At 37.0% G+C, this 576,716-nt stretch overlaps 2 protein-coding genes, 1 long non-coding RNA gene and 1 pseudogene across 15 annotated transcripts; 3 read left to right on the top strand and 1 right to left on the bottom strand.

The window, feature by feature from the left end:
• Nucleotides 1-21,114: 21,114 nt before the first annotated feature.
• Nucleotides 21,115-31,574, bottom strand: LOC118711126. Its single transcript, XR_004985655.2, has 3 exons — nucleotides 31,564-31,574; nucleotides 22,669-22,672; nucleotides 21,115-21,322 (listed from the first exon to the last, which is right to left on the bottom strand). It is a non-coding gene; the product is annotated as an uncharacterized LOC118711126 (long non-coding RNA).
• Nucleotides 31,575-181,465: 149,891 nt separating this feature from the next.
• Nucleotides 181,466-194,123, top strand: CCDC196 (coiled-coil domain containing 196). Its single transcript, XM_036421293.2, is given in 11 exon segments — nucleotides 181,466-181,515; nucleotides 181,619-181,771; nucleotides 182,989-183,085; nucleotides 183,792-183,842; nucleotides 185,768-185,845; nucleotides 186,031-186,114; nucleotides 186,648-186,707; nucleotides 187,109-187,231; nucleotides 187,234-187,255; nucleotides 193,533-193,585; nucleotides 193,774-194,123. Coding segments are annotated over 11 exon segments (1,056 nt in total). The 3' UTR covers nucleotides 194,059-194,123.
• Nucleotides 194,124-203,643: 9,520 nt separating this feature from the next.
• On the top strand, nucleotides 203,644-559,055 carry GPHN (gephyrin). 13 transcript variants are annotated; one of them, XM_036433971.2, is made up of 25 exons: nucleotides 203,644-203,771; nucleotides 252,730-252,808; nucleotides 304,944-305,001; nucleotides 324,869-324,961; nucleotides 341,892-341,930; nucleotides 366,119-366,213; nucleotides 387,004-387,070; nucleotides 393,065-393,337; nucleotides 404,422-404,556; nucleotides 417,248-417,304; nucleotides 452,466-452,528; nucleotides 454,274-454,316; nucleotides 474,244-474,381; nucleotides 487,494-487,586; nucleotides 497,775-497,830; nucleotides 501,721-501,840; nucleotides 503,428-503,486; nucleotides 504,335-504,488; nucleotides 517,150-517,271; nucleotides 538,819-538,906; nucleotides 546,560-546,633; nucleotides 551,057-551,121; nucleotides 554,686-554,789; nucleotides 556,399-556,495; nucleotides 558,062-559,055. In XM_036433971.2, exons 1-25 carry the CDS (start codon nucleotides 203,708-203,710, stop codon nucleotides 558,193-558,195), a joined length of 2,370 nt encoding a protein of 789 aa, XP_036289864.1. In that variant the 5' UTR covers nucleotides 203,644-203,707; the 3' UTR covers nucleotides 558,196-559,055. The 13 variants fall into 13 exon arrangements, with proteins under 13 accessions (XP_036289864.1, XP_045435586.1, XP_036289848.1 ...); XM_045579630.1 differs by lacking the exons at nucleotides 417,248-417,304; nucleotides 452,466-452,528 and adding exons at nucleotides 394,589-394,696; nucleotides 426,654-426,695; XM_036433955.2 differs by lacking the exon at nucleotides 452,466-452,528 and adding an exon at nucleotides 394,589-394,696.
• On the top strand, nucleotides 373,128-374,863 carry LOC118716579 (annotated as a pseudogene).
• Nucleotides 559,056-576,716: the final 17,661 nt, after the last annotated feature.

Below are 576,716 nucleotides of genomic sequence, written 5' to 3'. Positions count from 1 at the left end.
GACAGCACATAAATGAGCATTTCTGTGTTCCCTAACCAAATGTCCTCGTAATCCTATCACAACCTTCCCCCAATGTGTCATTTCTAACAATGCTGCCCTGTTATTCTTTTATTTTATTTTTTTATTGTTTAAAGTATTACAAATAGTGGTACATATGTCTTCTTTTCCCCCAATTGACCTTCCCCCCGCCTCTCCTACCCCTCAGTACATGCCCTCACCCACCTCCCAGTGTTTGTATCCCTTGGTTATGTTTATATGTATGCATACAAGTTCTTCATTTGATCTCTTACCACTCCCGCTCCCCAACCCTCCCCACGGTGGTTTGGCATAGAGCACATAGCAAGAAACAAACATTTATTGAGTAGATGGGAAGAGAAGCAAATAGAGAGAGAAAGGGAGTGGGCAAAGAAGGGAGGAAGTGCTCCTGGGATTAAGGATAGATGGAACAAAAGCATCGAAATGGAAGAAGCTGAACAAAGGTGCAGTTTGGGGTCAAGTTTGTAGAGTGGCTTCAGCCTGATCTTGCAGGTGGACGGGAATATGAATTACCCTGCATCAAAGGAATGGGCTTTCATGTTCCTGAGTCCATCGGTCATTGACTAAGGCTGCCTTGAGGAATGAAAATGCCTAAGCACTTCTGTGTGGCCAGGCAGGCCCTAGTGTCCCAAGCAGAGTAGCTTGAGGGCAATCTCCTGTAGCTGTTGGTAGTGTTAGGACCCCAAAGCCTTATTTGCTGCACTTACTCTTCCCCAACACACACACACACACACACACACACACACACACACTATCATTAGAGTTATTCAAAGTGATCTGGGTGGAGCACCAACATTGTTCAAGTCACAGAATGACTCAAAAATGCTAGTTCTCATGAGGGTGTACCTTACAATGAGCTACCTCTGCTCCCCATGAGGAGTCAAACTGAATGAATTAGGAGGCATTCTCCATGAGAAGATTTACACCAGTAAGACAGGGAGTAGTAAATAAAAGCAACAGATTAGTGCACTATTACTAAATCCCATCATTTAGGTCCCTGCCTGACAGATTTAATAAATGAGATCTATCTCCGTGGATGCACAAGCATAAGTACCACCTAAATCAAGTCTGCAGAGAATAAACTGACCTGATGGATAGCTATCCTCTAGCTCAGTATCAGCAGTGCATGGAGGATTTGGAGGGATTTGTGCCAGGAATTAGAGAATGTAATGTTTGTCTTGAATTAACTAATTTTTATAATCAATGTACTGTGAGTGATATGCTCCCGCCAAGGTAGATTTGTGACCTGCCTGAAGTACCAATTATGTTCCAATTTATACAGTAAAATCTATTCGGTAATATGAGGTGTTGCAGCAATTTTAACACATCAGTAAAGATGGAAATCAATTTATTTTCCTTAGTAGTTGGCAACAAACTTTGTAAATAAAAAAGTAAGTGTGGGGTTTCTGGAGCAAGGCAAGTCTTTTGCTTTAACCTTTTGTATTTCTTGGCTACTGGCTGCAGGCAAGGTTTGACCCTCTGGGGTTCCACTCTGATATAAGACCAAGCTAGTGCTCCTGGGCCACTAACTTCTCAAATTATTGGGAAGAGTGGAACCCCTTCTTCAGGACAGAACTGGTGCTGGTTGGATGGGCTAACACTGAGCTTTAAAAGTGTGTCAGATGCCGCCACACATTGTTTTACCTGGCAAAGGAAGTTGGAAAGACATCAGCATTCCTACATTACATATAAGGAAGCCAAGACTCAAATATGATCAGGGATTTGCCAAGGATAAGGGTGGGACTCAATTTCTAGGTCTTCTGGCAATAAATCCTGATTTTTGCCTATGAAAGCAGTTCAATGGTTTAATCACTGCGTAAGCCTGCCCTTGTCTTCTGAGGAGAACATGAGGGCACTAAGATAAGTAGAAGGTTGCCAGGTAGAGGAAAGGGGATGGGAACTGCAGGCAGAATGAGCATGCACAAGAGCAGGGAGGCTTAGAAGTATGGTGAGATTTCCACTTGAGCTAGAGAACTCTGGAAAGAGTCTCACTCTACACTTAAAAAACAGCACATCACAATTTTTTTTGAAACCATCAGAGTTCAAGTGATAGGATAACCAACTAACCCAAAACCTAAGGAAAGACAGGTGCTTGCAAGGAGAAATTATGAGTCCCAAACTCTTGCTTACCTGGGAAAGATACTATTGGACATTTAAGAATTCAGCTAAACCTTAATGAATTGGAAAAGACTGAGTAGGAGCTAGTGAGAGTATTTAGAATCCCTGTGAAGGGAATGGATATACAAAAAATCTGCACCTATCGCAGTTTCTTCTTTATGGACCTCACTGGGCACTCACAGAAAAGTCTGGCAAGAGTCCTAAGGATCTATCCCGAGGTAACGTTGTAGGATGGAAATAGCAGCTGTTGCAGGAAACCCAAGAAACCTAACCCAAATCCTACTGCTCTATCTCCCCAACAGAACAAAAGCTTTAAAATATTGAGGGGAGAGCAACACACACTGTCACACTCAGAGCATGGGAAAAGAAACAAAAACTACTGCAGTTGAGGAAAGAATATAGAAAAGAAGAACCCTCTACTCCTGTGGGTAGGCAGGAGTACCTTCAGAGACGGAACTACCTCTGGGAGGGGGCAGAAGCACTGAGAGCAGCTCAGCCTGCTCTGAGGATGTCTAAATAGAATGACAGAGAGCACCACTCCACTCCCCACCACTTCCCAGAAGTAACAAATAATCAAACAGTGCTGAGAGACTTACCAGAGTGTGGAGAGACTTTCTTGGAGGCACAACTCAAAGAGATTATTGAAAGCTGAGAATAGAGAAGACATTAAGAAAACCTTCTAACAAACTAGTCCCACTATAAACACAAGGCAATGCCAGAGAAATTTTAAGCCTGCCATGCATTGAGTCTAACCATGCCAACAACAAACTCCAAGCCCAGGTCACTAAAAGCCTCACAGAAGAAAAGATGTGCTCATTTCAGGCACAAAAAACTACTTTCAGTCTCTATTATGCTATTCAAAATGTCCATTAAAAAATTACAAGGCATATAAAAAAGAAATAAAAAACAATATTATCAATATACAAATCCCCCCAAAAATGAGGTATATCATATTAAAACTGCTGAAAACAAAACAATTTTAGGACTCTTTAAGAGAGCCATACCCAGTTTGGGTCAGTGGATAGAGAGTCAGCCACGTGGACTGAAGGGTCATGGGTTTGATTCCAGTCAAGGATACAGTGCAGGATCCATCCTCAACCCCTGGTGTATGCAGGAGGCAACCAATCAATGTATCTCTCTCACAGTGTTTCTCTCTGTGTGTCTCTCCCCCTCCCTTCCACTATCTCTAAAAATCAATGGGCAAAAATATCCTTAGGTGATTATTTAAAAAAAAGTGATGATTTAAAGAGAGAGAGAGAGAGAGAGAGAGAGAGAGAGAGAGAGAGAGAGAGAGAGAGAGAGAGAGAGAGAGAGAGAGAGAGACTCAGGGGGAAAAGATACATACAAGGGAACAAAGATAAGAATTACAGGAGACTTCTTGTCAGAAACCAAGCAAGCTAGAAGACAAAGGAATGACATATTTAAAGTGCTAAAAGGAAAAAAGAAAAACCTACTAACCCGAATTTTTTAGGCAGTAAAAATGTCTTTCAAAAATGAAATAGAAATACATTCTCAAACAAACAAAAACTGAGAGAATTCACTGCCAGTAGACTTGCAATATAATAATTGCTCAGGCAAAAGCAGTACATTACCAACAGAAACTTAGATCCACACAAAAATATAAATAAATAAAAAGCACTGAAATGGAATAAATGAAGGTAAAAATATTTTTTTCTTATTTTAATGACTCTAAAAATAGTTAACTATTTAAAGTAAAAATAGTAGCAATGTATTGTGCATTTATATCATATGTACATTAAAATATTAAAGTAGTACATGCCAAAACCGGTTTAGCTCAGTGGATAGAGCATTGGCCTGTGGACTGAAAGGTCCCAGGTTCGATTCTGGTCAAGGGCATGTACCTTGGTTGCGGGCACATCCCCAGTAGGGGGTGTGCAAGAGGCAGCTGATCGATGTTTCTCTCTCATTGATGTTTCTAACTCTCAATCCCTCTCTCTTCCTCTCTGTAAAAAATAAAAAAATATTAAAGTAGTACAAAAGATGAAAGGGAAGAATTGAGACTATACTTTTATAAGGTCCTGACATTATACATAAAGAGGTATAATATTATTGGAAGATGTACTCTGATTAATTACAGATGTACAAACCTATACATTGTAAACTTATTGTCAATCACTAAACCATTACAAAAAAGCATAAATAATAAGCCAGTGGTGTTGTTAAAATGAAATCAAACAATTCTTGGTTAATCTAACAAGGTACAAAGTAGAAAAAACTTTTAAGACTAATGGAAAAACTAGAAAACTACTATCTAAATGGTAGACCACCATTTGCAAAACAAACCTTAGCAAATTTAAAGGAATAGAAATCATATAAAGTATGACATCTAAGCCCAGCAGAATTGGAACTAAATGTGAAAGAGGGATCCCAGACAAAGTCTAACTAGAAACCTGAGGGCACCAGGTTGGGAAAGCTCAGTTGGCTTCTAGGACTATGCTGTTTTCAAGGTGTATGTTGACATGCTTATCAAGACAAGCAAAAGCTTTACAATTCTTTCCAAAGCCAACACATGGTAGGAAAAATATTTGGAGTTGTCACATTCTTTCCCATCCATCAGGAAATACCAATGCTTTGCTTTGACTTGTGATGCACATACATTGAAAGGCTGTGAAATATAGACTGATGGCTGAGAGTCCAAATCCAAGGTCTCCTGCTGATCATGCATGTCCTATTTCTTCCTCCTCTATCAGATCATACAGCTCAAACAATACAGAGTAATGATTCAGCCGTGGGGCCTTCCAGACCTAGAGAGATAGGCCCAATCTTCCTTTCACCATTGACAAGCTATGTGGTTATGGATACATTGCTTAACCTCTCTAAACTTCATTTGCTCATCTGTCAAGTGGAGATAACAATTGGTTTTGTGAAAATTAAATGAATACAATGTATGAAAGTACTTAGTACAGGGTGTACAGACCACAGTCAGTACTCAATAGAAAGGGTTATCACCATTATCATCCATTATTATTTTTCTTAGAAAGAAATTCTCTGGGGAAGTTTCTCATGAGACTAAAATACATGTGCTGTTTAGAGACCATTTATTTAAATTTACAACCTGGCTAGAGACATAAAATCTATAGGTTGGAAGAAATTAAATCTTCTCTAGTTTTCTGTCTCCTCTCTGGGAAGATTGGGGGTGGGGGGTGGGGAATGGAGCCAAATATAGGGCTGCCTTATATAGGCTCTCACAGGAAGAGCCTGTCCCAAGTTGTTTTCTCTACCTGAGTATTGGTGCTTGGAATGTCCTTAACCAGAAACAATGTCATTCCACAACAGAAATGTGACTTAAAATATATGTAGTGCTGGGATAGGTGATATAGAGTATTACAATTCTATTAAAATAAAAAAAGTGGGGCCAAAACCGGTTTGGCTCAGTGGATAGAGCATCATTGGCCTGTGGACTGAGGGGTCCCAGGTTCGATGATTCCGATCAAGGGCATGTACGTACCTTGGCTGTGGGCACATCCCCAGTAGGGGGTGTGCAGAAGGCAGCTGATTGATGTTTCTCTCTCATCAATGTTTCTAACTTTCTATCCCTTTCCCTTCCTCTCTGTAAAAAATCAATAAAATATATTTTTTAAAAATTAAAAAATAAAAATCAAATTAAATTAAAAAGTGGGTTTTAACAGACTGTCAAACCTCAGAGGGAAGGCAGGGGAAGGTTGGGGGGGGGGGTGTAGTAAGAGATCAACCAAAGAACTTCTATTCATGCATATAATAAGCATAACCAATGGACACAGACTCTAGTCTAGGGGGTGAGGGCATGTGCTGGGAATTGGGAATGGCCAGGAAAAGGTCAATGAGGGGAAAATGAGACACATTTAATACTTTAATTAATAAAGAATAAAAAATAAGTGGGTTTTACTTAGGGGGAAAAGCCTTTTATACATGAAGAATGCAGAATTAGGAGATTCTCAGTGAAAGAGGAGGCAGTGCATCCTGAAGACCTCCCTGGACCCCGAGAAAAAAGGCAAATGAATAAAACTGGAAGGATCCTGGAAGGCACACAGACCAGATATCTATAGACACCAGGCATCAGGCCAGTTTTCTAGAATCACCTAAACTTTGTTAGACGTACTGACGCCTAGGCTCCATGCTAGACCTACTGAATCTGACCGAGGTGAGGAGGAATGATAGGATTTTAACAAGCGGGAGGAGCCACAGGTGGGAATCCCATCAATCACACAACTTTTCACTTTACAGAGGACAAAACTGAGCCCAATGAAGTAACTTTGTCTGGGGTCACTTCACAGCTGTTTTCAACAAACTTGGCTCCGCTGTAATTGCGGGAGAGAAAGCAGTGTGAGTGGGCAACTCTACTCACTATCCCACCTGCCCCTAATGGTCCACCGAGCATTTTACACATGGTAAACAATGTCATCTTCCTATGATTCCTTCTCTCTGTTATCCACAGTGACACCTCTCTTTGGATGGCTAAGTCCAAACTCCTCTATAAACTAAGCTTCTTGATTGTATCCTTAACTTTTCTCCAAACAAGAAAACTACCAAAGGTGCAAATGTCACATTTGGTCCACAGCTGGCAGTCATGATTAGAATACACGCTAACAAGAGGAAGTAGCAAGAGGCCAAAAACGAATCTGAAGGGAATAAAGTGACCTCTAGCCACCAACAAAACACAGGCCAATAAGCTGAGAAAATCAATGAAGTGAAAATGGTCTGCTCAGGAAAATCAATAGAGTGCAAGTCAGCTGCATTCAGGCCCGTGGCCTAGCGCACAGCTCTGACCCCAAAGCTGAATTGCATTTTTCCTGCTTCCCAAAGACAGCTCCTTATTTCCACCTCAAACTTCTCACCTCACTGTCTGCCTATTTACCCAAATGTATGTTTCTCCCTGAAATGCCGTAAGTGTTGTCACCACATGAAAATGTCCTCTGTCCAGCCTCCCATGGCCACCACAATTGCCCAGCATCTCATTGTTTTACATCAATATTATTTTCAGAACCAGCTCTCTCTGTCTCCATCTTGTTTCTGGTACCCCTGGTGCAGAAAATCCTATGACCCCTTCATCATACACACACACACACACACACACACACACACACACACACACACTTATAAGACTTTTCTTCCAACCAGGCAGCTCTCCTCTTTATCCCTGCCTGAAACTCACAGCTTTCCTTCAGCCTGGTCCTTAGAATACCTGTTCCCTTCTCTCCCTGAATATTCAAATCTTCCACCGGCTTTGGGTTGTGCCCTCTTCTCCATCAGGTCTTTCTGGGATACCTGCAGCCCCCAAAGCTCTCCCCTCTCTCAGCATCAATGGAATATTTCATCTGCACCCCTTACTTCTATATTAAGCAATACCCACCTTCACTATTACAATGCTGGGAGATGGAGGCAAGGGGTGGTATTGCTACAATATTCTCAACTCTTGGAGGGAGGCAGTATAGGGTGGAAAGCACACTGGGATGAGACTTATAAGTTGTTGGTTCTGACCAGCCCTTGCCTAAATTTACTGTGGGTCCCAAGGCAAACATGTCAGGGCTACTTTTATTATTATTATTAACAAAACTAGTGGCCTGGTGCATGAAATTCATGCATGGGGGGACCCTCAGCCCAGCCTGCACCCTTTCCTATTGGGGACCCCTTGGGGAATGTCTGACTGCCAACAGACAGACATCCCTCTCGCAATCTTGGACCGCTGGCTCCTAACCACTCACCTTCCTGCCTGTCTGGCCACCTCTAACTGCCCTTCCCTGCTGACTTGCTTGCCCCCAACTTCCCTCCCCTGCTGGCCTGATCTCACCCCCAACAGCCCTCCCCTGATAACCTGATCTCATCCCCAACTACCCTCCCTTGCCCACCTGGTTGCCCCCAACTTCCCTCTCCTGCCAGCCTGATATCATCACCAATGGACCTCCCCTGCTGACCTGCTCTCACCCTCAACTGCCCTTTTCTGCCAGCCTAATCACCCCTAACTGCCTTTGCCTGCCTGATCACCCCTTAACTTCCCTCCCCTGCAGGCTTGATCTTGCCCCCCAAGTGTCCTCCTCTGCTGGCCAATTTGGTTCTGATTGATTGGTTTCTATGCCAGTCAGCGTCAAAAGCTCCACCTCATAGGCAACCATTGGCTCCTCACAGTTGACCCAGATTTGGTTCTGATTGATCAGTTTCTATGCCAGTCAGCATTAAAAGCTCCACCTCCTAGGCAGCCATTAGCTCTTCACAGTTCACCCAGATTTGGTTCTTATTGGTCAGTTTCTATGCTAGTTAGTGTCTCTGGGCCTATCAATTGGGCCTGATCAGAAAGGCAGGGATGATCAGCAACCCCGGTGGAGACCTGGAGAGAAATGGAGGTACAGCTACTGGCTTGACTGGATAGAAAGAAAGAGGCAAGTGCTGATCAACAGCTACCACACAGGCTACAGATCAGACCCTGCTTCTCTCTTCAGGTCTCTCTCTGGGCCTAATTCGCAGTCCCCTCAGCAGTTAGTGCTGGGTTGCCATGGCTGCAGAACTGATTTCTGGTTGGTCAAGACTCCGGTCCTGATGGACCCAGGGTTTTTATATATTAAGATAAAATGATTGTATGAGAGACCTCTAAAGTTCCTTCTCATTTAAACATTTTGGATTTCTAAAGCAAGAATTATGTCTTTTAATATCTCCCATAACATTTATTAACTTTTTGCCCTTAATCTTCCTTAACCTCTTTCCTAATTTATTAATGAGATTGATAATAATACCTTCTTCATAGAATTTTTGAGAGACTCATATATAAGATACTGCTTGTAAGATATACAGCCTAGACCTGGCACAAAGCAAATGCTTTATGAATTTTTGTTATTAAAAATAAAGAAGCATATTTGAGTATCTAAATGAATAAATAAAAATAACTTTTAAAACATAACTATTGTTTGAGGCAAAAAAACATCAAGAACACTTCATTGTTATTCAAACAATAAAGCATGTTACCTTTCTGTTTAAAACAGAAAGTATTTTCTTTCCCTGAGCTAGGAATCTCATTTATAACAGCCCTTTTGCATCCACATGGAAAACAGAAACTCAAAGTGATTTCTGCAGCCCACTGTGCTGGACAGTGGCTCCCAGGGAGGCAATGGAAAGACAGCCTTGCCGACCTTAGATGGCACTCCTAAGAGTCAAGGTTGCTGCCCCTCCTGATAGGAAGATCAAACATCCCCTTTAGAGAATCGATGGTTGCTTTAACCTAAGACCCAGAGATGGAGATCCTTCAGAATACAATGAGGAGAAGTCTATAGTTCAGCAGCTGACAAGTTATTAAAACATCAGTGAGCTCATTGAGTGAATCCTTTTCCTTCTGAAAGCAAATCCACTTGATGCTTCTCTCAGAGTCAGAAGATAGAGAAATCTCACCCCCTGGTGACCATTTACAAAGCCAGACAAGTGCAAAGCAGAGGAATCATGTACTAAGACAGCCCCAGGGATCAGATCACACTCTGAGCTAAGCCAATGGGAGAAAGAGTCCCCACTCACCCAATAGGAGAGTTTCAGGGGAAACCATGACAAGGCCACTGCCCCAGTGACTATAAGTAAGACAGTCCTGCCATAAAATAGTGGTCAAAGAAATGGAATTAGACTGCCTAAGCAGATTAGGAAGCCAGAACATATGGCACTCCAGAATTGGAATAACCCAGTCTAGATTTAGAGAGAGTGACAATGTTCTCCTTGGAAATATAACATCTTATTAAATTCATAGAAGGAAGAGCTTCATATAATAAAAACATTTTACTACTGCTTCTGACTGCAAACATGTAAAGTATTGCTTCAAGTGCCACCAAAATTAATTCTTTAAAAAATCCAACATGCTTCCTCTCCTTTGATAGAATTCTACTGGGGCTGGGAGGCAGTTATAAGTGAAAGATGTAAAGGGTGATTAAAAGAGAAGTCAACAAGTTTGAAAAATGCATTACTCAGTAACCAGACTATAGATGAACAAGTAGTCAAAACCAATTTTTAAAGGAACTGTCACAGCATTTCTATAATCTTGCACATGCTCAGTATACACCCTTCATTTTATAGGACACACATCAATCCTGATGTGTCAATCCATTCCAGACCCTTTATAGCAGTGGTTCTCAACCTTTCTAATGCCGTGACCTTTTAATACAGTTCTTCATGTTGTGGTGACCCCCAACCATAAAATTATTTTTGCTGCTACTTCATAACTATAATTTTGCTACTATTATGAACCATAATGTAAATATCTGTGTTTTCTGATGGTTTTAGGCAACCCACAGGTTGAGAACCGCTGCTGTAAAGCCTAAGACCATCGGAAAGCACAGATATTTACATTACGATTCAGTAGCAAAATTACAGTTATGAAGTAGCAGCAAAAATAATTTTATGGTTGGGGTCACTACAACATGAGAAACTGTATTAAAGGGTGGCAGCATTAGAAGGTTGAGAACCACTCCTTTATAGGTTGATGGTTAGAATGGCAGCCACAATGCCTTCTTTCATTTACTGAGAGTCACAGGGAAGGTGGAATAAGCACAAGCTTTTTGAATTCTCTCTTGCAAGAAGTCAAATGGTGTGATATCTGAGGATAAGTTCAACCACTGTTCAATTGTTTTTAATCACCTTTGTTTTTATAGGGTATGTGTGATATCAGCACATATAAAAATTTGGTCAAAATTATTTGGTGACAAGGAAGGGCTCAGTGGTTGGAGTGTCAGTCCTCACATCTAAGGGTCAAAGGTTCAATCTCTGGTCAAAAGCATGAACCTGGGTTGCAGGTTCGACCAAGGCCCCTGTTGGGTTGCATATACCAGGAGGCAACCAATCAATGTGTCTCTGTCACATTGATGTTTCTCCCTCTCCCCCTTCCACCATCCCATCCACTCTCTCTTTTAAAAAATCAGTGGAAAAATATCCTCAGGTGAGGAATAACAAAAAAAAGGAAGAAAGAAAGAAAGAAAAATGAGGAATGCTGAAAGTGCATACAGTTTACCACGGTGAACTCTAAGGGTAACAAATGGGAAAGAAAAGAAAATGCTTTCAAGGAAGTTACAGAGCAGAAAATATTACATTTAGAGCCAAAGGAATTGACACATGTCACTTCTGTGCCTCTTACCGATTGCAAAATCTTGTATAAGTCCTTCTATTCACTAGGTCTCAGGTTCATCATGTATAAAATTGAGAAAACAGTAACTGCCCCTTGTAAAATCAAAATATTGTGTGTGTTTTTCATGTAGGATCTCAGGAAACAAAATATAAAGATGAATCAGTGATAGACCCAGATCTTGATATTTAACAAGTTTCTGAATCTACTTCAAAGATCTATTTTTTATGTTAGTATTTCCTAGTTTCAGGGTGACCTGCATGATCCTGGGCATGAAATAAAGAGTCATCCTCTGAATCCCCGAGTCCTTGAGCCCGGAATATCATGCAATGCAGTGAGAATTCAACACAGAGCTTCTGCCATGGAAGCTGAGACTGAACACAGGGCACTCATGTCTTTTCACCTGTTCCAGTAAATAAGGGACAAGGGCCAAAATTCATTTTTTATTTTCTTTCCTATAGAAAGTCTCATGGCATGGTCTCCTGGATACTTTTCATATCTCAAAGGGGGAAAGATTATTTAAGTCTTGCTTCTATAACAGACACTTCAACTTTGTACTATATCACGTTTTTTCACTTGCTGAATGTACACATATGAGCCTGTGTGTGTGTGTGTGTGTGTGTGTGTGTGTGTGTGTGTGTGTGCGCGCGCGCGCGCACACACGCAGGTCAACTACAATAGAAGGACCCTGGATCTAGAGAGCCACTGATTGAGGAGAGAAAGCCAAAGTGACAAGCTCAATCCTAGTGCCTATGGGAATTGCATTCCTGACCCACAGTGATGGTCTCTGAGTCTACTTCAAAAGTAGTTTCAGCAAGTCTGGAATCCCTGCCCTCCCCTCAGTGTCCAGTTCCTCTGTGGTGCCAAGGCTGCCAGCCAAGGGACCAATTAGTGTCAACTGTGATGTCAACACTTGCCTGGTGAGTCTCGCATCCAGCCACATTTTCCTAATGAAGCTCTGAACTATTTAATTAGGAGCTGCTCCGACAATTCTGTCCTTGTCACACCAGCAATAGATTGGAACACAAGGGAGAAAATTTCCATTGAATCCATGCCACAGCATTTGCTCTGTAAATTGAGATGAGTGGGATGCATTCACCTTGCTAATGCACAGAAATAAGAGGTAATGCAGTCTCTCACCACATCAAATGGAAAGGTACAAAGACACAGTCCTGCATAAAACAAAGGACATTTGTTTCTCTCCCCAACCAAGCATTTGTTTGCTCACCATTTCTTCTTTTTGAGACATACATGTGCTTTATTTGAGGATATTACCTTTAGAGTTAGAGACATATAAGTTTGAATTCTGTTCTAGCCTTTATTAACTGCCTGACTTTGCGCTAAATTCTTAACTTCTTCTGAGCCTCAGTTTTCCCACCTGTTAAATGGAGATGATTATAACTACCTCTGAAATTGTTACAATGATTAAAACAAATAAGCAAATATATATATATATATATATATATATATATATATATATATATATATATATATATATATAGCACTAAGTATAAGTATTGAATGTCCAATAAAGGATTTTTCTAATTACTGTCATATCTCAATATGTCCTGTGTTCAAAATGAAAAGATGAATTCCAGACCTGACCAGGTGGCTCAATTGGTTGGAGCATTGTTCTGTACACCAAAAAGATTGTGGGTTTGATTCCCAGTCAGGGCAGGTTCAATTCCCAATCGAGGTGTATATGGGAATCAACTGATCAATGCTTCTCTCTCACATCAATGTTTCTCTCTCTCTCTCTCTCTCTCTCTCTCTCTCTCTCTCTCTCTCTCTCTCTCTCTCTCTCTCTCTTTCTCTTTGTCCTCATTCCTGTCTCTAAAATCAATGGAAGCATATCCCTAGGTGAGGATTGTTTTTAAAAGATGAATCACTATGATAAGTATAGCATTGTCTTTTATTGGCCTCTCTCACTCCAGACATTTGTCTTTTCCAACCCAGTTATTTCTTGAGTCCTTATATAACACTAGAGGTCATGCACTGGAGGGGGGGTCCCTCAGCCCAGCCTGCCCCTTCTCAGTCCGGGAGCCCTCAGGGGCAGGAGGCGACCTGGCAATCTGGTAAAGGTGATGACCCATCACACATCTGTTGCTGCCACTGCTGGCAAGCCTCGATCAGCCCTGGTTACCTGAGCCTCAGACAGCCCTGGGCAGCTGGGCAACCACCAACCAAGGCTTGCCTGTGCCTCAGGCTGGCCCTGGGTTGCTGGGCAGCTGACATCTGAGGCTTGCCTGAGGGGGGGAGGGAGTTGGGGGGGACCAGGCCTGTAGAGGACAATTTGGGGAAACCCAGACCTGCAGGAGGGCAGTTAGGGGAGACCAGGCCAGCAGGGTAGGGCAGTTGGGGGAGACCAGACAATTAGTATATTCCCTCCTTATTGACTGTGGCTGTCACCATCTTTGCAATGGTGTGAGGGTCAATTAGCATATTCCCTCTTTATTAGATAGGATTTCAGCCACCTCACAATCCCAGTTGTTCTCTTCTATTAATTCCAGTTTGTAAGTAATTTTCAAACACTGTGGTTCCCAAGTCTAAATTGTAACTTGCTATCACAAAGTACAATGAGACTTTTATTTCTGTTGAACTGGTCAACTTGCTCACTAATTCATTCTTGGATCTTATTAACTTTTCAGCAGCCATTCCACATGGGGATAGTAAAAGGTCCTTCTAGCCCAAGGGCCAAAAAAAGGTAATTTATTTTTTTGAGTGGGGGGGACACCTAACTCCACCCATTTAAGTTTTTATTAAATGGAGAGGAAATGAGATCTTGAGTTATATAATTCATTTGTGATTATTACATTCTTTGAAAAGGTTAAGGTGCTTACCACAAGCATAAAACAGTAATCTGCATCTTTACTGGTGAAATTTCAGGAAGGAGAGGGGAAATTTGGAAGGCAACCATTCCTCTACAAACAGAGTATTAGGATGAAGTCTGACAATCAAGGGAAATGAAGATAAAGAGTAAAATTGATAAAGAGCAAAATTTCACTGGTTCTTTCCTTTTTGTTCAAAAGAAAACAAAAGAAAATGTAGGTCTTTTCAAAAGCTAAAATTGCTTTAAAAAAAAGTATGATGGATTTCTTTCTTTTTGTAAGAATAATCTTTTTAAGCACAGCCCTTTTACCCTTAAAACTACCGCTCCTCCTCCCTGAAGATGCCTAACTAGGGCACTTTGCCCCTGAGCAGAGAAAAGATGTTCCAGCAAAGAGACCTGCAATTACCATGTGATCAGAGCACAAGAGAAGATTAACTGGGAGCAAGATCCACTTAGAGCTTTTTATTCCTCATTCAATTTATACCCAAGTCAATAATAATTTTTTTTAAAAAAAATTCATTGGGGTGACATTTATAATAACATTATACCCATTTCAGGTGTTCAATTCTATAACATCTCATCTATATATTATATATTTGTGTTCACCACCCCAAGTCAAGTCTCCTTCCATCACCATTTACGTCCCCCTTTACCCTCTTCTCTCTACCCCCATTCCCCTTTCCCTCTGGTAATCACCATACTATTGTCGGTGTCTATGAGTTTTTGTGTATGATTTTTCTTAATCCCTTCACCTTTTTCACTCAGCCCCACAACCTCCCTCCCCTCTAACAGCTGTCAGTCTATTCTCTATCTATGAGTCTGTTTCTATTGTGTTTATTAGTTTATTTTGTTTATTAAATTCCACATATAAGTGAAATCATATGGTACTTCTCTTTCTCTGACTGGCTTATTTCACTTTGCATAATACTCTGCAGGTCTATCCATGCTATTGCAAAGGGTAAGATTTCCTTTGTTTTTACAGCTGTATAGTGCACCACAGCTTTTTTTATCCACTCATCTACTATGGATTCTTGGGCTGCTGCCAACTTTTGGCTATTATAAATAATGCTGCAATGAACATTGGATACATATATTCCTTCAAATCAGTTTAATAATATGTATTTTTGAAATGTCAGGGATTTCCATGTTCCATGCCATCCCAATGCAGCTGGAACAGCTGCTAAGCCCTCAGGTCCCTACAGAGCCAGGCAGAGAAAAAAAGGAAAAATGATATCACTGGGCTGAGTTTTGTGAGAGCATGAGCAACCTGGGGCAAAAACAGAAGATAACAATGACAAGGATGGGGAGTCAAAACTCTTGCATACCAACAAAGGAACATTTTCACTGACAACTGAGAGGTACGAATTCCTTAACTCTCCCATCAAAAGCTGAACCAAGAGAGAATGTAAAATCATTTATCCCCTCAAGCTGAACATGGAACCAGAAATACAGAGGCCCAACTGCTGTAAACCAGGGACTCTCTTTACGAGATGTAACAGACAGGGAAGGAATGACACAGAGAGACAGAGAGCCTGAGAGGGCCCAGAGAGAGAGAGAGATGAGACAGAGAAGTTATGATCCAAGGAAGGTGAAGGAGAGAAAGAGGTGGGGAGACAGAGCTGCAAGAGGTCCAGAGTGAAGGAAAAAGAAAAGTCATGAAAGGAAATCAAAGGCAGAATGATAGTTAGAGAAAAGGCATTTGATGGGCAGTCCAAGGGAAACCTAAAGGAAAGGAAAAATAATGGGAATCAAAGTGAATAGGGAAAGTGGAATGGATGAATGATTGAAGGGCTGCAGAGACACTGAGAGCCTGATGAGTTACGAGGCCAAGCCCTTCATGCATTTCTTCAGGGGACCTGACAATTGCAAACCACAGTCTAAAGCTATTAATGTTTGCTTTCCAAGAGCATGGACTTTGAGGTCAGGCAGATCCTTAGCAGATATTGGCAATGTGAAAAGTTTAGTTTGCACATCTGCTAAATGAGAGTGATAACCTGCTTCACTGGATTGTTATGAAGATTAAATATAATAAAGTATATAAAATGCCATCATAATATCTGACACATAATTAATGCATAATGAGGGTGAGTCTCCCTTCTTTTCCCCATACCAAGCATTCCATGTTGGACTTTTTAATCATTAATAATTCTCTGTACTGTCTCCCCACCCCACTGCAAAGCCTGGCTTTTGATTGTAACTTCTTTAAGGGCAGAATCTTTGTCTGGGTTATAAGGAAATCCTAGGAGCCTTGCATAATGTTAGGCATATGGCCAATACTCAACAGCTGAATGGACAAATATTTATTGACAGAATAAAAAAACAAATGAGTTAATAAACAAGTCTTCCTTGGGAGAAGTTTCATTACTATACATCAGGGTTAGGTGCAGAAAACAGAAACTACTCAAGATAATCCCAGCAGAGAGATTAATATTGGCTATTGGGGGGCTTACAAAGACATTGGCAGGACTGAAGAAACATCAGTCAGAGAGCTGCCACTTAGCTATAGATTTCAAGGTCACTCCATGGTGACAAGCCACAGGTCAGGAAACTGATACTTTGGCCATGGCCACAACCATCCTTCAAACTAACAAATCTGGTGACTAGACAATGATTCTGGTTCCCTCACTCCAACTCTTCAAATCTTACATGTAATGGCCCAGTCTGCCAGAAACAACAGTTGTATTGGAATGGCATCTGCCTCCTTTCTTCCAAATCTCAGCCCCAGCTCACCAAATTAAAAAAAAAAAATTCAGCCTCAAGTCTGGAGTATGCAGCTTTATTTATTTTTTTTTTTTTTGCTTTTTTTTTTTTTAATATATATATATTTTACAGAGAGGAAGAGAGAGAGATAGAGAGCTAGAAACATCAACCTACCGGGGATGTGCCTGCAACCAACGCACATGCCCTTGACCGGAATCGAACCCGAGACCTTTCAGTCCGCAGACTGACGCTCCACCACTGAGCCAAACCGGTTTCGGCTGGAGTATGCAGCTTTTATAGCTTTCTAACAATCCATCTAGAAAGAGGGCGGAGTGAAGAATGAAAGAGCCAGTCCATGTCAAATAGTTCTTTAAATCTAATGAGAGAATAGGTTTCAGTCATGACAAAGCCAGAGAAGAAGCAGGAAAGGCTAAGAGAAAAGCATACCCACTCTTTGGTTTTCTAATATTGCTCCTTTTCAAAGATGTGGGTTCATTATCATACCTCATATGCCTTTTTGGGTTTGTAAAATTGCTCACATCAGATGCATAAGAACAAAATTCACCCATTCCCCAAATACCATTCCTTCTATGACTCCATCCACATAGACAACAGCCAGCATTCTGGAAATCACAGTCATTTGAGATGAGGATCTGTTCTACCAAATGTTTTCTCAGAATCTTGAAAACATTCCCATCTGTTGCAGAGAGGAAGCATGTTTTCCAAACCAGCTTCTCCATAAATCGCAAACTGTGCAGCCATGAAAATGGGTTTCAGTCTTCCACCTGCTGGGAATGTGACTGACCAACAACCTCAAGCTGCTGCTGGCTCTGACACCCATCAAAATTCATCACTGCTCTGGCGCCAAGGCTGCCCTTCTCACAAGCTGCTCCCAGGCAATGACTAAGCTCAGCAAAAAAAGGCTCTTTCCTGGAAGATATGGACTTACTGAATGGGTGACTTTGGCTCAAGGACTTCCTCAGAGCCTTGCCAGACTTTCCTTAGAATTTTCCTTAGCCTGCTCAGCTTTCCTTCAAACTTTCTTTCCTCTGCCCTTCACTCAAAGTCAGACTTGCATTCTACTTCACAGGCTCTCTCAGACTCTCTTAGCTTCCTTCCATTTCTTCTGACATTTTTCTTCATAAAACCCTGCCTTGACATCTGCTTTCTGCTGGACCTGGACTATCACATGAGGCATGCCTTATGGCTGATCTTTAATGTCCTAGTCCCAACCATGTCACTGGGATGGGGAGGGAAATGCTAAGGAGGTGGGGATAAGAGGATTATTATGAGACCATCCAGAGTAAGCCTCTTATATAGGCAATGGAACCATGTTTTGCACATCTAACAAGAGAACAGATATGAGAGAGGAGGAAGTCAGAGAACAACCAGAGGGCTAAGAAATAAACATGACTACTTTATGACCTTGATACAGATTCAGACGGACAAAATCTACCTCATTCCCTAAATATCATGTATACATATATGCATGTGTATGTGTGTGTGTGAGAGATTAAGGATGGCATTTTGTATTATTAATCCCATCAGGAAAAATAATCTCCATTCATAGATAAATAAAATATGTTTTAAAGCTTTCTTCTCCTGCCTGTATTCAGGCAAGAATTTTCTCTCCTATTTATTTATTTATTTACTTACTTACTTACTTACTTACTTACTTGTATTGATTTCAGAGGAAGGGAGAGGGAGAGAGAGTTAGAAACATCAATGATGAGAGAGAATCATTGATCAGCTGTCTTTTGCATGCCCCCTACTGGGATTGAGCCTGCAACCCAGACATGTGCCCTTGACCAGAATCAAACCCGGGACCCTTCAGTCCACAAGCTGATGCTCTATCCACTGAGTTTTTATTGTTAAGAGTTTAGTACTTTTGTTTAAACTTTAATTTAATCAGAGCTTGCCTTGTTTATTTTATTTCTGAGTATTCTCCTTGATAGACCAGATACATGAAACAGATCCTCTCCCAGCCGACTTCCTCTCCATGAAAACACCAGGGCTCCCATCCTGGACTAGCTTGCAACACACTATTAGGAAGCCCTTGCCACTTCCTGCTATCAGCTCTGCCTCCTTGGGCCTGCTGTTTTTTGGGTTTTTTTGTGTTTTTTTGTTTTTTCAGTGTGACGTATCTTGCTAATCTTTTCTTCCTCTTAGTTCAATTTATTCTCAGATCCTTCCTTTGTTGTATGAATGCCTGGCTATAACCTACTGGGTAATCCTTTCTAAGTATACTAGACATTAAAAGGGAAAGCAATATCCCTATGCTTTAACCCACAAACAAGGAAGTGTCGAGGAAAATTATCTCTCATGGAGGGAGATGTCTGTGGGCACTGCATTCCTGGTGTTCCCTACACCTGCCACGTGAGCATTTCCTCCCAGCTCTTCTTGTCTAGCCCCTAGTGAAATATATGAAAGAAGGTCATTCACAACTGATTATCCATAAGCCAGTGGTTCTCAAACAGCAGTCATACAGCCCCGCAGGAGATTTATGGAAAAGTTGATTGTCGTGCTACTGAGTTGATGCTACTGGTAGCTAGTAAGTAGAAGCTAGGAAAGCTGCTAATATCTTAAACATCCTACAATATGCAGGTTGGCCCTCACAACAGAGAATTATCTGGCCCATTATGTTAATGCTGCTAAGATTTAAAAATCCTTCAATAAACCCTTCCAGCTTTGACATGACAGTTCAAGGTCTACACCCCTCATCCCTGATTAATACCACCAATTTATCATAATTTATAATCATTTGGTGGATAATGCCTCAATGCACTCACATAATTACTGCCTTGTGTTTGTATATATTTTTGTTGATTACAGTTGCATCCTTGTTGGCTCTCCAACTTAGATATTTAAGGTCTTCAAGAAGCTGATGCTTCATGTACACTTAATAATCCAATACGACCTTACTGAGCAGTTGGAGAGTCTGACTCTGTGCTGGAGAGACAATTATAATAGATTGTTGAGATGTATTAGGGTCTCCCTTTGCACATTCTTTTTCTATGGAGGATGGGACTGCTCTAACGGACACCAGGGCTCTCCCTGTCAGGGGAGATAAAGTTTTTAACAGTCAAGATAAAATTGAACATGCTTTTGTGACAATATCCTCAAAATCTCAGTCACTATGAGATGACAGATTTTAATGCTCACTCTCACTACACATCAACTACCGGCCAGCTGGGTTCTGCTCCTCCTAGGTGGGTAGGGTCCCAGGCTGATGCACACTCTGACACTTCTAGGTGGGCCTTGAAGGCTTTCCTCAGGAGGAGAAGAGATGCTAGAGAATCATCTATATCACCTGTACACAGCCCAGAATGTGTACAGGTCATTTCTACTCATGGCTCTTAGGCAGGAAATAGATAGTTATATATTCCTATATAAGCAATAGCAAAAAGTTTAGAAAATATAGGGGGCAAATAAAATATTAGCTGAGCTTGTGTTCCAACTTCACCACTTACAACCTGGGATGAATTGTTTAACTTTCCGAAGCCTTGGTTTCTTTTCTGTGTAGATGTTACTTCATAGAGCGGTTGTGAGGATAAAATAATATGTTTTTTCTTCAACTATGAGATAATAGAAAAATATATTTTGGTCTCTGTCCCCGGTTCCTGGCACAGAGCTCCTGAAACTTTGTAAATTCCTCGGTGATGAGAGAACTAGGCACATGTTTTGTTCTAATGAGGCAACTCTGGCTGGGCTCCTAGGTGGCTCAGGAAAGACCAACTCATAATTAGAAGCAGACTTTCAGCCCTGCTCCCGGCTTCTCTCGAAATGAAGAGGGGCTGGAAATGGAGTAATTGGTCATGCCTAGTGAGAAAGCCTTTATGAAATCCCAATAGCACAAGTGTAGGTGAACTGACAGGTGGGTGAACACATCTGTATACCGGAAGGGTGACATACCTCAACTCCATAGGGCTAGAAGCTCAGGACTCACCCAGACCCTGTGTATTTCTCCCTGTGCATATCTTCATCCGCCTGTTCATCTGTATCATTTCAGATCCTTTAATGAACTGGTTAATGTAAGTAAATGTTTCCCTGGGTTCTGTGAGCCACTCTAACAAATCAATCAAACCAAAGCAGGGTAGGGGTGTGGAGGGAGGGGAAATTGCAAACTCTGATTTACAGCCAAATTGGACAGAATCCTTGCCTTCCTAAAAGTAGGATTTATTACAGCCCCCTCTTATCCTCTATTTTCCTTTCTGCATTTTCAGTTACCTGGGGTCAGCTGTGGTTAGAAAATATTAAATAAGAAAATTTTAGAAATAAGCAATTTGTAAGTTTTAAATTACAAATCATTCTGAGTGGTGCTATGAACCCTCACTCCATCCTGCTTTGCCCCACCCAGGATGTGAACTATTCCTTTGTCCAGTGTATTCACACTGCATACACTACTCATCACCGCTAGGCACTTAGTGGCCATTTCAGTTGTCACATCTACTGCTGCAGTATCATTGTGCTTATGCTCAAGTAATCCTTATTTTACTTAATAATGGCCCCAAAGCACAAGAGTAGTGATTCTGGCAATTTGGGTATGCCAAAGAAAGCTGTAAGAATATGTACGTATAGGAAAAACACAGTACATATAGAGTTTGATAAAAAAAAAAAAAAAAAAAAAAAAAAAAAAAAAAAAAAAAAAAAAAAAAAAAAAAAAACAGAATGCCATTAATACTGAGGCACAGACATTTATGGGCTACGATGCAAGGTCTGATGGAATATCAGTTAGACTTCTAGGAAAACCTATTAAAATAATCATCATTCAGTCTATGCTCCAACTGCAAAGGCTAAAGAAATGAAATTGAAAGCTTTTATACAAATATCCCTGGAGAAATTAATCAAACACCAAAACAAGACATGGTGATAATTACAGTGACTGAAAAAAAGAAGCAGGAAATAAAGCAGAATCAAGTGACATCGGAAAATTTGAACTAGAAGTCAGAAACAAAGCAGGTGATCAGTTCATGGATTTCTGTGATGCCAACAATTTGTTCACCACCAATACATGCTTCAAACAACCAAACAGATGACCATATTCATGGACATCACCACATGGCCAATATAGGCATCAAATAAACTATGTAATTAGAAGCAGAAGATGGAGAAACTGTATTCTCTCTGGCAAAACAAGACCAGGAGCAAACTGTGGTGCTGATCACTAACTGCTTATATCAAACAATAGAGTAAAGCTGAAGAACTCTAAAAGGATCATAGTGTCAACTTATAGTGTAAATAATATTCCTGATGGATTTAAAGTTCACATAAAAATATTTGCAACATTAAACTTAATTGACTGAGTCCACAACTGTGGGATAAAAGTAGAAATACCATTAGGAAAAAGTGCAAAAAGACAATGTCAGAAGTTAAAATGAGAGAAAAATTGAGTGGATGACTAGAGAAACATTTAAAGTTGTTAAAGACAAATGAGAGGCAAAAGTAGAAGGTAACAAAAGCAGGGTTAGAAAGACTAACTAAGAGAACTATTACAATAGTCAATTGAAGGAGATGAAAGAAAAAAAAGGAACAACAAGAAATCTTTACCAAGAGGTTCAAGAAATTTAAAACTAGAATAAGAATGCTGAACAACCAACAAGGAAGCCAATTAACTAATCAGGAGAAAATAAAGGGGAGGTGGAAACAGTATATTGAAAATCTATACAGAAGAGACAAAAGCATGACAGATACCTTTGAAGAAGATCCCTAGAAATCCTGTAATTCTAGAAAGTGAAGCAAAAGCTGCCCTGAAAGTACTGGGAAGAAATAAATCATCAGAGGTAGATGGGATACCAATATGATTAGTTCAAGCCATGGAGACAGAATCTGTCATAATCATAACAAGAATATGTCAACAAATATGAAAAACAAAACAATGTTCTATAGACTGGAAACATAAAACCCATCTTAATCTTCAAGAAAGGAGATACCACCAAAACCAGTTTGGCTCAGTGGTAGAGCGTTGGTCTGTGGACTGAAAGGTCCCAGGTTCAATTCCGGTCAAGGGCATGCACATTGGTTGCGGGCACATCCTTGATAGGGGGTGTGCAAGAGGCAGCTGGTCGATGTTTCTCTTTCATCGACATTTCTAGCTCTCTATCTCTCTCCTTTCCTGTCTGTAAAAAGTCAATAAAATATATTTTAAAAAAAGAAAGAAAGGAGATACCAAGGAGTGCAGGAACTATAGAACCACTGCACTAATTTCCCACACAAGTAAAACAACACTCAAGGTGATGCAGCTAAAGCTTCTACCTTATATGGAGAAAGAAATGACAGATGTTCCAACTGAATTCAGAAAAGGAAGAGGCACTCGAGATCTAATGTGAGCATTTGCTGGATAATGAAGCTCCAAAGAATTTCAAAAAGGTCAGTCTGTGTTTTATAAACTATATGAAAGCCTTCTACTCTGTTGATCATAAAAGCTAGGGCTTGCTCTGAGAGAAATGGGAGTACTGAGCCCTTGAATGTTCTAATGCAAAAACTGTACTGTGGACAGGAATCCTCTGCCAGGACAGAATATGGATTGACAGAATGATTTCTTATAGGCAAAGGTGCCAGACAAGGGTGCATTTTATCTCCATATTTGTTTAATCCGAACACAGACATACTATACAAAAAACTGGGCTAGACTCAGAGGAAGGAGAGAAAATTGGTGGGAAAAATATCAATAACGTCAGGTATTCGGATGACACCATCTTATTGGCAGAAAGTACCAATGATTTGAAATAACTTCTAATGAAAATGAAAAATTAAAAGGCCAAAGCAGGACTGCATTTGAATAGCAAGAAGACAAAAATCATTACTACAGGAGTAACACGCAATTTTAACAAAAATAATGCAGACACTAAAATCACTAAAGATTTTGCTTATCCTGGTTCTGTCATCAAGTCAAATGAAGACTACAGCCAAAAAATCAAGAGAAGGCTGAGACATGGAAGGGCAGCAATGGAAGAATTAGAAAAAATCATCAAGAGCAAATTTGTGTCATTAGAGACTAAGGCTAAGCTCAGCCGTACTCTTGTGGTCCCAAATACTATGTAAAGATGCAAAAGTTGGACAGTGAAAAAGGTTTATAGAAAAATATAGGTTCATTTAAAATATGTTGTTAGAGAAGAGCTCAATGGGTACCATCAGACAGATGCACAAGGGGGTCCTAGAGCAAAGTAAGTCTGAAACATTGCTAAAGGCAGAGTTGACAAAACCAAAGCAGTCCTACTTAGGGCACATCTGGAGAAGGCAGGGTTCTTTGGGGAAAAAAAGAAAAACGGGGGGAAATAGAAAGCAGCAGGAAAAGAGGAAGACCAAATGCAAGATGGATTGACTTCATAAGAGATGCCATAAACATGAGTCTACAGGAACAGAGCAGGGCTGCTGAGAACAGCATACTGCAGACACCCATTATTCATGGTGTCCCAGGTATCAGTGCTGACCCAATGGCATGTAACAAACACATATTGTTAGCTACTATATTTGCGATTTCAGGCATTCACTGAGGGGTATCCCCCACAGAGAAGGGGGACTACCATTCTTGCAATTGGTATCTGAAGTACAATAAGGCTGTTTTTGTGGGACTGAGCTCTTAACCTGTGCTATCCAATGCTATCTCCATGCATATAGTGTCAGAATTGAGTTGAATTGAAGGAGACCCTGCTGGTATTGAAGAATTTTTGGTGTTGTGGAACACACACACACACACACACACACACACAGAAATTGGGCTCAGAACACTTTAATAGTTCATGGCATACTTTATGCAAATAGTACTGGCTAAATGAATAAAAAGTAATATTGTTATAACAATGGTGAAAATAATGATAATGTTATTCTTGGTCTTCGGGGCACCAGCATGAGTAGGTCCAATAAATCATAATGTAAAGTGGATCCCAAAAGAGGCTACTGCCAGACCATGGTATCAGGGTGATTTGTCAAATTTTCTTTTGTATCCCTGATAATAAAGGATTTTACTGTTTGTTTATTTATCCAAAATAATTTTTGAATACCTACTATCACTCAAGTATCACTCAAATGCTGAAAATAGAAAAATAAATAAGACCTCAGACCTGTCTTTCAAGAATTCAGTCTGGAGAAGGGGACAGTTTAGGTCTATGGAAGCTCTGGAACAGCATCCTGCAGACTAGGAAGGCAAGGATCAGGTCACAAAAGGCAAACAGAAATTATGAGGGAAGGGGATAGTCTGGACAAGGAAGAACAACACAGCCAAGGAAAGAACATTTGCAAAGATACAGAGGGGGCTTGGTACATCCTATCATTTAGCAAAGCCAGTATACTGAGAGAGAGGTAGGGTCAAATGTAGAGGGAACAGCTACATAAAAAAGTTTAAGAAGGACAGTGATGTGATCAAATTTATTTTTGAAAAATTCCATCCAAGGGAGTATAGTAGTCTGTGAAGGCGGCCATAACAAAGTACCAGAGATAGGATAACTTAAAAGAACTTATTTTCTCACAGTTCTGGTGGTTGAAAGTCCAAAATCAAGGTGGCTGCAGGTCTGCTTTCTACTGAGGACCTCTCTCCTTGGCTTGCAGATGACCACCTTCTTGCTGTGTCCTCACTTGATGTTTTCTCTGCACTGTGTAATCTCTACTCTCTCCATCTTCTTAAGAAGACATGTTATATTAGATTGTCACCCACCCTTACAACCTCATTGGACCTTAGATACTTCTATGAGAGATTAAAAAAAAAGAAAGAAAGAAAGGAGATACCAAGGAGTGCAGGAACTATAGAATCACTGCACTAATTTCCCACACAAGTTCTATCTCTAAAACAGTCACATCAGAAGGTAGGGCTTCAACATATGTATTGGATACAATTAAGTCCTTAACAGTGGGCAACTTTGGTGACAGAAAGGTAAAAGTTACAGCAGCAAAAAATTACAATGCCTGTGCTGAGTTAGTGGAAGTAGGGACAAAGAAAAGGGGAATAATCTGAAAAATAAAATGTTGGTAGGATTGATGAGACATGGTAGCTGCTTAATTGTGGTATGACTTAGGCAACTGAGTAGAGAATTATCATACCATGCACTGAGGTGGAGGAAAAGTAGTATGTAGACAAAAGGTGAAAAGTTCACTTTTTCATTGGTTTTCAGTTCCTGGGGTGCATATCAATGAATAAATAAAACAGGTAATAGGTATGTGGTCTGACTCAAGCAAGACATCTAGGCTGGAAATATAGATTTGTGAATTGTCAGCATGGACAGGGACTGGCTAAGGACATGAGAGTAATGAAATCACCCAAGGACAGTAAATAGAGGGAAAAGAAGAGGTGGCCAAAATCCAAACCTCAGAGGAAAAACACAAAAACAACACATTTAAAGAGTGAGTGGAATAAGAATTGCTTGTGAGGATGCCTTGAGAAAAAGAACCAGGAAGGTTATTGAGAAATCAAGAGCATTTGAGGCCACAAAATCCAGGAAGCAGAGGGTTTCAGGAAAAGCCTGGTCAGGAGGGTAAAATGCCACCAAAACATTATCAACATGCATTGCCAAATAGATTAAATATGCATGTATCACGGCCATTGGGACAGTTCTAGCTCAGTACGAGAGGCAGGAGCCACTCTGGGGTGGGTATATCTGACAAAGGGACACAAGAAAAGGGTCAATAAATTAACTCTTTCAAAAATCTGTTTGTATGAAGGAAATAACAAGAAAAGATTAGAAACTAAAGGGGGATTTAAAATTCAGTAAGGCCTTGGTTTTGCTCAGAAAAAAATACTTATAACACATTTATATGCTGAAGAGATATGCCAGTAAATGGTAGATTGAAAATACTACCAACTGTAGAAAACTGATGGCATAAGGCTTTCGAGGAAACAGAGGAATACAGCCCAGGGTCCAAGGGGAAGGAATGACATAGGATCTGTTACTACAGATTAGGTTCCTGAAGTCAAAAAAGGAAGTCAGCATGCTGGGCTCTTCACTCCCCACCCTGGCTTCCTGTCACCACGCTGCTCCACTGGAGGCCTCTGCCTGCTCAGACAGCTCCCTCTTTTTCAGGATAAACACATTTCTTCGGGTTGGGCTGTCATTAACTAGACATCTGGAACTTAGCACAGTTCCAACTGCCTTGTAGGTTCAATAAGGACTTGCTGAATAAATAAATCTGAGGGTGAGGCTTTAGCCTATTCAGTGCAGACATTGTACCTTCCCATGGTCACTGAAGAATGGTAAAAAGAAAAGGCAGATACTCTTGCAGGGAAGATCTCTGGGTCAGATTCATTATTCATTCAACGAACATTTACTGAGTGCATGGTGCTGCCTTCAGCCATAGAACTGATTGCTCAAGGCAACTAATTCACAAGGACTCCTTCAAACTGGAGGATTCCCTGCTCCCTGCAAATGACAAATCAGTGGCTTCTACATGCATCCATCTGCCGTGATCTGGAGCTCAAATATTCTTTCCGAATCCCCAGCATCGGGAAGTGGATCACAACCAATTTTTCTTTCTGTCAACAGGAGCTAAGGAATAATTATGCCTGGTTGACATAAGCAGCTCCAATTGCCTTCAGAATTTGGCCTGAAGCCCAATTATATTTCTCTAGCTCGTGCCACAGCACATGAACAGTACAATTTGTCTCATTTCTTCCTCTTGCTTTTTAGAATATTCAAAAAATCTGGCTCAGTGAAACCAACCAAGCATGTTCTTTAAGAATAAATCTTAGCACAATCCATAAGCCAAGTTAATATGATGTATAGTCTGAGAGAAATTCAGTTGAAAGCACCTAGATATATTATTTTTAAATTATATGCACATGAGTAAAGTATATTGCACACAAATAATTTTAAAATGTTATTGCTAAGTTTACTATAAATCAAGATTGTAAATTTGTATATGCACACACACACATACCCAATTCCAAATTCACCCATGAGCTGTTTTTTAAAAACAATTATTTTCCTAAGCTGTTTGAAATTTAGAATGTGTTTTCAGAAACAATGGCATGAATGGTGGGGAGCTTCCCAGAGTCATCTCCAAACACCAACTTGACCTCTAATTCAAATGAACTAAGTAGAATGGTCTGGTTCCTCAGGAGAATGGGGAAGAAAACGAGAATGGGGGTGCATAGGATAGGAGAAAAAGACAACTCCAGCTAAAAACTGTTAGTGGCTGGTGGTCTGTGCATCCTCCCCTTTTTAAGACCCTCACGCTGCACTAAGTCTCATGTTCTCCGGAATCCTTTCCCCAAGTTCAGGTCTCCATTTGATACCAACAGCTCTATAGACCAACTGTGCTCACTCCTACCCACGACCAAAATTCACATTCTCTCAGAATCATAAATCTTACCCCATGAATAGGCCAGTGCTGCCTGTAGGCTTATCCTCAGGACAGATCCTACTCTGGAACCCACCATGAGCCTAGACCAGTGGTCCACAAACTCATTAATCAACAGAGCCAAATATCAACAGTACAGCGATTGAAATTTCTTTTGAGAGCCAAATTTTTTAAACTTAAACTTCTTCTAAAGCCACTTCTTCAAAATAGCCTCACCTAGGCTGTGGTATTTTGTGGAAGAGCCACACTCAAGGGACTGAAGAACCGCATGTGGCTCGCGAGCCTCAGTTTGCTGACCACAGCCCTAGACCAAAGGAGGGTTTGCTTGGCTCAGTGAATGCTCGCTCAGTCTTGTGTTCTTTTCTTCCTAACTGTATTACATGTTCAAAAGTCAGGAGAAGAAAGTAGATATTACTAGCACGCACCAATATCCGCTTATCCTCTTCTGGGTCATACTCCCAGCCCCTGAGTAGCCAGGGGGACACACAACTGCTTCTGGTCAACAGACTGCTCGCAGAAATGACATGTGTCTTTGAGGACGAGGCAGGGAAAAGCTCCCATGTGTGTTTTCTAACCTTTCTGTTTCTCAGTGTATTATGTTCCTAGGGCTGCTATAAAAAAAGTACCACAAACTGAATGACTTAAACAGCCGAAATTATTGTCTCACAGATCTGTGGGCCGGAAGCTGGTTAAGGTGTTGACAAGGCCATGCTCCCTCTGAAGGAGCGAGGGAAGGACTTGCTCCAGGCCTCTTCCTCACTTCTAGTAGTGCCTTGCCTGGTGGCAGCATCATTCTTCACGTGGCATTCTCCCCATGTGTGTGTCTTTCCTGTGTCTAGGACTTTCCCTTTTTAGAAGGACACCTGTCATATTGGATTAGGCCCACCTGATGACCTCATTTTCATTTGATGATTTCTTATATACCCTATCTCTTAAATAAGGTCACATTCTCAGGCACTGGGGGATAAACCACCAACATATCTTTTTTGGGGAATACAATTCAACCCATAACACTTGGCCTCTGGGAACATGGAAGCCTGGTGTTGAGATGGAGGAGCCTAGGTTTCTGGGTTGATGCCTGGAGGAAAGCTTCCTTGGAGACTCTCAGAGGACTTCACAAGAGAGAGAAATAAACTATTGCTAAGACATGGGCTTTCAGGGCTATCTGTTAGCACAGCATAGGCTAGCCTAACTACCTATCGATACAAGAGTATTTCATGTAAAAATCCAGATTTCTTCCTTGGAAGATCTAGTCTGCTGGGCTTATAGCTAATGGCAACCACCAGCAACAGGCAACTGAAGAGCAGGGGTTTCTTTTAGGCTGAACTACATACTGCTCCCCAGACCCCATTCAGTACAATCCACACAACTCCCTGTCTTTGCCATTTTCCATTCCATGCCTGTTGCTGTTTTTCTTACTCTTACCCTGTTTTATTTGTATATATTACTACCTGTACTCTAAGCTTGTGAATCTTCCAACTCTTCTGTAAACTGGTCTTATTATTCATTCATCCCTTTCTGAACATTTAAATTATAATTCGTGTGTGTATTCTCAATAGCTCTCTAGGTAGCTGCAGGTTAGAATAAAGTCAGTTCCTTCTACCTCAGAGTTCATAATTACCTGTTTTTCCTGTTTACTTTTAATGTAGAGGCATAAACACATTTCAGGAGCAATTTTAGATATATGTTGAAAAGTCATCATAATATTATAAATAGAACTTTATACCTACTTTATGGCATTTTTATATTCATAACAATTCTGACAAGGTAGAGGCAGAAATATTATTTTTATGTTTATAAATGAAGAAACTAAAGAGCAACGACATTTGCCACCACAGTAACAGAAGCAATCATCGGTGAAGATTGCAGGAAGTGGGTAGCTGTTAGATTCAAAAGTGTTCTTTTCAATTGCTGGGTTTCTGTTTCCACAGAGAAAAATGAAGCTATTTGGTAATAAGTGGGAGTTTCCAAACTTACATTCAGCTATGTAAGTTTTACTCTAGCCAAAGCTCCCACAGAACAGCCAAAAGGAAATAAGAGGCTCTAGCTGACATAGGCATGAGCTCCAGAATCAGCTCAGTGACATTTTCATACCAGCAGATGTTTTGACCAAGGAACATTTTGACTCAGGAGAAAATGCAATAAATTAAACTTTCAATTTTTAAAAATTACCAATGTTCCTCTTTATTTATTTATTTCACTTAAATTTCCCTTTTTAAATTACCAAATGTAGTGGGGTTGAATAGATGCTTCAAAATGGTATATCTACATCCTAATCCCCAGAACTTGTGAATATGGCAAAAGATTGAAATGTTTTCTTATTTGGAAAAAAAGGGGGGTGTCTTTTCAGATATAATTAAGGACTTTGAGATAAAGAGATAATCTTATCCTCTTCTGGGTCATTCTTCCCATTCCCTTTGTATATCCTCCCCTTTTGAAGGCCCTAAATTCCATGACAAGTATCCTTATAGGAAGAGAAGACACTGGCACAGAGCGAAAGACCATATTAAAAAAGAGGCCAAGATTAGAGTTCTGCAACCACACGCCAAAGAAATACTGGGTCCATCAGAATCTGGAAGAGACAAGGAAAGATTCTTCCCTAGAGATTTCAGAAGAAGCACAGCCAGCCCTTGATTTATGGCCATCAAACCCGTGAAAGAATAATTTTCTGCTGTTTTAAGCTGCCAAGTATGTGATAATTTGTTAAAGCAGCCACATGAAGCTAATAGCAAATAATTTGAAAACCCAATAAGCCCACATTATGTCTTCCCCATACTGGCAATGTCATTTCAGAGTAGAGAAAAGGGGTGAGGTCACGTTGAAGGGTATGGTGAGGGTACATGAGGTTCAGAGACTCAGGAATTCCCTAAGAATTTACTTAACGCTTGGCTGGTCCAGGTCTCAAATTCTCTCATTCAGTCATCAGACTTAAAGACACTTTGTATAAAAGATATTCAACCCTATACTCTCAGCTCCAGACTGCACAGAAAATTGCCAATTACATTGCTAACCGTTCTCTCAGAACTTTTGGTAATATACATTTTCATTTCATAATATTCCTATGTAATGCTGGTTTGGGGAGATAAGCTTGATGCTCCTAAGAACCTATCCTAGTTTAATAAGACTTCTAAAAAAATGTCTTTAATATTTTTTCCTGAGTAAAAGTAATAAATGTGCATAAAATTCAAACAATAGATAAGTGAATAAAATAGAAAATGAAAATCACCATAGCAGGAGGGGTTGGGGTAGAATAAGAATCAAGGACAGTTACTGTATACGTGATTGGTTATTAGAAACAGTGGTTTCATGATTTTACAGGATCATTTTGTGCAGCCAAGCCATGACACAATACCTGCACCCAAATGATTGTGTCAAGATGACTCTTGTATCAAGATAGCCATGTCAAAAGCCCTTCTTTGCCCATAGAATTGTGCATACACTGTCCCTGAGCTTACAACACCCAGAAAGTCCCTTAAGAGATTTCCAGGAGCCCCTAAGAGATATTTGAGACACAGTTTTTAAAACATTAAATGAGTGGTTTGCTCTTAAAGTGCCTTTCAGCTATAACCTAGCGCTGTGTTTAATAGAGTGCCATAAAATAACACAATACAACAGAAAGCTACTGGAATGGGTACCCATAAACCAGTTAATGCCTGTTAGCAATCAGAAAACCAGTTGCCTCTATTGCTTTTTGTGATTGCAACATAACAATGTTTTTACTTAACTGATGGCAGCTCTTTCAATAGAAGCTATTAGCACATTAGGTCTTTATTAAGACTGGCAAAGTAATAAATAATGTTTGTGACTTCTCTTTTATTCACAAAGTTAATTACTGTTTAATAGTATTATTGTGATGTGTTAAGAGCTCCTGAGGAATTATATGTGCAAACCATTAGACTAAAATCTCAAAAATCTACTAATTTATAACTTGTTGATAGGCCTAAGACATACCTGGTGGTAAAGTGCTGGGTACTGTGATGATTACCCAGGATTTTGCATTCATTCAGATATTTTCATTTAAGCTGTTGTTGGGAGATACTTATTTAGCAATATACAGAGCTAGAAACTCTGGGAGGTGAAAAGATATAGAAGACACCACCAATGTTCTTGAGAAATGTTCAGTGTTATTGAAGAGGAAACTATGTTAAGTAGATCATTGAATGAGCTGCATTCAGAGGATACAAATAGAAAACTGCTCCAGCTTGGTTGTAATACGTAATCATTTTTACACATTGCTGGATTTGGCTTGCTAAAATGTGTCTAGAACTCTTTCAAATCAATGTCATTTGTTTAAGCACTGTCAATTGGTTAATTTGCAACTTGCTGCCAAATATACCCTAACTTACCTAGGTGTAGTTCTTTAGACATTGCTCCCCTTGGAGTGGGACAGGACCTAAGAGATCATTAATTTCTATCTCTCTATCCTACCAAAGAGGACGGTGGAGGCCAGAGAAATGAAGGGATTTGCCCAAATTACATCACAGCAGCAAAGCCAATTATGCTCAAGTCACATAATCTCTTGTTTCCTTGAGGCCTTGGGAGACAGTTTTAGTTGTGCTAATCCTGCCCATTATAGTTTGCCCAATTTGAACACAATGGCTCAAATCCCAATAACACACAAATTAGACACATAGGCAGAAAGGGGAGGGGAATGATGATGATGAGGAGGAGGAGAATAAGAAGAAGAAAACATTCTATTTAATGATAGTGTACGATGAACCAGATGCTTTTCAAACACATCCTATATAATAAAATGCTAATATGCAAATTGTCCCCAAGGGTAGGAATTTGATGGACTGGGAGTTAGACATGCACTGAACACCAGAGGATGGGAGTCTGTGATGCGGTGCTGGCATCAGGTGGCAATAGAAGCACTGCCAGTTCCAATGGGCCCCAATGAGAGCTGGACTATGGTGGAATGGTGGAGCAGGTGAGCAGGCAGTGCCAGGCCAAGGCAGGTGCGAGTGGAGGCCCCAATCACCCTGTCAGTTACCCCACAGATTGTCCCTGACAGCCAGCCAGGCCTAGGGACCCTATCCATGCTCGAATTTCATGCACCAGGCTTCTAGTCTGTCATAATTTTACAACATCTCTCTTGGATGGGTAATAAAACTATTTTAACTTTATTAGATAAGGAAACGGTGACATTAAACACTTGAGGTCACACAGTAAGTGGCTGCTAGTAAATGTGAAATCTCAGACTGGTCTGACTTCAGAGTCTGAATTCTAAACCACCACACATAACACAATGGACTATACAACCTCTGGGAAATCCTGTGCCCCCTCCAAGTCTAAAGAACTAGTCAGGGACACAGACAGTCCTCACTGATGTGGGCTGAGGAAGCCCGGAGACAGGCTCAGATTGCTATAGGAGCCCCAAATGACATTTTTTATGTTCTTGCTCACTGTGGTGCATTCAGTTACCAAGACAATCATCTCAAATAGGAATTCCAATGAAGCTCAAAGCAAATTAATTAGCCGTGCAGCAGACACATTAAAACTCTGGGAGCAGTCACCATAGTAGGTAACCTTGCATGTTTTACAAAGTATGGCGTTTTCATTTCAGTTCACGTTTAATAATTTTCCATGCCCCCTGCTAAACAGTGACTGATGAGAAGCCCTTCGAAAATTCAGTGATGTTGAATTAATCTGATGGTGGAATATCCACATTTTTTCCTAGTCTGCCATCCCTTTATTCTAGGTCTCTGTCCCTTTTCATCTCTCCATCCCCCACAAATTCTACTTCATGCCTGCAAAGGAAATGGCCCCCCATTCCTGGCTACAGAGGCAGCATTTGCTGGCCATGCCCAGCTGAGGGCAGGAGCCTGTGGGAATGGGCATGGGAGAGTGTCGGAAGCCACTGGCATCCCAGGCAACCCAGATGCAGTGCTTCTGCGAGCAGCCTCAGTGCCCACCCAGAACCCACCTTGCCTGAGGCATCACACAGCATTGCCTCCTGGAAAGACAGTTCCAACACCTTCTGTTGCTCTCCTGCCCTGCCTTGCTTTATTGGTCTTTAGTAAAGTTGTATATTCATTTGCTTTCCATTTTATTTCCCTCCACTAAATGTAACTACCATGACAGTATGGACTTTGTTTTATTCACTGCTGTCCTGAGGTGACAACACCTAAGAACAGTGCCTCACACATGGATGAAATGCAATATTATTTGCTGAATGTGTGAATGAATGCCATAGGCATTTGCCAGCAATGCCATTTTGCTGAGGTTTTCCTGGCAAGGTGGAGGAGAAAATGAAATCACATCCCATGAAGCAAGACTTTACCCAGTCCCTCACTAGACATCTGTTCTCTGATATAATGCCTTTCCTTTCCCACCCAGTCTCCATAAATGCCCCTCAATTGGCCCAACAGCCCAGGAGGTACCTACCATCCAAACAAAACCCAAAGTCACAGCAAACACTCCCGCCTCAACCTTAGAAATTACTTCAGCCAAAGACAAAGCAACCCAAACATCAATAGAGAAATGACTAAATAAATTATGGTAGATTTGGAAGAAAAAATATTATGCAGCCATTAAAAATAATTTGGCTGGAGAGAGAGAGAGAGAGAGAGAGAGAGAGAGAGAGAGAGAGAGAGAGAGAGAATAATTATCAAGACATATTGTTTAATGAGAAATCAGGTATAGTACCACATATATAGTATGATTATATATGTGGAAGAGAGAGAGAAATACACATATATAAATATTTACTTATTGATCTTTGGGAAGACGCATAAGAAACTGCTAAGTGGCTGCCTTTAGGAAACTGTACAAGGTGAAAGGGGATGACTTTTTGGGGTTTTTGGTACTCTTTTAAGTTTTAGTTTGGGGTTGTTTTATGTTTTATTTTGGGCGTGTTTGAATTTTTTATGTGCATCAAATAAACATAATTATATAATAAACTAAAGGAAATAAAGAGTGTGGGTGGGCAGGCAGTCAAAGCCATCAATCAGAATTCACCCAGCCAAATAGGACTATGGTGCCTTGGGGTGTCTGCTGAGAACATAGTCTGGAATCTGCACCCTTCATTTTCTGAGAGTGAAGTCTCAAAGCACATAATGCTCGCCCCTCCTCTCACAACCCAAGGCCAAAGAAACTCAGTGAGCCGGCAATTAACTTAAGAAGGCATTTGCTACGGAAAAACTATTTAATTGTAACTATTTAAATGTTTCCCCAGAACTTTCAGTTCTCCCAGCCATTCTTTTCATGGAAAATAATCAGGATAAAGTGCCTTCTGTGATAACAATATAATGTAATGAGTGTTTGGAAACATGTTATATTTATCAAAGAACTCTCCAGTCACAATCAACTCAGTTTTCTGGAATGTATTTCTCTCTGAATTATTTATCTGCTGGATCTGTGGCCTGTATTCACCACTTGTTAATATGTCCTATAAAAGTGTTTGGTCAATCGTAGGGAGTACGAGAGAAAGAGCAAGAATTTTGTTTGTGTGTTAATCTCTGGGAAGAATCCAGTCTATTCCTCTTGAAGGGCATTGTAAACTATCCTAGGGGTGAGAGTATTGGCTCTCTGCCAGGCATACCCCCATGGCAGCTGACACCTACTGGCAGTGACTGACCAAGCCTTGTTCCAGAGTCACTGAGGGACAGCAGGGAGGTAAGTCTGGATCCAAGAAACATTCAGTCTAGGCCATCCTCACTCCCCACAGACCTTCCAAGGCCCTTCATCCCAAAACTACACATACCACTACACCTATAACTACACTTACAACTCTACCTATACCTACACCTAAACCTATAACTATACCTACACCTATGTATATTTCTACATCTACACCTATGCATATACCTAATCAATACCAAGCTATCTATAGCTTTTCTCTTGGACTGAATTGGACAAAAGATTGAAGTGGGTTGAACACAGGTGAGGAAAAGGGAAGGCTGGTGAATTTCATGCTTGAAAGAAGTAGGGGAAGCCTTTCTCTTAAAGTGGTTTTGCATTATTTGGCACCATCAAGGAAGCCATGGTGGAAAGAGCAGTTCCTTTCTGATTGCCAAGGAACAAACAGCACTGAATGTTACACTTCCAAAACAGCTAAAGAGAGGGGGCTGTGGAAAGAACTGAGAGAAAGTCTTGTGCTGCCAATCTCTGATAAGTCAGAAAGGACCTCAGCACAAATGTGGATGAGTTAAGCCTGGCATACAAGTTTAGGTTCATATTAGGTCTAGTAATAATTAATGTCGTTTTCTAAAACTTTTTAAAATCGAATTTGTTTAAACAATACAACAAAATTTAATCAACAATATAGTTGCCGTTGTTTTCTACTACTTGTGCCCAATGCTCAGGAAGCATTTTAATCCCTCTGTTGTAAAATTCTTGTGATTTTGATGCAAAAAATTCGGTCAATGCATTTTTGAGGCATTCTTCATTATTAAATTTTTTTCCAAGAAGAAAGTTTTGCAAAGAATGAAACAAATGGTAATCAGACGGGGCAATATCAGGAGAATATGCAGGTTGAGGGAGAACTTCCCATTCCAACTGGCGCAGTTTTTCAGCAGTGATTCTTGCAGTATGTGGTCGTGCGTTATCGTGGTGAAGAATTACGCCCTTCCGATTAATCAGCGCGGGGTTTTTTTCTCTTAAAGGACCTAAAGCTTGGGCTAACCTTTCCAACTGGGCACTATACACTGCACTTGTAATGGTTTGGTTAGATGGTAAAAGTTCATAATGAAGAATTCCTTTAAAATTCCACCAAACACACAACATCACTTTTTTCTCATGCAAGTCAGGTTTTGGCGTGGGCTGCGGAGCCTCATTTTTGTCCAACCATTGAGGCCGCCTTTTCAAATTAAGATACAGCACCCATTGTTCATCTCCGGTAACAATTTGCTCTAAAAACCGCAAACGGTTTTGACGAGAGAGGAGCGAACTGCAAATTGTGACTCTTTGATTACAGTTGTTGTCGGTCAACTCATGAGGAACCCATTTTCCAAACTTTTGGACTTTGCCAAGTGCACGCAATTGATTGGAAATTGTTTTTTGTGAACAATTTAAAGTTGTCGCAAGCTCTTGTTGGGTAATTTGAGGATTTTGCACCAAAAGAGCTTGAAGAGCTTCTTGATCAAAATTGGACACACGGCCTCGACCACTCTTGTCATCTAAAGAAAAATTTCCCTCGCGAAATTTCTCAAACCAACGCTGGCATTTTCTGGCGCTAACTGCATCTTGACCAAGAGCACTACAGATGTTTTTTGCAGCCTCACTTGCTTTTCTTCCTAATTGGAACTCGTAAAGCATGCAGTGCCGAATATGCTCTTCATCTGCCATCTTCTTAGCCCTAGTTTTGCAACAAAAACCAAACCAAACACAAACTTTTTCAAGCAAAACTTGTTAATTGCACTTCACACGTTCTGTAGATACCACGTGTTTGAAGGTTATGTCAATACAAGTCAACGCCAAGCAAGATTTTAAATGAATGTTTAAAAACGACATTAATTATTACTAGACCCGATACCTTCATAACTGCTTTTGCATCTTCCTAGAATTAAAGAAAAATTGCTAACATAACCAGCAAATTCCTAGATCACTGACAGTTGTTGAGGATAAATGAGCATGAATGCATCTTAATTTAATTTAAGGGCCGATTAGGTAATAAAAGAGGTGCCATTTAGAACCGGATGTCCCCATATTTCTAGCCTTAAGTGCCACAGACCTTTAATTTAAGGCCATTACAGTCACTTTCAAATTGTTCAGGACAGAATCTACTGTACACCCTTATTAGTCACACATACCTAAGTGTTAATTAAAATGACTTAGACCTTCTTTTAAGATTAGTATTTAGCCTGGCTGGTGTTGTTCAGTGGTTAAGCATCAACCCATGAACCAGGAGGTTACAGATTAATTCCCAGTAGGGCATATGCCCAGATTGCGGGCTCAATCCCAAGGCAAAAGTCACTAACTTTTCTTGAGGGGTTGGACTCTCGGGCAGCAGAGAGCTTTGCCCACTTCACATGCCACTGTCATAGAACATGTGGTTTTCTGGCATCTCCTATTCATATTTTTATCTTTAAAATCTTTATATGGAGAGTAGCCTTGTCCTGCTTAAGCTGTGGTTGTTCTTGATCCATTTCTCTAACTAGCAGTAGAATAGCATAACCTCATTCTGAGATTTCACAGAAGTCACTAAAAAATATCAACTTCACTTAGCCACTTCTCCCTCTTAACCACTGTACCATATGCCTTGAAAATCCTCATTATATAATAAACAGAATTCATAGCTATTTATGAACTCATCTGGTCTATTATTTTCAATTCCTTGAATAATCAACCGTAATGTTAAATATGATTTCATTAAGAAAGCTGTTAATCTAAATTCAAGCTGATTCCCTCAGCCAGAGACCTGACACTTAGGGAAAACTCACCATTATGGGTTAAATTGTGTCCCCCAAATTTATCTGTTGAAGTCCTAACTTCTAGAACTTCAGAATGTGACTGTGTTTTTAAATAGAGTCTTAGCACATGATCAAGTTAAAATGAAGTCATTAGGGTGGTCCCTAATTCAGTATAACCGTGTCCTTATAAAAAGGGAAATTTGGATTTAGAGAGAGACACTTACACACAGGAAGAATGCCACTTGAACATAAAGGCAGAGATTGGGGTGATGTGTCCACAAGCTGAGAAACAACAAAAATTGATAGCAAACTACCAAAAGCTAAGACAAGAGGCATGAAACAGAATATTTCTCATAGCCATCAGAAGAAACCAACCTTACTAATATTAATCTCAGATTTAATCGCTAACTTCCAGAACTGTGAGACAATAAATTTCTGTGTTTAAGTCACCCCGTCCATGGTACTTTGCTATTTTTCAATTTCTTGAATAATCAACCCTAGCAAATCAATAAACGAACCTTCAAAACTTTAGCTCAAGATCTATTGATGTAAGCCCCAATATCTTAAAATGTTTCTTTCTCTACTTTGCTCAACCATTTTAGGAATCAACCAATCTTCAATCAAATGGCTCCAAACTGAGTCCTAGCTGGTTTGGCTCAATGGATAGAGCATCAGCCTGCAAACTGAAGGTTCTCGGGTTCGATTGCAGTCAGGGGCACATGCCTGAGCTGCGGGCTCGATTCTCAGTGGGGGGCGTGCAAGAGGCAGCCAATCGATGATTCTCTCTCATCATTGATGTTTCTATCTCTCTCTCCCTCTCCCCTCCTCTCTAAAATCAATAAAAATATATTTTAAAAAATAGCTCCGATCTGAGATGGGTTTTGAGTTTCAATTAGAGAAATAAAAACTTATATTTTAGTCCTGGTTGACTATTTATGTGAACTTGAGTGAGTTATTTCATATCCTTATACCACAGTTTCTTGGTTGTCATATGAAGAGATTAAACAAAATTCTGGTTAGCAAATAGATTTTATCTCTTGTGACTATTCTGATTTGTGGCAGTAACCTAGAGCACAGTCTTGACCATTCTCTGTGAACCAGGTTCCCACATCTCTGAGCCTGACCACTGGCTCTGCTCGTCTAATCAGGTAAGAATTAGATAATTTAATGATTTATATCCATCTCTTTCCACACTGTTCCAACGAGCTCTAAGTGAGACTTTACATTCCCACAGAGCAAGTTATTCAGCTTTAGGATCATTCTGCCCTGCCCCTGAGATGCCTTGACTGGGTAAAAAGAGTGCAACAATAGATCAGCAACGTCTACTGTGGATGCAAGATGGGAGATTTGCCCCACATGACCTGTGGATTTGCCATCCAGGGACTGAATGATCTCTGAGCCCTTCCAAATCTAAAAACTTCATACTTTCTTTCTTCACTGATTCAGGGCTTCTTATTACTGCCCTCCTTATCATTTTTAATCACTGCTGCCGCTGTATGCTATTTTCTTCCAAACCATCTGCTCCTTATTTTTCTGTCTCCCCCCATATCACTTCTCCAACTGTGATGGTTAATTTTATGTGACAACTTGACTGGGCTAAGGGATGCCCAGATAACTGGTAAAACATCATTTCTGGGTGTGCTTGTGAAGAGTGTTTCCAAAAGATAGTAGCATTTGAATAGGTAGACTAAGTAAAGTGGATTGCACTCAACAATGTAGGTAGGCCTTATCCAATCTACTGAAGACCTGAATAGAACAAAAGAACAGAGGAATAGGACAGAGGAATAGAACAATAGGACAGAGGAAGGGTAAATTTGCTCTCTGGTTAAGCTGAAACATCCATCTTCTCCTGCCCTTGGACATTGGTGCTCCTGGTTCTTGGGCTTTTGGACTCTAACCAGGACTTACACCATTGGGTCCTTCCATTCTCAGGCCTTTGGACTCAGACTGAAGTCCACTATCAGCTTTCCTGATTCTCCAGCTTGCATATGGTAGATCATAGGGACCTCTTCGTTTCCATAATCATGTAAGCTAATCTCTATAATAAATAAATAAATATATCTATATATGGATCCAAATATATGTATATGTGGATATATGATATATCCTGTTGGTTTTCTTTAAAGAACCCTAATACACCAGCCTTTTCCTGATCTCTGTCCCCTAGGTTTCATGGCTTTGGTGCTGGCAGAGTTATCTATTATTACCCATCACCAGCCAACTAAAATGTACTTTTTCTTCTGGGCTGATAAAATAATCAATCACAGTACATTATCTATGACCTTTTCAGCATAGGTCCTTGGCCATTTTCCTCAGTGATTATACTTGCCTTTTTTAAAGTCTCCTAATGTTTTGTGGTAGTGCTGGGCAGCTATGAATGCTGGGCACTGATCAGCTGGGGCAGTGTTGTGATACCACAAAGAGCCTTCCCAACACTCAGTGATTGACAGGAGGTGAAACCAGTCATGATTTCTGAAAAGGAGGTGATTACATTGCAGCAAACAAAGTCCTATTTTTATCTACAGCTTCCCATACATTATCCTATTTGATCTTCACAACCTTGTGATGTAGGCAGGACAAGTACTCTGCTAATCCCATGTTACACTTAGGAATCAAAATCAGAAAAACTAAGTGACTCAATTATACAGAATTAAAACATTTCAGGTTGTGCTATTTCACCAATCACTGGGCAAATTAATTTATCTCACTCATAGAGATAATATCACATATGAGTAGATCCTTTTCCTTAACCATCAAGGTCTGCCAAATGAGTAGAGTTAGACAGTTTGGCTAGTATTGTATTGATTAAAGGCTACATTTAATGGAGCCTTAAACTGTGTGCAAACAGCTTTTTCCCAAAGCAGTTTTTTTCTCTCTGAAGCACTCTCTCTTTGAGACTCACAAGCTCTGCTTGCCTCATCAGGTGTGAGTCAGATAAAGTAAAGAAATAGCTAAATTCATTTTGCACATGATTCCAAGTCAATAGGCCTCGAGTAAGGGCCTATATGTTACCTCACAAGGGTAATGCACTGAGGGGTTTTCCTTGCTACACAAATGCCCTTTTCACTATGGTCTAGGTACCATTAGTGTGTCTTGTGGCCAAACTCACCATAAGTATACAAACACATTGCCAAGTGCTTTCCACAGAGAGCAACTCATCTTTAATGTTAATAGGAAAATAAGGAGACCATAATGAGGTTTACACGGTGTATAGCTGCCACTATTTTCAATTTCTACCAACAGACTTTTCTGAAATATTAGCAAATAGAAATAATAACAGGTTTTCCTTTAGTCTAAATTTTCCTCTGGACCAAACGCTAAAGAAAGCTACATTGAGAGCTCAAGTAGAAAAGGCTTACTGTGCCAAAGCATCCATCTCTGGGATGAGAGATCAGGATTTCCTCTGCCTCCTGGTCCTGGGGAGACATGCAGCTTTAGAGGGAGTTGTGTTGTGGTGAGCGATGAAAGCTCACCTCAGGAGGGGCAGCTGTGTCCAGGTTTATGACAAAACTACAGGTTTGCTCCCTGAAGATCTGCAAAGTATTAGGCAGAAGTAGGAACACCGTCATCCTTCTTTGCTCTTGACAGGTATTACCCAAGTTATTTGCCAAAAGGACAGAGCACAGGTTTCCAATCAGTCTTTCATGTTGAGATAGCAGAGAGCTCATTATCAGATTAGAGATTGAAAGCTACCAGGTGACTGCTGCTGGGCAGGCCTCCCACAGGCCTGAATCACTCTCCTGGAGACTGTCCACCCATATGACTTCACAGGCACGGTCATCTATCAAGTGTCTCTGGTAAATGTAAGGCTCAAGTTCTCAGATACTTTTTAAGCCTTATTTTGTCAGACTTTTCATCAGATCAATCATATTTGATCCTTCTCTGCTTTGTTAAATCCTCTTATTTTTTTTTTTTTTCTTGTTTCTATGGCACTATGCTCTCACGGGTTTTCTCTTACCCCTCTGACAACCTCTTCCCTGTATTTCACTTGAACCTTCTCCTCAAGCTAACTTCTGAATGCTGGAGTTCCTAAAAGTGCATTCCTACTTCCTGTTCTTCTTTTTCTCGTCTCCCTCCTTGGTGATTGCATTCTATATTTGCTTATCCAATAGCTTTTGTATTATCTTACCCTGGATATCGCAAATGTGGATATCCTCACATTTAACAAAATAAAATCTGTAGTCTTGATCCAAAAGAGGCCTGAGACTTCTTGCATAGCTTTTAATCAAGAATGATAGACAGTGACCTATTCAGAGGGAGTCACTTCTGGTGATGGTGAACTAGATAAATCAGACCAATTTTCACTTGGAGAACAACTAAGAGAGCTGGGGAAACAGTTCTAAATCTGAGGGCATCAGAGAAGTAACATGGCCAGAAATAATCATAAGGCCAAGACTCAGAAAGAGAGGAGATATAGGGAGATGAGTCTAGCTTTGGGAACCACTTTTTCCCTAGAGAAATATTCCACTTCATGTAGAGATGCCCTGGAGGCAGAGAAACTTAGCAGAGATTTTAACAAACACATAGGGAAGGGGACATAAATGAGATTTTAGGGCCTGCCAAGGAAAGGAACCTTCATTAACTCCACAGGCTTTGGTTTGGATATATATAAACAGACATCATAGAGGGATCATTAAAGAAAACAGGTTTGTTGAAAAGACTATAATAGTGATAAACTTCTTCAAAAAAAGGCATAAATAATGTCAGGAATGAAAAAGGCAATAATGTCACCATACATCCTACAAACATTGAAATAAAAAACATTGTTTTAAAAATCTACATGCAATATATTTGAAATTTTAGATGAATTAAATATATTCCATAAAACACACACACACATAACCTAGCAAAACTAAAATACCTTTATACTAAAGCTGGACAAGGACATTAAAAGAAACCCTGGAAGCCACCTTGCTTATGACATTAATTTTTTTTTTAATTCTAAACAAATTCTAACCAAACCAACCAGCAATGTATTCAAAAGATCATACATCATAGCCAAGGGGGTGGGGGGGAAGCCAATTTGGTTTATCATTCAAAAATCATTCAATGCAGTCTGCTTCATTAACAAAATTAAGGAGATGAACCTTATGATCATCTCAGTAGATGCAGAAAAAGCAGTTCATAAATTCATCATACAAGAGTTTCAAAAAAGATAGCAATTTGGAAATAGAAAGTAACACCCTTCATCTGATAGAATTTCTACAATAAACCCAAAATAAAACTGAAGTTCTTCATTATTTGCTTGATTCACTCTTTTACCAGTCTTTCCCCATCTCAGTAAAATAACATCTCTATCCATCAAAAATCGATAAAGCTGAATACGTGAAAATTATTATTTGTAGTTCATTCTCTCTATCTCCAATCCATTGCCAATGGATTGATTCTACTTCCAAATGTTTCCAGAGTTCACCTGCTGTTTCTATTGTGTTCATTACCACTCTGGCCTACTGCCAGTCTCACCTGGATTACTACCATAGACTTGCAACTGATCTCTCTGTTTCTATTCTTGATCCTCAAACTATTATTCAAATCCACTTAGCAGACAGAGTGATTTTCTTCAAATGTAAATCAGATTATATCAGTGCCTGTTTAACAACTTCCCAATGTGCTTGGGGGGAAAATCTAAAATTCTTACTAGTGTCTACAAGATCCCATGCCTCATTCAAAAATCATTTTCCATCCCCAACCCACTGTATCATATTGACTTCTTTCAGTGCTTTGCATTTGCAGTGCTAGCCCCCTTTTTAGCACTGCTCCCTCTGCTTTCAATGTTCTACCACTTCTCATTGGCTATGTCATAGTCAACCTACAGGAAGTCTTAAATGATACTTCTGCACAGTATCATTTAAGCCTTCCTGGTCACCCTATGACTCCCTTTCTCAGAATTCTATACTTTTACTTAAAAACCCTTATTATAATTTACTAGAGGCCCGGTGCATAAAATTTGTGCACAGGATAGGGGGGGGGGGGGGGCAGAGAGGAAGTGTCCCTCAGCCCAGCCTGTACCCTCTGCAACCTGGGACCCTTCAAGGGATGTCCAGGTAGAATCGGGCCTAAACAGGCAGTTTGACATCTCTCTCACAATCCAGGTCTGCTGGCTCCCATCTGCTCTCCTGCCTGCCTTCCTGATCGCCCCTAACTCCTTCTTCCTGCCCACCTGATCGCCACCTAACCACACCCCTGCCAGCCTGATTGATGCCTAACTACTCCCCTGCCAGCCTGTTTGCCCCTAACTGCCCACCCTGCAGGCTTGGTCACCCCTAACTGCCCTCCCCTGCTGGCCTAATCATCCACAACTGCCCTCCCTTGAAGACCTGGTCCCTCCCAAATGTCTTCCCTGCTGACCATCTTGTGGTAACCATCTTGTGTCCACATTTGGGGAGCCATCTTTGACCACATGGAGGCAGCCATCTTGTGTGTTGGAGTGACAGTCAATTTGCTTATTAGTATTTTATTAGATAGGATTAGAATAGAGGCCTGGTGCACTGGTGGGGGCTGGCTCATTTTCCCTGAAGGGTGTCCTGGATCAGGGTGGGGATTCCCTTGGGGCAAGGAGTAGCCTGGGCAAGGGGCCTGAGGTGGTTTTCAGGTTGGTCACGCCCCCAGGTGACCCAAGCAAAGGACCTAGTATCTGGGATTGTTTTATCTTCTATAATTGAAACTTTGTAGCCTTAAGGGAGGCCAAGGAAGGCCAAGGCAGGTGGAATGCTTGGCTTCCTCCATCGCTGGGTGCAACTCAAGCCTCCTGATCTCTCCAAGGCCACAGCCATCTTGGTTGGGTTAATTTGCATATTCGCTCCTGATTGGTTGGTGGGCATGGCTTGTGAGTATAATGGATATATGGTCAATTTGCATATTGCTTTTTTATTAAATAGGATAATTCAATATTATTTTGTAATTTTACTTTTTGGTGTGTTTTTGTTGTTGTTGTTGTTGTTGTTGTTGTTAATCCTCACCCAAGGATATTTTTTCATTGATTTTTAGAGAGAGTGGAAAGGAGGTAAGGAAGGAAGGAGGGAGGGGGGCAGGGAGAGAGAGAAGGAGGAAAAGTAAGGGGAGTAAGGGAGGGGAGAGAGAGATAGAGAGAAAGGAAAAGAGAGAGGAACATAGATGTGTCACATCCACTAATCGCCTTCTGCGCACATCCTGACCAGGACAGGAAATTGAACCTGCAATTCAGGTTCATGCCCTTCACCAGAAATCAAACCCAAGACCATTCGGTGTGTGGGCCAGGGCTAATTTTACTTTATAATCTGTCTTTCACTGCACTGTAAGCTCCATAAAGGCAAAAATCATGACTGTTTTGTTCTCTTCTGTGTCATCTCTATCTATCCTAGTGTTATCTCTATCTATCCTAGTACCTAGTACATAATAAACATTCAATGAATTATTGTTGAAATTATGAATAAATGAATACTTTATATATTTCAAGTACACTGAAAGTGTGTGCAGCTTTTTGAGTAGATTTCTTCCAGCATGCACATTTTGAGTCATAATTATTAGTCATTGTGACTATGAGCAGTTTCAGGCATATAACCTTGAGCTTCCAGACAAACCTTGAAGCAAATGAGCATTGTGTCTCATTTAGACCCCTGCAGTTAATTCTAACTCCAAAATAAAACAAAAACAAAAAAAACCCTTATCTACTAGATATTACAGGAAGTTATTGCAAACTGGAATAAAAGCAACTAAAACAACATATTAAGAGTTAAAAGCTTTTATTCTGCTACAAATCCAGTTTTATACTGAGTAGACTTCAAAGTCAAGTTAGATACCTTTATTTTGTCTTAAGCCAATAATGTTCCTTTAAAAAAAAATGTGCAGCCAGTGACATTTATTTATAAAAACCTATGACCACCTTCTAAGAAATGTTAAATGATGGTAAAACTTAAAAGGCATCAACACAACTAATATAAACTTTTTGTTACAAATAGCATCTTTAGATGATAATCCCAGAAAAGCAATCTTTATCAGACTTGCAACTAATCTCTAACTGCAGAGAGATGCAAAATTAATTTGGTTATGCCTTTGGACCTCTTTTTTTTCCTACCTGCAAAAGGTGACTGCTTATCTTATGTGAAAATGGAATCTACAGAAACCCATGTTCCTAGTATACTTTTATAATGGGGTCAACTCCCTCATTATCCTAGAAAGAGAGGAAATCCTTTTTATTTTCTTTATAGGTTGAAAGATGTGGCCAGCCTTTGTGCCATAACTGGAATCAGCTCAAAGCTATGGTTATTTGTAGGTTAAACAAAACCAAAATTGCCCAGCTGACAATAGATACAAAAAGGTAGTAAACTCAGTCTCATAGACAGTGGAAAAGGAGAAGCACCAGATTTCTATATCTTTATTTGAAGTAAACAAGAAGAATTCAAATAAATATCAAGCTATGGAACCAAGGATACTTGAAGAGGAAGGTTCTAAAAGCAGTAGGAACAGGTAAGGGCAACAAGAGATTTTTTTTTTTAATACATTTTATTGATTTTTTACAGAGAGAAAGGGAGAGGGATAGAGTTAGAAACATAGATGAGAGAGAAACATCAATCAGCTGCCTCCTGCACACCCCCTACTGGGGATGTGCCCGCAACCAAGGTACATGCCCTTGACCAGAATCGAACCTGGGACCCTTCAGTCTGAAGGCTAATGCTCTATCCACTGAGCCAAATAGTTAGGGCAGCAACAAGAGCTAAACTCTCAAGATTGTGAGTTCAAATTCCAGGTCTTTCATATAGAAGTCCTGTGACCTTAGGTAAGTTTCCAAACCTCATTCAGCTGCAATTCCTTCATCTACAGAAAGAGGATAAGAACACTGCCTCAAAAGTTTCCTGTGAGAAGTTGGAGATTATCTACAGAAAGTACCTGGCACATAGTGGGAATTCAACAGATGGTAGTTATTCAGTGGAATAGATCTTGGCTTTTCTTGATAAAAAAATAAATTAAGAAAGGAAACTGGCACTAGTAAAAGGTTCTAACATTCCTTCTGGGGTTTAATACCACCAGGAAGCCTAAACCCATCAAGAAAGGAATGTGAGCCAGATAGAACGTGACTGGTAACCAGGACTCCGTTATCTCACATTCTCAAATTACCATTTCCTAACAAACCAAGTGACATCAAATCTGGACTAAATTGAGACAGGGCCAGAGAGGGTTGAACCTGCTTTACCACCATTTGTCCACTATCCAGAACTGAAATATCATTACTGACATATACACATAAGGAACTGTTTGACATTGAAATTGGGTCTCAAAAGAACTGTTGGCCCAGAAAGAAACTCACTACAGACTGATTCATTTGCCTTTCAGCATAGCCATTATTGCATGTCCCACTTTCAGTTCTTATAAGTCCCATTTTCAGTAGGACATGATCTCACTCAACTAGGAGAAATGGTGAACAAGATAGACTGATGAACAAGAACAGACCCAGAGACAAGGAGCCATGGGTCAGACTGTTGGACCTCAAAGGGAGGGTGGGGATAAAAGGGAGAGATCAACCAAAGGACCTGTGTGCATACATATGAGTCTAACCAGTGGTCAAGGACAATGGGGAGGGGGGAGCATGAGTAGCGAGGGGTGGGGGATTGGAATGGGGGATGAGGATAAATAAATTTTAAAAAAATTAAATAAAGAAATTTTATAAATAAATAAATAAATTGAGAATAGTCAGAACCCTATGGATAAGAGATAGAAAGGAAGGGAGACAGAGGAGCAAATGACAGATTTGATCGTAGATTTTGCCTTCCTGCTATATTTCCTATGAAGCAAAGACCATAACTGCTTTGTTCACTTCCATATGTCCAGCGACTAGCACAGTGGCTGGAATGGCACAGCCATTTAATAAATAACTGTGGACTGTGCAAACAAATTAAGGAATGACTGCTGCCTATGTCTCTGGAGTCATAGATATTCGCCCTACAATCAAGAATTTGAAAACCCAGAGGACTGATTTTATGCATTCACTCTAGGTAGTTGGAACTAGAATTCTAGTATAACTGTCCCCAGGTTTGCTTCAAGTGGCTGTCACTTAGTCATCTTTCTGGCCCTGAAAAATTGCCTTTTCAAATAAAGATTTGAGGATCCTGGAGGGTGGCCTCAATTTCATCTCTCACACTACCAGTATTCTCAGTTGCCTTATAATATAGTTTCTGGTGTTAGATATTAAAATGCAGACAGAACTGTTTAGAGAGACTCCGAGTTATATTTTGAAAAACCAAGATAAAGCTGAGCTGTTAAAAACCAGTCAATATAGTGTCTGCTCTCATTATTGAGAGATGCTTAATCTTGTTATTCAGTTTCAGGAGAGAACAGGAGGCATGCCGTGAAATTCAATAGAGACAAATATATAGCTTCAAATTAGCAGCAGATAGGGTAATGTTGCAATTACTAACTTCAATATAAGTTTACCTGTCAATAATTATAACTAGTTAATCAAAACATGGTTAAGAAAATTTTGGTACATTGCATATTAACATTTTTTAATCTATTCAAAACAGGTCAATGTCTCATTTACATTTATGCTTTGGGACTTTTTCTAGAACAATTCCAACACTGCTACCAACACACAGAGCTGTGAGGATTAAATTTAATGGTGTACATAAAAGTGCTTTGCAAACACTGGATGACATTGTTTCTTTCTCAGCCAGGAATATGTAATGACATCACCTTCCTTCCTTACCTGCCTTTCCATTAGAGGTAAGATTTTTCTTCTTTCCTTCTTACTCTAAGGGGATTGTTAAAAGCAATCTCATCCAATCAGAAGCTACTATATTTCAGAAACAAAGAGATTTATGGGTGGTAATTACATTACAAAAAGTTTATACATCGTTTGGGCTCAATCTGGGGAAATGGGATAGTATGTTACTGCTGTTATTAAACCCCAGAGACTCATTGATCAAGAACATAAAGATCAACCACTTGTTTTGTTAAGTAATTAACTTAACTCTTCCCCATAGCTTCCACTCAGCTTTAGAATAATCCTGTTTCTCATCAGCAGTGAGAGTCCCCAGCAATGTACTGAAAAGGGCTACTGAAAGGTAATGCCAATTAATTGCCAAAAGGAATTGCCATTTTTGGAATTACATTATTGTCTAATTTGCTGCCACTAGATCATTAAAGTGCCAATTACGCATCTCTGCCCTAATGTATTAATAAAAAAAAAAAGCAATCATGCATTTATTGCCTTTATAATTCCTGAGATAATTACCCAACAGGCTGAAGGTATATTTCTTCTGTGGTGCAGCAAATTTAGCAGCCACATTAGAGGCTCTAGTGGCTAGGAAATTAACATACCAGAACTGACTATTAGAGCTAACACCCAATATTCTCAATTGCTTTGTTTGAAGTGTCCTAGGGCCATTGCATAGAATGAAGTTGTGAGAAAGTAAGAGCTTACCTCCCCAAGATAACCTATTTCCTCCATTCTTTCCAAGTAGGAGTGAAATGGAAAGAAATCCTTGTCCTGGAGCAAGAAGCAGATTTCCAGGTTGGTTTATAGGCTGTGTGTTCATGCGGTTCAGGAGAGATTGAATTTCTAGGCTACCAATGAGCCACTTACATCTTCAGGAAGCTCCCTGCCTGCCTTGGGAAAGGTTGAAGCATCACTACAGCAGGGACAAGGAAGCTGGGGGCTGAAGTTGCAGGCTAGAGGTGGTGTTTTCAACATTTGGTTTTATTATTGTGCTTGAAATTCTGTGAATTTCCAGATTGTATATCTCCTTTTTTAAAACATAGATATAAAAATCCATTCTGAAGATAAATAGAAATGATTTAAGGAGACTTTCTTTTGGGTTATCTATCCTCTCTACTTTTAATATAAATGAGTTTCAACTCGCTAGAAGTATCCTTTCTTATCCCAAAAGTTATGGCATTGCATATTTCTTGTTCACTCTTCCCCGTACTGGTCATGTTAAAATTGAAGTAGTTGGTTCCATAAATATAACCTTTTTTTCCAAAATAATTTATTTTTAAATGAGGTGGAAAGAGTATATGTAATATAATACCTTTGTGAGAAAAATAAAAACATTTTTCTTATTTATAAAAACACAGGAAAGATAAACTAGAGGCTAATGACAACAGTTGCCTTTAGGAAATGGGTAAGTTTGGAATGGATGGGATATACATGGAAACAAGATTTCCCCATCTATAGTTTTGATTTTTGATTTTCGAAACACATAACTGTTTTATATATCTAATAATAAACAAACCAAAAAGAATGAAATCATTGAATACAAACAAACAAATGATTCCAAAGGTGTCCTTGCTAGATTTCTTTACGCTATATTCTGAAGTAACAAAAAAATCCAGAATGCAGGGTAGCCTGCAGGACACCTTACCTGTTTAAAAGGATTTAAAGTCAAGAGGAACAGTGACCTGGCAGGGGGGAAGAGATAAGCTGTTCTAAGTGAGACTGAAGAGATAAGAATCAATTACAATGTGTGAACCCTGACAAGATCCTTAGTAAAAGTGAGGAAATCAACTATATGAAACATTTTGGAGAGATTTAGTATTTAGTGTGGACAGCATATTGTATGATGTTTAGTAAGTAATGGTTATATTTGTGGGTGTGATGATGGTATTGTCTTTATCAGAGGATGTCCCAGTTCTTGGCAGATGCATGTTGAAGTGGTTAGGGATGAAGAATAATGACGGTAGAAAACCTGTCTATTTATAGGAATAGAACAGATGTTAGCAGTTGGTGTGTGAGACACTGGTATTCATTGTATTGTTCTTTTAACTTTTCTCTAGGTTTGTAATTTTTCAAATAAAAATTAGATTTCAAAAATTAAATAAATAAAAAAAAGACTGAAGTAGTTGTACTGAGTGCTCCCTGGAGCTACACATGTGGGCAGAACTCCCCAGGCTATTGAGGTAGCCATTACTCACCTCATAAAGGATTCTGTACAAATTGCTTCTCCATCTGTCACAGTCCACTGATGAACTTTTATTCATTCCTGAGATCATTTAAGTGAAGAGGTCAACAAACTAGAGCCAGCAAGCAAATCCAGCCCACCTCCTCCTGTCCATAAAGTTTTATTGGAATACAGCCATGTCCATTTGTTTACATATTGTAGCTGTCTCTGTCTTTCCATAGGAGCTGAGTTGAATAGGTGCAAAGTTACCCACAAAGCCTAGGATATCTTCTACCTGGTCCTTTACAGAAAAGTTTGCCAATCCATGTTCTAGTGGTATTTTTTTCTGCTATTACAGAATCTCCTTCCCCAGACTTATTCTTACATTGCTTGTTTTAGTTTTCTTCTCTCTGAACCACTCTTCCTAAATTACAGCACCTTCTTTAACTTCAGAAATTTAACTCTAACATTTTATCCACACACTCCCTAGTGACTTTGAGAACAGTTCCCCAAGGATGCTCACAAAGGCACTGACTTGACAACATCTCCTTTTGATCAGCAGCTTGATAAGAAATCACCCACTGAGTAGATCAAAACAGTTTATGCATCCTTTCAAGTAACAGACATTTGATAAAGGTCTTTACTATGTGCCAGTACTGGTGCTGAGATGCAAAAATTCATAAATAAGACATGGTCCCTCCCTACTCAGTCAGGCAGGGAAGACCTCCAAAAATTCAGGGTATTGTTGTCGTTGTTTAACACTTTCATAGTTACACAGGCTAAAAACTATTATGAGCTTTACATATATTAACCCGTTTAATTCTCATAATAATCCTATGAGGAAAACATCCTTATTTTACAGATTAAAAACAACAACAACGTAAGTATGCATAAGAGAATAGAAATTTAAAGTAGGATGATACAAAGATTTGGTAATTTGGCCAAGGTCAAGCATCTATTAAGTAGCAGAGCTGGAATTTGAACCCAAGCAGTCTGGCTCCAGAGCCCAAACTCTAACTACTCAGCCAAAAGTAGCTTTTTTTTTTTTTCTGCCCATGACCTGAGAGAGGACTTTGCTCCCACGTGGAACACCCTGAAGTCCCCATCATAGAACAGCAGACAATCTGAATTAGGTTGTGCCAACTCACACACTTCGCACCATCAGCCTGATCTGCTTTGCGGGAAGATGGGTGGGTGCTGGCACCTTCAGGCTCCCAAGTTATTTGGGAATATTCTGATTTTCTAGTTAATGATTCTCTTATCAGACCAGAGCCTCTCAAAAAATAAAAAGGTGGTTCTCACTCTCCTGTAGTGGGAGGTGAGAACTATCATCTATTTTAGCCAATTTGTTGGCAACTACTTCTGACTTCAAAAGGTGAGGCAAAATTCCTCTCTGAGGAAGGCAGTTCTTCAGTTTAGGAAAATACTTTATTGCATATCAATGGTGATTTTTTAATTTGGACTTTATTTTGGTTTATTTTATTTTATTTTATTTTTCTGTTATAGGGAAAAGCCACTGAGCATAAATGGATAGGAGTGTTTGAGACCATGATGGATGATCTGCTCTGCATAATAAAGTAAAGGAAAACTTGAGGGCATCCCAAAGAGAGAAGATAAGGGGCTTGAGATGATTGATAATGGAAAAGGTATGAAGGCAACCTAAGGGGGAAGAAGGTCCAAGAAGGTTTTTAAGCATTGAGGCCATAAGAAGAGAAAATTGGCCAGGGAGAAATCCCCTAAGTGGGGATGGTCAATGGCCTTTAGAACTGTGATGCCTGATACTGGGCTGTGTGATCCTAGGAAAGGGCAGTAGCTCCAGAGGAGACAGGAACATTGTGGGAGCAAGATTGGTTTTAAAAACAGCCTCCTAATTGAAGTTAGAAAAAGAAGAAGTAGCCGAAACCAGTTTGGTTCAATGGATAGAGCTTCAGCCTGTGGACTGAAAGGTCCGGGGTTCAATTCTGGTCAAGGGTATGTGGTTGTATGCCATCTCCAGTAGTGGGTGTGCAAGAGGCAGCTGATCGATGATTCTCTCCCATCGATGTTTCTAACTATCTATCCCTCTCTCTTCCTCTCTGTAAAAAATCAATAAAATATATTTTTTTAAAAGAAAAAGAAGTAAATCTATCTCTATTCATAGATGACATGGTTTTATACATAGAAAATCCTAAGGCATCCACAATAAACTATCAGAACTAATAAAGAAATTTCTATAAGGTTGTAAAATATAAGATCAATATATGAAAATCAATTGTATTTCTGTACATTAGCAATGAATAATTCAAAATTAAGGAAAAATTCCATTTATGATAATATCAAAACAAAATACTTAGGAATAAGTATAACAAAAAAGTACAAAATCTACATACTAAAAACAACATATTACCATTAGAAAAAAATTAAAGAAGACTTAAATGGAAAAATGTTCTATGGGCTAGCCTTGAGTGTCAACCTATGAACCGGGAGATCACAGTTCAATTCCTAGTCAGGGCATATGCCCAGGTTGCAGGCTCAATCCTAAGTGTGAGGTATGCGGGAGGCAGCCAATCAGTGATCCTCTCTCACCATTGATGTTTCTATCTCTCTCTTGCTCTCTGAGATCAATAAAAATATATATATTTAAAAAGTAGGGGTACTTTTTAAAAAAATGTTCTATGTGCATTGATTGGAAGATAATATTTTTTGTGATTTTTTTCTTTTGTTAATCCTCACCTGAGGATATTTTTTCCATTGATTTTTAGAGAGTGGGGAGAGAGGGAGGGAAGAAAGAGGGAGATAGAGAAAGAAAGAGAGAGAGAGAGAAGAGACACACTTGGATCGGTTATAAAGGCAGTGTTTGTACTTCATGTTTGGGTTTTCAAACTTCCAATAACATTCTAGGATGAATTTCCTTTGCTAAAAGATTGGTCTGGCTGAAAAGAAAGAAACATCAACTGTTAAAGTATATATACATGTTTCTGGGACACCCTGTATATTCAAAAGAAGTGAAAAACATACGTCCACACAAAAACCTGTACATATATGCTCAGAGAAGCATAATTAATTTTAGCCAAAAAGTAGAAACAACTCAAAGTTGCCCACCAGCTAGTGTATGAGTGGGTTAACAAAATGTGGTATATCCAAGCAATGGAATATTATTCATCAAGGAGAAGGAATGAAGTACTGCTAAGTGCTGCACTATGGATAAGTCTTGAAAACACTATGCTGAGTTAAAGAAGTCAGACACAAAAGGCCTCATAGAAACCTACAGAAACAGAAAGTAGAATGATAGTTGCCAGGAGATGAGGAGAGGGGATAATGAAGAGTGACAGCTAATGGGTTTAAAGTTTCTTTTTGGAATGATGAAAGTATTCTGAAATTAGATTGTAGTAATGATTATACAGCTTTCTGAATATGCTAAAAACAACAACACTGAATTGTACAATATTAAAAGCATGAATTATGTGATAGATGAATCATATCTCAATTTAATGGTACTTTTTAAAGCCTCCTTTTCACCAAAAAACAAAAGAAGGTGACCCTAAAAAGGGAGGGAAATAGTTGGCAGGGGAGAAAATCACCTCATTCCTAGAGAAATATCCTTTAAAAAGTGTTTCTTTTTAATTCAAGAGAATTAAAGGCAGTTTTAAAGTACTACACCAAATAGTAGTTTCATCTAAGCTATAAAGTGGTTTCAGACAGTTCTGATTCAGAAGGAAAGGGAAAAGACCCTCCCAAAACATGTTGTGGATATATTTTTATTTTCTTCTCAGAGTGATGGTTCAAAGGAAGTGTGGGTAGGATTCTCTGGTTGCAGAAAAACCTTCCACCTCTTAAGACTAGGAATGTTCTCAGAAAGAGCAGGCTGAGACTGTATTAGGTGCCTGAGACCAGTCCTAGCTAGGAGTCATCCCAGCAAGGTGGATGGGGGCACAGGCCTGGGCAGGCTATGAGGTCTCAGGAGAGGAACTACCTGGGCAAGACTGCCCCTGCACAACCCCTTTGCACCCCCCACCAGACACCTGTGCTAGCACTTGTGGCAGGTTCAAGAATGCTGCAGACTGCACAGGTACCTTGTGGCTGTGGCAAAGACCATTTTTGTGATGTGTATAGTAACTATAACAAACTTGGGAAGATAACCCAATTCTAGCCCTCAATCCCCCAAGTTTTCAATTCTCTTTTTATTGGAAGTTATGTTAAGAATGTTTACAGTCCCTATTAAAATACCAATGACATATCTCACAGATCTAGAACAAATATTCCAAAACTTTATATGGAACCAAAAAGACCCTGAATAGTGACAGCAATCATGAGAAAGAAGAACAAACTTGGGAGGATCACAATACCAGGTAACAAGTTATACTACAAAGCCACTGTACTCAAAACAGGCTCATACTGATACAAGAACAGGCATACAAATCAATGGAACAAAACAGAGACCCCAGAAATCAACCCAAGCCATTATGCTCAGTTAATATTTTGCAAAGGAGGCAAGAACATACAATGGAGTCAAGACAGTCTCTTCAATGGTGCTGAAAAAATTGTAGCAAGACATGCATAAAAATGAAACTAGACACAAGAATAAACTCAAAATGGAGAAGACTTAAATGGAAGTCATGAAATCATAAAAATCATAGAAGAAACCATAGCCAGCAAAATATCAGACGACTCTTGTAGCAATATGTTTACGGACACATCTCATAGGATAAGGGAAACTAGGAAGAAAATAAACAAATGGGACTACATCAAAATAAAGAGCTTCTGCACAACAAGAGAGACCATCAACAAAATGAAAAGGGAGCCCACTATATGGGAGAACATAATTGCCAATGATACATCTGATAAAGAGTTAATATCCAAAATATATAAGGAACTAACACAACTTAACAAAAGAAAGACAAACAATCCAGTTAAAAAATGGGCAACTGACCTACTAATAAATAGACCCTTCTCCAAAATAGACGTAGAGAGGACCAAGAGACATGTGAAAAAATGCTCCAAGTCACTAATCATCAGAGAGATGCAAATGAAAATGACAATGAGGTATCACCTCACACCTGTCAAAATTGCTACCATCAACAAATCAGCAAATGACAAGTGCTGGCGAGGATGTGGAGAAAAGGGAACACATGTACACTGCTATTGAGAATGCAGACTGGCTAAGCCAGTATGGAAAACAGAATGGAATTCCTCACAAAATTAAAAATGGAACTCCCATTTGACCCAGTGATCCCACTTCTAGAAATATATCCCAAGAACCTCAAAACACCAATCAGAAATAATGGATGCACCCCTATGTTCATAGCAGTACAATTTACAATAGCTAATATCCAGAAACAGCCCAAGTGTCCATCAGTAGATGAGTGGATAAAAAACTGTGATACATCTATACCATGGAATACTATGCAGCAGTGAAAAAGAAGGATCTCTTACCCTTTGAGACAGCATGGATAGACCTGGAGTGTATTATGCTAAGTGAAAAAAGCCAGTCAGAGAAAAACAAGTATCACATTACCTCACTCATTGTGGAATCTAACGAGCAAAATAAACTGATGAACAAAATAAAGCCAGAGACATAGAAGCATGGAGCAGACTGTTGAATCTCAGAGGGAAGCCAGGGTTGGGTAGGAAGAAATCAACCAAAGAACTTATATGCATGTACTAGTAATAACTCGTGGACACAGGCAATAGTGTGGTGAAGGCCTGGGGGTGGGGAGTGGGGCTAGAAGAGGTCAATGGGGAGAGGAGGGGGACATATGTAATACTTTCAACAATGAAAATTTTTTTAAATATATTTTATTGATTTTTTACAGAGAGGAAGGGAGAGAGAAAGAGAGCTAGAAACGTCGATGAGAGAGAAACATCGACCAGCTGCCTCTTGCACACCCCCTACCAGGGATGTGCCCGCAACCAACGTACATGCCCTTGACCAGAATCGAACCTGGGACCCTTCAGTCCCCAGACTGACACTCTACCGCTGAGCCAAACCAGTCTCAGCAACAATGAAGATTTCTTAAAAGACTATTTAGAAGCTAGGAAATGCCAGTTTAGCAAAATATATTTTCCCTTGTCAACATGAAGGCCAAGCAACCTGACCTTCCTCCACAACGAAGTAAATAAATCCCCTACTGAGATGGGCTTTGCCAACACAGGGATTACATAACTCATGGCTCCTGGCAGAGAAAAGAATGAAGAACCAAGCAAGTGGTTAGATTTTGCTAAAAACAGGGCTCTCCCTGCTTAAGTCATAGATCAAAATTTGCTGCTAACTATGTGAGACAAGTCATGTCCTGATGGGCCTGAGACTTCATTCTTCCTAAACACTGGAGAATGGAGTTGTGAGCCAGAAAGAACTCAGAAACCCAGGTCAGTAGGGCAGAGGTGGAAGATGCAAAACACCCTCAGAAAACCTAGAAACATCTCCTGGGGGAAAAAACCAATACCACCCACCCCAACTGCCTCCTCGACTCTACTTCTACCCACAACCCAGGCTGGAGGGAAAAAGTCAGAGGTAGTTAGATCAAGGCACAGCACCAAAAGCCCCCAATCTCTGAAACCCCAGCCGTTGAAAGGGGGAATCACTACTCCTACATCATCGATGGAGCAGCAACACTCACCATGGACAGCCAGCAGCATGGCCCTTCCCTGTAACTCAGCCAGAGAAACAGTGAGGTGCATGTCTCCAGCCTCTTCTTCCCTAGGAAGACTCTTTTCCCTTATGACAGAATGACAGGGAGTCTACCACATAGGTTTAGCTGCCTAAGTTTGTGTACTTCCAAAACCACCTCCTATTAATACTGCAGGCTTTTAGCCCCATTTCGGAATTCAGAGAGTCCCAAGTTCAAATCTCAGCTCTTCTAACACGCTAAGTGACCTTGGGCACATTATCTTCTCAAAATCCTTTAAGAGGAGTTGTCATGTTTGAAGCTGGGAGAACGAGACCAAAGACATAAACCTGAAAATCAGATGTAATATGGCTTAGATAAAATTGCTCAGAGAAAGCATAGAATGGTTAGAGAGCTGAGGACTGACAGGGATTTATTAAAACCTTGGAAATAGGCAATGAAAACTACTGAGCTCTGGGCATCGTTCAGTGGATTTTCATGCCTTACTGGTTTCTTCATTAATTAATGAGCTACATAAAATCTTTCATGTGCTCCTTTTACATTTGTCTGAGAGTCTTAATTTTACCTTTTTTAAAATGGTACGTCAGCAGAACCAAGCCCTTGAGGAAGGCCAACAGATAGAGGAGCTGATTTTGCAAAGGAAGGAATGCAAAAGCAACCAGTGAAGCAGGGAAAGAAGCAGACATATCAGGGCTCAGAGGTCAAGGTAAGACAAGTGTTCTGAAAACAGGGAGTGAGCAATTAAATTAAAGGGCATTTAATTAATTTTCATCTTATTTATTTGATCACACTACGGCATTCAACACTTAGCCCTCCCCACAGCTGCTGTGTACCACCAATTCCTCCCACGAGATATGAGGCAACTTTTTCTAACCCACTCAAAGCACAGGATGTCCTGTTATTCCCTTTTCCTGAGGCCAAAGGTGGCTAGTCTGACATCTACATAACCAAGGGAGCCTACACAAGTGCTCTTTGTGAAACAAGGAACATTTACTTCAAGGTAATTTTCTATTCCCAACTCAAATGAATCAGATGTCAGTGAAGAAAGAGAGAGAAAGAGCAAGCAAAAAACATTTCAATGTAGTCTACTCATACACTTCTTTAAATAGAGTCTATACGCCTGCTACAATAATATCCTTAGTGGTTGTTCCACAACACTGACATCCTTGGAAGGAAATCAGCTGGCATTCCAACGCCTTCATTTCCAACTCGCAGATAGGAAAACAAAAAAGAATTATGCAGTTGTGTCTAAACATGTGTAAGTTAGCCCTCTTGGCCTTGCTTTTACCTCTCAGGTGACCTTGGGATCTAGATAAGCCCAATTTCCTTCTTTTCCCCATGCTCTGACCTCCAGACAGATTGCATTTACCACAGCAATAATCTTCCCCTGTCATTTTCCAATTCCTACAACCTGCAGAAAGAAGAGCAAAATGCTGAAAAATTACTGAAATCCAACCAATCGTCTTTAAAAAGCAGAGCCCTCCAGATGTTCTCTAGTCTAAAAAAAAAAAAAAAAAAAAAAAAAAAAAACAAGCCACAGGGCACAGCTTAAAGATGCTCTCATTTTTCCCTCATCTCCATTTGCCCAGGTTGAAGGAAAATCCCTCGACTGCCAGCAGCAGGCATCATTACTTTTCATTTGTTGAACACCCAATGGATGGATCGGCCTCTTGAATAGGGTGCTCCACTGCACCACCTGCTATCATCTTTCCAGGTGCACTCGCACATGACACTTTAGCTAACAAGCCTGAAATTTTTCTGTTCATCAGAAGGGTACTTAAAGAAATTACCCATTTGTCTAGGACTGTAGGCGGCTGCAGTCACTGGCATCCCAGATGGTCCCACCTTTCAGCATTACAGATTCTGGAGGGAGAACCTGACAAGGTAGAGCTCCCCCTCCAATATTCACCTTCTCACTTGCTTCCTAAAGGTAAGATATCAACGATGCCCTAGTGGCCGTTTTCAAACTGCAGAGTCCCATGACAAAACAACCACAGCCCAAATTCAGGGGGCACTTGTGAGTGTGTGCCAATAAACAGCTCTGATAAATGCCAACGGTTGCCCTTCTTCAACTTTACAAAATATTGGATAATTCTTCTGAGTAGCCACGAGATGGCAGGCTTGAACCTCCCTATAGGATTTCCAGCACTTCTGGTCTGCTGCTTGGACAAGCTGTGGATAGAGGTGTCTCTTCTGTTTATTAACATTCCTAGGCACCGCTTGAGATGCTCTTGCCTCACTTTATGGAACTGATTTGTTTGGGCATTCATTTGGTTTAAGAAGAGTAATTCCCTAATCATTTGCCAGGTGACTTGCATTTACATTTTAGCTCCTGCCTTTATAGAAGAAAGTGTCTACCTTCAAAGGATTCACAAGGGGATGTGTATATGTGCAGAATATTCACCTGCGTGTTAACAGAGAAACCTCACTTTCCAGGGGTTCCAGGGAATAAGGATTTTACCAACTGATGAAATAAATGAAGGTATATAGTACTAGAATACACAAATCGGGGAAAAAATCATATTTAACAATAGCTTGCAAATATTATTTCCAGTTCCAACCATAATTATAATGTTCTCCATCAATGCTGTGTGTTCTTTTTGGCTTCTAATGACTCACCTACTCTAAGATGAGAAAATAAAGGTACAAGAGCCTGCATTTTAAGGTGTCAGTCACATCTTTGAAAAGTAAAGCACAGAAAATCTGTCCCAACTTGTTCAAAAAGAGAGAATTAAACCCTTGTACCAACAGGGTATCTACCAGCTGGGAAGGGGACTGAGGAGGAGGGAAGGCAGGGGAAAATGAGGCCAGGGATCACATTGGGGACAGTGGTTACACAAACAGAAATAATCTAGGTCCTCTTGGCCAAAATGAGAAGGTAATTTAGTTGCAGCTGGATCAAGAGGATTTCAGAGCAATAAGAATCAAGTAAGGGCATCAGAGAGAGTTAATAGGGGACATTTTGGACTCACAATAAAGATAATTTCCTTTGGGCCTTCATATTAGCAATAGCTTCCAGAAGATAGTTAACACGAAGACTTGAGATTACTTCAGCTCATCGTGTTCATAAAGATACACACATGGGTCCACCCACAAGAGCCAGTCATTAGACTCCACCACTCCCCGTCCCAAGCAGCCTTACACAGTGGCCATTAACCCTCCGCTCCAGAGGGAGAAGTGATCTGAGAATGCTGTGTGCACAGGCCAGGGCTCATAATGACAGCAGCAATTACCCTCCCTCCGTGTGTGTGTCTGCCTCCGGTGGGGGGGCAGCGCACTCTGCACATTAAAGAGCATTTATAAACAGTAGGCTAGAAGCGCTCAGGGGAAGAAGAACCATGTAATGAGTGATGGTTATTAATGACCATTATTATCTTTGTCCTGACCTAAGCACTCTTCCTCTAAGAATGTTTACTTAGCATGCCGGGCTGGAGCTGAGTCAAACATGAGGGGCTCTGAAGCTCTGTTATTAATCCACCAGTTTTATAGAGAGAGGAAACAGCTTCATGAAGTTCTCTTCTTCAACATTAATATATATAAATGAAAATTTTAGAGCTCCCAAGTTCCACCAGAAGAGAAACAGATCAATTCTCTGTGTGGTGAGTCACATAATGGAGGGCATTAGGCCAGGTTTAACATGAATAAGATATCGATTTCTCCTTGTTACTTGATTCAACTTTATTCCTTTTGGATTGCGAAGGCCTCTGTGACAACATAGGCTGTGGTCTGGAGGGCAATTGGGAGCTGTATTTTCTGGTCCTTTATTTATCATTAAAGTTTTGCGCTAACAATATCTGAGGGAAAGTGGGGATTCAGTAAAGGGTAACCAGTATGCCTGAGCCTTTTTGGACTTAATAAAGAGAGTGGGCAGGTTACTTGGGAGGCACTGAGAAAGGGGATAGGCAGGCCATGCCTGGTATAACTCAAACTATTGTGGAGTAGGGGGGACTTGGTTTATTTTTTCTTGTAAAAATTTCATAATTTAAAAATACAGTTCTGTTATTTGATATTATGCAAAAATATTTTGAGAAAAAAGCAAACATCCTATTTCCCATACCTGGCCCCTCTCCCAACCTGTATGTTTCCTGTTGGTAACCCTGCTAACATTTGGACATGAGTCCATCAGGATTTCCTATGCATTTGCATCCACATACAGTACACACATATAGTTTTGTTTTTACAAAAAGCAAATGATATCATATGAATTACTAGAGTGTAAAATGTTCTGGAGATCTTCTCATGCCAGATCATCCATCATACTTTCTAACAGCTGCATAGTATTCCATAATATGGATATACCTTTACTGACTTAATCTATTCTCCCACTGATAAATTTTCAGAATGTTTTTGGTTTCCAGTTGCCATAGAGCTCACAAACCTTGGCCATGGGCAGCCAGTCAAGAGGCATAGTGGTGATAGGCCTGGATGGCAGAGCTATGTCCTGGGACCACCACCTCTATTCCCTCAGAGACAGGCTCCAGACAACATCTGAAAGGGTCCCCTTGCTCGACCTCACCCTGCACCCACAGGACTCAAGATGGGTGTAGACAGGGCTGTGAATGAACTGGCAGACCTGGCTAAGCCTCACAGTTAATGTGAGGGTGTTGAAGCCAAGTAAACTGGTTGGATCCAGTGACCTGACACCAAGAATAGTGTGGGAGTAGACACTTCAGCAATAAACACAGAGCATTTAAGCCCAAAAAAACAAAGAGAAACAGAGACATATCAGCAGAATCCAGAAAACAGAGACCTGTGCAGAGGGCACAGTCTGGAGAGAAGGGCAAGAGGGCAGAGGAAAAGCTGAAGAGCCTGAGTATTTCCTCCAGAGTGCTGGAGGCTAAGACCAACAAGTAGTTAACATATAAATATAAGAAGTCCTTAGAAGGCTAATGGACTTTGATATTCAGCCAGGGCTGAAAATCAGCATTGTATTACCCTGCTGCTGGCTGAATGGCTGAAGGCAATCCCCTAACCTGATAATCCTTTATTGTTTACCAAACCTTTCATTGATAAGTCTGACTGCTTTGCTAAAGGGCAGATCCCTATTCTAGTAAATAAAAAGCTATGGGTCCAGACATTCCTGGAACCTCTCCACAAGAGAGTAAGGTCTCCGCCTGGCTCCCTCCATGCTTTCTAAATTTATATTTCTTGTCTAGTATATACATTTGTGTGCAGCCCCTTTTCCAGACCTTGAACCCTAGCTGCAAATGGATGCAGCATTCACACAGAAACTGAGTTCAACTGCAAAATCCCAAAGTTGCTTTGAATTGGCAAGATCAAGTTTATTTCCCTCACTGAGAGATTTGAATGTTATATTAGTTTGCTGTAACAAAACACCTCAAACTGGGTGACTTAAATAGAAATTTAATCTCACAATTCTCCCCCCCCCCCCTCTCTCTCTCTCTCTCTGAGAATTCCTTCTGATAATCAAGACAGAAACTGTTCCCTGCCTACCCACCAGCTTCTGGTGTGTTGCCAGCAGTCTTTGGTGTTCTTGGATTGTAGAAGCATCATCCAATCTCTGTCTTTATCTTCACATGGTGTTCTCCTGTGTGTGTGTCTGTCTACATTTCCCCTTGTAAGGATTCCAGTCATATTTAATGAGGGCCCACTCTAATGAACTCATTTTAACTTGATTACTTCTATAAAGGCTCTATCTCCAATTAAGGTTATATTCTAAGGTACTGGGAGTTGGAACTCCAACATAACTTTTTTTGAGGGACACAATTCAACCCATAACAAGTTTTAAGTTTAGTTAAGGAGAAATAAAATTCTACTTTTGCACACCTAAATTAGGTAGACTGAAACTTGAACTCCCAAAATTATTTCATTTGCATCAAGAAATAGGAAATCTAATGGAGAAGTCTGTCCTTGAAGATGCATGTAACATTGAAAATGTTTTTACATAAGGTTGTCTCTTAGCTGAATTTGCAAATAATTCCCTGAAAATCCATTGCCTCACCTCTGCAGAAGCAAAACTCTCGAGGCTCCAGGGAAGACCAAATCTAGGAGGCAGCAGGGTAAGTTACCATGTGGTAGGTCCTGTACTGCACAGGTTGCAGGGGAGAAACCTAACACCAGCCTAGGGGCTTTCAGGGTGTTGGGCAGAGTGAAAAGGACTAAGAGCTGGGAGCAGTACAGCAGCCAGGAAACTCAGGTGATGAGTCCATTTGACATGCAGCCTTCCTAGGATCCTTCTTATGATTCACTTTCCCGTTCATCCCAGAAAGAACCAGAGAGTGGCCTTAGGAGGGTCAGCTACCAGCCCCAAATGCTCTTGCCAGCATTTTTAATGGCCAAACCATCTCAAACTCAGAGAGGGAGAAACTTGTCAGAAGCCGATTTTCGCTCAACGAGTCAATATCTGAAATGAGGTCAGCAACTCTGCAGTAGCATGTATTTTCTGGAGCTTCCGTAGGAATGTAGTACCTGCCATCCTCTTGACAATTTCTGTGAGACCTCATCCAGTTAGGGAGTTGGTTATGGAGTTTTGTTCAAGGCTGTTTTCTTGTATGTGTCAGAGGTTGATGGTTGCTTGGAGGGGGTGGGGTTGTCAGCACAGTGGTTGAACTGTTGAGACTGCGGCAGTGCATTCTGTCTGAGAGGGGAGCTTAGAAAAATGCTTGTGTCAAAAGCAACAAACCACACTGAGACAAACCACAGCGAGCTGGTAAATGGCTCACGCCTGACCGCCAAATTGGGTTTACCCAAAAAGCACATGGTGCACATCACGTGCATCACAGGCTGGAAGTGCTGGAACAGCAGCCACACACAAGGACTGATGGGATGTGGTCAGTAAGCACCTGGCTCCCTCACTTGGACTGATTGAATTCTAGGCATCTTTTGTACACTGGCTGTAGAGTTCCCCAGGGGCATAAACTCCAGTGGCCCAAGTGGTGTTTGATAACACCCCTTTACTGACCACCTCCCTTCCTGGTTTCTCTGCCCCTTCCTCTACTGGTTTTCGGTCATTACTTCCCAAATAAACTCATGGCACCCAAATCCTTGTCTCGGGGAAGACCCCACCTACAACAACCACTTGTTGAAATGAGTTGTCCCTATTTCACTGAGATGTAAACCAAGATCCAAGCATGGGTTTGCTGAGAATCCTACTCTGTTAAGCACTGTGTGGGCTGGCACACAACCTCTGGGATGGCACCAAGTAGGAACTGTGTTTGAAGGTGTGGAAAGAAGTAGGTTTCACTGAGAATGAGAAGATGGGTATAGAGGAGCTACTTCTATTCCTGCATTAGATCTTAAAATCAGAACTTGTGCTTGGTCCCCCATTTTCTATATTCCCTTCATGTCCCATCCACTAATACAGGGAAGTATCCTGAGCACTTGACTAGCTATCCTTGGCTCTCTTTTGGATCCAGTCTTCCCACAGGCCTCTGGAGTCTCCACTCCAGACTTTTTCATGCCTTAAAAGTGGAATCTAACTGCCTGGCTGTCATGGGATCGTAAGTTCAATTCAGACAGGGAAGATTATGAAGTCCATTCTCCCTGGCATCATCAGAATTCATATGAGAGTGATGACTCATAGAGTTTAGTTTGACTCCCCCTCTATTTTATATGTTAGTTAAAATTTTAATCATTTGGAAACTTTGGCATATTACTAGCAATAGTAAATTATTTTGCAGTTGATTGACAGGAAAGTCTAACATGTCAACTCAATTGGACCTACTGATATTTGTTAACTAACCCTAAATGGGGTTTGGAAAAGGGCAGTGTGAGGAGAAATGAGTTGATGTAAATCTGTGTACCTGGGAGCATGATTTATAATTAAGAGAAATGGGAAATGCAGCAAGAGTAGGGTTTTGTAATGAAGGCCGAGAACAGCCATAATCAGCAATATGCCTTATACTATATTTAGGAATCCAGACTCTGAAATGCTCACTGGATATGAAGTGGTATCTCATGTGGTTTTGCTTTTCATTTCCTTATTACTAATGATGCTGGGTTTTTCATATGCTATTGCCTATTTGTATATCTTCTTTGAAGAAATGTCTATTCTAGCCATGTCCCCCTGGAATTGGAGGAAGGCAGGTGCAGCTGAGTCCTTTTGGATTCCTATGACTAGTTCTCACCTAGTTCAGGATCCAGAGGGCAAATGACATGAATAATTGGAACTTTCAAACACCAAAGTCATGAGATATGTTACTTTCATGATAAAACAGTGGGAGGAGGACACATTCTCTAAACGTTGGTGGCAGAAGGAGTGTTTCACTGCTTCATTTTGTGTATAAAAGGTTAGAGGTTCAATCCAAGAACACACTGGCAGCAGCGGCGGGTAGCAGGAGTCACACAGCCTAACCCCAGCTGCAAACATCTGGCTTCTCTCTGTCTCATTCAATGAAAATTAGTTCTCCTTGCTTCCTCAAACCAGCTGCTTTGGAAGGCAGAGCTGCCTTATTTGTGGCACAGGAAAGACAACTACCCACGTGTCCTTAGCCAAGTCACTTCACCTCTCAGGGCCTCACAGAACCCCACACCCCTCACTCACACACACACACCTTTCTCCTGCCTTCTTCCCCAGTTCTACATTGCTTGATCTCCATCAACAAACATGTTTACCTGTGCCAATTCTTTGCCTCTCCATGGATCCAATGCTGCAGCCAGACCCCAATGTGGCCCACACCCAAACTCATCTCCATTGATTAGATCATTCTAACACCCTTTCAGCTTTCAGGTGTGCCTCCTTAATTTTGTGTGTCAGATTTCCCCCATACACAAAACTTAACACTTCAATTCCCCCAACCTGGGAGTCACTGACCCACCCTACGCCAGAGTTGTGTAATTAAATGTAACTAATTCTCAGAAAATCCATTGTAGAGGTAAGACCATCAAGACTCCAGGGAAGACCCTACTGGCCACCAAGGAGGCAGCAGGGTAAGTTACCACATGTTGCATCCTGCACTGCAGGGGACTGAGCAGCAAGCACTGACTCTAGGTATAGGACAGAGAGGCAGAAGTCTTTGCTTTACTCCCGGGTGTAGGTAGGGGTAAGGTGACCAGATGTCCCGCTTTTGGCGGGACAGTCCCGATTTTTAACAATTTGTCCCACGTCCTGCTGTGTTTTAAAAAAGTCCTGATTTTTGGAAAGATTCTTTTAAATCTTTTGGACTTTTTTAAAATGCCGAGGGACGTGGGGCAGAATGTTAAAAATTGGGAATGTCCTGCCAAAAGCAGGATGTCTGGTCACCTTAGTGTAAGGAGAGGCTATAGGATTAAGCCTCAGACTGACCTGTTGCAAAGCCACAAACAAGTCCCAGCTTAGAGGGCACAGCCCTCTTAGCATAATTAAGCTTGACCTTAGAGTCTCCCTAGATCCTATCTAGGTAGGTAATGGGCTTTGGAAGGTCAGGAAGTGCTGCCAAACCAAGTGAAACTCACAAGCACATTGTAACTATGGCAACCACTACCTTGTTTACCTCTGGCTATAAAATAAAGGCTCAGCTTGCTATCTGAATCTTTCTCGGTGGCCTTAGCCAGGCATAAGAGATCCACCTAGACCCAGTTTATTCTCTTTGTCTTTTCGTCAATACTTTACTGCCTCTCCTCAGGCTCACTGAACCCTTGGCTGTTCTGGCACAGCACACCTGGGCTTATCATTAACTCATTTCTATTAGAAAGATGGGGGTAGGGAGAATGCTCCATCATGTAAAACAACTATTTCAAAGCCCCAGGCACTGGCATCATAGCTCATATGGGATTGATTTGTGTTAATAACCAGGGATTTTAGACAGTCGTGGAGACTTCACAGTAATTGGATTTGACCTGAAAGATTTGACCTGCCAGGAACCCTTATTCTCAGTAACCTGACATCCGGGGAAGTTTCCACTGGGCCAACCTTGAGGGAGGGCCTCAATCAACCAGAACAAAAAGTTCAGAATAACTGGAGCAATTCTGAGTTAGGACAAGATAATCAACCAATTGTCCCTTCTCTGTAAAATAGCACAACTCAAATTCAACACAACGGAAGCGTTACCTCCAAGGTAAGCATCTGAAGTGTCGTTTATGCGCTCCAGCCCAAATGCCCTTAGACAGTGTGGGCAAAAGGTTATGTTCCACTTTTGACTGCTTCTGCCACCCTTTCCAACAAGTGGGATCTTTGACTTCTTCTATCACCCTTTCCATCATGTTGGACATTGAGGCCTGGGTCTATGCTTAGAATACCGTTCTTAGGTGTAGCTATTTATACTTTTATCTCATCTCTGGTTGAGGACCCTGGGCTAAGAGTCAGGAACTGTGGGTTTGGCCTTGGTTCATCACTGAAAAGCTAGAGATCAAGGGGGAATCCTTTACCTGTTCTAAATCCCATTTCCCTGCTTCAGAAAAAGATGAACAAAGCAGGAAATCTCTGAGGTTCCTTCTGTTTTCTAAAATATCACTACCGTTATTCAATTTAAATACATACAACAGTTAAATTGCTTGCATAGACCATATTCAGGAACAAGGGTGAGAGAGGCAGATGATTGAGAATAACTCCTTTTTGAGACACCATTTAAAAGTGATTTATATTCTAAGACTCTCATTCTGTCTTCTTGGAAAGCATGAAAGAAATTCTTCCTTTTATCTAGTTGTCAGTCAACCTTTTTATTGAGGCTTTCATTTTCTTTTTAAAAGAGAAATATAAATCTGGCTTTAGATACCTGGTTAGGAGTGAAAGCTGACCTCGGGTGTCCCTTAGCATGAATGTGAATTATGGCTGTCTCTCAGTAGTTTGACTGAAATTGCAAGAATTTAAGAAGAATGCTTTAAGGCAGCTGATGAAACTACAAAATGGATAGTAGATACTGGAGGCGAGAAAAGGCTATAGAAAGATTGGTAATTAAATGGTGCATTGTATTTAGTGATTCTCTAAAGAATCCTGCCAAAATAGTATTTTATCATCATATTAGCATTTTGAATAAGAAGACCAGATAATCCCTATTCAACTGATGAGCAAATTACATCCAAAATGATAAATGACTTGCCTTAATTTTCATGCAGGCCCAGGCCCAGGCCTCTCCAGCTTGGTGCTTCTCTTCTGGGCGAGCATCTACAGAAGACAAAGAAAGGTTATTTCCATCACTCAGCTTCCCTCATATCAGCAGCCTCACAAGGGCCAGGGCAGAGAAAGATGAGCAGGCACACACAGGCAGATCAGCACCATAGCTCTAGGCTGGGAAATTCAGGGTTAATTTTGTAGGGACAAGAAGAACCACATCCCTAGTCTCAAGTTCCTGCCAAACCCATGGGAGAACATTCTTTCCTGGGCAATCAGGGCACCTTCACTTGTTAGGACTTGGCACAATATTTTAGGACAGAAACAGAAAGAAGCATTTGACTTGAGACCCTAAAATTAAGGTGCAGCCAAATTCAGCAGAGCGAATTGCTTTACTTCAGGTCCCTGGCACCCCCTGCCAGTCTGCAGACCACTTGTCACATTGCAATTTATTTGGTTACATATCTGTCTTCCTATTAAACCGTAAATCCATTGAGGCAATGACTGATGAAGCATGCTGTTTAAATTAGCAGGGAGAAACCATATCCACTTAATCTGTAAGGCTACATGCCAGATTTATTTGGTCAATGATGCCGGTAGCACCAGGGCAGCCACCCAGACCAGAAGCAGGGGAAGCCATTCTTAGCAGTCTCCTTTGGTGCCTAAAGCACCTGAGGGACTTGGTGTCATGATGCTTCCTAAGCTTGATCCTTTCCTACATGAGACTTGCATCACTATTCAAGGATGTATGTAAATAATTCATGCCTTTGATGCGAAATATTTCTGGATGCCCAGCATCCTTTTGGTTCTTGAGTCAAACCCAGCACCAGCAAGTCCACATTCAGAGGCAGGAGTGGGGTGAAATGGGAGAGAAGTAAGTAAGGGCAAGTAGAGCAGGTCCTCCTCAAATAACAGCCTTTCATTCAACATCACTTTGTTTTTTTTTGTTTTTTTTTTTGTTTTTTTTGTTTTTTTTTAAAATATATTTTATTGATTTTGTACAGAGAGGAAGGGAGAGAGATAGAGAGTTAGAAACATCGATGAGAGAGAGTCATCGATCAGCTGCCTCTTGCACACCCCCTACTGGGGATATGCCCGCAACCAAGGTACATGCCCTTGACTGGAATCGAACCTGGGACCTTTCAGTCCCCAAGCCGACGCTCTATCCATTGAGCCAAACCAGTCCCGGCTCATTCAACATCACTTTGTAACATTGATAAGATGCTACAGGGACTTTACTCTTGATTACTAGTATATCTATTAGCCTATGGCAAAATTGGTGTTGTTATATAGCTTCCCAGTGATGTTAAGTGAGGAGTCACTATAGCCAGTTCTTCCTGAACACTTGCCTCCAGGTGCCAAGAGGGTGGGAGGTCCATTTCCTTGCCACTTCTTATTCCTCTTGTTTCCAGTGTCTATGTAATAGCTGGTCCATGGTTTGCACTTCACAAGCATTTTCAAATTAACTATCATTGCTCTCTCTTAGCTGAGTTTCCAACTAAACACCTTGTTTGTTCCCATCCTAACTATACAAACACAATATGAGCTTTGGAGATATTCAGTGATTTAAATGTTGACCCAGATAGTAGCATATCACAGATCTACAAGCATTTAATCTCATCTTCTCCCCCCTATTATCTCACACTATTCCTCCTCTTCTAAAAACTTATAGCAGTTCCCTTAGCACACCAGATTTAGATGTTTCTGCTCAGTTTTCTCACCCAAATGCTTCGTATCTCTCCATCTTTTTTCCACATTAACAAGACTCTCTTTGTAATCAAGCATACCTGCTATTTATCTCTTTTTTGCCTTCTTTCAAGCCCATTGCCAGCATTAAAGTTCACATCCCTTTTCCCTCTGGAAATCTGTATCAGAACTCACCTCTTCCAGGAAGCCCATGCAAAGTAGTATCACTTCACTCTGTTCCACTCTGACAACTCCCCCCTCAGCATTTCAGCAGTCCTTATATTCTCTTCATGCTGTACTTACTGACACATAGTGAGCACTGAGTAAAAATTTATTGAGGGAATGAATAGATTCTACGGATTTAATCTCTGAGCCATATCTCAAATGTGCTCTTTTATTCCCTTTCCCACTCCCCCAGCTCCAGATAAGGCTCTCATCATTGTCCCCATGGACCATCAAAACAGTTGAAGAGCTTCCTCTTCCCTCCATTCTCCCTCTGTTAGGACTCCATAGTGCCACTTGAGTGATCGTCAATGGTTCTTAGCATGACTTTTAAGGCTCTTCACAATCAAATCTCAAACAGTTCCTCCTGTCTCTATTACTTTTCACTATTGATATATCCATGTTTGAAGTTAACCTTTTGAGCACAGGGTATATGCCTTATTAATATTTCTACTTCTTTTACCAGAGGTATCCTCCCCTCTTCTCTACCTGATAAATTTTTGCTTAAGTTTTGGGAACTATCAAATCTATCACCACCAACCCCAGGGGTAGCTCTGCCCTCCTCTGGGCCCCCACGGATTTAGTCTTGAGTGTGGAGTGAAGGTGCCACACTGACCACACTGCCTTGTAATTGCTTGTTGGTCAGTCTTTCCTCTGGCTTTGTGCGCCTCTTGGAAGCAGGACCAAATACTTGTGTCTTTTACATCCACAGCCCCATTAGAACACTTAGCTTCTAGGATGGTCTCAGTGTTGCTGAATAAATGAACAAAGCATTTTGCACTCAAACATCACACATTTAGAGCTGAAAGGGATATTAGAAAATATCTTTCCTACTTCTCAATTTTCACATGAAGAAACTTCAGCCAAAACTGGTTTGGCTCAGTGGATAGAGCATCGGCCTGCAGACTGAAAGGTCCCAGGTTCAATTCCAGTCAAGGGCATGTACCTTGGTTGCAGGCACATCCTTAGTAGGGGGTGTGCAGGAGGCAGCTGGTTGATGTTTCTCTCTCATAGATATTTCTAGCTCTCTATCCCTCTCCCTTCCTCTCTGTAAAAAATAAAAAATAAAAAAATAATAATAATAAATAAATAAATAAATAAAATATATTAAAAAAAAAAAAAAAAAAGGAAACTTCAGCAACCTATAAGGATTTAAGGGATTTGCCAAGATCATAAGGACATAGATTTAGTCACCTGATCCATACCATCTTCTGCTGTATTGTACATATAAAGTCATGATGCCAAAAGACAGAGCAAGCACAGCAGTAGCAAAGAAGAAGAAGAAGAAGAAGAAGAAGAAGAAGAAGAAGAAGAAGAAGAAGAAGAAGAAGAACAAGAACAAGAACAAGAAGAACAAGAAGAACAAGAAGAACAAGAACAAGAAGAACAAGAACAAGAAGAACAAGAACAAGAAGAACAAGAACAAGAAGAACAAGAACAAGAAGAAGAAAGAAAGAAAAAAAAGAGTATTTTCTTTCTCTTCCATTTTTCTAGTTGGGGGACTATCTGTCCTCATTTGAGTTCAACAGATGTGACTGTCTTAATGACATTTACTGAGTTGTGTCTCTGCTTTGCAGTTGGGCGGCTGTCCCTCGATATCATTTTGAAGTATATTATAGTAAGTCAATTCAATTGTCTTGAAATTTTAAAAGTTCTTCAGACTTATTGAAATTATTCAAAAGTCCCCTTAGGATTATGCATATTAAAAGATTTAAATTAAATAATTATGGACATTGACTTTTTCTGATACTTAAGGCAAGTTACAAAGTTCCCAATTTATGCAATTAATCTAAACAAACACCAATGTCTGGCTCTTGCATTCAGACTTTTGTCTCACAATATGATGCTGAGGATCATTTCTCAGATGGGACAAGTCAAAGAAAGATGATAATAGCAATAATCATAGTAATAACAGACACGTGGAAAAGCAAAGGAGCTAACATTGTTAGTGGGGAAAAGGGCACTCTTATGCTTCTATTTTTTTCATCTTCTACAACACTGATAACACAAACAGAATCTTTTTCTGGAAAATAATATTAGATAAATATATATGTAACTCTTTTGAACTGTGCAAGGCAATGCGCCCTCTGAATTCATCACTATGTCCTATCTGTTGACACTATCAGTCATGAGTTTGCATTCTTCTAACTACAGGGAACATGTGTCTTAAAAGGTTCTAAGAATTTCATTGAAGTAAATACACAAGAAAGAATTTTCAATCATTTGCCATAGAAAGGGGAATGGCACTTTAGAGAGATTTAGTAGCTTTAATAGTACATCCTGCACTAATGTATGCGCACTCTATAAGGGAGGAGGTTATCTTTATGCTCCTGCTAATACACTCCATTTCCACTTCTTTGTCCCGCATATAGTTAAAACAGGCTTCAGTAATCACATTACTGTCATTTTGTGCTATCTCAAAGTTAAATCATAATGAGCTTTGAGATTGTTAGTTGTTTCTCTCTCTTTTCTTTTTTTCTGCAGAAATGCAGGCTCCTTTTTCATTTTGGAGGATCTAAGTCTCCAGGTTTCTATGATTGCCTCTCACGCCTTCTCTCTTCTTTTATTCTTTTCTATTCTTTGGCTCCAAAAGCAAACTCATTACCAAAGCAAATATATGAGCCTCCCACACAAAATCTGAAGGAAAAAGACATCTCATTTAATTCAGAGGAGCCATTTCAGAGGCCAGCCGCAGTCCACAATTTCACTGGCCTATAGGGCATACCAAGGGTAAACTAACTAAATTCAGGACTATCTCTTCTGCTCTGTGGTCTGAGCAAAGTCATTGACATGGAAAAGCAGCTACTTCTCCCAGTCACAAACAGCTTATAATTTAAAAATTAAAATGATTATAATAACAACAACAATAACAAACACTTACACAAGCATTAATATGTGCCAGGCACTCATCAAAGCACTTTGCATGCATTATCTCATTTAGTCTTCAAAACAACCTTGTAAGGTAGGTATTCTCATTATATTTATTTTACAGGTAAGTAAAGTGAGGCTCAGAAAGGTTAGCAACTTGCCCAAGATCACACAGCAAGCATCAGATATAGATTAAACTTCATATGCTCATGTTCTTGGCCACTACCCTATACTGCCTGAAATTAAAGGACAAATATATTATAGAATTGTACACCTGACATTTATATAATGTTATAAACCAATGTTACACTAATAAACTTAATTTTAAATAAATAGCAAATGTATCTTTTAATGGTATTCTTCTCACTAAGAGTATCATAGAATCAATTTTGAAACTCTATAATAGTATAATAATAATAAAAATAATAAGAATAAAAATAGCCCTAGCTGGATAGAGCATCGGCCTATGGCTTGAGGAGTCCCCAGTTCAACTCTGGTCAAGGGCACATGCCAGGATTTTGGGCTCGATCCCTAGTAGGGGACTTGCAGGAGGCAGCCAATCAATGATTCTCTCTTATCATTGATGTTTCTATCCCTCTCCCTCTCCCTTCATCTCTGAAATCAATAAAAATAAAAAAAGAATAAAAATAACTTATTGAGGGTCTATGTGCCAGATGCATGAGTTATAAAACAACAACTTTATAGGTTTTAGTATTACTCCTCATTTTCCAAATGAGAAAACTTAGGTTAAGTAATCTGCCCCAAATCACACTGTTAGTAAGTAACACAGTCAGGAATTGAACTCATGCACCCTGACTGCTAAATCATTTTGGCATACCTTCTCCCTCTTACTTCCATAAATATGAGGACAATGAGGCACAGAGGGGTGTAGTACGTTATGTAACACAACAGCATGATCTCATTTTTTTTTTTAGGGAAAGTTTTTTTGAAAGCTCAGACCAAACTCCAGGTCTTCTGAGTCTCAGTCTTGTGCTTTTACTCCTCCTATCTGGAATGGTAGCTGCCCCTCCTATCTAGGTACCTTATCAGAGAATGCTGCCCCACCCCATCCAATCACCCAGGAGTCAATGGTAGACACCTGAAATCATTCCTAGTTCCTCTATCATGCTCACCACTCTATAGCTAATTTGTCCTTATGATCCACTGAGTCTACCACCAACCATTTCTTGAGTCTTTACCTTTTGCCTATAGGATAAACTATAAATTCCTTAATATAGCCACTCAAGCCTTTCATATCTTATCTCAATCTTCTTTGCAGTATTTTATCACCACAGCTGAACCCAACACACACACACACACACACACACACACACACACACACACACACACTCACACAGTGGATTGCACTGAAGTTGCACTTGAGCTGCATGAAAGCTATGTTTTATAATACCCATAGTTTTGCAAACTTCTTTTTACAGGCAATACTTTTCCCCAAACTCTCCATTTTTAACTCCTTTATAATTCTTAAAGCCTTACTTTGCTTATCCAGGCAGTTAGCTACTGCTTCTTTAGTACTCCATGCCACTTGTATAGTATGTATCATACTGTTTTGTTATTTCTAATCAGGCTATAAATTATGAAAGGGCAATAATTTTGTGTAAATTTCTTTAAATCTAGATAGTCTCCTAACATCATGATCACCTAACATCATGCCTGCTTCATAACTAAATATTCCATAACTGAAAATTGAATTAAATTGAATTCTCACACAGCAGTTGGCCCAATTGGTCTAGTTCCCTGTTACTCAAAGTGGGATCCAATACCAAGGCTCTAGTAACTAGCATTTGAATCTCCCTTTAGCAATAATTTCAATAATCTGTAATATATTTTTCTTTCTTGCATAACCAATATAACTAACATGAATTCTACCAGTCTTATAAAATTTGTGGGAGTTCACAGATATGCAAAATTTTGCAATCAGGTATTATTTCTTTAGACTTGTTCAACATGGAGATATTATAGTAAGATAACTTCCCCTTCCCTCCCCCTTCTCCCCAACCTCCCCTTCCCTCCCACTCTTGTTTTAAAACAAAAAATTCAGGAAAAATCAGAGTTATACTGAAGAGGATAAAGAAAAAAAAAATCAACACTTCTTTTTTAACAATTATAATAGAAATACTCCAAGTTGAAAGTTTTAAATGGCATTGGAATTTCAATTAAATCAATACATACATTAAATACATACAGAGTATATTTTCTTATCAGTTTTCAGACACCGCAGATGAATGGCAGAAGGAGTTGAAGTATTTCACATTTAGAGCTGTTAAGGAGCTATGATGTTGTTAATTAGTTTTTATTCCCAATTCTGGGTGGTAAGACCATATGACTACTTGTTCATTTTAAAGATTAAAAAAAAAGATTTTTAAAAAAGATGGTGGCTTAGATAAACACCTGAACTTGCTGCCTCGCACAACCGCTTCAAAGCTACAGTACAACTAAAAGACAAAACAGGTATCATCCAGAACCATGAGAAGGCTAGCTGAGTGGAAATTATACAACTAGAAAGAAAAGAGAAAAGCACACTAAGACTTGGAGGAGGTGTGGAGGTGTGGAAGTGAAGTGCAGAGGTATGGAGGCATGGGCAGAAAAGGTTGGCAACTGAGTACACTGCTGTCTTTTTCAATTGGAAGGGAGATACAAGCTCCCGACTGTTCTGAACTCCAGGTCCGGGCAAGACTATGGGGACCCAGACTCATATAGGGAGAAACTGGACTGTCTGGCATCGGTGGATCTCAAGGGTGGTTTTCTCTCAGATGTGCTTGCAGTGATCATTGTTCCTGCATGGTGCTGTGGGACACAGAGACACAGGACCTCTTTCAGACAGGGCTGACAGCGATTGCTGTTTGCTCCACCCTAGTGATTCCCAGAGACCCCACCCAATTTACAACCCACCCAAGCTGCACACAGAAGTTTTGCATATGAATGACTTGGACATTTGCAATCTGAAACTTAAGGTACTGCAGCTGGATCAAAGATCCCCAGAGCCTCCAAAAGAAAGGCCAAGGCTTGACAGCAGCTTGCATTGCTTCACAGCAGGCCCTCATCTGAGCACCTCCAAACCACAAACAAAGAGAAGGAATCTGTAGATCTCTCTGTAGCTCCTGCTGTGTGGCCTCTCTCCTTGGAGATACAAGAGCCAGTGTACCCAGTGGTCAGAGAGAGACTATTCAGACTATAACTCTTCAGATCCATAAGAGACACACTCAGGGGGCAGACTCAGTGAGCCCCAAAGCCCCACTGAAGCAAGTCTTGACCCATAAGGGTATCTGTAGCACAGAGTTCCCCCATCATAAACACAACTGATCCAATTGGCCTGAAGGTCAATTCCTCCCAGTTATACCAACAACAATCAAGGTTTAACTACAACAATACTGTGCACACAGCCCACAAAGAGGTGCACCAAGAGTGTCCACCTCGGGTAATTAGGGAGGCTGATCCACTTGGGTCTATAGAACACCTAGCACACAAAGCCATGTTATCAACACAGGGAAGCAGCCACTATGCAGAGACAAAGAAACGGGTCACAAATGAAAGAAATAGAAGAAAGCAAACTACTGGATATAGAGTTCAAACCATGGTTATAAGGTTACTCAAGAATCTTCTCAAAACCACTGATAAATTTAGTGATATCCTCAAAGATATGAAAAAGGATCAACTAGAAATTAAGCATACACTGACTGAAATAAAGAATAATATATAGAGATCCAACAGCAAACCAGAGGATTGCAAGAATCAAGTAAAAGATTTGAAATACGAAGAAGCAAAAAACACCCAACCAGAAAAGAAAAAAGAAAAAAAAATTAAAAATATGAAGATAATGTAAGGAGCCTCTGGGACAACTTCAAGCATAACAACATCCAAATTATGGAGGTGCCAGAAGAAGAGAGAGAGCAAGATACTGAAAACCTATTTGAAGAAATAATGACAGAAAACTTCCTCCACCTGGTGAAAGAAATAGACTTACAAGTCCAGGAAGCACAGAGAACCCCAAATAAAAGGAATCCAAAGAGGATCACACCAAGACACATCATAATTAAAATACCAAGGGCAAATGACAAAGAGAGAATATTAAAAGCAGCAAGAGAAAAACAGTTAGTTACCTACAAGGGAGTACCCATAGGACTATCAGCTGATTTCTCAACATAAACTATGCAGACCAGACAGGAGTGGCAAGAAATATTCAAAGTGATAAATAGCAAGAACCTACAACAAAGATTACTCTACCCAGCAAAACTATCATTCAGAATTGAAGATCAGATAAAGAGCTTCACAGACAAGAAAAAGCTAAAGGAGTTCATCACTGCCAAACCAGTATTATATGAAATGCTGAAGGATAGTCTTTAAGAAGAGGAAGAAGAAAAAGGTAAAGATAAAAATTATGAACAAAAAAATGACAAGTACATATCTATCAACAAGTGAATCTAAAAATCAAGTGAATAAAAAGTCTGATGAACAGAATAAACTGGTGAATATAATAGAATCAGGGGCATAGAAAGGGAGTGAACTGACAATTCTCAGGGGGAAGGGGGTTTGGGGGATATGGGAAGAGACTGGAAAAAAAATCGCATACCTATGGATGAGGACAGTGGTGGGGAGGAGTAAGGGCATAGGCTGGGGTGGGAACCGGTGGAGGGGAGCTATGGGGAGAAAAAATAGGAACAACTGTAACAATCTGAACAATAAAGATTTATTGATTTTAAAAAAAAGATGGAAAAAAATAAAGCATGAGGATTAAGTGACTTATTGAAATTATCCAAGCTACCACCTCTGGTTGTAAAATAGTAGTAAAAATTTATTGGGGCTTACTGTGTGACAGACAAGATGCTAAGTATTATATGAATTATCTCAGTCCTCACATCAGTACCATGAAGTATGTGCTATTCTATTTCCTCAACTATATGATTTTTTTACTTTCACTTTTTATTGACTTCAGAGAGAGGAATGGAGAGGGGTGTATAGATAAAACATCAGTGATGAGAGAGATTCATTGATCAGTTGCTTCCTTAATGCACTACACTGGGAATCAATTCTGCAACCCAGGCATGTGCCCTAACCAGGAATCAAACTGTGACCTCCTGGTTCATGCCATCAGTTGATGCTCAATCAGTGAGCCATGCCAGCTTGGCTCAACTGTAATGGTTTTGACAATCAATGTGTTGTTATTTGATTGGCAGCAATTTTTCTTTGTTAGTTTACTGAAAGAAATGGTGGCATTTTAGCTCTAAGGGAATACAGTGTTCATCCCATTTTTGTAGGTGACAAAACTTAAGCGTAGTGAAATGAAGTGGTTTGTTCACAGCCAAAGAGCTAGTGAGTTGCAGAGCCAGAATTTGAACCCAGACAGTGTGCCTCTAAGCCAGTGGTTCTCAACTTGCTAATGCTGCGACCCTTTAATACAGTTCCTCATGTTGTAGTGACCCCTAATCATAAATTTATTATTGTTGCTACTTCATAACTGTAATTTTGCCACTATTATGAATCATAATGTAAATATCTGTGTTTTCCGATGGTAAATATCTGTGTTTTCCTATAGGTGACCCACAGGTTGAGAATTGCAAGCAGGGTCACCTAAGACCAGACTCACAGGTTGAGAACTGCTGCTATAGGGTCTCCTAAGAACCACAGCTGGCTAAGCCCACACACTGAGCTATCTATGGTAACCCCCCACTAATAGGTATTTTGTATTCATAGCATCTGAGATGCCAGTATATTAGGTCTAGTAATAAGTAATGTCGTTTTCTAAAACTTTTTTTAAATCGAATTTATTTAAACAATACAACAAAATTTAATCAACAATATAGTTGCCATTGTTTTCTACTACTTGTGCCCAACGCTCAGGAAGCATTTTAATCCCTCTGTTGTAAAATTCTTGTGATTTTGATGCAAAAAATTCGGTCAATGCATTTTTGAGGCATTCTTCATTATTAAATTTTTTTCCAAGAAGAAAGTTTTGCAAAGAACGAAACAAATGGTAATCGGAAGGGGCAATATCAGGAGAATATGCAGGTTGAGGGAGAACTTCCCATTCCAACTGGCGCAGTTTTTCAGCAGTGATTCTTGCAGTATGCGGTCATGCGTTATCGTGGTGAAGAATTACGCCCTTCCGATTAATCAGCGCGGGTTCTTTTTCTCTTAAAGCTTGGGCTAACCTTTCCAATTGGGCACTATACACTGCACTTGTAATGGTTTGGTTAGATGGTAAAAGTTCATAATGAAGAATTCCTTTAAAATTCCACCAAACACACAACATCACTTTTTTCGCATGCTAGTCAGGTTTTGGTGTGGGCTGCGGAGCCTCATTTTTGTCCAACCATTGAGGCCGCCTTTTCAAATTAACATACAGCACCCATTCTTTATCTCCGGTAACAATTTGCTCTAAAAATGGCAAACGGTTTTGACGAGAGAGGAGCGAACTGCAAATTGTGACTCTTTGATTACAGTTGTTGTCGGTCAACTCATGAGGAACCCATTTTCCAAACTTTTAGACTTTGCCAAGTGCACGCAATTGATTGGAAATTGTTTTTTGTGAACAATTTAAAGTTGTCGCAAGCTCTTGTTGGGTAATTTGAGGATTTTGCACCAAAAGAGCTTGAAGAGCTTCTTGATCAAAATTGGACACACGGCCTCGACCACTCTTGTCATCTAACGAAAAATTTCCCTCGCGAAATTTCTCAAACCAACGCTGGCATTTTCTGGCACTAACTGCATCTTGACCAAGAGCACTACAGATGTTTTTTGCAGCCTCACTTGCTTTTCTTCCTAATTGGAACTCGTAAAGCATGTAGTGCCGAATATGCTCTTCATCCGCCATCTTCTTAGCCCTAGTTTTGCAACAAAAACCAAACCAAACACAAACTTTTCAAGCAAAACTTGTTAATTGCACTTCACAGGTTCTGTAGATACCACGTGTTTGGAGGTTATGTCAATACAAGTCAACGCCAAGCAAGATTTTAAATGAATGTTTAAAAACGACATTAATTATTACTAGACCCTAGACCCGATAGTAATGAATGCTCTACATTGGCCTAAGAAGACAGCAGTCTCTTTGGCTGCCAGAATTACTGGGAAGAATGATGAATGATAAAGGAATGAAAAATTAACTTTTCCTTTTCAGATGGCCTTTGACTTCTTTGGGACTCCTTCAGTGAAACCAAGCATCTCTAAGTAGGAAAGATCTGTGGGAAGTGCTCATTCTCCCCAAAAATTAGAGTTGGGTTAGTTTGCAATATCTTCCTGGGGAAACCATTGTGTCACTTTAACTACCAGTTCTGTGTATCCCTCTTGCAAATGTAGCCAAGTGAGAACCCATCTCTGATTCGATTACACTCTGTTTCCTAACATAAAGCCTGACTTTTCTCTAAACTGTGAAAACCCTTCTAAGGCCATAGTCAAATTTCCATGATTAGTTGGGTTTTAGAAAACAAACTTGGCAAGTCTTAAACTTGGCAATAACAAAATAGATATGTATTTTTCATTAATGGGAGTTGGAGAGTGGTTGTATGTCGGAATTGGAATGTGTCAGCTGCAGAGAGAGAGAGAGAAGTGGTTGATTTGGGCAGCAGTGTAACTAATTAGGTTTTCTTTTATAAAGGAATTGGTTTGTATTGATTTATTTATGTCTGATAGAACTCAGCAGTCCTTCCCTGCCCAGGGAAGCCTGCCTGGACTGGTATGTGATAAGAGGCAGGAAGAGCAGCTCGATTGGATGCATTATTTCTCTGCTGAATCAGGTGTTCAGGGCCAGCATGACCAGATCACCCTTGCAGGTGTCCGTCCCCTGCTTGTCACAGGCCAAGCCTGTGATCTATCCTTGCTGGCGGGGCACAGAAGCCAGAAGACCAGGGTTGCCCTGGAAAATTTCTAGAGAGAATTCTGAGCTTCAGAGAGCTTGAGCTTTACTGATTGAATAATCTAAACCAGACAGGGACCCACCCTATTTTGTTTGCTGGGAAAAGCTCACGTTCCCTCTGAATACAGGCCTTTCCTATCATTCCCTTTATGGGTGGAAGAATCTTTCCAGGAACAGAACTCAGCACTAGAGTTAAGGTATCAAAAAACATGCAAATAAGGCATCCAAGGCAATGTTCAGCATGAAACGTGTTTTTCAAAGAGAATTAGGAGGGCTGGATTTCAGATAGAATTTTGTGTCTAATTAGCTGTATGTCCTTTCTGGGCCTGTGTTTCCTTGTTTTGTGACATTTTATACACCTAGAAAGATGACAGCAGTAAATTTATCATCTCTAGAGCCCATGCAGTCATTTTTCACAGATGGTTTTGCACCAAGTTATCCACACTCTTTTGCCCAGAAACCCATGTCTCAATGCACACCAATTCCAAATACAGATAGCAGGCTGAAGTTCTACAGACATACATAGCATTTATTTCTGTAAAAACAGGCTTTGAGAGGTTAAGTGAAGTCACTCATAAGTAGTGGGAGTGAGATGTTAACCCAGATCTGTCTGAATCCCAGACCCACCCCTTTACCACTTTATTGCCTAAGGACTGGGAACCTGGGAAGGAGTTCTTAAGACAGTGAATTCCCCAAGAGAAAATAATGGACACCCTGCTTGGGCATGCCTCCGAATTTATAGAGAAACTAGGAGACTTTTAGAGTAACTATCAAAGACAGAAAGCATAAAAATATTAGTGCCAAAGCAGGAGGTAGAACAGGGGCAGCTTAAGGAAGCTATCCTTGAAATAGAATGTCCAAAGAAGGCCAAGCCTAACGTAACCAGAATGGCAGAGCACAGAGGAGAGGCTGCTGGTCCATGCTAAAGTGAGCAGAGAGAAAAGAATTTCAGCCCAGCACTCAGTGAGCATGCTAGGACCCAAACAGACAGAGGTGTTACCTCACTATCTCTCTGCTCCTGGCAGTTTTTATTTCAAATAAATAAGGGTTATTTGATTGCAAATAACCAAAACTGACTCTAGTTAATTTGAACAAAAATAAAAAGTTTTGGAAAGGGCATGGGTAAGGTCACAGTTTGTTTTTTTTTCTTGAAAAGTTGAACCTTAGGCCATAGAGAAGTCAGAAAGAAGGAAAGCGTGGGTAATCTCAGTAGCAGGACTTTTGGACAGTCACTTCAGGACACTCCTCCAACCACTTTTCATCCTTGACCCAAGCTGTTTAAAGTTTAAATACCTGAACAGAATACCTGATTGGCCTGGCTTTACATGGCGTGCACGTGTGTGTGTGTGTGTGTGTGTGTGTGTGTGTGTGTGTGTGTTTTAGGCCTTAAAAGATTTACTGTAATCACATATTAAAAATAATTCATCTGTTTCTAAGTTAGGTCAGCAATTTTTATGCAAACATTCACTAGGGTATTTTTCCCATTGCTCCCAAGATATTGTCTCTTTCAGCTGCTGTAAGCATATATGGCTTCCCTCCCTTCTGTATTTCAAAGGCCATAATAGAATTTCAGAATTCTGGGAGTTTTTGTATTTCCAGAAGTAAATGGAACCTTTTCCTGTTATGGTTATTTTCATCCATATATCTAGTGGAAGGATGGGATTTTGACAAGCATGCATGCACATGCTAGGAGGGGACACACCTCAGTTGGAAGTCTCACCAAGAATTGCTTGCAGTGTAGTTGTCACCAGTAGGAGGGAAATGATCAGGTCAGGAAAAATCAGTAGACATCCACTCCAGGGTCCCAGACCAGCCATTCTACAATAAGACTAAGAGGGCAGATCTTGTGCCTTCCAAGAGTTATACCTGGGAAGTTTCAAGGAGCTAGAAGCTATGCAGAGCTGAAAGAATATCCATACAAGAGAGTAAGTGTTCAGGCATGGGAGGGACTTTAAGAATCAGATACTGTTTTCAGAGGAGAACTAGTAGACATCAGGCCTGGATAGTGTGACAAAATTTTACCTCAGTCAAAAGTGTCTACAAGATTTCTTGCTACAGAACCTGGTTAGCCAGCTTTGTGCTTCCAGAGACGGAGAAAGTAAGATGTGCACTGTTTAGAAGTTGGCTAATGGTAGCTCTTGCCAATGACAATATAGAGAAAGCTGAAACAATTAGTTCTGCCCACAGGAGTAGGTAGGCCAGAGCCAAACAGGGCAGGAAGTATCTCTGGGCCCTCCTAGTTGTGCCCCACTGCGCACGAGCACACACACACGCACACACACACACACACACACACACACACACAAACACACCACCTTTGGGATAAAATCAGGAAAATAGATGATATTGCTTCATGGACTTAATTTAGTGTTCTTGGCTTTCAAATTCTCTTCCCTCATGCTTCCTTTATACAACAGCAAATTCGTTCACAGTGTGTTATGCTTATGCATTTTAAACATTTTATTCCAATTGTGGAATAGAATGTTTTATTGCTAATATGTAATAAAAAGAGCATTTCATTTGGTGTCAGAGACCATATGTCGATGAATCTAGGCTGGTCTTCTTTTCAGGCTCCATTACTGTAGGGTGATGCTCAACGTGAGGAACGGTGTCCATTCATCTTTCCCTCTCCTGCCCACTCCCCTCCTCCAGGTCCAGTGCTCCCTCCACACTGCTCTACCTTATAACTAAATTGCATCCATCTTTCAGGTCCAGCCCAAATGAAGGCAGTGTGGCATAGAGCAAAGTATATAATTGCATCAATTTAAAGCCCAGCTCTACCACTAATGAGCTGCAAAGCCTTACTTTACCTCTCTGATGCCTGTTTCATGATCTGTAAAATGGAGATAATTGTACCTCTCTTTCAAAAAGTCCATGAAATCATTTATGTAGAAAGAAATACCCACAGTAGACACCAGATGGCTATCATTACCTCTTCCACAAAGCCTTCTCTGCCCAACCCTTCCCAGTGATCTCTCCTAGTGCTCTGGGCTACTAAGATGTCACCTTTAGTTTAACACCTATATCAAAAAATTCCCCCCAAAGTACTGTTTAAAAAGCTCATTTGACAATGTTCAATCCTTTTCCAGGAAATATCCTGCTAACTAAACTCTCACATCACCATTAAATCCTATGACTTAGCTGCATGAGTAAGATGTTCAGAAAGACCATTCTGAATAAGAAGTTTATAACATCATATTAAAATACCCAAATCTTTGCTCTTTTCCTTTTCAATTTAATCCCAAAATATTCTTCATGCAGATATGCTCTAAGTTTCTGAAACTTGGAACAGCACATATTTTCTTACTACCCAAAGTTAGTCAATTTTCTTTTTCTGCTATTAGTCCTGTCTGCACCATCCACAGCCTAGCAGTCTCACCCTCCATGTTTCAGTTGTGCTCAGCCTTGGGATTCCTTAACCTAGGGAAAATGCAGAAGTAGGTGGAAATAAGAGGCAGGCTTTATTAGAAACACTTCCCACTCCTCCCTTTCACACCTCCCCAGGCACCACAGTCTCTAAGGAGTTACTGAAGTTGAGTCTCATTTCATCCAATTTCATCAAAAGTCCAGTAACAGATGCTTCATTCCAGTAAAAATGCAAAGAATGAGGAAGTTTAGAGCCCTAATAACAATTCAGCAAGCACATATCAGACACAATCTGGCTTCAGTGGAAGAGATGAAAGGGCATGGTTGATGGCTTCCCTGGGTGAGAGGGAAATGAAGTCTGAAGGCTGTTTCTGCTGAGTGTGCTTATTATCAGATGTCTGGAAACAGATGCCTAAAATTGAGCAAGATCAAAGACTCAATAAGAATCATTCATCAAAGTTGGAACTCCATGCAGTCTATATTAGAAACTATGTCCCCTATCCATACCTAGGAAAATCTGCACAAGTAGAGACAGTCTTTGTTCCTGCTAATTGGTGTAAATAAAATAATAACCAAAATGAGGAGAAGAGAAAAATAAGAATGCCAGGAAAATCAGGGTCTCTGAGAGCTCTATGGCCTTTTGAGACTCGTAAGAAAATCTCTACCTCCTTCTTCCATCTTTCCCTAGTAAGGCTCTGGCTCCCACCAAAAATTGGTGTATAGTTCTTAGTATTCATAAAAGGATAACACACTCAATGCCAGCCATGATTTCATACAATGTGCAATTATATCCAATCTCTGATCTTAGGATCACATTCAGAAGAGATAAACCACTGAGGTATAAATGAGAGACTAGACATGAAGGTTCTCAAGAGAGGTAGGTGCATATGTATTTACATATGTTTTCTCAATTTCTCCACCAAACTGCAGGACAGCAGTGGACTCTGCTCCCAAGAGAATGTCCTGCCTGTGTTAGGTACTCCAAGAATTGGAAGAAAAGAGATTTCAACTTGTTTTAGTTACTTTTGAATACTAAATGAAAACTAAGGGAGTTTTCCCTAGTCACAGATGAGAGACAGGCAGAAAAAAAATGCCAGAAGCTATCTCGATCCATGATGAAGGACAAAACCATGACTGGCAGACAAACTTCCCATTGCATTTTCTTGGGAAGCAGAATGCATGCTATGAAGAATGAGGTTGGATACAGATTTCATAATGCAATTAAGGTTCATGACTTTCTCCACATAGTTTCTCAGGCCAAGTTCCAAGTGGAAAGGAACAATGGATGAAATGTTTCTTCCTAAAAGATCTCAGTGAAACATTAGATGATGATTTTAGATATTCAAGGTTATGATCCCAGATGTACTTTCCAATAAGCACAGAAAAATAGCAGTCATTTTGAACACTGTCAAACACTGTGATAGCCAGACAAATCTTGTCTTAATCACATTTAAGAAAAGAGATGCTTCTTTACAGTATGGCTTCCCAATATTTTTCGTAGAACAAAACCAAAAGTTGCAGAATTTGAAAGAACCAAAAACCAGACAGTCTAATTAAATTTTCAAGTGAGAACTGAATTCTCTCAAATGAGGTCTTTTCATCAGGAAACTGAATTATTTCCTACTATATTTGGGGCTTGGCTACAATTAGACTGGCTCTTCCTTATGGTTTTTGACCCTCTTTAGGGAAGTAACAGATGAATGCAAAATTAGGATGCGATCTTACTGAGATGGCAGTCACACTAGGAAGACTGTCCCAGGGAGATAAACCCTGTGGGAAAGAAATCCACACACTTTGGTGACAACAGTGGGAAATGTTCTCAACAGACTTGCTACATGGCCACCACTGGGAGTGTGGTGGAGGATGTCACTGCCTGTCAGACACACAGCTTTTTCTTTGGTTTCTTAGGAAAATAGTACATGCCCTTTCTGCTTCCCACTGAGAGTGAATTACTCTTGCCTGCGCTCAAGCAGAGAGAGAGGCTGACTGGGCTGGGAGCACTCAGCTACAGCCTATTAAACTGAAGTTGCCTTTAAAGTTGGTTAATGACAAGAAAACTCTGTGTTTCCATCTATCCATATATCCAAGTTCAGATACAAGAGGAAAAAGTTTGTGCAGAAAAATGCCCTCATTTTACAAATCTGAATATGTTACTGACTTGACATCTAAAAACTTTTATTGAAGACATTCAGATAAAAATAAAAATATAACTTGAAACTTATTAAATCTTATTCTATTATAATTCAAATGCATACACACTTGTTCATCCACAAATAAGATGACTTTCCTGGAGGTCAAACTGTATACAGCTCAGGTAGACAAAAAAGGCAGTCTGTATTCCCTCCTATTCTATGTCATTATCATTGGGGTCTAGCATTTACACAGCACTGCATTGTGGCTGTTCTTTATAAACATTTCTATCACCTGGTCCTCAGCAGTAACCTTCTTTTAGAGGTCAAATCAGGGAATGGCAGTTTGTAAATGAGATACATAGAAGCCAAGTATTTGCCCAGCATCTCAAATCAAGAAATACCATATGAGTACATGTCTTTTAAGCAAGAATTGAAAATAAGGTATATAGCCTCATATTAATCATTTAGGTCATTTCCACTAGAACAACTTTCAGGCCAAACTTGTAGCAATTTTATTACTCATTTCCTAGTATTTTTCTCTTTATTCACTATTGCAATTCAGTAGGTGCTTCTAAGATGAATTTCCTCATGAAATATCATTAATATAAAAAAGACTACATCAGTCTTACAAGGTCTGGTTTTGTTCTTTATGTGTTTTAATATTCAAAGGCTATATCTATTTCTTAATTGTCCAAGTCAATTGGCCTACTTATTGCTATCATAATTTTAGCCATTGTGTAATTATTTTAGATAAATAAGAGTTGGTAATTGTATATGTTCCTCTCATAGATTTAAAAGATAAAGGAACAATTTTAACTTTCAATAACTTAATATTAGCCTTTAATGGAAAGTAGTAACTGTAACGAAAACTCAACATCATGTGCCATGATTTATCAACTGTAGAGCACCATTCGACTGTTTGTCAGTGTTGATGATGAAGAATATGAGGAGGAGGAGGAGCAGGAAGAGGAAGAAACAGCTCTCATTTCCACAGAGAAGGACTAAGCTTCACTTCTGTTCTTAATTCCAATCATATAGATCAGTGTTTACCAAACTTTTGACATATGTGTACCCCTTCTATAATTTTTATAATGCTGAGTACCCCTCGTCAAAAAAAAAAAAAAAAAAAAAAAAAAAAAAAAAAAAAAAAAAAAAAGGATGTATTAGGTGCAGCTAAGCACAGTGCAGTGCATACCCCCACCAAACTCTTCTCGTACCCCTGTGGGTACGCGAACCACACTTTGGGAAACACTGATATAGATGATACCAAACTGGTTTTGAAAATGTTAGAGATAGAGCATGGCTAAGGGTCTGGTCTGAAAGTCTATGCTTCTGAATAGAGATAAACTGACCATATAAGATATAGACTTTGGTTGAATGACAGGATTCGGTCATTTATACAGTATTTGATCTTGGAACTTATCAAATGGCAGAAACTCAAAATGTCATAAAATCTAATGGTAAATAACCTGGGACTAACTTGTTCTTTTCTCAAGCAAAAGACACAGAACATCTGGTTCCTTTTCAGAATAAGAACATCCAATGACCTGCAGTGATCTTAGCCAGGCACAAAATGTGAACATTTTGAACTCAGATTGTAAACCATTAAAGATTTTCTATCTGAAATTCTGCAGCAACCATGAAAATAAGCAATAATTCATGTGCTTCTGGCCTAAAGAAACCCAGACAATAAGCTACAAATAAATAGCTCTACTTTCTTTCTTTGTGCTATTCTCATGAGTATCTGTACAGATAGATAGCCCATAAGTGTCATGCAAAAAGCACCTTCACTCCATTCAGATGTCCTTCTTTCTGGGGCAACATCCATATGACCATTACCTACAAGCATTTATTTCCTTAAATCATGCTGCTGCCTCTCTTCTACACACCCTTGCCCCACTCCAATTTTTTTAATCTAGCTCATATCAGTGACTCTGAATAACTGTTAACTGGTTAACCAGCCACTGCTGATGCATGGTAGTAAGGCTGTGTAGTGTGGTGGAATTCATACAGGAGATAGACAAGAGGCTTGCTTTAGTCCTCTTACTAATTTAGCAATCTCATTTCTTCATTGCCCAAGGAAATTTCACTCAAATCTCTATCAATTCCAAGGACACATGTGAGCAGTGGTGACCAGAGGAATTAAGAGCCATAGATCCCAGTCAGACTTCTTGGGTTCAAATCTCAACTTTGCCAGTTTCTAGCTACTTGACCTTGGGCAGTGACTGAAATTCTCTTTATCTCAACTTCCTCCTGTGTAAAATTGCCTGCCCACAAGCTGTCATAAGGAGTGAATATATATAAAGTATGTAGAGTAGCACCTAACATACAGTAAGCATTACACAGGTCTATGATGTTGTTTATTATTAAGGACAAATGTTGAACAACTTCACTGATGTCCTATTTCTGAAAAATACTCTGCTGCCTTTCTCTCTGGATAAGTAGGCAGCTCTCTGGACACCCTGTGCCCCTGACAATTCTCTGACCCTACTTGTACACAACAGATAGGACCACAGCCACCAAGCTAGTGTGAGCACTCTCTGGACTCCATTCATCTAGCGGCATTTCTACATCTCTTAATTCCTCTGGTCACCACTGCTCACATGTGTCCTTGGAATTGATAGAGATTTGAGTGAAATTTCCTTGGGCAATGAAGAAACGAGATTGCTAAATTAGTAAGAGGACTAAAGCAAGCTTCTTGTCTATCTCCTGTCTGAATACTCCAGAATGTAAACACCCTAGAACTCCAACAGATCTCTGTCCAGGAGTACTTTTCCTCTAGTATCACCCATTCCACAAGTCTGCGTAGACATTCTGCCCCTCTCCTCCTCAGCAGAAATGTCTATTCAATTCTCTAGCCAGACCCTGCTGCTTATTCAGAGGATGGATCTCAACTATTCCCATTAAGGCTTCTTCCCTCTTTGAAAGCCCTAAAAAGGCCTACTTCTCCCCAACACTTCCTGCAGGTAAAATTTTAAAGCCACGTAGGAGGGGCGAGGAAATAGAGACCAGAGGAGACACTATGTTACGCGAGCAGAATTCCCATTTCACCTTATATTTCTGACCAGCTTATTTCTGAGGACACTCACATCACATTTGCTGCTTGTGCTCTTTCCTTAAAAGGAGCCAGAAGAAAGATAGAGGCTAGGAATGGTAAACATGGCAGGTCAGATCTGAAACTGATTTTGGATAACAATTTCTTAAAGCAAAGTTTGGAGAGCAGATACCAACCAACATGCAAAGTGTTAGCCATTTTACACTTATGGAAAATTGAATAACAGTCTATAGAACTTGTTAATAATCAGCTAAATCCTATATAATAAAGAACTAATATGCTAATTAGACCAAACAGCCAAACAACCTTCCGGACGTCCTTCCAGACAACCTTCTGAATGAAGCCAGGGCTGCCAGGGCCAGTGGACACTATGAGGGCCAGTGAGGGCCAGCCATGGCAGTTGGGGCTGTGAGGGCCAGCTGGGACTGCCAGGGCCAAGCCCCTAGCACGAATTAAATGCATCAGGCTTCTAGGATCCTATATATAGGATATATTATGTACTACCATGAGGAGGAAGTAGCAAATAAGTGATTTTTAAAATAAGATCTTGGGACCCTCCAGGATCTACAAAGTACCTCATTATATATATATATATAAAATTTTGTGACTTTATGGTAGCTACATCTTAAAAAAAAATAATGTAAGCATTTCTACAGGCTTAATACCTGTCTCTCCAAAATTCATATGTTGAAAACTAATTCCTAATGTGATGATGCTTGAAGGTGGGATCTTTAGGATGTGATTAAGTCATGAAGGTGGAGACCTCATAAATGGGATTAGTGCCTTTTATAAAAGAGGTCTCTGAGAACTCCCTTGCCCCTTCTGCCATGTGAGGACACACCAAGAATACAGCCCTTACCAGACATTATTAAATCTACCAATGCCTTGATCTTGGATTTCTCAAACTCCAGAACTGTGAGAAATAAATGTTTGTTGTTTATAAGCCACTTAATTTGTGGTGTTTTGTTATAGAGCCTAACTGGACTAAGATAAGCATAAGCTGCTGAAGTCTCAAAAATCCATGAAGGATTGAGGAATCCATAAAAACAATTCACTCTTGAACAAAATATGGCAAAATGTATAAATAAATTCAAGGCCAACAGATACAGGGAAGCCAAATGGAAGCCAAAATAAAAGTACCTTTGAATTTGGTTCTCTTCATTTTTCCACAAAAATTCTCAATTATACTTTTTAAAGTATTACTTCCCCAAGCCCTATTTATAATTTTTATGGGAAAGGCATTTTTCAAGACTCATGGTCAACTTACTAGGTGATTCCAATAAGAACAGTTTCCACAGCCCTGAATCATTATCCCATTGGGCTGAAGAGAGGATGTTAACACAGGCTCTGATATTAGTTCCACCTCTAAATTATGTTGCGATCTCTCCAAAATTCAGTTTTCCACTTGTTAAATAGAGATGATAAGTCTAAATAAAATAAAGGTGATGATTCTAAATAAAGACTCTTTGTAAACTTAGAATATCTTAACATATTCTAAGATAATGAGTGTATAGTTCAAAGTGGCACATACACTAGTCAAAAAGCTACAAGGGCAACTTTTTGTACTTAATTTTGGTTTGAGGTTTCGCAGTTCTTGATTCTATAAATTATGTTAGTGAAAGATACATTCCTCCCTTCTTTTTGAACCCTTATAAATAATGGGAGATTTTTACTGATTTGTCAGGGGAGAAGAGCATCTATTTCCACACAAACATTTTGTAAAACTGAAGTTAGGCCAATACAAAGAGAGATATCTAGGTTATAAACTGAATTAAGATATAGAACAAAAGGAAAGATAATTTCTTTCATCACAACCTCCATAATAAACCTCTTCTGTTCCATTTGTTAATTGGCTCAGCCATTTGTTCAATAAATATTGATGGCAATTATAATCAGGGGCACTATTTTTGACCCCAGATGCCCAGCAGTGACAAACCCAGGCCCTACTCTCATTGAGGTCACATTCTAGCTGTGGGAGGGGCTATAAATGAACCATAAATAAACATGCCAAGTGGTAAACAGAAAAATGAAGCAGGGCTTAGGGGGCAGAGCATGGTGGAGGGAGGGGGTATTAGGGTGGTTACTATGCCTTTCCCATTAAGTGGCATTGCTGCTGAGACTTAAACAGAGCAAGGTAGCAAGTCATTCAGATATAAGAAGGCAGCGTATCCCAAACAGAGGGGACAGTAATGAAATTCTGGAAGCCAGAGGGTAGTTGGCATGTTCTAGGAAGAGCCAACAGGTCAGTGGTCTGAAGCAGTGGGAGCAAGAGGAACAGTCATGGCCCATAAGGTCAGGGAGGTGACAGGGGACAGATGGTGTGGAGTCTCGCAGGCCATCGTAAGGACTCTGCATTCTACTCACAGTGAGAAAAGAAGACATAAGTCTTAGTGTGAAGGAGTGACATGATCTAATTTATATTTTTAAAAGATTCCTCTGTGGAATATACACTGGGGCAGAGGAGCAAGGGTAAAAACAGGGAGAACAATTAGGAGGCTGTTGCAACTGCCCAGATGAGATGGTGATGGCTAGCATTAGTGTGGGAGCAGTGGAAGGGGGAGAAGTGAGAACTCTGATTATGTTGTAAAGACACTGTCTCTGGGAGTTGCTAATGGACTGGCTGTGCAGCCAGTGAGATAGAGGGTCAAAGACAACTACATCCCCTGGGAGAATGGCGATGCCATTGTCAGAGCAGAGGGAGCCTACGAGAGGAATACATTTTATAAGAGGAAAGAGAGTCAAGATTTGTTTTGGACATGGTAAGTCTGAGCTGCCTGTTAGAAATTTAAGTGGAGATGTTAAGGCTATGAAATATGTAAGATTTAGTTTTCCCTTCTGTAAAATGCTTAGGAGAAGGATTTTGGCTGAAAATAGAAATGTAGGAGTCATTAGGGGAAAGACTGGATGGGTAAGGTTGCCAGACTTAGAAAATAAAATTATAGGACTGAAAAATTATTGGTTGTCTATCTGAAATTCACATTTAACTGGAAATCTTGTATTTTACCTGTCAGCTCTGTGGATGAGGCTTCCGGGATCACATAGGAAGTAAGATAGAGGGAACAGGAGAGGGAGAAGAGACCCCTGTAGAAGACTGAGTCCTGGGGCAGTGCAATGTTGAGAGGGCAGAAAAGAGGAGTAGGAGTTAGCAGAGGAGCTAGAAGAAAATCCAAGAAGCACAGTGTTTTAAAAACCAAGAGAAGAAAGTGCTATAAGAAGGAAGGGGTGATCGACTGTGTCAGCTGCTAAATTTGACATCAAATGCAGGTGGCATGGGGGGAGGAAAGTGTGATTGGTGTGGGTTCAAGAAAAAAAAATAGAAGAGAAACTAGAGAGAACAAGAACATAGGCAATTTTTTTTTAGTTTTATTGTAATAGGGAGTATATAAGTAGCTAGAGGGTAATTTTGGGTCAAAGGATATGTTGATTTTTAAAAAATGAAATAGTGGTCAGTAGGTGGGGCGGGTGATAGAACTGGCATCCTTTCCCCATACACTTGACACTGAGAAGCAGGCATCCTCCTGGTATGCAAACATGGAGCTGTGGCAGCCAGGTTAGTCTGGGAGAACCACAGTGTGTCCTCGACGAGGAGTGGCCAGGATGTACACAGTGTGACACCAAGTTTGACTTAATTCCCAGGAAGCACCACTGTCTCCAGGGTGGAGAGCCCTGCTACATATAAATCCCTTGCCCTGGGGTTCTTGGGTGGATCTGGGTAGACCAAGGTTACTACTACTTGTGACTTCTGAAAAATTAGACCTGAAACTAGGATTTGTTGTCTTCTTAGCAATCAGAGATCTTGTTTCTGGATAGGCACAGATTTTATGGAACTAAGATTGTACATATTTCTACTGCTCAGATGCTTCTGGCTACAAAGAGGTAACTCAAGATCCCAGACATGTCCTCACAGTATTCAGTGGCAGAGGCAGAGGATGTGACCCGATGAAGGGAAGCAGCGGAGGGAGAACTGGAGCCCAACAGGGACAGTCAGCTGCCATTTACAGGGCAGCCAAGTGCCTCTGTGAATCATGTGACCAGAAACTCCAGCAGTGTGAGTCTACTGACCTGGACTGACAGAGCCAGTCTGGCACAAACACATGCCCCTCTATCCTCACAGGTGATGAATCCTATTATTGTGAGAAATACGATTTAAGAATTTGGAGAAGCAGAGGTATTCATATTCCTTAGGCAATATGTGCACAGTTTGTTAATGCTCTAAATAGTTTCCCATTTAAGAACTTATATATTATCTTTCTGGTATTTCCTTGGGATTGGGAGAGTAAGCTATCCCACTTTAAACTAATTTTAATATTATCTATATCAAAGAAGTTTGATAACTTCAACACTCATTTTATTAATTCTTCCATGAAACCTGGTAATAGTTTCTGGTTCTGTGGTTTGTTTGTGTGTTTTGTTTTGTTTTTTTTTGTTTTGTTTTTTGTGGTTTTTTTTGTGTGTGTGCGCGTGTGTTTGTTTGTTTTATGGGTTTTTTTTGGGAGGAGGGGGTTATTTAATTTTAAATATAGTAGCATTAGAATATTTTACAGAATGTCTACTTACTATATCACTAATTTGAGGCTTTGAAAAAATGTTTTACGCTTTATTGAGAGAAAGGAGCCAGCTTCATGTTTGTACCTTTTAACAATGTTCCCTTAGTAAAATGACTGTATATCAATTTGTTTATATAGTTTATTATTAGCAACTATATTGAAAAAATGTAAAAGATGTACTAGTATGTTCACCATAAGAATCAAGCAAGGAAGCAGAAACCAATCATACAGGAGACAGAATGTAAAGTTGAAGCTGGGCCCTGGCTCAGTTGGTTGGAATGTCTTCCTGTAAACCTAAAGGTGATAGGTTCGATTCCCACTAAGGGCACATGCCTAGGTTGTGGTTTGATCCCTGTCATGGTGCCTACCAGAGGCAACCAGTTGATGTTTCTCTCCCACATTGATGTTTCTCTCTCTCTCTCTCTTTTCTCCTCCCTTCCTCCTTTCCTCCCTCTCTCCCTCCCCCTCTCTCAAATAATTTTTTTTTTAATTGCAGCAGTGCTGGCTTTGAGTAATCGAGGTTGGGGATGTGCAGAGTTGAGCTCACAGAGGAATGAGGTGCAGGGGTTGTTCATCTCCTGTATCAATAGCAAGAGCTGCTTTGTGGGGACAGGTGCAGCTGGGTTCTGTGTTTGGTGATGAGAGCATGTGGAATTTCTCCTCTGATTGCTTATGTCCTCTCAGTGAGATAAGAAGTTAGGTTATGAGCTGAGGGTAAAGAGTAGGGAGGGGTGTTGGAGGTTGAAAGGGAGAGGAGAAGGTATGAAATGATGATCTGGGGTGGGGGGAACAGGTTGACTAGGGAAATCCTATAAGACTGGCTGACCACACAGTGCATTAAAGGTTTGTGGTAACTAATTCAAAGTAGGGTGATAGAGAAATAAAGGGGCAAGGAACCAACAGTGTATGCAAGGGAGTTAAGGAGAGAGCATAAGGGGAGATAATGATCAGTGCAAAGCTGATAGGGTCAAAGGATAGGAGGTGAGGTACAAGAGCTATTGGAGCACACGTCTAGAAGGAATAAGCTGGAAAAATAGGAATGGTGGTGGGCTATCAGAATGCTTGAGGTTGAGAGTTTTTTAAATATATTTTTTATGAATTTCAGAGAGGAAGGGAGAGAGAGAGAGAGAGAGAGAGGGGAAAGAGAGAGAGAGAGAGAGAGAGAGAGAGAGAGAGAGAGAGAGAGAGAGAAAGAGAGAGAGAGAGACAAGCATCAACGATGAGAAAGAATTATGGATTGGCTGCCTCCTGCACAACCCCCACTGGGGATCAAGCCCAAAACCCAGGTATATGCCCTAAACCATAACTGAACTCACACTTCAGTCTGCAGGCCAATGCTCTATCCACTAAGCCAAGCTAGCTAGGGGTTGAGGTTGAGATTTTTAAAAAATATATGTGGTTTTTTTTTTAATTGATTTCAGAGAGGAAGGGAGCATGGAAGAGAGAGTTAGAAACATCAGTGATGAGAGAGAATCATTGATTGGCTTCCTCCTACACACCATACACTGGGGATCAAGCCTGCAACATGGGCATGTGCCCTAATCAAGAATCAAACCATAACTTCCTGATTCATAGGTCAATGCTCAACCATTGAGCCAAGCCAGCTTGGCTTGAAGCTGAGATTTTTAAGGGGATATATTTCCATAAACATTCTCATTGTCTGACATTGCTTTGAAGGTTCAATAAAAGTCAGTTTGATATTGCCTAAGAATATATATATGCGTGCGTGCGTGCGTGTGTGTGTGTGTGTGTGTGTGTGTGTGTGTGTGTAGCTAATATGCAAAGTGTCCCCTCAGGAGTTTGACCAGGAGACCGGGAGTTTGATCATTTACTATGACATGCACTAACCACCAGGGGTTCAGCATGGAATGAAGGAAGGCCCCAGCAGCTGGGAAAGGAAAGCTCTGGCCAGCAGCTGGAAGGCCCTGATGGGCCCTGATCACCGACCAGGCGTAGGGACTCTACCCATGCACGTATTTCGTGCACTGGGCCTCTAGTATTACATAAATGTCAATGAATATGATTCAGAAAGTCTCACTTCCCTCCCTCCCTCCATTCTCCCTCTCTCATAATTCTGAAATGGAATATTATTGCTGAATTTTTAATTTAACCGAAACAAGCTAAGAGCAATGCCCAATGAAAGAGCATCTTTCCATCACACAGAAAATACAGAGAAAATGCAAAAAGAGCATGTTTCTGGGAGAAGCTGAGAGGAAGAACACAAGAAATAGTTCTCTGACATTTAAGCAAGCCTGGTGCTTGTGTTTTTAGATCTACATGACTGATAAATAATGGAAAATTCCTTGTAGAGGACTAATCCAAGTGAAAAATAACCAAATGAAAAGAGAGGTTTGTGTTAGTGACTGCAACAAAAAAGAAAAGGCTGAGCTATTTTGAAATCAAAGATAATGAATGATGATTTTTCATTCATAATATTGCACCCTTCCCAAATAAGTTATTTTCAACTGTGCTCTCTTCTTACGGATTTATGTCTCTGTGTCTTTGTCCAGGTAAACTGGGAAAAGTTAGAAAAGTTCAAGTCATTTTTTAAAAAAATCCTCACACAAGGATATTTTTCTATTGATTTTTAGAGAGGCTGAAAGGGAGGGGGGAGAGAGAGAAACTTCGATGTGAGAGGGAGAGACACATCGATTGGTTGCCTCCTGCACATGCCTGACTAGGGCTGGGGATTAAGCCTGCAACTGAGCACAAGCCCTTAATCAGAATGGAACCCAGGATCCTTCACTCTGCAGGCCAACACTCTATCTACTTGAGCCCAAACTAGCTAGGGCTCAAGTCATTTTTTATAATAGTAGGGTTAATCCTGAAATGTTCTTTTATTTAGAAAATTATTTGTTTATTTTTCAAAACCTTTTTGTTTTTTTTCTTACTCAAACATTTCAGCAAAATTCTTCTCCTCTACATGTGGCATTTATAAGTAGTATTTCTTGGAGAAGGGGGTGGGGCAGAGATTACTGTGCTTTCCTCTGTGATTTGGTTTAAAAAGTGGGAAAAAAGCCCTAGCCAGTTTGGCTCAATGGATAGAGCGTCGGCCTGCAGACTGAGGGTCCTGGGTTTGATTCCAGTCAAGGGCACATGCCCTGGGTTGTGGGCTCGATCCCCAGTGTGGGGTGTGCAAGAGGCAGCCAATCCCTGATTCTCTCTCATCATTGATGTTTCTGTCTCTCTCTCTCCTTCTCCATTCCTCTCTAAAATCAATATTAAAAAAATTTTTTTTAAGTAGAAAAAAACATTTTTTACATTAAAAATTAAACATTTTGACATTAATATTTAGCAGGAAAAAAAGCAAATGGTTAATAATAAATGTATAAAAGATGTTCAATATCACTTGAATGGATTTATTTAACTCATAGAGTGCTTATTATGATTCAGACACTGCTCTAAGCACCAGCTACCATTCTAAATCTTTATAAATATTAACACAATTAAATTCAACCATAATCTTATTTGGCAGGTACTAATATTTCCCCCCATTTTTCAATGGGAAGCTGAGTCACAGAGAAGTTAAGTAACTTCCGAAGGTGACACAGCTAGGAAGCAGCAGAGCCAGGCAGCTGGGCTCCAGGCCATGCTTTTGGACACAGTGCCATGAAGTTTTGCCAGAGAAATGCAAATTCCAACAAGATACTATTTTCTACACAACAGATTGGCAAGACAATTTTAAATCCTAGTAAGGATACAGGCAAATGAACACTTAAATATTGTTACACCCTTTTTACAAGGCAATCTGGCAGTATACACTAAAATTTGAAGAACACAAAACCATCTACATAATATTCTACTTTGAGGACTCTGGCCTACGAAAATAAAAGCATCAGTGTATAAGGATATATTATACAGGAAATTGCAGCATTGTTTAGGGTGATATCAGAACTAGAAACAGCACAAAGATCCAACACAGGAGCTATGGCTGAGTAAATTATGTTACATCCATACTATAGAATATTATGCAGCCATTATATAAGATAAATCTAAATCTATTAATCCAGAGAAAAGTTGCAATAATGTGTGCAGTATGATCCCATTTTTTTAAATATATTTTTATTGATTGCAGAGAGGAAGGGCAAAGGAGAGAGAGAGGCGGGGGTGGAGGGGGGGGGGATATCAATGATGGCCTGGCTGGCATGGCTCAGTGGTTGAGCATTGTCTTATGAACCAGGAGGTCACAGGTTCGATTCCCAGTCAGGGTACATGCACAGGTTGCAGGCTTGATCACCAGTGGGGGCTATGCAGGAGGCAGCGATCAATAAGTCTCATCATTGATGTTTTTATTTCTCTTTTCCTCTTACTTCTTCTCTAAAATCAATAAAATATATATATACATATACATATATATATATATATATTTTTTTTTTTTTAATCAATGATGAGAGAGTTATTGATTAGCTGCCTCCTGCACGCACCACTGGTGATTGAACCAGCAACCCAGGCATGTGCACTGACTGGGAGTGAAACTGTGATCCTCTGGTTCATAGGTTGATGCTCAACCACTGAGCAACACTGGCAAGGTGATCCCAATTTTTTTGGCAAATATTTTTATGAGCATATTTAACAGTTACCTCAGAAACTAGGATAGGTCAGAGGAAATTATTAACTTTTTTCATATGCACTTTTGAATTGTTTCACTTTTAATACAAGCTTATATTGCCTCTGCAATTTAAAACTCTAAGTTTAAAATCATTATCAATGTAGTTGTAATAATCAGCCTAGAAAATATGTTTTAGACCTTCAGCTCCATATAGAAAATTATATGTAGCTTTCAAATCAGATATGGAAGACTCAGGTTTGAATGCCTTGTATGTACAGGCATTGTAATTTATAGTTCTCAGCAATTACAGAATAAACATTCATTTTTGTTCACGGGCATTTCTGGCAACAGAAAGCAGAGGAAATCATTTCTTATTCCTTGTCTAATACTATAACTGGGCAGCAAATAGTAATATCATTTTTTAAAGTCTGTATAAGATCTATAATTTGTTACTATTCCTTCAGTTTCATACTCAAATGGAGAGAGAATCCACATTCAGGAGGGGAATGGAGGGGCTTGTAGTGTTGAAAGGTTTAAAAACGCCTTTCTTTTCCGATAAAGAGGATGAGCTTGACGCTTGACGTCTTCTCCCTATGCTCTACCCTGTGCCAGGCTCAGGGAGGTGAAGCTGAAATCTGAAACAGTGGCTGGAAATGTTGCTGGGGGCCTGGAGTCAATAATAGGAGCCTGCAGCGTCATAGCGTCGTCTGATTTCTGATTTTGTTAACCATAGGGCCTTCCTGGTGAAACTTAAAGTGCTGCTGCCATCTTCAGGAGTTCCTCATTGTCATCTGTGCGTACAGTTACAGGTAAGTGGGATACAGCCGCAAAACCCTCTCCAGGGGTTCTGAATCACAGCTAGGAAACAGGCATCCCAGGTGACTGCTAAAATGAAAGCAGTTTCTCAAAAAAGGTTAAGATGATTACTTAGTAAGTCGGCTTTTTTTTTTTTTTTTTTTTTTCTCATCCTCACCTGAGGATTTGTTTCCATTCCTTTTTTAAGAGAGAGTGGGGAAGGAAGTGAGAGAAACCTGCAACCTAGACATGTGCCCCCACCGGGGATCAAACCTGCAAACTTTTTGGTGCAACTGAGCCACCTTCCGGGGCTAATAAACCAGCTGTTAGTGTGTATGTTATGAAATGGTACGTTCCTGCAGTATGAACTGAGTTCAGGTATAGGGTCCAAAAAAAAAGTCCGACTGAGAAGCTAAGACTTTCTCAAATGGGGTTGGGGCGTGGGGTAGGTTATAGCGGTTATGGATGCACTGAGTGGCTCTGAAGCCCTTTGGGTCAGTTTTCCGCGGGACCATATGCTCAATCAAACGCCAACATTAAGTTTAGAGAACACTTGGTGACAAGTAACCTGTGGGCTTCCATTTTTACCTGACTTACTGAGTAATTTGTTCATTAATTCTGAGCCCTCTCTTCTCTGGCTGCTTGAATTATGAACATTTGATAGGAAAGGCCAAATGGTCTAACAGACTTCTTAGCACAAAACTCCACTCTTCTTCCAGAAATAATTCTACTTCATTATGTTGTGGAGAAAATTAGGTAAGCCCTGAAAATGAAAACAAGTCCATTATACTACCTTTCTCCATCGCTGTTGGAGGTGTCTGTCCATGGTCTGGGAAGTCCATGAGAACAGGAGTTTCCTGGTGGCTCTCAGGGAATCAGCGGTCCAATCTTCAAGCCATGAAACCACAGAGTTGTCTGCAAATGCTCCTTTGAGACACTAAAGTTTCCCTATAGCTCCTTTCACACTGCTCCTTTGTTTTATTCATCATTTAAAGCAATCTGACGTTTTCACAGCCAGTTAGAATGCACCTTGTAGAGTCCATTTTTGTTACTGGTTTGCCTTATTAAAAGCAAAGAGTAAATCCCTTTCAATTCACCTTTATAAAAATTCACATCATTTTAGAAGATATCCAATTTCCCTTCCACTGCAAAACTAGCAATTAAAAACGTACGTTAAAAGAAAGGATTATAATACATAGCTAGGGCCATAATGGATTTCAAGTCATCAGCATGGCACTTCAGAAACTTCACTGTATTTGGAAGACTGTCCACGTCTTCTGAAATTTTGCCTTTGATTTATTCACTTCTTTGGCAAATACTTTCTAAGGGCCTATTAATATGCTATGTTCTGTGGTAGGCATGTTTTATATGTTATCTCTCTGTTCTTCACAATGATTCTGTGAAAATAATATACTTCCATTTAGCAGATGAGGAAACTGAGTTACAGATAGTTTAAGTAACTTGCCTATGGAAACAGGAGTAGAAGCCAAGTTTGCCTTACTCTGATGCCTACACTGTTTGCAAAATGGCATCACCAAAGCCAGAAACATCTGAGCACCTTCCTGCTTACTACATATATGAAACAGTCATTCAATGAACATTTGACTCTTTGCTACAATCAAGGCATTGTGAATTTTATTAATAGAGCAGTAAGAGATGAAAAATAAGTCAGGCCTAAAATTAGACTATAAAACAAGTAAGTTATAAAAAATGGAAAGTCTGACTCAAAGCATATAGAGCTATTTGTGCTCATTGCCACTGGGGGCATTGCTGACTTACAAATGGAGAACAGGTGGGCAGATTATACATCATAACCTTAAAATAATCTTGAGCCTATCCACAATGCCACATAGAAAAAAAATGGTTAAAAATCTAAAACATACCAAAATACATCTAACCACAATTTGACAGCTGGACCAAACTATAGATTACAATTTTCACTTCTACTTTACTTCTTATTTCTATTACATCTGACCAGTCAAGCCTTGAAATAGAAAAATGAATGATTCCTTGCAAAATTTACCAGATCTTGTTTTATGTGTAATGTTCTTACTATTTCTGGATCTCAGAGCCTGTAGATTTAATTCAATATTAGGGCAAACCTGGCCTTGTTCAACTTCACTGCACTCACTTCTGTGTCAGTTCTTCTTCTGGAGATCTAAATGGGCCCAGATTCTGAACTTGAAAAGTGATGCCGCCATCTCAGCCCAGGCCCTCAGAAGGCTCTGATACCACAACACAGCTGCTTATAGCTTAATGAACCACTGTTTAGTGTGCTGCTAAATGAGGTTGCAAAGAGAGAATCATCTCTGAGTGCACCAGCCTTTCACTCAAAGAAAGGAGTTCTTCTCATCACTTATCCGTCTTCACCTGGAGGATAAAAATATGCCCCCTCCTCCCGTCCCAGATCTTCACATTTGGGTCAACTGTGAACTCTTGAAGGAGCAGATCTGACTCTGCTTGCTGACCCAGTTTTTTACTCTAGCAGTCATCATTAATATATTAATGCTAGCTTGGAAGGTGAATCATTGGGGTCCTCAGGCAGAAAGTCAGCCCAAAAGGTGGAATGTGAATTAGCAAGGGTGGGTGGGTCAGCCTTAATGCCAATAATGATGAAAACTTTGCATTGCTCAAGTGCTCTTAGAGGAGTTCAGACAAATGTTACCCAGATCCACCCTAAAAGTAGTGAAATCAATAGACATTATATGTACTAAAATTAAAAATATAAGAAAATCATTTTGACTTCTATCTTGGGATGTACACCATACTCAAGGAGACCCTATACATTTGTCTGAGCCTCTTAATGGAACTACCCCAAATATTATGAACGTTCAGATTTTCCTATCACTTCAACCTCAAAATGTCTATAATATTATCTATGGCATCCCCCGCTTCCTCCTAAGAATATTTGATACTTCAACTATCCCAGTGTCCCCGCCTTCAAACAGTAGGGTCTTGCCCACCCCTCCTTTGGCCCCTACACTCTATGTCATCAGGTCTTCCTTAGTGAAGTTCATTTCAGAGTCCCTCAATCTGCCTTTCCCCTTGTCTAGATTCTCACTGTTGCACTTCCTGTCTCACACTAACTTGACCTTGAAGGATAACAGAATATGCCAACCCAAAATATGTCACTTTGGTATATTGATCATTTTGAACTAAAGAAACTTGAAAAACAGCAAATTTAGGGTGATGTTTTCTCTGAGTTACCCTTATCTATCAAAACTAAGATCCTCCAAAACTCCCTTGTCATAAATCCCCTCCCCAAGAATTTCATCAACCAGGGGAAATTGATTCATCATCAGAGGGAGACTAGAAAACAACACTATATCCAGACATCTTGTCACAAAATTATCCCATTTATTCTTCTCAGGGACTATTCATCTTTCTTAAAAAGCATTCACTGCCCCCTAAAATGCCTACCTATTCCTCCTTTTTCCCTATTAAGATGGTATTTAATAGGTAAGCTTGAATTCTAAGCCACCTCAGGAGTTACTCATTTTTCCCTGGGTATCTTTCATGTATACATGAGGTATACATACTAATAAACACCTGGTTTTTTTTTTTCTCTTGTTAATTTGTCGTTTATTACAAAAATCTTAGCTAAGAACTGATAAGGGAGAAGTAAAATTATTTTACTCTCTTACAACCACTAACCAACCTCCTGGCCTTGTAGTTTCCTTCATCCTTTCAGCTCAGATTAAATTTTCTAATATATCACATTCCCTCATTTAAACACATCTATAGCTCCCAAGTCTTCAGAGTAAAGTTCTGACTCAGCCTGGCATTCAAGAATATCCACAGTCACCACATGTAGGGCTTCCACTACTTACCCTCTGTGCTCACATTGCTCCAGTCAAAGCAGTCTCTCTCTCTCTCTCTCTCTCTCTCTCTCTCTCTCTCTCTCTCTCTCTATATATATATATATATATATATATATATATATATATATATATATATAATCCCTTTAATAGGACATATGTATTTCTGTCTCTGAACTGTTATTCAGGCCATTCTGCCTGCCTCTTCTTTCATATAAATCCTACTTATTTTCAAAGACTCAGCTTATATGAACAACTACCACCCTCCAAGAAAGCTTTCCCAGTTCATCCTTCTGTGTTCTTTTCATCTCAACACTATTTCTTTATATCACTACTTCCCAAAAGGATTTACAGGCCAATCCTGCAGATTGCTGATATCCTCTTATTTACCACTTTCCATAATAACAGTAGCTACCACATATAGTGCTTACCAATGCCAGGCTCTATCCACTGCTTTACATATATTAACCGACATATTTGAAACTCACAATGACCCTATCAGACAGGTGATATTACTAGCCCATTACAGATCAGACACTGTACAACGTGTTCAAAGTTACCCAAGTAGACAACCGCAGAGCCAGTATTTTGACCCAGGCAGCTAACTCCAGAGACTATGCTTTTTACTACAGTCCAATAGATACTGTTTTATTATTCTTTAACTTTTTACACCTACTGCTATCTTGCTAGATTCTTTAAGGGTAGCAACTATGTCTCATGCCTTATTTCATCCCTTTCAGTAACTAGTATAGAGTTTTACATATATAGTTCTTTACTGTACAGTTTGCTGATCTTATCTGCCTTAATGTAGTCTCTTTTTTTATTATTATTGTCTAAAGTTTTACATATGTCTCCTTTTTCCCCCACTTGACAATCCACCCCCCCAGCCATTCCCACCCTAGATAAGCCCCCACCACCCCAGTGTCTGTGTCCATTGGTTATGCTAATATGCATGCATATAAGTCCTTTGGTTGCCCTCTACCACCCTCTCCCCTGCCATTTGTCTCTGGATCTATTCTTGTTCCTACTTATGAGTGAGATCATGTGATATTTATCTTTCTCTGACTGGCTTATTTCATTTAGCATAATGCTCTCCGGTTCCATCCATGCTGTTGCAAATGGTAAAAGTTCCTTCATTTTTATAGTGGCATAGTATTCCATTGTGTAGATATACCACAGTTTTCTAATCCATTCATCTGCTGATGGGCACTTAAATTGTTTCCAGATTTTAGCTATTGTTGATTGTGCTTCTATGAACATAGGGGTGCATATATCCTTTCTGATTGGTGTTTCTGGTTTCTTGGGATATAGATTAGAAGTGGGATTACTGGATCAAATGGGAGTTCCATTTTTAACTTTTTGAGGAAACTCCATACTGTCTTCCATAGTGGCTGTACCAGTCTGCATTCCCACCAGCAGTGCATGAGGGTTCCTTTTTCTCCACATCCAGCACTTGTCATTTGTTGATTATTTGATGATAGCCATTCTGACAGGTGTGAGATGGTAACTCATTGTTGTTTTGATTTGCATCTCTCAGATGATTAGTAACTTTGAGCATGTTTTCTATGTCTCTTGGCCATCAAAAAACTACTAGACTTAATAAATGAATTTGGCAATGTAGCAGGATACAAAATTAACACCCAGAAATCTATGGCCTTTTGATATACCAATAATAAACTCAAAGAAAGAGAAACAAACAAACAATCCCATTTACCATTGCAACAAAAAATTATAATACCTAGCAATAAACTTAATTAAGGAGGTAAAAGACCTGCACTTAGAAAATTACAGGACATTGAAAAAAGAGATAGAGGAAGACATAAACAAATGGAAGAACATACCATGCTCATGGATTGGTAGAATTAAGATCACTAAAATGTTCTTACTACCCCCAAAAAAATCTATAGATTAAATGCAATCCCCATTAAAATACCAATGACATACATCAAAGATCAAGAACAAACTCTCCAAAGTTATCTTGAATAAAAAAAGACCCCAAATAGCCACAGCAATCCTGAGAAAAAAGAACAAAGTTGGAGGGATCACAATACCAGATATCAAGCTATATTACCAAGCCATGGTTCTCAAAACCACCTGGTACTGGCACAAAAACCAATATGTAGACCAATGGAACAGAACAGAGAATCCAAAAATTGACCCAAGCCATTATGCTCAATTAATATTTGACAAAGGAGGCAAGAACATACAATGGAGTCCAGACAGTCTCTTCAGTAAATGGTGTTGGAAAATTTAGTCAGATACATACAAAAAAATGAAACTAGATCACCGACTCATACACAAAAATAAACTCAAAATGGTCAAAGGACTTCAATGCAATATGGGAAACCATAAAAATCTTATAAAACTCTATAGGCAGCAAATTAGCAGACATATGTCGTAGCAATATCTTTACCAACACAGCTCCTAGGGCAATGGAGACTAAGGAGAAAGTAAAAAAATGGGACTACATCAAAGTAAAAAGCTTCTGCACAGCAAAAGAAACCATCAACAAAACAATAAGGAAGCCCATTGCATGGGAGAACATATTTGCCAATGATATTTCAGATAAGGGTTTAATCTTCAAAATTTACAGAGAACTCGTACAACTTAACAACATGGAGGTAAATGATCCAATCAAAAAATGGGCTAAAAAACTAAATAGGCACTTTTCAAAGTAGTCATACAGTCTTTTTGGGTGGAAAAAGTGGGATATAAACAAATAAGCAATTAAATCTTTATATACAACAGTCCTGAAAAATCTATGATCAGATTTACAAAGATTTTGTTCATCTTTGAATCAGGTAAGAGAATCATACAGTCTGGAAATCTGACTTTACATAGTATATGAATTCTAACGAGAGCTGTAAGTAAAACTATGCTCCACCTCTTGGTGTACACACCAGTTTCTAATATGAATATTTAAAAGTGTTTTCATAGGAAAACAATTCCTAAGAAACCAGTTCTTAAATACATTAAATACAAAATTTGTATTGAAGAAGGTTTGGGGAGAGTAGTGAGATTCTTGATATGCTGGTTGCATTGTTATCCTAAAACAAATTTTTGCAGCATTTAGATCTTTAGAATTTGTTGTTCTAAATGTATAATAACCTGTGAGGTCAGGAACCCTGTCTGATAACACATGCATATTGTCCAAGCATCTAGTATAGTGGTAGACACATAGTAGGTCTTTACAAATTCTCTGGATTGATTCTCCAATATCTCCCAAGCCTATGGATTTCCTTCTCTCACCCTTCCAGCTTCTGTAGCTTTGTTCTCTTTGTTCATCTTTTACTGGGCCATTACATTGTCTACTAGAATTAGCCTGTAATATCATAGTTGCCAGCAGGTGCTGCCATTTGCCACAGGATTTGCTAATTTTCAAAATTCCCTAGTTCTCAGACTCCAGATTGTGCAGAACAGTACAGGCCTAATTTATCAACTTGGCAGGTTCGAAATGCTATCAAATCAGTTATTTGAAATGAGTGAGACTTGTAATGTGCTGCACAGTTTTAATGAGCAGAGCTCTGCTGCTCCATTAAGACAACAGGAGACCACACTGGGGAAAACAAACAGCAGGAATATGAGGCTAAGAGAATAGCAGGGAAACCTGTGTCTTGCCACAAAATCCCAATGGGAACAATATGTTCAACCAAAAAAAATTTGGCTTTCTCATTGGCAAGTAAAAAGAACTCATCTTAGTGTCTTTCATATTTGTCCTTCCTCTCCACTTCTATAAAAATTACTCCTGTAGCCTTATGTATTTTCTTCTTTTATTATCTCCTATAAATTAACCCCATAGCCTATGTATTTTCTCCTTGCCCAAGGCTCTTTCCACTCCAAACCATCCTGCACATTCTGGAATAGTCTCCCTAAAATGACACTTGCTTAAGAAGCTTCAGCCCAGCTGGTATGGCTCAGTGGTTGAGTGTTGACTTATAAACCAGGAAGCCATGGTTCAATTCCCAGTCAGGGCACATGCCCGGGTTGCGGACTGGATTGCCAGTGTGGGTTGTGCAAGAGGCAATCAATAAATGATTCTCTTTCTCCCTCTCCATTCCTCTCTGAAATCAATAAAAATAATTTTTTAAAAAGGAACGTTCAGTCATGCCCACAATCAAGGCAGCCCTCTTCAGTGTGATACATCAGCTCCAATAATCCAGTCTCAGCTTACCTTCCCAACCTTACTTCCTATTATCCCCGGATTCTCCACTTTGACAAAGCAGGGGTTGTCTTTTTCCCCACCGATTAAGTCATTCCCATTTTAGTAACTTTGCACCTGCTAATCCACATCCCTAAAATGCCTTCCTTCTTCTCTAACACCTTAGTCAATGCTATTGCTATATTTAATTTCCCAGGAGTAATTAAATGCATGGAATGTTGCTGGTTAACATAATTCCTTCTCCCGACATCCCTGGGAACATCTGAAATATAGGACAAACACTTTATGACAGAGCAATATTAATGAAATACAATACCTTGTGACACTTATATAAAGCATTAAGTCAGCAGACAACATAGAGATAATTCTTGGGGGAACCTCGGTCAGCACAAGCCCTTAGACTTGTTCACGGTCATTTTTGCATTCCCAGTGATTTTGAAGGAGCTTCCTCACCTTCTCAGGACTTGTCTTGGCTGCATGAGTGAAATCTCAGAGGTAACTGGGAGAAAGCTCTGCCCCATTTCAAGTACCATCTCTCCTCTCTGCCAGCCCAACACACATTTTCCTGTGACTTCCTGAATGTCACAGACCACACTATGTTGTTATTTGCCCTGCTACTCTGGACCTAAGGCACACAAATCATGATCTCCACTAATATCATTAGAAGGAAGGCCAGCAAAATAATGTTCCACTTTTCAATTTTTCCATATTCTGGCCATAGTCACTTCCCAACTCCAGTTAGTCCAAGGGCCTCTCTGTCCACAAAACTGGCCAATCTCTTGTCTGTTCCATGACACATCTCTGCTTTACTATTTTTGGATGAAATATACAATATTTGGCAACAGAAATCAAATGGTTTAGATTCAAGTCCTAGCTCTGCCACCATCCAGTTGATGTATTTGAACCTTTGTTTCCTCAGAGGCAAAATGAAAATGATAATTTCCATAAATTCAAGATGTAAGCTCAAGGGGGATAATGTATATGAAGCACATTGACAACTATAAAGCACTGTGCACAAGCAAAATGTCATGCATTTTATAAGTACAACCAATGGACACAAAACTCTGGGGAGGGAGGGCATGTATGCAAGGGGGGGGGGCAATGGTATATGTACACAGATAATAATTTAATAAAAAAATTTTTAAAAGTCATGCATTTATTTTTATATTCACTCCTTAGCTGTCACAAACACATAGTTCACCTCAAGAGGAAGAAACAACACGAACAAAACTAAAATGCTGGCAGGAAGGAGGAACTCTCCAGTTCATTTTTTCCTTAGCATCTTTAAGAATTTGTCCATAAGCGAGCGAGCTCTGAATGCCATCTAGTGAACTCGGAGTTCTTGTGAGAACAGAAGTTCTGCAAATACAAGTGAGGGTTCCTAAGGCATGAACCTCTGTCAGCTCTATCAACACATAAGTTAAATCCTAGCCTTAGCAAGAGACAAATTAGTGTCCATCTGTGAGGTACAATATAAAGAATTCTGGGTAGTCCTGGTTCTTAATGATTCTACCCCTATTTCCAACACCCCCACAATTTTATCAGTAGAGCTGCATTTTTTTCAAGTATTGGAGGATTTTTAGTCTTCAAACATCTTTTATTAGTGAGCAAATAACCCCTTAAACCTCTTTCATCTCACATCTTAGCAGAATTTAGCTGAAGGTGGAAGAGCAAGGTCATACAGAAATAGAAATCAAGAGGGACAGGGAAGAGTGAGGGGCTTTGGAGAGGCATGAGAGGGTCAAAGAGGAGACCAGGAAGACCAAAGGCAAACTCTATACTCACTCCAGTTTTGCTTGAGCCAGGTCTTGTTAATATATGTTGTTTGCCTGACCTTCATTCTTTTTACATCTTATAGCTTACAATTAGCTTTAGTGGCTGAAAAAGCCCATATTCAAGCAAAAGTGGGAAGAATGTGTACTTTTTAAGCTTTTAGCTATATCTCTGAAGCCATCTTGGCACTCCCAGAGGCCTGTGGGGGTGGGGTGGAAAGAGGGGGACCTGCTTTGTGGTTTGAATCCAAAGCCCATGGGGATTCCCACCAGCAGCCTTAGCTTGGCAGCATGGTGCTGGAGGCAGGCCTCTTTGGAAGCGTATCAGAGCCCTGCTTAGCTGTGTCTACTCCTCCTTAGCGTGCTTCCTTTTTTATCTACAGTATTTGAAAAGATGAGAGACAACGCTGCGAAGAACACAAAGGCTTTTTTGCAAACCATCTCTGGCTTCCTTATCAAAGCTGTCGCTATCAGGGTTGGATTTAGTAACTTGGCATTCACTTGTTAGGGCCACCCCTGTTCGCAGCCATCTGGAGTCTTTTGGAGAAATTTTAAAGAGGCACTGCTCAGAGAGCATTTTGTAATGGAGACAGCACCGATGTTCAATTCAGGAAGCCTGGATTTGAGCCCAGCACCAGTGACCCCTTGCACTTCCTTGAACCTTTTTCTTCATCAGTTAAGTGACTAATCAATTCTTTGCAAGACTTAATGGTCTAAGGCAGAGGTTCCCAAAGCATGGTTCCTGGACTATCAGTGTCACCTAGGAACTTATCAAAAATGTATATTCTCGGTCCCCACTTAGGCCTCTGGAATCAGATAATCTAGTATTAGGGCCCAGCAATCTTTGTTTAAAAAACCTTCCAGGTAATTCTGACACAGTCAAAATTGAGAACCACTGCTGTAGGGTTCTATTACTGCTGCTTCCACTCGAGCTGTGCCTGGGTAACACTGATTTGCACCTGGTCAAGGGTGTGCTGGGGGCCAAGGGAGGCACCCATTTTCAAATGCTGGCTGACCAGGCAACTGGAGAGGAATCAAGTGTAAACAGGAATCCTGAGGGACAGCCCTGCATTGCTTCCCTAGACCCTCCTATGGCTGACGTTCCAGAAAAAATGTGAGGCTGTCTACAGAAAAGACATCTTTTTGGACATGTTCTCAAAGCACTTTTTTTTTTTTTACAACATCAAAAGCAAGAGCAAAAGTGGTTTTTGTTAATGATGCCAACCTCTTTTTTGAGTATTTTTATCTCTAATCCCTATAGATACATGTCATTTAGTGTTGGGCAAGGAAAATTACTTTCTTTATTTTAGCTTTTTGTTTTTCCCTCTACTTTTTTTGACAGCTCGTCGTTTCCTCTAAGTTATCAGGGACAACCTGCAAGTGTTGTTCTGGGTTCCACAAGGGAATGTGGTTTCCTAGCAACAGCCAGAGCCTGCTAGGCCATTCTCTGAGTCACCAGCTCCAGGCAGCTCCTGATAAGCAGTGCTGTTTGCAGAGGAACCCTCTGTGGACCCGACTCGGGAGCCTGCCTGCACTCACCTCCTTCACGGGGCACAGGATCTATGGAGAATAAAGCACTGGTGGGACTTAAAGAATGGCATAAGTAGGGCTCCCTTTACTCTAAGCTAAATGGATCATCTTGATTTTTCTATGAGGTATCTGAAGAAGAAAAGGAATGAGCAGAGGGAGAAAGAAAGGAAGGGAGGAAAGAAAAGAAAAATGGCAACAATCATTCCCTGAGCATCTGCAGGTATGCTTTAGCTGCATACTAGAGATGAGAAACCAAATAAGATGTAGTCCTTACCCTCAGAAAGCTTATAGCCCAAGAGGAGAGACAGCTCAGCAAATCCAATTTGCATCCCATCTTGAGAGATGTCATCATGCAGGAAAACACTGGTCCCATGACAGAGTAGAGCTGCAGGGCCACGTGAGCCATACCAAGGCCTCTTTCAATTTTGCAATTTTTAAATTTCTTTATAAAATCACCTTATTGTTGAGTTTTTCAAATGTATTAGGATTCAGTCATATATAATATGGATCTACAATGTGTTTAACCTCTATATCTGTGTTGTGCTAGATATCATAGTTTAAGACTGTGTATTTCAGTCTTTTCTCACTTTTCTGTGATAAGGTTTTTTCAAGAGTCTGTCTTGTTTATTGATCTTTTTGAAATAGGCTCTTGGTCAATTAATAAATTCCACTTTTCTTTAACTGTATTGATTTCTGTTTGTGTTTTTTATTGATTCCTTTCTCCTGCTTTCCTAAAGTCATGTTTGTTTGTTTTTATGTCTTCTTGAGTTGAAGCCATAATTGAATCCATTTCTCTTCATTTTTGTGTATATTAATAAAAGCACTTAAAGCTGTGAAATATGCCGGGACTGGTTTGGCTCAGTGGATAGAGCGTCGGCCTGAGGACTGGAAGGTCCCGGGTTCGATTCTGGTCAAGGGCATGTACCTTGGTTGCGGGCGCATCCCCAGTAGGAGGTGTGCAAGAGGCAGCTGATCACTGATTCTCTCTCATGGATGTTTCTAACTCTCTATCCCTCTCTCTTCCTCTCTGTGAAAAATCAATAAAATATATTTTAAAAAAAAAAGCTGTGAATATCTCTGATTTCAGGTTTGGTTGCTGCCATATGTCAATATGAAAACTCTTATTGAATGTCTTTATTTACTTTTGTCTGCTTGATCTATCATAGGTATTAAAGTCTCTTCTATGGTTACAGTTCCTATAGATTTCTTCTTATATTTCTAATATATATATAATTCTAATATATGCCATGCTATCTATATGTTTTATGCCATGCTATTTAGCACAATTTCTCCACCTTCATTATAGATTGCACCTGTTAGCAATAAGAAAAAAATTCTTATTTATCTCATTTAGTGGTCTGCCTTGAATTCTACATCATCTGATATAAATTTTAAAATATAAAATTTTCACCCCTGATTTACTTTTATTGTCCATACCTTCCTTTACGGTTTGGTCCTAGACATGTTTCCCCTCTGATTTATTCCTTGTCATTCAGTGCTGCATCACAGTGGTACTCCTACAGCCAGTCAGCTGGCTTCCTGCTGGGTCTGGCCAGTTGAAGGGGATAAGCAGGTCATTCCATTCTCCAGTCCTCTCTTGTGTTTTCTGAATAGCTGTCTCTCCCCTCTGGCCCCAGCTCCTGGTTCTAGCATCTGCCAAGTGACCCCAGTAATTCTGTCCTCTCCGTCTAACATTGAGTGGACAGTGGCTTCCTGAGGTTGCTAATCTCTGCTCTGCCTCACTGTCCCCTGCTTAGCTTCTCTATTCTTCTTTCTCCTGTGTAACCAATTTCCTGCATTAAATTTCTTCTGTTGTAAATATTTAAAGTAGTTTCTTTATTGAAATAGTAAAAGGAAATAGTGATTCACTTAAATCTTTTCCCCTTGTGATTTCTTGAGTGAAAGTTGCTATATCCACTCTTTTTATTTCATATGAAAATTTAACCTATTCACCTTTCTAGCAAATACTGTGGGTTGACTTACTTAACACCCATTCTAAACCCCCTTTCCTTGCCATCCACTAGTATAAAGGCTGCAAAGCCAAAAAACTAAACTCTCTTGCAGCAAGCAAGGTCATGTAGTGCAATGAGATGTAAATAGAAGTCTCCTGAGGATTTCTGAAAAAAATTTGCTTTCCAAATATAGGCATTGCCCTTTCCTTCTCCAGCCCTTCTTTTTCTTGTCTGGGCTCTGGGTTTGATAGCTAGAGCTCCTGCAGCCTCTATGGGCTATGAGGAAAAGACAATTAAAAACACAGTGAACTGATCCCTAATGCCCTTGAGCCTCGGAAGCTATAACACAACCTCCAGGTTTCCTGTTACATAAGGAAATGAAAACTATTTTGCTCTTAAACTATTAGTAGTAGGATTTTTCTGTTATCCTTAGCAGAATACAATTCCTAATTCAATATTTTCCAAATGAATGTAACTGGCATTCGGGGCTGGCCAATTATTTCTGTGCAGGGGTAGATGTGCAAATTGAGGCATATTTAGTTAGCATCCCTGGCCTCAGGTGCTAAATGCCAGTAGCACCACTCAAGTATTGTGCTTATCTAAATCTCCCCCAAACGCTTTTGTAAAGGATAGAGTTATTCCTTCTTAAAAAATAATAATGCACATGCACAGCACACACATGAAGTTTTGTATTTTAAATACAATTTCAGAAGTTACACAAATCTGTGTCTTCCCCCTAGAAACTCATCATTTTTTTAATGGAATCTTTGTTGTAAGGACATAGGTTAGATATTTATAACACTTTTGGAGGAGTGTGAAAGGTTTTAAAAATAAGACAAGAACAAGAATAATATAGCAAACACCCATGTACCCACAATTTAGAATTCACAAATGTTAACATTCTGTTGCTTTGCTTCAAATTTTTTTGATTAAAAAAAGTGAAACATTATAAAATTGAAGTTCTTTGTTCCAGTTCACAATCTCAAAACTTTCCTTCCCTCCTCCCAAGAGGTGATCACTATCATGAATGTGGCATGTTTCCATTTAGTTCTTGTTTCTTACTATTATTTGTTATGTGGACAGACATAATTTGTAGTAACATATGTGTGGCTCTTAGTGTTTGTTAAATGTACATGAAGATTAGTATACTATACATACTGGGATTTGTTCTTCTGTGTTCTTTATATTTACTTAAAACACAAATGTAGTTCATTAATTTCAACTAATGTATATTATTCAGTTATATGAATTAGTCACAGTTCATTAATCCTCCTTTTGATGGACAGTTGGGTTGTCTGAAATTTTTTATTATTCAAAAAACCTAATGACCATCCTTGGAGTAGATCATAGGGGGCAAATTTGCAAAAGTTTCTTTAGGGCATGCATCTAGAAATAGAATTGCTGAATCATAGGGTATGCACATCTGCAACTTTGCTTTTTATTTCCAAATTCTCCAAAGTATTAGTACTAATTTAAAGTCCCACCAACAGATTAAGAGAGTTCCCTCCCCACATAGTCACCAATACTTCATATTGTCAGACACACTAATTTTCGGCAGTCGGAAATTTGTATTTGTCTGATTACTAAGTAGATTAAGCATCTTTTCTTTCCTTTTTGGCCATTTGGTTTTTATTTTCTTCAAATTGCCTAAAAATTGTTTTTGTTACATCTTTTTATCAGGTCTTCTTATTATTGGGAATTTTAAATTCTAATTGATCGTAGAGATTTAGCAGATTTTTCAATCATTCATTAAGCACTTACTTTGTAACAGGCACTATTCTAAGCCTGGGGACAAAAGAGTAAACAAATCAGACAAAATCCATATCCTTATAGAGCTCCTATTTATTTTCTTCTGCATCCTCCATAATCACAAGTTTAGATCTGAATAAGCTATCATTTTATGTCCAGATTATTATCATGTTTAACATTTCTGCTAAATTTGATACTGATAAAATTCATAACAGCAATTATTTACACAGATACTCAATTTTACTGGTTTCACTTCTTTCGAAAAGTTCTGTAATGCCTTGACTTTCTCCAGTTTGAATTATTTACTTTGACTTTTTTCTTGAATTGCTATAGGACTTCTTCAAGAAATTTTTCTCAGAAAGAGAAACACCTTATGTGTTTTTGACCAGCTGAGAAGAGATTTTTCTATTGCCCTCACACATAAATTGAATAAGAAATTATTGGGTAACAATTTTTTCCCTCAAAATTCTGTTATTCCTATCTTTCAGCAGTTAGTATGGTAGAATAGTGGTATGCTGATGCTCTTATTTTTCCCTTTGTTTGTTGTTTTTTGTGTGTTTTTTTTTTGCCTGAGTGCAGGAAGGAACCTGCATTAGGTTCTATCTCAGTGCAGGAGTCTGTACATGTATTTTACCTGATTGCTAGTACCGTGTTTCCCTGAAAATAAAACATCCTTCGAAAATAAGACCTAGCGCATGGAAAGATAAGACATCACCTGAAAATAAGACCTAGCGCAACTTTGGGAGAAAAAATTAATATAAGACACTGTCTTATTTTCGGGGAAACAGGGTAGATACTTTCAGTCTGAAGACTCGGATGTTTAAATTTAGGATATTTTTTTCTATTATTCCTTTATTGTTACTATTTCTTTAGCTGCAGTGTCCTTTTGATAGTTTTATTACACCTATATAAAATCTGTTGGATTTTTTTTTTTGGCCCCATACATCTTTCCTTTTCATGAATATGGTTAAGCTTATGTACTTTCCTCTGCATTCTACTCCTAGAATTTTTCAACTTCCTTCAACTAATTCACCAATTCAATTTACTTCAGGATACAATTTTCTCTATCCTGTCTAAATTTTAATTTAAGAATAATATTTCTGATATTATGGCAATATTTTCTAGTCCTAGAGTGTTTTGTTTTCATAAATACAGTGTCTTCTTTAATCTTTTATTGAAATAGTAAAAGGAAATGGTGATTCAAGAAACGGTAAGTCTTTTCTTCTGATTTCTTGGAATATATGCATTTCAAGAGGGGCCATTTCCTTTGATTGCTCTGATTGGCCTCCCTTGTTTAAATAATTTGAATAATAATTGAATAATTTCTCAGGCCCAGTTATGGTTTCCTATTTTCCCATTCCTACAGCTCTTTGATTGTCCTGTGTCCTCTTTTATCTCGCCTTTAGGTCTTTGCATATGATGTAAAACTCCAAATGAAACTGTCATCCTAACATCATGGGTGTCATATAGTAAGTGCTCAACAAAAATTTGAATTTAATGAGTGAATGACTACATTTTTTACTATTTGAATATTTGAATTATCAGAATCTTGGATCTCTTATCAGAAACTACTTAGTTTCAGACAGAAAAAAAAGGGAAATTTTTATGTTTGTAGCTTTACTTTTAGAAAATTGATAGTTTAGTTTATACATAGAAGTTAGGAAAGAGCATATACAAGAAAAGTTATTTGCTTAGCCTATTGTGCTTAGTGGATGCTTTTCTGTATTTATTGCCATTCCCCAAGCCAGCCTCTCTCTAATGGTACAAAGCTGTTGCAAAGATGCCTCCATTTTACTTGGCATGGCAGTCAAGGCAATGGTGGAGTCTGAAGCCAACTCCCCAAGGTCATTTACTTAGGGCCCTATTGGTCTGAGCTTAGAGGTTATGTGGGAGTCTGCTGAGGCCATCTATCTACCCCCTTATTTCCCAGGTGAGTCTTTCCTTCACATTTGTTGAATTGCATTTGGGTCAGCACTTTCCCAAATTCACCTTTTAAGGTTTTCATTCATGCTTGTATTAGTTTCCTATGGCTGTCATAACCAATTGCCACAAACAGAGTGACTTAAAACAATATAAATTTACTTTTTCACAGTTCTAAATGCTGAAAGTCCAAAATTAAGGCCACGCTCCCTCTGCAAGCTTTAGGAAAGAATCCTTCCTGGCCTCTCTCTAACTTCTGGTGGTGACTAGCAATCCTTGATGTCCTTGGCTTTCAGCTACACCACTCCAATCTCTCCCTCTATTGTTACATGCTCTTCTATGGTGTACATGTGTCCAAATATCTCTCTCTCTTAAAGGCACGAAGAATTGGATTAGGGTCCCCTAATCGGTGCTGGCAGTTGGGGACTTGAACTTACCATATGGGGGGCTACAACTCAAACCATTAACAAAGATTTTTAATAAAAAATTCATAAAATAAGATTGCCTCATGACTATATAGTTAAGACCCTAAATCTGGTTTTATATATACCATATCTTATAGAAATGTCTTAAAGTTTCTGGCCTGATGATGGCATCATCTTCTGTTTTCTAGTTCTGCTATAGATGTTATCTGATATTTCTTTGGCTGTTCCAAATGGAATTTGGGTGAAAAGAAGGGGAGTAAAATATGTGGATACAAATCACCATCTTAAAGTGAAATAATGTGATTCACAGATTTTACCAACATTCACTTATTGGTAAATATTAAATGGGATTAATCATGAGCACTAGGAGAGAATATCAGTTATTCTCTCCTATTAAGAAAATACACATAATATGACCATTGACCTCTGCCCTGAGGCACTCTCCTTCCCTCGACTGCAGAGTACTTTTCCCCCAGAGAACTTGTGTAGGTGCTTAGCTCAGAAGATATCTAAGAGTGTTTTTCAAAATCTTTCTAATGTCAGTAAAAATAGAAAGATAATGTGCAGTGACATTTTCTCATTCTTCTACCTGAAGAGAGATGGGACGCCTGAGGCACATGTCAGCTTCAGGAGCACAGTAGAGTGGACCACGTGCGTGAGGCTGATGACCAGAGGTGGGAGAGGTGAGGCACCTTCTCTGTACCCACACCTGAGCAGGCACTCTTCACAGATTAATGCATTTAACCCTCACACAAGCCTACAAAGTGAGTGATAGTAATCCTGCTTTTGCAGATGAGCAACCAGACTCGACGGGATTCATTTGCCTGCAGTCATATCACAGTTAAGAAACAGTAGCAAGGGAGCAAGGGTGGGCTGGTAATGGAGAGAGAGGGACGTGCTGGGCTGAGCAATGAGCTAGGGGTGACATACGTTAGAGAGCTTTGAAATCACACTTATTCCAGTCTTGCCTCTGTCGAGTACTAACCAACTGAGCAACTTTGAGCAGGTTACTTATCTTCTCTGAGCCTCAATCAACTCATCTAAAAATTGGTGTTCAATGTAACAAAATATATAATACCTGTTTCAGAAGAATATTATTTCCCAACCTAGAAGGAGAACTGCCCTCAAGGGAATTCTGACCTCTCTAACTTTGCTGTATTAATCCTTTTTTTTTTTATTGTCACATGCTTTATCCTAGTCAAAATTGGTTGGGAGAGTCTAACACCCACCTCACTGCTCTGGCAGATGAAGAAAGGGCCTTAGAAGCACTAAGCAATCTTCCCAAGGTCACAGAGTTCCAGCTGGAACTGGGCTTCCGATCACCTGATTTCTGGTTACAGCTACACCTAATGGAGCAGTCCTGCAGCACCGCATTTGCTGAATTACTAAGCACTGTAGCTGTACATCAAAGCCAAATGCTAGAACAAGCTGCTGTGACAGCAATTTCAGGTTGAGTCTATTGACCTGTTAGCTGTCCGCCCTGACGGAGGCATCAACTACCTCACCCATTCTGTGTACAACGTGGAGCTTCAATAAAGGGCCAGGTGGGGACCATCCATCAGTGTCACCACTGTGACTAGAAGCCCTCGTGGAGACAGGAGTCGGGAAGAAACAACACTGCCCACAATGCGTGAGGTGGGAAACAGGTTCACATAACATTTGATTTGCTACTCTACTGCTCAGATAGAGCCTTATCTGGGAAACAGAAATGAAGAACCCTGTCTGTCTCTTTGACCCCACAAATGAAATTTTAAAAAATTGTAAATGTGGAGAGTCAGTGAAAATTATCTATAAGGCTTTCAATCATTATTTGCCTCCCACCTTCAGATTTCTACATCTACTAATTAATAACTGTCTCTTTATGCCACACATACACACACGCAGAATCTAATTCAGATTCAGGTTGCTGGTATACATTTATCTTGACTTTCACAGCAAACAAGGCAAATGTTAAATCCTTCTCCCCATTTGGATCCAAATCAATAATTTTTTAGTCTGAATGGTAGGAGACAAGCTCCAGAGTAATGCTCAGTTAAAATGCTGCACAGCCAGCCTCATTTCCATTGCAATATCTTAATCTCCTGAATGTTAAACCTTCTGTGGTGGGAATCCCTCGCTTACTATTCCCCTCATGTGCAGTCTACACGATTAGCAGCTCAAAAGCGAGCCATGCTTTATGCCAAGGTGATCTCAGGCTCTTGCACACATTATGCAGACTTTGCATACAGGGGGGAATAAATCTCAATGACCCTAAAGTCTTTCTCTCATAATCAGTTTTCCTTTCTATAACTGCATCTCTCTGAGGACTGTCTGGGGCTTTACTGCAAAAAATAAGTTAATGTAGAAAAGAAAACAGATGGGCTTGACTGCATTCTGGGATTTTATAAAGGAACTTATTTTGGAAACTGTAAGTGAGGTTTTGTCTACAAATTTCCTAAAGGCGTGAATAAAGAATGGGAATTTAGTTCCCAAAATAACAAGGAAGGGCAATAATTACAGTTCTAACCCACAAGTGGCCTGAGAATTCAGTCAGTAGCACTGAGGTTCCAAATGCTGATTTGAGGATGGTCACTTTATGATTTGCACATGGCGATTAACAGCTCCACATTAGGCTGGAGTTTCCATTTGCCTCACAGGTTTCATATAAGAAATACCTATTCAAAGTGAGCATGTTCCTTTTTACTAGGTACTAGAGAGTTTTGTGCCTCATCTTAAAAAAAGAAAGTTCAGATCTTAGAAGATGGTGGCATAGTGGTAGTGTATGTGTGGCATAAAGAGACTTCTCACAACCACATCAAATTTCAACTAAAATACAGAACAACCATCATCCAAAAATGCCAGAAAGCTGGCTGAATGGAAGTCCTACAACTAGAGAAGTAAAGAAGACAGCACAGTGAGTCTGGTAGGCGGTGAAGAGGCACAGAAGGGCCTAGGCTGGCACCCACATGAACCGTTTTTTTAATTAGGAGGGAGATCAGCTCTGCCGAGGCCACCCAGAGGAGCAAGGGGTCCCAGCCCCACACCAGACCTCCATCCTAGGGCCCCAGAGCTGGGAAAAGAAGTTCCTAAAGGGCAGTAAGAACTACAGGCTGTAAAAACCAGCGCAGTTGGGGCTCCATGACACAGAGGTTGCTGGAGATCTAGCTATTTCTCTTAAAAAGCAGCACACAAAATGAACTTACAAGATCCTGCTTGCTTTGAGCTCCAGTGCCAGGGCAAGGTTGTGGGGAACACAAACAAATACTATGAGGAACTAGATTGTCTGACATCGAGGTAGGAACTCAGGGGCAGCTTTCTTCCAAATCGAGGTGCTTGGGGGGGAGGGGTACTCACAGAGCTATTGTTCCTATCCTGGGACCTCTCTGGTCTCAGGTTTCACTGGCAGCATTTCTGTTTGCTCTGCTCTGGTGATCCCATAAGACCCTGCCTCATCCAATTTACAATCCCACCCAGGCTATGTGCAGCAGCTTTTTCAAATGAATCTCCTGTGCTTGCTCAGGGTATAACCTCTCAAACAAATTGCAGCTGGGTCAAGGGAGTCCCTTATCAATAAAAGGCCCAAGGCCCAGTCCTTCTTGCTTCAAAGCTAGGCCTCTTTTGGGCACTTCCAAACCCAATACAAAGAGCAGGAATCTGCAGATCTCTATGTAGCTCCTGCTGGGTGGACCCAGGCAGTGGCTGACTTTGCACCGCCCTGGAGACCCAAGTGCCAGTGTACCCAATGGTCAGTGTCAGATCATACCAAATTACAACTCTACATATTCATAAGCAACACACTCAAGGGGCAGACTCAGTGAGCACCAAAGCCCCACTGAAGCAAGTCCAGCTCCACAGGGGTGTCTCCTGCATAGCTCTTCTCCCACTGTAGTTGCAGCTGGTCATCACAGCCAATTGTCCTGGAGGCAATATCTCCCAGTGAGACCAACAGCAATCAAATCTCAACTACAACAAGACTGTGATCATAGCCTACAAATGGGTGCACCTAGAACTCCCAGCTCAGGTGACTGAGGAGGCTGAGCCACTGGGTCCCATAGAACACCTACTACACAAGACCACTCTACCAACTCAAGGAGACAAAGCATCTCTACCAAATACATAGAAACAAACACAGGAAATCAGCCCAAATGCAGAAACAGGGAGGCATGTCACAAATGAAAAAAAAAATGGAAGCAAGCACACTACTGGATATAGAGTTCAAAACCAAGATTATACAGTTATTCAATCTTCTAAAAACCTCCAAAAAAATGAAAAAAGACCAGTCAGAAATTAAGCATACACTGACTTCAATTATGAGGGAGCAAAAAACACCCAACCAGAAATGCAAAAAGAAAAATTAATTTAAAAATGTGATGATGGTGTAAGGAGCCTCTGGGACAACTTCAAGCATAACAACATTCACATCATAAGGGTTCACGGGGGAGACAGAGCAAGATATTGAGGACCTATTTGAAAAAATGATTAAAAAAAAAAAAACTTCCCCTACCTGGTGAAAGAAATAAACTTACAAGTCCAGGAAGCTCAGAAAGTCCCAAACAAGAGGAACCCAAAGAGGACCACTCCAAGACACATCATAATTAAAATGCTAAGAGCAAAAGATTCTGCTATCAACAATAGAATCTGAAAATCAAAATACATAAATAAGAAATCTAATGAACAGAATAAACTTGTGAATGAAATAGAATCAGAGGCATGGATATGAAACAGACTGATGATTTCCAGATGGAAGGAGGAGGGGGTGGGAAGAGATTAAACAAAGATCTTCTATGCATATATATATTACCTATGGACACAGACAATAGGGTGGAAAAGTCCTGGGGTAGAGCAGGAACTGGGTGGAAGGGGGCAATGATGGGGGAAAAGATAATTGGGGCTAGTTTCTAATAGGTACAGAGTTTCTTTTGAGTTGATAGAAGTGTTTTACAATTAGGTAGTGGTAGTGGTTGACATGATGATTATATTAAAAACCACTGAAGTGTACACCATAAAATTGTCAATCTTACACTATGTGACATATATCTCAATTTGAAAAATACTATAGGGTGGGGCAAAAGTAAGTTTATATTTGTTCATATGGAAAATAATATGATAATTAATAACTAATCATACAAAAACAAACTGTGTTTCATGTACTCACAACTGTAAACCTACTTTTGCCCCACCCTGTATATTAAAAAAAAAAAAAAAAAAAAAAGTGGGATTAAGTATGGGCTAAGCCTAGCATGGATCCTGTGAGACCCAGCCAACTACCCTACCTTAGTAATTATTGCTGTTCCTACTTAATTGCTTAAGCCTGTTTGAGAGAATTTCTGGAACTAGACAACCCCTGTCTAAGACCAACACCAAGGCAATGGCAATACAGTCAAAGCACCTGTTCCCCTCTTTGCCCCACCAAATTAAGAGCCTTTTCCATGTCTCTAAGGACATGCACATGAAAATGAAAATATCCTCAGGTACCAAATACCTGGTTCTACTGAAGTAAAGGAAAGCTCACTTTTACTTGGTCTGCACAATTTCAATTGAAAAGCCATGAATTCCACTTGAGGCCTGAGCACAGCAGGAGCTTAGAGTAACATGTGTCTAACCTGAGGGAAAGGGGACATGGAGGGCACAGCAAAGGCTGGTCTCACTTGACTCTCAATCAGTGCTTAAGGAAGCCCCTCCTTTTGAAGCAGCTGCCAACTGCCCAGATAGCTCCTCTCAAGCTTCTTTCCTCCTGTCTACCCTGAGGTGCCCTGATTTCCCACTTAAGGCTAAAAGGTAAATGTTGGGGAGGACACTCGGTCAAATAGCATCTAGAGAGGGTTGGAGCATTCCAAAGTCCTTTTTTTTAAATCATCCTCATAAGATCTAAGTTTTTCTCCCAAAGTAGAAAGCAATATGATATATGGTAGCAGAAAAGCTTAGTGAACACCCTTCCTAATAGCTTCCATGAAAATTAACTTTCATTGATTTGCTATTAAAATTCTACATCCATAACTACTTTGTATAATGATTTACTGGGTAAGGCTGATTTGAGTCATGAGCTGGCAGGTGCATAGGTACATTTATAGCAGAGAAGAAATCCTTTTAGGGATGCTAGGAGATGCCTAAACTCAGCATCACTCTTCTCTCCAAGGCTCCCAAAGATTGGAATATCTACATCATCCAAAGACTCAGTTTTCAGAAACTAGTGCTTGCAAAATCAGAACGTTTATCTGTGAGGTCATTGGACCTTGGTCTAACTCTAATTTGAATAATTACATTTCATTCCACCCTGAGTCAGTAGAGGCCCCTGATTAATAATCAGCATTTGCTACATGCCAGTGAAGTGTTTGCTGCTATAAATAGAGAGAGTTAACAATCTAATTAACTATAGGAACTGGCAAGATGAACACTCCATTCAGGGGAAAAGATAGATGGCAATATTCTTAAGGTTTGTGGGCAATGAGCCGTCCCTGACCCTAATCCATTAGCAGTTATTGTCAAAGGTCACTCGGTTAACCCTCGTTTTTAAACACCCCTTCCAAAAGATGTCACCTTTTCTTCCTGGGGGCAGACATTCCAGCAATAAATATTCTATAATGATATGATAGAACCTTGAGGTACCTACATATATGCATGAGTGGAGAAGCATATATCACTGTCATCCTAACACTTCTACCCACTCTTTGCTCACAGCCCTCGGACCTGCTGTCCTTAGTAACCAAGTCCCTACCTCTGGTAGCCAGGCTGGTACAATTCTGCAATTAACTTTTTTATATCACAGTTTGCCTCTCGTGGAATTTCTCTAACACTTTCTTTTATCAGATTACAATGAAATTAAATCCAGCATAGGACAAACCTCCTAGGAAAAGAGTGTGTTCTATTAAGTGATTTATAATCTGAAGTTTACATCCTTAGTTTCATCGGGGAGTATCTGAATCTAGTCCATTAAACTAAAATAAACTTTTTGCCAGTAGTAGGATTTCCCTTTTTCTCTCATATTTGACTTGTGATAATATGTCTCCTTCTCTTGTCTTGATTCCCAACAAAGGATGCTTGAGCCTTAGAGTACCAGCCTAGCCAAGCTGTGACCTTACCAGTGAGCCAATCTCTGGCATCAACAGAAGGCCTTAACAACAGGATCTTTGTTGTTCATACATTATCTAAGTACCCATAGTATCTTGTGGCTGTGAGTCCAGGGCCTGGAGTGCACGGTTAGTACAGATCTCTTGAGTTAGGCCTCTGTCTTAACTGCTATGTCAGATGCCACCAATGGTGACCCAATGACAAAATTTCATTCCCATAGATTTATTGAATTATCTGCCATCACTCAGTTCCTTTTAGATTCCATCTTTACATTCTAATTCTTTCTTCCCTTGGTTCAACTAACATTCTTTTGGTTTCCTTTAACCTTGCTGATAAGGTTGCTAGATTTATCAAATAAAACTATGGGATACAGTTAATTTTTATTCCAGATAAATATGCATGGGACATATTTATACTAAAATGGTATTTGTTGTTTATCAGAAATTCAAAATTAAGTGGGCTTCCTATATTTTATCTGGCACCTTGACTTGGTGATGGTATTCTTCTGCCACTTTCCATCCAGGCTCTAGTCTTTGTTCCCATTATTTCCTTTATCTTCACTTGCCCCTCTCTTAATTTACCTATTCTACTAGGCTCAACCATCATATTCCTTCTAAATCACCTTTCCCCTTCCCTGAACTCCTTAAACCTATTCAGCAATTTAATATGCCTCCCTGTCACATAAGTCTCTTCTATTCTCTTAAATTATTATTTGAATCATTCGTGTGTGTATTATTTATCTCTTACCCTTGATTTTAAGTTCCTGGAGGTAAGAATTCTTTGTACCCCTTGGCCTACAACAGGGCTTCCATGTTTGGGCTGTCCTAGCCTTTGGTTTCTACTCTTCAAATCCCTTCCATAGCTGCCTGGAAATCCTACCACTATATGTCCTTAGTACATTCACTCTCCAACTCTCCTAGATATTACACCTTGTCCACTTCTTCCTCCTACCCTCCTCACTGTTAGCTGATGGCCTCACTTCCTACACTACTGGGGGTAAAAAAGAGAAGCATCCAGAGAAAACTTCCACACATTCTCACTTGTGTAAATAACAACCTACTGATGTCTGTACCACCTATTCCACCTACCCCCAAAGACAATGAATCCACTTTTTCCTAAGGTAACCTCTCCCTAGCTCAGCAGACCTCATCTTCCCCACTGATTCAGGACAGCACCTCAGCAATTCTCCTTTCTCTCCTCTACATAATGTTCTCCCTTTTCAGGGAACATTACCATTAACATGTGCTAATATTTCCCTTTTTAATAAGTAAACAAACAAACCTCCCTCTTCCTTGATATCAAATTACTCTCCAGCTACCACACTATTTTTGGCCCTCTTTACAGCAAAAGTCTTCCAAAAGCTCTTGTATTTTCTGTCTCCACTTCCTCTTCTACCATAGTCTCCTGAATTCACTGAAATCAGGATTTGGTCCCAACTATACCTAAATTGGCTTTTGTCAAGGTTGCCTATTCATTATTTCCAAATTGTCATATTAAATGGAAACAATTTGGATTCATTTACTCAACCAGTCAGCAGTGTGTGAACTGAGTTTATTATTTTAACAATTGTCCTTCTCTCTCCTGTATAATAAGTTTTGAAACATTCTTGGAACCACATCTTCCCTCAGCTTCAATATCACCACTCCCATTTGGTTTATTCCTCCTCCCTCACTGGCTGTTCCTTCTTAATCTACTACTTCTCATGTTCCTGATCCCTAAAAGGAAGAATACCCAAGGGCTCAAACTCTGAACCTCTGTACCCACTCCCAAAGTGATCTCATCCAGTCTCATAGATTTAAATACTTTCTATATGCTAATAATTTCCAAAACTTTTGTCTCAGGAACTTTTCCCTAAACTCCAGACTTGTATGTCCATTTGCATATACAACATCTCTACTTGGGAGTCTACAATGAAGGCCTGGTGCACAAAATTCATGCAAGGGTGTGGGGGAGGTTTCCCTTCAGCCCAGCCTGCACCCTCTCCAATCTGGGACTGATCAGGCCTAAACTGACAGTCAGACATTCCTCTCACAATCTGGGACTGCTGGCTCCTAACTGCTCACCTTCCTGTCAGCCTGATTGCCCTAACTGCTCCCCATGCTGGCCTGATACCCCCTAATTGCCCCCCCTGGTGGTCTGATTGTCCCCAACTACCCCTCCCCCTGCCGGCCTGATCACTCCTAACTGTCCCCCCCCCCCTTGCTGGCCTGATTGTCCCCAACTGCCCCCACCCCTGCTGGCCTGGTAGCCCCACACAGCCTGCTGTTCTGTCATCAGTCTGGTTGTTTCGGTCATGATAGCACCTAGCTTTTTATATATTAGGATGTCTAAAACTAAACTGGTTTCCTCAAACCTGCTTCTACCACAGAATTCAACATATTTATAACTCTAACGTCAGTTCTTCCAGTTGTTCATATTAGAAACCTTGAAGTCACCCTTGACACATCATTTTCCCCCACACTGCACATGCAATCAGTCATAAAATCCTGTTATTTCTATCCACAAAATATATTCAGCTTCTGACTTTTCTCACTAGCTCCACCTCTTGCCTGCATTATTAAAACAACCTTGGTTACGTACTTCCAGTGTTGCTCTCTAACCACCTAGTCTCCATGCAGCAACCATAACGATTCTTTTAAAACATTATTTTTAAACTTAGCTACATGAGGCTTTGTACAAAAGGATAATTATATCCTCTTGTAACACCCTTCAATGGCTGCCTATCTCAGAGTAAAAGCCAAAAATGCACATTAGAGGTCTATAAGGCCACGTGATGAGGCTTCCCTTAACTTTCTACCTCTAAACCACTCCCCCCATCACACCCCCCCCACACACACACTGGCTTCCTTGCTGTTTTTTTGAGATCCCAAGCAAGCTACTTGGAATTGCTTTTTATTTGCTATTTCCTTGACCTGAAATAATCATTCCCTGGCTACCCATTATTTCCTTCACAGCTCAGCTCAAAGGTCATCTTATCAGACAGGCCTTTCATGATGACTTTATATAAAATAGCAGCCTTCCTCTTCTCTCTCCCACCTTGTAATCCCTATTCATACCATCCTGATTAATTTTCTCCAAAGCAATTTCATGTCGGGATAGAAGTTTGTTTCTTTACCACTTCCCCCACTAGAATGTAAGCTTTACCTGAACGAAACTTGGTCCGTTTTGTCACTGCTGTATGTCTACACCTAGACCCATGCTCAAAATATGGCAAACATCCAACAAAAGTTCATTCATTCCTTTATTCATTCAACAAATGCATATTGACCATTTACTATGAACTATATAGTAGAACATATAGCCTGAGAACAAAAAAGTCCTGTCACCAGTATTTATCTCCTATGTTAACTTTGGCAAGTAAAAACAGCTTCCCTAATTCTGCACATTAGATCAAGAGAGCAATCCACCTTGTAGTGTGATTGGAAAGAACAAATAAGATTTTTTTTTATTGTGGTCTGTAAACATTCCAGTGCTATGTAAATAGAAATCTTTATTGATATAATAGTCTCATTTTTTAATTAAAAAGATAATAAAGGTTAAGTTATTTGCCCCCTAATCAGAGATACTAGCAGAACTAGAGATGCATCTCAGGTCCTTAAACCTGTGTTCTAGTTCTATTTTCATGGTACTCTTCATTCCAGATAGTTCAATACAGGTTGTATGGGTTAATGTAATTATGTTTATGAAGGCTGTCAAATGTCTTTGACAAAAAGATATAGAGAAGGGGCTATATTAGTTTCCTAGAGCTGTCATAACTATTACTAACTTGGTGGCTTAACACAACAGAAATGCATTCTCTCACAGTTTGGGAGGATATAAGCCTTAAATCAAGATGTCAGCAGGGCCATGTTCTCTTTGAAGGCTATAGGGGAGAATCTTTCCTTGCATCTTGCTGGGTTCTGCAACCCTTGCTTTCCTTGGATAGTAGATGCCTCACTCCAATCCCTTCTTTCATTGTCACATGGCTTTCTTTCTATGTGTATGTGTGTTTGTATCCAAATTCCCTCTTCCTATAAGGATACCACTCACTGGATTAGGGCCCATCTGAATCCAGTATGACCTCATCATAACTTGATTACATCTGAAAAGACCCTTTTTCTAAATAAGGCTACTGACACAGGTACTAGGAGGAAAAGGTTTGAACATCTTTTTTGGGTGGGTGGGGGGGAGGGGGAAAGGTGAGGACACAGTTCAACCCACAACAGTATTTAAAGAGCTTAAAACAATTTTTTTAAAAATATATTTTTATTGATTTTACACAGAGAGGAACTGAGAGGGATAGAGAGTTAGAAATGTCGATGAGAGAGAAGCATGGACCAGCTGCCTCTTGCACACCCCATACTGGGGATGTGCCCACAACCAAGGTACATGGCCTTGACCGGAATCGAACCTGGGACCTTTCAGTCCGCAGGCCGATGCTCTATCCATTGAGCCAAACTGGTTTCTGCTTAAAACCATTTTTCAAAGAGCATGCCAGGGAAGAAGTTTAATGTTGTGGGAAGGCATGCATACCCAACGACAGTCCAGCTGTGCGTGAACTGGACACAGACCAGAGTTTCCCTTGCAAATGACAAAACAAAAGCAAGGAAAATCAACGTAAAGGCATGAAATTGTCATCCTTGTGGCAAAGGGTTTGGCAAAGTCCCCCTGTTTCTCTGAGAGGCAGATTGATTCATAAAGTAATCTACCTTAATCAGCATTATATAATCCCGCAGAAGCACGTGAAATGGAAGCAATGATGCAAGCAGGGCAGAGCTCAGGGAGAAATCTTGCCCTACATTGTTACGCAGCCCTATTGCGCAGCTGGCACACCTTTCAGCTTGCTCTGCCTCTAGCATCTCACCCGGCAACTAACCCAATTTAGTCAGACCTTCCGATGTGAAGGGAGATTCTATATTTAGACAATAGTTCCTGCCTGAGGATGACCTTTCCTGGCTGCAGTGTCACACCTGAACACGGCTCTATGCCTGCCCTTTGTTTTTTGTTGGGAGAGCCAGCAGCTTTCTCTGACATATGAACTTAAGGTATTTTTAGAGATATAGAGACCCTCAACTCATCTAATTCAACTCTTTCTTTTCACAGCATTCAAGTGGAGACTTTGGAGCCACTGCCTGGGTTGAATGAGAGTCCCAATAATTCCTAGCTGCGCGCCTTTGGGACAGTTCCTCTTTGTGCCCATTTTTCTGATCTGTGAAAAGCAGACAATACATAGCAGTATTTGCCTAAAGGGGTTATTGGAAGAAGGAGGTCCATGTAAGTACTTAGAGCAGTATCTGGCACATGGTAAATACAAAAGGAAATTTAACCATTACAATTTCCATTGTTTCAGATGAGCACACTAAGGCTCAGAGAGACACGATGTGAGCTGCCCAGGTTAAGCAGCAATCTGGTACAATGAGACCTGGAATCGGTCTATTGGGGGAATACCTCTTATTTGGTCCACAGTTAGCAAACTTGAAGTAGCTCCTCTGAGATCAATAAAGAAGGAAAGAGCCACACCTCACCAGCTCTAGCTTTCATTTGTTTCCCAGATCACCTGATTGTCACTGGGAAAGTCAGACCTGAGGGGATGAGATAATAACAGTAACAGCGAGTTAGATTGAAGGGATGCCTGATTCAAGACAAGAAAGTCACTTGGTGGCAATTACAATTGTCTAGGTAGTAAGTAATTAGATGAGAAGGGAATAAAAAATAGGGAAATTATGTATATTCTTAAAAACAAAAAACAAAAACCATAATAGGGGTTTAAAGATGGCAGCATAAGTAAATGCCTCTACTCGCAGCCTCCCGCAACCATACCAAAATTTCAACTAACATACACTGGAAAGCTGGCTGAATGGAAGTCCTGTTAGATAAGAAAGCACACTGATACTGGTAGGAAGGGGAGAGGCCCAAAACAGCTGGTCCTGCACCCACAAGGGCTGCTTTTTCAATTGGGAGGGAGATCGTCTCTGCAGAGGCCACCCAGAGGAGCAAGGAGTCCCAGCCCCACACCAGACCCCAGCCCAGGGCCCCAGAGCTGGGAAAAGAAGTCTCTAAGGGTAGTCAGAACTATGGGCTGTAAAAACCAGTGCAGACAGGGGCACAGTGACACAGAGGCTGCTGGAGACCCAGCTCTTCCTCTTCAAAGGTTGGAAACACAAACTGAACTTACAAGGTCTTGCTTCCTCTGAGATCCAGCACCAGGGTGAGGCGTTGGGGGACACAAACACATATGAGGAGGTACTGGATTGTCTGGCACTAGGGCAGGAACTTGGGGATGGCTTTATCCCAGACTGAGATGCTCACAGGGATCATTGTTCCTATGCTGGGACCTTCCAGGTTTCACTGGCAGCCGTTTATGTTTGCTTCACCCTGGTGATTCCCTAAGAACCCACCTCATCCAATTTACAACCCCACCCAAGCTGCCTGCATCAGCTTTTGCATTTGAATGGTGTTTCCTTGCTCAAGGTAAAACCTCTCAAATAAGCTGCAGCTGGGACAGGAAGCCCCAAACCTATCAATAAAAGGCCCCAGACCCAGCACAAGCACCAGCCTGCCTTGCTTCAGAGCTGGGCCTCTTCTGAGCACTTCCAAACCCAATACAAAGAGCAGGAATCTGCAGATCCCTCTGTAGCTCCTCTTGGATGGTCCCAGGCAATGGCTGACTTTGCATCTCCCTGGAGACCCAAGTGCCAGACTGGTAGTAGGTTGGATTTAGATATCAAAAACCCACTTCCCACACCATGGGTACAAGACAACTCAAACAAGTCTTGTTGCAGTGAGAAGGCAGCTGCTGTCGGTCAAGTCTCTGTCTGTTACCTGGGTCCCAATCTGAGCTGGGCATGGGAAGCAAAGCAGCCATGTGGGCAGGAGACCTCCCTCAGAAGGGATGAATGTTCAGGCCCTTGAAAAGTTGGGGGAGGGGGAGGTCTGTGCCCCACCTCTGTTAAAGCTATCAAGATTACATTATAAAATTTCCAAAATTTTATAATATTTAATTTTAAAAGGAGGGATAGTAGAAGAATATCATGTAAGGAAAAATATCCTGTAAGTAGATTACATCTAGAAAATTTTTACTTTGAAAATTAACTTTCATTTGTAATGCTAACAACAAGATACCCATGAAGAACACATATGATGTCAAAACAAGCCAAAGGAAAATCATTTGGGTAAAAAATGAAAAAGGATCATAAGTTAAATTTATAGAAAATATCCCTTTATTAACCTTTGGTCAAGAATATGTTTGTATATTTTCAGAAAACAACTCCAAGACCATGTGGATTCCTGCAACAGAGAGTGTTCAGATTTGGGTCATAACCCAGAAAGGAATTGACAGGACTACTCTAGCCATGAAGACAGAAAAGAAACAGTCCAGAGATGAAAGATGCTGATGACACCTTGCCATACTAGCAGTCAGCAGCTGTGTGTCGCTGCAGGTTGCCCAGGACCAATCCAGAGAGGGTCAGACCTGCATTACCACCATTTGTCCACCATCCAGAACTGAAACATCATTGCTGACATGTACACATAAGGAACTGTTTGACATTGAAATTGGAACTCAAAAGAACTGTTGGCCCAGAAAGAAACTCACCACAGACTGATTCATTTGCCTCTCAGCATAACCATTATTGTTTTTCTCATGTTTGATTCTTATAAGTATATTTCTTGTATCACATGATCTCACTCGTCTAGGGGAAATAATTAACAATATAAAATGATGAATAGGGGTAGACCCAGAGACAAGGAAGCATTGATCAGACTGTCAAACCTCAGAAGGAAGGTAGGGGAGAGTGGAGGGAAGAGGAAGAGATCAACCAAAGGATTTGTATGCATGCATATAAGCCTAACCAGTGGCAATGAACAACTGGGGGGTGGAGGCATGTATGGGAAGGGGTTTGGGATGGGAATGGGGGGGGGAGGGGGTGTGAGGTCAAATATGTGATACCTTAATCAATAAAGAAATTTTTAAAAAGAAGTATTTACAGGGAAACAGCTGACACTTTTTTGTTCTCCATGCTTAGTACTGGGTCTCTTATTTCTTATCACACATCTAATCACACCATCCTCATTGAACTGAACATAGCATCTTTTTGAGTTGGGTCCACAAAAGAAAAGCAATTGATCAACCACTGTCTGGTGTTCACCTCATGACAATAGGCACATGGCTTCTGAGTCTGCCCCAGGCATCCTTTCCAGGATGTCTGGCAAGCAGGACATTTTTATAGGGCAGCCTGACCAACTATACTCAAGCCAACTAGGATTTCCTTGACTATGCTTGCCATATTCAGAAGCATAACTCAAGTGTTAACACTATATAGTATATAATAAAGCTTAGTCATTCATGAATGGAGTTATGTTGTGATAGAATTGTATTAATTACCTGCTAGACCAGTATCTTTAAAACACACACACACACACACACACACACACACACAAAAAAAAAAAAATTTATTACAGAGAGGAAGAGAGAAATAGAGATGGGAATGGGGGGAACGAGGACAAATATGTGACACTTAAATAAATAAAGAATTAAAAAAAACTATAACAAAATGATAAGAGAGAATCATTGATCGGCTGCCTCCTGCATGGCCCCTACTGGAATCAAGCCCACAACCCAGGCATGTGTTCTGATGGGGAATCAAATCCTGACAGCATGGTTAGGCGTTGACCTGGTTCATAGGTCAACGTTCAACCACTGAGCCATGCTGGCCAGGCTAGACCAGCATCTTTTAAAAAATTGTTTTAACTTCAACCTATAGTAAAACATACATCACGACCCAGTAAAGTGTGTAATGGGAACAAACCATGACAAAACAGCATTTATTATTATTAAACACTAGAGGCCCATTGCACGAAGAGATTCCTGCAATAGGTCTTCCTTCCTTTAGCTTCCAGCACCAGTTTTCCTATGGCACCCGGGTCCCAGGCCTTTGCTCCAGCTGGAGTCTGCCATCTTCATCTTCGCTGCAGACTCCAGAGTCTGCAGTCTTGTCTTCACTGTGGCACTCTGCTGCTGTAGATTCCTTCGCCACCCCCACCTCCCACCCTCACCCTCCCTCTCATAGCAGGAGTCCTGGACTGCCTGGTCACTCCACCTGGAGGGGCTGGGCAGCTGCCATCTTTGGCCTTCTAATTTGCATACTCACTCTGATTGGCTGTGGTCGTAGGAGGAGGTATGGTCAATTTACGTGTTTATCTATTATTAGATAAGATAGTACACTCTGAATAGTTCCTGTCCTGTTTCTACCACTACCCTTTGTTTCAGATTCTGATCATAACCAACTAAGTTGATTTCATGACCTCTCAGTGGGTCCTGACTCACAGTTTCAGAAGCTATGTTGTAGGGCCACAACAGATTGTTTTATACCAAGTTTCCTTACTCTAGACTCACCCTGTGTGGTTTGTTATGATTTGCATGCCTTTGAACTCTACATCTGTAAAAGGCAGTCATTGCTTGTTATTTTTCAAAGGGCACTTTTAACTCAAGTGTTAGCCCATCTGTTAAGACCCACTTATTGCTTTTTAAAAGAAAAATAATTAAAAGCAAATTAGGAATTCCAGGTTTACACTAACCAAAATCCCAACCTCCCACCCCCTCTTTTGTAAAAATCTTCCATCTGTCTGCCCTCCTTTGGACATAACTCAAATAGGAGCATGCATCTCATCAAATCAAATGTGGGAAGTGTCAAAAAGCTGCCAAAACATCACGCCAGTTGCTTTATCTTTTAAGGAGATTTAAAATTAGATTTAACAGAATGAGTTGTTTGTTTTGTTGCTTTTTCTTCCATTATAGAAACATGGCCCTCAATTTATGGCCTATAAGTTTATGCAGTAGCCTTCCAGGGACAGTCCTAAGGTACACTACAATAAATCTGGAAGACACACATCTTCTAGGGCAGAGATTAGTGATGGAAGAACAAACCGCTAGGGGAGTTGCAGTAGACCCAGAGCTCTAGCTCTGAACCCCATTAGATCAGAAGCCTAGAATGGGGGTCATTATCCCACAAGACTTAGTTTCCTCTCCCCCACAGAGCCTAGCAGAGAAGAGCTCAATACCCTTCAATCCCAGTCCCCAAGCAAGTTAATCTTTGACAAATTCTCTCTCTTGATCTACCTTTCAGATTTAAAATAATGGCTGTCTAGCTACTTCTCCAAAGATTTGCTAAGAATAATCAGGAATTACATGACCTCACTCATTTATGGATAATAAAAAACATTATAAACTGATGAACCAAAAGATAGATATAAAGACAGTAAAGCAACAAGCAGACTGTCAAATTACAGCGGGGAGGGTAGGGAGATCTGGGGGAGATAAGAGATCAACCAAAGGATTTGTATACATGCATATAAGTACAACCAATGGACACAAAACTCTGGGGAGGGAGGGTATGAATGGGAGGGGGGAAGCAATGTTAAAATATGTACACAGATAATAATTTAATTTTAAAAATTACAAAAAAAAAAAGAATAATCAGGAATTAAAGAGCCATATGTAAGTAGATAGAGGGACCGACTAGTTATTGCCCAGTCATCAGATGACAGAGCCCTCCCTTGAAGATTCCTTTCTCCACAGGATGGGTGGTCTTAGAACTGTAGCCTCGGGACTACAACCCTACCACCACCAAGGAAGCCACATGCAGAGAGGAAGTGGTGCTATGCAAGGTTAAGAGCAAAGACTCTGAAGTCAAGCAAACGCTTATGTTCAAGTTCTGGCTCTAAATCACCTAATATCTCTAAACCTCAGTTTTCTCCTTATTGGGAGACTAACTGGAAGTAAATTATATTGAGCACATGACATGCAATAGCAAAAAAGCACACAAATGGCAGGTGCTACTCTTATTGTCTTTGTTATTATGAAAGAAAGAAATTTTACTCAAGTATCTTGTAGGTATAGACAGAACAGTCAAAATGTAGAGAAATCTGTAAAAAAAAAAAAGAAGAAAGAAAAGAAAGAAACAAAAGGACACGTGTAAGATTAATATGGTGATAAAAGCAAATACTTACATTTGAAAACCAATGACACAAAGCAAAATAAGAGATGTATGAAGTGAAGAATTAGAGCCGGAAAATTATTTTAAGTGGAGTATTTAGGAAGAAGTGCTTTCCTGAGTCAGTTTAATGTCTCAGTGGTAGGTCCTTCCTTAATCATGCACATATCCTTATTTAATCTTACCTAATCATAGAAGCAGAAACTCATTTTTCAATTTCCCTTCGCATCATTTTCATCCCTTCTTGTCATTTCTTCATTCTAAAGAATCTTCTTCCACAAAAAAACTAATTTTTGTTTACTCAAAATATGCTTGTTATGGACTCTATTATATCGTCTCCACTAATACTTTATTGTTTTGTGATGTAAGTCACCCTTTGTGTTTCTTTGATCAATCTATCTTTTAAGTAGTACTTGGTTATTCCATGCATAATATCTGAAATAAAGTTAATTAAAAGGGGGAAGGGGACCTTCAAGTTTGAAAACCGAAATAGTGAAAAAATTACTATGATAATAGTTTTTGAGTGGGTATTAGCATAAATTCATAAATAAGAATCTTGTCTCCAGTGTTCAGTTTCATTTAGTGACTCTTGAAATGATCTTTCAGGGGTTTAAATGCAATATGTCTAAAATATGTTTTCTATCAACCTAGGCAAGAATACCTTCCTAATCTAAGTCGGTGCAGTTCTAGGATACAAGCATTTATGGAAAATAAAATATATTTAGCTGCATTTTCCCATGGTTTATTTTATTCTTTATCCTCATTTCTGGTTGTTCAGCATTTGACAGTGGTTCCCCCAGCCTCTCTACCAAGTAAATAATGATCAATAAATAATATGTACCAAGGAAATTGTAACTTAAAGAAATGCTGCTATTTAAGAAAATTTATTTGTAAAGTATTACTTACAACATAAATAAGTTTCTAACTTATTTAGGTTTATATTTAGATTTTTATAGAGCACTTTTCTTAAAGTGAAACCTCAAGGCTGCATCATAAAGGATAAATATGCTCATATTAAATTTTTAGTGATTTCTCTTCTATGCAGTCTGGGCAGTATATTTAGCTTATCAGAATCTCAGTTTCCTCATCTGTTAATGGAAGTGATAATATCCACCTTGGGTGTTGTAAAGATTAAAAGTGATAATGTTCTCGGCACTTAATAGCAGGCACTTAAAAAAGGCTAGCTATTTTTACAAACAGAGTTGCTAATCTATATAATAAAAGTCTGAGTGACAGTTACAGCAGAACGACCAGAACGACCAGTCGCTATGATGCGCACTGACCACCGGGGGCAGATGCTCAACATAGGAGCTGCTTCCTGGTGGTCAGTGCACCCCCACAGCGGGAGTGCCAGTCAGCTGACAGATGGGTGCCAGACACCAGGCTGACAGCTGGTAAGCACAGCTGCAGCAGCACAAGCCTCTCCCACAGATATTTCCCCTGAGTGTCCCCAGGGTAGCAGCTGGTGCAGTAGGGCCAACATGAGTGGAAGCAGTGGCACCAGGCTCCTCCCCAGCTGCCTGCCTGCAGCTTCATGCACCACTTGGTGCTATGCGGGATCGATGTGGACAGCAGGCTGGAGCCTGACAAGCTGGCAGGTAAGGCCAGACTGTGGCAGCGCCAAGGTCCACTGATTCCTGCAGGCCAGGCCAAGGGACTCCGGTGGTGCACGAATCCATGCACCAGGCCTCTAGTAGAATATAAGAAATTGATGAAGCTGAAGAATAAGTCCGGCTGGAAAATAGTTTTAAGGGGAGTACTCAGAAAGAACTGCTTTTGTGAATCGATCTGATCTCTGTGCTGCTAAATTAGTCAGACTAAGCAGCCAACCATTGTCTACCCACTGGTGTGGCTCTTTAGGGAAACCCTGGAAGTTTAGACTCTGTCTCACTGGAGAACTTGCCACCAAGTTGACTTCCTGCTGCCATTTACTAACCAACCTTATTTGATTTATCCAAGAATTATCTGGACATGGTCCTCTCTTGGGAGATTAGTACTGATGTTTGTTAATGTGATAGTCAAGCAGGGTTAAATCAGATAGTGCAGGCTGTCATCATAAGTGCCCATTTAATATTGTTATTTCCTAGCTGATAAAAATGATTAGAGAAGATGACCTCTGAATTCTATTCTATTTTTTAATATTTCATGATTTAAATCCAAAAGTTACTAACTAGCATGATTTATTGAAAACTATGCAAAGTCTTTAATTTACAATCATAAAACATGAAGTGCTCCTAAAACTGAGTGTTTTGGTGGAGTGGGTTTTTTTTTGTTTGTTTTTTTTAATTCATTTGTCCAAAAACCTGACCTGAATGGCTGAGCACCTATTTATAGTCCTTACGTACTTCACTGCAGAAATATTCATGCATATGATTACAGGGTACCTGCTACAGACCCTGCTGGCTGTTATATAATATACACGTATTGTGTAATTCCCCTATAGTAGATACTATAATCCAGGGTCATTTCTGGAAATCCTGAGAGTCACTGTCACCAGCTCTTTTCCTACAGAAAGGTTGGCACTCTATCTTGCCTTAGGCAATTTCCTCATTGAACTGATTAGATTCTGGGAAGTATGTTCTTGTCCTGCAATTCTTCCTGCAACCCAGGAAGACTTGACAAAGGCAAATAAAGGAAACAAAATTATATCAGTAAATTTGCCTTAATTATCAGCTGTTTGGAAAAAATTTGATGAACAAAAAGTATTGCTGTTATTGGTTTTTAAATATATATATGTATATATATCCCTGAAAGATTTCCAGGCGTCTTCAAACTACGGCCTGCGGGCCACATGCGGCCCGCAGAGGAGTCTGATCCGGCCCGCCAGGTTTTTTGGGCAGTGAGCGCAGCCGAGGTGTTACAGTAGGAATTAGTAGTTCATATAGTCCGGCCCTCCAGCTCTCTGAGGGACCGTGATCTGGCCCCCACTTTAAAAAGTTTGAGGACCCCTGATAGGCAATATGTGGAAATTTCACACACACACCCTTGTAAAGAACTTCCCCATATTACTGTCCCCAAAGAATCTATGTAGTATTTGTAGAATATATTTTATCAGTTTTTTATAAATGAGAAAACTAACACCCAGCATAGTTGTCTAATTACAATGGGCAACATCAATAACAACAACAAAATTGTCCTTGTTTAAAAGAGTACAGTAGTTCTCCCCCTCTTCCCCCACCCCCCACTTATCCACGAGGATACATTACAAAGCCCCCAGGGAATGCCTGAAACTGCAGATCCTATTAAACCCTATATATGATGTTTCCCTTATACATACATACATATCCATGAAAAAGTTTAATTTGTAAATTAGGCACAATAAAAACTAACAATAACTAATAATGAACAATTATAATAACATAATGAAAGTTATGTGAATGTGGTCTCTCTCTCAAAATATCTTAATGAATTGTACTCACATTTTCACTTAAAGGAAACATCTTACGGCTTCTCTTGGGCTTGTCTGAATTGCCAGCATTTACTACTGTATTTTGCAGCCATTATTAAACACAAGCACCAGGAAAACTCAACAGTTGATCTATTAACTCAGGAGGCTACTAAAATAATGGGCAGAGAGCGTAAAGAGCTGGAGCATCAAAGATTAAACATTTTCAAAATATAGTGAGAGAGCTTTCCTATATTCTCTATTAAAATAAATTTCTCACACATGTGTAGATGAGATTGTTTAAATACCAGAGAAGAGGGAGCTTTTCAACTCAAACTGATGAGTAACATACTATGTACTTAAGAACACCAATTTTTAGAAATGTAAGTCATTCCCAGAACTTATGGTAACAAAAACACATCTCAGAGGGAAAATGTACCAGGAATAGGCCTCTTCCAGGCATTATCCAGTAAGACTCCAAAAACACACTGATTCTTGTTTCCAATCACTCTTTTCATACAGTGACTCTCTTCTAAATCACAATTGAAGGATTCTTTTTATATATAGATATTCAATTGTCCCAGAAAATTTGTTATAAAGATAATGTTTTCTAGAGCTGGATAAAAAAGGTGAAGGGATTAAGAAGTACAAACTGGAAATCACAAAACAATCATGGGGATGTGAAGTACAGCATAGGGAATATAGTCAATAATATTGAAATAACTATGTATAGAGGGTACTAGATTTATCAGGGGATCACTTTGTAAATTATAAAATATATAACCACTATACTGTACATCTGAAACTAATATAATATTGAATGGCAACTGTAATTGAAAAAAAAAGTTGAATGGAGAAAAACTAGGGAAAAACAACAAAATAAAATTAACATTTAAAAAATATTGTATTTCCTAATTGTTGCCTTGACATTATTGTCAAGAATCAATTGATCACATATATTAGGATATATTTTTAGACCTTCTATTCTGTGGATCAATTTTTTTAATCTTCATGCCAAAATCACATTATATTGATCATTTTAGCTTTATAGGAGGTCTTGAAATCAGATATTGTAAGCCCTCTAACTTTGTTCTATATTTACAAAGTTGACTTGTCTATTCTAGGTCTTTTGTGTTTATATATTAATTTTAGGATCAGCTTGCCAATTTCTACCAAAAAAAGCTGATGAGGATTTTGCCATCTTAACAATATTGAGTTATTCAATTCATGAACATGGTATAGCTTTCCATGTATTTAACTCTTTAATTTCTCATAATTAAATAACATGTAAGTTTTTAGTGTAAAGGCCTCAAATTTAAAATATAAATCTGTAACTTATTGTCTTTCAAATAATATTATACTACATAAGGTATAAAACCCTTACCACAGTATATTTCCATTTCTCCCCTTTCATCCATTGTTCTATTGTGATCCCATATTTTATTTCTGCATATATTATGTATTTATTTTGGTTGTGTAGTAGATTTTGTTTGAAAAGATATTTTAGGTTCACAGAAACACTGAATGAAAAGTTCAGAGTTCCCATATAAAACCTTTCACTACACATGCACATCTTTGACTATCAACATTCCCCATCAAAGTGGTACATTTTTTGTAACAGCTAAACATACATTCACATGCCAATATCAAAGAAAATCCATAGTCTACATTAGGGTTCACTCTTTTTTGTTGTTGTCGTTTTTATTGTATTATTAATCCTTATGGGAGATATTTTTCCCATTGGTTTTTGGAGAGAGTGGAAGGAAGGGGGAGAGAGAGGGAGAGAGAGAGAGAGAGAGAGAGAGAGAGAGAGAGAGAGAGAGAGAGAGAGAGAGAGAGAGAGATTGATTGCTTGCCTCCAGCACACACCCAACCAGGACCAGGGATCAAGTCAACAACCAAGAAATATGCCCTTCATCGGAATCAAACCTGCCACCCTTCATTCTGAAAGCTGATGCTCTAATCACTGAGAAAAAGTGGCTAGGGCTAGGCTTCACATTTGATGTTGTACATTCTATGGATAATGACAAATATGCACATCAAAGTTTCATACAGAATAGTTTCATTGCCCTGCCAACCATGGATTTTTCACTGTCTTCAGACTTTTTACCTTTTTCAGGATGTTATGATACAGTATGAGGTCTTTTTCAGGTTGGCATCTTTCAGTTAGTATTACTCATGTATTTTCACAGCTCAATAGCTGATTTCTTTTCAGCACTGAATAATATTTCTTTGTCTGGATGAACCACAGTTTACTTATCCATTCACCTACTGAAGATCAGTTTGATTGTTTCCAAGTTTTGACAGGTATAAATAAAGCTTCTATAAATAAGCATGTGCAATTATTTTTTCTGTGAAAGCATAAGTTTTCAAGTTCTTTGGGTTAAATCTTGGAACACAATTACTGGGTTATATGGTAAAAGTATATTTAGTTTTAAAAGAAACTTCCCAAGTGTCTTCCAAAGTGGCTCTACCATTTCGCATTCTCATCAATAATAAATGAGAGTTTCTGTTGCTCCTCATTCTTGCCAGCTATTGGAGTTCTCAGTATTTTGAATTTTGGCCATCCTAATAGGTGTGTAGGGATATCTTATTGTTATTTTTATTTTAATTCTCTGATGACTAATGATATATGACATTTAAATATGTATCTTTATATCTTCTTTGGCAAGGTATCTATCTGTTCAGATCTTATGCCCATTTTTAATTGTTGTTTTGTTTATTTTATCCAAGTTTTCATATATTTACTCTTGAGTTTTAAGAGGACTTTTTATAGCTTTGAATAACAATTTTTTTTATCAGACATGTCTTGTTTTTTCCTTTTTTGCAAATAAAATTTATTGGAGTAATATTAATTAATAAAATTATTTAGGTTTCAGGTGTACAATTCTATAATTCATCATCTGTATATTATATTGTGTGTTCACCATCCCAAGTCAAATCTCCTTCCATCACCATTTATTCCCCTCTTTCCCTCTGGTAATCACCATACTGTTGTATATGTCTATAATTTTTTGTTTGTTTGTTTAATCCCTTCACCTTTTTCACCCAGCCCTCAAACACTCTTCCCCTCTGATGACTGTCAGTCTGTTCTCTGTACTTATGAATCTGTTTTTAGTACTTCTTTAGATGTTTAGCAATTTTTGTTGAATTTAGGCTCTTTGTATTATGAAGACTTACCACTCTGGCTAGTGAGAACACCAACTATTTCTAACCCTATGAAATCTGCCATGCCTTTCCATGATTATTTCCATGACTTTAAATAACTTTCTCACACACATGAGCAGATAATCACTCAGCCAAAACTTAAAAAAAAATAAGAGTTAAGAATTCCTTCTACAGATTTACAAAGATCTCTTTTTGTGAAGTTCTTACCTTCCCATATTTTCCCTTGAAAACTCTAACTACTTGGTCTGCCTAAATTTTAAACTCTTCAACTTGCAGTATTGCTAGTCTCTCTTTGGGTTCCCCTTCTCTGTGCTGCAATCTCAAAATTCTCTCCAGGAAAATAGCTTTTGTAATTGCAGGAGTCACCTCATGTGTTTACCTGGTCTCAGGGATCACTATCCTGTGCTTCCTGTTGTCCAGTGTCTGAAACCCACTGATTCATCTATTTTGTCCAGATTTATGGTTGTTTAGAGAAGGTGGGTAAATATGGTCCTTAGTACTCCATCATGGCCAGAAGTTCCCTGGTGGGTTCTTTTTATGCTAGACTTTTTAGAGATAAATGGAAGGAATTAATTAAAAATATTTGGACTGCTTTTTAACATGCGTGCTTTGTTTTCTTGGTTAATAAACAATTAAGTAAGACATAAGTTAATGTTTGATCTTGCATAGCAGTTAGGTGCATAGCCTTTAGAATCAGGTTACCTCAGTCTGGGTGCTGCCATTTACAAGCTGTAGGAGATTGATCCATGGTCTCATTTTCTTTTTGACTTTGCTTCCCCATCTGTAAAATGGACATGATAAAACTATTTTATGGGTTTTTATAAACATTAAGTGAGCCATATGTGCAAGGGTACTATATACACTATTGCTGCATTACAAGCATGACTAACAAAATACTCTAAAAATTTGTGTCTTAAAACAAGAACCACTTATTTCGCTCCGTTTGGTAGGTCACAATTTTGACTGAGCTTCTCTGAGCAGTCCTGTTGTTCTCTGTGTAATTTACTCATGCATCTTCAGTCAGTTGCCAATCAGTTAGTTGACCCTACTTCTGGGGTTCAGTTCCTTCCTCACCCTGATGATGGGGGTCAATGAATCACATGTCCTTCATCCTCCCAAATGGTAGCTTGGTCTTGTTCACATCACTGTGCAGGGTTCTAAGAGCAGCAACAGTGCAAGCTCCATGGTTCAAGTGCTTCTCAAGTCTCCGTCTCAATCACATTTTCTATCATCTCATTTACCAACACAAGCCATATGGGATAGCCCAGACAATGAAAGAGGGCACCATCAAAGATATGGATATAGAGAAGGGGCAAATTTGTGATAGATTGACATTTCTACAGTCTATCACAGATACTTAGCAAAATTATAACTTTACTATGTTAGCAATGTTCTTATTTTATGATAGTACAAGTATGTTGTCGTTACTATTTAAAAGTAATAGACAATAAGAAGAACCAAAATAGCTAAGGTATTAACTCTACTGCATCAGTATATTGTTATACCTAAAGTAAATATGTTTGTCTTGGCTCACCTTATCTTTCCACTCTGCTTCTGTGCAGTCATTACAACTTCAGGGGACATCTCTTGCCTCCGGTTCTGTAGTCACGTTCTGCTGCAAATTTCTTCTCTCTGCACTCTTCAGTGGGAACAGTTGTATAAATCACCCAGAATGTTGGCAAGAGCAGCTTCTGGGCTGAGTGCTTTTTGAAAGGGGGAAAAAAAAATCTTCCTTGCTACCCAGAAGTCATTTACATAGGTTAATTCCTGTGGGTTAAAATTTACAGCACCCCTTTTGCTATAGCAACTGTGGGAGAAACTCTCTTTGCAGCATCACAGAGGAGTTATGGTTTAAGCATTTTATGCACACATATGTGGGCACCCCCACAACAAAATACTATTTAGGTCTGAATAGCTCTCCCTTTCTGGATATGTTACTCTCCTGACACCAAATGTTATAATTATTTTCCCGGTGAAGTATTGCCTGAATTTTCCTGGGGTAAGCACTCAACTGCAAATCATTGCTCAATCATTCTCTGGTCCTACATTCCTAAAATTGATTTAATCATAGATAGTGTGTGCATATCCCACAAGTCTTCACTGAACCTCAGTAACCTACAAGTCACCTACTTCTCTGTGGTGGGATGATTCATTGAGACATTAATTTTACTTTGTTCTTGCTGCAGTAGAATACAAAGAATGAAAGGAAATTTTTTCTCATCTACCTCCCTTCCAAGAATAATTATGCCACTGTGATCAGCCTCCCTTGCTTTATAGGAGTTATTTTAGTAGCTTCTTTGTGTTTCAGAAGAGACCCTAAAAGCAACACCTCTCCCACCCTACTCCAACCTCACTCCCAGCTCTTTGTTTGGGAAGAAGCTGGTGCTTGGAAAACAGGGATTATGGTCTGAACTCTGAAGAAAGGGAAGGATTCCTATAAAGTGGGCCAAGTTTGGATGGGAAGAAAGATATTGTGTGTTTCGAGAATACACAGATTTGTACTTCACTCTCTTGCTGTGGCCCAGGAGTGGTCAGACCTCTGATATGGCAACAGGTGCCATGACCTCTGGAACTATAACCATGCTTGGTGTAAGGGAGGGTTCATATTCAATTGGACCAGATGGGCTTGGGCTATGACTATCTTAGCAGCAACTATGATAGAATAAAGGCAGAGGCCCTTTCTCCAAGTTTTCTACATCCCAGTTTGGGGGACAGCACTGCTCCCTTCTCCTTGACCCAGGTGCCTTCAATTAGATTTCCTGCTAACCCTGGCCAGGAAGGAAAGTTTGTATTACCTTTCTCACATCCTAGTCAGAGTGCAAAATTATACTGATGCACTCGTAAAAATAAATTCTTCATCAACAAGTTCCTGGGAGCTGGCCTTCTAAACCATTTTTCCATCCTTGCATATTTTTTTGTTTGTTTGTTTGTTTCAGGCTAGTCACCAGAAATCCTAAGAATAACATCATCTAAGAGTCAGGGGGAGTCTAATATGTCAGTGCTAAAATGTGCTCTGGATCTGGTATGCAACATCTAGCTGACTGGCACCAGTAGGCCTGTTAGCAGGTGTGAGGTAAAGAGGATTCAAATCCTACCATGGCTCAAAAAGCAATTATACAGAAGTGTTGCTGCAGGACTTAACATTTAAAGCTCTCCATCAGTTCTAGTTGGCTCTATCCACTGGTCCAAAGGCAATTTCCTTTCAAACTTTTAGCATTATAGATTTCCTCTTTCCCTTGAACCTGAAAATCCAGCTGTGATCCCTCGCCTCTGACATCAGCATCACTGGCTTTGATACAGCCAACCATCTGGTTGATGAGGCATGAGACAGAATGGAATCCAGCTCACTGGTCCCTGCTGTTTCCACATGAAACTACAACTCACTGATGTCACCATGGATGGTGAACTGTGACTCAAGACTCACAAGGGATTAACATATGAAATGACCCTGGACCATCATTTCTGATGGTCATCACTGACATTTTCAGGTTGAGAATGAGGTGGTTCTTCTTGTGATATCATGGAACTTGGGGAGGGGGGGGCGCGGGACACTTTTAGTCAGGTAGTCTCCCCGACTTCACCAGATAATGTGAATTCCTCAGTACATGGGATAGCAGAGAGATGTAGAATATTGAGAAAAGGAGTTAACGTATTTAGCTATTTCATTTTTCAAGTATGAAATGTATTTTCTCAACTATGAGTTCAGACTTCTAAAGCTGCTCTTTATGTTTTCCTACTCATTTTCATCACCTTGTCTGTAAGTAGAAAACTTTTACCCATCAGCATTAACCATTTTCTTCATCTTCCACCTGCCATACTTCACTCCTCCAGCTTTTCTGTCATTTCTTACTTGGGAAAATTAAAAAGGGGAAAGAGAGAAAAGAACAACCACAAAAAAGAAGGAATGAGAGTAAGAAGTGACACCATGATGGTGGAAACGGGTTTTTGTTGTGTGTGTGTTTTTAATATATTTTATTGATTTTCTACAGAGAGGAAGAGAGAGGGATACAGAGCTAGAAACATTGACCAGCTGCCTCCTGCACACCCCCTACTGGCGATGTGCCTGCAATCAATATACATGCTCTTGATTGGAATCAAACCTGGGACCTTTTAGTTCGCAGACCAACATCTATCCACTGAGGCAAACTGGTTTCAGCTGAAGACAGGTTTTGTAATCAGGGGACCTGGGTTTAGTCTTCACTCTGCTACTTACTAAATGATTGATCTATATGTAACATCGTTCCAACTCTCTGCATCTCAGATTCCTAATCTGTAAATGAGGTAAGATGTGATCTGTGTAAACTAAGGAGTCCTTATAAATATTATTTATTAAAGAAAAATTGAGAAAAGGATTTTGAACTTCACATTAGACTCAAAGTAGAGGCAATAAAATGAAAGTTGCTAAAGAACTCTAGTTTCTCCTTCTCATTTCCCCCATGAGCACTGAAGTAGGGACTGTATTTGTTTGGTTTAGTGCTTTCATTATGGAAATGAATTCTCTGAATAGATTTTCCCTGGCAGGATGAGAATTTCTCTCTCTTTCTTTCTCTGCAGGGAATAGAAATTTAGGATGTAGGAAGCAACATCAGGCTCTCTGCCCATTTATCTGCCTGTGTCCATGGACTGTCCAGTCACCTTTTCCCAGCTCTCAAAGGAAACTAAAATATAAAAAGAAAAGGGCCATCCACAGCCTTGCTCAATGTGACTGTGCAAACCTGTTTTATTCTTACTTTGTATTCAAGACACATGCGCTCCTCCTCCTGTAGTATTTGCTGATATACTTTTGCACTCCAGCTGCTGCAATATTTAAATCAGTGATTCAGTACACAAACCACACGATGTGCCACTACACTCCAACAAGTAAGGTCTGTCTCTCCGTGGGGACAGAGGATCTAAGCATCTGTCATTCTCCTCCCTTCACTTATAATTAACCACACACCCCTTTACACACATAAATATTTATATGCAAAAATGAAACTCCCTGATGCTTTAAGCCAATCTCTCTTCTCCTCAGTGAGCTTTGAAAGTTGCCAAAATAAATGTTTTACTTAATTCAAGACTCTATAAGAAACTCTTTGGTGTAAAGAACTTATATAATTATATCCCCAGAAAATAATTATAAAACCTTGGAGTCAGAAGTAGGATACATGCAAACTTCTAGAATGTAAGCTTCATAAGGGAACAATCCTTGTCTATTTCATTGATATCCCAAGTGTTTAGAACAGTCCCTGATATACAGTGTAAAGTCAATTAATATTTTTGAATGTTCAATGAATAAATGCACAGGAACCCCCAACAACAGGACATGATTTTGCTGTTTAGGATGAGGAATTTAAGACTAAGACTTCTAGGCAAACACTGTGAAATCTGAAAATACTTTGATATTATGTGAGGATAAGCCAGAGTGAGAAATAATCACTCACCTATTCATTTATTCACTCGACAAATCATTATAAACTATTGTCAACCATCATCACATTCAGTCTTGATGCATTTACAAAAAATGATTTTTACTCTCAATGAACACCTGGCTTGTGTGTGATTCTCAAAGAATGGACCATGGCTTTTCCATCAGTATTTGTTAAAAGTGCAGATTCCCAGGCCCCACCCCAAACTTTTCTGAATCAGAATCTCTGAGGATGATCTGGAGAATCCATATTTTAATTTGCATTCTATTGTTTAAAGTATTACACATAGTAGTATATATATCCTCCCCCCCATTGACCTTCCCCCTGCTTCCCCTACCCCCCTGTTGCATGCCCTTATCTCCCTTCCCACCCCCTGCCCAGTGTCTTGCGTCCATTGGTTGTGCTTATATGGGGAATCCATATTTTTAACTTGCTAGGCACGATCGCTGTTTGAAAAGTTGGTCTAGTGAAACTCATGTTATTTGACTGTTTCTCAGCAACTCTGTGTTCCCTGATACCATTCAGGTAAAATTTACATTGTCACAGACAAACATCCTTTAGTGAACTGATAGAATTTTATAATATTAAAATAACATGACTATTTTAGATTAGTTATTTGGTATCCTATAGTTAACTAATTCTTACTAGGACTGGTGAATTGAGATTAACTAAAGACAAACATTTAGCAGATGCAGACTTTAAGAAACAGATCTAACTTGAATTTCTTGCATGTTTACTAAGTTCCTAAACTTCTGCTAATAGTGTGTGAAACTTGCTTTAGGCCTCATCAATTTCAAATATTCCAGTGTTTCTATTAACATGTCCTGCCCAGCACTAACTCCAGAATTGACTTACACCTTCTTGAGAAGACTAATTAGGTGCTCAGTGCCCAAGGTGTAGTCAGAATCAACCACCATCTGGCTCAGAATGGTGAAGCCTTAACATTCTGAATGTTTAGCTTTAATTATGTGTTTCTGTAATTTAATGCAACTTTCTATTGACTAACAAATCACATCTTTGAGCAATGTTGCTAATCCTCCATGCATTGTAAGATCCATTTCCCAGTTGTTCTTCTCCTTTAAATAGCTCCTTAAACCTAGCTCCAGCAGGAAGAGCCTTTCACACATATAATTTTTAATGTCTTATTCTCTTCTACTCTTTCATATCTCCACATTGTTCAACGCTGCAATTTCTACTGGCTCATGAATCATGTCCTGTATGGATCCTGACACCTTTAATAACCAATCTCTTCATTTTAGCATTCCTGCCAACCCTTCACCAATTCTTTTTGAAATGATTTGTAAATGTTTAATATTTCATTATTTTTCTTCTTCAATGCCTTGGAGCTGTGTCGTTTGCCATTTCACTAAGGATAGAGTTAGTACAAATTGAGAGTTTGATCACATACAAGTGTGGTTATTATTTATATATAGTATTATACTCTGATTCTCTGTGGAAAAGATATAGTCAATTCAATGCCAGCTGGAAAAAATGAAAATGATTTGGGAATTGAAAACATTGGTCACTGAACTAGATATAAATACCTCCTTAACATTTTGAGAAAAAATACAGATTACTAATGATTAGAGGTAACATCCTTTAATGTCTTAATGTTAAACTGTGCATATTTGCTATTAATTAAAACAAATTTTTTCAACTCAAAGTGATGGTACTTAATGTTCTGATAATTATGCAAGGAGCTAGTGAAGTTTTCCTTAAAAGATGTTCAACTGATTAAGAGAAGCTAATCATCAACTATGAAATCTATACAGCTCAGATCAGTCAGGGTTCAAATACTTTTTGCTTACTTGGGGCCAATCATTCTGTCTCTTTAAATTATCTCCTATTTCAGTTGTAAGAAGTTATTTTTTTCCTTAAGTATATAGGTGTTATACCTTATTTATGGATTGGAAATTAAATTTGGTTTTCAAATCAAATCAAGAACAATGGTATAATAGAATGGTATAATAGACTCAACTTATTAAGTAATCCCTAAGGGGCAATAATTAGGCAAAGGAATCATATTTTGACATTAAGGATATATTGTAATGAATGAAATAAGACTACTTACAAGTTTAATTCCCCTCAATGCTGTAAAGAGAATCTAGGCATGTTAATTGTTCAGTACTCTAAAAAGATCATTTTTAAATAATAATCATCTATTCAACGAATATTTATTAGGTGTCAGGTGCTAGACACAAAAACTGTAAGTAAGGGTAGGTAAATCACAGTTCCTGGCCTTAAAAGGCCAACCAAAAGACACAAAGTAACCATAATAGTTTTCATCACAAGAAAAAAAATTTTCTGTAACTCTGTGTGGTGATGGACATTAAATAGACTTACTGTGGTGATCATTTCACAATATATACAAATATTGAATCATTATGTTGTACATCTGAAACTAATGTAATGTTGTTACATGTCAATTACAGCTCAATTTAAAAAATGTTAAAACACTCAACATGATAAATAATTATACACATTTTTACTTGTGAGTCATTTAAAAATAAACAAAGAAAAAAAAAGCAGATTTATTCAGCAACATGGTATAGCTTATACATCAGAAATTAACAGGTGGACAAAAGTTGCCCATGTCAGAGGAAAAAGGACAATCCAATGATTCCTAATTTAATGAACTGGCAGTCAGAATGCCTACCCAGCCTTTACTTCTAGCTGGTAGCTATTCCTAATGCCCTTGGGGAATATTTAAATTCTCTCTACATTTCAGCTTTCTCCTCTGTAAAAAAATCAGTGAATTTTCACCACGTGGTAGGGGTCAATTTCAGATCATTTGGAGGAAAACCAGAACATTCTCAAGGGCTTCTGTACTAGGAATCCAAAGTGCATTAGCCAATCAATCATTCAGTCAGTAAGTATCTATTGATTATCTACAGAGTGCTCTCCATGGTGCCAGGCCCTGTGGGGAACACATAGAAGAAGAAATAAAATGACCACTTTCTTCATTAGCTGCCCGTTTTTTGGAGAGAAGACAATTAATATGCAGCAATAACAAAGAAGAAAATTAATAAGTGATATGCCAAGTACTGTTATGCTTTTTAGACTGTAAGGCTCTTTCATATGTTATATTATTTAAGAGTAAGCAAATGTAGCCCAGCCAGTGTGGCTCAGTGGTTGAGCATCGACCTGTGAACCAGGAAGTCACAGTTCAAGATTCCCAGTCAGGGCACATGCTTGGGTTGCAGACTCAATCCCTAGTAAAGAGGGAGCGATCAGTGACTCTCTCTCATCCTTAACGTTTCTATCTTTCCCTTCCCCTTCCTCTTGGAAATCAATAAAAATGTAGTTTAAAAGAATAATAAAAAAAAAAACTAAGCAAGGGTATATAATAGAAAGGTAGACTGTGTAATCTGTTGAGATATATAAAAGGTTGTAGGAGAGAGATTTCAGTTAGGCTGCTTTGAAATTAGAGGATTTAAAATGAGCCAAGATGTTGAACTGTTCAGCAGCAGGTGAAGTTGAATAGACAGCATCACATTCCAGAGGAAAAGGACCAAACACAAAAGAGGCAAGGAACTGAACGTGCTAATCATGGTGTGCTTCATGGACATATGCTTTTACTGAAACAGAGGTCTTATAGACAGGTGATGGTGGTCTTGGAAGGCCTAATTTAAAATTGGCAGGAATGTCAATTTGGAAGAAAGTGGAAAGCAGATAAAATTTCTAGATTAGGAAACACATGTGATAAAAGAGATTTAAGGGACATCGATCTGGCAGTTACATGGTGATTAGATTTTAGAATGTAGCAACTAGACCATCAGAAGATTGTCTTTTTCTGAACCTAAATTTCCAATTTCTGCAACACCTAAATCACAGATTTTGCTCTGATCATTTGCAGGATAATATATCACTTAGAGATTTTAGATCTGTTAGTGACAGATGGCTTCTGCAATATAAAGCACTAATCCTACTTGTTCCAATTTGAAATTTGTCATGTAAAGATTTCCTCAAAATGAGAACAGTTGTTTATTTGCCCAACTTTTATTTCTTCACTGTCTTCCTATCTACCTTTTGGTTCACTGTTGAGTTAAAACAAGATCAGCCCTAGCCCAGTGTTTTGGTGGTTGGAGCATTGTCTTATACACCAAAAAGTTTCAAGTTCTATCCCCAGTCAGGATTCATACCTAGGTTGTGGTTCAATTCCCAGTCAGGGAACATATGGAAGGCAACCAATCGCCGTTTCTCTCTCACATCAGTGTTTCTCTCTCCCTCTCCCTCTCCCACTCCCTCTCCTTCTCCTTTCCCTCTCCCTCTCCCTCTTCCTCTCCCTCTCCTTTTCCCTCTTACATTCTTTTCAGAAAGAAGAAAAACAGAGGAACAGTTAATAGGAAGAACCAAGTTGAGGTAAAGCTGCAATTGCCTGGAGCATCTAAGGAAACTCCTGGACAGCAACCCTCACAGAAACATTCGCCTTCTGCCCCTCCTCCACTGGTTCTCCCCTCTCTCTCTAGCTCCATCCTACAATACTTCCTCCTCTTCCAAAAACCAGTCTTTTTTCTTTTCCCTTTTCTTTTTCCCCCCTTTTTTAAATGAAGATCCACTTCAACTGTTCAAAGAAGAAAGAAGAGGAGTTCTTTTGGTTGCACACAGATTGGGGTGACATTTGATTTTTATAGTGAGTACATTTTTCTTATAGGTTTTTAATTTTTATTTATTTTTATTTATTATTGCTTTCAGGGAGGAAAGGAGAAGGACAGAGAGATAGAAACATCAATGATAAGAGAGAATTATTGATTGGCTGCCTCCTGCTGCCCCCTACTAGGTATCAAACCCCCAACCCAGGCATGTGCCCTTGACTGGAATCAAACCCTGCACCCTTCAGTCTGCAGGCTGACGCTCTATTTACTCAGCCAAACAGCTAGGGCTTAGTGAGTACATTTTTATAAGTTATACTTTGTGCCTGGATATCTAACTCATCTATGTATATATTATCCAGCTACCCTTGTATACGCAGAGCCTCGAGGGATCTTGATTTCAAGGGGTATCTGGAATCCTCACAAAAGTTCCTGACTATCATATTTTGTCCCTTTCTTCTTTTCCCCTTCCCTTCTCCCCCCCACTCTGCTCTCCTCGCTGACTTTTCCTCTTCTCCCATTCATGGCAGAAAACCATGAAAAGCAAGACAAAATATGGAGACTTTCTGAAAAAAAATACTGATTCTGATAGAAGAGACACGCTTTCTGAGAAAGGTGGACTGTGTGTGGGAACCTCCACATAGTATACTCTTGTTTCTTTGACATTTTTTTTTTTGGGGGGGGGGGCACGTGACCAAAGGATTTCCCTCTTCCCTACATTGGTGGTTCTGAAATTGTTTCACTTTTCACTTTAACCAAGGCACTACTCACCAAGGTTCTAAGAATCATGCTCCCTTCTTGCCTCTCACCAGAATCCCAGCCGGGATGAGCTAACCTCCTCACCAAAACCTTTATCACTCAGGCACAGGCTTCTGGCCACTGAACACAACATAGAAACGCTGAGATGACACTCCGTGTTGGAGAGTTAGAGAAGAGTTTGGATGGAACTTTGTGAACCTTTTTAAGATTCTGTTTTCTTTATTTTTAAAATCAGACATACTCCCATCATTTCTAATTTTTTGTTCTCCTCCCTCCCTCTCCCTACTCTCTCTCTCTCTCTCTCTCTCTCTCTCTCTCTCTCTCTCTCTCTCTCTCTCTCTCTCTCTCTCTCTCTCTCTCTCTCTCTCTCTCTCTCTCTCTCTCTCTCTCTCTCTTATACACACACACACACACACACACACACACACACAACAACACACACTCTGATTTATTTATTTATTTATTTATTTATTTATTTTTACAACAAAGAAGTTCTATCTAGTTCCCTGTGTTTTCTTTCATTTCAATTGCATGTAAAAGCCATAAAGCTTATGGTTTGGAAACACGATAGTCTAATTAGGTGATAGTATGTGGAACATCTGCACACTGTTTAGACCAAGTTATGATTACTACATTTCCACAACTCCCTAATCCCACTCTGTGGTCCATTTTGTAACAGGAGATGAGTAAATTTAATAAGTATTACTCAAGTTCACCCACTCTGAACTAGTCATCAGTTTACTTGTCAGTCCCTCACTTTTCAATCACAGGTACTTCTAAAGTAATAATTCTTCATTGTCAATCAATGAGCTTCCTTATAAGAACTTTAACATACACCTAAGTATTAAATTAGAGGAATAGGATTCAGTATAGAAACCACCATTTATTTTTTATATGATAGGAATAGTATCAGACATTCACAAGTTTTATTCTTAATCTTATTGTGATGATTTAGAAACAGAATAGGAGACTGATAACCAAAGTTTAATGTTTTAAAACATACTGGCTCTATTTGTCCTATAAGCCTGGCAAATATTTAGTTTCATGATTTTTCTTCTAATGAAGTAATATAATATCTACTGTAATATTAAATAACCTCATTCATTCCATTTTAGCCTATTTAGAATTAATGTTTAAAATTAAAATACTTTTTGACTCTTCTTGTTTCGGAATGTTTCACACACATGCTGCTACATCAGACACATTTCACACCCACATTAATCAAAGCACAGAGGAATCATTACTAAAGACATGAGATTGATAGCACTGTCTTTTCAGACAGCTAAAGCAAATACTATACTGCACAGAAGATAATATTCCGCCCACACTCCCATCTGCCCTTCTTCTACTTCTCAAGGACCCTTAACTGAATTTTTTTTTTATAAGCAAAGAAACCACTTCTCAAGATGAGAGAAATTTTTGAAATCTTCTTTACAACCAGATCTATTTTTGAGTGTTCATTGAGGAAACAAACAAAACAAACAAACAAAAAGAATAATCAATGGCAGATGTGGTTACAGAAACTCTGCCCAGGTAAAAAGGCAAGGAGAACAGAAGTCATCTTTCCCTGAAAGCCATATCGCTTTCCATTAGCAGTAATGCTGCCATTTGTTTTTACAAAGCTCATTCACATCAAGGCTCAGCAATGTTTTTTCCTGAAAGTGCATTCATTCTTCATTCAAAAAATATTTCTTTGGCATCTGTGATGGCCCACACAAATTCGAAGTACTGGGAATACAAGATTCTTCTTTTCCTGGAATAGCTTTGTATAATAGAACTTTCTGCAATGATGGAAATGTTCCACAGCTATGCTGTCCAATATGGCAGCCACTAGCTCTGTGTGGCTATTGAGACTTGAAATGTAGTTAACACTGTTTTGAAACTATATTTATAATCTTAACTTTAATTTGCTTACATTTATATTTAAATAGCATCATGTGACTATTAAATTGGACAGTAGTGCACGCTCTGGTGAATGTATGAATGTGGTGTGTGTGTATTGAGGGGAATTGTGACAGACTTAATCATACATAAATAAGTAAGAAATGTCAAGCTGTATTAAATGCAAAGCAGACAATTAAAACTGGGTAATGTGATAACGCATGATAGGAGGCTGCATTAGAATGAGAGGTCATGGAAGGAATCTGACAGAGTAATATTTAAGCTGAGACTGAAATAATAAGAAGGATCCATGTAAAGATCAGGGGATGAACATCCCAAGTAGAGGGAACAGAAAGTGAAAATCTTGGGGGAGGAATTAGTAAGGTGTTCTAACATCAAGGATAGAGGGAAAACAGTGTGGATGGAGGGTAGAGAGCAAGGGGAGGGCAACAGAATTGAGGTTGGAAAGTTTAAGTGCACCCGTATTCATTTACTAGGGCTGCCATAACAAAAATACCACAAACCTGATGGCTTGAAATAACATAAATCATATTTTCTCATGGTTCTGGAGGCTAGAAGTATGAAATCAGGTGCCATCAAGTCCTACTTCCTTCAGGGGTTTTAAGAGAGTTTTCCCCTCGCCTCTTCCCAGCTTCTGTTTTTCTCAGCTATGACTGGTATTCCTTGCTTTGTAGCCCCATCACTCCAATCCCTGCCTTTGTCTTCATATGGCCTCCTTCTTTGTTTGGTAGGATCTCATTTTAATTATATCTGCAAAACCCTATTTCCAAATAAGGTCTCTAAATTGGGAAGAAGGCACTATTTATGACCCCCTGCAGCACTGATTTTATAAGACTTTGAAAGCCAGATTAAGGAATTTGGCTTTTACTGTAAATGGGATGAGAAGCCATTGGGGAATTTGGAGACAGGGAGTGACTAATATGATTTATGCTTCTAAAAATTCATTCTGGCTACAGGGAGATTGGATTTTAGAGAAGCGTAGAAGAATGGAGACCAGTAAAGAAACCACTGTTCGATTCCCAAACAAGAGATGACAGGGGCTTGGATAAGACAGTGCTGGTGGAAATAGAGTAAGAGAACAAATTTGAGATATGTTTTGGAGGTATGGGAATGAGGGTAAAAGAAGAATCAAGGAAAATTCCTAGATTTGGGTGTGACTAAAAAGTGGGTTGCCATTGATATGCCAGGGCAGAATGGGAATGAGGCAGGTTCTGTTTGGTGATGTTAAGATTGAGATGCTTTCAGGCAGTCGAGTTGAGATACCGGCTAGACAATTGTACATACAAATCTACGGTTCTGAGGAGTAATCAATGGAGGTTTGGATATTCAAATGAAGAAACTAAGGCACAGAAAAGCAAAGGAACTTTCCTTGGGTTACACAGCTAGTAAGTGGCAGAGCTGTGATTGAATTTGAGTAGTCTGGCTTCAAAATCCATGCATTTAATCACTCTGCTATTCATTAACTACTCATTAACACTTGAAAGGAACTCAGGATTTTGAAACAGAGAAAGCAGCAATTGGGGCAAGGAAAACATCTGTAGCAGTTGATCATTGTACCTGAATAGGAACATAATCCTCATTTATTTACTTAAGTGTGCTTTAAGCTACACTTCAACATCCATGTGTCCATATCTTCAGCCATGTTAAAGGAGGAGACAACGTTATGGGAGTCAGGTTTTGGTAAAATATGTTGATTTGTACACTGTCAGGTATTTATTTAGAATAAAAATGTTTATGAACTTTGTGAGAATCAAAACCTGTGTAGCTTTATTTCCTGGCAAGGGGAGTTACTACAATCTTTCCTATTGTGTCTGTATATCCCTGGTTGACTTTCCAGCTAATTAGAATAATAAAAAAAAATACCCAGTGAGAATTCATCAACATCTTGAACCAGTACAATTATACAAAAATAATTACTTATTTATATCAACTATCAGAATTTAGCAATTAAACTGAGCAACAGTTGATGCAGTACCTTATTATTAACATAGATCAATTTTTAAAATATCTTTATTGATTTCAGAGAGGAAGGGAGAGGGAGAGAGAAGTAGAAACATCAGGGATGAGAGGGAATCATTGATCAGCTGCCTCCTACACACCCCCAACCCCTTCCACTGGGAATTGAGCCTGCAACTCAGACATGTGCCCTGGTTCATAGGTCATGCTCAACCACTGATCCACTCTAGCCAGGTAATATAGATCAAATTTTTAAAATGACATCCACAATTAGTGACAAATAGTAAAATACTTAAGGTCACTATTGATGTATTTACTAGGACTACCGAGAGAGAATGTTGCATTGGTAGAAAAATTCAAACTTCTGAGAAGAGAGAAGTAGGAGATATAGTACACTGTATGCACTGTAGACCTTTTTATTTGAGGGCTTTCCTAGCTTGTCAGTTTAAGTAGCCTGGTGTGTTGGACAGAAAGCCACAATGCACAGTTCCTGGCACAGATGATGCTGTGCTCTGCCATGTACTAGATGTAAGATCCTAAGAAAGTTATTTAACTTCTCTTGCCTCCATTCCTTATCTACCTCTAAGAGTTATGGTAGGAATAAAGTGAGATAATACACAGAAAATGCTTAGAGTACTGCCTGGCACACAATAAACTCTCAAAAAATATTAACCATTTTCAGACTTCCTCAACCTGCCTGTGGTTCTGGCCTTAGTGTGAAATAATTGTCTAAGCATGAGGTGGCAAATATATGTTCCATATTTCTAGACTAGATTCTCTTCAGAAGCTCCCCAGTAGGAAAGGATCCACCCTACCCCTTCTTATCCCTTCCTTATCCCTGTCTTGGGAGTTAAATGTTTTCTCCAGGAAATCATTCAAAATCCCCATTGTCAACCAGAAAATTCCACTTCTAAAATTTACTTAATTTATTCTTAATAAGAATTAAGAATCTAAGCTCAGCCCTGGCCAGTGAGTGTCATGCTGTACACCAAAGGGTGGCAGGTTCCATTCAGGGTCAGGGCACATACCTGGGTTGTAGGTTTGATCCCTCACCAAGCAAGGTGCATACAGGAGGCAACCTATTATGTTTCTCTCTCACCTCTCTCCCTTCTTCTCTCTCTAAAAATTAATAATATATATATATATATATATATATATATATATATATATATATATATATATCCTCAGGTGAGGATTAAAAAAAAAGAATTTATGCTCCTATTTATCTATGATCTTATTAATAACAGTGAGGAAATAAATTCAGAAAAACTTAGTGAACAACAATAGAGGATTGGTTGGGTAAATTGTGGAGTACTGCACACACACACAAAAAAGGAATTTTAAAGCAACTCTAATAAGAATGTTATATAAAAATAATGAATGACAGAAAACAAAAGTTCAAATATATTTTTTTTAATTTTTAAAAAAGCAAGCTACAGTGTAGCATGTGCTACATGTTTCTATTTTTTCAAATGTAAATATAAGCATAGAAACCATCTGGAGGATTTTAGTCACCAAATTAGTGTATTACCCACTTACTCCTCCCATTAACATCGGAATGGCTACTGGTCTACTAGCAAGTCCAGATAACTGACCATTCCAGTATAGCCTCAGCCTGGCCTTTCTCTTGCTAAGCTAGTACTGGGAAGAGAAAGGGGACACACTGGTTACAACTAGAAGGAAGGGTAACGGTTTGCACCTTTTTAATTGTCCCCCTTATACCTTTCAATTTTTATGTTTTTTTTCCTCCCTTCCCCTGGGGCTTCTCCTGTGACAGTGTCGACATGTAGCTAAAGGACTCATGGATGACACAGAAGCAAAGAGTTGTTTTTCCTGTGTTGGACTTTGCCCATGGTCACTGTCATGGCTCCAGGACCGTTGTCCTAGCTCTGACCTAGACTGTTCGAATTTAGGGATTTAAAATTGTTCTAATAGTGAATGATCAAACTTATTTTTCCTTATTTTATCATTATTGGGAGTATTTTTAAAAAACAAATTATAGACCCACTTTATTATTTTATTCTTAATTATACATGTCTTTTTCCACCCTTATTAACTGTAATAATCCAGATGGCTTGTTTTAACTTCTGAAATGGAAAAGATTACTATGTGTTAAGGTAATCAATATGTAAGATCACTAAATCTTTCTACAATACATTCAGATGGTCACGCCACAGTTTCAAGTAGAAGATTTGTGATTAACCATAAAAGTTAGTAGTAAAAGTGTCAGCTTCACATATTTTAATGAAGGTGCTGGGATATTGTTCTGATTTTTTAGGTCACTTTTCAGTCCCTGGCATTTGGGGCGGGGGGAGAGCCCTTTTAATGAACATTAAATTATATTTTTTTCAAGTTTCAATTTTTCCATCACTTGAAACTGTTTGCATAAACCAACTAGTAATGAATAAACTATAATCAAACCACATTAATTGGTCAATATTTAATCAACAAAAATTGGTAATGTCTTATGATATATCCTAATCCTATACAATAAAAGGCTAATTTGCAAATAGACGGAATAGCAGAACAACTGAACAACTGAACTGGTCACTATGACTTGTGCAGACCACCAGGGGGCATATGCAGAACATGGTGGGCACTGGCCCCAATGGGATAGCGGAGCAGGTGAGAGGGGGCACCAGACCAAGGCGGGGCACTGGTCGCTGTCATTGGTGCGAACCTCTGCTGGTTACTGAAAATTCTTTGCTCCCAGGAGCCACTGTCCCACCCAGTGCTTGCACCTGCTGCCCGCCCCAGCCCTGCTTGCATCCACAGCTGGCACTGGAGCCACCGCTCACACCTGATGCTAATGCCTGGTGCTGGTTCCAATCACTGAGTGCCATCAGTGGGTGCAAGTGGCAGCTGCCAGCCCTGATCACCCCAGAGGGCTTCTCCACCTCCCCCTACTCCTGAAGGGCAATCATGGGCAGCAGCCACAGTTCGCACCTGCTGACAGTGCTGACCCGAATTGCTCCACACCGTCAGCAGATACAAGTGGGGCCGGCACCATCAGTGCGTGGGAGCGGCAGCAGCGGGAGCAGGGCTGCTGGCAGACGGAGGACTGGGGGCCTTGGTGAGAGGGGCTGGGTTGGGGCGTGGAGGAGAGGCCGAGATCCGGCCCTGTGACTACCGCAGCCTTGCAGCCCACAGTTACTTTCAAAATGCATAAATTTGTGCACTGGGCCCCTAGTACTATAGTAAAGGTATATACATGTTTTAAAATAAAATATATTTTAAACTTATTTTACCCAGATATATTTGTTACATAAAACAGGTTTTATTTCTGTTAGCTTATTTTTTAAACTGAAGTTTACTGATGATGTTGTAATCACACTGGTTCAGGCTTGCTATGTTCTAAGGGAACCAGGGACGTGGAAGCATTAGTAAAAGTTATGTAACTTGCTCTGGGAAGTAAACAGGTTAAATGGGCAACTAAGGAAAGAGCCCCAGAGCTGAAATAATCGTGTTACCCATCCAATAAATATTAGCTGAACACATACTATATACCAGGAATTATGTGAAGTGCTGAGAACACACCAATGAGCAATTTCTCCTTGTGATCCAACTTTTTACTTAATTCTGCATAAATTCTCATGAGTATATTTCCTTTATTTTTTTCAGGAGTATATTTCTTGTTTAAATTCTAGAAGACATTTAGCTCCAGTGTATGTTTTCTCTTACACTAATTAAATGTAACTTCAGTATTTATTATTTTATGTATGATTGTAACACAAAAATATTATTTTTTGCAATGGGTAAGTTTATATTTTTACTTATTAACTATTGCACCCCTGTTGCATTTTTTTACAATTGTGGTAAAATGCATATAACATAAAATTTACTGTTTTAACCATTCTGGTTATATGCTTTTATCACTAAGTATATAAGGAAAGTGTTAAGTCTATGTACATTTAAATGGGCTATTAAGTAGAAAGCTAAGATACCAATTAATTAATTAAGGGGTTTCTTCTTTAGACTGTAAACTTGAAAATAAAGAGAGAATTTGTTCCTTGTTTGTATTCCTAAAGCACCTAGCATAGTATTTTACACTTAGCAGACATTTAGTAACTATCTGTGGAAAAGGGATAATGTGGCCTAGTAGGACACCCCTGCATTCAAATCTAACTCTAAATCTTACAGCTGAACAGCCATGGGCAAGTTTGTTAATGTCGTCTTTTGTTAATCCTGTATTATATGATAGTGATAATGTGTTCTACAATTGCTATGAAAATTAAATGAGATAATAAATATAATGTGTCCAGTACAAAGTATAGGCACATAACAGAGATCCAATGACTGTTAGGTCTCTTCTGTTGTTTTATATATTCCTCATATCAGAGTTAATTCTAGGGAAAAGTATAAAGTGAGGCCCCATTCCACTTTCCATAGTTCTCAAAGACATTTCCACTTGTGGTGGGTTACTTTAGGCTAAGGTACAATTCCCTCAGGTTTGAGTTCCCTCTTTTGTCATTAAAAATACTTACTGAAAAAGTTGGTGACCTTTGAAGGTTTCTTCATCTCAGGAATTCTTTTAGCTCATCATTCCCCTCCTCTCCTCCCTACCAAATTTCAACTTAACCTGATAAACTAGGCTTTAGGGAAAACCTACTGCATATTGCCCAAGGCTTCCAAAGGCAATATTCTGGGCATTGCAATTAGCTGCCCTAGGCAAAAATGCACAGTAGGCAAAGCTTTCCTCCTTTCTCGCCTGCAGTACCCACCCCCATGCCTGCAGGGTTCCTCAATTGTCTTCAGCCTGCCAGAGCTCTCACACCCACCTATGATTTTGTCTTCAACTCAAGCCGCAAATTCTAAACTTTCCCCTTGTTTCCCCCTACATAATGTTTTATTCTCTCTTTGAGGTTAATCTCAGTTAGGGTATACAAGGTAAGCTGACTTAAAATTTTCTGATTGACACCTACATTTTAAAAAACAGTGTGTAAGCATAAATAGTATAACGTTTATTGGAAACTGGAGGCCCAATGCATGAAGATTCGTGCAAGCATGGGCCTTCCTTCCCCTGACTGACAGCACAGCCTTTACTCTGGCCAGAGCCTCCTTTCACCTCTCACCTTGGCATATCAATTTGCATATCCCCCCCTTATTGGCTGTGGATGGCGCCATCTTTGTTGCAGAGTTATGGTCAATTTGCATATTCCATCTTTATTAGATAGAATACTTTCAAACCTTTTAAGATGAACCCCATAAGATTCCCTTTTCTCACTCTAGGCTACCAGATCATGTGATATGTTTTATTTCTTCAAAAGGATAGAGATCAAAAGAAGGAACTTTTACTGTTCTCAACAGCATTGATGAACCTGAGAGTATTATGCTAAGCGAAATAAGCCAGTAAGAGAAAGACAAGTATCACATGATCTCACTCAAATGTGGAATCTAATGAACAAAATAAACTGAGAAAAAAAATAGATCAAGCCGGGACCGGTTTGGCTCAATGGATAGAGCGTCGGCTTGGGGACTGAAGGGTCCCGGGTTCGATTCCGGTCAAGGGCATGTACCTTGGTTGCGGGCATATCCCCAGTGGGGGGTGTGCAAGAGGCAGCTGATCGATGACTCTCTCTCATCGATGTTTCTAACTCTCTATCTCTCTCCCTTCCTCTCTGTACAAAATCAATAAAATATATTTAAAAAAAAAAAAAAAAAATAGATCAAGAGACATAGAAGCATGAAATAGACTGATGAATTTCTGAGGGGGTGGGAGAGTGTAGAGAAATTAACTGATTAAACGGACATTGACAATAGTGTGGTAAAGGCCTGGAAGGGGCAGGGGTGGGATGGTGAGGGTCAATGCTAAAACAAAGGGAAAATCTCTAATACTTTCAACAATAAAGATAAATTTTTAAAAAGGAATAGAGATAATTTCTTATGCCATTGCTTCTAAAATATTGCCAATCCCTGTGGTAAATTAGTCAATGCCAGTAGAGTTCTCAGATAACATGCAAATTTTGGTGATTTTTTTTTCCATATTATTCCTTCAATCTTTCTCACTGTCCTTCATCTATACAAAACTGGTGGCCTAGAATATCTACAGGGCCCTGGCTATGTTTTGTTTTCCCATTTCACTGGATCTGTAATACATAATGAAGCACATATTATTTTTACCCAGCAACACAAGCAGCTTAGTACCCACTGTTATATCCATCTTCTTCACATATTTAAGTTAATTGTACGAGACACATGAGTGTGTAAAACACTATTCATCTTCAAGAGCTTCCCCTCATCCAAAAGTCATCTTTTTTTTTTTAATGAAGATTTGAATACTCAATCCTTTGCAGGCTTACAGCAGGTTAGTTGCTAGATTAGCAACTAACAGAAGCACCTAGTCCTTACATAGGGGTTCCAAATAGAATAGTTCATTGCAAATGCAACCCAGTAGACAAGATCGTATGGTGATTTCAGACTGTGGCATCCAGGAAGTAGGTATTTTGAAGCTGACTGGGCTTTTCTGTGCTCTTAAATGGCCCAATACAGGATGCTAACTCCTTTATGTCTACAACTGTCTAGCACAACCTTGTACCTTATAGTGGCTCTGGAGATAGTACATACCCTTATATCCTATATACACAGTGTCAGTATATAGTAGGCATTTATTATAGATGGATATGAGCAGAGCAAGGACAATGTGCCAGGTACAAGTCACCAGGGTGGAAAGCCTCACATGCATAGCAATGAAAAATTGTAGGGTGAAACTTTATTCCCAGGGTGGCCTTTCCTTCCTAGCATATATTAGGGTCATGCCTGACCTTTTCTTCCTAAAGATAACATCTGGGCCACAGTTGTATTTCAGATCCAGGTCCAGAAAAGCAGCAAAACCAGACAAGCGATGTCATGGCTGACCTCACAACTACTGCACTGGACAATGGCCCCCTGCCCTGGCACCCACCAATCAATCGGTGGAGACCTAAGCCCTGAAAGGACACATCTGTAAAGCTGAATATTCTATTGAGATCCTCTCCTGGGACCTCCCCTAAGATTTCCACCCTAAAAACTCTGAGGAGGAGGGCCCCTGTGCACTGTGCACTCTCCCATCCCTGAATACCAAAGCCTAACCCCTCTGTTTCTCCCTCTGCCAGACTCTTCTCTGTGACGTTCCTCACTTCTAAGCTCCAAGGGCCCTTCCTTTGACTATAACTTGTTTCCTAAGCCCATTTCTTCTACAAAATACTTCTGTGACTTTCTAAATAAATGTTCTCCTATAGTTTGATTCTTGGTTCTGAATTCTTTCCCAGCTAGAACTCAAATACCAAGGTTGGTAAAGCCAGGTTAGGTCTCACCCTACCAGTCTAACACCTGGTGCCATTCTTACCCCTGCCAATAAATATTTACAAAATTTCATTTGCATTAGGCAACATCATGTAAACTGAGACTATTTGGATCATTTGGACTAAAGCCAGGACCCACTCCTTTGTTGCCTTTTCTCTCATCTGAGCAAAATAAACAAAAGCACATCCTGCCTTCAATTCCCTCCACTGCCACAACTCTCCCAAGAGGGTGAACATAATAATAACAGTAATCACTGTTTTAAGAAAAGGCATAAATTTAGTGTCCTGGAGGTTTGCTATGGGCCTACCATATAAGAACCATCTTCCTGGTATTTTGGTAACTGAACCTCCTTGGATTGTAGGTCGAAAGGAGATAATATTATTCTAAATCTTATTCCTTTGCAAACAGAATAATGGCAAAATTCCAGCATAACAATACTGACATTTACATAATGCTCTTTTTCACCGGCATTCATAGTGCTTTGCAAAATTTCTTATGCATTTTCTCAATATTAGATAAGAAGAGGGGGGAGGTGATTGATTCTAGATGGCAAAAGAGGGATAGGCAGAGCTTGAATCAAAAAGAAAAAGGGAAAGAAAAATAAGTGAAGAGTGAAACAGAAAGCTTGACAGTGAATTCCTAATTCCGAACCTACTGTTTTCTACATGATCCTTCTGATAGCAAACGGTTTTTTCTTCTCTTGAGTCTGCTATTCAGTAACACCAAGTGAACACTGAAATGAAAAAGAACATTAAAATGGCCCTTAGAATTGGACACAGATGAGAGAAAGGTTTAGAAGGCAGAGTTTATTAAAAATGGGTTCCAAATAAGCCTGATTTAAAATTAAGAACCAATAGCAAGTCAACATTAGGGGAAATATTAAATACCCACAAAATGAGCTGCATCTTTGTGTTCCCTAATGATAGATGATACAGGCAATTATTAGCTAGCAAAAGAGCAGACTATCCTTAAATAACCTGAGGTAAGCAGAATAAATTATAATTCATCTGATAAATTTCTCAAAAAAATATATATATATGCAGCTTGGGCTCACTAGGGATTTTTCAGGGTACTAGATTTAGAAGAGGGAAAAAAAAGTTCTTGAAATAGAAAAGGAGGTGGGGGAGTAATATAAAGAGTGATTTTAAATTCTGAGTCTGATTTTTTTTAAAGCTGTAAAAAAAAAAAAACACACACTAGTGATGTAATAATAACCCCAGGGATTTAAAAATAATTCCCTCAAATATATCCAGGGGATAAAAAACACTGGAAAGAAATTAGGTCCATTAATAAATGACAAATGAGATGAAATGAGATTTTGAAATAGTTGGGCTACTGAACTGCTTTTTGTTGTTGTTGTTCAAATAGATATTTTAACAAGAAAAACAAAAAAGGGTCTAAGAATAGAGAACAAACAAGATTGGTCAGCAGAATGCTGATAAATAGCAAGCAAGGGAATTCAATTCTTAGGGGGGAAAAAAGAAAAGAAAAAAAAGGATTTTCCAAATCAGCAAACTTGGTTGATATGCCTTCTACTGGGGATAAAAAGGAACTGAGTAATTTATGTTCTGAACCACATTTTCTCTTGTACCTTCATCCAGCCAGAATGATCAAACCATATTTCAAACCATATTATGAACTCTAGGAGCTACTTTGACTTCATGCAAGTCACTTGCATTGCATTCTCATTCTTAAAATCCTCAGATAATCTCACATGCTTTTTTAAATATATTTTTATTGACTTCAAAGAGGAAGTGAGATGGAGGGAGACAGAAACATCAGTTATGAGAGGGAATCATTAACTGGCTGCCTTCTGCATGCCCCACACTGGGGACCAAGCTCACAATCTGGGCATGTGCCTTGACCAGGAATTGAACCGTGACTTTCTGGTTCATAGGTCAATGCTCAACCATTGAGCCATGCCAGCTGGGCTCACATGCTTTTAACAAACATTAATTACCCACTATGCTAGGTACTGTGAATTCAAAGACTGAGTTACTAACAGCTTTCCTAAGTCATACAAGTTACAGGTTACCTTAGGCCACTCAGTTTTGGTTCAGAACCCCACCTGCCTTTCAACATATACACATAGGTACACAGGCACACATACATATACAGGCAGACACACACAAAGAATATTTACCTATAAGTACACAAGTATTTTTCCCCTTTTTATGACATTTTTGTCTATATATAATTATTTCTAAATTGAGGATCTAGAAACTAAATTCCTATGACATTGAACAAGCCAATCATATTTCTGCAGTTCCCAGAGAAGTCAATCAATATTATCCTAAAAAAATTAAGTTTTAACTGAAAACGTAATTGATGTATAAGGTTAACATTTCTTATTTTCTGAAGAATGAATACACCATTAAAAGTAAGTATTCCTCTGCCGAAACCAGTTTGGCTCAGTGAATAAAACGTCAACCTGGGGACTGGAAGGTCCCAGGTTTGATTCCTGTCAAGGGCATGTACCTTGGTTTCAGGCACATCCCCAGTAGAGGGTGTGCAAGAGGCAGTTGATTGATGATTCTCTCTTATTGATGTTTCTAACTCTCTATCCCTCTCTCTTCCTCTCTGTAAAAAATCAATAAAATGGATTTTTTTTTTAAAGTAAGTATTCCTCTATCCTAAATCATCAGTCCCCTTCCCCAGAAGTGATCACTATTGATTTACATAATCTTTCATATACTTTTACTATATAAACATAGGTGCATGAATAGCTTTTTGTTTTTTTAATAAAAAAGAACTGATTTTAAAACTGTTCTGTATTTTGCCTTTTTTTTTTTTTAAGTTAATGCTATTATCTTGGGCAGCTTTCCATATCAGCGCATGGAGATCTTTATAATAGCTGCATAAAAATAGCTACATAATGTAGTATTTTATTGAACAAATTACTATAATTTTCTTAGCAAATCTCCTATATTGCACAAATGTATTGCTTCCTCTCTTATATTATTACAACACACTATGTCATTTATGCATCTATAAAAAGGAAGTAATAATACACTTTTATGCAGAGTTAATGCAAAAACTGAGACAATCTACGTGACAATATTTAAAAAGCCTAGCACATGTTAGGTATTTTTAGTACGTGTTAACTAAATGAATGAATTGAATGAGTGAGCAAAGGAACCAACAGCCTTCCTGATTTTCTTTCCTGTCCAATGTCAGTCTTCATCCAGAATAGGAGCCTCATGAAATTAGGGATCAATCTTATCTGTCTTCTTTCACAGCTGATTCCCTAGAGCCTAGAATAAACAGTACCTGCTTATAATAAATGTTTAAATAAATAATTGGTTAATAAATTAACAAATATCATTAATCATCAGTCTTACTTTTCTCTGACCAGCAGTTTCAATTTCAAGATAAAAGGGCCTTTTTAAGATGAAAGACTGCACAACTTTCTTTCAAGTGAGATTATCTGATTCTGAGAAAAGTTAAAAAGCAAGACCACTCCCAGGTGAATGTTGGACCCTGGCAACTCAACCTGTCCTGCCTGCCCCAAATATTCTCTCTTGAAAGGAGGCTGCACCATCAGCAACTTTCAAAGCCTCTTAGGATCACATTATAGGCAGGCTTTTTTTTTTTTTTACGTGATCTTAATTACATTCAGAAAAGAAGAATAAGGTGCAAAGCCTAAATGACCTTGCCTCCAAGTACGAGGCCCTGTGCCCTGTGTGGCTACCCTAGTTGCCTACCTAAGTGATGAGCCTGTTAAAAACAGCCAAAGTTTATGAATTAATCACTATTTTCAAATATAGGTCCAAGTGTTATAGGCACCTCTCACCGACACTAGAGAGGTATTACCAGGCAGAACAGGCCAGAGTCAGCGGGAGAAGACTGTCCCCAACCTGGATCCTTGTCTTCTCATATAAATGAATTTATATAAGAGAACTTAACTGTGTTGTGAAAAGCCGAGTTATTAAAGCAATCAAAGCATGCACCTTTATTGAAAAGGCAAAGCAAGCAAACCTATACATCTGGCTTATGAAACGCAGATGTTCTCTCAGCTAATCTGAAGAGCAAGGTGGATGGGGATCTGAGGTGTTATATACTCTCCTGTCTATAGGCTTCAAAATTCCTCCGCTGACTATTTTGTTGCAAATTAATTCTCAAGGTCCCTTTTTTACTTTGTTGTGGCTTTTCCAGAATTCATGAAAAGCACCTGGCAACTTTATCTTGCCAAACCTTGAAACTGCTGAATTCTCTATTTATGGAGTAAAACGACCCTCTTTTCCTTTCTCTTTCTCCCTCCCTTTCTGTATTCTCGCCTTAAGGAGGTGTTTTTTGTTTTGTTTTGTTTTGTTTTTGTTTTTGCTTTTGTTTGCTTTTTACCGTTTGTTTTGTTTCCTTAACTGGGGAAGATAATGGTTATTAGTTACAAGTTGGCTGCAAATTGCCCGCACTATTTGGCTTTGTTTTTTAATTTTCCTGTCTCAGTTTCCATATTCTTCCTGCCCTGGAATCTTATAATATTTTGCACCTGCAAGATAAACATCATTGTGTTTGGAGCTCAGCCCTGCTCAGCCCTGCAGTTATGTCTGTACTTTCTTCTTCTCCCAACCCTTACCCTGTCTGCCTAACCCTGTTTCTAACTTCTCTCAATAGTACAGTTAAGGATTTCTTTATAATTACATTACACTCGCTAGCATTACTTTTTTTTTTTTTTAATTTGGAAAGAATTGGAATTAGAGGAATGTCTCTTAACCCTGGGTACACATGGGAATGTATTCCATATGGAAATGTCATTTATCTGTGTGTAACCAAAGAAAAATAGTTGACAACCACTGAGCCACATTAGGATTTTTCAGGTTACACAAGAAAGTTGGTCAGATTTCTAGAGCATGTAACTGCATGTCTGTGACAGCCAAGTTTGGGGATGATGACATAGCTTAAATTGACTGTGTTGGGCATCACTTGCCTTACTCTCAATTTGTTCTCATACTCAAAGACACACAGTTGGAAAGTCATAAACTAATCTACATTAATAAAAGAGAAACATGCAAATTAACCATCACTCCACTACATCCACATGCCATGCCCATCAGCCAATCTGGATCAAGTATGCAAATTAACTCAACCAAGATGGTGCCCTGCCATAGAGCTGGAGCATAGGGTTGTCCCAGCAATGGAGGAAGCCAAGCTTCCCGCCTGCCCTGGCTGGTCCTAGGCTCCACTCAAGGCTACAAAGTTTCAATTATAGAAGATAAATAAATACCAACAAAAATGGCGGAGGCCACAGAGCTGGAGCTGAGCAGAAGGCTTGGGTTGCCTGCAGCGATGGAGGAAGCCAAGCTTCCCACCTTGGCAGACCCTGGCCTCTACTCAAGGCTACAAAGTTTCAATTATAGAAGATAATTAAATCATAGATACTTGCTTCCAGCTGGCCCTGGCCTCCACTCAAGAACTAAAAAGAAAAAGAAAAAGAAAAAAAAGAAGGAGCTTGGACCTTGGGTTGCTGGGGGGTGATCAGGTCAGGATGGGATGGCAGAGGCCATTGGGAGTAAGCAGACCAGCAGGGGGGCCAGTTGAGGGTGAGCAGGCCGTCAGTGGGGGTCAGTTTGAGGTGATCAGGATGGGGCGGCAGTTTGGAGTGAGCAGGCCAGCAGGGGGCAGTTGGGGGTGATCTGGCTGGCAGGGGGGCATTTAGGGGCAAGCAGACCAGCGGTGAGGGGTGAGGGGGGTAGTTAGGGGCAAGCAGATTGGCAGGTAGAGTGGTTAGGGGCAATCAGGCAGGCAGGCAGGCAGGTGAATGGCTGGAGCCTGCAGTCTGGGATTGTAAGAGGGATGTCTGACTTCTGGTTTAGTCCCTATCCCTGTAAACCAGTAGTAGGACATCCTTCAAGGGGTCCTAGATTGGAGAGAGTGCAGGCCGGCTGAGGAACACCCCCCCCCCCAACACCCTGTGCATGAATTTCATGCACTGGGCCACTATTAATTAGTATAATACTCTCCTTACTCTGTATTCCTTGAGTGGAGAAATATGCATTTCAAAGGGGAGAGTGCATTCTGAATGCAGAACAAGATCTTTTAAGTCCCCTTCTGACTGTTGGGCCTTGCAGTAGCCTCACACAGATGGCAGCTGTTCCCCAAAACATTTACTCTCAACTTTCAACCTCTCCCAAACTCTACCCAACACCCAGGCAATGGGTCTATCTCTCTCCTTCCCCAGATCCTGAAGGCATTATCACTCAGCTGCTTGTCCCTTACTCAGTGGGTGAATGCTTTGGGGGCATTGCTTTCTTGTCTAGACTTCACTGCTGATTGAGACAGATAATCTTTATAGTCAGAACTACCCAAGTAACTTGAAGGAATTTTATTTGTTCTGTTTTTAATGTTATATTATTTTTTTCTAAATATAGATGTTTTAATATTTTTGTTCTTTTCCTCTGTACTGTCTAGTTTTTAAATAAGCATTTGTTGATTTTATAAGAAAAAAGTTTTGAATTTTTTCTATATGCTTATTATAGAAGTTTTGAAGAGAGGAAAAATAAAATTTACTAAAAATAATTTACTTTCAGTTCATTTTCTAAATACACACACACACACACACACACACACACACACACACACACACACACACAGAGGTTATACTGTTCTGTATTCTTTTTTATCTGATACTAGAGGCCTGATGTAAGAAACTTGTTCATGGGTAGGGTCCCTAGGCCTGGCCAGCAATCAGGGCCAATCAGACTTTCTGGCTGCAGGCCTGGGCCTTCCTTCATTCCGCACTGCCCCCTGGTGGTCAACACGTGTCATAGCAAGCAATCAAACACCCTGTCTCCAGCTCAAACTCCCCAGGGGACACTTTTCATATTAGTCTTTTATATATATAGATTGTATTTTGAGAATTTTCTCTTTGTATTAAATAACTTTAAAAATATTATTTTAATGGCTCCACTGCATTCCATTGAATGGATATATCATAATTTATTTATATATTTCCTAGTTGTTAGAAATTTAGATTGTTTCCATAATGAATGTTCATTAGTTTTAGTGTTCATATTTCCTTAGAAAATGGACCATTAAAAATAGAATTCCTGAGCCAAATACTATAAACATTTCTTGAAATTTTATGAAAAATGTCAACTGTACCCAAATAAGAGAAAGCAGAATAATGAACTCCCTCATGAATATCACCTATAGTCAACATTTATCAAAAATTTTCAACATTTTTATTTTTAAAGTCATTGATACAGAATATATCATCTAATTGCTTCCCAGAAATGTACCAATTTTCACTTTCACCAGCACTTTGAAGCTGTTTCAAACCTATTGCGTTGTCCCATGAGGCCAGTCCAGATCCTTTGAGATTTTATTTTCATCCTACAATCCAGTGTCTACTTTCCAAGATTATCTACCTATCTTTAATTAAGCAGAGATCAGACTTTAAGTGACAGTCCTCAGCCTCAGAAGGATGATGTGGGCAGCAGCTCCCTCTCTATGAAAGTGTCCTTGATGTACCCAAGCCCAACTGATCATCCCATTACTCATCTCAACTTACTGTGAATAATGATGACTGAAGATTGTTGGCAGCTTTTAATCTCATGCTAAGAGTTTCCATATGTCATTCTTCTTCAAGTTCTGCATCAAGTTTTGCTGAATAGACTGAATTTATAATATGTAATTAAATATGGCTTATTATCTGCATGATCAAAACTAGGTTGGTCTTTTTATAGAGAAATTGAATAACCCACTGGCTTAATATTTTTATTTCAGGCTAGATGTTCACAAGCAAATAATTATTATTGTTGTTGTATAATGCTATAATGGCTCTGTGGTGTATTGGAAATATCAATAAGATAAGAATAAAGAGCCAAAGTATAGACTTGACTCTGCTATTAACCAGTTATGTAATGCTAGGGTAGTTTTAAAATCATTCTGGATTTTATTTTGTTCTTCTTATATTTACTAAAATCCCTTTAGTGCTAAAATTCCACATCTTAAAAATGTCTGGATATACTTTATTATCCATTTTCTATTATAAATACACTTTAAAAAGATGATAGATAGAAGAGTGATTGTTATTACAGTACCTGTAGGAGAAAAGTAAGTCACCCAGTTGTGTGCTGGTGATAAATGGTTAACAACCAGCTCACTGGGGAAAGAGCCATGATCTGTATTATTGCCCTAGTTGATAGTGTAAATACACCCACCATAGGTGATCTAAAGCTACCATCTTGAAGTCACTGAAAGCAGAATTGAGAAAAGAGAGGCACAGTCCTCCCACGGCCAGTGTCAGCTGGCTCTGGCACACCATTGGCATGGTGTTACAGGTCAAATGTGTTAAGCTGCAAGTAATAGAAAACCCTGCTTGGTGGCTTAAACAATAAAGGCATTTATTTTTTTCAGGTTATCCAAAAGTCTGGAGGCAAGTGGTTCAAAGGTTGTTTCAGCAGATCCACCACATTAGAGTGCTGGGTTAGTTTCTTTATCATAATCTTGATCACTCACCTCATGGTTGCAAAATGGCTACAGTAAATACCTCCAGCCTTTCTATTCTTTTAGGAGAATATGCAAAGTAGAAAATAAAAGGTAGAGGGTAAATAGACTTTTTCCTTGTATTTTTTCTTTCTTTCTTTCTTTTGTTAGAGAGAAAAAACTTTGCCCAGAAATCTCAATAGTCTTCCCTTTAGGTTTCAAAAGTCAGAACTGAATCACATGTCCATGCTTAGACCTATCACTGGAAAAGAGGATCTGAATTGTCACAATTGGTTGACCAATTGTGATTCCAACCCTGGAACTGTACACAAGAAAGAAAGAGGAAGGAGCATTGATACAGGCAAATGATCTGCTACACCAAAAAAGGTTTCATGCTGAAAAATGCTGATGCTTTCAATTATTAATTTCAGATCAGTTTATTAATGATTGAATCTGTTCAATAGGCAGGACAAAATAATTTATCTATTTATCTTTCATCATGATTACATACCCAAGTGTGGCTTTATAAAGCATTTCTCAGAACAGCTATTAAAACACTTAACCTTTTAAAATTTTTTATGTTCTTGAGGAAGTATTATTTTTAAATGTCAATCCATATTATAACATAACTTCCAAAGAAATTTTACTTAATTAATGTAAATCAAGCTTCGTGACCAATTCGTCCTTAGCGAATTAAAAAAAAATTTTAGTCACAGCCTAATTCAGGACGTTTATTGTTATGATAAGTTGCTATTAATATGCTTCATTTTGTTTATTAGTACATGCTGCTTGGTTTATAGATTAGTTTATAATACATGTACCCAAATAATAACACTTCATCTATTTAAAATGATTCTGTAGTTCAGAAATAATGTTTTACTTGATGCCTCATTTTATAACATTCAGAAATGCACCACAGTGCACCCAAACCAAAATTGGAAAGGGAATTTGATTTGGTATATTAAGCAAGTCTATGAATAAAAATTTTTTGTGCATGGAAAAGAGCAGCTTATAAAGCCAGAAGATTCTCAACTTCATCACCCAGAACTACACAGCCTTTAAGAATACAATCCCTGCTCAGGCTTTGCTTCTTTATATTTTCTTAATTATCATTTATACTCCTTTAATTATTTGCAAATGCAAATGCAAAAAATTCTGCTGTGCAGAAGAAAGGCTTAGTAATATAACAAGTGTCATCTTTTATTTTTAGTATTTTATCATTGAAGCCCTATAGGTGACAAGGGTAGATAATTTGGCAATTATTTTTATTTTAGAGTGCCTAAGATTATACATTGTTATTATTAAATACTAGAAGCCTGTTGTATGATATTAGTGCAAGAATAGGCTTTCCTTCCCCTGGCTTCACTCCCAGCTGCCCGGGAGCCTGCACATCCCCAATCCGGGCCCACCCAGGAGCCAGCAAATCCTTGCTTCTGTCTGAAGCACCACTCCAGTAGCTCCCTCCACTGTCCCTCTTACCCTCATAGCAGCCTTCATGCTTGCTCTGCACCTATGTATGCAAATTAACCTCCATCTTTGTTGGGTTAATTTGCATACTCACTCTGATTGGCTGTGGGCATAGCGGAGTGATGGTTAATTTGCATGTTCTCTCTCTCTCTCTCTCTCTCTCTCTCTTTCTAAAATATATTTTATTGATTTTGTACAGAGAGAAAGGGAGAGAGATAGAGAGTTAGAAACATCAACGAGAGAGTCATTGATCAGCTGCCTCTTGCACACCCCCTACCGCGGACATGCCTGCAACCAAGGTACATGCTCTTGACCGGAATCGAACCCGGGACCCTTCAGTCCCCAAGCCGACGCTCTATCCATTGAGCCAAACCGGTTTCGGCTATGTTTCTCTTTTATTAGGTAAGATAAAAAAATTACAGTAGAGGAATGTTTTAGGTTGTCTCATTTTTTTCAATTGAGTTGGCATATGAGCCTATATGAACAGCTAAACCAGAATTTGAGAATTCTCCACTCAGTTTAGACTACTTCTGATCCTGGCTATGCAATATGACCAGATTGTCTAATTTAAGATGCATTATATATCCCCTAACTCTTTATAAATTTTATATTTTTGTATGTAATATTTTTATGTCCCATAATGGTTAAGAATAGATGTCAAAAATATCTTTTGTTTGGGGATTTTGGTTTTCATTTTATTTTGAAAAGTGTTACCATTGACATCAATTTTTTTACATACTGGATCTAAATCCATCATTTTAGGAAATGAGATGAAATTGACATATTATATAATTTTAGTAAAACACTGCTTGAATTACATAGATTTAAATGTCTTCTTTAAAAATAATTATTCAATACAAGAAAGAAGAAAAACTTAGCACAGAAAGAACAAAAAGAGTTGATGTATGGTTCCAAAATGTCAGTCTGCAGGCCAAATAAAACCCACAGATATGTTTTTGGGTCCATGCAGCATTTAAAGTCAAGAGTTTGACCGTGAAGGGTGGCTCAGTGGTTGAGCAATAACCTATGAACCAGGAGGTCATAGTTCGATTCCTGTTCAGGGCATATGCCTCAATTGCTGACTTGATTCCCAGTGTGAGGCATACAGGAGGCAGCCAATCAATAATTCTCTCTCATCATTGATGTTTCTATCTTTCCCTCTCCCTTCCTCTCTGAAATCAATTAATATATATATATATATATATATATATATATATATATATATATATATATATATATGTGTGTGTGTGTATGTGTGTGTGTGTGTGTGTGTGTGTGTGTGTGTTTTCCAAGTGTTTGGCCCAGTTGGTGTTCCTCAGTGATTGAATGCCAACCCATGCACCAAGAGGCTACTGTTTTGATTCCTGGTCAGGGCATATGCCTGGTTTGCAGATTTGATACCCAGTTGGTGGTGGACAGGAGGAGCTTGATGTTTTTATATCTTTCTCCATCTCCCTCTCTCTCCAAAAGTCAATAAAAACATATTTAAAAAATAAAAGTCAAGAGTTTGGACAATATCGCCAATGCAGCCACTATCATGAGAAGCAGCTTCCCAGTCAGGTACTATCTCGAGAGGCAGCTTTTATCATTATGAGGAGCCATCCAGCCAGGCACTAATATGAGAGGCAGACAATATTGAGACAGACAGACACTATCCAGGGAGCCTTACACTTCTCTGAAAAGGATGAGTTGATTTATTCAAATAATAAAAAAGAAAAAAATATTTTAAAAACCAGGACGAAGAAAAATATTCACCATGTTAAGAAGGTCATAAGCAGGAGTTAAAACCCAAATATCTAAAGTCACAAAACTGCCTCTCAGGTCCTAGTAAACCAGAAGAAAAGAAAAACAAAACTAGTTTACTGATTTAGTCCTTTAAAAAATGCCAGTATTTCTCCAGAGAAGCAACATTTTCTTTAATACCAAATTCTAAAAGAAAAATATGATGCACGGTCATCTGTGAGCAACAGTGGCAGCGGGGAGAGCTCGTGACAGAATGATGTCTTGGATAATTTTCTTTACAAATGCAGGAAGCTTTCACAAATTTTTTCAGGGCATCCCAAGAGAAAGGTAAAGGTGTGACACAAAATATGACTCAGAGGAAGCAGTTCCACAGATGGCCCAGAAAAAAACAATTCAAGTAAGTAGCTTTTTGCTGATGCATTGTGATCTGAGAAGAAAACTTGAAGTGGTATTTCTCAAAGGCCAGTTCAGATCACACATCAAAATAACCAGGGAGCGCTCGTTAAAACTGCACATTCTCCAGATGTACAGAGTAAGGCTCTCTAGGGGATGAGCCTGGAAATCTGTAGCTTTTACAAGTTTCCCAAAGGGATTCTTAAATACACCAGAGTGAGAACCACTGCCCCAGAGCAATGGCCCTTAGACTTTTTCTTTTTGCTTGTATGTTTCTAAAAGAATTTTGAAAAACTAGGTGTCATTTCACATGGTTTTAGGTTGACATCTAACATTTCTTATTGTAAGTGTAAGTAGTTACAAAACAACAATTTCTGGTTTATTGTAATACTTATGTTTTAAAATAAGTCTTTTATATCACTTTAAAATGTATACAATGAATTTGAAAAACCCATATTCAATAAATCTAACTACATGAGCATTCAAATTTTTTACATTTTCTCTTTTTTTCCTTGAATTGGTGTTTCCATCCCACTTCCTCCACAGAATTTTATTTAAATGCAATGTATGTATACTTGGAAGACATTTTTTAAAATCAATTTAACATTCTTCTCTACAAAATGTGTATGAAGACTAAAATTTTTTTCTAAGTGTTAAAATTTCTTCAGAATTGCATTTGCATAATTATTAGCAGTACACAACTGACAAAACACATATTTTCATAAATAATTTTTATGTATAACTAATTATTTTGGAAATGCTTCTATTAATTTTATGGGTAGACTCTCCCCCCCAACCCCCATTTATTGTAGTTTATGTACTCATAGATGAATACTGAATACTACTTATCTCTAGAATAAGACAGGTTTCAGCATTTAGTTTCATTCATCATTTTTGCTTTACATATAATACTCAATGAAAACTTTTGACACAAACCCTATATAATAAAGAGGTGATATGCAAATTGACCTTCACACCCCCACAAAATGGCTGCCTATGACCAGGCCAGTAGGGGGTGGGCAGTTGGGGGAGATCAGGTTGGCAGAGGGGAACAGTTGGGGGTGATCAGGCCAGCAGTGGGGGGCAGTAAGGGGTTACTAGGCTGGCAGGGAGAGGGCAGTTGGGGGCAACCTGGCCAGCAGCAAGGGACAGTTAGGGATGACCAGGCCATCAGGGGGGTTAATTAGGGGCAATCAGCTGGGCACACAGAGGCAGTGAAAGGCAATCAAGCCAGCAGGGGGGAAGGTAGGAGAGGGGCCAGAGGGGGAGCAGTTAGGGGCAACCAAGCAGGCAGGCAGTTGAACGATTAGGAGTCAATGATCCAGGATTGTGAGAGGGATGTCCGACTGCCAGTTTAGGCCCAATCCCCAGGATCAGGTCTATCCCAGCAGTCAGACATCCTCCAAGGGATCCAGGATTGTAGAGGGTGCAGGCTGGGCTGAGGGGATCCCTTCCCCCAATCCCTGTTCATGAATTTCAAGCATCGGGCCTCTAGTAAGTAAATAGAAATGGAAAGTGTTTTGTTATAGCAGTGTCACTCAAATATTTTAATTCCTTCTGAATTATAAGCCAAAACACAAATAGAAGTTATCATCAAAATTTATTTTTAATAAATTTAAGCTGACTATGATTAGGTCATCTTTCAATTTTGTTGAAAGCAAAGAATTGGAAACTGCCTAACCTGCAAAAGGATTTGTAGTCTAGTCATTAGCAATCATTCTGTTTAACACCAACACAGTGAACTGCAGTTAGTTTAATGCCCTGGGTTTTTATATACCACCAAAGCAAATTACTGAAGTAAGATAAATAAAATACTGAAGTAGAATTTCAGATGGTTGAAAGCTATTGCATTTTAATAAGTGGGGAAAGAGTGACTAGGAAAGGGGAGACAGGAAAAGAGGCCAAAGGGCATTTTTTTCAGGCAGACCCATTTTAAAGAAAAGTACTTGGGGAAATTGAGTATCGTGCAAAAGATTCCCTGAAAACTACTCTCGTTTCCATATTTCTTGAAAACTCTTTGTAAAAGATCACATACCTAAGTTTGAAACCATTTTACCAAGTATCTGGACACATTGAAAGAATGCGTTACTTTCGAAAAGACCTCAACAATAACAAAGAATTAAAGAGTACCAAAATATATATCAGTCTTCTTAACTACCTGGATTCACTCCACATGCACGCTGGCTTGGGACAGCTACAGCAAGGGTTAAGATGAAACAGATGACAAAATGGTCATAATAAACAGCAGAGGGAAATGTGGGTGATCTTTAAGAGCCTACAAGTTTTGCTATTATGATTTTGCCAGCACCTCTCACCTTATTTTACTTAATGGAATTCTTATAATCTCCTCAAGGTTTGAACTGACTCTGGGTCACAAAGACCAGAAGGTCTTCATTCTGTAAATTTGTTGCCACAACAAAAGCTGGGGGAGGTGAAGACAGAGAAGCCTCTCCTCACCACCCTCTCCCTTTAATATGAAAATAATTGCTTCTACGCTGGGAGACCTGGCTTAATTAGACTAATCTGATTTTCTGGTGGTAAAGCTAGCATTAAAATGCTATTGCTCTGAGATCTCTAATTATAGAGCAATCATGCTTTTTCTTAACGGATACTAAATTCAAATGCTATAATGTTGGATGAGGTCATTGTGAATAGGTCTATTTTGAGGTACCACATGAATTTTAGTTTATGCAGTGACAAAAAGTTTACTTCAGTGGAAAAAAAAAAAGAATTGTTACTACAACTAATCTAAACACATAAGATTCCACAAGTTACTTGTATTTCCTATTATGATCCATGACCATTCTTCCATCCCAGACTCTTCAAACTCAACCCCTTTCTGCCTTCTCCTCTTAGCTACCCCCTTCTTCATTTTCTTTCCTGCGTCGTCTGAATGTGATGTTCAACCTTTTAGTGGACACTCTGATCAAAACTCTCAGCCCTCTTACTCTCTTAAACTTCTGCCTATCCATTCTGCCAAGATGCAGCTCAGAGTCAGACAACCATCTGTTCTCTCTACTACTGCTTCTATTGAATAGTTTGCCAAGCACTGCTGGAGAAATTGTATAACTGCTGATTCATGCCATGACAAATCTGCAGTTCCCAAACTCACCTTGACCTTTAACACTACTTGGCAATCCTTTTGTTCTTGTTTGGTTGGCGTCCTTTGTCACCAATAGCTCAGGTGCTATTCCAAACCTCAGGTATTTCAAAGTTTCTTACTATGCTTTTGTAATTATTAGATGACCTGCCACTTTCCTTCAGGAAAAACTGGTGTTCAACTTCACTTCTTTCTACTTGTAATGGACAACTATAGCTTCACCCTCCCTACCTGTAGTGTATCAGAATAATGTAGTGTATCAATGATCCCCTTTTAATAATTTTTTAAAATATCTTAAAGTCTGTATATATTATCAAAAGTCACTCTTTTTGTAAGTCACATTCTAGGTTGAAGAAGTGGCCATCAGAATGTTAGAAAATAAAAGGAGCTGATTGGCTACAGCACAGAGCACATCAGAATAGCAAGTGTTCTTTCTTCCACTTTCAATCATTCATAAGCAAGGACAGAAAGGAAGGTGAGTTGGTATGCTGCCTGCCTATTAAATGTTTTAAAATTCTAGCATATTTCTGCCAACCAAATGTCACAGCATGAAATTTAAAGAGGTCACACTTTAGTGATCAATGTCATCTTTTGTCCTCTACTGTTTGCTACCACGCCACATCTACAGTCTATAAAGCTAATAATAATAATAATTAGTCCACTTAGTTCCTTCTTTTACTGTATGGAATTGGCTTACCCTCATTTGATCCAAACTTTTCATAGGAACTCCTAGGGTAACCAAGTGAATTATATTATGCTTTACCTGTTTTGGCTGTTCTAATTTAATGTCATTTTACTCTAGCTATCATACAAAACTTACAAGTGACATATATATGCTTTAGAAAAAGTATTTATAGAGATTGCCTAATGAGAAGTGTTGGTGTAAAAGATACTTAGGAGAGATATATGTATCACATATAACCAGGAGCAGATCCAGGTTTTGTGTGACCCTGAAGTGTATAAAATTTGGAGAGTTTTCTCTTTCCAAAAAAGAACACAAAATTATGAATTCAAAATGAGATAAAGAACCTTTGGTAGAGGTCTATTAAAATGAAGGGCTCTAAAGCTTAAGCTTTGTTAGTTTCATATAAATCAGTTTTTTTTGTATTTAACCCAAATAAACTCAAAATGCACTAAAATATAAACATCTAACATGAACCAGAAACTTAACATAATACTACATTTTATTCTCATAATAAACATTTTTATTTACCATCCTTTTTCATTGAAGTGGTAACTGAGATTCAGAGAGGTTAGTAACTTACAGTTCAGGGCTCAGCGTGAAATGAGATTCAAACCAAGACCTGGCAAACTAAAACTTGTGATATTTTAAATAAATAATTATATATGTTTTTATTGACTTCAGATAGAGGAAGGAAGAGGGAAAGAGGGATAGAAATATCCATGATAATTGATCAGTTGCCTTCTGCACACCCCCTTCTGAGGATAGAGCCCAAAACCTGGGCTTGTGCCCTGAGCGGGAATCAAATGGTAACCTCCTGGCTCATGGATCCAATCTTGTGTTATTTTACTGCAATACTCTGCTTCTAATGTTTCTCGAAAGACAAAGGGTTTAAGTGAATTTGAAGACTGCCCCTAGAAAATGCTTGGAAATGTTCAGTTAATATTGGAAAATGGCATAACCTAATTCACATTTGAAAACATCACTAAAATTACTGTCCTAAAACTGTGTTTAAAGGGCATAAAGAAACAAATATATAACTTTTTTGGTTATCCTCTGCCCATTAAGTGACATAAATGAAGACAGAAAATCTTAGGGTCTATGAGAAATGTGCTTCTGATAAGGAGAGGAAAATGGGGGCAGAATCAGAATATAGAGGTAAGTCTAGAATTACAGCCTCTCAGGAAAAAGCCTAGCTAAGTAAGGACATACTGACAGTATGGATTTTTCACAAATTTTATCTTCTTGTTACGTGTCCAATATTAATCCACCTTCCCATTGAGATATTTCAAATTTTAAAAATAGGAAAATCGTTATATTTGCCAAATGTATAATACTACTCAATATTATATCTGTACCTTATATTGCCAGTTTGGCCTCTATTTTTAGAAAATGTCTCTTAGAGGTAGCCTCTCTTTCTCCTAGGACCACCTAGAAGGTAGATAGATGCTATGTCTTTATCTTTTCTTCACCCACAGAATCCAGGACCATTCCCTACAGATAGCAGGGATTCCATGGAGGTTAATTGCCATAGAAGATGGTGTTGATGAGTTATTTTTGATAGGCTGCCATTTCCTACCACATTAGGAATTCCATAATATAGATGCTTTATGACTCTATATGATTTAATCAAAGACTTCAGAATAAAACTTTTGGCATTAGCTAAAGCTAAGGCAAGAACTTATTAGATGTAGTTAATAGTATTTTTAGTCAATAAACTGCCATTGATGTTGGAGTTACTTAAAAGACCTGTTGATTCTGTGGTCTTGGGACCATTGTGACCTCAAGCTGCAGCTAAAATCAGTCCAATGCAACAGGAGTTTCAAGAACAGCAGCACAAAAATGATGACAACTGAATGGAACAGGAAGGCACATATTTTCAAGAAGACCTCTTTATTCTTAAAGTAGAAGTTTCCTTTCAAGATGACAAGTAGTTCAGACTCTCCAGGTTCTCACTTGCCCCCCAAAACAAGGTGAGTCTTTGACAGAAGATGCTAAGTGATAATTATTTAGGAGGGAAAAGAGAGTATTACTAACACAGACTAAAGGCAGATACTATGGTGTCTCTTCCCACAGAAGTTCTAACATAGATTGCAACTTCTTGAAGGAATTGAATGAGGACTTAAAACTAAGAAAACTGGAACTTCTAGAGCTGCTAACACCTCTTGAAGATAACAACAACCCCTTAATCCAAAAGTTAATGTCTAACTTGGAGGAAAAACAAAGAAGGTAATGGCTCCCTACTCAGGATTTCCGAAAGGTATTGTAGAAAGCCTGGCTAAGGTTAATCCATAAGATTAGCAATGATTACTTACATGTTAAAAAAAAGGTTGACATTCAGCTAAAGTAGGTAAAGAATTTGTAACCACAAAATCAGAATGGCAAGGAATCCTTTTTCTCTTTTAGTAAAATTAAATATGACTCAGCCCTCATCTCATGGAGTTACAGTTATTACTATTTTCCCTAGTGAATCTACCCAAGAAAAGATAGGGCCTTTAATATCTTCAGTTTATTATGGTCATACTAATAGCTCCTTATTCGTGTTTGTGGAATCACTTTAGGATAGATGACTCTGCTCTTCCCATGCCAAGCAGTGGAATAGCAATCTTTTTAAACATACTAGGCAGTTGAAGTCTTAATGATTCACCAACATAACTCACTGTTCTTGGGATCCACCAACTCTCTATTTTCTGTCTAGTCTTGGACAATATCACCTTAATGGATTTACCTTCATTCTTGGGAGCTTGGAATTTTGGAGAATAAATGCCAGGCAGAAAGTTATGGTAAAGCAAACCCAGGAACTCAGGTTTCTCTTGGGGAAAGAAAAAACAAAGTCTTTATTCTCTGCTTATAATTAGAGAGGAAAAAGTACAACAATATAAACATTATTAATGTCATTAAAGGATACCTACTCTCACAAAGACTTGCTATTGACTCAGATTTTATTGGAAACTTCTTCATGGCTTGATTCTCTGGGGACTACCATAAGTATATAAGTGGTTTCCCCAACTAACTCAAATGTCTTCATATAAAGAAACAAGGTAGAGGAGGGACAGAGACAGGGTAGGGAATAATTCTTGGATTTATCCTGAAGACAACAGGTTCTTTGACTTCCTTTCCGGGAGCAAAAGTTCCCCTTCTCCTCCAAAGGTCATATATCAGACATTCTTCTGATATAGTGGAGAAGAGCCTCATTGGCTGTTGAAGACCTACGTTTTGAACATTATAGAGCACATAATTTATTACAGAGCACACAGCAAAGGCAAATGTCAACTAGGAATGGAGTCATCCTACTAAGACCTGCTATATCCAGAAGGACTTTTATAGCTCCCATGATTTCAGCCCCCATCTCATTCCCATGGTAGAGTACTTTCTGACTGGTTGCAAAATATTAATATTACTTGTTAGGAAGTATTATGTTTATGATGTCTCTCTCCTCCTTCTAGTCTGCAGATTATGAGACAGATCATGGCAGGGAAGGGGAGTGAAGAATCCTCATCCCTGGAGATCATTCAGGAAGCAGAGGACATGAAGCAGAATCTAGTAAGAGGTTGATGGGCACTCCAGGGAATGGCCTCCTGACCAGAGATCGATTCCATTGCTGTGGAAGGAAAGACAGAGGGTTCATCTCTAGTATCTGATGCTCTAACATTTATACATCCTTGATCTAGAAAGTCCAGGATGATCCAAAGGAAGTCAAATAAAATGTTGGTGAAAACAAGGACTAATAGCTAGCAAATATTCTATTACTTTAACTTTCTAAAAACTTTTATCTAGTAATCAATAAATACAAACATATTAACCCTTCAGTTTCAGAAAAGATAGAAAATTCCTACCAAAATAAAATAAAATAGTTTGTTCTGAAAGTTTTGTAAGATTTTTTTAAATCAACAATGTAAAGAATCTTAAAAATTAGAAATTAGTGTGTTAAGCCCCAAAGAAATTTCCATATGATCATATGTCTTAAGTATTATCAGTGTGAGGAACCCATTTCTATTAATATCATACCACAATAATCATAATTAAAGTTATTCAAAATTTTTATTATTTTTTATCATAATAATTATCAAAGTCATCTCTCATGTTCCTGGATTTGGGGCTAGGCTCATTTGTTGTTTTCCTCATTTGTGGTTGACTATGTCCTTGCACTCCTTTCCCCTTATTAATAATTTCTTTGAATTTCACTTTAATGATGGAACAGACACATGTTTCTGTTTGTTTGGTTTCCCCTCTCCTTCCCCCAAAACAGGAAAGGAAAAACAAGATGCTTTGGAAAGAAATGGAGATGCTATGGAACAAGGTGTGCCTCTAAGTATCTCTTGAAAGTATTATCATACAGACCATAATGCAAATACACTTCCCTTCCTCTGGTCCATATCCTTATTTTTTTCACTGTCCCTGCTTCTACTCATGCCTCATCCTAATTCATTCTTTGCATAGCAGCCAAAGTGATGTTTTTAAAACAGTCAAATCATATCACTCTTCTTATGAAAACCCTTCACAGATAACTCTTATTGTGGTTATCTGGCTCTGGTCTGCCTCTCTAGTCTCCTCTCACAGAAGTCCTTCCCTCCCTCATGTGGTTTCTCAAACATGCTAAGACTTTTCCTATCTCAAGGCTTTTGTTCTTGTTTTAGCCTTGGTTGGTAATGGTATTTCCTTATGGTTGGATCATTCTCATCCTTCAGGTCTCTGTTTAAATGTCACCTCCTCAGAGAGGCCCTCCTTGTTTACTCTATCTAAAATATGGCAATCTATTGTGCAATCCTGTTCATGTCTTTCATAACACTTTTTATGACATAAGCTTATAATTATTACTATTTTATTATTATCATTATTTTACTTGTTTCTTGTCTCTTTGCTCCTGGAATAAGAAGAGCTCCTCCAGTCATCTCTGAATGCCCAACACATATCTCAATGCTTGGAACAATAGATAATCAATAAATTTAAATGGATTAAATGAATGAATACCTAATTCTAATTCCCTATAATTTTGCAACAATCATTGCATTGTTTAAGATAACAATATGAAGGCCTTTTGCTGAGAAACCAGATGGGGTAGAAATTCTTTTATGGACTAAGTCCTTGCTATCTGAGTGCTTTTCCACAGGCTATGTGACTAGATAGTGTCTTGTGATAAAAACAGGTTTGTCATGTGATTTCTGATTGCTTTTTTTGTTTCTTTATTTTTTGTTAATCCTCACCTGAGGATATTTTCCCATTGCTTTGTAGAGAGATTGGAAGGGATGGGGAGAAACAGAGAGAAAGAAACATTAATGTGATAGAGACAAACTGATTGGTTGCTTCCCACATCCAAACAGGGCCAGGGATCAAGCCTGCAACCAATGTATGTGCCCTTGACCAGAAGTGAACCCAGGACCCTTTAGTTTAAGGGCTGACACTCTGTCTACTGAGCCAAATCAACTAGGACTCTGACTGATTTTTTAATCTCACCTTTCCACAAATAATGAGGATACCATGAAGCCTTGCACCTTATACTGAGATCTCCTACTTCTCAGTGGCATCTACAAATCAGTTCTATGAATTGTGAGAGGTTTTAGTTCCTGAGTTCTTGAGTCTTTGTGACAGGAAATATCCTCTATCCAAATCCAGGTTCTCCAGAGTTCCAATGAGACATTTTTAAAGGATGCCCAAATGACTTAGATTGTGATTGACTTTCCTTACCCATACCTGTAGACAGTGAAAATGGAGAGAGAAGAGCAGCCTGCCTAGTGGTTAAGAACCCAGGCTTCAGAATCTGATAAATCTGGTTCAGATTCCAGCTCTGTACTTTCCTAGCTCTGTAATACCAAAAATAAATAAATTAATTAATTAAATTTAATTTAAAAAAATAAAATAACTTCTCCAAGTCTCAGTTTTTTCATCTGTAAAATGAAAATAAAAATAGTCCTGTAAGGATTGAATAAGAATGTTTTTAATGTCATAGAGTAGTGTACGTAAGTAAATAAGTAGCTTATAACTAGTGATTAGTATATAATAAAGTTCAATTAATAGTTACTATCATTATTATATTATTATAATATACACTCAAGGGACGAAATGAAAGGGCTTGTTCCATTCTGAACCCCCTTTGGTTGTTCACTTTTCATTTGAGGCCTGAGAGATTGCTGACTGGCAGGAACCAAAAGCCTTAACCCTTGTTGGATTTCCACTTCCCTTACTCATTCCTGCTAATTAAAGTTTTTCCAATATATCTCTCTGCAGGCATTCAACACAGAAGAATTCAGTGACCAACAGAAAGCATCACAGATAAAAAACAAAGCAAACCTGCAGGATGGAAAGGCAAGTAGACTTCTTGGTATATTTTATATCACACAACTGGAAACAGCAGTTGACAATCGGGATTATTTTGGGTAGGCAGATATGTAAGATTTGGGCCTTTAGGATATATTGGACTCATTGTCTGCTAAGACATTGTACTTCTTTTCTGGGCCCTCCTATTTTTTTAGCTCTCGTTTTCCACCCAGGCTCCTGAAACCCCCTCATCACCTAAGAAGATCAAGAATGAACTGGAGATAACATATGCAGAGAAAGTGAAGGAGATAAGGAAGGTAGTACACATTTTCTGAATGGCACTGGCTTTTAGAGCTGACAGAGTAGATATCATTAATGTAGCAGTAATATGCCTAAACTATAAAGTGCTCCTGAATTGATGCAAAAATTTATAGGAGATCTGATTCCCTTTTGACGTTATATTTGAGTCAGAGTGACACTGCAAGTTTCTGGGAAATCATGTTAGTGAGAGCAAAGTGGGAGAAGCTGTGCCAACAATGACAGTTTCACAATAGCTATGTGACATCAAAACACCTGTTAATTTGTTTTTGAACATTTATTTTGTATTATGCTGGTATCTAATCTTCTCTCAGCCAACTCATTCATAGAAACATAGCCTGTTCACTTAGATTTTTAATTTTTGGAGAGTGAATTGTACAGTGAGACCAATTGAAAGGACTGTGCAGTTGAAGCCAATGTATTAGTGAATCTATGACACCATAATTTTACTCTAAAGTCTTTGTGGCATATTGAGAAAACTGATTTCTGATCTCAATTTACTTTGTCACCCAGAGGCTCTTTCTTCCACCAGGAAAAGCAACAGAGGAAAATAGAATGGGTGAGGTACCAGGAACAAGCCAACAACCTTCAGGTATTAATTACTTCCAAGACTAGACTCTGGGAACAATTTCATTCATACAATAAATATAAAGGCTTTTTGCTTCATAATGTTAAGCCTGATCCCTTTATCTCAATTACCAATTGTCCTGCTAAAAGAAATGAATGTTTCATGGGGAGACCTCTGGAGAGAACTGTCTCCAGCTTCACCTTCAGTAAGCTGGGGATAAATACTGTAGTATTTTTTCCTATGGTCTTGATTTTGTTCTATTTGAAACAGAAAAAAAAAAATCACAAATACTTTCTTCCCAACTTTAAAAAAAACTAAGCATGATTGGATCATTTTTAAACTTCTGAGTAAAAAAGATTTAGGTAATAGTGGTTTTAGAGAAGCCAGTACTATAGGAATAGTTTTGAAAAATGTTCTCTTTGTAGAATGACTTTAATGGAAAAGTGATTGAGCTCAGAATTAAAGCCTTGAAGAACTACCAGAAGGCCAATGATCTGAAATTATCACTATACTTACAGCAGAATTTTGAGCCAAAGCAAGCATTTTTATAAATCTTCCTGGGCCCCAAGAAGGTAGGCAAACTTTCATTTATACACAGTTTGAGGTTTTGTTTTGTTTTACATTAGAGATCCCATTACTTGTAGAGTGATCAACATAATGTCTGGCACATAGTTAAATATTAATAATGTTATAATATATTTTTATCACTATCATCATCATCATCATTATTTATTATTATTCAGAAGCTCTCATGCCAAGGTAAGGATTTCTCTGGAGGAAGTGAAATTTTCTTTTGTAAGAACTAATATACGTAGCATATGTATTTAATACATAGTTGGCATTTGATGAACTAGCCATTTCCTCCCCATCCCCCACCCGGCTCCTAGAAATTAAAGTAGCTTTATCTCATGAACCTAGTTGGAATAGACTCTGCTACTTCAAAACAGAAGGCCAAGAAGATAGACATCTGACAATGGCTGTGAGTTTCACCAATTCAGATATTCCTCTGGGAGTTTCAGTATCCCTCCACCTCCCAAAGAATTTATGGCATCATTAGAGCAAATCATACCAAAAGAAAGAGAATAAAGGAATGTTTTCAGAGGGGCAGGAGAAAAGAGTTCTTAAATTTTCAGGGATCTGAGAATCTGAACTCTGTATTTTAAAAGACACATAGAATGAGAAATCATAGCTAAGGGATAATGTTTTATCAGTATCAGTAACATGTATCTCTAATTTCTTTTCAATCATAGTCTATAAAGGGCTCAAACAGTTTACAATATCACACACAGGACTTAGAATGAAATAAATATATAGGACAAAATGACTAGTAAATCAACACAAAGGGAAAATAATTCGAAACCAGGTGAATACATGAAAATGCATAACGGAAGTACTACCCATGTTTCCCTGAAAATAAGACATCCTCCGAAAATAAGACCTAGCGCATGGAAAGATAAGACATCCCCTGAAAATAAGACCTAGCACAACTTTGGGAGAAAAAATTAATATAAGCACTGTCTTATTTTCGGGGAAACAGGGTATATAGTAGGTAGAGGCAGGCTTCAAATATGATTCTGAATTTTTCAGAAAAAGAAACATGGATTTATGGTGTCCACAAAATAAGAAATCACCAATTGATCAGAACTATAGCTTTTATTGGTACTGAGAACAGGAGAAATTTCTTTCCAAGTCCTTATCATGGGTACAGGATACTATGTGTATTATAGTAGCCAGTGTTCTCAATAATTACTCTACAATGAATTCACAATCTAAATTTCCTAGACTATTTCTTACCTGTTCCTTGGGACACTCTGATAAGAAATTATTAATTTGAAGTTAAAAAAATGATGAATCAGCTCAAGATGCTTAGTCTGACTTGATCCTTACACAAAGTTTAGAAAATCTAGAAGACTGGATATCCTTCAGCCAGTGTTCCATTCATATTTGTCTTTTAACTGTTGATTTTTATAAGAATTGGATACTGAAAGCTTGAGGCTTTCTTTTCCAATAAGAACCTGGAATATGACCAAAACTAGTATAAAGTCATTAAGATACTAATGAAAATGATAGAAAAAAAAATAGGGTTCTGAAGAGAACAGATCCTTCTTTTACTTAATTTAAAATTATCTGAAGGTCATCTTGAGGGGTCCATGGAGTAAGGGGTCAAAATTCTTTTAGTTCTAGATTCAAATCAAGTCAAAATTAGTAATAAGTGAAAGAGTCCATTCAACTTCATCACCTCAAACTCTTGAGTCTTTGTCTAGCTGTGAACTAGACAACCCTCAGATCAACATCCTTTTAGTCATCTCTTCTCCTATGCTTCTGGAGAATTAAGTGACAGGACACCAAACTGTTTTGTTATAGCAAATGACTGTAGCCACAGGCATGAGTGACCCATTGCTACTGTGTATATTGATTATGCATTCATTGAGCATGGATTATAGGCCAATTTAATTTTCTCATACACATATATGGGTCTGAAATCTAAGTCTTAGAGTTTGGTTATGTTGACCTATGTATAACCTTGTGTTTGATTTTTGCAAAGTAAACCAAAGAAACATTAGTTTCCTTTATAGAGGAATTCTTAAAGTAATTATCTTAATATTATTACCTTCAGTAATATAATAGGGAAGTGGTTTGGTGGTGCTCAGTGTTTCCCAACTTCTATGTCCCTAGGACTATTGTTAATTCAATATTTTCTACTTAGATTGAGTTTAGTTTCTTAAACACATTACTTGAAAATAAAATTTATATTACTATTTTAAATGAAATCCAGTGTAGTTTTTCATAATAGAATGTAAATATAATAGTAAGTATACAGAAATCAAAATTTTAATATTCTAACAAGATGTTGAAGGCTGAGGCATGTTTTATTTTTATTAAGAAATGAAATTAGCAAGATGTAAAGAGTTTTATTTTTTAAAACATGTTTTTATTTAAAGAGGAAGGGAGAGGAAGAGATAGAAACATCAATGATGAGAATTACTTATGGGCTGCCTCTTGCACGCCCCCTTAATGGGGATCAAGCCCGGGACCCTGTAATGTGCCATGACCAGGAATCGAACCGTGACCTCCTGGTTCATAGGTCAACACTCATGCACTGAGCCACACTGGCCAAGCAAGATATAGAGAGTTTCTTTAAACAAAAAAAAAACCAAAAAACAAAAAAAAACCCAGCAACAAATAGAAACTTTCTCCTTGATGCCATCAAAGTTGAGAGAATTAAAAAAGTAAAGTTTTCCCACTGTAACTAATATAATTAGTACCTCCTAGATTTATTTCAGTTGTTACCTAAAATCATCTCATTGTCAAATTTTAGAAAATAGTAATTTAGTGTAAAAAGCACTATGTTTAGAATCATGTATAAATTGAAGGCCTTACTCTGAGGCTAATCAGTTACATAACTTGGACAGATCACTTAGTTTCAGTTTTTTCTTTATCTAAAATAACCATAAAATATTATAGAGCATGTTGAAATCTTATGGTGGGGTGTGTTTTTTTTTAATCCTCACTCAAGGATATGTTTATCGATTTTAGAGAGAGAGGGAGAAAGAAGGAGAGAGAGAGAGAGAGAGAGAGAGAGAGAGAGAGAGAGAGAGAGAGAGAGAGAGAGAGAGAGAGAAACATTAATTGGTTGCCTCCTATGTGTGTCTTGACCAGGAATCAAGCCTGCAACCTAGGTATGTGCCCTGATCAAGAATCTAACTCAAGACCTTTTGGTGTACGGGACTATGTTCCAACCAACTGAGCCACCAGGGTGAAAATATGGTTTTGTAAAACCCTCACAGTGACTCTAGGGTAGTGATTATAGAACAAGAACCTAGTTCAAAGAAGTCAGTTTTCTGACTCCATATCCAAAGTTCATCTCCTAGAAAATGCTATACAAAGGAAGTATTAAAGCATGTGATTTCTATGACTCTTCCATTTCTACATTCTATGACTAGAATTCAAACTATTTATTGATTTATAGTATAATCTTCTGAATAAGGAATCATACTTCCTAAGATTAATTTGTTCAGTTAAACAGGTTGACAGATTTGTAATTCTGAAGTTAGCCCAGTAGGTGGCACCCATCACATCCAGGCTTCTTGTCCACAAGTCATGGTAATTTAGGAAATGCTGTGGGAGTGACTGGCCTTCTATTACCCTTGAGAAAACGTATCAAATGAAACACACACACACACACACACACACACACACACACACACACACGCACACACACACACCATAATGATGTTTTCTGTCATGCTCGGTGGTACTGAGGTGTATTACTGGCTGCCTTGATTAGACTATATTAAACTTGGAATTCTGCTTTACAATTCTTCTCTACTATTATTTTTCTACTCCCTGCATTCCAAAAATAGTCACTGCCCACTTCCTCCACAATCCCTATCTATCACTGTTTCTTTTTACCATTGATAAATCAGGCAATTGGGGCACTGACTTAAAAATCAATTAGGCAATTGCACAAGGTGTGGTGATTTTTTGAAGGTTAAGGACTTAATAGTGTTCCTGAATCATTTTTCTTTTCCTCTAGATTCAAAATAATTGAATTTCACAAATCTTTCTTAAGGAAGGGGTGGAATGTAATTTTGGACCCACCACCCTGTAAATCAAGGTACAGGATTTGTTCAAGGCATTTCCAACTAGAGAGAGGGCTTCTCTCCCTGTTCTTGCCAAGAATCCCTCAACTGTCCTGTGTTCTGGTTGGCTGAGTTCCAGTGATATGACCTATTTGGTTGGCAAACTTTAATCCTATATTAATATTACTGACTTGGTTACACTTCAAGCAATCACTACTTTCAAATTCCCTTGAGGCCCAGGTTGCATTAATCTTGACAGTCTTATCTGTTTAGCATACTGCATAACCTAGTCTTATAGAAGAGAAACACATTTAATACTTAGGTAACATCTTTCCTTTTAGTCTTTCCAGAGATGGAGCACATTTGGAGGAATTTGCTTTCCCACCAGAGTGAAATTACAATTTGACCCAGAGTATATAGCAGCCTTTCCTTGCCTTCATTAGAGTTGAGAGAGCAGTTCTTGGCCTTTGTCACCTATCTTAAGAGAACACAGGCATGAAGCAATCTGTAAATTCAGCTGAATTTCCCATTATGACTGCTATTGTTTAAGGAAGAAGTTTATCTTTAGTAATAATAGAAGTGGTGATAAGACATTTGATTCTGACAGCCTTGGTTTTCTCTCCTCCGCCCTTCTCCTCCCCAAACTCTAAGCATTTTCTTGAACTCTTGAGTAGCTGAAGGTTAGATGGGAATATTTTGCTACATTTATAAATTCAGAGGAAAGTACAGTGAGGTGGGAAATGAATACTCTTGAGACCTTATTTATTCTATAACTCCCTCTGTTCTAAAAGAAAGCAAGTCATTCTTCTCAGCTTTAACCTTTACTTCACTTTAGTATTACTCTTCCTGATGGCTGAAATACACTCCAGCAGGTGCTGCTGAAAGGAAAATAAGCTAAAATGCTGAAAGGCAGGATGGAAACCCACAGCTAACTTAATATGGGTCCTTGATGAATAGTATTGCTCTCAACACAGGCCTTTCTAAGCTTTGAGGCAACTCGATGTCAGAGCTAGGTTTATGGTATTAGTAGGTTATGAAGTTAATTTCTAAACTAGATCATTTTTTCACTTCATAGAAAACCCCACAGAATTTCTGGGGGAAAATAAGATTCCACCCCCCTCCCCAAAATATACATTTTAAAGGTTTAAATAAAGTAAATGGCACTTTTGTTAATATTATGATTATTTCAATGAATGACAATAGATTCCAAACTTTTTTGCACTACACAGAAGAACAGCAGGATGGCTAGAATAGGGTTGCCATATTTAGCAAATAGAAAGAGGATGCCCAGTTAAAACTGAATTATAGATATATAATACTTTTTTAATATAAATGTCCCAAATATTGCATGGATACACTTATAATAAAAATTATGTGGTGTTTATTGAAATCCATATTCAACTGAATGTCCTATATTTTAATCTAGCAACACTAACCTAGGATAGATTCACTACAGAGTCTATTTAGCACCCTACAATTCTCCGTCTCCCCTTTCTTCCCTTTTTATTGCCTCTCTTCTCCCACTCTATCTCAGACTGTGCCTCTTCTTTCTCCTCCTTACCCCCACCTTAATCTTTGATTTGTTCTTATTATCCACAGTTGGCCATTTTTGTGGGTTATCTGAGGGTATGAATATATGTATACGAATTACCATCACATTTCTTCATTTAAAAGTTGCATTAGAAGTACGTTTTGTAGCCTCTCAAATAAAATCACTTATTTGCATGTAAGATTCAATGATTTTTTTTTCCCCCTGTGGGACATGAGCTTTCAATAAAAAACAAAATAAAAGATTTGTCACTCTAACATTAAAAATACTGCTTGAAAAAGTTGTTTTCTTTTTAATTGTTTTAAATCCTCTCTATGAATATGTTTTTATTGATTTTCAGAAAGAGAGGAAGGGAGGAAGAAGAGAGAGAGAGAAACATCGATGTGAGAAACATTGATTAATTGCCTCCCTTAGGCACCCTGCCCCAGGATCAAACTGAAATTTAAGTATGTGCCCTAACCTTAGTCGAACCCACAACCTTTTGCTGTATGGGATGATGCTCCAGTCAACTTAGTCACTCGGCCAGGGCAATAAAGCTATTTTCTAAAACAACAATTAGAAAATCTACATTAATGCTAATACCAAGAATCAATCTTATAATCATACAATGCTATAATACTGTGATGAATGTCATTAATAGCCTTGCAACACAAACTAAAACTAGTTTTTTTCCTCAAAGAAAGCTCTCGTTATCCTAATGTTTCCCTTCAAGTATAGTGGGCACTACAACTATGGGCAGAGCAACTAAGGGCAAAAACGAATCTAATGTGGTGAGAACTACTTTCATTTTCAAAATCACTTTAAAGTCTAGAAAAGTTGTAGAATTTTGGAATGCATTTGTTAATGTACATTCTAGTTTAATATTTTTAAGGGATTTGCAAAGCGAGTACCAGGATATTTGATGTTTTAGCTCTGTGTGCCTGTGTGTATGTGTGTGTTTTCCTCCTTCCTCTTTCAGAGAGTCCTGGGATCTAAGACCTACACAGAACAAGGAACTAAAGGAAGTCAGTTTGATGATGAAGGAGGGAGGCTCTTTTTTCTGAGGTCACTGACAGATGAATCTCTGAAGATTTCGAAGGCTTCCACTCCATTTGCTTGGACAGATTTAAAGACCAAGCGTAGACATTTGTGTCCATTAAAAATCTCTCAAACTTTTGCTTTAGTGCTGTTCACATCTCATTGCCCACCAAACTGGGTGGAAATGCTAGTTAGATGCTTGGCCTTAAGCATGTTAGGAATGTAGTCAATTGTAAACAACCTTTTTTGATAGCTTTTGATTTTGAAATGACTAGACTCAAACCACATTGTTAAGTCCACAAAAAGCTGCTCCTCTCAACCTCTGATATGTTTAATTTTGGCAAATGAATAAAAGTAGGTACAAAATAAAAAAAATTATACCCCACATACTCCTTTTACTCTCTCACCAACCACCCCCATCTGCCCAGGTCATCATAATCTATTCCTTGAATACCTTCTACCTTCCTCGTACTACCTTTTTAGTTCAGCTTTTCTTTACTGCCTGGGTTACAACCACTTGTTTCCCTGCTTCCAGTATCTCTAATGATTGGCACCACTGAAACTACCTTTCCTAAGAAAGAAAGGAGGTCATGTCACTTCCCTATGGGTTTCCCATTGACTTTAGTGTAAAGCCCACTCTCAGTCACAGACCATATGATAATGATCTGCCTCCTGCCTACATCTCCAGATTCATCCCCTTCCCTCATATATCCTACATTGAGCTCTGCAGAACGATTTGCAGTTCCCCTGATGCACCCTGAGTACTATTATCTCCATGCCTTTAAACAAAACTGTTTCTCTGCCTAAAAAATTCTTTCCTTGTCTGCTTGACCATTGCCTATTTGTCCTAAGGGCTGAGTTTAGTGCCCATCTTTTATCCCAATAATTCTCAACCCAACTTGTGTATTAGAATCTCCTCAAGAGCTTTAAAAAAAAAATACCAATTCATTGGGGCCCTTTCCAGATAACTTAAGTCATGATCTCTGAGAGATAGGACAAGAGCATCTATTTTTTAAAAGCTCCTTGGGAATTCTTAAGTTCAAACCTTAAGCCAGGTTTGAGCATTACTGTTCTAGGCTCTCTGACTTCTCTCATAGCACTTAATGAACTATATTGCAATTATTTGTTTACCCAGTTAACTCCCTCATCAAATGGTAAGCCCTTTGAAGCCCAGGACCATGTCTTATTCATCTTTTCATGCTGAATACCTAACACAGTGCCTGAGATTTGATAGAGGCTCCGATACTGCCGAAGGCCATAGAAAGTTAATTGCAAAGTCCTAGGTTTGTTCATACCCTGTCTTGTGCCAATATGATACTACTGGGTCATAATGAAGTATGAAAGATCTTCATATCTTTATTTTGCTTAGGTGTCATTAAATTCCTATAATATTAATATGGGGGAGTTGACTTGTTATAAAAAACACTACATAACCTGTAAGAATCCCTTTTAAATTCTAGTAATGAGCAAAGTAAGCCAACCAATTAAAAATCTTATTTCTCCCAAAATTAATTTAAATTTTTATAAAGGTGTATTTTTTAATGCACTTTGGAACTAGAAAAACTTTACACAAAATCACAGAATTTGGACTTTACAAGGGACTGTAGTAAGCATAAAGTTTCTTCACAGAGAGGAAACTGGAGTTTAGACTTGTTGAAAGGGTATCCAATGTTCCACAGATAATTGGGGCTGTTAACAATTAAGCTGAACACCAATGCCTAGGTATTATTACTACCAGTTAACATTCCAATTTAACTCGTATTGCCTTTCTTTACCACAAAAATAACAGGCTCTGCAGCCCTGAGACTATTGGTTTCATATTCTACCTACTGAGTTAGTTGAGTGTGTGATTCACATTCTGTTTTAAGAAAGTCAGCAGTCCTGAGAGATATTCCAAATCAATTGGATTGAACAGAGCAATGAGAACAAAAATCAGGAATATAAAACTTGACTGTACTACTGACTACCTTGAACATAATAGCATTTATTCTCAGGCCCTGAGATTCTCAATTTAAAAATAGGATTAAAAGAGCACCATTTGAATGTTTTAAAATCATGTATTGTTATTGTTTTACCCCTTCAATGTGTTTAGATAACTGAGCATTTTCCTTATTTTTGAACTATATTATAATTATGTGTTATTAACTATTCATTAACTAAGGCATGAAATAAGCTAGTTTGCTAGCTAACAAAGACAACTTTGTGAAAAATGAATCATTTACCATCTCCAAAGTACTGAATTGTATGTTCATCATCAGCCTGGCTTATCACCTTTCTTTAAGTGCTCTGACTCTTTCAATTTCTTCAAAACACAAAACTGAAATAGTGTAGCTTTTAATTCTACTTTGTTTTAAAGAATTTACTTTGGACTCTGACTTTCACTCATAAGACAGTGCAAAGTTATCAATTAGGTAGGCTGCCTATGCACAGGTCTCACATTTGTGTGTACCAATTTGCTTGGTTTTTCCTTACCCAACAAATCAGAGACTCATTCAAGCTACTCAAACTCCCAAGAGAGTCATTGACAAATCAAATATTAACTTAAACTACAGAGACAACTATGTGATTACAATATGTCTATGTTTAGGGCATCCCCATCTCCAAATCAAATTATTAGGGAAACTGAATTAGTGGTCCAAAAGTATTGGTTGAATTGAAACATCATTATTACAGTTTTTAGATTCATAATATTTTTTTCTAAGAATAAAACTCCCGATACCCATGACTTTCCTTGGGGAGATACTTTTCAATTTTAAGTTCAACTGAGGAAAACTGTCCCATCAGCAATCCATTTACAAACCACAATGTTGGGTAGTTTTATTTTTGAGGCTTATCTCACTTATTTTACCTTGACTTTGAATCTACAAAATATTTGTCATATTTCACCACCCAAAGTTACCTTTTTGCAGTGACCTCAAAGTGATTAGTAATGCTTGTCACACTTCTTTCCTAAATGAAATAAGGCCAACAATAGCCCGATGCTTTTTAGTCTAGAATTGCAGGCATCAAAGAGGACAAGTGACAGTATGCAGTATTATGCCTTACATGTTTAGATCAAGGCAGAAAATCTAGCTTTAATATTGTTTGAGTGAACTATGGCAATCGTAGACTGAGGCTTCTGCAATCTATTGTATTACATGCTAAGGCAAGTTTCTAGCAGCCCCTCGGGCACCTTGGGAGGAACCTGTTCTGCTAGCAAGTCAAAGTCCCCATTGCTTCATATGTCCTGTATTTAGTCATCAAATATTAGGAAAAGGGAAGAGAACAAGGTTCTATATTTGAAAGGGATACTCACACTGCAACAAATCAACCCCACAGGAGATACACAAGCAGACAAATATGAAACGTAACTATTACATGATAAAATGAGATTTTTCAGGACAACTGCTTCCTTCATAAATTAATTTATGCTTCCTAACATTTAAGACTTTTACTAAAGGTTCATTTTTAAGCTAAAACACTGCACATACATTCCTATAAACTGTATTTCCTCCAATTATAAATCAACTTGACAGGAAATATTATTTAGGTTAAAATAATTTTCTTTTTATATATTGCTTTTATAGAGACAAAAATATTTTTTTCTAGGGTAGATGGGCTCTAAGCTAAGTCTGATGACCTGGAAACCAATAATTAATAATAATTTAAGAAACACATGATACTTTTGATTTTTAAAAATTCACTTAACTTTAACCCATGTCAGTTGCTAAACTGGAGCTACCTTTTCTTGACTTGTGTATACTGAACACTAAGACTAGAAGGTCGTGTAAACAGAGCCCTTTTAAGAAATCAAATAGTTTCTGGGCACTTAATGTTACCTTTCCATTTAACAAATCTCATCCTCCTTTCCCTTATCTCATAATCATTTCCTCTTCTAGCAAGTTCTGTCCTCCTTCCTTATAGTTACCCTTTCTTTTTGTTTTGATTTTTAAAAAATATATTTTATTGATTTTTCTTACAAAGAGGAAGGGAGAAAGATAGAGAGCTAGAAACGTTGATGAGAGAGAAACATTGACCAGCTGCTTCTTACACCGGGGATGTGCCCGCAACCAAGGTACATGCCCTTGACCGGAATCGAACCTGGGACCTTTCAGTCCACAGACCAACGCCCTACTGCTGAGCCAAACCGGTTTTGGCAAGTTACCCTTTCTTTGAATTAAGGGAGGAGAAATACCATGGTTTTTTTGGAAATCACTTTTTTTGTTTTGTTTCTGATTTTCTTCTTTTACCAGGTAAGTGCCCATATAAATAAGTGGGGGCCTTGTGTATTTGTAAATTGTCAGGATACATATGGAAGAGTTTCTCCATCTTGTGAATATCAACATGAGATGATGCAGGCAGTATTAACGGTATACATTACAGCTCTCAGAAAAGAATAAAATCTTTAGTAATGGTGGGGAGAGGTAAGACTCTGTAAAAAGAGTTGGACTAATTGCTAACATATCAAGACACTAGCTTTACATATGGTACCCAGATCTATCCTTCCTTGACCCATTTGGTAGAGACAGCTGATCTCCATCCTTTGGGTGAGTACCTGATCAAGGACAAACCAATCAGAAAATGCCACTCCCCTTGCCCTAGTAAGTGCTTTGGAGATGGAAATAGGACCTTAATCTATGACTCTCAAGACTTTGTCTCAGGACCCCTTACACTTAAAAATTATTGAGGGCTCCAAAGAGCTTTTGTTTATGTAGTTTTCATCTATTGATATTTATATATTAAAAAATTAAACATACACATTCAATTAATTATCAGAGTGATATTTATATATTAAAAAATATACAAACACATTCCATTCATTATCAGAGTGATGATATTACACATCACACAGCTTCTGGAAAATTGCACAGTTACCTAATGAAAATATGAGAGTGGAAAGACAAATAACACCTTAGTATTAGTATAAAAGTAGTTTTGACCTTGCAGACCCTCTGAAAGGATCTTGAGAGGTCTCCAGGTATCCCAGACAGACTCAAAACTTACTGATCTAAATTATAGCCTAAAGAAGCCAATACCATCCAAGTTTTCCACATGTACAAAGAGCTGATGTGACAATTAAGTCAACAAAGGACAAAGCATAGCTGAAAGTTGACTTCTTGATGACATGGTTTCAGAAACTGAAGGTAGCCAACCCTGAAGTTACACACATGTCTGGACTTCCTAGCTGCATGAGCTACTGAATTCCTTTTGGTTTAACCTAGGATGAGTTACTTGCAACCAAAAACATCCTTATATATCTGGGTTTCCAGATGGGGACCTCAGAGGAAGAGAGTATGGGTGAAAAAAATACAAAGGACCAAAATAGTTATTTTAAGCAGCAATCTGCACAGAACAAATAGAATATCAAAAGCACAAGGGAAAGTTCAAAATTATTTTAAACTTGGGAAGATATGGGAAACATTTCCTAGTTGTTCCCAAATCAGCGCCATCAAACTCCATGGGCAATTGAGGTAGCTCAGCCTCACTTCACTAGAAGATAATGAGGGCATAAAACTGAAAGCAAAATGTCAATTTCTTTAGCAGGAATAAATAAATTTACCTCACCAGACTTTGTGGAAAATTCTACTTTAGAAAACTTTGTTGAGGGGCAAAATATTAGGCTACTTATGTCAAATGTTAAAAATTTATCCAGTATTCTGGACTATAAAGCTGTATTTTTTTTTTCTAAAAGTGTATCCAGTTTCTAAATCCCACCTTTTGAAGAAACCTTTGAACCTTCATTTCTGATAGTTGAATTTCTAATTTATGTTTTTATGCCTGTACACAGTAATCCATCACTGCCTACACTGGGCTGAAGAGAGTCCCTCAAAATTTCATACCTACCCAGAACCTCTTGAATGAGATCTACTTGGAAATAGGGTCTTTACAGATAGAGTTAAATGAGGTCATACTAGGTTATAGTGGCTCCTAAATCCAATGATTGGTATCCTTAAAGAAGGGTAAATACACACAAAGAAGGTCATGTGAATGAATATGGAAGCAAAGATTGGATTGATGCAGCTACAAGCCAAGAAATGCTGAGGATTGCTGAAAACCACCTGAAGCTGGACAAGATGAGGAAGAATTCTTCCCTAGATCTTTCAGAGGGACCATAGCTTTAGATACCTGGATTTTAAGCTTCTGGCCCCTGGAATCATGAGAGAATAAATTTGTTGTTTGTACGTCACCCAGTTTGTGGTACTTAGCAGCTCTAGGAACTAACATTCTGTCTAATTCAGCTAGTTTAAAATTCATCTTGACTACACCCAAGCCACTTTTTGGGGAAATAATAGGTTAAAATCAATCAGAGCTTCACCTGGTATTCATGGCGCTAAATACACATAACAAGATTTACCATTTAAAGATATACAATTCAGTGGCATTAAGTATTACATTCAAAATGTTGCTTGCACCCATTTTTAATCCAAGTTTTAGTTGTGCCCATAAACTAAACAGGAAAGAGATAGAGTGAAATGAGCCTTAGAGAAAGAATAATTCATTACAAAATTCGTTCTTGCTCATATCCAGTGTTAATGAGGAGAGTCTGACCACAGAAATCAAGTAAGCTGTTGCCTTATTTATATAGAAATTGTGATTAACCACAGAAAACTAAAGTACCAGAAAGCTAAGTGTAAATGTACCATTACTGGGAAAAACTCAAACTTCAATAATTAATTCCTAAAGTTTCATTTTCATACTGAAATCATTATGAAAGCCAGATACTTATCTTTTATGTTGACTCTCAGTTAATGCAAACTCCTATATTTTTCTTTATTAAAACCTTAAGAACTGAGAGGATAAATTCCTGGGTGCTTCCAATGTTTTATATATAAACTCTAACTCTTTTACTCTGGTTCTCCATTCCACGATGTCCCTGAGATATTTGTATTTAGAAATGCTACTCTCTTCCTACATTCCAGAAATTTTTCCTTGTTATAAAACCTGATTCAGGATGGATTTTGAAGAAATATCGCATTGTAATAGGAGTAAAAAAGCATAAGCATACTGCCATGTTCATTCAATAACCAGCAAGGAAAAAAAATGTGATCGAAGGTCACTGGGTTTTTCCTGTGTAAATTTTGTAACAGTTTTTAAACTCAGCAGAGATAAATACACTTGAGGAAAATTGTTGGGAGACAAGCATCTATTATAATTGCCCATTTTAGTTCTAGTATCATTTTTCCAGCAATTTTAGTAGTTTTAGCAAACAATCCTCCATATACTTTATAAGGCCGAGTTCATATTCAACCTTTCCAATGAAATCTTAATGAAGTTTGCCATTAACTACTTTTATACAGATAGTCCCTTTTTTTCTGTTATTTGTTAAACAAGTCTCAGTTTTTTCCACAAATAATTACTGTATTTTTCGGACCATAAGACGCACTTTTTTCCCCCCAGAAGTGGGGGGAAAAAGTCCCTGCGTCTTATGGTCCAAATATAGCCTACACATATACTTTAAAAAAAAAGTTTTTTTACTTGCCCGGCTCTGTGTGGTCTCTGTGTGCTTGCTCGTCTCTAAAATGGTTCTAAGTGCTGCTGTTTACTTTACAGGGTTGATTACATGTGCTTATGACTGTGATGTTGGGTTTTAATGCACATAAAATATTTTAGGACACTATTTGTTTCAGAATCTTTTTTTCTTCATTTCCCTTCTCTAAAAACTGGTGCGTCTTATGGTCCGGTGCGTCTTATGGTCCGAAAAATACGGTATAACATTTCTAAGTTGAAAGGGTGCTTTAGTCTATCACTTTACTTAAAGGGTGCTTATTTAGTCTACCACCTTATTTAAAAGATGAAGAAAAAGGTCCAAACTTGTTTAACATTACAGAACCTATTAGTGACCAGGTTTAGAATTTATCTAAAAAATCAAGACATTTAATCATTTCAAACTTGAGAAAACTAGAGAATAAAGGTAGGTTGGGGAGGTAACAATGTAAACAATTGGTCTTCATCTTTAGAGATAAAGAAACTTCTCTTGGACATATTTTCCCATAAAGTTATATATATTTCATTTGAAACTACTTAATCGGTTGGCCACCAGGATCTACTGTGATAATTATAGGAAACTAGAGGCCTGATGCATGAAATTTGTGCAAGAGTAGGCTTTGCTTCCCCAGGATGCGAGGCACTGGCTTCCCTCTGTCATCTGGGACCCTCCCCGGCTTCATCAATAAGGTTGTCCAGAAGGACATCCGGCCTAATTAGCATATTATGATTTTATTATAGATGGGTACACTTTCTGGAACCTACTGTCAAAAATACTAGCAATACACACAATCAAAAGAAATTTTACTAATTTATTTTATTCCACCTCAATTCCATCCATCATCTCCTTAGTACTCCCATTATTTAAAGTGAGATACATAACAATGTGAATCAATTAGAGGATAAGTCCATGTTCCAATTGGAACAATAAACTCAGAGCCATCAAACTGACTGAGGTTTTAATTGCGTACAAACGTTGATTATACATTTTGGACACTTTGCTTTTTCATTTCTAAGCTTTTCAGGTTTTATCATGGCTGAAAACAAATGAAAAATATATACATGTGTGTAAGTAACTTTTTAAATTCAGCAGTTGAAAGGGTTAAAAGGATAATAAGAACTGATATGGAATAAACGCAGTTGATTAAAACCACACTTTATGAAGAAACACCTGGGGGGAAAAGTAAAAGCTCTTTTCATGGTCATACATATCCCAGATACCAAAATGAAACTCAGTTGCCATGGCCTGGGTTCTATTTCCACTTTTCTGACAGGGTTCGGGTGGGAGGAACAGCTTCGACCAAAGATTGGTGCTTTTCATCTGAAAGCGAAGCAGCCACAGAACCCAGGGATGGCAGCAGGAGGAAGAGCAGCCAGGTGTCTACACTCGTGTGGCTCCGCTGCAGATTCCTGAGTTCAGGAAGGTCGCTCAGTAGGCACAGGCTTGGAGTTGGGATCTCGGAGCACAGGAGAAGCGGGAGGAAGCCAGGGGGAAGGCCAGGCAGGACAGGAGACCTCCTCCTCCAAGGAACACAGCACTTTCTCCGTCCCAGGGGCCGCCGTTCTGCCACCCACACAGCTTTCTAAGCTACCACCAGGTTCCCTGGCGCCTTCACGGGGTCGGTCCGCAGCTTCTGGGGGTTTCGAGAGTGCTATCCCCCCGCCCCCCCGCCCCCCCTCCAGTGCTAACTCCTTCCCAAACCCGCGCCGGAGAGCGCTCCGCAGCCCAGCCGAGGCGGCCAGAGGCCCCGCCAGCCCCGCGTCGCGCGGCTCGGCAGGGGATTGCTTCTGCCTGGCGCTCGCGGAGGCGGCGTTCGGGTCTCGCGCGCCCCGCGCCGCGTCCTCCCGGCCAATCCGGCGCTACTCGCGCGTCCCCAGCGTCCCCCGTCCGCCTCGGGCTGGGCCGGCCCGACCCGCTCCCGGCGTTCGGCGACCGGCTCCCCCATCCTCCCCTCACTCTCCACGAGTTCCACGCCTCGCGGTGTAGCTCCGCCCCGGCCCCGAGTCCGCCCCCGCCACCTCCCGAGCGTGTGCTCCCCTTTCCCTTCAGTCTCTCGCCGTCTGGCCGCCTGGGCTCTCGCGCTCGGCACAGTGGCCGCGGACTTGCCGCCCGGACGGACTCTTCCGCGCGTTCCCCTCCGGCAGCCACAGCGTGTGCTACCCGACCTACCCCCCACGGCCGCCTCGCACCGGCCTCGGGGTCGCGCGCCCGGCGGACTCCGCCCCGTCCCGCGGCCTCGCGCGCTCCCGCCGCGGCCCGCGGCCGCCTCCCCCTTCCTCCCTCCCTTCCTCCCTCCCGCTCACCTCGCGCTCGCGCTCTCGCGCGGTCCCAGGCGGGCGCGCTCCCGGCCGCGCGCTCCGAGCTCCCGCTTCTCCCGGCTCCTGTCAGTGCGGTGACTGCGCTGGGAAACATGGCGACCGAGGGGATGATCCTCACGAACCACGACCATCAAATCCGCGTCGGAGTCCTCACAGGTAAGCCGGGAGGCGGGGAAGACAGGGCCGCCGCCGCCGGCCCCGACGTGCCTCAGGCTTCTGGCCGTTGGTGACCCTGCTCTGCGGCCTCGGGAGGAGGGAAGGCTGAGGAAGGGGGGGACAGCAAAAGGGGGACGTTTTACAACCAACGGAGCTGCTGGAGGTTGGGGTGTTCCCGTGCCCCCCACAACCTCCCGGGGGCAGGTGCCGGTCCCGTGGGATGTCAGGCTCCCCCCCCAGGCACCTTCGCAGCCCAAGTCGCCGGCCCTCAGGGACCGAGGGGCCGGTGCGGCGGGCGCTGCGGGGCTCCCGGCGGCCGGTGCGGGCGCGGGATCCCGGCTCCGCAGTCCGGGGCACGCCGCGCTCCCTGCCCGCGCACTTCCTCCGCTCCGCGCCGGCCCGGGCGAGGGGAATCCCGCACCCACCCCCTCGCCGCCCCCTCCCCCACTCGCGTGGCCCCGAGCCTCCTGCCGTGCTCGCCGAAGGCACTGGCCGGACACGACTTGGCTGCCCAAGAGGCGGAACTCTGCACCCCCTGAGAGCAGGGCATCCCCACGGCCACCGTGGGACACCTCTAGTCTCCCCGGAGAGGTGGGGGATCGGCTTTTGCCCCCCCGGACCTGGGAAAGTGTCAGCATTCCGCCTTCCTGAGCCAAGGGCCCTTGGTTTCCTTCGAGTAAGGTTTAGTGGGACCGGCTGAGCCTGCAGCCGGGGATCCAGCCCCTTCCACTCGAGAGAGGATGGATGCCTCCTACACTTGGGCTCCTCGGTCCTCCTCCCTCCTGGGACATCCTCCCCTCCGTCCTCCCCCACCTCCAGCCCCTCATGGTCCCGAAGCTGGTGAGGAGCACACTTTTCCCGGGTCGCCTCTCCCTCCCTCGCGGCCGCCTTGTAAGCCCCGCACGTCTGGGTCCGTGGCGTTGTGTTTGGGTGATGTCCCTCCGTTGCTGCAGGGCATGACTTCCGAGATGAATAGCCAGCCAGTCTGGAGGGGTTTCTGCTGTGCTTCTGTAGTCGGCGAGGCTTATGTGTAATTGAGTGGCAAGGCGGGGGTTAACGAGCTATATTTAGAATCCGAGGGCTTAGTTGGGAGTGAAGGAAATCCAAGATTTACTGTTGTGATTTCGGAAAACGGAGTGATGTAGACAGGAATCCTCGTGTGTGTCTCTCCCCCATTCCCTTCTCCAATTCTTTTTTAATTTTTTTTCCCCTTGTCAAAATTTGACATGTTGAGACGGTGCTCGAGGAGGGACTAAATTGAATGAGACTTGCTTTTATTATTAGGTAAAAAAAAAATAAAAATGAAATGATCGGTAGATACTGAGTGCAAAGCTTAATTGAACTACTCAGTTTTATGAAAAGGAGATATCCATGACACCCTCTTTTACGCAAACGGGTTGCCTTTTCCTGGTTTTCTTTCTAGATGTTAGTGGTGATTTATTGGATTTTCCTAATAGCCTCTCTGGTGGAGAAACCTATTGCTTGGAAGGGAATCCCCCCAAATCAGAAGATGAGCTGTCCTCCTTTTTTGGTGCTGAAACCGTTGCCATAGGAGAAGATACAGTTATGTCTCAGAATGGTTAAGAGTTCACATTGCTGATTTTCAAAGAATCTAATCGCGGTTGTATACTCTATATCAATCCTCAACTTGCACTTTAAATTCTAGCCATGTTTTGAAAATCAGTAGAGTAGTAAGAGTGAAGCTTAATAAAATCCAAAGTATGTCAACTGACCATGGAAATGAAAGGTCATAGATGTTTTAAAGTTAAATCATAGAGATTTTTAAAAAAATGTTTATTTAAGCGTTTCCTGATAGTTTTATTTATCAAATCATCTTATTTGGGTCAAATGGCATAGTTGTATAGAATGCTTTGAAAGATTTGGCCCTTATCCATATCCCTACAGTACAATAGGGATAAAATTGATACTCAAACCACTAACAATGTATGGAATTATTTTGCTAAAATTATCTAAATAAATTACTTGTGCATTTGAAGGCTAAATGTAAAAGGAATCCCATATTCAGATGGATTAGGGGGCAAATCTGATTACCTGTAGGCAGAATTTAGTCAATTTACCAGAGGTTAAGTAGAAATTGATATTTTTAAGGGTAGTTGAAATTCAGTGGCAACCTTGAGTTGATAAAAATGTTGCCCTGACCAGGATCTCAGTTGGTTAGAGCATGGTCCCCATATGCCAAGGTTGAGGATTTGATCTCCCATCAGGGCACAAGCAGGACTCAACCAATGAATGCATAAATAAGTGGAACAACAAATCTCTCCCCCCCCCCCCCCCCCTTCTTCCTCTTTCTCTCTACCATAAATAAGAAAATGTTGGTTGGTGAGGATGAGGCTCTTGAGCAGAATATGAGAAGCCTAGGTGGAATAGGTATGGGGCATAGGCAGAATGTCAGGGAGAGAAGAGAACTTTGCAGTGGATTAAAGAGAATCTGGAGATGCCTTTTCATGAGAATGAGGTCCAGTAGTTTAGGGGAAAAGTCTAGGGTCAGGAATAAGGATGTAGCTGAAGGAAAGAAGTAGAAATTACAGATTTGGGACAAGTGGTAACAGAGGGTAATAATGGGTATTTGAAGTCAGAAATAACGCTGAGGTTTTTACTTGAAAAGTTATTAATATGAATATTGTCTACTGTGATGGAGCCTGGAAACATGGAGAAGAATCAGATGAAAGGGCACCAGCCTTCAGTCTGCAAGTAGTAGGTTTTCTTACAAATAGCTTAATATTTATGTTCTTGATATTCCATGTTAAATTGTGCAAAAAAAACCCTATAATAATAAAGCTATGTTGTGCAATTTTTGTGTCCTATAGAACTTCAAATGTTGCAGTTTTACTATGTGAAATTATTCCTTACTGAACTTAAGCACTATGATTTTATACTTAAGAACACTGAGTTAAGTTATCACACTTAAAACTGATTTTATGAATTTTAATTTGCAGCTCTCTTTAAAGGTGAAGGACTTATTTATAAAATATCCTCTGCATGCTTCATAATAGGGATTTTATGTATTCTTAATGGCAACCTTATAAATGAAAATGTTGCCTTGGTCGGGTAGTTCAGTAGAACATGGTCCTCATGGCCCCCATCGTCTAAATCTGTTTTACAGAGGTAGTAGGAAGTATTGTCTACCCAAGCACACCTGTGGTAGTATTTTTGGTGAAACTGTATTGTAATTTCTAATTTTTTTTTTGGTTACACTTTAAAATTTCTATTGCAAGATAATATTTATACCATGAAACTTTTCATCTTCTAGATATTTTTATACTCTTCAACTTAGCTATGAATTTGGCAACTGTAGTATACAGTCTATTAAAATGTCTCATCAAATGAATTAACTATTAGAATTTTAAAAATACAGTGGTGGGAAGGAAAATGTTTAATAAAGGCATTTCTTTTTTGCTTGATATCTTGAATTATTTAGGGCTTGGAAATCAGATTATAATAATATAAATGGATATTTTAGCTATATTAATTAATTTTATCATAAAAATTGGGAACATTTCTGTATATAAAATAGGTTATCATGGGAACATCTTATGTTGAGCATTATTGTCCATCTCCAGGAACAATATCATTTTCAATAACTATCTTATGATGATTTGCTATAAATGAAGTGTTATAGGTCTTTGGTGACATAGACCTAGTTTTCATATACTATCTATTTCTAATGTTCTCTATTTCTATTATTGTTTATAACTGATAAAAGGTTATATGATGGATGAATAGCATGAGGCAAAAAACAAGTATCTGCTTTCTTGAAACTGAACGAAGATGTGGGACAGATGTAGGATTTTTTTTTATAGCTGTAGTAGTATTTATACTTACAGTGAGTCTTAATAATTACATATAAGAGTAACTATATTTTAAATGTGTCATTTTTCACTTATCTTTTCTATTTTTAATGAAGCTATTTATCAAGGGAGCATATAAAAGTTTCTCATATTCAATATCAGAAAAATAATGAATATAGAGTGAGACAGATTATCTTCCATTGAGTATTTAATATCGCATTCACTAGCCAATGTTAATGTTTGCTACCAAATCACTTAGCTAAAGAGATAATTCATTACTTGAATTTTCACTAATAGTGGCATGGATGAGAAGTGATGCAAATATTTAGTGAAGGGCATTTTAAAAACTAGTACTTTTTTTCTAGTAACACACATTTTTATTGGGCTAAGATGTAGATTTATAATCAGTAAGAGTTATTAGAACAAGACATGACTAGATAATAGAGATAAAAAGGTTAATTGTAAACTAGAACACCTAAAATATTAGTTACATGTAGGGTGTATTACAGCTATTCAGAATATTAAAAAAAAACAAATTCTAAGCCAAAGATATGATAATCATGTAACTCTGGAATTGTTCAAACTTAGTTTACTGTATTCCTTAAGCTTATACCTGTGCATTTTAACTATCTATATTGTATTCTGAAAAGCCCATTTATTGATGAGGATATCTAAATATATCTTTGTTTTTAAGTAACCAAATTACTATTGCAAAGAAGATCTAAATCCTACCAAATGGAATTGGGTATTCTGGCAGACATATCAACATTGATTTATATGACTTTTGTTAAAAGGAAGTCTATTTCTTAAACTAGTTCTTTCATGAATTTTGGATTGGAAGCAATATATTAGAGAATTAAAATTTTAGTGAAAGTAGAAAACCATTAAATCAGCACTATCATCTCTAGCCAAAGACTTAAAACTATGGGTACATAGATTGTTACACATTAAGAGTTTTAATTATATTAAAAATATATTTGATTTTCACTTTAAGTGAGATATATGGTAGAGAATCAACAATATGTTATTGAGGAGGAAAAGATGGATGAGTCCATTTTTACTCTTATAGATGATAAATTGATAAATTGAATTGGATGCTTTTTTTGAAACTGGGTAAAACAGGTAAGATCTATGCTTTGCTCCTGGAAATACATAGCATATTTGGGATTTGAGGTGTTAAACAATGCTAAAAAGAAAGAAATGAAACCACAAGGATTTCTTTCTTCACATCTGGGAAGAGAAGATAAATTAGGACGGAGAAAGATTATTTAAACTGCTTAAAAGTAACTGAGACTGTAGTTAATATAAATAGCATGCAATTATTACTTAATTTTTGAGTGACCTCCCAAAAAGCAAATATCTATGTATTGTCACATAGAAGTTCTGTTCAGGTTGTTTAGTGAGTTCAAAGTGAATTTGTATTTAATTAATTTTAACTAAGTAGGACTTCTTGAAACTTTTGTTAATTAAATGAACAGTCCCAATAATTTTTACAGTTGTTTTGCCAGTAACTATACATTTTGAAAGAATGAAATTTACTGTGCTTTAAAAATTTACTAATTTGAAAAATAAAGTAGCAAGAAAATGAGATCCAGTGAAAGGAGCATTACACAATCTGTTTCCTGCTTCTCAAATTGAGGTACATTTCACTGTGTTAAAGGATACTACTCTAAGGATTTTTTCTAATCCTTAGACTCTAAACTGTGGGAACAAACATAATAATTCTTTTCAAATGTTATTTTTAATTTTTTGAAAATGAAACGTATTATGGTGACACTGATTAATAAAACCAAACATAATTCTTGAAGTATATTTTACTTGAGACTGTAATTTAAAACACTTTTAGATAAGCATGAGTAAATTAGGTACTGAGTGTAGCATTTGCATGAGCTTTTAAGATAAAATCTAGAACTTTAAAGAAAGTTCAAGTGAGCCCATTATATAACTCCAGATTTCATCATTCTTTTGTTTTTGATACTTTGGCGCGAGTGTGTGTGCACGCACGCGCACACACACACACACACACACACACACACACACGGAACACTGGGTTACACAACACTAGAAGACTCATGCTAATGATAATCTGGCCAGTAAACTTTGTAACCTTGAACAATATTGCTTAACTTTTCTAACCATTTAACATGAAGGAATCATTCTCTGAGATCACTTTATTCTCTGGCACAATATATGTTTCTAACCTTTAGCACCAGCTAGAAGAAGATACATAGAATATCATGCTTAGTTAAATGTTTTTTGTTTTTACAATGGAAATTGTTATGGGAAGAGGTAAATTATACATAAAGATGCAAGAAAATAAGAAATGGAAGAAAAGATAAATGTTTCAGAGATCAGGTGCTGTCAGTATAAACTAAGGAAAAATATTTAGTTTTTTTTTCAATTTAGAAATTTTTGTATTAACCCTTTTTCTGTTACCAGTAGTTTCAGTCTTACACTTTATTTCAAATTCAGTTCAGACCTCACTTCCTCAACAAAATCTTTTTTCTACAATGATGTCTTTCTTTATTTTCTTTCTTTGTGTTTATAAATTGTTGTCTGTACCCTGCAATCATGTGGGAGGCTGCAAGATGCAGTTTTTTTTTTTCTCGAAAAAAGGACTTTGGAGTCAAACAGACTTGGATTTCAGACTCCGGTTTGCCCTTGATAGTAGTGGGAAGTCATTTAACTTCTCTGAATTCCAGTTTCTTTCTCCAAAATGACGCTGGCAATACTTACTTCACAGAGTTTTAAGAAGTAACTGAGATAATGTATGTGAAAATGCCTAACATGTATGTCTAAGTTTGAGTATATATTCAGTAATCTTCCTTTCCTTTTTGTATGTTCCTTTGGAGCAATTTGCTAACAGCTTCATGTACAAACATCTTGTTTAAAATAGGTTTTAAAGTTCTTCAAATAGGTGATCTGTTTTTTACTTCTTTTGTACCCTTTCACCGTTGCCCCTATCAATAAAGTAGTTGCATAGAAGATGTTTAATATAACTGGTAACAGGGTGATTAATAATGTGTATTTGAGGCATTTTATACTATCAGATCTAATATAGTATTTCTTAATTGATGGTCATAGTCTGTATGAGGATTATTTTAGGGTAATATTTATTTACTTATTTATCTATGTGTTTTATCATTTTTTAAAAATTTTAAATTTATTGTTAAAAGTATTAGATGTCCCCTTTTTCTTCATTGACCCCTACTAGCCTCTCCCCCCCAAAATGTTATCTTAAAAAATGAAAAACTTAAATTATAGGTAAAAGAAATTCTAAAAATGCTGTTATTTATTTGGAAGGTTAACTGTGATGCTCAAAATAGCAGAACACCATAAAATAGAAGAGACAAAATTTATACCTATTCTATCACTTTAAAGACACTTAATTACAGTTTACCTATTTATCCTTAGCTTTGAATGGGGGAATTGTGCTTACCTTATATGGTTATTGAGAGGAAGGAAGCACTTTATTTAATATTCAGCACCTACTATGTGCCAGGTTCTGTGCTTAAATGAGGGATACAATCCTATATAATAAAAGGCTAATATGCAAATCAACCAAAAGGCAGGACGACTGGTTGCTATGACATGCACTGACCACCAGGGATCAGATGTTTAATGCAGGAACTGCCCCCTGGTGGTCAGTGCACTCCCACAGGGAGAGTGCTGCTCAGCTAGAAGCCAGGCTCATGGCTGACAAGCACAGTGGTGGTGGCGAGAGCATCTCTTGCCTCTGAGCCAGCGCTAAGGATGTCCTAAGCTATCAGTCGGACATCCTCTGAGGGCTCCTGGACTGTGAGAGGGCACAGGTTGGGCTGAGGGACGCCCCCCCTCCAGTGCATGATTGTTGTGCACTGGACCTCTAGTAGTGAATAAGAGACACAAGACCTTATGTTCATGGAGCTATCAGGAACACAGTGTTTAATTAAGTTGGATATTGACAAATACATGCTTAATTTATGTTGCATTTCAAGGAATAAAATGCTTCTTTTATTATTTTTATTTTTAAAAAATATATTTGTATTGATTTCAGAGAGGGAGGGAGGGAGAAACATCAATGATGAGAGCATTGATTGGCTGCCTCCTGGGGATTGAGCCCACAACCCAGACATATGCTCTGACTGGGAATCGACCCGTAACCTCCTGGTTCTTAGGTCAATGTTCAACCACTGAGCCACACTGGGCCAGGCTCTTATTTTTTTTGTAGATAAGTATAAGCACCAAAGTAGTTTTTAAGCCACTTTTGACAACAAAAATTTTTAAATCATTACACATTTCCTGTTTTCTAAGATAGAAAATATTTAATGAACATAATATAGTTATTTCTGTTCAATCAAGTATAACTAATTGTAAGTAACATGTATTAGGCCCATATATATGGTATAAATATATTCTATTTTTCCTCATCACTTATTATATATTATTCAATCCTTTCTCTTACACTGCCTGAGAAGTGCAGAAGCTAAGTAACTTGTTCAAGTTTATACCAGTGGCAGTGCCAGAATTCAAGCACAGGTCTGATTGTACTCTCAGTAATTATATTTCTATATTTTATTTTGAATATCTCTTATTATGAAGTTGGATAGTATGGTTCTGTACTGTATTTGTCAGTTGTGACTTTATATACTTGTTCTTCCCCTTCTAGTTTATAATCTGCAATAGCCATGGGAGGAAGCACATAAACTACCTTGCTAAGAATTATATATGATAGATATCACTTTCAGTTAGACTTGAAGTGAGGTCTAAGGAATAAGTATTTTCACTTTTGGGTTGGGGGCATCAGAGGATAAATGGGTTATTATTTATTAATTTAATTGTATTTTTTGTACTTTGAGATTTCAGGATCAGAGTTAATTGGATCTTCCTGATGCTGAAAATATTAATAAAAGTGCAGAAACTTTTAAAAAGTAAGAGAGCAAGTACAGTATGAGTGCCAAGTATAAATGGAATGTTTCCTTTAATTCTCTAAGTACTGATAAATTCTTGTTTTAAAATAACATTAAGAAAATAGTATACTTGTCCTAGTTGGTTTGGCTCAGTGGATAATGTTGGCCTGCAGACTAAAGTCCTGGGTTCAATTCCAGTCAAGGACTTATGCCTGGGTTGTGGATTCGATCCCCAGTGTGGGATATTCAGGAGGCAGCCAATAAATGATTCTCTCTCATCATTGATGTTTCTCTCTCTCTTTCCCTCTCTCTTCCTCTCTGAAATCAATAAAAAAAGAAAAAGAAAAAAATATACTTGAAGAAATTAATCTTTAAAGTCTAATTTAGATTAAGAATTTTTGGATATCATGGAAACAAGGAATTGAATAAATGTTTTCAGACATAAAAATAGATGCATCATATAAGTGATTACCTTTACTCTTCAATATTAAACATTTTGATTCTAATGGAAATTTAAAAAATTATGCTTTGATAAAATTGATATCCATACAGTAGGAGTTACTTTTAATTCAGTTGCAAGTGGAAAAACTCCTGAATTGTTGTCATATTTTTAAAGACTTACTAGAGTGTATTTGTGCATTGTAAAAAATGTAACTCTACAGAAAGATAAAGTGTGAAATTAATCCCTACCACCTTACTTCCCCAGTCTCTCTAGTGTTAACCACTTTTAAGATTTTTGTTTTTGTTTATTCTTCTATATATAAGTATATATTTAAATATGCACATATGCAATTAGACATTATGTCTTCCTTTCCTCCCCCTCAAATCAATCAATAAAAATTTTTTTTTTCCTAATCACTCACCATCTGTTATTTTTTTCTTTGTTTTTTACCCCCCCAACTCAATTCATTGACTCTCTCTACCCACACCTGCTCCTCCTAAACCTTCACGACACTATTGTCTATGTTCATGGACTATGCATATATACATAAAAGTTCCATGGTTAATTTCTCATTCCCACCCAAGCCCACCCTGACTTCTCTCTTTTTCTTTTTTATATTAAAATATTGGCTATTATCATACTCAGAAAATATATTATAGCAAAGACTAGGAAGACCAATCTTGATTCTGTTACTACTATTATGGGGAAAGAACACTAGATCAATTTCTATTTTGGATTTTTCCAGTGGGAGTTTGATATCATTATCTGTAAAAAGTAAAGTACTATAGATGCTCTCTAAAATCTCATTCAGCTCTCAAATTTTATTACACCCAGTCTCAGGAACATACCTTATGTTTACCATTCTCTTATTGCTTATATTCATGTTATCTACAGTCTATTAATGACAGCAAAATTATTGATCTGAAATGCTTTTCTTCAAATAGGAAAAATTGCTAGAAAAAGACAGATATTTATGCCAAGTATAAATGGAATAAATAGCTATTACTTCCACTGCATAATATGTGCAATTTTATTTCATTCAATATCACATGCTACAGAGAGTTCAAATTGCAAAATGCTTAAGATTTAGATTAAAAATTACATGCACGTAAAGGTAATAACTGATTCATACAATCAAGCTTGTAAGACTAGTAGTGATTTAGAGGTATTTGTGGTATTGCCTTTTAAAATTTTAATTATGGTACTATTCCAGAAATCTGGAAATCAAAGTTATTATTCCTTCCAAAAAAAGTTATGATTATTTTGCTATTACATGTTTAAAATAAAACTATTGCAAAAATAAGACATATATGTTCATGAACAATATTATGTTTTAGGTTCACACAGATACAGCAGGTCCTCCAATAACATCATTTTGTTTAACATTGTTTTATTATAACGTTGATGATAAAAAATAAAATCAGTTCTGGGCTAGGGCCACTATGTGTGAGTTTATAGATCTCCCCATGTCCATGTGGGTTTCTCTGGATACTCCAGTTTCCTCCCACAGCGTTAAGATGTGCACATTAGGTGGGTTGGTGTGTCTAAACAGTCCAGGGTTTGATCCCTTCTTGCATCCTGAGTTCCTGGGACAGGTTTTGGCCACCTGAGATTCTGAAATGGAAAAAGCAGGTTGGGAAATAATTATCTACTTGTTTTTATTAATCTTTCTTAAATGTATGTATGTATAACACATTTGTTTCATTGTTTAACATTTGAAGAGTTTTAGTCTTTATTTAGAAGTTTGATGATGTTTTTATTACCAGAAATATGCTGTAGGAACTTAATTTTTGTTTATATCAATTAACCTATGGTAAAATTGGTTTTGTTATATGTCATTTCATTAAAATCATAGTTTCCAAGAACCTACCCATGATGTTAAGTGGGGACTTACTTTACTCAGACTAGATTAGACTACCTGAGTTTATTAGACTACCTAAGTGAAGTTTTTAAGAGTTACTTAATTTCTCTAAGCTTTAGTTTTTCTATCCATGAAATGGGGAATACCAATGCCTACCTTAGATAATTTTTGGCAGGAAAGCTTAAGAATCATTGACTTAAGTTAATCCTGGACTTGAATTTTCCAATTTTCTTCTACAGATGGATCTGTGAAATATTAATTTTTAAAATTTTCAATTATATATCATAATGAAACACTTCCTTTCTGATTCTTAATGCAATTCAGAAGTGATTCTTATCAATATGTGAGAAATTTGAAATTGAAGTACCCCTACCCCTATAGTAGGAATTTTTAAGTAACTAAATAGTTATGGATCTGTTTTTAATATTCGGTTGTTTTCCTATCAGTGATTAATAATATATCAGTCTGACCACAGCCTGACTTGTTGACAAACAGTATAGCCCAGTTTAATATTTACTTAGTCCATTTGGGTTGTTATTACAAAGTGCTTACTGGGTAGCTAATAAAAATAAAAATTTATTTTTCACAGTGTTGGAGGTTAGGAAGTTCAGGGTCAAGGTACCAGCAGATTCATTGTCCATTGAGTGCCACTTCCTGTATAAGCCATCTTTCCTCTGTCTCCTCAGGTGGTGGAAGAGGGGAGGGAATTCTGTGGGGCTTTGCTCTGATGACTATCACCTCTCAAAGCCCCAACTTCCAAACACCATGACATTCGGAAAACCGGTTTCAACATAGGAATTTTGGAGAGGGGTGTACAAACATCCAGTCTATTACAAGTATGTTCCATTAGACGTGCTTTGCATTATGTTGGGCTACAGCTATGATGGGCAAATCTTGGAGATATTGCAGGTTTGGTTCCAGATCACTGCAGTAAAGTGAGCCACATGAATTTTTTGGTTCCTCAGTGCATATAAAAGTTATGTGTACACTATATTTTAGTTTATTAAGTGTACACTAGCTTTACATATATTGGGGGGAAAACAAAGTGCATACCTTAATTTAAATAAATACCTATTGCTAAAAAATGTTAACCATCATTTGAATTGTAATCTTTTTTTCTGGTGCAGTCTTACCTTCAATTTTAAAAATACCTCACAATATCTGGAAGCACAATAAGGCAAAGTGCAATAAAATGAGATATGCCTGTAAATATTTATAGAGTTGACCGTTAAGTGTGAAGAATTGGCTGTAAAAATAGGTTTGTATGTTAAGACATTTATATATTAAAAACACTTGCCAAGTACTGTACGATGGGGTTTACCAAACTATTTCTATAAAGAGTCAGATAGTAAATAAATATTTTAGGCTTTTGGGTAATATAATTTCTGTCACAGGTACTCAGCTCTGTCCTTGTAGCATGGAAGCAGTCAGAGACAACATGTAAATGAAATGTGTCCCAATAAAATTTTATTTGCAAAAACAGATGGTTGGCCAAATTTATCTAATCTGTGCTCCAGATCACAGTCGTATGTTAGGAAAGTATAATCCCAAGATACCTGCATACGAATTGAACTTTTATGTCAGTTAAAATTCACATTATAAACCACCACAAAATTTAGTGGCTTAAAACTACAACTTAATCTTTTTTCACACATCTGCGAATTAACTCAGTGCTATTGCTCTAGGTGGCATTGTTTGGGGTTCTAGGATAGCTGCAGTCACATGGAGTTTTGATTAGAACTATTATCCAGGGCCTTGGTCCTCCTATATGTGGGTTTCTCCATGTGGCTGATTCATTAGCATCAGAGTATGATGGCAGGGTTCCAAGAAGTATTCCAAGAGCAAGCATTGTGATAGTGAGGAAGCAGAAGCTGCCAGGTCAATTAAGATTTAGACCTGAAATTGGCACAACTTCACTTCTGCCATTATTCTTTTGGTCAAAATAGTTACAGGGTCAGCCCAGAAATATTGTGGAAGAGACTAAGAATACTAGGATGCATGGTTGATTGGGGATCATCAAAGTAACAGTTTATCACAGGATTGTTTTCATTGTGACAGTTCAAATTGAATTAGCTTTAGTAAAGGAGAAATTTATTAAAAGAGTAAAGGTATATCTACCTCACAAAACCTAAATATGGGGTTAGGCTCTATGAATATTGGACTTAAGGTTTGAAGATCTTCTAAATTTTCTTACATTTGCTTCACTCTGTAAGCCTCATTTTCTCATACCATAGATCTGCCTTTCCAAAATGGAAAAAACAGCCATGACAGCTCCTACATTGTTTTTATCTTCCCATTTCAGCCATTCAGAGAAGGATTGACTATATTTTTGCAATTGTGTTTCTAAAATTTTTTGAGGAAGAACTGTGTGCTGAATCAATCACTTGTGATCAGAGTATAAAGATATGTTGTACAAAACCTGTAGGTGCAGGTCAATGAACAGAAAAGTGTTGCTGAATATATAACCCCCAAGTTGCTTCCTCCTTAGACATCTATATATGAACGTAAAATAATGTGTTTCCCCATTGTAAACCTAATTTCTTTCTTTCTTCAGCTATCTGCCTTTGGCTGTTTCATTGTTCGGCTGGAGAGTAGACTAAAAAGTAAGGGTTGGGATTAGTTTAGTATCTTGAATATTTATTGTAAACTTTTCTTGATTTGAGTTGAGGTCAGCAGCATTTAGTGTCTACTATTTCACTTTGCCACCATTAACAGAATCAGATATGAAGGTGATCTTACTCTGTAGTTACTGATTTTTGAGTTCATTTGATTGACCTGGCTGGCTTAGTGGGTATATCCTTCCTTTGGAAAAAGCCTACTTGTATACAGGAAAGCAACTATAATACAGAATGAAATAAGAGCTATAAAGGAAGTACAGGCAGCATACTGTGGGTGTACAGAGAAAGGAACAATTAATTTTGACTGAATGGCTGTAGGAGGAATGGTATTTTAAATAAGATAGTGTTTGAGCAGGGCCTAGAAGAATGAATAACCCATCCTTAGAAATACAAGGAAAGGTAATCTGGATGTCAGATTTCTTGGCTGCTGAAGGGGTGGCACCAGAATGTCTAGCCTAAAGTAGATGAGCTTAAATATAGATATTGGGAATTCAGGATAAATAGCAGCATGCACTTATCTGACTTTAACTTTTTTTTCCATTAGAATTAGAAGGTCTAACTTTGTTTTGCCACATTCAGGCATTAGAAATCCTTATGGTAGTTTGAAATTTTAGAATTTGATTTTTTAATGAAACAGTTTAGCTTAAAGACTCAGTTATTTGGATGTAGAAAGAACTTTAAAGATTATCTATACTAACCTTTTCTAGTAGCTAAAGTGGTTAGTACAGATAACCCAGCTAAGTGATTTATTTAAGGTTATACATCTAAATGCTAGACTTAGGTCTAACATCTGGGCCGCCTTATTCCTAGTCTTTGGATATTTAAAAAAAAATTTACAGTGTATCCTACAGTAAGAATATTTATTAAAATTTACATCCATTTGAATTACATGCTGTACAATTTTTAAAATTTGAGATATAACATGCATGCAGTAAAGTGCAGAGATGTTAATTATACAACATGGTGACCTTTTCATATGTATAGTACCACCCAGATCAAGGTGCAGAATATTTCCAGCACTCTGGAATCTTCATACATACCATGTACTAGTCAGTATGGACTTTCTCTGCCATCTCCAAGTAATCACTGTTATGCTTTTATCATCAATGGTTAAGTTAATGTGTTCTTGAACTTTATATAAATAGAATGACTTTGGTCATTCATCATTATGTATATGACATTATCCATGTTGTGTATAGCAGTTATTCATTCTCTCTATTACTGTGTGGCATTTCATTGACTGAGTGGATCATTATTTATTCTTTTGTTAATGCTTCTAGTTTTTTTAATTATTTTTTTGTTATTGTGAATATTCCCATGTATTTTTTTAATGAATGTATTGTCTTGTTTCTAAATAGGTGTAGAATTGCCAGGTTGTTGCTTCGCCCAAATGTTATACTTCTATCCCCACCAGCAGTAGAGGAGAATTTCATTTGTTTTACATTCTTGTCAAAATTTGGTATTGTCAGTCTTTTTTTTTTTTTTTCTTAATGTATTTTTATTGATTTCAGAGAGGAAGGGAGAGGGAGAGAGAGAATCATTGATCAGCTGCCTCCTGCATGCCCCACACTGGGAATCGAGCCCACAACCCAGGCATGTACCCTACCAGGAATTGAACTGTGATTTCCTGGTTCTTAAGTTGATGCTCAACCACCAAGCCAGGTGTTATTGTCAGTTTTTTTAAATTTTAATCAGCCATGCTGGCCGGGTGTTATTGTCAGTCTTTTAAATATTAACCATTCTGGTACATGTGTAGTGGTTTCTAATTTACATTCTCCAGATGGGTAGTGATATTGAGTACCTTTTAATATTTTAATTTTTAAATATGCTATCTTTGGAATTTGTAGGACTTTTTTATAATTCTGAATAGGAGAACCATAGATAGATAGATAGATAGATAGATAGATAGATAGATAGATAGCAAATATCCCTCAGTTTGTGGCTGGTCTTTTCACTCTCTTAATGGTATCTTAATAAAAATTCTTAATATTCTCAATTTCTTAAATTTTATTTTTATATTTAGTATTTTTATGTGTGTCTTATTTAAGAAACCTTTGCCTACTGCAGAATCATGAAACTATTCTTCAAAAATCTCTTCTACAAGCTTTATTGCTTCCCTTTTTTCTTGCAGTTCTAGGGTGCATTTCAAATTAATTTCTATGAATAATGTAAGATAGAGAGAGATTAAGAATTATTTTTCAAACATATGATATCCAGTTGATCCAGCACCCTTTTTTGAGAAAACTATCCTTTTCCTTTTGGATTTTAGGATACCTAAATCAGATGGATTTGTTTCTAGAGTGTATATTCTGTACAGTGGTATGTTTTTCTAGCCTTGTACTATTTGGTTCTTTATGATTTCCATTTAGTTAAATTTTCAATTAATCTATATTATTTGTTTTTTAATATGAATATTTCCTTAGCTTTTTTATTTTCCTTTTGTTTAAATTTTTCAAAAAGCCCTATTATTTAATTTGATCTTGATTATGAAGGTGCTAGATATAACTCAGTACAAGTTAAAAATATTTGACAATCTAAAAGCTTGCTTTTTAGAATAATTTATTTTCCTGAACTTTCTGGATTTTTAATGTTTGAAAATCATATGGAATTATAATTTATACTAGGATAGTGTGTAATCCAGGAAAGATGGGTACAGAAATAAAATTAAAGTTAAGTTCTATAGACTGGCTAGTACAACAAGTGGGGCCATGACTTTAATGATGTCTTAAATTAGGTACAGGCAGGCCCCAATAGATTATTGGATTTTACCTGTGTTTTGTTCTTATACTGTCAATTATGTAGTTAGGAAATCGTAGACTTTCAATGCCTGAACAGACTTTAGAAATGATCCTAATAATCTCACTTCATTCTGTTAAAATGGATATTCATGGATTTATTCACACTGAGTTGAACAGATAAGTCATAGATACTTCCAATGCAAAATGTTATGCAAGAATACAAAGTACAATATATACATGGTATATTATAAAGGTTTCAATAGTTCTTAGCCAATATGTGGTAGATAATATTAATATAGATTTAAAATATTGGAATAAAAACAGATTCAGAAATTGAAGGATAAATAAGTCACTAGTTTAAAGACAAAACAAAAAACAAAATAAGGTCATGATAGCATAAGCACTTAATGTTCCTTCCTTTCTTCCTCCCTTCCCTTCCCTTCCCTTCCCTTCCCTTCCCTTCCCTTCCCTTCCCTTCCCTTCCCTTCCCTTCCCTTCCCTTCCCTTCCCTTCCCTTCCTTCTTCCTCCCTTCCCTTCCTCCCCTTCCTCCCCTCCTTTCCCCTCCCCTTTCTTTTCTTTTCTTTTCTCCTCTCCCTCTCCCTCTCCCTCTCCCTCTCCCCCTCCCCCTCCCCCTCCCCCTCCCCCTCCCTCTCCCTCTCTTTTTTCTTGGCAAGGAAAATTTACTCCTACACAAAGTGCACATGCCAGTTGGAAACCATGGGCAAAGCACACAGAACAGGAAGTCCCTTGGGGTTTTATTTTCTGATGTGGGGGTCTTCCCTTCCCCTCACTATGTACTCTGACTTGATTGGTCAAGGCTCAGAGCTCAGGTTCCCATTATTGCACAGTTAGCTAATTCAGCGATAGGGCAGGTGTAAGAAGGAGCCTAAGATAGCAGTCCCCTGAGAGTCTGAAGGTCATATAAAAAATGGTGGAACCTAAGATGGCAGCAAGCTCCTTTCTTTTACAGAAAAGATCACTGATTCACTCTCATAATTCCTCCTTTTTTTTCATTTGATTCTTTTCAAATTCAGCTAGCAGTTTTTGAATTTCATTTTCTGTGGTATCTAGGAAAAGGAGATTATTCTGCTGGTATGTTCCTGGGTTTGTTTGGTTAATGCAGTCTCAATTAACCTTTGGGTAATGCCTCTCATATATGGAATAATGCACTGTCCTATTACTGTCATAATATCTAACACAATTATTAAGCATACTATCTAATAAAAGAGTAATAAGCAAATTGACAGTATCTCTGCTACACCCACGCCCACAAGCCAATCAGGAGTGAGTATGCAAATTAACTCAACCAAGATGGCTGCTGCCAGGGAGAGAACCGGAGGCTTGGATTTCCCTGGCAATAGAGGAAGCCAAGCTTTCCACCTGCCCTGGCCTACCTTGGCCTCTGCTTAAGGCCACAAAGTTTCAATTATAGAAGATAAATAAATCCCAACAAAAATGGTGGCAGCCACGGAGCTGGAGAGAGCAGGAGGCTTGAGTTGCCCTCGGTGATGGAGGAAGCCAAGTTTCCACAGCCCTGGCCTGCCTTGGCCTCCTCTTAAACCCCCACCCTGATCTGGGATATCCTTAAGGACAAATCAGCTAGCCCCCACCCATGCACCAGGTCTCTATCCTAATCCTCCTATCTAGTAAAAGAATAATATGCAAATTGACTGTCACTCCAACACACAGGATGGCTGCCCCCATGTGGACACAAGATGGCCACCACAAGATGGCCAGCAGGGGAGGGCAGCTGGGAGGGACTGGGCCTACAAAGGAGGGCAGTTGGGGGTGATCAAGTCTGCAGGGGAGGGCAGTTAGGGATGACCAGGCCAGCAGAGGAGGGAAGTTGGGGGCAACGGGACCTGCAGGGGAGGGCAGTTGCCAGGGGACCCAGGCCTGCAGGGGAGGGCAGTTGCCAGGGGACCAGGCCTGCAGGGGAGGGCAGTTAGGGGAAAACAGGCTGTCAGGGGAGCAGTTAGGCATCAATCAGGCTGTCAGGGGAGTGGTTAGGGGGTGATCAGGTTGGCAGGCAGAAGCGGTTAGGAGTAATCATGAAGGCAGGCAGGTGAGCAGTTAGGAGCCAGCAATCCTGGATTATGAGAGGAATGTTTCAGATTGGAGAGGGTGCAGGCTGGGCTGAAGGACACACACCCCCATGCATGAATTTCAGGCATCTGGCCTCTAGTGTGAATATAGATGTCATCATTCCCTTCTACTTCCCGAACCTTTGTTCTAGTAGATCAGAGAAAGGATCCTCAATTCCAGAATTCCCAGCTAACTCATTCTCCAAAGTTGTTAATCCTTGTAAAGCCTTAGTGATGGTCCCATTGGAGCTGTGATGTTAGGGATAAATATAGCATTGGCTTCCTCCTATCATTATACATACCCCACCTTTTTTCTGCTAGAACCATATCTAAAGCTAGCTGGTTCTTCCAGGTCAGGAAGTGTTTCCCAGGCAGATTCCTCCTTATATAAGGCAAGCACACATCCCATCCCATTATTGTCTAAGGTCTATCTGAATGGAAATGGGATCACTTGGGCCTCTAGCCTTCCTGCCTTGCAAGTATAACAGTCACCTTTATTTTGGGCTCATACAGAATAGTTAATCCATTCCACCCAGGCATTCACTCCCTCATTCACTCCCTTCTATTTGCATGTGGTGGCAGTGGCCTAGAGGATCTTTTCCTCTGACCTCTATTCCTAAATCTAGTCCTAGCCAATTTTTTGGCCTAAAGGCTGCAATATCCAAGTCATTCAAGTTATCTATAACCAATAACTTAACTGGGTAAGCATGATCTGAATTGTATAATACATCTTTCCCCAGCCCAGATTGTAAGTCCTTGTAATTTTCCAGATCCCTAAAGCAAATAGAAACCAGTACACGATTGTTATTAAGACAGCTCCCAGTTTTTAGTGTTAATTTCAAGGGGATATGTCCTGGTATAGCTGTCCAAGTTGAGGCCCGTCCACCCTTAACCCATATGGGCTGGGTCCAACCTCGCTCTGCAGTCTGAACAGCAGTCTCTGGGTATGCAAGGCAAGGTATGATCTTTCCCAAGAGGGTTCCAACTTGTTACCCTTCCAAGTCTTGATTAGAATGAATGTAGTTTCCTGATAGATGGTGATGAACCAGAAACTCAAGAGGAGGGTTTTGAGCCAGGAGGTATTCTAACCTTGGTTGCAGGCTCCTTCCCTACTCAGGCTCCTTCACTACAGGTCAGGGCACATGTAGGAGGCAAACAATTGATGTGTTTTTCACACATCCAGTATTTCTGTCTTTTCCTCTTTCTAAATATCAATGGAAAAATATCCTCAGGTGAGGATTAAAAAAAAGAAAAAGAAAAAAGAAATTGGTCCCTAGTCTCAATTGTAAGAAGGTCTTGAGGCATTCCAGGGCCTATTCCACTTAATGTTTCTTTATTGTCACAAATAAAAATCTCTATAGCAGATCCTGAACATATGGTTGATTACCTAGAATAATATAGTACACATATGATATTATTTCAAATATAAATATATATATATATATATATACACATTTATTTATATGTATACATTTGTCCAAATTATATTGAGTTCTGTAATATTACCAAGTAATAGTTTTTATCTTCTTTCCTATAATTGATATAGGACTCATAAATGTTTATCAGCAGGGGAATGGAGTGACTATTTTGTAGATGTATATATTGTTTTTCACTCTACCTCCCTAGCGTCTATAACAGTACAAATGCTTAATAAATATTTATTGAATTAGTAAATGAATATATCCTATTTTTAGAATTAACTATTCTTTTTTTAAGACTGTACAGAGATAAGGATTTTATTTTTATACTGTATTAACAAATACATTATCATTATATAATTTAGGGATAAACGCACACAAAATCCTCTGAAATAGAGCTTTTATCTTCAAAATTTGGGGTTTATCTTAGTATTGGGGATTTCTTCTGAGTCTCTTTCAATAAACATTACCTTTTCTGTTAATGAACAGATAAGTAATAACTAAAGCATTTTTATGTGATGAGTGTCTAAAATTACTGAGACCCTTTTTAAATTCCCACTTTCAGTATTTTCTGTTCATTTTGGTATTTAATCACCTTCTACTTTATATTATTTTTTCATGTATATAAATATTATTATACATTTAAGTATGAGGATGCCTTTTTATATAATTATTTGCCATATAGCTTAATATTATTCACATAGTTGGTAGTCAGTACATATTAAATGATTTAAAGGAGGTTGCGGAGCACAGGTATTATTATGTTTGTGACTCTGTTGACCATTAAGCCTAGACTTTAAAGAGACATTGTTAGTTACCTTTCCACCCACTATCTTTCCCAGGGAAACAGCTTCTGTATTATTGGCCCCTGTAGAAAAGATATGCCCAGACAGGTGTGTATTTTGTATCTCTATATCATTCTTTCCAACTACTGCCATTTTAGGAGGGAACACCTGATTTAAGAGGAGCCCAATACATAGACTGGTCTGCATTCTATTTATCTTCTTGTGTATAAAAATGATTTTATTTAATCTGATTGGAGCTGGGAAAATGAATGATTTAGCATTATAGCTGAACTAATGAGATTTCATGAGGTTGAGTTAGGTTATGTTAAGATGCATTTTTTAAAAATATATATTTTATTGATTTTTTACAGAGAGGACAGGATAGAGATAGAGAGCTAGAAATGTCGATGAGAGAGAAACATCGACCAGCTGCCTCTTGCACACCCCCTACCAGGGATGTGCCCGCAACCAATGTACATGCCTTTGACCAGAATCGAACCCGAGACATTTCAGTCCGCAGACCGACACTCTACCACTGAGCCAAACTGGCTTTGGCTTAAGTTAAATCTTAATACCAACTGAAGTCAGAGGGAACAGGAAAGAGAAAGAATAGAAAGTGAAGTAGCTTTATAGTAGAAATCACAGAAAGAGCTTAATGAATAGTTAGGTACATTGAGACATAAACCGGCTTTTCCTGAAACAGCTACGGTATTTTAAATATACAATAGGAATATAAGTATTTGACGTTTTATAATCAAGAAAACAGGAATGATATTTTGATGTCAAATATTTAAATGCCTGTTTTGTGAGTCATCTTGTGTCATCTTGTGGAGGATTAGTTCTAGGTTTTGCTAGGGCTGATCAGTTTCACTTTTGTTCTTATTCCAAGGCTAACCTATATTCCTAAATCCAGTCCATTCTGAAGTCTCAACATAAAGCCCAGGGTACCTTGACAGACTTTAAATTGTAATCTTCCCAACACTGGCTACTGAAATCTCTTCTCAGATCTTTAGCTTCCCAATTGCCATCTTCTGGCATTCTTGAATTTTTGCCATGTGCAGTTGAGGAGTAAGTCAGAACTGGAGGGATTTTTTCCCCCCTGGTTTTTGGGCTTGTTCTCTGCAGTTCCTTTAAATCTTTAATCCTAGTAGTCATTTGAAAATAGTTTTATTTTTCGCCTTCAGCATTCTTTCCAGAGGCTGGCTGTATTGTGATAGTATGATAGTGGTTTGAGGTGTAAATTCAAACACTGAGTCTAGCTATGGTCTTTCCTAATACCCTACAGAAACTGACTATCTGCTACTGCTTTCTTTTGTATAAAAGATATCAATAGGTATATAGCTTTAGCTCTGATCAACACTTTACATTTTAATTTTATTTCTGAACTATAGGTTAGTAATACATATGTATTTATAAATTAGAGGCCCAGTGCATGAATTTGTGCACTAGTGGAGTCCTCAGCCTAACCCATGGTTGACAAATTGCAGCTCCCGAGCCACATATGGCTCTTTGGCCCCTTGAGTGTGGTTCTTCCACAAAATACCATGGCCTCGTTGAGACTATTTTGAAGAAGTGGTGTTAGAAGAAGTTTAAGTTTAAAAAATGTGGCTCTCAAAAGAAATTTCAATCATTGTACTATTGATATTTGGCTCTGTTGACTAATGAGTTTGCTGACCAATGGCGTAGCCTGTGGGATTTGGCTGAAACTGGCTCTCCAACATCCCCCTAAGGGTCCCGGATTGTGAGGGGGCTCAGGCCAGGCTGAGAGATCCCAACTGGGGCCAGGGAAGGGACACGTGAGGTTGGCCAGCCTGGGAGCGAGCATGGGAGAGCTCCATGGCTGGATCCCAGCAGCAAGTTAACTTTCCAGTTGGAGCGTCTGCTGCCTGGAGGTCAGTGCACATCATAGCAACTGGTCTACAAGTTGACTGTCTGCCCCCTGGTGGTCAGTGTATGTCATAGCAAGTGGTTGAGCAACTTTAGCATATTATTAGCATATTACACTTTGATTGGTTGAACAACCGGACACTTAGCATATTATGCTTTTATTATATAGGATTATGTAGGATATGAATATGTATGTGTGTATATTTTCATTTTATTTTTTAAATTACTGTTAAAAATAAATTAATGTTGAGTAAAATTGATTTTTTTCAAGAACAGTTCTATGAATTTAACATATATTTGGATTCATATAACCATGACCACAGTTAGGATACAAAACAATCCCATCACAAAAACCTTCCTTGTACTGTTTATTTTTATTCACAACCTCTCCCAGGCCATAACTTTTGTCAACCACTGATCCCTTCTTTGTTACTGTTGTTTAATTTTTCTAAGACTGCCCTATCAATAGAATAATGCAGTGTTTAACTTTTGTGAGACTCCTTTTTTTTTTATTTTTCAAAATGTCTTTGAAATTCATCCAAATTATTGCATGTGTTGATAGTACTTTTAAAAAATTATTCTTGCTAAGGAGTTTGCCATTGTACAGATGTACCACAGTTTATCCATTCATCAGTTGAAGGATATTTGGGTGCTTTTTCTTTATTTTTCAGATTTTAAACAGAGCTAGTATACACTTGGATTGTAGGTTTTTGTGTGAACATACGTTTTCATTTCTCTAGGGTAAATACCTAGAAGTGGGATTTCATTTCTCTTAACAGGGGTCCTCAAACTTTTTAAAGTGGGGGCCAGATCACGGTCCCTCAGAGAGCTGGAGGGCCGGACTATATGAACTACTAATTCCTACTGTAACACCTCGGCTGCGCTCACTGCCCAAAAAACCTGGCGGGCCGGATCAGACTCCTCTGCGGGCCGCATGTGGCCCTCGGGCCGTAGTTTGAAGACGCCTGCTAGGATAAATACCAGAAGTGAATACCTAGAAGCTGGGCCCTATGATAAGTGTATGTTTAAATTTTTAAGTAACTAACAAATTGTTTTTCCTGAGTGACTGTGCCATTTTGCATCCCCTTAATAGTGTATGAGAGTTTCAGTGGCTGTACTTTCTCAGAACTTGTTATTGTCAATATTTCTTATTTCAGTTATTCTGATAGGTATGTACTGATATCTCATGGTGATTTGCATTTCTCTATTGGTTAATTCCTTTGAACATTTTACATGTGCTTATTTGCCATCTGTATATCCTATTTGGTGAAATGTCTTTCCAAGTTTTCCCTCCATTTTCCATTTGCATTGTATTTTTTTAAGCCTAGCTAAATATTTACTCCCACTCCCCCAATTTTCTTCTTTTCTCTTTTTTCTTTATTATGTATTTGGAACTGATGAGATGAGACTAAGTATACAACCATTATTCCATCTTGATAGGAAGTTTAGGGAGAATATTTTTGAAATCAGAATTTTTTATATGAAGAGATTGCAAAACACTATGGGAATAGAAATGAATGGACATAATTTGGACTATCTAAATAATTCCACTAGCTATTCCTTTTTAGGTACATATTCCTATCTATCATCTATCTATCTATCTATCTATCTATCATCTATCTATTTATCTATCTTTAACTAGAGGCCTGGTGCACGAAATTCATTCACTGAGGGGGAGGGGGAGAGTCTTCAGCCAGGCCTGTGCCCTCTCGCAATTTGGGACCCCTAGAGGGATGTTGCCTGCCACCTTAGTCCAATCCCCCTGGGGATCTCTCACTTCTTATTGTCACCTGCTTGCTGCTCTTACCGCCTGGCTCACTGTTCCTTAGCGCTGCTGCAGAGGTAGGAGAGGTTCCCGCCACTGCCTCTGCACTCACCAGCCATGAGCCCAGCTTCTGGGCTTCTGGCTGAGTGGCACTTCCCCTGTGGGAGCACACTGACTACCAGAGGGCAGGTCCTGCAATGAGCGTCTGCCCCCTCATGGTCAGTGTGCATCATAGCAACTGGTCATTCTGCTGGTCATTCTGCTCTTTGGTTGATTTGCATATTAGGCTTTTATTATATAGGATCCTCACCCCAGGATTTTTTTTTTTTCCATTGAGTTCATGAGAGAGTAGAAGGGAAAGAGGAGGGGGAGAGAGGGAAATACCAGTGTGAGAGACTGCCTCCCTCATGTGTCCGTACCAGAGCTGGGGAAGCTGCAACTGAGGTATGTGCCTTTGACTGGGAATGGAACCCGTGACCCTTTGAGCAAGTGCTCTAACCACTGAGCAAACCAGCCAGGATTCATGTTGTAGTTTAGAACATGAATTTAGTTTATATTTAGATTAACTAATTTTGAGGGATTAGCTTAAATTTTGGTCACAAAATTATAAATGCCTGTATTTAAAAATGAGTTTTAAAAGTATGTTTATATATACAGTTTTATATCTTCCTGCTTTATATCTTCCTGAAGAACTACAGTAGCATGATAGTATTTACATCTACTCAGAATTTATTTTTAAGAAATAACATAAATTCCTTAATTGATCTTTTATACAAAAAGTACTAAAATATAGTCAGTAAAATACAGAAAGAAGGCAACATTCAATCTCTGAAGATCAAAACGGTTTTCCTGTGAAATTCTCTAATTTAAACAATGAGAGAAAGTGTAAAAAATAATCTGATTTTATGTCTGTGCCTGCTATAATGATACTCATCAGACCTATATATTTTTTTCATATCATGGGCTTTCTTTCAAGAAATGTGTTTTTTTTTTTTTTTAAATATATTTTATTGATTTTTGTACAGAGAGGAAGGGAGAGAGACAGAGAGCTAGAAACATCGATGAGAGAGAGACATCGATCAGTTGCCTCTTGCACACCCCCTACCGGGGATATGCCCGCAACCAAGGTACATGCCCTTGACCGGAATCGAACCCGGGTCTCCTCAGTCCCCAAGCCGACGCTCTATCCATTGAGCTAAACCGGTCCCGGCTCTTTCAAGAAATGTTTAATGTTTTCTCAATCTGAAATGTGATCCTTAAGGTTTTGATTTTTTTAGCCAATGCATTTTGGTAATTCTACTTGACTACTTGCATCTTCCGTTCACTGAATGCTTCTTTGTCTCTTTTTAATCTCAAGTGCTGGTAATTTCTAGTCTAGTTGTTTTATACACTAATGAAAATCTTGGTTCTTCTGTTGAGAGCTTAAGTGAGGCCATAGCAAGTTTTTATCACCTGATTTTCAACTAGTGTGCTGCAAGAAATTTTAAAACATGCAATATCTGACTAGTTAGCACTGACCGTTTTCCCCTTAGATCGTCAAATAATAAAATGAATTGTCTACTTGAAACCTGTATAATTTCATTAACCAGCATCACCCCAATAAGTTCAATAAAAAGGGGAGGAAATGACAACAGCCAGCACAACAATAGCCATCGGGTATGAATGAGTTAAAATTATACCTTTTTTTTGCCTGGCTGGTGTGGCGCAGTGGCTGAGTGTCAACCTATGAACCAGGAGATCATGGTTTGATTCCTGGTTAGGGTACATGCCCAGGTTTAGGCTTGATTCCCCAGTAGGTGTCATTTAGGAGGTAGCCAGTCAATGAATTCTCTCTCATAAGTGATACTTCTCTCTCTCTTCCCCTCTCCCTTCCTCTCTGAAATCTATAAAAAATACATTTTTAAAATATTACACCTTTCTTTCTGTCAGGCAAGAGAACATGCATATTTTTGAAGTGCCACAGAATTTTAGTAATTCGTTTGTGTGTGCTATGAGATGAAAAAGGTAGAAAATCTCTATCTTAATGTTTAATGTTAGTGTCATGGTAGGTACACAGTAAGTACTTGATGAATAATTTAATTGCACATTCTATTTGAAGCATTCAGATGGCATGGACATATATTTTTGATGATCCCTAATGATTTCTGAAGTTCCTATTTATCTTTGTACCTCTGGGGAAATAGATAGCTATCTCTATGTAAATGTGGTTCCTTATTAAATTGCAGGGAGTGTTAAACTTTCCATTAGACTAAAAAATAACTATCCTTATATTTACCATAGTGGTTCCTGAATTTTTAGATTCATTGTCTAGTAAGATATATTAAAAGTGCCAGCTTTTTACTTTTCTAAGAGCACAAGAAATCCAACAGTTATCAGGTGTCACCATTATATCATAAAGAAACATTTGAACATCATAAAAGTAGGAAGGACAAAGTCATTGACTAAAATCCCCCTAAATTCAACAACTTTAAGTTTATTGAAAACCTTAGTACATTGTCATTTACTTTTTACTAATAACTAAAACTTCAAAAAAATTTGTCTTAGGTACCACTTTTATTTAAATTGGGGACTGAGACCAAGTGTATGTGGCTTTCTTAAATCTTAAAGCTATACCAATGTTTGAAAGTAAGGAAAAGGAGGAATGTAGAAGTAGTAATCTTTCTGAAAGTGACTCTTTGAGCACAAATTCAAGTGTTGTATTCCTTTTTGTTTTTTGTAATCCTCCTCTGAGGATATGTTTATTGATATTAGAGAGAAGGAAAGGGGTGGGGAAGAGAGAAACATCAGTGTGAGAATCTTTGATTGGTTGGTTGCCTTCTATAGGTGCCCCAATGGGAATCAAACCCTCAACCTTTGGCTGTATGGGATGGCACTTCAACCAACTGTGCCATACTGGCCAGGGCACAAATTCAATATTTTGATATAATCAGGAATTTACCCTTTCTACCTCCCCTATATTCCATTTTTCATTAAAATGGACCTTAATGGGTATTCAGTACTGTATTATTCTCTGTGCTTTCCATACCCTTAAGCCTTATTCAGTATAGGATTGAATTCTTAAAATGAAAAATTATTCCTCAGCATCAGCTCCTTGTCCTTCTCTTTAAAGGTAATCACTGTAAATTTCTAGTATGACCCTTTAAAAATTTGAATGCATATACCAATAGCTGGCTATATTTAAATATGTCTTCTAATTTATATATTTTAAAACTTACACAAATGGGTTTATACAAAGGGTACATTTTTAGCCTTATTCCTAGCTCTTCTTTGGCCTTTCACTTTTTATGTTTATGTTTTCTCATCACATTTAAAAAAATACATTTGTATTTGTAATTCTTCCTGGTATAAATAAGATACAAACAAATAAATGGTACTTTGTTATATTTTTAGTATGCCACAATTAAATCTAGATAGATAATTATTGATTACATCTTTGCATGTATGGAGGGTTCTCTCTTTTCCTGTCCAGCGTGGCTAGAGAGTGGTCTGGTTTTTTGAGTAGGGGTGGCTGGGATTGAGAAAATGAGACAGTCACAGAGATGAAAGGAAAAAGCTGGGATCAGATGGGACAGCTGCCCTCTTCTGATGGAGAGAGAGACAGTCACTCTGAGCCCATACAGTGTGCTTATTTAATACAAAAAAAAAAAAAAAGCAGGAAGTTTTACTAAAAGTCAAGACAAAAGAGATTATGCACATTCTTGACAAGTTGTATTCATTCCTGGTGCTTGGCTGGATTTAAATAACAAAACCCACCCCCTGGCACTTGGGCTGTAGGTCAAGCTGTGAAAACTCTTGCCTTTTGGCAAAGTGTGTTTCCAGGGCGTGGCTTTGCCAGTGCCACTGGATTCAGCTGACAATAATTAAAGAAATGCCCATCTGCCTTCCCAGGTGCTTTCTACATACAAGTGTTAATATTATTTTTGCCAATTAACAGTATTACAGAACACCGTTCCTTGGCATATATATCATTAAATCTTGTCTCCAAATTTTCTAATATGGTGATGTCTAAAAAGTAGATTTTGCTCTTGAGTTTGTGTTGGTTGAGTCATCTATGAAATGGGGAGGACGAAGAGAAGGGTAAGTGTGTATGTCAGGGCTAAATTTAGTGTATTGACAAAACCAGTCTGCTAAACTCATGTAGGATTCATGTGTTTTTGCCATGTTGTTTCTTATTGTGTTTAGTTTAACTTAGATATGCCATCCTATGTAATAAAAAGCTAATATGCAAATTGACCGAAGGGCAAAAGGACTAGTTGCTATGACATGCACTGACCACCAAGGGCAGACATTTAACACAGGAGCTGCCCCCTGGTGGTGAGTGCATTCCCACAGGGGAGCACTACTTAGCCAGAAGCCTGGCTCAGGGCTGGTGAGTGCAGCAGCAGTGGTGGGAGCCTCTCCCACCTACATGGAAATGCTAAGGATGTCCAGCCCACTCCCTATAGGGAGCAGGCCTAAGCCATCAGTCAGACATCCCCCAGGGCTCCCAGACTGGGAGAAGGCACAGGCCTGGCTGAGGGACACCTCCCCCTGTGAGTGCACAAATGTTGTACACTGGGCCTCTAGTTTATAATAGAAGTCACTTCTCAGTCAGAAGCAGTGAGTATGAGATTTAATTCTGGGTGTTTGACCCTTTGAAATTAAATCACTTTAGGAGATGAAAAAATTTCCCTATTCAAAAACTGGGCAATGCTAAATGATTACAAAAAAAGGATTAACCTAATGTTCACACAATCTATATAATTTTATATGGTTACACAACCCAAATTATCCTGAATGAGTTGGTTGCATGATGTGGTTCACAAATTTGAAAAACTATTTCTCTTTTAAGGTTTTCCTGATGTACTTTGTATAGAAATATAAATATGCACAAATAAATATATTTGTTAAGGTTATCTAGCTTCAATGCTGCTTGTCAATTTTATTTTGTTTTCTAAAATTCTGGATTATCTCCATTACAGAGTCAGTGTGATTATGATGATAATGAGCACTAATATGTTTAAAATGACATGTATTAATAATAATTATATTATTAATAACAGTGAAACTTGGTACAGCCATTTAGAGCTTTGTTGAAATACATGGAAAGATGCTCCACTATATTATAAACTGGAAGAAAAAGAAAGCTCAAAAGCATTAGAGTATGTAATAACTTGAGTTTATAGTGTTTAAAGTTAGGCTGGGAATTTCTGTTTTGTAAATTACTGGAAGTTAATATTAATTTATTGTCAGGGAGCAAAATTTAGATTATATGAGTTTTTGCTTTTGATCTTAAACATTTTGAACAACTTTTTAAACTGGCTAGCAATTTTGATGATTGTATTCATCAGCAAAGATCTGTATTCATTGGCTAGCTAAGAACTGTATCCAGTGGGCTAGCATTTGAATACAGGGTGAGCAAATGCAGGTTTATAGTATTGGTACGAAATATAATAGGACAAATAATATGAATAAATAATATAATAATAAATAATAATACAAAAATAAACTGTGTTTTACATACTCACAACTATAAACCTACTTTGCCCACCCTTATATTATATTCACTAACTAAGAACTTATCTTGGGATTCAGTCCTGTCATTATTTAGTTGTGTTACCTTGGTTAAATCCCTATTGGCTTTAGTTTCCTCACTTTTATAATAGTGGATTTGAATTCCTAATTTATCTCTGAACTCCAATCTACGTACAAAATTTGGTGACATTTTATGATCCTGTTTTTTTCCTCATAAGCCAAAATGGTTTTGAGTTATATTTATTACATTTACTGTTTTCTACATATTGGGAATCAGAAACTGAGTGTTATGAAATAAGACAACATTTTATTACTAATCCTTTTGCAGACCAAAGTGTATGATCTAATGAAGGAATTAAAGAATCAGGGATTATAGACTAGTGTGAGGTGAAAATATTGTGTGTGTGTGTGTGTGTGTGTGTGTGTGTGTGTGTTTGTGTTTGGTCTATATCTACCTATCTATATATATTTATTAGAGGCCCAGTGCACAAAATTCAGACATCCTTACCACTACCTCAGAGGTGGTACCTTCCGCCACTGCCAGTGCACTTTCCAGCTTCTGAGCAGTACTCCCCCTGTGGGAGCACACTGACCTCTAGGGGGCAGCTCCTGCTTTGAGTGTCTGTCACCTGGTGGTCAGTGCACATCATAGCAACCAGTCATTCTGCCATTTGGTCGATTTGCATATTGGCCTTTTGTTATAATCTATCTATCTATCTACCTACCTACCTACCTACCTATCTATATCTATATCTATCTATGTATATACATGTCACCTACTATAAAATATTTTCATTAAGCCTCAATTTTAGGCAGGCAATATGAATCTGGATGTCGGGATTAAGGTCTTTATGAGTGTTCTGTCCCTCTTCCAATTGTAAAGCTGGAACTAGCATGTATTCCATGAGTAGAGGTACCCCTTTCCCCATGTTTTCCTCTCCCAGCATCAGTGAGTTTCTAACAGGCTATGATGTCTAAATACTTCTCCCTACATATTAAGGATTTTTCTTCTTAGGGGAGATAAACCAAATAGGTCTGGGGAAAGTTTCTCACTTACGTTGAATAGAATTGCACCAATATCCTCAAGTGCAGGTTTGCAGTTAAGGTTTTCATTTTATAGTGAAAGTCGGGTAGGGTTGATGGTCTTGGATGGAGTTTTGATATTGTTTATTGTTCTTTCTTAGTCAGCATTGGGGAGCTGACTTGAGATTCTCTCATCTGTGTTCCTAGTGGAGTTCCAGGAGGAGGAGTGTGCAAGAAGGTGTGTGTAAAAAAACACACTCTTGTGTTCTTCCTCTTCTCTCAATACTCAAACTTTGAATCCTCTAATTCACAACACTTTTTATACCATATATGTGGGTTTACAAGCAGTTTTGTGACAACAGCTGGTTGTCCTGCAGATTTTAAAATTTTGTTTTAATTTACATTCTTTAATGTTTAAAGTAGTACATAAGTCTTCTTTTTCCCCATTAACCTTTCCCAGGCCACGCTATCCCCCACCCCAGCACATGCTCTCACACGCCCCCCACTGTCTGTGTCCATTGGTTATACTCATATGCATGCATACAAATCCTTGATTGATCTCTTACCCCTTTCACAGCCTTCCCTTATAGGTTGGATAGTCTGTTTGATGCTTCTATGACTCTGGTTCTATTTTCAGGCATCAGTTTATGTTGTTCATTATATTCTACAAAGGAGTGAGATCATATGATATTTATTTTTCTCTTCCGTATTTCGCTTAGCATAATGCTCTCCAGTTCCATTCATGCTGTTGCAAATAGTAAGAATCCCTTCTTTTTTAGAGCATTGAAGTATTCCATTATGTAGATATACCACCGTTTTCTAATCCACTCATCTGCTTGACTTAGACTGTTTCCAATTCTTAGCTATTGTAAATTATGATGCCATGAACATAGGGATGCATATATCCTTTCTGATTGGTGTTTCTGTTTTCTTGGGAAATATTCCTAGAAGTGGAATTACTGGGTCAAATGGGAGTTCCATTTTTAATTTTTTGAAGAAACTCCATACTGTTCTCCACAGTGACTGCAACAGTCTGCATTTACACCAGCAGTGCAAGAGGGTTCCTTTTTCTCCATGTTCTCTCCATCACTTGTCCTTGATTTGTTGATGATAGCCATTCTGACAGGTGTGAGATGATACCTCATTGTCGTTTTGATTTGCATCTCTCTGATGACTTTGAGCATGTTTTCATATGTCTCTTGGCCTTCTGTATGTCCTTTTTAAAAAGTGTTTATTTAGGTCCTTTACCCATTTTTTTTAATTGGATTATTTATCTTCCTTTTGTTAAGTTGTGTGTTTAGTATACATTTGGAAAGTAAGCCCTTATCAGAGATAACATTGGCAAGTATGTTCTCCCATGTAGAGGGCGTTCTTGTTGTTTTGTTGATGGTTTCTTTTGCTGTGAAGAAGCTTTTTATTTTGAAAAAGTCCCATTTGTTTATTTTCTCCTTAGTTTCCATTGCCCTAGGAACTGTATCAGTAAAGATATTGCTATGACATATGTTTGATATTTTGCTGCCTTTGGCTTCTAAGATTTTCATGGTTCTCTAGCTTTCATTTAAGTCCTTTATCCATTCTGAATTTATTTTTGTGTATAGTGTAAGTTGGTAGTCTAGTTTCATTTTTTTTGCATGTATCTGTCCAATTTTACCAACACCATTTATTGAAGAGACCGTCTTGAATCCATTGTATGCGCTTGCCTCCATTGTCAAATATTAATTGAGCATATTGGCTTGGGTTGATTTCTGGGATCTGTGTTCTTTTCCATTTGTCTATCTGCCTGTTCTTGTGCCAATACCAGGCAGTTTTGAAAACAGTGGCTTTGTAGTATAACTTGATATCTGGTATTATGATCCCTCCAACATTGTTCTTCTTTCTCAAGATTGCTGCAGCTATTTGGGGTCTTTTTTTTATTCTAGATGAATTTTTGGAGAATTTTTTCTAGGCCTTTGATATCTTAATGGGGATTGCATTGAACCTATAGATCACTTTGGGTAATATGGACATTTTAATGATGTTGATCCTACCAATCCATGAACATGATATATTCTTCCATTTGTTTATGTCTTCCTGTATCTCTTTTTTCAGAGTCCTGCAATTTTCTGAGTATAGGTCCTTTTACATCCTTGATTAAATTTATTCCTTGGTATGTTAATTTTTTTGTTGCAATGGTAAATGGGATTGTTTCTTTATTTTCTCTTTCTGTTAGTTCATTATTGGTATATAAAAAAGCCATAGATTTCTGGGTGTTAATTTTGTATCCTGCTTTATTGCCAAATTCATTTATTAAGTCTAGTACCTTTTTTGATGTGGTCTTCAGAGTTTTCTATGTACAATATCATGTCATCTGGTAATAATGACAGCTTTACTTCTTTTTCCATTTGGATGCCTTTTATTTCTTCTTGTCTGATTGCTGTGGCTAGCATTTCCAGTAATATGTCGAACAAGAGTGGTGAAAGTGGGCATCCCTGTCTTGTTTCTATTCTTAGGGGAAATGGTTTTAGTTTTTGCCTATTGAGTATGATGTTTACTGTATGTTTGTCACATAAGGCTTTTATTATGTTGAGATATGATCCCTCTAGTCTCACTTTGCTGAGAGGTTTTTTTTTTTTAAATCAGGAAAGGGTGTTGGATTTTGTCAAATGCCTTTGCTGCATCAATTGATATGATTACATGGTTCTTATCTCTTTGTTTATGTGATGTATCACATTTATTGAATTATGGATATTGTACCAGCCTTGCATCCCTGGAATACATCCCACTTGGTGATGGATCCGATTTGTTAGAATTTTGTTGAGGATTTTATCATCTATGTTCATCAGGGATATTGGTCTGTAATTCTCTTTCTTTGTAATGTCTTTATCTGGTTTTGGACTTAGGGTAATACTGGCTTCATAGTAAGTGTTTGGCAATGTGCCTTCCTCTTGAAATTTTTTGGAATAGTTTGAGAATGACAGGTTATAGTTCTTTGAATCTTTGGTAAAACTCCCCTGTGAAGCCGTCTGGCCTCGAGCTTTTGTTTGCTGGAAGTATTTATGACGGCTTCAATTTCCCCCATAGTTATTTGCTTGTTGAGATTTTTTGATTCTTCTTGATTGAGTTTTGGAAGGTTGTATTTTTTAGGAATATGTTCATTTTCTCTAGTTTTGTTTAGTTTGTTGGAATAGAGTCGTTTATAGTATTTTTTAAATAATCTTTTGTATTTCTATGGGGTCTGTTTTTTGCCTCTTTCATTTCTGATTTTGTTTATTTGGGTCCTCTCTCTTTACTTCTTGGTGAGCCTGCCTAGAGGTTCATCAATCTTGTTTAACCTTTGAAAGAACCAGCTCGGGGTTTCAATTGACCTTTTGTATTGTCTTTTTGGTCTCTATGTCATTTATTTCTGCTTTGATCTTTATTATCACCTTCCTTCTGCTCAATCCAGGCTTTGTGGTTGCTTTACTGTGTTAATACTTTAAGTTGTAGAATTAGATAATTTATTACCAGTTTTTCTTGTTTCTTTTTTAGATAGGCCTGTAATGCTATGAACTTCCCTCTCAGGACTGCTTTCATTGTGTTCTATAGATTTTGGATTGTTGTGTTTTCATTGTCATTCATTTCCAGGATGTTTTTAATTTCTTCTTGATCTCTTTGATAAACTAGTCATTGTTTAATAGCATGCTATTCAGCCTCCAAGTGCTTGGATTTTTTTTATTGTTTGTATTATAGTTGATTTTTAATATTATGCCATTGTGGTCTGAGAAGATGTTTGATATGATTTCAATCTTCTCAAATTTGGAGAGATTTTGCTTGTGACCCAATATGTGGTCTATCTTTGATAATGTCCCATGTGTACTTAAGAAGAATGCATATTGTGTAGCTTTGGGGGGAAATGTTCTGAAGATGTCAATTTAGTCCATCTGAGGGGAAATGTTCTGAAGATGTCAATTTAGTCCATCTGATCTAGTGAGTCATTTAGGATTGGTGTGTTTTTTGTTTTTGTTTTTTGCTGATTATTATTTATTTAGAGGATTTATCCAGTGGTATTACAGTCCCCTACTATGGTCATATTTGTATTGATCTCTCTTTTGATATCTTCCAGAAGTTTTTTTTTTTTTTTTTTTTTTTTTTTTTTTTTTTAATGTATTGGGGTGCTCCTGCATTGGGTGCAAATATGTTTACCAGAGTTATTTCCTCTTGTTGTATCAATCCCTTTAGAATTATGGAGTGGCCTTTCTTATCTCTTGTTATGGCCTTCACTTTGAGGTCTATTTTGTCAGGTATAAGTATTACTACCCCAGCTTTTTTTTTTTTTTTTTTTTTTTTTTTTTTTTCCATTTTCCATTTCCGTTTGCCTGAAAGTTATTTTTCCATCCCTTCACTTTCAGCCTGTCTGAGTCTCTTGTTCTGAGGTGGGTCTCTTGTAGACAGCATATATTATATGGGTTATTTTTTCTAATCTATTCAGCCACTTGATGTGTTTTGATTGAACTATTTAATCTATTTTCATTTAAAGTTATTGTTGATAAGTACTTGTTTGTAGCCATTTTTATTTTTATTTTTTTGTGCCTGTGTTCCTTTTTCCCTTTTCTTCCCTTCTTTTTACAATATCCCTTTAGTACTTCTTATGTTGCTTGTTTGGAAGTGATAAATTGCCTTAGCCCTTTTTGGTCTGTGAAGGTCCTGATTTTTGCTTCAGTTTTGAATGATAGCCTTGCTGGATAGAGTATTTTTGGATTCAGTCTCTTGCTTTGCATCACTTGTATATTCCCTTCCATTCCTTTTTGGCCTGATGTGTTTCTATTGAGAAATCATTTGATAATCTAATGGGAGATCCCTTGTAGGTAACTTTCTGTCTCTTTCTTAGAGCCTTTAAGATTCTCTCTTTGTCATTAATGTTTTGCATTGTAATTATGACATGTCTTGGTGTTGGTCTTTTGGGGCTCATCTTGTTTGGGACTCTTCTGTGCTTGTGTGACTTTTTTCTTCCCCAAATCAGGAAAGTTTTCTGACATTATTCAAATAGATTTTCTAACTCTTGCTCCTCTTCTTGCCGTTCGGGCACCCTATTATACGTAAATTGCTTCGTTTCATGTTATCCCAATGCTCCCTTGGGCTTTCCTGTCTTAATTTTTTTCTCCAATTGCAGTTCAGATTGGGTATGTTGCTTCCTAGTCTTCTAATTTGCTAATTTGGTTCTCTCCTTTTCCTAGTCGACTGTTGAAAGCTCCCACAGTGCTTTTTATTTTAGCTACATCATTCTTTATTTTCTCCTGATTCTTGCATATTTTGTTGATTTTCTGACCCATCTGGTTTTTGAACTGTAGGACCCTTTTTGAGATTTCTTTTTCTGATGTATTGCATATCTCTGTTTTTATTTAGCGCTTCTCCTCCCTCCCCTGGCAATTCCTCCTTTTCTTTCCTTTGGGGGTTGTTCTTCTGTCTCCCCATTTTTTTCTCTCACCAAAGGATCTAGGTGTCCAATCATGTGAGACCTGTGGCTACAGCAGTGGGTTTGGTGGCAGGTCACGCAGTTGTGAGGGTGGCTGCTCCTTGGGCAGTCACAGGTGGCCGCTGCTGCTCATGCGGCTTTTTGTGTGGTTTTTGTGTCTAGAAGCTTCTGCTCCTTGGGTGGTCACAGGTGGTGGCTGCTCCTGCAGCTATTGTGGGCAATGGCTGCTCTTCTGGTGGTAGTGGAGCTGCTGCTCCCATGGTTTTTCACGTGGTCATGGCAACGGCTACTGGCTTGGTCATAGTGCTTGGGGCTAAAGTTTCAGACTGTTGGGAGGGGAATGTGCTCCATAACTCACAAGAGCCCTCAGCTGAGTAGGCTTGAGAGCAGGTTTCCATGGGTTCACAGCCAAGGCAGCAGTTTTCTGGCCGGAGTTGCTGTAGGGTCTCGTGTTATGTCTGAGAGCAACCTGGGTGGAGGTGTTGCTCCCAGTCACAGCAGCTCTCTCCTTCAAGATGGCATGGCCTCTTTGGCAGAGCCAGCTGCCCCAGGAGTGATTACAGTGGTAGCAGAGGTTGTCCGGCTCAGTGGATAGAGCTTCAGCCCACAGACTGAAGGGTTTCAGGTTGGATTCAAGTCATTTTCATTAGCCCGAACCACAAGCCCCTGAAAGTCCTGTAGGATCTAACTGTCCCTCACTCACACACACACACACACACATACATCCCACACGTCCACACACTCCTCTTTCACTCCCTCACTCTCTCACTCATTCACACTCTCTCCCTCACTACCATACATACTCCCAGCTGCCGTCTTTTCAAACTCTTAAACAGTTGAACTCAATTTTGACGTCATCTACCTGGAGTTAAGGGTTTAATCCTACAAAACTGCCTCCTCCCAACTTCACATGCCATTGGCAAGTCCAGTTGTTACCTGCTCTTCTAAGCGATGCACTATTAATTGGAGACCCCCAGGATCCCCTTCTTTGATTCAATTAATTTGTTAGTGGCTCACAGCACTCAGGAAAAACAGTTTACTCATTAGATACCAGTTTATTGTGAAAGGATTTAACTCAGGATCAGCCAGATGGAAGAAATGCATAGGGCAAGTTATATGGGTAGAGCTGCAGGACTTCCATGCTCTCTCCAGGCACAACATTCTCTTGGCATCTCCAAAGTGTTCTCCAACCTGGAAATTCTCTGGACTGTGTCCTTTTAGGGTTTTTGTTTTTTTTTGTTTGTTTTTTAATGGAAACTTCATTAAATCATTGGTCATTGTTGATTGAATTCAATTTCCAGCTTCTCCTTTCCCCAGAGGGTAGGATAGGTAGTGATGAAAGTTTTATTTGGTTGGTTCCCCTGGCAAGTAGTCCTCATTCTTAAGTTATCCAGAGGTTTTTCAAATGTCATCTCATAAACTCAGGTATGGTTGAAAGGGGCTTGTTATGAAAAAAAAGAAAGAAAAGAGAGAAAAAAGAAAAGAAAGGGGCTTATTATGAACAAAAGACACCTATATTTCTCTTACCACTTGGAAAATTCCAAGGATTTTAGAAGCTCTGCCAAGAATGGGAAGGATAAACAAGTATATACTTACTATTCTAAATCACATGTTACAGTGTGTAGCCCCCCTATGTTTTGCAGCTCCTAGGATTTCACACTGTCTTGATAGCTAACAGCCTATGAAGTGCATTTATAATTTCTAGTTTAATCTTTTGGCAGCATATATAATGTTCAGTGGTGTCTGTCCAAGGTTAACTAAAGCTCAGGTCCTATTTCATCCCCTAGGTTCCTTTCTTCAGATTTCAACTTAGTTGTTTGACCTGTGGCCTCAGTTCTCTAATGAGCTCAGGAAAAGTTATTAATTAGGCATTTTCAAGGATGTTGTTTTATTTTGTTTTCTTGTATTGGTGGGAGTGACACTCCAGCTCTTTGTATCTTTGATCTTAAACTGAAAATTCTTTAGCTTTTAAAAAATATTTTCATTTGTATGCTGTTATTATCCATCTGTTAATTAATTGTCTTTCCTTTATGTCTTAGTATTTTTTAAATATATTTTAATAGACTTAATTTTAAAAATATATATTTTATTTCAGAGAGGATGGGAGATGGAGAGAGAGATGGAAATATCAATGATGAGAGAGAATCGTTGTTCACCTACTCTTGCACACCCCTTACTGGGGATCAAACCTGCAACTAAGGCATATGCCCTTGACTGGAATCCAATCTGGGACCCTTCAGTCTGCAGGCTGAAGCTTTATCCACTGAGCCAAAACAGCTAGGGCTAGGCATTTTTAAAATAACTGATTTAAAGTTCTTGTAGGCTCCCTTCTGTATTTATTCAGTTATTTTTAAATTTTCATTAAGTCACATTTTCCAGTTTCTTTGAATTTCTAGTTATTTTCATTTTATGATATGAGCATCATAGATGCTCTTTTGTCAATATGATCATTTTGAACCCAATCAATTACATCAGGTCTATATAAATAATAGGTATCCTTTCTGGGATTTCATTGGAATGCCTAGAGTGTTCAGTGAGTTTGCTTTACCCTGGCTGGTCAATACTCCTGTGTTGTGCAGCACTGATTTCTGAAATATCAGTTTAGCTCAAGCTCCCTATTACTGTAGTTTGTGAGATCTCACAGAATCTCACTCTGTACATACACAATGTAAAATTTGCCAAAGCATTAGTCCATTTTGTTGATTCTAGAGCTACCTACCTATAAAAATACCTACTTTTCTGGCCCTCGCTGTTTTGGCTGGTTCAGTCAGCCTGCAGACTGAAGCATCCTGGGTTTGATTCCGGTCAAGGGCAAATGCCTGGGTTGCAGGCTTGATACCCAATAGGGGGTGTGCAGGAGGTAACCCATCAGTGATTCTCTCTCATCATTGATGCATTTATCTCTCTCTCCCTCTCCCTTCCTCTCTGAAATCAATACAAATATATTCAATTTTTTTAAAAAACACATCTACTTTTCTGTAAACTTCCCTGGAAATTTCATTCACATCTGCACCCCTAAACTCTTATCTCTGTCTGCCTCTAGCTCACTGAGGCCATTTTGTTCTGCTAGGGTTCTGACTCCTTGCAGGGTAATTTGGAAAATGTCTCTGGGCAGAAAGCCATGGCTGATGTGGGATTTATTGTGTGTTCCTTTTCTCACGGACCTCAGTCCTGGGCTGCCTCTTGTTCAGTGTCTGAAAACAGATATTCTATATGTTGTTTCTGTATTATAGTTGTGTGTGATAAAAGAGTTTATCAGGTACCATTATTGACAGGTACCAGTTATTCTGACATGTCTAGAAGTGTTAGTTGTTATTTATTCTTTTTCTATTGAGTAAATTCTATGTGCCAATCACCTTGTTCTAGTGGCCCTTGCTTGCACATAATGTCACAAGATGGCCGCATGCACAATGGAGGCAGTGAGGCCTAGGCATCCTGCAACTCTGTGTGGCACAGAGGAAGCCACTCTCAGCATCTCCACCACTTCACTCAGTAGAAGTGGATCCCAGAGAAGGAGGTGGATCACAGCAGGGGAGGGTAGTTGGGGGCAATCAGGCCAGCTGGAGAGGGCAATTCTGGGCAACCAGGCTTACAGGAGGGTAGTTGTGGGCAATGGGCTGGCAGGGGAGGGCAGTTGGGGGAGATTGGACCGGCAGGGGATCAGTTAAGTCTCAGTCAGGCCTACAGGGGTACAGTTAGGGGGCAATCAGGCAGGCGAGTGGTTAAGAGCTAGTAGTCTCGGATTATGAGAAGGCTATCTGATTGCGGGGATCGGGTCTAAACTGGCAATCAGACATCCTCCAAGGGGTTTCTGATTGGAGAAGGTGCAGGCTGCACCAGACAACTAGTAGTAATATATCCGGGATAGATAGGAGTTCCAACCTGCCAAAGAGCATGCCCTCCTTTCCATTTCCCATACCATATAGATAGGTAACCTATGTTTATTTGGAGAGAATGAGATCTACTCACAGAGAAGCAGAGATGAAAAAGCTGGAGAGGCAAAGAGAATCTTTATGGGGTGTTTGATTCCCAGGTTTTAGACCCCCATGTTCCTGAAGTGACCCTGAATCTGGCCATTTTTTTTTTTTTTTTTTTTTTTTTTATATATACTCTAGATACTTATAATAACCCTATGCCACTTCCCCATTTTAAAAGTTAAATTGTATCATTTACAAACAAAATAACTATTTTTCATACATAGTAATGTTTCCAGTTCATTTTTAAAGTCTGTCTTCTGAGGAAGCTGTCTCTATTTTAATCCTCAAAAATTTTTTTCTATGGGCTAGAAAAACGTTATTATTAAATCAGAGTTTTAGAGACAAAATTTTCACTCCAAGGGTTACTTGAATTTTGTATTTTTATTGCAACTCTTCTTGCAGTGTTGAATATATATTTACAGTTAGTTCAGGATTGAGGGTTGGAGATGGGAGGAAACCAGTGGAATCAACAAATGCTTGAGATTCCAGACATGGGACAACTCTTATAGTGATAAAAGAAGTTTAGAAAATTCTCACTAAGACATGGACACAGCCATCTCCCTGAGAGAATCCTCTGCCTCTCTACCCTTTCACCTGGGAGAATCTTTGAAATATGGGTGAAATTCTGGCTAAGTATTTTTTCCAGCCTAAGAATTCTTCTTGTGGGGCATTTTTGGGCAAGTTAACATTTCTCAATGTCTGTGACTCTTCCCTTCTCCCTTCCCAAATCTATTGTCTTTCTGGCCTTAAATAAAATGTTAACAGGGTTGATTTGCCTTTAGCCATTTACTTGACATCTGATAATTATGAAATCTCAGTGTCACTAAAAACAAATTTGAATATCAGGCTAGTCACTAGTTATTATTTGAATATCAGAAGTCACTAGTCTTTGGCCCTTAGCACTCATATATTTAAATGAGTAAAGTTAAAGTAATAAGTAATCTCCGGAGGTTTTTCAGCTCTAAGAATTCAACAGTTCTGAATAAGTTGCTTAGTATAATGAGTTATCTTTTTTGTTCACTTAAACATATCATTAAGTGCCTACTGTGTATCAGTTATTGGACTAGATACTATAGGGAATTAAATATAAGATTCATTTTCTGTCAATAGAGTTTAAACTGTTGTGGGGAGAAATATTTCCAGAGATAATAACAGTTAAGAAACAGATGATATAGTGTTTCTCAAAGAGTGTCACATTCAGATATGTGGGATGATTTTAGGAATGTTAGGGGCAGAGTATTAAATAGTATCAAATCACTTAAAAAGCTTTTCCTTTTTTAATGATTTTTCACTCCTTTACATTATATGCATAAACATAATCTTTTCACACACCTTGAACATTTATCATTCTTTTTTAACAAAGAGGGGCTTATATTGTAATATTCTGTAAGTAACATTCTGTGCTAGAATTCAATGAAATATATGTTTACTGTTACTTTTATTTATAGCAAGTCATACTTTTCTTACTTGTAGTAATGATAAAAGATTTTATTTGGAAGTTTTCATTTAAAAATGAGTTGATTAAATCTGGCTAACATTATCAAGCTGGTATACTATAATATTTTAAGAACTGCCAAAATTAATTATGACTTTCTTCTCTTGTGTGGACAGTTTGAATTCTTTTGAAAAATATCATAAGATTTTTACAGTGTTATTTATAAGTATATTTGATTTGTAGTTTTCTTTATATAATTTTTGTCAAATTGTGGGGTTAATGTCATACCTATTTTATAAGAATAATTAGGAAATTTTCTTTCTTTTTCTGTTGGTTCTTATTTTTATTAAGGCAGTAATTCAGCAGAGGTTTGAGTATGTGCTTGTGCTAAATATTAATGAACCAGTAATGCTAATTATTAGTTACTGAGCTTTTACTATGTATATGGCCATATTCTAAACACAGTTCATTTTCATTACTTATAGTATCCTCCTACCTAATAAAAGAGTAATATGCAAATTAAACATCACTCCATTACACCCACCAGCCAATCAGAGTGAGTATGCAAATAAACCCAACCAAGATGGCTATAGCCACAGAGAGCAGGAGGAAGGCTTGGGTTTCCTGGGCAATGGAAGCCAAGCTTTTCGCCCACCCTTGCCAGCTTATGCCTCCACACAAGGCTACAAACTTTCAATTATTCTATAACTTAAACCAATTATTCTATAAAGGTAAACAAATCCGAACAGAAATGGCTGCTGGCCACAGAGCGAGCAGGAGGCTTGGCTTCGCTCCAGGCTACAAAGTTTCAATTGTAGAAGGAAAATACTTTCCAGATACCAGGGCCTCTGCTTGGGTCACCAGGGGGCGTGGCTGGCCTGCAAACCACCACAGGCCCCTCCCTCAGGCCACCCCATACCCCAAGGGAACCCACACCTGATCCGGGATACCCTTCAGGGCAAACCAGCTGGCCCCCACCCGTGCACCAGGCCTTTATCCTATCTAATAAAATAATAATATGCAGATTGACCATCACTTGAACACACAGTAGCTGCCCCCATGTGGTCAAAATCCTGACCCTATGTGGACACAAGATGGCCACCACAAGATGGCCAGCATAGGAGGGCAGTTGGGAGGCACCAGGCCTGCAAGACAGGGCAGTTGAGAGGGACCAGACCTGAAAGGAAGGGCAGTTGGAGGTGATTAACCCTGCAGGGGAGGGCAGTTAGGGGTGACTAGGCCGGCAGAGGAGAGAAGTTGGGGTCAAACAGGCTGGCAGGGGAGCAATTAGACATTAATCAGGCTGGCAGCAGAGTGGTTAGGGTGTGATCAGGCTGGCAGAAGAAGCAGTTAGGGGCAATCAGGAAGGCAGGCAGGTGAGCAGTTGGGAGCCAGCAGTCCTGGATTGTGAGAGGAGTATCCACCTCGAGGGGTCCCAGATTGGGGAGGGTGCAGGCTGGGCTGAGGGACACCAACACCCCATCCCCCCTGTGCACGAATTTCATGCACCAAGCCTCTAGTCTATAATAATAGAAGGATAATATGCTAATTAGACCTGATGTTATTCCAGACGTCCTTCCTAATGAAACCAGGTTAGGAGGGAAGCTAGTTGGGTCCCAGGTGTCAGTGGACAGCCCGAGGGAAGTTAGCCCAGGTCCCAGGTGCCTGCTGGCAGTCGGAGGACATGTTGGAGGGTAGCTGGTGCCAGCAGCAAGGGAGGGAAGACCTACTCTTGCATGAATTTTCATGCATAGGGCCTGTAGTCCTATATAATAAGAGAGGAATATGCTAATTATCTGTTATGCTTTGAAACATAATGACCCACCATGTAAGGACTGGATCACAGATCTGCAGGAGGATGGGGCAGCAAACTACAAGCTACAAGAAGGCAGCAGAGAGATACAAGGAGGGGGCAGGGCAGCAAGCTGTGAGGGTGTCAGTGGGAGCTACAGGATGGTGGGACATCGGGTGGAGAGCTACAGGAGGGGAGACCAGCAGGCAGAAAGCTCCAGTAGGATGGGGCAGCGAGCTATAAGCAGGAGAGAGCTACCAGCAGTGGTGGGCGGGTGGCCAACTGAGGCAAGCAGCAGCAAGCTACTAACACACTGATTTCTACAAAGGGCTATTATTCGTACTATAAAGATGTGCACACATTGAATTAGTAGATACTGAATTTATTACTCCTACAGGGGTAGTTTATTGAGCCTTTGTTCACAACATTTTCGTCAGCTGTTTAAAGACACCTTATCCTAATATATAAAAATCCAGGGTCTGTAATTCCAAAATGACTGAAGGCTCAATGGACCAGAAGTCAGTCCTGCAGCCAATGTTGGCTTGCCATGCACTGACAGCCGCTGTGTGGGCACGGTGACTCAGCACTGACTACTTAGAGGACTATGGTTCAGGCCCACAGAGAGGCCCAAATAGAGAGGCAGGGTCTGATTCCCAGCCTTCATGGCTGCTGTTGATCTGCTGTTGCCTCGCTCTTTCTCTCTGGGCTTCGCCAGCAGCCATACCTCTGTTTCTCTCCAGGCCTCCAGGGGGGCTGCTGATCAGGACCTCCTCTCTGATCAGGTCTAGAGTTAGGCCCAGAGACACTGGCATTGAAACTGACAATTCACAACCAAATCTAGGTGAAGTGTGAGGCGCCAATGGCTGCCTAGGAGGCAGAACTTTTGACGCCGACTGGCATAGAAACCAACCAATCAGAACCACATCTGGGTGAATTGTGAGGAGCCAATGGCTGCCTAGGAGGTGGAGCTTTAGATGCTGAATCACATAGAAATTTACCAATCAGAACCAAATTGGGTGGTAGGGGAGGGCAGTTGGGGGTGAGATCAGATCAGCAGGAGAGGGTTATTGGGGGCAAGATCAGGCCAGTAGGATGGGCACTTGGAGGTAATCAGGCAGGCAGGCAATCAGGGAGGTAGGGGAGGATTATTAGGATTGAGATTAGGCTGACTGGGGAAGGTAGTTGGGGGCAACCACACCAGCAGGGGAGGGCCATTGGGGGCGAGATCAGGCCAGCAGGGAAGGGAAGTTGGGGGTGAGATCAGGCTGGCAAGGTAAGGGCAGTTAGGGGTAATCAGGCAGGCAGAGGCCATTGGGGGCAAGATCAGGTTAACTGGGGAGGGCAGTTAGGGGTGATTAGGCAGGCAGAGGCAGTTAGGGGCAGCCAGGCCTGCAAGGGAAGGCAGTTAAGGGTTACCGACCAGGCCAGCAGGGAAGGTCAGTTGAGGGGGGGGACCAGGCCTGCAGGGGAGGGCAACAGGGAAGGGAAGTTGAAGACATCCCCCAAGAGGTCCCAAATTGGAGAGGTTGCAGACTGGGCTGAGGAACAACAACCCGCCCCCCCCCAACTGCATGAATTTCGTGCTCCAGGCCTCTATTCTTATTTATAATTCAGAAATAATGTTTGTTGCATTGTTGAAAAAAATTTTAACTAAAAAAAATGTATTTTCTTAGGCAGCCAAAAGTTTCAGAATTTTTTGTTAATAAACCATTTCTTCTGTTTTTAACTTAATATTTGGATTGGACATGAATTTTAGAAAAGGGTCTTTTTTAGCAAAACTCATTTCACAGAGAGCTGACTAGCAAGCCTTTAAAGGATCAAAGGTTTATTCCATTTTAATTAAGCCTACCAAACCTATAGGCTCTTGATATTTATAATTAAGCACTTGCATTTGCCAAATTGGGCAAGAAACTTTATGAGAACAAATTTTATAATGTATTATCATACTTTCAATTTTAGTTCAACTCAGCTGAAAACAACTTTCCTTAAAATATTAATATGCCAACATTTTCTTTTTTGGTCCTACTCATTTAATGGTATAATAAAGAGCATTTTTGTTAAAGTTATGAAAAGCAGAAATTTTGTCTCAAATCAATAGGTTGAGATCAGTGTTTATTAGATATGGAATGAAAATAATATATTAATCAAAATTACTTCACTCATTGCAAAAAACATGGGGATTTGGGGGGCAATTAATAAGAATTCAAACCTTTTTCAACTTTAAATATTTTAATGTAATATTCTTGCTTTTTATGAAGATTATAAATGGCGTACACACACACACACACACACACTCACACACACTGAGTGGCCAGATTATTATCTCTGAATGCATAATAATCTGGCCACACAGTATATTTATGAATAAGGGAAAGCTTGCAAATCTTGATATGTCAAGGGACCAGGAGATAGTGGTCCCCAGCTTCTGGCTAGTAAGTCCTCTGCTTCTTTCTAACTACCCACAATGCAGTTCTTATACATGGAAAAACCTTATTTTAAAATCCCAACTCTGTGGTCAGTCTGCACTGAGTGGTCAGATTATTATGCGTTCTGAGATCCTGATAATCTGGCCACTCAGTGTGTGTGTGTGTGTGTGTGTGTGTGTGTGTGTGTGTGTGTGTTTACTGTTAACTTGAAATAGGAAATAATCGCTTAATATTTATGCTTACCTAATATAAAATCTATACTAATAAAAGGGTACTATGCTAATTAGACCAGATAGACTAGACGTCTTCCAGACATCCTTCCGGACAAAGCCATGTTGGCAGGGCCCAGGCAGAGGTGGTTAGGGGTGATCAAATTGGCAGGCAGAGGCGGTTAGGGGTGATCAGGCAGGCAGGCAGGTGAGCAGGTAGGAGCCAGCCTACCTGTCCCATGTTTAAATTGGCAGCTGGACATCCCCCGACTGGTCCCGGATTGGAGAGGGTGCAGGCCAGGCTGAAGGACCATATCCCCCCACACACAAATTTCCTGCACTGGGCCTCTAGTATTATATAAAGCATTGTTTTGCCTTTAATTTTAGAATAAATATTTTATCAAGATATAGATTTTTTTATATTCTCAGATTCTCCTCCCTCACCCAGCATTTTAAACATGTCATTTCATTGTCTTCTGATTCCACAGTTTATGTTGAATACTCAGCTATAAGGTTTGCTTTTCCTTTGATGGTGATGTCTCCTTTTTCTTCCTAGCTGTACTTAAGGTTTTCTTTAATACTCAGCCGTTTTACTGCTGCATCTGATTTTCTTTCTTTCATTTTTTCATTCTTGGGTTGGCTTACTTCCTTAGTTAGTGAGATAATATATAGTATCAGTTTAGGTGTACTCTTAGCTCTTTAAAAAAATCACAACTATTACTTTATCCTCATTCTCTCTCCTCAACTGCAGTTAAGCTGGGTTAATTCCCACATGTCTTTTTTGTTTTGTTTTTCTCATTTTTTCTTTCTTTCTGTGCTTTAGTTAGATATTTTCTGCTGATCTCTTCAAGTTCATTAGCCCGTCTTTTGCTGTGTTGGGTCAGCTATAAAACTTAGCCACTGATTTTTCAATTTCACATATGGTATTTTTCAGTTCTAAAATCACTATTTAATTATTTCCAAAGATTTATCTGTTGAATTTTTCTTCTTCTGTGAGCACTTTTCTGTGCCTTATTTAACCTTTGTTATATAGTTTTCTTAAAGTCTTTATCTTCTAAATCTGTATCATCTGTAGGTCAGCTTATAGATATTATTTTTATTAGTTATTAGTCATATTTGTAGCCCATGTTGCATAATTATTATTGTATCCCAAAAACTGTTTATATAGGATAATAAGGTTGATGTAAATGTTATTTATTTATTTATTTTTGCTATATTACAAAGAAATAATGAAGTGCTAATTACCTTAACTCAACCATGATTTGAGCTGGGTGATTTGAGTGACACCTTTACATATACTTCGTACCTCTGGTTTTAAATGTCTTAAAAGTAAGACTTGTTTTGTTGCAGGTATTTCTCTTTGGTGTGACTATACTTAATGAACTGTGATATTGTGCAAGATTTTGCTCTACCTTTTGGGTTTTGCCTCCTCTTTTTCATTCCCCCTCTCAAGGTGGGGTGCTTTTGGTTGAAAACAAAATGTTTTGATGGGAAACCTGTTGAAATTCTATACTATAAGTGGTAGGCGCTGTTACAGCGTGACTTTGACTCCTAAGCACTATAACACTACAGAAAACATTTTTCCCCCCTTTTTGACTCAATCTGTCCTTCATTCTCAGTCCAATCATGGAGTCCAAGTCCTCAACAGATCTCCCAATAGAAAACTCTCTGTATTTGAAGAATTTCATAAAATTCCAATCTATCATAAAGAGCTATGCTGGTTTCTCTTTTCCTTGGTGGTGTCACTCTTTCTGAATCTTAGCTTGTGTCTAAATGGCACATCTCCCAGAAATGAAAGCAATCAACAGTCCAAGCTTACCTAAGAATAGATATTACTTTTCTCTTTATTTACTAGTGGCCCAGTGCATAACATTTGTGCACGGGGTGTGGAGTGTTCCTCAGCCTGGCCTGCACCCACTCCAATCTCTGTCTCCTCTGGGGATGTCCCACAGGGCTTGGGGCTAAACTGGCAGCCAGACATCCCTCTCACAAACCGGGACCACTGGCTCCTAACCACTCACCTGCCTGCTGCCTGATTGCCCCTAACCACTCTACCTGCTGGCCTGATCACACCCAACTGCCCCCCCTACCGCCCTTCTTGTCCCCAACTGCTCCCCTTGCCAGCCTGATCACCCCCAACTGCCCCCCTGTTGGCCTGCTCACCTCCAACTGCCCCTCCCGCCAGCCTGCTTGCCCTCAACTGCCCCCCCCTTGTTGGCCTGATCACTCCAACTGTCCCCACCTGCCAGCCTGCTCAACCCCAACTGCCCCACCTGCCAGCCTGCTCGCCTCCAACTGTCCCCCCACTGCTGGCCTGCTCAACCCCAACTGCTCTCCCCTCCAGGCCTGCTTGCCCCTAATTGCCTCTGCCTAGGCCCCACCGCCATGGCTTTGTCCAGAAGGATATCCGGAAGGTCTCTCAGAAGGTCTCCAGGTCTAATTAGCACGTTACCCTTTTATTAGTATAGATTTTATTTCCATTGTTTTTCAGTATATTTAAAAATATGATTTGGGGCAGTAATTTATATTTTTTTCAAGTTTTGTGGAAGCAGTGACTTTCCACTCTATGCTGATAACTTAGCTTTGTAAAAAATAACAAAATTTTTTAAAGGTTTACTCTTTTATACACTACTTTATTTAGAGTTTTTGTGTTTATATTATTGGTTTGTGATTGAATATTAATATTAATATTTCTTGCAAAGTGTACCAGGCCCAGAGATTAACCAATATTGCTATTTGGAAAAACTGTATCCTGAGAGAGAATTTTAATTTCAAAATTAATTTTGTCAGCAGTAAGTTAAATGAAATCTAAACAAAAATTAATTTTATTTTTCTTTCCCTCTTTCCTGTTTAGTGAGTGATAGTTGCTTCAGGAATCTTGCAGAAGATCGCAGTGGGATAAATCTCAAAGATCTCGTACAAGATCCTTCTTTGTGAGTATTGGCTTCTAGTATTAATTATAATTTAAAAGTTTGTGGTTGGTGTGACTTTTTTCAAAAGAGTTGTAACAGAACTGCTTTAAGCAAAAATTTGTTGAACCTGAAGGTAATTGATTTCTTAATTATTTTTATTCATTTAAAAATATGTACCATAGTCACAGATACAAAATTTTGAAAATGATTGAAAATTGAAAATTTTAATATAATTAATTCAGAAATGACTTTCCAAAACCAAATCTCAACTGTTTTTCTTAATCTCTCTTTTTTTTTTTTATCAAAAGGATTTCCCATATTCTTTCTTCATAATTTTTATTCCAATGAAGACTGACAGTTGTCCTTTCAGTCCTATAAATATTTAAGAATATAATTAGTGTATGTGAATGTAAATATTTCTAGTCAATGAATGTTGAGTAATATTTATTTGAGTGAATAAATTAAATAATTGCATTATTATTTGCAAGGTATATTTTTAATGTAATAGGATTACATATCTGTTTAATGCAATATTTGTGGAAAATAATATGCTCATGTGGAATTTAAAGATATAAAAGCTGTGGAGAACTATACTTCAACTAGAGGCCCATTGCACGAAATTCATGCAAGCCTCGGCCCAGTCTTCCATCCGCCACTGTTGCGGCCAGGGGCCTCTGCTGCCTCTGCCGCAGCCTTTGCCCACTGAGGCTTTGTTAGGAAGGAAGGCCATCCAGTATGATTAGCATATAATGCTTTTATTATTATAGATAGTAGATTAAAATAATGAATTATAGCATTTTGACAGAATTTGATACTTCTTTCCAGAATTGAGAATAATATTTATCATGTAACATGTAATTAAATTCTAAATCTAACCTTAGTATTTTAAGAAAATTTTATCTCAGATCAGTACTGTATTGGATGCACAAAATAATTTTGAGTTTTCTGTTTTAAAGTACCCAGATACTATCTTAATTCAGAATCATTTTCTTAACTTGGCATTAGTCTAGAATGTAAGAATTTAGCGAAGCTCGGTTGGTATGGCTAAATAGTTGATCATCAACCTATGAACCAGTAGTTCATGGTTTAATTCCCTGTCAGGGCACATGCCCAGGTTGTAAACTTAATCCCCAGTGTGGGGCATGCAGGAGGCAGCCGATCAGTGATTCTCATCATTGGTGTTTCTATCTGTCTCTCCCTCTCCCTTTCTCTCTGAAATAAAAAATATGTATTAAAAAAAGAGAATTTATTATAAAATATTTTTCTATTTTGCCTTTGCCACTTGGATTTGGAAATAACTTTTTCTTTATTAAGAATTATATAAATCTTCCAAAACATAGTCAGGAAGAGCAAAAAAAAAAAAAAAAAAAAAAAAAGCCTGAATAGGCCAATAACTAACAATGTAATTGAAATAGTAATAAAAAAAACTTTCAGCAAACAGAAGGTCTGGTCTGGATGGCTTCACAGGGGAATTTGACTAAACATTCAAAGAACTAAAAACTATTCTCCTCCAGATTATTCAAAAAAATTCAAGAGGAAGGCACACTTCCAAGCTTTTTCTATGAAGCCAAATCCCAAAACCAGATAAAAACACTACAAAGAAAGAGAATTATAGGCCAATATCCCTGATGAACATAGATGATGAAATCCTCAACCAAATTCTAGCAAATCGGATTCAGCATTTTGATCATACACCATGATAAAGTGTGATTATTTTGAGGCTGCAAGGCTGGTAAACTATCCACAAATCAATAAATGTGATCCATCACATAAATTGAGAGACAAAATCACATAATCATATCAGTTGATGCAGAAAAAGCATTTGAAAAAAACCCAACACCCTTTCTTGATAAAAACTCTCAGCAAAGTTGGAATAGAGGGATTATACATAATAAAAGTCTTATATGACAAGCCTACAGCCACATCAAACTGAATGGGCAAAAAGAATAGGAACAAGACAGGGATGCCCATTTTCACCACTCCTGTTCGACATAGTACTAGAAGTGCTAGCCTTAGCCATCAGACAAGAAGAAATAAAAGGCATTCAAATTGGAAAAGAAGAAGTAAAACCATCATTATTCGCAGATGACATGATATTATACACAGAAAACCCTAAAGACTCCATCAAAAAAGCTTCTAGACTTAATTAATTCAGTAATGAGTAGGATACAAAATTAACACCCAAAATCTATGGCCTTTTTATACATCAGTAATAAACTCACAAGAAGAGAAACAACAAAAACAATCTCATTTACCATTGCAACAAAAAAATTAAGATACCTAGGAATAAACTTAACTAAGGAGGTAAAAGACCTGTACATGGAAAACTACAGGACATTGAAGAAAGAGATCGAGGAAGACATAAACAAATGGCAGAATATACCGTGTTCATGGATTTTTAGAATCAACATAATTAAAATGTCCTTACTATCCAGAGCAATCTATAGATTTAATGCAATCCCCATAAAAATACCAATGGCATATTTCACAGACTAAGGAAAATACTCTCCAAAAAAAATAAATAAATAAAAACCCTGAAAAGCTGTGGCAATCCTCAGAAAGAATAACAAAGTAGGGAGGATCACAATATCATATATCAAGCTATATTACTAGTACAAAACCACTGTTCTCAGCACTGCCTGGTACTGGCACAAGAACATACATATCGACCAATGGAACTGAACAGAAAACTCCAAAATTGCCTCAAGCCAATATGCTCAATTAATATTTGACAAAGGAGACAAGAGTGTACAATAGAGTCAAGACAGTCTTCAATAAATGGTGTTGGGAAAATTGGACAAATACATTAAAAAAAATTAAACTAGATCATCAATTTACACCATACACAAAAATAAACTCAAAATGGATAGAGTTAAACGAAAGATGGGGAACCATAAAAATCTTAAAAGAAGCCATAGGCATCAAAATAGCAGACATTTGTTGTAGCAATATCTTTACCAATGCAGCTCACCTCCTAGGGCAATGGGAACTAAGGAGAAAATAAACAAATGGATTACATCAAAATTAAAAGCTTCTGCACAGCAAAAGAAGCCATCAACAAAACAACAAGAAAGCCCACCGCATGGGAAAACATATTTTCCAATGTTGTCTCTGATAAGGGTTTAATCTCCCAACATTTACCAGGAACTCATACAAATTAACAAAAGAAAGATAAACAATCCAATAAAACACACACACACACACACACACAAACAAACAAAAAACAAACAAACAAACAAACAAATCTGAGCAAGGGACCTAAATAGACTCTTTGGGAAAGAGGACATACAGAAGGCCAAGAGATAAATGAAAACATGCTCAAAGTCACTAATTATCTGAGTGATGCAAATTAAAAGTGACAAATTCATATCGTTAATCTGATGAAGCTACTGGAATAATGTGACAGACCCTTTGTAATTTATCTAAACTCTTTATATAATATATACCCCAAGATTTTTTTTATTGTAGTAAATTAATTATTGGACTTGAATGAATTGAGTGAGCTATATTGTGGAACATATGAAGGAGAGATGCTTTGGAAGAAGAAAAAGTTGTGAATTCTTAAGTAAGACTTTCTAGTTTTGGGGAGTTCTGGTCAAGTTGTTGGCATAAATGAAAGAGGTACTTGGAACCTCCCACAATCACATCAAAATTATAACTGAACTACAAAACAAGAATCATTCAATACCACCTGAAATCTAGTAAACTGAAGTCTTACAACTAAGGACAATAAGCAACATTGAGACTGGTAGACATGGAAAGGGCTGGGACCACACCTATGTCTGGCAGTAAAAATTCATAGGGATATCTAGGCTATTAAGGTTCTCCTCTGAAGAGCCAGGGGTCCAAGCTCCACACCAGAAACCCCAGTCCAGGATTTCACTGCTGGAAAGAGAAATCCCTATAACATAGGACTGTAAAAACTAACCAGGATGGTGGTGACTGCATGAGATGGAGAGCTTCTGGAGCCCCTGGCACTCCTCTTAAAGGGACTGAGCACAGATTTACTTGGACTCACTCTATCTAAGCTGTAGCACTACTGGCACAATAGCTTTTGAAAGGTATTGGAACGTATGGGGAGGAACAGAATTATCTGACTTCAGGCCCAGGGCTGGAGGGACAGTTTTCTGCCAGGCAAAAGTCCTGGCAGAGGCCATTGTTCTTTTGCTAAGACTTTCCCCACAGAACTGGCAGGTGCTATAACTGGTTTTCCATCAACCTGACTAACACTGTTTGCCACCTTGGTGATGCCCTGAGACACACTCCATTCAATTTTCAGGCTCATCCAAGTTTTTTCCAGTGGCTTTTTCATACAAATGGCCTCTCTTACTCATGCTTCCAACTTAACTAAAATTTCTTAAACAAGCAGCATTTGACCTCTGCATATCCCATACTCTTTGCTAAGTGGGCCTAGTTCTGGCATTAGTGTGCCAGCCTTGGTTAACAGATTGGTGCCTCTTTGGCATATCAAAGCCCAGCACAAGTAGGGGCCATAGCTTATTTTTGGAATTCTCTGGAAAGACACAGGTGATAGTCTGGAATTACCAGGATGTCTCAGAACTAGTGTACTAAACGGATAGCTTTAGACCATGTCAGAATACAACACAACCACTTCCACGAGTGACATTCTGAAGGGTTGGACTCAAGAGGGCACAAAAGCCTCACTGAAGCAAGTCTACTCTGTAGGGTTGGCTTTTGCACAGCAGATCCTCCATAGTGGTAATGGCCAGCCCTCTCAGTCAAACAGCCTAGGGGTCAATTCCAGTTATGTGTCATCAGCATTCAAAACTGAACTAATACAAGAAGCACAAAACCCACATGGGGACATACCTGGTGTACTTGGGTCAGGTGGCTTGGAAGGCTGTACCACTGGGCCCTAAAGGACATCTACTGTAATAGGGAATTCTACCAACCTGGGAGTCGTAGCAGCTCTACCTAATACATAGAAACAAGCACCAGGAAGCAGTCAAAAATACTACAAAGAAACAGTTCCCAAATGAAAAAACAAGATAAATCTCCTGAAAAAGAACTTACTGATGGAGGTATGCAAACTACCCAGATACAGAATTTAAAACAATGGTTGTAAGGATACTAAAGAAATTCAGTATAGCATTAAAAAGGACATGGAAACTCTAACAAAGAGCGTTAGAAATTAAGAATACACTAACTGAATGAAGAATACATTACAGGGGATCAACAGTAGAGTAGGTGAAGCAGAGGATCAAATCAGCAATTGAAAGATACATAAGCAGCAAACACCCAATAAGAACAGAAAAAAAAAAAAAAAAAAAAAGAAGAAGAATTAAAAAATGTGGATAGTTATAAGGAATCTCTGGGATGACTTCAAGAGTACCAACATTTGCATGATTGGGGTTCCAGAAGGAGGGAAGAGAAAAGAAGAGAAGAGAAGAGAAGAGAAGAGAAGAGAAGAGAAGAGAAGAGAAGAGAAGAGAAGAGAAGAGAGCAATAATTGAAAACCTAGGTGAGGGTTCTGGCCAGGTAGCTCAGTTGGTAAAAGTGTCTTCCCAATAGACTGAGGTTTGGGTTTGATTTCTGGTAAGGGCACATAGAAGGAGCAACCATTGAGTGCATAAATATCAGAACAACAAATTAATCTTTCCCTTCTTCCTTTCTCTCCCTCTAAAATAATCAAAATATTAAAAGTTCTTTAAAGAAAACTTACATGAAAAAAATAAGTATCTAACCTGTTGAAGGAAATATATATACAAGTTCAAGAAGCACAGAGAGTTCCAAACAAGATGACTCTAAAGAAGCCCACTCTGAGACACATCATAATTAAAATGCAAAAGCTTAAAGCCAAAGTGAAAATCTTAAAGGCAGCAAGGTAAACCAGTTAATTACCTACAAGAGAGTTCCCTTAAGGCTGTCAGCTGATTCTCAACAGAAACTTTGCAGGCCAGAAGATATTGGCATGAAATATACAAAATGATTCAAAGCAAGGAACTACAATCAAGATTACTCAGCAAAGCTATCATTTACAATTGAAGGCAAATAAAGAACTTCCCAGACAAGAAAAAGGTAAAGGAGTTTATTACCACCAAACCAATATTACAAGAAATGTTAAAGGGTCTTTAAGATAAAGAAAAAGGAAGATGCCATCTTTTTTTATTTTTTCAATCATCATTGAACACTACGTTGCTTCTTTTTTTTTATTATTGTGAATAATGCTGTTGTGGACATGGGCGTGCTAATATCTGTTTGAAACCCTGCTTTTACTTCATTGGTTATATACCCAGAAGCAGAATTGCTGTGTCAGAGTAATTCTGTTTTTATTTTTTAAAGAACTACCATACTGTTTTCCTTAATGGTTGTATCATTTTATATTCCCACCAAAAATGCACAATTCTAATTTATCAACTTTATCAACCCTTGTTATTTTCTATTTGTTTGTTTGGATTTTCTGGAGGCTTTTGATAGTAGACAGTCTATAGCAGGCGTCCTCAAACTTTTTAAAGTGGGGGCCAGATCACGGTCCCTTAGAGAGCTGGAGGGCCGGACTATATGAACTACTAATTCCTACTGTAACACCTCGGCTGCGCTCACTGCCCAAAAATCCTGGCGGCCTGGATCAGACTCCTCTGCGGGCCGCATGTGGCCCGCGGGCCGTAGTTTGAAGACCCCTGGTCTATAGAGTGTGAGATGATATGGTCTTGGTATTTTTTTCCGTGTTTTTTTTGTTTGTTTGTTTATTAAAATCTTTATTGTTCAGATTATTACAGTTGTTCCTCTCCCCTCACCCCCCCTCCCATAGCTCCCCTCCACATGGTTCCCATCCCACCCTATGCCCTTACCCCTGCTCCCTACTGTCCTCATCCATAGGTGTATGTTTTTTGTCCAGTGTCCTCCTGCACCTCCCACACACCTTTATTTCCGAGGATTGTGAGCCCACTCCCTTAATATGCCCCTGATTCTATTATATTCACCAGATAATTCTGGTCATCCAATTTTTTACTCACTTGAGTTTTAGATTCACTTGTTGATAGATATATATTTGTTGTTCATAATTTTGATCTTTATCTTTTTCTTCCTCTTCTTAAAGAATACCTTTCAGCATTTTATATAATACTGGTTTGGTGTTGATGAACATCTTTAGCTTTTTCTTATCTGTGAAGCTCTTGATCTGACCTTCAATTCTGAATGATAGCTTTGCTCGGTAGAGTAATCTTGATTGTAGGTTCTTGCTATTCATCACTTGGAATACTTCTTGCCACTCCCTTCTGGCCTGCAAAGTTTTTGTTGAGAAATCAGCTGAGTATCTATGGGTGCTCCCTTGTAGGTAATCAACTGTTTTTCTCTTGCTTCTTTTAATATTCCCTCTTTGCCTTTTGCTCTTGGCATTTTTATTATCATGTGTCTTGTGGTTCTCTTTGGATTTCTTTTGTTTTGGGTTCTCTGCACTTCCTGGATTTGTAAGTCTATTTCTTTCACCAGGTGGGGGAAATTTTCTGTTATTATTTCTTCAAATAGGTTTTCAGTATCTTGCTCTCTCTCTTCTTCTGACACCCCAATAATTCTGATATTGTTATGCTTGAAGTTGTCCCAGAGGCTCCTTACACTATCTTCATATTTTTTTTATTCTTTTTGCTTTTCTGGTTGTGTGTTTTTTGCTTCTTTGTGTTTCAAATCTTTTACTTGATTCTTGTGATCCTCTAGTCTGCTGTAGGATCTCTGTATATTATTCTTTATTTCAGTCAGTGTATGCTTAATTTCTAGTTTTTGTTTTGTTTTGTTTTCCCATATCCTTGAAGGTCTCATTACATTTATCAGCTTTTTCTAGAAAATTCTTGAGAAACCTTAAAGTTATTTTGAACTCTATTTCCAGGCATTTGCTTTCTTCCATTTCTTTCATTTGTGATCTGTTTCTTTGCCTCCACAGTTTGGCTTTTTCCCTGAGTTGATAGAGTGGCTTTGTGTACTAGGTGTCCTATAGGGCCCAGTGGCTCATCCTCTCCAGTTACCTGAGGTAGACACTCTTGGTGCACCCCTTTGTGGGCTGTGTGCACAGTCTTGTTGTAGTTAAGCCTTGATTGTTGTTGGTATGATTAGGAAGAATTGACTTCCAGGCCAATTGGCTGTATCAGTTGTGTCCTTAATGGGATAACTTCTGTGCTAGAGATACCATTATGAGGCAAGACTTGCTTCAGTGGGGCTTTGGTGCTCACTGAGTCAGCCCTCTGAGTGTGTCCCTTACCAATCTGAGGAGTTGTAATCTGGATAGTCCTACTCTGACTCCTGGGTACACTGGCTCTTGGATCTCCAAGGAGTTGCTAATTTAGCCTCTGCCTGAGGCTACTCAGCAGGAGCTATTGAGAAATCTGCAGATTCCTCTTCTTTGCTTGGGTTTTGGAGGTGCCCAGATATGGCCCAGCTATGAAGCAATGCAATCTGCTGTGGGGCCTTAGGCCTTCTATTGGATGTTCTTGGTCTTTCTGACTCAGCTGCGGTTTGATAGGTAAGTTTAGAATTCAAAGGATCAGGCCATTCATATGCAAAAGCCTCCGCGCACAGCTTGGATGGGGCAGAGTCTCACAGCAGAGTAAACAGCATTGGCTTCCTGTCAGCTCTGCTCTAAGAGGCCCCCAGGTCACAGTGTCCCACGGTAATCACTGCAAGCCTGCAAGCACCTCTGAGTGAAAGCCGCCCCTAAGTTCCACCTGCTGCCAGACAGTCCACTTTCTCCCCGTATGAGTCTGGGTCCCCAGAATCTCTCCTGGAACTGGAGTTCAGAGCAGTCGAGAGCTTATGACTTCCTCCCGTTTGAAAAAGAGAGCATACTCAGTTGCCAGCCCTCTCTGTTCACATGCCTCTCCATACCTCTGCCTCCCGCACCTCCTCTGAGTCTCAGTGTGCTCTTCTCTTTCCTTCTCTTTCCTTCTATCGATAGTTGTAGAATTTCCACTCAGCCAGTCTTCCTATGGTTCTGGATGATGTCCGTGTGGTCTTTTGTGTTTACCTGTGGTGCCTTCTTGGTTTCTGTCCTGGTCTTGGTAATTTTTAATTGGACTTCACATATTATCTTTAGTAATGATTTTGATGCAACTCATCTATAGAGTAAAAAAAAAAATAAAAGATATTGTTTATGTTTTATTGTTATGGTATTTTGGTATATTGTGATGTAAACTACATAAAACTATGGTAATTATTTAGTAAAACAGAAATTTTTTTCCACTACCATTATGAATGTTATAAAGTACAAATAGGTCCATAGTAATTTTGTAACAATAGCATTTTAATCAATTCATCTTTCTTATTTTGTATTATATTACTTGTTTTATATTGCTACTGCTCTTGTTGTACCTCATCTAAAGCATTTCCTTTGAGTGAAAAAAAAAATCTGTTTTAATTAGTAGAAGCCAGATTAGAAATGCAACATACTAATTAAAAAACAACAATCTGCTAATATAAATGTACTTTGATATTATAGATAATTAGTTCTTGATAATGTTTCATTTTTAAGAAAAAAGATAAAATTGGACAAATAGTTACATGTGTTTATAAATTTCATAGACATCAAAATGTTATTTACCTTTATGTACTTTATAAATTTTCATCTTTGTTGGAAACTATTCTTTGCATGGTTTTCAAACACAGCCTTATCTGCTTTAGTATACTTGTCTTCACCTTACAATCTGATTGAATGATATTTTGGTTCCTTGGATCAAGTCATTAAATATGAAGGAAGACAGGATTCTCGGCTGGAAAGCAGTCATATCTAAATATAGCCTGTACTTATCTGCTGGTGTTAAGACAGGTTGCTATGGTGAATTGAATTTCTTAAAAATGCCAGTCAGCAGAGGATAAACAGTGGTTATTTTGAAGTGGTTATTTTCCATATAGCTATACATTCTCATACTACATTTCCAGGTAGATGATTTTAAATTTTTAATTGTCTATTTATTAAATTTCAATTTAGACTAGCTTTGAGAACTTTAATATTTATTGAGCAAAATGGAAGAGTTTTTATAATGTTATCTTTTGTTTGATGTGGAAAAATACAGTTTTCCAATGATAGCATTTTACGTTGCCACCAAGTGTTTGATAAATCTAAGATAGCTACCAAAGCTGCTTTGTTTATAATAATACTAGTATATCTAAGTTTTTATCACTTTTAATCATACTCCTTTTTAGTTTATATATTTTTGTCTATAAAGTACATATTGGGATAACATAGCTTAATCTGGACTGGTGCTATAGTGTTGTCATACTGTATGTTCTAAGTTGGAATTGCAAATCCAAAGACCTTAAATTTCATTTTGGTTTTGGGAGGCTTTGCTCATTTCCATCATTCCATACATTCCTGAGAATGTACTAGATGTACCAGTTAATAATGTGGATTCTTTTCAATAGATGGAGTTACACATATGTTAATATGTATGTGATTTGATATGTGTGCTATTTTGTTGTATTGACAGCAAGCTTCAAAAATCTATATGTCAAATTTGCTAAAGGTGTTAAAATCATACAAATATTTTTACCCTTAAGAATGTCGAATTTCGTGCCAAAAAGAGCTTTTATGTGAAGTTTTAACTCATTACTTAACATTGAAGGAAGATATTATATATTTTTGGAAGCTTATAGTGAACATGCTCCATCTCAAGATACTTGTGAATGCTGGTTTAAATGCTTGAAAAGTGATGATTTCAATATGTCCAAGTCAACCAAAAAAGTTTGAAGACCAACAATTACAAGCCTTATTAGATGAAGATGCCTGTCAAACTCAAAAACAACTTGCAGAAAGATTAAATATTGATCAGCAAACAATTTCCAATCATTTACAAGCAATGGGAAAGATTTTAAAGGAAGGATAATGGATGCCACATCAACTGAACAAAAGATAAATGGAAAACCAAAAAGTCATCAGTAAAATGTTGCGTCAACGCATGAAAGAAAATCTCCCCCCCCCGCCCCCCCCCCCCATCAAATTGTGATTGGTGATGAAATGTGGATTTGAGAATACCAAATGCACAGAATCATGGGCTGATCCAGGTCAACCATCAACATTGGCTGCAAGGCCAAATCACTTCAGAAAGAAGGCAATGCTCTGTGTTTGGTGGGATCAAGAAGGTGTGGTGTAATATGAGCTTCTAAAACCAGGTGGAACCATTAATGCTGATCGCTACCGACAACAAATAATCAATTTGAACCATGCTTTGATTGTGAAACCATCAGAATGTGCCAGAAGACACAGCAAAATAATTTTGCTTCATGATAATGCACCATCACACACTTCAAAACCAGTTAGAGGGATGTTAAGAGATCTTGCCTAGGAAGTATTAACCAAACTAGTGTATTCACCAGACCTTGCTCCTTCAGTTTACCACTTATTCTGATAGATAGCACATATACTTTCTGAACAGACTTCAAAACCTACGAAACAAAAGTTCTGTTGGAAAGGTATCCACAAATTAACTGAAAGATGGGGGAAATGTAAAGATGGACATTACTTTGAATAAAGCACTTTTGATGTTTCTCTTGAAATTATTGAGTTTTCTTTAATTACAAAACTTGCCATTATTAACTGGTACACCTAGTAGAATTAGGGAGTTTGTGCAACTACCATTATCCTCTCTGGTCTTTTTTGGCTTTAGTTTCTCTTACTGTGTTCAGCAATGGAAGAAGTCAAGCTTCCCTCCCTCCCTGGCCTGCCCTGGCCTCCACTCTAGGTTACAAAGTTTCATTTATAGAAGATAAATAAATCCCAGATACGAGGGCCTCCTCGTGGGTCGCTGCAGACCTGGCTGGCCTGCAAACCACGACAGGCCCCTCACCCAGGCTGTCCCATGTCCCAAGGGAGCCCCCACTCTCATCCGGGACACCCTTCAGGGAAAACCAGCCAGCCCTTACCGGTGCACCAGGCCTCTATCCTATCTAATAAAAGAGTAATATGCAAATTGACTATCACTCCACACACAAGATGGCTGCCCCCATGTGGACACAATATGTCCAGCATGGGAGGGCAGTTAGGAGGGACCAGGCCAGGCTTGCAAGGAAGGGCAGTTGTGGTGATCAGGCCAGCATGGGATGCACCAGGTCTACAAGAGAGGGCAGTTGGGGGTGATCAAGCCTGCAGGGGAGGGCGCTTCGACCCATCCTCTCAGTAGCTTTTATCTTTATTTTTCTAATTGTAGGTCTTACATTCAGCCAGATTTTAGGAGTTCTTAATGATGGTTTCTCTGTATTTTAGTTGTAATTTTGATGTGATTTTGAAAGGCACTGAATACAGGTGTTTATCTACACTGTCATCCTGGTTCTCTACTTATATTAGTTTTTGAATGCTGTGCAATAAATCACCACAGACTTATTAGATAAAGCAACACATGTTTATTCTCTTACAATTTCCATGAGTCATGATTTTTTGGCACAGTTTAACTGGATCTTCTGCTCAGAGTCACCCAATATTACAAATGTAGATATTTGCTGGGCTGCATTTTATATAGAGGCTTGACTGGGGAAATATTGCTCAAAAAAATTCAGATTGTTTGAAGAATTCTTGTAGTTGTATGACTGAATCTCCCCCCCACCCCCCTTTTTATAACTGCATTTTGGTGTTGGTTAGTTTCCATTCAAAGCTTCCATCATCTTTGCTATGTAATGCTACCTCATCATGGGAATAACATTTTGGTTAGAAACAAGTCACATGTTCCACCCATATTCAAGGATATTATACATAAATGTAAATACAGTATGTGGGAATTGTTAGGTATCACTTTAGAGTTTGTCAGCCACAGTACTTTTGAAAATTTCTTTCCTCTGTGGAGTTTAATCCTGTCAATTTAGAGATGTAAAAACTAGTTTAATCCTGTCAATTTAGAGATGTAAAAACTAAAGTTCAACTAAGTTGTGTTTTATCTAAGGCCACTGACAACCAAACATTTGTGCTCTTTCCACTTCCACTTTCTTAGTTTTAGTATCATTCTATTGGTTTAAAAATTTTTTCAGTTTTATTGGGATATAATTGACATACAGCATTATGTAAGTTTAAGATGTACGAAGCCTGCTGCACAAAATTCATGCAAGAATAGGGTACCTAGGTCTTGCTGGTGATAAGAGTGAATGGGGCCCTCTGACTGCCTTCCGGGGCCTTCCTTCATTCTGTGCTGCCCCATGGTGTTCAGCACACGTCATAAAGAATGGTTGAACTCCCAGCCAGTCAAACTCCTCCAGAGGGGTCAATTTGCATATTATCCTTGAAATATATATATTTTTGTATGCATGGCCTAAAGGTGTTTGATTTTTGATAATTCAATTGTTATCTCACTATATATACATACATACTAGAGGCCTAGTGCATGAAATTCATGAATGGTAGGGATCCCCTCAGCCCAGCCTGCACCCTCTCTAATCAAGACTGCTCAGGGGGATGTCTGACTGACAGTTTAGACCTGATCCCCAGTATCACTGGTTTCTAACTGCTCACCTGCCTGCCTGACTGATCACCCCCAACTGTTGTCCGTCCTGTCTTCTCCTCCCCCCCCCCTTCCCCCAGTGCTGCTCTGTCTTTTGGTTGCTCCTCACTAACCTTGGTGCTAGCCTGGTCACCCCACACAGCCTGCTGCTCAATTGTTTGGTTGCACCTCACTAACCCACCTGCTGGCCTGGTTGCCCCATGCAGCCTGCTGCTCAGTTTTTTGGTTGTTCCTCACTAACTCCCTTGCCAGCCTGGTCACCCCATGCAGCCTGTTCGGTCGTCTGTTCAGTTGCAATGGTCATTTAGGTTTTTATATATATAGATTTCCCTCCTAATTCATGTTAGGTATAGGTGAAGTAGAATTCTCGTTTCCTTTGGTTTTGTTTTGTTTTGGTATCTGAGTGAGACCAAAGTGAGACTACTACCTGCAAGAAGAAAAGCCTCAATTGACTCCTCTATAGAACTCTATGGGATTTTTAGTAAAGGATTGCTGGCTGTGAATTAGGAAAAACAATCAAACAGGTAAAGAAGTTTGCTAAGTCTACTACCCTAATGAGCTTTTTAAGGAACACCTGTATATGACTCATCCAAAATTCAGAAGAAAATAACAACTGAAAAGTTAAGGGAACACCACCATTTGTTTCTTTTCTAGAAGTTTCGATAGTTTAAAATTCTCAAATATTATTTTTGAGAGATTATGGAGAATTTAATTATCTCTACCTAGATGGAAAAATCTCCATAGTATTAGAGTATTGGACAACAATTTTAAAGAAGCCAGTCCTTCCGACTTCTTCTTTCCACTTCTACCTAAACAGTGAAGTAAATGATAATTACCTAATTGTTTTGTGCCCTGAGATAAAAGCAAATTAAGTTTGAATGGAAGCCTAATTTTAAAATTTAGGATAATCCATTTAAGAAGGAAGGCTGTTTGAACTTGGATTTTTTTTTTTTTCCTCCTGGAGCCTTCTATAGTCTAATAAGTGCTCCTTCTATGTGTTAGCTTAGCACCTATCATGTCTTTTACCTATATTATATTATCACTAGAGGCCTGATGCATGAAGAATAGGCCTTCTTTCCCCTGGCTGCTGGCACCACCTTCACTCCAGCTGGCTTTGCTCTGGAACACCAACGAAAGCTGAATGTTAGAACCAGAATGGTGTGAAGAGTAAGAAAAAGGCAATGGCAAAACTTGCCTTTTTCTTACTCTTCACACCATTCTGGTTCTAACATTCAGCCTTCGTTGGTGTTCCATACAAAAATTTACTCTCAGGTGACCTGATGGCCTTTGATCAACACAGATTCCTTCTGACACTTTAGCATCTTTAAATGTATGAGATGAGAGATCTAACTCCAGAAGAAAAAGGACATGATGACCTCACTAATCCCCATTGCTTTTATTTATTGGTATTTACTGCTCAGAATACAGAGAATAAATATAGCCCTAGCCAGTTTGGCTCAGTATATAGAGCATCAGCCTGTGGACTCAAGGGTCCCAGGTTCGATTCTGGTCAAGGGCACATGCCCGGGTTGTGAGCTCAGTCCCCAATAGGGGTCGTGCAGGAAGCAGCCAATCAATGATTCCCTCTCAACATTGATATTTCTACCTCTTTCTTCCTCTCCCTTTCTCACTGAAATCAATATATATATATATATATATGTGTGTGTGTGTGTGTGTGTGTGTGTGTGTGTGTGTGTATATATATATATATATATATATATATATATATATATATATATAAAATTTTAAAAATATATATGAATTCCATTTTTTCCTAATGAAATCAAGGAAGATCCCTGAAAGCATTTTCAAAGTGTGTTTTCTTACAAGTTTACTTTGAGAAAAACTTTTATAACATAATTTTGGTAGAGGAAAAACATATTTTGAATAAATCAGGCCTAATTTAACTTATTTCTATGCAAGGCAGTAATTTAAAAAATTAAGAAGATTTTATTTTATTTTTAAAGTTCTATTTTATCTATCCTTTTTTTATGAATCACTAAGAAGATGGTTAAACTGGGAAAATATATGAGTTGCAGGTTGTGGAATGAAGTGACATTTGTATTCTGGTCAGAATTTCATTTAGCCACCTGGCATTAAGTGTAAATTCTAAGTTTACTTAGATTGGAAGCAATGTAATATTAAGTCTTGACTTTTTAAAACCATAAAATACTTAATTTAAAACATTATCTTTTATTCTATCATTAAGCCATGAATTTAGGAAAAAAACTGCTAGTGTATATTTCTTTAAATATACATATACATATATATATATATGTAAGTATATGTATGTGTGTAAGTGTATATGTGTGTATATATAATACTTTATTGATTTTATAGGAAGGAAGAGGGAGTGAGAGATAGAAATATCAATGATGAGAGAGAATCATTAATCGACTGCAGGTCCCTCAGTGGGGATCGAGTCCACAACCCAGGAATGTGCCCTTGACTAGTATTGAACCTGGGACCCTTCAGTTCGCAAGCCGACTCTCTATCCACTGAGCCAAATCAGCTAGGGGTATATATCTTTAGTACCTACTGTGTGTCATTTAATATGGTAGGATCTAGAAAATAATGGTGAATAAAATACTAATAGGCATGGTCCTTGTAATAATACTTTTGACTGTGCAATGAAATGAAATTCAGTTTACTCTTTTTTGTTACCAGAAACCTCTGTAAGGGACTGTGATTTGGGAAAGTGTCAGATATTGAAAAAAATATGTAATCTGATGCTTAGTTGTCTATCCTGCTGAAGTATATTACATTCCAAATTTTGTCAATTATTATATACATTATTTATTTATAACTTTTAAAGTTAGTTATTTCATTGGTTTATTCAGATCAATGACTTAGTCAAGACAATTCAATTTGAGAAAGCCACTCAGAAGAAGCTGTAGTTTTATAGTGTTTCCCTTAAAGTGTAATAGCAAAAAGGGAGCACAGTGTTTTAGTGTATATATATATATATGTGTGTGTGTAAAAATGGCACGATATGTATAAAATTTACTTTTGAGGTGCTTGACAAACATTATTTTCCCTATATTTTATACTCCCTTTATTTTATTTTATATTCCAAATATTTTCTTTTATTATGTAACTTTATTTTATGCAGCTTTATTTTTTCCTAACCTAATCTTGTCCCTTGCCCTCAGGTAGAACACCTATTAAGGGAATGAATGATTTATGGTTGAGGAGTAAAACTGGGAAAATAATTGACATATGAGAGGCAGTATAGTACAGAACGTAAGAGCTCAGATCCTAGCTTAATAACCTGGATTAAAATACTATGTTTCCCATTTAGCAGGGTTTTTTAATCATTCTTCCTCAGTTTCCACATCTATAAAATTGGGATAATAATCTTAAGAGCTATTGTAAAATTTAAGTGAGGCAATACAAGTAAAAAGTCTTAGAACATATTCTGCTAAGTGGAAAGTACTCAATAGATTCTAAATATTATTTTTTAATTACTAATAATTTTAAAGATATTTTGAGAAAGCACTATACATACTTTAATAGAATAGTCTCAAACTTTATTGGTAACATTTTATACAAATGTTAACAATTTATTGAATTACATATTGATAAATCATAGCTGAGAGATGCTAAATTATTAAAATAGGGGTATAATGCAGAAATTTGCAATTAAAGAAGCATCACAGGTAAACTTGTCCTCTACCTTTTTATATGGCTGCCTCATGGATATTTAACTCATGTCACCTCCTCAGATAGACTTTCTCAAATAAAATTGCCTGAAGTGATCTCTCACTGTAACTTTACATTGTTGACTTGAAGTTATCTTCTTAATTTATTTGTTTTGCTATTTAATTTTTAGTTCCCTAAGTTCCATATGAACTGTAATTCCATTATGTTTATATTTGTTTTAGTCAGAAGAACATTTGGCACTTAGGTACTCTATAAATATACTTTTCACTCCAGTATTTATCCAATCTTCTGAGTCAAGCTTGAACTATAATGTAGGCTCAAAACCACAGAAAGTAGTACAATAGCATCCATGTCAATTAATATTGATAATTGATGATTTCTGAAAATTATAATTCATGTCGACAGTTTAATGAACATTTTGGATTATAACTGAATAGGAATAATGTAAATTTTAATTTTCAGAGGGATAAAGTTAACAGGTAAGAATTAATATACATTCACAAGTTTAAAGTTATTGCTAATTTAATTCAACATATATTTGAATTCAATATTTACTATTTTCAGCATTGTGTTAGCAAGCTGTCTAGCCTCTTTAAAGGACAATAAAGTTGTCAACATGCACTCTTAATGTGGCAGGTAAATTGGGGTCTGGTGTATAATTTGGGTGAAACTCATTATAAGAATTCATGAATATCAACTACTTTTAGTAGTTTTTTTTGTTGTTTGTTTTTAAGAAGTCACCCACAAATAACAAACTGCATCAGTCTCCTCCAGGGTGCTTCCATAGTTAGTAAACTCTTAAGGGCACTATACAGGATAGTTAAGAATGTTAAGGGAAATCCAAAAACATCATTTGGAACCACACAATGTACTGATTCAATTAAAGTTGTTCACAGTTTCAACACTGTGAACAACACATATGAGAGGCAGAATAGTACAAAAGTTAAGAGCTCAGATCCTAGCTTAATACGTAACCTGGATTAAAATACTATGTTTCCCATTTAGAGGGTTTTTAACCATTTGTACCTTTGACTGTGAAGTATTTGTGATGATGCCAGTGGTTACTGTAATAAAAAGCAGATACTGCAGAAAAATCACTGTGGAACAGGGTAATGAGGGCAGCAGTCTCCAACATGATTTTAAGGTTTTAAAATATGTGCTGGGCTCAATAGGTGCACCCATTCCATTAAGTAATTTTCATTATTTAATGAAAAAATTAAAATATTACTTTCTTTTAATTTTGTTTGTTTATAAATAGCTAAGTTGGTAGGACATAAAAATGTGTTAAGTTATTTGGACCTAACTATTTAATAAACAGAACTGTAGTTGTTTTGACGTGGGAATGCCATGAGAAAAATTACTGAGACCCGAAGAGCACCTTAACTGAGAAATTTTGAAGACCATTCTAGAACACATTTCTGTTTACAACTAGTGTATAGAGTACTATGGAAGCTTACTAGGTGGTTACTATATTATTTGTTTTGGTTTTTTTTTTTTGTGTGTGGTTTTTTTTTTTTTTTTTCATTTTTAGCCTTTATTATGAAAAATTTCAAACATATATAAAAGTAGAGAAAAATTGAAGAAAGAATTTCCATCACTCAGATTCAACAATGGTCAGCTTATAGACAATCTGGCTTAATTAATAGCCCCTATTGTCCTTATCATTTCTTAGAAGCAAATTCTACACTTCATATGGTCTAATCTATAAATATTTCAATATGTGTTTCTAAAAGATATGGACTTTTATAAAAACAATCACAAAATTGTTACCAGACATAAAAATGAACTATTTATTAATATCATCAAATATTCAGTATTAATTTATCCTCAATCATTTCACAAAGGTTTTTTTATTCAGTGTTTGAATTGGGATCAAAAAAATTTTCATATATTAATATTTCAATTGGTTGTTATGTGTCTTAAGTCTTTTTTTTTAATTGAATTTATTGGGGTGACATTCATTGGTTAATAGGATCATATAAACTTCAAGTGTACATTTCTATGATACAAGACCTTATATTGCATGCTGTGGCCACCATCCAAAGTCAAATTATTTCCCCTCACTATATATTGGGCTTCCTCCACCTCCACCCTCTGGCAAACCATCACACTGCTGTCCAAGAGATTTAGTTTTATAGCTCACATATGAGTGAAATCCTATGGTTCTTTACTTTTTCTGACTGACTTATTTCACTTGGCATAATATTTTCAAGGTTCATCCAAGTTGTCACAAATGGCAGTATTTTGTCTTTACTTATGGCTGAGTAGTATTTCCATTGTGTATATTTACCACATCTTTTTTACTGTGGTTTGCTTGTTTGTTTTGTTGTTAAAATCACCCAGGATTATAGTTTCCATTTATTTTTAGAGAGAGTGGAAGGTAGGGAGGGGGAAAGAGAGAAACATTGATGTGAGAGAGATACATTGATTGGTTGCAAGGCTGGGTTTGAACCTGTAATCCAGGTACGTGCCCTTGACCAGGAATCAAACCTGAGACCCTTTGGTGTGCAGGCAGACACTGTTTCCACTGAGCATACTGGTTGATCCTCTATTCAAGGACACTTTGGTTGTCCCTATGTCTTGGCCACTGAGTAATTCTACAGTCAACATAGAGGTTCATATGTCTTTATGAATACAAGTTTTCAAGTTTTTCTGGTGGATACCCACAAGTGGGATTGCTGAGTCATATGGTAATTCTAGTCTTAATTTTTTGAGGAACTGCCAGACTGTCTTCAACAGTGATTTACAAGTCTACATTCCCACTAGTAGTTAATGAGGGTTCCCTTTTCTCTACAACCTCTTCAACACTTGTTATTACTTGTCTTGTTGATAATAGCCATTCAGCAGCTATGAGGTGGTATCTCATTGTAGTTCTTACTTACATTTCCCTAATTTCTGGTGAGGTTTAACATCTCTTCATATAGCTGTTGGCCTTTTGTATGCCTTCTTGGGAGAGGTGTCTGTTTAGGTCCTCTGCCTATCTTTTAATTGAATTGCTTGTTTGGTATTGAGTTTTATGAGTTCTTTTTATTTTTTGGATATTAAACATTTGTCAAACCTATGGTTTGCAAATATCATGTCCCATTCAGTCTGTTGCCTCTTTGTTTGTTGTCAATTTCTTTTTGTTGTGCAAAAGCTTTTTAGTTTGATATAATTCCATTCATTTATTTTTGCTTTTATTTCCCTTGAATAGACATTATTTTTTAATCTTGCTTAAGCCTTAAGCAATCCTGAGATATGAGTAGTATTATTCCCATTTTATAGGCAAGAAACCAAAGGTCAAAGATTAAATATTTTGCTCAAGTCTACACAGATAAATGGGTGAAGCTAGTACTTAAATTTAGTTCCAAAACTTACAAGTGATTTTCCTGTGTATGGGAACCCTGCAATGAAGGCTTCTTGAGGTGATACTTAAGGTATACTTTTCAATTTAATGCAGTTAATTGGGTGGAGGATCAAGGGAATGAAAATCTGTTGTAGATTTTAGGCCTGGAAATGAACACTAAAGGTTAGATTTTTATGTTAATTCTTAGTCCGTATTGTATATGCTATGGTGTCTGTGTTTTTAATATTATTTGCTGGATTATTAGATCTTAGTGTATTTTGTAGACTTATTTTTATTATAGTCAGTCAGTGAATATTGTTTTAGTGTACACATAGTTAAGTTTGATTCTCTACAATTTAATGGCCCATAGAAGTCAAGTACTACAGAATTAACTTTTCACTGTGAATTTTTCATTTTGAATGTATTCTTGCCTTTTTGCTTCCAGAGTACAAGGACATCACTGAAGCTCGTAAAAGGCCTTTCATTATCTGTACTTTATTATCTCCTTCTTAACTTCTATAGTATTTTGAATGCTCATTCTTCATATCTTTTAAACTTTGTTTTTTATTTTTTATATTTTGACTCCTTTGCTGTATTCTCTGTCATTTATTGAGACCTATCATTAGTATTAATTAATTCTCTTTCCAACTCTGATCTCCTGCAGTCTCCTCAGTTTCTTCCCTAGTTCTAAAGTATCCTCCTATATAATAAAGAGGTAATATGCAAATTGACCATCACTCCAACACACAAGATGGCCACCCCCAAGTGGACACAAGATGGCTGCCACAAGATAGCCAGCAGGGGAGGAAAGTTGTGGGTAATCAGGCCAGCAGGGGAGGGCAGTTGGGGGAGATCAGGCCAGCAGGGAAGGGCAGTTAGGGGTGACCACACTGGCAGGGGAGGGCAGTTAGGATCAATTGGGCCATCCGGGGAACAGTTAGGCACCAATCAGGCTGGCAGGGGAGTTGTTAGGGGGTAATCAGGCAGAAGTGGTTAGGGGTAGTCTGGCAGGCAGGCAGGCAATGGGTTGGGAGAGGGATGTCCAACTGCCCATTTAGCTCCAATCCCACTGTGCAGTTGGATATTCCTTGAGGGGTCCCAGATTGGAGAGGGTGCAGGCTGGGCTGAAGGACACACATCCCCCATGAATGAATTTCGTGCACTGGACCTCTAGTTTATTATATGATATGTTCATACATGAATGTCTGATCAGTTATTTTTCAGATCTACCTAGTTAGTTTTCTTGCATTTAGTACTTTGTCTAAACATATTAAGTAGATTAATGTTCACAATATTTTCAGGTCAGATTCTTTAGTTTGTTGTTTCTTTGTAAACTTTTTGTGGTAGCTTTTTGTTAATTTTAAATTCATTTGTTGAGTTTGGAATGTGTGGAGTTCATTCCTTTATGAGAAATGTAATTCTTCCATGAACATAGGAGTAGAACAAATCTGGAACCACTTTAAATTTTGCCTGTGAATTGAAGCTGTAAACCTTCTTAAGTGTGGGTCTGTGATTATTAATTCTCAGGGTAGCCTTTTTCTTTTTCTTTTTATTAGTATTTTTCTGTTCTCCTCAGATCCAAGGCAGATGGACTTGTAGTGCTGTCAACTTTCTATTTGGGTTTTTTATTTATTTATTTTTCATAGTTTATGATTTGGATGTTCTTAACCATATTTGTATTCTATATGATATGATTTCATGTCCTGATTGAACTCTGAATTCCTATTGTTTAAAAATGGAGTTCTTTAATACCCAAAATCTAGGCTTCATATCAGCAAATACTGGCTCCAGAACTCTACTAATTTGGATCTCTTTTTTTTTTTTTTTTTTTGTTAAAAAAAAAAAAAATAGTTTCCAGCCCAGTTTACATATATATATAAACTGCTCTGATAAAAAAAATACCAGTAAGTATTTTAGACTAAAATCTGAAAAATTGAAATACTTGAAAACCTTTGCATTATTGACTCTTGATTTTTTCATAGCATGTGTCTCGCTTTGAGTAGAAATAAATTATGCAGAAAGCTAGTTTAGAAAACATTACACTAAGCTTATTTGCATAACATTACATTACCTTCATTTAAAAGAAACAGTTTTAAATCCCATTTTAGAATGACCCTACATATCTAGTTGAAAATGTTTTATTAAAAATATCTAATTCCTAACCCAACTAAAACACAAAATCTCTTTACTCAATATATATAATCCCACAATAAATATATTTAAGTCTAAAATAAAGTTAGGTGAATTTATATTTAAAATTATTGCCTTAATTAACAAAGTTTCTGCTAGAAATGTTAAGAGGAAAACTTTCTCCCTATTCCCTCCTAATGAAATCATTATGGTATCTTTATAACTCCAGGAAATTAATGTCTTCAGCTAGATATTTTATGAATTCCTGTTTTATTGAGTATTCATTTCATATTTTGGGGGTAACATGCTACTAGATATGAGAATATGTAGAGAGAAAGGTAAGTTACTCTTGTACTTTCCCTCACCCCATCTCTCTCTCTCTCTCCCCCACTCCTCCTCCCTCTCCCACTCCCACTCCCAGAGGCCTTTAAACTGGAAAGATGCACCAGAGCTGGACAAAATAGGAGTTTAAGAAAAGTTGTAGAGGAGTTGTAACCATAAATTGATCTTAGAATGAATTTGCAATTCAAATTTATATAATCGACTATACAAAAAACATTAAATGTGTGAATTTAGTTTAAAATAGCCCATAACTAATAGTGCCTTTGAGCACCTGACTGAAACTAATGCAAATTCTCTGGTAAATGTACTTTATTTAAAATTCAGAGATATAGCAAAAATTATTTCCCAATGAATATAAAAAGCTACAAGGAAATGAGGTGTCATGAATAAGACTTAGCAGAAATACTAGACAAGTGTGTACAGTTTGGAGTCCATTGCATTGTGCATCTTATGCTAATTGGATAGAATTGAATAAGCCTCTCCATTTGTATAATTCTTACTGTAGAAATTTATTGTACTTTTTAAAAACTGTTGAGTGTTCCATCCCCTATTAGGGTTCATTCATGGAAGCAATAGTGATGATATCAGCAATAGTGATCTGAGGTTGGAGAAAAGTGTTATAGCGAGTTCAAGTCATGCTATACCACTAAAATACAATCATTTTTCATGTTGCTTATGGGATTGATTTTGTTTCTATTTACCTTCAAAGCTTGGTTTTCTGGTTTTTATTTGGTTTTCCAAGCTTCTGTTTCTTGATTTTATTCCTATTTTTGTTTAATAAAGCTGGATATAGGGTTTTTTTGTTTGTTTCTGACCAATTATTCTGACTGATACACTCCTCTGCCTTCACATAGAAGAACCCCGCACATTGCTTCAATTGTTCACGCCTTGTGAACACACTCCAGGGGAACTTAGCTCTCCTGATTTGTGGACTCTGAACAAGTTCTCCTGTGTAGAGAGTGTTGTGTTTGATTGTGTGTGTGTGTATGTGTGTGTTTTAATATATATATTTTTATTGATTTCAGACACGAAGGGGGGAGGAAGGGACAGAGAAATAGAAACAATGATGAGAAGGAATCATTGATTAGCTGCCTCTTGCATGTGTCCCCCAATGGGGATAGAGGCTGCAACCAAGGTATGTACCCTGACTGGGAATTGAACTGTGACCTCCTGGTTCATGGGTTGATGCTCAAATCACTGAGCCATGCAGGTTGGGCTGTAGAGAGGTGTTTATTTAAAACAACAACAACAACAAAAAACAAACAAAAAACCCACATTTTTTATCTGTTTTCCCTTCAAAGTCCCACTGGATACCAATATCAATTTAAACACTGACAATGCTCTATTCTCTATTCACATGTTTAGAAAGACAAAATCCATTGTTTTTTTAAGTAACATATCCCATTTCTTTTTCTTAAAAAAAATGACTGCAGGGTATTCATAACCTCTTATATTGTGTGCCAGTTTGTCCCGTTATTGGGTCTAATTCCATTTACTAGAACACCCAGAAAAGCTATCTCACCTTTCCATATAATACATTTAAAAATAGCTACCAAAGCTCGACACCTTTTTCACTTTGTATTTTTCTTGTATTACCTCTTTTTGTCAAAAGTGAAAATTTTTAGATTTTAATATTTGCCAGCTCAAACTAGCCATATTATTTTAAACAAATAGTTAAATTTTATCCTTTTCCTCAGAACTATTGATATTTTTCTGCTATTTATATTACTTCTCATCCTTTCTCCTAAAGGATTCCATGTTTTCTCCTTGTTCATTTGTTAGTCATTTCAATAAAAATGTAACACAATTTTAATTATTACTACTATATATAATGGGTTGATGATATTAATTCAAATTATATTTTTTGCTTTATATCTATAACTTGATTATAAAATATCTTTGAGTAAATTAAGAGACTAATTAAGGCCTACTCCGAGTTACTGTACTACACAAAGTTTGATTTTATCCTACTTTTCTTTCCATATCCTTCCACTCATTTCTTCCTTGCCTTCATAATCTCTTCTTCTTAAACCTTTTCACAGGAAAAAATTTGGTCCAATTCACTAAGATTTAAGTGGCTGGGAGTCTGAAATATGTTCATCTTCTGTTATTATCTGCAGTTTAAACAAGAAATAAAGTCATATTGTTTTTGGTGGAGAAGGGTGTGTGTGTGTGTGGGGGGGAGATTATGTATGAGATATTCCTAATAGCCAGTAAGTCACATTATGCATGCAAAGCTTAGACTACACAATGAATTATCTAATATTTTGCAATTTTATTATATACCTTGAAAGAATGTACATAAATTTTCTTATACAAGAAGTATGATCTAATGCCAGACATATAGTGAATTCTTATATATTGAATAATTGACTAAAATTTCAGAACACTGAGATGGTAGCAATTGTAGTTGACGTAACATTTTAAGATCCTGTTACTGAGAAATTCACAAAAACTCTGGTTCTCTATATTGGGCTCTGAATATATGATTCCAACTTAGACAGCTATATAGTTGAGTAGTGGGTTAGTTGCAATTTCTGATTGGAAATTTAATAGCAATTAATTTTTTTTAATTTCCTTATAATGGATTATGTTGCATTTGACATTTGGATAACATCTTGTAGGATGCAGGAGCTTCATGCCTATGGTAACTCTTCATAAAGCCTGAGATCAAATTGATTCCATTTACCCTTTAGTTAGAAAGCCAGTCAGGGACAGGAGAGTGATGAGACCAAGTTTTCAAATGTAAAAATTTCTACAACTCAGTAAAGGTTATAAATACTACATTACATTTATTTGATTGTGAATTCATTATTTTTATATTTTTGTTGTCAACTATTTTGTCAACTTTTTATTTTGACAACTTTTAAACTTTTAGAAAAGTTGAGAGACTAGTATGATGAACATGTGTACACTCTACACCTAGATTCATAATATTTTGTAATACATACTTTTTCTATACAAATCAATGTTTCACTTTTTTCTCTATTTAAAAATATTTGAATACATCATGACACTTCACCCCTGAATACCTCAGCATGTTTCTCTAAAATTAAGGTCATTATTTACAGTACTTTTATCAGATGCTAGAAATTTAACATTGATATTATAATATCAATTATTAAACAATTCAGTCTATATTTAGATTTATTCAATTTACACAAAATCGTATTTATTTTTATTCAGTATTTTAATAAGGATTATAAATGGCATTTGATAGTGATATCTTTATTTTTGTTATATACATTTCAGAAAATTTATATAGATTAATTCCATATTTAACAACTATGAAAAGTGTCTTAGCTCTCATGAAAAAAAAAGTATAAATCCAGATAATCTAGAAATATTCCACTATGATTTTTGTGCACAAAATTTGTGCAGGGGGTTGGGGAGGTCTCTCAGCCTGCCCTGAACCCTCTCCAATCTGGGATCCCTCTCGTAATCCAGAACCACTGGCTCCTAAGCGCTCGCCTGCCTGCCTGCCTGATGCCCCTAACTGCTCTCCTGCCTGCCTGATGCCCTAACTGCTCCCTTGCTGGCCTACTGGCCCTGACTGCCCTCCCCTCCTGTCCTGATCCACCTAACTGCCTAACTGCTCTCCCCTCCTAGCCTGATCCCCCTAACTGCTCTCCTCTCCTTGTCTGATTCCCCTGCCTATCTGTACTCTCCTCCTACCTGATCCTCCTAACTGCCTATATGCTCTCCTCTCCTGGCCTAAACCTCCTAACTGCCCATCTGCTCTCTCTTCCTCATCGCAGCTTCAGACCCTGGCGCAGGAATGCTGGGGCCCTGTCCCTGTCCTAATGCCCTCCTCCAGGCAGTGCTGTAGGCTTGCATGAGCCACTGCACAGGGGGTGGGAGCATTGCGGCCGTCCTGACACCCCCCTCTGAGCAGCCTAGCAGGCCTGCACACACCTCCACTGGTGGGGGACATCCCCAACAGCAGCCTCATGTCTCTGTGGCACAAGTCCCCACCCCCGATCCCACCCACAAGCTCCTGTGAGTGCATAGCCTGTTGAATGTTCATGACTGGGAACACCATTAGGACTTATTAACATATTGTGTGTGTGTGTGTGTGTGTGTGTGTGTGTGTGTGTGTGTGTGTGTGTGTTTTCATGGTGCTTAATTGAGTTAAAACAATGTCTCTTTTATTTTAAAAATATAATACAATAGGACTGGCTTTTCTTTTCTAATTGCCATCACAATAAGGCTATAGAATAGTTCTATCATACCCCTAAAATCCTTTGTTACCACTTGATAGTCACACCCCAGCATCTTCACATTCTCTGACAACCACTGGTCTGTTTTCTGTCCCTTAACTTGTCTTTCCTAGAATGTCAAATAAATTGAATCAGGTAGTATATACCCTTTTGTGATTGGCTTCTCTCAGTGCAATATCTTTGAGATTCATCCAACTTGTTGTGTGTATCAATAATTTATTCCTTTTTACGGATGAATAGTGTTCTATATGGATATACCACAGTTGTTTATCCATTCATCCATTGAAGGGCAATTTTATTGTTTTCCAGCTTTTGGCTATTACAAATAAATCTGCTGTTAACATTTATGTATACATTTTGGTGTGGACATAAACTTCCATTTCACATTGATAAATACCAAGAAATAAATTGCTTGGTCATATGGTAAATGTGTGTTTAACTTTGTAAAAAACTGCTGAAATGTCTTTCAACATTTATATCATATTGGCATTTCAGTTAGTTGATTGTCTTTTTCCATGTGAGTTTGTTTATGTATATTTTATAAGACCTAGAATCTTATTTAGATCCTATGAATAATGTTGATGTGTTTGTTTTGATCTTCTGTGGGCTGTGGTTCTGAAGTAGGATCTGTTTTACAAGGCTATTTGGGTCTCTCCTGTATGTGCATCTTCTAATGGTCACTCTAGACCTGCCTGTAGGTCTACTCATTATGTAAAGCCTTTCAGTCTTTGGCATTTGAGGATCAGATCCATGCATGGGCTGGTCCAGAATGAATCCAGCAGTTTAAAACAGTTTAATTGCTTTCCTAATTCCACTTCTCAGTAATGTCACAGGTACTCTTTGCTCTCCTGGGGTCTGCTTTCTATTCTGCAGGGGGGAAAACTACTCCCTTCAGCAGTGGCACTACATCTAGAGTTGAAGGGTAGGAAGACAGCGACATAGGGAACAATCTACAGTTTTGTCCTGCCCTTTTGATGTCACTGGTATACTTTCACCTCCCTCAGTTTTGGCTTCTGCAGCCTCTCATTTCTGGCATTGCTTATCCTAGCTGTGGTGGGACTCCCCAGGGATTGTGGCAGGAGAAAAAGGAAAAAAAGAAAGAACCTAGGGATTTCTCCTACTATCTCCCTGCACTTTAAGAGTTTAGAGAATTTCTCTAGGATCTCATTCACAACACACAGTACTCCCTTTGGGTTCCTGTCTTCATTGAGTTCAAGCTAGAGATAGAAGAAGAAAATAAATGCTAAATGTACTATTGAATTCTGATTTTCTTCCCTGAAACTTTTTTTTAGAGTTTTCAAATAAATCTCTATATAATCTATCCAGGTTTTATAATTGATTGGTAGCAGGTGAAGGGAGACTGGTTTTCATTTCATCTCAAAGGAACCAGAACTGCTAATTGAATTTTTTAGCAGAATTGAGGATATAATTGTCAGACTATCTATTTCAGCAAATAACTTCTAAATTATGGAAAATGTGAATTTAAAACATACATCAGGCTTTTTCTGTTGTCATTGTTATTTGTAGCTTTCACATGAGATAAAGTTTGTGAGAGGTATAACTAGAATATTTTAAGAAAAAATTGATCTAAAATGAAATATTCATTCCATAAAAATTTAATAAAGCCAACTCTTGGCCTAGTACTATAGATATGATAATGAACTAGAAGGCAGAGATTCTCTATAAGAGGGTAATCGATATAAGATAGGTATTTATAGTACATTGTAAAAATCCTATGATCAGAAGTGCAAAGGGCCGAAACTGGTTTGGCTCAGTGGATAGAGCTTCGGCCTGTGGACTGAAAGGTCCCAGGTTCGATTCCAGTCAAGGACATGTACCTTGGTTGCGGGCATGTACCCAGTAGAGGGTGTGCAAGAGGCAGCTGATCGATGTTTCTCTCTCATCGATGTTTCTAACTCTCTATCCCTCTCTTCCTCTCTGTGAAAAATGAATAAAATATGTTTTTAAAAATAAAGGAAGAGCAAAGGGACCTCGTAATTGGATTTTTAAAACATTTTACCATTTATTCTTTAAGATAGATCTTTTGTGGCTCCATTAACATTAAATGTACAGTAATATATCCCATATAATAAAAGCCTAGATGGCATTATACCTCTTGCGACGCCCTCCTGTAATGTCATCATAAGATGGCCACCACAAGATGGCAGTGCGCACAATGGAGGCAGGACCCACTGGCCATTCAGCATAGTGAGCCCTGGGGGGTCCCACGGCTCTGAGTAGTATGGAGGATGCTGGTCCTGGCATTTGCGTCAGGGAAGGGCAGTTGGGGGTGGGGTGATCAGGCCTGCAGGGGAGTAGTTAGGCATCGATCAGGCCAGCAGGCAGAAGTGGTTAGGAGCCAGTAGTCCCAGATTGTCAGGGGGATTTGCAATTGGACATCCCCCAAGGAGTCCCCGATTGGAGAGGATGCAGGCTGGGTTGAGGGACACCCTCACTTCGTGCGTGAATTTTGTGCACTGGGTCTCTAGTTTATACAGAAATAGAAATAGCTGAAATTTTATTAAAATACATTTAAAACAATTATATAAATTAAGTAAATAATTGGCCAAGCAGTTATTTTTATAAATGAAGGCATACATTTTTTCCTCAAGACTTTAAATGCAATGTTATTTACTTAAGTACTAAACCATAATTTTAACAATAAATAAACAATTTCCAAACTTCTTAGCTGCCAAACTGGAAAAACAGAAGTCCATAGTCTTTTAAAATTATCTTCTACTAGGATAAATATCTTATATCAGTGTGCACATTGTACTTAGTTTTTTATGTAGTTTTATTTATGTTTTTATTTATTACATTTACTGGGGTGACATTGATTAATAAAATTATGTAGGCTTCAAGTGTGCAGTTCTATAATATATCATCAGTATATTGCATTGTTTACTACCGACAGTCAAATCTCCTTCCATCACCATATATTTGACCATTCATTTACCCTTTACCATGTTTCCTCCTCCCCTTCTTTTCTCACATATGAGTGAAATTATATGGTTCTTGACTTTAATCCATCTGACTTACTTCACTTAGTATGATATTCTCAAGATTTATTCATGTTGTCACATATGACAGCATTTATTTTATTCTTATGGCTGAATAGTGTTCCATTGTGCATATATACCACATCTTCTTTATCAAATTATCTATCAAAAGACACTTTGGTTGTTTTTATGTCTTGGCTACCAATAATAATGCTGCAGTGAACATAGGGGTACATATATATTTACAAATAAATGTTTTCAAAATGTTTGAGTAGATGCCCTAAAGAGGGGTTGATGGGTCATATCGTAACTCTATAAATGTTTAAAAATAAGTTATTTACTTTTAATATTTTATAAAACAGCCAATAAGTTATTATATGTTAGAGTATCAATATGACCCATAATACATGAGATGGCTCTTTGTCAGTTCTGAATTTTATCGGTAAAGAGCCTAATAACTATTAAAATGGAGAAAGATGACTTGACTATCGAGTGCTTTCTAGTAGTTATGTCACAGATATAGCAGTGAAAATGAAGCACCCACTGCTTTATCAGAGTTCACAGTATTTCCTTGATCCTCTGGGCTCAGGAGTGTAGACAGCAACCTGATTCCTCTCCTCTTCTGAGACCTCAGTAAGCTCCAGTCTGCATCTGCCTATGGCATTGGACTCAACTCTTCCCCCTTCTCTCCTCCTCTACTTGATTCCACTTCCCATCTTTTCATATTTCAATGTGTGGATTTCTCAGACCTGCTTTTGTGTTAAGCAAGGAATCCTTTGTTGAACTATAGCTGTTCAAATTTTTGTAACTTCAAGGGGAGAGACCAAGCGAACTTCTTATACACAATTTCTCTGATGTCATACCCTAAATAGCTTTGTATTCAATCCCTAAGAAGTCCAATTAATCATCAGGCATTTTCCTACATCAGTGTTTAGATGTAGAATTAATAAACCAGATATTTAACTTGAACTAAAATATCATTAGCTATATATTTTAAAGATTGATTTAGACCTGCAAATGTGATATGTAACTGGTGATTTTTCAAATTCTAGAATATTAAAAATAAGTGAAATAATGAGTTTGGAACTTGGTGACTTTGGCTAAGGATATTCATCATGTCCTTTCATAGTTACCTTCTTTCCCCAGTATCATTTCTTCACTATACTTTATCTACTGTTTAGAATGCAATCCTATCTAATAAAATAGTAATATGCAAATTAACCACTACTCCATTATACTCACAAGCCACTCCCACCAGCCAATCATGAGCAAGTATGCAAATTAACCCAACCAAGATGGCTGTGGCCATGGAGTGAGCAAGAGGCTTGGGTTTCTCCAGCAATGGAGGAAGCCAAGCTTTCCACACACCCTGGCAGGCAAATACCTCCACTCAAGGCTACAAAGTTTCAATTATAGAAGATAAATAAATTTCAACAAAATGGCTATGGCCATGGAGCTGGAGAGAGCAGGAGACTTGAGTTGCCCCCAGCGATAGTGGAAGCCAAGCTTTCCACACACCCTGGAGGGCCCAGGCCTCCGCTCAAGGCTGCAAAGTTTCAATTATAGAAGATAAATAAATCTCAACAAAAATGGTGGCAGCCATGGAGCTTGAGAGAGCAGGAGGCTTGGGTTTACCCTGCTGATGGAGGAAGCCAAGCTCCACAGCCCTGGTCTGCCTTGGCCTCTGCTACAAAGTTTTGATTATAGAAGATAAATAAATCCCAACAAAAATGGCTGCGGCCAATGAGTGAGCAGGAGGCTTGGCTCTACTGGAGGCTACAAAGTTTCAATTATAGAAGATAACTAAATCTAAGATTTCAGGGCCTCTACTTGGGTTGCCGTAGGGCAGTGTTTCCCAAACTTTTGACATATGTGTACCCCTTCTATAATTTTCGTAACGCTGAGTACCCCTTGTACTCATGAGAACGTAGAATTAGGCGCAGCTAAGCACGGTGCAGTACATATCTCCACCAAACTCCAGTGCAATGCGTACCCCCACCAAACTCTTCCCATACCCCTGGGGGTACGTGTACCACACTTTGGGAAACACTGCCGTAGGGCATAGCCTGACTGCAAACCACCATATGCCCCTTGCCCAGGCCATCCCATACCCTAAGGAAACCCCCACCCTGAACCGGTACACCCTTTAGGGCAAATCAACCAGCCCCCACTTGTGTACCAGGCCTCTATCCTATCTAATAAAAGTAATATGCACACATCATTCCAACACACAAACTGACCATCACTCCATCACTCCTCATGTGGTCAAAGATGGCTGCCCCCATGTGGACACAAGATGGCCACCACAAGATGACCAACAGGGGAGGGTAGGTGGGAGGGACCACGCCTGCAAGGGAGGACAGTTGGGGGCAATCAAGCCTGCAGTGGAGGGCAGTTAGAGGTGACCAGGCCTGCAGGGAAGGGAAGTTTGGGGTGACCAGGCCTGCAGGGGAGGGCAGTTAGGGGCAATCAGGCTGTGAGGGGAGCAGTTAGGCATGAATCAGGCTGTCAGGGGAGTGGTTAGGGAGTGATCAGGCTGGCAGGCAGGCAGGCCAGGAGTTGTGAGCCAGCAGTTCTGGATTGTGAAAGAGATCCTAGATTAGAGAGGGTGCAGGCTGGGTTGAGGGACACACACACACCCCCCTCACCCCCACCCCCCGCCCATGCACAAATTTTGTGCACCAGGCCTCTAGTAAGTAATAAAGGCATTATACATGCACATTTAATTGACTTCCCTTTAACCAATGCACTAGACCCGTGGTCGGCAAACTGCAGCTGGTGAGCCACATGTGGCTCTTTGGCCTCTTTGACAAAATACCACGGCCTGGGTGAGTCTATTTTGAAGAAGTGGTGTTAGAAGACGTATAATTTAAAAAAATTTGGCTCTCAAAGGAAATTTCAATCATTGTACTGTTGATATTTGGTGCTGCTGACTAATGAGTTTGCTGACCCCTACACTAGACTCGCTTATCTTCTCAATTTCTCTGTAAAACAAGCTGACAGATGTTCAGAATATACCAAACCTTTAGTGATAGCCTTTTCTCTAACGTAGCTGCAAACTTCTGTCTCCAGCAATTGACTTTTATGCTCCCAAGAATCAGTTGTATTTATCCCAAACTACTGTATTCCAATGGAGCTTTTATTATAATTACTGAATAAAATATTAAAAACTATTGAAATAAGAGAATGAAATATTCATTGGCATTAAAATGAGCTTTAGAAAGATTATAAAGTTGTTACTAAAAACTTCAATAATTATCTATGACTAGATCACTTATGGGGTAAAATCATAAAAATATTCTAATGATGGTTACATAAGTAATTATAGATAATTAATTATTGGTGTGGCTAACTGAAAAATACTTGATGTTGATTTTAATAAGAAGACCCTTACTTACAGAAAAGCCTAGCTTCTCATCAAAAAATTGGTGAGGAGATTTTCATTTATGTTTAAGGTAAAATAATAAGTATAAGGTATTTATTGTTTTTATGATTTATGTTTAAGGTAAAGTAATATGTATAAGGTATTTATTGTTTTTATGATTTCCTAACTTAAATAATGTTATTATCCACCAACCCACGTATTGAAATAGATAGCTTTCATAGTCAATGAAACAAGTATTTCATTTTCTAATGTTTCCTGCTTTATTTGTTGTGTGAAACATCAAAAAAGATTTTGAATATTAAACAACTGTGAGGATTTTCTTTACATTACCAGTCCCACTTTATCCCTCATTTTCCCTTTAGTTGTTGTCTTCTGAATCCTTATGCCTTTCTATTCAGTGAATACTAGCAACTCTTTGAAGCCAAAGTTTGGCAATTCCTTCTGCAATACTAGTAATAATTAACGTATAACCCAAATAACTTTGTTCATTCCTTTATTGATAACTAGAGGCCCAGTGTATGAAATTCATGCATGGTGTTTGAGGACCCCTTAGCCCAGCCTGCACCCTCTCCAGTTGGTCACCTTGGAGGATGTCCGACTGCTGAGTTAGGCCCAATGAAGTCTAAAACCGGCAGTTGGACATCCCTCTCACAATCCTGGACCACTGGCTCCTTAGTGCTCATCTGCCTGCCTGCCTGGCCACCCCCTCTTGCCTCCCTCTGTGCCTGACCACCCCCCCCTCTGCCTCCCTCTGCCAGCGTGGTCACCCTTAACTGCCCCCATCAGCCTGATTGCCCCAACTGACCCCCCTTCTGTCCTAGTCGCCCCCAACTCCCTCCCCCCTGCTGGCCTGGTTGCCCCTTGCAGCCACACAGCCTGCTTGTTCAGTCCTTTGGTTGTTCTTCACTAACCCCCCTGCCAGCCTGGTCACCCCACACAGCCTGCTTGATCAGGGGCTTGGTCATCCCTTGCTAACCCTGCTGCTGGTCTGGTCGTAGGCGGCCATCTTGTGAGGGCGTGAGTGTTAATTTGCATATCACCTCTTTATTATCTAGGATTTATGTATATAACTGTGTCCATATGGCTATAAATTTATGTCTATAAATGCAGGTCAAAATGTGCCCAGTATTCTCTCTCAGATTTGAAGTCTCTTCTACATATCATCTAATGAGATGACAAAAGCATTATGTTGAAGTAGAATATTGGAGTCAGAGCCAAGAGATATGATTTCTAGGCCTGGGTTCAGTGTTAGCTGGGATGACCTTGACAAGGCATTTATGTTTTTTTAAGTATTAAAATGGAGGGTTAAACTACATTACTTCAAAAAAAAATTTGTTTTATAAAACCTAAACAAAATAACCCAAACAAACCCAATTATCTTTGTATATATTATAAGTTATTTCAGAAGGCTGGGGTTCTGGTTTTTGACTCTGCAAGTATCATTACTCTGATAACAAAGTCGGACTTATAACGCTTTGAATTTGTAATCAGAAAATGTAGAAAGGACTAGCATAAAAGTAGTAATCATAGACTTATTGACCCTAAAATAAGGGAAATACATTAACTTGGGGAAGGGGAGGATTCAATGGCTTTAAAAAAAAATAAAGTTAATTTAAATAATGTCATCATGTACTTCTTGTTTGGTAGCAGGACAAAATAAATGAAAGCTTAACAAGACTCAGTAAAATTCTAAATGTCATTGCCTGCCTTATATTTTATCCATGTAGAAAATCTAATGATTAATTCTACTAATGCATTTCAGACTGGACTGAACATGTCCTAAGACTTCATAATTTTGATCCTTCTGACTTATTTCCCTATGCTACTTTCACTCCTAATTGTGCTAGGTAGCTTTGGCTTAGGTTCCAGCAAGCCAGGCAAACTGGAATAATTGTCCTGAAAATAATGTTTTTATACCACTGGACTGTCATTTGTCTGGTTTTCTAATTTTGTTGATCTTGGAGCATAATTATATCTTACTGTGATATCATTGTCAGATACGTATTTATAGTATTCTCTTTTTTTTTTCTTTCTAGAAGTATAATTAACATAAATAGCAGAAGAACAGTAATTTTTATATTGAAAATTAGTGACTTATATTTTTATCAATATCTTCTTAAGGTTCTTAAAAGAAGCATTGTTCTATAGTAGGTTGGTCTTGTTTTCTCTTATGTTATTTTCTTTTCATAATAAAAACAAACTCTGGTTAAGGAGAGTTTAGGGTAACTACCTCCATTTGTAAGTTTTTGGGTATTTACAAATCATAAATTGAGAACTTCAGGTCTACTGCAGTGTTTTTCCAAGGGTTGTGATCTTGGGTTATCTACAGCAGAATCTTTGTTTATAATGCTTGTTTATAAATTTCATGCATATTTATAAAGTTCATTTCTTACCTTCATTCAAAGTCTATTGAATCAAAATCTACAATGATGAAATTAAGGAACCTGGATTTTAACTAACTTTCATATGGCTCACATATCCACTTAATCTAGTAGTGGTGTCTGAAATGGGTTTCATGCACTCCAAGTACAGTTTTTTTGTATCTTTGTGGTAGAGACTACAACTTATTCACCAAAATCCAATATATCTTCTTCCTTCCTAATATTCCTTGCAGTTAGGTGGGTCCAATCTAGCAGCCAATGGAATTATATATTTGCTACTTCCTGACCTGGCCCATATAAACTTATATGCATATTATTCCATGTTCTTTTGTAGTCTGACTAACTAGGATTGAGATTGATATAACAAACATGGAAGCCAAATGTTGAAAATAATAGAGTCTTGTCACTGAATTTTGGGGGAGATGTTAGAGCATCTTAGCCAACCTTCTCTATTTAATATGGACATATTTTGTATTGGTAAGAAAATGTTAAAACATTTTGCAGGATATATTTTTTTATAATCACATTTTAAAGCTTTCAAAGTCAAATCTAATCAAAGGTAAGCCAATGATGATTATAAATAACATCCTATCTAATAAAAGAGTAATATGCAAATTGACCATACCTCCACTATAACCACAAGCCAGGCCCACCAGCCAATCAAGAATGGGTATGCAAATTAACCCAACCAAGATGGCTTTGGCTATGGAGTGAGCAGGAGGCTTGTGTTTCCCCGGAAATGGAGGAAGTCAAGCTTTCTGCCTGCCCTGGCGGGCCCTGGCCTTCCCTCAAGACTACAAAGTTTTAATTGTAGAAGATAACCAAATCCTAAATACCAAGGCCTCCCCTTGGGCCACCCGGGGGCTTGGCTGGCCTCCAGACCACCACAGGCCCCTTGCCCAGGCTGCCCCATGCCCCAAGGGAAACCCCACCCTGATCTGAGACACCCTTCAGGGCAAACCAGCCAGCCCCTACCTGTGCACCAGGCCTCTATCCTATTTAATCCTATCTAATAAAAAAATAATATGCAAATTGACTGTCACTCCAACACACAAGATGGTTGCCCCCAAGTGGTCAAAGATGGCTGCCCCCATGTGGACACAAGATGGCCACCACAAGATGGCCAGCAGGAGAGGACAGTTGGGAGGGACCAGGCCTGCAAGGAAGGGGCGATCAAGCCTGCAGGGGAGGGCAGTTAGGGGTGACCAGGCTGGCAGGGGAGGGACATTGGAGGTGACCGGGCCTGCAGGATAGTGCAGGTGGGGGGACCCAGGCCTGCAGGGGCGGGCAGTTAAGGGTGACCAGGCCTACAGGGGAGGGCAGTTAGGAGCAAACAAGCTGGCAGAGGAGCAGTTAGGCATCAATCAGACTGTCAAGGGAATGGTTAGGGAGTGATCAGGCTGGCAGGCAGAGTGGTTAGGGGCAATCAGGAAGGTAGGTAGTCGAGCAGTGAGAAGCCAGCAGTCCTGGATTGTGAGAGGGATGTACGACTGCCCATTTAGGCCTGAACCTACCTGAATCGAGCCTAAACGGGCAGTTGGACATCCCTCGAGGGGTCCCAGATTGGAGAGGGTGCAGGCTGGGCTGAGGGACACACACCCCATTTACGAATTTTGTGCACCAGGCCTCTCTATAAAAGGTTAAGTGACCATCCAATCGTCCAACCAGCCAGTAGATGTGATGTGCACTGACCATCAGGGGCTGACGCTTAACACAGAGAAACATTGATTGATTGCCTCCCATATGTACCCGACCAGGGATCAAACCTTCAACCTGGGTCTGTGTCCTGACCCAGAATTGAATCTGCCACCCTTTGGTGCACTAGAAGATGGTCCAAACAACTGAGATAGCACAAGAACTTTGTACCTCTTAATTCCCTTCACCTTTATCACCTTTCCTCTTCTTCTTCCTCACTCTGATAACCACCTCTTTGGTCCAGTATCTATGAGTTTGTTCTCTTTTTATTTTTTGTTTTAGATTTTATATATAGGTGACATGTGGCACTTAGTTTCACTAAGCAAATACTCTCTAGGTGTATCCGAGTGATTTGTTGCAAATGGCAAGATTTCATTCTTTTTTAAGTCTGAGTAATATTTCATTGTGTATATACCACATCTTAATCAATTCATCTATTGGGTCGGCAGCTAAGTAATTGCGGATTTTTTAAAGAAAATCAAAGACAATTTTTTCATGGAAATAAATAACTTTATTCTGTAATGTATTGCCCATTTTGATCAATGACCTTTTGCCATCTTTCAGGCAGCATCATAATCCCACGTTCAAAAAACTTCTGGTTTTTATTAGCAAAAAACTGAATCAGGTACGATTTGACATCATCATCATTATTGAAATTTTTACCATTCAAGGAGTTTTGTAAAGATCGAAACAAAAAGTAATCAGATGGTGCAAGGTCAGGACTATATGGTGGATGTGGCAAAACATCCCAACCAAGCTCCATTAATTTTTGCCGAGTGACCAAAGATGTGTGTGGCCTTGCATTGTCATGATGGAATACAACACCTTTTCGATTTGTCAATTCGGGCGGCTTTTCTTCAACTGCATTGTTTAATTTCGTTAGTTGTTCAATGTAGACATCAGAATTGATCGTTCGGTTGGGTGGTAAGAGTTCAAAGTAGACAATTCCTTTGTAATCCCACCAAACTGATAACAAAACCTTCTTTTGATGAATATCAGCTTTTGATGTTGTTTGAGTTGGTTCACCTGGCCTGCTCCACGATCTTTTCAGCTTGATATTGTTGTAAACAACCCATTTTTCATTGCCAGTTATCAGTCGTTTTAAAAATGGGTCATTTTCATTACGTTTCTTTAGCAAATCGCAGCTGCTAATGCGTTGCGTTAACTGTGATTCTTTCAGTTCGTGAGGAACCCATGTATCGAGTTTTTGAACATAGCCAAGTTGTTTTAAGTGATTTTCAATGCATGTATGTGATACATGAAGCTTCTCTGCAATCTCACCTGTTGTACTGTGACAGTCCGAATTGATTATTGCTTTGATTAGGGCGTCATCAACTTCAACTGGACGACCAGAGCATTTTTCATCTTTGAGTGAAAAATCACCAGAACGAAATTTGGCAAACCAATTTTGACACTGCCGTTCTTTTAAGGCTTCGTCACCATAAACAGCACATAACTTTTTATGAGCTTGCGATGCGTTTTTCCCTTTGCAGAAATAAAAAAGCAAAATATGACGAAAATGTTCCTTTTGATTTTCCATTTTTCAACGAACGCCAAACGAAAACTACAAAACAGATCAAAAAACTTTTTTTTACTGATTAACAGCTGAATAGCCAACTATCAAATAACAAAATGTGTTTTACATTTGTACTACGTCTGCAAACCTAAAAATTCAACTGAAGCCATATATGTGTGGAACCCGCAATTACTTACTTGCCGACCCAATATCAGTGGACACCTATATTTTTTTCCCATATCTTGACTATTATAAACAATGCTGCATGGAACATAAGGTTGCATATATCTTTTCAAATTACCATTTTCATTTTCTTTGGATAAATACTCAGAAGTGGAATTGCTGGGTCATATACTAGCAGTAGTTCTTTTTTTAATTTTTTAAAGATCTCCATGCTGTTTTCCATAATGGTTGTACTAGTTTATAATCCTACCAACAGTGCATATGGATTCCTTTTTCTCTACATCATTTTCAACACTTGAAATTTGTTGTCTTTTTTTATAACAACCATTCTGACAGGTGTGAGGTGATTTTCATTGTGGTTGGCTTGTATTTTCTTAATGATTAGTGATATTGAGTGTCTTTTTATGTAACTGTTGGTGTTCTGTATGTCTTTGGAGAAATGTCTATTCAGGTCCTCTGCCCGTTTTTAATTGGATTATTTGTCTTTCTGATGTTGAAATGTAGTATTTTATATATTAATACCTTATTGGATATATCACTTGCAAATATCTTCTCCCATTCAGTAGGTTGCCCCTTTGCCTTGTTGATGGTTTTCTATGCTGTGAAAAGGCTTTTTATTTTGATGTTATTTATTTTGTTTATTTTTGCTTTTAGTGCCCTTGCCTGGGGAGACTGATTCAAGAAAATATTGCTAAAGCTGATGTCAAAGAGCTCCCTCCCTATGTTTTCCTCTAGGAGTTTTATTGTTTCAGATCTTATATTAAAAGCTTTAATCCATTTTGAATTTATTTTTATATGGTGTAAGATAGTGACCCATTTTCATTCTTTTGCATATAGCTGCCAGTTTTCCCAATACTGTTTATTGAAGAAACTGTCATTTAATTCCCATTGTATATTTTTGCTTGCTTTGTCATAGATAGTTGACCATATAAGTGTGCAATAGTTACTGTTCACTTGGATACAACACAACTTAATTTTTTTAAAACTGGTTTTTAATATTTTCAACTCATATTTTTAATGGAAATGTACTTTTAAAGGGAAATAAGTGATTTTGTATTAATTTCATGTTGAACCTCAAATTGCAAACATTCTTATAGTAATCCTGAAAGAGCCTACAGAAAGTATTAATAAAATTGATTTCTGTTTGCTATATATGGTGTGGTCCTTGGTCCAGCAGCCTTAGCATCACCTCTGACCTAATAAGTTATGCAGTGCTTCAGGTTCCACATCAGATCTACCCCTTCAAAATTCACATGTTAAAGTATAAGAAGTGCTGTTCTTGATACCCTGGTTTTAACCCTAAGTCTAGATTTCTGCTGAGAGTGCCACCTAGTGACAGATTTATAACATTTCTTCCACTAAGAAATCTATTTTTTTATTTTTTCTTATCATAGTAGTAAAATAATTAATATAGAAATGAAGATCATGAAGTTAAAAGGAAGATCTCCCATATTTATCAGTTCCCTAAGATAGTCATTTTTAGCTGTTTTTTATTTTAGTAGTTGTTATGATTACTTTCATAACTAAAGATGATAGTCCTATTCCTTTGTTTCTAAGTCTGTTAAATTTGGAGAATAAGTATAGACTTCTTGTTATAAAAAGCGAGGAATTGATTTATACCATCCCATCTCTCTCTGCCCTTTTATAAGTACCGCGTGCTAACTGATTGCGCCACTAGAGCCCCCTCTCTCTGCCCTTTTAAAAAACAATTATGTATGTTGATTTAGTTCTTTAATGAGTCTTTTTACTTAACAATGTACATTCATTTCTCTTAACATAAAGTTTACACAGCCTCTCTTCACAGACTAAATCGTTCTAATTGTATACAAAATCTACAAAGAATTAAAAGAAAGGATATTTGTAGGGAAGGAAGTAAAACAGTCCCAAATTCAATCAATTGTACAAGTGAAACCTTGATACTGAAACCAAAATCAGCAAGCTAAGTACGGAAATTAATTATAGGCCAGCATCATTCCTAAAGAAAGATGGAAATATTCAACACAGAGTAAAAGTTATCAACAACATATACAATGCATAGAAAAGATAATATATCTATTGTCTAGGAGTTCCAGAAATACAGTGTGTTGTTACTCTTTAAAATGGGTCAAGGCTGGTGAATGAATAAGAGAAGTAGGGAATGAATATATTGAGAAGCTTGATTATTGTGATGGTAGCATGGGTATATGCAAAAACCCAAACTCATCAAGATGTAGATAATAAATTTATGAAATTTTGTATATCTCAATTATACCTCAATAAAGCTAAAATATATTCAATACCTTACTTAATAATTTTTTATTATCAAGTGGACCATAAAAAATCTAAAAAAAAAGGTTAATATCAAATTGCTAAGAACCAATTAAAAGTAAAAATTTTTTAAATGTATCTTTATTGTTTAAAGTATTACAAATCTCCTTTCTCTACCCCTGCAAAGATCCCCCTCTTCTCTGCTCCTGTCCCCTCCCCAGGCTAATTCTATTGAAAATCACAAAAACCATAAAATCAATACGATTATAGTTTTCTCCCATCATGTATGAAATACTTTCCTAACTTTGGAATTTTTTATCATGTGAATGCATTTATTCCAAAAAGTAACTTAAATGAAAAAAATATTATGTTGTTGTTGTTCTTTGTTAAAGAACACTTAACATGAAATCCATCTTCTTAACAATATCATATTGTTAACTATAGCTATTATATTATACAGTAGATCTCTAAAACTTATTTATTTTGCAAAACAGAAACGTTATACCTATTGAAAAATAATTTCTCGTTTTCTCTTTCTGCAGCCTCTGGCAGCCACTATTCCATTCTCTGCTTCTATGGTATTGACTATTTTAGATACTTCATATAAGTGGAATCACGCAGTATTTGTCCTTTTGTGATTGGATTTTGTCACTTAGCATAAGGTTATCTAGGTTCATCGTGTTGTTATAAATGGAAAATGGCAGGGATTTCTTATTTTTAAGGCTAAATATATTCCATTGTATGTATGTACCACATTATCTATGGTGGACATTTGGATTATTTCCATAACTTGGCTATTCTGAATAATGTTGGAGTGAACATGGTACAGATATCTCTTCTAGATCCTGATTTCAATTCTTTAGGATATATACTCAGAAGTGGAATTGCTGATAGTATTATACTTTATTTTTAAGACTAGAGGCCTGGTGCACAAAATTCGTGCACTTGGGGGTGGGGTCTCTCAGCCCAACCTGTGCCCTCTCACAGGCTGGGAGCCATCAATAGGACATCTTCAGAGCTGCCGCCATCAGTAGGACATGTTTTGTGCTGCTGCAGAGGCAGGAGAGGCTCCCAGCTCCACCACTGCACTTGCCAGGCTCGAGCCTGGCTTCTGGCTGAGCAGCACTCCCCCTGTGGGAGTGCACTGACCACCAGGGGGAAGCTCCTGCATTGAGCGTCTGCCCCCTGGTGGTAAGTGTGCGTCATAGCAACCGGTTGTTCCGCCAGCTGACTTGCATATTATCCTTTTATTATATAAGATTTTAAGGAATCTCCATATTATTTTTCAGAGTGGCCATACCATTCTACATTTCCACCAGCACTGTATAAAGATTGCTTTTTCCCCCTCATCCTACCTAACACATCTTTTTTTATATACCATAGCCTTCCTAACAGGTATGAAATGATAACTCATTATAGTTTTGATTTATATTTCCCTAATGAATAATGATATTGAACATTATTAGTAATGGTGAGTGCTTTTCATATACCTGGTGACCACTTACATGTCTTATATGGGGATGGTCTCTTCATGAACTTTGCTTATTTTTTAATTGGATTATTATTAGTTTACTGTTGAGTTAGAAGAGATTCTTAAATATTTGAATATTAACCTTTTATCTGATAGATGGTTTGCAAATATTTTCACTTATTTTGTAGGATGGTTTTTATTCTGTTTATTTTTATTTTTATTTATTTTCTTTTTACTGCACAGAATCTTTTTAGTTTGATGTAGTACCACTTGTTGCTGTTGCCTTTGCTTTAGATGTCACGTCCAAGAAATCATTGCCAAAACCAATGTCAATCCCTATTTTTTCTCTTATGAGTTTTGTTTTACAGTTTTAGGTTTGACATTGAATTCTTGATCCATTTAGAGGTGTGTTTTTTTAATATGGTGTAGGACAGGAACCTAACTTTATTATTTTACATGTAGACGTCCAGTTTTTCTAATGTCATTTTTTGAAGAGTCTATCCTTTACCCATTTTGTATTCTTGGCACCTTTGTTAAAGATCAGTTGATTGTATGCACATGTATATACATTGATTTATTCCTGGAGTCTTTATTCTGTTCTATTGATATATGTATGTTTTTATGCCAGTATCATACTGTTTCAGTTACTGTAGCTTTGTAATGTATTTTAAAATCAGGAAGTGTGATACTTACAGCTTTGTTCTTATTTTCTGAGATTGCTATGGTTACTTGAGGTCTTTTGTGTTTCCATATGAATTTTAGGATTTTTTTCTTCTATTTCTATAAAAAAATGCCTTTGGGATTTTGATAGGAATTGCATTGAATATGTTGATTGCTTTAGATAATATGGACATTTTAACAGTATTAAGTATTCAATTATATGCACACATACTCTTTCCATTTATTATGTCTTAGAATTTCAGCAATGATTTGAAGTTTTCATTGTATGAGTCAGTTGCCTCCTTGGTTAAGTATATCTCTAAATATTTTATTATTTTAGATACTGTTTTAAATGGGATTGTTTTCTACATATCTTTTTTACATAATTTGTTTTTAGTCTAGAGAAATGCACCTGGTTTTGTTGTTAATTTTGTATCCTGCATGAAGTGTGGAAAATAATTAAAATATGCCACCTTTAGAAGAACAGAATTAAGTACTCATAATTTCAAAAACTTTCTAATTTAGAAGGCGAAGTAACCTTCCTGGGTTAGTTACTATATGAGTTCGTGTGAAATACAAACCTTTTTATAAAAATCCTAGAATTCCCCTTTCTAGATATTTACAGTCTTTGTCTTTTGCCTTAGGTAAGACTCTTTGTAGGAGAAAAGATTTATTTCACTCCATTGTTGCATCCTGTTGATTATAAGTATTCAAATACTCTAATGATAAATGCCTGAACAATGTTTATGTGAATTGATCGCGACCAGCAATTTAATTAATCATCATAATGAGAACAAGAAGAAATAGGCTGCAATTTTTTTTAGTCTTTTGATTTTAAGCAAACATGCACAGAATCATTAGAACTCCAAGGTGATTTTGTGCATGAAATGCAAGAGAATGAAGTTATTTGAGAATTTAAATTTTTTTTTCTTTCAATTTTATTTTATATTGGTTTCAGGTGTACAGCTGAGTGGTTAGACAATGTACTTTACATAGTGTTGCCCTCAGTATTTCTAGTACCTTGACACCATACATAGTTAGCACAATACTATTTACTATATTTCCTATGATTTACTTACATACCTGAGACTATTTTGTAACTATCAATTTGTACTTCTTAATCCCTTAACCTCTTACAGACCTGTCCCCCAATCCACCTTTCCTCTGACAACCACCAGATTACTCTCTATATCAGTCTGTTTCAATTTTGTTCATTAATTTTGTTTTTTAATTTCACATATAAGTGAAATTATATGGTATTTGTTTTTCTGTGACTGACTTATTTCACTGAGCATAATACCCTCTTAGGTCCATCCATGCTATTGCAGATGGTAAGAGTTCATCCTTTATTAAGACAGAGTAATATTGCATTGTGTGTATGTACCACGAATTTTTTAATCACTTGTCTATTATTGATGGACACTTGGGTTGCTTTCAATATCATAACTATCCTATCTAATAAGAGAGTAATATGCAAATTGACCATCACTCCAACACACAAGATGGCTGCACCCATGCGATCAAAGATGGCTGCCCCCATGTTGACAAAATATGGCCTCCACAAGATGGCCTTCAGGGGAGGGCAGTTGTAGGCCATCAGGCCAGCAAGGGAGGGCAGTTAGGGGTAACCAGACTGGCATAGGAGAGAAGTTGGGGGAGACCAGGCAGCAGGGGGGTGGGAGAAACCAGACCTGCAGGGGAGGGCAGTTGGGGGACCCAGGTCTGTAGGGGAGGGCAATTGGAGGGGGACCAGGCCTGCAGGGGAGGACAGTTGTGGGGTGGACCCAGGCCTGCATAGGAGGACAGTTGGGGGGTCCAGCCTGTTGTCCAGGGTAGTTGGGGGGAACGAGGTCTGCAGGGAAGGGCAGTTGGGGGGACCAGGCCTGCATAGGAGGACAGTTGGGAGGGTACCCAGGCCAAAATGGGAAGGCAGTTGGGGAGGACCAGGCCTGCTGGGCAGGGCAGTTGGATGGACCAGGCCTGTAGGGGAGCGAAGAGGGGAACCAGGCCTGTAGGGGAGGGAAGTGGTGGGAGTCCCCTCTGGGGCACTGGCCGGAGGCCTAAGCTAGGAGCCACCTGCATTTTGAAGGCTGGCCATGCCCCAATCATGGTGGGGGTCGCCTCTGCATCACTGGCCGGCCCAGGCTAGGGGCTGCTAGTGATTTGAAGGCTGGCCACACCCCTGATCCAGGTAGGGGTCCCTTCATGGTGACTCATCCTGCTCTATCAGCTCCTAGCTTGCTGTTTGGTGGTCCTTACAGCCCCTGGCTTTTTATATATTTGGATTTTTATTGATTTTTAGAGAGAAAGGAAGGGAGAGAGAGGGGGAGAGAAATATCCATCTTAGAGCAAAACATCTATCAGATGTCTTCTACATTTCCCCTATTGACATTCGTGCCTGCAACCCTTGACATATGCCTTGACCAAGGAATCGAACCAACAACCTTTTGGTGCACAGGATGTTACTCAACCAACAGAGTGACACTGTCCAGGGTTCTTTTGCCCATTTTTAATTCAGTTGTTTGCTCTCCTAGTGGTAAGTTTATATAGTTTTATACAATATATTATTTGTAAAGATATATACAAGCCCTTTCTTGGATATGTGGTTTTCCAACATTTCCCCCCAATATGTTCTTTTTTTTTATTTTTTCATTTTCTTAGCATTTTCTCTCACAGAGGAAAACTTCATGAACTTTTTGTCCTAGCTCTAGGTTACAAAGATTGTTTTTCTTGTATTTTCTTACAAAATTTTATAATTTTACATTTAGACCTAACATTAGTATAAGTTAATTTTATGTAAGGTGTGAGGGTTAGATCAAAGTTCATTTGTTTCCATATGGATATCCACTGTAGTAACACTATTTGTCGTGAAGCAAAAAGGGAATTTTGTAGACTTCCAGGAGGAGATAAGCAATGGAAAAAGTACTTCTTATGTATTCTTACTATGGGGTTTCTTATAATGCTTTAGCAGTACCATTGTATAGCAAGTTCATTTGCTGTAATGTTTTGATATTCTTTGAAAATAGGCTAATTTGAATCAAGAGCGTATTTATTTACAAATGCTTACCACAGTGAATTCTAACTATACTATATCTTTTCCATATTATTGGATTAAGAGTATAAACTGTAACCAAATGATTAGGGTTTATCTTCTAGCAAACATGGGAATAAGCCCAATCAAGATAAAATTTATAAGCAAATGTTTTAATAACGTTAAATGTGTAAACTCTGTGATTATTTTTGACATTATGTACACAATTTTGTTCTAACACAAAATTTGCTGTAAAATATTCCAAAGGTTATTCAAAAATCAATAAACCAGATATTTATTAAGCACTGACTTTCTAAGAATTGTTTTAGGTTCTGTGGAAACTCTAAAATGATTATAGTTTCATGTCCTCAGATATTCTATACTGAAGTTGATATATAGTAAAATCTAGAGCTACAAACTCAAATGTCTTCAGTTTCCAGACAGTTATTAGGTCTAGTAATAATTAATGTCGTTTTCTAATACTTTTTTTAAATCGAATTTATTTAAACAATACAACAAAATTTAATCAACAATATAGTTGCTGTTGTTTTCTACTACTTGTGCCCAACGCTCAGGAAGCATTTTAATTCCTCTGTTATAAAATTCTTGTGATTTTGATGCAAAAAATTCGGTCAATGCATTTTTGAGGCATTCTTCATTATTAAATTTTTTTCCAAGAAGAAAGTTTTGCAGTATGCGGTCGTGCGTTATCGTGGTGAAGAATTACGCCCTTCCGATTAATCGGCGCGGGTTCTTTTTCTCTTAAAGCTTGGGCTAACCTTTCCAATTGGGCACTATATACTGCACTTGTAATGGTTTGGTTAGATGGTAAAAGTTCATAATGAAGAATTCCTTTAAAATTCCACCAAACACACAACATCACTTTCTTCGCATGCAAGTCAGGTTTTGGCGTGGGCTGTGGAGCCTCATTTTTGTCCAACCATATAGCACCCATTTTTCATCTCCGGTAACAATTTGCTCTAAAAACGGCAAACGGTTTTGACGAGAGAGGAGCAAATTGCAAATTGTGACTCTTTGATTACGGTTGTTGTCGGTCAACTCACGAGGAACCCATTTTCCAAACTTTTGGACTTTGCCAAGTGCACGCAATTGATTGGAAATTTTTTTTGTGAACAATTTAAAGTTGTCGCAAGCTCTTGTTGGGTAATTTGAGGATTTTGCACCAAAAGAGCTTGAAGAGCTTCTTGATCAAAATTGGACACACGGCTCGACCACTCTTGTCATCTAATGAAAAATTTCCCTCGCGAAATTTCTCAAACCAATGCTGGCATTTTCTGGCGCTAACTGCATCTTGACCAAGAGCACTACAGATGTTTTTTGCAGCCTCACTTGCTTTTCTTCCTAATTGGAACTCGTAAAGCATGCAGTGCCGAATATGCTCTTCATCCGCCATCTTCTTAGCCCTAGTTTTGCAACAAAAACCAAACCAAACACAAACTTTTTCAAGCAAAACTTGTTAATTGCACTTCACACGTTCTGTAGATACCACGTGTTTGAAGGTTATGTCAATACAAGTCAACGCCAAGCAAGATTTTAAACGAATGTTTGAAAACGACATTGATTATTACTAGACCCGATATTATTAATATAAATATTTTGGTACAAAATAATAGAGTTAGGACATTTGCTAATTTAAAGAATTAATACCTGATTAAAGTCATTCACATAAATTAACAAACATACAAATACATAAATAGCCAAAGAAATCATCTTAAAAGATTGAATGAGCATGGCCCTAAGTTTGTCTAGACAGAATCTGAATTTGAAAGATGTGCCTTCACAAAGAGTTATTTACTAGTGGACACAAGCTTTCTATGGTGAAAAAGCAGATTTTTCAAAAATTTTAGGTTTATTTCTAGAAAGTGTGTTTGAGTGTATGTACATGTGTATTTCCTGTGGTAAACATAGTCTTTTTAATTCTCTGTAGCAAATCCATGGTAAATATATTGTAGATACTTCTAAAAAAAATTTTCATATTTTCTATTTAGCTTCTATATTAGATTAATGCAAAGTTTCTCATTCTTAGCATTATTGATATTTTAGGCCAGATCATTGTTATGGGAAGCTTTCTTTTGCATTGTAATATGTTAAATAGCATCTCTGGCCTCTACCCACTAAATGACTATAACACCATCTAAGCTATTACTAATAAAAAATGTATCCATAGACAGTGGTGTGGTGAAGGCCTGGGTTGGGGCTGGAGCCAGGTTGGGAGGGAGGGGGGGGGGCAAATGGGAAAAGTTGGGGGACATTTGTAATACTTTCAACAATAAAATAAATTTAAAAAAATGTATCTAGACATTGACAGATGTTCCCCTGGAAACAAAATCATTGCCAATTGAGAGCAACTCTTATGGTTTTAGCAGATTTCTGCCCCCTCCCCAACAGATTATAAGTATGCAGAGAAAGCAATTAAAATTACAATCTTATTGAAAGTACCTCTGGTTCTTTTTTAGTGTTTTATTGAATATCCATGCTATTACAAATGCATATTGCTGGACCATAAAGAATGCTATAGGGATATGCTCATTCAAGTGCTATTCAGACTTATAATTTTAGTAGCTTATAATATCAAAGGTGTATTGTCAGAATTTTGAATTAGCTTTGGCAGAAAGCCAGGATGAACCACTTAGGCAACAGGGAAAACAGAAATGGAGAATGAATAAGGTAAATCCTTAATAGTACTTTCTCAATGTAAAACCTCTTCATAATATTTATTCAATAATTATATATAAAGTGTTTTATTAGAATAGTAAACATTGAGTGGAATCTTTAAAAAAAATAAGAACTCTTCCTTCTTTTTGTTAATTTATAATGCTTTGTGAAAACATACACCCAAACATACACACCAGAAACAATAACAAAACAAGACAGTGTATGTGATTACATACCAAATGAATTGGGATAACCAATGTGTGTTAAAGTCATTTTCCAAACAGTTTTCATTAGATGCATCTTGCTTTTACTCTGCTCTATCTGTTTCTTTATACTCCTTAAGTTTTTATTGGAGTTTAGAGCTCATTTCATGGATCTGAAGTTGGGATACTCTCCAGCCACACATCTATTTGATCCAGTCCCACTTCTAGGAATATATCCCAAGAAAACAAAAAGGATATATGCACCCCCTATGTTCATAGTAGCACAATTTACAATAGCTAAGAATTGGAAACAGCCTAAATGCCCATCAGCAGATTAGTGGATTAGAAAATAGTGGTACATCTACACAATGGAATACTACACTGCTATAAAAAAGAAGGAATTTTTACCAGTTGCAACAGCATGGATGGAACTGGAGAGCATTATGCTAAGCAAAAAAGCCAGTCAGAGAAAGATAAATATTACATAACCTCACTCATTTGTTGAATGTAATGCACAACATAAACTGATGAACAAAAAAATAGAACCAGAGTCATAGAGACATCGAACAGAGTGCCCGACTTAAGAGGGAAGGCAGGGGGCAAAGGGGTAAAAGATCAACCAAGGGACTTGTATGCATGCATATGAGCATAACCAAAGGGCACTGGATGTTCCATTGTAATGGCTGCTAAAGCTTTTATATATAGAGACACTACTTGGCTGTAAAAAAAAAAAAAAAAAAAAAAAAAAAAAGGAAGGAAGGAAGGAAATCTTACACTTTGCAACAGCATGAATGGAACTGGAGAGCATTATTCTAAGTGAAATAAGCCAGTCAGAGAAAGTCAAATACCATATGATTTCACTCCTCTGTGGAATCTAATGAATAAACAAGCAGAATAATTACAGACTCGTAGAGAGATCAGGTTGTCGGTTGGCATTGAGAGAACTTAGGGGGAAGGTAAGGGATTGAGTATGAAAGGGAAAACAAAAAAACACACAAAAAATCTCATAGATACAGACAAGAGTGTGGTGATTGCCAGGGGAGAGGAGGTTGAGGGAGGAAGTGGAGGGCATGGGGGATAAATGATGATGAACGGAGACTTGGCTTGGGATGGTGAACACACAATTCAGTGTACAGATAATGTATTATAGAATTGTGTACCTGAAACATGCATAATTTTGTTAACCATGTCACCCAATAAACAAATAAATAAATAAATAACTTTATTTCAGTATGCAAAAAAAAATTATCTGAACACTAGTTCCATTGGCAAGGATAAATGGTAACATTAAAGAGTTTAAATGCAGGACTTTAAATAAAAGATAATTTGGTTAAATTAAATTACTTTTTAGTGAAAACCAGGATGTCATTTATTAATTTACATATGAGATAGGAGTTATCCTAAAGTATCTAAAATACATAAGTGTCTTATTTATACCTTTTTTTTATATTGAGTACTTATAAAGTCAAATAACTAATCAGAAATTTTCTTTTTAAGCACTGAATTAGATCATTGGTAGGTAGGTATCTTGGAATTTAAACGTAGAGCACCTGTACACTAGAGATATGATAATAGCACAATACTATCATATATGGAATTTAAAAACTTTAGTAGCACATTTTAAAAACTGTAAAGAAACAGATTAAGTTAATAATATAGCTTTTTAACTCAGTATATTCACAATGTTATTTTAGCACGTAATCACTAAATTAACCTTTTTATACTAAGTATTTAAAATCTGCTATGTATTTTATACTTAATGTACATCTCAATTAGCATCTTGACTTATCAGCTCCTTCAGTTACATAAGAAAATTACTGAATATTTTTGTGTCTCAATTTCTTCATTTTTACAATAGAGACATTATAATGGCTAAATTAGATAATATATACTATGCCTAGTGAATGGTGAGTGTTCTATAAACCTTAGCTGCTTTTCAAAATATTTCAAACAAACAAACATGATATGTAATGATATCACTGCCTCAAGGCAAAGATCATAAGCCTTCAATCTGTAATTCTTAAACACTTATCTTTTTCCATTGGACTCTTCTGGGTACACATATCTTTCCGAATCCTTGTTTAAACTACTTTTTAAAAGAAGCAAAATTAATATTTACTCATCAGTTGTGACAAATATTTCACACTGATTCAAGATGTTAAAAGAAAACTGTGGTTTGGAATCTGTGAAATAAATTTCTTTACTTTCTGCTTATTTTCTCTCTAAACCTAAAACGACTGTAAAAATTAAATCTATTATAAAAACAAAGAAACAAAAAAAACACTATGTCTGCTACTGATTCTTGGTATATCTCAGTTGTGACAGAATCCATCAGTAAAAGTGGCAGTTTTAATATCATTAAAACCATCAATCAGAGAAGTTTAGTTATGGTTAACAGTCTAACTTAATGTTTCCTCTTACAGTAGTCATCCATTATCTCCCTTTTTTTCACTAATATATGAAAAATTTAACCATAAAATGGTTGTTTTGCCTTCATGGTTATTGGGGTGGGCAATGGGCATTATGGTGGCACTCTGATGTCAATAGTCGTATTTTGTTATACACTATTGCCAGTTTTGTGAATATTTTCTTCTGATTTCAGGTTGGGTGGGACTATATCAGCATACAAGATAGTACCAGACGAAATAGAAGAAATCAAGGTATAGTATGGCATTTTCATCTCTACAAAGACTCAGTACCTTGGTGGCAAATGGGGGAAGAATCGCTTATTCTTTATGCTATTAAATCTTTGGCTGTATTAGGATAGCACTTTATTTCAAATTATCCTATTTGAATTAATATATATATATATATATATATATATATATATATATATATATATATATGTATATATATATAAGATGACCACTATCAGATTTCATCTATTATCATCATTGCATTTTTAAGAAAAATAGTAGAAGAATAAAACAGGAACCTTTTCCTGTGAATTTTGTTGAAATATCTACTAAAGAAAGCATTGTATTTACCTATTAGTGTGCACAACAAAATTATCTTTTTATCTTGTTTTAATTTATTTTCTTTATAAGTTTTTACCAATTATAAATAATGTCAGTCCTATAGTAAATATTCCTGATTCCTTTGAAAAAATATGCCAATTTTAATTTAAATTTTACAGTACTGGCCCTGACCAAGTAGATCAGTTGGTTAGAGTTGACCTGATATGCCAAGGTTTCAGGTTCAATCCCTGCTCAGGGCACATACAGGAATCAACCAATGAATGCATAAATAAGGGGAACAACAAAGTCAATGTTTCTTGCTTTGGCTGGGTGGTTTTTTGGTTGGACCCTTGTCCATACACCAAAAGGTTGTGGGTTCAATTTCTAGTCAAGGCCCATTCGTAGTTTGCAGGTTTGATCCCTAGGAGGCATACAATTGATTTCTCTCTCTCACATCATTGTCTCTCTTCCTCTCTCCTTCCCTCCCTCCCTCAAAATTTTAATTGATGTATTGTGCTCTCACAAATCTATTAAAAATTGCAGTACAATAACAATAAATGAAAAATTGACATTTTTTAAATTACAGCTTTACTACAATCTTCTGTAATTAACATTTTACTAAACCTTATGGACTATTAATTTTCTAACATAACATGTGGCTCTTGTTTAAAAGCAGTTTACAGTGTAACAAGAACTTAACTTACTACCTATTCCATAAGTAAGTTAATAATTGGATAGAAGTAATGAAGGATAAACAATACTGAGTTAAGTTGTTAAAATGACATGTGAAGTTCTCAACAAATTATTAACCTTGATTTGATCAACTTTTCAAAATCAAGCTAAATTAAAATCTTAATAAATAAATCTTTGATTTGTTTACATTACTTTTAAATTAGTTGAACTCATTGATCTTTATTATATAATATACTATTAATTTCAATATGTCAGATGTTATGTGTAGTCAACATTAGGAATTAATGCCATGATTACATTCTATCATTTAAGAAATCTGGTGTCAGGAGATTTACTCAGACTTGATATAAATTCTCAAAATGGGTGGCTGGTAGGAACCTTTGGTCTAATCCAGATCTCTCATTTTTTTAAAAAAAGAGAAAATGGGAATAAAGTTAAACTTGCTAAAATTAATTGTTTGAGGTCCAGTAAGTACTTTCAAAAATATAATCAAGGGTTTAAAGATTCAGAATAACACAGCATATTACTTCTTAGATATATACTGTAGTGTAGGAAAAGACAAACTGTAGAAACTTTATGTAATCAATAAATGTATATATAAAAAATTAAACAGCATTTATATAAAGCATACAGAGTTGAAATCCATCTCTCTAAAAGGTGCTCTGTCTTTTTTACAATTTTAAATGATTAAGATAAACAAAGTATCCTATGAAAGACCTAGGAAGGGCACTTGGCCATTTAAAAAAGATAATCAGCAATCTTCCCAAGAACTCAGCAAATTTGAGTTTTATACAGTTCTATATTCTGTGAAAGAATAAATATGAGATAATACGAAATTTGTGCATGGGGATGTATGTCCTTCAGCCCAGCCTGCACCCTCTCCAATCTGGGACCCCTCAAGGGACGGCCAGTCTGACATCCCTCTCACAACCCAAAACTGCTGGCTCCCAACTGCTTGCTTGTCTGCCTTGCTGATTGCCCCTAACCGCTTCTGCCTGCCAGCCTGATCACCCCCTAACCACTCCTTTGCCAGCCTGATTGATGCCTAACTGCTCCCCTGTCAGTCTGATTGCTCCTAACTGCCCTCTCCTGCAGGACTGGTCACCCCTAACTTCCCTCTCCTGCCCTCTCCTGCAAGCCTGGCCCCTCCCAACTGCTCTTCCCTGTAGGCCCAAGAATCCCCAACTTCACTCCTCTGCTAGGCTGGTAATCCCTATCTGTGCTCCCCTGCAAGCTTGATCGCCCCCAACTGTAATCCCTTGCAGGACTGGTCCCTCCCAACTGCCCTCCCCTGCTAGCCTGATCGCCCACAACTGCCCTCCCCTGCAGGCCTGATTCCTCCCAACTACCCTCCCCTGCTGGACATCTTGTGGTAGACATCTTGTGTCCACATGGGGGCAGCCATCTTTGACCACATGTGTGTTGGAGTGATGGTCAATTTGCATGTTATTATTTTATTAGATAGGATAGAGACCTGGTGTATGGGTGGGAGCCAGCTGGTTTTCCCTAAAGGGTGTCCTGGATGAGGGTAGGGGTTCCCTTGGAGCGTGGGGTGGCCTGGGTGAGGGGCCTGTGGTGGTTTTCAGCCCTCCAGCAACCCAAACAGAGGCCCTGGCATCTTGGATTTATTTACCTACTATAATTGAAACTTTGTAGCCTTGATTGGAGCCAAGCCTGCTGCTCCATGGACGCAGCCATTTTTGTTGGGATTTATTTATCTTCTATAATTGAAACTTTGTAGCCTTGAGTAGAGGCCAAGGCAGGCCAGGGCTGTGAGAACTTGGCTTCCTTTGTCTCCCGGGGCAACTCAAGCCTCCTGCTCTCTCCAGCTCTGTGGCTGCTGCCATTTTTGTTGGGATTTTTTTATCTTCTATAATTGAAACTTTGTAGCCTTGAGTAGAGGCCTGGGTCACCAGGGTGTGCAGAAGCTTGGCTTCCTCCATTGCCAGGGAAGCCCAAGCCTCCTGCTTGCTCCATGGCTGCAGCCATCTTGGTTGGGTTAATTTGCATACCCGCTCCTGATTGGTTGGTGAGCATGACTTGTGGGCATAGCAGAGTGATGGTTAATTTGCATATTACTCTTTTATTACATAGGATATGGCAACAGATCCCAGGGTTAAAATCAAAACCATTGAGATATAGAACTGGCAGTGGACCTTTATTAAAAATTTAGATTTTATACTGAAAACTATGGAGTGACATTATGTAATTTTGAGAAAGAAAGAAATGTAACCAGCTTGGTAAATATATTAGGTTTTTCTGTGATGAGTGAGAAAATTATTTTCAATGAAAAGGAGGTTCTATCTATAATGAAGGAGACTAGGTTGCAGGATATAAACTCAAAATGATTAAAACCTGAGCTAAAGAGATGGCAAGAAGGCTGAAGAAAACACGTTCCAGAAATATTATATAAAATGAGTCAAAAAATATTTTATTTATTGGATGTTTAGGGTAAGATGTAAAGATTGAGTCATGTTTCTGGCTTAGGAAATCTTAGGAGATCTAAGAAAAGGACTAAGTTTGAGAAGAAAGAGGGTATGTTTTGACTTATGTAATTTGTCATTATATGTATCCATCTCAGATACCCAAATATCTAGTAAGTCTGACTGGAACTCAGAAAAATATAATTCTATCTTTTTATTGATATTGAGGTTTGTCATTATGTAAGTTAGTTGAGGCCATGCTAATACATGCAATTGCCTAAAAAGTGATTTTTAAAATATGTTTATTGTTGAAAATATTATATATGCTTCCTTTCCCCAACATTGACCTCATTTAGCCCACCCCTCACCTCCTGCCCCAGGTGTTCACAACCCTATTATCTATCTCCATGGGTTATACATATATATGCATACAAGTTCTTTGGTTGATCTCTTTCCAGTCCCTCTCGTATGCCCTCTGAGATTTGACAGTCTGTTCCATGCTTCTGTGTCTCTGGACCTATTTTGTTAATCAGTTTATTTTGTTCATTAGATTCCACATATGAGTGAGACCATGAGATACTTGTCTTTCTCTGACTGACTTGTTTCACTTAGCATAATAACTCTCCAGGTCCCTCCAGACTGTCTCAAAGGGTAAGACACCCTTCTTTTTCACTGCTGCATAGTGTTCCATGGTGTACTCATCTACTGATTGGCACTTGGACCATTTCTAGATCTTAGCTACTATAGATGCGTTGCTATGAACATAGAGGTGTGCATATGTTATAAATATAAATATATATTTATAACATATATAAATATAAATATAAATATAAATATATATTTATAACATATATAAATATATATATATATATAAATATATATTTATAACATATAAAAATGTTATTTTTGATTGGTGTTTTGGGTTTCTTAGGATATATTCGTAGAAGGGATCAACTGAGTCAAATAGCAGTTCCATACTTAATTTTTAAAGTAAACTCCATGTTGTTTTTTATATCCTGTATAATAAAAGGCTAATATGCAATTTGTCCCCTCAACCAGGAGTTTGACCAGGGGGCGGGGCCAGCCAGCCAACTGCTCAAGGCCCCTTCCCCCAGTCAGCCATGCCCCTTATAGGCCCCCCATAACCCCAATCATGGGCAGGGCCAGCTGGCCAACCTCCCATGTTCCCTTCCCCTGGCTGGCCCAGCCCTATAGGCCCTATCAGGGTGGAGCAGCCAGACCCCACCTGTGTACAAATTTGTGCACTGGTCTCTAGTGAAGTAATAGTAGTGGACTGAAATTGTTGCCCTTGGGAAGGCCCATCCTAGAAACAGAAGATTAATTTTTTTTTAAGTTTAATTAAATGTAAGAGTTTTGCCTAATTTTTATAGTGACTTTCTCTAAAGGAGGAGTTCTTTTGTATTTTTTGGAATTCCAGAGTTATACAGTTATGTCTCAAGAGATTTAAAAAAAAAAAAAAAAAAGCATGATTCATGGATGACATGTGTTATGTGATTTTTCCCATCTATTACTAGTTTTATATCTCAAATGACTTTAGAGAGTTTGAGACCTGAGGAATAAAAAATATAAAACTGATTATTTTGTTAAAAAGTATTGGAAGAAAAACTATTATAAATTATTTCACCAACATATGTTGGCACTATTTGCATTTTCAACTGAAATCAGATAGTAAAATCATTTGCTTTGATTTGAGGAAATGAGGAACATCTGTAATGTTCAGTTTAGTTGGATAATGTCTGAGTAATTTTAAATTATTTAAATGTGCAATTGAATTTATATTCAAACTATTCTATAATATAACATAACATATGTAAAGATATATGTGTGTAAAAGTTTACTATTAAAAGGTATGATTGATTGATGAAACATAACTCAATTTTCATCAGATATGATAATCTTTCACAATGTTCCTAGTACCTGAAATCATTAAGTTCATACATAGTTTGACTTAAACATACACTTATTTATTACAACAAGTCATCTCATAGTGAATGGATGTTAGACCAAAGTCTTAAAAAATAGTGTCTATCTTCTTGACCCAATCACAATAATCTCTTCCACCTAATATCCTTGCTTTTATTTAGATTTAACACTCATGCATACATATTACTAAATATTATAATTTATGTGTGCTTCTGCTTGCATTTTATATAAAGTGAATCACATTGTCTATAATCTTTTGTGCTTTTCTTTTGCTCAACACTGAAATTCATCCATGTCATTGTCAATAGCTGAGTTTCTTCTTCTTCTTCTTCTTCTTCTTCTTCTTCTTCTTCTTCTTCTTCTTCTTCTTCTTCCTCTTCCTCTTCCTCTTCCTCTTCCTCTTCCTCTTCCTCTTCCTCTTCCTCTTCCTCTTCCTCTTCTTCTTCCTCTTTTTCCTCCCCTCCACCTCCTCCTCTCCTCCTTCTTATCCTCCTTTTTTTTTTTGCCATAAAATGCCTCATTGTGGCACAAATTATCGAGAACTACTATTGATGGACATTCAGCTTGTTTCCATTTGCAGTTATTATGAAAAATTATGCTATAAAATTCTTACAAAACATCCTGTGTAACAGTTTCTCTAAGGTATATACTAAAGAAAGAAATTTCTGGTTTTTAAGTAATGTCTATTTTCAACTTTTCTGGATGAAATCATTGTTTTCTAAGGTAGTTATGCTAATTTATACTACCAACTTGGGTATATTTATTATAAGGAGAGACATTTAAATATTAACACTTTAATCTATCTGAAATTTACATTGGTATACATTTTTTATTTATATATGGGATGACTTACAGTTACAGCTCAATTTATTAAAAAACTTCTCTCTCCCCTCCAATTTGAATTGCCTCATTTATCATATACTAACTTTTCATATGCCTACACACATATACACACACACACATACATATACATACATAAATCTGTCTTTTCCTGAATTTTTGTTTCCTTGACCTGTTTGTTTGTTTGTTTGTTTGTTTTTTGATGGCACCATACTTGAGTGGCAGGGTTTGGGAGGGTGGTGGCACCAGAAAAGTGGCTCAACACTTTTCAAGTGCTGAAGAAAAGAACTGTTAACCACAAAGTCTATATCCAATGAAATTATTCTTTAGGAATGAATGGGAAAGAAGGACATACTCAGACCAAAGAAAACTGAAAGAATTTGTCATTACAAAATCTACCCTGAAAGAATGGCTAAATAAATTTTCTAAAGAGGAAGGAAATAACTTCAGAAAAGCAGAATAGGCAAATATAGTACACTATCTTTTTAAAATGATTTTCGTAAGTCACATTTGAAGGTTGAAACAAAAATGTGCTATAAAATATATATGAGTAAATAATGAACAGTCACATTTAGAAATATGGGAGGGTAAAGGTACTTAAATGAAAGCAAAGTTTCTGTATTTCACTTGATAAAATGTCAATACCAGTAGACAGTGATAAATTTCATCTAAATATTGTAATACTCAGAGCAATCACTAAGAGAAATATACAAAACAATATACACAAAAATATTATAAAGTAAGATGAAATACTAAAAAAGTTTTCAAGTAGTTCACAATAAGGTATAAAGAAACAGGAATGGCCCTGACCAGTTTGGTCCAGTGATAGAGCGTCGGCCTGCAGACTCAAGGGTCCCAGGTTTGATTCCGGTCAAGGGCATGTGCCTTGGTTATGGACATATTCCCAGGAGGGGGTGTGCAGGAGGCATCTGATTGATGTTTCTCTCTCATCGATGTTTCTAACTCTTCCTCTCCCTTCCTCTCTGTAAAATATCAATAAAATATATTGAAAACAAAAAAGAAACAGGAGACATAAACAGATGTAAGTCCTAACATAAAAGTAATTGCCTTAAATACAAATAATCTAAGTATACAATTAAAAGGCAAATTGTTATAATGGATTTTAGAAATGATTCAACACATGCTTTCTCAAAAATTCATTTCACAGATAGGTTGAAAATAAAAGGATAGAAAAAGATATAACATGAAAATATCAATTTTTAGAGAAAATGAAAATTCTCAGGTCAATAATTCATATTTCTTCTTCAAGAAGTTAAAGAAGAGAAGCCAGATATAGTCAAAACCAGAAGACAGAAAATACTTAATAATTGGAATAAATTAAATTGAAAATAGGACCACAATAGGGAAATCCATGAAATAAAAAGCTGGTTCTTTTAAAAACCAATAACATGGATAAACCTCTTACTAGCCTAACAAATTTAAAGAAAAAAAGACACAATCATCAATATCAAGATTGAACAAACAATATTACTACAGATTTTCCAACTATAAAAGGAAAAAGAATGCTATGAAAAACTTTATATCCATAACTTGAATTACTTAGAAAAAAAATGACCAGTACCTAAAACCTCACAAATTACAAAAAAATAACCAAAAAGACAGGCAATCTGAATAACCTTATAACCTGAAATACCACCTTTAAACAAATCTCCAGGCCCAGATGGTTTTATTGGAGAATTGTTCTATCAATAAATCAGGGTTACCTAGATCCATCATCACAATATTATGGGAATTCCATACTATGATGAGGGTTTGTAACCACAATATCTTCACAGAATACCAAGGATTTGCTCCTAATGAGATGGAATCTCACAGGAGCAAGTTCAGAATTTGGCAGAGTGTTTAGCACATACTGAATACTGAATAAATGGCTGCTTTTCTTATTTTCAGTATTATTTATTTATGTCACAGTTACACTAAGTATGAAGATTCTCCACATTCTTAATCACCTTAGACAACCCAAATGACAGAGTTCATGGTAATCTTTTTATCACTAGCTCTGAAAGGCTAATAATTTAAATGTCATATTTTTTATTTATTGATTGATTTGAGAGAGAGAAGAGGGAAACAGACAGACAGACATTGATTTATGGTTCCACTCATTTATGCATTCATTGGTTGATTCTTGTTTGTGCTATGACTAGAAATCGAACTCACAACCTTTGTATGTGGGGGCAATGATCTAACCAACTGAACTACTTTGCTAGGATGAAATGTCATATTTTAAAAGAAAGACAAATGGTAAAACAAAGTAATTTATAGAGCTAAATGGGTTTAGATATATGTATTTTGACTTTTTATCCTATTTTTTCCCTAAAGATCTTTACCTAAAAATCTGGCTTAAGAGCCAACTTTTATGCATATTTGTACTCTTCAGTGATCCTATATAATGAAAGCCTAACATGCTAAGTGTCCAGTTGGCCATTCAACCAATCAAAGCATAATATGCTAATGGTATGCTAAGACTGCTCAACCACTTACTATGACATGCACTGACCACCACGGAGCAGATGATCTGCCCAGTAGGGTAGCTTGCTGCTAGGGTTGGGCCAATTGGGACTGAGCGAGACAGACCAGACATGCCCTGGAGCCCTCCCATGGTCTCTCCCCAGCTGGCCAACCTCCCTCATCCCTCCCTGCCCCTCATCGTGCACCAGTAGGGTCTCTTAGCTTAGCCTGCACCTTCTTTCAATCTGAGCTGAGGGAACCCTCTCCCAAGTGCACAAATTTCATGCATTGGGCCTTTAGACTTATATAATAGGTGACCTAAACAAATGATGATATTTCTACTAACATATATTCTTCTAAAACTGACTGGACCTCTGAAGAGGAATTTGGAATAAATAATTACAACCATATAATAAGAAATAAAACACATTATCTCAAGATGATTCTAATAGGAATCCTTAAGAGATGCAGTTTCAGGCTTTCTCCAATCAATCAAGTATTGGCTACCTAGGAAAAGAGAATAGATGAATTATGGAGAACAAACAAACAAAAATCTTTCATCAAAATTCCTATTAGGATTCTATCATTAGTTTGCTTTGTTTCAAAACAGAAGGGAACTATAACATTTCTCTTTCTTCTAGCAGTGAAAGGATTAATATATTATAATCTAGTAAAGGTTAAGAAAATTATATTGATAAAAAGCATTTATAGAGTACATAAAAGGATTATCATAATAGTAACCCACTGTTAACCATTACTATCATAATAGTAATCCACTGTTAACCATTATTTAAAATGTCTTATAAGTAGTACATAGAGTATTTGACAGTTTTATTACTTGAGGTTTAAATGGATAGAATGAAACTGAAATTGGTCAATGGATTAAATATCAGACCACTTAAATAAAAGAACAGCTCTATTTTCTTGGAAGGAGAAAACCTAACATGGCACCTTGGTATTGGCATTTTTTGTGTGTGAGAGAATAACAAATAATAATTTGAAATACAACGAAATCTTAGTTTTGAGATCTTGAGGTGTTTTAAGAAATTTTACAGGATGTATAAACTTATGACTAAGAAAATATAAATAGCCAGAAAAAGAGGAGGAGGCAAAGGTGCTAAGAAAGTAGTTGTACCTGTACTGTATAGTTGCATTAACAATCACCACATAATCTAGTGACTTAAAACAACATTGATTTATTATTTCTCACAAATCTGTGGGGTTGCTGGGTGTATCTTCTTCTGGTCTTACCTGGAGGTCACTCATGTGCCAGAAATTTACGATGACCTCATCGTAAATTTACGATAACCTCACTTAAATGTCTGGAACATTGGTGCTGTCTGTTCTGCTACACCTTTCTCTCCACATGGTCTTTCATCATTCCATTATTTACCTTGGTCTGTTTTTCATGAAAGAAGATTATCAAAATAGTGAAGGCAGAACTGTGAAGCCTTTTGAGACCTAGGCTTCAGAACTCACACACCATGATTTCTGCCCCACTCTATTGGTCAAAGTCCTAAGTCCTGCCAAGATGCAAATGTTGTGGAAATAGACTCCACCTCTCTACAGGAAGACTTATAAAGGCCATATTTAATCTACCACAGTAGTATATGTTTAATTGTAGGTGACAAAAAATTTTTTCTGAGCAGGCTGAAAATGAGGTAAAATGAGACACTAGGGTACTAAGTATCAGAATGAACAAATAACAAAAAATTTAATTTTTAAAGTTATTTTTAATAATACATGCAAATTATAAATACTATAAAAACTCAAAAAAAAGAAGAAAAGAAATGTATTTCAAATCTAATCACCTAGAAATACCATTATTAAGATTAATTGTAAATATTACCAACATCTTTCTATGCCTATATTATAGATAGAAGACTGGATGGAAGTTTGAATGAAAGACAGCTATACAAAATTAGAATAATTCCCTAAAGTTAATATCAAATAGTATTTTATTTCATTTAAAAAAAAGAAAAATAAAGGGAATAAAAGAGCATTTTACCAGAGATGTAATGTAATAAACATACCTCAAAAGTTAAAAAGAGAGAAAATAATTAATAGATTACAGTTATATTTTTAACTATCTTTTTAAACCTCAAACAAAATTGGTTGAATCAGTACTCATGATAAAATATGAGCAGTATTAGTTTCTTCTACTTATCCTCTGATTACCTTCAAATTTTGATAATAATGTGATTATTAAAAAAAAAAAAAAAAAAAACTTGAGTGAATAGTATCAGTCTTCAAACTGAGTTTATTTCACAGACCATTACCTAGATGTTGGAAGAAAGATAAAGACAACTTTGACTATATAAGATATGGACAGATTTGCACAGAGAAAATGGGAGGAAGTAAGAAACTAGAGATAACATATATTTGTTGGAATGTTCTGCTTTTCTCTCTGAGATTTTATTAAATGTCCAATACTAGGGTCTTTCTGTCTAGATTACGGGTGTCGAACTCAATCAGAGAAGGGGCCAAAATCTAAAATCCAGCCTAAATCGCGGGCTGAATGGTTTACTGAACAGTCATAAACTGTCATTGTGATGGAAACGCAGCGGAGTGCAGTGATGACAGTGCGGTGCGGGCCACATTGCAAGGCCTGGCGGGACGGATTTGGCCCGCGGGCCTTGTGTTTGACACATGTGGTCTAGATAATAGTTTAACTCATTAGTATGTGGGAGTATCATTAGGTTTCAGGTTAGTATCCCATTTCAGTGTGCATTTGTCCCTAGAACATCATATTGATCATAGAATAAGCTTTTGTTTTACTTGTTTCGCATAGCAGTTGCTTACAAGATTAAAAAGAGGAGTCTCTCAGATATTGCATCTCTCTTTTTTTTTTAACTTTTAAATCTTTATTGTTAAGAGTACAGGCAGTCCTCGGGTTATGTTGGACTCGATGTACATCATTTAGTGATTACGTTGCCATTTCTCATTTATTTATATAAAAAAAAGTTTCGTCATTTTGACGTTTGTACATATGTGCTGTATGTTTTTTTATTATTTACTTGCCATAATTAAAGGTCAGGAATTGTTATCTTTTAATTTTTTTTTTCTGTTTCACTTTATTACTGCTGTGTATGTGCTCCATGTGAGTGATATAGGTGCTTATGTAGGTGGGTTCTGACATATGGCGCAAATCACAATACATCTCATCATAGGAAAGGATCTCCTATGTAACTCAAGGACTTACTGTATTACAAATGTCCCTCTTTTCCCTGCACTGTCCCACTCCACCTAATTCCTGACCCACCTTAGGCTTTCACCACTCTATTGTCTGAGTCCAAAGGTAATGCATATCCTATATAATCCTATATAATAAAAGGCTAATATACAAATAGATCAAACTGCAGAACAACCAAACAATCCAACAACTGGTCACTATGGTATTCGCTGACCACCAGGGGGTGTGCGAAATATGGAAGGCATTGTCAACAGGCGGCAAAGTATGGAACCTGGCGGGCATCTGCTGCGGCAGGATGGTGGAGCAGGTGAGCAGGGGGCCCCAGACCAAGATGGGCGCTGGTTGCTGTCATCAGGGCAAGCCTCTAGTTGTTACTGAAAATTCTTTGCTTCCACGCACCTTGGTCCTGCCCAGTGCTCACACCTGCTCCCAGAACCTGGTGCCTGCTTAGCCCAGTCACTTCACTCTGTCAGCATGTGGGAGCAGTGGCAGCGTGAGTAGGGCTGCTGGCAGACTGGGGGGCCATGGCGGGAAGGGCCAGGTGGGGGTATGGAGGATAGGCTGAGACCTGCCCCTGTGCCCACCGTAGCCTCGCAGCACACAGTTCCTTTTGAGGTGCATGAATTCATGCACTGAGCCTCTAGTATGCATATAAGATCTTTGGTTAATCTCTTTCCATTCACACCCCCACTGCCAGGGTCTTTCTCAGCATTTGCAGAGGTTCAGGGAATCTGGAAAAGGGGCTGCATGAAAATGGATAAACTAGACCTGAAATATAAATTTGAAAGGCATGGGGGGATACAAGGGGTTAGCTCTCGAATCTAGTGGTTAGCTCTCGAATCTCCAGGCCAGGGCTTTTTATTCACATATTTTTCCTTTAGCATAGCAGATACACATATCAAAGGTAAGGTCAGGCAAATAAAAAAGGACCATCAGGTTGGGGGAATTGCCTTTGGCTGTTCCAGGAGCATGTATTATAGTAACATGCAGATTTTCAGCCCTGCTGAAAGAGTCCATTCAACCTTTTGAGAATTTCTTGCATTTATTATGACCAGCTAGGCTTAGCATCCAGCACCCTAACCGCACTTCCCTCTGAGATTCGTCTAACTGTTCTGTGTTTCCATGCCGCTGGTTATATTTTACTCATCAGTTTATTTTGTTCATTAGATTCCTTATTCACTTATTTTTATTTTTAGATTCAATTTTACTTATTGCCATTTTATTGTTCATATTTTTAATCTTTTCTTCTTCTTCTTTTCTTCTTCCTCTTCTTAAAGAATACCCTTCAACTTTTCATGTAATACTGGCTTGGTGATTATGAACTCCTTTACCTTCTTATCTGTGACGCTCTTAATCTGACCTTCAATTCTAAATAATAGCTTTGCTGAGTATAGTAATCTTGGTTGTAGGTCCTTGCTGTGTATCACTTTCAATATTTCTTGCCACTCCCTTCTGACCTGCAAAGCTTCTGTTGAGAAATCAGTTGACAGTCATCTGGGTACTTCCTTGTAGTTAATTGCTTTTATCTTGATGTTTATAAGATTCTCTCATTGTCTTTAACTTTTGGTATTTTACTTTTGTCCTGTCGCTCTCTTTGTATTCCTGTTGTTTGGGACTCTGCACTTCCTGGGCTTGTAAAATCTATTTCTTTTACCAGGTAGGGGAAGTTTTCTGCTGTTATTTCTTCAAATAAGTTTTCAATATCCAACTCTCTTTCTTTTCCTTCTGATACCCCATAATGCAAATGTTAGTACCCTTGAAGTTGTCCTAAAGGATCCTTACACTATCTTCATATTTTGAATTCTTTTTTCTTTTTGCTCTTCTGATTGGGTGTTATTTGCTTCCTCATGTTCCAAACCATTGATTTGATTCTTGAAATCCCCTTCTGTACTGTTGAATCCCATTGAATTATTATTTCAGTTAGTATATGCTTAATTTCTGACTGTTCCTTTTTAATGTCTTTGAAATTCTCACTGGGAGCAGCGGCGACTTGAGTAAGGCTGCTGGTTTATAAGTCCCTTGAAGCTTTCATTAAGATCCTTGATCAACCTTATAACCATTGTTTTGAACTCTGTGTCTTGTTGTTTGCTTGCTTCCATTTCATTATTTTCTGGAGATTTTTTTCTCTTCTTTTATTTGTGTCTCCCATTGTGGCTGCTTCCCTGTGGTGTGTTTGTTTGTTTGTTTGTTTGTTTTATGTATAAGGTAGAGCTGCTATGTCTCCTGTAATTGGTAGAGTGGCCTTGTGTATTAAATGTCATATAGAGCCCAGTGGCTCAGTCTCCCCAGTGACCTGAGCTAGACACCCTATGTGCACCCTGTGTTGTCTGTGTGCACAGTTTTGTAGTTGAACCTTGATTGCTGTTGGTGTTACTGGGAGGAGTTGACCTCTAGGCCTAATGGGTGTGAGGACCAGCTATGACTACAGTGGAAGAGCTGCTATGCAGGAGACCCCCCCTTTGGAACAGGACTTGCTTCAGTGAGTCTTTGGTTTTCACTGGAGGCTGTCCCTTTAATGTGTTGTTTGTGGAAGTATAGAGTTGTAATCTGGAGACATCTGAAGCTGTCTACTGGGTACACTGCCTGAGGCCATTTGGCATATTCTACGAAGTGATCTGTAGATGGCTGCTTCTTGTATTGGGCATGGAAGGGCCCAGATGAGGCCAAGCTGTGAAGCAAGGCAGGCTGGTTGTAGTGTTGGGTCTTGGGCCACTTAGGTATGGGACATGCTGATGCCAGCTGCTGCTTAAGAGTGTTACGCCCAAACTTCGTGATCCCCAAGGACCACCAGGAATCCGAGTCCGATGCAATAAACAAAAGAGCCTTTTCCATGCTAGCATGGGCTCTGTCCCATGCTAGCATGGGCTCTGTCCCACTCACGCCAGCAGCATGGCGGAAGAGAGCGAATTTCGCCCAGCTCAGGGGTTTTACTCTGGTCTATGATGATGTCACTGCCTCGGCTAACCCTGATTGGTTGGGTGAGGGCTAGGGTTCAGTTACAAAATGGAGGATAACTCCGCCCTGCCCCACAGTGGAGTCAGGAGTTTGTCCTGGCTCCACCCTGCCCTCTCAAAGAGATTTTAGGAAAGTCTGAAGTCTGAGCAAGGACAGGGCATTCATATGGAAAAACCACTAAAAACAGCTTGGGTGAGGCTGCAAATTAGATGGGATGGGGTCTCACAGAATTATCAGGGTGGAATGAACAGTGTGAAGCACGTGGAAGGAAACTTAGATATGACTGTCAATTAGTTCTGCATTAGGGGAGATCCCAGCACAGGCATTTGATCACTGCAAGCACTCCCTTCTAGGAGAAAGCTGCCCCTGAGTTCCTGCCCCAATTCCAGACAATCCATTTTCTCCTTGTAAGTCCCTAGTTTCCCTAATGCCTTCACCGAGTGCTGGAGCTCAAAGGGATTAGGACCTTGTAAGTTCATGTGCCTGCCTTTTAAGAGAAACTACCTGGGTTCCCAGCAGCCGCTGGGTCAGTCAGCTATAATCCCCATTGGTGTTTACAGCCTGAAATTATGGGGACTTCTCTCAGCTCTGGAACTGTGGGCTGGGGTGTCTGGTATGAGGGTGGGAGATGGTTGTCATACTAGCCAATTCCATGCCTCTGCCCCTACTACCAGTCTCAGTATACTTTCTTCTTTACTTCTCTAGTTGTTTGGACTTATATCCAGCCAAATTACTGGTGGTTCTTAATGATGGTTGTTCTGTATTTTAGATGTATTGTAATTTTGATATGGTTGTGGGAGGTGACGATTACCAGCATTTACCTATCCTGCTATCTTGGTTCTTTTAGTTTGCATTGCTCTTGATTTGAAGGTATTAGTGAGAATTTTTAGGATTTTGATAATTTACCATATAATTTCTTTGGGAGCCAAAGCAGCATTAGGAGCCTCACTGTGCCGCACTATGCTCCTCAAAGATCCTTCATTTCTATCCTTGACTATCTTAACTTTTGAGATTTCTGACGTGAATCTTCTTACTTAATTGTTGCTAGTGGATATGTTTTCTTCTAATTTTTAATTTTTTTACTTTAATTAGATGAGAAGGGGAAATTCTGTGATTATATCTTCTTTCTACTATGCTAACCTGGAAGCTCCCAGGGGTCCTCAAACTTTTTAAAGTGGGGGCCAGATCACGGTCCCTCAGAGAGCTGGAGGGCTGGACTATATGAACTACTAATTCCTACTGTAACACCTCGGCTGCGCTCACTGCCCAAAAAACCTGGCGGGCCGGATCAGACTCCTCTGCGGGCCGCAGGTGGCCCGAGGGCCCCAGTTTGAAGATGCCTGCTCCAGGCAATAAATTTTTAAAGAAATACATTCAACATAAGGGAAAATTAATCATTAAAATAGAAGATGCCTTCAGCCTCATTTTTACAATAGATGCAGAGCTATTTTTCATAACTGTGGCTCATGTAGAATTCTCAATGACATATCGATACTATCTGGTAGAGGCAGCCAGATATTAGGATATATCTCAGAATGAAAGGAATCTTATCGATGCTGAAACAAATAGTATGTTAAGATAAATTGCTTTCAGGTTATCTAATGCCATAGAAAAATAGATTCATTATCTTCATGTTACATAGAAAGAATAATTAGTCCAGTTTAATGTGTAAATTAAAGAGTCTTGAAGAGTCTTTCTAAAAATGCAGATTCTGATTCATTAGGTTTGGGATGGGACCTGAGATTCCATATTTCTTTTTTTTTTTGTTTCTAATGGTTAGTCTGAATTTTATTTATCGGTAGAAATTATGCCATTTGAATAATCCTGGGGTATTCTTTATATTCAATACTTAGTTTCTATTTTTATTAGCACAAGAATGGTAATATTTCTTTTTTAAAATTCTTTATTGTTTAAAGTATTACATGAATCACCTTTTCCCTCCATTGACCTCTGTCCTGCTACTCCAACCCCCAAGCACAAGTCTTCACCCCCCTACTATCTGTTTCAATTTGTTTTGCTCATATGCATGCATACAATTCCTTTGGTTAATCTCTTATTCCCTTACCTCCACCTTCCCTAATAGGTTGAATAGTCTGTTTGATGCTTCTATGTCTATGGTTCTATTTTTGTTCATTTTATGTTGTTCATTATATTCCACGTGTGAGATTGTGTGAAATTTATCTTTCTCTGACTGATTATTTTGCTTAGCAATAGTGCACTCTAGTTTCATCTGTTGCAAATGGTAAGAATTCCTTCTTTTTTACAGCAGCATAGAATTCCATTGTATAGATGTACCACAGTTTTCTAATCCACTCATCTGCTGATGTGCACTTAGGCTGTTTCCAAATCTTAGCAATGGTGAATTGTGCTGCTATGAACATAGGGATGCATATGTCCTTTCTGATTGGTATTTCTAGTTTCTTGGGATATAGTCCTAGAAGGGTGATTACTGGGTCAAATGGAAGTTCCATTTTCAACTTTTTAGAAAATACCATACTGTATTTCCACCAGCTGTGCTCAAGAGGGTTCCTTTTTCTCTGCATCCTCACCAGCACTTGCCTTTTATTGATTTGTTGATGATAGCCATTCTGACAGGTGTGAGATGGTATCTCATTGATGTTTTGATTTGCATCTCTCGGATGATTAGTAACTTTGAGCATGTTTTTGTATGTCTTGGCCACCAAAAAACTACTAAACTTTATAAATGAATTCAGCAATGTAGCAGGATACAAAATTAACACTCAGGAATCTATGGCTTTTTCATACACCAATAATGAACTCACAGAAAGAAAAACTAAAAAAAAAAAAAAAAAAAAAAAAAAAAAAAATCCCATTTACCATTGCAACAAAAAAATTAAGATACCTAGAAGTAAATTTAACCAAGGAGGTAAAGGACCTGTACTCAGTAAGTTATAGGACACTGAAAAAAGAGATACAGGAAGATATAAACAAATGGAAGAATATATCGTGTTCATGGATTGGTAGAATCAACATCATTAAAATGCCTATACTACCCAAAGCAATCTATAGATTCAATGCAATTCCTATTAAATTGAATTGGGCATATTTCAAAGACCTGGAGCAAACTCTCTAAAAAATTATCTGGAGTAAAATAAAAGACCCCGACTAGCTGCAGCAATCTTGAGAAAGAACAATGTTATAGGAGAGTATTGCCTGATGCCAAACAGTAGAACTCTTTAATATAAAGGACTATTTTAACTATATTAGTAGCATTTTGAATTTAGAAAAGTTTGAATGGCCTTTTGTTATTGACAATACTGAAATTTGGTATTGGATATAGATTTTATATGTGCTTGGGATATTGATGCAATTTTTATATCATTTTTTTATCAAGAGCTGATGTAAAAGGAATTTGGTCAAAGATGAGGATTCTGTGACATGGCACTCCAGTACTGATAGGAGTACTTTGGAATGTTAAAAGGAAATTTAGTGTTATGGGATCCATTAGTGGAAGAACAGGGTCAATTAATCTCACTTCTGAATTGCAACATCAACTTACTTTTGTGTGGACTAGAAATAATAACTACTTAGAATCATGAGTATTTTGCTTTTCTACTTTAAATATAGAAGCACAAGTCAATGGAAATTTTAACTTTGGTTTGGGAGCCACCTTGGAATAACTTTTATTATAATGCTCATAGATTTTTGTGTGTGAGCTTTTCTCAGAACAATATTATAACTACATCAGGAATGGAAGTTCTTCATTTGGGCTCTCAGTAGTCTATAATTTATATATTTTAAAAATAGTTTGATGCCATTAATAAATCATAGGGGAAAATCCTCTTCACTTGGAGCTTTGGGCTCTCCATTCCTGTGATACTAGGATGAAATAAAAATATTCAGAGATAGGGGGGAAATCATTTTTAGACCCCAAATTTCCTTCTAACTAATTATCCTGCATTTAATGTCACTGATGAATTTGAGAACAGAGGATATTGTGTTTTACATCTAAGTATTAGCCTGCTACTTTTATTTTACACCTCAGCAATTAAAGAATATAGTTGTATTATTACATTTTATCAGCAATTAAATAATATAGTTGTATTATTACATTTTTTACTGGAATTATAAAAAGATAATTCAATAATGTATATATAATTGTTGTTTTTAAAATATAATTACAATGTAGAATGGATGAGTAGAATTATCAATAGTGTAAACTTGACGAGATCCTAGTTCCTCTTCTTTACAAATTAGCTAGATAACTTTAAGTAAATTATTTAACCACCTTTGTACTTCACTTGTCTTATCTGGAAAATGAAGAGGCAAATCTCCTAAGGTCCCTACCATCTCCAAAATTTTATGGTGTACTTATAAAGCAGTGTGGAGGGGAAAAACTTTAAGCAATCATTTATTCCTACACCTTTCTTTTAGGGCAATCATGTGAAATAATTCCTGATAAAATGATAAAACTTCCCTAAACAGCTTAAAACTTAGTAGAAAATACTGACATAATCACAGGTAGAAAGTAGGGAACATATATTGAGAATCTCACAGATCTAGTTTGAATTCTAGTTCTTTCTCCTTTTAGTTTGTGAGCCCATGATCAAATAAGTTTCTTGATCTCTCAGAATTCATTAAAGGAAAAAAAAGTGAATGAGTCTGTTTCTTAAATATGAAATTAAAGTATGTATTTACCTGGAAGGATCGGTGTGGTTTTTAATAATGAGATCATATAAATGACACATACATAATATTCAATTTTTTTAACCTGAATGTACTTTGAAAAGCTGAAAAGAACTTAGGTATGCCATGTGACTACATAACAAATATTAATTTATAAATTTTTATGTATTTCATTTACTTTAAAGAATTTGTTGCTTTCATTCTCATTTTCTGTGAGTAAAATAAACACTCAAAATGCAGTGTGTTTTGAGCAACAGTGAAATTGTTCTATGAATTGTGCTTCAAAATTTTTATGATGATAAGAATCTGTTTTTTCATCTTTGTACGTAATATATTTGAGTATGTGTGTCTTTTAAGCAGACAGGCACATCCTTCTGCATGTGACATTATTACTGTTTTCTTTCAGGAAACCCTGATAGATTGGTGTGATGAAAAGGAACTTAATTTGATACTAACAACTGGAGGAACAGGGTTTGCACCACGAGATGTCACTCCAGAGGTGAGATAGAATATGCTTTTCTCAGATTAAACGAGTAAAACATTCATGTTCTTTTAAATATTTTAAATATTATTTTTATAGTTCTGCTAGGCAAAACAAGAGACTTGTGGTGCTAAGAATGAAAAACTTGCTGAGGAAAAATTATGTAAAAAAATATTTCTTGGATTTTTCTTTGGACTTAAACTAGAAATGATATAATATGAGGAAGTTGAGCTGGTCCAGAAGGTAAATCCTGCATTTCTTCAGTGGTCTGTGGTATCAGCTGAACTCCAGGCATGTTCTCAAAGGAGGTGATAACACAACTCTGACTCAGCAAGGCATCTGGTGTGCTTTCTTAATATAATTCAAACTGTATCTGAATTCTGGTTTTTTTTGTTGTTTTTTTAGATACCCTTTTCACTGGTCTCAAAGCATAGAAGAATGGTTGTTATAGAATATTTATACCAATTTTATAGTTCTTTTGATGATAAAGGGCTGTATATTCCATAATTTTAAATGAATTTAATAAATCAAAAAGCAGAATTAATATCTAGGCTTTATGCCAAAAGAATCATCTCAGCTTTTGCACAGAGGGGGAAAATAGGGAAAGAATGAAGGGTAGGCAGTGCTCATTGATATGGGGGGAGGGGCCTTTTTTATGAGGAAGCCATAAACCAGGTGTTACTTTCAGAATCTTATGCAAATTTATATTACCACTTGTGACATTGTTTCCTTTACCTCCCGGAAAAAGTGTTTCTTGGCTGAATTTCAAGTTAAAGTTAATTATGCCCTCTAGTTTTCAAATCAGTACTCTCTTGTATCTACTATCTTATTATCAGCAAGATGCTTTTTCTCTGCACCTATTAAGTAATTCCTGTTCTGTTTTTCAAGCTTTAGCCTGCGCCACAAAGCAGATTGCTGGGCCCTACACACAGATTTTCTAATTCCCTAAAATTTGCAATGGATGCTGAGATTTTGTATTTTTAACAAAGCCCCAGGTGATGCTGATGTCACTGGCCCATAGACCATACTTTCAATCTTTGAGAACCACTGTTCTATATGAAAATAAAATTTTTAAACAAGTTGTAAAATAGTTTCTATTCTATGTAAGTAAGAATTGTAACAAATTATTTGAATAATATTATAAGTAGGCTTATTAATCAAATGGTCTTGCCTTAAATCAGCCAGAATAATGTTAGATTGAGAAATTAACCTCAAAAGCTTAAAAAAGAACCCAACCTTATATAATTTATTTATTTATTAAGGAAATGGTTCTTTGACCAATCTTTACATTTTTTTAAAACTGTGAGGCTAACTTAAAAAGTTCAATTGAGGGAAGCCATCTCCTTTAGAGATGTGTTTGTGTTTTATTTTGCTTATAATAGGAGTGGGGAACCTTTCTTTTTCCAAGGGCTATTTGGATATTTATAACATCATTTTCGGGCCATACAAAATTATCAACTTAAAAATTAGCCTGCTATATTTGCTCAAGCACTTAATTAGCTCACTCCTAATGCCTTGGCAGGGCCAGACCAAATGATTTCTCTGACTTTATATAGCCCAAGGGCCAGACATTACCCACCCCTGGTTTATAAGAAAATTGTCTATCTATGTGAAGACATTGATTTTTGGAGTTAAGTATTGTGTGTTTGAAGGAAATCAAATTAGGTTTATATATAGCCATTTTTTGTGTGGTAATTTGATATTTTCATGCTATTATTTTTCTATCAGAAAAGTATTAGCAATTATCAAGAATTAATTTATAACCAGATAACAACATTATTTTTAATTGCAGGGAAATAATTTATATCACATAGTTTAGTACTTTGTATTCTGTGGAGCTTCAAGTCAATACCAAAACGCTAGATTGAAAATTCAGACCTGTGAATTCTGGCTCTGCTACTTAATAACAAGGTGACTATAGACTAGTCATTAAACTGCTCTGTGCTTTAGTTTCCTATAAAATTAGGAATATAAAAGTACCTGTCCACTAGGGTATCTGTGAGGATTCAATGAAAAGTATGCCAGTATTTTAGTACTTGCTATGTAAGGGTTAACTTATAAGGGGTAAAATACTTTTTTTTAGTTACTACATAACTACCAAGTGGTCAAATTTGGTAGTAATTTTATGTAAACCTACCAAATGAATAAAAAGTTTTATACTAGATTTAAAGTATATCCATGAAATCATCACAATCCTATTAAATTATTTTTAGTTTTGATATAGTAAGCTTCATTTTTTACCTTTTTCATCGCCATATAAATCTGAAGTCTTGAATTTCTACCTTTCTAATATCGTAATATCCCACATTCCCATTTTTGGGTATTGTTAGTTGACAAGTCTTATCACTTTCCATAAGCTTGTATGTTTCATTATATCAGAAGTTGTGAAGTTCTTTATTCGTAAGTGAAATTTTTTCAGTTAGAGGTACTCTTATATTCTTACTAGAGGCCTAACGCGTTCTATCGCGTGAGACCCAAACTCGCCACACTGGCAGGACCCAGATTGACTCCCACCATGCCAGGCAGCTCGCGGGACCCAGAGTCAAGTCCCTGTCCACCTGCGTGTGCCTCAAGTCCCTGCCCACCCGCATGCGTCTCACCATGCAAGCAGCCCTGCCCACCTGCACGCACCTCGACTTGAACACAGCTTCGTGGTGACCAGTCTTTGGTTCCACCATTACAGCATCATGACCACAGGCCTTTTATGATATAGTCAGTCATATATGCCTATAGCAAAAACCCTGAAATTATATTGGGTTTTTTTTAAATGATTTTAAAATATACATAAAAATGTCTTGTTTGTTTTTGAAAGCAGATGACTTACTCATTGTGAATTTATGATATTTAGTAGATTCACTTTACTTCATATAATATTTATGGTTTGATTATGTACAACAAAAGTCCATAGGACTGTTAAGCTTTTGAAAAATGAAATAAACATGAAAACAATGTAGGGCCTGCCACAAATAAGTCTAATAATTTTCCTACTTCCTCTATACTCTAAATAGTTGCAATTTTTGTAATATTTAAAAATAACACTGAAATATCAGTTAGGAATCCAGAAACATAATTTTGGGCCTATAATAATACAATTATTTGTCTTTAACTTGTTTGTCTTACATAACTATGCCTAAAAAGAGAGGAAACTATTTCTAGACCACATTTATCTATATTCAACTAGTTGCAAATTGTTAAGTAGATTCAGAAGTTATTGATAGAAAGCACAAATATTAATGATAAAAGTTAAATAACACAAAACTTCTCCCTTCAGGCATTAATATTTTACAGTGGGTAATTTTAAATAATTAGTTTGTTCTACAATCAGAACGGATGATTGTATGTGAGATGTGTGTGTAGTTAGAAAAAACTGAAGGGTATAACAACAAAATGAGTGAATGAAATAAAGCATTCTAAAGTTGTTATTGATAAGTATGACCCCTAGAGAAAATGAAAAGTTTAATATATTTAGATTTCTTCTAATGTCTATTTAAAAAAAGAAATAGCAAGTTTAGAAAAGTGTATCTTATTTAGATATTTTATAGAAAGAATGCAATCAGTTGGTATTTCTAAATTGTGAATTTGTTTCTATTTTTAGGCCTTCTGTCTTAGAATATAGTTCATTTGATAGTTACATGCTTGCTGGTTCACTCCATGCCTCTAAACATGAGATATTATCAAACCTAACATATAATAGCATAAACTATTCAACTTTTTGGTTTTATTTTGATATGAAAAGCTTTATTTTAAAAAATAAATTGCATTTTCTTTGATCTTATAAACAGTATGGATAATCTGTTGGCATTGGAGAAATACTAGTCATTATAATATTCTATGGAACATAAATCATTGATATACAAAATTATCTCTTTGTGTCCCATTATCTATTTAAAATTATATATTTCCAAAATAGATATTATTACTTAAAGAATCTTTTATTATTTTTAAAAAGTAGAAGTATAATTAAGGATATATATGTGAGGTGAAGTGAAAGCTCTTTAGACGTAAATTCGAGAAGGGAATAAAAGTTTAAGTAGCGTTAAAAGACCTATATAATTGCAAAGTAATGTTTAATGTGTTATTATAAATTAGAAAATATTAAGCTACTTACAGTGTAAAAATAACTTTCATCATTTTTAGAGTAATAGGCCACACCAAAATCAAAGATTGTATACTAATGTATTGTTTTGATCATAAATTAAGAGTAAAAGTCCAGAATATATTTTAGGTTTCATCTACTCATTCATTCATCAGATGAGTTTGGTATTTTTAATTCTTAATATGTATCCAGTGCAATACAGGTTACTAGAGTTAAAAAATGAATAAGTCAGGTCCCTATCCTCAAGAAATTCTTAATCTATCACAGGGGTTGGCAAATTATGGCCTGTATACCAAATCCAATTTGTCCTCTTTTTTTGTATGACACTTGTGATCCAATCTGTCCTATTTTTTTGTATGACACTTGTGAGCTAATCAATAGATTTTCCATTTTTAAATGAGTGGGAGGAAAATCAAAAGGAGAATATTTTTGTAACACATGAAAATTATTTGAATTCAAGTTCCAGTTTCCATAGATGAAATTTTATTTGAACACAGCCACATTAATTCATTTATATATTGCCAAAATCTACAAAAGCAGAGCTGAGTAGTTGCAACCAAATTGTATAGCCTGCAAGGTCTAAAATATTTAATATCTGGCCCTTTGCAGATTAAGTTTGCCAACCCCTGTTCTGTTAGGTGATGGCAGTAAGTCATCTTTACTCAAATTTTTTTTTTAAAATTGATTTTAATTGATTTTCTTGATTTTTACCTTTTTTCTTTAGTAATCTGAAATGTTCTTGAGCTTCATTTCTTAAATTTTTAATTTCGGAAGGAGCATCAAAGGGAAAAAAAGAACATTTTTCTGCATTAAGGAAATGTATTGCCCCATTGTCTTAATAGACAATATATCAGAACAAAAATAAAAGATCCCTTATTCTATGGAAGATAAATGGTAATGGATGAAAACTTGACTTGGGATGGTGAAAACACAATACAGTGTACACATGATGTGTTGTGGTATTGTGCACCTGAAACCTATGTAATTTTGCTAACCAGTGTCACCCCAATAAATTCAATTTAATAAATAAATAAATAAATAAATAATATATAAAATGTTTAACTTTTAAAATTGGTCCAGTTAATATATTTATCATACATTAAATAAAATCTCACTCAAAATATTTCTGACTGTTGTTCTTAGCAATTACTCCTAACATGTCCTGATATAATTGGTAATAATGAAATAAACAAAAGTAAGAATAGCAAAAATTTCAGAAAACTATAGATTTGATATAAGGGATATTCATTTAAAAGGGTCCTTATGGTTCATCATGTAAGTGAAGAGGCATCTAACAAAATGATCAGTACTGAAGAGGGTAGAATGGATGATACCAAGTACGAATTTCTAGGAAAAGATTATGAATTCCAGAAGGTGTATTCTGTATATAGCCTGTAATATTTATATTTCTTTGGAACAAATTACTATCTCAGCTCTTCTATAAATGTTTTTCCACTTAGGCTATTAAGAATTTTTTTTAAATCCCAGAAAATTTCTTTATTTTATACAATTTTTATAACCAATTTGTCCAAATATATATATTTAACAATTGTAAGTGTGAGCAGTACTATAAGTCAGGTATTTCATGCAGTCATTAACTATTTTTTCCCCTTACATTATAATCCTTCAAAAACAAGAATTCTGTGTAAGTAAAAGGAAGGAGACATAATTGCCCTAACTTACTGACTATATGGTAATGATTTTCAATTGGTAACTCTTGTGGAAACAGATGAAAATTGTTATTTAACAACTTCACCTAAAAGTTAACATTTGACATTTCAGCAATCAGAAAAACTCTCCTACATTATAGCAGAAGCATAGCAAAAACACCATGCTGAATAATTTCTGTGTTAGAAAGAATTTTTTTCTTTCAATTTTATTTTGTACTAGAGGACCAGAGCATGAAATTCATGCACTGGGGGCTAGGGTGGGGGATGCCTCAGCCAGCCTGTGCCCTCTCGCAGTCCAGGAGCCCTTGGAGGATGTATGACTGTGACAGAGGAAGGAGAGGCTCTCGCCACCCTTGAGCCCAGGTTCTGTCTGAGCAGTGCTCCCCCTATGGGAGCACACTGACCATCAGGGGCATCTCTGTGTTGAGCATCTGTCCCCTGGTGGTCAGTGCATGTTATAGCAACCGGTCATTCCACTGTTCAGTTGATTTACATATTAACCTTTTATTATATAGGATTGGTTTCAGGTGTACAGCTTAGTGTTCCCCCTCAATATTTTCATACCCAACTGGCACCATACATGGTTATTACAATATTGTGATGAAGGGACTGAGAAGCATAAACTGGCAGTTACAAAATAGTCACAGGAAAGTAAGTAAAACATAGTAAATACAGTCAGTAATATTTTTTTAAAAATTTGACCTCTAACATTGGTAATTTAAAATAAGTAGTTGTTTTTTTAAGTAGATATCAGAATTGGCTAGAAAACATGATTACTTCCCTAGCAAAGTATCATATACTGGTATTCTAGAACTCTATGAATATTTATTTTCTAGTTCTACAATTGTTCTGATTAAAATAAAATACTTGTTACACATAGTAAAGCTAAAAATAACCATATTGAGCTAGGATTTTGAGTATCTTAAAATTGTTCTGTATCTTAAAATTGTTCTACATCAATAGAATAACTTGACAATATGCAATTTGTATAAATTGATAACAGAGAAGAATACAAGAAATTCTCCTACATTATAGCAGAAGCATAGCAAAAACACTTGAAATATTTAAAACTAGATTTAATAAACTATACCACAACTCTATGGACAGAGAAAGTTATATTTTTATGCCACTTTACAGAGGTCATCCTATAATTTTTATGAAATGGTCCTGAACATGGGAAATACGTTTCTATGTCTTATCTTTGTTTAAACAGTTTCAGATGCAATATGATATTATCAGTGGAAACACTAAATCAAAAGTCAGACATACTTGAATTTGAAATTTCAATTCTATCACTAAACTATGAAATTAAGGCAAATTAACCTATTCAAGGTTCAATTTTCCTATCTGCTAAATTACAATAGCTAATTGCTACCTTTCAAGGTTATTTTTCTAATAATTGAGATAATAAAAGTATCCAATAATAATAACTAACACTTGCATATAGTATTTACTATGTGTCATGTGCTGTTTTAAAGCATATGTTAATTCATTTAGCCTTCAAAAAAAATACCCATTTGAGGCAAGTACTATTGTTATATTTGTTTTAAAGATGGAAATACTGATTAATTCATTTGACTTGCTCAAAGTAATCCAAGCTACTGATAATAATGCTTGTAAAAGGACTTCATATAATGCAAAGTACCTTTGTAGGTGCTTGATAAACATTTTTTTTCTTTACCTTTTTCTTTCTCGTTTATTAATATTATTACCTGTTACCTCTAATTAGACATGGTAGCCCCAAATAGTTCTGCTATTTACTATGGTACTTCTGGTATCTAGAACTACTAAAATTCCTGGTAGATATGTCTAAAGAATAAATATGGCCTGGCCAGTGTGCCTCAGTGGTTGAGCTTTTGCCTATGAAGCAGGTGGTGGCAGTTCGATTTCCAGTCATAGCACATACCCAGGTACATGTTCAATCCCCAGTTGGGGGCATACAGGAGGCAGCTGGTCAGTGATTCTCTCTCATCATTGATATTTCTATTTCTCTCTATCCCTTTCTCTGTGGAATCAATAATAATATATTAAAAATATAATAATAAAATGTAAGTCAACAATTTCCCATTAGCTATTTAAGGCATAGGGCAAAAGAACAGTAGTAAGAATTTCTATAAACTATATGATATGAAAAATATAGATTGTTAGTGCAGTTGAATTATACCTCCTGATATTCTACCTAAACCAATTTATTTTGTTTTCAGTTTCTAATGCTTCTGTAGTTTAAAATTATAGGGATGTGGTTTTAAACCACTCAGGTATGTAATATTCAGGGTAACATTTTTGTAATAGTCCACTTTATTTTGGGGTTTATAATTACTTGAATTATCCATTGAAAAGCTGTTAATATTGTAAAGTATAGTCACACTTATGAACTACCTATTTGCTAAAAACATTTACAGTCTTTGTTCCATTTATCAAGCACTTTGGGTTTTATTGAGCAAATAAATATTCTCCTAAAATAAACACTTGGCTGACAAATCAAGACAGTATAAACCTGGTACCGGAAATGTTCAGCCAATTCGGGCAAAGATTTCTTAAAAGGGAAAGATTAAGAGAGAACTGAGTCTTCAGGGAAATTTTTATTAAGTAGAATTTTTAGCTAAAATTGAGGGAGGAAAAAGTATTTAGATTAGGAGACAAGAAGATATTACTGATAGGAGAAAGGAAGAAGGGGAACTGTTTATCAAGCTACAGAGAAAGATAATATTAAGAAAATATTTCTGGCGAAAGAAGAGAATTCACTTTACATAGAAAAATGGATAAACTAGACCTTTGTTATCTATTTCTCTATCATCTATCTATCTATTTATTTATTTATTATTTATTTATTAAACAGGCAGTCAGACATCCTTCTCACAATCCAGGACTACTGGCTCACAACTGCTCTCCTGCCTGCTTTTTAATGCCCAGTCAAAAGACCTAGGGTAGCTGAATGGATAAGGAAACACAATCCTGCCCAGCTTGTGTGCCTCAGTTGATTGGGTGTCATCTCATTTACCCAGTGGTTGCTGGTTTGATTCCCAGTCAGATCAGAAGTAAACCCCACGACCTGAATATATGCTGTCTACAAGAGACCCACCTCAGAACAAAATATTCACACAGGCTGAAAGTTAAAGGATGAAAAAAAAATATTCCATATAAATTGAAATGAAAAAAACCTGGGGTAGCAGTACTTATTTCTTATAAAATAGATTTCAAACAAAGGACAAAACAAGAGACAAAGACAGCCAGTATATAATACTAAAGGGATTGATCCAACAAGAAGATATAACCCTATAAACATACTAGAGGCCCGGTGCATGAAATTTGTGCACGGGGGCAGGAGCGGGGAGTTGTCCCTCAGCCCAGCCTGCACCATTTTCAATCTTGGACTCCTCCAGGGATGTCCAACTGCCCAATGGGATCGGGCCTAAACGGGCAGTCAGACATCTCTCTCACAATCCAGGACTACTGGCTCCCAACTGCTCACCTGCCTGCTTTCCTGATTGCCCCTAACTTCTTCTGCCTGCCAGTCTGATCATCCAATAACCACTCCCATGCCAGCCTGATTGATGTCTAACTGCTTCCCTGCCAGCCCGTTTGTCCCAACTTCCTTCCTCTGCCAACCTGGCCATCCCTAACTGCCCTCCCCTGCAAGGTTGATCACCTTCAACTGCCCTCCCTTGCAGGCCTGGTCCCTTTCAACTGCCCTCCCTTGCAGGCATGGTGCCTCCCAACTGCCCTCCCCTACTTGCTTAATCACCCACAACTGCCTTCCCTTGCAGGTCTGGTCCCTCCCATCTGCCCTCCCCTGCTGGCCATCTGTGGTGGCCATCTTGTGTCCACATAGGGGCAGAATCTTTGACCACATGGGGGCAACCAAATTATGTGTTGGAGTGATGGTCAATCTGCATATTACTCTTTTATTAGATAGGATAAAGGCCTGGTGCACTGGTGGGGGCCAGCTGTTTTGCCCTGAAGGTTGTCCTGGATCAGAGTGAGAGTTTCCATGGGGCATGGGGCAGCCTGAGTGAGGGGCCTGTGGTGGTTTGCAGGCCGTCCACACCCCCCAGCTACGCAAGCAGAGGCCCTGGTATCTGGCATTATTTACTTTCTACAATCGAAACTTTGTAGCTTGGAGTGGAGCCAAACCTCCTGCTCATTCTGTGGTGGCAGCCGTTTCTGTTTGGATTTCTTTACCTTCTATAATTGAAATCTTGTAGTCTGGAGTAGAGGCTTAGGCCTGCTAGGGCAGGCAAAAAGCTTGACTTCTTCCATTGCCAGAGAAACCCAAGCCTCTGTGGCTGCAGCCATCTTGGTTGGGGTTAATTTGCATACATGCTCTGATTGGCTGGTGGACGTGTCTTATGGAAAGGAGTGATAGTTAATTTGCATATTACTCTTTTATTAGGTAGGATATATAAGCACCTAAATACATTTTTTTAAAAACTTAGTGGACTTTAGGGGAGAGATCCACATCAATATAGTCATAGTAGGGAAATTTATCACCCCATTGTCATCAATGGATAGATATTCCAGATAAAAAAATCAACAAGGAAACAAAAACCTTACATAACACACTAGACCTGATGGATTTAATTGATATTTACAGGACATTCATCCAAAAGCAGCAGAATGGACCTATGTTATTTAAATCTCTTTCTTAGAACAACTAGAGTAGTACCATCTGTAGAGATGAAAAATAGCAACTGTCATTATTCAGAGATTCCTTAGGAACTATAATTCTTAAGTCTACTATCAGCCAGTACACATAGTAAAATCCTGCCATCAAATCTCTCTAAAAATAGATCCTTTTCAGAATTGGCATTTATTCAAATGCATATCAATACATTCCTCAGAAGATCTAACATCTTTCTTTTTTATTATTATTTTTTGATCCTTGTTTGGTGTGTGTTTTTTCCTGTTGTAACCTACAAATATAGTTATTTGTGTATAAAACTTAAAGTGCTGTGAAGAACCAAGTTCCAATTTTGATCTGTCCTTTGGAAACCTTTCAGTTAATACTAATCTTACAATTAAGACAGTCAAGAAATATATTCTTGTAGATTTTGTCAATATTGAATCTTGAGTTAGCTTATTTTATGTAAAATTACAAATAACATAATAGAGGAATCATAATTTCTCAAAGTCTGAGAAGATGCTATATTCAAAGTTCTACCATTTCCTTTTTATCATCGTACTTAGCCTTTGCCTCAACATCTCTATCACTATTTCTTTCATCTGGGAATTTGTTTTGTGGAACTCTAATTCTAATTCATTGAAAGTCCAAACATATCAAATTGAAACCTGATGTCTTATAATTTCTACCTAGGAGTTCTAATTCTACCTTTGCAATGTACAAAAGAAGTTAAAGTCCTCTTTTGCATGACAATTCAAATATTTGAAGATAAATATTACATTTCCCTTTTAGGTCCACTTACTTGAGTATTATTTTTGCACTCATTTTATTTTTCACTAGCTACAGACTTTCCTAAGACATTCACCCCCTATTTTATTTATTCATTAAAAAGAAAATCTCCTGCCTGGTCAGTGTGGCTTAGCAGTTGACTGTCGATCTATGAACCAGGAGGTCAAGATTTGATTCCCAATCAGGGACATACCCAGGTTATGGGCTCAATTCCCGGTAGGGAGCATGCAGGATGCAGCCAATCAAAGATTGTCTCTCATCATCTATGCTTCTATTTCTCTCTTCCTCTCCTTTCTTCTCTGAAATCAAAATATACATATATATATATATGTATATATTTCCATTGGTACAATTGTACCAGTGGAAATCATTTAGATTTAGGACAATAAGTGACATTGCATTTTAAACTATTCTGTTGAAAGGCTCCCATTCCACATAGCCACACTAAAAAGAGTAAAGCACATTGCAACTGAGGGTCAGAATTTTATAATTTTGAGTATAAGACAGAAACTAATTTCATATATAAAAAATCCCTAAGTAAAATTTTGTCTATTTCCCCTTTAGTATATTTCTTAATTGCATGCCTACACTGTACCATAATATGTAAACTCAGCTTTTTTGGGATCTGATTGGTGAAGAGAGGTCATATCAGTAAAATACAAATTTATTTATTATGACAAAATTTATGTCTAAATAGAACTATTACTAGAAAAGTGGTGTTGCCCATTTAACCATATAAGAGGTAGCATAACATAGTGATTAAAAGCATACAGGTTTGAATACTAGATTCACCATTTCCTAGTGTGCAACCTTGTACAACTTTACTAATTTTCTATACCTATTTTTTACATGTAAAATGGAGAGAGTAAGAATACTTACTTCATGGGTAGGTTGTGAATTAATGTAAGTATGACACTAAAAACTATTTGCTACAGAAATATTTGCTATTATCTGCAATATGAGTAGAAAGAGCATTAGCTTAAAAAGTAAGTAGATAATAGTTGAGTAAATATTGAAAGAATTTTTCTCTGGGGGAAAAAAAAAACAGCAAGAAAAGGACTTAAAGTTTACAACAGTGTATTTGTGAAGAAGTAAAAAGAAATAGTGATGACATGCTAAATATTGATTTTTTTTCACCTTAAATCTGTCAGAGTGATAAAATTTTGAAATCACCTGTCCAGCTCTCCCTCATAAGCATACTCTTGTAAAATGAATAGAGGCTGGCAACTGAATACTTCAGTTTTACAGATTATGTGCTAAGGCATTGAAAATTAATATCATTAAATAAATTGCAATACAAGTGGTAAAGCATATTTATCTAGAGATATGTTTTTAGGAATGAAAATTTCAGGATATGCCTTATTATTGTCTGAAAGAATGTATACTCATCTCCTATGTTAGAGTTTCCTGTATAAAGTGGAATTAATGTTGCTTTTCACACAAAATGTAGTAATATGACAACAAATAGATTTATATGTCAAATCCTCTGAGTTTCTTAGAATGATATCACTGTATTAGAAGGACAGAATATTTGTAACTTTGTTATTGCCTGCCAAAAAAGGAAACATGGAAATAATAATAGAGAGTCAGAAAGTGGATTCAAATAACAAAATAAACTACTTGGGATCATTCTAATAATTTTGCAAGTATTACTTCCTCATATTGGAACTTGGAAAGAACCTGACTACTATTAAAGAATGGATGACAGATGTCCAATGGAGGGATAACTGTTACAGATAATCATACATGACAGGCACGATGATGAGAACTTACAGGAAGAATCCAGATTCCTTCAAAAGATGCTGAGAAGAAAGAAGCAGTAAAGCTTTTGGAAGTATGATGTCGGAAAATGCATTGTCATCAGTTTCCCTGAGAGAGATACCAAAGGTCAAAGGTAATAATGCAGAAGAAGCAGTTGATTGTGCTAGAAGAACCAGGTGATATAAGAGGAAATAAATTATACAACTCTATGAAGATTAAAGATAGCATTGTAGTGATGGATATCATTGGAATAATCCCCTCACCTACCTCTCCACTTTCCATAGTGTGATTACAGCATGATATAATATCCTTTCATGTGATAATTATCAGGATAAAACTTTATGTACTGAGAAGATAAGTGAGTTTTGACTAGAAGGTGGTTTCAAATAGGATTTTGCAAATTTTAAAAATACTTCTCTGTAAAATGTATGCTTTTTAGCCAATGAGAAGATAGTTGTTAGTTTTTGAATATTATATAAATATAATGGAATCTTACTAAAATGTGGCTGTTGCTTGATCTAAGACTACATTGCATAGGAGACCTCTATTATCATGAATTCACTTTATCTTTATAGCACCATTGATTCAGTTCAAAAGACATTCACGATTCACATGATGCCAATTTCCCACTATCGTTAAACAGAGTATTTAAGAGGTTTAGTTAATTATGATACTTTGATATGTGATCTATTTGTGGGCCCTATTTACTTTCCTCCTTCACATCCTCTCTTTTTGCCATTTTTAAGACTTTTCTATACTGCACTTAAAATAGGGCGTCTCTGTGTAGTGGATAGATTAATAAATATCATCATCAATCCTCCTATATAATAAAAGCCTAATATGCTAAGTGCTAAGTATCCAGTAGTCAGATTGGCTATTCAACCAATCAAAGCATAATAAGCCGATGATATACTAAGGCCACTCAACTGCTCGCTATTATGTGCACTGACCACCAGGGGTTAGAAGCTCTGACCTGTAGGTTAGCTTGCTGCTGGGGTCTGGCCAATAAGGTCTGAACAAGAAGGGCTGGACATGCACTGGATCCCTCCTGCAGTTCCTCCCTAGCTGGTCAACCTCCTGTGTCCTTCCCCAGCCCCAGTCGTGAAACGGTGGGGTCCCTCAGGCTGGTCTGTGCCCTCTTGCAATCGGGAACCCCTTGGGGGATGTCAGAGAGCTGGTTTTGGCCCGATCCCTCAGGCCAAACCGAGGGACCCCACTGGTGCACAAATTCGTGCACTGAGCCTCTAGTGTTAAATAATATTTAGAGAAATGCCCTAACTGGTTTGGCTCAGTGGATAGAGCATCAGTCTGTGGACTGAAGCGCCCCAGGTTCAATTCTGGTCAAGGGCATGTACCTTGGTTGCAGGCACATCCCTAGTAGGAGGTGTACAGGAGGCAGCTGATGTTTCTTTCACATCAATGTTGCTGACTCTCTAACCCTCTCCCTTCCTCTTTGTAAAAATAAATAAATGAAATATATTTTAAAAAAATAATATTTAGAGAAATGAAGGATGCTTTTATGTAATACTAGAGGCCCAGTACATGAAATTTGAGCAGGGTGATCCCTCAGCCCAGCCTGCACCCTCTCCAATCTTGGATCCCTTGGGGGATGTTCGACTGCTGGTTTAGGCCCACAGGGATAGGGCCTAAACTGGTAGTTGGACATCCCTCTCACAATCTGAGACTGCTGGCTCCTAACTGCTCCCCTGCCTGCCTGCCTGATTGTCCCTAACCACTCCTACTTACCAGCCTGATCACCCTCTAACCGCTCCCCTGACAGCCTGATTGGCGCCTAACTGCTGGCCTAATCTCCCCAACTTCCCTCCCTGTTAATCCAATTGCCCACAACTGCTCTCCCCTGCAGGCCTGATCTCACCCCCACTGCCCTCCCCTGCTTGCCTGGTCACCACCAACTGCCCTCCCCTGCCAGCCTAATCACCCACAACTTACCTCCTTTGATGTCCTGTTCACCCCCAACTGCCCTCCCCTGTTGGCCTGATCACCCACAACTGCCCTTCTCTACTAGCCATTTTGTGGCAGCCATCTTGTGACACCATGAGGGTGGCCATTTTGTGGTAGCCATCTTGTGATGATGTGCAATGCCATCTAGGCTTTTATTATATAGGATTGAAAACAAATCTTAGTATTTGCTTTCATGTTTATCTTGAGCAACAATAGCAACAGTATTCACAATGATGCTCAGTTTATCTTTGTTCAAACTTTAGTTACTACTCTTTGCCTTCTAAACAAAACAAAAAATACCTTAGGATGGAGGTCAGCAAACTTATTCTTTAGAGGTCTCTATAGTAAATATTTTAGACTTTGTGAAATGTATGGTCTCTCTCATAACTATTTACCTTTGCCAGCCCTGTAGCACAAAATCCACCATGAGATGATATAAATGAATGTGCATTGTTCTACCCCAATAAAATTTTATTTATTGACACTTGGATTGGATTTCATATAGTTTTTACATGTCATGAAATACTTTTCTTTTGCTTTTTTTCAATCATTAAAAAATATAAAGATCACTCTAAGATGGTAGGCCATGCCAAAAAAATAAAAATAAAAAAGCAGGTAGGATTTGTCCCATTGGCTGAGGTTTGCTAACCCTATTTTAGAACTCTCCTGTTCTGTAGTATATTAGCATATGCTCTGTTAATTAAAAGCCCATAGTTTTTGAGCTTTCACAAGAATGTTCTGAGAATTTAAAACAGAGAAAGGAGATACCCCATAAGAAATTAACACTTCACAGTCTCAAATATGTCCTGAATGCCTATTGTATATGCCAAGTACTATTCAAGGTATTGGAAATACAGCAATAATCAAAGAAGTCAAAAGTCTCTGCCTCTTTGGAATTCACATTTTAATGGGGTGACACAAGTATAGTAAACAAGTAACAAGTGTAATATTAGAGATAATGATAAGTAATATGGATAAAAATATACCAGTGAAAGTGGATAGGTTGTGCATGCAGGAAAGAGAATTGTAATTTTAAAGAAGGCCATCAAGGAAGGCTTTGTTGATTAGGTGGCATTTGACTAAACATCCAAAATAGGATAGGGAATAAACCATGGATGTCACCCTTAGTATAATGGAGAGTTTTGAACGGAGGTGTGGCATGATTTGACTTATATTTTAACTGGGAAACCATTTAAGAGGCTATTAAAATAATCCAGGTGAAAAATTATAGTGACTTCGACAAGTGATAGAAGTGGAGGTAGTGGAAAATACATTATTGATACATTTTTAAGATAGAGATAACAGATGGAGTAAAAAAATTGGCAATTGGAAGGATGGAGTTGCCATTTACTGAAATGGATAAGACTGTGGGAAGAGTACGTTTAAGGAGGAAGATCAGGAGTTTTACTTTGATCATGGAAACTTGAACTGCCTTTAAGATATCTAAGTTGAGATGTTAAGTTGGCTGTTAGATATTTACATTTGGAATTCAGAGTAAAAGTCTAGGCTAGAGATGTTATTTTTTTAGAATCATCAGGATCTTAATAAAATTAAAGCCCATGACAATTGATGAGCTCATCAAGGTATTGATTAGTATAACTATTTCTTTATTGGTATTACTGCCTCTGCTTCTTTTCTCATTCACTTTCAAAGAGCTAGGTAGCTTCTAATAACCTGTCCCATCTGCTCACACACAAAGGGTGGAAGGGATCCCACTGAGTCAGAAATCTGACCTACACAGGAAGTACCATTACTAGGCCATCCTCAAATTTTGGCATGGTGTAAACATGGGAGTGAATTTTCCCAAGTACCTCCTTGCTGGAAACTGTTTGCACTGGAGGTAAGTGTGAAAGGGGTGGTTGTGGGAAATGATGGGGTGAGGGCTTCCTAAACCTTTCTCAAACCTCAGAAATGGCTTGATTCTGAGGAAGGAAGAAGGTTCAGGCTGGTTCTTATTTCTGTGAACCAGTTCATACAGCCCTAAATTTTATCTGCTTTCCTCAAACTGGGAGTCAGAAATCCCTTTTCTCTTCTGTTTTTCTGCTGCAGAAAGTCCCAACATTCCCATTTTGTGGGCTCCAGAAAGGGGTAAGCGAAGACTTCAATCCCAGCCAATCATTTCCAGATTAATAATTTTTAGTGTTTTGGTTTTTTTTGTTGTTATAAAAATGCTTCAACCCATTTTCCCATCTATTTAATTTTCTTGTGGATTGTATGTATCTGTGTTCTAGGGTCACTCTGTATCCCTGGGCAATAGAGTTCAGATCCATTGGCTATTTCCATTTGTGTGCTGTTCTCTTGTGGATTCTCATATGCGGTTTACTCGTGACTGTTTCCTAGATGGAAGACACCGAGTTTAAGAGATTGCTTCACTCTGTCTCATTTTTTTTTTTTTTTCCTGAATGGTGTTTTGTTCCCCTGCTGACAGCTTTTCACTTCCCTACCTAACTGCTTCTGATGATCTGTCATTGCCTCTCTGCTATTCTGTCTTCCTGCTTTGACAGCCTTTGATTTTTTTCTCTATTTTTTTTTTTTTGCCCCTCTTTACTCATCTGCTGATTGATTTCCATTCTTTATTCACTGATGCTTTGTCCAGCAGCAAATGGCCTGTTACTCTCATAGCCATTTGCTGTTTTAGCATTTTAGACTGCTCAGCATTGTCTATAGGCCCTCCTGTGCCATCTGCCTGCTTGATCTTGCCCTGCACAATCTATGCTTGTGATATATATAGATTCAGATTGTTTAGCACTTCTGCTGCAAATCTCCACTTGCCTTCTGCCACTAAGTTGGACTGCTGATTGAATTTACTTGACTGTCTCCTATAACTATTTGCTGTAAATGGCTGCCCCATTAATTAACTTGAGATATTACATTCATCTCCTATGTACTCAGCCTTGAAACTTGCTGTATTACCTCCTTTATACTTCTCTACATCTGATAAATCACTGGCATTGTTCCTCTGTTGTCTTATAACCCTGATCAGGTTTTATTTCCAAGAAAAGTGTTGGCTACATATTGTCCAAACATATTTTAAAAATAGAAAAATGCTCCGCTTTTTAACAGTACAGTCCAATTTACTCTTAAACTGCCTTTTAAACTCATTTTCCACCATCCTTTTAGCTTTTTTATACAACTTTACATTTTTCTCTTTACTTAGGAATAGATTTTTTTCTAAGTCATTTGTTAGCTCTGCCTTTTCACATCATGTATTATGTACTTTTTATTCCCTATGTATAGGATATTTTAATAATTTTAAATATATCAAATTTATTTCCTAACTTATTATTTTTTTCTAATATTTCCAGGGAATCATGAAGACAAATAACTCCCATTAATTTCATTTAAGACTAAAAGTATCATCTTTAAAAATAATACATTTATTTATAGTTTCTTTGTAGTTAAGATTAAAGTAGCTTTCCACTCTATCCATATATTACAGATGTCCTTCCTTCGCGCGTTGCCCGCCCCCCCCCCCCCCCCCAATCCTTCCACACACACATTGACCTCTCCTAAAGCCTCTGGTAATCTTGATTTTACTTTCTGTTTTTTAATTAGCCTATTCTAGGTACCTTATATAAGTAGAATCATTCAATTTTTGTCCTTCTAAGTCTGACTTATACTTAACATAATATTCTCAAGGTTGATTTATGTTCTAGCATATATTAGAATTTCATTTTTGAGACTACTGTTCCATTGTATGTTTGTGCCACCTCTTGTTTTTCCATTCTCCTGTACACTTCAGTTGTACCATATTTTTGCTATTAGGAATAATGCTGCTATGCACATTAGTATGCAGGCATCTGTTTTTCTTCTCCTTCTTTTGTGTATTTACCTAAAAGTATACTCAGAACTTTTAATATTTTGTCTAAGAGGAAATGAATTCAATAGCAAAGGCATTGGGAAACTACATAATTAACACTAAAGATGAATATGTTCAAGATATTGCAGTAGGAGCAAAATAAATTATAAACTCATAGAAAGGTTACAGGTGGCCAGGTGAAATTCAGAAGACCCTGTATTCTAGAAAGGGGAATGAAATAAAATAACACACATAATTGAAGGACATCAAAATGATTCTGAAGAGGGTTGAATTAAAAAAATATACCAACTTCAGGACAGAATGATGTCTTTGAAACAGAGTAATGTGGACTTTTAAAAAGAGAAGAGGGGGAGGTTTTTGAAAGGCAAGGTTTAAATGAAGACAATGGGGCTGAATGAGGCAACCAGTGTGTATTTACAGAAACCAGCAATGGGAATAGGAATTTATTTCAATAGCATAATCTTTAATCCTGAATACCCAGCCTTCTACCTATAGAGATGTTTCTAAAAATATTCCTGGACCTTCCCTTGCCTGTGAGGCTCGGTTGGTTGGGCTTTGTTCCTTGCACCAAAAAGTTGCTAGTTTGATTCCCAGTCAGCGTACATGCAGGGCACATGCTCAGGTGACAGACTCAAACCCTGATAGGCGTGCAGGAGGCAGCCGATCAATGTTTGGTTCTTACATGGATGTTTTTGTCTCTCTCCCTTCCTCTCTTTCTAAAAATCAGAAGTATTTTTTAAACCTAAATAATAATAATAAAAAAAATTCCTGGGCCCAATCCTCTGACATAATTAGTTGGGGATGTGGTTTAGGCAATGAGAGAGAGAGAAAGAGAGAGAGAGAGAGAGAGAGAGAGAGAGAGAGAGAGAGAGAGAGAGAGAGAGAGAGAGAGAGAGATTGATTTAATCCACTGTCAAAACACAGTATTTGTTAAATTAAACTGGGTAGAATATAGTGTCCTAGACCTTAGAGGAATTACAAAAGTTGGGAAAAATTGGTTCTTGTCTTCAAGGAGTTTAAAACAGGAGTAGTTAAATATGCAATAATAATGGATTTGGGAAAGAAGACTTTCAGTCCATTTGTAGGTAATGTTTTCACTTATCTCAATTTCTTGAGTGATTTTACCTACTCTATTCAGTCTTTCTCAGCCAAGATTCTTCATGTAACCTGTCAAAACACGGAAAATTGAGTGTCTGTCTTCTCAATTCTCCCAAGGTGGTACATAAACTTGTACGATTCTATATGTATAGGAGAGAAGTTATTTTGTTACATACAATTATTATATTAGAACCTAATTTAAAAGGCTTGCTCTATGCCATGTGACACAAAGGTAAGGCTTCTCTTTCAAGGAGCTTATAACTCGAGAGAAGGGAAAACCATTTAACAAAAACTGCATTTCTACTATCTATAAAATTTTGTTATTTTAATTCTTCAGGGAAAATGTTCTAAGTCAGAGTGATTGTATATAAGAACATTCTTTTATGTCTTCTAAGCATCAATGATTCAGGATTAAGAATGTATTCTATATTAATGCCTCATCACAGCTGAATGAATCTGGTGATATTTTAAATGTCAATAAGAACCTCTAAATTTTAAAACCTAGAGCATTCAGTGACAAATTAATGATTTCGTTGGTAGCTGTTAATAAACATCATTACCTGAAACCAGGGTTATTATTTTATAGTCAAAGAGTGGAGATTAGCTATAGGTAAATAGATAACTAATATGTAGGAGGTTGTTTTTTAATCTAATTACAAGCACAATAAGGATTTCCACTCTAACATACAACTATATATTATTTGAAAACGTTTGGGGGTTTAATTTATTCTTACTATCAACTAAAGTTCACTTGAATTCCTGGTGTCATAAAGTTCAGTCATACTCATTAGGTTTTATGATGGATTTGGTTAATTAGTCATTTGAACTAAGAATCTATTTGTCCTTACATTTATATGTGCCTTTAAATTTGAGAACAGTAAGCTTTATTCCTATTGCTCACTGTTTCACACTAATTTTTCTAAAGGAATCTCTTTAAAGTACTACACTTAAAATAAATTTTAGGAACCTATTTATCCTCAAATTTCCTGATAGCCTACTAGTTATTTGTTTTTTAACAGCACAGCTACAGAAAGATCAAAATACTTATATAAAAAAAGATGTATTGAAATAAAAATTACATCCAGATTTAACTTGTTTTTTAAAAAATAATAATTTTTAATGATTTTGCTTGTATTCATTCTAAAAAACATTTTTAATGCAAGAAAATATTATGCATCTATTTTAAAGTATAAGATCTGGGTTAAAAGATTAGCATCATTCTATTAAATTTGTCTATTAATAATAAATATACTTTTTGTGATCTCTGAAATCTTATTTTTATTTTGAGGAATGCTAAATTGAAAACAGAGTTGTATAATGTATTTTTGTGACAGTTAACCAGAAAAGGCAATATTTCTGTATCATTCCCTTATTAGTATTCAAGTCCTTTTTAAATTTAATAACAAAATTCTGTAAATTTCCTGGCAATCTTGAGATTCTTTATAGGTACCTAACTACTCCTAACAAAAAAGTTGTCATCTAATTTTTCTTTTTTCTTTCTCTCCTCTCCAACCCCCATTCTCTCCTGAAGAACAGTAGGACATATTTAGGACTTTGCAAAGGAAAATGTAGTAGCTTCCTTTACATGAACATTTTATGGAGGTAGTTTCACTCCTTCAGTTTTCAACGTAGACAGTGACAGTAACAGGCACTAATAACTAATCGTAAATCCCCTAATCTCTTTCTCTCTCCTTTACTCTTATATCCGCAAATATCTTAGTTTTGCTGGCAAAAACTCACACCTTATACCTGTGGCACAAGAGGTGTGGTAGAGTGAGAGAGAGATCATTGAAGGAAAAGTTAATTGCCTCAGATATGGAAATTATTTGGCTTAACGCTCCTTTTTATATATTTAATAGTCTTTAACGTCAAAATCATTTCCTGTAAAATACATTTGTTAGATATTTATAAAATACAAAGAACTTCAAAACCTTTTGTATTTATCTCTGAATACTTTTAGATTTTTTACAATATATATATTATTATATAGATTTTTTACAATATATGAAAAATAATCAATATTTTTCATATATTCAAATCATATTACCATAGTAGATGTGTGCATATATATATTTTGCAATCAAGAGGCAAAAATCTTATCTAATAAAGAGGGACTATGCAAATAGATCATCATGCTGTCACAGATATGGCAGTGCCCAGAGCCCCAAGATGGCAGCGCCCTGTCGTCTCAGCCCTGCCGGAGCCTTTCAGTCCTTTCAGACCCACGGGAGGTGGCGGGAGGGGAGGGGCGGTGGCAGGCACACGGTGCAGCTGGACCCTAAGCAACCAAACAACCAAATAACACATCAACCAGTCGCTATGAAGCGCACTGACCACCAGAGGACAGACGCTCAATGCAGGAGCTGCCCAATGGTGGCTAAGATTTGACCACTGGTAGTTAAGATGCTCCCACGGAAGGAGCGCTGCTCAGCCAGAAGCCAGGCTCACACTGGTGAGCATTGCTGCAGTGGCATGAGCCTCTCCTGCCTCCATGGCAACACTACCTAGTGGAAGCGGTGGTGACAGGTGCAGCAAGGCCATGAGGGGCTGGAGTGCCCAGCCCCGGCTGGGGCTCCTCCCCAGCCACCTGCTGCTTGGCACACTACTACATCCTTTGGGGGCTGAAATCAGCAGTCCAACATCCCATCCCACGAGGGGTCCTGGATTGCGAGAGGGTGAAGGCCAGGCTGAGCGACCACACCAGTGTATGAATTTTTGCACTAGGCCTCTAGTATTTAATACTTATGAAGGAAGAGAAATTATTTTCTGTTCATATCAGCAGGATTAAAGCATCTCAGATATTCAGTAATCAATATTTTTTATATATTCAAATCCATATTGTAGTAGATGTGTGCATATATATTTTGCAATCAAGAGGTGGTAATCTTATCTAATAAAGAGGGACTATGCAAATTGATCATCATGTCACAAATATGGCAGTGCCCATAGCTCCAAGATGGCAGCGCCCAGTCTCCTCAGCCCTGCCGGAGCCTCCCAGTCCTTTCAGACCTGCCAGGGGGGTGGCAGGCATATGGGGCAGCTGGACCCGCCCTTAGTCCCCTAGCCACCCAGGGCCAGCCTGAGGTGCAGGCAAGCCTCAGATATCAGCTGTCCAGCTGCTCAGGGCAGGCCCAAAGCAGAGGCAAGCCTTGGGTGGAGGCTGTGCAGCCACCCAGGGCCACCTGAGGCTCAGGTAACCAGGGCCAGCAGAAGCTTGCGCTGTTGGTGGACTGCCTCCCGCCCCTAACAGCTCTCAGACTGTGAGAGGGGCAAGCCAGGCTGAATTTTCACGCACTGGGCCTCTAGTACCATTATAAACATCTTAAACAAATATTTGAGGGGGAGGGGGGTAGCCAACAAAAACATCTAAGTTATTTTGTTTTCTCATCCTAACTCAATGTCTCTGGTTTAAAATAAAGTCAATCTTGTGAGAGGGTTAAAACGGAGAGCCTTTTAAGATATTCTGCTTTTCATGATGGTTGCTAATTAAAAAATAAAGTAATCTGTAGAAAGCTCCTATTTTATTAACAAGGTCTATCTTCAAATTTCCATTCTACTCCTATTGTTGGAATTTTAGGATCATAGCAATTAGCATGTATCATAGGTGTTCAATAAGAGCACAAAATGGTGATCTTTTTAATGTGACATAGTGTTTAAGTTGAGATTTTAACTGAAAAGTATATGCTCATTTAGGAGAAGGAAAATGGTTTTTGCTATTTATCTTTCCTTTTATTACTAGCTTTTTAAAACTCCTAATAAATCTATATTATGAAGAAGAAAAAATGGAAAAAAAAAACACACCAATAATCTCAACATATTAGCTAGAATTGTTTCCACAATTAAGAATCCATCATAAGTATAGGTTTTAGTTTCTTAATAAAACCATCTCACTTGAAACATTTTTCTTATATTTTCCCAATTATGTTTTTTCTTTTATAAAATACCTGTTTTCTTTGTTCAGTTTTCTTTTGGCTCAGTTACCTGTTCTTGAAGACAGATTCTAATTTCAAAGAGAAGTTTAAGTAATTACTTGCCAGGAAAATAGATTTTTTTACTAGATTATTTGCCACATAAATATACACCAATTTATTTTCTCTTTTCTCAGTTCCATTAATATAATAGTACTCAGTTATTTCATTACTCGCCCTCTTATAACCAAGGTCAAGCTCAAAACACATTCTGAATCAAAGGTATCTATATAATAAAAGCCTAAGCAATCATTACAACAGAATGACCAGAACGACCACAGGGGGTAGATGCTCAATGCAGGAGCTGCCCCCTAGTGGTCAGTGTGCTTCCACAGGAGGAGCCCTGCTCAGCCAGAAGCCTGGCTCACAGCTGGTGATCACAGTGGTGGTTGTGGGAGCCTCTCCCACCTCTGTGGCAGCTCTAAAGAGCAGCCAGCTAAATGCTAAGGAGCAGCGAGCTGGTAGGTGGTAAGGAGTGAGGGGTCCCAGACTGCATGAGAGTGCAGGCTGGGCTGAGGGATCCCCTCCCCTCAGTGCATGAATTTCGTGCATTGGGCCTCTAGTGAAGTTAATAAAATACAAACACATTATTTTCTAACAAGCTACTTAAACCTTTTGCAAGACTTTTTACAATAATAGCTGATGCACAATAGTTTATTTTCTAACTATTCTTTTCTTATGGAATATTTATGATAATACTTTATGGTTAGAAAAATATTGAACCGTAATATTTTAGAATGAATGGTTTGTTCATAAATAACAAACCTTAGAAAATAATTTATAATTAGGACACTGAATATACATAGCTACTATTAGCAGTCATTTTTTAAAATGCCAAATATACAGTTATATTTGCAAATTATTTGGCACAAATTATTTTTCTGCATAAGAATTCCAATGAAAACAAATTTCTGGCCTGCAATTAATGTGAGTTATATTTTATTACCTAGGAATTTAAAGGATTTTCTAAACATTTTCTGACAGAGCTTAACTTTCCTCAAAAGAGCATATTTTTTTAGTCTCCACTAACATGCAAACCATTTCAAGCCCAAACGTTTTTGGGAAGTGAGTTGTGTAACACTTGGCTTGTATTTTTCCACAGAAACATTTATTTATGTAAATGATTCTCAATGAAGGGCATTTTTGGTCCCCAGGGACTATTTCACAGTGCCTGGTTATGTTTTTGGTTATCACAACTGGAAGGGTGCTACTGACATCTTTTTAGCAGAGACTAGGAAAGCTTCTAAACATCCTACAATGTACTAGGCAGTCCCTACAACAAAGAACCCTCTGGCCCGAATGCGAATAATATAGAAATTAATAAATCCTCGCCAGGACCGGTTTGGCTCAGTGGATAGAGTGTCGGCCTGCAGACTGAAGGGTCCCGGGTTCGATTCCGGTCAAGGGCATGTACCTTGGTTGCGGGCACATCCCCAGTAGGGGGTGTGCAAGAGGCAGCTGATCTATGATTCTCTCTCATCGATGTTTCTAACTTTCTATCCCTCTCTCTTCATCTCTGTGAAAAATCAATAAAATATGTTTAAAAAAAAAAGAAATTAATAAATCCTCATTCATATATTAATGAATATTCATTAACTGCACTGTGCTGGGACCTCGGAACACATGGACAGAAAGTTATGATCTTAGCATTCAGGGAAGTTACATTATAGTTAGTAAATAGAAAGAATCTATGTAATAAAAGCCTAAGCGACTGTTATGGTGGAATGACCGGAATAGCCAGTTGCTATGATGTGCACTAACCACTAAGGGCAGACACTCAATGTAGGAGCTTCCCCCTGGTAGTCAGTACACTCCCACAGGGGCAGCACCACTCAGCCAGAAGCTGGGCTCACAGCTGGTGAGCATAGCTGCCACATCGGGAGCCTCTCCCAATTCCATGGCAACACTACCAAGTGGTGGCAGCAGGCACAGTGGGCCAGGATGGGCACAAACAGGATGGCATCCAGCCCCAATTCGGGCTCCTCCCTGGCACCTGCCACTTAGTGCACTGCTACATCCCCTGAGGGGTCCCGAACTGTGAGATGGATGTCCTACTGTCAGCTTAGGCATCATCCTGGTGCTGTTCTCTGTAGAAGGCAGACAGTCGGAATAAGTCAGTGACTCAAGGAAGCATAGAGAACAGGGTGAGCTTGCCTCCGTGCTTGACTCACCCACTTGATGGTGTTCGCAGGACAGACTGATAGCCCAGCCTGTGCACGTGCAGCAGTTGCTGAAGCTCAAGCAAAAGGCTTTGCAGCAGCAGAAGGCCATCCAGCCACAAGCTGACAGTTGGATATCCCCTGAGCGGTCCCAGACTGCAAGATGGCACAGGCCAGAACCCCCACCCCCAAGTGCCCAAATTTTGTGCACTGGGCCTCTGGTCCTCCCATCTAATAAAGAGGAAATATGCTCATTGACTGCCCCACCCTCAAAGATGGCGGCACCCATAGCCTATAAGGAGGGAATATGCTAATTGACTGTCACGACCTCAAAGATGGCAGCTCCCACAGCCACAAGATGGCAGCACCCAGTCTCCTCAGCCCTGCTGGGGCAGCAGGCACATGGCAAGCCCTGGCCTGCTCCCTGGCGGGCCCCACCACTCTGAGCACCTGCCTCCAGTATCTGTCAGCCCCCCAGCTGCCCAGGACCAACCCAGGGCCACCCAAGGCTCAGGTAACCAGGGCTGACTGAGGCTTGTGCTGCTGGCAGTGGGAACAGCAGAGGTGTGATGGGGTCATCGCTTTCCCTTGATCACCAGGTTGCCTCCCACCCCTGAGGGCTCCCGCACTATGAGAGGGGGGCATGATGGGCTGAGGAACCACCCTCCAGTGCATGAATTTTCATGCACCAGGCATCTAGTCTATATATAGAATTTTCATGCACCAGGCCTCTAGTCTAAGCAACCTTTTGACTGTTCAACTGGTAGCTGTGATGCATGCTGACCACCAAGGGGCAGACGCTCAACACACAGGCATTGGAAACTTGGAATAGACTGATGAATCTCAGAGGAGGAGGGAGAGGGAAGGATGGGAAGAGATTAACCAAGATCTTAAATATATAATATTCTAGAGTCTCAGTGCACAGATTCATGCACTGGCGAGGTCCCTCAGCCTAGCCTGTGGAGATCAGGTGGAAACCAGCAGTCTGACATCCTCCAAGGGGGTCTAGGATTGTGAGAGGACACAGGCCAGGCCAAGAGATCTCATCAATGCACGAATCCATGTACCAGGCCTCTAGTTAGATAAATAAAATATAACATGATGATTAATATAATAATGTTGTATATGTGAAAGAAGCAAGATATAAAGTTTGCCTGAAGGAATTAGAAAAAATTTCAAAGAAGTGATACTGGAACTGTTTTAGTTGTTATTGTTATTTGTACTATTTATCTTTTACTTAAATTTACAAAAAACACACTAGTAGTATAGTTATAACTTAATGGATTTTCAAAAAACAAGCATATACTTATGTAACCAGCAACTTCCAAATCAAGACATCAGAATGTTAACAGCATACCTTTCAGTTACAGCCCAACTGTCAAAAGTAACTACTCTTCTGACTTTTAGTATTATAGGTTTATTTTTTGTTTTTTTTACTAAGCTTTATATAAATAAAACCATATAGTATGTAATCTTTTGTGTCTGGATTCTCTCGCTCAACATTATGTTTTGTAAAATCGATTCATATCATTATATGTAGTTGTTCATTCTCTTTATCATCCAGTAGTCCAGTGTAGAAATAAGCCAATATTTATTAATCTGTGAAGAATTTATGAATTCTATAAAGACACAGTGGCTGAAATCTTAACTCTTCCAGTAAATCAGTCAGGCTGCAGACTGGGTTTTGAGATGGAAGTGGCAGGAGAGAACCTGGAGATGTAGATAGTGTCAAGTTATGGAGACCGTGTCACATAAAAGGCAATTGGGTTTTCCTGTGGGGAAAAAATAAGATTTTTTTGAAAGATATTAACAGCAGTGAATTTAATTATTTTTGAAATTCAGAAAGACCACTTTGGCAGCAGAGTAGAGAATGTGTTGAATGAAAGTAAACTTTATAACACCAGTCAGGATGTTATTGGAATATTCAGACAAAAGATGTTAAGAACCTAAATGCAGGCGAGATTAGAGAGGGATAGATGCCTCTCTCAGCATAGAATTTATAGGATTTTTTTACTGTCTGGGTCTGAAGATTGCAGAGGATAATTTTCAGTGCCAGCCTTCAAAAACTTGTGTGTTACTGAAATACAAAATCTGAGCAATGAAAAACAAAACAAAACAGAATTCTACTCACTAATTAAAACTGAATTAAAAATAATGTCCAAATTTATCCTTAGTGTTCACACTTATAGAAGAATAGATACCATTAGTTGAAAATGAATAAATTGATGGAAATCCTTATGGAGAATCTTTGGGAAGATAAGTAACAGTCTAGACTGAATAATTGCGTTGGCCTTTTTTTTTTTGTTTTAATTTAAAACTTCATCTTCCTTTTCATTGTTTCAGATTTCATGTGTTTTAATTTTCACGAAGTTTATACATTTAGTCATGAATAAAGTTGTTTTTTGCTCAGGAAGAAAAAATAAGAAAGGGTGTGTGACTCTCTGTGTGTATGTGTATGTTTAAAGCAAGAATGAAGAGATGGAAGGAAGAAAGGAGTTAAAAATATTGCATATGTGTGCATGAAGGAAATTGTCTGGAGTGAAATTAATTGAGTTTCAATAGTTATTTCTAGATAGGGTGATTACTGTATTTGAATTTTCCTGTGTATGCATTCCTTGAAAGAATAAAGCCAGTGAGTCAGAAAATTTCTCAGTAGCATCACTTCAAAGATGTATTGATTGCTACCTAAGATAGTGGCAAAGCTAGTTGCCTGTTTGTGACTTAGAGAATCATTAGTTAGCTTTTGGTAATAGCACTGCCTATCAATGTTTTGGAAGATAAAGAACTTTAACATGGACTAAACATTTAACATAAAAAACTAAGTTTATGATTTTAAAATTAATAAGTAATGTTTATGATCTCTAGGTAAGAGAAACCTTTCTATTTGAGACATGAAACTCAGAAAATATAATAAAAATACTTATAGAATCTCCTATATAAGCAATTTCAAACCTCTTAATGAAAATATCAGCTAAGAAAATTTTTTACAAGTATCAAATTTAAAAATTAATATTTTCAGCAGGTTTAACTGCCAACAGTTTAATATTTTCAGTATGTAAAGTTTTATTATCATTCGATAGGAAGAACATATTCATCAATATAGAAAGTAGGCAAAGGATATAAACAATTTGTAAGCAAAAAGTTTCAAGTTGCTTCTAAATATGTACTTGTTATAATTGGTAAGAAATGTAACTTTTAAAAATATTCTGTTGTTTTGTATACACCAGTTAAATAACTTTAAAATTGAGATTGCCTGAAATTGGCAAGGTTTTTGTGAAAAGTACATTATTGTTTAGAAGATAAATCGGTATCATCTCTCTGTAGGGCAGTCTGCAATGAGTCAGTAATGTCAGTGTAATGATATAAAAGACATCCATTTCATAAGGGAATAAAGCTTACAAAGAGGTATTGTTTGAAATAATCATTGATTTGGTACTTTGAAAAACCTTCCCACTATAGAAAAACTTAATCCAATAAAAGGACAGATCCTTAGAGTCTAAGGTATACCCTGTAAAATGACAGGTTCTGTCAGTATTTAGATTTATATTCTCCCCCAAAATACCATGAGTTGGAAGTCATAGTAGCAGGGAGCATTGGCCACGACTATAGGAAGCCAACTTGGGAGAGACAGAAGGTGCCTTGGGATAGATGACTACAGCAGCACTGCTGGTGAGACACTTATCCATGCATAAGCAGCAATGTGTAAAGGTCAGCCTGGGATTCCCCAAAACTGAGAACCTGTTGGAGTCTGAAGTGGAAACTGTCAGTGGTGCCTCTGGCTAAAGGTAGAAACAAAAATAATTTTTCTCCAAAGGAAATTCCCCAGTTTAATTCAGCAGTATTCTCAACAGATTAAGATCAAGTAATGAATATACCACTAAAACTCACCAACCACAAGTTAGCAACTCCATTATTCAATAGATGGACTGAAAAACATGACAACTGCTAGAACTGTCAAATACAAAAGTACAGGACATCTAAGAATTAGGTGACTGTTGTCACTTATTGTTTATACTAGGGAACTTTTGTTTAGGACAAATTCTAAACCAGACAGGTTTAGCAGACACTACAGCACATCAAACTGTCCCTAGCAAGCCAGGATGTATGTTTAACCTGCCTATGGTGAAATGTCCAAAAGAACAAAAACAGACTAACAAAAATAAAAACCTAACATGAGATCATCATTTATGAATGAACAATTTTGAGAAAATGGGGTTCTTAGAAATAAGAAAATAAGTTTAAAAAATTAAAATAATTTATATTTTTAAAATATAAATAGCAGATTAGACGAGCAGAAGAGAGAATTCGCACACTGAAATATTTGAGGAAATTACTATTGTTTCAACTGATATTGGAAAAATTACATAGAGAGATGATTTAATGGTGATATAAGAGAGACATATGTATGGAGAATGAAATGAGAAATACCAAAGTATATTCATCATAGCCCCAAAAAGAAGAATGGAGAAAAGGCAATGGTTTTAAAAGTAACTAAAGAAGGACAAATCACTTATATAGGAACTAGAGGCCCAGTGCATAGATTTGTTAATCTCTTCCCACCCTCCCCAGCTCCCCTTCATTGTGAGATTCATCATTCTGTTCCATGTTTCCATGCTTGTGTAGTGAATGTCTGCCTGCTGCTGATGAGTGCACATCATAGCTACCTGCCTGCCAGTCATCCAATCATCCGATTGCTTAGGGTTTTATATATATAGATTTGACTTAGATACAAAAAAAAAATTAATTTCTAACTGTGTTATATACTTTAAATCTAGCAATCATATTTGACTTTCTTAATTTACTAATATTTAAATAAAATGATTTTGTTTCAAAAAATGAATTAAATATCTAAAATTGTATTATTTTCTCTTCCTAATGTATTCAATACTTTAAATTTTTCTAATGCTACCTGCCTTCTCACTTTAATTTTTTAGGGACCAATTTTTTAAATCTTCCATCACATAATAAAAATAGTATATTTTTAATATAAAAATAATATATTAAAAATTTTTATCCTTACATAATTTGGCCTCTCACTTATAATAATTTTACTGTTCCACTTAGTTGAAAAACTTTGGAAAATCTTGAGCACAATCCATAGAACAATCTTAATATGTCAGTGTTGAAGCTCACTCATTTTCGAGCCTCATGACATAGTTATCCATAGTTTAACCAAAAACAGTGCCCTTTTATTTTTAAAGATTTATGTTCAGAATATATCTTATTAGACTCAAAATATATTGTTCTGAGGTAGCACCTGAGTAATTGTGAGATTACTTTTCTGTTATGATGAGCCATAACATTAGTCATTTGTTTTATATGATATAATCTTTATTACTTTCAATAGTCTAATATTTTGGATTTCTATTAATTGCTATTTATTTAGTTTTCTGACTACCTCTGTGATGACACAAGAACAGTTTTATAAATAACTTTAAGAATAGAACTACATTTGCCCTGATTTATTTAGGCCAGATTTATTTTGAAATGCTGAAAATTAATAGCCATAATTTTTCCCCCCTGATTTAATCCCTTTGAAACAGTACTGTTTCTCTCTGATGTTTTCTTGTCATTGCTGCTGACAATCAGAGACAGGTCAAGAAGATTAAAGAAAGTATTCCTTATATAGGCTATCATTTTGTAATATAAAAAGGTTTAAACAGACTTTGCAGAAGCTGAGATATATGAAAATTATTCAGAGAAAATCACAAAATGTCTAATAGCTTCTGGTCAATCTACATTAATAAAAGAAAGAAGAAGAACTCTTGGAAACTAGAATGTGACATAATGTAGTTGTATCATCCCTCCCACCCCCAAATCCACACCTACTTTTTTGTTTTCTTTTTCTAGAAACAAATTTGGTTAGAATTGAAGTCTGCCCTTCTGATTACAGTGTTGAACAAAATAGCAGTTTCCATTTGCTCCACTCAATGTTCCTGCTTTGGGTACACTCTGCTCTTAGATACTTGATTTTTATTCTGTGAAGACAGGACTTGAGTTAACACTGTTTATAATTACCTTAATATAAAATAATATTACCTGGTTATCAATCTTTAGGTTTGTTTTATAAACCTGAATTGTTAGATATTTTGGTGATTCTTCTGAATTTGGTTTTGGGTGATTCTTGTGAATTTGGTTTTGTTCTTGCATATCTTGAGCCACACTTAAGGGTACAATTTCTAGAGCAGATTATTCAGCTAAAATGAACATTGAGGTAGCATTGAAAGAGAAAATGTTATAAAAGAGCAGTGTTAGGCATGCATGTGTATGTTAGTGTGTTAATACGGATGTTTATTTCTACCCATTTTGACCAAATAATGGGCAGCCAACTTCCTCCTCCTCTATCCCACCAGCTGTCCTAATAAAGTCAACTCTTCAATTGCCTATAGCCTCAGCTTAAGGAACTCAATCCTAGAACATGTGTACATGTGTGCACACACATACACATATACATTACCCTTAATTTTATGAAGTGCAATCTGTTGTTGCTGCTGTTCAAGGATGGACTCTATTTTGACTTGTTTCAAATCTCAAACTTGAAAGTGACATACTTTTTCCCCCGATAGTGACCTACCTTACTCTGAGCACTGTCGTCTAGAGGTTCTGAAAGAGTCTGTGATCCTCTTATCTTAAATTACAAATCTTGATTCTAAGATATTAGCCCAAAATTATATGCCATAAAAATATGTGTGTGATAATTTTTAAATATTTATTAAATTAGAGGCCCGGTGCATGAAAATTCATGCACTGGAGGGGTATCCCTCAGTGTGACCTGCCCCGTCATACAGTTTTAGGAACCCTCAGGGGCAGGAGGCGACCCAGTGATCAGGGGAAGGTGAGGCCCCCATCATACCTCTGCTGCTGGCAGCACAAGCTTCAGCTGACCCTGGTTACCTGAGCTTCAGGCAGCCCTGGGCAGCTGGGAAGCCAACATCCAAGGCTTGTCTGCACTTTGGGTCCTCCTGGGTCTTTGGGGGGCTGAGGGGACTGGGAGACTCCGGAGGCAGGTGCACCAAGTGGCTGGACCCACCTAGGGACAGGGCCCAGCCCTGCCTTGCGCCTGCCATCCAGTGGGGCTGAGGGGACTGGGCGCTGCCATCTTATGGCTGTGGGGACTACCCTCTTTAAGGGTATGGCAGTCAATTAGTATATTCCCTCCTTATTGGCTATGGGTTCCACCATCTTTGTGAGAGCATGATGTTCAATTTGCATATTCCCTCTTTATTAGATAGGATTTTAGATAAAGGAGGAAAACAATGTGAAAAATAACTGGGTAAAGAAAAATGTTTTGAAGCTAAGGAGTATTCATCACTATACTCAAGTTAGTTATTTAGCAGAACAGAGGTTGGGATCTAAATGTTAGCAAGCAGGGAGAGATTTTTCATTGGTAAAGTAAATGTGATGTAGTATTATTATAGAAAGATATATTCTCAGTAGCCCAACAATTGGTTTTTACTCTAACATCGAAATAAATCCTTTTGTTAACTCAGATAAATTGCTTCACTTGTTTTAGAGACCATGTTATACAAGAAATACTTATCTTTGAACATCATAATCTTACTTAGCAGAGTGAAATATTAACTTAGTGATGATTATGGAAACTGAGGTGAACTGGAGAAACAGCAGACTTACTGATAACTTAGCATCTCATACTCACTGCAAAGTATATGTTCATTGAATGGAATAGAAGATGAAATTGGCTACAGTACTTAAATTTTTACCTTTTTTTCTTGCCTTTTCTCCATAATTATACAGTCTCCCTTGATCTTTTATCATAACCAGATCTTATTTAAATATTGTACAAATATTTGAAAAACAAAATAAAGTATATCCATTTTTTAAAACTTTCTGCTTCTTCCAGGAGTGGAAGAAGATATAAATATTTAAGAAGCCTAAAACTCCAAGGAAAACATACATTATCAACCAGATCAAATCCTCCAAGTAAAACTTGGATAACTACCTATTTCGTGGGTTGCATCTTCTCCTTCTTGTTCCAGTAGTGTTTAACTGCTTTAGTCACACTGTTATGAGACAGTGATGGGCTATGATTGTTTGAAAGGTGTTTGCAACTAATATAAAATCTACAAATTAACTTTTAATTAATTAAAATAAATTTAAAACTGACCTTATAATAATGTGTCTCTTACTTTCACTTTGTTCTGTTTCTTAAATAAGAGGAGAAAGATTTATATCTGGTATTCCTTGAGCATCCTTAGGAGTTAGTCTAACATGTAAATTTTATATATCATGTCTATGTAGTCTTGAGAAAAAATACATTAAAAATAGCTTCTCTGTACCATAATATACTTAATGGGGCAGGCTCTGAACTGTTACTTAATTATAACTTATTTTATTTTTTTTTAATATATTTTATTGATTTTTTAACAGAGAGGAAGGGAGAGGAATAGAGAGTTAGAAACATTGATGAGAGAGAAACATTGACAAGCTGCCTCTTTCACACCTCTTATTGGGGATGTACCCGCAACCAAGATACATACCCTTGACCAGAATCGAACCTGGGACCTTTCAGTCCGCAGACCGACGCTCTATCTACTGAGCCAAACCAGTTTTGGCTATTATAAATTTTTTTAAAAGTATAAAATAAAATTAGTATGTTTGCCCTTTAATGAATAATGTAAGGAAAATTTAATTGGATGGCATTATATTGCTTATTATCTTCTCAGTAGGTCAACATTTAGCTCTTATGAAATATCCTAACATTTATTTCAGTCTGCTTTACAAAATTAAATATAAGGTGATTATGAAGATTAGATCAAATAGTACACATTATCATGAATCAACCTCATTAGGTCCATTCATAGTGTGTTTTTCAAAGTGTTGTCCTCTGATCATCATCACAAGCATAACCTGTTATAAATGCAAATGTTGAAGCTCTAGTCACACATTCTGAATCAAGGTTGTTGGGTGGGGCCCAGCAATCAATTTTGTTCAAGGCCTCTAAGAAGATTCTGATGCATACTAAAGTTAGAGATCTACTCCTCTAACCAGATCTTAACTTGATAGCTTTACATTATTAGTAGCCATTAGATGGTTTTTCAAAGATATTCTTTGTTACTTAAGATTAATCAACAGAGAGCACTGTAGTAATTGTTAGGAGGATATTTTATTAAACCTACATAGTTGAATAGCAAGCATGTAAATATTAATACAAATTATGGTCTGATAATAAATGTCTATAAAAGTAAGTAAATGTGATTTTTCACAATTATCATGAATATAAGAAATTTCTACCCATTTACATGTAGCTGCTATGTGTCCTGTACTTATTTAAACATGATTGCTGGTTCCAAAAAAAGTAAGGTCCTTTTTTTCTGTGAAGTTAAAAATGGAACTCAATTTTATTGACAAGTTCCCTACCTATTGAATCATTGTTTATGACACTCTTTTTTTGCAACTTGAGCAGTCTTTGGAAGCATCTTTCTGACTTAAATGTTATCTTCAAAGTGTCAAGGGTAGAAAAAATAAGATCACAGTAGGTAAGCAATTTCCCATAGGAGATTGAATTTTTATAGTTTAGAAAGTATTTAGAAATTAAAGATAAAATGTCTTATTTACAGGGAATAGCTAAATCTAATTAAACATCATTATTTTAGATACTACTAGTTTAGAAAAGCTTATATCAGAAGTAGAAATATAAATTTCTACTATTGCTCATGGAAAAAAAATAATTTAATAATGAAATTAATGTATGAGAAAGTAGAAACATTAAGAAAATTAAGAAAAATGGTTTTAAAGTTTTAATGACATTCTTTTTTCCATTGATTATGAATAATCTTATCTAATAAAGAGGGAATATGCTAATTGACCCTCACACTGTCACAAAGATTAAGAAGCCTTTATTCATATATTAATAAGTACTGACTAACAGTACTGTGCTGGGACCTGGCAACACATGGAGAGAAACTTATGATCTTAGCATTCAGGGAAGTTACATTATAGTTAGTAAATAGAAAGAATTCTAATAATAAGAGATTATGCTAATTGACTTCTCTGCCTCAAAGATGTCGGTGCCCACAGCCAATAAGGAGGGAGTTTGCTAATTGACTTCCTCACCCTCTTGCTGTTTGCCTGCCTCTGGAGTCCCCCAGTCCCTTCAGCCCCCCAGCCACCCAGGGCCAGCCCAAGGCAAAGGAAAGCCTTGGATGGTGGCTGTCCAGTGAACCCCCGAGGTGCAGGCAATCCTCAAATATCAGCTGCCCAGGGCTGGCCCAAGGCGCATGTAAGCCTCGGGTAGTGGCTACCCAGCCACCCATGGCACCCGAGGCTCTTGTTACCAGAGCAGGCTAAGGCTTGTGCTGCCAGCAGTGGCTGCAACAGAGGTGTGATGGGGCGTCGCCTTCCCCTGATCACTGAGATGCCTCCCGCCCTTAACGGCTCCCAGACCATGAGAGGGGGCAGGCCAGGCTAAGATACCCCACCCTCCAGTACATGAATTTATATGCACCGGGCCTCTAGTCCTATCTAATAAAAGAATAATATGCAAATTACCATCACTCTGCTACACCCACAACCACTCCCACCAGCCAATCAGGAGTGAATATGCAAATTAACCAACCAAGATGGCTGCAGCCAAGGAGCAAGCAGGAGTCTTGTCTCTGCGTAAGGCTACAAAGTTTTAATTATAGAAGATAAATAAATTCCAGATCCCGGGGCCTCCACTTGGGTCACCAGGAGGCATGGCCAGCCTGAAAACCACCACAGGCCCCTCGCCATGCCCACCCCATGCCCCAAGGGAACCCCCACCCTGATCCAAGATACTCTTCAGGGTAAACCAGCTGGACCCAACCCATGCACCAGGCCTCTATCCTATCTAATAAAAGAATAATATGCAGCCGAAACTAGTTTGGCTCAGTGGTAGAGTGTCGGTCTGAGAACTGAAAGGTCCCAGGTTCGATTCCGGTCAAGGGCATGTACATTGGTTGTGGGCACATCCCCAGTAGGGATGTGCAAGAGGCAGCTGGTCGATGTTTCTCTCTCATGGACGTTTTTAGCTCTCTAACTCTCTCCCTTCCTCTCTGTAAAAAATCAATAAAATATATTTAAATAAAATATATTTTAAAAATTTATTTTAAAAATATATGCAAACATCACTCCAACACACAAACTGACCATCACTCCATCACTCCTCATGTGGTCAAAGATGGCTGCCCCCATGTGGACACAAGATGGCCACCACAAGATGGCCAGCAGGGGAGGGAAGATTGGAGGGGCCAGGCCTGCAAGGGAGGGCAGTTGGGGCCGATCAAGCCTGCAGGGGAGGGCAGTTAAGGTGATCAGGCCAGCAGAGGAGGGAAGTTTGGGGCGACTGGTCCTGCAGGGAAGGACAGTTGGGGAGGACCCAGGCCTGCAGGGGAGAGCAGTTGGGAGGGACCAGGTCTGCAGGGGAGGGGCAGTTAGGGGCAAACAGGCTGGCAGGGAAGCAGTTATGAATCAATCAGGTGGCAGGGGAGTGGTTATCAGATAATCAGGCTGGCAAGCAGAAGCAGGTAGGGGCAATCAAGGAAGGCAGGCAGGTGAGCAGTTGGGAGGCAGCAGTCCTGGATTGTGAGAGGGGTCCCACATTGGAGAGGGCGCAGGCTGAGCTGAGGGACACACACACCCATGCACAAATTTTGTGCATTTGGCCTCTAGTCTAGGGGTGTCGAACTCAATCGGAGAAGGGGCCAAAATCTAAAATCCAGCCTAAATCGCGGGCCGAATGGTTTACTGAACAGTCATAAACTGTCATTGTGATGGAAACGCAGCGGAGTGCAGTGATGACAGCGCGGTGCGGGCCACATTGCAAGGCCTGGCGGGACGGATTTGGCTCGCGGGCCTTGTGTTTGACACATGTGCTCTAGTCTATTAATAATGAATGATATCTATTTGGATAAGAAAGGCACATATAATCTTCATTATCTATTGCATACTAGTATGTATGATTGAAAGGTTAAAGTTACATGTGAAATTATTCTATCATTTGTATTTTTAAAGAATTTAGATCACTTTTTCCTGTTTTATTCTCTTGCTCTTTTCCTTCTAATTGTGCTTTCACCAGCTCGTGCCCTTATACTTCTTCCAATTTCCACTTCTTGTTCCTTTAGACTCTACTATTTCAGTGTTCTGTTTCCTGCCCTTCACTTATCAATATCTAAGATTTAGATTCTTGCTCTCCCTTCCCTTTTTCTTCATGTTTGGTTCTCAACCACTGTTTCTAGGTTTGGTTTCTGTTTTTTTGTATTACTCCTTTTCTCTAACTGATAAGATCAAAACTGCAAGGATATAAGGCAAATTGGAAAATAGAAGCATAGAGAGAATTGACATGTATTCAATACCTACTTTGTGATAGGTAATTTACTTATTCTCATTAAATGTAGATATATATATTATATCCATTTTATTTATAAGTACAGTAAAGCTCAGAAAAGTTAAACATTTTATTGTAATGCACAGAACAATTAAGTGATAAAGCCAAGTTTCAAATGTATATTGCTTCATGTATTCATTAATTTTTTTATTCAACAAAAATTTATTGAATACACATAGTATATGTTGGTTATTCTGCTAGGTGCTGCGATATATCTAGCCCTTATTCTGATCGACCTTAGCTATGTAGTGGTACTGTCTGATCTCACAGATGGTGATTTTATGCTATACTAAACAGCTTAAGAGGAAAAAGTAAAAGGAAATAAAAGGTTTTGATGTTTCATGGAAAAGATGTATTTGACATAAATGTAAGAAAGATCATATTTGTGCATTACTTAGGGAGAACTCTATTGAAAAGTTGGTTTTTGTCTAGTCCTTGAGAGTCTGATAATCTCCCCATCACCACTGTGAACACCAGTGCCTTTTAGTGACATCACCACAGTATATAATTTCCTTTTCTGTTCTAAAATATACAAGAATTGTGTCTATAAACCCAAATTCTCTAGAAAGTCTTCAGAAAGAATTAACTGTCCTCCCTAAATTATGTCTGGAAAAAGATGAAGACCTTTGTATAAAAAAAACATTAATCTATCCATTTATTTATTAATACACCAAAAATAATTAAGACGGTTTATTCAAACACATATAACACAACTTTTGACAAGATAAATGTGAAAAAAAATAGGGCAAGGAACAGTAAGATGCAATTAGATTGTGTTCAGGAAGCATACTAAGACAGTATCCACAGCCCTTACCTGTTTGGCTCAGTGGATAGAGGGTCTGCAGACTCAAGGGTCCCAGGTTCCATTCCAGTCAAGGGTATTTACCTTGGTTACAGGAACATACCCAGTGGGGGATGTGCAGGAGGCAGCTGATTGATGTTTCTAACTCTCTGTCCCTCTCCCTTCCTCTCTGCAAAAAATCAATAAAATATATTTTTAAAAATAAAAAAGTATCCACAAATTTGCCTCTGTTCTAAAAGATAACACAAGCATCATAATTTAAAAACAAACTGTTAGCACAGAAAAAGACCCATTCTTACTTGTGACACTTAAGAGGAAATTTCTCTATAGATTCTCTTAAAGAGAATCACAATGCAATGTAGTGAACAATGACTTCAGATACTGTCTGATGTATGAGTTGCACTGAGCCATTTCATTTTGCATGTCACAAAAGAAAAGTCCAGTAAAACAATTCTTTGAAAGGTGAGATGAAGCAATCGAGGTAAACCACTGTGATCTGACCAAATTCAATTGCATATTTTAAAAGTATGTAGAAAATTTAATGAATTGCATATTTTTAGGTGATTCTCAAATATAATTTGACAATTGAGATTTTTATGTGCCTGGTGACAAGTGAGTTTACACAAACTCTTGTAAGTTTGTTTTCATTAATGAAATATCATTGCATAGAATACATCCTAGTACATAGATGTTTAATAACTATTGTGGAGATGGATAAATGTTCTGTTTTAAAGTATTTGTTTAAATGAAAGACTTCTCAGTTACATGTTGATATTTTTCCCTTATCTTTAAATAAACTATGCTACTGTACTTTAGAATACATCATCATAACATGGCAATAATGTTTATTCTCAAGAAACTTCAAAATCATACCAGATTTTGAATTTGGAAAACAAAAGATAAATCCTGATAATGCTAGCTTGACAATTTTTAGATATGCATTTAAATGAAAGTAATTAACTTTTAAATTTAGGAATTTAAGAATTTCCTTTCTCCTATCTCTGGTCCTCTATTTTTAAAGCACAATTTATTGAAAAGTTATTTTGGTATATTAGTTTCTTTTAAAATGTCTGCCATTGTATCGAATTATGCTGGGATTCTAGAAGACCAGTTGTCCTTAATTCTCTATAGTTATAAGGGGTTAACTAACTAACAATTCATTTTAAAAGTAGACTGACTTTTCTCTATATTACTCCATAATTTACTTTTTATTTCACTTGCATTTTTCTTATTTATTGGAACACTTTGTTTAGCAATTTTCACTTTTGTATTGCCCCCCAAGTATTGTAATTAGGCATTAATTAAATCATATATTTCACTCTTATATCTTTATCATCACAGAATAATATATACCGATTTTGATTTAGCTTTAGAAAATGAAATTTTCCTATCTCCTTCATTAGCTTATTCCAAGCTTAAGCACATTTGTCTTAAAAATGTTCTATCTTAAAACTTTTGCTATATAAAGACTATCACTTTTATTATTTTTAAAATAGATGGTAATTCATATTGAAGATATGGAACCTAGAGGTTTTATTTCTACCCAATAAATGGGAAAAGTTGACAGGTGACTTCTTGACTTCCTTTTAATTATATCATAAAATTATAGAGCTAGGAGAGATACAAAATGATCATAGAGTTTCAGGGAAATACTAATTATTTTAAAAGTAACTTAGACAAAAAATAAATTTACCCAAATTTCTTACCCTTAGAAATTTATTGAGCCCTAATAGCAATCTGGGACTTCCTTTTAAAATTTAGGTTATTAGGCAAGATAAGACTTTTATCAAATACTTCTGAATTGTCACAGATAAGAAAGGTCCGCTAATATAAAAGTTCCCTGGATGTCTTGGTTCTCGACTTTTATTTAATGGTCCCAAAGAACTGAGTCTTGCTGCCTTAAACAAAAAAACAAAACAACAACAACAACAAAAAGTCTGGAACTACAAAGGGTGGTTTAGAAAAAGCATGGTTTATACTTACTTTGAAGTTAATTATTCTACTCTGCATTCCTTATTTTTGGCTAATTTTACTCAGTCTGCTATTTAATCTTTAATTACAGGCCACAAAAGAAGTAATAGAACGGGAAGCACCAGGGATGGCCCTGGCAATGCTGATGGGATCACTTAATGTTACACCTCTGGGCATGCTCTCTAGGTAAGAAAGTCACCAAAATGTTGCAAATAAAATTAATTCCATACTTTTTAGCACTACACTAGACTGATAAACCCAAAAAAACTTGAGTTATAACACTTAAGTTTGCCCCATTTTTTCCCCTAGAATTAAATCTTAGTATCCTGTCCAGTCAGATGTCAGACATTAGTTTCAAGTTTTTTCTTTTGACATATTTAAAGTTTTAAAAATTATTATGTTACTGCTAAAAGTTGTCAATCCTAACACAGAGAAAAACCCAGTTTATTAAGATGTAAAATTATTCTTTTTTGTGATTATTTACAATCTTTAATTAATATTCATTAATTGTCATCAAATACTAATTTGACAAAACTAAGCAGTAGAATTTCTAAAATTAAGTTCTCACAAGTTAGTAACTTCTATTCCAATTTGTAATTAGATCTATTGATATCTGATGAAAAAAAGCTCAATTAATAGTAGATTATTACTACGTTAAATTAGTATATTTAAAACTATGGTTTTGTTGACATAGATATTGACTTCCATCTCAATCTAATAGTTTAGTTATTTATTTGTTACTATTTTAGCAACTCTTAGATTAAAATCTCCTTTAACAGCATATAACATCATTTAAGTTAAAGACAAAAGTGTAAATTAGTGAGAATCTGTTGATTTAATTGTTTGATTAAATAGACAGTTGATCTCAGAGCAACCTAAAAATGCACAGCAACTTTATAATATAAGCATTTCATAATCTTTATTTATAGCCATTTATTTATCGTATGTGCAATATGAATATATAAATAAATATATGCTTAGAATATGAGTTCTAATGTCCTTTCTTTTATTTGGACTAAGTTTATATCCCATGAAAAGAAGCCACTTGAAAAATAACTAAAAGGAAATGTGAATGGGTCATTAGATACAGTATTCCCTTTACTATCACAAGTATTATATGGTAATATTTTTAGTAAGAGCAAAAATAGAATTAAAGTAGAATGATAGAGATTTTAAACTTAAAAGACCATGCTGATCTTTAAAGAACTTATAGTAATTCTTTTATTCTGTTGGAGATTTTTTTAGCCTTTACTTATATTACTGTAGATATGAGGTCAAGAGTCACATTTGGGGCCTTAATATATGAATTAAGTGTAGTTATCTTTGAGCATAAAATAACTCCTGACATACAAAAAATATAGTTAAAGAATTAAACTCCATCTCTTGTTAATCCTTATAATGAAGAGGTAATTTGCAAATTAACCCTCATGCCCTCACAAGATGGCTACCTATGACCAGGACAGCAGGAGATTAGTGAGGGACGACCAAACAACTCAACAGCTGGCTGAATGGGGCGACCAGGCTAGTGGGGGCCCATGAGGGGAACCAGGCCAACAGTGGGGGCAATTGGGGGCGACCAGCCAGCGGGGGGGGGGGGGAGCAGTTGTGGGCAACCAGGCTGACGGGGGGCAGTTAGGGGCAACAAGGCTGGCTGGGGGAGGAGGGGACTGTTAGGGGCAATCAGGTAGACAGGCAGGTAAACGGTTAGGAGCCAGAAGTCCAGGATTGTGAGAGGGATGTCTGACTGCTGGTTTAGGCCTGATCCCCAGGATATCGGAATATCCCATGAGGGGTCCCGGACTGGAGAAAGTGTAGGCTGAGCTGAGGGGCCCCCTTCCCCCAGGCACAAATTTTCTGCACTGGGCCTCTAGTTCTTTTATAATAAAAAGCTAGAGTCCCAGTGCATGAAATTTATGCATTGGGTGAGGGGAGGTCCCTTAGCCCAACCTGTGCCCTCTAGCAGTCCAGGAGCCCTCTGGGGATGTCCTACTGCCTTGGAGGTGAGAGAGGCTCCCCGCCACCTCTGCTTTGCTCACCAGCCATGAACCTAGCTCAGGGCTTCTGGCTGAGCGGCACTCAGCCACCATCAGGGGGCAGTTCTTGCATTGAGCATCTGCTCCCTGGTGGTCAGTGCATGTCATAGAGACCCAGCATTCTGCTGTTTGGTCAATTTGCATATTATATAGGATTTTTATTATATAGGATTCTAGTTTGGCAAGCATAATAATACTGTATTTGACAGGCCCCATAGTAACCATTAGGGATACTAAGAATAGAAAAAAATATATAAGGCCTTGTCCTTAATGATCCCGCAGTTAACCTGGAGAACTTGTTCTTCACAACTGTTAAGGTAATCCTTAAAATTGACTAGATTTTTTTATCTAGTATAGAAACATTACTCTTTGTCTTACTGAAATATTTTTCTGGATTAATTCCTTTTCCACCTTTTGAATCCACATAATTACTGAGCACTGGACTGCTGAGTAAGTGGAAAATTAATCAACAGGAGCTGATTCTAAGTACCCTGTATAAAGTCATCATCTTTATGCTGAAGACTTTGAAAATGAAAAATTATACATATCAGGATAACAGATTCTTCTGACTTTTCTTCCTGTTCATTGCCTACTAAACTGAAAGTTTTCACAGATTTGAAACAGTTAATAGTGTACATGAGTGGAAAAGGAAATTGTAGAATATTTCCATGAATGTTCTTTTTGGTGCTTTTTAAAGCCTTTTTTTTTTTAATTCCTATTTTTAAAACAGCCATGATTAGATTTATGCTTCCTTTTGATAGCATTTTTACCTTGTATGTGCTCTGGACTTTGCACATACTTCTATTATAATACATCCTATATTGTAATTATTTACTTTCTTGTCTGTATTACCTAATTTGTATAAAACGCTCAAGAACAGTAGCTTTGTCTTATTAATTTTTACATCCTCATCCTGTAAAACAACTTTTAACACATAGTAAGTACTCAAAAAATGTTTATTGTTAAGGTTGTTTTATTAATAAATCAATACATCCTAATTCTAATAGAATTTTTTTTTCAAGATAATCTATCAAGTTGGTGTCTTGCATTTCTGTTTTTATCTCTAGAGAGCAGAATTAAATAAAAATACCTTTCAAAATCACCACATCTGTTCCAAAGTATTTTTCTCTGTTTGGCTACTTAATATACTGTAGATTTTCTGTACAAATAAGTTGTAAGATAGTATCAAGTATTAGTTAAGACTATCATCTCTGAAGGCAAATGGCTGGCTTGGGTTCTATTCAGGCTCTACTACTTACTAGCTACTTAACATCTGTTTTATTTTATTTTCTGTATAATGAGGATGTTAATAGTACCAGTCTTCTTGAATTAAGTGAGTGAGTCCATGTAAAGTACTAAAACAACAACTGATTACTAAGTCTTATTTAAGTATTAATCATTGTTGTTTTTATTGGTTGGGTGTTCTATTATAGTTCTTAAACAAGTCTGTTGGAAACAACTTCTAATAGCTTTCTTTCATCTGAAAATGCCTTTATCTTACCTGCGTTCCTGATGGATATTGTCACTAGATGTAGAATTCTGAATTGATAGCTCTTTTCTTTTAGCACATAAAAAATAGTTGCTCTGTTTCCTGGCTCCATGATTCCTAACCAAACTTAAGTGATAAGGAAAGTTATAACAATAAATGCTTACATTTAAAAAAAAGAAAGTCTCAAAACAACTATCTAACATTATAGCTTAGGGAACTAGAGAAAGAAGAATGAACAAAACTCCAAACTAGAAGATAAAAGAAAATAATAAAGATTAAAGCAGAAATAAATAAAATAGCAACTAGGAAAAGCAATACAGGAAAATTAACTAAACCAAATATTATTTATTTAAAAAGATCAACAAAATTGGTTAATCTAGATGAAATGGACAAATTTCTACAAACACAAAGCCTAGTAGATTGAATCACAGTGGAATAGAAAGTCCAAATAGGTGTGTAACTAGTAAGAAGATTGAATCAGTAATCAAAAACCTACCTACAAATAAACGGCTTCTCTAATAAGTCTACCAAACTTTTAAAAAAATGGATACCAATCCTCAAACTCTTCAAAAAAGTTGAAGAGAAGGGAACATTTCTAATTAATTCTATGAGGACAGCGCTACCCTATACCAAGGAAAGACAAAAAACTGTAAGAAAACAACTGACCAATATTCCTTATTGACATTGATGCAAAAATATTCAACAATATATTAGCAAACCAAATTAAGCAGCATATTGAAAGAATTATGCACCATGATGAAGTGGGATTTATATCTAGAATGCAAGAATAGTTCTTCATACAAACAAACAAAAAAAATCAATATACCACAGTAACAAAGTAAAGGATTAAAAAAACTGAATATCTCAGTTGATACAGAAAAATTATTTGACAAAATTTAGCATGCATTCATGGTAATGACATTTAATCTGAAATAGCAGTAAACTATCTTAACACAATAAAGGCCTTATATTAAAAAACACACAGCTGATATCATACTCATTGGTACTGATATAATACTCAGTGGTGAAAGACTGAATGCTCTTTCTCTAAAATAAGAACAAGATCAAATTGCCAATTTTTGCCACTTAAAAAAAAAATGCTATTGGAAGTTGTAGCTAGAGCATTAGGCAAAAATTAATTAATTTTGCCAAATTGAGAAGGAAGAAGTGAATTTATTCCTGTTTGACTTAATCTTCTATGTAAAAAAAAAAACACCTAAAGATTACACATACACACACACACACACACACACACACACACACACACCTATTAGAACTAAGAATTATATCCAGGCAAGTTTAAGATACATAATAAACATGCAAAAGGAAAGTATGTTTGTATACATTAACAATGAATAATGCAAAAGGAAATTATAAAAACAATTTCATTAACAATAGCATTTAAGAGAATAAAATTCTTAGTCATTATCTTGATCAAGGAGGTGAAAGATTTGTACACTGAAAACTACCAAACATTGCTGAAAGAAATGAAAGACCTAATTAAATGGAAATCCATCCCAGGTTTATGGATTAGAAAATTTAATTATTAAAATGCCATTACTACCCAAGTAATCTACAGATGTAATACAGACCTATCAAAATACATATAGCAACATCCTTTTGCAGAAATAGAAAATTTTATTTTAAATTTTATATAAAAATTTTAAGGGACCTCAAATAGCTAAAACAATATTGAAAAAGAACAATAAAGTAGGACTCTCTCTCCCTGGTATCAAAATTATTTAAAAAGCTACAATAATTAAAACGGTGGTGTTGGCATTAAGGCAGACTTTTGAGATCAATGGAATAGAATCAGACCTGGCTATGTGGCTCAGTTAGTTAAGCAGTGTCCCATGCACCAAAAGGTTACTGGTTTGATTCTCAGTCAGGATATGTGCCCAGGTTGTAGGTGTGATCCCCAGTAAAGACATGCAGGAGCTAGCCAATCAATGTTTCTCTCACATTGATGCTTTTCTCTCTCCCTCTTCTTTCCCTCTCTCTAATGTCAATAAAAACATATTTTTTAAAAGAAGATTTAAAAAAAAAAAAAAAAAAAAAAAAAAGAAAGAAAGAAAGAATAGAGAGGCCAGTTATTTTTGAGAAAGGAACCAAGAGAATTCAATGTGTGCTGAAACCGGTTTGGCTCAGTGGATAGAGCGTCGGCCTGCAGACTGAAAGATCCCAGGTTCGATTCTGATCAAGTACCTTGGTTGCGGGCACATCCCTAATAGCGGGTGTGCAAGAGGCAGCTGATCGATGATTCTCTCTCATCCATGTTTCTAACTCTCTATTCCTCTCCCTTCCTCTCCGTTAAAAAAAAAAAAAAAAAAAAAAAAAAAAAAAAAAACAATTCAATGTGGAAAAAATAATCTTCTGCAAATGGTGTTAGGGAAATTGAATATCCACATGAAAAGTATGAAGATGAGAATTCCTTCTTTTTTATGGCAGCATAGTATTCCATTGTGTAGATGTACCATAGTTTTTGGATCCACTCATCTGCTGAGGGACACCTAGGCTGTTTCCAAATTCTGGCTATTGTAGATTGTGCTGCTATGAACATAGGGGTGCATATATCCTTTCTGATTGGTATTTCTAGTTTCTTGGGATATATTCCTAGGAGTGGGATTACTGGGTCAAATGGGAGTTCCATTTTCAGTTTTTTGAGGAAATAAGCCAATCAATGAAAGAGAAACACCATGACCCCACTCATTTGTGGATAATAAAGATCATTATAAACTGATGAACCAAAAGATAGATATAGAGACAGTAAAGCAACAAGCAGATTGTCAAATTACAGTGGGGAGGGGAGGAGGATCTGGGGGAGATAATAGATCAACCGAAGGACTTGTATACATGCATATAAGTACAACCAATGGACATAAAACTCTGGGGAGGGAGGGGATGTCTGGGTGGGAGGGAGGGGGGCAAAAAAAATCAATAAAATATGTAAAAATAAATAAATAAATAAATAAATAAATAAATAAATGATTTTAAAAAAAAGAAAAAAGAAAAAAAAAAGAAAAGTATGAAGATGGACCTATACCCTATACCATCTCTATAATAAAGACCCAGGCTGTAATACTGTTGCCACCTACACTTGACTAGACCACAAGTCAGTGCTTGGTTGCTACGCAGCCTGACTGCTTGGGCTTCATGCTCGGTGCCCTAGCACTGACTGCTGAGTAGGCTGTGAATCAAGGCCAGAGAGAGGCCTGAAGAGAGAAGCAGGGACTGATCTGTTGCCTCTGTGGCAGCTTTTGACCAGCACTTGCCTCTCTCTTTTTCTCCCAGTCTGGCCAGCAGCCCTTCCAACATCTCTCCAGGACTCCACCTGGGCTGCTGATTAGCCCCACCTTCCTAATCAGGCCCTGTTGATAGGCCTAGAGATGCTAACTGGCATATTAACCGACCAATCAGAACCAAATCTGGGTGAAGTGTGAGGAGCCAATGGCTGCCTAGGAGGCGGAGCTTTGACTCTGGCATAGAAACTGACCAATCAGAACCAAATCTGAAGGCTTAGAGGTGTTTCTGTCTAGGGAGAGGGTTAGATCCCGAGGCCAGCTCCAGCAACTCCAGTAATGGCCTTCGCAAATCTAAGAAAGTGCTCATCAGTGACAGCCTGGACCCTTGCTGCCGGAAGATCCTGGAGAAGCAGGTGGTGGAGAAACAGGTGGTCAAGAAGCAGAACCTGAGCAAAGAGGAGCTGATAGCCGAGCTATAAGACTGTGAAGGCCTTATCCTCTGCTCGGCCACCAAGGTGACCAAAGATGTCATCAACACAGCAGAGAAGCTCCAGGTTAATGGCAGGGCTGGCGCTGGCATGGAAAGCATGGATCTGGAGGTCGCCATGAGGAAGAGCATCCTGGTCATGAACACTCCCAATGGGAACAGTCTTACTGCTGCAGAGCTCACCTGCGGGATGATCATGTGTCTGGCCAAGCAGATTCCCCAGGTAATGGCTTTGATGAAGGATGGCAAATGGGACCGAAAGAAGTTCATGGGAACCAAGTTAAATGGAAAGACCTTGGGAATTCTTGGCTTGGAGAGGATTGGGAGAGAGGTGGCTGTCTGGATGCAGTCCTTCGAGATGAAGACTCTAGGGCACGACCCCATCATCTCATCAGAGGTCTTGGACTCCATTGGCATTTAGCAGCTGCCCCTGGAGGAGATCTGGCCCCTTTGTGACTTCATCACTGTGCACACCCCTCTGCTGCCCTCCACAACAGGCCTGTTGAAGGACAGTACCTTTACCCTGTGCAAGAAGGACGTGCGCGTGGTGAACTGCACCCGTGGAGAGATCGTGTACAAGGGCACCCTGCTCTGGGCCCTGCCGGGCAGTGCACAGGCACAGCACTGGACTTGTTCACGGAGGAGCTGCCTCGGGACCACACCTTGCTGGACCACAAGAACATCATCAGCTTCCCCAACCTGGGCGCCAGCACTAAGGAGGCCCAGAGCCACTGTGGGGAGGAGATCTCTGTCTAGTTTGTGGACATGGTGAAGGGGAGAGCTTTCATGGGGGTTATGAATGCCCAGGCCCTTTCCAGCATCTTCTCTCTGCACACCAAACCTTGGATCAGTCTGGCAGAAGCTCTGAGGACTCTGATGCAAGCCTGGGCAGGGTCCCCCAAAAAGGATCATCCAGGTGGTAACACAGGGCTTATCCCTGAAGAATGCTGGGAGCTGCCTGTGCGCCACAGTTATTGTCGGCCTTCTCAAATATGCTTCTAATAACGTGAATGTGAAATTAGTGAACACCAAGATTCTGGTGAAGGAGGCTGGCCTTAATGTAACCACCTCCCATAACCCACACTGGGCCAGGAGAGCAAAGATGTGGGGTAGGCCACCTGAGCATGGCCCTAGCAGGTACCCCCTACCAGGCTGTAGGCTTTGTTCAGGGCACCACACCTATCTTGCAGGCACTCAGCACAGCTGCCTTCACACCAGAGTGCCTCTCCTCAGAGGTCTGCCCCTGCTCCTGTTCCAGGCTCAGCCCTCCAACTCTGCCATACTACCTACCATGATTGGACTCCTGGCAGAGGCAAGCGTGCAGCTGCTGTCCTACCAGATCTCAGTGGTGTCTTAAGGGGAGACCTGGCACATCATGGGCATCTCCTCCCTGCTGCCCAGCCTGGATGCCTGGAAGCAGCATGTGACCCAGGCCTTTCAGTTTCATTTCTGACCTTGGGGCTCACCAGGACCAGCCTTGGGGGCTTTGTGATCAACATTGAGAGGCCACATTCCTGGGACTGACACCACTTATGGGGTCTGACTCCTGTAATAACCACTTAATAAACAGCCTACCCCCTCCAAACTACCCCCTCCCCCAAAAACAAGGACCAAATCTGGGTCAACTGTGAGGAGCCAATGGCTGCCTTGGAGGTGGAGCTTTTGACACTGACTGGCATAGAAACCGACCAATCAGGACCAAATTGGCTGGCAGAGGAGGGCAGTTGAGGGCAAGATTAAGCCAGCAGGGGAGTGCAGTTGGGGCCAACCAGGCTGGCAAGTGGAGGGAACTTAGGGACAAGATCAGGAGGGCAGTTGGGGGTGAGATCAGGCCTACAGGATAGGGCAGTTGGGGAGAGATCAGGCCAGCAGGGAGGGCAGTTGGGGGTGAGAGCAGGCCGGCAAGGGATGAATATTGGGGCCGAGATCAAGCTGTCAGTGGAGGGAGTTTGGGGCAATCAGGCAGGCAGGCAGAGGGTTTAGGGGCAATCATGCAGGCAGAGGCAGTTAGAGGCAATCAGGCAGGCAGTCAGGTGAGCAGTTAGGAGCAAGCGATCCCAGATTGTGAGAGGGATATGCAATTGGAGAGGTTGCAGGCTGAGCTGAGGGATTTCCCCCCTCTGTATATGAATTTCGTACATCAGGCCACTAGAATATTAATTAACTTTAAAAGAATCAAAGACCTAAACGTAAGAGTTAAAACTATAAAACTTATGAAAGAAAAGTTCAGGGGAAAACTTGATGACATTAGATTTTGCAGTGCTTTCTTGAATATAATATCAAAAGTAATAAAATAAAATATAGATGAGTTGGACTTAGTCAACATTAAAAACTTTGTGCCTCAAAACACACTAACAACAAAATAAAATGGCAACCACACAATGGTTAAACAAAAACAAAAACATTTGCAAGTCATATATCTGATAAGGGTTTAATATCCAGAATATGGAAATAACTCCAACTCAAAAACAAAACAAACACCCCCAATTTAAAAATGGGCAGAGGACTTGAAAAGGTATTTCTCCAAAGAAGATATACAAATGTTCAATAAGCACATGAAAAGATACTCAATATCAGTAATCAATATTAGTAATCATTAGCAAATCCAAGCTACAATATCACTTCACACCTATTAGGAAAGCTGTTATCAAAAACAGACAAACAGAAATTCAAGCATTGGTGAGGATGTAGGGAAATTAGAACCCTTGTACATTGTTGGCGGGAATGTAAAATGGTGTAGCTGTTGTTTAAAATAGTATGGCCACTACTCAAAAATTTAAACATAGAATTATCATATTACCCAGCAATTCCACATCTGGGTATATGCCCAAAATAACTGAAAGCAGAGACTGGAACAGATACTTATATACCAATGTTTATAGTGTTATTCACAACAGCCAAAAGGTAGATGCAACTCATATGTCCATTTATGAATGGATGAATGGATAAACAAAATGTGTTATATACAGTACATACATTGGAATTTAAGTTAGCCTTAAAAATGAATGAATTTCTGATACATTATACGACATGGATGACCTTAGAGATATGCTAAGTAAAGTAAACTAGACAAAAGGACAAATATTATATGATTCCACTTATATGAAGTCAAATACATAGATATAGAACAGTTATTACCCAGGGTGGGAAGGGTGAAACATGGAGTTATTGTTTATTGGACAGTTTCAGTACAGAACGATGACAAAGTTCTGGAGGTATATAGTGATGGTTACACAGCAGGGTGAATGTACTTAATGCCAATGAATACTAGCAGGGTGAATGTACTTAATGCCAATGAATACTTAAAATTGGTAAAAATGGTAAATTTCATGGTATGTATACTTCACAATTTAAAGAAATGCAATGGATAGTAAATACAGCATGCATGGCATGCAGATTTTCTTGGTATATTTCTACAATGCATCAGACACAGCTTCCATTCAGCATCACAGGAAGTGCTTCAGGTTGCAAAAGACAAGTGAAACAGACTTAGGATGAATAAGTACTGCAGCACAGGAAAGCTGGTACCTTCTACCTTCTCTTTCCCACCTACATTTTTCTATGTTCTATAGTCCCTATAAGAGGTTTTTTTTGATTGCTGAATTCCATTCATCATAAGTCATATAATAAACAATCTGGGCCCTTCCAGAAATGGTTGAGGTAGAAGGAAAACTGGAAATACTTGGGAGCTGAGGGGTGTATAAAAGCCATGCTGCCCCCTGGGAAAGTTTCCCAAAAGGATAACCTGGACCTACAGTGTGAATAGGGGTCCTTCTCCTTTCTGTGGCCATGTAGGATTTCTGTGAACATCTCACTCAGCACCTGCAGAAGTACCTGCACAGCGTAGGGGAGGAATAAGAAGAGGAGGAGGATCTACTGAAGGAAGAATACTCCTGCATGTAGCAGGAGTGTGGCCTTTGTCCTCTAAACACTTCTGTTGACCTTGTCCACAATGTTTACTACCACTGCTACCATACCACGCTGAAACAGTAGGCGCTGCCATCCTGCAGAGTCAGACCAACTTCAGCCCTTGCATTTGGACTTCCATAGCTACAACACGACCCAACATCCCTGACTACGTGTGAAGTGCAATTAACAAGTTTTGCTTGAAAAAGTTTGTTTTTGGTTTGGATTTTGTTGCAAAACTAGAGCTAAGAAGATGGCGGATAAAGAGCATATTCGGCACTGCATGCTTTACGAGTTCCAATTAGGAAGAAAAGCAAGTGAGGCTGCAAAAAACATCTGTAGTGCTCTTGGTCAAGATGCAGTTAGCGCCAGAAAATGCCAGCATTGGTTTGAGAAATTTCACGAGGGAAATTTTTCGTTAGATGACAAGAGTGGTCGAGGCCCTGTGTCCAATTTTGATCAAGAAGCTCTTCAAGCTCTTTTGGTGCAAAATCCTCAAATTACCCAACAAGAGCTTGCGACAACTTTAAATTGTTCACAAAAACCAATTTCCAATCAATTGCGTGCACTTGGCAAAGTCCAAAAGTTTGGAAAATGGGTTCCTCATGAGTTGACCGACAACAACCGTAATCAAAGAGTCACAATTTGCAGTTCGCTCCTCTCTCGTCAAAACTGTTTGCCGTTTTTAGAGCAAATTGTTACCGGAGATGAAAAATGGGTGCTGTATGTTAATTTGAAAAGGCGGCCTCAATGGTTGGACAAAAATGAGGCTCCGCAGCCCACGCCAAAACCTGACTTGCATGCGAAAAAAGTGATGTTGTGTGTTTGGTGGAATTTTAAAGGAATTCTTCATTATGAACTTTTACCATCTAACCAAACCATTACAAGTGCAATGTATAGTGCCCAATTGGAAAGGTTAGCCCAAGCTTTAAGAGAAAAAACCCGCGCTGATTAATCAGAAGGGCGTAATTCTTCACCACGATAACGCACGACCGCATACTGCAAGAATCACTGCTGAAAAACTGCGCCAGTTGGAATGGGAAGTTCTCCCTCAACCTGCGTATTCTCCTGATATTGCCCCTTCCGATTACCATTTGTTTCGTTCTTTGCAAAACTTTCTTCTTGGAAAAAAATTTAATAATGAAGAATGCCTCAAAAATGCATTGACCAAATTTTTTGCATCAAAATCACAAGAATTTTACAACAGAGGGATTAAAATGCTTCCTGAGCATTGGGCACAAGTAGTAGAAAACAATGGCAACTATATTGTTGATTAAATTTTGTTGTATTGTTTAAATAAATTCGATTTTAAAAAGTATTAGAAAACGACATTAATTATTACTAGACCTAATACTTCAACCTAAATCTCAAAGATTTGTCATAGATAAAGTTCTATAGAAATTAGCAGGTCACCCATACAAGTATCAAGGCAAATTAAGGAATGAAAGACCTGAAAGACTTAAATTCCTGGTACTAGACAGAATAAAAAGATGTAATGTAATATATCTAAGAGAACTAAAAAAGAAGCTGGAAAATTATATTCAAGTAGCAAGTAGTTTTAAAAGAATGAAACATATTTAGATAGCTAAAAATATAATAATGACAAATATTAAACTAAATAGATAGATTATACTGCAAATTATATATAATTAAAGAGAGATTTAGGAAATTAGAAGAAAATATTTGAAGAAATAACCCAGAATGCAGTTCAGACTGACAGAGACATAAAAATTAAGAAGCATTGAGAATACAGTGAGAATATCTCTATATAAATATAAAAGATTGAGTGTCCATCTGACTGTCCGACCAGTAACTATGATGCACAATGACCACCAGGGGTCAGATGCTCAATGCAGAAACTGCCATGATACACATTTAAAAATAAATAGCACCACGGACCTTGCACCAACAAACCAACACTTGGCTTCCCCCAAGTGGGTCACAGGCCCCTTCACCACCCAGGAGCGACACCCATCAAATTGCAGCCAACACTACCAAGACCCCATGGTGTAAAATGTGGCCCAGCCCAGCCTGGAAATGGTGGCTGTGGGTGCCAGGTAATGATGTCACGTAGCACTGCCCAGCTTCCTCTCCTTGGAGTTTCTTTAGCCCAGGAACCCGACTTGCTTTATAGCCATGTGCAAACATTTCACAGTTCAACCAAATGTCTGTGAAGTGTTTTCCCTGTGTCTTATCTCATTTGATCCTCACAAAAGTCCTGGAGTAGGTAGATAGGAGGCTCAGTAGAATCCCATTTTCTTTTCATTAGGTGAAAAATGAAGATTTAGAAAGTTTAGAAACTTGACCCAACTGAAAAGAAGTAAGAAATGGTGGAACTTGAAAATGACTTCAGGTTTTCTCATTGTGAAGAATATAATCAAACACTGCCACAGTTAAATATTTCACCCTTTGTTCTCCCTGTGTGATCCACAATGATAATCTGCTTCAAGTTAGTATTTACTGCTTTGTTGTTGACAGTTACCTGAAAGAGAAGTTGGGGTGCTTCACTGGGATGGAAAAGGTTTATCTAAATCAGAAAGCAGGTCTAATTAAGCAAATTTATCTATTTATGTAAAGCTCTCACTGGCGCCAATCGCATGCATGTGTTTCCATCTGTCATTCTCAATTGTGAATTTGGTTGACACTTTTATTATAGAAAAAGGGTGAATAGCGATATTAAAATACTTCTTCTAATTAAATTTTGTTTCAATGTGCACAAACCAGTGCACCAGGCCTCTAGTATAAAGTATAACTGGAGTTCAGAAAGATATAATAGAGAATAAAGGAAAGAAAATGTTTGACAAATAATACCAAAAACAATTTCAAAATCTTGAAAGACATCAATCTTCAATTCAGGACCCAAACAAATCAGTAGCTAGATGAATATAAAGAATTCTATATCTGACACATCATAGTAACACTATAAAATATCATGGAAAAGAGATCTTAAAATTGCCAGAAAATGAAATGTATGATATGTAACTTATACTTCAATATAGTTGTAGAAGATACATAACTCTCTATATCTTGGAATAATAATTTTGATTTTTTTTTTTTGTCTCAGTGTAATAAACAATAAATGGCATATCATTATTTGGCTATAGATTTCTTTGCTTTATAGCAATATCAAACATTTACTTATGATTATTTACTTTGTATTTCCTCATTTGTAAGTTGAATATTCACTTCATTTGTCAATTTTTAGACTAGTCTGCTTTTTTTTTATTGATTTTTATGAGTCTTTTACATTTTGTTGTATTTTTCTTATTAGTTCTTTGTGCACTTTTATATTTATTTTTAGCACTTTTTCAAATGGAAATTTCATTTTTATGAATATAAATCTTTCAAAAATTGGAGAGAGCAAAAACACAAACCACCTAAAATTAAATGGCAATTTAACTAATTTTTAACCTCTTAATAACAATAATTGAAACAAGATACTGGAATAATGCTTTCAATGTGCTGAAAGAAAATAATTGATAACCAAGAATTACAGATCCAGTAAAGTTGTCACTCAGAAATGAAGGAGGGAAGAAATGCCATTTTCTTATAGAAATTGGAGATTTTATCACCCAAACAACCCCACTTAAAGAATTTAAAGAATATCCTTCTTGCAGATGAAATTTTATCTCAAATGAAGAGTTGAGGATTCAAGAAGAAAAAGAGAATAAAGACAGTGGTAAATATATGAGTAAAGGTTTTTAATGTAACATGTAAGACAATAAAAGTAATGTCTGCTTTATTTTTATGAGAAAAAATATGCTGTAACATTCTTGGAAAATAGTTATATTCTTGGAAAATAGATTCTAAATTCCATAACACATGTTAAGCTTCTTAAGCAATAAATATAACATTATTGTTAGTAAAGGTAAATTCATGGCCATGATATTTAGAAAAGAAACTATATTATCATGGATGGGATGAACTTACAGGAATCCCAGATGGTTGTATTAATCCAATTTTGTATGCTTAGTATATAAACGCCTCAAAAAAAGACCTTAATGAAATGGAAAATTGTGATTTACCTGATAAAGAATTCAGAATAATGGTCATAAAGACACTCATCAAGATCAGATGAACAATGTGAGAATATCAACAAAGAGAAAATATAATCAAGTGTCAAACAGAAATCACAGAGCTGAAGATACAATAAATAAACTGAAAAATTATAGTAGAGGGGTTAAACCACATTAGGTAAAGCAGAAGAGAGGATCAGCAAACTTGAAGACAAGGCAATGAAATCCATCCATCAGAGGAGTAAAAGGAAAAAGAAAAATGGTGAAGATAGCTTAAGGGACTCACATGACAACATCAAGTGAATTAATAGCCACATTATAAGGATCCCAGAAGGAGAGAAGAAAGAAAAAGAGCCAGGAAACTTATTTGAAGAGCCCATGGCTGAAAATGTCCCTATCCTGAGTAAGGACACAGACATTCAGATGAGGAAGCCCACAAATTTCCAAATAAGAAAAATCTAAAGAGACCCAGACAAGGACACATTGCAGTTAAATTATCAAATGTGAGGGAATCTTAATAGCAGCAAGAGAACAACAATAAGGTGCCCCCAAAAAATGTGTATAACACTTTACATAATTATAAAGACAGTGTTTATTAAAATACATTTTATTTTTAAAAATGTAATAGAATCAGCTGTTAAAGTATGTATACTCTTTTGCATTTATATATAAGGAAACTCCCATGAGAGTATTAATAGAATTTTCAGCAAAAACTTTATCACCCTAGCCAGGTGGGTCATTTGGTTGGAGCATAATCCTGTACCCAAAAAAGGGTGTGGGTTTCAGTCCCAGTCAGAGCATATTCCTAAATTACAGGTTTGATCACTGGTTAGGGTGCTTACAGGATGCAACCAATCAGTGTTTTCCTCTTTCTCTTCTTCTCCCTCTCCCTCTCACCCTTCTTTTTGCTCTAAAAAAATTAATGAAAACATAGCCTCAGGTGAAGATTAAAACAAAACAAAAAAGCCTTTGTAGGCCAGAAGGGAATGGCATGATATATATATAAAGTGCTGAAAGAAAATAAAGAGTTTTTCAACCAAGGTACTCTACCCAAAAAGATTGTCCTTTAGAACTGAAGGAGAAAAGAAGAATATATAAGACAAGAAAAAAATTGAAAGAATTCAGTGTGACTAGACTGGCCTTACAAGAAATGTTAGAGGGACTTCTGTAAGCTGAAACAAAGGGTACTAATCAGTAACAGGAAAACTATGTGAAGGTATAAATTTCACTAATAAAGGTAAATATATAGTTCAATTTAGAATTTAAAAGTAGAACATGTGAACAGACCAATTATTAGTAAGGAGATTAGTAATAGTAATCTAAAACTTCTCAAAAAACAAAGTGCAGGACCAGCTGGTTTCACTGGATAATTCCGTCAAACATTTAAAGAAAAATCAATACAAGTTCTTCTCAAAAGTAATACAAATTCTCTCAAAAAATAGAAGATGATATAACACTTCCCCAGTCATTTACAAGGCAAATTATTACCCTGATACCAAAACCAAGCAAAGACACTACAAGAAAACAAAATTATAAGCTAATAGGCCTGATGAACATAGGTGCAAAATTCTCAACAAAATATTAGCCAACTGACTACAACATTGCATTAAAAGAATAATACATTATGATGAATTGGTTATTCCAGGAATGTAAGGTTGAATTAACAGCCACAAATTCATCAATATGATAGAACATTTTAACAAAACAACAAATATCATATGATCATCTCAATAGATGCAGAAAATGCATTTGACAGAAGTTAACATTCATTCATAATGGAAACTCAACAAAGTGAATATAGAGGGAATGTATCTCAACATAAGAAAAATCATTATGACAGATCTATAGCTAACAACATATTTAATGGTGAAAAACTGAAAACTTTTCCCCTAAGATCAGGAACTAGACAAGGACAACTACTCTTACCACTTTTATTCAAGATAGTCTTAGAGCAATTATACAAGTAAAAGGGGGGAAAAATGCCATCCAAAATAGAAAGGAAGAAGTAAAACTGCCTGTATTTGGCCAAAACCAGTTTGGCTCAATGGATAGAGCGTCGGCTTGGGGACTGAAAGGTCCCTGGTTCGATTCCGGTCAAGGGCATGTACTTTGGTTGCGAGCATATCCCCAGTAGGGGGTGTGCAAGAGGCAGCTGATTGATGACTCTCTCTCATCAATGTTTCTAACTCTGTATCTCTCTCCCTTCCTCTCTGTACAAAATCAATAAAATATATAAAAATTAAAAATAAATCTGCCTGTATTTGCAGATGACATATTACATATAGTAAACCATAAAGAGTTCACACACACCCACACACACACACACACACACACACACACACACACACACATAATAGAATGAATAAATTCAGTCAGTAAAGTTGCAGGATATAAAATCTATAGTAATAAAAGCTAATTAGATCAGATGACCTTCCAGACAAAGCTGGAGCTTCGGGGGAAGCCCAGGTCCTGGGTGTCTGCCAGGGGCCAGAGGGAAGCCCGGGTCCCAGGTGCCAGAGGGAAACCAGTGCTGGCAGCTGGGTGAAGAAAGGCCTATTCTTGTACAAATTTCGTGCATTGGGCCTCTAGTCAATATATAAAAATTATTTGCATTTCTATACAGTAATAATGGACTACCAGAAAGAGAAGTTTAAAAATATATATATATATATCATATATAATTGCATCTAAAAGAATAGACTACCTAGAAAAAAAATTTAACCAAGTGAAAGATATATACACTGAAAATTATAAGACATTGATGAAAGAAATTGAAGTCTAAAATAGATATTTTGTGCTCATGGATCAGAAGAATTAATATTGTTAAAATCTGCACATTCATTGCAATCCTTATCAGAATTTCAATGGCATTTTTTCATGTAAATACAATAATCCTAAGAGACCCATAAAAGACCCTAATAGCAAAGCATCTTTAGGAAAAAGAAAAATCACTTCCTGATTTCAAGGTATATTACAAAGCTTTAGTAAGAAAGACAGTATGGTTTTGGCATAAAACCAGACATACAGATAAGTGAACAAAATAGAGAATCCATAAATAAATCCACATATGTATGGTCTATTAATTTACAACAAAGGAACCAAGAATATACCATGGGGAAAAGGATAGTCTCTTCAATAAATGGTGTTGGAAAGACTGCATAGCCACATGCAAAAGAACAAAATATGATCCCTATCTTAAACCATACACAAAAATCAACTCAATGTGGATTAAAGACTTTAATATAAAACCTGAAGCTGAAGATGGATTAAAGACTTGAATGTAATACTTGAAGCCATAAAACTCTTAGAAGAAAACATAGAGAGTAAGCTCCTGAACATTATTCTTGGCAGTGCTTTTCTGGAATTAACTTAAAAAACAAAGGCAACAAAAGCAAAAATCACCAAGAGGACAACATAAAACTAAAAGTTTCTGTACAGCAAGGGAAACTGTCAACCAAATGAAAAGGCAACTTACAGAATGGGAAAATATTTGCAAATCATATATCTGATAAGAGATTAATATCCAAATTATATATAGAAGTCATATAACTCAATAGAAAAAGCAAACAATCTAATTTAAACATGGGCAGAGGATATGAATAACATATTTTTGCAAAGAATACATCCAGATGGCCAACAGGTACATGAAAAGTGGTCAGTTGATATCGCCAATCATCGGGACATTCACATCCAAAGGACAATGAGTTATCACCTCACACTTATTAGAATGTCCATTATCAAAATATAGGAGGTGATGGGATGTGGAGAAAAGGGAATTCTTGTACAATGTTGGTGAGACTGTAAATTGATTCATGTACTATGAAAAGAGTTTGAAGGTTCATCAGAAATTAAAAATACAAATACCATCTGATCCAGCTATTCTATTTCTGGTTATTTATCCAAAGGAAATGATAGTCACTGTCTCAAAAAGATACCTACATCCCCATGTTCATTGGATCATTGCTTATAATAGCAAACACATAGGGAGAACCTAGGATTCCATCAATAGATGAAAGAATAAATAAAAAATATATACATAGTTTTTGAAGAAATGATGGCTAAAAGATCCCTATTCTGGGGAAGAACATAATATATGTGCAATGAAATATTCAGACACATACACACAAACACACACACACACACACACACACACACGAAATTCTTCCACTTGCAACACTATGGATGGACCTTGAGGGCATTTGCTAAGTGAAATCAGTCCAAGAAAAACAAATACTATATAATTTTATATGTGGAATCTAAAAATAACCAGACGTATGACAGAGAGAACAGATTGATGGTTGCCAAAGGCAGGATTGAGGAGTGGGTGAAATGGGTAAAGGTGTTTAAAAGGTAAGAATTTCCACTTATAAATCAACTAGAGGCTTGGTGCATGAAATTTGTGTACAGGTAGGGTCCCTAGGCCTGGCCACTGATCAGGGCCAATCGGGGCCTTCCAGCTGCCAGCTGGGGCCTCCCTTCCCCTGCTGCTTCCTTCATTCTGTGCCAACCCTGGTGGTTAGAGCAAGTCATAGCAAATGATAGAACTCCAGGTCTCCTGGTCAAACTCTGGAGACTCTTTGCATATTAGCCCTTTATAAATAGAGAAGATTCTGGGAGTGTAATGTACAGTAGTTAATAATCCTGTATTGTATATTTGAAAGTTTCTCAAACAGTAAATTGTAAGAGTTCTCATAGCAAGAAAAGAAAAAACAAACAAACTGTAACTGAAGTGATGGATGTTAACTAGATTTATTGTGATAATTATTTTGCAGTATATATATCAAATCCTTATGTTCTACAGCTAAAACTAATACAATGTTATTCAAATAAATTAAAACTAATACAATTATATCATAAGTGAAAACAAAAGAATATGAAAAGTTTTAAATAAATAGCTATAAATTCTTCTCTTTGTGAACAGGAATATTAAGAAAAGAAAATAGGAGATAATTTTAGGTTCTTTCAGAGAGTGAGAGTAATTCTATCATAGGAGTTTTATAAAAATATTCTTTTTTTAGAAAAATATTCTAATAGACTTTTAAATATTAGCTGTACAAATTGAGGAATAGACTAATCAACACTTTTGTTTTCAAATGATGACCATGAGATGTTGCCAGGAGCATGTAGCACAGCCGATTATTGGTAGAGCATGATTATAATTCTCATATGAAATTCAGGCCTTCAGTTTTTATATCAATCTTCCAGTCCTTTTCTACTTATCTAACTACTTGGTTTAAAGTGGCTTGGAAATTGACAGTGATCTATGAAAGACCTTTTACTTTAAATTGACTCTTTATCAATGGATCTATTAACAACTGAGCCTTCCAAACTCCCCCACTGTCATTCATTTGCAAGACACCTTATTTTGTTTTAAAACTTAATGACTTCTTAGAAGAGCTCAAATGCCTCACTTAGCTTCTGAGCATCTTATGTTACATTTTTAAACATAAATATCATGTTAAGTATTTTGATATACTATCTCATTAAAATCTTATAACTGTATGAGTTATCAAGAACCTGATCTTAGAGAAAAATAATTTAACCATTATTTCTTTAAAGTGGCTTTAATTTGTTCTGATTCCAAGTTTAGTGCATTTTCCCATCCATCACACTGACCATTATAAAAACCTCAGCCAGATTTCCCAATTTGTATACCAGTTGGTGAATCTAGTCATAATTATATTCCTAAAACAGTTGTTCACATGTAAAGAACAGTAATTGATTTTTTTGTGTGTTTGTTTAGTATATTTAAACCAGCTTTCCATTACCATTTAGTATTCATCCAGTTTATCTTTCTTTTTAGGCCTGTATGTGGAATCAGAGGGAAAACTCTCATAATTAACTTGCCAGGTAGCAAGAAAGGATCTCAGGTAAGAAACCTTAAGAATTATGTGATTTCATGTTCTTGAGAATTATATGGTTTAGTGTACAAAGTTTTGGCCAGCTGTGAAATTTAGCCAACCAAAGAGTTGGAGCACTCCACAAGACTACCCTCACTTCTGACACCAATTGCAAGTCAGTGCATTTCCAAAACCACTGTCAGTTTCAATAATTCATTAAATACTCACAGAACTCATTGAAGAGGTATACCCACAAGTATGGCTTATTGCAGGGAAAGGATGCAGGTTAAAATCCACCAAGAGAAGAAGTGCATTAGACAGAGTACAGGAGAGTTACCAATTAGGAACTTCTGTTATCCTCTCTCTGTGGTGTCATAAATGCATTAATCTCCTGGTATCAATGTGTAGCAACACAGGGAGCATTGCCAATCAGGGAAGAGCCAAACCTTTGCTGTTCAAGGTTTTACTGGGGCTCTCAAATCCTACTCATATGGCTAACTTTAAGTCTCTAGCCCTTCCCAGAATTTGGACTGATACCTTTAATGTCCGACACTTTCCAGAAGGAAAATTGATACCACATTGCCCAAAGCCCCACAATAAGTCACACTGTTAGACTGTCTGGTATCTTTGTACTTTCCCAGTACCAAGACACTCCTATCACTTATCAGTTACTGAGGGCAAAAGCCAGACTCTCTTTGAATAAAGTTACTCTTTATTAGACAAGCTACCCCCTAGCTTTGATCAAGGCTATATGAAAGCTAAATAATTGTATTTGTTTGGCTGGACATCAATATTGACTATAGCCTTTTTATTGTAGAGACAAAAACAATATAAGTGTGAATGTGCCTAAGATTTGGAGAAGCCAGTGTGGGACTAGGATAGATTTCAAGAAATAGCTAATCCATCCTCTATAGCCATTACATACATTTTCATATTTTTGTACTAATTTACTGATTTTTTTCACCTTAAACTACTATTTGTATTTTATGAAACATTCACATAGAACTATTTACCATAGAAATTAGCTCTGTTATTCAGGTCAGTCATTTTCCATTGATATTACAATTTTGAGGAGGCTTTCACTCTGTTTCCCAGTATATATAACCAGTTTTATAATTTTACTAAAGTGCCAGTATTATAACATATCACAGTATAGTAGTAGATACAGTGTGAAAAATAAAAGTCAGAAGATACTGGCACATAATTGAATTCCTGCACATACATTAAATTACTCTTGTCCATCATCATATCATATGCCTCTCAGAATGATGCTACTCAGATTTAAGATTTGTCAGGTTCCAAAAGCCATAGTCTCAACAACATATAGCTTTTCCCTTTCTGGCATCTGTTACAGCTGAGCTAAGAAACAACATCATCTCTTGTTCTAAACCTCTTTTGATACACCAATATATTGGATTGCCCTCATTGCGTAAACCATTTATTCACTCATTTACCTTTAGCTACCATTTCTTCTCTCAGTTTATACCCAAACTTTTTCTTTAAAAATCTTTGATGATACAATTGGTTTGGCCACTGTGTGATCCAGATTGCCACCAGAAATACTTGTTTAGCAAATGCCTCCCACCCAGTTCATTTCCTTTCAAATGAGGTAGGGTTACTTACATTCAGAACTATTAGGCACTCACAGTTGCAGTCCTGGTCCTAGGACTACTACATCTAATAGGGGGGGATGTTGAGGTGACATGGGGGGAAAAGTAATGTCCTAAAGTAACAAGTATGTCATAAGAGCATCCTTCTCCAACCCTCTCTTCCCCAGAAAAGTAGAGGAATCTGTCTAATGGGGACCATCCCATGGACTCCCTCATATTGCATATGATCAATTAAGGTGTATAAGTAAGCCAGCCCTTCATGTCTTTATCTCTTCCCCTTTGAGACAAGTGTTTCGTTGTACATTCCAATTTTCTATCAAATCATTGCTCTGCAGATGAGAGTGTGTTCCTTGGTATAATACTCATTGATATACTATCTTTTGCTCTGGGCCTTTCATAGTACACTGAGCATTTGTATCTACCACTGGGTAAGCAAAGCCCAACCTAGAGTAAGTGTCTATTCCTGTTAGGACACATTTGTAGCCTCCAGGGACTACTGGCATCAGGCCAACCTGTCATCCATGTGCAAGACCTTTCCCATGGAATCTGCTGTATAGCCCTGTGCCATCTCTGTCTCTCTTTTTAGCAGAGAGAATAGTACTTGTTGGCATTGTGTGTCTCAGAAAGTGCAAGACAAATATATCTACATTCATTCCATCTTGCAGCCCCTTAATGTTCACTCATCTCATGGGTCCAGGTGGCCATATCAAGAAGGCACATCAATACCTGCTTACCAGTTTTTATCAGTTTCTAATTCTGGAAGGGGATCTTTTGATGGGCATTAACATATCTTACTTTAATATACCCCTTGCATTCCCAGAGTGATTTTCATGGGGCTATGTCCCATACAGGAATCCCTTTAGTAGACCAGTTTTCCATTGTCCTTCTGCCTGACAATATGGCCAGGCCACTAGACACTTCCCATGACTCAATTAAAACTCAAATATAGGGCCAAAAATCATGCAGTTCAGCCCATCGAGCTGATTTGTTTTTACCTTCTTCAATCAGAGTGGCGGCCTTCCAAACAGGATGCTGTCCCTTCACCTTGGAATTGCCATCCATAAACCAAGCAGCTCTTTGTTGATCAATAGAAAGCTGTTTATAGGGCACCGCCCAAGTGGCCTAAGTGGCCATAGGATCCAGCAGCTCCTCAGGTGCTTCCGAAGTCGGCCCTAGGTGAAAAGAGGCTACCTGCTCGTGAGTACCTCCTTGCATTCTCCTGGTAGCATGATCCTATATCCACCATTTCCATTTTATTATGGAATTCTCCTAGGCATTGCCTTCCCCATTAGAACATTTCTCTGACCTTACCTAAGATATTATGGAAATTTCAGGTTTCAAGATTATATTATTCCATGTCCTTTAGTAATAAGGGAAGTTCCAATTAAAGTTCAATAATAAACTAGTGATTGTTTTCTCAAATACAAATTTTCTGGTCCAAAATCCTAGCAGTTGCTGCTGGGTGGCACTCACAGGTTTTGCCATAAGTCCTAGTTTGCACTCTATACAAAGCTATTTAGAGCAAATTAATGAACTGTGAGGTTCAGACAATCTTATTGATTTTCACTTAGCACATCCAATCTATATTGGTGGAAGAGTGGGTTTATATGCTTTCTGTTTTATAATACTAGATAGGGGAAGAATTTTCCAAACACAATATCCATTCCCATAATACATTTAGGCAAAGGAGACTCACCATTTCATGTAAACTTCATTGTACAAACATTCTATTTTTATCCAAACTTTCACTTTAATTCCTATTGCACTCCTATACCCTCTCAACCTAATATTATCTCCCAATTAGGACCTTAATAAGTTTTGGAATCATAGTACATGGTATTCCCTTGTCAGAAAATCCCCCCCAAAATCTCTTCTCCATTATCTGACCATTTGATCAATTTATGTGAATATGGCCTTGGATTTCTAGGCCTACACTGGGTGAAGGGATCCAGACCCTTTTGTCAGGCCTTATCTTAACTAGATTATGGGATCATCCATCACATTAAGTGATTTAAGGTGAGTTTTCTTACAGTTATCTATGTCTTCTCACTTTTTAAATATTTCTAAACTAAAGTAAATAGAGATTTATTTAGGACCAAAGCCCTCATATTAAATTAAATTGTTAGATGGTGCAGTGCCATAGTCACCAGGAAATCAATGGCACTCCTATCAGGAGACAAGCAACTGCTCCTATCTGTTTGCTCAACCCACAACGATGCTACATTAAAACCTTTGTTTTGCCGCATTGGTGCTCACTTTTATTCAGCCTTTTTTTTCCATTCAATTGAATTTATTGGGGTAACATTAGTTAATAACATTATATAGGTTTCAAGTGTACAATTCTATGATACATTGGTTATTGCATTGTGTGCCCACCACCCACAGTCAAATCTCTTTCTGTCACCATATATTGGATCCCGTTTACCCTTTAATAGCCTCTTAATCCTGCTTCCCTCTGGTAACTACCATACTGTTTTCTGTGTCTATGTTATTTTGTTTGTTTTGTTTGTTCATTTGTTGATTTCAGCTTTATATACCACATATGAGTGAAATCATATGCTTCTTCACTTTTCTTGATTTATTTTGCTTAGCATGATATCCTCCAATTCTATTCTGCTAGGACAAGTCCAATTCTCTTATGAATTAATCTAACTTTATTTGCCGTTTATTACTTTAACCTACCTTTTTTCCTTTGGAAGCAGCTCTGAGGTTAGCAACTGTATATTGGACAAGCCAAAATATCAGCTTGGCTCAATCTCAGGATCCACCCCGATATTCTCCCTTGTTATTAATTTTAGCCAGCACAGATATCAGTAACCAAAGAACTGTATATGTACCTTGTTTCTTGTTATTTTACATTTATTTATACATCCAGTAACACAGCTCCTTAGGAGTTGGATCCTTCATTTTGAAATTCCATTGCTAACTTTTATCTTCAATAATTAATCGCAGCGCAGCTGCATCTCCTTTCTGTGAGTGACCTTATGTTCATTCAGGCTTTAAAGAGTCATCATTCTTTACCCTCTCTTCCTTGCTCCCCCCAGATCACATGTTTCATGCATCACACTCATTCTAGCAAATCCCACTTCTAATACCAACTGTAAGGAGTTTTGGCTAACTGCAAAAGTTAGCCAACTATAAGACTGCTCTCATTTCTGACACCAGTTGCAATTCAAATGATTTCTAAAACCACCCCCAGTTTTAATAATTCATTAGAAGGACTCATAGAACTCACTGAGAACTGTTATACTCCGGTTATATTGTATATTACATGGAAAGAATATAGATTGAAATAAGCCAAGGGAAGAAACAGAAAGGGCAGAGTCTAAGAGAGGTACCAAATGAGGAACTCTGGTTATCTTCTTACCTTCTCTCCATAATATGACACATACAGACAGACCATTGCCAGCAAAGCACCCTGACTTTTTGCTTGTGGTGTCCAGTTTTTATTGGTACTTGATCGCATATTTCCTGCAAAGCTGACATTTAGCCTAGTCTTTTCCAGAGGGAAGACTGGTGACTTTACTCTCTAGTTCCTTCCAGAGGCAAAAGTAATAATGTTTCCTGAAGCCCTCATAATAAATCAGTGTTAGGCTGTCCAGTACCTAAAGCCCCCAAGCAAACAAATACATTTATATCATGCATGAAAATCCAAGGCACTGGAGATCACCTCTCAAAAATCTGAAAATAAAGGCCAAACCTATCTTTGGTTAAGGTTAAATCCTTTACTCTCCAATCTTTATCAGTGAAGTGATTGAGCCATGCAAAAAGAGATAAAAATATTGGGCATGCTTTCATGTATCCAGTAACCCTTCATAAATTCAAGATACATTTTTTACATCTTACATTTTACGGTAAGTTACTTTAAATGTAAAAGAGAAAGACCTCTGCCCAAACACATTCCCCAAACATATCTGACCCTATGTTCTAAGGTTAACATTCTCATCTATTCTCTTTTTGGTGATACATTATTGGTAATATTGGGCAGCTGAGCAGGAGACTGTATTGACTTTAATGCGGTGTTTTGTACAAACTTATATCTAATGTTGACTAGCTATATTTTATGACGGTAGTCAGAACTTTAGATCTCTGAATAAAATAGCTCAGTGTTTGATTAATTTGTTGTTGTTGTTTTCTTTTCCCATATTATATCCTTGAGCCCCAAAGTGTATAAAATTTTTTTGGTCAAAAAATATTGTATGCTTATATAGTACTTTAGTTCCTCAGATAATACTGTAATATATAACATTCTTACTTCCTTTTTCATATTACAACAGTAATGCTTTAAATATGATTCATTCTTAAGACTGATGAAAAGAAATGCAAATCCAAAATCACAAAAAAGTTTGATTGCTACCAGTTTTATGCCTATAAAAGTATTTCATCTTCTTTTTTTTTTTCCTCTTGCACACAGGAATGCTTTCAGTTCATACTGCCAGCTCTACCTCATGCCATTGACCTTTTACGGGATGCCATTGTAAAAGTAAAGGAAGTGCATGATGAACTTGAAGATTTACCTTCCCCACCACCTCCTCTTTCTCCTCCTCCCACAACTAGTCCCCATAAACAGACAGAAGACAAAGGGGTTCAATGTGAAGAAGAGGAAGAAGAGAAGAAAGACAGTGGTGTTGCTTCAACAGAAGATAGTTCTTCATCACATATAACTGCAGCAGCCATTGCTGCCAAGGTAAGCCTGCTGAGAGAGACCCAACAATCTAAAGGACCCACAGGTAAATGTACTGATTTCATCCCTCTTTTCATCTCATCCCATAAGTTTAAAATCTCTTCAGTATATCCTTTAAAAAGAACTGAGAAGCTTGTCCTGAGTTCTTAGGCATTTAAGATACTGCTGTTACCTAGTGAAGTAAAAGTTGCAATGATAAACAATGTGATAAACAATGTGATAAACAATGTGACATTGAAGAACTTTTTGGAGATGTCATTTTTGTATTATAATAAATATACAGTGTTCATATATTCAAAACATCAAATATTCACAATTTCTTAAAGAAACAACAAACTAAAGGTAGGAAACCTTAGATGATTCAAAAGATTAGTTAGAAAGGTTAATAAAGATATTTTAATATTAGTGTTCTCAGCAATTAACTAAACAGTTATTTAAATATAATGACAGATTACCATAGTGGTGTAGAGAGGAAATAGATATAAGGTATTTTCATTTTTAATCTAATGAAGTAATATTATTAGGACAGTACCAATATATTAAAAACTCTTTGGGGGAAATGCAGGGAGTAGGGTACCATGAGATACTTGAATAAATTTAGTCATTTTAAGTCACAGAACATCATTTACATTATTATCCATACGTAATATGCTTTACCCAGTGTGCTTTAAAAAGTTCAAAAAGTAAAATATTATTTCTGGGAATAATGATTGTTCATTCATTGAGAGCATAAAGAGTAAAAACCTAATCACTATCTTAAGCAATTCCTAAAGTTTTATTGGTTATCCAGATATTTTGCCTATGAGGATTGCATGAGATGGGTTTTTGACAACATATAGATAGAAAGGATCATAGAGATCCTTTTGAAGTGTACATTCAGACAGCCAGCAGATAATCCTTTCACCGAAGATAGATGATTCTATCTTCAGATCAATTTAATGATCCATTAAGTTTTTACTTAAGGCTAGTATTTAAGTTGTATATGAGGTTTGTTTTGTTTTGATGGAACTAATTGGTGAATAAGATACATTTAAAAATCAATGCATGTTCTTTCTCTTTTACTCTTAATTAAAAGAGTAAAAAATATCACCAATTTCAATCTTAAGTAAAAAGCTTATAGCATTTGAAATCTAAGCTGATTTGACATTTCATTGTTCCATTTGTTTTCACTGTTTTTCCTTTCCAGTCATTTTGCTTGTGTAGTTTCATGTTTTCTTGTCACTATATTCATAGTTATTATGTGTTGTGCATTAGAAGCATCCATTCTACACCAGTCCTGCTGTTATCATGGCACATGGTGAGCAGCCCATCCCTGGTCTCATCAATTATTCCCATCATGCAACAGGCAGTGCAGATGAACGGGTAAGATAAAGAGGCTTTTGCATTAATGATTTTGCAAGCATACTACCTACCTCCTATCTTTGGAGGTAGGCTATAACATATAATGGAAGACGTGTTTTATTCAGAAGGACCTTCAGCAGTGCTTTCTTGTGAAAGTGTAAGTGCCACTGACTATATTTCAATGAAGAATTTAATTTAATAGAGTTTCTCCCTATACCTAAATTACTCTAATATCATTAAGATTCTGAAGTATGTGGCAATGAGCTTTAATTACATGACTTCCAAGAAATTTATTGCTCAGAAGTTCTTTTCTTCTTTAGCAGTTTTATCACATACCTTCAAATAAATGACCCTGCTTAATTAAAATAATTTCTTTAAGAGGTTCAGCCTATGTCTTAAAATCTAACAGATTGTTCAAGCTAATATTTCATTTGTATTAACCTTGGATTTTTTTTGCTCATGATTTTACATCTTATTTTCTTTTCCTTCACTATGTTCTCATTACAACCATTTAAAGAATTGAGTCTTGATACAAATTCTGAGATTTCTAATCTTTAGATAAAAAAACTTGCAAGGATACATATCACTTCTTTTAGTCACTGGCTGAATGATAGTTTGCAAGAAATGCCAGACTAGGAAATATTAAACTGATAAGTATAACTGACTAAGTAGTGATAATTTAATCTATGGCTGCAAAAAAATATACATACACAAACACACACACTCTCTAGAGGCCCAATGCATGAAATTCATGCCAGGGGCTTGGCACTCTTAGCCCCAGCTTCATCCAGAAGATCATGCTGTCCGGTCTAATTAGCATATTATGCTTTCATCATACACACACACACACACACACACACACACACACACACATATATATATATATATATATATATATATATATATATATATATATATATAATTTCAATCCCTAATATGGATATAAACTAAGAGGAAAAAAGAAGTACTGAAGTAAAATTTGGCTTTAAATATTTAGGGAGAACAAGCACTCAGAATATGAGGAAGGGAGGTATGGAAGGTTGGGTAGAGGACTAGTAGTCTCTTGGGAGATATACTACCAAAATGAAGACTTTAATCTTTATATTCAGCAAGCCCTACCTGGTTGGAAATAAACTTGAGTTAGTCAAAGGACAAGTAGAACATTTAAAAATTGATTATTAAAATTACTAATGAATTTCAGTTGACAACTAGCATGTGAATTCTCCAGGTATAGTTTTGTTATAAATTATAAACATTCAAAAATATATCAAACTTGAAGCAGGACTGTTTTTTGTATTCTCATCTTATAAAATGGCCGCAACTGTAATAATCATCCTGGTTTTCAAAATAAAGTATTTGGAAGTTTTATATTTATAACCAAGTTTTAAGTTATTACTGTCTGAGTTTTATATTATTACACTGAAAATTATTTTAATGGATCTTTGTTTTAAAATCTTTATTGTTGAAAGTATTACATATGTCCCCTATTTTCCCCCATTGACCCCTTCTGGCATGGCTCCTTTTTTTTTTTTTTTTTTTTTTTTTTTTTTTATAGTCCCAAGGATTACACATATCTAGTACCATCCTAGATGCCTGGAATAGAAAGTATTACATACAGTGGATTCCTTTTATTCCTATGATTTCACTCTCTGAAGAAATAGTCGAAAATGGCTATTTAAGTATTCTAACTGGAGGGCCTCATATGGCATCACCAGGAACTTATTATTTATTAATTAATATTTAATAATCCTTTGTAAGTAGTAGTTATGGTCTTTTGACAGGTAATTCAGTTTTGTAAATAGACTTACACACACTTCCTTTGACAAATGATTATCAGAGCTCAAATCAAAGAGCATAATGTTCTATTTCTACAGACCTAACATCCATAGAAAAGAATGAAAAAGAATAAAATAGGTAACAGAAATTATTAAGAGGAAGATTTTTAATGTTCTTAGTGCTCCTAAAGTAGTTGTGTTAACTCTGTTAAAGCTTATCTGGCACTAACTTCATTAATGAGCCTCAGTGGTTATATATGCCCAGGTGTGTTGTCAGTGTTTTAGATCTCTACATGAGACACTCATTTGCAATATCTCTATGAACTATTTGGTGATTTTTACAAGCTTTACTAACGTAAAATTTAAAAATTAATTTTTAAAAGGGAGCATCTAATTACCTATTGAAGAGGAAAAATATCACAATTTTCCCTCAGCTGGTTCCCATTCTAAGGCAAATGAAGCAATGTGGAATAATGTAAATTATGAAACTTAAAATGAGAAAAGCTAGATATAAGACCTGACTTTACCACTTAACATTTTAGGCAAATTACTCAAGATTTAAGGTTTAGTTTCTCGTCTATAATTTTAATAAGAAGAGGTAGTCCTTGTAAAGAAACACTCATATGAATATTTAAATTTTTACATTTATAAAAAAGATAGGTTATAGTCATACTGTATATGTTTACTATGTAGACAGAATCACAGTATATAAAAGGAATCACTATGTAAAAAGAATCCAATTTAAAAAGGAAGAAGTAAAACTATTAGAGCTAATAAATTCAGCAAAGTTGCAGGGTAAATAAAGAGCCCACAAAAATCAGTATATAAATAGATGTTTATTTATATACTGACATTAACATTTTTTTTAATTAAAAAAGAAAACCCATTTACAATAGCATCAAAGAGCATGAACACTGAAAATTACAAAATATTAAAAGAAATAATTAAATGGGAAAATATATTGCTAAGATGGCAATACTATAAGGGATCTACAAATTCAATGGATTTGAGTTTCTTTCATCAGGTTAGGGAAGTTTTCAGTCATTATTTCTTCAAATAAGTTCTTGATCCCTTGCTCTCTGTCTTCTCCTTCTCCTACTCTGATTATACAGATGTTGCTGCAGTTGATGTTGCTCCAGAGATCTCTTAAAGTATCCTCATTATTTAAAATTATGTTTTTCCTTTTGCTTCTCTGATTGGGTGTTTTCTCTACCTTGTCTTTTAAATCATTGATTCAATCCACTGCTTCATCTAATCTGCTGTTGATTTCTTCTAGTATATCCTTCTTTTCATTTATTGTATTCATTTCTTACTTTTTTCTTTTTATGTTTTATATGCCCTTTTTTATGCTGTTGAAGTTTTTACTGAGTTCCTTGAGCATTCTTATAACCATTGTTTTATCTGGTAATTTGCTTGCCTCCATTTAATTTAATTCTTTTTCTGGAGATTCTCCTGTTCTTTCATTTGTCTCCCCATTTTTGCTGTGTCTCTGTTTTTGTTTTTACATGTAGATAGATTTCTGTGTCTCCCAGACTTCGTAGAGTGACCTTATGTAGTAGATGTCTGGAGGGCCCAGTGGCACAGACTCCCCAGTCACCTAAGCCTAGTACTCCACGTGCACCCATTTGAGCTGTATGTACCCTCCTGTTATAGTTGAGCCTAATTGCTATTGGCATGTCATTAGAAGGAATTGACCCACAAGGTGATCAGCTAGGCTAGGAGGACTGGCCATGACTGTAGCAAAGTAGTTGCTTGCAATGGCCTACCCCATAGATAAGAACTTGCTTCAGTAGGGTTCTGGTGCCCAACATATTCACTCATTCAGTGTATGACTTGTAGAGGCTGTTGAGTGGTGCTCCAGCCTGGTTTAAAGCTGGCTATAGGATACACTGGCTCTAGGGCCTCCCTTGAGGTCCAGACCAAGGTCATCTGCTGCCTGTGCCCTGCCGAAGACCATCCTTAAAGCAATCTGCAGCTGGCTACTACTTGTGGTGGACTTGGTGGTACCCAGGAGAGGTCAAGCTGTGAACAGCCTGGCTACCACTAGTGCTGATCTTGGGGCCACTTAGCAAGAGATACAGGGCATTCAAAGTCAGATACTGCTTGTTTGTGGTGTATTATCTTTTGAAAGAATTTAGGAAGTCTATAGCATGAGCAAAGACAGGCCATTTGTAATGAAAAACCACAAGTTGAGTGGGGCTAGGTTTCAGGAGATCACCAGAAGAAGGTGAACAATGTTAATCAGGTTGAATAAGATATGGTGCCCATGTGCATCTGCTGGGGGGAGGGTTCTGCAAAGAACAATAGTTTCTGCCAGAACTTCTATCTGGGAGAAAGCTGCCCCACCAGCCCTCACCTTAATGCCATCCAATTAAGTTCCTTCCCACTTATCCTTGGTACCTTTCAAGTTGCTGCCTCTGTGTTAGAGCTCAGAGGAAGGGAGTCAGTAAATCTGTGCATGGGCCCTTTAAGGGGAACATCTAGGACTCTTTTTTTTTTTAATAAATCTTTATTGTTCAGATTATTACAAATGTTCCTCTCCCCGCCCCCCCCCCACAATTGCTCCCTGCCACCAGGTTCCCACCCCACCCTCTGCCCTTTCCCCACCCCCTGTTGTCCTCATCCATAGGTGCACAGTTTTTGTTCAATCTCTTCCTGCACCTCCCACTCCCTTTTTCCCCGAGAATCGTCAGTCCACTCCCCTTCCATACCTCTGATTCTATTATATTCATCAGTTAATATTGTTCATCAGGTTTTTTAATTCCCTTGGCTTTTAGTTTCACTTATTGATAGTTGATAGTATTTGTTTATCATAATTTTTATCTTTATCTTATCCCTCCTCCTAAAGAACCCCCTTCAGCAATTCATATAATTCTGGTTTGGTGGTGATAAATTCCTTTAGCTTTTTTTTATTGGTGAAGCTCTTTATCTGGCCTTTGATTCTGAGTTTTGCTGGGTAGAGTATTTTTGGCTGTAGGTTCTTGCTATTTATCACCTTGAATATTTCTTGCCATTCCCATCTGGCCTGCATGGTTTCTGTTGAGAAATCAGCTGACAATCGTACAGGTACTCCTTTATAGGTAACTACCTGCTTTTCTCTTGCTGCTTTTAATATTCTCTCTTTGTCTTTTGCTCTTGGAATTTTAATTATGATGTGTCTTGGTATGGTCCTCTTTGGATTCTTTTTGTTTGGGGTTCTGTGCACTTCCTGGACTTGTAAGTCTATTTCTTTCACCAGGTGGGGGAAGTTTTCTGTCACTATTTTTTCCAGTATGCTTTCAGTATCTTGCTCTCTTTCTTCTGGGACCCCCATAATTCTGATGTTGGTTCTCTTGAAATTGTCCCAGAGGTTACTTACACTATCTTCAATTTTCTGTATTCTCTTATTTTCTTGCTTCTGTGGAGGAGTGTCCTCTGGCTTTTTGTTCCAAATCTTTTACTTGATTCTTGCGATCTCCCATTCTGTTTTTAGGACTCTGTATAATATTTTTTATTTCAGACAATGTGTTCTTTATTTCTAGTTGATCCCTTTTCATATCCTCTTAGGTCTCATTTATTTTATCAGCCTTTTCTAGGAAATTCTTGAAAAACCTTATAAGCGTGGTTTTGAACTCTATATCCAGTCGCTTCTTGTCCTCCATTTCTTTCGTTTGTGATCTGTATCCTTGTCTCAGCATTTTCACAGCTTCCCTGAGTTGGTAGGGTGGCTTTGTGTGCTAAGGTGTCTATGTGATTAAGTGGGTCAGCCTCCCAGTTACCTGAGGTAGACAGTCTTGGTGTAGCCCTTTGTGGGCTGTGTGTGCAGTCTTGTTAAGCCTTGCTTATTGTTGGTATCACTGGGAAGCGTTGATCTCCAAGCCAATTGGCTATGAGGATCAGAAGTGTCTCAGCTAGGAGGGTTTCTGTATTCTGCTTGGATGGGGTGGAGTCTCGGGGTGGCACAGACAACTTTTGATGAATCCCATAGGATTGGTTGCAGGCACGCACGCACCTCTTTGGTATAGGCGCAGACAAGCTTTGGATTCCTGTCTGTCCCTTTCTAGGAGAGTCTTATTCTTGGCGAACAAGAAAGCTAGCCACTAGAAAGGCTTCTGTGCTTCGCTTGGATGGGGTGGAGTCTCGGGGTGGTACAGGCAAACTTTAGTCAGCCTCCCCCTATGAGGGTCTCGTTTCTGAGTCCCTCAGTAATGGCCGTTGGCTTCACACACCTCCGAGAGATCTCTGCCCACTGCCTGACAGTCTGGCCTCTCCCTGTCTGGGGCCGTCTATCAGAGCAATAGGGTGGTTCTGTTTTCCTCCCGAAAAAAATGCTAGCCGAACATTAGCTGTCCGCTCTCTTTGCATGCAGGGAGTAAGCCAGCAGCGAACTCGGCCCACCCTCTTAGCGCTCCACAAGCAAGCCAGCAGCGAAGTCTGGCAGCTGCCTTTTTGCGCGCACAGTTCACAGCACCTTCACAGTTCCTGAGGTTCAGCGCGCCTTCTCTCTCCTTCCCAGATGGTAGAGCCTCCTCTCAGCCAGCCGGCCAGTGCTTTAGGGCAATGTTTCCCCTGTTTTCCAGTTCTAAATTCAAAATTGTTGTGGTAGGCTGCATTCGGGTGTCTACCCTATGCCACCATCTTGGCTTCTTTCACATCTAGGACCTAAACAGCCACATTCTCCACTGGTTTTCACAGCCAGATCTTAGGAGGACTTCTCTTACTGGCACTGTAATGCCGGGCTGAGGGACCTGGAGTGGATCTGGGACATCTCGCTCCTCAAGCAGGTATCTCTGCAACCAAGATAGCTTTGCCCATTTTTAACCACCACATGTGGGTATGGATCAGCCTGTTCTATATCTATGTACCTCCTACCAGTCTCCATGTGGCTTCTGTATATCCTTACAAGACCTAGCACAACTTTGGGAGAAAAAATTAATATAAGACACACTGTCTTATTTTTGGGGAAACAGGGTAGTTGTTCTAACCATTATTGAAAGTTGACCATTGGAATCTCCCATTACTATTGTTGATTTTTTTTTCTCTTCAATACTGTTAGTCTTTGCTTCAAATATTATGGGGCTCTGGTTAGGTGCATGTAAGTTTATAATTGTAGTGTATTCTGATAAATTGACTTATTTACCATTATATAATATAACAGTTTTTATCTTAATATCCATTTCTTCTGATATTATTATAGCCATTTCAGCTCTCTCGGATACTTTTTACCTGGAATTGTCTTTTTTAAATTAATTAATTAATCTGTTTGCTTGTTTATTTATATATTTTTATTAATTTCAGAGAGGAAGGTAGAGAGAGGGATAGAAACATCAATAATGAGAGAGAACCATTGATTGGCTGCCTCCTGCATGCCCCCTACTGGGGATCGAGCCTGCAACCTGGGCATATACCCTTGGCCAGAATCAAACCCAGAACCCTTGAGTCCACAGGCCAATGCCCTAACCACTGAGCAAAACCTGCTAGGGTTAGAATTGTCTTTTGAAATTATATAAGCAAAAACAAAAGCAAAAGCACATTTATATATGGATTTACAAACCAAAATATACACTCTACAATACTGACTTTTATATTTACCTTTGCAGAAAATCAGTGTTGTTTATTTCTTCATATGAATCCCAAAATACTACCTAATATCCTTTACATTTCAATCTAAAAGACCTTCCTCTTTTTAGCATTATTTGTAGAGCAGGTCTACAAATAATTGAACTCTCCTAGTTTTTGTTTATCTGAGAATATCTTGAATTAGCCTTTATTTTTTAAGTATTTTGCCAGATATAACATTTTGGGCATTATCAGTTTATCATTTCACTGCCTACTGATCCCTATTGTTTCTATTCTGAAATCAGCTGTCATTGTTATTGAGGATCTTTCATATGAGTACTTCTCTTTTGCTGTTTTCAGGCTTCTGTCTGTCTTTTTCTCTCAGAAGTTTGATTATAATGTGTCTTGGTTTAGAAATCTTTGAGTTTATCCAACTTAGGGATGTGGAACTTTTTGTCTTTATAAAATTTAGAAAGTTTGGGAGCCTTAATTTCTTCAAATATTATCTCTTCCTTTTTCCTCTTCTCTGGAACTCACATTATTCATATCTTGTACAGTTATTGGTGTTTCATAGATTTCTTGAGTTCTGTTTACTTTTCTTCTTCTTTTTTCTGCTTCTAAAACTGGGTATTCTGAAATGATTTATCTTCAAGTTCATTAATTCCTTTTCTTCTTAAATATTTTGCTGAACCCCTTTAGTAGATTTTGACAAGTACTGTGCCCCTGCCCCCACCTTCCCTAGTTAGCTGCCTGAACTCTGGGAGTGTTACAAGTCAGAGGACATAAAGGCAGCCCTTCAAGTGTGTCCTTCAGTGAACCACCAGACATGTTGAAATCAACAACCACAATTTTTTTAGAATAAGGTTTGTTCTCCTTCATTTGTAAGAACCTTTACCAGAATTGTAGACTGTGTCTTCAAGGTCATTGAGCTGTGTATTTGGGAATCAGTAGGTTTTTTTGTTTGTTTGTTTGTTTGTTTTTGATTAAGCATTCTCCTGCTTACTATATACTTTTTATTAGTTTCTTGATTTCTGGTAAAGTTGATTCTGACATTATTGCTAGTTTATCTCTTGAGTAGAAGGATGGACTTTTGGCATTCCTACTCTTCCATTGCCACTGTTGTCACTTAGGAAGGATTCCTTTTAAGATACGAAAACTGCTAACTATACAAGAAAATATTGATAGATTTAACTAAATTAAAATAAAAAGATTATATTCATAAAAAGACATGATAAAGGAAGAAGACAATCTGCATAGTGGGAATATACACTGAGTATCCCGATTATTATGATCTCTGAACACAATATTCTGGCCACTCTATATATTAGAGGCCCAGTGCATGAATTTGTGCATGGGTCGGGTCTGGCCAGCCTGGCCAGGGGGAGGGAACATGGGTGGTTGACTTGCCTGCCAGCTGGTCAAACTCCTGGTCAAGAGGACAATTTGCATATTAGCCTTTATTATATAGGATATACACTGAGTGGCCAAATTATTATGTGTTTACTACTTAGAAGTGCTATATAATTTAAATACATTATCTTATTTAACCCTCATCAGTAATCCAGTGAGGTAGATGTTGTCATTATCTTCATTTTTTAGATAAAAAAATTATTGGAAAAATATATTCCTCTGATATAAATATAACTAATTTTTTCTCAAATTTTTAAAAAAGGAAAAATATAGTCATCAGTATCCCAGCAAAAGTCATAGCATAGTTAACTGAAGAAGAGTTTAATAAAGGACTATGGTATTTACAAAGGACTGGGCAGATTTTAGGGGAAGCAACCAGACATCATACAGTACCCTGGGACTAGTAGTAGTGGATAATGGAGCAAAGTGAGGGAGATGCTATTAGAATTCAGAAAAGAACTATAAGCAAGTGTCATCTGACATGGTATGATCCTTAGCCAACTTATAATGACCTGGAAGAGAAGAAGCCCGGGGAATACATACCAGACTTTATTTTCCTCCACTCCTTTAAGTTTCCTGACAGTGCCTCCCATTGGCTGAATCCAACTGGAAACCAGAAAGCCCAGCAAATCTTGTTGATTCTATTTATATAGGTCAGCTTAGAGTAGAGAGGGTGAAGAAGGATGGAAAATGAATCTAAAAGGGAAATGGAAAATATCTGGGAAATACATGCCTATTAAATTACAAAGTCAGTATATGAATGCCAAACACTTTACTCCTGACCACAATGTAATTGTGGTTAAGACCTCTCATAAATAAGTTTAATAAAATATTATTTGGCCAGGGGAAATACTTAGAATCTGGAGGTTTCTATTCTATGTCAAATTGTGGGGTACTTTTATAACTAACAGTACATGAGAAGAAAAGAATGTCCCTGTCCAAAAACAAGTTAGGTGTGGTTATTGATTTTATATGCTGTTAGTATTTTTAGAATATTAAACCATGCATATTCTCCTTGTTCAGATTCCAGACTCCATAATTTCTCGTGGCGTTCAGGTGCTCCCACGAGACACAGCTTCCCTCAGCACTACTCCTTCAGAATCGCCTCGTGCTCAGGCTACATCTCGCCTTTCTACTGCTTCCTGCCCAACACCAAAAGTAAGTACAGTCCTTTGGCACTGTGGTCTACGATGTGAATCTGGGAAAACTAACCAATGTTTTCTTCTGCTTGTCAAGGTCGGATTCATGCATGATAAATACAATGAAAAATTAATGGACTATAAGATAGTTACCACCTACTGTTTCACAAATTGTCATACTAGGCCAGCAGAAGGACAATAAAAATTTCATGCAAAATGTCTACTTCTACATCACAGCTACAGGTATCACTTTCTGTAGCTCCTATTACTTTGCTGTAGACTTGTTATTTTCTTAGCATACTCATCAGTATAGTTGTGGAGTTACATGTTTATGCAGAAGATCAATGCATTTTTGGCCAAAATAAAATAATGTTACCAAAGGGTATGTGCTTTTTTAACCTGTCCAGTTTAAGGTAGCTCCCTGCTCTAGTATCATTCCAAATTTTTTCAAACATATCCAACTTAGATGTTGCTGCCTAATATTTGGAAAGACATCTAAATTGATTAGAAAGTTTTAATGCCAACCTTTGGGGGAGGGAAGACGTATCTTAATATTTATCTTTTATTTTATCTTTTATTATAATTGTGTATGGGGGGAAAAGTATTAGACATTTATTTACTACCTCACATCTTCAATGTATACAATAATAGCAAACTTAATTATGGCTGTGACTGCTTACTTCTGGACTGTCCCTTCCCTGGTTAAGTTAATCATTTGTGCTATAAAGTTTTCTATGGAATGGATCCAATATTGGCATCAAAAGGTTAAGAGTAAAATTTTTTCTTACTTAATAGGATATGGTGTTAGATATCAGTCTGTACACTGAATTTATTCTAGGTCTCTGCAGGTAATTTTTTAAACTGTGACTTTTTCCACTATATAAAATTTAAGAACTTATATAGCTGTCTTTCTCAACTTCTCTGAATTTATCAGTGTTATAATCGATTTAATGATCAAAAGTGATCTCACGAAGTTCTTGATATATAATGTAGTTGCTTTTACATTCCATGGTACAACCTTCTCAGCAAAGTCTCTGGAGTGTTAGTGTTGTATATCATTGTTTTTAGATTTGTATCAAAAATAACATATTAATTTTATAGTTTAAAAAAGCTGAGGTCCTAAATCTTCAGTGAAGAAAAATTGTAAGACCATTCTAGACGTGAAATGTATGTTAATGCCATTTGGATGACAGTTAACTACATCTTCACTGGATGAAAACATTGAGTTCTATATACTAAAATTGGATAGATGACTCTCATTCATGTCTTTTATATTTTTAAATCAAAATAATTTGTTGTTTGACTGCATTAAATTCTAATTGTATAAGTGGTATTCTTTATAAAATCTGGGAAATAATTAAAGCTGAAAGTTAAGGTCACTATTAATGTTTAGCCATTCACAAAATATTACGATCCAAATGTTGGTAATACAGAGCTATCAAAGACAAAGCATTTTTTCCCCTTGACAATATATACTGTGAACATAAATATTTTAAGCATAATTTAACTTATACATACTAGTTCTTAGTCCTTTTAAAACTTTGTAATTACATTTTAATTACAAAGTGAATATTATATCTAATTTTAAAACTTACTTGGTATTTCCCAGTTTACTAAAGTGAAATCCTAAAAATAAAAATGTTGAGATTTATTAAGGTAAAGTGCTTATTGCAGATTTTTAGGAGAGCAAGTAGCTTGTCTTGACATTTTTTTCTTAGTTAACGCTTATGCTCAAACTGACAGTAAATTCATATAAAGCAGTGTATTTGAATATCTTTTTTCCTAGGAATTTTTTAATACTTTTATCTAGGAATAAGCTTCTCTTTCTTTTAGGTAATTTTTACCAACATCATAATATATATTTTAAAGATAAAATTATTGCTTTAGTGTAATTCTAAAATTAAATTGTTATGGCTGAATCAGAATACTGATATAATAAAAAACTAGTTTGAATATTGGTTTCTTAAAGGAGTAAAGAAAGTCAAATTAATCTTTCTATTAAATATTCTAAATTATAAGACTACTTGAATAAATTATATGTGTTTTTGTATCAGTGACAGTTTAGTCGATGGTATATTAAAATAAATAGGTAGATAAACAAATTATTCTATTATAATTTTACAATAACTTAATAATGATAAATTGAAATTCATGCAAGAAGAAATGAAAAAATTGTAGTGATAGAAAATAATAGGAGGGAATCCGTACTTAGAATGATCAGAGAAGACCTCGCGAAGGAATAACATTTCACCAAGGACATGAAGAATACACTTTCTAATCTTATATTCAAACAAAATGCATAATTATTAATTCTCTATAAGTTTCTTTTATCCTTTGAACATAAGAATTTAAATTACTCTGGATAAAGAATAAATATTTTTTAACTCACAGTTTTTATTCTTTAGGTCTAGAAGACAATGTGATTTCCTTTACATATAAAAATGGCATTATTGATCCAATATCGATATAATATTCCCTCTGAGATTTTTTCTTAGTGAAATTAGTTTTATAAACTATTCTTTATTATTACCACTTTTCTTTGTGAACAGCAGAGTGATTATTTATGGCTAGTTCATTGGTTGTAAACCTGAGGTTACCCTGTCTCTGGAGAATCTTAGTTGCTAAAATTTTAGCCTAGGTCATGGTACTAGCAGGGGTCTGCAAATTATTTTCCACTATTTATAAGAGCATACACAAAATCAATAACATTAAGTTTCTTTGCTTTTGTCTGAAATTAAATCAGTATTTGTATAGCACATCTATTCAGCTGTAAATTACATTATAAAAATATGGATTCAACAAACGCCAAAAAAGGTTGGAAAACACTGAATTAATGACATCAAAAGTACATTCTCTAAACATAAAAATGTAAGATATTTTCTAAAAAGTTAATTGCCTATCTGATGGATATTGAACAGTAATATTCTCTAGATTATTTGTCAATTCAGCAGTTCTCAGACATAATGATCTCAGAAACCCTTCACACACTTAAAATTTATTAAAAACACCAAATTGTATTTGTTTATGTGGTTATACCTACTAATATCTACCAAGCAAGAAATTAAAGCTGATAAATTTTAAATGTTTATTTATTTTCTTCAAAATAAAAATAATAGGCATTTATATGTCAACATAAATAACATTTTTATGAAAAAAAAATATTTTCAAAACAAAATATATCTACTGAAAAGGATTGCTTTACATTTTTTCAAATATATTTCAATATTTGGTTTCATAGAAGACAGCCAAATTATCACATCTGATGTACTCAATCTGTTGTGATATGTTGTTTTGTTTGAAGAATATAAAGAAACAAATCAGCCTCACATAGTTACATAGTTAGAAAAGGAAGGACGATTTTAATAATATTTTCAGATAATTGTGGGAATTCTTTGAAATTACACCAAAAATTTACAATTGTCTATTAAAAGTTAGTTGAAGGATGGAATCAAAAATCTTGTCAGGACCATTCAGTACTTGGATATATTAAAATCCATTGCCCTGGCTTGAACTTTGAATGGACCTAGGTATGATTTTATAATGCATTTCTTGGTAACTTGAAAAATATATGTTCTAAGTATTGATAGATTTCATTATTTATATTAAAAAATCATTTTCATTAATATGACCACCTACCTCATAAAAAATGACTTTGAAGTATTAGAAACTCTCAAAAATAGCATTATATGTTTTCCACAGTTCTGATTTGTGTTTAAAAGTTATCTTTAACAAAACAACAATTCCTGTCTATTTTTCAGGAATTGACAGGCTCATTTCATTCATTTCAAGAAAATATCTACCGAATATCTAAGTCTGAATAATCACAGTTTGTCAGTATTCTTTCATTCCTTCAAGTAAAAATGGTATTCTGTTCAAAACTGGCTAGTTCAACGTGCAACTCAAACAACTGCATAAGTGCTTTCGCTTGAAACAATCATCAACCTTTGGTATGGAATAGCAATATTCTATTCATACTAGTCTTTTTGCCATACTCAAAAGACTAGTTTAAATTAAGTTAAATTAGTATTTACTGTTTCATTGAGGACAATGTTAAATGAAACTAGCTTTTCTTTTTTTAAACTTATTAATTTTTTTAACTCAGTATATGATAGGTGAATAATACAAGAACTATTCATACTATTGGATCTGCCACCTCAATCTGCACTAAGGTGCCAACCCACCATTGCTTTTGTATCATTATTGAAAATGTCAACATAGTGAAAGAGGCCAATGTCATAGTACTTTATTGAAATAATTCGGCCTACGGACTCCTGAAAGGGCTTCAGGGACCCTCATGGTTCTATGGACTTAAAGAGCCACCAGTATAATCAAATGAGCAAACTGGATTGTTTCTTGAAAATATCATGGGTCAAAACTATGTCTTTTGAATCTTATTTTTTCACTGAGACAATGTTACAGTGCTGTTCTCAGAATAGAGATTTTATTCAGGGATGGGGAACCATTTTTTTTTTTTTTATTTTATTTTTTTTTTGCCAAGGGCCATTTGGGTATATGTAACGTCATTCACGGGCCCTACAAAATTATCAATTTAAAAAATAACCTGCTATATTTTGTCAAACCCCGAATTAACTCACCCCTAAAGCCTTGGCAGGGCCAGACCAAATGATTTCACAGGCCATAAACAATCCACAGGGCCAGACATTCCCCACTCCTGGTATATAAGTAACTACCAGTATAGTACCTGGCTTAAGCATTATAAATGGTTCACCCTCACTCTGTGATCCCAATTAATTCCAGAGCAGGGAATAGAATTTCTCCTCCCTAAGTCAAAATGAGAAAAGACTTCACAAAGTCTTTTTCAGATACAAGACCAGAAATTGTAATTCTTGGCAACTCGACTTATTTCCAAAGAAGATACTATTTCTGCACTTGGATAGCATCTAATATTTCCCCAGGGTATCTTATCTACTAATAGATGCAGAGAGGACTCTTTTAAGTATAGACTAGTTTTTATAAGATAATTTTATTAGAGATATAATTGAGCCTGGCTCTTTAAAACTCAATTTAGAACATTTAAAATTGACAAACTTTTAAATAAATATAAAAATTTTCAGCTTTTCCTAAAAAGATAAGATCAACATTACTTGCCCAGTGCCCTGTGTATATCAATACACAGCTGGCATTCTTTATATCCTCCAGGCTATTTTACACATTTGCATTCAATGACTGTCTCTTACAGAGTTTTGCATAACTGATTTCTACTCTTGTGCATTACAGTATTGTTCAGTTTCTCCTCCTTTATAACAACATGTTTGTTTTGCTAATTATTCTGGTATGATAGCAAAACAGATATTTTGAGACTTCAATTAAAGATGGTTCTCTTCTGTACTTTTCTAATGAGAAAGGCACTACCCAGTATGGCAAAATATTTCATATTTTGATAAAATTGAAGTTAAACAATAGTAATATATTTTAGCTATTAATTTTGAGTTTACAAATCATTTTATCTTCTTATTTTTTATTGATTTTAGAAAGATGAAAGGAGAGAAATAGAGGGAAACAGATTGGTTGCTGATCATACACACCCCAACTGGGGATCAAAACTGTAACCTAGCTATGTGTCCTGACTAGAATCCAAACCTCTGCCTTTTGATGTGTGGGACCACTCTTCAACCAATTAAGCCACACCAGCTGGGCAACAAATCATTTTAAATGATTGTTCTATGGCATTCTGCTAAATATATAGGATTTTATATTTATTTTTATTTCTCTGTTCATCTCATTTAGTATCCCTTCTGTCTTTATATATATATCTTGGTAACTGAAAATAAAATTCCTTCCATCCTTTTCTAATTATTTAACATTAACAATTATATTCATCATTGAAGCTAAGTATAACTTAACTGTGAAATGTACAATTGCCACTCTGAAAACTGAATTTGCAAATGACATTTAATTGTTATCCTAAGGGGGGAAAAAGGGGGGGAAAAAAGATATAGCTAACCAGAAATTATTAACTGTAGAATTAAGTTTTTATTACTTAGACAGTCTATAAGTGGCTAGATTTTTCTTTTATTCTTTAAAAAAATGTAATATACCTTCTCATTTTAGAAAATGTATATAAGGGGGGAAAAAGAGTTCCTCTAACACTATACTTAATTAATGACAGTTAAAATTTTGTTGTGTATCATTCTGTTATTTTTTTCTCTACATTCAAATATTTATACAAATGGATCAAAGTGAGAAGGCAGTGAATAAGAACTTAGGTTCTGGAATTACTACTAGATATACAGCCTTCAGAAAGTTACTTGACCTCTGTAACCATAATTATCTTATCTGTAAAATGAAAAATAATAATACCATTTCCCTCATAGAGTTGTTATAAGGTTTAAATCTTAAAATTCATATTAATCACTTATCACAAAGTTTGAAATACAAGTAATGCTCACTAAATGTTAGCTATTATTATTAAACTACTAGAAGCCTGATGCATGAAGATTTGTGTAACAATGGGCCTTCTTTCCCCTGGCTGTCAGCACTGCCTTCTCTCTGGCCTGAGCCGCCTTTCCACTCCAGCCCAGAGTTGCTTTTCCACTTTCCCATGCTGCCCATAGGCCCAAAGCGACTGGCGTGGTGCAGAACACCAGTGTTCTGCCCCAGCCACTTGATGCCTGTATATGCAAATTAACCCACCATGTTTGTTGGTTTGATTTGCATACTCCTAATTGGCTGGTAGGTGTCACAAAGGTGCACTTAATTAACATGTTACTCTTTTATTAGGTAGATAATATTTTATCCTAGCTCATTCATTTAGTAATATAAACATCTTTACATGTTTTTAAATAATCTTATACATTATTATTGTTTGCTATTCTAATTTGTGAAGGTAGCATAGTTTTTTCAGCAGCCCCTATTTTGGATATTTCAGTTGTTAGCTATTTAAGTTTTAAAAACAATGATATGATGATTTTCTAGAAGTTAAATATTTCATAGTTTTCTCTTTTATATTTATTTGTTTGTATCAGAGAGGAAAGGAAAGGGAGAGAGAGATTGAAACATCAATAATGAGAGAGAATCATTGATCAGCTGCCTCCTCCATGCCCCCTACTGGAGATCAAACCCACAACCCAGGCATATGCCTTTGACCAGAATTGAACCCAGGACCCGTTAGGCTGCAGGCTGATGCTCTATCCATTGAGCCAAACTGGCTATGGCATAGTTTTCTCTTTTCAAAATTTTTTAAATTTATTTTTAGAGAGAGGGGAAGGGTTATGGAGAGAAAGAGAAACATCCATGTGTCTCCTGCATACCCCCTACCGGGTATTAAGCTGGAAATCCCAAGCATGTGCCCTAACTGGGAACCAAACCGCCAACCTTTTGGTGCATGGGAAAATGCCCAGCCAACTGAGCCACACTGACCAGAACAATAGTTTTCTCTTAATTAATCCTAGCAACTGTATTAATTCTACCTTTGTTTAAAGTATATGCAGAACCTTTAGTTCATTGATCATATAACTTATATGGATACTAAGAACAGATCATTTTTGCATCTTGATGAATTCAATTTAATGATATTCAATTAAAAGCAGTTTTCTGTATTTGCATATAACTTAACTTATTGGAAGACATTTAAAAAATTATGGATCCAAAGTTGTTTGAAATCTTAACATTGAGTATGTAAAAGTAATTGCACTATGAGGCACTAAGTATTGAGGATCCACCCAACTGCCACTTTGAAATATTCTTAAAATAGACCTCAGTTTTTTGTATTGTCAATATCATGGAATTAAATTAAGTAACCTCTAAAGTTCCTTGGAGGCCTATAAATCTGTTTCTTTGAAATAAGTTTCAATACTGGCTGAATAAATACTATTACCATTCTGTTTAGCCCTTCTCTCTGATATTATATTAATATTCAATTAATATAAAATAATTTGCACTTATTTATCTAGCCTTTAAGTTCCATGTTACTACATAAAGCTAGGGATTATCAACTGAAAATGTTCTAACTTTATTCAAGATTTTTCTCATTTACATCAAGCTTAGTTCTGTTAAATGAAATAATGATTTATCTTGATATCCACTAGAGTTTGGGCAAGCTATATGAAGATAGGAAAGTGAGAAATATAGAAATACAAGAAATAATGAAATTAAGAATACTAGCTTTTCATTTTAATTAAAAACTTTCAATTCCTCTGAACTTATTTTTGATAGTTTGTGGCATGTTTGTGCAAAAATAGCTCAACAGAAATAACCAATGCCATCATTATTTCAGCAACAATTTATTAGAGCCATGATTTAAATCTATATAATTATCCTAACTGGTTTGGCTCAATGACTAGAGTTCAGCCTGCAGACTGAAGGGTCCTGGGTGCAAATCAGGTCAGAGGCATATGCCTGGGTTGCAGGTCCAGTCCAGTCATGGAGGAAACAGCCAATCAATGATTCTCTTTCATCATTGATGTTTCTATCTTTATCATCGATATTTCATCATTGATGTATTCTATCTCTCCCCTCTTTCTTCCTCTCTGAAATCAATAAAATATATATTACTAAAAAAAAATACAAGGACAAGAAGGGTCGAATTTTTAAATAAGTAAATAAATAAATAAAGTACATATAATTAACTGGCCATGTATCATCTAATTCATAACTTTAATAAAAAGCATACCCCAAATTAAATTATTCTCTGGATCATTATACTTTAAAATTATATATATTCTAAAATTGGTCATGCCAAAACTTCAATATTAAAGACAAATCCTAAAAAAAGTATTTTCTTACAGAAGTTTGTTTAAATTTTCAGGTTTAAAGTAAAACTTTTTTTAATGTCCTCCTGAAAATCATAACTACCGGAAACAATCTATAGCTTTACTAATATACACTGAGTGATATTGGTTGAAAGATAGTTTCTAAGAAAAAAGTTGTTGTTTTTCTATTATTGATGCCCATACTTCTTAAAAAGTGGTATAATAAAATAAGGTTAAAAATGTTTGTCTCTCAGGGTAATTAGGAGTAAGTTAGATAATTCTAACAATAAAAGAATTCAACCCTTAGGGCAAATTGAAGACAAATGAACAGAAAAGTTTGTTTAATCTACATATTCTTAATCTAAATCAATAGAAAATATGTCAGGGTACAAGGATGGGAATCTACATTAGTCATTTTCATAGGTGAGAGTCTAAATTTTCTTAATTTCTAGTTCTGCAGAAAGCCACTGACCTTCTCTATACCTGAATTCTCTTATCAATTAAACTAACACACAAAATATAAACCTTTTCTCAAAAATTTCAGCAAACATCTTGTAATAAAGAGAAATGTAAATACATACACCCAGTGATATAGTCACTTACTTTTATGTGGTTTTTACAAGCCTGAACTTTCTTTGAAATTTCATAGCTTTAAGAAATTAATATAAAGTTGGATTTCTACTCTAAAATCTGTATGTTTGTTTTAATAAAAACATAACACAACTACATATTATTGGCAAGAGGAATAATTTTTTACCTTGTTAGCAGTTGAAATTAGCTCAATTTTGAAAAATTAGACTAAAAAAAAAAGAGAGAGAATCAACAACCCTTATTGTATTAGCTTCCAGGCAATGTCTTTTATACATGATATTTCTAGAATCCAAGCTTTTATTAAAAAGGTGACTACAAACAGCAGTGATTTCACTGCTTTATAAGGCACATACTGGTAATTAATCCCTAAGGATAGATTCTCCAGTAATTATTCCCTAAAGAAAGATTCCTAGAATGCTGCAAAAGAAGTAATACAGGGCAATATTTTCAGACTATTTTTAATAAATGTTTTGTTAAATATTCTAGCTGAAAGGCTAAAGAGAATATTGAAATGGTTTTGTTCCTCTAGTTTATATTTTTACAATCTCAATAAAATGCTTGTAGAAGGATTTCTTCAGGATAGAAAAATTATTAGTGATTAAATTTTTTATTTTAAAACTGACATTTTATTTTTTCAATATATATAAATAAATAATTTCAACCAACTCATAATCCTTACAATTCTTTACATCTAGTTATCAAAATTTCTTTAATATTGCATGACCCTATATGTAACAGAAACATTCGCAGTTTAAACTTCTTTAGTTACTGATAGTGAATGGTTAGCCTCAAAGAAATGTATGTATAAAATTAGCTAACTTGTGAGGCTCTTATAATTATCATGAAGACTAAATTAATTCATCTTATTCAAATGCTAATCTTTTATGATTTCTCTTCCATCATAGTTGATGATTAAGGGTTGACTAGAATAAATGATAGCATTGCATTTCAAAAACTATTCGTTTAACTTTTTTCTATTTCTCAAATTTTTATTTATGAGACAAATCTTTTTCAGATTCTCTTTGAATAAAGTTTATTATTATTACCTGTTTTAAAAGTCACAAAAAAATTACATGACAACTCTGACTTTGAAAACCACATTTGTTTTCTAAAATCTTCCTCTTATGATAGTTTCAATTTACAAAGTCCAATTTATATGCAGAAAATTGATATCAAGCATTGACAATTGAGCTATCTACTCCAAAAATCTATCTTTAAATTAGTATTATAGTCTGGTTTTCTTTATGTTTAGTACTCATTGGTGACTATATTTTCTCTCTTATAATTTATTAAGTTTTTATACTTGCACTTACAGTTGGAACTGAAATGGTTTAGGAAAAATTTCTTCCACAAATAAATATAATAACAAAATTTATTTTATAGATGGAGATATAGACAGATATATACATACATATAATCTAATAAGCATCAATTTTTGTCCTACCCATTTATTTCCAGACCTATTAAAGGAATACAACCTTAAACTATAAATTAGGAATTGTGGATGTTATTCCTTGATTTGTCATTAATATTCTATGTAACCTTGAATAAGATACCTTATGTTGCTGGACTTGATATAATTTAAACTTTCTAGAAACTAAAAAAAAAAAAGTGTAAAAAATGGTATTCACATGTTACTGAAATTTTGCTGAAAGTCTTCACAGTTTTTGAAGTTTTTAGAAAGTGGCATGAAGCAATAGACTATACTTTTATTGGAAACTACATAGTTTATCTTTGAAATCAAGGTATTGTGAGTCTCCATTTAAAAAAAGGGAACAATTTTTTTAATATATTTTATTGATTTTTTACAGAGAGGAAGGAAGAGAGATAGAGAGCTAGAAACGTCGATGAGAGAGTAACATCGACCAGCTGCCTCTTGCACACCCCCTACCAGGGATGCGCCCGCAACCAAGGTACATGCCCTTGACCAGAATTGAACCCGGGACCCTTCAGTCCGCAGACTGACGCTCTACCACTGAGCCAAACTGGTTTCGGCAGGAAACAATTTTTGATATTAAGATGTTTTCTGAGGTCAAAGAAAATAGCACAAGAGAATTACGAGGAACGCATTGTCTACACAGAGGCTCTGTCTTATAGGGGTAGCCATCCTACTTAGTTTTCATTGTTTCTAAATTTGAGAATTCTGCTTGACTAAGCATGAAAATTGGCGATTATCATTTGGACATAAATTTATTTAATGCTGAAGAATTAGTAAAAACTATTTATATTGAGTAAAACCAGAAGTTGACACAATTCTTATGTGCCAAGATGCTTTTTTTTTCCAAAATGAAAATTCAATTCTGAGTATTAAGTAATCTCCATATACTATCTGAGATGTCCTAAAAAGGATAAAACAATCTATAGTGTGTCAAATATAATTTTGTAGCATGGTCAGGTTTCTTTTTTTTTTCAGGAGACTTTAACACTCAGAACTTGACATCATGTAGATGCTTCTCTGCTGTCTACTAATACAAGCAGAAGCATTCCTGCAACTTGACCTGTGCATTCTGAAGGGAGGCCATCATTCTTCATGAAGGAATCCACTTGATCTGAAGCTTCTTTCCTCTTCCCCCTCCCCTTTTTTTTGTCTTCCTTTTTAAACAAAGTATCAGTTGTTGTTACAACTCTACTAAAAAGCAAATGAATTTCTAATTTATATCTCTTCTGATAAAACACTTTGTGTTAAGCAACTTCCTTTTCTCATTTATATTATATAATGATATAAAACGAATTTTTAAAATCACAACTTTATTTTCCCCTATCTTACCTAGAAGGAAGATTCAGCTGAAATACAGACAGCTTTGAGGGAGTGACTATATCTGACAGTGGTCTGGCATTAAAATTTTCTGGTTGGGCAGCACAGTTGTTTATTTGGGAATCTCAGTGACAGCTGAACAACCTCAATGCTTGGGTCAGCAATCAGAGGATCTTCACTGTCACCTATCAAGAATGATGCTTGTCAGGACTGATCTTTCCACTTGGGGAACATTTATGTTTCTAATCATATCATTAATGTTTTCTGATATTACAATGGACTAGATACTAAAACACTGAAAGAAACCAAGTTCTATGCATAAGTATATTTATAATTCTTTGTTTTTCATAAACCAAATGCAAATGTAACACTACTCCAGATACTGCTTCATCAGAAATCCCCAAGATAACTGAAAGTAAGTGCACATTTCTTCATCAAGAATAGTGCCATAACAATGATTGCATTCTAGTGACCAGCCTATTTGCAGAGCATGTCATATAGCCTTTGGGTTAGTTAACTCCTTGACCTCCTAAGAGGTACCTCAAAGAGTCAATTGATGTTTTTTGCATGTATTATTTACTAATGCGTAGAAAAATTTTTAAGTTCACTTTTTCTTTATTCTGTCTTTTTTTACCCATCTTCCCTCATTGTAGCAAATTAGACGGCCGGATGAAAGCAAAGGAGTTGCTAGTAGAGTTGGATCCCTCAAAGTAAATATGTTTCTAACATTTTTTGGCAAGATTTTGTCTATAGCCTACACTTCTTCCTTTTTTTGGCGGTGGGTGGGAGGAAGGGAGCTTTTTCCATTTTTCACCATCTCATTTTTTTTTATTTTAATATTTTTATTGGCTGTTGGGTCATATTTTTTGTTTGTTTCAGCTACACATAGAGCAACCAGCTGAAGGCAAGCTGACAAATAACTAGCTTTGAATGGCACGACAAACTAAAAAAGAGGCAATTGCCTCATTACAGGTGCCATAATTTGGGGTTCTAGAGTAAACCGTTCCTCTGACTGATGTCACTATGAGTTAAGTTCCTGTTACACAGAGAACTAAATTTATTTTCAGAATATTATCTTCCCTTTTTATGATTTTTGTAAAAAATAATTATTCTTTTAGTGTTATTACCATTTATAGTTTATTCCAGAAAAATAATTATGAATTAACATTTTATACATAAAAAAATCTTAAGAATTAGAAATGTTATATGATGCTAGTATAATGGGCTTACATATAGCTAACAGTATTTAAGAATTCAATCCCCTTTATTTTATTTTTTAAGTTAAAAAATTGATATAACTATCAGTAAAAACAATATATATCTAATGTTTGCCCATTTATGATTGTGATTTGCTAATTTATATCTTAAATATTTCTGATCTGATGGTCCCATTTACTAGCTATTAAATATCTTGGGTACTTGATACTCTAACATTTAGTCACAGTGAATAGGTAAACAAGTTATCACTCCTAAAAAAAACAGACATAGTTAAAAGTTGCATTAATAATGTTTAATGCTGCCCACATAAATATAAGATAAAAAATTTGAATTTTTAAAATACATAGAGGAACCTCTTCCTTCCCCCTCCCCCCAAATTAACTGCTTCTTATATCTCAATCCCATTTGTTCTTTCAACAGTAGTAACTATTAAACTAATCAAAATGACAGATACTTCACTGTACTGGGATGTTTCCAAAATTCAATAACTATGCAGCGGTCGCCAACCCGTGGTCCATGGACCATTGGTGGTCCGTGAGGTCCAAAAGATTGGTGATCACTGGTTTAGATTCTAGAAGCCTAATGTTAAGTCATTTCAAAATTTTACACACCTTCAATTTATTTCCATTTAATAATTTATTAAACACTAATTTCTGCACTCTTTCCTCTCCTTGCCTCTTCTGCCTTCTTAATTTTACTTTTTTGTATCTGTTTATTTATCTGTATGAGTGCCACTCGTGTGATTGCACATGGATGAAGGTGTGTCTGTACGTTTGTATCCTTAATTCCAGACAAATCATCCTCTCTGTTCTCTAACACTGCTATATACTGGGTATCATTTTTTAAATGTAATTTCACGGAGGATAATCACAGGGTATAGGAAGTGTTGATTAAATTCCTATTTCAAAAATAAAGCAAGTTAAAATTATTCAGTCACAAATATATTAGTTCATGTATCCTGATGATATATCAATAACATTCCTCACTGTCTACTGTGAGGTATCATATTTTATATTTGTCTTTAAGGAAAGGTAAATCCATAATCGTTTAGACTAAGGATTATGACTTAACACTCAAATGTGCAAAGCAACATAACTTTGGGTAAGTTATTGATAGTGAAATAAGGATCAAATAGCATCCCTAACTGCAGCACCATCTGCTATAAACTGGATTGTATGTGTATGTGTGTGTTTAATTATCTCTATGATCAGCTTTTGTGTGTATAGAACTTCAAGTTATAATTGTATGTTTATTGTTTTTAAATATATATACAGTATGATAATGTATAAACACACATTATTTATAAGAACAAAAGATAGATTTTTGGTTTCAGTCAGTTTACTTTAATGTGGATGCAGCCTTAAATCAAACAGTGTGTTTGGGGGAAAAAGGCAAATTTCATAATTTTTAAATATTTTTACTCCATATTTCTACCAAAGAGAAAACTCTTAAGTGAATCTCTAGGGATTAAAAGGGTAGTTACAGTATTTCTTTTCTCTAATGCTTTGGGGAGACAAGATGCAATAATTAAAATGTTGGCTTCCCTAGCCACGGGTTTATTTAGCATGTATTCTTGGATTATACAAAAATCTTTGATATGTTGAAATGTTTGCCAAAGGCAGTGAGAAATGTGTAATGCTATGATCTTATTTTTAAAAGGAAAACTGAAGAGAACAAGTTGCTTTTTCAATTCATTTTTTGATGTTTACATGTAGCTCCATCGAAAACTGGATGAGCTCAGAGATCACCTAGAAGGCAATGTGAAAGGATACTCTCTCAGAGTACATGTACGATTTTACTCGGTGATTTTTTCCCCCTAAACTTCTGCTGACTGGTAATTCCAAATCTGATTGGTTTGTCCTCTCATCTCCATTTTTGTTTACTTTTTGTCTCTTTTCTCCCTCTTTTCTAGCTGCAGCTTCATGCTCATGTTTATGAAATACAGATTAAATTGGCAGAGCAGAGGACCCTTAAGTCACACTAGCATTGAGGTTGATTTAATAACATTCTGGATTTGTCACAAAATAAAAACTTACATTGCAAAATATGTTTTTCTTATACAATTACTCAATTTTCTGAGGATCTTTTCATGAGACTTCATTTGGAGTTTTTCTGTTGACTGTCTCTTCTTTCCCCTGTTACATGTGTCAACAGGATTATGATTTAAGGGCTGGATCCAACTCATAGAGCTTTTATGATTCAATTCCAGTGTCAAAAAAATGATCTATGTTACAGTATAGGTATTCTGGCAAGTAGACTTTTTTTCTGAATTAATAGACTTTTCTCAACTCAGATTCTTTAGGATTAACTGTAAGATATTTTTTGTTTAAAAATAAAATAGCCAGCATCTTTACCAGGAAAACCATCATTTAACATCTTACTTAAGATAAAGGATAATATATTTAAGATAACACTTTGAAGGAGAACAATACCTTATAGCCACTCAATACTGTGCATATATAATCATAGGCAAAAATAGTATTTTGTTACCAGTAGTTCAGACTCAGAATACATAGCTCTCTAATGAATATATCTTTTTAAAATAAATGGAAGTAAATCTCAAAAATGGCATATGATATAAATATGACAGAAGAAAAGCTCAATTATTGCAGTACAGTAACACCTCGATATAACAGACTAAATCAGGAGAGGAAATGTTCATTAAAGCTGAAATTCCGTTATATAATAAAGAAGGTTTTTTTAATGCATGTTAAAAACTTGACAAATTAGTTAGTTTACTTGTTTTTACTTATGTGGACATATTTGTATAATTGAAATTAAATATGTATGAAAAGTTTAATTTCACAGAAAACTTTTTTAAATGTATTCTGTAATTTTAATTTTATACTAGGTTTAGTAAATGCATGCATTCATCAGTCACCAAAAGTAAACAAATGCACAAAGCTGGGAGGGGGGACCCTATTCTGAGTACACCAGATGCTCAAGGCCAGTTAGAGTGTGAAGGCTCTATTCAGAGCACGCTGGATGTCCAAGAAAGTCTAGTCCCTGGCAGAGAGGTTCAGATCCAACAGTTGGAGCAGTAGGGCAGGATCAAGACTTGTGCACCCAGCATATGGCGCAGCGAGCACAGGATAAAGGAGGAGCTGAGTTCCCAACAGTTTAGTGCAGTGAGCAGGGTTGGAAATGAACTTGCTCTGACACTGGGGCATGGCTTAGCATAAGTCCAACCATTAGTAGGCACGCATTAAAACTGCTGCAGAAAGTCTTGCCACAGGAAAACAGAACCAAGTAACACAAGTGCTGCAGTGTGTCACGTTCTAGTCATTTCTTAAACATTGGATTTAAATATGTTGACTATAGTTGTAGATATGCAATATTTATTTATGTCAGTGAAATTACTACAGAGTTTTTTCCAACATATATCCTACTCACTCAAATTTGTTTTTTAAAAAAATGCCAGTGAATTAATATAAAAAAAAATAACCTGTTGATTTAATTATAAGCAAATGTTGGGTAAAAGCATTTTAAAATTAACAGTGTTAATATTCACATGTAGACTGAAAATTTTGTCCATTAAATTGAGGTCCACAAAAATCAAGGGTTTACTCTAAATAATTCTAGCTCTATTTAGCCCTGATCACCCATTCCTAAGGCTTTTTAAAAAGTTCCTATGAATCCTAGCCCTGACTTACTTCTCCCAAGATTAGTTCTATGCATTTAATTCATATTGCTATAATAGTTTTTGTTATACAGGGTAGAATGAAAAATAATAGTGATATGATAATTCTCAGATTGTTTTTTAATTAGATACCATATATAATTATGTATATCTCTATATTAAGTTTTGATTATTGAAGTCCAAAGTTGTTTTTTCTAATATCAGTAATTAAATTATTATAGCTAAACAGAGAAGGCAAGTATAACAAGTTTTTTCTATTTTTTCCTTTTGAGCCAGTTCTTCTTTTCTATTTATATTCTTTTTGAAGTTAAGAGATCATTCACAATCGCCTTCAGAATGTGTTTCAAAGTTTTAAAAGAACAAAAGATGAACATGAATACTATGTCTAATTCAGTCTAAAGATACCTGGATATTATTCTAAAAATATTCTGATTATAATAATTAATATATGTATTTAGTGTCATACTCTTCCCTAATAAATCATGAGGGCTGATATTCTTTTTCTTTCAATCAAACTAAGACTAGAAAATTGAGCCTTACTCCCCTCAAGTTGGTGGGGAGTTAGTGTTATATTAGGGTTAAATGAAAAGTTCTATACTTTGCAAATTAGTTTATCCCATGTCATTCTTTGATTTCTTTTTTCAACACCTATACTGCATAGTATAGCATATAATGACCAATCTCAACATCTTTATCTTTTGTTTCATTTCATGGGGCCACACTTTGTTCTGTATACCTTTTTTTTTTTTTTTCCTGAAAAGATTGCCTAGAGTTATATCATTCTAAGAATGCTTTTAACTAGAAGAGTAGAAAGAATAAAAAACTATCAAAAGGCAAATTGTATCTTCTCTAGAGAGTTCAGCTAAGAAAAGATGCAAATAAAATGCTTAGCTGAATGTTTACTTTTTCTCCTTCACCTTTAACTTCTGTTACCCCAGAATGTTGTAAAATATGCTTTGTATATTTTAAAATGTTGCTTAAGAGCAGAATAAAGTTATTCTAAGGACCATAGGCTATATAAGTAGGTTTTGCTTATAAAATGGGGTAAATTGGCAGATAGTGACCATTCAGTTTCGCACAAATTTATTGTAGGTGATCACACACAAGAATAAACCTATGGGTGTCATTTTATTCATTAGAACATTGCTAATTATTTCATTAAGAGAAGAGATTTAGAACCATGTTGCCAGTTAAATATTTTACTTAATGTAGAAAGTGAGGCATCATTCAAAAGTTTGGAATAAGGACCTCATTAAATCATTGATGCTTCGATTGGCATCATCTACACATTACATTATTTTTTAGAGAGAAAATAATCTTGAATCCTCATTTATTATGGGTAACCAATTACATAAAATTTAATGTTCTATTAAAATTTAAATTTTTTAATATTAAATTTTATTTATATACTTCTTTATCCTACATTTACTCCTCTATAGCAAAAGTAGGATGTAATAGATTCTTGTATTCTACATTAAGAATTTATCATCTTTTTCTGTACATTGTACAAAGCTGAAGTATTTTGGACCCTCAATGGGTTTTTAGTATTCATATTGATAAAATTATCATTTCCACATAAGCAGAGTTTGCATAATTTAGACTGATACTGAGTTGAGAATGAAAAAAATAAAATCACATAGAGTAAAAAGTTAATTTTCCATTTAACCAAATGCATGAAACTAGTGAGAAGAATACTAAAAGTAATGCACAAGATTGAAGAACAATGTAGACAGTGTTGAAAATTGGAAAACATAGGATAAGAAAAGTCAAACTAACCTTTTGTTTAATATAAATAAAGGTAAATTTACAAAATTGAGTTAGTTTTTAAAAATGGGATCCTGGAAAGCTTGAATATTAAAATATTTAGAAGAAAAGTTAGGTATATGCTCCTGAAATAATGACAAGTAGAAAGGAAAGCAAGGAGAGGAGTGAAGTACCTCAAAGCCACAAATTTTGTCTTTTCACTCAGTTTATGTAATATGATAGTGATTTTTTTATTCAGCTACAAATATATAACCAAATATGTTAATATTTAAAGGCTTTTAAAAACAATAAGAGGGAAGACAACTTATGGAGACAGATTATTGGCACAAAGTGAACGAAAAATAAAACTAATATTAAGTAGGGATAATATAAATAATGAATTAGATGGTATGGTTGTAGATCTTTTAAAATCGGTATTTTCATTTCAGCCTTACTACTTAATTACCTCTTATATTTTTTGAATTGTCTTTGGGCTCTTTTGTACTTTTATATTCATCAAATTAATGTTATAACTCAGGAGTCAGCAAACTACAGCCCTTGTGAACCCACAAAATAGGGATGATTTTTGCATTTTTAAATGATGGGGGGATCAAAAGAATATCATTTTATGATATGTGAAAATTATATGAAATTCAAATTTAGTTTCAAAAATAAAGTTTTATTGAAACACAGCCACTCATTTATTTGTATATTATCTATGCTTGGTTTTGCACTACAACAACAGAGCTTAACAGTTGTTAACAGTTGAGGCAAAGACCATATGAAATGTAAGACCAAAAATATTTATTATCTTAATGTTTCTAGAAAACATTTGCCAAGATCTGCTATAACTGGTTAGTGTATCAAGATGACATTTAAAAAATGATATTGACAAAGAAATTATTATAGTAGAGGTTTGTGAAATTATCTTCATTTTAAAGCTTGAAAAAAGGAGAGCTGCTCATTTTTCTAGGGATGGTTTCAGATTATTCTGCATAGAAGCATGTATTGAAAAGAGCTGATCTTCTGAAATCTTCTACTTTTGCATTTTTATTCTTTTCCCCCCACTAGCTACTCTCTTTTTATATGCCCCATTCTCTGTCTCTCTCTCTCTCTCTCTCTCTCTCCCTCTCTCTCTCTCCCTCTCTCTTTCCCTCTCTCTCCCTCCCCCTTCTCTCCCTCCTGCCCTTCCTCCCTCAGTAAAATTTACTATGGAATTAACATGAAATCCTTCACATATAGACATATCATATGAAAAAAATATAGATTATAAATTTCTCCTCTTTGGGGGACCACTTAATGTGACCTCACCTAAAATCATACCTTATATAATAAATGTCATACAAATGGGAAGGACTCTGACAGTAACAAATAATGCATCATATCTTACTATCTAGCTAGCACTTAAAGGTCTAAAAGGTATTTGCATTGAATCAGCCAACTCTCTGAGGTGAGAAGAAACAGCTAGAACATTTCTCCTTAGGTAAATAAACATTCATAGCTTTTAAATGAGTAAACATCAGTTTGTATACTCTACTCTCTTTAGGCAAATTTCTATGTCTTTTGGGTTTTTATGTAGAATGTTACTTAAGCCTTTAAGTCTTCCTTTTCTTCACATTTTGGCGTTTATTCATTAATAATATTCATTTAATTTATAATAATTATGTAACATTCTAAGTACCTTGATAGATGATATCTTATAAATATGTCTGTACTACAATAAAGATAGCAGTAATTCAATTTTAGGGCTATCTCTTTTGGAAAACTGGCTGATTTGCTACCTTTTACTTTGTTTGAATTTGCTTAACATTTATGTAAAGATAATACATTTCTGAAGTTTCAACTCTACTAAAAAATAGCTAAAATTTATCTTGTACTTCGAAGTAAAAAATTATCATCTAATACTTATCAAATCACCTACAATAGCCTATGACATCATTTGGAGTGGAAATGACATATCTATGAGGTGTTTAATACTTACTACAGGATAGGAGTTTTATACAAAAATGAGGCACTAATAGAAGATCTCCTTGGCAAGTAAATTTCCCCAGTAATAGAAAATGGAGAATGGAGGGCGAGAGGGGGAAACAAGACTCAAACTGCTTTCAAAGATAACATTTTTTAGGTTTGTGGGTATAGATATAGAAAGAGAACAAATATGCAGAGCAAGGTTTTCTTAGAACTGGAATCTTGCTAAAGAAAATCAGATGTGTCTGTGATTGATTAAAAAGGTATAATTTTTTATTACGTTCATTGGGATGATGTTGCTTAATAAAATTATATAGGTTTCAGGTGTACAATTCTATAATATATCATTTATATATTGTATTATATGTTCAATGCCCCCAGGGTATAATTTCTTAATATGAATAGAATTAGCCATATTTTAGAAACTATCTCAAAGTAACTCATTAAGTGGCAGTCATACATTTTATCACAGGCCTTTATAATGGTAAGTGTAAAACCTTCTGATTATTATTTCACACAGTTCAAGTTTTTTTAAAGTTAGAAGAAAAGAGTTTTTATATACATTCATTCAATAAATACATTGATGGCCTTCTACATCTAGCTGAGCTGGAATAGAATTAAAGAACAAATCAAATAATAAGGGCATTTGATTCCTCCATTTTGACATTTTCTATACCTTTATTTTACCATTCTAACTTTGTATTTTGGAACTTCATGAAGAATTTTGTAACTAGAGAATGCAGACTTAAGAATTTACCTCACATGACATTATGACAACCTAATAAAAGAAGAAGCCACAGAATTGAACATGGCAATGTGACAACCTAGAAAGGAAATACAGGCCAGAAAATTATCAGTTCAAAGTCATGAAGAGTATAAACATGTTTTAAAATATAAAATAGTTGTTTTTAAAAAATCATTGAAGCATTCTGATAAAAGATATGTCAGTAGAAGAGTTTGTGTTTAAGATTTCATATCTTTTTTGGTATTGCTATGGGTAGATATAAATAGAGATAGAGTATAGGTATAAATATATAGAGAAAAAATATTCAGTAATACTGAGAATGGAATAGTAGGAACAGGAAATCAGAATTAGAATACTGACCTGGCTTTAGCGCCCTCTTTAAAGAATAATGTCACATGTAGTTTGCTAGTATTAAGCCAATAAAGATGGGTGTGATACCATAGAAAAAGTCCTTTCCTGTTAACTTTAAGTTAGCATCTTTTCAACAAGGTTATACCAGATTCTGATTAAAGGGGGTCATCTTTGTCACGGATTTTTTTTTTTTTTATAAGCTGATATTTCCTTTTATCACAAAGTTCTTCTAAACTAGCTTGAACCTTGAAATTTCAAACTCGGGTGTCTTCTTATAAGGCTGTTTTTCTGTATGGCAAATGTGTTGGTGATGGAGCCATCTAAACTTCTGAGACCCTTACTATGCTATCATTTCCTCTTTAACAATGTTTTCTTTTCCCCACTGCAAAACCAGGCTCGGCTTCCCTCGTGCTCATCTACTTATAGTGTATCTGAGGTATACTTTGCACGTGTTTTATTACATGGTCAACAACATGCTCGCCCTCACCATTTCCTATTTTATTTTCCTTTTGCCTTAATTTACTTTGCCTTGCACTTTGCATTTGGCTGAAAGGGGAAAGTTAGCTCTTTTGGGGAAATTTTCTATATTTTTATACTGCACTGTTTCTGAGTAACTTTTTTTTCTGGCAATCACTATAGTATATTAAAATACTTAAAGGCCAAATAGCTCCCTTAATTGCATAAAGATTCCTTTGAACAAAAAAATTTGTTATTAAACTCGAATTGGCTAAAGATAAAGATTCCAGTTTGCAAATCTGTAAAGGTCTATCTCTGGTAGCTGAAGATTTATATTACATTAGTGACAGCTCTAACCCATTATCCATAGAAACAGGAAAGCATTCAAAACTGATTATTTAGTGAAAAGTTAATACGATTTCTCTATTTTTAAAACAAAATATTTGTTCCCTTTTAAGATACTAATTGTGTTACTCAGGATAGTTGTTATTTTTTTAAAGGTTTTTATGAGCTGGAAGAGCTTATCCTCATGAGATTTATGTTTTTCTTAACAAAATATTTTGCATGAAATTTGACCTTATATTCTTTGCCCTTTTTAGGGGTTTCATTTCTTATTCTTACTATGTTAAACCATAGCATAAATGGGTTTTCTATTTTGATAAGCCCTATTTATTAAAATATTAATAGACTTTGAATATTTTTTTCAAAGCTGGGGCACTGTTAAGCAGCCAACAGGAAAGAGTATATGTACCTCAAAATATGACTAGTAATTAAAAAAGACTTTAATAGCCTATGAATCTTAAGGTCTTAGTTTGTTACTTTAGAAACATAACATTTCTACACTTTGTGCAGGCCAGTATTGTCAGCTTAATTCTCACCACAAAAATATTATCTCATAATGTTATGCAAAACAACAACAAACAGAAAGATCACAGTATCTAAAATACCAGGTAGTATATCCAGACCACAGGCAGAATATCATCTTTTGTCTTTAAAATTTAAGAAAAAGCCTTGAAGGAATAGCATAGTTAAACCCATAGCCTCACAAAGTTTAAGTTTGGTAGAATTACAAACAACTTCTCTAGTTTTCTTTCTTTTGCAAGTTGCAGCTGTTACTGATTTTTTTTCTCTTAAAACTGATTTTGTGGATAATCAATGTCCTCTTGAAATATATAGTTGTAGTGAGAAGCAAAGTAATGAAAGACAAATGAATTACTTGTGATATCAACAAAGACTTTTAAAAAATATTTATATCATCTCATCACATTTTTCACAGGTCTTTTCTTAAGTTCCCAGGATTATGATTCCCAGTGTAAAAAAGTATATATAACCCATTTCTTTCTGCCACTTCATCCAGGCAATTCTCCATTTCCCATGAGAATGTATAAGAAGTCTACCATTGGCATCATCTCCAATCACAGCCTACAGCATCTATCAGGGTATTACTTTCTCTGTGACAGCATGTGTGCAGGAGGGCTCTCAGGTTGGAATGGGAACTGGCTTCAGGGGGATGGGATTATGTATGCTGTGGTATTCGCTCCATAGCACTCAGCTCTTAAATGAACTCTGGCTTTATCAGGGTTTGTTTCTTTCGTTATGACACATGAGCTTTATTTATTTGTCATGAAGTGTGTTTCTCTTTTTGTCACTTGTGGTAGGTTTCTATATTTCACTCAATGCTACATGTCTGTGGACTCTATAGGTGGTATTCTGTTTAATTTATTATGCAATAAAGACTAATACCATGACGAACTCCTTAGGCATTCTAATATGATAATCATCTGGACAGAAATAAACTTTTATAATTGCTTTCTATTTCATCTTAAATTAGTAAATGACTGTTTCACACACACACACACACACACAAAACCTTAATTATTAGAATTTCAGGGAATGTCCTCATGTTTTTTCATGTGAAAGCCTCTTGTTGGGACTGTTGCTTACATGCATTGTGTATTTTATAGCATCATTATAGAGGTAGCCAAACTGTTATGGTTCAGTCTCCTTTTCCTCACATTTACATCATGTTCACTTAACTTCTCCAAACCCTAATGCTTTACTAATTGCATGTCACTACCTTCTGTGGCATTCATAAGACTAAAAAATAATAAGCCTTGTTCAAAAATGAAATTATCCATGAGTTGTACAAGAACAAGATAATTTTTAACATTACCTAAATAATACTGCTCAGCAAATGTTACTCCATGTAATTGATAGCTCCTTGTAAAAAATACAATTCTCTTACTATGTGATAAGTCTTGTTTTTGACATCTCACTTATTTTATCTTAATTAATCTTCACTATAACTCTGTTTGGAAAAGATATTATTGTCATCCTTATTTTACAGATGAGTAGACTCTGGCTCAAAAGGTTAGATATCTTACCCAAAGTTATAAAAGCTGCCAACTGAGGATTTTTTCTTAAATACCATGGTTTCTACTATTCAGGGGTTATTATAAGTCATCAGCTCTCTGAATGTCATATAGTAGTCTTATACTTTCACAGTATGTATTTCCTTAGTTTATGTTGATTATATCATTTTTGATATTATTATAGGAAAAGGTATGGTTGTATGAGATAGAAAACTTTAAGGAAATGTTAGAAAGACATCCCTTTGTGTAATTTATTATTTTTTTGTACTTAGTTATTCAGCACATACTTACTGAGCTCCTAGTATGCCTTACTCAAATGTAATTGTAATCTGCTAGGTTATTTTTTTATATATAGAATTGGTTTTACATTTAGAATGCATAAAAATTTCATGGATATAATGAGATTAGTGTCTCAGGTTGTACACTATTGTTCATCACTAAAGCCACATGAAAAAAAAGGGAAAAACTCACCTTCCAAATATCTAACCCTCAACTTTGTTCTAACAGTGTTTCAGCAGTGTTCATTTTTTTTAAATACTTTGAAAAAATTGCTTCAGAGTTTTATTAGCCTAAACAAAAGCCAGACCTAGTACTATCTTCTGGATCAAATTAGTGCTATTTTCTGACATATATGGGTGGGCAAAAGTAGGTTTATAGTTGTGGTACATGAAACAATTTATTCTTGTATTATTATTTATTATTGATTATTTATTTGTATTACAACTGTAAACCTACTTTTTCCCACTCCTGTATTTGCAAAACGGGAATATATACTATATATAAATTTTTAATGATTTGTAACAGTATATATATCAAAATAGTTAATAAACATTTAAACCTATCTTTAATGTGCTAGATTTACCAGTAGCAAGATTGATTTAGATAATTTAAATTGCAGATAATAGATATATATATTCAAGAAATAGTAATAGAGAGAGGGAAGGAAGAAAATTGGACTCTAAAGACTATAGTATTTCTGTTTTAAAAGATAAGACCATTTTTAACACACCAAATGGACCACAAACTGTTCAAAGTAGAAGAAACATTAATACAATAAATATTCATAAAATGAATATTCTACACTGTCAGAATATTCTATACCTAAGATTTCCTATTATATAAATTCTCACTTAGAAAATCTTTAATAATTTATTTTCTGTATATTTCAATCTATTTGCTGTAACGTTCCATTCTTTCCTTTCACTTTAATGTGTACTGTTTTCATTCTGTTTATATATAATAGTTGGAAATTTGGAGACAGCTTAAAGAAATATCTTAGAAATAGTAGCTTTTTATAACACTGCAACTGCTGCTTGCAAAGTTTCTTGACTCCCTCATTTTTGAATTTTTAAAAATGAATCGAAGTATATAAATTATTTGGGTCAAAATAAGAAAATTAAGTACATAACTAAAATCCAAATTGAAATAGAAACGAAAAAAAAGTCTATCAAATACTTATATGAAAATCCAGCTTTATACAAATACAGATTAGTTTATCAACATGATGTTATCATTTTACAAATGAAATATATTAATTACATAGTTAGAACCCAAATAAATGTTGACCATTATGGTATACACAAAAATGACATATCACCGAAACTGGTTTGGCTCAGTGGATAGAGCATCAGCTTATGGACTGAAAGGTCCCAGGTTCTATTCAGGTCAAGGGCATGTATCTTGGTTGCGGGCACATTCCCCAGTAGGGAGTGTGTAGGAGGCAGCTGGTAGATGTCTCTCTCTCATTGATATTTCTGCTTTCTCTCTCCCTTCCTCTCTGTAAAAAAATCAACAAAATATATTTTTAAAAAGTGACATATCTTGCTTGCATTCATACTTGTAGTTCCACCTGCTCTTTGAATGTCTTTTTATGATGTCAATTCAGTATATACAGCTCTGCTGTCTTAATTCATTTGTTTTTATCGTGTTCTTAAAGTTTCCCAGCATAGAAATCTTTGTAGTTTTGACTCTTCTTTATTTTTCATTTCTGACAGTATGTCATTAAATTTTGTCATTTTTGTTATTTCTTCCCTTAAATTATCTTCTTTTAATTCTTACTTCTAATACATACAATATACTTTGTAATCTGCTCTACTTTCAAACCCTGGTTATAGTAAGATAATTGGTGAACTTGGCATGTCTTATAGGAGGAACTCAAAAAATATCTGGGAAATGGCGAAGTGCCTTAAACAAATAAATCAATGAACTTTTTTAATGTTTATAAAGTTTCCACATCTGTGTTTCAGGGAGAATTTATAGATAATTTATGTAAAATCTAATAGAGTACCTGGGACATAGTAACCATTAAATAAATATGTTTCTCTTTTCCTCCCCCCTCTAACTTGGATATTTAAGCCCTAATAACCTCAGACTTGGATTACTAGAGTAGCTAAATAACTGGATTCTCTTTTTATAATGCTTCTTTTCTCTTTTGTCAGACTAATCTTCCCAAGGCCACTTTAATTTCTTTCAGCTCTCCAATCAAAAAAAGCTATAATAGCCTACCTCTGAGTTATTATCAAGAATAAATGCCTCTCTATCAAAGTGCTTTATACTTTGACTAGCCACTGTTTATCTAACACTTGAGGTCCGGCGCACAAAATTTGTGCATGGGAACAGTCCTTAGGCCTAGCCTACAATCAGTGCCATCTTTCCCAGCTGCCTGCAGCTGGCCCCACCTTCCACCACCACCCACCCCGGTTCCCCATTTACTATTGGGTGATGAGGGAAGGGACTGAGAGGTCAGCTATTTCCACCCACTTGCTGGCTCCGCCCTCACAGCAGGTGGCCATCAGGCTATTGTAGCCTGCTGGCCAAGGAAAGGGACCAAGAAGTGGTCAGTGCATCTCATAGTGACTGATCCAGCAGTTGTTCTAGTCATTCTGCTATTAGGGTCAATTTGCATATTACCCTTTGTTATATAAGAAAGAGGCCTGGTGCATGGGTGGGGGGCAGCTGGCCTGCCCTGAAAAGGGCCCTGGATGGCGGGGGGGACAGGGGAAGGGGAAGGTCCTTGCTGGGGGCGGGGCTAGCCTGGGCAAGGGGCTGAGGGCAATTTTCAGGCCAACCACACCCCCAGCTGTGTCAGGGAGGACATCCAGAAGACATCCTGTCTAATTAGCATATTACCTTTTTATTAGTATAGATTATTTTCTAAAAGTGACTCCTCCAACTTTGCCCAGGACTTTCCAGATTTTGGCATTGATAGTACCACATTCTAAAACTGAAAGTTTTACATACCAGGAACCCCCGCAATTCCAGGCAAACAAGGATAATTGACCACTTACTCCTTACCATGTACCTACAATTCCAATCAAGGTGAACCTTCTTATCATATTATCTTTCTTCCTTTTTATTGGCCATTATTAGAGGCCCAATGCACAAAATTCATGCACGGGTAGAGGTCCATAGGCCTGGCCAGCGATCAGGGCTGATCTGTGGGGCAACCAGAGGGTGATGGGGGCCCCGGTTGCACTTGCCTTGACCTGGCACTGCCCACTCATTGGCCCTGCTCTCTGCCACTGCCAGTTGGGGCCTGCTGGCTGGGGGCAGCTCCTGGGTTGAGCATCTGCCCCCTGATGGTCAGTGCAAGTCATAGCGACAGGTTATTCCTCCGGTTGTTCCACAATTTAGTCAATTTGCATATTAAGATTTTATATAGATAGATTTGTGCTATTATTTCTTCCTCCATAACTCTAGCACTTCTTCCTCAAGAAAACCTTCTCTACCAATTCCTATTCATCTCAAGGGAATTTAAGTTGTGCTTAAAGACAGTATTTTCCTATATTGCTTTCCTCCTGCCTTTTTTACTTTTTTTACTGTTGCTTACATGTTGGTGATCAACTTGATTCACTCTCAGATTCTCTGTTTCATTTCTCACTATATATCTACTGTTTCCAATATAATAGCCTATAGCCACATGTAGCCTTTAAATTTAAATTCACTAAAATAAAATAAAATTTAAAATTTAGTTTCTGCATTGCAACAGTCACATTTCAAGTTTTAATAGTCACTCGTGACTAGTGGCTACCATACTACAAAGTTTAGATATAGGATATTTTCATCATCACAAGAAGTTCTATTGGAACACAATGCTCTCTTCTGGGTTGATCTCATAATCAGCCATTATTATTACAGTCATCACTGTCAATCATTATTCTACTTATATAGCACTTGCTTTGTTCAGGGATCATTCTAGGAACTTGGTTGGATAGAGACACTTACTTAGCTTTTTGGGGGCTTTATACTATCTTCCCCCACACAAAACACACTCAGTAAGCACTTAATAAACACATATTAACCAGATCCTGAGTTCAAACCCAGTCTCAAATATCCCATTCTGTACATTTCAAATATGACTAAGATTTGCATGCATTCTTTAATTTCCTGAGAATAAATTAATCTAGGTCAGTGATTTTTAATTAGTGTGCCGCAAAGGGTACACTGGTGTGCCACAAGAATTTTTAAAACCTGCAATACCTGACTATTTAGTCAAGGACCCTGACCTCTTTTCCCTTAGATTGTCAATTTAAAAAAATAACAGCCAAGACGATAATAGTCGTAGGTGTGAATGAATCAAAATTATACCTATTGTTTTTTGACAGATCAGCAAATATATATATTTTGTGTGTGTGTGTGTGCGCTGGTAATTAGTTGAACATCACTGTTCTAGGTCAGTGCTTCTAAGACATTTTAATTCTCCATTGCCTGACTGGCTTTCCTACAGCATATTCTGATATTCCACTTTTTAAAATAACAATGTTGGCCCAGTCTTTTTTGAATATTGGCTTCATCAATATGAAATAGTTGTTCCAATCTATACAACTCTAATTACTTATTGACCTTGGATGTAATAGGAGAGAAGGGAATCTTGAACTACTGAATTGTCTTTCTCCCCCTATTGTTGAAACCTGAAGTTTACCTAGAGCAGTGCAGCTTTCTTCTCTGTGACCCAATCAGTCTCCTTGGCATCCTGTTTGAAAAACTCTAGGCATTAGAAGTTCATGAAAAATTCTGCTTTTATAAAATCAGGTGGGAATCAATTGATACAAAAGCAACAAAATAAAGCTGTTAAACCAATAGTAAATATTTCTTAGATCTCAACAAAATTAAAGTCAGAATCTAGTGTTATCTATTGATAAATAAGTCATATATATATGCCTTTCATTGAAGCTGTTTTATTTTTTTAAAAAAATGTTTTTATTGACTTTTAGAGAGAGAGAAGCATTGATAAGAGAAACATCATGGATTGGCTGCCTCCTGCATGCCCCCAGCTGATGATTGAGCCTGCAAACCTGGCATGTGCCCTGACCAGAAATTGAACCAGCCACCTTTTGGTTCATGGGTCTATGTTCAACTATTGAGCAACACTAGACAGCCAAATCTTAGTTATTTATTACCAAAACACAAAGCGGGTATTGGTAGACAATTTAAGTCTAAAGAAGGATCAGCATATAAATCCCCAGTGGCTTTTTTTATTATTATTATTGCTCTCTATTCAATATTGAGGACAATTTACAACAAAAGTGATTTTTATTCTTTACTGGGCTGATGCCCATAATTCTCTTCTTTCATGTGCCCTTATACACCACAGCCTGCATTTTGTCTCCATTTCTCTTCTTTCTTAATTAACCCAATTGTCTCTTCTATATGGGAGGTAGACTATGTATACTTGCACAGCTGCCTGCAAATTACAGAGTAGGAATACTAAGCAACTCCTGGTCATACCCTGCTATGGTTCATACCCATAAATTTACAGATGCAGTTTAGTTTATCACCAAACCTGATCTAAATTTCAAAGATTCAGAAAAGTATCTTCTTGACTATCAGCAGTGTAAATTTTCTTTTACTTGTTCATGCAAACATGCATTTGAGTGCAATAAAAGGTGTAAACTGGACTTCAGCAAATAGAAATATCAGTTTTCTTCTCTGGTCAACATTTTTCCCCCTTTCAAAATCACTTCCTTTTTCAACTAGGATTTCTCATCTAAACCACAGAACAAGTTATTTGTGTGGCTATTTTTTCAAGCTCCTCTGAAGATGGTACCATTCTATATTCATAAAGGAGAATCTAATTTATTATATATAATGTATGTGTAGTACATCCTTAATCCTCTTTCTGAGTTCAGAAACATATTAATTGTTTCTCTACTCTTAAGTAGTTCAGTATTTCTTGAGGCCAGTTGTCATTTAAAGCCATACTTAAAAATTTCTTCTTTGGAAATTCTCCTTATTGCCATATTTTGAGGATACCAAAATATCTAAATAGTTTCATGCTTACCATGCCAATTTTAAGATTTGACAGTATGAGGCATGTATTTATTTGAGAAGTTTTTTTTAATTATTTTTCTGAAAGAATCAAGATTAACCAGCTTCTCACTGTATTCCAAAGATGTTCGTGCTTTGACAGTTATTAATATTTATTGGTTTTCTCACAGTCTTGAAGTAAATTTACTAAAGATGAATGCAGCATAATGCTTTAAAAATTTTGTGTTTGGGCTAGATGTGAATTCCAGCACTAGATTTGAAACCCAACCCTACTTCTTACTAGCTTTGCAATCTTAGGAAAGTTAACTTGTCTGTACTTCATTTTCCTATAAAATGGGAATAATACTTCCTTTAAGGGTACTTTATGTATTTAATCACTAAATACTGCTTGATACAGTGCCTGATATGTGTAAGTACTCAGTAAATATTTACTAGAGGTACAAAGGTAAAGCTATGTTTAGTTTGAACTAACTGTTGAACATAGTAGCTGCTACATTTGTCATGTAGTAACATATGGTTATCCATACTCTGACTGAAAAATCAAGTATTAACTTCACTATCAATTTGACCTAACTTATCATGAACACTTGTACATATTCCTGCTTGCTTCTTTTTCCTAGTCATGGTCAAGTATGTTGAATATGCTATATATGAACATCTATTTCTTTTCATTTAGCCAGTTAACTATCTTTCCCAGATATTTCTCTTGTCTTTTTTCTCCAAAATCACTTTTTAGTTTAGTGTCTGTATTACTTAGCACACCTACACATCTCTCCAGTAAAGATTATAGCTAATAAGAATAGTACTTTTTATTATAATTGTTATTTTAGGGCAGGAAAATATTTTCCTTCACACTGTTATGGTCCCTGGTTGGGTCTAAAAATTAACCTAACAAAGATTATCAGGAGAGAACCAAACAATATCATTTTTATAAATTTTACATGACATAGGAGCCTTTAAACAAAATGAAGACCCAAAGAAATAGTTAAGCCTGTGTGTCTTTATGCTAGTTTTAGTAAGTGGACATTGGACATTCGTGGAAAAATAGGAGAGGGCAATGGATATGAACTAAGGGTAGTAAATGGGGAGAAACTTAGCAAGGCCTATTTGTTCTGATTCTTCTTAGTGCCCCCTCGTCTTAGAGATAAGCATGCAACTCTCACCTAAAGGTCGTATGACCTGCTTTAGGGAAGAAGGGTAAGGGAGAGACAGAAAGACCTTCTTGCTTCTGCCATTTTCTTAAACTTCTTTTTAAAATGTTCAGTATGCCAAAGTGCCATATTTGGGGGTAGTATGTCCTGAACCCCATCATTATATTGTTCTTGAATTCCATTATATGTCACTAGAGTCCTGGCCTGTGCCCTCTCGCAATCTGAGACCTCTTGGGGGATGTTGGAGAGCCAGTTTTGGCCCAATCCCCACAGGCCAGGCCAAGGGACCCCACCTGTGCACAAATCCATGCACCAGGTCTCTAAGTATGCATACTAATATAAGATCTTCGGTTAATCTCTTCCCACCCACTCCCCTCCCCACTTCCCTCTGAGATTCATTAGACTTTTCCATGGCTCCATGCCTGTGGTTTCCACTCCTGCTTTAAGTGTCTGCCCTGTGGTGGTCAGTGGGCCTCATAGTCAGTCGGTCTCTTAGGCTTTTATATATATATAGATACTCTATAGTCACTTGCCTTATAAGTGGGGCAAAGCATTTTGCCATGAAAATAACTTTATAAATAGTGACCAGATTTCTAGGCTAGCATTCAGAAGTTTATATTACCCTTAACAAGTGGAAATAACACTATAGTTTAATTGAAGTGAGGGTCAAAAATATATGGATTAATACAGGGATTTATATACTATTTGTAACATTATTTTTTGAGAAAATGCATTTTAACCTCTAATAAAATCCAGCCTACTCCAAGGCATTTTTACCCTGACAAATTCTAAACAGCAACAGGTCTTACATTATGTTTTCTTCTTCCTGCAGCTCAAATGGGACATCTTCTTAGATACTCATTAGGGTAGAAGGGAAAGGGAGAGGGAAACTGGCAACTTGGGGCAAGGATTTCTTCACAGCAGCATCAGCCATTGTTGAATGAAATTATAAATTTAACATTTACATCAATGGTTTATACCTGTATAGTTAAATTTCAATAGGTTTTTATAGTGTGGTCTTATTTCCAATACCTCTTCCTAAGGAATGCTGATTTTTCTAACTTATTACATGCCTTCTGTAAACAATATATAGGTATTTGAACTAACTGAGAAAGATAGATGTCTGACTATGAATTAAAAGAGGTTATTTGTACTACCTGGTCTGTTTGTGAGAAAGCCAATTTATCATGAATGTAGCAAACAGGATTTCAATCCTGTTAAAGTATTAATAATATCAGTTTAAAGGAATTTGATCTTGATTATTCTCTGCTCATTTTGTTTTCTACATTAAGTTCTGTCAGAGTACCAAAATGCAGGTTTAAAAAAAACCACACACGCACATACTTTGAGGTTAAAGTTTGTAATGAATTTTTTAAAATCCTGACTTGAAGATATGTTTTTATTGATTTTAGAGAGATTGGAGAGGAGAAGAGGGAGAGAGAGAGAAACATCAGTTTGAGAGAGAAACATTGATTGGTTGCCTCCCGACCAGGGATTGAACCCACAACCTAGATGTGTGCCCTGACTATGAATTAAACCTGAAACCTTTTGGTGTACAGGATGATACTCCAATCAACTAAGCCACCCAGCCAGGGCTGTAATAAATTTGATGTGCTAAGTGAATGTAAAAATTGAAATTGATATGATTGCGTGTGTTTTCTTCTGGATTATTTATGCCTTGAGTTTTTCTAACATTACCAATAGGTTATGATTAATTAAGTATCTATTGGGCATCTCTAATACAGAGAAGGTATTGCTTTATTAGTTATATAGAGAATGTAGTAAAAATTCTAAATGGGGCCTCACTTAAGAATTTTACAAATTGGATATTGTCTGTATTTTTTAAAACAATCATATTCTATGAATTCAGGCTGAAAATTAAAACTATTCAGTGTTAGCGTCAAAAAAGTCTATAGAAAAATCTACATTCTTGGGCCCTGTGTTCACAAAATAGTCATAGGGGAGTTATTTTATAATTCATCAAATTATTGTCAAGCCCCAGAAAAGAACTTGCTTAGGGCAGATTTTCCTAGAATAGATTTGAGATCTTGAGGCCTTATTATATAACTTTAAAAATGCCATAATATTTCTTTAGGCCCTATTACAGAGATGGTGTCAATTATTCTAACTTGATGGAAAGCCTTATTTATTTGCCAAGTGCAGACCTCTTTGGAAAGTAGAGATAAAGGCAAACCATGATATTATTATTTATTAACTTTACTTATTGGAGGAGAATGCAAATTTTCACCCTTCAAATGCTCTTCTCTGCTCTAAGTTACCAACTATATTTGAGTGGTATATGAGACATTGAGAAAGAACTCAGTAAACATCATAGGTCAGAATGAATAGCATATATAAGAGAGATATAATCTACAAAAAGGAATTTGAGAAATGTATTTTGAGTACACTCAATTCACTATAAAGGCATATTTTGAATTCTATGGAATTCATTTTAAGCATACTAGTAGTCTTTCCCATGTGTTGTATAATAAATGTTTCCTACCCTACTTTACAATTGTGGCTGTCATTCTCCAATATACATTAATCTGTAATATTTACATTCTTAATAATAATGTTATGCCTATTATTCAAAAGATTTTCAACTCTGTCTTTTTGCATCTACGACAGAATTTTTATTTTATGCTCATTTTTCTTATTTTTTATTTTTAAATTAGTGATGAGAGAGAGAGAGAGAGAGAGATTTGTTGTTCCACTTGAGCTAACCAACCAGGAATAGTATTTTATTCTCATTTTCTACAAGAATTACAGAATTAAAAATTATAGAGAAGTGTTGGGGAGGAGAGGGTGGAATTCCCCAAGGTAGCCTATCATCATCAAGAGGCTATACTAGAAATAAAAAATGGAGGATGTCATTTTAATTTCGTTTCCATTCGCTTTGAGAAGTTCAACTTGTATAATTACATGTATATGATGTCAGAGTATTTTATAGGTATGCTCATTTTTATTATACTGACTTCTCTTTAGCTTAAATATTTTATGGAGCCAAACTCATTTTTAGTTTGTAAGTGAGATATTTTATATGTAGAAATAAATATCAGTGCATTGAGTGATAAATTAAAATCACATACAGCCTTTGAAATGTAAGTGCTTTTGACTTAATTTTCATGTGATTTCTTACTACAGAAAGCAAAGAATTATGAAACATAATAAAGTTATTATATAAAATAAGATTATTTTATAATAAAACAGTTTGGCTCTGTATTATACATAGTGAAACTAATATTGAATTTATTCCTAGGAATTGAGAGTGGTATGTTAATACTCAAATGTATTGCATTTTAAGAAAGAAAAAAGAGGAAGGATGGAGGGAAAGGAGAAGATAGGGAAAAAGGAAACAAGCATTGGTTTTTCATTCTATTTTCTGCTTCAGTATTTAAAAAATAAATCACGTATTCTAATTTCTCCTATCAAATAGTTGCAGACCATGAGTAGCAACTTAAAGAACAAGGGTTTGTTCAGAAAGACCTTAAAGATATTTTTGGAATCGTGTTCCATGAAACCCTGAATGAAATTCAGATTCACATGAACTTTTATAGCCATAGTTTTAAATTATATTAGCGGTTTTCCTTGTCCTATTTCTAAGTTTGCCTTAGGATAAGAATAGAAGATTCTGTTTTTTAAATTTTGTCCATGCCATTCTGCACTTAATATCACCTAGAGTCTTAAAAATTGGGCTTGATGCTTTTATTATCCCCCCATCTTTGGCAACTTGCTACTATAACAACACACAGCATGTAAATCTAATTCTGTTTGGGCTGCCATGTCTAGCTGATTTTGATGAGAAGCATGGCATGAGCTAACACATGGCTTATTGAGAAGTATGTGTATCTCACCGAAAGAAAAATTCCTATAGCAATCTAGTCCTTTGAATTTAGTATTGAAGCTGCAATAATAGATAATGGGCTTTTCTACAGTGCTCAACAGAGAAGGGAATTCTCCAAAAATAAAAGTGAGCACTGAGGTAAAAATGGTCTTCTGCAGTCAGATGCTGCTAAATTAGTCACTGGTACTTCGCAATTGTAGTGGTAGGCATCCCTCAAAGAATGCACATGAGTGGGAGAGTATGAAAGAGAAAAAAGAGGCTTAAAAGAGATGTATGAGGAAATGTTGAGTCAGTCTTCAAGGTCAAATATTTGACTCAGAGTCTGAAGAAATTGAGTCAAAATAAGACTGACTTTGTCTTATCCAATTTCCCAGCCCAGTCATACAGCTTTATATATGTCAAACATGTCTTAACTCCTTTATATCCATAATAGTGCCAATCTGTTTTTTAACCATTTGTACACCATAAGCTTCCATAGACACAAGCAATGATCCTTTTTTAATTAAATCTAAAATATTGCAGCAGTTACTAGTTAAACAAACTTTATGATTGCATTTGATATTTTAACTGTGCATTAGAAGTATTGGTTTAACTATCATGTGATCAATACCCTTCATTAATTCCAGTAAGAAGTCATCTTATTTCATGTATGATTTTTTTGTTTAATAGAAAATAAATAAACTATATCCTATTTTTCCAGGTAGAAACAAAATTCCTGTTTTTCTTTCACATTAAAGTTTTATCTTGAAAAGATAGGAAGAAAATGAATGTCCCTGAAATTGGGCATTTAATCTTTATATTCCTAAATTATTTTTATGAACATGAATTATTATTATGTTGCTTAATTTATATCAGGATATTCTCAAAGAAAATCAGTGTGGGTGCAGTAATTGAACTACACAACTGTCAATTACTCCAGTCTTTGATATGTAGACTAATAAAATTTAAACCAAAAAAAAATGTTATGTGACCAGGAGTTCAGAATTTTCTAAACGACCTCTGTTAGCTAATTTCTCTTTATATATAGCAAGTTTGTCTGTACTCTTCCTGGTTCTATTTTAGAGCCATGTAGCACATTTTAGGAGTTCAAAAGATACAAGCCTGGCTGGTGTGGCTCAGTGATTGAGTGCCAACCTGTAAACCAAGAGGTCACTATTAGATTCCTGGTCAGGGCATATGCCTGGGTTTCAGGCTCAATCTACAGTAATGGATGTGCAGGAGGCAGCTGATCAGTGATTTTCTTTCATCATTGATATTTCTCTCTCTCACTCTCCCTTCCTCTCTGAAATCAATGAAAATACGTGTGTATTTTTTAAAGACAAGTCAAAATAATATTGTGTTATTCATTCACCTTCAACTACGCCATATATATATCAAGGGCCATTCTCACTGTTATAGGTCAGTGATTGTAGCATTTCTAAAGAGTTCTTGGTCATGTATAAGTACCACGGTTCCAGTCCATCTATATCACTATCCTTTCATTTGCAATTACCTAACTTTTAGATATAACTGAGCTCTGTTTCAAGGCTTTGTTCTGAAATACTCCCCAGCTTGAATTATCTACTTGCTCTTTATTGAGTCATTTATCCTGGTAGATGTAGCTATACTATGTCATTGCTTTAATGTTTGAAGTCACTTTGGCTTTCTTTTAAATATCTTATCCACAAAGAGAAAAGTTGCTATTGCTCTTAAGTCATGATGTGGTTCAAAATACCAGTTATTACTCTAACACACACCTTTTAAAATTTTATTAGCTATGTCTTTTGACTCTAAATGTCAGATCACAGATGATATTGGTGTTTTAAGGTTGAAATAAGTATAAAGAGGAAAATAGCATAGAAGAATCTATGTTCTGTTATTTATACTCTAATTTACATTCACCCATTTTCTTACTGCAGTCCCCTACACTTCATTCTTTTCTGTGCTTTTCCTTCCTGTGTATATATGTGTTTTTTAATAGAAATGACCTATCTTTATATCTCTACCTGTTTGTTATTTTTCTTTCCTTTTCCTATAAATAACCCAACCCATCTCAGCCAGTGTTAAAGAGTATGAACTCTAATAATTATTTAAATGAATATGTTATCTCAGTTTGCTATAAAAAAACAAAATGGGGCGAGCATAGCTGCTTAAGTATTTAAATATGGCAAAAAATAAATAACAGCTGTATACTGTTCCTATATTCTAGGCCAACTATCTCACAGGAATATGGGACAGATAATCTGAAAGAAACTAGCATGAATTAATTAGGTATAATATTTATACCTGTAAAAATTATAAGTCATGTAGTAGTCCTGTGAAAATACTATTTATGAAAAGAATAATATGCCTTTTTCAGCTTAGTTGAGTTAAAACATAGTACTAATAATGAGTTTAGGATTACAGATTTGTAAAGCCTGTTAATTTCAAAATTATTCTATGACTATAGACTATAAAATAATCCTAAATATTTTATTGTAGATGTATATACAGGGAAAGGACTGAGGAAGAATGTATTGATGGCTCAATAAATCTATCAACAATTGAGTGAGACTGATTTGAGCAAATAAAATAATGGTCAATCTATACTATACTAAGAGGTTTGAATTTAAAAAAAATTTTCAAATCAAATGTATCATTTTTAATAGCAGTTTCTATTTTTCTTTCATTTTCAATAATGTTTGGCTTATTTTTCACATATTCAGTAAAGAATATGGATAAGCAAGAGGAAAAAAATAACCTTTGAACTTCCCCATGTTAAATGCTGTTGACATTTAATGCAAAGAAATAATAGGATGGTGTATTGCAGAGAATAGAAAGGAAATTCTATTGAGACTATAAAGTAGATAAAGAATAAAGAAGCATATATCAAAGGGATAATTATCTTTTAAGAATTCTCTATGTGGAAAGTTTTAAGAACAATAAGAGATTTAAGAGTTGGAAAACTGTAATGGATGTGTTTCTGCAGTTTGACTTGATTGTATTCCTTATGTAATCCGTGAGCAAAGAAACGGATAGCAAAGCTCCCTGAAGCAACCCTGAGAAGAGTAAAGGGAATAAATTGGTGAATGGCAAAACAGTCAAGGACAGTGGTAACAATTAAACAGCATTGTCAGTTCAATATATACTTAGCCAAAGGGGGAAAATATATGGTTTGAAAACATTGGCATTGTGAATGTTTATAGAATAAAGAAGGCAAAAGAATATTGAGGTGATCCCAAACTCTGAATTGGAGAAATCTAAGCTAAAGGGGTTCTTGATATCCACAGCCTCACTTAAATATCCTTTGGTGAATCAGTTCCCTTTTATCTCTTTTTTGTTACAGTTCTCATTTTTTAATGAAATACTACAAATAAATAACAAAGAATAAATAACAAAAACCCATATGTTAACCACCTACATTTAACAAATAATGTTTTTTATAATGTCTTTAGATTTTTTTTTAACATTTTTAAAAAGTTATGACAAAGCTCAACTTCCCTTGGCATAGAATTGTAATTATATGTTAGAAAATTAGGAATTTGTTCTTTCTACATGTGTGGCATATATATTAACCCTGCATTTGAATGATACTGTATTTTCAGGATCCCTTTTGCTTCTGTGATACCTTGATATATTCCTGCTTATATTTATTTTTAAAATACTTATATAATAGCATGATTTGAAGGATTTGGGGTACATGCTTCTGGGAAAAGAATACACACACACACACACAAATACTGTATGGGTATATGTGCTAAATACAAGAGTGAATTATATTAATGAGTTATATGAATGTGAACTTACACTGGGATGAAGGAGCAGAACTAGTAATGTAGATGGAGCAAATGCATATTTTTGTAAGGTAATTAAAGGTCTAAAACAATTTAACTACCTGTAATCAAATTTAACAGTGTTCTAAAAAAGAATACCCTTCTAATTCATTTCTTCCTACACATGACTACCTTTTTAAAAAAAAAAAACTATCTAAAATAAAACTTCATTCTGAAAATATAATCCCTAATTACATAATAATATTCTACCCTTCTAGGTTATTTGGCTGTTCTAATAATCAAATTGATGTAATATAGATTAATATGAGAAAAACAAATTTTTAATTTTGTACATATGGGAGTTCCATAAAGATATGAAAATAACATCAAGTCAGGTATTTGAGGCTTATATGCCTTCCTAAGCCAAAGAATGGAATTGGGGACCTGAGGCTTCAAATGTTAGGAGGTAATTCATAAGACAATAAGAATAGCAGATGCTTGGTAATTAGATGTTTGCCCTGCCATACAAATAGATTATTCAAATAAAAGTTACCTCTGGTAACAGCTGTCTCTCTCTCTGAACAGCCTCTTCTCCCCCTCATCAATTTTTTTTAGGTAGGTAAAGGAGAGGTAAAAGTTTTTCTTGAGTCTGCTGGGTCTTGATTGCCTCAATTCAAATTAATCCACATGCTAAAGGAGAATTTTGGGGGTGGCATATTTTTGCTCCTCTTCCCTACTTTATTGTTAGATCTGAAGCCAGTAACAATCCTTGCTTTTTCATCTCTAGAATGGATATAAATTTTTTTATAAAATAATCAGTTATTCATCTGAAGATTGAGAAATAGTGTTATGAATAATCAAAATCCCTATAAGTAAAAAAATATTTTATTTAGCTTTGTTTTATATATACAACTAGGTAGTATATTTTCCTCCTATTTATCATATTCAACATTAAAATTCTCAGGACAAACATCAACTCAAAAATATTGTTGTTACCAAGGGGAAATCAGCCAGAGATTATATCTTTTTCTAGAGGTGATTGATAGTGGCTTAATTTATAAGTAAAGCTTTATATAAGAAATACATTAAGAATATTCATCATTGATGTTCATATTCATATTCCCTTGAGAACTGGTGAAAACCAGTTTTATTCTTAGTAATTTTCTACGTATTATATTGTTCTCTTTAGGAATAAGTAATTCACCAAGTTACCAAAACAGCACCATAAATAAGCTTTTGATTTACAATGAAAAATACAATCCACTTCAACAACTCTGTGGCTGTTATAGTTCTGACTTACTTTAAAGAGGTCAATCCTGAAAACAAAAAGAGTTTTTCACATTTTCCCAAGCCTTAAGAAAGCTCAGGGGAATTTAAGACTATAATTATTCATACAATCACTAATAGCCCTGCACAGGAATCCGTGCGCCAGTAGCTCTCTGCCATCCTCCTGTAGCTCTCCACCCACTGCCCCATCCTCCTGTAGCTCCCTACACCCCTTCTCATAACTTGCTGCCCTGTACCCTCCTGTAGTTCTGCGCCTCCCACTTGTTTGCTGTCCCACCCCCTCCTGTGGCTCTCCACCACCCACTCGTAGCTCCCTGCACCACCCTCCTACTGATCCGTGATCCAATCTTTATGCGGTTGGTCATTATGCCTCACAGCATAACAAACTATTAGCATATTCCTCTCTTACAATATAAGATGTGGAAAATGTTTATGAATAATCCTCTGGAAAAGATTTACAAAATTGTATTGCTTATAAATATTATCTGCGCCCCTTCAAAGACTTACTATATATATATATAATATATGTAATATGCTAAGTGTCCTTCCCACCTTCTGGGTAATGATGTCACATAACAACTCCAGGCTTCTTCTCCCTAGCGACGACTAGCCTCCTTATAGTTTCTTCAGCCTAGCAATATGACTTGCTTTATAACCAGGTGCAAACACTTTACACTGTAACCAAATGTCTGTGAAGCATTTTCCTGTGCCTCATCTCATTTGATCCTCACAGAAGTCCTGGAGTAGGTAGATAGGAGACTTAGTGGAATCATGTTTTCTTTTCATTAGCCAGAAAACAGATTTAGAAAGTTTAGAAACTTGACCTGACTTAAAAGAAGTAAGAAATGATGGACCTTGAAAATTACTTCAGGTTTTCTCATTGTACAGAATATAGTCTAAACACTGCTATATTTAAATATTTTACCCTTTGTTCTCCCTGTGTGATCTATAATAATAATCTGCTTCGTGTTGATATTTACTGCTGTGTTGCTGACAATTACCTGAAAGAGAAGTTGGGGTGCTTCACTGGGCTGGAAAAAGTTTAGCTAAATCATAAAGCAGGTCTAATTAAGCAAGTTCTATATCTATAAAAGACTAAGTTGACATGCCCATGCGCAGTACATCTAAAGCTCTCACTGGCACCAATCACACATGTGTGTTTTCATCTTTTACTGTCTATCATGCATTAATTGACACTTCCATTATACAGAAAGGGCAAATAGTGATATTAAAATATTCCTTCTAATTAATTTTGTTTCAACATGTACAAATTCGTGCACTGGGCCACTAGTACATAGATAACAGAATTGTTGCTCTCTATCTGTGATCAACACATGACTAAAAGTTCAAAGAATAATTAACTATAGAAGTGTGTGTGTGTGTGTGTGTGTGTGTGTGTGTGTACATTTACATTTGGTTAGAGAGTTTTAAATGTGATGACTGTTAAATGATTCCATGTAATTACTTATCTAAACCAATGGAAAAAGAGCAAGTAAACAGATTTTCTATTTATAATGTATTGTTTATTGATTTCAGAGAGGAAGGAAGAGGGAGGGAGAGGTAGAAACATCAATGATGAAAGAGAATCATTGATTGGCTGCCTCTTGCATGCCCCCTACTTGGGATGAATAGAGATAGGAAAGATTCTTACAGCTACAAAATTCTAGACATAAAAAGAAGCTTGGAAATTATCTAGTCTTCAGTTTTTTAACCTTTGTTTCTCCCTTGGACCTATTTGCAAATTTGGCAAAGTCTATACTCTTCTTTAAAAAAATAAATAAATAAATAAATAATAAATAAATAAATAAGTAAATTTTATATATATATATTTATAGTATATACAAAAAATATATAGAATTACAAAGAGAACTAATTGAAATCATTATCAAAATAGGTATGAAATAAGTTATGATTAAAAACTGCTTTATCTATTAGACAATAAAACCGAAATATTAAGTAGACTACTGTAATTTGAATTCTTGATGAATATGATAATATTTTATATTTGAATATAATAATTCAAAGCAATAGGTTCTACTAATATTATTGTGATTTGTCACCTATGCTCATAAGAAAAGAAAATACTAAAATTTATTTAGTTTGATGAATATAAAAATTATAAATTTTTTTCTTTATTCCAGTGAACGGACCCCCCTGACAAATATCCACAGATTCTCTCAAGGGGTCCATCAACCTCAATTCAAACCCCTGGAAATATCTTCATTTTGCAGTTGAGAAAACTAAGTTCCATAGAAATGAAGTAACATGGCTAAAATCATACAAAACAAAAGCAGATTAATCCTTGCAGAGATAACCTTAGACCTTAGCTCAGACTTTTTTGAACTGTAATCTAGAAATTGGCCATTATTTGTGGCATAATCTGAAGCAAATTCTTTATTCTCATTGTGCCTCAGATTCTACCATATTACATAAGGATAATAACAATAACATAGATCTGTATTGCTCTTTTTCATCTATAGTAGTTTCACCTTCACATACATTATCCTACTTAATTTCCCCCCATTTTATGGATTAGGAAAATAAATCTTTGAGGTGTTCATTATTGAGTCTAAGGCCATAGAACTAGGAAAAGTAAAAATCAATATTAGAGACCATACCTATTATCATGCTGACTTTCATGTCATAAATAAACCAAAAACTTTAGTTCTGTAGTTTCATTTGTGTTGTGATGTCATAAATCTAATTGAACACAAATGAGTTGTTATTAGGATTAAATGAGCCCAATACTTGTATCTGAATTTATAGATAAAGTGATGAATGAATGGAACTATGGAATAGAGTATTTCTAGACCAATTATCCATTTCTGTTATAAGAATTGTGGGGGAAAAGAAATAGAATTTAAGAATCTGTGATTGTATATTGGCTTAATATGTTTAAATCAAACCTTTCTGGTTTGGGGTAGGCTAAAAAGGCAAATAGTCTGAGTAAATGCCAAGGAGGTTCTTTTTTTTCTATCTTCTTAAGTTTTATTTTTATGAGTAAATGGCATTCAATAAAGTTTGTGCTTTTATAGACAAATTACTCTTAAATGTATTTAACAAGATAGAAAAATTAAAATGAAATTTTTATAATCTTTCATTCTACTGACCTGACTGTATGAAATATAGAATATCCTGTTCTCTTATAAAATAAGGAATCTTTTTAACCTGAACTGAAAATGTTGGTATAGGTTAACTTTTATTGGATTCCAATAAACTTAAGTAATAAAAATAGTAATGTGTTTTCCAAACTTTTAAGATCAGTCTGTAGGTTACCCATATATTTTTTAGATATAATTCACATAATTTTCATATTATATCTCTTGATATTAACAGACCCAAATAAGTAAAAACTATTTTAAGTTAGTACAGGAATGGCTATGATCATACTGATCAGTAATAATTTTTAATCTGCTGAGATTAGAAAAACTATAATTACTACAAAATATACAAATATTTAAATATGGCTAATATTTACCATGTATAAAGTACTATGTTTGACATAATAGAAAGGGAATATACTGAAAATTAAAGTTAAATCCTTTCTCTCCACAACCTACAGTATATTTAGGGACCCACATCAATAATTGGAATATTAGTAATTGTGGTAACTCATAATAAATGTTCAGATCAGAGGCTTTAAGAGTTTAGGTAAACCTAAAACCAGATTGTGGTGATAGTTGTACAGCCATATAAATTTATTAAAAGTCATAAAACTGTATACCTAAAATTAGTGAATTTTATGGTGGGTAAATTTTATCTCAATAAGGCTATTAAAAGAGTTTAGGGAAAGAAGAAATTGTTTCTGATTAAAGAATTTGGGAATATTTTTTACACCTGGTACAATTTAGGCTGGATCTTAGAGGACAAGTACTATTTAGATTAGAAAATAAACAGCTTGTCTAAGGTCTAAGAGTTCAAAAGTACAAGGAATATTCTAGAGGAGTTAATTAAGACTTTGCTCCATGCCTTTGATTATATGGCTTGCATTTCTACCAGTACCAGCCAAATGACTGACATTTCCAAAAAGTTTTGATCAGTTCCTATTGAAAAACATTTTTCTTTCTTTGAGTTAAAAATAAGTATTTGCCTCCATTTTGAGCTGATGAAGAAGTTACAATTAGAAGGTGTATAATTACAGTATTTTACAATTATCAGTGGCTTCACTGATAGCAACTCTTGACATTTGTTTCCATCTTTATAGCTATAATCACTGATACCTGCATTATCTCCTGTGAGTCTTTATTTTCCCCAAAAGGAAACAAATTAAAGGAGGACCCAGAGCCTAAAATAAGACAGACATGCTAACAGAAGGGTAAACATTCTAACCTGCTAAGAATAGGATGAGGGAGAGAGAAAATGGTAATATAAGTAAATGTTTTAATCTGCTAAATTGCATGCCTCATATGACTCAAAACTCATATAAAAAATAAAATAGGTGAAGTTAACTACTGTCATCAATTACAGATAAGCAAATTTTCATTTTTTCTAAAGAACTGATATGACCCTATTACTGGCCCATATTTTATTGACAGTAGAGAAAAGTACATAGGAAAGTTCTCAACAATTTCTAAATATATAGGGCTTTTTTTTTTTTTTACTTTTTAAAATGTAATAAGATTACAATTTAAATTAGGTGTTTCAAAAAATTGCCATAGAATTTCTCAGATTATATGAGTGAGCAGACCTACAGAAGCTTAATTTCTAATTTTAAATATGACTGCTGACCAGTAAAATTATGCTAAATTCAGAAAGAAAGGGCTTTCTTAATGACCCTCAAAGATGATTTCCTTTGTTCTTGACTTTAACCCCATTTGACCAACTGCTCAGATTTTTCAGTAAGTCATATTGTATTGATTAATTTATTCCACCTGTTTACAGGGGGGAAAATACAAATTAGCCTGATGAGCAATAAAATAGAGACAAGTTTTTAAGAAACCTAAGTTGTGTTAACCTGCAATCAAATGTAATCTTCATTTTAATATTTATACATCTTTATGTTGTTATGAGCCTATGCTTAACGTGGATTTTATTTATTTGTTTCTCTCTTCCCTCCCTTCTATGAAATGCAGAAAGGAAAGGGTGTTTGTTATTCATACATTTATACCCCACTAACTGGTATTACACATCTGGCTTCCACTGGAGAGCCCCTGACATCGCAGGGAACGGTGATCAAAATTCCACACACTAGCTTCATGCTGGGGGCTCGTAGCTACTGCAGCATTGAATAGGGCCTTTTCCTGGCTTTTTTTAAAATAAGCATGGAGATGGGATGGTTTAAGGGAAGAACACCTCTCAAGTTACATGACCACTGCTGCGCTTCTGTGTGTCCTGCTTTCTTCATAACAGCTTGGCACTACATTCTTTCCCTGTATCTTAGTGGGCTTGTGTGTGTATGAGTGGGATTGGGGGGTGGGGTGGGGCATTGTCAGTAGATGGTTATACATCATGCATGCAATGTTAGTGATGTGCCTTCCCTTATGTGTCACAGATTATGGTCACAGATTAAAACTTCTGTGTTCCTGAGAGACTGGGCCCTCTCTCTCTTATTGGTGTGAGATTCTTGTGTTTTGATGTTTACACCCTCAATTGTTCATCATGTTGCATTAAACATAATTTGAAATGTTCTATAAGAGTTAGCTTTTCATGTTGGGCTGAAAAAGTCTTCATTTTTGTGTAGCAATTCATGTTATTATAACCTATGGCTTTCAATTGTACCTCCCATAATGAAGAGCTGACTTTAAACACTGTGCTATTCTTGTTATGACCTAAGCATAAGGTAAGTCACTTCTCTAACTGTATCTAAAGACTGTGGTTGTTTGTTAAATTTTTCTAAGTTTTGTTTAAAGCATTTTCACTTTTCCCCTTACCATTTATTGCGTGCTCTTCCCCCCTTTTGTTTTCTGTTTCATGGCTTTAAGATTTGTTAATGGGCAATGTGATCTTTAGGAAAATTATATTACATATGTCAAAATTAATTAAATGATTTATTTGATGTCTGAAAGCAGTCTTGATTAGTAAATGAATACCTATATTTTCAGTGAGTCTCTTATACATTCATTTCCTCCATTGACTTTAATATAATATACTGTTTCTACACCATTATTGTAGTTTTGACTCCAGTTGAAAGGGAACTTCTTTGTCAATACAATAAAGTCAAATGTTAATTCAATAGAATAAAATAATAGATAATCCAATACCATACTTTTCATTTTTAATCCCTGACAAATTGGTATTAGGGCAAAATATTGGTTTTATTTAGTTTTTCAAACTTTAATTTTCTCCATTGAGTAAAAATCCAGAGTAAGATAAAAAAAAAAACTACAACAATAAATCATAAAACTTGAGACAGACCTGAGCTACCTTCTTTAGAGTTCATATATGTGAGAATAAGAACAATAGTTGTTTCTCAACTTTATTCTTTCAAGTAAATTCCATTTCATTGTGAGTTAAGTAAAATCTTTATATTGGAATTTTATAAAATAAATAAAGATGAGTTTAATGGTACAAGAGAGAGGGGCATCTGCTACATGTATAAATATTGTTACATTTTAAAAATTATTTTCTCAATGTTTTTACATACATACTCAAAATCACTAAAGTTTATGTAATTGTTGATTTTAAAAGTGATCTCCCTCAAGTCTGGGTTAAATAGCCAATGTAACATAAATGAGAAAACGTTGTTAATACTGCTGTTGGCAATTTGTGAACCTAAATAAATAACTCAGACTCATGGAATTGAATTGTTTTCATCATCCAAATTTCTCTCCCAAAACTACTTGGGGGTGGGGAGGAGTCCTAAAAAGAGGTGCTACAAAGCAAGATAGGGTTCTTTATTTAATTTATTCTATGAATGAACTTTTTTAATTTTTTAGGCCACCTATGGAAGGGACACCATGTTCTTTTATTGTTGTTTCAGTTTAGGTTTGTTTTTTGTTTGGTTTTATTTTTTGTTTGGTTTTGGTAAAGCCGGATAGTTCTTCACCACCATTTTCATTTTGACATTATATAAACCTGTTGAAACATTTGATGAGATTTGAACTACTCCTCTGAACTGCTCTGTTCATTATAAATCTCTTGTTTCTATCCATACACTAGCTCCACTCTAGATTGGAAGGGCTTAAAGATGAACTCTGGAGGAATAGAGGCTACGACTTAAGAGTAACTATTACTGATCAAAGGAGCTGCTTTCCATTCGCAAACATTGCTTTGCGCTATGGGTTTGGGCTCCTTCTGTTTCTACATCTTGTTGAAGACTTTCTTGACTTCCATTTGACTTCTTTGAACTCTGTTTTTGTCTTTCAACATTTTCCCCTTTCCTTTTCTTCTCTCTCCCAGATGTTTCTCTCACTCTTTAGCTTTCTCTTATGTTCTTTAAATCACTTTTTAAAATGTAGTTTATCTCTTTATTGAACTTGTCTATTAATTTTTCTATTGGTGTTTGTTTATTTTCTCCTTTAAGGCTGTAGTGATATAGTTACACTTATTTTCATTCCATAGTATGCCAACTTGCTTGTTTATCTTGCAGCAAGTTCATTAGTCATTTTTACCCTCTTGGTATGAATTTTTAATAAGAAATAGCAGAACATTCTGCATTAACATATTGTCCCCTTCTGTAAACCCATACTTTCTTTTCTATCTGCTAGAGTTACCACCTCAAACCCATCTCTTCTTTTCTTTTTTTTCTTTCCTTTTTCTCGTTCTTGTGTTTTTCTCCCTGTATTGTTTTCTTTAAGTAGTCATTGATTTCTTTCCCATTTGGTCCAGAATTGTTTGCCAATAAAACTTATGAGTAAAATAATATAAGAATGCTATTTTCTAGATTAGCTTCTTAATTCTAGTATATTTAAATCTAATTAAACAATCTGGGCCAAAAGAGAATAACTTTAACATCTGGAATTATTTTCCCTTTTTTTGGGGGTGTGTGTGTGTGTGTGTGTGTGTGTGTGTGTTTATCTTGTGTGTATGTGATTTTTTTTTTATGTTGTTGTTTCTTTAAACATTAACAAATGTTTTTTCCAGGGAAGGACTACCATAATCCACCCTAAGTTGCAACATTCCTTTCATAAATTGTTTCATTACAATAGTAGATTGTGTTAAGCTATAGAAATTAATTTGTTGTGTATATATCCATTTGGGGCAAGCTGCTGTGGAATGGGAGGAAGCGGTGTGGAGTTTAAATCAATTCACTCTGAAATTAACAAGTGGTAGTGCCATTTAGCATGGCCCTTGAATTCAATAGTTTGCAGCATTTAAAATAATGTTCCACTTTCAACTAAAATATTTGAATCAAAACATAAACATTTCTGATTGAAAAGTTATATATCCACCTAAGAACTGGTAAATAAATGTATTCAAAATCATTCATTTCAAACAAACTCATCTTTTATAACCAATATTAATAAATACAATAAATAACAAAAGTTATTAGAATCACACATAAATATTGTATCTGAGGATTTCCCCCTTATTAACATGTAACAAAAATTACAATGGAATATTTGCAACTTTAATACTTGAATTGCATTATTCTAATCATTAGATAAATAAAATGCCTTTAAGATTAAGGGTCTTTATTCACAACTAAATATGTGATAACTTGGATTTTTTTCATATGCTAATTTCAAATACACATAAATAAATAAATTGCCTTTGGTTTTACACCTCGGTCACATTTATTATATTGTACTCCAATTTTTTTCTGGAAATCAATCAGTTACTTAAGGTAATGAAAGGATAATAATATATATATAACAACTGTAACATTTTTTACTATCATGTTCTGATATCTGAGATATATAGAACCCTTGCTCCTAGACCTCAGGAGTTTGCCCAATAAGTATACATACATATCTGACTATCTATGTTAGAAGCCTTAAATTACTGAGTTTATGCTTTCTTTACAGGTCCAGTCCAGGTGCAGCAGCAAGGAGAACATTCTCAGAGCCAGTAAGTATGTCCTTATTTCAGATGGACTAGTGAATTAGAGCTTGTGATTCAATAGAAATGAAAGCTAAAAAATGACATTTTAATGAAAGAATGAAGAAGGTAACAGGTAACTTTTATATCAAAATATGAATAGTAGGGCTTTTATCTTCTAAGATTATTAGTATCAATATAGTAATGGATATTTTCTTTATTCTAATTGTTTTTGCAGGCTAACAGAAAAACTTTGATAACACTCCTACTTAGAGTGATAATGAGCGCCTCTATGATTCTAAGATGGGAGCCTTCTTTAATTGTCTCACTGCCAAAAAAAAAAGTTACATAAAAACAGACTAACTGAAAATAATAATATAAATTCATTAAAATAATCTAGCTAAGAATAAAGGGGGGGATTCCTAAAAGGGTACATCATAATCATTTTGTGTATGTGCATTCCTGAAAGATCTTATTTCACAAGCAGCATGTTTTAAAAATAGTGCCCTGAACCATGGATAAAGAAACCTTTTTTTTATATGATTGCTAATGAAAGTCATATAACTTTTATAAAAAGGAACTATTTTTTATTTCATAAAAAGAAACTATAAATAACCTGCATCCTTGAGATGATGTGATGTTGAAGGTTTTGCCTTAAAAGATTTGGGCTCCGAAGAGAAAAGTGCTGTATAAATACTAATTACTTTAATATTATTTTCTTTCACTTAATATTAATGATTTCATCCTTTCTTATTCCTCTTCTTTATCAAAAGAAGAAGAGCAGGTGGATCATACTGAAATTGGTCTATTGGATTTTTATACCACTAGGATTTTTAGTAAATGGGATGATTTATATTTCCAGTAGAATGTGCATATTATTTAACCTTAAAAAAATAGCAGAATTTCAGATAGGTAAAAATTCGTTTTATTTTCTTTAATGTAAATTTTTTTCTGTATCTGTATTATGAATCTGTTATCTTTGCTTGAAACCATTGAGTTGATAGGCAAGCATATTGCAATTATTTGCTCAGGACATTTATGTTAGAGTTATATAAAAATAAATGCAAACAGCCATGTTTAATCTCTATACTTTTGCAAGTTTCTACAGCATTTTCAAAGACATGAGAAAGGCTTTTCAATTATGAGATGTAAAGTCTTGTAGTCCTATACTAACACCTAAGGTTAAATAACCTAAGAATCAGGTGAATGATAATTGAATATTCACTAAAATAAAATAATAGGTATAAATTAAATTTTAAAATTATATTTTATGATGATTATTGTATAATTTTCATTTTTGTTGATCTGGAGATGATAATGATTATGGTGATTAGGGACAAAAATAATTTCTTATGGAAAACAGACTTCTTTGAGCCCTTTTTCACTTATCATGGACCTTTGTGTTGCTGGGACTGTCTTTCATTTCAATTATGTTCTTACTGGCTTGTTGACTTGTAATTACTTTGGCTGGACATCATGATGGTCCAGGTTTTTCTTATCATGGTTTTCAGGGTGAAGTTGTCATACAGACGTTCCATATAGTCATTTAGATTCATGTAGAGAGCCCATCTAACATCATAGTTTAATAATTCTGTGACTTCTGTAAGTTTAAGTTCTTCCTTCTCAGCACCACTTTAGTAACTCATAATCCCTAAACGGGCAGTCGGACATCCCTCTCACAATCCCTGAAGGTCATCTTGTGGCAGCCATCTTGTGTCCACATGGGGGCAGCCACCTTGTGTGTTGAAGTGATGGTCAATTTGCATATTACTCTTTTATTATATAGGATAGACTCTATTAGCATTTCACCATTCTCTCAATGCTATGTTCTGTATTAGAGGCAGGACCTTTCTCCCACTGCATAAAATATTCATTCCCCTTACTTTCCTGGAAAATTCTGTTAGGTCTAGTAATAATTAATGTCGTTTTCTAATACTTTTTTAAATCAAATATATTTAAACAATACAACAAAATTTAATCAACAATATAGTTGCCGTTGTTTTCTACTACTTGTGCCCAATGCTCAGGAAGCATTTTAATCCCTCTGTTGTAAAATTCTTGTGATTTTGATGCAAAAAATTCGGTCAGTGCATTTTTGAGGCATTCTTCATTATTAAATTTTTTTCCAAGAAGAAAGTTTTGCAAAGAACGAAACAAATGGTAATCGGAAGGGGCAATATCAGGAGAATATGCAGGTTGAGGGAGAACTTCCCATTCCAACTGGCGCAGTTTTTCAGCAGTGATTCTTGCAGTATGCGGTCGTGCGTTATCGTGGTGAAGAATTACGCCCTTCCGATTAATCAGCGCGGGTTCTTTTTCTCTTAAAGCTTGGGCTAACCTTTCCAATTGGGCACTATACACTGCACTTGTAATGGTTTGGTTAGATGGTAAAAGTTCATAATGAAGAATTCCTTTAAAATTCCACCAAACACACAACATCACTTTTTTCGCATGCAAGTCAGGTTTTGGCGTGGGCTGCGGAGCCTCATTTTTGTCCAACCATTGAGGCCGCCTTTTCAAATTAACATACAGCACCCATTTTTCATCTCTGGTAACAATTTGCTCTAAAAATGGCAAACGGTTTTGACGAGAGAGGAGCGAACTGCAAATTGTGACTCTTTGATTACGGTTGTTGTCTGTCAACTCATGAGGAACCCATTTTCCAAACTTTTGGACTTTGCCAAGTGCACACAATTGATTGGAAATTGTTTTTTGTGAACAATTTAAAGTTGTCGCAAGCTCTTGTTGGGTAATTTGAGGATTTTGCACCAAAAGAGCTTGAAGAGCTTCTTGATCAAAATTGGACACTCTTGTCATCTAACAAAAAATTTCCCTCGCGAAATTTCTCAAACCAACGCTGGCATTTTCTGGCGCTAACTGCATCTTGACCAAGAGCACTACAGATGTTTTTTGCAGCCTCACTTGCTTTTCTTCCTAATTGGAACTCGTAAAGCATGCAGTGCCGAATATGCTCTTCATCCGCCATCTTCTTAGCCCTAGTTTTGCAACAAAAACAAAACCAAACACAAACTTTTTCAAGCAAAACTTGTTAATTGCACTTCACACGTTCTGTAGATACCACGTGTTTGAAGGTTATGTCAATACAAGTCAACGCCAAGCAAGATTTTAAACGAATGTTTAAAAACGACATTAATTATTACTAGACCCGATATCTGTTGAGATTCAGTTCAAGTGTGGTATCATCTGTGAAGCCTTCTCTGAATTTCCAGCAGACATCATGATAGATCCTTTTTATATGTCCCTATTGTTCCTTCTACTTTAATCATTTTTCATTTATTTATTAATATTTCCTTGAGGATACTCAAGGATAACATTCCCAAAATGTAGACAACTTTTTTTAAAAAAACTCTACAGGCATGCCTTGTTTTATTACAGTTCACTTTAACTCACAGAGAGACTTGCTCAATGCAGGGTTACTATAAACCTCATATATATAGTTTATAATAACCCTGTGTTGAACAAGTCTCTCTGTGCCATTTTTTCTTATTTTGCTTACTTCATGTTTTTGTATCACATTTTGGTATTTCTTGCAATATTTTAAACTTCTTAATTATTATTTGTTATAGTTATCTGTGAACAGTGTCTTTGATGTTACTATTGCAATTATGTTGGGGTTTCACAAACCATATCCATATAGGATGGCAAACTTAATCAATGTGTGTACTGACTGCTCCAGCAATAGCCATTCCCTCTTCTCTCACCCTCTCCTCGGGTCTCCCCATTTCTTGAGATAACAACAATATTGAAATTAGGCCAACATAGCTTCTAAGTGTTCAAGTGAAAATAAGAGCCCTATGTCTCTGACTTTAAATTAAATGCTTGAAATGATTTAGCTTACGAGGAAGGCATGTTGAAAGCTGAGATAGGCTAAGCTTATTAAACAAATAGCAAAGTTGTAACAAGTTGTAAATGCAAAGGAAAAGTTCTTTGAGGAAATTAAAAGTACTATTCCAATGAAGACATGAATGGTAAGAAAGAAAAACAGGCTTATTGCTGATTGGAGAAAGTTTTAGTGATCTGGGTAGATTATAAACCAGCCACATATTCTTAAGCCAAAGCCTAATCCAGAACAATTCTATGGAGGCTAAGAGAAGTAAGAAAGCTGCCGAAGAAAAGTTTTATAACAGAAGTTAGTTCATGAGGATAAAGGAAAGTAGCCATTTCCATAACATAAAAGTACAAAGTGAAGCAGCAAGTACTCAATGTGGAAGCTGCATCAAGTTACATGATCTAGCTAAGATAATTAATGAAGGTGGATACACTAAACAACAGATTTTCAATGTTAAAAAACTTTCTATTTGAAAAAAAAACTTTCTATTTTATAGCTAGAAAGGATAAGTCAATGCTTTGATTCAAAGCTCCAAAGGACAGGCTGTGACTCTCTTGTTAGTGACTAATGTAGCTGGTGACTTAAAGTCAATGTTACCATTCATAATTAAGAATTTTGTTAAATCTACTCTGCTTGTGTTCTATAAATAGAACAATAAAGCCTGGATGACAGCACATCTGTTTATAAGATGATTTACTGAATATTTTAAGCTTTTTGTTGAGACCTACTACTCAGGGGGGGAAAAAGATTCCTTTTAAAATATCATCAGTCATTTACACAGCCCCTGGCCATACAAGAGCTCTGAAGGAGATTAACATGGTTTTCATACCTGCTGACACAACATTCATTTTGAAGCCCAAGGATCAAGGAGTAATTTTACTTCAAATCTTATTATTTAATAAATACATTTCATAAAGCTATACCTATCATAGATAGTGATTCATCTGAAAGATCTGAGCAAAGTAAATTGAAAAACTTCTGGAAAGGATTTGCCATTCTAGATGCTATTAAGATCATTTGTGATTCATGATAAAGGTCAGAATATCAGCAATTTGGAAGAAGTTGATTCCAACCTTCATGAATGACTTTGAGACTTTGAAGACTTAGGTGATGGAAGTAACTGCAGATGTGTGGAACTAGCAAGAGATCTAGAATTACAAGTGGAGCCTAAAGAGGTAGCTGAATAGCTGCAATCTGATAATAAACTTGAACAGATGAAGAATTACTCCTAATGAATGAGCAAAGAAAGTGGATTCTTGGGATGGAATATATTCCTGATGGAATATGCCGCTTTGTAGATTGCTGAAATGACAACAAAGGATTTAGAATATTACAAAAACTAACTTAAAAAAAGCAGTGGCAGGGTTTAAGAAAGGGTTTTATATTTTGAAAGCAGTTCTATGGGCAAAATGCTATCAATCAGCATAACATGCTACTGAGAAATTGTGAAAGGAAGAGTCAATAAATATGGCAAATTTAATTTTATTATTTTAAGAAATTGCCACAGCCACTCCAATCTTCCCCATCCACCACCCTGATCAGTCAGCAACCATCAACATCATTTCTGTTCTGTTGATCTATATGTCTATCTTTATGCCAGTCTTACATTGTTTTGATTACTGTAACTTTAAAATTAGGAAGTGAGAGTCTTCCAACATTGTTCTTTTTCTATATTGCTTTCCATTTCATCTGAATTTGAGGATGGCTTTTCTATTTCTTAGAAGAAGAAGAAAAGCCTTTAGAATTTTGATAGGTATTGCAGTAAAACCATGAATTGCTTTGGGTAGTATTTTTATCTTAATATTAAGTCATCTAATCTCTATTTCTTTGAATCTTAACGTGAGGCTCACTTTTGCACTCACTTTTATATTCTATGCCAATTTGAGCATTTTCACAATAAAGTAGGCCATGGCATGTGGAGATTCCACTCCCAGTCACAAAGTAATCTGTATATTTCATCTTTAGAGGAGCTTTTATCAGGTATTTTCTTGCCTCAGAAGTGAAACCAATATATCAATGTCAAACTTAGGACTAGTATGGTCTGTTGTACCAGACTCTAGGCGCCTCTCCCCAATTGCCTCTCCCTCCACTTCATCCAAGGTCCAGGGCCAGGCAGGCTATTCCAATCACCAGACCTGCAATAGGTTACCCTGTGGCCAGCTGTGGAGGTGAGGGCCCTGTGCCCACAGTGTGACTCAATTCCTGGGAAGGAACTCTGCACTACAGCTGTACCCAAAATGCTTCTATGCAAAGATTTGGGGGTGAGGGCTTAGAAAGGTATGGGTATGTACACTGTCTTTGATGCTAACAGTCAATGGATCTTTGCGGAAGTTCCTAGCAAGAGTTTTTTGGATTACTAAAGTTATGTTGATGAAGACAGTAGAATAGTAAAGCCATGTTTCAATTCTCAATCTAATGTAATAACTAACAGTAGAAAAGATAAATGTTATTCATCTATTAAATGAAATGAAAAATTTTAGGTATGTTAGTTTATCTGTAGCTCCTAACTTTGTGAGGCTTTGCTTTTTTATACTTTACTAGAGGCCTGGTGCATGAAATTTGTGCACAGGTGTGTCCCTGGGCCTGACTTGTGATCACGGCTGATCACCTTTTCCCTAATTTCAGTTACATTTCCAATAATCTATAATTTCAGAGTTATATTTCCAATAATCTTTTGTAGATCTCTTCTTGGATACTTCACAATTTTCTCATATTCAACATCACCAAAACCAAGTTTATAATCTCATATCTCATATTCTTCACATATTTCAAGTAATGACATCACTATTCACCTAGTTGTCCAAACCCAAAATCTTTACAGTGTATTCCTATCTCTCTTCATTCAACCCTTTTTATCTTTCTAAAATGCAAACCTAAACCTTTCATACTCATTTAATGACTTTAATTCACTTTTTAATAGCTTTTCATTGTTCTTAGATAAAGTTTCAACCCCTTGAAACTGCTTACAATCTAGTTTTTGCTTACCTCTAGTTTTACTTCTACCATTCCCATTAAATTCAGTACTCCAGCCATACGAAACTTTCCGTTTACAAGTAGGTCTCTCTTTCAAAAGATGTTGTTCTCCCATCTCTTCCCCTGGATAACTCCTATTCATTCTATATATCTTCTCATAGGCTTTCCATTACTGCCCAAATCTGAGTAAAGTATCCTTCCTATGTTCTTTTTATACTTTAATGCAAGCCTTTTTCCAGATTAGTACTTTTCTGTTTCCTCTATTCCACCCTAAGCTCCTTACAGGTACCTCTGATCTTGTTCACTGATACTATTCCCAGGATCTAGCAAAGTAACTGTCCCTCACTAAATGTGTGAGTATGTAAATAAATGAGAAGAAAACTTTGGGTAAGCAGAGCAGGCAAGAAACAGTAGAACATTCAAGTAAGGAATCAGAGTTGGAACTGAGAGAAAATAATAAACATTAGCAAAAATTTCCTTCTTACCAATACTATATTTTTAACTCTTCCTTCTCTTCAAATTATATCATTCTGCCCTTATCCCTTTATACATTCTGCCCCAGCACCAATAACTAACTCTTCCCTGGAGTATTTTATCATACATTTTGGTTTTAGTCTTATTCCCTTTAATCTACCTTAGATAAATAAGTCTTCTAGTTAATTTTCTTATACCTTGCTCCTAAAAACATGAAGTTTTTTTCTTTATGATTCCCAGTAAAAAGAATTATGATAGTTCTTGAAGAAGTATGATAAATTTTTGTAGTCTTTTTTTTTAGAAAAATTTTCCTAATTCTCTTCTGCTACAATCTAATCTCTTACCATCTTAATTGGCTCTTACTGAATTATACAACTGCAATTTATCATCACTTATTCAATTTTTCTTTAGACAACAAAGACAATTAGCAGTCTACTTCCATAATAATTTAGTGAGATACTATTTGTAAGCACTACCCTTCTTAACTTTCTCATCTAATATCCTAAATAAATCAGCCATATCTTTCATAGACCCTTATGAAATTTCTCATTTATTTATGAAATTGCATAATTTCATACACAATATTTACCTTTGATTTAAATTGTTATTTAAATAATATTTCATTTGTCTTATTTTCCTAGATTATCACTTTTTTAATATGAAAAAATGATTCACTTATCAGTTTCAGTCAACCTTTTTGTTAATATATTTTTATTGATTTCAGAGAGGAGGAGAGAAGGATAGGGAAATAGAAACATTAATGATGAGAGAGAATCATTGATTGATTGCCTCCTACATGCCCCCACTGGGGATCTAGCCTGCAACTTAGGTATGTGCCTTGACCAGGAATTAAACCCTGACCTCCAGCTTCATAGGTCAACACTCAACCACTTAGCCATGCCAGCTGGGCCAGTCACTCTTTTTAGCCTCCTCATTGTCAATATTGTATATTGGTATAGCTAAAAACCTTAATAGATCATGGAATAGGGGGTTCCACATCTCTATTTCCCATGGAGGAACAACAACAACATATGGACCAAAATACCTTTATGAGAAATCCAAAAACCAGTTAAGAAGTTGCAATACTCCAGGTGAGCACAAAGCCAAGAACAGCTGCTTTAAAATGGGAAGAACCTTTTCATTTTAGATTTCTCCTCTACAAAACCAGCACAGGTCACCATGATCAACAGAGAACGCCTGGCTTGTAGCTCGGCGCTTAAGGGAGAATGGGAGAAAAATGGAATGTGCATCCAACAGTTTCAGAAGGTTGCCTAATAAACTGGTTTCTGTCTTGCCTGACTGCCATAGTTTGGTGCCTGTGAGCCACTGAAAGCAATGGAGAGTAGGGATGGCTTGACAGCCTGAAATGGTGGAGAGTCTGCCATGGCTCAGTGAAATGGGGAGAAGGCCACAAGTCACTGCTTCTCCTTTGGGAAGAAGGGAAAAGAGTAGAGCATATATCCCAGGGTTAGGTTATTTGGAGGGTTGCCCAAGGAACTGGTTTCAATCTCAGCTGACTCTCTAAGCATGTGAGCCACCATGCTTTGGATGCCAGGGGGCCACTGAGAATAAAGGAATGTAGAGTGGTCTACAGCTACAGCACGTGAAGGAGTAAGACATTGTGAGCTCTTGAAAAAAGAAATTGGGCACGTCTTTGATTGGGAAATTACACACACAGCCAAGAGAAAAAACTTTCATAGGCACCCAGAACCTCTAGCCAGGCTAATTGATGATAGTCTCTCTTTATATGAAACCAGTTTATGAAGACTGGGAGTGTAACTATTTTCCCAAATGCATAGTAAACTTCACAAAAGAATTAAGAGGCACATGAGGAAATAGGGAAATGTAGCCCAATCAAATGAAAAATCTAAATTTCCAGAAACAAACTCTAAAGAAGGAGAAATCTACAAATTTCTTCTCAATTAATTCAAAGTAATTTTCTTGAAGCTACAGGAGAATACAGCCAACTATGCAAAATCAGGAACTACGCATGATCAAAATGGGAATCTCAACATAGAGTTGCAAACTTAAAAGAAAAGAACCATACAGAAATTATGGAACTGAATACTATAACTGAACAGAAAAATTTACTGGAGACATTCATACTTAATCAAGTAGAAGAAAGAACTTGAAAGAAAGATATTTGAAATTATCAAATCAGAGGAGCAAAAAGAAAATAAATAAGTAAAAAAAATTTTAAAAAGAAATTAAAACAAGTGAAGAAAATTTAAGGGATTTTTATCTAAGGGAGAGAAGAGAGAAAAAGGTATAGAGAACAATCTGAAGAAATAATGGCTAAAATCTTCTCAAGTTTGAGGAAAGAAATGGACATCGAAATTCAAGAAGCTCAAAGTATTTCAACTAAGATGAATCCAAAGAGGCCCACACTGATATAAGATAATTAAACTGTCAAAAGTCAAAGATAAAGAGAAGATTTTTTTTAAAGCAACAAGAGAAAAGCAACTAGTCATGTATAAAGGAGCTTCTATAATGTTTTCAGTGTCTTTCTCAGCAAGATTCTTTGCAGGCCAAAGGGAGTGGGATGATACAATATATTCAAAGTGCTTAACGAAAAAGTCAGCCAACCAAGTGTACTATGTCTAACAAAGCTGTTATTCAAAAATTAAGAATAAATAAGTAATTTTGTAGATAAACAAAAGCTGTCAAGTTTATCCGCAGTAAACCTGTCTTACCAAAAAATGCTAATGACAGTCTTGCAAGTTGAAACAAAATGACAGTAAACAGCAACACAAAAGCATATTAAAATATGTAACTCACCAGTAAAGGTAGATATATATACAAATACAGACTTCTATAATATTGTAATGGTGTTACATAAAGCACTTTTAATTATGTCATAGAATTTAAATGACAAAAACATAAAAACACTGTAAGAGTATGTTAACAAATACACAATATATAAAGATGTAATTTGTAACATAAGAAACAAAGTAGGAGCCTCTGCCAAGTGGTCAGTGCACATCATAGCAAGCAGTTGAGCTGCCTTAGCATATCATTTGCATATTATGCTTTGATTGGTTGAACAGCTAACTGGTCGACTGGACACTTAGCATATTAGGCTTTTATTATATAGGATAGCCAAGATATGGAAGCAACCTAAATGTCCATCAATGAATGAGTGCATACATGCAATGGAGTGTTATTCAGCCTTTAAAAGGAAGGAAATCCTGTCATATGCTACAACATGAATGAACCTTGAGACATTATGCTAAATTAAATAAGCTAGTCAAAATACAGCAAATACTGTATGAGATATTATCTGAGATATCTAAAGTAATCAAACTCATAGAAACAGAAAATAAAATGGTGGTTTCCATTATTGTTCCATAGGTGTAGAGAGTTACAGTCACACAAGATAAAAAAGTTCTAGAGATCTATAGTTAACAAAAATGTGCTGTATACTTATAAATTGTTTAGAGACTAAAAATATGTATATTATTAGATTTACCAGCTGTAGCCTAATGACTCTTAATATATGCATATATGTTCTTTGTTTAATCTCTTTCCAACCCCTCCCCCCCTCTGAGGTCTGTCAGTCTGTTCCATGCACCCATGCCTCTGGGTCTATTTTGTTCATAAGTTTATTTTGTTCATTAGATTCCACATGTAAGTGAGATCATGTAATCTTTGTCTTTCTCTGTTGGGCTTATTTTTATGGCTATTCCTGATATCCCTTTTCCAATTTCTATTATGTTAGTTCTGGCTTTCTTTGTCTTTCAACCTTACTGTTGTAATGGCATACTAACTGCTCTGTCTACAGGCTCTCTTCCTTCCAATCTAACATCAGCCAAGTATTATGTTGTTAAGTAACACTTAAAAATATTTTTTTTCTCTTTTAAAAATATATGTAAATAGCTTTCCATTTTCTACAGTACTAAGCCTTCTCAAAATTTGTCCTTAATTGAATTGACCAGCCTTATTCCTTTTTATATTTTATCCTCTTCTCTCTAACCTCATTAGGCAATTCCTCATTTTCTAGAAATATGTACATACTTTGGAATCCACATCATTTTGTTCATTCTGTTTCAAATGTTTCTCCCTTTTTATGGTTTAAAGCCCAACTCCTCTGTGAAGCTTTACAGTTTGTTCCATTAGGAATATTTATTCACTTTTTTTGTTTTTGCCATCAGTCATAGTATTTAGTTTTTACAAAAAACATAAACATTTATGGGTGTATGGTTGTTGTTTTTTACTTTTTCTTTAAAACACACCTAATTTGTGTATTTCATCAGACTATGGAAAATAGGAATCTCAACTTATTTATCTCAACATCACTCTCTAATATTTAATAAATTGCCTTGTATAGAGTATTCCATTCATATTTAGTAAACGAAGTTGAAGGAAAGAATGTTGCCCTTGTGTGATCTAAGAGGAAGCACTACAGACTAAAATCCTGGAGATCTAGACCTTCCATCTTAACCTACATTTATTTAGACATGACTTTGAACTAATCTTTAAACTTTTCTATGGTAGAATTTGTTGTCTACAAGAAATCTATATGTGTATCACTTCCGTGCTTAAAAACTTTAAAATGTTGGCTTACATGATAACTTTATGCATGTAAATGTTTTTTAAGGACCTCTGGTTTTAATTACTTTTCTAGCCTCAGTTCCCACTGATGCCCACTAAGAACTAAGAGTTCTAACCATACTGATCTCTACATTCTTTCCTAAATATATTATATACAATCTCACTTTGGCTATTGTGTCACTGAAGTCCTGGCAGAAGTCAGAAGACACACTCAAACAGGAAAATAAAGGAGAATTTCATGAAAGTACATGTCACCAGTGTACAGATTATATGTCCTAGAATTGTGTTCCTGAAATCTGTATAATTTTGTTATGCAGTGTCACGCCAATAAATTAATAAAAGAACAAGTCACACCTGACTGTGGGAGATAAACTACTTTTCTTCCTTTTGGCCTTACAATTTTCCTATAGGTTAAACCTCCTGATCTCAAACATAAACTCTAAGAATTTACTTACAGTGTGGTTTATAGTATTATTATTTAATCTTTAATTTGGTAGTATATACATTGAACAAAGGTAATTTTTTCCCTGACTATAGAACTTTAGCTAAAAGTGATTTCCATATTTTCTTATTCTTTTTTTTTTCTTTTCACTACTATCGATACATTGGCTAACCACTTTTTAACAAAAAAAGTAGAGAGAAAAATTTTGTTTTCATTGTTAACAAATGTTTGCAAGTTTTTTAAAAATGAACAATTTAATAAAAATCACATTGAAATTATTGACCAGAAGGTTTAAAATTGTATGTCATATTTGTCTATACAGCCCATCTTCTTTGTCAGTGTGTATATTCTAGACTGATTAAAATCAAGCATTTAGAAACTTATTCAACAGAAATTTTCTATGTGACCACTGTGTGCACATCATTCTTCAGTTTTGCTATTAAGACACTTTCTTTCTTAAAGAGGTAATACTCTATTTGAGAAAACAGGCATGTATATAAATAAGTGTAATTTACTGTAAAGTAAGTAGTTAATACAATATGCAATGAGAATCCTAAGATACAGTACTTTATAGTGCCTTTGATTAGGAAAAAAAAATGGTATGGCTATGCATTTGCTTCACAAAGTAGGAACTACTAAAAAAGGTTGGGTGTTTTTATTTTGAAATAATTTCAAACTTCAAAAATATTGCAAGAGTAGAACAAAAAATTCCAGTATATCTTTTACCCAAATTCCCCCAAATGTTAGCATTTTGTAACATTTGCTTTATCATATATATTAATATCGATATTTTTCTGAACAATTTGTGAATAAATTATAGATATGACCATTTTACCCCATAATTAATTCAAATTATTTCCTTTTCTAAAGGAAAGGAAGACAAAAAATAAAAATATATATTCTTACATAACCACAGTACAGTTATCAAAATCAGGAAATAAACCTTGCCATTATACTGTTATGTAGTCTTATTCAAATTACATTTTCCCAGTTTTTCTAATAATATACTTTGTAACAAAAGGAAAACAACCATTCCCTTCTAATCTGGGATCCAATCATAACTTATTTTTAGCTATCATGTGTTTTAGGCTTTTATCTGGAGTAATTCCTTATATTTTCTTTGTCTTTCATAACTGATATTCTGAAGAGTATAGGTCAGTTATTTTGTTGAATGTCTATCAAATTTAGACTTTTCTGGTGTTTCCTTATAGTTTGATTCAGGGTAAGCATTTTTGTCAGTAAAACCTCATATGTGATATTGTATCCTGAGTGTATTATATCAGGATGCTTCTGAGATCATTTGGTTTCATTACTGGTTACATTAACTTTGATCACTTGATTAAGATAGTGTCTACCAAGTTACCCTACTGTAAAATTACTATTTTTCTTTGTAGTTAAGTATCTTGTGGTGATATACATTGAGACCATATAAATATTCTTTTTCTTGAGGTTTTCACCTTCTAGTTTTGGTATCCATTGATAGTTTTTGTCTGAATCAGTTATTACAATTATAATTGCCAAGTGGTGACTTCCGAATTCCAACATTTTCTCACTTACCATTTGGCATTCTGTTGTAAGGAAGAATTTTATTTAATCAATTTTTTATTTATATTAAAATAAGTTAATTGATTCTTATTCTCATTTTATTAAATGAACTAGAGGCCCGGTGCACAGATTTGTGCAACAGTGGGGTCCTTCGGCCTGACCTGTGGGGATCGGGTCAAAATGGGCTCTCCAACATCCCCTGAGGGGTTCCACATTGCAAGAGGGTGCTGGCCAGGCCAAGGGACCTCACTGGTGGACGATTGGGGCCAGGGAAGGACCACAGGAGGGCTCCAGGGTCTGTGCTGCCCATCTTGCCCAGTCCCGATTGGTCGGACCCCAGTAGCAAGCTAACCTACCAGTTAGAGCATCTGCCCCCTGATGGTCAGTTCAAATGGTCAAATGGACAGTCAGACACAGCATATTTGGCTTTTATTATATAGGATTATATAATCTGTTGCTCTCCTAACTGATTTTGATTAAGTTTTCCCAGAAAATATAAATGAGAGAAGTTCAGTTTTGCTTATGGAAATCTAAGATTTTTAGAGAAATATTCAGATCATTAATCCATGTCTAATTTAAAATTGCTTTAATCCTGCAAATCTAGTTCAGAAAACTATTGTAGAAGAATGCTGTCAATTTAGATGTTATAATAATTCATGCTGTTCCTCTTTGTTCTGTTGGAAAGTTTCTTATTAGTGGGGAAGTCTAGATTTCCTTTTCTTATACCTACCCTCACTCATATATAAAGATCTCAAATCCTAGAGCATTTCATAGCTTATTTTTGTCAAACTCACTAGCTCACCTACAAATTTGTACTAACAGCTATACATTATCAGTTAATTTTACTATTGTAAGTTAAAGTAAATATTCCCTTGAACACTATAATCTTCTCAGTAAGGCATATTTTCACATGTTGGTTTTGTTTTGCATGGTAGTATATGAGTTTAATGGAGCTAATGTTTTCACAGACCCTCTTTGTGACCATTGGTATTCATCTGTAATGTAGCAATCAGAATATATTTATGGCCATGAAATAGTTTTTGCTTTATAGGAAAAATTATCCAAATTTTCTATCAAATTTTGGATATTTTCTCTATCCAAACACCAAACTTTGTTTCATTGTAACCTTCTTACTTTAAAATATATATATTATTTTCTTCATTTCCTCCCTCTGCCTTCGTGGGGTTTATGAACCACTGAATGGGCTATAACCCATCTTACCTTCAAGACACAAAACTGCATACTTTTTTCCCTAAAATTTTTTTCTTTTATCAGATTTCTGTGTTAGACTCAAAATCAAGAAGAGGATTGGGGTTTAGGAGAGAATGTGTCTTGATCCTTTTTCCTGCCTGATTGAGTTCTCTAATGACCAAAGACAGAAGTGCTTTTTGAGGTTTTAAGTTGCAAAATAAGAGTAGTCAGAGATAACTGTTCTTAAATTTTCTGCTTTCATTTTGAAGCTTCTTGTAAATCAGTAGTGTAAACATCAGAAAACAATTGTCTTCTTTATTGAAATTGTGTGTGTGTGTGTGTGTGTGTGTGTGTGTGTGTGTGTGTTTAATGTAAACAAACACAAAAGGAAACATAACTATTTGCTTACCAGATTTACTTTGGAAATGTATGCCTTCTAAAAATGGGCTGCCCTTGGGAAGCCTGCAGGAGACTCCCTATTGTACTTGGGAGTGCTGTGTGAGCCTAGGCCTCCAGGCGCAGGTTCCTCTGTGTCTGTCCCTGGTGCTGTCCCTGGAGCAATGTTTGTTCACTTTTTATTTGGAAATGAGAGCACTGGGTCACCTAGATCAATGGTTTTCAAACTTATTTTGGCTACAAATTTTTTTTTAACCAGGATCTAATATGGACAAATAGTCATCTCGCATATTTTGAGGCATAAAACACAACTAGGTGTGCTAATGTTATTTAGTAGTTCTTTTTCATAAAAAGAACAGTTGTTGTCTATTTTATTTTATTCTTCTGTGTAGGTCAGTTACAAATACTGTTTTCTCATATTTATAGGACCAAATTAAACCTTCTTCATTAGTGAAGTACCTGACTATTCTTAGTGTGATTTTGAATGGGTCTTGAGTGGGAAGACACCTGTTGGCACATATAATGTGCTCAGTAAATATTAAGAACACACACATACTTGTTAATGTGCCAGAGAATTAAAATACTCCTCCTTTGAGACATTTCTTTCATTTAATTTACTATATATCCAGATAAGCAAATAGTTTAGACAGAGACCAATATTAAGGCATTAGCATCAAAGTTTGTATTATTTATTCAGTGACCAATCACTTTGTAGCAGAGATTCTATAAATATTAGAGGGCTTAGAGAAGCAAAAGGGCAGAACAGAAAGCATCACTGTGTCTTTCCCTCCCCAACTTGACTTTGTTTGGAAGATTTGTTATTCATACATACTAGTATTTACATACTAGTATTTATTCAGTAACTACTGTAAATATAAGGAAAAGCACTGTTCTAAATATGGCAAATGATATAAATATTAATAAGACGTAGAAGCTGCCTTCAAGGAGTTTACAGTTGACTAACATAGGGAAGTCAGATATTTAAATGCCTTTAACATAAAATGGGGGGTGATTGGTGCCATAAGAAAAATGTAAACAAGGAGCAAATTATTTTAAAGGTAGGGAATACTTTTTCAGGCTGGTAGATATCCACATTACAATTTCCTTAAAATTAAAAGAGACAGAGAGAGAGAGAGAACTACTTATTTCTGTAGTTTGAGCCATTAGATGGTTTTGTAACCTCCTGCTTTTATTTTTTTATCTACTTACATGCTCATTCTTTCTGCTGAGCTGTAATGTTCTTCATGGAAGGGTATAGCTTACTCTGTGTTTCCCTAGTCCCTAACTGTTCCTGGCACGTAAAATGCATTGGATAAATATTTGTTCAGTGTGTATGTGTCACTGATAATCAGACTTGTTTTGTAATAAAAAATATTCTATTCTATTATAATACGAATTCGACAAAATCTGCACAGTTAAAAAGTACAGTTTTCTCCTTAGGAACAACATTTTAAAAGGACAGCTTTTATAAAATTACACAAAATTTGCAACATAAAGAAAGCTTATTGTAGGAAAGATTAAATCTGAGATCTATAAACCTGAGTTAAAGGCAAAAGCATCTTAAAGTTTTATATTCTTATCTTTTTATTTGTAATGGGAAACCTTCCCTGGGGATTTCCTACATCTCCTTGGTCAGAACTATATCATATGAACACTTGTAGCTGCAAGATAGCTAGTGAAGAAGGGAGTTGTGGATACCATTTAGCATAGCCAAGAAACAGTATATGCAGTTACTCCTTTTCTGTTTACCCTTTGAACTATAGACCCTTAAGGTTCCAAAGAAAAGGTCAAGTTATTTATGAATGAAGATATAGTATTCTAAGAAGTCATTTTTTGTCATTAAATGATTAATTTATTAATTCAACAAATATTTTATTTTTATTGCCAGATACTGTGTTGGGGATAACAACACTGAACAAAAAGATAAAGTTGTTGCTCTCATGGAGCTTACATTGTCCTTAGAAGGCTAAAACACAAATATAAGTATATATTTTAAATATCCATATATATATGTATACACACACACACACACATACACACACACACATACACATATACATATATTCAGATATATGTACATATCCATAAAGAAAAGTAAAGTAGGGTAAGGAGAATAGTGATGGTATGTAATATTCTATACTAAGAGGGCCAGTGCATGAAATTCATGCACTTGGGGGTAGGGGGTCCCTCAGCCCAGCCTGTACCCTCTTGAAGTCCAGGAGCCCTCAGGAGATATCCGACTGCCAGCTTAGGCCCGTTCCCCATGCCTAAGCCAGCAGTTGAACATCCTTAGCACTGCCATAGATGCGGAAGAAGCTCTTGCCACCCTTACTGCACTCGCCAGCCATGAGCCCAGCTTCTGGCTGAGAGGCACTCCTCCTGTGGGAATGCACTGACCACCATGGTACAGCTTCTATGTTGGTCATCTGCCCCTGGTGCACACCATAGCAACAGGTTGTTCTGCCATCTGGTCAAAACCAGCTCCCCAACATCCCCCAAGGGGGTCCTGGATTGCAAGAGGGCACAGGCCAGACCAAGGGACCCCACTGGTGCATGATTTGGGCTGGGAAGGGATGCAAGTGATTGGGCAGCTAGGGAGGCATCCCGGGAGGGCTCCAGGGTGTGTCTGACCCATCAGGCTCAGTTTCAATTGGCTGGACCCCAGCAGCAAGCTAACCTACAGTTCAGAGCATCTGCCCCCTGGTGGTCAGTGCCCATCATAGCAACTGGTTGACCGTCTGCCCCTGGTGATTAGTATACATCATAGCAAGCGGTTGAGCAGCCTTAACATATCATTAGCATGTTAAACTTTAATTCTTTGAATGGCCAACTGGCCAACCAGACACTTAGCATATTAGGCTTTTATTATATAGGATAGGATATTTAACAAAGACCCTCTGATGAGGTGATATTTTAGCAAAGACCTGAAAGAAATGAAAAAAATAGAAGGAATCATATCTGGGGAAGAAAGGTCCAAGTTAATAAAAATAAAATAAAAAAATAAAAATAAACAACAGTAAATATAAAGACCCTGAAAGAGATGCATTTGGCATACTCAAGGACAAAGAACCAATATAGATAGAGTATAGAGAATAAGGGGGAAAATGATAGGTGAGCACAGATTGGGGCCATAATATGTTGGGCTTTATAAACTTTAGCAAAGCTTTTACTCTAAGTGAAATGGAAAACCATTGGAGGGTGTGAGCAGAAATTAGCACAATCTAATTTACAATTTAAAAGGATTACAGTAACTACTTTGTGGAGGATAAATTGTAGTGGACAAGAATAGAAGCAGGGAGACCAGTTTTCCAAAAAATAAGTGATAGTTTCAGCCATTGTGGCAGTAGTAAGATGGTAATGATCAGATCCTAGAGGTATTTCAAAGGTAGTTTAGATATGGTTCTGACAAAAAGAGAAAAATTAAGAATGTCTCCAATGATTTAGACTAATAACTGGAAAAACACAGTTGCTATTTTCTGAGAACAGGAATTGTTTGGGTAGGATAGGAGAGTGGGGAATCAAGAGTCTGATTTGGACATGTTAGGTTTGAAATACCTGTTACATATCTAAATCCATGTTGGATGATTTATAGGTTAGGAAATATATATATTTTTATTCACTGGCTATTTGCATGGCCTACAAAACTAGAGTTGTGAGTAGAGATTGGGATTAGAGATATAAAATTAGGACTTTTAGTGAATGGATGATATTAATTTCATGGGACTAGATGAGGTTATATAGGTAGTAGCTAAGTAATAACCTTTTTCTATGACTGTTTTCAGGAGAAAAAAATGTTCTATGAAATCCTAGATAAGATCAAGTTTGGGTATTGCATTTTACTAACTAGCACATTAAATGTTCAAAGTTTAGTATAATGATTAAGCACGTGGACTCTGAAGCCAGGCTACCTAGGCTTGAATTGTGGCTCTTCTGTTACTAGCTCCGTGATTCAGACCAAAACATATAGGTAATCTCTCTACACTTCTCTTTCCTTATCTGTAAATAAGGATAATAATGATGCCTTCCTATAAGGTTGCTATAATGATTCAGTTAAATTAGAACAGTGCCACGATACATAGTAACCTGTAAAAAGGACTAGGCAGTCCAGCCAGTGTGGTTCAATAGTTGAACATTGACCTATGAACCAGGAGGTCATGGTTCGATTCCCGGTCAGGGCACATGCCCAAGCTGAAGGTTTGATTCCCAGTGTGAGGCATGTAGGAGGCAGCAAGTCAATGATTCTGATCATTGATGTTTCTATCTCTCCCTTCTTCTCTGAAATAAAAAATATTTTTTAAAAAGAATTAGGCAATATTATCTTTAAAGTTTACCAAGTTTTGACACATGAGGTAATGTTGTTAACTTGAAGTAATGTTCCACCAAAGATGGTTATATTTTGGCAAGAGAAAATTTATCACCGTGTATTCTTCATTTGGGTATATAAGAAACCAAGGGTTGTTGGTATTTATGAGTCAGTCCCACGTTTTAATCAGTGTTTTAGCATCATATTCTTAGTTAATTATCTTCCTGTTTAGGTCACAGTGCTGTTGATATCACCAAGGTGGCTAGAAGACACCGCATGTCTCCTTTTCCTCTAACATCTATGGACAAAGCCTTCATCACAGTCCTGGAGATGACTCCGGTGCTTGGGACAGAAATCATCAACTACCGAGGTACTATAATATCTGTCCATTGCCTTTCACTTTTCTCCAAGTAAGATTCATAGAAAATTAATAAACAGTTTTCCTGAAAGAAAAAGTTAAACATCACAGTTATTATTATTATTCTTTTTACTTCGTATTTCTACTCAAGTCTATGATCAGCCTTAATGGTATATAAAGCATCCATAAAGCTTCCTTTTTCATAAAAATTTTTAAAATATGAATAAAGTAGCTATGTTTCTCCTGTTCATCAAAATACTAAAACTATAAACCAAAAAGAGGGCTGTTAGCACTGAGTGAGGAAAATAGTTAACTCTGAGTCTTCCTGATGTCCTTTTTGTCAGAAATGGAAGGTAACTAATGTATCTTGTAATCATGTTTTTCTTTGTGGAAAACATGTTTTTAAATATAAACTGTAAAAACTACATTAAATGATCAATGGATCACTGAACAACCAGTCTGATCTCAGTTTTTCTGCTTCACCTATCTTCTTATTTTCTGCTCTTTAGTTCAGTAGCACATTGAGACCAGTTTGTGGAAGGACAATGGAAAGGTGGTGTCCCCAGTGTTCAGTTTTTAATCAACCCCCTTCTTAAAAATTCAACATGAAAGTTATATTTAGTGCAATCTCAATAAAATATAGTTTCTTAGTTATTTTTGTTATGTAGATAAAAACAACACAATAGGATTGATTTTTAAAACATTTTGTTCACACATTATAAAATATTCTAACTTCAGTGAACATTAGAGAGTATCTATATAAACACCCTAACTTTTCAGCAAGACAATTCAGATTCAGGACAGCTGAAAAGGAATTAGACTAAGGCTTAAGATTCCTTTCTTTTTATTACATGACAGTGCTCTTCTTCCAGTATTACAGTGTAAAAAAATAATGACAGAGCTTGGCTGGAATGGCTTGGTGGTTGAGCATCAACTTACGAAGGAGATCATGGCTAGATTCCCAGTGAGGGCAATGCCCAGGATGTCGGCTCGATCACAAGTGGGGATGTGCAAGAGACAGCCAATCAATGATTCTCTCTCATCATTGATGTTTCTATCTCTACCTCTTTCTTTCTTTCTGAAATCAATAAAAAAATATTTTAAAAAAATAACAATAGATAACCAAACAAATTATGTTAAAATTAAAAGGCCTAATAGTAGTGAAATTTTAAATGTCAAATTCTAGCTCTTTGTTCACTGATGCTACTTAGACAAAAATTGTTTTTATATAATTCACCCTAATTCTATATCTCTGACTTGCATTCTTTTAAATATGTATATCCGTTGGCTTAAACTTTTGGTTTTTTATTACTTCTCACTAAAGGATCTAAAGATTAGAAACTCATTAGAGTGGGGAATTAGGAATTAACTAAGTGATTTCAAAATCAATTTTGATCAAATAGGTTTTTGCTGTTATTAAATGTAGAATATTCAGATATTTTTATATCAATAAACACCAAGACATATTCAGAAAATATAAATGTAAACTTAAGTTGGAAAAAATGTTGATAATACTTTACCTATTAAAAACATAAATTAACCTTCTCTGGCCTTGGAATTTCAGGAGAGTTTTCCCTAACAGCAGTTTTTAGAAAAACCTCAGAATATGCCAAGTCATTTAAACAGAAATTTTAGTTCTTTTAAGGGAGGGGGAAATAACAGAATTGAAAGTGGCCATTGATAAGTTTCTTCTAGGGGGAAAAAACAAACCAGTAAATAAATAAATAAATAAATAAGCAAGCAAGCTGTCCGGTGGATTCTCTTTTTTTCTTTGTGTGCTTATTTCTCCTTCATTTGTTCATCAGATCAGTTGTCACTTATAAGTTAGCAAACTCTTCATGGATGGTTAAATTTTTTGTCAAGTGCTTCCACCCATGAAGATGAAGTGTGCATTCAACCTTTGAGTTCGATCAAACTCAATTTTTCATGCAGAGAATATTATCATTAAACCTCCTAAGCACTTTAAGTAGGTGTTTAAAAAAACATCACCAGCTGAAACCGGTATGGCTCAGCGGTAGAGCGTAGGTCTGCGGATTGAAAGGCCAAGGGCATATACATTGGTTGCGGGCACATACCCGGTGGGGGGTGTGCAGGAGGCAGCTGGTCGATGTTTCTCTGTCATCCGATCTTTCTAGTTCTCTATCTCTCTCTCCCTTCCTCTCTGTAAAAAATCAATAAAAAATATATTTAAAAAAATAAAAAACATCACCATACATAGAACATAATTCATTTTGTTCAATAAATATTTATTAAACATTTACCAAATGATAGGTACTAGTTAAGTTCTGGATAGACAAAGGTGAATAAAACACTTCTGCCCCATGGATCTCATGTATAGTGCAGAAGAGAAACAGGAAAACAACATGATAATTGTCTCCTTTATTGGCTTTTTTGTAGGCTTGCCTGCCTTTGTCCATTCCTTGAATGTAAGCTTTCTTTAGCATTTTAGGTTTTGGTCCTTTTCACATCTTGCACATGCACTTCAAATAACCTCATGCATGCCAGTGATTTCAAATGCCACCTATTAAATTATTTCTAAATCAATATCACTTGCCTAGATCCTGCCTGAGCTCTAGACTTATACACTAAATGTATACATACTGCTAGTAAATTTTTTAAATATGTTTCTATTGATTTTAGAGAGAGAGAAAGGGAGAGGGATAGAAATATAAACACCAGTGAGAGAGAAACATCTACCAGCCCCCTCCTGCACACCCCCTACTGTAGATAGAACCTGAAACGCATGTATGTGCCCTGATTGGTGACCTCTTGGTTCATGGGACGATGCTCAACATTGAGCCACATATTAAATTTGTTAGTAAATTTAATATGACCAAAACTAAACTTACATTCTTTACCTCTACAATACTTGCCGTTTCTACATCCTCTTGGATCCATCCCTTGTTTTCTATTCCCAAAGCTCTTATTTTGATTACGGTCTTTATTATTAACATCATGGATTATTGTCTAATAGAATATTGAAAATTATCCTTCTAAAGCAAGTGCCTAGATATCTGTGTATGTGTTGTTTGTTTGTTTGTTTGTTTTCACCTGGTTTGGCTATAGATGCACTTCTACTATTTTCAGCTTCTACTTGCAAACAAGCCTTTAAGGAACAAGTGCTCCACTGATTACAAATATCTTCCTTTGGTTTCTTGTGAGAAGCATACCTAGTATAATAACAGGTGATAATATATGTAAGACTGCCACTTCTGACTTATGTTCTTTACTTATGAAGTGTTTTTGCATGAATAAATTACAGCTTCACATTTGGTAGTGTACTAGCTACTATAAAGCAGATTAAAATATTCTGGCACCATTCTCTATAATTCCCAGTCTCTTTTAGTTAACAAGGGAAAACTATGAGCTTTTAATAGAAATGATTATGTTTTCTTAGGATCATTATTTTAGATCACTAGCTCAAGGCTTTCTTTTTTAAGATTAAATGATTAAAGACTTTAGCATCTCTAACCTTGGATCTTTGTTTTTCCACAAAAGACTTAAGTAATTCTAGTCAAGGAAACTTTAAGCTTTGATGTTGGAACTCATTTGGAAGCAGTGGAATGTCTCTTGATTAAAATACTGACCACAGCAGAGGTATTTCTCCCTATCTCTGACTTATAGTTAGATAATTGCCTGAAGGTAGGCAGAAATTACTGCTTCTAGAAGAAATTCAGAAGCTCTTGATTTCAAACAGTAGGAGTTCCTCACCAAAATGGTTCACAGCTCATGCTAGGAATTCTTCAGTTCCTCTTGAGGATTCGGGAGCTGTCAGAAAATAATGAAAAGGCAAGTTTACTGGCAGGAACTTGCCATCAAATATATTCTTTACCTTGCTTCACTTTTAACTAGCTGAGAGACCTTGGGCAAGCTACATAATGCTTCTGAGTCTTATTTCTCTCATCCATAAAAATAAAAATAATGTCTACCCAATAAGATAATTGTGAGATACTATTAGAGGAAATAATATATGTAAATCATCTAGTTTTCACTAAGCTGCCATATTTTGGATTTAGTAAATGATTGATCCCCTTCCCTTCTCCATGAGGATTCTGATATCATAGACCTGAGATAAGCACCTAAAAATTACAGCATCAAAGCTAGAATCCCTTTGCTCAGCTCCATTTGTTTATCCACATGAATAATCTCTGGATTCCTATGCATTATTTTGTTGTAGTCAAGTTTACATTACCTACCTAGATCATGTGCTCCCTATCCCATTAGAAAATGTAGCCTAAACAACAGTTTTTACAGCTTTTGAGCTTATTTCTGATTGAGTTTTACAAAATTGAAGCAAAGAATTTGGGTAGTTATTCAAATATTTCAAGTGAAAGCATATGTTTTTATTATCTAATTTACTGACTCCAGTCTAGTAAGATTTCACCTAGGATGATCCCATTTGCATGCAAATACCTCCTGGGATGTTGGTCTAGGCTGGCATTGGCTTTAGATTTTTCAATGTGACTGCTTGAACTCACTCATACTTTCTTTCTGGTAGTCTCATCTCTTTAGACTTTAATCCATAAACTTTTTATACCTCTAAAATATGCACATCTCATTATATCCTTTTATTTATATCATTGTATTTATATCATATCATTTTATTTATACCATTTCCTGTATACTTCTTCTTGCATTCCTCAAATATGAACAATTAATTCCCTCTATATATTCATGGTGTGTGTGTGTGTGTGTGTGTGTGTGTGTGTGTGTGTGTCATCATAACCTCTAGGCAATTATGCTGCTCTTAATGTCCAAGATTGTGATTATATTAACAATCTGTTCTCTGTATATGTGCTTTCAGGTGCTTTTTTCCTCAATATGGTGATTACCACATGTATGCTATTATCACAGTACTCAATAAGCCCCCTTGTGTGGGGGAGTCATTTCTATAGTTATATAATTGGTTAAAATCAACTCACATAGGAATCAGACCTGTAATATTGACTAATTATCCCATGTGTCAACCAAGTAGACTAATCTTCCTATTTCATACTTCCTTCTCTGCATAACATCAAAAGTTTTCTTATATGTAATGTGTTCTCTCTCTTTAAAAATAAAGCTTATTTTAAATGTATCTCACTTGAAATAATTTTGATAGAAAATAATCTATATTAATTTTTTTAAAGTAAGGAGGAAGTAGTAATTTTCCAGTATATCAGATTGAAACAAAATATAATTTTTAAATATGATTCTTAGTGATTCTTAATTTTTTCATTCTTTTGGAGTACTTTTTTACATTTTAAATATACATTTTATCTAGCATAGTTTACTTGGCAATCCTTTTATTCAGTATCTATTTTGAGGTATTATCATCTCTATTAGCAGTATTAGGTTAGGATTCAAAATATAAGCAATGGAAAAAAAGGTTTCAGTTAAAATAAAATGAAAATAGAAAATTTTTTCAAGGCATAGCATCAAAACACCTTATTCTCACAATGATCAAAGAAGGATTTCAGATTTTTAGAAATTCCTATCTTTCTTAATTATATTGGTAGAACTATGAAAATTATGGAAATATGCAAGATTTTCCAAACTATAGGGAAGAAAATCTATAGTACAAATGAAATTAGTACAAATGAAAAGAGACAAATTTCAGTGGCAGTAAAGAATTCACCAGTACCACCAGCAAGAGAATTGCCAGGAATGAAAACTGGGCAATAGCTTTTTATAAAATTGATTTTGTTGATTAGCTTTCCCACTAGAGCATCTAGTGCTACAGCAATTTCCTCTTTGACTGTTTTCTTAAAGTCTTTGCAACTCCTGGCAGGCTATTTAGTCACCCCATACCATCAAGTATGTGGCAGGGAAACTCAAATCTTTCTTCCATTTAATTATGAGACAAAAGCATATGAGCAAAATCAGAGACACAAGGATTCTTTTGTAATCAGCAATAATATTTGTAATGTGTTTGAATGTATATAAGAATGGCATAGATTTGCAACAATTTTTAAAACTTTAACTTCATTTTTGAGCAACAAAATTTGTTTAATTGGTTATTTTCTCTGTCTAGAAACTCCTTTTCTACAGAATATTAATGTCCTTGATTAACTTGTTTAAAAAAAAATATTCTATTAACATTTTACCTTATCATTTGTAAATAACATTGAATGATTTAGTGATACTATTGTAACCTTGAAACTATAATGCTTTGCTTAATTTCCTTATTTTGATTTACTTCAAAGTCAATATTATAATTGTTACATTTGATATTTATTTCTTCTTGCACCTCGTCTTAGGAGCTTTATTTCATCTTTTTTTTTTTTTATAAAATACTTATTACATACCACCTTTTTTTAATAGTCAGTAATATGCTAATACAGAACAATTAATGTTGAAAGTTAGGAATTATTTTTAGGATACTAGAACATGTGGTTTAAAATTTTAGAAATTATAGTAAGAAAATATTTTCTTCTGTGGAGTATATTGTAGTTTATAGGACAATGATTGGGAAACTACCAATAAAGAAGACTTTATTTAAATTCTTCAAACTGTAGAAAGAGCATTTTGTTTGTTTCTACCAAATCCTGACCAACAAATGCATCCCTTCCACTTAAGTGCTATCCATTTTTCAGTGACACCCTATTCATATGACCTTGGTGTGGAAAGGTTTCCATCATTAAGTCCCACAAGGAGTGAGCATTTACTTTCATTTGAAATATTTTCTGTGACCTCAGGAACATTTTAAGTATTTTTAAAAAACTAATGTTTTTCAAAAAATATATATCTTTCATTTCAATTAAGGTAAATGCTTTTTATACACTTATTACTTTTAAAGCTAAATATTTTATATATGTAAATGAATATATAACACAGATATAAGTTGTAGTACTCAAGAATAAAATTTATATCATGAAACCACAATACAGCCTTAGAACTAATTCATTACCAATTCCATTGCATCATTTTGTATTTCTAAATCATCTTAATCATTTCTAATAATCATAATGTTTGTATTTATCCAAATTCTATAACCTTGCACAAAGCTTATTTTTATTTTATGATGTAAGAACTGTAATGCTTGCCCTTACTCATTACATTGGCAGATAATAAGCATCCCTAGATGGAAAAATACAAATGCACAAAAGCTTATGCTTTTTTGGGGGGGGTATTATTCCATAAACATGACTTCTAGAGTAACTAGAGATTAATTAATGTACTTGTTTTCACCCAAAAGATATTCACCCCTAAATCATTTAATCTTTCTCAGTTTACAGACTTGTGAAGCCTATAATAATACATTAGTTAGACTTATAATGTTCCAATGTTGTCTTTCAAATTCACAGTAAAAAATGTCGGAATAAGTTATATTACATTTGGATAGGCTCACCATATTAAATGTTTAGTGTCTCTTAAATAACCATGAAGCTTTCTATAAGTATATTATATTTCATAATTAAACTTTTTTTTGTTAATGTTGTCATGACCCAATTCTATACCTGTTTTACCTTCCTCTTAATCTTTGGACTTAACTAATATTGTTCCTACCAATGGTCATTTGGCCAGAGTAAGTATATGTATCAAGTCTGCCTTCTCAACTACTTTTGTAAGCATAATGGATAGGTGTTAAGTCAAAAAGATCTTTCAGTAGCCCCTCACATAGATTGGATATGAGGGTGGTTTTTAAATTTTATAGTAACACTAGAGGCCCAGTATATGAAATACAGGGAAGAGGGGGTGTCCCTCAGCCCAGCCTGCACCCTCTCTAATCTGGAACCCCTCAAGGTATCCCACCTGGATTGGGTCTAAAGAGCAGTAGCACATCACTCTCACAATCCAGGACTGCTGACTCCCAATTGCTCAACTGCCTGCCTTTCTGATTGCCCCTAACCACTTTTGCCTGCCAGCCTAATCATCCCCTAACCACTCCCCTGCCAGCCTGATTGATGTCTAACTGCCCCCCTGCCAGCCTGTTTGCCCCCAACTTCCATCCTCTGCTGGCCTGGTCACCCCCAACTACCCTCCCCTGCTTGCCTAATCACCCACAACTGCCCAACCTTGCAGGCCTGGTCCCTCCCAACTCCCCTTTCCTGCTGGCCATCTTGTGGTGGCCATTTGTGTCCACATGGGCACAGGATCTTTGACCACATGGGGGCAGCCATCTTGTGTATTGGAGTGAATGTCAATCTGCATATTACTCTTTTATTAGGATAGAGGCCTGGTGCATGGGTGGGGGCCAGCTAGTTTGCCCTGAAGGATGTCCCAGATCAGGGTGGGGGGTTCCCCTGGGGCATGGGGTGGCCTGAGTGAGGGGCCCGTGGTGGTTTGCAGGCCATGGAGGCCCCGGGATCTGGAATTTATTTAACTTCTACAATTGAAGTTAAAGTAGCCTAGAGTGGAGGTCTAGGCCGGACAGGGCTACGGAAGCTTGGCTTCCTCCATGCCTGGGGCAACCCTAGCCTCCTGCTCTTTCAGCTCTGTGGCTGCCACCATTTCTGTTGGAATTTATTTACTTTCTATAATTGAAACTTTGTATGCTTTAGTGGAAGCCTGGGCAAGCCAGGTTGTGTGGAAAGCTTGGCTTCCTCCATTGCCAAGCAGGCTGGGCTGAGGGACACCCCCTCTTCCTCCTGCTCTCTGTGGCTGCAGCCATCTTGGTTAGGGTTAATTTGCATACTCTCTCTGATTGGGCATGGCTGGTGGGCATAGCAGAATGGTGGTTAATTTGCATATTACTCTTTTTATTAGATAGGATAAGTAGATTTTTGAGGGATTTATAACCAATAGAAAACTGACTTATATCCATGTTTTATATTAGGAAATCTTGAATAGTGTCTTTGTTTTCAACCTTATGTTATTTACCACATTCTCCCTGTATTCCTGAAATATAAACTGATAGTATTCTGCTTAGCCAAAGTGAGGACAAAGAATCAATTTCCTGGACCACTGAACTCAGTTTTCCCTTGACTTCTCCAAAGCCTTCTTAGAAATAACTATACAGGGAGCTTTACAACTGTGGAATCATTTTGACAAGTGACTTTGAGAAATTAACATGCTTTTCCCTTACATCCAAAAGTCACTTAGTTCTCCTAACATCTTAATTTAGATAGCAAGAAGAGACTATTTTCTGGGTCAGAGTAAATGCCCAATCAACAAATATTTGCTTTACCTCTTAGAGAATACACAAAGCATACTCAACTTTATAAATAGCTCTCTATCTTGATTTTCCTTGTATATGTATCCATTGTCAGCCATTTGAATTTCTAAAGGCTCTTTCTGAAGATATTTTTTGGTCCAGTCGTCCCATTATAAGAAAGCTAACACTCTAGAGCACATGTGTCAAACACAAGGCCCGCGGGCCAAATCCGTCCCGCCAGGCCTTGCAATGTGGCCCGCACCGCGCTGTCATCACTGCACTCCACTGTGTTTCCATCACAATGACAGTTTATGACTGTTCAGTAAACCATTCGGCCCACGATTTAGGCTGGATTTTAGATTTTGGCCCCTTCTCTGATTGAGTTCGACACCCCTACTCTAGAGAATAGGCATAATGACTATTACGTATGGGAAGCTGACTCATGAAGTTTCCTGCTGACAACATAAAAGGCAACTACCTTTTGACCAAGCACTCTGCCACTGTCTTCTTGCAGCACAAGTAAACATACAACACAAAGCAGTATAAGTCATCATCCAGTCTTTTCCACTCCTTCCTTCTTACCGACTTCTTCAGAACACTAAATTGTATATATGGATCAGGATCCCCAGTAATACAAAGCTCTGCCTTTAAGATTTCTGATTACCACAGAATCTGGAAATATCCATATTTATTTTCATCTTCAATAAACTGAAGACATTCTTTATTATACAGAATTTAGAGAATAAGTGTGAGGGGGAAAGTAGAACACAATGAACGTTTTTTCTTCAGACTCTGGAAGTGGGGTATTGCTTCTTGGCACACAGCCTAGCTTTCTACAACTAAAAGGCTAACTTCTAACTGCAAAGAGCTACAAATTCCCAACACCAGCTATTCCTAAGAGAACATATTAGTTGTATTAATTATATATTGGGGAAATCATATTTTGCTTATTTTAAGTAGGGCTCTATTGGAAAAGAACACCTGAGAAAAAGGAATTTTGCTCATGTTTTCCTGAGATTATATCTTTTAGTAAACTTTTGGCTTCCACAGCTTCAACTGCTCACTGTTGTTTCTCTACTAAATGTGAAACCTTAAACAGTCATAATTCCTAGTTGAGAAGTTACTGCTGCCGGGTTCCCATTCAAGTTTGAAGAAGGCTAAGGCTCCCTTTTTCAAAACACATACCCAAAGTTTATTCAACACAATACTTGGGCTCCACCTATGGGCAAAGAAAAGGGATGCTTTAACATCTATGTACCTATACTACCGTGTTTTCCCGAAAATAAGACATCCTCCGAAAATAAGACCTACTTACAGGTTTCCTTCTGAGTGAAATATAAGGCATCCCCCTAAAAATAAGGCTCCCCCTAGGCTAAACATGAGAGATTTGGTCCACTGATTCTGAAAGAAATGGTGTCACAAGAAATTCACCAGGAAACTCAGGAATTGGATTGTTATGATGATGTTCCAGAAGATGATGACATGATTGTCATTGAATAAATGAGTGAATTCTTGATACTGTAGGATTCACAGTTTATCTGGTTTGTGTTGACAACTACCGTACTACCGTACCATATACAGGTAATAAATTTCCTTTATTTTCATTTAACAATAAATGTGTACCATATTCTTCTTCATGGAAAAATAAGACATCCCCTGAAAATAAGATCTAGTGCATCTTTGGGAGCAAAAATTAATATAAGACACTGTCTTATTTTCGGGGAAACAGGGTAGTATGTATGTAAGAGAGACTGTCCCAGCTGAAACTGGTTTGGCTCAGTGGGTAGAACGTGGGCCTGTGGACTGAAAGGTCCCAGGTTTGATTCCAGTCAAGGGCATGTACCTTGGTTGCAGGCACATCCCCAATAGGAAGTATGCAAGAGGCAGCTGATCAATGATTCTCTCTCATCATTGTTTCTAACTATCCCTCTCTCTTCCTCTCTGTAAAAAATCAATAAAATATATTTTTAAAACAGAGAGAGAGAGAGAGAGAGAGAGAGAGAGAGACTGTCCCAGGTGATGAAGTAATTTTCAGCACTACTACAAACTCTTTAAGTTCCCAAACAGATCATCTGGTCAGACATTAACCAGATAATTCTAATATTGACTGCTTTAAAGAGCTACCCATTGTTTAGTCCTGAACCCTACTAGGAGATGTAAATATACGGTACAGTAGGTGCTTGTCTATTTGACATTTATTCCTTCAAAATTCTTGCATCTGCTGCAACTGGGAGATTTTACCATTTTCCAACTAATTACCTATTTTTCTGTAAATCCCATCTCTTGCCTAAGGCTTTTAGACCTTTCTCTTTGAAGAGATTGAAACTCTGCTGATAGGTTAACTTAATACCAACTCTAAAAAGCAGAATTAACCCAGTAGGTATCTATAATAATTTACCTTAAAGACAGCAACCTTATATTTAGTACAAGTCCAAAATAAAAATCTTGCCAGTTATATAGATATATTAATAAGTTTTAATAGCCTAAATATGAAGCAATTCTATTTTTCAAAAAGAGGTGTTTTACTTTTCTTTCCATGATATTTCAAGAAGGTCTGTAAAGACAGATAGTATATCTGTGCTACAAGTGTAATTTTTCTTAACTTGCCTAAATATAGTTATTTCTTGAAATCAGAGGAATATTCTTTTTTTTTTTAATCTCATCCTTGCCCTCCAAAAAAATAACAGCTTTTGGAGATACATTTATATACCATACAATTCACCCAGTTAAAGTATACAATACAGTGTTTTAGTATATCCACAGGTATGTACAGTCACCACTATAATCAATTTTGGAACATTTTCATAACCTCAAAAACAATCCCTCTCCTCTTTATCTGTCATCCTCCTCCTATTCCCCTCATACCCCCACTTAGCCCTAAGTAACCAATGGTCTACACAATCTCTATAGATTTACCTATTCTGGGCATTTTATATAAAGGTATTATATGTGATCTTTTGTAACTGGCTTTTTCTACTTAGCCCTTTTCTTATAGTCACTACTATTTTTAGGTTAATAAAGCCAAAATCAAGGCTAAAATTTGAATGGGATGGTAAGGAAGCTCTACTCTTTACTTTTCATAAGGAAGAAAAAAAAAAACTTTATAAAAATTTTGTGTTTATTGTAGAAAACTTGGACACTTTCAGAAAATTATATAGCAAAAGGAATAAAAATCATATATAATTCTAGTAGATGCTTTATTTTTCATGTACTATGCCTTTCCCATATTTTTCTATTGATACATAAGCATATATCTACATGTGCAATTCTGCATGTTTTTAACTATATGAGTTTTCCTTTGTCAGTGAATCTTCTTCATAAATATCAGTTTAGTCTGCATAATGTTTTATCTAAGGCTACATCATTGTATATTTAAATTTATATGTTATTGGACTTTTGATTTCTTTCTATTTCTCAGTAATGTAAGCAACTCTGAAATAAGTATGTGCATCGAGATTTGTAAAATAAGCCAGTCAAAAAACAACAAGTACCATGTGATTTTACATATATATGGAATTTAATAAACAAAATGAACTAACTAGCAAAATAGAAACAGACCAGCAGGCTGACAGCAGACCAGCAGGCTGACAGGAGAGGGGCTGACAGCTATAGTGGAGAAATTGAACAAAAAAAAAGAGGAAAAACTCTTGGACATAGAAAAAAAGACTTATTCATTTTCTTAACAGATTTCTAGAGATGAAATTACTGGGTCAATAGATACAAAAATGTTTAAGAATTGGCTTTTTAAAGTCATGTTTGGGTTGTCAAAGGATTAATGACATGTCAACTTAAACACATCTTTGATGATTTTGTAGCTACTTATATTCAAATAATCTCTGCAAGCATTACTATTAATGGATTGAATCTAATCTTCCATTTCAGATGCTAGGATGCACCTCTTCTTTCTGTCTCCTATTCTGTGGGTTAGAAATCAGGTCTGACAGATGTACAAGCCTTGTCAGACAAGCACATATGCTCATCTTGTCTGTGACTGCCTGTTTAAAATTAATCTCAGCAACCATATTTTGCTTTTTTTCTCCCCTTTCAGATGGAATGGGTCGAGTCCTTGCTCAAGATGTATATGCAAAAGATAACCTACCCCCCTTCCCAGCATCAGTAAAAGATGGCTATGCTGTTCGAGGTAAATATTTTAGCTTTCTTGAGTATCATCATAACTCACACTGTGTGTGTTTTCACATTTTTGGCTTAGCCTGGGCACCCAACAACTGTTAAATCTGTTTCCCCTTGGTTGTCAAAATAATTTTATTCACATATAACAAAAGTAACCTACATCTATCTATTTTCTGACACAACCTTGTGTAAAGCTTTTTAGTAAAATTACTATAGTTACTTAAAAAGTATTATTTATAATTATATGTGGAGATTGATATAAAAAAAAAACCACTTGTATTATAGTTTATTCTTTTAGTCTTGCACAAACAAGATAGCAGACAGTCTTACTTTGTTTGGATGTTTTTTGCATGTTTTCTAGTTGAAAACAGCTAATGGTACAAGAAAGAAGAGCAGATTCCCAACATAGGGATAAAGTGGGGTGATCTTTTCTCTTGCTTTAAACTCAATCATCAATAAAGGCTTCATAAAAAGCAGGAATGAGAGAAACCTCTAATTCCCCAGAAGATGCCATATTTCAATTCCAGATGATACCAGCAGCTCACACCTTTGGTCTTTCCTGAGATTACATAAAACTTAAAAGCAAATATGAAATAGTATTTGCCTGCCCAAAGTCCAGTCTAAGAAACCGAAACGAAAATGTAATTGAATTGGTTAGAAACTATTATTAGTTATTAACTCAAGGCTTATGTCATTGAAGAAATGTCTAAAAACATTTCCCAATTTATTAAAGCTGTTAAGAAGGCCAATTCCTTTTTTAATGATAATTTATGGAGTCTCTTACCTGATTTTTGTCATTATTTTCTTTTTACTCTATCTAACTATTAAAATAATTTTCTATTTTTTGTAATGAAATATATTAGTTAATCTCCATGTTCCATCACCATCTCTTAAAAGAATCTTTTTATGTTGGAAGCAGTACAGTAAGTGGATAAAGGTATGGGTTTTGAGCACAGTAAGAGTGATCTGGGTTCTAGTACCAGTTCAATTGATATAATTTTGAGCAAATTACCTAAACTTTTTGGGCCTCAATTTCTCATCTGTAAAATGGTGATAATTATAACTATTCTTACCCAACAGGTTGTTGTGAGGATTAAATGAGACTATAAAAATGCTTAGTAAAGTTCCTGGCACCAAAAAGAGCACTCAATAATTGTTTTTAATAATAGTTACTATTATTATCACTACTGTTATTATGATAAACATATTTACTTATACAATCTCTGAAGAAAGTATAACATTTATCTAAATTGTTAATCTCATATTCTATGGTGAAGGGATTAATTCCTACTAGTATATACTTTCTCAGGAACACTATCTTGTATGCACCTCATTCTGCTTGATCTCACTAAATTATAGTATTTCTAAAAACATAAATAATAAACCCCTACCAAATTTTTCCCAATTAATTCTTTTTACAGAGGTTATTATATAATGCATATTGTCCAGAAATAAAATTGTTTTAACCTTCTGATAGCCTCATTGGCTCTTTTTGTTTCTTATTCCCAATCTAAGATATAAATTTTGTTTGGACTTATAATTAATAGCCATACAGTATTACTATTAAATCACAAACAGTTCTTATTTCTAGAATAGAAAAAACAACTACAACAAATGAAATATCAAAGGGACAAGAAAGTCTATTTTTACATGCTTTGTAATATGAAGTAGGAGAAAGTGAGAAAATAAATTATTTGAGGCAGAATTATTCTCAAACAGAATGTTGTTTTGTGATTTTTGCATGAGATGTAGCAGCTTAATTAAAAAGAAACTATTGCTCTTAGCTTTTCAAGTTACCATAAAGAGCAGTTTGCCCACATGAGCCATAAAAAGAGCCGTTCTGCTATAGAATCTATCAAAGAAATTTTTATGTAAAGTTATCATTCAATATGTTATTTTTCCTTTTTTTTTTTTTTTGAAGTAATGGTATTTTAATTATTTTACACAGAGGAAAAAAACACAACTAAAATGTAATCATCTCACCATATAAAAGTTTCAATAGGTTACATATCATGCAGTTTTTTCATATTATTTCTTTCCTGTGAAGTATTGATAGTTCTCTAATATATAGACCATTTAACAGAGAATTAACACATAACATAACATTGTGGATATAGTTAAATCTCAAATTGGGAATGGTTGGTGAATATATATATATATTTATCAACATCATACTTATAGTTATCAGTAAACAAAAAGACATGGTCTTAGTCTTTTCTGTGTAATAATACCATCCCCTAGTCATTGTCTTGGTAAAGAATATCCTTGAAGTTATTGTTGTGGTTCTTTACCACTCTACTTCGTGTCCCCTCTTCTCTCCACCCTGCCTTCCTTTACTGCCATTCTTTCCTCCCCACTCCCGTTATTCTCCCTTTTTTCTTCTCCTCTGCCTTTGCCTTAGGCCTTCCAGTAATAACCAGTGGCACCTGTGAGCATTGCTAACCCTCTAGGTGTAAAGAGATTGCTAACTTGCTCTGGATCACTAAGCATTAGCCAGTATCCTTCAGAAGCATGTGGCATAAAACTCCAAACCAGTTGGAGGATCACTTGCTTTAAGGTATGTGGGTTGAAAGAATCAAGACAGTAAAAAATGACTAAGGAAATAAGAAATAGGAACAACTTTTAAAAAATAAGATAGATTAGAATGTAAGGAAGGCAGGAGTCAAGTGATGATGATTTAAATAATAGGAAGAGCTGTGACCTTATAAGCCTAAAGCTGTATTCAGGAGAGAGTAAATTTGAAAGGTAAAATAAAATGAAAGCATATTATCAATTAGAATCATATTCTTCATATTTTTGAAGTTATTTCTCCCTTCATGCTGATTAAGTCAGTCATTTTAATGCATTCGCACCCTCCTGGAGAGATGTGAGTAGATGCTCATTGTCTCACAATTTTTTTTAAATTACAGTTTACTTCAATATTATTTTTTATTGATTTCAGGTTTACAGCTTAATGTTTAGACAATCATATACTTTATCTAGTGTTATCCTTGATATTTTCATTACCAGACTGGCACCATACATAAGTTATCATAATGTTATTGACTATATTCCTTATGCTTTACTTTATATCCCTATGACTGTTTTGTAACTACTAATTTATACTTCTTAATCTTTTTACCTTTTTCTCCCAGTCTCCCAACACTCTTCCCCTCTGACAGCCCAACAGCCTACTCTCTGCATCAAATGATGTTTGTTCATTTATTTTTTTCTTTAGATTCCACATATAATTGAAATCATATGATATTTGTCTTTCTCTAACTGACTTAATTCACTAATCATAATACTCCCCAGGTCCATCTATCCTGTCTTGAGAAAAACAAGTGTATATGGAACCACAAAAATCCCAAATAGCTTCAGCAATATTAAGAAAGAAGGACAAAGTTGGAAGTATCACACTACCTGATATCAAACTATACTATAAGGCCATAGTAATCAAAAGAGCATGGTACTGGTATAAAAACAGACATATAGATCAATGGAACAGAATAGAGAACCCAGAAATAGACCCATGCCTATATAGTCAATTAATATTTGACAAAGGAAACAAGAACATACAATGGGGTAAAGATAGTCTGTTCAGCCAGGACCGGTTTGGCTCAGTGGATAGAGCGTCGGCCTGTGGACTGAAAGGTCCCGGGTTCAATTCCGGTCAAGGGCATGTACCTTGGTTGTGGGCACATCTCCAGTAGGGGGTGTGCAAGAGGCAGCTGATCGATGATTCTCTCTCATCGATGTTTCTAACTCTCTATCTCTCTCTCCTCCTCTCTGTGAAAAATCAATAAAATATATTTAAAAAAAAAAAAAAAAGATAGTGCTGGGAAAATTGAATAAGGGGAAGAAAAAAAAAAGAAACTAGACCATCTTCTTACACAGTTTCTTCTTAGATGTTAATAAAGGGGAAAATGTCTCAGAATTCCAGGTTCAGTTTTCTTGAAAATGTTCAATTTGAAAGGCTTATCCCTTCAGAGCTTGTTTTGGGATTATTTATAAAAAGGAAAAATTATGAACAAACCAGTAATTACTTTGGGAACCACATGTTGTAAACAATTCTGGAAGGATATATTAAAATAAATCTTTGCCATTTGGGTAAAGTAGATTTTAAAAGGATTTTGTTGTTTTTGTTTTACTTTCTGAATGAAATATTTGCTCATGGAAATTATAGAAAATCAAAAAGAACGTTTAAAAATTCCTGTTTTCTCCGAAACCGGTTTGGCTCAGTGGTAGAGCGTAGGTTTGCGGACTGAAAGGTCCCGGGTTCGATTCCGGTCAAGGGCATGTATGTTGGTTGCGGGCACATCCCTGGTGGGGGTTGTGCAAGAGGCAGCCAGTCGATGTTTCTCTCTCATCGACGTTTCTAGCTCTCTGTCTCCCTCCTTTCCTCTCTGTAAAAAAATCAATAAAGTATATTAAAAAATAAATAAATAAAATAAAAATAAAAATAAAAATTCCTGTTTTCTCACTGTCCAACCACTATTATTATTGTTGCACTTCCTCACAGTAGGTTAAATTGTTTACTAAAATTCAGTATAACCTTTATTTCATTTGTGATTTATCAGTATAATAGTCTTTCATGAAAGCCATGTCCCAGGGTTTTTATTTTGCCCATTCAAAACCTTTTTGACCACAGCTGGTTCCCCAACCCATTTGACAGCCTACTGCCTCCACTGTACTCTTCTTATTATGATATGGGAGTATTACTCATGTAAGCAGAGAGATAATTTGGAATAATTAATTTTAGTTAATACTGTATTAAGGAATATCTCTTTTCTCAATACTAAAAACAAATGGCTGCTTTTCTTCTGGAAGATAATTGTAAATGATATAAAATGCCTTCTCATTCATCTGTTCTACTCCCTAGCTCCCTGCTTTCCATAACAAAAGGCAACAGATTTAAAATTCCAAACAACTAATCTCAATATAATTGCAGCAAGTATTAATCCTGTTGTGCTAGTCTTGTCACCTTCTGTTTCGCCCACCCCAGCTCTTTCTATAATTTTAAATTTACTATGTACATAAATACTATTGCCCTGTTGTTTATCATTCTGGTCTTATTGCCATTCCATTAGCAAAGTAAATAAATTCCTCTGCCTTGTTACTCTGTTGAAGATATTTCTTAGGATCTCTGAAAGGTTTGTGATCTCTGCAGTCTTTTTTATTCAGTCCTAACATGGAAATGATGAGACTCTTTATTATTGGAAATAAATGAATAAAGTGTTTCAGGAGGCTTAAAGAGAGTTCACATATGGCTGGGAAATGAAAATAAGTAATAATTCTATAGTAAATGACTTGGGGAACACTATTTTCTATACATTGCCACAATGAACAGTTATCTAATAGTATTAATTTTACGTAAAATGATATCAGAAATCTTTACATAAACAGGTAAACAAGACTAAAAAAAAATCTGGACATTAACAAAAAGCTTCAGGATCTAGCATTAAGTGTAATGAATTACTTATATAATGCATTTGCTGTTAGGATTGGGTTTATATTGCTTTTATCACATCCTTATAATTTAATTCAACAATTATGAAACAGAAAAGAAAGTTTATTAACTGAAATGTTAGGATTGGTGGGGGGAGATCCTAAGCCTTTACATAAATCCTTGGAATCCATCTTTTCTAATGGCATACTGTGGCTTAATTTTTTTTCAGATTTTAGGTTCATATACCACCATTCCTCCACTTCAACCCCCTCACACCCAAGCTTGTAGAATTCATCTTGAAAATGACAACTTTTCTTTTACTTATCTCTTTAATAAATATTTTTCAATAAATACCAGCAATTAGATAGATTGGTTATTATTTGTCTATCTTTATAAGAAATAGTGAACCTTGGTGTCAATGAAAAATCAGAACTTCTGTAGTTCACTGATTTTTTTTATTCCTTAAGTTTTCTCTTAAGTTTTCTATTCATTATAGTCTGAATGTGTCTATATTCAGCTCAATCTTGTCCGCTCCTCAACAAGAATAGTCCATGAACCAACAGCATCAGCAACAGCTTTTTTAGAAGTGTAGAACCTCAGGTCCTATCCCGGACCCACTGAATCAGAATCTGTATTTTAACAAGATTGCCAGGTGATTTATATGCTCATTAAGGACTGAGAAGCACTATTATTGTATAAGGGAAATATAATTTTTAAAAAGACTCCTCTTGATTCAAAGAGCCTTCTATAATGTTGGTTAACTGAGCCTTCCTTAGCCAGCAGTATAGAGGCCTGTTTCCCAGGGCAAGGTGGAGAACATAGTTTAAGTGACCACGTATTCTCTCCCCAGTTAACTCACAGTTTCTAATCACAAAGGATCTTGCTGCTTAGAATCACTTAAGGGCTCTTTCAGAATTTGGCCTCCCGGACAATCTATACCAGACTTGCCCCAGATGATCTCAAGTCACTCATTATTCAGTAACATTTATTTAGAGCACTTGTGTAAAACATTGATGTAAGCATTTTAAGTGTGTGTGCATTTGCATGTGTGGGGGAACAGGAGATAGGAGGAAGATTGAAGAGCAGAGCGTTGCAAAAAAGAAATGAAGGAAGTGATCCCTGTTTCTACAGAGCTAATTTTAAAGTATTTTAAAAGATTTACAAAACATAATATTATAGTAACACATACAAGTCAGTTTACAAACTTTTCACCTAAGTATTATAGAAATGCCAAATTCATTTCTTTATTCTTTTAACAAGTACTTATTGAGCATCATTGATGAGGTAGTCATAACCATGACTGAATAACAATATAATCTAAGTTATATAAAATTAATCAGAGTAATCTTTCTAAATATTCAAAATGTTGACACACATTTTGAAGACAGTATGCCTAGAAGAAAATGAAAGACGCAACATTCATTCATTCATGCATCTTTCTAAGTAGATTATTAATGTATTCTTATTTATTGGACATTTTGAATACTTTACATAGTGAACATTTTCTAATGTTCATAGAATACCTATTATGCAGCAATTTCTAGGGATCCCCTGAAACAAATAAGCAAATAATTGCAAATACATTAGGAAGCCATATTAGAGTTATTTCAGTTATTTACTTCTGGAGAAACAAAAGAAAAAGTAGGTGACTCCTAAGTATTGGGAATTAGATATGACTTCTTAAAGAAAATGACATTTGAACTGAGTCTAAAAGCTAAGAAGTCTTTCATCAAAGGCAGGGATAAAGAAAGGACACTCCCAGCAATGGAAGTAACTTATGCTGTGGAACTGAAATATGAGTCATCCTTAGGAGCTACAGTACTAGAATTTGAGAGTGGCTAAAGGGTAAGATATAAGGAGGACATTAATCCGAGGCCTTTACACATACTGCTCTCTAGGTGAAGAACTTTAGATGGAGTATTTCCACTTCCCCACTCCCACCCCTCTCTCATCTCTAACTCTATCTCTCTTTCATACACACACACACTCCTACCTTTTGCCTACTTAGCCTTATTCATCCTTCATATTCAAATAAAAAATCCTTTTATTAGGATAACTTTCCTTGACCTTCCAGTGTTGTTACAGTACTTTTATTGTGTACTGTCATAAAAAGTGATTTTCTTAATTTGTATTTATATATTCATTAATATGATTGGTTAATATCTATTACATCAGTGGCTTGAAGAGTTTGGTTGGTTAATATCTATTACATCAGTGGCTTGAAGAGTTTTATTTTAACCACACTCATAGGAAGACACGCATTTATTCTCTACCTTAGTGTAATGGTGGATAACAAGACACTGCATTTGTCAAAACTCACAGAACTATATAACACAGAGTGAGTCTTAATGTAACCTTTGGACTTAAATTATTAATAATGTGTTAATATTAATTCGTTCATTTCAACAGATATACCTCACTAATATAAGATATTGATGATAGGAGAAACTATGGACAGGAGCAGAGGGGGATATGGGAACTTTGAACTCTTCTGTGCAATTTTGCTACAAACCTAAAACTGCTCTTAAAAATAAAGTCTGTTTTTAAAAAGTAATAAAAAGACATTAAATACAATATACATTACAAGCCAATGATATACACACATATATAACATATACAATATCTATAAATATACATATTTATATATATATATGCACACATATAAAAATAAGTTTCCTGAAACAGTATTTATCCTTAATATATGTGATGAAATATATTTTATATTCTTTTTAATTTGAAGGGGAAAAAAACATTGTTTATGGGTTGTTTTTAAGAGCTCACCTCCATTTTTGATCCAGAGTTTAAAAAACATTACAACAGACTGGCACTTCACTAGAATTAAAACAATGTCTGATTTTACTCTTTACCTCAGGACACTTAGAAATTTAGTGAATGAGTGAAAGGAATGAAAAGCTTTAAAAAGAATTAGTAATTTTAAATTATTATCCCCATTTTTATCAACAAGAAAACTGTGAAGGCTAGAGAAAAGTTTAGTAATTTGCTGGAAGTCCTGAGGCTAATAATAGGCAGAACCAGGATTCAGATTCAGCTTTGTTTTCTTTAAAGCCATGCTAATTTTCCTTCCCACAAAGAAGTAAAAAGAGAAAATGTCTATGTTGCTACTGGGAGATGGCAAGCTGGTAATATCTTTACTAGAAATATAATTAAAAATAAATGTATTCACATGTGAGATGCAGTTAGTGCAGAATTCTGAAAGCTAATTAACTTTTTAATTTTCAACAGTAAGAAAATAATGATTTACTTTAAAATTCTGCCAAAAATAAGTGAGGGAATAGATAAAACAAGATGAGTAAAATGTTGATAATTGTTGAAGCAAGTACTTCTATGTTTGTTTAAATTTTTCACTTCAAAGAAAGTTTTTTAAAGAAAGAAGAACCCAGGAAACAGCATAGTAGGAATAGCATTACAGGAAAACTGTTCTCTTTTATACAAGTGAACACTGAAAATACCTAAGATTAAAACCAAACACAAATCAAGAGTTTATTAACTAAGATAATGTTTATGAAGCACGAGATACAATATCTTTCCCATAGAAGATACCCAATGTCAATTCTTATTTCCCTCCACAATAGGTCAAAGTCTGTGCCAAAAGTGACTCATTATAACAGCATTATTTACAAGCCTTTAGTAAATAAATAAATAAATAAATAAATAAAATAAAAAATACAATGTTATAGAGAAATAATGAATTTCATATCTCCTTTTTAAAATAAAGAATAAAGAAAATACTTTTATTATTTACCAGCATGATTGCAAATGTAATTAAAATAATATATAAAGTGTTATCTTTTCTGTATATGTGTCCCATACCTTAGCTGTATGCAGATAACACAGAACTAATGGTCCTGATCATAAAACTCATTAGGTAGATATTGCCTTACCAGTAGTATTGGTCTGAAATCACATCATATGTGAAGAAAACCCTTTTTAATATATTTATTTATAGGAATACCTTATCCAGACATTACTATACTATATTCAGAAAAAAATGAGTAAGACGGTTTTTTCAATCTCAATAGTGAAAAGGTTTCTTCCAATTTAAAAATAATCAATGGAAAAAATGTGATGCAGCATTGCCTATGCATTCTGATTCAGAATAATATACACTGACCCATTATAAAACACACACACACACACACACACACACACACTGTACTAGAAATTAAAGAGACTGGATTTTAATCCTAGCTCTACCACAATCCAGAACTTGTTCAATGTACTTAACCTTTTCTACCTAAATTCCTTTATTCTGTAATTCATTTCCTTCAAATGTCAAAAGGAGAAAAGAATGTTAGGTTCTTCCTACTTCACTGGGTTAATCTAAAGATCAAACTGAGTGGTAAATTTTTTTTAAATGACATTAAATAGTTTAAAAATTTTATAGAAAATGGAGAAATGTATAGTGATATCCATGAGTGGCACACACACACATCACAAAAAGCCATAATATTATTTAGGAAGATAGGGGGCGGGGGGAACCTTCCTATTTTAAAAGCACATGTTTGGAAATTATCAAGCAAGAGGAAGACCATCTCAAATGACACCAAGAAAGAGCACAAATTAGGAACACTTCAATTAGTATTTGTGTGTTTGGGATACCAAACCAGGAGTAAAGCCATTGTCTCATCTAGACACTTTCCTAAAGCCTATCTGATCATTTGAGTCAAATTTTAGAATTCCAATAGTAGGTTTTTATTCCTTGCTATAGGTCCATTCTGATGTTTGTTCTTGGTTCTGTTCATCTCACAGCTGCTGATGGCCCAGGAGATCGTTTCATCATTGGGGAATCCCAAGCCGGTGAACAGGTAGATTCATAGCCTGACAAGCCCTAAAGAGTTCAGTTTCATGCACTTTCAGGATCTAATTCTAAGTTTTAACCATCACTGTAGGGGAAATCTTAGAAAGGGATTAGACTGGTTATCAAAGAGATTAGAGGAGAGTTCCCATTAGAAGAGCCAATTCTTTCTTACTTGAAGAATCTGCATCTATTAATATATGGCATGGTCTTGTTGGCATGTCTCAGAGACATGCCCACAAACATTTTCCAGCCCTTGATTGGATGATTCTTCTTGAATAAATATCAGTGTTTATAAATTGAACTACTGTCCAGAAGTGTTTTAAAAATTACATGGAATGCTCTGGGAACTGCAAATAGTTTGTAGTAGTCACAATATACATAAGGATAGGTAGCAGATTGTTAAGGACTTTGTGGACTTCTTAAATTTTAGTTGCTAATTAAGACACCAGTTGTACTAGAGAACTAGGAGCACAAAGAAAAATTATAAAACTTAAAAGTTCATAGCTTGTAAGTTCTTATAAAATTTTATGGGATAAAATATCAAAACTACACAAGAAAATGGGTGGGTTTTTTGCACATTACCTAGGATATTCTTTATAACTTACATATCATACAGATGAACCAAGTTGCTCACTTATTGAAAGTACATACATGTGAGCATCGGGGTACCATTGCATGCACTGAAACAGTGATTTACGAAATGGTTTCTTGCTATACCAAAATAACTTATGATTTGGTCCTAGTGATTAGCACTGGACACTTTCAAAGAAAATACTATTTAATTATACAACGCTATTATTAGACAAAGCTCAAAAAATCCAACTCAATACCTCCATTAAGAAAAATAAAGATTTAAACTGTTTTTATTTTATATAAAGCATATAAGGTATATCAATAAAAATTTTAAAAGAACTAGTCTTAACAATCAAAAAGAAGTACTTTACATATTGCTAGAGTTTTTCATTTGACTCAGTTCAATTGTAGTTTATATGTCCACTCTAAGTAGATTATAAATGTTTTATGTATCCAATAATTTCTTTTACATTGGATGTAATATAAGTAAGTTGGTAGTGATCTTTCATCTACCATTTAGAACAACTAGTCCTAGAGAGGAGCCAACTTGTTAGTTTAACAATCACACAAAAACTTCTTTTTTTATAAATATATAGTATATTTTTATTGATTTCAGAGAGGAAGGGAGAGGAAGAAAGGGATAGAAACATCAATGATGGGTTGCCTCCTGGATGCCCCCCAACTGGGGATCAAGCCCACAACCCAGGCATGTGCCCTGACCAGGAATGGAACTGTGACCTCCTGGTGCATAGGCCCATATTCAACCGCTGAGCAGCACTGACTGGGCCAAAAACATTTCTTAAGTGTTGGTTTAAGTCAAGAAGTAGACAAAATTGCAGATACAACCACAATAAAACTTAAAGTATATTTACAGAATATGGTGCATTGGACTCCAGGCTAGCACACTTTCAGCTACTGATCTGAAACTCACTTTAAGATTTACTTTTTGCCTTAGCCAAAAAAGCACTTTCAGCAATTGAAGGACTATATTAAATGTCTTTGTTCCACAGTCTCAGAAGATTTTTTTGGCATTAGCATCTCTACTAAAAAATGTATATTATATCAGATCTTTAATGCTTGTCATTAAAAAAAATTACTGAGATGTTCCAGACAATAAGTAGTAGTAGTATCTGGGGTTGAAAATTAAGGAAGAAAATTTAATGTAATGGGCTCTAAACTTTTCATTTTAAATCCTATGCATTACCTTAGCATAAGATTACATTAAAATATAACAATTCTGAATGAGCCTAGAATGTTTTTTCAATAGCAGAATAAGGGGATACACAGTATAATCCCAAGAGTCACTTTCTCCAATAACTGTGAGAAAAGGAGGGAGAACACTGGAGTTGTAATCCATAAAGGATTACATACTTCATGTAGTTGTAATAGTGAGATTATTCATGTTCATTTATTCATTCTGGAAATATTTATTTGTGCCAGACACTTTCTAGGCTTTGGAATGGTAGAGCAATAAATATGTCTGGAAAGAGGTGATTAAGAAGATTAATGTGGGGACTATCTCCAAGATATAGATAGAGTTAAGAGAAACTAATGAAGAAATGTGAAGCATCCGGGGGATAACAGTGAAATTCTATTACCATTCCTATGTCTGAAGGAGCTAGGGGAAAGAGTGGACTGGGGAGATTCATAGCTATGGCTCAGGGTCACCTGTCAGTAGTAGAGATGATCTAGCCTTCACCAAAATGCAGCCCAGCAGGGAAAGAGCAAAGGAGATATAAATCCAGCTTTTTTTCTCTCTCTTCTGCCCTCTCTTGTGTTGACCCCTACCATTGGCTTTACCTAACTAGAATCCAGTGATGGAAGCTTGGTTGAAATAGTCCATTAGAGGTCAGCGTTCTGTGTCACAGCACTGGATGGTATGATGATGTGATCTGGAGAGGCCAACAGAAAAATAAAACAAATTCCTCTCTTTGTTGAGCTTAGGTTACTATATAAATTGAATGTAATAATGCACGTAACACTGTACCAAACATAGATTGAGGATTCAACAATATTATCTATTAGTGGGATTGTTTGTAGTGATAATATTGAAAGAAGCCTTTTAAAGCTGTTCTAATAAATAAATTTTCAGTTTTACTCCATATATATATACCCAGTGGAGAGGTATGTATCCTTAGCTATTCCCTAAAATGGTTTTAATCTGTTAAAAAATACATAACATGTACCTTTTTAATCATTTTTAAGTGTACAGTATAGTAGTGTTAAATATATTCACATTGAGACCTAGAATTTTAGTATCGTTATAATATATGTACTGCCGAAGTGAGCACATGACCTAAGATTTTAATAAATACTTATGATGCAGATATCTTTGGAGAAATACTTATTTTAAAATATGTTTTTATTGATTACAGAGAGAGGAAGGGAGAGGGAGATCAATGATGAGAGAGAATCATCGCTTGGCTTCCTCCTGCATGCTCCCACTGCTGGGGATTAAGTCATGACCTCCTGGTTCAAAGGTAGACACTCAACAACTGAATGTCACTGGCCAAGCTGAAAAGATTTTTATTGAGGAATAAGTATTATCTCAGAATTTTATCTTAGAGAAAATCTGAAGCATTTTTCCTCCCAATTCTGACCTAAATCATGGTCAATGACAAGTTATTCATTTGAGACCAGCTCAAACTTATCAGTTGGATCTTACAGAAGTATGCTTTTTCCTAAGCTAGAAGTACTCGATCTCTTATACCATTCCTATGAGAGTTCAGACAATGAAAATCTCAGATGTAGTGTTTCATACAAATTATTACAGGCACTACAATCATTTTAAAATTACTTAATTACATTTGGTAGAAAGATTTTCAAGTGGAATAATTTAAATGATTTTTCTGACTTGCTTATATTTAACCAAAAAATTTAGTTTTAAGTTATGACTTTTCTCAAATATCAGAATTTCAGTAAGTGACTAATGTCCTGGTTTTTCATAATTGTCATGCATAAAATCATTTTGCATAGCTTTTTTTTTCTTAAAGATTCTGAAAGCACTTTACATATATTAAGAAATTTCATGTTATTTGAGTGAGAGAAAATAATGGCATGTGCAAGTGGCAGTTCTTCAATAGTAAAACAGGGTTCCACAAAAGACATCAAATGGTCATTACCATAAATCAAGTTAAAGCCTCTTGGAGTAGGCCTGTTTGTGAGTAGCTTTTATTATAATACACTGGCCCAAAATGAGTAAGATTGTATGATTTTCCTTTTATGGTTTGTTTCTAAAAATGTTACATCTCCTACAAGAAAATGTTGCTTTTATTTAACAGCAGTGAAGTAAATCAGCTCTTTCTTACATGCTTGTGTTTCCAGCCAACTCAGACAGTAATGCCTGGACAAGTCATGCGGGTTACAACAGGTGCTCCAATCCCCTGCGGTGCTGATGCTGTAGTACAAGTAGAAGATACCGAACTTATCAGGGAGTCTGATGATGTATGTTGTTATCACCAGGTCTAATCATTACATTTCTGTAGCAGTATTTTAAGTCATATTCATTTTCTACAATGTTTATGAGAATTACTCAGTGTGTTTTGGTTATTTTAGGATCTTACAGTGTAGTGTATGAGTCTACACTAAATAATGAATTGCCGGCTTAGGTTTAAAAATCTGTTAATAGGAGACATTTTATGATTATTACTGTGATTATAGCATAGTTTGAACCACATTGATTCAAGAAATATATGTAAACTAGGAAAGAAACTTCCTCAATATAAAAGAGCAGAGGTATCAATTGTTGACATACCTTCTGGCTAAGAAGTTTGTTAACTGATACTAGCTTCTGATAAAATGTGAAGGGAGACTTAATAGAGAAAAATTTAATGAAGAACACAGGCAGGTTCTTAAATATTACACTAAGCCAAACATTTGAACCAAATAACACTCAGCTCTCGTATCTACCTTTCAGAAAAATCTGTACCACCAATTAACAGCCTGGAAATATTAAATTAATACTAGTTCCCCCTCTATTGCCTGAAATAAAGAACCCTAGTACCTTTTGTGGTTTCAGCATGTCTTCATGTCACTGAAACTAGTGGCAATTATTACAGCCAGAGGATCAGTCACCAATAAAAGAATAGTTTCAAATGAGATCTTAATGACTGCCTATCTTACTTGTTTTGTGAAGTTTAAGGTAGCTTATATTTTAAAAGCTGAAGTTAAAAATAATAATATTCTCCTGGTCTGGCATATAGTAAAATTTGGCCATGCTGAGAGACCGCCTCTTTTCTTGATCTGGGAATTTTTTTTAATCTTTTCACATGTTATGCCTATAAGATTCAATTCTTGGCATACAGATCACATTGCTTGATTTAAAACTGTCCAGCAGATTTATTGGCATCAGGGAAGCCAACAGAATATTAAAATGCAGAACACATGCCTCCATAGACTCTGCCAGATGACAAAACACAGTTCTAGTCTCACAATATTTTTCACAGCCCATAAATGTAAAATTGATGATCAACTATTCATTTATAGAAATTTACTACCAGGCAAACTATAAGTCCTTCACTGAAATTTCTGCAGATATTTGGGAACCTTGATATAGTATTGAACCCATGATGCATGGGTACAGAAGATATAAGTTATCTCTTTACACATTCATTTGGCTACTAGGGTAGCCAAATATATATACAAAGTGGGGCAAAAGTAGGTTTACAGTTGTGAATATGCAAAGCAGTTTATTCTTATATTATTTATTATATTACTTTCCATACAAACATTACATATAAATAATATATGTAAAATTATTTTTCCTTGAGAATGCTACTTACAAAGTAAGATTCAGTATTTTGATAGGTTTTTTTTTTAAGTGTAAAAATATTTTATATATTCCTTGGCATCAAACCTAATTTTGCAGGAACCTATGATAGAATTTTATCATGTTCAAAGTGTTTAGCAAATGTTTTTTTGTTTCTCTGTATTTGTATATATTCTGGGCCTATCTGGTGTAGCTAAATTCCACTAATCAGAAATTCTGTTAGATTGTTCTGTTTGAAATTGCACTACTTCCTCTTATTACAGGGCACTGAAGAACTTGAAGTACGAATTCTGGTGCAAGCTCGGCCAGGCCAAGATATCAGGTAAGTTCAAAACATATAAAATGTGTAGCCAACTTTTTTTTCTGCATGTTCATGAACTCAGGAAAGAATGGTTTTCATAAATCCATAGTTCAGTCAACCATTAGCTTTCGGGTTTTTTAACAAGTAGGAAATGAATTTTCTGAACTCTGCAGTCCATGTCTGCTCTGCCTACATTTTCATGAAGATAGTAGAGGCAAATGAAATAATCAAAAGCAAAGATGAGACCACTGTTCTACCATAAGGAGGCCACATACTTTAAATGATCTTTGTTACATTGAAATATATTTACCCTGATTTCATTAACACCATTTGTCAAATCTCCTTGTGGCAAAGCTATGCTTCTCCCATCCTTATGTCAGGAGGCCAAGGTGAATGGACTTACCTATGTGAACACATAACTGGACCAACCTAAGTGACTCAAATAGAAATTGTTTCCTTGACTATAGTCTTATTAGCGTTTTTCTCCTTGCCACAAAACTAACAAGCTGTAGACTTTTTATCATTAATTCCATATAATTTATTGCCTTATATCAAAGTTTGCAATTGGCATTTTTGACAGAAATGTGGTACAAAGCAATTTATAAAGTAATTTTCAAATGTGAAATAACGTATTCCTGTTTAGCAATAATAGATATAAATTCTATTTTTGTCTTCTGTTTTATGATTTAATATTTTTAGTTTAAGAAACATGCAGTTTTTAGAATCTCTTCATTTCATTATTCTACTCCTGCCTCATCTGTTAACATTTTTCTCCTTAAAGTCTCCTTCTTCTCTAACACTAAAGTTTCCCTCTGAGTAGAAAATATTATTCTTACTCGTCATGCTTATGGTTCTGCTTTGACTTTCAGACCCATCGGCCATGACATTAAAAGAGGGGAATGCGTGTTGGCCAAAGGAACGCACATGGGCCCCTCAGAGATTGGTCTTCTGGCAACTGTAGGTGTCACAGAGGTTGAAGTTAATAAGTTTCCAGTGGTTGCAGTCATGTCAACAGGGAATGAGGTAAAAAAAGGAGGTGGGGGAGAATGGGACTTTCAGATAAAAGTGTTTCTGACACCTATGTTATAAATAAAAGAAAGTAGAAGTTACATATAAATAATCCCTTCCATTTATTAGAATGAAACAATGGCCTTTCCACACATGCAAAGAATGTTGAGGGATAGCTATAGATATTCAGCTGTGCAAACGCAGTACTTAGTCTATTAGGACAATGAATTGTGCCCACTCTGCTGCTGTGATGTAGGCCACCTCTTTGTGGGAAAGAATTCAGTGAATTGGGATATGATGGCTAGCCTATTCCTGCTAAAATTCCATATGATCTTTATGGAAGGGTTTGACAATCGGGTTTTTGTTTTTGTTTTTCACTAAAGATAGCATCTCTAGTAACATGTTATTTATAATGTATCAAATGTCATATGAGCCCTGATTTAGGAAGGAACATTTAATCAATCTTTTTCTGAGAATTCTCAAAAAAATTCCTATTCCCTGTTTTTCTTCGATTATACAAAAGTTCAATTGGAGGGTCTATAGTCAAACTAGGAATATTGAAAAGTAAATCTGGTTGAAATTCAAAGCCTAAGATCAGAATCAGAAACTATTGATATTTTAAGAATTAATTCCTCTGTCAAATCTCAGATGGAAGGTAGGGGAGGGTGGGGAAAGGGGGAGAGATCAACCAAAGGACTTGTATGCATGCATATAAAGCCTAACCAGTGGTCACGGACAACAGAGGGGTTGGGGTATATGCTGGGAGGGGTTTGGGATGGGAATGGGGGGATGAGGACTATTTTCCTGCCCTCACAGATTTGATAATCCTCTGAAAGGTTTTGATAGATTCTGTATGACTTCCTTCCCCTACTTTCTCTGGCCTGCAGTATTACCGTGGTTTTCTAAGGTAACAATGCTTCTAAATTCTATAATCTCTCATTTGACATAGCTCAACATTTCTCCCCTACTCCCATACAAAGTTAGCTGTTATTATGATTCTCTAGGATCATATAGCTTAGTTATGTTTGTTGCGTCTCTCTATGCGTAGCAATGTATTGGAAACTGGGTATAAAAGAGATAAAGCATAGTATCTCTCCTTAAGGCTTGAGATCCTCAAATAGCAAAAAAAACAACAGAAAAAAATCATTTATATATTTTCAGAGGCCAAAAGAAATGATACTTTTCTATCAATTCGGAAAGTTTATAATTTAATTATTCATAGCACAGGTTTCCTTAAGTATTAGTTCTGATTTCCCCTGATATATATGACTTCTCATATGTCCCATTATTGAAGCCAATGTCATATATTGGTAAGCAAAACAGTGGCCTTAAGCAATTGAAAGAATGCCACACTAGATATCTATGTATATCATATGTAAAATCTGCCCTGTATTTTGTGACTACATAAACTTGTTCATAATGAGAAATTATTTCAAAATGGGGGAGGTACTGTTATAGACTACAAAGTAGCCTCTGTAGACACTTGTTGATTTCAAAAAAAGTATATATATTAAAATTTAGTTAATACCATGCAATAATTACATAATTGTAGATATATGTTTCCAAAGTCATGCATTTGTTCAGTTAATATTTTTTAGCAACTTATTTTATGCTGAAAGCCCACTAGGGATTCTCTTTCCTAACCATCATACTTATAAGATATAAATGCACTGTTTTGTGAACCAGTGTTCTTAGATATTGAAAAGGAAACACAGCACCAAGTAGGACAGTATCAGGCTTTCTTCTCCAATGCGACTGGTCATCTTAGCATTCCACATAGCCATCCAAGAGTATTTTATTTGCTCTTTAAGTGATGTTCACATGAAAAGGAATAAGAATTATGCTAGAAGAGTATGGGAGTCAACAACTTAGAAGCTCCATGTCCTAAATAGGAATTACTTTTTCTTGTAACAATCTTAGGCAGTTTCCAGGGTCTTCACAAGAGAAATGCCCAGTTACAAGTGAAGCCCAAAGCTATACCTTCCCATTAAATATTTATCGTTCATTTGTATAGCACATTTGCAAGTTATCATTATTTATCACTTATACCATAAGAAATGTTACCTAGAAACAAGCTGACATTTTATCTTTATCAAATTCCCAGGGGTACAGAGCTAGGAAAGTTAACCTAAGGTCAAATTTGTCCTTAGAGATGGAAAAAGGTTTTGTTAATCCTTTTTCCTACAGATGCATTGTGTGTAGAAAATTAGAAACGAATAATAAAACTGATTACAAGTCATTCTGCTTTTTATTATCATCATGCACTGGCACATCTTCACAATATCAGTGATAAAATGCTCCTCTCCACTGGGGCAGACCACTCCCACTACTCTTTACCCCTTAGTATGGTGCCATACTGATGCTGGGCATGGTTCTGTCCACTGAGAATATTCCAGCAAGCAAGTAGGTTAGAAGGGTATTCAATAAACAAACTGATAAGTTATATAAAGAAAAAGAAAGGGTCAGATGATAAAGAATGGCACTAGAAGAGGAATTGCCAGATGTTATATGTTGAAACTTCCCTCAAAGTAGCCTGTTTATACTCTCCCCTAAACAATAAGGCAGGAAGTGTGAAAACTGTATTTCCCAGGCTGTCTTTTCAGCTGTGGTCCAGTTAGGCTTTGGGATGCATTAACATGATATTAGAAGGTGGAAAGAAATTACCAGAAGTATAAGCTCCTTGACTCTTAGTAATACTTTCCCCAATATCCCCAGGAATGCTGGTGACTTCCCAACAGTTGCTGATCTTTGGTAACCAATACATCTGTAACCAATTCCCTGTATTAAATTCTCCTTTCTCCCACACCCTCTTCATACCTAGAGGACTTTTGGTTTTCTTGTCTGGACCTGAATGATAGAGTCTTCTATTTCATATAAGGTAATTAGGCCTCACTGATAAAGTAGAAATCAGAAGGCATTGGAGGGCATATGTCATAGGAAGGGAATTGTGTTCCAAACAGCAGGAACAAACAGAAAAGCCCTGAGGTAAGGTGCATGCTTGCCATGTTTGAGGAACAGCAAAGATGTCAATGTGGCTGAAGTATAGGGGGAAAGTAGCAAAGGAAAAGGAGATGAGGGTTTTGTAACCTATATAATAAAGAGGTAATATGCAAATTGACCATCACAACCTCACAAGACGGCTACCTACGATCAGGCTGCCAGTGAGGTTAGTGAAGGGTGACCAAACGACTGAACAGCAGGCTGTATGGGGGGAAAGGAGGGGCATTTGGCTGGTGGCCCCGTTCCTTTGTTTTTTGCAACTTAACTTTTATTTGTGCTATGTCTTGAAAATACCTTCTCCCCATGCCCCGGACAGAGTCGGGAAGGGGGCAGCAAAAAACAGAAAATGTCCCTCCCTATTGCACATGAACCCTATATACAGGCCCACCTAGCCCAGGCCAGCAGGATGCTTGGCACATTCTTGGATCCCTGCTCAGGGCTGGGAGGGGTGACTGGTGGTAGCACACGTGAGAGGGGACATCTGGGTGGCCACTCTGGTCCTGACTACTGGTCCTGGCACTTCCCGGTCCTCTTTTCCTTCCTGGTCCTTCCTACAGCCCTAGTCCCTCTACCTGGATCAATCCTGGCCACAGATGGCCCCCCTGGCTCCTGGTGGTTCTGTCCTCTCCTCCCAGCCTGGAGGTCAAGGGAAGGTTATGGCTTCTCAGAGACTCTACAGCAGCCCTGTCACTCGTGTTCACACAGGGGAAGGGTGCATGTGGCAGAAGCAGTATAAATGTGGGTGCAGGGGCAAGTCCTCTGGGGTCACTTGGACAGTTTGCTGATGACGTGGATCAGGGCGGTGTTCTTATCCTTAAGGCACTAGTTGTCAGCACAGAGGTTGGACAGACCCTTCAGCTCCTCTTCCACTCAGCAGCCTTGTGCTCCAGGGCCCTGAGCTCAAATCTCTCTAGCTCCATCTTGAACTGCGACAGCCACATCATGGTCTCTGTCAGGGCCTCACAAAGTCTCTCGTTCTCAACGAGCAGCGTAGAGCTTCCTGAAGCCTCCCTCAGGCTCTTCCGATTTGGGCTGGGTTCTGGGTTGAGGACCTGCTGCCTAGGAGGAGAAGGGCTGGATTCTGGGCTGATATCCACTCGCTTCACCTCCTCCCCCTCCGAAGGCCCTCTTCTCTCCTTGCCAGCCCTGTGGTGCTCCTTGGAGGCCTGTAGTCCCTGTCCCTGTCCCGGTCCCTGCTGGTCAGGAGCCTCTACTCTTTGAGCAGGTCCATCAGAGTTCTTAGCCACAGGGATGCAGGGCTGCCAGAAAGGAAGCCCACTCCCCCGCTCTTGATATGGATGGGAGAGTCTAATCAGGGGCAGGCCAACAGAGGGGAAGAGCTGAGAGGTTTGCCGGCCAGCCCCACCCCCTGATTGAGCAGTTCACTGGCCAGAGTGGGCATCATAGCTACCAGGTGTTTGGTCATCATTGTCATCACAGACACTGGCTTTTTATATAGATAGATAGATTCTTTGGGTTCCTTCACAAGCGGCTGCTATAAAGCTAGGTCTTTAAAATCTTTTCCCCCACTAATAAGAGAAGGAATATGAAGTTGAGTGCCTACTATGCCCAGAACTCTATGTGCTTTATAACTAAAGCAACACTATGAGATTAGTATAATTATCCAGGAAATTGACACTCAAAAACAAAGCAACTAGCCTAACATAGTTTGTGTAAGTTATGTACTGTGTTTCATATCTAAGTCTTTTGGCTATAATGACTTTTCCCCACTATGTCACAATGCTTCCCACTAACGGTTTCTTAATTTTCATTTGCCCAACTTTTCAATGGCAATCTGAAATCTATCAGATTAGATAGTACATTACTTTCTTCCAGCTATATTACATATTTCTTGTCTAGATTAAAGACTATGGCTTACTACTAACACTTCAGGTAGCTTCACTCCTTCTAATCTATTCCTTTGCTTATTAAATATCAAAACTGGATGACTTCATCCTCCAACTACAGTTTTGCTCCCAAAATTAAAAACATTACTGAAAAAAATTCATAAAACTTGGATTGCCTGACCCACTACAAATTTTTGTCATTTAATGTCAACCTGGCACTTAAAGTTGCTCAATAATTCTGACATCACTGTTTATTTCTTAGCACGTTCCTGCAGTGGATAGATCATTCATACATTCTATACACCCTTTAAACCTTAATGGCAGCCCTACTTTCTCACTCTTGGCAGATAACATCATGTGTGACCTTTATGGGGAAAAATGAAACTAAAAAATACTTGTCAAACTGAACTAGATAAGGGGTCCCTCATTTTTCCTTCTCTTTACCTCATAATTTCCTCCATTTCTTTAGCTAAGTTTCTTTCCAACAATCTAAAAACAAAAATTAGGACAAATTTAATCAGATAACCAAAAATTCCTGGGAACCTTATTTTTACAACAAACAAAATAAATGTCAGCTAGCTTTAGGAACTAAACAGAAAAGGATGGGGAAAACAAAAACAACAGAAAAGTATCACAGCTTATTGTAGTGCTGGACTTATTGATAATCCCCCAACCAAAGAGGCTCTAGAGATCTCAATGAAGTACAATGTAACCAGTATGAGATCACTGGTGGCAAGGGATTCTCCCTAAATCTTGGTAAAACCTCAATGACTCAAAATCTTAATACAAGGACAACCAAGGAAATTTGTTGATCATACAAAACTGAATATATGGAAGTTTCTGAGCAAAGGTGAGTATCACCTTGATAGAATCTCAGTAGTGTCTCAAAAGAGGGAAGTTACAAAAGGAAATAGGATTTTAAGGACTGGAGTTGTTCCTGGGTGGTTTTTAAAGTAAAAGTTTATAAGTAAGGTCTAGGCAAAAATTGGTCATATTTTGTAAACTAAATGAGTTGCTGAAACAATTCATCTTTTCTTTGTAGCACATGAGCCCATGTGATTTACTATAGTCTCAAATTGTCCATGGTCTTATGTTAGAGAATATAGGTCAGAACAAGCTTGTGTTAAAACAATTTGACTTAAGATAGTTTGAGTTAAATGTCATGGTTTGGTACAATTTATCTGTTATACAAGTAATAGTAAAGTTTTGCAAGTTGATGTTTCTGTTTTGTTTCTCAGAAAGAGTCAGTAGGTAAGATAACCAATTATAATGCTCTTATAGAAATTCAGACTTATTGAATGCCTGAAATTGGGGTTGGGGATGGGCAGTATTGCCAAGAGAATGAATGAAAACATTGGGTCAAAGAAGAAATGGATTACATTATAGGGGTGTCGAACTCAATCAGAGAAGGGGCCAAAATCTAAAATCCAGCCTAAATCGCGGGCCAAATGGTTTACTGAACAGTCATAAACAGTCATTGTGATGTAAACGCAGCGAGTGCAGTGATGACAGCGCGGTGCGGGCCACATTGCAAGGCCTGGCGGGACGGATTTGGCCCGCGGGCCTTGTGTTTGACACATGTGGATTACAGTGTTCTTAATAATTCAAATCGCAACGGGGGGAAAATGAATCAAAGGTTAAATATTTGAAAACTAGGAAGACAGTGGTACCATTGACAATAACAAACAGGAAATTGAATTTTAATATATGGTAATTAGGAAAGTAATAAGATATGGAGATATTGGGTTATGTATTGTTTTCTTTTTTTTTCATTCTAGAATGTAAAGTTCTTTTTAATTAAAGTATAGGTAACAAACAATATTAGTTTCAGGTGTTCAACAATGATGTGACATTTATATACTTTATGAAGTGATCACCATGAGAAGTAACCATCTGTCACCATACAAAGTTATTGTGATATTATTAACTGTATTCCCTATGCTGCACTTTATATCCCGTAACTTATTTGTGTTATAAGTTTGGACCCTTTAATCCTCTTCACTTTTTTGCCCATACCCCCACCTCCCAACCCTCTGGCAACTATTAGTTTGTTCTTTGTATCTATGAGGCTGTTGGTGTGGTTTGATTTGTTCATTTGTTTATTTTTTTTTAATTTCACAAATAGTGAAATGATAAATCATTTGTATTTCCCTGATTTATTTCTCTTAGCCAATATCCTCTAGATTCCATCCATGCTGTCACAAATGACAAGATTTCATTATTTTTTATGGATGAGTAATATTCCATTATGTGTCTGTGTGTGTATCACTTCCCCTTTATCCATTTATCTATTAATCTATACCATGGCTATCTATAATAATAAAAGCATAATATGCTAATTAGACCAGACATCCTTCCCATCATGCTTCCTTCTGGACAAAGCTGCAGCATGCTGTGGCCTTGCACAAATTTCATGCATCAGGCCTCTAGTTATAAATAATACTGCAGTAAACATAGGGGAGCATATATCTTTTCCAATTAGTTATAAATAATGCTGCAGTAAACATAGGGGAGCATATATCTTTTCCAATTAGTGTTTCAATTTTTTTTTTTTTTTTTTTTTTTTTTTGGATAAGCACCCAGAAGTAGAATTGCTGGGTCCTGCTTTGTCTCATTATAGTCTTTGCCTTAAAGTTTATTTTGTCTGGTAAAAGTATTGCTGCCTCAGTTTTCCTTTCCATTTTCATGTAATATATTTTTCCATTCCTTTATATTCATTCTGTATTTGTCTTTCAAACCGAAGTGAGTCTCATGTAGGCAGCATATGTAAGGGTCTTGTTTTTTTACCCATTCAGTCATCCTGTGTCTTTTGAATAGCGCACTTATTAGTCCATTTACATTTAAATTTTTTATAAGTATAAAATGTATTTAAAATCACCCACCAAGTTTTGTATAATCAGGAATGATACAATTTGCAATAGCTTTTTATTTAAAAAAAAAAAATTCAGGACAAAGATTTAAAATATAATTTTAATTACAGTATTCATTTAGCCTTATCCTGTAGAACAATTTAAAAAATGAAACTTTGCTCTAAATAAATGAGACACAATGAAAATATAATAAACAATTTCCACAACTATCTTTACATGTATGTTTCAATAATGGTACATTTCAGTGCCTTTTGCTACATAAACAAGAAATCATGTACAACTGTTGTGCACCAAAACTTAGCTTAATTCGATCTTTCAAGTAACATGCAATTTCAACTCACAAGTCTTCAAGTACTGCTAGTAAGTGTTGCCTTGTATGCAGAGCACTATGATCTTGAATTGAAATCATTATTAAGATTCTACTTTCCCTTCTACATAAAGTGCTTTTTCTTTAAACTGCTTTCCCCATATGTTAACATCAACAACAAAAAGATACTTTAGAGTTTTAAAATATTTTTCTTATTATTTAATTGTACAGGATATGTAAAGTAACTATTGATAGTTAAGTACTTGTTGTCATTTAGATTGTTTTCTCTCTAACTTTATAAGTGGTCTACTAACTTTACTAATATGTTTGCCTTTTTTAATGAGATTTTATTTCATGTATTTTCTTTTTTCTAGTTTTGGCCTTTTCTTTTCCACTTAAAGAATTCCCTTTAACATTTCTTTTAATGCTAGTTTAGTACTGATGAACTCCTTTAGCCTTTGCTTATCTGGGAAACCCTTGATCTCTCCTTGCTGGGTAGAGTATTCTTAGTTATAGGGTTTTCCCTTTCATCATGACACTCCCTTATGGCTTGCAAAGTTTCTGTTGAATAACTGATAGTCTTATGGTCATTACCTTATATGTAACCAGTTATTTTTCTCATGCTACTTTTAAGATTCTCTCTTTAACTTTTAATATTTTAATTATGATGTGTCCTGGTGTGGGTATCTTTGGATTCATCTTATTTGGGACTCTCTATGCTTCCTGGATATGGATATCTGTTTCCTTCACGAGATTAGGGAAGTTTTCAGCCATTATTTTTTTCAAAAAAGGTTTCCATCCCTTTCTCTATCTCTCCCCTTTCTGGGATCCCTATGATGCAAATGTGAATATACTTGGTGTTATATCAGTGGTCCCTTATGCTCTCCTTATTCTTTTGAATTATTTTCTCTTTTTGTATCTTCCAATTGGGTGATTTCCACTATCCTATCTCCCTCATTAGTAATTCATTTTTCTGCATCTTCTGATCTGTTGATTCCCTCTAGTATATTTTTTATTTTAATTGCTATATTCTTCAGTTATGATAGGTTCTTTTTTTATAATTTGTCTGTTGAAGTTCTCACAGAGTTTATTCACTTGCCTACAGAATTGGATGAGCATCTTGATAACTATTACTTTGGTGTTTTTTAGGGTATTTTTTAATATATAAACATTTTCTTTATTGATTATAGTATCACATAATTGTCCTTATCCTCCCATTCCCATCCCAAATCCCTCTCCATGTATGCCCTCCCTTGTTGTCCATGACCATTGGTTAGGCTTATATGCATGCACACAAGTCCTTTGGTTGATCCTCCCCCAATCCCTACCCTTCCCTACCTTCCTTCTGAGGTTTGGGACTATTATTTTGATCTCTTTACCTAGTAGACAGCTTAGTTCCATTTTGTTTAGGGTTCTTTTCTGGGAATTTGTCTTGTGTTGTTTTTATTTGGAACATATTATTTTGTCTCCTCATTTTGCCTTTTTGTTTCTGGGTATTAGGTAGGTCATCTATGTCTGCTGGCCTTGAAAAAGTACCCTTATTTAGGTGTTCTGTGGGTTCCATTGGTGGAATCCCCCCTTGCTAGGTGCTCTAGAAGTGTTTCCTGCATGGACTAGTATGGTCTTCTGTTGTGGTGGGCCACAACTGCTTTGAACACACTGGCAGGTGAGGCTAGTCTCTGGCCTGGCTGGCTGTGAGGCACTGGCTGCAAGTCCAGCTTCAGCTTGTTACAGACACACTGCTGTGTGCTGGTGCTCCTGAGGCTGCCCACCAAGAGTGGCAGGTTAGAAACCACTTGGAGGGGTTCCAGCCTGGTGGGTCCTCAGGGAAATACTAAAGTAGGTAAACAGTGTTAGCAAGGTTAATAGAAAGTGTCAGAAATGGCACCTGCCAGCATCCAACCAAGCAGAAGAAAGGAAGGGGAAAGACATGGTGCCCACCAGCACTTCGGACTCTGGAAAAATTCTGACAGATCCCTTTCCCTCCAGCAGATGCCCTAAAATTATCAATGCATTAGCTTCACGTATGACCCAGGTGCTTTTTAAATTGCTACTTCTGCACTGGGATTCGGAAAGAGTGCAGCCTTGTTTTACTACAATCCTTTGACTCCCAAACCTAAGCCCTGTTGGTTTTCAAAGTCAGATATTATATTGGCTCCTCTTCCTGATACATGATCCCTAGGCTGGAGTTCGGACCCCTCCCTCTTCAGGGGGAGACCTTTGCAGTTGTGATATCTCTCCCACTGTGAGTCACTGCATGGGGAGTAGAGAGTAAAAAAAGTTTCTGCCCCTTCTATCTCTTTGAGTATGGCTTTTTTTTTTTTTAATCCTTAGTTGTAGAAAATCTATTATGCTAGTTTTTAGGTCATTCTCAGAGATAACTGTTCTATATGTAGTTATGTCTCTGAGAGAAAGTGTGCTCAGGATTTCCCTAGTTCACCATCTTTAACGAAAGCCTGGAGCCTTGCTCATAAATGCCAATTTAACTTGTCTGTGAAATGTCATTACTACTGGTTGGTGCACAGTCCCTGCAACTGCTTTGTATTTTTTTTTCTTTTGTATTTCAACTGTAGTAAGTTTCTGACATCATCCAGAGATGACCAGAAGTATAAGATACCAGAAATAGTACTCAGCTTTAAAAAGGGAATATTGTGAATTTATTCTAGTATGTCAGTTTTATCATCTTTCACCCAATTCTGTATGCTTTCTTTGAAAATACTTGAAATGCACTATAAATCCCTTATTTCATTGTGTTAATTTTACAGTCAAATAACTGATTCTCTAATAATCTCTAATTGTTCTGTTATTTCTGGAACTGTTTACAGAGAAGAGTATGAATGGCAAAGAAAACACCTTAATAACAGAGGAATCTTACTTAGTTAGTAGTCATTATCCTTTTCTGAAAAAAAATTACATAGCCATAGTTTTCTTTCTGAAACAAGTTATCTGATTAATGGAATTAAAGAGCTGCAAGCCATGACCTTTATGAAACTATAATAGCTTTAATAACCATGTGTTAATTAGATTAGAAAATTAATCTATATTAGCACTCAATCGCCATTTTCTTCTTTCTTTCTTTCTTTCTTTCTTTTTTTTTTTTTTTTCAATAGCAATTTATCAAGCTCTGCTGGTGACTAAGGATGAAAGTGGGTTGCAATGTAACCTGGTATCTGATTAAATTAGTGCTATATCTGAAAGGAAGGCTCCCAGTGACACTAAATAAAACAATCAGAGTTTTCCTCCAGCTATTATAAGGGCCAGTTATTTGCAAAACTACTACACAAAGCGAAAGGTCCAGCCACATAGTATCACTAATGAGACTGAAGAAACTAGAGGTTTTTGTTTGGGAGAGCTGAGATTTGAAACCCTGGTTGTTGGCCATATTAACAACGTGAGCATCTAAATGTGCAGGTTTGCCGTCACCTCCTAAGATAATATTCCAGATTTTCTCACTTCAAATATATTATTTTATTTATTTTGTAATATTTCTAAAATCAAAGTGCATCTTAAAATTAATATATAAATTAAAGTTGTCTGTTGTGTGTATATGTAAGAATCCCCTACTTTTTAAGTATTTTATACTCTAAAAAATTTAAATCCATGTTCACATTATAAACTAATTTCATCTATATGAGCATCTAGGAGTAATAATATGAGACGAATTAGGAGGGAAATGAGTGCTCTTTTAATATCATATATAATAAAGAAAAAAATCTTGTTTATTGTATATTTATCTATATCTGAGTATTCATTATCTCAGTTAATTCTAACAACTACTATAATAAAGTAGTTATTACTATACAAGGGTGGGCAAAAGTAGGTTTATACTTGTGAGTATATAAGAAAGTTTATTTTTGTATTATTATTTATGAATTACTATATTATTTATTTGTATCATAACTGTAAACTTACTTTCACCCACCTCTATATGTTATAAATGAGAAAATTAAGTCATAATATGTTTGGGCAATTTGAATTTGAACCTTATCTGAATACTAGCCTCTTTCTAACTATTCCAATACTGCCTCATTGGAACATAGACTAAGTGTCTTATAATTTTCTTATAGGCTTATAATAGCAGATATTAAATTTCTAAAGGTAATTCAATTCAAAGTCATGGAATTGTATGTGTAGTTAAGTATTACTTATTTAAGTTTGCTAATAAAGAGACAAGACACCTGTCTCCTCCTTCAAATAAGTTTAACTTCTCAGTTATTGTTGATTCCACTTCATAAAAGAGATCAAAAACTTGAAAGAAAAGATAAATGATCATTCTCTTCAGACTTGAGAACATCATGTCACAGAGTCTCTACCTCAAACGAATTGGAAAATAATATTGGGAGTTAAAGTCAAAGTTGTTTTGTTTGCCTCAAATTGGGAAGGCCAGCATCTACAGAGCACTATTGTCAAATTGTAGCCAAAGCTGGTGAAATATCATTTAGTCACCATTTAAATTTCTGCAGGACCATTTTTTCATCCTCCTATACTTTCAATATTTATTCAAAGATCCTTTGAGCATATAATTACTATGTGTCAAATACTGTTGTAGGTGCTAGATATACTAAACTCTATTTACTAGATCTATTTTTCCATTAACAATAGGCAACATTATTCTAAAAGAATAATTTGTGGTGGTTTTTTTGGCCTTGTAGCTGCTAAATCCTGAAGATGACCTCTTACCAGGAAAGATTCGAGACAGCAATCGTTCAACCCTCTTAGCCACAATTCAGGAACATGGTTACCCCACAATCAACTTGGGAATTGTGGGAGACAAGTAAGTATTGGATTTTATTTCTAAGTTGTTATTATATAAATATGAATTTTGGAAGTACTAACTAGGTGGGGTTGTTGCTAAAGAAACAGAAATTAAGTATCATAATTTTCACCTATTTCATTCTTCAGAAGCCCAAGAATTATGGAAGTATCTATGTCCATTAGGGACAGACATTTTCCTGAAATGCCTATTACAACAACAGAAATATTTTGCTGCTTTTTAAATTTATAGGGATCTTTTTTTATAGTATTGTCTTTATCCTAGTGGAACTAATGGTGATAGTGTTTTATTCCTATTCATACTTCTACTTTTTTCAAGGAAGACATAGCTTAAGTGAGAAGGGTAAGAGAGAATGTCAAAATTAGCACTAACTGATTTTTTGAAGTTTAAGTATAGTTGTTTTCTAGGGCCTCTGTATTTATTTTGATATCCTTATGTAACCTGAGTTTCTCCAGACTTCACCAACTTGAAAATTCAGAGGGAAGCACGTTGACTATAACTGCCCATCTCTAACAGCATATTTACTAAATTAACTCAGCTCTTTACTAAAATCCCCAAGTATTCCAGTGACTGTCTAGCTGTATCTTACATGTTACCTAAAGCAAGTCTGCTTTCCCTTTGCCATGCAACACTTCTACTCATCCATCTTTCACCAGGTACTATTTCTCATTCACCAGAGGTGTGCCTGCTTTTAGTAATTCTGAAATATCAGCCTGGTGGAGACAAGCTAGGAGATAAACCTGTGTGGTGGATACCAGTATGTTTCTGTCACCCATAAACATCCTTCTCTCTCATTACTACCTGGTCACTGAGTAAAGTTCATTAAACCGAGATCTTTCATCCCTTAAGATGAGTATTTTCTCAGATATCAACTCTACCCTACCATTTCATAAGTTAATGCTCTCACACCTGTAAACCTAAACTGGATACAACACTTAAAAACTTAGACACAGCACCTTGCCAGTAAGCTGAGAAGCAGTAGCTTTTATGTCATCTGATCTTTTAAAGTTCTCTTCTTTCCTCCTGATTTTATATCTTTCTCTGAGGACATTGGAGTAGAGGCTGTTAGACATATTTTCAAACATCTTTCTTTTTAGATTCTTCACCACTTGTGTTTGCCTGGATGTTTAGTTCTAGAGAAGCCTATAGCTAAGTGGCCAGCCCCCATGAAACCCCTGGTGAAGCCAGTGTCACAGGTTACCTAATACCACCCTGATCCAAACTCCCTAGCCCTGGGGAAGTATAATAGAAAGAAAGGGGGGATAAAAGGCGGATAGTTATTTGCACTTGAACCTGACCAGTAACCTGTCCTTCCATGTAAACTTCAAGCACCTAAAAATCCTGATAAAGATACAGTTTTTAAAAAGACAAAATTCACTAATGAGAAAAGGTAGTACAGCTCCAAGAGTTCCAAAAACACAGAGCAGACCTTAAACTGTATAGACCTACGAAGTTGTTTAGGTTTTATTTCCTACCTATCATCACTGGTTCTGGCCCTGCCTTCAAGTGCGTTAATGAGCTCTAAGAAATAAGGTAAAAGGAGCATTTTTGTTTGTTTTTGTGTGTGTGTGTGTGTGTGTGTGTGTGTGTGTGATTTTGTTGTTGTTGGTGGTGGTGGTGGTGGTCATTTTAACCTTAATCTGTTCTGAACTATAATTCTGTCCATTTTATTTTCATATTTTGGTACTTTTGTATACAAATAAATGTTACTTGCCCAGCCGGAGTGCTCAGTGGTTGAGTGCCAACACAGACACCAGGAGGTCCTGTTTGATCCCAGTCAGGACAGATGCCAGGTTTGTAGGATCAGTCCCTGGGAGGGGATATGCAGGAGGCAGCCAATGGATGTTTTGCTCTCATATTGATGCTTCCCTCTCTAAAAATCAATTTTTAAAACTATATTTTAAAAAAAGGCATTAACACCTAATTCCATTACACAGTATTACTCTTCTTTCATTCTTTAATTCTATGCATGTATACTGTTTGTGTGCGTGTGTGTGTGTGTGTGTGTGTGTGTGAGTGCATGTGCAAGAAAACAAAGAAATCATATTCTTATTTTAACCTTCCTTTTCTTATTCATTATATTATAAACACTAGAGGCCTGGTGCACAGAATTCATGTACTGGGGGCAGGTGTCCCGCAGCCCAGCCTGCACCCTCTCCAATCTGGAACCCCTCTCACAATCCAGGACTGCTGGCTCCCAATCACTTGCCTCTCTATGCCTGACTGCCCCTAAGCACTTCTGCCTGACAGCCTGATCACCCCCTAACCAGTCCACTGCCAGCCTGATAAATGCCTAACTGCTCCCCAGCTGGCCCAATTGCCCCTAACTGCCCTCCCCTGCCAGCCTAGTCGCCCCCAAATGCCCTCCGCCTCTGGCCTGGTCATCCCTAACTACCCTCCCCTGCAGGTCTGGTCCCCCACAAATGCCCTCCCCTGCTGGCCTGGTCTCTCCCAACTGCCCTCCTCTGCTGGCCCAGTCACCATTAACTGCCCTCCCTGCTGACCTGATTATCTACAACTGCCCTCACCTACTGTCCTGGTCCCCCTCAACTTCCCTCCCCTGCAGGCCTAGTCCCCTCTAACTATTCTCCTCTGCAAGCCTGGTTCCCCTCAACTTCTCTTCCCCCCTAACTGTCCTCCCCTGCAGTCCTGTTTACCCCCTACTGCCCTCCCTGCTGGCCTGGTCCCCCCCCTCCAACTGCCCTCCTCTGCAGGCCTGGGTCCCCCACAACTGCCCTCCCCTGACAGCCATCTTGTGGTGGCCATCTTGTGTCCACACGGGGGTAGCCATCTTGTGTATTACTCTTTTATTATTTAGGATCTATTCATATCATTTCATAGTCCTCTGCTATATCATTTTTTTGCTATATCATTTTTTTAACTATATATTTTTTCATTCCAACATTTTTTTCAATTGCAATATACATTCAGTATTATTTTGTATTAGTTTCATATGTACAGTATAGTAGTTAGACAGTCATACACTTTACAAAGTGTTCTTCCTGATATTTCCAGTAGCTACCTGCCACCACACAGTTATTACAGTATTATTGACTATATTTCCTATGCTATGATTTACATTCCCATGACTGTTTTATAACTAACAATCTGTACTTCTTAATCCCTTCACTTTTTTTTTACACTTTTAATATTTATTTGTTTTGTTTTGTTTTTTATTGTCTAAAGTTTTACATTTGTCTTTTTTTTCCCCAATTGACTGCCCACTCTTCCCTCCCAAGCCATTTCCATCTCAGGCAAGCCCCCATCACCTTATTGCCTGTTTCTATTGGACATGCTAATATGCATGCATACAAGTTCTTTGGTTGCTCTCTAACTCCCTTCCCCACTCCTACTATTTGTCTATTTAGATCCTTTGCCCATTTTTTTTTATTATTGGATTGTTTATCTTCCTTTTCTTAAGTTGTATGAGTTCTCTGCACATTTTGGAGATTAAACCCTTATTAGAAATATCATTGGCAAATATGTTCTCCCATGCAGATGTGTTCTCTTGTTGTTTTGTTGATGATTTCTTTGTTGTGCAGAAACTTTTTATCTTGATGTAGTCTTATTTGTTTATTTTCTCCTTAGTCTCCTTGCCCTAGGAACTGTGTCTGTAAAGATATTGTTATAACATATGACTGCTATTTTGCTGCCTATGGAATCTTATAGGATTTTTATGGTTTCCCATCTTACATTTAAGTCCTTTAGCCATTTTGAGTTTGTTTTGTGTATGGTGTAAGTTGGTGATCTGGTTTTTGTTTTGTTTTGTTTTTTTGCAAGTATCTGACCAATTTTCCCTGCACCATTTATTGAAGAGACTGTCTTGACTCCATTGTATGCTCTTGACTCCATTATCCAATATTAATTGAGCATAATGGCTTGGGTTGATTTCTGGGTTCTCTGTTCTGTTCCACTGGTCTATATGTTGTTTTTGTGCCAGTACCATGCAGTTTTAAGAACCATTGCTTTGTAATATAGCTTAATATTTGGTATGATGATCTCTCCAACTTTGTTCTTCTTTCTCAGGATTGCTGTAGCTATTTGGGTTCCTTTTTTATTCCACATGAATTTTTGGAGAGTTTGTTCTAAATTTTTGAAATATGCCATTGGTATTTTAATGGTGGTTGCATTGAATCTGTAGATTGCTTTAGGTAAAACATTTTAATGATGTTGGTTCTGCCAATGTATGAACATGGTATGTTCTTCTATTTGTTTATATCTTCCTCTATCTCTTTTTTCAATGTTTTGTATTTTTTCGAGTACAGGCCTTTTATGTCCTTAGTTAAGTTTATTCCTAGGTATCTTAATTTTTTTGGTGCAGTGGTAAATAGGATTGTTTTTTTCGCTTCTCTTTCTGTGAGTTCATTATTAGTGTATAAAAAAGCCATAGATTTCTGGGTGTTAATTTCATATTCTGCTACATTGCCAGATTCATTTATTAGGTCCAGTAGTTTTTTCATGGAGTCTTTGGGGTTTTCTATGTATAGTATTATGTCATCTGCAAATAAGGACAGTTTTACTTCTTCTTTTCCAATTTAGATAACTTTTATTTCTTCATCTTGTCTGATCGCTATGGCTAACACTTCCAGTACTATATTCAACAGGAATGGTGAAAGTGGGCATCCCTGTCTTATTTCTGTTCTTAGGGGAAATGGTTTAAGTTTTTGCCCATTGACTATGATGTTGGCTGTAAGTTTGTCATATAAGGCTTTTATTATGTTGAGGTATGATCCTCCTTTCCCATTTGCTGAGAGTTTTTATCAACAAAGGGTGTTAGATTTTGTCAAATGCTTTTTCTGCATCAATTGATATGACAATGTTATTTTTGTCTCTCAGTTTGTTTATGTCATGTATCACATTTATGGATATTGTACCATCCTTGCATTCCCGAAATAAATCCCACTTAGTCATGGTGTATGATCTTTCTAATGTAATGCTGAATCTTATTTGCTAGAATTTTGTTGTGGGTTTTAGCATCTATTTTCATCAATGATATTAGCTTGTGATTCTCTTTCTTTATGGTGTCTTTATCTGGTTTGGGATAAGGATAATGCTATTTTCATAGAGTTTGGAAGTGTGCCTTCCTCTTGAATTTGTTGGAATAGCTTGAGGAGCATATGCTTCAGTTCTTCTTTGAATGCTTGGTATAACTCCCCTGAAAGACATCTGGACCAGGGCTTTTGTTTGCTGGAAGACTTTTTATTGCTGCTTCAATTTATTCGGTAGTTATCAGCCTATTCAGGTTTTTTTATTCTCCTTGATTGAGTTTTGGGAGCTTGCATTTTTCTAAGAATATGTCCATTTCATCTAGGTTGTCCATTTTGTTGGAATAGAGTTCTTCATACTATTTTTTCATAATTGTTTGTATTTCTGTGGGATTGGTTGTTACTTCACCTCTTTCATTTCTGATTTTGTTCATTTGAGTCTTCTCTCTTTGCTTCTTGGTGAGCCTGGTTAGATGTTCATCAATCTTGTTTATTCTTTCAAAGAACCAGCTCTTGGTTTTGTTGATCTTTTGTAATGTTTTTTCATATTGTTGTTGGGGTTTTTTGTTTGTTTTGTTTTGTTTTTGTCTCTATGTCATTTATCTTCTCTCTGATCTTTATTATTTCCTTCCTTCTGCTTATGCTGGGGTTTTCTTGTTGCTCTCCTTATAAGTCTTTGAAGTGTAGGGTTAAATAATTTATTACCATCTTTTCTTATTTTTTGAGATAAGCTTGCAGAGCTATGAACTTCCCTCTCAAGACTGCTTTCACTGTGTCCCATAGATTTTGAATTGTGTTTTCATTGTCATTTGTTGCCATAATGCTTTTTATTTCTTTTTTTATCTCTTTGGTAACCCAATCATTGTTTAACAGCATGCTGGTGTTGGATTTTTTTAAATTATTTTATTGTGATTGATTTCTAGTTTTATGCCATTGTGATCTGAGAAGATGCTTTATATGATTTCTATCCTCTTGGATTTTAAGAGACTTTACCTCTGCCCCAATATGTGGTCTATCTTTGAAAATGACCCATGTGTACTTGAAAAGAATGTATATTCTGTGGCTTTGGAGTGGAATGTTCTGAAGATGTCAATTAATTCCATCTGATCTAGGGAGTCATTTAGGATTGATGTTTCTTTGATGATTTTTTTATTAGAGGATTTGTATAGGTTTAGTGGAGTATTAAAGTCTCCTACTGTGACTGTATTGTTGTCAATATCTCCCTTGATATGCTCCAAAAGTTTTTTTTATGTATTTGTGTGCTATTGTATTGGGTGCATATATGTTTACCAGTGTTATATCTTGTTGAATTGCTCCCTTTAGTATTATGAAATGGCCTTCCTTACCTATTGTTATGGCCTTCACTTTGAGATCTAATTTGTCGGATATAAGTATTACCACCCTAGCTTTTTTTTCATTTCCATTCACCTGAAAAACCTTTTTCCATCCCTTCACCGTCAGTCTGGTTAAGTCCTTTGTTCTAAGGTGGCTTTCCTGTAGACAGCAGATATATAGGTCATGTTTTCTTATCTACTCAGCTACGCTATGCCTTTTGATTGGGGCATTTAATCCATTTACATTTAAAGTTATTATTGATAAGTAGTTTTTTGTCACCATTTTTATTCTTTATGCCTGTATTCCTTCTTCCCTTCCTATTTCTTCTTTTTACAGCAGACCCTGTAGCATTTCTTGCATTGCTAGCTTGGTGATAATAAATTCCCTTAGTCCTTTTTTGTCTGTGAAGCTCCTGATTTCACCCTCAATTTTTATTGATAGCCTTACTGTACACAGTATTCTTGGATTCAGACCCTTGCTTTGCATGTCTTTGTATATTTCATTCCATTCCCTTCTGGACTTCTGTGTTTCTGTTGAGAAATCAGTTAATAGTCTGATGACAAATCCTTTGTAGGTAACTTTCTATCTCTCTCTGTAAGCCTTTAAGATTCTTACTTTGTCATTGGTGTTTGCCAATTTAATTATAATGTGTCTTAGTGTCAATCTTTTGGAGTTCATCTTGTTTGGGATTCTGTGAGCTTCTCGGACTTGTGGGAGTTTTTTCTTCACAATATCAGGGAAATTTTCTGTTATTATTTCTTCAAACTGTTCTATTCCTTGCTCAGTTTCCTCTCCTTCTGTTACTCCTATTATGCGGATGTTAGTTCATTTTTTGTATTGCCCAAAGTTCCCTTAGGCTCTCCTCCTGTTTTTTAAGTTTTTTTTTCTAGATGCTGCTCTGCTTGGATATTTTTTCCTACCTTGTCTTCTAGTTCCCTGACGCAGTCCTCCACTTCTTCTAGTCTACTGTTGATGCTTTCTATTGAGTTCTTTATTGCAGCAATGTCAGTTTTCATTTCTTCTTAGATCTTTATTTCCTCTTGGTTCTTACACATATTGTTGAATTTGTCTTCCATCCTTTTCAGCAACTTTATGACCAATGCTCTGAAATTTTTCTCTGTCATATCGCTTGCCTACATTTCATTTACTACCTTTTCTGGTGAGTCTTCCTTTTCTTTGATATGCGGGCTGGTTTTTTTGGCTCACCATGAATGCTCCTCTCAGGGTTTCTGGTTATGTAGCTCTCTCTCTGCTGCATTGACTTTCTCTAGGCAATATCTGACCTTTCCATCCGCGGATGACCAGCTGTGTTTTATTCGGCAGTTCTGGGTGGGTGCTCTTTGGTTCAGTTGTTTCTTCTGCTCTGTGAGAAGGCGCAGGGCCCATCTGTAAATTCATGCCGCTTTGTCTCCTCCTGAGCAGACCTCCCAAGGTTTGAGTTCCAGCAATCATGGATTCACAGCTGAGGCAACTGATACCTGGGTGTTGTGGTTATAAGGTCCCAGAGGTATCCAAGATCTCCCAGGTTGAAGGTAGGCTGGGGTTCCAATCGCATTCAGTCTTCCAATCACAGATAGTGTGTCCTTTAAGATAGTGTGTCCTCTGCGGCAGACCCAGCTGCTCCAGGAGAGATTTCAGCTATTGTAGAGGCTGCCAAGTTAGTCCCACTGCCAGTCCCCAACCATCCCTTGGAATATAGCTTTCCCTCACTCACAAATACTGACACTCCCCAAATGTCCATGCACTCTCCTTTTGTTCTCTCACTCTCACACTATCTTGCAGCCTGCCCTCCCATCAGCAGCCATCTTGGATCTCTGCTATATCATTTTAATGCCTACATGTTATTCTCTAGTATAAAGTATCATAATATTTATTCATATTCCTTGTTGCCAAACATTAGTATGTTTCTAATCTTTCTCAATTGTAAGTAAATTATTAATATCCCTATAACTAAATCTTGGCATATATCCACAATTATTTGAGAGTGTTTTAAAAAAATTTTATCCATATTATGATAATTGTTGAATTTCTTCCATATGCAAAGCTATGTTAACAGCAGATGTAAAATGGTAAATAAAACAACTGAGGAGATTTGGGTAGTTAAATAAGTATAGATTACTTACTATGTGTGCTAATTGAGACAACTGTGACCAGACTTAGTTATGTTATTGGTGATTTGGACACATACATAGTTCTCTGTTTTTGCATTGTTTTCTTTTCCTCAGATTCCTGATAAAATTTCTTAAAGAAATTGTTATCTTTTGTCTTCTAAACAAGGTGCTTTCTTTCCCACCAGATTATAAGCTCCATGATGTACAAGGTGTGTCTTGATAACTCGATGTTCATAGCACTTAGTACAAGTACACCTCCTAGATTCAACAATCCTGCCATCTTTCCTTATACCACCCCATCTTTCCATGGAACTTACAAACTTACAACTAGGCAGTTGTCCAGAAGAATCTTAGAGGGTCCCTTAAAGTGAGTCCAAAAACCTTAGCCCTCAGAGCAGACCAGAAAGTACAGCACTAACAACAGAATTGCTCTGGTGACTAAGATACATCCTCATAAAAGGTACAATGTAAAGCTTTGTACCTGGGGTGATTCATTTTATATTTCTGAAGAAAAAAAAATGTAAGATGGGTGTGTGGGCATAATTCCAAATGTATTTTAAAAGCTTCTAATTTAAAAAGTTGGGGAACTGTTCCCTCTGACTTAAATAGATGATCTTATACATTTCCTTCTTGAATATATCAGTAATCATAATCCAGATATACAGAATCCACTTGGGGAAATCTCTTTTATTTATTTATTTTAAAGAGAGAAGAAAGGGTAGAAAGGACAAGGAGGGAGAGAGATAGAGGCAGAGAGAGAGAGAAACATCAATATGAAAGAAAAACATTAATTAGTTGCCCCTCATACACACCCCACCTGGGAATCACACCCACAACCTAGGTACATGCCCTAATCAGGAATCGAACCTGAAACCTTTTGGTTTATGGATGATACTCCAACCAACTAAGCCACCCTACCAGGGCTGAAGAAATCTTTTAAAATTAAGTTTGCTATTAATTGAGTTTATATTATTTCTAAAACTGATTTATTGAGCTGTCTATATTTCTACCTCAGCTATAAACCAGCTTGGTAATAGAGCTTCCAACCCATTGACTTGAACCTTCTAGCCTTTCAAGGCTTAAAGTGCTGAGAGATTCCCATATTAAGAAAAGGGTTCCCCACTGTGGAAAATTGCCATCACAGAAGCTTGCGCCACTCTAGTCATGCTGGGCTTGCTTGGCTCTGTCCTAGATGGTGTTTTGGATTTGAATTGCCTATTACTGCTACTGCCAATTTGTGAAGCTGCCTCTTCACATTAAAGCATGAACAGAAGGGTAATAAGCACTGAGATAGAAAATTGAATTTTTATAAAACTGGCACATGTAGCAGGAATTATCAAGATAGACTTAACAATACAGTGATTATTTGGGCAAAGCCCAGTGCCTTACACCTTCCAATTTGTGAATAAAACATATGCTAACTTACTAATGCTTACCTAATGTTATAAAAGTGGAAATTTCTAATTATCAGTTGGAATTTTGTCTGAATTTAATTGGTTCTTGTCATCTTTATAAACTGTCTACTTCCCTTTTCTGTTCAAAATGCAAGGTATTAATTTTCACTTCAACATAATAAATTCCTTTCCTGACCATTTATCAACAGAGGTCTCTGATTTTCTATTCGTTAACCAAAAATATTCTTTCTACTTGAACAAGCATGTGTTTAATAACAAAAATTCTTCCCACTCTCAGTGACAGACATTTTTAGTAACTATTACCGCTGACTTGCTTAATCCTTGAAAGTTGATGTTATTGATTCTTCTAAGAATAACCTCCAATTTTTACTGTACTTCTAGCATTTCTTACCAACCCCATTAAAGTAATATCTTCCAAAAAGCTTTTTCTAATTATTATATTCCAAATTTAATCATTATGTTCCACTCAATATTTATATAATTTCTTTATATGCATTTTTACTTTACTGTTAATTAACATATTTGAATTCACTCAGTGATATTAATTTCATTGCTAATTTCACTCATTTTCCTAAATTTTGCCATGTTTCCTGAACTATTGGGTCGGCAAGTAAGTAATTGCGGATTTTAAAAAGAAAATCAAAGACAATTTTTTCATGGAACTAAATAACTTTATTCTGTAATGTATTGCCCATTTTGATCAATGACCTTTTGCCATCTTTCAGGCAGCATCATAATCCCACGTTTAAAAAACTTCTGGTTTTTATTAGCAAAAAACTGAATCAGGTACGATTTGACATCATCATCATTATTGAAATTTTTACCATTCAAGGAGTTTTGTAAAGATCGAAACAAAAAGTAATCAGATGGTGCAAGGTCAGGACTATATGGTGGATGTGGCAAAACATCCCAACCAAGCTCCATTAATTTTTGCCGAGTGACCAAAGATGTGTGTGGCCTTGCATTGTCATGATGGAATACAACACCTTTTCGATTTGTCAATTCGGGCCGCTTTTCTTCAACTGCATTGTTTAATTTCATTAGTTGTTCAATGTAGACATCAGAATTGATCGTTCGGTTGGGTGGTAAGAGTTCAAAGTAGACAATTCCTTTGTAATCCCACCAAACTGATAACAAAACCTTCTTTTGATGAATATCAGCTTTTGATGTTGTTTGAGTTGGTTCACCTGGCCTGCTCCACGATCTTTTCCGCTTGATATTGTTGTAAACAACCCATTTTTCATCGCCAGTTATCAGTCGTTTTAAAAATGGATCATTTTCATTATGTTTCTTTAGCAAATCGCAGCTGCTAATGAGTTGCGTTAACTGTGATTCTTTCAGTTCGTGAGGAACCCATGTATCGAGTTTTTGAACATAGCCAAGTTGTTTTAAGTGATTTTCAATGCATGTATGTGATACATGAAGCTTCTCTGCAATCTCACGTGTTGTACTGTGACAGTCCGAATTGATTATTGCTTTGATTAGGGCGTCATCAACTTCAACTGGACAACCAGAGCGTTTTTCATCTTTGAGTGAAAAATCACCAGAACGAAATTTGGCAAACCAATTTTGACACTGCCGTTCTTTTAAGGCTTTGTCACCATAAACAGCACATAACTTTTTATGAGCTTGCGATGCGTTTTTCCCTTTGTGGAAATAAAAAATCAAAATATGACGAAAATGTTCCTTTTGATTTTCCATTTTTCAACGAATGCCAAACGAAAACTACAAAACAGATCAAAAAACTTTTTTTTACTGATTAACAGCTGAATAGCCAACTATCAAATAACAAAATGTGTTTTACATTTTTACTACGTCTGCAAACCTAAAAATTCAACTGAAGCCATATATGTGTGAAACCCGCAATTACTTACTTGCCGACCCAATAGCTTGTAAACTTAAGATAGAGACCATGCTTTCTTTTCTCTTTTTATGACTCTATGGTGCCTAAATACCCAGTGGGTCTGAAGAAGGACTCACTGGTGGCAATATGGAGTATGCAGCTTAATTTCATACGTGAAGTATGAAAAAATATTTGTTTTGAGGAATTTATCTTTGACCCCTAAAGAAATTAGTATATGTCCTGAACTATTTTTTGTTGTTATCTTGGTATAATAAACTGCTATTATTCCTTAATTTCCAATCCCAGAATTTTTTCTAACTCTACACTGTCTCTTCACTCAACTTAAAATTATATAGCTCACAGTTGGTAAAACAGATGAAACAGGAAACCAATTAGCAGCTGTTGTCCATCTGTGTGTTTATATTAAATATTTTAAAATAAAAGTGCATTTACATTCTGAATGCTCTGTCTGAAATCCATAAAATCTAAACATGGGTAGAAGGTCTGTCTTGGCTTTGAATTTTATATTAGACTTTATGGTAAAAAGAAAGAAAGAAAGAAAGAAAGAAAGAAAGAAAGAAGAAAGAAAGAAAGAAAGAAAGAAAGAAGGAAGGAAGGAAGGAAGGAAGGAAGGAAGGAAGGAAGGAAGGAAGGAAGGAAGGAAGGAAGGAAGGAAGGAAGGAAGGAAAGAAAGAAAGAAAGAAAGAAAGAAGAAAGAAAAGAAAGAAAGAAAGAAGAAAGGAGGGAGGGAGGGAGGGAGGGAGGGAGGGAGGGAGGGAGGGAGGGAGAGAGGGAGGGAGGGAGGGAGGGAGGGAGGGAGGAAAAGAAAGGAAGGAAGGAAGAAAAGAAAGAAAGAAAGAAAACTTTGCCAGAATCAGGATTGTGGTAATTTAAAGCAGATACAAATTTTAAGAAGGAAAAATGCTGTATTCCTTCACAGAAACTGATTCATACATAAATTTTTGAGAAAGCCACATTCATTCTCTGATAGATTTATTTTGAGCTATACTTCTACCTTCTCTTTTTTTTCTGCCTTTTTTTTTTAAGTTTAAGCTTCTTTGACATCTGATTAAGTTAAAGTTCGAGGGAAACTGTTGTTATTATCAGTAGCCATATCCCAAGTTGAAGATGAATGTCAGAGCTTTGCAGAGAAAAAATGCTGTTTGGTTTTTTAATGCAAGTCAAATAGTCAAATGTTCTTAATGTTTAAAAAGTGCAAGGAGGGAAAGTATAATATACAAGATGATTATTATATTGCAATGCTCTAGTCCATGTTGCCCTCTATGCTGCAGTCTACGTACTAGTATGAAGAGAAAATAGTTTCTGTATTTATATAAATTTCATTATTTTCATAGAATCACAGTATGCTAGAATTGAAAGGAACTTCTGATGTTAGCTAGTCAAATCTTTCACTATTGGAGGTGTTAGAGAAAATTCCTAACTAGCCTTCTGGTTTTTGTCTGATACTTCTAGAGAAAAAGATCTTATTTGCCTCATGAGATGGTACATTTTATTGTTGGATGGCTCTTATGATAAGGATGCTTTTCCATTTCACTCAGCCAGTCTTTATCCCTGTTTCTTTCATCCATTAGTCCTAATTCTGCCCTCTGGAGCAATACCAAATAAATTGTCTCTCTATTATATATGACAACCTTTCAAAGAAAGTACTATTTATGTCTATATAAATATTAAATAGTATCTTCTCTTCCATCCACAGACAATATTATTGCCCATAATATCATTATGTTGTAATAATTGTACACTATCCATTCCCAAAACTACTGTGGAGAGATGGCATAGATGCAGGGTTTGTTTAGTTCATTTGTTGAGTTTCTAAAATATGTAGAGATTTGGAGAGGCAATCAAGGAGCCTAGATAAATGAGACCCTGTCTTGTGAGGCAGTCATATGTTATTATATCATCCTTATAAATTTAACTTTTCCCAATTTGTTGCTTCTCTTTATTCTTTTTAGTTCTTTTACTTGAAATTTCACTTTGATATCAATATACCACTCTTACTTTTTTGCTTTTTACATTTGCCTCCTGATATCTTTTTGCCCTACACTTACCTTCTGTCTTTCATTTTCAAGTGCATAGTTTGTAAAAAAAACATTCAAATGGGATTTGAGCTAAAGAGGGTGGGGAAAAACTGCAATCTTGCGTCTGCCTTCAGTTACTGTAACCCTGCCATAAAGTTTGTTTTGCTTTACCATGAAGTTTGCTCTAAAAACATTCCTTGATGTTTTCCTTTCTTTTCTGTTTATTTTTATATTAAACTTTATGTTTAATATTTATACAGTTTTATTATTTCTTCACTATCCCCCTCATGCTTTTATTCCAACTTCTGATATTCATAATCAAATATATATTTCTCCACTATTATATTTCTAAAGGATGCTAAGTATATCCCTCCTATAAGGCATCCCATTTCTTCTCTGCACCCCCTATACCAGTGAGATCCTTAGAATACTTCCTCCATCTCTTCCCATTCCCTCAGCTTTTAGGTAATAATGCTGCAACCATGCTCTTAATTACGAGCTAATAAGGTTTTTTTTGTAGTATATCTCTGTATTTTCTAGGGAAATCCACATATATATATATTAATTCCTCAGTTTATTTGATCATTATATATTAGATTTAGCTATATAGTCCTATAAATATGTGTGTGGCTCACTAGCATTTCCTCTTTCCTTGCTCTTTCTTGAGATCTCTGATCTGATTTTTTTCAGAATATTACTTATTAACTTATCTGAATTTTTTCATTTTCACAAATATCATTCTTCTATCCTCATGGGTGAATGCTGCCTGACTGGATGAATATATGATTTGGTAATGGCAAGCCTTTTTTTTTTTTTTTTTTTTCAGAATATGTTGATGTTAATCTACTGTTTTATAATTTTTGGTATTGTAGGTAAGAAATCCAAAGCCAATATTCTCTTTTTAGTAAATCAAATCTTACTGTCTGACAGCTTGTAAGATTTTCCCTTTATCCTTGAAATTATACAACTTTACCAGGACATTCATATATATCCTATATAACAGAGAGCTAATATGCAAATGGTTGTCACACCCTTACCCCATCACACCTTAAAGGCTCAGACACTCAACACTGGGGAGAGAGGAATGGGGACAAGCCAGGCACAAATGAGCTTGCGAGAGAGGAATGGAGACTAGCCAGGCTGAGGCCTGGGACAGGGACAAGCCTCCCACCCTGTAGTCCCCTGTGGTTGCGGTTGGCCCAGGCAAAGCCAGCCCAGGTCCTGGGTGCCTTCTGCTGGCCAGTGGAGATAATCCCGGGTCCTAGGTGCTTGTGACTGGCCAGAGGAGGGAATCCTGGGTCCCCTCACAGGAAGTTAAGGGCAATCAGGCTAACAGGGGAGCAGTTAGGAGCAATCAATAGGCAGGCAGAGGTGGTTAGGGGCAACCAGGCAGACAGAGTTAGTTAGGAGCAATCAGCAGACAGGCAGAGGCAGACAGAGGGGTTAGGGGCAATCAGGCAGGCAGGCAGGTGAGCAGTTTGGAGCCAGTGGTCCTGGATTGCGAGAAACAGTTGGACATCTCCCAAGGGGTCCCAGATTGGAGAGGGTGCAGGCCAAGCTGAGGGACCCCTCCAACAAATTTCATGCACTGGGCCTCTAGTATATATATATATTTGATCTTGCCTAGAACTCAGTAAATCTTTAATTTTGTAAGTCAATCTCCATTAGTGCTTTAATTATTTGTTTGTTATTGTTAAAATTATATATTTTCTGGAGTAGTTTTATTTCACAATGAGTTACCTGTCCTAAATAGTATGCTTACTCTTCCACATCCCATTACTAGCCTCTAAAATTGCTGGTATTTTCCTTGTCTACTGAGAGATCTATTTGCCCTCAGCCCTCAGGAAGCTGCTACAATCCTGAGAACCTGATAGGAATGGAGTTGTGGTAGAACATGTGATAAAGGCACAGAAGTCACAACTGAATTGTCAAAGCTCCAGTGACAAGCTGCCACTCTTCTCTTAAAGTAGAGGCGGGGGGTGGGGGTGGGAGAGCCTCTATACTTCTTGGACATTTAGTTGTAAAAGTTTGGGTTTTCTCAGCCTTTCAGGATAGGGCAATGTGGATAATTTTTAGGTAGACTTGCAGATCAGCTTAAAAATGTTACCTTGAAGCTAACTGGATCCCAATTAGCTTTAAGTGCTTTAAGTCAGTGAATGTTAGACACAAAAAGAACCTAGTCTAAATGTTCTCATTGCAAATAAGAATAATGAGACCCAAAAAGGACATTGGTTTTTAGTCATCTAAACAGTAGAGACAAAATTGGATTGTAGACCTTGTAACACTTAGGCCTTCAATTAACTGTTCTATTTTCTGTTACCCAGTATTTAAATTTTTAGCATTTAGTACTAAATCAACTCTCTTATAGAATACTTTCATATAATATTTGACACTCTAAGAGAACAATGGAGAGGTACTTAATTTAAGTGAAAATGGATAGAAAGATTAATGCTAGTATTTGATTTATTTTTAAATAATTAATTATCATCTAATTCTAATTAAAACTGTGATTGTTAATGAAGGCAGAATTAAATGATATCACACTATCCCTTTAAGACCTGCTGCTCTTTGAGAGAAAGGATGCTACTCCTATATACGTAGGAAGGTTTATCTTACATCTCCATTGTGGCAATGTTGAGAAGATATCTCAAAAATTTAAAGTATAAATTATTTTTCAATCATCACTATTTGGCATACACAAATATGATTTCTATATTTAGATAATGATAGCTTTTATCTGAAGGTATACTATGTATAACAAAGTATCTTTCACAATGTTAACATTACTATAGTTTAAAAGAATAGAAGAATAACATAGGGTGACCTTGAACCTGTCACTAACTCCTAGAATTGTAAAACTAAGACATAGGTTTGAAAGTGTATTGTTCTTTTAAAACATGAGTATTAGTGTACTTAATTTAATTCTTAAATATCAACTGATCTTATAAGAAGTAATGTCATATATAAGGTCATACTATCTATATAAACAAAAGCCTAAGTGACCAGCCAACCAGCTGACCCTCTGGTATCTATGACTCACAATGACCACTGGGGGAAGGCACTCAATGCACAGACATGGAAACAGAGATCAGACTGATGAATCTCAGAGGGAAGGGAATATGGGAGAGGGCTGGAAGAGATTAACCAAAGATGATATATGCATACTAGAGGCCCAATGCAAGGATTCAAGCACTAGTGGGGGTCCCTTGGCCTGGCCTACAGGGATGGGTCCAAAACCAGCTCTGCAACATCCCCTGAGATGTCCCAGATTGCAAGGGACCTCACTGGTGCACAGATTGCACCAGGCCTCTAGTAAAGTATTAACTAACATAACATAAGATATGATTGGGATGTTTTATAGTTTTACTCTCCTAAATTTGAGAAAACTAATATGCTATGATCTCATTAACAAAACTGAGGAAAATTATAAATTATTTTTATCCTACTATAATATTCATAATTTATAATCCTTATTACTATTTCTCTTTTTATTAATATCATCTCTTAGTCTCAGAAAGTAAGCTCAGTTTTTATTGTTTTAAAGTAAAGAAGTAGGAGGAGAAGGAATATGCATATCAACCTTTTATTACCTAGGGATTATCTTATGTTGGAGATATTTCACTAATTAAAATATAATATAAATCATCAAAACTTCTTTTGATGGCTTGTAAACAAACCTTAAAGTTACATTTAAGCAAAATTGATTTTAGTTTCCATTTGAATATAGTATTCATAGTATGTTTGTTTCAGTCTCCAGAATTGTACTAACATGTCCCCACATTCACTCTCTGATCACCCAAAGTGGTCCCCACCTGCTATCTTAGCATGCTCTATTTGATGCTTTTGAGCAAGCATTCATTTTCATGAGAATTTTTCTTGATGACATGTCCTATGCCTGAAAAAACTAGGCAATCACTCTGATTAGGTAGTAGGATGGAACAATCACAGCAAAGATCCAGAGGTCCTGGTCCTAGCTCTGCCACTTACTGCTCTGTCTGCCTTTAACTTATTACTTTGCATCTCTGAATATCACTTTCCTTTTCTGTAAAATGGGCATAATAATACCTGTTCAATCTACCTCACAGACTGTAAGGGAACAAATGGAATTGTAATATGCAATATAAATTAACTTTTAAATGCTCTGACTATTGTCATACATTGGTACCTGTTCCTTTTGTAAGCTATTGTCTCTTACTAGATTTCAGACACCAGAAGCATGCAACAGAGTAGAATCAAAGAAAGGGGCAGAGGGAGACAGGACACAAAGAATGTGTACAACTTTGACATTTAATGATTTTGTTCATCCACTAGCCATGGAGTAGGAAGCAGCATTCAGCATATTCTTTGAAATATAAATTATAAGAATTTAGTATTAAATTCATTTTAGTTTGTTTTTGAAAATTATAATTTTTTATGTGGAGAGCTGATGACTCTGCAGTTTTAAAAAATAGGAAAACAATCTTTCCTGTGAAAGTTTGAAAACAATGAATGAGAAAAATATCACTGAAAAGTATATTTATTTATAGTCATCATCCCAGGACCTTTATCCATCTACAAAGATTACTACCATGATGATGTATATATCACTGATGCTTTGTAGAATCAACATGTTATAAACTATACTAGAGGCCCAGTGCACGGATTCGTGCACCAGACTGGCCCGTGGGGATCTAACCGAAACCGGCTCTCTGACATTCCCTGAGGGGTCCTAGATTGTAAGAGGATGCGAGCCAGGCCAAGGAACCCCACCAGTGCATGATCAGGGCTGGAGAAGGACCACGGGAGAGCTCCAGGACGTGTCTGACCCATCTCACCCAGTCCTGATCAGCGGGATCCCAGCAGCAAGCTAACCTACCGGTCAGAGTGTCTACCCCCTGGTGGTCAGTGCATGTCTTAATGACTGGTTCGACAATCAAATGAAAGGTTGGAGGGACAATTAGCATATTAGGCTTTTATTATTTAGGATAATGAGATTAGTGAAATTAGCTAATGTCTCTTTATACTAACACAGATGTGTATTTCATTGATAATATTCATTATCCATTCACCTGAACCACATTCCACATCATCCTGTGTTTTTGATGTTTTTACCATTTACTCCATTAGGCCCACCATTTGATTCAGCTTAACGATAGTATGATCCAACATGGCAAAGGGCCCGGAACCCTGAACCCATCACATGCATATCTTATGGTAATCTACTACAAGAAAAAAAACTGCTATATTTATCAAATTGTTTATGTTTTACACATCAACCCTTCTTTTGTTAAATATCTGGGTACATTTTTTGCTGCATAAGCAATTAACTAGATGACTTTATTTAAAGAGTTCCTATGTTAGTAGGTTGAACCTCATGTGACCCATTTTTCAAACTTTTACTTTTTTTTTTTTTTTTTTTTTTACTGTTGTCTCTTCTTGGGAGCTCACTCTTCAGAACCAACCAACTCTCAATATACTCATGGACAGGCCAGTGCTGAAGGAGAAGGAGAATCTTATCCAGAATCAATAAGAAAACCTAATAATAAATAGTATTCAGGCTGGAAGCAGGCCTAACTTGCTGTTGAGTCATTAGACTCCATACACATAGCCGTGTGAATGTATTTGAGGCCCTGTTTATGATTTTCTTTTGTGTTAGTCATGCATATTTAAAAAACAAAACAAAACAGCCAAGCATACCAGATTGTTAGGTATGTTTGTAGAACAACACTAAAGCAATAACAACAACTACTAACCCTTCTTAAAACTTAGTTTGTATCAAATATTATTCCATAAACTATTTCATATGTAGTATCTCAGTTGATCCTCATAACAACCCTAATTACCCCTACTTTATAGATGAAAAACTGAGACCGAGAGAAATTAAGCAACTTGTCCAAGGCTCTACATCTAGCAATTAATAACACCAGGATTTAACCTCGGTAGCCTGACTCCAAGTTCATACTCTTAATCTCTGTGCTGTGACATTTCCCAACTAGTTTAATCTCTTATAGAGCCTGTTCACCTCTCCATCAATCTCGAGTTCCTTTCCTTGCCTCTGTCACCCCTGAATAAAAAGTGAAATGATGTCCTGGTTAGAATTTTTTTTTTTCCTTCTCCTCATCCTCTTCCTCTTACTTGAGTAAATTTCACTACCTCGAAAGATTTGGGAGAATATATGCTATCTCACTGAGATCATTTGACATAAAGTTAACAATAACCTACCAAAGCTAGCTTAAACTAAGAAGGAATTTATGGGAAGATGTAGCCTTATCTCATGGAACCCAAAAGCAAAAATAGGCCCCAAAAGGTAATAAAAGCAAGAACTAGTATATCAGAAGCTAGGATTTCTTCCTTTTTAGACATATGTGTTAGATGTCCAAGGGGAAATAAGGGATACATACCCACCCTTTTCCCAGGGTGAGAAGGGTGTCGTCTTGGGCAAATATTCTTCAAAAGGGTCATTTTCTGTACTCTGTCATTTGAAGGGAATGCAGGCGTCGTGCACATTGCCCAGTTGCTTTTATGGATTAAAAATATTTACTAAACAGGCCTTTTGAGCTATTCCTTGCCTTCCTGTTCTTCCGTAAGCCCCAACACTCGTCATTTTGTTTGTTTTTTTCTCACTTATTTAATCCTAAATTAGGCCTTTGCAGCCCTCCTAACATGCAGAGGATAAGACTCTTGACTTCACTCCATCTCTTCTTCAAAGGTCTTTCAAAGGGGCTGGTACACTTGTCTTTTTAGTTGACTCTCAGGAATCTGCCTAGTTTCAGTACCTAATATTCATCCTATCCCTATACCATCTCTAAATGGTTCATACGGTCTCCGCTTTCCTTGTTCTTTTTTTTTTTTTTTTTTTTTTTTTTCTATCCTTTCTTTTCTCAGGAAACACCTACTGGCTCCTCTTATTTTTAGTGAACCTCTCGCACCTATTTCCCGTTAAATGAAGTCAAATTCTTGAGCTTGACAACCCTCCAAGATGTCTTACTCCATCTTTCCCAGTCATTTAAAGTCAAGTCCTTCACTCTAGCTCATTTATTTCCCCCACTGACCTAGAAGCGCCTCAGGCTTCATCTCAGGCTGATCCTCTTTTCCTATTCCTTTCAACCTATAAAAATCCAGCCCATTTCTCAAGACCTGACTGACTTAGGTTATACGGTAGTCCCTCTAAAGAATCTTACATGGGGCCGAAGCTGGTTTGGCTCAGTGGTAGAGCGTCGGTCTGCGGACTGAAAGGTCCCAGGTTCGATCCCGGTCAAGGGCATGTACATTGGTTGTGGGCACATCCCCGGTGGGGGGTGTGCAAGAGGCAGCTGGTCGATGCTTCTCTCTCATCGACGTTTCTAGCTCTCTATCTCTCTCCCTTCCTCCTCTCTGTGAAATATCAATAAAATATATATCTTTTTTTTAAAAAAAGAATCTTACATGGTATCTCCAACACACAGCAAACGAGTGTCCTGGTTTGCCTGGGATTTCCTAAGACATATGACTTTTAGTACAAAAGCTGGGATATTCCTAGGCAAATTGGGGTGGTCAGGATGCCTATCAATACCTCATAATTTCCCCTTATACGTTACCCTGTTAGATAGAGAGCAAAAGAAAAAAGAAGAAAACCCTGTGAAAGTACCAGTAGCCATTACTTCTGTGCTCATAATTCTTTCTCCATATTAAGAGTTATGCTTCTGTTGGGCAGAGACCCTTAGATTCCTACTTTGTACAGAATATAGTGCTGTGCTCAGGTTAATGCCTACTCAGTGAATAACATGGTTTAGTTTAAAGTGGGCACTATATCTAAAACATTTTCCTTGTGTATTAATGTGTTTGTCTTTGTTTTTTCCAGCCCAGATGACTTACTCAATGCCTTGAATGAGGGTATCAGTCGTGCTGATGTCATCATCACATCAGGGGGAGTGTCCATGGGGGAAAAGGTATGAAAAATGGGGATCATGGAAATTTATTTACTATAATATCCTTTCATACAATTGATTAACTGTGATCTGGTAGCTCTCTGGGACATAATGAGACTCCCACAAAGATGAAAACCCATGGGGCTTCAGAATTTTCTGTGCATACAGAAAGGGATGCTGTCTAGGTCAGACAGCTTGCCTCAGAAGCAGCATTGAAAATCCCACAACTTGCATTATGATTTTGGTCTTCCCTTGGAGATTTCTGGGTTTTTGCTCAATCAACCTTAGTACAATACATTAGGACTTCCTTTTATGTAATATTTACTCCCAAGTTAAAACTCCAAGATCCTTCCTTCTAGTTAAATTTAAATTATAGATGACCTTGCCCCCCTGCTCTCCCACACACATATTTCAAACTTGGTTACTCACAAAGGAGAAAGAGAAGATTATTTATTCCTTTGCCCTACTTGAAAAATAGTCATAATCATAATCATCATAATAATGAAAATAAAATACAATCATGGACATAACTATATAGGATTTTATAAGACTAAGTATATTTGCATATGATATATGCTTATTCCTATCGATATAAAATTACAATTTGATTATCTCAGTATCATTAAATTTATACATATGTCTAAATGAAATGTGTTGGTCCATGATTATTATTGGATTCATTGAATAATCTTATAAAAGTGAAATATTCTTTACTACGATAACCAACCTTATGTTTGGCACAATAACATTTCAGATCACAAAATATTTTGCCAATGCATAATCCCTTTCCATGTTTTTTTATTAAATCTCATATTAATGACTGAACTGAAAATTATAAAAATATTGTCATAATAGCAACTTTTACTAAAATTCATATTTTCCAAATGCTTGATATATTTTTAGCTAGACCTTATGTATATGATTGTTCTTGGACCCTACATTCACTTACTAAGAAGCTGCCTTAAACCATAACCTGACTCTTTGGATGGTGAATTCTCTAGGCTCTGAGAACAAATGTCAGAATTCAATAAAAAATTTGTTATTCCCAGGGAGTATGTCATGTATAACTTATATTGGTTATTCATGAACTTAATTGTAGGACAATAACTATTTGTCAGACCTAAAGTTTGTCTTTCCTAATATTTCTGAAGAGGCAAGAAGTTTATAACTAACCAAGATGTTATTTATCCTAGGGCTGTCCTCACAATTAAAAAGAGCCAATATAGTAAGGCCTATTACTTTTCTTTATAAAGGAGCCAATGAAAATTGACTCTTTCAGAGTTGCTTCCCTCAAAATCTCTCCTCACTGCTACCTGCCTTGCTTCACACAGACTTTTTAAAGAGTTCTTATTTTTATAAAACACTGAAAGTTTCAGATAAACAGAATCTGCTTTTTGTCCTGAAAACTAAAGAATTATATGAATTACTATAAATTTTCTACAACCTGCAAAATTGTAAAATATCTCAAAAACAATGAATGGTGCAGATAACCAAGAAGAATATACTTAGCCTGGATACCCAATAATATTTTTTTTTTGCCTATTTAACAGTCTCTTAAGTTTTCTTAATAGTGTCTCCATTACCTCATCTTATCAAAATAATCACAAATAGTTTTGATCACAAAAAAAGGGTAGTCTCATAGGCTTACTCTAATTATTTGACAGCAAGACTGTTCATTAATAATTTAGGCCTTCTTGAATTTGTTGTAAATTTATAGTTAAACAGCTATAGAATATTAAAACTAATCAACAATATTCTGAACAAATAAATACAGTAAAATCTTTCCTTATAATTTTATTCAGCCCTATATTATCCCCACTCTGCTAGATCTTGGGTTTGCAGCCTGTTTTCATGAAACAATCTGCTTCTATTCTATAGAGTCCTGGGATTCCTGACTCAGTTCACTGGTTCTGTATAAAAGTTATCTAAACTGTATCTAAGCCTGTACCCAAGACTATTCTTTGAAGTATCAGTATTTCAAAGTTCCTCTGACATTCCTTCCTCGTGCTCTGAATCTGCCTCACAAACTATTGACTGAAGCTTATAGCTGAGCCTACTGCAAGCATCAGAGTAAAACAGAAACTCCATAGATAGCAGATACTTAATGGCTATGCATCATTTGATGCTGTAATCAATAATATCAGAATAGAAGATAAGTAAAATTCTCTATTGGGATACAGTATCGAAATTTTTTCTTTTTTTAATGTATTTACTGATTTCAGAGAGAAAGGGAAAGAGAGAAATAGAAACATCAATGAGGAGAGAGAGAATCATTGATCAACTGCTTCCTACACACCCCACATTGGGGATCAATCCCACAACCCAGGCATGTACCCTGGCTGGGAATTGAATTGTGACCTCCTAGCTCATAGGTCAACGTTCAACCACTGAGCTACCCCAACTATTTCATAAAATTTTTTATCAGTGTTTTCCCAGAAAGTAAAAGCATAGTGGACAGCTAGGGCATTGTCAAATCTCCAGGCACTTTCCATAAAGCATAAAATTTCTGAAGTAGTTATTTTTATAACATTTTACCTATAAGAATCATGCTTTAAAGCACACTGACTATCTCTTCTCAGATATAATAGCAACCCCCTTCCCATAACACTCTTAAAATTGGGACATTATTGGACAAACCTAATTATTTCTAAACATCTCTTTTTATAAGATGAAAGCACAAATCTTTATGATTTCCTAGAAGACCCTCTAGAAAATTTGAAAGATAGTTTCAGGTGTAAAAGATATTTTGAAGTTTTGTTTTTGTTTTTCTAAATTTAGGCCTGATTTTTATTTTTATTTTTTAAATATATTTTTATTGATTTCAGAGAGGAAGGGAGAGGGAAAGAGAGATAGAAACATCAACGATGAGAGATAATCATTGATCGGCTGCCTCCTGCATGCCCCCTACTGGGTATTGAGCCCAAAACTGGGCATGTGCCCTTCAGTCACAGTCCAATGCTTTATCCACTGGGCCAAACCAGCTATGGCTGAACCACAGCTTTTTAATTATTTACCTTACTAACTATAGATAACAGGTTTTCTCACAGACCCTTGGAAACTGCAGGATGTGCTGCAAGAAGAAAAACAGGACTGTAAAAAGATTAGATGCCTTGGAGCCCAGATGGGTGTATTACTCAGGAGAAAAAAAAAACCATGTTTTAAATGTAGACCAAGGACGGGACATGCTTTGACTGGATTGCTGTGCCTGCACTCTGACCCCCTCAGGGTAGGCCTGATTTTTAGAAGGCAAAATCAAAAGAGTTGTCAAAAAAGAATTGGGTACCTGATTTAAATAGGATCATGAGTATCTAAGAAACTACTTAGTTACCTAATTTTCAAACAACAAAGAAGTATTTTAAATCAATCCTCCCACCAAGAACAACTATAAAAGCTATATTAATTTTTTTTTAATTTTTAAATAAAGGAAAAGTTAGGAAAAAAGTGAGCTGCAGAAAATTAAAACTGGAATGCTTCATCATATTTTTCTTAAATGCCTTTACTAATTCCTAAGCCAGGGAGATGGGAGATATGATGGTATTGGAGGCCAAGAAGCCAAGCATAAAGCAGTAAGTAATAAATTAATGAAATGAACAGAATTTTTCAGTCTTAGTGGTTCAGAGCATGCCATAAAGGAGGGGTCTTAGCAGAAATCTCAGGTTTTCAGTTTAAACCCTTGAAAAGCTTTGTTCTAGGAATAAAGACAAACTGGGGGAGGGGGGGCTTCTCAAAGACTGAAATCCCCCTCAAATTATCTCAATATGGGATTACCATAGTAATCTTAGTTTACCTTAACTGTCAGAAGTTTCTGGAGGAATATATTATCATTCAGAGCCTTTTCTTTTTTTCCACTTTAATTTTTTTAATTACCAGCTAAAATTACTAAAACACAAATTAAAAAAAAAAAAACATGGACTTTAAAATATTGTAATTAATATGTTTAATAAAAAGGAATGACATAATGAAGAATTTTACTAGAAAACTAGAATCTACTCATAAGAATTAAATGAAAATTTTAGGAAAGGGATGAAAACACCAATCAGAAAGGATATATGTACCCCTATGTTCATAGCAGCACAATTTACAATAGCTAGGATTTGGAAACTGCCTAGGTGCCCATCAGCAGATGATTGGATAAAAAAAACGATAGTACATCTACACAATGGAATACTGTGCTGCCATAAAAAAGAAGGAATTATCATCATTTGCAGCAACCTGGATGGAATTGGAGAACATCATGCTGAGTGAAATAAGCCAGTTAATGAAAGAGAAACACCACATGACCTCACTCATTTATGGATAATAAAGAACATTATAAACTGATGAACCAAAAGATAGATATAGAGACAGTAAAGCTACAAGCAGACTGTCACATTATAGCTGGAGGGTAGGGAGATCTGGGGAAGATAAGAGATCAACTGAAGGACTTGTATAGATGCATATAAGTACAACCAATGGACACAAAACTCTGGGGAGGGAGGGCATGTATGGGGGCGGGAAATGGTATATGTACACAGATAATAATTTAATTTAAAAAAGTGCTAGATCAATTATAAAAATAAATAAATTTATTTGTTCAGTCAACCACAAAAAAAAAAGATAAGAAAAAAGGCATAACAGACATATGAGATATGGTGAAAGGTCTAACATATATGTAATTGAAATCCAGAAGGAAAGGAGAAAGAGTAAGCAGAAGCAACAAGTAAGAAATATTGGCAAAGAGTTTCCTCAAGTTAATAAAAGATATCAAGTCAGAAATTCAAGGAGTTCTGCTAATCTCAATCAGTATAAATAGGAAGAAACCATCCTTAAATAATTATAGCAAAACTACTGAAAGCCAAGGACAAAGAGAGAATCTTACCAAAGGACATATTTCCTTCAAAGAACCAACAGTTAAACTAACAGAAATGATTTAACCAGAAAAATGATGGTACTCAGAAAACACTGGGATGGCATCTATAAAATGCTTAAAAAAAAAAAAAAATCTGTGGAACTGTATATTCAGCAAAAATTTCCTTCAGAAATTAAGATAAGGACATTTTTAGTAAACAAAAACTGAGCAGACCTATACTAAAGCAAGTTTTTTTTTGTTTTGTCTTTGTTTTGTTTTTTGGAGTTAAATTATTTTTTTTCATTTTTTTATTAAGGTATTATATGTGTACATACCTTACCAATCCCCCCCACTCCCATACATGCCCTCCCTCCCCAGAGTTTTGCGTCCATTGGTTATGCTTATATGCATGCATACAAGTCCTTCGGTTGATTTCTTATCTCCCCTATATCTCCCTCCCCTCCCCACTATAATTTGATAGTCTGTTTGTTGTAAAGCAAGTTTTTAGGCAAAAAGATTATGAAAGCTTGGAAATGCAGAAAGGATTGAAAAGCAAAAAATTAAAAAGGAAAGGGTTAATATGTACGTAAATGTGAGTATTGATTGTATAAAATAATAATACCTTCTAAAGTTTGTAATATATATAAAATCCAGCTGGTGTGGCTTAGTGTTTGAGCACTGACCCATGAACCAGGAGGTCGCAGTCTATTTCCAGTCAGGGCACATGCCCACATTGCAGGCTGGATTCCCAATGGGGGGCATGCAGGAGGGAGCCAATTGATGATTCTCTCTCATCATTATTGTTTGTATCCTTCTCTCCCTCTCCTTTCCTCTCTCTGAAATCAATAAAAAACATAATAAATAAATATAAATAATAAAATATATATCATCTGTATAGTATATGTAGAAAAGATATATAGCATACTTAAAATGTATATGAAATTTGTGGTACATTATAGCACAAAAAGCAGAGAGGAATTAGTGGAGTTAACATGTTTTAAATTTCTTATAATGCCTGGCAAGTCACAAAAATAACAAATTATGGTAGACTGTGATAAGTCAAAAATGCATATTGTAATCTCTAAAGTAATGATCAAAGATTGTATAACTGACAAGCTAATAGAAGAGAAAGAAATTTAAACAAAAACAAAAAAATGGTGTCATTCTACATTTAAATAATGAATTGTCTGATACTTATAAGCAGCACACTTTAAATGTAAGGACACAGCTAATTGAAAATTAAAAGTTAGGAAAAAATTATAATGAAACAGAGCAGGTGTAGCTCTATTGATATCCAAGAAAATTATAATAATACCTTCTAAAGTTTGTAATATATATAAAATCCAGCTGGTGTGGCTTAGTGTTTGAGCACTGACCCATGAACCAGGAGGTCACAGTTCTATTTCCAGTCAGGGCACATGCCCACATTGCAGTAAAAAGAATTACTAGATAAATAGGGTAAAAAGAATTACTAGATATTAAGAAGGACATTTCATATTTAAATGTTTCAATTCATCAGGAAAATATAACAGTTCTAAATTTATTGCACCTAAAATATAGCCTCAAAATAAATATCCAAACCCAGAAATTCAGAGAAGGCTGAGAAGATGACTGAGATTGAGATAAGAGAAGGGTGGAGAGAGGAAGATAAGAAGTATTCCAGATAGAAGGAAGAACATTTTTAACAACTGGAGGCAAGAAAGCTTTATAAACTTGAAAACTTGCTGATAGGAAGAAAAGTTGTGGGAAGGAGGGAGATTGAGATTGATTGATTAATTGATTGATTGATTGAGGACGGCAATAGGTGAGAAGAAGATTGCTTGATGAGAGAAAGTATTGGTAAAAAGGGGCTAGAAAATATAAGAATCTTATATATTAAAATATGAGACGTTTTCCTTAAGACGAAGAGGTTCTTCAAGTATCATGTAGTGACTTCATGAAATTGTTTTCAGGAGATTTCTTTTATAGTGCCCCATAGCTTATGAAATACTTAAAATTTTAGGAGGTTATTAGATTCACCTTTGGATTAGTGAACAAGACACTTTGTAATAGATCAAGAGGTTGAGAAATTTTAAGGACCACTGTTTTGGGGTTTTTTGTTTTTTTGGGGAGTGGGGGTGTTTTTTTGTCTGTCTGTCTGTCTGTAAAACCAACTGCAGGGCAATGTTGCTTTTCTTTTCCAAAGATCAGGTATTGTCAGATCACTCTCAGTTGGTCATGGCCTGAGTTGGTTGTGTTTTTGCTAGCAATTGTGCTAACAATTAAACTCCATGACTTTCTGTTTAGTACTCCATCCTATTTTGTATTTATGTTGGTTTATTTAGAATTGCAATCTGTAGGCCAGTGCCCAAGTCTATCCTGAAAAAATGTACATTATTTTAAATCCATTAAGCAGATTAGTGTAAGATGCATACACGTGGCTTCCTTGCCCAGACACAACTTCTTAAGCCATAATTGTTAACATCCTTTCTCAGATGTTAATTCTGTCTTTAAAGAGAGACAATAACCCACCAAGTAATGACTTCTATGCTAATGTGGTTATTTGGTTTATTAGCTAAGTACTCCTACTAGGATGCATTTTTTTATAAGGACAAGAGCATTATCTCTTTTGTTCAAGGCAATATCCCCTGTACCTAGATTGGTACTCAGAATACACCAAGTACTCAATATATATTTATTGAATGAATAAATGAATGACTGAGAAATGAATATATGTCTTATGCAAAGTCAACTTCACTAAAATAAGGTGGTTTTTTATTTTAATCTTATAAATTCATTTTATCTTCATCTTGAAAGTCTGGTATTCACATGTCTGAAAATAAAGTGATTCTTTTTCATATTTGCAGGACTATCTCAAGCAGGTGCTGGACATCGATCTTCATGCTCAGATCCATTTCGGCAGGGTTTTTATGAAACCAGGGTATGAGAATAATCTTGTTATCTCATATATGGGTTTGGTTTGGCTTGCTTTAACTAACAAAGCTTTAAACACTTTCTTATATAGTCTATGATGGATTACCTATTTTAATAAAAGAAATATTATAGTAATAGAATTCTTTGCACTAATGCAGCTCCTATCTGAAATGGATATTCATCATCCTTATGAATCACTGAGTTTGGTATAAACAAAGCAAAGCAACTTACCAAACCTTTTTCCCTTTAATTCCTGTGTCTAGTTCCTGCTTTCTCTTTTTCTCTTTCTCTCCATACTGATTCTTTGTCTCTCTTTAAAAACATTTCAGAATGAAAATTCTCAAACATACACATAAATAGGAAGTACATTAAAGCCCCCATGAACCCATCACCTAGGTTCTGTAGCTATCAACATTTTTTCCATCATTGCTTTATCAGCCCATCTCACACCTTGTTGGGGGGGACAAAGGGCTAGATTATAATAAAGCAAATTCTAGACATGTCATTTTTATATACATCTTAAATAATAGCAGCAGCAACAATATCCTCTTATGTAATCACAGTAGTATTACTTCATCTAACAAAATAAATAAGAATACCTTAACATCTAATACCCTGATCATATTCAAAATTATCCTATGTGTTAAGAAAAAGAATGCCTTCTTATAATTGTTTTGTTTGCATTAGGATTCAGGTCAGTGCACTCATTGTTTTTGGCTGTTAAAGAACATTTACTATCCCCCTCCTTTTTTGTCATGCCATTGACTTGTTGAGGAAACTGAGTCATTTGTCCTAAACAAATGGATTGAGCTGATTGTTTCTTTGTGGTGGTATTTAATTTGTCCGACACTCTCTCCAGAATATTCTATAGACTGGAAGTTAGGTCTAATGGCTTGATTAGATAAAGATTCAACTTTTTTTTCTTTGTGAGAATACTTAGTAAGTAGTATTTTATACTGCTTCTTACTACCTCCCAGGAGGAAATAAAAATAACCACATACTAAGATCTTGCACATATCCTAAAAACTAATAACTCCCTACGGAAGATCTGATGAAAATTCTACAATCAATTGTAAATCTTTAAAGAACATTAAACATTGGTGTTGATGAAATATGTGTGGCCATGTCTTCAAGCAGTTGTCTATCTATTCAGACACCTGCTACTCTGTAAATCTTTGGTTCCCTATTCAAAGGCTCAGTGTGTGGGTGAGCATTCCATCACCACCTCCATGCCGTCAGGGACAATAACAATAGTGCTGTAGTTCAGAATTATGCTCTGCTGGGGGCCCATGTGAACTCCAAGAGAGAGTAGAGGTGAGACTGTTAGGAACTGTGGGAACTATTAACATATTCCAGAAGCCTTTTTTTAAGTGTCCCTAGCCCTTGTAATCTCCCTGATTTATTGGGTACTCGTGTCAGTTCTAGGATAGCGATCAGGCTTTGCTTCCATGACTTTGCCAATTAAGTATGAAGTTAGGATTATCCCTAAAGTTTTCTTTACAACTTTATAGAACTTAAAATTATTGGCATTTTAATTCTGTAGTTACTCCAATATGGCTGCTACTGACAAGGTTCTTTTATTATTGAAGTTGTTGGATTTGGATCATTCTTGTTAGGAATATTTTGTCTTAAGCAAGTATTGCTATGGTATGGGTTCATGGGCTTTTTCTTTTCCTTTCCCTGTGAGCCATACAAATTTGATTAGAATACAGAGGACATCTCAAAAATATATCAATGTGCTTCTCACTAACCCCCTAAGTTAAATCAATTATTTCCTTTGCAGTGAGAAAAAAGCTGGCATTACTTGCCCTCACCCCTAAAAGAGAATTATCTGTTCAATGTATATTTAAATTAATATCAGCACCTGTGATGTATAATTTAGTACTCTTTTTTTATATTTTTTTATTATTTTTTACACAGAGGAAGAGAGAGGGATAGAGAGCTAAAAACATTGATGAGAGAGAAACATCAACCAGATGCCTTCTGCACATCCCCCACTGGGGATGTGCCCACAACCAAGGTCCATGCCCTCGCCCGGAATCGAACCTGGGACCCCTCAGTCTGCAAGCCGATGCTCCATCCACTGAGCTAAACCGGGCAGGGCTAATTTAGTACTGTTTTTATTTTCAGACTTTTATTTACCACTTACTTCAACTTTAGGACTTAATCAGTTCCCTTAAAGTCAGTCCCTGTGACTTCACTCATTGTATAATCTCTGTTATACATTCTCATCTCGGGAGGGGAATTGAACAATAAGTGTTGAGTTACAAGGAAATGGTTTCCCAGAGCTTAAAAAGACTTCACAGTCTAGCAATAGGACCCTCATGATAGCAATGCATGATAACAAAGTGTTTTGTTGTATTGAAATCTTTTTTAAATTAGTGCCTTTAGATAAATCATAGTACCTGTCTGCAAGATGCAAGATGATTTGAATTGGCTTTAAGTACAGTAGATGGAAGGTGTTATACATTCCCTCTTATTATGCATGTTAGTTTACTAGAGTAAAGTGGTTTAGAAGTTTAAATGGGCTTATACTTGTCTAAAGGTAAGATTTTAAAGGTAATTGTGCCTAATAGTACAAGAACAAATATAAAAGCCAGAACACTTTAGTCTTGCTCTTCCCACATACAGTGCATTTAGAATGTAACTAACCTCTTTCATTTTAAACACAGAGATACTCAAAAAAAAAGCATTTGTATTATTATCAACCAGATCTACCAATCACAATTTTTATGGGTCATCTACAGTGAACATACGTTGCTGTTTTTGAGAATGCATCTTGGAAATTATTTTCATCATACAGTAACAATCATTGCCGAATAACCTATCCATAAATCGATATAACAATCTAATCTCATCTTTCTAAAGCACATCAAAGAATCAGAAAGCCCCAAAAAACACTCTCAGAGTAGTCAAAATTAGATGTTATGAAGTCTATATACAGCCTACCCTATATACAGAGCCTCATCAAATTATGAGTCATACAGTTAAACAAAACTTGGTTCAAATCTTTATTTCCCCATTTAGTAGCTGAGTGATTTTGGTGGGGCATTGTTAATCTCTCTCTCAGTTTTCTCATCTATAAAATGGGATAATCATCACCTCATGAGATTACTGTGAAAATTAAATGAAATAATAGATGCAATTAATAGATCTTTTAAAAATTGTTATTATTATTATTCTAACAATATAACTATTATTACTACTCTCTAGTTTCCAAACCTACGCAAGCTTTAAGGGTCAAGATAATGACAGTATAGCATTAAGGGAAGCCACAGAAAAAAAACACTAGTGAAAAAAAACAACAACAAAAAATCCAGATTCCCTGACCGGTGGCTCAGCTGGTTAGAGCACTGGCCTATACACCAAAAAAAGTCCAGGTTTGATTCCTGGTCAAGGCACATACCTAGGTTGTGGGTTTGATACCTGGTCAGAGTGCATATGGGAGGCAACCAATGTTTCTCTCTCACATCTATGGTTTATAAGTGAAAAGAACACATAATACCCTTGTGATCCAAAATCACTGTAATTATAGAAGAATAAGTTGATAATAATGGCTATAAATCATAAAATATATATATATATATGATCCATTTTTGAAAGATCAACCTGCAAAAACAATAAAAATAAAACAAATTTGGGTGCTTAAAAAGATAATTTTTCAACTATATGGAAACTTCATCACTCCCTAAGGATTCTACATCACTCAAGTTTCATTAATACAATAAAAATTTTAACTGAAATTCTATGTAAAGGATAGTAAATAGAAAACAATTACTATTCTTAACTTCCCACTTTCTCCATGTCACTCACACTTACCCCTCACCAATACCTCTCATGCTAAAGATTCATGTCAGAAACTTGGGTTATAATATGGGAATTTTCTATATTACTATTGCTTTAATTGTATTCTAGTTATGGGTTTTTTTTATTTATTTTGACATTTCAAAACAATCCTTTTATAGGAGGGAGGTTCTTATGTTTATTGCTGAGTTCAATATTAAAGGGTTGAGAAATACTCCTTTTTGAGCAATAGGCAGTTATCAGATAGGCATGTATTATGAGGTAACCTTCTGATAATAAGAATGATGGTTATGAATCATCAGCAACAATAGTATAGACATCATTAGCTAGGTGGGTAGAGAACTCAAGGACTTGGGATAGTACTCTTCTATGACACTGGCAGGAAGTGAAAAAGGTAAGCTACAGAAAACCAAGGAGTTTCATTACTTGAAAATAGTAGATGCTAAAAACAAATTAATTTACATGCTCTTGAAACACTTCAGGATATAAATATTTAAAGAATAAACAGAGAAGTATTTTTATATGACAAGCTTCCTATTAGAAGAACCGTGTAACAAGAAAACTGGAGTACTGAATTTACTTGTCATACTATTTGCAGAACTGATAATCTCTTTTTTTTTCTCTAGCCTGCCAACGACATTTGCAACTTTGGATATTGATGGTGTAAGAAAAATAATTTTTGCACTACCAGGTAAGAATAATTGAAACAGTTTATTTTGTCTTTTCTGAAAAAAAAAATGACCAAAAATGTTTTTTAATCCCAAGTGACCAGTCCCCTATCAGAGTACTTGATTTGGAATCTAAATGACCTGGGCTCAAGTCCCAGCTTTACTCACTTGGATGAATCACTTAACTTCACTGAAGGTGTTTCTTCATCTATAAAATGGGGCTAGTTACTCCTTCTCAGGGTTGGTGTGAAAGTGAAGTTAGATATTTCAAAGCACATTCCAAACTTAAAATGATAACCAAGTATTAGCTGTCACTGGATCTTTCTGGGGCACCTGCTTTTCCTTACAGGAGATTGGTCAAAGTTAGCAGCCTAACCGTGTCCCACAGCTCAAAGTATTGTGCTCAAGGGGCCAAAGGGCTATGAACCACATATGCAAATGCTAGAACAAAAAACACAAAATTGCTTTTGGTTTTGGCCAAATTTAGACCAGTGAGAGGGGGGTGAACAACGTGGAAGGAGGGGTATTGGAACTTCTCAGCCAAATCCCATCAGTCTGATCACATCACTGTCCTCACCCTCACTGCCAAATGAGCAGAAACTCACAGGTTCGGATAGTGGTTATTTCAGCAGGGAAGAGAATGTGAATAACACTTTTTAATGTATTTCTGTATTCTCTAAAAAGCCAGTGGTTCTGTTCATAAGGACTTTTAAATTCAGCTTTTTACCCATTTTTTGGCTATTTAAAGCCGTGCTTTTAAAGCCATTACTAATCTTGAAAAATCTAAAGCAGTTGAGAAGTTTTGTATATCTTCTTGTTGTTGTTTTTTCCAACTTTAACAAAATTATCCTCTAATCTGTAACAGTGTCCCATTCTCTTTTTTTGACCCAGGTTCCTTCAGAAAATAACTTACTTACTTGTTTTATAACCTACTTACTCCTTTGAGATATCTATTTGCTTTTTGTATAAAATAAGTCTCATAATAGAGATATAAAGAAAAGAAAGCAGGCAGGAAAATATAGGACTTAAAAATCATTTTAAAGCCCCAAAGAGTTTATAAGCAAAAAAAGAGATTAGATTTCTAGCAAATAGGAAATTTTAAGAGAGAGGACATGTAAGAAAAGTAGTCTTCAAAATTTATTTAGTATAGAACTCCTTGGGGCCTTTAATATATCCTTAAATATTCTAAAAACCGTTATATGAAAATATGATCCTCTGCCTGGCTTTAATTTGCCTAGAAGACACTGTTTACTTTGTCTACAGAAGCTATGACTCAGCCTATAGCCCATCACTGACAAAAGGTTGTTACAGTGGGAGACTAGTTCACCATTACCGAGGAAGTACTGTTTATCTACCAAAAAAGTTATAATTAATCTATATTCAAATTATTACTTTCATTTGAAATTTTCTCTGCTCAGCCTGAATAAACCTAAAGAGGGCAGCAGGAGTTCACATGTTCAGATTGTAAATCCAGCAAAGCAGTTCCTTTTACAAGGATTTTAAAATTCAGAATTGTACATCTGCTTTCCCAAGGTCCATGCATTTAAAGCCATTACTAAGCTTTATAAGTTTTAAAGCAGTTTAAAAGTTTTTTGTATCGACTTGCTATTTTTGTAACTTTTTAAAATTCCTGAATAACACATTCACTGTCAAAACTTTAGAAAATGATAAGTATTAAGAAATGTTATTCATAATCCTCTTTCCCCTGAAATAACCACTATCTACAATTTTTATATCAGTCCTTCCAGTACTATTTTCATAGAGTAATTTTATAAAGCAATAGCAATTATAGGAATTCTATAATCATTGTTAAATGAACTGTGTTGTGTGTGTTTTCCAGAAAAAAAAAGTTTGTATTTTTGAGGCAAGATAAGCAATTGATTTTTTTTTTTTTTTTAAGTATTACATATGTCTCCTTTCCCCCCGATTAACCCCTCCCCATCTTGGATCCTCGGCCAATTCCCATCCTCAAGACAAGCCCCCACCGCCCCAGTGTCCATGTCCAATGGTTATGCTAATATGTATGCATACAAATCCTATGGTTGATCTCTTAGCACACACCCCACTCCTGCCTATTAAGTCTGTAGTTCTGTTGGACAACTCATTTGCCATTGAAATAATAAGTATCACTCATCACCTTCTATAACTTAAAAAATGATATTCTTAACTACTTTATAAGTAGAAGAAAATTAAAAGTATGATTTTAGCTAATAAGAGGCTAAATCAATCATTGCCTTTTACTTTAATGATACAATTAGCAGCACATAGTCAGGCCAAGGGGAACTAAAAATCTAATAGCCCATCATATATCTCCAATATATACATACATTTTTACATACAACTGTATGAAAGTATTAATAAAAATAGAATTTTAGAACCAGAAGAATATTGAGAATCATATAGTCCAATCTTTATTTTGTGAATGAGTAAAGTTAGACTCAAAAAGGTTTGGAACTCACCAGGATCATACAGCTTGGTTAGGTAATGTACCACACAAGAAACTACTATAAATGTGTTTTTTTCAGTTCGGTCATTTTTTCACAACCTACCTATCTTTAAAGTGCATGACATAATCAGATTCCTTCTTGGGGAGGTACAATTGAATTTCTCAAATTTTTATTATAACTCTAAAAGAACTTGGTGTTCGAATTACTCCACTCAGCCTGCCAGAACAGAATATCACAGACTACATAACTGGATTGTAGATAACAGAAATCTGTTTTCTCACAATTCTATGGGCTATATGGACACAAATTTAGTTTCTATTGAGGTTTTTCTTCCTGGCTTACAGATGGCTACCTTTTCCCTATGCCCTCAGGTGGCCTTTCCTCTGTGCACAGGCGCTCCTAATGTCTCTTCCTCTTTTTATAAGGACACCAGTTCTATTGAATTAGGGCCTCACCCTTATACCTCATCTAATTTTAATTACTTCTCTACAGGTCCTATCTCCAAATAAAGTCACGTTGGGGGTTAAAACTTCAACAAATGAATGGGAGGGGAAACAACACAACTCAGTCCATGCAATATTTATCTTCAAGTCCTTCACATTTTAAATCATTTAGTTTTCTTTTTTAAACTTAAAGAAATGTCTCTGTGTAGGGGAATATGGATATTTCTTTATGCTTTTCCTACTTTCAAATTTTCTTTGTATTGAGCATATATTTCTATGGAAGTTTCCAAATATATTAATAATAACAAGTAGACAACTATAAAAAAGGGAGAGGGTGAATGGGTGGACATCTGTAATATTGTAAACAATAAAATAAAATAGCAAGTAGAAACTGCTTTAAAACTTACCAAGATTAGTAAAGGTTTTCAATGTATAGCTCTCACAAAAGAAAAAAATAAATGGTGTTAACCAACCTCTGGATATCATAAGTCTGCATTTCATTGGTAGACCCAGAAGGTTGCACCATCTATGGCATTTGGTTGACTATACGGCTCTATTCTGGCATCCTTTTTGGTTCAAGGTGATTCAGAAGAGAAAGACAAGTAACCATGTCACTATGATAACCTAGGTATAGACAGTCATAATTGTTCGGTAAATTTTATGTGGATACTACAATAACTGCGTGGTTGACTTTCAGGGAATCCTGTGTCAGCCGTGGTCACCTGCAATCTCTTTGTTGTGCCTGCACTGAGAAAGATGCAGGGCATCTTGGATCCTCGGCCAACCATCATCAAAGCCAGGGTAATGTTTTCTAATGACCAGGAACCAAAATAGAAGCCTAGTAACAATTAAGATATGATCTAGATATAGAAACATCTCAAGTTTCATATTAGTTTTGAGAGGAAATGGGTTTATAGGCTCTCCTTTGTGATAGAAAATAGGGGAAAAGGACACTTTTATTTCCCTCCCACATTATTTCATGACTTCTAATGTGAACAGTTTTCTCCAGCAAGAAGTCCATATGGTAATGGAGATATAATGACAATTTGATGCAACTGATTCTTGTTTCTTAGGTTAATATGAAGATCTCCTTCAAAACAACCCCATTTTGTAGATGAACAAACAGGTGTCAGAAAGCAGAATAAACTTGCTAGTACAGCCATCAGTTAGCAGTAAAGCTGGAAGTAGAACCTAGGTGTGGGTAACATTCCACTGTAACATTTGTTCCACTGTACTGCTATAAATCAATCGGTGCATTGTTGCAGGGGGGGGGAACCTGCTTAAACACTTAGCAGATCACACAGCCATATGAATAGCTCTTGTAGTTAGCACTTGAAAACACACAGAGAGATATTTAAAGAGAGATTTTTGCCCTCAAACACAAAATAATTTAAGAATAATGCAAGTTAAACCCCAACTGATATGAAATAGAGTATAAACATAAGCAAGATTAAATGAAAGAGTGGAGTGTGATTTAATACTGAATTATATTCTACATTCCAGAGGAAACGCATGGATTGTCAGAATGAATAATTAGCATACTTAAAAACATAGTCACCAGAATGAATTGGACATAGACTTAACTTAAATCAAAATTCCAATTTTAATTATATCATTCAATCTAAACAATATCTTTGTTAGAGCTAAAGCCTTTGTAAATCATTTTAAGGTAAAGTGATTTAAATTATTATTATGCTAATAAAAAATGTTAATTCTTGTTCTGGCCAGTGTGGCTCAGTTGATTGAGCATTATTTCATGCACCTAAAGGTCACCAGTTCAATTCCAGGTCAGGACACATGCCTGGGTTGTGGGCTTCATCCCCAGTAGATGACAGGCAGGAGGCAGTGTAACAATGTTTCCCTCACATCAATGTTCCTTTTTCTTCCTCTCTTTTTCTCTCTCTCTAAAATCAATGAAAATATATTTTTTAAAATTAGACCCAATCTTTTCATCTGCCCCTTCCCACAGTATAAATACCAACTTCTTGGCCTTCTTTTCTCTTTTCATCAAAGCAACCCAACCTCTGGATTTCCTGTATTAAAAATATAAGGTGGGCTGTACCTGGTTTGGTTCAGTGAATAGAGCATCAGCCTGAGGACTGAAGGGTCCCAGGTTTTATTCCAGCCAAGGTTGTGCACTTGACCCCCAATGGGGGCCTGCAGGAGGCAGCCAATCAATGATCCTCTCTCATCATTGATGTTTCTATCCCTCTTCCCTCTCCCTTCCTCTCTGAAATCAATAAAAATATTTTTTTAAAGAATATAAGGTAGCAGTGGTGGAAAAAGCAGAATACCAAGTTATTTTTCATGTCCACTCTATCTATTCTTTGAACAACTTCCACCACCCTCTAGTTCTAAGAGATGATCCAAAAATTATCAAATTTGTTTTGTCTTTCTCTTTATTCTATAGTTATCATGTGATGTAAAACTGGATCCTCGCCCAGAATACCATCGGTGTATACTGACTTGGCATCACCAAGAACCACTGCCTTGGGCACAGAGTACAGGTTAGTCATTTACACCTATAGGTACATCTGCGCACTTATTCTGCTAAAACTACATATGTATATAACTTCTTTCCTTGAGTATACCCAATTTGGAATTATTATATATTTTCCTCTTTGGAAGATTAGATGAATTAAATATTCTTAAACATACAGTATAACAGGACAAAAGAATAAAAAAATTATAATAAGTTTTTTGTTATCCATGGAGCCATGTTTTCTAGATAACCATTTGAAAACAAATCTATAATTACGAGCAATTTTTATATATTAGTTCGTCCAGTAAGTTCTGAGCATAATTTTTGTTGTAGGAAAAGGAAAGACTGTGGCTGTGCCACCTTGAAACATGAGAATAAAGCCCAATCATAATGTGATTCTGAGTCTAGAGCCTCCACTCTAACCTAGATATTAGTAAAATTTAAGGACTAAGAAATCAATATTGATAATTCAGAGTTCTATGGTTACCTCTTCTAGACTTTAAACTTTTATCCCCAACTTTTCTAGTCATTTTTTACCTAACTTTTGATGTAACTCCAGTAAAATTATACTGCCCTTGAAACAAAAGTCCTGTCAAGTGTAGATATCAACTAACAATGTGACTAAGTACAGGGGCCTTGCCATAAGAAAGTAGGACTCTAAGCAAGTTACCTCAACACATTTGAGTCTTGTGAGGATTCAATAAAATAGTTAAGTAAGCTCCACCAGTATGGTTCAGTGATTGAGCATCGACCCATGCACCAGGAGGTCACTGGTTCAATTCCTGGTTAGGGCTCATGCCTGGGTTGCAGGCTGGATTTCCATCAAGGGGCCTGTGGGAGGCAATTGATCTATGATGTTTCTCTCTCATCAATATTTGTATCTCGCTGAAACCGGTTTGGCTCAGTGGATAGAGCGTCAGCCTCTGGACTGAAAGGTCCCGGATTCGATTCCGGTCAAGGGCATGTACCTTGGTTGCAGGCACATTTCCAGTGGGGGGTGTGCAAGAGGCAGTTGATCGATGATTCTCTCTCATTGATGTTTCTAACTCTCTGTCCCTATCTCTTCCTCTCTGTAAAATATATATATATATATATATATATATATATATATATATATATATATATATTTGTATCTCTCTCTCAAATCAATAAAAACATTTTTTTTTAAACATGGTTAAGTAAAGTGCCTACCACCTTGTCTGGCACTTAGTAAATACTTCTAAAGAAATGGTAGCCGTGCTGTTACTATCATTATTTTAATAGGTTTTAAACATCTTTCTTTTCAGACACACATAATAGTTCAGCATGAAGAGGAAAATCAAAATCATGTGGTGTTTTGCATAATTCTATGAATTCCTGGTTTATTCTTTTGAGCAATAATTTCTAATGTTTATTTTTAGAGTTTAGTGGCAAGGTAGTAGAGTAAAGTAGCAAGGCTACCTGAAAAGAATGCTGGGAAGTCTGATCATCTCTCTTCCTCTTGAAGACCTATGTTTCTATTCATGAGTTCTTACTTTGGAAGGCACTAGACGGGCTCCAGATGGATCCACAGTGATGCTTCTGCTGCTGCAATGAGAGTATTTCTTTCTAGGTAATCAGATGAGCAGCCGTCTGATGAGCATGCGCAGTGCCAATGGATTGTTGATGCTACCTCCAAAGACAGAGCAGTACGTGGAGCTCCACAAAGGCGAGGTGGTGGATGTCATGGTCATTGGACGACTATGATGGTCACCAACGGAGAAAGCTTTGATGCATGTCTACATATCATTGACTGTATCCTGTAATATGCAACGGCACAGCTAGTTTTTCTGATTTGGATAAAAGTTGATCTGTATAGTCAACATCTTGAACTATATTTCAAAAGAATTTAAATACCTTTTAAAGAAAAAAAACAGCTAAAAATAAATCTTAACAGATAACTCTATTCAGATTATATCAAAGCAAATTTTTCCTTTCTTGCAAATTGCTTTGTGTGTTCAATGCTAGGTCTGATAGCGATAGCTTTTAGTAGACAGCAGTAGGTGCCTGCAGAACTTGTGTTTTTCTCATCTTTAAACAACTACTTATGCTCTCAAATCAAGGCTGTCTGCTTATTTATACTAGTGTAGGCAACACTTGGATTCCCTTCTTAGTATGCTTCATAACCGCTTTCCAGAGAGCTTTCGCTTGTTCTTTATCATGTATCTCGTGTTTATGTGCACAGTGCCAACAGAAGAGCGACTGGGGGCGGCCCTGCCCTGCCTCCAGGAGAGCCATCCCTCACAGAGCTTCCAGGAAGTTTCTCACCCCAGAGCCTCATGGCACAGTACTCTTGGGCAGTAACTGGATACCTTTTATTTGAACAATCTAACTGGGGGGAAATGCTTCCTTAAGTGCTGACAGCCTTTTTAACCAATACATTTAAAATTGTACAGAAAAAAATATAAAATCAAAGACTGATCTTGTACAGATATTAGTGTTACCAGCATTCATGTGGAAATCAAGAGCAAAGAAAAAATAATGATAAACAACTCTGTACCATAACATTTTCTGTAATGATACTGAAACTTAATGAATAAAAAAAATCCTTGATCATTATATAAAAATCCATTGTGTTGGCCTTGTTATTGAACATTATCATGTATTCTGATGGGGTTCTGCCTGGATGAAATGCATATTTAAGATGACTCAGCAAGATTAAGTGATATAAAGGAGATGTAAAATATGGCTTTATATAACTACTAGAGGCCCGGTACATGAAATTCATGCATGGGGGAGGAGGGGTCTACTCAACCCGGCCTGTACCCTCTTGCAATCCAGGACCCCTCAGGAGATGTCCAACTACAGGTTTAGGCCTGATCCTACAGGGATCCCTCGAGGATCAGGCCTGAACCAGCAGTCAGACATCCCTCTCACAATCAAGGACTGCTGGCTCCTAACCACTTGCCTGCCTACCTGTCTGATTGACCCTAACCACTTTGCCTGCTTGCCTGCTTGCCCCTAACCACTCACCTGCCTGCCTAATCACTCCTAAACACTCTGCCTGCCTGCCTGCCTGCCTGCCTGCCTGATCACCCCTAACCACTCCGCCTGCCTGCCTGCCTGATCACCCCTAACCACTCTGCCTGCTTGCCTGCCCCTAACTGCTTACCTGATTGCCCCTAAACACTCTGCTTGCCTATCTGATCACCCATAATCACTCACCTGACTGCCTGATTGCCCCTAACCACTTACCTGCCTGCCTGATCATCCCTAACCACTCTGCCAGCCTGCTTGTTTGCTTGTCTGCCTAACTGCTTGTCTGCCTGCCTGATTGCCACTAACCGCCTCTGCCTCAGCCCCCACCTTCATCCAGAAGGACGTCTGGAATGACGTTGGGAAGGTTGTTCAGCTATCTGGTCTAATTAGCATATTTTGCTTTTATTATAAATATTTTACTATAGTATTGTGGTCTGTAGCTTTGTGAAAATACAGAGTAGAAGGGAACTTATGGTTGATCTGGTGTTTCCAGTCATAGCTAGATAATAAGAAGCAAGTTTAAAGCAAAGATAGTTGATAATTTAGGAGCAAAATAACTAAATTCTTATGCCATGAAAACAAATTTCAAACACCTACAATTCTTTGGAATGGAGGGAAAATGTAAGTAGTGCACCAGAAAATTTCAGATGAGTACCTTTTTTTTAATCATGTTCGAAAGGAAGAGAGAAATGGGAATAATCTGTGCTGATCATAGAAAATGCAACAAGTGAAATATACTCGTCCAAGTGCTTCCTTTAATAAAAATTTAAGGGCACTTTTCAAATGTTACTAACAGGACACTGAGTATGCTGTGGGTTATTCTTAGTAAAGCAGACAACAAAAATTGTCCTCTTAGTAAACAAGGTACCAAGTGATGATGAATAAAACCAAGTTGTAAACAATAAATATTTGATACTAATATTTCATATCTCTAGAGTTGAAAATACAATACCCTGTATTTTAAGTTTTATACTTGCAATTAAAGAAGATAAGGTTAGTTAATAGAAATCAAGAGAAAGATTATGAACAGATTTATCTACATTCATTTAAGAAATATTTATGGATCATCTAATATGTGCTTGGGAACAAAGTATATCATGCTACCATTTACAAAGATGAATAGACATAGTAGCTAACATTAAATTCCATCAAGGGAAATAATCAAAACACTTGCAAATAACCATAATATTTGATATGTTTGATACTTGAAAATACATTGTAGAGTATGTAGAATATGATGAATGACATTCAGATTTAAAGAGTTGGAGAAGTTCAAATGTTAACCTCCTATAAGGTAAGATTTCAAGGGACAAGATGGCATTTTAATGGATCTTAAAGAAGTGTATAATTTTAAAGATGATACAGGAAAAGGGCATTCCAGAAACAGAATTATTGGCAAGTAATAATAATTATTTCTATTATAAGATGTAAGCTCCATGAGGGAAAGAATTTTATTTTATTCACGTACATTATCCCAAGTCCTTAGAAGATTTCCTGGCATATGTGTAGGCATCAGTAAATATTAGTTCAATGAAATGCATTATATAGAGCTTCCTATATGCCCATCACTTCATTTGTTTAATTTTCATAACAACCCTGAAAGGATTATTTATACTAGAGGCCTGATGCACAAAATTCCTGCAAGTGTAGGCCTTCCCCTGGCTGCTGGCACTGGCTACCTCTGGCACCCGGGACCCGGGCTTCCCTCCAGCCGCCAGCAGGCACTCGCAGCCCTGGCTTCGACTGGAAGGTTGCCTGGAAGGATGTCTGGTCTAATTAGCATATTGGGCTTTTATTATTATAGATTATAAATGAGGAAATTGAGGCACAGAAAGATTTAAGCAACTTGTCCATGGTCACTTGGCAAGTAAGAGGAAGAGCCAAGATTCAAATTTAGCAATTTGGCTTGAGAGTCCATATCTTAAACACTAAACTATAGAAACAGAAAGTTGATAGAGAAGAGGGGAGGCCATTGGAGCATCTTATTGTGGAGTGTTGGAAGAAAAAATTCATGAATGGAATGGAAGAGAGAGCATTTTGTAGAAGAAAAGAAACCACGTAGAGCAGTGTGCCAAAAACCAAGGAGGAGAGTTTCAAAAAGGAAGGATAATAAACTGTAAAAGAGAAATGGCAAGAAAGATGAAGGCTCAGGAAGATTTGTTGATTAGGAATTGTTGGTGAGCTACATAAGTGTAATTCAGTAACGGGGTGAGGGCAAAGTCAGATTATAAAATGGAAACTATAAACTTGTGCATAAGGAAAATAGACATAGGATGGTAGCTTAAACCAATAGCAAGGTGAAGGAAACATGTTTGTGTGGGTTTGGCTTTGAGAAAAGAGAAACAATAGTAGCAAGCATATTAAAAATTCAAGAGTAAGGTTTCAGGTGGAGAAAGAGGAGCAAGGAAGGGCTGGATTTAAGGACCCTTGTGGCCCAATTAGGCTAGAAAAGAAAAGAAACATTTTTCCTTCTGAGTTTGAAAAGAGAAAAATGTGAACACGTTTGAAACAAATACAAAGGGGATTTATATTTTTAATTGAATTTACTGGGGCAACATTGGTACACAAAAGCATACAGGTTTCAAGTGAACAACTAACTCAACAAAACATCATCTGCACACTGCATCATGGTGTCTATTGCCCCTAGCAAAGTCTCTTTTCATTCCACCTCCACTTCCACCCACCGCTCTTTTTCTCTGGCTAACACCACACTGTTGTTTGTGTCTAGGTGTTATAGAAATATACTAAAGCCCGATGCATGAAATTCATGCAAGTGTAGGCCTTCCTTCCCCCACCTGCCGGCAATGGCTTCCCTTTGGCACCCAGGACCCGGGCTTCCCTCTGGCAGCCGGCAGGCACCTGGACCCAAACTTCCCTCGAAGCCCCAGCTTTGTCCAGAGGGTCGTCCGGAAGGACATCAGGTCTAATTAGCATATTATGCTTTTATTATTACAGATATTATAGATATATATATATAAACATATATATAAACATATATATAAACATATATATATATATATATATATATATATATATATACATATATATATATATTAGAGGCCCAGTGCACCAAAATTCATGCACTCAGAGTGGGGGGAGGGGTCTCTCAGCCTAGCCTCCTGCACCCTTTCGCAGTCCAGGGCGCCTCAGGAGATGTCCGGCAGTCAGACATTCCTCTTGTAGTCTAGTACCCCTCACTCCTTACCACCTGCCTGCTCACTGCTCCTTAGCGCTGCCTCAGAGGCGGGAGAGTCTCCTGCCATCGATGCTGTGCTCATCAGTAGTAAGCCCGGCTTCTGGCTGAGTGGCGCTTCCACTGTGGGAGTGCACTGACCAGCAGGGGGCAGCTCCTGCATTGAGTGTCTGCTCCCTGGTGCTCAATGCGCATCATAGCGACTGGTCACTCCACCCTTTGGTCGATTTGTATATTACCCTTTTATTATATAGGGTTTGTGTGTGTGTGTGTGTGTGTGTGTGTGTGTGTGTGTGTGTGTGTGTTTTGCTTAATCCCTTCTTTTATCCAGTCCCCAGCCTCCTTTCTAACAGCTGTCCATTCCACGTATCCATGCCTCTGTTTCTATTTTGTTCATCAGTTAATTTTGTTCACTAGATTCCACATATAAATGAGATCATGTAATATTCGTCTTTCTCTGACTGATTTATTTTGCTTAGCATCACAGTGTCTAGAGCCATCCAGAGATAAGATTTCCTCTTTTTTTTTTTTTTTTCTTTTTTCTTTTTTTCTTTTTTACAGCTTAGTAGTGTTCCATTGTGTAAATGTACCACCACTTATCTTAGCCACTGATGGGCACTTGGGCTGTTTCCAGATCTTGGCTATTGTAAATAATGCCAAGGAATGAACATAGAAATGCGTATATTCTTTTGAATTAGTTTTTTGTTTCTTAGGATATATTCCCAGAAGTGGATGGCTGGGTCAAAAAGAAGTTCCATTTTTAATTTTTTTAAGAAACTCCATACTGTTTTCCATAGTTGCTGCACCAATCTGCATTCCCACCAACAGTTGCACAAGGGTTCCCTTTTCTCCACATCCTCGCCAGCCATTGTTGATCTATTGATGATAGCCATTCTAACAGGTGTGAGGTGATATCTCATTGTGTTTTTCATCCAATGATTAGTGACATTGGGCATTTTTCATATGTACATTGGCCTTCTGTATGTCTTCTTTGTAGAAGTGTCTATTCAGGCCCCTTGCCCATTTGTTTTCTCAGTGTTGAGTACTATACATTCTCCATATATTTTTTTCTTTATATATATATTTTAGAAATTAAACCCTTATCACATGTATCATTGGCAAATGTATTCTCCCATTTAATTTAAAAGTTAAGATTTAATGAAATAGTTCTACTTGACACAGTGGAAGTTTCAGTGTCTTCTAATCTATTTGCATTATTTGACCAAAATTATTTTAGAACTGCAAATATATAATGTTTTATATTCTTCGTCTTAGTAGTTGGTGTTTAAATAAAAGACTATAGAAGATATTTTTAGATCTCTGCTTAAAGCTGTGTGGAAGGTAAGAAGCTCCTTTTTAACCTGTTTTTGTTTTTTGTTTTTTGTGGAGGGGGGGTTTTTTTTTGGGGGGGGGGGGGTTTGTTCTATGTGTGGGTTGTTTCAAACCATATCACACAATGAAAAAAAGAATATAAGCAGTTTAGTTTACCAAGTAAATGCTGTTGAGTGATGTTGCATATTACAGCAAGTGGATTCTTTGGATGGCTTTCATTTTTTAAATTATTTGCCAACTAAAGTTTGTGGATCTAACCCATAATGAACTCTTGATTTTCATGAAATCCTAACAAGGTAAGTCATTATTATTCCCATTATATAAAGTGGAGATTTATGTAAGTGCAGAATTCAACTCAGATGAACTATGTATCTTGTTCTTCCAATGACAATGAATCAAAGTTAATAATACATTGCATTCTAACTTGCTTATAAGAAATATTAAGCCTGACTCTGTAACAGAAAGGTACAATTACAGAGTGCAGCAATAACTCAGCCTAGAACCAAAGAGTTAAAGAATTGCTCTATTCTTACCACTTTGTATGGTCAGTTACCAATATTTCTCCTGTAGTCTTTTGCAATAATAACTTATTAAACAAGCATTTATTATATTTTTACAATATATGTCAGTCTCCATGCTAGGCACTGAGGATATAATGATGAAGGAGAAAAAGATTGATATCCAACTGAAGGAGATAGATTATGAGAAAGCAAAACAAATTTTTGTAAATATAGTTTATGAAAAGTCTATGAGAAATGCAATGATATATTACAGAGTAAGTGGGTGGAGACCTAAATCATATTCAGTTATGGTGTCAGGGTCCAGCCATTAAAAAGGGCGAAAATCACACTAAGAGATTTTAATGTAGAAATAAGTTAAATAGGTATTGAGACCTGAAAAGGCTCAAAGGAAACAGTAAGGTGTCAGGGGTAAAAACTACAGGAAGCAAATACCACAACCCGACTGGGAAGCCGGGTAGAAGAAGAGTCATCAGAATCCAGAAACTTGGAGGTCAGACCAGACTCAACTCCCTAGGAGAGAGCACTGCCCTGCCCAGGTGTGGATTCTGATATCACACACAAAAATGTCTACAACCAGTTGTTGTTGCCAGGGCAACAATGACAGCAACAAAAATAAACAGGAAAGAACACAAGTCCATTTTCCCCTCCCTCTGCTTGCAAAGCTCCCTGGAGTCTAATGCAGTCTATTGTTGAACCTAACAGGGAGGTTGGCTGGCAAAAAAAGATGCATTTTGCAGAGTTCCAGCCTAACACCACAATGTAGAATGCAATGGTGGATTTGAAGCTGAGAAAAAATCACTTGTTAGGAGGTTGAGGAAGGGCTCTCTAAAACGGGTAGCAATAGAACTCAGAGCTGCAGAATGAAAATAAGCCCCACATGTTAAGAATACAAGGCAACATGCTAGACAAGAGTTCCCAAAAACAAAGAACTCATTCTCTCGGCCTCCTACACCTGTTCCTCTGCCTATAGTTTGTTTTCTGGTTAATGACACCACCCTTTGACCAGTTTTCCAAATCAGAAACCTCTGAGTCATTCTTTCTTCTCACTCCCCACATTCAGTTAGTCACCAAATTCTGTCAACTCTACAAATCGTTCCTAAATTAGCCCTCTGTTTTCTATTATCACTGCTACCAATGTGGTCTCTGCAGCTCCAGAATTGCCTTCCGGAAGTGTATCCTTCATGCAGCTACCAGAATGATCAATCCAGGACCTAGTCTCCCCATGCTAGATTCTTCACTGGAAAACTGTAACAGTTGAGGTCCAAGCCCTCAGCAGAGTGCTCACGCCCTCAACCATCTAGCCTCCCCCTCCTCCAATTTTATTTTTTTCTCCTTTCAACTTTTTGTAAACCTGACCATTTGTAGTCACTCTTTCAAATCATGTCATTTTATGCCTCAGTGCTTTTGCAGAGGCTGGCTAATCTTTCAAGATTTAGCTTGGGCATTAACTCTTCCAGGAAACCTTCCCTCAATCCCTAGATTGAACTGCCAGCTCTTATCTGTGCTCCTATTCATCACAGCAATCTGCTGACATGATCCCTCCCCCACTTGACAGTAAATTCCTTGAGGCAGAGACTGTTTACCTTGGTAGCCCAGTAAATTGTAGGTACTCATAAAAAAGAAGGACCTATTACCCTTTGAGAAATTATGCTAAAGTGAAATAAACCAGTTAGAGAAAGTTTGAGTATCACATGATCTTACTCATATTTGGAATCTAATGAGGGACCAGGGGAAGGATTTGTTGTTCCACTTAGTTATGCATTCACTGGTTGCTTCTTGTATGTTCCCTGCCTGAGGATCAAACCCACAATCTTGGCATGTGGGGATGATACTCTGAGCTATCTGGCCACAACCTATTTCTTAACCAACTGAGCTACCTGGCCAGAACCTATTTCTCCATCTTTTAATATACTGGTAGCCTCAAAAAAACGTAAATGAAAGTGAGATCATATCAAAGAGCTTCATCAAGGTACATCATAATTAAATTAATAACAACAACTTGTAAGAGATGAGATCAGATTTATGCAAAAATGTATCCTGGCCCTGAGGCAGGAAGAACAGGTAGATGGCAAGTGGATCATGCAATAAATATGCTGAATGAAGAAATGGGTGGCTAGACATCTAGTCCATAGCAACCAGACAACTAGAGGAAGAATTTGTCCATCTGAAAGAGGGCATTCAGGGTAGAACAGGGGGGAAAGGGAGTGTCTAAGGTAAAAATAACAGGAGACCCTTTGAGAAGCTGCCCTCGCCTGCAGACTGAGCTAGTTTTTCCAGGAGAGTTGTCACCAGAGCCTGATGCCATGGGACATTCCAGTTACACAACAGCCCTCAACTCTGTTCCTGGGAAAACTGCCTGGTATACATCCTATGGGACTGAATCCTGAGGTCTCCCTGACTCATCACCTGGTCCCAAATGGAAGTCACACTTCTTGAGGAAAAGGAACACTGTTATCCCTTCAAACACTCAGATAGTTCATGTTTCTTCTGAGAGACTACATATTCTCTGGGTCCTGTCAAGGATTTCAATGTAGAGTATGATGACCCAAAGGAAGTAAATTCACCGAGATAACGCCCACCCCCTTGCAGGTCTCTGTGGTCCAGGTGAGTATGTGCAGCACTTGACTAAAACACAAAAGGTGAAGAAGGATGATCTATATCATAGGAAAGGGGAGAATGTCCTAACCCAGTGTTTTTCAACCTTTTTTGGGCAAAGGCACACTTGTTTCATGAAAAAAATCACGACACACCACCATTAGAAAATGTTAAAAAATTTAACTCTGTGCCTATATTGACTATATATAAAGTAATTCTCTTGAATAGGAATCAAATAAACACAAAGAAAGTATTTTATAATTACTTTATTATGAAATATTAAGTAAACAAAATAGTGAAAAATTATAAAATTCTTGTCTTGTCTGCACCTACGGCACACCAGGCAACATCTCGCGGCACACTAGTGTGCCACGGAACAGCGGTTGAAAAACGCTGTCCTAACCCACAGAAAAGCAAAGACTACCTAATCACATTGCACCCAGAGAAAATAGCATATGTGTGTGTTTATACTCATTCATTCATCCAGGAAGTACTGAATTCCTACAGGAGCATGTGTCCAGAATGCACTAAAGACAAACAGCACTCTGTCCTCTAAGAATGCTACATTCATTTGAAGTTTCTCCTCCCAGAAGCTCGGAGTGTCTTAAATAGCCCAAGTCTTTGAAAATGGGGATATCTGGAGATTGAATGATAAGGTATCAGTTGAATGATAAACATTATAGTGCTTTCAACTTTCTCAGTACGATTGTACTGCTAAACATACTTTTCTCTCCTAAAGTTCTCATCTGAAAGCTTTATGCTGCAACCAGAACTACCTCTGATGAGCTGTGTGGGCTCTGAGGGAATACTGGCAAGCCTGAATCTCCCAAGGAGGCCAGCAAACTCCAGCTTCTCTTCCTGCAGAGATTATGTCTGCGCATTGTGATGCGGGAGCAATGGAACAATGCCCAGAGCAGCCTGCCTCCCCCACTTCTTTTACTGCATGGTCAGTTGCCTGCCAGGTAGACACAAACACCTTCTGCCAAAGAAATGTGAAGAGTTGGGAGCGTGCCCTTTGGAGACTAACCTCCTAGTGGACATCCAGGAGATCTCGAGGTCTCTCCAGCCTCACCTCTGTGTAAGTGACTCCCCCTCCTGCGACCTGGAGTGAGCCTGAGGGAGAAGGAAGGTTTAGCTCAATGAATTTCAAATAATTCAAGAACCCAAGGTCAATTTTCCTCTTATCTTCCTATTTTCCTTCTAGCTTCATTTCTTTCCTCCTAGTACTGTAACCAGAACAAGAAGGAAAGCTCAGAGACAACACCTAGTTACTGGATTTCGTAAAAGTAATTTCATCGAGCGTTTGAAATGGAAATAAAAATGAGTTTTCCAGAGTCTCTCCAAATTTTGATTTTTCAAACTGTTCCCCCAATTTTCTTCCATAAGTGCCTGAGAATTGAATGCATTTATATAAAGACAGTCGTCTTCAATTGTTCAAATGGGAGAGAAGGTACAGATACCCAGGGCTTTTCTGTTCAAAGATGAAAGGTTAGTTGGGAAAGAAAGGGGGTCCCATTATCAAGAGAGGGAGCCACAATATTGAGAACTTCTCACAGGTAAAAGAAGAATTGCAACCTAGAATTGTGATGGACCAATCCTGAAAATATTTACTGGTGTGTTAAGAATCTTAGAAAAAAGTAAATGCGATACTTCAAAACATCACAGAGAACAGCTTTACCAAGTGTTGGTAGACACCATCATTTAGGAGCTTCCATGGAATTACAGAACCAACACACAAAGGGAAAAGACAGCAGATTCTAGATGGTCAATACGTGGGGGTTCACTATAGAATTCTTTCAACATTTTTGAATTTTTTTTTATAATTACATATCAGGAAAAGATTATGTGGAAATATCGGGTCTAGTAATAATTAATGTCGTTTTTAAACATTCGTTTAAAATCTTGCTTGGTGTTGACTTGTATTGACATAACCTTCAAACACGTAGTATCTACAGAACGTGTGAAGTGCAATTAACAAGTTTTGCTTGAAAAAGTTTGTGTTTGGTTTGGTTTTTGTTGCAAAACTAGGGCTAAGAAGATGGCGGATGAAGAGCATATTTGGCACTGCATGCTTTACGAGTTCCAATTAGGAAGAAAAGCAAGTGAGGCTGCAAAAAACATCTGTAGTGCTCTTGGTCAAGATGCAGTTAGCGCCAGAAAATGCCAGCGTTGGTTTGAGAAATTTCACGAGGGAAATTTTTCATTAGATGACAAGAGTGGTTGAGGCCGTGTGTCCAATTTTGATCAAGAAGCTCTTCAAGCTCTTTTGGTGCAAAATCCTCAAATGACCCAACAAGAGCTTGCGACAACTTTAAATTGTTCACAAAAAACAATTTCCAATCAATTGCGTGCACTTGGCAAAGTCCAAAAGTTTGGAAAATGGGTTCCTCATGAGTTGACCAACAACAACTGTAATCAAAGAGTCACAATTTGCAGTTCGCTCCTCTCGTCAAAACCGTTTGCCGTTTTTAGAGCAAATTATTACCGGAGATGAAAAATGGGTGCTGTATGTTAATTCAAAAAGGCGGCCTCAATGGTTGGACAAAAATGAGGCTCCGCAGCCCACGCCAAAACCTGACTTGCATGCGAAAAAAAAGTGATTTGTGTGTTTGGTGGAATTTTAAAGGAATTCTTCATTATGAACTTTTACCATCTAACCAAACCATTACAAGTGCAGTGTATAGTGCCCAATTGGAAAGGTTAGCCCAAGCTTTAAGAGAAAAAGAACCCGCACTGATTAATCGGAAGGGCATAATTCTTCACCACGATAACGCACGACCGCATACTGTAAGAATCACTGCTGAAAAACTGTGCCAGTTGGAATGGGAAGTTCTCCCTCAACCTGCATATTCTCCTGATATTGCCCCTTCCGATTACCATTTGTTTCGTTCTTTGCAAAACTTTCTTCTTGGAAAAAAATTTAATAATGAAGAATGCCTCAAAAATGCATTGACCAAATTTTTTGCATCAAAATCACAAGAATTTTACAACAGAGGGATTAAAATGCTTCCTGAGCATTGGGCACAAGTAGTAGAAAACAACGGCAACTATATTGTTGATTAAATTTTGTTGTATTGTTTAAATAAATTCGATTTAAAAAAGTATTAGAAAACGACATTAATTATTACTAGACCTAATAGTAAAGAGGAAAGACAGAGAACATTTTATGAGCATTTATACACACTGCTCTGAATTAGGCGGTCAGAAAAGCCAACAGAAACACATCCATGCTGGCACCCAGATGCCTGCTCCCTCCTCTTCCTAATTTCCATTAAAGCTCAAGCTGTCCCAGTTCCAAAAAATTCCCAATGAGTGCATTTATTCCTGGGAAAATGCAGGCTCCTAACCCCCACCATAGGGTGGTACCTTCACATCCACACTATTCTTAGCTCTAATGGGGCCTTGGCCATCCTGGGAGCATTACCCAACTGGGGAATTCTGGTGACGTCATGGAAAGTCCAGAGCAAAACTGAAGCCATTCCACCCTCATTGCTTCCTGGGCTCTGTTCTGCTAAGTCACTGGCATGGGCTCCTGGTCTGGGATCATATTTAATATGGAATCCCCCTACCTTTTTCTTTTATTAAAAGCCAACAGTGCTTTTTTAAATGAAAATTACACTGTAATTCTGCACAAAAAAATGCAACCTGGTATATATATCTGTTGAATTAATCTGCACTCAGGATTGAAAAAAGAGAGGGTGGATAGGATTAAGGGGGGAAACACGCTAATTAAGAGAAATAACAAAGAATGTAAAGGCTCTGCTAGTGATAGGATAAGTTGGAGTCCACCTCAAATAGTATCAGATTTCTCTACGCCCTCCCTGCTCAGCAACAGTTACAACCCTTGTCTATAGTATCACTCTTGCTTGCTTATTTAGATGTATAGGATATTTAATGCGACCAGTGAAAGGCATAAGTTATTGGGAAGATATAAGTTATGATTATGAAACTAATACGCAGTCCTGATAGAACAAACATGAGATTCTGTGTATGTGAAATGAAGCTAGCTTTGTGTTCCCATGATGGCCTACTGCAATCCTACTTGGCTGCTCTGTTTAATTCACACATTCACTCAACACATGTTTATTGTAATTCCATTATGTACTCATTCATTGGTCCTTGGTGTGACTAATCTATTTTAATACTAAAGTTTACTTTTTTAAAAATATATTTTTATTGATTTCAAAGAAGAAGAGGGAAAAAGAGAAAGAAACATCAATAATGAGAGAGAATCATCGATTGGCTGCCTCTTATACACCCCATACTGGGAATCAAGCCCTCAACCTGGTCATGTGCCCTTGACCAGAATTAAACCCAGGGCCCTTCAATCCCCAGGCTGACATTCTATCCACTGAGCCAAATCAACTAGGGATAAAGTTTACTTTTTATTTATGAGCTTTATATTATAGACTTATACTGCCCATGTAATATTAAAAAAAAAGAGAGTATATGAACTTCCATAAAGAATTTTCATATATAACCTTGCTTTATTTTTAAGATATTTATATGTCTGAAATTTGTGATGTTATTCATATTAATAAGCGGAAAATCAACAAATGTTCAGCTTATTAATATGAATAACATTATCACAAATTTCCCTTGCAACATCTCTCTGCTGTGACCTTAATCGTAAAAACTACAATCATATTCTTATGTGCAATGGTCACAGGGCAACGAAAGAAAGACATAAAGGTGCAATTCACCTTCTTCATTTATCCTTAGTAAAAACTTTTCCATGGATAATAAGTTCTAAAGTTCTAAAGTTAAATTGTTGTGATGGTTGCACTACTCTGGAATTATGCTAAAAATTATTGAATTATACCCTTTAAATGAGTAAAGTAGATGGTATGCAAATTACATCTCAATAAAGCTATATTAAAAACTGATCCATAGATAAAATTATGAGGAAAATAAAACTATCTGTAGAAGTCCAGCTCACACAAATCAGAGTTATTCTGAATCACCAAAATTAGCAACAATAACTCAGTAAGGGTTGTTCATGGTTGTTCATGGTTGTTCATGGGGTGAGAAGGCTGTGGGCTGTGGGGTGACTGTCAGGATGATCTGCTGTGATCCCCTCAAGAGCACAGCAGAGCTCAGGGCACTCCCTGTGAGAACCTGGAATCATCCACTGCCTTTTGAGGGAAAATCATTTCTCAAACATCTGTTAGCTGTTGGGCACAATTAATTTTGGCACATCTTACAAGAGATTGTAATGTTCCAAATAGGTCCACATCATAATCCATAACTGCTGATTTGATTTTAAGAGAAAATATAAATATTTATGCTATGCAATATAGAATACATGTTATGTATATGTATATATAAATTTATAAAGCTGAAAAAAATATATATATATACATACAAACACCCCACACTAGAGGCCTGATGCAGGACACTAGAGGCCCGATGCACAAAATTCTTGTAAAGTATGTGGCCCTTGTAGCCCTGGCTTTGCTCAGAAGGTCATCCGGAAGGACACCTGGAAGGCCATTCGGCTACCCGGTCTAATTAGCATATTATGATTTTATTTTATACACCAAAACTTTAATACTGTCTGAAGGTATTGAAAGTAAGCCTAATAAATAGTTAATTTAAGAGCTGATCCTGCTTTTGGACCACTGACAGATTGTAAGGTGATATGTGTGTGTGGCCAAGATTGGTTTCACAGAGAAAGTAATGCATTTTAGGAATAGTGCAGCCTGACTAATTAACCAAGGTAATTGGGTTGGGGGAGGGGGGCGCGGGCATTGTGAGACACAGACTGACAATCTCAAATCACAGTTAAAACTAGTTAAAAGTCAGCACACATTTACCATTTATTCAAAGGTGTTAAAATAATTCTAAACCTGCCGAAACCGGTTTGGCTCAGTGGTAGAGCGTCGGTCTGCGGACTGAAAGGTCCCAGGTTCGATTCCGGTCAAGGGCATGTACATTGGTTGCGGGCACATCCCCAGTGGGGGGGGTGCAAAAGGCAGCTGGTCGATGTTTCTCTCTCATCGATGTTTCTGGCTCTCTATCTCTCTCCCTTCCTCTCTGTAAAAAATCAATAAAATATATATTTAAAAAAAAAATAATTCTAAACCAAATGTTTAGAGACAAACAAAAGAAAAGAAACACAATCACACCAGAGAAGATACAAAGTTCTGTTCCATTTTCTGCTCCTTAGCTGACCTCCCCTTTGTTTCACTGTTCAAAGGCAACAAGAGGGGCAAGTCCTAGTCAGCACCAAAATCTGCTAAAGCCCTCCCCTTCCTGTCACTTCCTCCTCCCTCAATGTGGCCCTGAATCCACAGCCACACCTGCTCCCCTGGGAGATCATCTGCTGATTGCTTTCTGGAGGGATGACGTTCTCTTGTTCAAGGAATCCTGAAACCACATGAAAGATGGGGCAGGAAAGGGTATTCCTATTCCGTGGCCATGCAGGCCCTACTGAGTAGCATGTGTTTGTAAACACTAGACATAGCCTCCAAGATGTGGATGTAGTCACTCTCTTGGAGTGATTTTTCAAAAAAAAAAAAAAAAATGTCTATTATATCATACACTTCTAGATGAACAAGAGTTGATTACTGCATTTCATCAAATCTAAGATCCATCAATTATAGGATACTAGAGGCCCAGTGCACGAAATTCATGCAGGGAGTGTCCCTCAGCCCAGCCTGCACCATTTCCAATCTGGGACCCCTCAAGAGATGTCCTACTGCTCGTTTAGGCCAGGTAGGATCGGGCCTAAAAGGGCAGTCAGACATCCCTCTCACAATCCAGGACTGCTGAATCCCAACTATTCCCCTGCCTGCCTTCCTGATTGCCCCTAACCACTTCTGCCTGCCAGCCTGATCACCCCCTAACCACTCCCCAGCCAGCCTGATTGATGCCTAACTTCTCCCCTTCCAGCCTGTTTGCCCCTAACTGCCCTCCCCTGCAGGTCTGATCACCCCTAACTGCCCTTCCCTGCAGCCCCGGTCGCACCCCAACTTCCCTCCTCTGCCAGCCTGGTCACCCCTAACTACACTCCCCTATAGTCTTGATCACCCCCAACTGCCCACCTGTGCAGGCCTAGTCTCTCCCAGCTGCCCTCCCCTACTGGCCTGATTACCCACAACTGCCCTCCCTTGCAAGCCTGGTCCCTCCTTTCTGCCCTCCCACACTGGCCATCTTGTGGCAGCCATCTTGTGTGTTGGAGTGATGGTCAATCTGCATATTACTCTTTTATTAGATAGAATAGAGGCCTGGTGCACAGGTGGAGGCTGGCTGGTTTGCCCTGAAGGATGTCCCAGATCAGGGTGGGGGCTCCCTTGGGGCATGGGACAACCTGGGCGAGGAGCCTATGATGGTTTGCAGGCCAGCCACGCCCCCTGGCAACCCAAGCGGAGGCCCTGGTATCTGTGATATATTTATCTTCTATAATTGAAACTTTGTAGACTTGAGTGGAGACCAGGGCAGGGCAGGAACCTTGGCTTCCTCCATTACTGAGGAAACCCAAGCCTCCTGCTCTTTCCATGAATGCAGCCATCTTGGTTGTGTTAATTTGCATACTCACTCCTGATTGGTTTGTGGGAATGGCTTGTAGGCACAGCGGAGATATGGTCAATTTGCATGTTTCTCTTTTATTAGTGTCGATATCATTATTGTATGGACCTCTGTGAAAGAAAAAAAATGCTACTAATTACATAATGCAATACTTTCTTATTGGTTAGGTTCCTCCCACACAATATCTATGCTGCCATGCTCTGAGCATTTCTTAAAGGAAGGCTCCACTCTATCTCTGGGAGCTTCTGAGCCTCCGACTTGCATCCTGCAAGTTTTGTCCTGAAAGTTCCTCAGTCTTACCAGAAGACACCAACAAACCATTTTCAGGGAACCCAATAGGAACACATTTTAAATGATAATTAAATGCAACTCATGTAGTACAATCAGCGTACATAATTTAATATGAACAGCCAGGATTAAGTTCATCCATATGCAGCCAAATGATAACCACCATGCCATTGTCCCCCAGTGGTCACAAGATATATTCCATTTCACTGTTGTTAAACTGAGGAAAAGCATGTTTCTTAGCATGGATGAAATTTGGGGACTATGAAACTAGCAGTGATCAAGAGGGAACCCAGCCCAGCAAATGCTAGGTAGATAGTACTTTTCGACCCAGAGTCAGGTGTGGCAGACCAATATAGATACCATACAGATGCTCACTATTTGATAGCCATGGCGTTCGGTGTTTCTTATACATTGGTGTATTCAGTCATCCCAACACGGCATTGAGGATTGAGCTCAGAGATGTTAGTAACGTGGTTCAAGATCATAAAAAGTAGCAGGTGACAGAGCCCAAATATAAACCTGGCTGTGTCTGACTCCAAAATCCATTGTATTTCCACCAGACTAGGTTCCCTACTGGCCTTTCATCACTTAAGGTAAAATAGCAGCTATAGTTGTAGTTCACCTGGTCCAGGAATGAAGGGATTACTAAGTCAGAATTTTATGGAGACAAGATAGAATTATCTATAGTAACTGTAATCACAATATGATATGAGAACTAAACACAAGTGACAAAATACTGAGCATAGCATATATAAGTATATACATACAACCATTACCAGCTGGGATGTTAGAGAGTTGTTTAGGCTGCTCTGGCTCATATACAGAAAGAAAACTCTCAGGCTTCTTACAACCCGCCATTGCACAAAGGTTATGTGAGTCTACATTGCTTCCTTTGTCACATTCTCAAGTATTCTCGTTGGCTAGAGGAGCCCAGGAGTTCGCCATCTGGCAGTTTTAGGCCAACCATGAGCTATGGACATATGACTGTTTGGTTCCACTGACCGAAAGACCATGTTTAGGGTCACTGACTACAGCTCGGCTCAGATGTGGACAGCGGCCCTCTGACCACTTCCCCCACTGGGTTCAGCTAGAACTCTTTCTAAGCCATGGACCTCACATTTGTAGTAAGAGTAAGGGTTAGTGTGGAAATTGCACTGTATACTTTAGTCTCTGTTTTTGTATCTTTCACACAAGACTTCATCATGAAAAGGAGGAAGCCCAAACTGAAGTGAGTGAAAACGCTGTCTCCAAGAGAAGATTCTGGCTTGGTCCTGAATTGAGGTAAGATTGGATGGTGCACACAGTGAGCCTGTGGTGAGCTACTCCATCCCTGCTCCCCTTCCATTTGTCTACCTTTCTTCCTTTCTCCTTCCCTTCCTTTTTGCTTACTTCCCTTCCCAGGCTTTCTTTTCCTCTGTCCCTCTTCTAGGAATTCAGTGTACCAAAGATACCCTTCTTAAAAAAGACAAAAAAAAAAAAAAAAAAAAAAAAGACTGTGAACCCTGAATAATGGAAAGAGTAGTGGTACATTAATTAAGAAGACGGAAAAGAAAGTTTTAGGCAATATGGGGCATGTGTTGTGAGGCCTCCTCCAGAGGCCTTTCCTAAGCAGCCTAATTAATTCGTGTTGCCAGCCCTCAACCCCAGGCACCTTATATTCCAGCTATCTCTGTTCTACAGTCTCTGTAGCGCTTATCATCCAACCTATTTTTTTTTAAGAGAGAGAAAAATATCAATTTGTTGTTCCAGTTATTCATGCATGTATTGGTTGCTTCTTGTATGTGCCCTGA

Source organism: Pipistrellus kuhlii, unplaced genomic scaffold, assembly GCF_014108245.1.
Source record: "Pipistrellus kuhlii isolate mPipKuh1 unplaced genomic scaffold, mPipKuh1.p scaffold_m20_p_1, whole genome shotgun sequence".
NCBI classification, from domain to species: domain Eukaryota; kingdom Metazoa; phylum Chordata; class Mammalia; order Chiroptera; family Vespertilionidae; genus Pipistrellus; species Pipistrellus kuhlii.
Note: the sequence above shows the minus strand (reverse complement) of the source record. Positions and strands in the feature narration are given on the sequence as shown.

Bases quoted from the DNA above. Each gene is read 5' to 3' on its own strand.
- GPHN (XM_036433955.2), top strand. From the start codon at position 203,708: ATGGCGACCGAGGGGATGATCCTCACGAACCACGACCATCAAATCCGC. The intron at 203,772-252,729 runs GTAAGCCGGGAG...TTTCCTGTTTAG, and splicing joins CCGCGTCGGAGTCCTCACAG to TGAGTGATAGTTGCTTCAGG. The intron at 393,338-394,588 runs GTAAGCCTGCTG...GTTGTGCATTAG, and splicing joins CAGCAGCCATTGCTGCCAAG to AAGCATCCATTCTACACCAG.